Raw genomic sequence first — 490036 nt, forward strand, 5'->3', positions numbered from 1 at the left:
CATTTTCTGGGGAACTGCTTCTTATCTAATCTATGCTTTAGAAACTTAACTTAATTTTTTTAATTCAGCAAAAACCAAACAAAAATTCACCATCGGGGATCTTAGATTTGGAAGGAAGTTTAACAATCATCCAAGGACTGAGAAATTATGCAGAGGTTTCAGTGATTCTAAACTGCCCCCACCATTAGACATGCTTTTGTGCTAATATTCTGAGGATGTCATATCGCCAAGCATTATGGAATTCCACCTTTCAGAAGAATCACAATTGCCATTTACCCAGAAGATGAGAGAAATATGTATGACAGGTGCAAATAAATTGTAGCATGCTACCAATGATGACTCGAATGTAAGAAGTGACTTAAAAGATATCTAAGTACAGTAAGAGGTGAGAGGATTGCATAGCATAAAGAAGGGATTACATAAGAGGCATAGCCTGAGGGTTACCATGGTATAAATAGAATATTGAAGGATATCAAAGACCTTCCATCATCATATGTGCTGCTTGGAGAATTTGTGGAAAGGTATGGACGAGAATAGCAATGAGGAAAGAAAAGGATAGATACTTTGCAGTCTACACCAATGGAGGAAATAGCCATAGTGATGAGATTTTGGCTCCTCAAAATAGCGTGGACATTATTTTATTCATTTGTTATTTTGTTCTATCAGTCATATTGAACTATTTTTTCTCACACATTTTTCTATAAGCAACTAATATATATGGAATTTAAAAGATAGATTTGCACTAAATGTTTGTGTAATTTCATGTACTAGTTTCCTTTCAAGCAAATTAAAATAGAGACTGACCTGTGATTTCATTAATATAAAGAAATTATAGAAGAAGAAAGTTCTTCTAACAGTGCAGGTCACCATGGGAAGGATCTCTCACATGGCTGCGAGGGGAACGCAATCTGGCCCCAGTCCCAGTCCCAGACCCAGGGCAGCTGAAGCCACTGCTGAAGTGGAGGCTTCTTCTGGTGACCTCCACTTAACAAAGCTCAAAAGCTAAGTAATTGGCTGGGAAAATGAGCAAATGAGGAAAAGAAATAGACTATAGATTCTTACTTTTCCAGTGAAGAGGTGTTTTCTTACATCATTGATGACAAGGAAGATCAAAACACACAGCCAGAAGAAGATAACAAAGTCAAAGTTCTTGCATCCAAAGCCTCTAAGAAAAATATGAATTGGTCTCAAACTGTGGAAGAGCTTAAAAAGGATTTTGAAAATCAAATAAGAAAAGTAGAAGAAAAATTGGGAAGAGAAATGAGAGTGATGCAAGAAAATCATGAAAAATGAGTCCACAGCTTGCTAAAGGAAAAAATGCTGAATAAAATAATACCTTTAAAATTAAACTAACCAAAATGGCAAAAGAGGTCCAAAAAGCCAATGAGGAGAATGCCTTAAAAAGTAGAATGGGTCGAATGGGAAGAGAGGTCCAAAAGATCACTAAAGAAAGTAATTCTTTAAAAATTAGAATGGAACAAATAGAAACGAATGACTTTATGAGAAATAAATTATAAAACAAAACCAAAAGAATGAAAAAATAGAAGACAATGTGAAATGTCTCACTGGGCACACAACTGACCTGGAAAATGGATCCAGGAGTGATAATTTTAAAATTATTGGACTACTTGAAAGCCATGATCAAAAAAAGAGCCTACACACCTTCTTTCAAAAAAATTATCAAGGAAAACTGTTCTGATATTCTAGAACCAGAAGGTAAAATAGAAGTAGAAAGAATCCATGATAATCTCCTGAAAGAGATCCCAAAAGGAAAATAGTAATAATAATAGTAGTATTATTAATATTGTAGCTGAATTCCAGAGTTCCCAGGTCAAGGAGAAAATATTGCAAACAATTAGAAAGAAACAATTCAAGTACTGTGGAAACACAATCAGGATAACACAAGATTTAGGAGCTTCTACACTGAGGGATCAGAGGGTTTAGAATATGATATTCCAGAGGTCAAATGAAATAGGATTAAAACCAAGAATCACCTACCCAGTGAAACTGAGTATAATACTTCAGGGGAAAAAAATGTAACTTCAATGAAACAGAGGACTTCCAAGCTTCTTGGTTTTTTTAATAAAATTATTTTATTTGTTTTCAGTGTTCTACAATTACTTCCATGTATCTTAGACTTTTTCCCCTCCCTGCCCCTCCTTCCCCCCTTTCTCCGCATTCCCTCCCTGAGATGGCATACAATTTTATATAGGTTCTACACATATAATCCTATTAAATACATTTTCACCTTAGTCATGTTCCAAGGAAAAGACCAGAGCTGAATAGAAAATTTGACTTTCAAATACAATAATCAAGAGAATCAAGATAAAAAGGAAAGAGAAACCAGAAGGGATTTATTAAAGTTGAACTGTTTACATTTCTACATGGAAAGATGCTATTTGTAACTCATGAGACCTTTCTCAGTATTAGGGTAGTTAGAAGGAATATGTATGTATCTATGTAAATATGTACATATATGTGTATATGTGTATATATTTAGAGAGAGAGAGACAGAGAGACAGAGAGAGACAAAGAGACAGAGATAGAGGACACAGGGTGAGCTGAATATGAAAGGATGATATCAATAAAAGAAAATTAATGGTTGAGAGGAATGTACTAGGAGAAAGAGAAAGAGAGAAGTAGAATGTAGTTAATCATCTTACATAAATGAGGCAAGAAAGAGCTTTTGCAATGGAGGGAAGGAAGGGGAAGGTGAGAGTGAATAGATGAGCCTTTTTTTCATTGGATTTGGCTTCAGTAGAGAATACACACTCAATTGAGCATGGAAGTTAGTTTTATCCTATAGAAAGCAGGGTAAAAAGCAGGGAGGAAGGGAATAAAAGAGGGGGGATAATGGAAGGGACAGTGAATTGAGGGAAGGGGTAGTCAGAAACAAGCACTTTTGCAGAGGGATGGGTCAAAGGAGAGAAATGAATAAATGGAAGATGGGATAGGATAGAGGGAAGTATAGTTAGTCTTTCACAACATGACTGTTATGGAGGTCTTTTGCATGACCACATATGTATAACCTATATCAAATTGCTTGCCTTCTCAATGAGGGTGGGTGAGGAGGGGGGAAGGGAGAGAATGTGGAACTCAAAAGATTTTGAAATGAATGTGAGAGGTTGTTTTTGCATGCAACTAGGAAATAAGATATATAGGCAATGGGGTATAGAAATCTATCTTACCCTACAGAAAAATAGAAGAGAAAGGCATGAGGGGGAAGTGATAGAAGGGATAGCAGAGTGGAGGAAAGGGCAATCAGAATACATGCTGTCCTGGGGTGGGGGTAGGGGGGAGATGGGGAGAAAATTTGAAATTCAAAATTTTGGGGAAGTGAATGTTGAAAACTGAAAATAAATTTATTAAAAAAAGATATACATATACACACATAAACACATGTATACACACATATATACATGTACATGTACATGTATATATGTGTGTGTTGGCAGCTATATGGTTATGCCTACTGAATTAGAAAAACATATTTTATAAATTCATATCTATGTAGAGGAACAAGAGAGCATAAGAACATACAGGAATTTGTTGGAGATTCTGTGTATTCTAGCCTTAGCTGAGCCACTGCTTCCTGAGTATGTAAATATCATAGGATCACAGATTTCTCAGATTGCACAGCCCTTAAAAGGAACATCACTCAAATGAGTCAACACTGGAAGATATGCAAACAGGACTTTTTATTTTACTCGGTAAAATGACAGTTTCTTATTATGTCCCCCAAGTCAGAGTAATCATAATATGTTGACAGTTTCTATTTGCTAAAGTCTAATTGAATATTTTATATGAATGGGGCACTATACAGAATCATCTTTGTTTTCAAACACAATTTTTGTCCCTATTTGCTTGTGTTGTATTTCTATTGATTCTTATAATCCACAAAGTCAATATTTTGTTTTCAGGTGTCTTCAGAATGTGAATCTGATGTCTTAATTGCTAGCACTTTAGTCAAAGTTCTATAGTAATAAATCTCAATTATGTAGCTATAATATTTACATAGCACTGTCCTTATAAATGCCCATGTAAGGTAAGTGGTACAAATATTATATCCATTTTAAACATGATGAAAGTGAGGAACTGAGAGGTTCAGTGGCTTCTCCATAATAACACAGCAATTGACTAAGAATCTGAACCTACGTAATTTAAAGGCCAATACTCAGTCCCCTGGGAAATACTGCTTTTCATGCTAGATTCCAACATGAATTTCACTAGGCTGGCATACTTTATGTGAATTTCCATTGCCAGAAATTTTATAGAATACTAGAATTTTGGGGTGAAAGAGATCCTAAAATAATCTCAAATTCAAATGAGGAAGCTGTTTTCTAAGAAGTAACTTGCCCAAGTTTGGAGAGGGAAACAGCAAACTACTCTAGTGTTTTTGCCAAAAAAAGAAAAAAAACTCATGGACAGTTGGTCCATGGGATCACAAAGGGTCAGACTGGACACATCAATGCAACAACAACAAAAGAAGACTCTAAATCCAAGCCTTTAATTTTATTCTTTCTTGGCAAATCAATAAGTATTCATTGAGTACTACTTAGTGTTCAACACTGTGCTAGACCTAGTGGGGATATAAAAGTATAGTGTATAGTACCTGCCCTTGTAGAATGTATAATCTCATTAGAGAGATAACACATACGACATAATTATATGACAATATCAGTGTATAACCAAGTCTGGGGCAGATAAGAAATATTAAAGAATTTCCAAGCAGTTGGAGAAGTCTCCAAGGCATAGGTGGGATTTGAAATAATCCTTGAAGAATTTGTATAAGCCCAGAAGAGCAAGAAGGATATATCAAACAAGATCATTAGGAGTAGGAGAGCTAGGAAAGGCTTGTGGTACAGGTGTCACTGCCTACATCTCTGTAAGATTCCCTTTCTCTATTCTTGCTTTCTTTCATCCGCTTAAAGACTTTAATTTCTTTTATTTTTCTTAGTCTTGCTCATTGCCCTATGGTATTTTGATTACAGGATTTTTCTTTACTGCCTTTGGTGTGGAGCAAGAAGGGAAATAAACAGGTTCTAAATGACTTCATTAATATAGGACTTTACGCTTTATGAAGTGCATTCATAGACTCTGATTTGATCTTTACTATAAGCCTGTAACATTTTATTTTCATATTATGTTCTTCCTCTGGATGTTATTTTCATTTGTTTTGAAGCCATTACCTTTCTCCTATGGCTGGCTGAACATCCAGGACACTGAATCTCAGTCTTCACAATCTCAATAACTGGTCTAGCATAATACCTGGTAAGTTATACCTGGTACATTTATTGAAAACCTGAATGAATAGCTGTTGTTTCCCCACATACACCCTGTTTTTTTAAACTGAACTGATATATTGATAATGCATTTTTGCTTATTGTTAATATAATTTTGCTTCTTAATTGGAAGATCTTCTCCACCCATTAATGGGCTTGCCCTTTAAGGGGAGTTTGATTAGGGAAGATTTGTAGGAATGTCCATGCTTTTTGTTAATGAAGTACTGGTTCTCAAGGGTTGTGATGCCCTCTGGCTCTAAAAAAATGTATAAATACTCTGAGATGAGGTTTTACTTTAGGGTTTACTTTTTGGAAGTGTTTGTTTGGCCAGATGAGACTCTGGGAAACCACTAACACTGAACGTTTTGGGGGGAAGGGATCATATTTAGCATATTCCTAGAAGATGGTCATTTAAGAGATATTTCCTATAAGTATATCTTGAATCTTCTTTGAAATGTGACTCCTGAGTATCTTAATGACCGTGGTTGTCAACCACTTTTTGGGACTTTGGAAGTGAGCATTATAACTTCAAGGTGGAGAGGATTTCCTTGGGAGTAAATGTTTTTATTTGTTTTTTATATATTACTGAGGAAGGTCTTCAAGAATCCTAAGATTTCTTAAAGACAATAGTGAAAAGAAAAGAGGTTTTAATTGCCATAGGAAAATAATCTTAATCAGTGTGACTGTAAACTGTTTTTGTAGAAAGCCCAGATATTCAAATGGCTATTGAAGCCACAAGAGAATTACCCAATTATGAGAACACACATGGATCAGAGAATGGCATATCTTTACAGTAGGAGCCACATGGATCTGTGAAACTGAATTGTTGCTGTTTTCGCTCCTTTGTTCTCAGAGGACCAATGACATCACAAGGTAATGTCTTGACTTGCTTGTGAATTCAGCTGAAGTGAGGCAGGGCTGAGCCAAGCTGTCAGCTTCATGCTGTCCTTCAGGTCATTGAAGTCCAGTGGCAAGACAAAAGACAAGACCACTGGTTATGGCCTGGGATGCAGTGGATGTCCTTAGGCTTTCTAAATTAAGATATTTTCCAGGTCTCAGTTTGTGTGAGGCAACACCCATTCAATGACTAACGACTAGTAAGAACTGAGACAAAACATGGACCAATTTACTATAATATAAATTAACAGTAACAATCTACTATGGTATTGAAGAGAAAGTGAATGCATTGTTCACCATATTCTAAAATTTTCATACAGTCTATAGTTGTTTATAAGCCAGAGGCTCTTTAGCATTGCAAAGAGTAATTTTCTTTACTATTATGATCAAGACTGTTATTTAATCATCTATTATGAGCTTTAAACTTGTAAATCTGTCAACTCTCCTTTGTGAACTGCATGTCTCTTTTAAAGACATTGTAATCAGCTCCTTTTTCCAATAACTTCTATTCTGAATTATTATCTCCAGTGAGCTGTACACTGGGCAATTCTAAAGGTTAATAAATAAGCTGCCCTTGCTAAATTAAGTGTAGATCTGACTTGATTTTCAATTGGAAGCATTACAAATAAAAATTGCAGGGGAGCTATTCTCAATAGCACTATGTAGTTCTAGCTTCCTGCCCCCAACAATTTATTTTCCTTAGGCCTTTGAAAATATTTTTCTTCCTTGTGGTACATCTGAATCACCTGTGACTTAATTGGAGGATGAGCATTTTAGAACAGTTTATTTCTCCCCTCAAAAATTATTAAGACTGTGAAATAAATTGGCACAATTTTAGTCAGAATTTTTCCACATTGATTCACCCTTAAAAACAAAGAGGTTGGATACTAAAATGAAAGCTATCCCCTTCCTCCTCCTCCTCCCCCTCTTCCTCTTTTCAGCCAGGTAGCCATAAGCAGATACACGCCAGCTGCAGAAAGGCCAAAAAGACAAAGCTGTGAGTGCAACTTAGTGGAGAACATGGGCAGAAGTCCACCAGTCTTCATAACTCTATACCAGTCGGCTCCTCCCTGAAGTTTATCAGAATGCAGCACAAACAACCCTGGCATAGGAATCTGTTTATAAATGTATATGACTCAGCATAGCGTCCTCCTCACATATTCACTCAGTAAGTATTGATTGAGCCTGAATCTTGATAAACAGGAACTATGAGCACATTGTGACTGTTTTAACTGCACAGCATGAGTCTCCACTAGAATTTTATTTATTAGAAGAAAGGAGCCTTCATCCCTTCCTTTTGACTCATCTTCCACATAAAAATCTCTTCCTTAATTTTAGGTAAAACTGCCAACGTGTTTATTTCAAAAGGCGAAATGGTAACCATAAGCCAGTGCTCCAGTCTGGATGGTATCACTCCCATGGACGCTTTGCAGTGACTGAGACAAACAGGATGTACTTGGCTGGAACTGAAGGCCTTCCACATAAACTGAACACTGGCTCAAGAACCATCAGGAAATGGAAGTTGACAAATAGTGAGGTTTTTTGAAAAAAAAATAAGAACAAGGTGTTCAGGGGAATGTGGTCAGAACCCAGGGTTAACACCTTAGATTACCATAATAACTTTAGAAATGAATTTATTATCATAGAAGGATAAGGAATTTTTTAATTGATTACACCCAAGTTAGAGTAAATAAGGACCAATTATATATTAAAGACCTCGAAATACAGAGTCCAAGAGGAAACAAAATAATATCAGCCCATGGGAAAGCATATACATTTAACCAGTGATGAAACTTTTTGGTATTCATCTTGATTAAATTCTAAATTTCTTCTGATGCTGTCATAATAATTATGTCATGGAACACTACAGTTCCCAAAGAATTAAAATTGAGGTTTATCCAAGGGGTAACAGAGAGGTAGATGATGGACACTAGCATTTGAGGGAACCAGACTACAGAAGATGATGTTTAAGCTGGATCTTGATGGAAGTCAGAGATTTCAAGAGGCAGAGGGAGGGAAGGAGAAAGGCATTCAAAGTATGGGAAATAGCCAACGCAAAGGCATGGGGGCAGAAGATGGAGAGGTGTTAGTGAGAGACAAGAAAGCAAACTTAGCTGGCAAGTAGATTGCATGGAGAGGCATAATGTGCCCTAAGGCTGGAAAATGTTGAATGAAGCCAGGTTGTGGGGTTTTAAGTGCCAGAGGAACTGATATTTGATCTTGGGGGTGATAGGGAGCCACTGGAATTGATTGATTAGGGGATGCGGCATGGTCAGACATTTACTTTAGGAAAATTATTTTGGCAGCTTTTGGAAGATGACTTGGAGAGCAGAGATGAGTCAGAGAGATCAATCAGGATGTTTTTGAAGCCAGCATTCTGTCTTGTGGTAGAATTCCCTTCACATTCAAGGAAACTGCTCAAGGACTGAGAGTTCAGCAGTATATGCTAGGTCACTTTCGACAAGGTTTTTCCCAGCTCCTGTTCTGATACCAATCATACCCATTTGGGGATTCATTGCAAATAAGGAAACTTAGACAAGGTTCTGGGATTTGCCTGGTCCCATAGTTACTAAGTGTCAGAGGATAGATTTGATTTCAGGTCTTCGTGAGTACAGGCCCAGGGTGCTATCCATTGTGCCACAAGCTGTCTTCAGACATTAATAACATTAACATTCTAACAGTTATAATATTCCCTCCCCCCAATACCCTCCAGCACACACACGTACACACATACATGCATACAAACACACACATAAACACATACACACACACAGCCCTAGGATATAACCTGGTACCTATTAAGTGCTGTTTTTGTCATAGTAATCTGTGTTTGTCTTATTCCCCTACTAAACGGAAAGAGCCATGTAGAAAGGAACTTTATTTTATCTAAACTTTCCAACTGCCTCAGTGCCTAACACAGGACTGTAAAGTAGGCACTTAGTACATATTTATCGAATTTAATCATGGAAAGTTATTTCATTTAGCATAACCCAAACAATTACTCAATCTAACACAGAATACCAAAATTGGTAAATTCCTATATCCCAGGTTCACAGAATTTTCATGAATGGGGAGCAGTTTTATGACATCCCCACAAACTGTCCCAATCTATCTTTTCTAAGGTCATAGGCATGTCCTGAAGTGCTTTGAAGTGCATTGTGGAAAAGAATTAAAAGATATGTGGGTTCCTATGATGTCTTATTGATTGTAGGAAATAACTTTCAATGCAATTTTATGAAAACGCTGTCCTGGCTGAGCCAAAGAGAAACATTTTCATTCAGATGAATATTCAGTATCAGAGTCTGGTGCAACGCTAAAATGAATGCACTTTAGGAAGTAGCGTAAGTATATCTTCCTATTAGATTAGCCCGGCCAAGTCTGATATCCACTGACATTTTATCAGAGCCTGATTTCACCAATATATGGCAATTACTAGTTCTTGACTATAGCCCTGTGAATAATTGCATCTTTATACTGAATTCTTTGGGTAGCCTTAAACATGTTAACGTTTTCACTGCCTTAAAAATCCTTTGTATCCTGCTACATGTAATTGGGTATAGATTTGTAGGACTGTTCTTGTTACCATAGTGACTTCAGAAAGTAAGAACAAAACTGCCATCACCACTGCAATCAAAAAAAACCCTCACATGTGACAAACCAGAGAAATTAGGGAGAGTTTTATTGCAGCCCTTGAGAAGACCTACATTTGTACATTTGCTATGGCTACAGCAACTCTCAGTCTAGAGATTTATTTACGTTTTATTTCTGTCATACCAGCAGACAGAGTAAGGGGTGGGGATGGGGAAAGGAAAAAATCACTTCCTGCCAAACTGGGGGAGAGGGGGTGGCACTTTGATGTCCTGGCCTTTCTCCAGCTTCTTTTCACAATCCACCAGGTAATTGACTCCGTCAATGACAATCTGGACAAGTTCAACCTTCAAGAATAAAAAACACATATTATTTAATCCCATAAAAGGTACATGGACAGCACTGATCAATACCATCCAGAGTGGGGTTAAACGAGCACTATATATCTCGGAGGACTTGACTTAACGATGCCCCTTTCCTGCTGTCTGTGAGGGTTGGTAGGAAACTTTAGACTCTGAGCACTGAGAGAAGAGACCTTTGGCTTATTGCACACAGGCCTGTGTGCCTGTCTTGGATGTACCTTCTGTGGCTTATCCTCTCCTGTCTGTGTCAGTGTCTGGCCTCCACATGTCCTCCACGTTCTTCCTCTCTGTTACACCAGGCCTCCGTGTAACCAGCCCCAACCTCTGTGTGTTTCTCTTTCTCTCTCACATGTCCTTGCATTGCGTGCCCCCCTCCCTTCACTAGCACGCAGCCCCTTTCTTGCCTCCCTCCTTCCATCTCTTCCCCAGGACCTTGGTTAAATTTGCATCAGGTAGAAATCGTTTTATGTAGAGGTCACAGAGCTGTTGATTAATGGAAAGAGAGAACTCTGTGTGTGTATATGTTCACATATATATATACATTAATTTTATATATGTGTATAACTTTAAGGTTCTCTATACATGTTAGCTACTATTGTGATAATTTACCTGTTAGATTTCATTATTATAAATGAGTTTCTTAGGTCATGCCCGATCTTGGTAGAACTTTAAGAAATTAGTGTCACATGGTTTGTGCTTATTGGAGAGGACATAAGGATAATAATAACAGACATAAAACATTTTAATGTTGGCAAGGCTATATATATATGCATATATATTATATGATTACACACATATATGTGTACATGTGTGTTTGTTTATGTATGTGCATGTACATATATCTACTTGTATGTATCTCTCTCTCTCTCTCTCTCTCTTTTGATCCTTGAAACAACCCTGTGAAGTAGGTACTATAGATACTATTATTCCCATTTTACAGTTTAAGTGGAAGGAGGCTCCTAGTCCAGGATGCTTTCCACAATACCATACTAGATTCCATTAAAACTTGCAGAGGGGCAACTTAATAGTCTTTTTATAACTTCCTTGGATCTCAGTTTCCTTATTGGTAAAATGTGTGATTTGAAGCAGACACCCTCTAAGGTCACCTCTTAGAGTCAATGATTCCATTGGGCAAGGCAACACATGCCTGTAACCCCAGCTCCTGGGGAGGCTGAGTCAGCTGGACTTCTGGAATTATGAGCTGCAGTGGGTTAAGCCAGTCAGGTAACTGCACTAAGTTTGACATCAATATGGTGAGCCCCTGGCAATGGGGAGAGAGAGGGGCTGAGGAGAGCTCCACGTTACCTAAGGAGGGACAAATTGGCCCAGATTGGAAACAGAACTTTGGGCTGATCAGCAGTGATTTGGGGCCCTGTAATTCCAGCCTAAGTGAGATATGGAGATCCAGTCTTCAAAAAAAGTAAAAAACTTAAAAAGTCTATGGTTGTATTTTTCCAAGAATAGTAAAAGGTCTCATACTCAGGTTCACAACAAATTCTTCCCTACACTTACTGATGAAAGAACCAGAGAAAATGGGATTATGTTGAAACATAAGGGATTTGACTGAGATATTATGAAGAATTTCCTGAAAACGAAGATTTTTAGATTTTAAACTGCATTGCTTTTCGAAAGTATTTTTAATTTATGGAACAAAACAAGCATTTCCATAACTTAGTACAGTAAGAAAGATGATTGCACACGGAATCAAATCTGCTATGCACATCTTGCTATTATTTTAAATGTACAACAAAATTATCATGCGTATTTCTTTTTTTCCTTTTTTTCCTTCCCTCCTCTTGTCCTCTGCCCTAGAGATAGCTAACATTAGATACAAATAGGTATATATATATATATATGTATGTATATATATGTATGTATACATATATATGTGTGTGTGTGTGTGCGCATACATATATGTAAAAATTATTCTATATATACTTCTATTTAGTAGTTCTTTCTCTGGATGCAATAGCATCTTCATATGTCTTTTCCAGTTGATTTGTGTGTTAAGAAGAGATAAAATAACTTATTCACTCAAAGACATTCTTAAAATAATATTGCTATTACCACATAATCTATATTGTTGATAGGGAGTATGGCATCTTTGCTGGGCAAGATAGGAAGAAGATCTTATGCCAACTAGAACTTACAAATAACTTGCAACCTCATCTCTCTGGGACAACTTATGAATGGTCTTGCCTGAAGGCAGATGGATGAACAAAAATGATTTTATGGCATGAAGACCAAAATATTTCATTTGTTTCCCTTCCTTCAATCTGAGGCAATATACATGCTCCCTGACTTCACAGTGGTAAATATAATCATGTCTTTAGCATAATAAATTTCCTTCTGCCAGGTTTACTAGAATAGCTTGCTAGTGTACATGGGTGAATGATAATTCTACTGTGAATTTTCTTCTTTGCAAATTATCACTTTCCATTGTATTTAAGTTTCACATGATTTTTTTCCATGTGTCACAGTAACACTATATGAAAGGCTGCTTGTTCAGCACTTTACCAAAAAATGGCAAACATGACACACAAAAGAAAAGGTATAGCAAAGAGACCTCTAATAATCAAGACTGGAATGTCTAATTTATCTCTATACTCTTTTTTTCTCTGAGTTAGTCTTGCAGACAGTTTGCTTTAAGGAAATAAGAGAGACATCTCACCTCTGATCGACCAATGCGATCTATGTTTGAGATATCATACACGTCTGCCACTGCTGCCGTGTCCACGCCACCTGTTCCACGTTTCTGTAGTCTCAGATTCTCCAGGATCTTAGGAAAACGGGGATCCTAGTCCAACAGATGATAACATGTGGTTAACTTTATAAGGGTCAAGGCAGACTCACTATTGCTAGAACAGTGATTCCCAAAAAAGTTAACAATGAGAGATGTTACTAAACCTTTATTTTCTAAGCATCTAGATGCCTCTACATTTAATGAGTTCATCAAGCGATTAATTTAAATTGTGAAGATACAAATCTGTCTATACCACCTTTCCAACGAGGCAATGTTGAGTAATAACCATATTTTTATGGTAGGAAGCAATTTTCTATAAACTAACTCAGAGTAATTAACTTATTCACACAAGTAATGAATGAATGAGTGAGAAAGCATTTATTCAGCCCTAACTATGTGCCAAGCACTACTTTGAGGGAAACAACACATATAGGAGGTTTCAGCTACAAGTCAGATAGTAGAAATGTCCAGTGGTTCTTGAGGTACTGTGGCAAAACAGGTGGTAATGAGATCTTCTTTAGTGTTATTTCCACTAATAAAACCATATTTATTCTTTTATTTGGAATCATCTGACAGTGCCAAGGACTTTGGTGGTGAGGACTTCCTTCTCTGGGTTGTCAGTAGCTATGGATGCTGAGAAGGTGGGGCTTCAGCACACTTCTTCCCAAGGCGTGCCTTTCTAAAGGATGGCTTGAGGGACAGGCTGGAACCATGGCCAGTGTGGGGACAGGATGGGAAAGTTGCATTTCTTTGGAACCTTGGGTTTACCTGCCTGTTGGTGGCCATTGCTGTGGCATCAGTGCTTCTTAAACTGTGGGTCGAAACCCCATGAGGTTGTGAAAAATTAATTAAAAATCAAACACAAACACATAATGAATCCAATGTATTTCTGGAAGTACTTGCCAGTGTTGCATTGTGCAACTTCACTGCAGCCTTGGTTCAGAACACAAAGCATGTGCCCTTTGCACTGTGTGTGCCCTCAGGCCATGCTATGCCAATGAAAGCTGGGGAAAAGCAAAAAGGGCTGTGAATGGAAAAAATGTAAGAAGCCCTGGACTGCGGATGATGAGCCCCTTTTCCATAGGGATCGCTTCTCTGAAGGATGATTGGGAATAACTTTAAGAGTTATTTAATCTAAGAGATTAGGACATTTTCATATATAGAGAATGTGAGCAACTGCTTATGGGAGAAGATTTTTCTGTAGTTTAATAAACTGGGATGAAAGAGAGGTGAAAGGTAATCAGTTAATTAGTGATGTCATAATTTAAAGTTAATGAGCAAAATATCCACATATGCTTTTATATTATTGAAAAACTCAAGATGATTCAAATAAATATAACAAGTCAAGTGATTGAAGGATAACCTACCAGTGAACAAGCCACCGAAGAGGATGCATTAGCATCTGTTTTTACATTATAACTCCTAGGAGCTACTGACACTTTCCATCTGACTTGAAGCTGACATCTGCTACACATATTTTCTCCCCCTATTAGAATGTGAGTTGTTTAGAAAGTATACTCTCTAAAGAAAGTTTGAATCTATACTGTTATGACCATGTTAAAGATGGAGAAAGAAAAGTTTTAGAGACAAATGAAACTATTTCTAAATTATCATCCACTATAGGCCATCACAAGAATAGACCATGTCAGTGACAGATCTCTGACTCACTCATTCACATACCTTGCTGAGCTTTGGGATTCTCACATGGACACCAGCTCGTAATCCGGTTCCAAGATTGGAAGGACAGGTCAGAACATACCCTAGGCGTTCATTCCACATGAACTCCCAGCCTCGAGCTTTGATTAAACTTTCCACCTACAAGTAGAGAAATGAAAAAATGCAAGGATGCAATATGGTCTATGTTAGGAAAGGTGAGATTCATTTTTAAGTATCTGCCAATGTGGTGTATAAGGTTGCCCCAGGTGATGTCGGAAGAAATGCATATTAGACTTGAGCTAATTATTGACAAGAAACTTTATATATATATATATATATATATATATATATATATATATATATATATACATATATATACATACACACACTATATATATTAATGCTGGGATCAAGCTACCTATAAAAAGTGCTCATTCAGTTTAAAGTTGCATTAGCAGACTCTAATGTCTAGCACAGGGGCTCTTCACCTTTTTGGTGACTTGGAACCCTTTAGCAGTCTGGTGAGACCTATATACTCTTTCTCAGAATGATGCCTTAAAATGCATCAAATAAAATACATAGGATTATGAAGGAAATTATATTAAAATAAAGTTCTTTCTGGGGAGAGAAAACACCCACTCTCTCTGTCTCTCTGTCTCTGTCTCTATCTTTCTCTCCATTTAGAACTCTAGGTCTAGCTCAAGGGAGAGAACAGTCTCACTGCACCTAGAGTATTATATTATGCTCAGTTCGGGGTATCACATTCTAAGAAAGCTATTGACAAACTAAAATGTGCCCGGACGAGAGGCAACCATGATGGGGAATGTTTGGAAGCTGTGTAGTATGAAGCTGAAGGGTTGAAAGAATTGAGAATGTTTAGCCTGGGCACAGAAGAAAGCTCAGGAAAGGAATATGGAGGCTACTTTTAAATAGTATGAAGAAAAGAGAGCCGAATTATTCCGTGTTGTTCCGAAGTTCAGAACATGTGTCTAAATGTGAAAGTTATAGGAAGATTGATTTTAGCTCAAGAAAAGGAAAAACCTTTAAGAATGGAAGTTGCCTCAAAATCTAATGGGCTATCTTTCTAAAAATGAGCTCCTCATTAACTGGAGATGTTTAGGCAACGACAAAATGACCTTCTGTGACAGGGCTGTTTTTGAAGGGACTTCTTATTGGGTGGAAGGGTGAACTAGATGATCTCTAAAGTCCTTTTAATTCAACCACAATTATGACTTGTCTTCCATTTGCAGAGTATAACCCTGGACCCTGAGCAAGATACAGTTTATCTAAGACATAGTACCTAACCTAGTCTAGTATAGGATTTTATGGTTCTACATTTTAAACATTAATAACACCAGAATCAGAATATAAAACTGATTTTTTAAAAATTCACTGCAATTATTGGCAGCACAGGAAGTTAATTGTTGGGTCAGTTATACTGATTGTGTCCTATGATGTCATTTAAGCTGAATTAGCTGAAATGGAGCCCATAAGCTCACCTATATTGTCCTCGAATGGGAAGGGAAGTACAGTGGTCAGCAATCAAGCTTGGGCTTTCATAAGATCTCCTCTTAGTCTCACCTCCTGAGTGCTATCCTAGGAGGTGACCTTACCCTAATAGAATTTGCTTTTCTTGTATCTTGGATGGAGTTTTCCCAGTCATGGGGGTCCGTCCAATGCCTCCCACAGGATTCTTAGAAGTATGAAAAGTAAAAAATTTAATATTTTAAAGACATTCCTTAAAGTAACATTATTACCTCTTTTAATCCACGACAGAATCGCTCAAATACTCTCTTCATATTTCCCCCCTTTTCCATAGAGATTACCCTGGTGTGATCTTCCTCATTAATCCAGATGAGAAAGGTCTTGTCATAATTGTGCCTGTTAAGAAAAAGAAACTTAAGACTTGGGCTGTTTTATTTCAATCCTATGAACAATTTCAATTGTTCTCAGCAAATTCATTGCTTGCTTACTTTCCCCTTTTCTGGAAGGCCCTAATCTTTCTTGACTGTGCCAAGCCCAAAGTAATGTTCCCAAGACAGGATGAAGGATAAGATCTTTCGAATGAAGTCCTTCATGATTTCACTCCTCTGCCTCCCAGGAGAATCCCTCCCATCTCCTCAGAGCAGTATGACCATAACTCAACTGGAGAACACCTGTTTGCAGCTGCACTGGAAATGACATTTAGTGTTCTACAAATTAAACTAAACCCTTGTGCTGCTAAGAGAATAAAGTGAAAGAAAGTAGAAATTTCTGAAAAATTCTCCCTGAGTCTCAGAATGTTCATGGTACAAACAAAACAAAACAAAACAAAACACAAATCTCACATATTTGTGTTACTTGGTACCTGGCTGGGTATTTTGCTTAATGTGTTCTTTGTGCTGTCCTGAGTTCCCTCATTTACAAATGGTTGGTAACAGGTCAGAGTCAATGATTCAAATTAGACACTCAAGGAAGAAAACTATCTGGTAGTTGGCCAAGATAAAAATGGTTGTATGTTTGCTAGCCTCTTGTTTTAGGGTCAATTTTATCAGAGTCTTTTGTTTCACTTTAGTGCAAGCTTGTTGGAAGTAATCTGAATGTCCTCTCTTGCTTTTCATTCTTTCTTAGACATGTTCCATGAAAATGACTCAAAGGGAGTAAAGTGCTCTAAAGTAAGTACCTCCACATCTGGATAACCAATTTTTTTTTTGGCCTCAATTTTTGCAGCAATGTTTCTCATGCAGAATACATGCAAACCAGTTCAACTTCCTTTACTTCATGGAATCATCACAATACTTACAAATGCACATCACAATCTGTTTTCTCAATTTAACTGAAGCTGAGCATGCTATAAACTGCAGAACACAACAGTTGCAAGGTTAGGATAAGCCAGGTGATCTATTAAAAGATCCTTCACACATAAAGCACATGTATTTAATATAATATGTGCCATACCAGATTCCCCTGGCATCTGGCCAGTCTCGGGCCATTCCTGCACATGTTAGCAATGGAGATACTGGCTTATCGAATAGAAAGTGATCCTGCAAGCCAAAATGTACATGAGAGAGAAAGAGTATTGAGAATAAGCAGGGCAAAAAATGCTGTTTCCTTCCAATTCCTCAGATCTGAAAGATGAAAGATTCATCACTAGTTCATCTTCCTTCTTCCACCCTCTAAATGTATTCTCCAAATCTCAGTCCTCAGCCTCCTTTTTCTCTGTCTTCCCTTGGTGATCTCATTCACTCCCATAGCTTCCTCTATCACTTTTGTGCAGGTGACTTCCAAATCTATTCATCCAGGCCAGAGGCTCCCAAACTTATTTTGCTTACCACCCCCTTTTTGAAAAAAAAAATTACTCACTGACCCCCTGGACATCTTTAACCCTTTTTTTTAAAATTGTATCATTTAAAAAAATAAAAAAAAAATATATTAAATGATGCACCTTAAAGTTAATAATTTATTGCAAATTTGTTTTTTTCCTGCATTGAAATTTTCATGATGCAATATTCATCATGTAACTGTATAGTATTGTATTATAAACAAGTAAGTTTGCACATATTCCTGCCAATGCGTACTGGACTTCCCGACAATGTGCAACACACTCTCTTGCCAACACTTGCTTGTTAAGACTTATGGGTGGATTTGACCACTAATGGGTTATAACTTGCATTTTGTATGTTTAGTTGGAAAATAATGTAATCACTACGACTTTAAAACTCTGTTGCACAACAGATAACAACATGCATGAACAGTTTTTCAAAATTTTTTTCTCTTCTTTCCTTATACTTCCACCATCCCTTTATTTTTATTTAAAGCCAACCCAATTGCATCCAAGGCTACTACTGCTCCCTCCCCCATTATTTCAGCACCCCTCCTAGGGGCAGTATCACCCACTTTGAGAACCTCTGATTCAAGCCAATCTCTTTTTGGATCTTTTCCCAAATTTCCAGCTGCCTACTGAACATCTGGCCCAAATGTCCTTGGGACACCTCAAACTCAACATATGTAAAACCAATTCCATCTTCCCTATTCTTGTTTCCTTACAGTCACCTAGCCTCCAAGCCCTGGAGCCATCTTCCTCACTCTCTACAATCAATCAATTTCTGGTTGTCCATTTTACCCCCAAGATATCTCTGGTACCCATCTCCTACCAACACCAGAGTTCAAGCTGTCATCACTTGCATGGACTATTGTAATAACCTCCTAACTACCTCCATTCTCTCTCTAATCCATTCTGTACATTGCCAAAATAATCCTCTACATGCACAGGCCTTACCTATGTCACTCCCTTTCTTAACTTTCATCTAACATAAAGTCCAATAGGTCTTGCCTTTGTACAGTCCTATAAGCTACTTGGGACTAACATTCATTCCTTCCATGTCTCTACCTATTGACATCTTTCTCTTTCTCCAAAGTCCAGCAATGAGGTCATTTCCTCCAGGAATCTTTCCTATCTGTCCATACGGTCCCACCCCTCTCCCCACCAGTTGAAATTTTTCTCTCCCTCCTCAGATTTTCTTGCTGAATGATTAAATTATTCATGTGAGTTCCAGTTGGCTATGTTTCTTGTCTGTACAGATCAGAACAATGAATATATCTCTCCTTGCTCTTTCTAAGGTACTGGTGGTGGATCAGGAAGTAGGGAGAACTTCTTGCTGAAGGAAAAAAGGGTAGGGGGAATTCTAAAGAGCAGTATCTCCTTTCAAGGCACAAACAGGGACAATATTGGAACAAGACACTTTATTGGCAGAGGAGAATGTTTCAGTAGATCCTAAAGCTGCTGGAGGCAGGATGCAGTGCTCTAAATGCCAGAAATGAACCCCACACTGAACAACTATCTTCTTTCCCAGGGAAATTGCTTGATGTCTGTGATGTACATTCTCTGTGGTGCCTATCTATTGCTGCTCCAGCCCTTTTTAGGTGCACACCAATCCTTTGCAAGAACTTTTCATTTCTTTACTTAAGGTCATGATCCTGAAATCCAAACCCCAATTTAAAAAACAAACAAACAAATAAACCTTGATACCTTAATCTGCTGGTCTCCAGAGTATGGGTTGGGGCCTCCTTGTTGCCATGACCTTACCCCAAAAGGTCTGAGTATTTAGAGGGTGAGAAGATGAATTACATCCCACCCTTCCCATTATACCTTATCACGAGGTTTGTCTCCAGTATAGCTTCCCTATCCTTATGTCCTAACCACTGAAACAATGGAATCTCCCAAGCTCCCCACTTCTGAGCTTCACATCCGCTCCTCATGGGACTTCTAAATTCTACCAGGCACCCCCGGCCACAACTATTCAGGTACCATTGTACCTACTCCCTAGTGTAGCCACATCCCTGCTTCACAGATCACCTTGTAGCTCAAGCAGGAGTCTTTGAAGAATGGGACTGTCATCAGAGAATAAGACCCCTGCTTTCTCCATTTTCATTTAGTTTGAGTCAGAGGATAATCAGGTATAGCTGGATTGTGACAGATTCCAGAATCTCAGGATGCCATCTTTCATTCCAAACTTAACCTTCACCAAACTTCCCCTATCAATATCAAAGGCACTATCATCCTCCTAATCACCCAGGTCCCCAACTTCTGTGTCACCTTTGACTCACTTTCCCTCACTCCACATAGTCAGTTGCCAAATCTTGTCATTTATACCCCCTTATTTCTTGTATCTGTCCCTTTCCTTTTATTCATATAACCACCACTATCACCCTAGTTCAAGTCCTAATTTCTTCTCTGCTGGAGTTTTGTGATAGCCTTTGAAACAGTGCCTTTGCCTCAAGTCTTTCCCCACCCCAATCCATCCTCCAGACAGCCATCACAGTGATTTTCCTCAAACACAGATCTGCCTGTGTCATTCCACTTTTCAATAAACTTCAGTGGCTTCTTACTGAAAAATTCTTAGGTCATATATTATTTCACTTTCATCTCTTTTTAAAATGTTCATTTTTGCATATAAATTTTATAATATAAAGACTTATTATGATAGCAATTTATAAACAAATTTGCATTTACTATGAGTATATTTCAGAAATGTTTTATGACTAAGAGTACACAATCAAAAAGTTTGAAGACTGCTTCCTTGAGCTCCTATTGGTCATTAAGACTTCATCATTAATAGTTTCCTCCACTAAAGTTTAACCCCAATACCTCATCACAACATAGAGGTGGCCTCCAAAGTGATACATACATAACTGTCAGATCCTGTCAAGCTAAAAAGGTTGTGAGTAGAATCTTGGTGATAGTCTGTATGTCTGCTGCCAGAACCAGCTGACCTTCAGAGAGGGTCCTCACAAAATGGTTCATAAAAGAGTGAATTTTTCAACCACAACAATTCATGAAGATTGTCTGAAAAGATAATGCAGGATTGTAATCTGCATAGATAAAAGGAATACATACCCCCACTGGCCAAATCACGAATCCTCCAAGGATACTTGTCCATAGTACACTTTCATCTCTGGGTAGTTGGGATGTAAAACAAAATCTTTACTCCTCTCCCTAAACTCAACATACTATACTTAAGATTTATGAAAAATACTTTAGTGTCCAGAGCCTTTATTTTATTTTTATTCTGAGAACAAATCAATGATAATTCTGCCTTCTCATTATCTCTCTTTGGGGTGGATTGGCAACCTTCCTCAGTTTTGGACAGGGCTATCTGGATACTGGAAAAGCTACGGAAGGAGAGACAGTGAATTACACTGATATTGCATGTATAAAATTGCCACCTCCTACACCCCTACCCTGGGCTACTCACATCAATGAGCTGTTGCTGTTCCTGCTCAGTCATTTCAGTCAGCTTGTAATATTTCCCAGCCAGGTCTCCCTTGAGCCCCTCCAGGGCAGTGATAGCGACACTTTCCACCTCTCTCCTCTCCGCCCGGGAGCAGGCTGGAGGCAGGCTAAGGCCACGGATACTACGTCCTGTGCGGACTCGGGATGACAGAACATAGCGCTCGTCAAACTGCCCCTGGGTGATCTAAACAGAAGAAATGCAATGGCTCCCATTGAAAAGAAATGTACTGTCAGCTCCCAGACCCCAGAATGCTCAGTACAATCTTATGCCAGATTTTCCCATCCTGCCCCTACTTTCCTCCAAAGAGTACAGCTGTTACTTGATGTATCAAGGTTCACAGCCAGCATCCCTTGGATACTGCAACATTGGATGTTGGATTGATTTGATGAATGAGTTTGTTCAAAAACTCTTAGAATACTGGCACTTTGGGACAGCCTTTGAGGTCTGAGAGGTACACTTGTGACAAACGTACAAGTGTTTTAGACTTCAATGGACCTTAGATCTTGTCAACATGGCCACTCTCTCAACTAACAGATCACAATTCATCCATTCATCTCATTCTTGGTGATTTTTGGATATGTCCTTCTGTACATACTCCACAAGGAGTACACTCAACATATTAAGGGCCTTCTAGTTCTTCTAATATTATGTGGATAACGCTGAACCATATGAACTGACCAAGGCAGTTAGGTGGGACAGTGGATAGAGCCCCAGGGAGAAGTCCTGAGTTCGAATCCAGTCTCAGACACTGGAAAAGTCACTTAATCTCTGTTTGCCTCAGTTTCCTCAACAAATGGAGATAATAACAGCATCGACCTCAAAAGATCCTCGTGGAGATCAAATGAGATATTTGTAAAGCACTCAGTATGATGCCTGGCACTCAGTAGGCACTGTACAAATGCTTGTTCCCTCCCTCATCTTTGGCTAGTCCTCTTTCTTGCCATATGATCAACCCACCTTCTCTCTCATCATCGTTTCTGATTACTGCTTTCGTCAGTCAGCTGGCATTTACCAACAGCTACCACAGTGCCAGGCACTGTGCTGAGCAATGAAGATACAACACAAAGGGCACAAAAAGCTTTAAACAATGGATAGGAAATTAATGGAATTTATTAGGACTAGTAAAGCCTATGTAAATAGTTTCATAAAAGGCTTAGATAAATTGACTAATTCATAAGAAAACTAAAGATGTATTCTAAGTATAAGTATGTTATATTTATATATAAAATAAATATATTCCCAAATGGAATATATCTTAAATATAAATGTTTGGCATGTTCATAGAGTTGCTTCATGTTTTCATTGACATCTTCCTTGAACCTCATAACTACTGTAGGAGGTAGATGAGGTATTTATTATTTTCCCCATTTTACAGATAAAAGCACTAAGGTCAAAAGATGTAATGACAATTATACAGTTTTTTGCAATGCTTTAAAATTTGCAAAATATGTTTAATGCATCATTTCATGTGAACCTCATCATGATCCTGAGATTAGTTGTCCCCATTTTACAAAGGGAAAAACTGAGACTCAGAGGGGTTAAGGACTTGTCCTAAGTCTCACAGCTGGTAAATATCTGAAGGATTTATACCTAGATCTTCTCGATTCCAAACCCATCCAGAACATTGCCCATGAGGTCATACTCCCTCCTATTAAGTAACTGGGCCAAGAGCATAATAACAAGGAAGTGTCAGGAGCAAGGGCTCATACAAAGTTTTATCTGCATTAATCTCATGCTTTTTCTCTGATACCATAACCTCAAAGAGGACCTACAAACATATTGCAGGGTGCCACTCTCAAAGATATGAAAGGGGATTGCATTTCTTTGTATTTCCAGTACTTAGGACACTGCCTGGCACATAGTAAACACTTAAATGATTGTTGATTGACTGACAGGTTGAATGGAACAGAGGCCCAGGCCTGATCCAGGCCCATTAAATGGCATTAAAGTCCAAGGATTTTTGTCTCTCTTCAGGTCCCTCTGTAAGAGTATGCATGACAAAAAACTAAAAAGAGTCAACCCCCCTCCAAAAAAACCCCTTCAAATCAACTCAGTCACATTGTGGGAAAGTGAACTATGGAGGAGGGGCTGGGCTGGACATACCTTGGATGCATCCAGGTCAGTGTGATGCTTCATCACTGTTGGGTCATAGCCATTGTGCCTTAGCTTAATGACTGGGTCAAAAAGCTCCGCAAAGACCTACAGAGGAGAAAGTGCATCATCTTAGCAATCATTTTTCCGTTCTCCTTTCATGCAGAGGCAGACACAAGCTACATCCCTTGAATTCCTAGGCTATTGATGTTGCTTGTCCGTCATTCTTGAAGACAACTGATAATATCAAGAAGGAGATGCCTTGACTTGCAAGTGAATTGGATTTAAGTGAGGTGGGGCTGTGCAAAGTCACCAGCCTCACTGTCTCCTATGGAACCATTTGGGTCCAGTGGCCAGATATAGATCAAAATGACTGGAGATGACCCTGGAGGCAGTGGGAGATCTTGGCCTTTTTAAATTAAGGTCTTTCCTAGGATTCAGTTTGTCTGAAGCAAAGCCCATTCAGTGATTAAGATGAGGTAAAAAATGAGGCAAAAAATGGCCTCTTTTACCAAGTCAAAAAAAATCAATCTGGGAGGAGATGACCCTCATGGTTTCTGGCCCAAACAGAAACAATTGCTATTTATACTTACCCTGAGCCATCAAAACACAAACAATGACCAAATGAGGCTTGGACTGGGACCTGCTGTTGGCCAATCAGTGAGAGCCAGAGGGATTTGCGTTTAAAGCATGGTCCTTAAGAAAACAGAACAAAATCTAGCCATAAACCCCAAAGTATCTTCGAGGTTTCAGCAATCAAAATTTATATTCCTTTAGACATAGTACCCTCAGGTAAGGTTATGATTCCTTATGTGGACAGGGGGAGAGGGAGGAGAGGAGGACAGGAGAGAGGAAGGGAGGAGGGAAGGAAGAAAGGAAGGAAGGAAGGAAGGAAGGAAGGAAGGAAGGAAGGAAGGAAGGAAGGAAGGAAGGAAGGAAGGAAGGAGGGAAGGAAGAGTTATTAATAGGAAGAAAATAGATGGTGGTTTTCTTTTCTAGAAAGAGTAAAATACATTTGCCTCTACCACCTCACCACACATTTATTCCTCAGGTCCCTATAGTCCAGTTTCTGTCCTCATGAAGGTCACCAATGATGTTCTAATTAACAAAGCCAATGACCTATACTCAGTCCTCAGTCTCCTTGACCTCTTTGCATCATTTAACACTGTTGGCTACTTCCTCTTTCTTGATAGCCTCTTTTCTTCTAACTTTCATGACCCTGTATTCTCGTGGTTCTCCCATTTTTCTCATCAGTCCATTTCTGTCTCCCCCACCTTTTTTCTCTTCTTTCCCCACTCCTCAGCATAGCGATCTCCCATATTCTCTCCTGTTCCCTTGCTTTCTTTCCTATTCTCTTCCCCTTTGGGATACATCCTCTCACATGACTTTAGTAAAAATCTCAGAAAATTACTCCTAAATCTCTATAAACAACATCTTACTCATCCTTGACATGTATTCCTCCATTTCTAATCATCTAATGGATAGCTCTTCCTGGAAGTCCCTCCAAAATCTCGAATTCATCATATCAAATGCTGAACGTGGTCTTTCTCCCCAACCCCTTCTCCCTAACTGCTCTACTTTTGGTGATAAGACTCCATTGTTTTATTTTCTCAGTCTCAACACCTCGGGGTCAACTTTGACTGCTCTCTCAGGCTCCTCATCTCTAACCCATCAGAACCCTAGACTCTGACCCTGTCCCCCAGCTCTGAGAGATGAGCTTTTGCCTTATCTTGCTGAGGTCAGACTCTCATCACCAACCACTTTTCTGGCATCTCTACACCGGGCCAGTATCCCCTTTTCTCTCCTTTACCCTTTCATATGTTGTCTTCTTCCATTAGAATTTAAGTACCTTGAGGGCAAGGACCATCTTGCTGCTTGTATCTCCTGTGTTTAGCATAACACCAGTCACATAGTAAGCATTTTCATAATGATCAATCTATCTCTCTGTATCAGTCAATAAACATTATTAAGCACAAACTATATGCCAAGTAATGTGTTAAGTGCTAGGGACATAAAAAGGGGCAAAGGACAGACCCTACCCACTAGAAGTTTTCAGTCTGATTCTCTGTCTATCTATCTATCTATCTATCTATCTATCTATCTATCTATCTATTTATCATCTATCTATCTATCATCTATCTATCTTATCTATCTATTTATCTATTTATCATCTATCTATCATCTATCTATCTATCTATCTATCTATCTATCTATCTATCTATCTATCTATCTATCTATTGTCTCACTCCTCCTACACAATCAATTGATTGTCAGTTCTACTTTCACATTATCTCTTCCATCCATCCCTTAATTTCCAATTCCCACTATAATCTCCCTAGTCCAAGTCTTATCATATCTTACCTAGACTAATATAACTAGCCTTCCTACCCCATCTATCTTTTTTGCAATCACTTCATACACCAAATAATCTCCCTAATATGACACTTTGGCCATTTTACTCTTTTCCTTAAAAACCTTTAGTGTCTCAAACACTGCCTGTAAAACCAAGTTGTAAGTCCTTATTCTGTATCCAGGGAACTCAATGATCTTTATTCACAAATACTTTTCAAATCTCATTTCATACTCTTCCTCTTTTATACGGTTATTTCCAGCCAAGTTGGACAACTTATGACCCCTTTCCTTGCTCTGTTCCTCCTAATTACTAGACCTTTGTTCATACTATCCCTTAATGTCTAGAATGGGCTCCACTATCTTCCCCACTTCCATTCCTTGAAATTCCTCCTTTTCTTCAAAACCCAGGTACCGAGGTACCCAACTCAGGTTCCATTTCCTCCATGAAGCATTCTCTGGTTATCCCGCTAAAAGTGATCTGTTCCTCCTCAGATATCTCATTAACACTTTGTCGGAGCCTCTCCTTTTCACTGTTCACGTTCTGACTTGTATTACAGGTTTTTTGCATACATCTCGTATGTCCGTTGTTAGATTGTGAACTCCTTCGGGGGTAGGTCTCTGTCTTATTTCATTTTTATATCTCTAGGGTTAAACAAGTGCCTTTGGCATGAAAGGTACCAAATAAATGTTAGCTGAATTGAAATGACAAAATCACACAACTTAGCCATGGCACATATTTCTCAACAGGAGGAATGTTGCTCTGCCTTCAGTAAATGAAATACAAACTGTGGAAACTGTAGCTTACGTCTTCCCGCATATAGTTTTGCACAGCTCATCCCTTTGAGAAGTAAAAGGAATCTAAAATTATCTTTCAAATTATCCTAAGGACCCTTCCTGATGCAATGGGATCAAATGCACCCTTCTAATCTGCCTTCAAGTAGAATGACAGCTGTTTCTTTAGCAGCCTCTTGAGGGAAGAAACCAACAGCTTTACCTCATAAGACTCCTCATCACCAGCCACCATGCCAACAGTTTTAATGAAGGGATGGCCAGGGTTGTCCACCCCAGTTTGGATGCACTGGTCCAGGGTGTAGCCATTGGGAGTCATCTTGTCACGGAGCCTAGCATAGATGGCGGGGGTGAGACATTCTGCCATGCAGTTGTTATGCTTACGTAGGTCAGGATAGTCAGCGCTGTAGAAAGAGGAAGATACCAGTATTCAGTGGAGATGCATTTTAGGAACCATTTCCTGACTTGGGTGACTCATAAATAAGAAAGGGGGTGGGGGTGGGGGAAGGTATTGGAGAAAGAATAAGCTTTTGTCCATTATCCATTTTTCTACTACTCCTCAGAAATAGCATCCACAGAAAACAAGGGGAACATTTGGCTGTTCAGCTGCTCAGAAAAAACCCCATGAATTCAGGAGACAAAGTTAAAAATACAAGTAGCACAAATGTACTGTTCATCATGGGAAGAAACTGATGGTTCTGCTTGAGGAAGCCCATGCTTGTGAGCTGGCTGCCATAGCCCCAGAGATATGGTTCATAAAGAAAAAACAGGAGAGCAGAGAACAAGAAAAGAAATAAAACAAATCTTATCTGCCATTTTAAAAATATTGTTTCTAAAAAATGTTCAAGTGCCAACAATAATAGCTAGAGTATTGTATAAAATATTTTGTTTGTATAATCTCATTTGATCACTAACCAACACTGTGAAATGTATCTGTATACATACACATATATACCTACATACACACAAACACATACATACATACATACATATATACACATACATACACACGAGAATATGTATATGTGTATGTGTATATATATATATATATATATATCAGAGCAGGTATATCCAAGAATAATTGTACTGAAAGTACACTGAGAGGCAGTGTAGTACAGTGAAAAGCGAACAGGCTCTAAAGTCAAAAGACCCAGTCCTTTGAATGACTTTGGCTAAGTCCTTTAACTTCTTTGGGCTTGGGTTTTTTGATTTATAAAATGAAGACGTTTGACTTGATTGGCCTCTGAGGTCTCTTCCAATTATCTAATAATAGTAGTGATGATGATGGCGATGATAACATGAATAATAGTATTCATAAAATTTTTAAATCATTCATCTGTTAAATTATTAAATAATAGTATTTATATAGTTCTTTGAGGTTTGCAAATCATTTGATATCTACTATCTCATTTAATCCTCACAACAATATATTGCCTAGGGGCTATTATTATCCCCATTTTATAAAGGAGGAAACTGAGGCAGGCAGAGGTTAATGATTTGTCCAGGGCTACACAGCTAGAAAGTATTTGCAAGGTCCACCTAGTTCTGGTTCTTTTCTCCTGATTTAACCCAGAAAAAAAATCAACGCCAAGGTTCTGTGATATCCCTGTCAAAAAAAAATTGTCTGGCATAAGAGCTTCCTATCTGCAGCATTCTCTAGTATGGAGATATAGAACCTCACTAGACCGTGCACGATAGCCTTCACTTCTAAGTAAAGATGTTTAAACACAGTTTTCTATCCTACTTCAGGTTTTCTTTTCTCTTCTTTCTTCAACTAATGTTCATAGCCCCAATTCCAAGTTTGCCTGCCAGTCTACCTCCCTCCTCTGTTTGTCCTGTTTTGTCCACATTCTCCTTAAAATGTAGCCTCCAGAACTGAGCACAATGCTGCCTACGTGGCCTGACCAGAGCCTGCTGCAGTGGGGACTGTCCCTTCATCTTGGAGCCTGTGCTTTTGTTAGTGTAACCTGATGGTTTGGGGTTTTGGGGCTGCCATATCACATCATTGACTCATGTTGATCTTTCAGTCCACTAAAAGCTCCAAATTCTTTTCACAGGAATAGTTTCCTAGTATCAGCATCCTTATCGTGTACCCACTGATTTTTGAGCTCAACTGTGACATTACATTTGTCCCTATTAAAAGTCATCTTTTTACATTTAGCCTATCATTCCAATCCATTGAAATCTCTTTGGATCCTAATTCAGGGGTCCAGCGTATCTGTCATCTGCCCCTCCTACCCTCACATAATTTGCATACGAGAGAAGCATCCTAGATAAGCATCCCAACTACACCTTGACACAAATCATTCACAAAAAAATGTTGAAGAAAATAAGACCAAGAAGTGATGTGTGGGGCACTTCACTAGAGGCCACTGTCCCACTAGCTAGCTGTCGTCGTCGTCATCACCATCCTCATCATCACCATCATCATTGTCATCATCATCATCATCATCATCATCGTCATCATCACCATCACCATCATCATCGTCATCATCATCATCATCAGTGTTTTACAAACAGTATCTCATGTGAGCCTCACACCAACTCTGGGAGGCAGGCACTATTTATAAGCCCACTTTACAGGTAAGGAAACTGAGGCAGACAGTTTAACGGTCATACAGGTAGCAAGTGTCTGAGCCCAATTTGAACTCAGGTCTACCCAACTACTCCAGGGCCAGTTCTCTATCCACTGTGCTACTTAGAGGCTCAAATCATTCAGCCTAACGTAGCCCACATCTCTCCATCTTGTTAACAAATATTTTCCGAGAGACTCAGTCCAATGCTTTGCTGAAATTCAGGTAAACAATTTCTCTAGTGTTGCCCTGATCCATCTCTAAGTTTTGAAAGGATTCTCTTAAGGAAAAGGGTACTGAAGCCAGTTAGCTATGAGTTGACCTGGCCTCCACCCTAGAATGACCAAACTTCCTGAGGACACTCCAGCTGGTCTAAACCAACTAGAAAAAAAAATTCAAAAAGCTGGAGTACTGTGTTCTGCCAGATGTTTCCACTCCTCAGCCTCCCCAGCCTTTGGTTATTTTGTAAAACAACTTAACCTTCCCTGAAGCTGACCTTCCCAAGCACTCTCCCCTGCTGAAATGTGTTTAAACCCTGCCCCCTTGGCCCCTTGTGGGCACTCCTGCACTCTGGCTCTACGTGGTGTTCTGAACAGCAATTCTCTTGCCTCAATTAAACACCCTTCTTGTGGCTACTTTGGTATTTCTCTTTATTGTGAGTTGACAAAGAGACTGAATTTGTTCTGCTTGCCTGCTGCGGACAGTGGGTAAAAGCTGAAAAGAGGCATGTTTAGGTTTGATGTAAGGGAAAACTTCCCCCAAATGAGAATTGTCCAAAAGGGTAATGAGCTGCCGTGAGAGGATACCTCCTCACTGTACATCTTTAAGTAAAGGCTGGATGACGCCTTGTTGGGTATTGATCAATCAACAAGCACTAATTAAGCACCTACGGTGTGCCAGGCACAAAAACAAAAGTGAAACAATTCCTGTCCTTGAGTTTACAATCTAGCAAGATCTATATTTTAGAGGATATTTTTCAGGTAGATGGAAGAGACTAAAAAGTGTGTTTTTAAACTTCTTTGTGTCCTGCTCCTCTTTGGCAATATGGTGAATCCTATGGACCCCTTCTCAGAATATTAAACACATAGAATAAAATACATAGAATTACAAAGGACACAAATTATATTGAAATGCACTTAATGAATTTTTTTAAAAGTTCATAGATCCTAGGTTAAAAACACTGATCATGGTCTGGGTACTGAAGTCTCTTCCAACTTTGAAAAGCTATGATTCTGTGATATCCCTGTCAAAAAATAAAAGAAAAGATTATCTGGTGTGGTTGCTTCCCCTCTTTAATGTACTCCAATCTGGAGATTTATAGTCTTACTAGATTATATACTTAAAGGACAGAATGCATGACTTTTAGTTTCGATGTATCCTCTGTGGGACTAGCAGGGAGTGCCTTCCACATGTAGACACTCCGATGTTTATTTGATCATCCTTAAGAACAGGGCAAGACCTGGTGTTCTCTTTCCTGTAAGCCACCCTCCCCACCCCCACTGTAGGTTTCTAGCACTAAGAAAGCACATCACCATCACCAACTTTCACCTGGAGTTATTTTTAAAGTAAAGGAACTCACCTCGCAGGAAAGAGCCGGGTCCTTTCCTGAGCATGAGCGCTCACATTCTGCTGATTCAGCAGGTAGCCACCCGTTAAGGCACCAGTGCCAACGGTAGCCAACAGCAGGGAGGCGCTTCGGCCAGTTAGAAATCGAGAGAAGGCACTGGCCATCCTTCTTCTTGGGAGACTGCCTGGAAAGGAAAAACAGCATGATTGGACACATGGCACTAGATGACCTTCATTGTTAAACAGAGGAAAACAGTAGCATGTTCCAGAGTTCACTTTTCTTATACCTTATAGGGAAAGATTTGAACAAAAGCCTTGCACGCAACTTTAGAGACCCTAGAGTAGGTGGAGAGCTCTGGCACCCCCACTCATCCCCATCTAATCAGTTATGCCAGAGAGAGGTTACGAGTTATAAATTAAATTTACAAATTAAAAAACCAGTAATCATGTTGGGCTTTGTTTGAGTACCGATGTCTAAAAACAATTCTCCCAATCTTGGAGACAACAGGAACAGGACATAAATGTAAATGAGTGTGCTTTGAGAGAGAGAGAGAGAGAGAGAGAGATTGAGCTTTGTTCTCTGCATGTCCTGGTAACAAGTGAAATGTCTAGCCTTTTAGAAGTATGCATTAACTTTTCAAATCATGGCAGTAGGAGAGTCATGTCTTTTCCCAGGACTACCCACTCCATGTCTTACCCAACAATGCTGTGCAGATTATTTTATCTCCCCATGACTTCATGAGGAGGTACTGTAATACTGTGGGGAAAAGGTGGTCTCTGGAGCCAGAGGATCCAAATTCAAATACCACCTCTGGTACTTAGTACTTGTGTGACCTTGAACGATACACTTAACTTTGCTGGGTTTCCATTTCCTCTACTGGAAAATAACAAGTGATTAGTCTAGATCCCTGAGATCCTTTAAGGTCTTTGTCCATGAACCTATGACATATCATTTTCTATTGGTTTCTACACATTGGGAAAAAAAAGCAGCTGTTCTTCCCTCACAAATGCATGGTCATGTGACCTTAGGGATGTCAGGATTTATTCAATGCCTATTATTGGTTAGGCACTGAACTAAGAACCAGTTCTCATCTCTCCAAAATAAAGGGGATGAACTGTGAGATTTGGGGCTGCTTTTTAAATGAAACTTTATTATTCATAAACTTCCATCTTACCAGGAAGTTTGTCATTACATCTAGTAAGATGTTGAATTGGTGACTTTATGGTTTCTAGTAGCTCCGTCCTTGTAGCCCTAATGACTCATTTCACACTCTGACACTATCACCACCCTAGTATAGGCCTTCATCACCTCACACATGGCTACTGATTAGTTTCCCAGTCTGAAGGCTCTTCCCATTTCAATACTTCTTCCACTCAGCTGTCAAACTGATCTTCTTAAAACTCAAGTTTTAAGTATTTATTAATGCTCACTTATGAGCTTTTTGTATTTAAATCATTCCTTTTTTGGTAGAGGAAACAAATAGCTGTCCCATACCTGACTTTCTTTATACAGTAAGTGCCATTTTAGAAAGGACGGTATTAATCCCTCTTGAGTAAAAGTACTCTTCAGCCATACTCTAAAACTTCATTTTAGAGATTTTTCCTAGAAGTGTAGGGTGGGGGGAAAATGAGCCAGAGAGAAATACCTTTTCCCCTCTTTTTGGGGTCAGTGTCCCCAAGAATTGAGCTCATTTTGAAGTGAGACCATAGGCAGGGTCCCATGTGTGAGGATGTCTGCCTGAGCTGCAGAGGACACGAAAGATAAAGTCCTTTTCCTACAAGGACCACCTTGTAGGACCTCTAGGGGTGGAGCTAGCCCAAGCTCACCTAGGAGCTGAACACATTCTTGCAGACAGGTCTTTATTTTTCCTCCTGACTAAACTAAATCCCTGTTGTAGATTTTGTTAAATGAGAATCTTTCACCTTCTCTCTCTCAAAAATGTAGTATATTAAGGTTATGACTATAAAACTACACTGGTATAAAAGTACTTCATCTTTCTGACAATTCCACCACCTTTGGGACTTTGCCTGTTAGTGAACATGCTGCAGACTCTATTTAAATACTCTCTGTAGCTGAACTACTCGTTTAGAAAGGGAGTCTAATTTACGGTTTGTACAGATAGGACTGTATGGTATAAATAAGTAAAGCTTTCACAATGTCTTTGGAGGAAATTTGTGTAAAAGATGTGCCCAGCATGCCTCCAAAACAGTCAGGATGGAGTTTATCTTATTTTCCAGGCGGGATTGTTTTATATCAGAAGATGTACCTTATAAAGCCCCTGAGACAGGAGTTTGGGGAAGAGAGAAATCTATGCAAAGCTAGGTTGTTTTCTTCAAATCCCTCCATGCCCCCTGGCATTAGTATAATCTCACCGAGTGAGTGTGAAGAGATCACACAGGAGAGGTGATGAAGGGCCAGCCTAGCTATGGTATGTCTCCCTTGGATAAAAGCTTGAGTATCTAGACATATCTCACTGCTCATTTCATAGCCAGAGGGCCTTGCAGACAGCATGAGTGACCTACAAATTCATTTTGACTGAAAAAATACTGATACCAAGTTTATTGTTTTGTGGTTGTCTTATCATAGAGATTCAGTTCCCTCTCTTGTATGCCCCCGGAGAGCAGTGCAGACTGCTTGCTCAAGAGACTCAGAGAGGAGACTGATGGGGCCTGTGTTGGAATTTCTAGTACTGGGCAACTGGTTGAAAGAATGCTTTTTTGACAGTATTTCTTCCGGGAAATGTGGAAAGATTTAGAGAGGCTGAACTCTAAACTGACCATCTTTCTTTCTCCTCTCTCTCCCTTAACAGAAGTCTCTTCCCAGAGTCTGACTTGATGTAGCAGCCACCTGGGTATGACAGACGTATGAAGGATCCATGGGTTCATCAGCAGCCGTCCTTCAATGATTATCACAATCCATCTGTGACTTATTTTAGAAGTCCTAAAGAGTCATTTGTGGTACATAGATCTCAAATGACTTGTCCAAGATTACGCAGTTAGTGAGTGTTTCTAAGGTGAGATCTGAACCTAGGTCATCCAAGCCTAATGTTCTGTCTATGACATCTTACTGCCTTTATGTGAAACAGACTAAAATATGAACTGGCCCCCAGTACTATGCAACTCTCATCCCACTTTAAATTGAGAGTGGCAGCATGGTGGAAAGGGGGCCAGAGAATGCTTCAAATTCCATTGTTAGTCTCCCAACAATTGTTTAATTATTGGTACTGCCAATGTGCCAGCTTTATCCAACAATCAATTAGAGATAGGTACACTTCTGAAGGTACTGTACCACACTCATAGCATAATGGCTTGTACATAGTAGGTGCTTAATAAACCCTTGCAAAGTTGAATGGAAATATTCTCAAGGGATTAAAGAAAAAATAGAAAGGACCCATAAGAACAAATATATTTATAATATTTTTTATGGTGGCAAAGAATTGGAAATTGAGGGGATGCTCGTTAATTAGGGAATGACTAAATAAGTTGTGGTATATGATTGTGATGGAATACTACTGTGCAATAAGAAAGATTAAGAAAGACGGTGTCAGAGCAATCTGGGAAGATTTATATGGGCTGATGCAAAGTGAAGTAGCAGAACCAGGAGAATTTTGCACACAGTAACCACAACATCAGAATGATAATCACCTGTGAAAGATTTAGCTGCTCTGAATGATCTATAGTTCCAAAGGACTCATGATAAAAAATGCTATCCACCTCCAGAGAGAACTAATAAACTCTTTGTGCACATTTAAGCCTTTTATCATTTTATTTTTCTTAGTTTTCTTTTTCAACGTGGCTAATGTGAAAGTATGTTTTGCATGAATTCATATTGTAATGGGTATCCTATTTCTTGCCTTCTCAATGGGGAAGGAAGGGGTTGGGAGAGGGAGAGAATTTGGAACTAAAGATTAAAATAAATAACCAAATAAATAAATGGAGTTGAATATTGCAATAAATTCAATCAAAAGACATAATTTGTAGATCAATAGAAGAATGACTCATTCATTCTCCTTAGTAGGGAAAATAGTGAAGTTATTTTATCGTGTACCCAAACACAACAAAAAACGTAATTTCATGGGACATTCCATTCTTTCACCTTCAGGGTTCACGATGAACAGAAGCAAACAGACTCTCATGAGGACAGATTCAGTTTACATGTTACTGTCTATTGTAAAGATTAAAGAGGTAAAGAAAGTCTGAAGAACTTGACAAGCTCCAGATTAAATCAGGGAACTTCAAAGAAAAGGCAAACATGAGAAGAGATGGGGAGGACAGTTAAAATTATGTTAGAAAATAAAATTCTAGATCAATAAGTCAACAAGTCAGAAGGCTTAAAGTCTTATAGGTAAAGGCTTGTAATTTAGATGCCTCATGATTTTGTAGATGACCTGTAAGAACTTTGGAAGACGTGAAGTGAAATAATGCCAATAATGACTTGTACGCAAGATATGGCATCAAAACTCATTACAACAATAACTAGTATTCATACAGTGCTTTTAAGGTTTGCAATGTGTTTTACAAATATTATCTCAACCCTGGAAAGTAGGTGATATTATTATCCCTATTTTGCAGAGGAGGAAACCAAGGCAGACAAGTTAAGTGATCAAAGTCATATAACTAATAAGTACCTGAGGTCAAATTTGAACTCAGGTCTTCCTGACTCTAGGTTCAGGGCTCTGTCACACTTAATCACCTGGCTGCCTGATCATTAAAGAGGCAGTCTAGTGACCTAATGAGAAGGAATGATGATTGACGGATTGCCCAAATACTGAACTTGTATTCATGAGATATTCAAATTATCGGAGCATATATAGATCCTCTATGGTAGATTGTCAGAAAGACACAGACATGATTAACACAAAATGAGAAAAGAATGGATGGATGACAATCTGTACCAGCTGGCAGGATACACACATCTGAGAAATCATGAATGACTTTGAGAATGGTCCTCTGCAATGCTAGGAGCTTCTTTACCTAGGAGTTCTCTATTCTAATGAAATCATAGGGCCAGTCTGTATTCCTTTGTGTAAGTCACTGTGCGAGATATTTTTGATAGAGGTAAAAATAAAAACATCTTCCTTTAAGGAACTTATACTTTATTGGAATAAATAATAATAATAGTTTGATGTTTTACTATTATGATTTGTGAATTATTATTATCTTGGAGCCAGAGGCATAGCTAGCATTTCTCACACCTGGGGCAAGGTTCATAAAATGAAACTCAACCAACTTTTTAAGGCAAATCCATTTGTAGAGGAGATGGAACAGAGACCGGAGACTCACAAAAGCTACTCTACCAAGTGTGGTGAGGGTAACAGCTTACTTGGAGGGCACCAGCCAAAGGGAAGAAGAAGGCATCCTGTGGTAGCTTTTAGTTTAACGAGTTATTAGTGCTAATTAGGAGCTAAGTTCAGTTGTTTCTATTCTGCTTAATGACCACAACAGCTGTCATCATCTCCTAAATGTTAGTGCCCTGAGAAGCAGGTCCCTCTCCTAGGTATGTCTCTGCTTGAAAAGAGCAGGCATTCCAATAGCCGACAAATTTCTTGGGTGGTAAGAAGGTATTTTAGGAATGAAAAAAGACCTGCTACTTATGGCTAAAGGGCCAAATATTCTAGAAAGGACAGCAGTTATAGTTCTCTGTGACATTTGAGCAGCCAGAGAAGACCCTTCACATGGTTCAGGCCAACCTAGCCATCTTCAGGGCTGACCTATCCCATGGAGAGCCAACCAAGTTCTGATGACCCAATACCAGGATATACTGCTCTAACCGCAGGGCGACAAAGGGAGGAGAAGGAAGGTACGATTTTGTCTGCTTTGTTTGTTCCTCAGTTTTTTCACTTTTGCTCAGAAAGATAGTGTTTTAATTATGATGAAGGCCAGTTGTATCCTTAATTCACACTTCTCTCTCCTGAGACAAAACAATACTAACAACCACCACAAAATGTCTTGATCTCATTTTACAATCTAATCTACTCCAGGCCACCCAACGTTGTTCACTGTTATCTCATAGGCATGTGGCAGGATTACTCACAGTATACTCTAACATATATTTGGGGTTGCAAACAGGTCCCTTCAAAGTGTTGTGAGTGCAGTTTTCTCTGTGAAAGTTTTTGTCGTCGTGGGTGAAAGCAGCAAGGTTTTAGTGAAGAGACATAGGGCTCATGGAGGATATGTGACGTATGCCAACATACTGATAAACAACAACAGAGTGAAGGCATAAATATACCTATTTAAACAAATTATTTTGATTGGCAACTAATCTGGGAAATACTGTCCCCTTGGTAGAATTAAAAGGAGAAAAACTATCTCTATTTATTTTTATATTTTATATCTATCTCTATTTGTTCTCCTTCTCTCTCTGTCACAGGGCTTGGGATTCTAACTTCCCTCCTTTAGACTTTTGGTGGGGGGCAGATTTCTCTCTCCCTCCCCTCTCCCTCCCTTCCACAGTGCTGACATGCCCGCGACGTGGGACCTCAAGTCCTTAGCTGCCTCTTCTGCTTTGTGTTTCTTTCCTTAAGCTCAGGTAATTTTGAGGTAAGTGTTCATAGACTTGGCAGCACCTCATAGATTTGACAGGTCCAGAGCTGTTGAAAGGCCTGGGTATTGGTTGCCCCAGTGGAGGGTCCTTTCTGCAGCTACATGCTTCTTGGAAGAGAAGACGACCGTTGCCAAGAAAATGACCCATGCCCAACTGCCTGGGCACAATATACGAACCTAGAATGAGTTGTGGCTCCACCAGTTCAGTAAGAGGTGAAAAAGAAATACGTTCAGCAGCTCTTCAAGTCAGGGCAGCATAAAAGGAGCAAACATTTACTGCTTCATGTTTCCAGTGTTTGTCAATGTGTGCTTATGAGTCTTCTGAATTTTAAGCATTTCTTTTGAAGAGGAGGATATAAATAGTTGTCCTATGCCTGACACCTACTCCTTTGTACACTGAGCAACTTTTCTAGAAGGGATCTTGTTAATTATACCTTTTGGGGAAATCTTAGCTAGGAGGCCAACCTTGGTTCTGTTTGTGGGGGTTTTCCTGGAATAATTTCAAAGGAGATATAGTAAGAGTGTGAAAAAGTCTGATCTGCAGAGTCAAGCTTCTCTAAGACTGAACCTTTTTCTGCCCAACCCCAGAGCCAGAGCCCTGGGAAAGATGATCCCCCAAGCCCCCAGCTCTACAGTCTTACATAGACATGAACATATGTATGAGTGTGTTATGTAAGAATGGGGTCCAAACCATCCACCCCATTTTAGTCTTAATTAGGTGAGAATGTCACTATCTATCCATAACTCATAGATCTTAGACTAAGTATGGAGAGACCTTCAAACCTGAATTGTACACATAAGAATTATGTTTGAGTAGGACCAGGAACCATCTATAAGTTACCTGTAAATTTCATCTGTGAAATCATCTATAAATGATCTGAGAAGAGATGGATTTCCAGAAATTGGAGCAAGTGAGGCTATTCAGCACACCCCTGAGGATGAAATGCCTTAATGTTGGCCATGTCTTTTCCATCTTCTGCCATCAGCTGGAGTGAGCTTTGAAGGGTCTGGAGGACTCTGGACTCCCCACATTACCACCTGTGTCCTAGCATTGCCCCCCAGGGCATGAGGGGCTCCTGGCAGTGTCTGCCTTGTGAGCCAAGGACAGACTGGACTTACTGTACCGCAAGGGCCCCAGTAGATAAACCATACCATGCCAATGGGGAACAATCTTGAGAATCTCACAAGTGAGAGGAAAGAATTTGTAATTTATACCCTCTAAGCCTGAGCCCACTTTCCCCGAACCTGTAAGAGAGGATGTCATAGACATTTTGAAGGGGTGTTTTATACCAACTGTTTTCAAACAATGGGTTCTTAAAATAACTCTTAACAAACAAATATTGTATATATAATATGTATATTACATATACATATTATATATACATACATATAAGTAAATATAAAAGGTACTTAAGGCTGACTGACTAAATTGATTCTCAACCAAAACACCTGGAGGAAAGCATAGGATTTGGGGGTGAAAAGGGCACTTAAGTCAATGACCTTAGAGAATCCCCCCTGACCCTTCAGAGATACATGTAGGGAGATATAAACAGTAGGTTTTGTAACCTGACTCATCTGAGAGTGGGAGTTGAGATAAGGATATGTCAAAGCTTATTTGGGCTACACCATCACACACACACACACACACACACACACACACACACATATAAATATATACCCATATAATGTGCATATAGGGTAGCTAGTTGGTGTAGTGGGTAGAACTCTGGACCTGAAGGCAGGAAGACCTGAGTTCAAATCCAACCTTAGATACCCTGGGCAAGTCACTTAACCCTGTTTGCCTTAGTTTCCTCATCTGTAAAATGAGCTGGAGAAGGAAATGGCAAACCGCTCCAGTATCTCTGCCAAAAAAACCCCCAATAGGTCACAGAGAGTTGTCTATGACTGAAATGACTAAACCACCAAAGGTGCACATGTGAAACATACATAATTATTACTATATTACCAAGGTAGCTTAAAGGATCATTTTTAAATCTCAGGCCAGTGACAGCTGTGTTTTGATCTCTACTTCCTTATTGCCGCCCATTCTTCATCCCTTGACTGAACTTCAGTGAGCAGGCAGGAGTCCCATTCCCAGACCTGCTAATGCAGTCCAATCCTTCAGAAAGTCCCAGGAGCACCACCATAGCAGGCCATGGGATGTGGTGAGAGAGAGTCAGGTAACACTAGTGACATGAGACATGTACCATTTTTCTATGGGCTGTGATGCTTTACATCTCTTGTTTTTCCTTCTTATATTCACTTGGAATGTTAATGGAAGGAGACTCAGATGATCCATGCTAAGGAGGGATTTCAGTTATCCAGACTATTCTAACCAGAAACTCACTACTTATTCTCCCACCTCATTTTTCTCACAAGCCCTTTTGGAAGAGAGACATTATAGATAGGAATCCTTTTTTGGCCCCAGCTCTCCAGAATTAGGAGAAAGAGACAAATCCTAACACAGTAAGCTTGGACTAGAGCTTAAGAAAAACTCCAACTCCAAACCCCCAACCCCCAACCCAGCCCCAGAGTGGTAGGCTGTGCTGGGGTCAGGCAGAGCATGTACAGGCCACTTTTCTTTCACTTCTCTCTCTATACCTGCAAGACTGTCCATTTAATTCTCTGGTGTTTGGTCACACAAATCTGTAGAACTAGAAGATCTTTGACCAGACAAAGTTTCACTTTGATTCAACCCCCAGCCCTCTCCTGAATTAAGACAACAAAAGGCATCAGTGCATTTAAGAATGTTTCTCTCATTGCCACATGAAACGTGCATTTGCCTCTCCCACCCATCTATAGCTAAGCTGGTTTTCAAGATCTCCCTCTGCTCCATTCTCCTCCATGAAGCCTCCCCAGGCAATTCCAGGCAGTGATCATTTCCTCATCATCTGACTTTTTCTAACACTTATCACTTGTCCTATTGATCATGTACGGTCTTGTAACATTCTAGTGTTAAATTTATTTATCTCTTTCATTGTTATTTATTTGTTGGATCTACGACTTCACTGATGTAGGAAGTGACCAATGAGGAACTCCCTCTATAGTACAGATTGGCACTTTCTTTGAAGTGTAAAAGTTTTAGAGTGTTGTCTGGGATACTAAGACCAGAGGCAGGATTTGAACCCAGGTTTTTTTAACTGGGAGACCAAGTCTCTATCATTTATACCAAGTTGCCTTTCCCATTGATGCTATTTAGAAACAGCTTGGCAAAGTGGAGAGAGTGTTAAGGTGGGAGCTGAGATGATCTGGTTTCAGATCTGACCACTAAATTTTACCAGTTGTATAAACATATTCGTCACTTAATATCGCTGTCTCTGTCTCTGTCTCTGTCCCTGTCTCTCTCTCTCTGTCTCTCTGTCTGTCTCTGTCTCTCTCTTTCTCTCTCTCCCCTATTAAGTTATGTAGGGGCATAAGAGCCTGAACATGATGCTACTTAGCTTTTTGTCCATTTCTATGTTCTCTCCCCAGCTGGATTCTCCTTAATAGCAGATGTAGCATCTTTTGCCTTGCCCACAGTCAGCACTTAGTCAATGCTTGCTGATTGACCCCATCCATCTCTAGGGCTTCTGGAGGCAGGCATTTAGACCAGAGACACAAGCTGTTCTGTCAGGCATTGCTTAACCGCTCCCTCTGCCCCATTCACTTTGCCTTTCAGATAATTCATGAAACTGTTAAGAAACAAGCATCTCCTCCCAGGGACCCATGAAACACCCTTACACCAACCAATATCTTCACTGCTATTTTTTTTTCAGAAGTTTCCCTTACAATCCTTCAGTTATGCTTTAGATTCATCACACTAAGACCATCTAGGTGCAGAGTGGATAAAGCATTAGACCCAGAGCCAGGAAGACCTGAGTTTAAATTTGTCCTCAGACACTTACTAGCTGTGTGACCCTAGGCAAGTCACTTAATTTCTGTTTGCTTTAATCCTCTGAAAAAGGAAATGGCAAACCATTCTGGTATCTGTACCAAGAAAACTCCATGGACAATACAAGCTAGTATCAGAAAAAGTTGGACATGACTCAACAATAACACTTGTTTTATTAGATAAGTTCAAGAGAAGGGACGAGTTCCTGCAACTATTCAAAGTCTTCTAGAGTTCTGTTTGGGGCAGCTAAGGTAGCACAGTGGAGAGAGCCCTGGCCTGGAGTCAAGAAAACTCATCTTCCTGAGTTAAAATCTGTCCTCACACATTTACTACCGCTGTGACCCTGGGTAGGTCACTCTACCCTGTTGCCTCTGTGCCCTCATCTATAAAATGAGCTGGAGAAGAAAATGACAAATCATTCCAGTATCTTTGCCAAGAAAACCCCAAATGGGTTCGTGAAAAATGGGACATGACAGAACAGCAGCATAAATCTCCAAGCCAATTTGAATAAATTTGGTGAACAAGACTGCATGAGATACTGGATCAAAGGCTTAAGCCCCAGCTGTGCGCCACCAAAGGCATCCTTTCCAGCTAGCACTTTGGTCATTCTAATGCTGTAAGAGCTACCAGACGTGTCCAGTGAGCTTTGCTTTGCTCAGCTGGAGACCTCAGCTCAGGTCTAGTTCCCTCTTGTGTTCAGCATGAAAGTGTGGCAGGTTACCAGGAGACTGGTAACTGTGTACAGCAGACCTCCTAGCAATGTCCTTTCTGTCTGCTTCCACAGGAAACGTGGCATAACCCCTCTGCCCCAGGAGAAAAAGATTGGCATTTCTACAGGAAAGTGTATTAATAGAGGGACTTGGAGAAATAATAAGTAAATTCCCAGACCTGGAGTGAGAGACGAGGGAATGTGGTGTGGGAGAAATCTATTAGGCAAGGTCTAGCTATACCCAGACTTCTTTCTCCATGAACACAAAAGCAGCCCTATGTGACTAAGCAGGGGGATAAGCAGGTTTTATAGTAAGTCATTTCTTTTCCCCTCTTCAAGGACAAGATTGAACACAGAATCTTAGATTGGAAGATACCTTAGAGTTTATGGAATCTACCAAACTATCCCATGGAAGAATCTTTTCTATAATATTTTTTGATAAAGATAGTGCAGTGGATACAGTATTGAACTTGGAGTCAAGGGAAACCTGAGCCCAAATCCTGACTCTGACACTTGCTTTGTGACCAAACCAAACCCCTCTCTCCCTGTTATCTAATATGCAAAATATGTAATGATATCAACAGTATTAACCACAGAGAGTTGTTGAGGCTCAAACAAGATGAACCTTGTAAACTCTAAGCTTTAAAGTGCATTGCAAATATTACTATGATAATGATAATGACGGCCATTTGGTCTCTATCTCCAGCGATGAGGAATTTACTGTCTCATAAGAAATTTTGTGTTATTGTTGAGCCACTCCAGATGTAAGAAAATTCCTTTATGAGAAGACAAGTCTCCCTTTCCATGACTTCCATCCCCTGCTCCCTGGAACAACCCCGAACAAATCCAACTCCCTCTTCTTCATGTTAATTTCAGAATAATTTCTTCTTCTCTACCCCTTTTGCCTTTACACAGTGGGACCATCTCTGGTTGTCCTGATTTATATCTTGGAACTAGACCCATATGGTTCTGGAGAAGTGAGTTCTCCCTCGCTTAAATCCAATTCACTTGTAAGTCACTACATCACCTTCCTGATGCCACCATGGTCCTCTTCAAGAAAGAAGCACAATGAACAATGCCAAGGAAACTACACATCCTTGACTAGCCTCTAAGTTTGTAAACTGATTAGAAAACAACACCTGTCTATATTTATTTTCTCCACTTGCTCTCCTCTCCTTCATTTTGCAATCAGACTTCTGACCTCATCACTTTTACTGAAACTGCTTTCCCTCCAAAGTAGTTAGCAGTGATCTCCTAATTGCCAAATCCAACAGCATTTTCTGGGTTTCCATACTAGACATCTCCCATGCATTCAACACTGCTAGCTCCTCCTTCCTCCCTCTAGTTTTCATTATATTACTTTCTCTTTTTCCTCCTACCTCCCTGACCATTCTTTTCCCTCCTTGGCTGGATGGTCATCCATACATGCCCCTCTCTGAGTGCCCTACAAACTTCTATCCTGGGCAGACTTTTCATCTCCATCTATATTCTCTCATTTAGTGACCTCATCAGTTCCCATGGTTCAATTATTATTTCTGTCTACATATACAGCCCTACTTTCTCTCCTGAGCTCTAATGATACATTCATCAGTCAGTCAAAAAGCATTTATTAAGTGCTTCCAATGTACCAGGCACCAGTTGCTTAGCACAGTGTTTGATACATACTAGGTCCCTAATTAAAGTTTATTGATTGCTAAGTGGCCATTCCTAATTATTATATCCTACAGGTATCTCAAATTCAATATGACTAAAACAAAACTCATATTTTCCCCAAATTTATGCTTCTTTCATACTTCCTTATTTCTGACAAGACTATCACCATCCTTCTCCATCACTGAGTTTGCAACCTTGAAAGCATCTTTTGCTCTTGACTCTCTTTCACTATGTACCCAGGTGCCAAATGTTGTTCATTCTATCTCTACTACAATTATCACATTTCTTAGTCAGGGGCTTCTCTGGCACCAGTCTCTCAGCTTCCTTCTATGCATTGTCCATATAGCTGCCAAAGGGATATTCCTAAAGCACGCACCTTGCTCAAGAAGCTTCTATGGTGGGGGTGGATCCAAGATGGCAGAATAGAAAAATGCATACACTTTAGCACTTCCCCCACAGTCCACAAAATACCTGTAAAAAATGACTCTCAACAAATTCTAGAGCAGCAGAAGCCACAGAATAACAGAGTGAAAGAGGTTTCCAGCCAAAGGTAACCTGGAAGGCCAACAGGAAAGGTCTATCTCATGGGACACTGACAAGAGTAGAGCCCAGTCCTGGCTGCTTGGCACTGGGTAGAACAGGACCTGAACAGACCTCTGGGGCAGAATTCCCAGAATTCCCAGATCCCTCAACCCACAAGCAATAAAGAAAGCTCCAAAGGTCAGTGTGGGAGGACTTTCCCAAATGGGAGAGAGAACAGGGCTCCCCTAGTACTGGCCCCAGGCAGTGGCAGCAACAGGGGGTGGGCAGCTATGTGGAAGCAGCCTGAGTCCATTGTCCAGGCAGTTCACCTTAAACCCTCTGGTGGAACTGAGCAGCTGATCTGAACCTCAGCCCTCAGTGGTGACCCTGCCCCCACCCAAAACCCCTGGGGAGTTGAGCAGCTGATCTGAATCTCAGTCTTGAGCATGGTATTGGGGAGAGGAGGAGCACTAGGACCCTCCTCTTGACAAAGGATTCAGAAGTCAAGTAACTGGCTGGGAAAATATCCAAAAGAGGGGAAAAAAAATAAGACGCTAGAAGGTTACTTTCTTGGTGAACAGGTATCTCCTTCCATCCTTTCAGATGAAGAAGAATAAGGCATACTGTCAGAGAAAGTTAAAGCTCTCTGCCTCCAGTACCTCCAAAATGAATATGAAATGGCCATAGAAGAGCTTGAAAAGTGTGTCAGCCACCTGTTAAAGGAGAACCAAAAAAATAACTGAGGAAAATAACATCTTTAAAAAGCGGCTAGCTCAATTGGAAAAAGGTCCAAAAAGCCAATGAGGAGAAGGAGGCTTTAAAAAGCAGAATTAGCCAAATGATTCAAAAGCTCACTGAACAAAATAGTTCTTTAAAAGAGAGAATCAAGTTCAGGGAAGCTAATGACTATCAGATAAAACAAGAAGTTAGAAAACAAAACCAAAAGTTTGTAAAAATAGTCTTCTATTCTATTCTAATGTGAAACATCTCATTGGAAAAACAACTGACCTGGAAAATAGATCCAGGAGAGACAATTTAAAAATTATGAGACTACATGAAAGTCATGATCAAAAAAAGAACCTAGACATTATCTTCCATGAAATTATCAGGGAAAGCTGCCCTGATATTCTAGAACCAGAGGGCAAAATAAATATTCAAAGAATCCACTGATCACCTCCTGAAACAGACCCGAAAAGAGAAACTCCTAGGAATATTGTGGCCAAGTTTCAGAGTCCCCAGGTCAAGGAGAAAATATTGCAAGAAGCTAGAAAGAAACAATTTGAGTATTGTGGAAATACAATCAGGATAATACAGGGTCTGGCAGCTTCTACATTAAGGGATCAAAGGGTTTGGAATAGGATATTCCAGAAGTCAAAGGAACTGGGATTAAAACCAAGAATCACCTGCTCAGCAAAATTGAGTATAATACTTCAAGGAAATAAATGGTTATTCAATGATATAGAAGACTTTCAAGCATTCTTGATGAAAAGACCAGAACTGTATAGAAAATCTGATTTTCAAACACACAAATCAAGAGAAGCATGAAAAGGTAAACAGGAAAGAAAAATCATAAAATACTTTCTAAAGCTGACCTGTTTACATTCCTACATGGAAAGATAATATTTGTAACTCTTGAGACTTTTTTCAGTATTTGGGTAGGCGGAGGGATTACACATGCACACACACACACACACACACACACACACACACACACACACACACATAGACAGAGAGTACAGGTTGAATTGAATTAGATGGGATGATATCCATAAAAAAATAAAATAAAAATTAAGGGGTGAGGGAGGAAAATACTGGGAGGAGAAAAGGAGAAATGGAATGGGAGAGGCTATAACTCATAAAAGAGATAAGAAAAATCTTGTTCAATGGAGGAGAAAAGGGAGAAGGTGAGAGGGGAAAAGTGAAGCTTATCCTCTTCACATGTGGCTTAAGAAGGGAATAACATGCTCACTAAATTTGGTTTGAAAATCTATCTTACACTACAGGAAAGTAGGGGAGGAGGGGACAAGTGGGGTGAGGGGGATGACAGAAGGGAGGGCAAATGGGAGAAGGGAGTAACTAGAAGTAAGCCTTTTGAGAAGGGACAAGGTCAAATCAGAGAATAAAAAAGGGGGGGATAGGGTAGGATAGAGGACAATATAGTTAGTATTACACAACATGATTATTTTGGAAGTCTTTTGCAAAATGACACATATATAGCTGGCCTTCTCAGTGGGGATGGACAGGGAGGGAGAAAGGAAAAGAAGTTGGAATTCAAAATATTAGAAACGAATGCTGAGGATTATTATTGCATATAACTGGGAAATAAGAAACACAGATAATGGGATATAGAAATTTATCTTGCCCTACAAGATAAGAGAGAAGATGGGGATAAGAGAAGAGTGGAATGTGATAGAAGGGAGGGTATATTGAGGGAAAGAGTAATCAGAATTCAAGGTATTATGGGGTGGGGGGAGGGGAGAGATAGGGAGAAAAATTGGAACTCAAAATTTTGTGGAAATGAATATCGAAATCAAAAAATAAATAAACACAATAAAAAATTAATAAAAGAACTCAAGGCCAAGCTTTGCACAAATCTCTTCAACATATTAAATAGAAGCATGTGAAAGTTTTTAAGCCATAAAAAAAAAATAGAAACTTCTATGGCTCTCTATCATCTGTAAGATAAAATACACAATTCTCTTGTCAGCATAAGCCCTTTATAATCTGGATCCAGCCCATCCTTGTTGGTTATTGCATTTTACTACTCCCTTTCACACACTCTGAATTCAAGATAAACTGGAACACTTGCTGTTCCATGTACCTAGCACCCCATCTCCTGCCTCCACTCCACATCTTCGTACAGGCTACACCTCATGCTGAGAATACTCTTCCCTCACCTCTACCTCTGGGCTTTCTTCGAAGCTTAATTCAAGTGCTATTTCCTACATGAGGCCTTTACAGATCTACCATCCCACCCTTCATGCCTCATTAGTGTTCTTAATTCTCTGTCTCCCAAACCACTGTAATTATTTATTGATGTACCCATTATAGCCTCACCCACCCACCCCACCCATCATTCCGACCAAGTAAGTTCCCTGAAGGCAAAGACAGTTGTTTTTTTAAGAAGAAAGCAGAAACTTAATAAATGCTGGCTGAATTGAATTGAGTTGAATTAATGTGATCTTGCCTTTTTCTGCATTTAATTGAACATCTAGTATCTATATTAATTAAATAACTCATTTTTGTTGATATGAATAATTATCAAAATGCGACCATTTTGATTGTTTTCAGTAGCATTAGAATGAACTTGAATACCACATAAAACACAATATGCTGCTCATACTGTTCCTTTTCCTTCCTCGTGCTTAGAATGCCCCCCTCCCTCCAAATCTGCCTTTTCCTTCTTCCTTTGAAACCTCACATAATATTTTGCTTGTATCTTTCTTATATTATAGTTATTTGGGTATAGATCATATGCCTCTACTACACCATTAGTTTCATGAAAACTAGACATATATTTCATCTAAACAGTGTACTTCCCTCCCTTCCTCAACCTCTCTTCCAGCACAATGCCTTCTCCATTTATAGGAGGCATTTAAATGTTGACTTTACTTGAATTGGGTTAATTTCTAAGATTTCTCCTAGCTCCAAATCCTATAATTCTATGAACTTAAGTCTTTTTTGCTTTTATTTAGTTCCCACTGGGGACTAGGCACCCTACTGCATGCTCTTTCACCCCTGCCATTGACTTTGAAAAACCAGATATTAAATTACCAGGTATGGAAACAGGGTAATAATTCCAGACCAATATCTCCCCAGCAGGGCCACTGGCAAATTTAGCTGTATGTAATGGCTGGAAAGTACTTTGAGCTACCATCCAAGAATGGTGCTTTGATGGCTAATGATCTTATAAAAATTTTAACGTGTTCCATCATAAGATCTTGCAGCCGGGGGCTTACCAGCTGAAACTTCTTTGGAGAGAACTCAAAGAGCAACACAAATATGTGAGGAAAAAATAAGTTTCACTGATCTGATGGAATTTAAAAGATCATTGTTAATTAGCAAAAATTCCTCTTCATAGATTTTAACAGCAGCTTTTCTCTTTTTGCCTTCAAATGTAGACAGTAACTAGAACTAGGTTTACAGCTTATCTTTTGAGATTTGCTTTAAGATTAAAAATGACTTGTCTTATCAATTGTGTGACTATAAATGGTTATTTTGAAAATATTTGAAAAATCATTTGGATTTTTTCTATGTAAAGAGATTAAATATCACACACACACACACACACACACACACGCACACACACACACTTCTGATTTCTTTCCCTGCTAGTCAATGCTTCAGACAATTGTAAAATTCATCTTTCTGAAACTTTTTACTCTGTTGTTGCCCTACCCAAAACAATGACTAACTCTCCATTATACGTAAAGGAGAGCCTAAACTCCTTCATATTTCCCTTACCCACCTCTCCCTGCTCTCAACTTGTAGATAGTATGTTTTGGTTTTTGTTTGTTTTTTTCTGGTCCTTCTCTGACATTAATTAGCTGGGTTTCTTTGGAGAAAAAAAAACTGGGACTCAATTTCCTTATCTGTAAAATTAAAAGGGTATAAATAGATGGCTCCTATGGTTCTTTACAGCTCTAAGGTTCTCGTTCTCCAAAATTATCTTAACAGGTGATTTTAACATAAATCACAGGATCAACCGACATAAAAAATGTCCAAGGCTTTGATGAGTGTGGCTGCCAATCATACTTATCAACATGAAGAAATATTTTAATGACTGGGTAATTATATGCTCTGATCATAGACCCATGGTACAAAAACCAGTGGGCCCCTTGTCTCAGTTTCCTCAATCTTATACAGGTCTTAGTTGGATCAATAGGACAGATCCAGTGGAATTTACAGAGGGTAGAAGGAGAAGGTTAAGATTTGTACATCAAAGAACAGATAGGGGAAGGAGAAGATCTAGATCAGGTAAAATTGTAAGCTGCTCAGTAAACACTGGGGATGTAGTTGGAATTTGCAAACTAACCAGCAACACTAGAGCTAGATCTACTTACTTGGCATGCTCATCTTAAGTAGATAGAGGTAACAAAGCAGAGCTAGAAATTTTCTTTTCACTAACCAGTTAATTGCTGGAGCTAAAATTTGATATAAGCTAAATTCTGCAGGCTGTAGCTAGTGAAGTGATCTGCTGTCTCAACGAAATGGTTACATTAGAGCCAAACCAGAAAAATTTCCCTGTGACACAATCAAATATTTTTAAAGTGCCTACTATTTGCCAAGCATTGTTAGACACTGGAGATAAAAGTACAAAAATTAAAACAATCCCTTCCTACAAGGAGCTTACATTCGGAGTGGGGAGGAGTGGAAGGAGGTGTGACAACAAGTACGTATAAAATACAGACAGCATGAAGTTAATGATATGAATATATAAAACTGGCTAGATTCAAAGCAGTTTCAGAGGGAAGGTACTAGCAGTTGTGGGGGCAAGGATCATGAAAAGTCTTCAGGTAACAGATAGTATTTAAGCTATGTCTTTGAAGAAAAGTGACTTTATAAAGAAGTCTATTCTAGTTGTGGGGGATGACCAGTGCAAAGGCATAGGATGGGAGATAAAAATATCTTGTGGGAGGAACAGAGAGGCCAGTTTGGCTGGATTGCAGAGTGTAGAAGGGGAGTAACAGCCAATGAGTGTGGAAATGTAGATTTGGGCCAGATTGTATGAGCTTTAAAAGCTAAACAAAAGAGTTTATATTTTATCCTTGTGGCAACAGGGAGCCATTGGAGTTTATTGCATAGAAGAAGGATGGACCTATATGTCAGCAAAATTATTTTGCTGACTGTGTGGAGGATAGACTAGAATGGGGAGAGACTTGAGGCAAAGAAACTTATTAGAAAGTTGATAGGTTATGAAGTCCTGAACTAAGTAAGATAGAGAGCAGAGTGAGAGAGTGATTGCAAAGGTAGAAAAAGGCAAGATTTGGCAAATGATTGTATTTATGGGATGGGGAAAATAATGCCCAGATTTTGAATCTGGGCTACTGGAAGGAGGGTGGTGCCTTCCACAGATACAGGGAAGCTCGGAAGAGGGAAGGGTTTTGAGGGAAAGGTAATAAATTTAGTTTTAGATATATCGAGCTTAAGATATCTCTAATGGGTATAAAATATCTTAAAGTTGTTTTAATTTGCATTTCTCTAATCAAAGAACCAAGAGAATGTTGTAGACAGGAACAATAATATTAAGAACAACTTTGAGTGACTAAGTCATTTTGACTATTATAAATACCCAAATTAACTACAAAGGAGGTAATGACGAAAGATGCTATCTGCACCAGAGAAAGAACTGATAAAAAGAAGTATATGTAGAATGATTTTGCATATATATAGTATATATATGTATATGTATATATGTATGTATATATATATACATATACATATATATATACAATTTGTGTCTAATAGTAACTATCTCCAGGGTGGGGGAGGAGGGGGAAGAAAAAGGGGAAAAAAGTTACATGATAACTTTATTATATATTTAAAAGGCATTGTTGTTTGGTTGTCAGTTTCCCTTCGTTCTCAAAGAGGATCAGCCACAGTCGGACACACTGTTACTTGACTCTAGCCTAGTAATGTCATTTAAAAGGAATAATAGGATGTACATAATAGATTTGTAATTTCATGTACAATCATCTTTTTTTTCCTATTCTACTATGTTATGGAAATGCTTGCTTTATTTCTTAAGTTCAGAACAAATAAATAAAATTTTTAAAAAGATGTCTCTGAGACAATAAGTTTGAAATTCCCAATAGATAAGTGGTGAATGTGAGACTGAAGCTCAGGAGGAAAACTAGATATCTAGATATGGGAGTCCTTAGGGTAGATAAGATAGTTAAATATATGAAATTGGATGTGCCTATCAAAAGAAAGTATAAAAGGAGAAGGGAGTCTAGAACAGGTGAGGGGAACCTGCAGCCTCGAGGCCACAGGTGGCCCTCTAGGTCCTTTGACCAAATCTAAACTTCAAAGAACAGATCCCTTTAATAAAAGGATTTGTTTTGTAAAACTTGGACTCAGTCAAAAGGCCACACCCAAGGACCTAGAAGGCCACATGTGGCCTTGAGATCGCAGATTCCCTGCCCCTGGTCTGGAGAATACTCCCAACATAGGGACTTGATATGGATGAGAGTAATTAAAGGAGACTGATGAATAGTGAAACAGATAGGCAGGAAACCAGGAGCAGGATGAGGAAAACCTAAAAATATCAGACATGGGCACTGAGAGACCATTGGTAACCTTGGGATAACAGAGGCAGTTGAGTAATGACGTTGCTTTGAACCACATTGCAAAAGGCTGAGGAGCAAGTAAGAGGAAAGGAAATGGAGCCAGTGAGTGTAGGCAGAGATATAGGATAATGGGTTGAGGGGATGCTAAGGATTTTGTAGGAAGTAGGAAATGAACTAATTGATAGAAAGGTCACAGATGGTTGGGAGAGATGATTGGAGATGTATTATTTTGGAGAAAAAGGGAAAGATCTCAGATTTAAAGCTGGAGGAACCTTAAAAGTGGTCTAGTTCAACCTCCTTATTTTATAGATGAGGCCCAGAGAGGTGAAATTACTAATCTAAGGTCCCACAGGTGGCAAATGGTAGATTGGGGATTTGAACTCACATCCTCTGATGCCTTATTCAGAACATTTTTCATTGTTCTGTACTCCATTGTACTCAGTTTCATTCAGAATAGTCTGCCCATCATCCTGAACATGCGATATATATATATGTATATATAAAACATTTCCTTGTCTTGCTCCCTCCACAAAGTAAAGGACATTATGATCTTCATATTAATTGATATATGTGTAATGAATGCACTTATAATTAGACCTTTCAGAATTGCCTCTTCTAGCTTGTAAGTCAGACCTATAAGACAGCTTGAAATGATCAATCAAATCCTTGACAAGGCTCATGATCACTGGCATCGCTCTACCTACAATGTAGCAGGACTGGTCTGAGGTGCCAAAGAGCCTTCCTTCCAGGGTCAGAGAAGAATAACAAAAATAAATGTTCCAGTATTGGGTTCATGGTGCTAGAGTTGGAAGGGATCTCAGAAACCAAAAAGGCCAACCTTCTGATTTTAGAAATGAGAAAACTGAGACCCAGGGATATTAAGTGACCTGCCCAGATATGCTTACCCTCAGAAAGACCTCCAAATACCTGAAAATGGCTTCCACTTCTCCTTCCCCAATAAGAGGAATCCAATGGCTATTTGACCTCTGCTCTGTCATATACATGTATGTATGTATGTATATATGTGTGTGTGTGTATGTCTTATATATAACTATATGTGTGTATTTATGTATACATATACACACACACATACACACATATCATAGCATTTATGATTCTAGGAGTTGGTTGAACTCTCTGCCTGCAGAGACCTTTAGTCCCTGTGGATTTAATTTCTCAGAGGGCTCTCCCTTCTTCTTCAATAAATATCTTTGCTGAAGTGGATGCCAGAGTTTCCATCATCCCCAGGGCCAATCCATGGGAGACAGCCTTATTAAATATGTAACAGATTCTTAGAGAGCTTTTTGGACAGCATTCCTTTCCTGTTAGTCCATGAGACTCTCATTGGTCCCAAATTCAAGTTACTTGATATTGGTTTATTTTGCTCCAACCTACTGGAGGAATCAAATGGGATAATATTTGTAAAGCACTTTGCAAGCCTTAGAGCACTATATAAATGCTAGATGTTATTAATATTTGTATTGTCATTATTACCACTGGCAGCTCCTTCCTCTTATATTTAGATGTTACAGGAAAATCCCTCATAATTAATATAGTTGTTGCTTGTTCATTTCAGTCTTGTCCAACTCTTTGTCCAACCCATTTGGGGTTTTCTTGGCAATGATACTGGAGTAGTTTGCTGCTTCCTTCTCCAGTTCATTTTACCGATGAGAGACTGAGGCAAATATGACTTGCTCAGGATCATACAGCTAGTAAGTGTCTGAGGCTAGATTTGAACTCAAGACTATGAGTCTTCTTGACTTCAAGCCAGCACTCTATCCACTGTGCCACTTAGCTACCTTTATATCAAAGTCAATAACAACAATTTACTTAAAATGGTAAGGATTGTAGAATCAAGGTAATAAGTCTTTGCCAAACACTCCTAACACTGGCCCCAAGCCAATCACTCTACCTCCTCCCAAGGATGTCCCTAGGATAGAAGGTTGTTAAGTTGAGGAGTCCCAGCCCAGGTCCTTTATGTCAATTTAGGAAAATTGAAAACATTTTCCTAACAGTTTGCCCATCACACAGGAGCACTGCATCGTCAAAATGTAAAAGCTACTCATGTTGGAAGAAGGAAAGTTACCCAAGGTCCGCTCAAAGTCTAGAAGAATGTAGACCATGTCAAGGCTGCAAACCTGGCATCAGCAGAAGCATTGAAACCTCTTAGCACCACATCAAAATCATTATGTCTGTGCCCACATTCAACTTTAGTGGGACATGAGAAGAAACCTCAGCCTTCAAGATCTGAAGCAGGATGCTGTATACCATGCCATTCTCATCTCTCTGCACTTCCCAGTTTCCCCATCTTCTCTTTCTTCCTTCTCTTGTCTTCTTCCCTTGGTTCGTTTTAAAAACTCTACTACTAAATACCTAGCCATTCACAGGAAGAAAGGACATAGGGCCATTGTCTTAAAGCTAGAAGGAACTTTTGAGATCATCCAGCCCAGCAACTTCATTTTACAAATGAGGAAACTTAGGCCCAGAAACAGCCAATCAATCAATAAGTACTTATGAAGATTAAGATTTCACTGTGTCAGACTGTGAGTTAAGTGATTTATCCAAGGTCACACGGGTAGGAAATGCAAAAGTCAAGATCTGAAATGAGTACCATCTCCAAATTCAGTCCTCTTTCTCTTGTACCAGAGCACCGGACCCAGAGCCAAGAAGACGTGAGTTGAAATGCTGTCTCAGATGCTTACTAGCTGTGTAATCTCTCTTTGCCTGTGTCTTCAACTCCAAAATAATGACAACAATTGTACCTATCTCACGGGGTAATTATAAGGGTCAAGTGAGATGATATTTGTAAAAATCACTTAGAACAGTGCCTGGCACTGTTACAGTAGGTGCTACAAACATGCTTCTTCCTTTCCCATTACAGATTTAGTGACTTGCTATTAACATTCACAATTCTAAGTCATCTGTCAGATGCCAAGCATCCTGAGATTAAAGGACAGAGAAAGCTATGTTGAAGTGTCAGATATTCACAAGGTACCCAAATACCCTCCTTGGCACATGGTGCAAAGGCTTGCCATGGATCCTAGTTCTCCCTGGCTCCCCATCTCCATCCCCCAGGAATATTTCCTAAATAGGAATGAATATAAGCCCTTTGTGCACTGTGAGCCCAAGGGCCTTAACTTGAATTCTCAATCAAGATGGTAAGTAAATTGGGCCAGAACCAGGAGTATACTAGAGTAAGCTCCAACAGGTCTGAGCTGGTTGTTAAACTTCCACGGTGAGCCCTTGTATCTCAGAAATCAGTAATGGCAAAAATAAATAAATAAATAATTTTTTAAAAAATCAGCCATCACTACAAATCAGGTTTTATTTACTGTTTTGTAGGTTGTCTAGACTTAAGAAAGTAATGAAGAAAATGTTGACCATAAAAATTAAAACTTAACATGTGTCAGATGTACTTTTTTTTCAAGATTGTTACACTTCTGCCAGCACGCCACTGGGCAGATCCAACTTAATACTGCACTTTGGCACAACCGACCCCAGCATGCAGAACATGTCAAAAAGATCACAGGAAACCACAATGCTTCGAAATAGTAGCATATAAGAACAAGATTAGTTTTCCAGTCACTTAGACATCCACCTCAACACATAAAAGGCTTTGAACCACTTCCTATATTAAATTCAAATATAGCCTCAAACGCTTACTAATTGAGTGACCCTGGACAACGCAGTTAACCTCTGACTCAGTTTGCCCAGCTGTAAGATGGGGATAATAAAGGAAAGAATAGCATCTGGTCCTCAGGGTTATTATGAGGATCAAATGAGATAATAATATCTGTGAAGCCATCAGCACAGATCCTGTCTACAGAAGGCACTTAAAGGCTTCTTTCCTTCCTTCCTGTAAAAGATGATAATTAAAACTGCAATAATAATAATACTTTTATATTTACATAGCCTTCTAAGGTTTACAATACACTTCACTTACATTATTTCATTAGCTCGTCATGACAACCCTTATCTTACTATTTGGAAAGGCTCCTGGGGGTGAGGCCCAGCATCTTCCATCTTCATATGGAGTCCATCACTCCCTACTGCCTCCTCACAGCCAGCGTCCTCAGGTGAGGAGACACTTGACCTTGTTCCCCAACACACTCATCTCTTGGCTCTAGGCATTTTCTCTGCCTGTCCCCCATGCCTGGAGCACTCTCCCTCCTCTACTCCCTGACTTCATTTAAACCCCATCTAAAAATCCATCAACTACAAGAAGCCTTCCCCAAACACTCTGCATTTCAGAGCCTTCCCTAATCCTGCTGTCAACAGAAAATTGCTACTATTCAGTTGAGTGACACATTAATGCCCCTCTTTTCTGAGGCCTGCCTGTCTGGTGGGGGGCAGAATTGTCGGAAAGGTGCATTTATAGTCTCCCCCCACCTCCAATTCCAAACCGCCAGAAGGAGGCCAGGTGCCAATCTATAATGCTCTGGTTTTGTTGAGCCAGCTGCCTAACAGCAGTTCTTTCTCTTCTTTGTTATTCTAGAGAATGTATTGGCTATAACTCAATCTCCATCTTAAAGGCAGCCTTCCCAGACTTTTTGCTAGATCTTTTTTTTCCTTGCAAACCTGAGTAGAAAGATCTACAAGCGCATGGCTCCATCCCTATACTCTCCATGCCCAGCCCAAGCTCACAGCCCAGTCACCAGGGCTTTGACTGAAGCAGCAACTGGGAAGATTGAGTTTGTCACTGACAGCAGTGACTGCTCCTTGGGGAGTCAGGAGCTGGCTCTCATTCTTTGTCATTGAGCTCCTTCCAAGGTAGCCCATGGATGGCTCTGGATGCCTCTGTGCCCTCAGCTCCAGCAGGCTACAGGATTCAGGTGGCTGAATGTTCTGGATGGACTGCATTGGCTTCTCTCCCTCTGGCTTCTCTCTTTCCACTCTCTCCCCTACCCTCATTTGTGACCATTATTTTTCACCCTTCATTTGTTATCCTTCTTTTTCACCCTTCTCTCACTCAAGAAAACAGATGGTCTTGGAAGTCCTGCTGCACCAAGCAGCTGCTGAGAGGTCCAGAGTTACTCTCCCTTCTTTCTCCGTTGATTTCTCCCACTTTCATTTTCCCTCCACTCTTCTTTTCTTAGTCTCTCTCCACCCCTCTGACTCTTCTCTCACTTCCACAGCCATTCTCTTATTCTCTCAATTGCTTTGGAACCAAATGACTTATAGTATTAGAGATTTTGAGCAGGCGTGACCTGAGAGACTATGTAGTATAACCCATCCCCCATTTAACAAATGAGGAAACTGAGGTCCAGAGAGGTAAAGTGAATATACAGAAAAAAAAAAAGAGAAGTCCCTGCATTGAATGTAAGTCCATGAAAGAAAAAAATTAGAAAATAGTAGTTTCTACCCCCACCTACACTTCTGATTCCTCATTATCACCTTTATTTCCATTAGCTTTTTTCGTCCCACCCACATTCCAAAGTCACAGATTGTTTTATAAGGGACGTCACCCCCAGACAGCTATTGCTTGACCCACTCCTAAGCTGTCTCACATGCTGAAGATTTGGAGAAAGTATACACAGGGAGACAGGAGCACATCCACCTGTTTGCAGCCTCCAGCTCCCAAAGGCCTCACTCCACAGGAGCTCCACAGCCTTAGCTTCCTGAATTTCAAAAATGTTGTATAGCAGCCAAAGGGATTGAATCAGGCAGGATTTTTTTTGGATCTGAGACCTTGACCTATTTTAAATAGAAGTGAGGAGATAGCTCTGGCATATCAGAACGAGGAGGGGCTACCATTTCCTGTTTTATTTTTTCCCCTTTTAAGAAAAAAATTGTAATCTTTTCCCCTGACCTTGCCTCCTATTAGATAGTTGTGCAGCTGAGTGTCTGGACACACTGACATTCTGGATTACAGTGGCTTTGGTTTCTGGGCACCCTTCATGGTAGGGGGGGCCATCGGCTTGCTTGGATGCTGCTGACCCTGAGATGAGTGTTCCTAGGAGGTGACTTGAAGAACCTCTGATTGGGGGAGGGAAGAGAAGTGTGAAACACAGGTCAGAGTGAACTAGCAGAAAAGGGTGGAGGTCCTCAGGCCTGGGGCTGTACCACGAAACAGGCTCAGCAAATTCCCATAAGGCCAAGCCACAAGGCAGTGTTTCCAGAGGGAACATACATTTCTGTTCCCCTCCCACCTCTGAAAGTACAGAGTGTACAAGTTACCCTTCAGACCACTAAGCCCACCTCATCTTTGCTTCTTGAGAGGGGATGAGGCCCTAGGGCTCCACAAAACTTGAAAACTGTAAGCAGGTGTGTGCTGGTAAATGTTAACAGCTGCTCCCTAGGGGGAAATGTACACACAGCACACATTTAAATTTAATCTGCATTATTAAAATTGTCTCCCTTTTATTTCTGAAGTCTAGACCAGTGGTTCCAAACTCAAATAGAACAGCGCCACTATGTAAGGATCTCTGACCATTCTCTGGGGGGTTTTTTTGGTAATTTTTTTATTATGAATATTTAAATAATTTAGACTTAAATACAAAATGAGAAAAGAAAAAAATGAACAATGCCACGTACACAACAGAACATAAGAGAGGATTCAATACAAAACAATAAATTTCCATGCCAAGAAAACCTATCTAAAAAGTACTGCACGTTGTTTTCAAAGCTACTCAGCTTTTCTTCGCTTCCTTCGAGATTTTCTTTTGCTCTCTGCTGGGCACTTTTTACTTTATTTTTTTCTCCCTAACTTACCCTCCCCAAAGAAGGCTACAAGTAAATACAGATACACACACACATATACACATATACATATACACATACATATATGCACACATACACATATATGTCTATAAACATCACGTGCATGTAAGACCATATTATGCAATTTCCACTTGATCCCTCTTTCTTTAGAGATGAATAGCATCTTCCTTCATAAGTCCTAGCCTTTCCATGTTTTTCTAAATCAACCATCTCATCATTTTCTACAACACACAGCTACATTCCAACCCCATCACATCCTATCTGAGAGAAGGTCTATGAAAGTTTTCCCCCAATTTTCTGCATTCCTTCTATCCTTGGCTACATCGATTTTATGACCACTTAGTTTTAAAATATAATGTTGTCTATGTTTTATTGTATTTTATTAAATATTTTTCAATTACATTTTAATCTGGTAGTAGCTGCAATCCTTTGGGAATATTGCTGCCCTTGGGTGTTTGCCATCTTTGATCTAGAAAATCCACAAAACAAAAAATCAACTTGAATTTGTCCTTTGCTGTTTCTGAGATGTAAATGATCCCACTGACCTTTTTGTTTCCACACTGAACATTTAATGATCACCTTGAGCTGGTCAGAGCTGGTTCTAGCCCACTTCTGGTTGCAAGATCATCCAAGGCAGGATTCTAACCTGAATCCAGGTCTTTTGACTCTTTTATGTTTGTATCACTAAGTCACATGGTAGTAGATCAGAACACATGTTTAAACTATCTTTTATTTGTTCTTGCTCTTCTACCTCTAAGTTGTTCCCCATAAAATCAGAAACTGTTTGGGGCTAAACAGACTATAGACATTAAAGTAAAAATGTCTTCCCAAGAAAATAGATTTTTAAAACAGTGGAAGCCAGGCTGGCTCAGCAAAATGAGGGATCATTTATCCCAGAAAGTTTAGGTATAGGACCTATTCCTACTTGGAATAAATTCAAAGAAACAGGTTCACCCCTCACCCTCACCCTCACTCTCAGCAACAAAGTCTTTGCTGGCAGAACCCACAACTGGGGCAGGCATAACCCAGGAGTCACCTTCATGACTGGGCAACATTTACCTCCCAGGGCTGTTGGCTGAGTGAGTGGTCACTCCCAGAATGCTCTATGTGAAGCTAACATAGGCACTAATTTGGGCAGTCAAAGACTGGATTCTAGCAGACTGTCATTGAGATGTGAACCAGTTGTGAAGTAGATAAAATCTGCCTTCTGACATCCTCCTGCCTCTGGTTTTTGGTGCTGTCCCCTAGGAATCCAGGGATCTTCCCAACAACCTGTCATGATCTGTGGATCTACTACCTACTCCTGAATCAAAATTTACCTGTATCATGTCCCATTTGCCCAGGGTCCTGATGTCATGATGGGCACTCACAGAACCCAATGGCTACCCTTCCAAATGAAAGGTGGCAAGGTGGAAAGGAAAGATTATTGGGCTGAGAGTTGGAGGCTGGTGTCTAAACATCACTTCTGCCCTGTATAAAACATCACCCTCAAACAGGCCTTTTAACCTTAGCCCATTTTCCTAATCTGTAAAGTGGGGATAATAATGCATGAACTACCTACCTTCAAGGTTGTTTTGAGATAAAGACCTTACAGAAGAGCTATGCAAACTGTAAAGTACAACAATTACTATTATTACAAATGAAAATTTTTCATTTCAACAAGGTCTTTTTGTAAAATGAGAATTAAGGAAAAGGAATTAATTCATACCAATACACTCATATTGTGAATTTTAGACTTCATGGCAGAGCATCATGAGATGCACTGCCTCCCTTGGCATGAGCATGTGGTGGGATAATTATCAACATAAGGATAGGAAGGAAATAGAATAAGCATTTCCTAGGTACCAGACAATGTGCTAAGTTCTTTACAAAGATTTCATTTAATTCTCACAATCCTTTGAGGTCGGTGCTGTCATGATCCCCATTTTACAGCTGAGGAAACTGAGTCAGACAGAGATTAAATGACTTGCCTAGGGTCACACAGCTAGTAAATATCTGAGGCCAGATTTGAGCTCAGGATCGTTCTATCTGCTTCACCATGTAGCTTGGCCTTTTGGTCTCCCTTCCCCTCCCAAATCATAGCCTCTGTCCCATACCTACACAGAATCCGAATGCCACACCTAAGGCTTTCTCTTCTGAAACCATTTTATATTTGGTACCAGCACTAACCACAGGTTAAAACAAGGAACTGGGCCCATGGCAAGAGGGATACCAAGGGCACATTGTGGCCAAAGAGAATCAGACATCCAAGTGCCAATAGTGAATGAACTTTACCATCACCAACAGCATGATGCCAAAGGCTGTGGAAACAGTCTGGCCATCCACCTGCTATCTTGTAAATAGCTAACTTCCTAACAAGGAAGAACTTGAGGGAAAGGAGGGGCCTGAGGAGGAGGAAGGGAAGAACTTAAAGAGTTAACACTGAAGAAATGCTCCTGTGCAAAGATCTGCTTCAGCAGTTATCTCGCCAGGCTGGGGCCAGGAGAATGAGACGTGGCTGGCATTTCTCTCTGTGTGCATTTGGTCAGAAGTGAAAGGAGGCCTGCAGAACCACAGACAGCAGAAGTGACATTTCTAGAAATAGAGATGGTTTAGACATTGTAGCCTCTTCATTTGGCCTAGGATTGATTGACACTCCATGTGATTCTGACTGACATTGAAACAAGGTACCAAAGTCACGTAGAACATGCACTCGGAAGCTTCCAACGGGAAAAAACAGCATGGATCTCTCTCTCTCCCTCTCTCTCTCTCTCTCTCTCTCTCTCTCTCTCTCTCTCTCTCTCTCTCTCTGTCTCTCTCTCTCTGTCTCTCTCTCTCTCACTCACACACACACACACTCTCTCTCTCTCTCTCTTATCTGTCTCTATCTCTGTCTCTGTCTCTCTCTCTTGTCTCTGTCTCTGTGTGTGTCTCTGTCTGTCTGTCTCTCTCTCTCTCTCTCTTATCTGTCTCTATCTCTGTCTCTGTCTCTCTCTCTTGTCTCTGTCTCTGTGTGTGTCTCTGTCTGTCTGTCTGTCTCTCTCTCTCATCTGTCTCTGTCTCTCTCTGTCTCTCTCTCTTGTCTCTGTCTCTGTGTGTGTCTCTGTCTGTCTGTCCCTCTCTGTCTCTCTTATCTGTCTCTATCTCTGTCTCTGTCTCTCTCTTGTCTCTGTCTCTGTGTGTGTCTCTGTCTGTCTCTCTCTCTCTCTTATCTGTCTCTGTCTCTGTCTCTCTCTGTCTCTTTCTCTTGTCTCTGTCTCTGTGTGTCTCTGTCTGTCTGTCTCTTCTCTCTCTCTCCTTTCTGTCTCTATTTCTTTCTCTGTCTCTTCCTCTCTGTTTCTGTCTCTGGTCTGTGTGTCTGTGTGTCCCTCTCTCTGTTTTCCTATCTAGCTCTTTTTCTCTTTTCTCTGTCTCTATCCTCATTTCTGTCTCTGTCCGTCTCTATCTCTTGTCTCTGAGTGTGTCTCTATCTCTCTGTTTCTCTGTCTTTTTTCCTCTCTCATCTTTCTGCCTCTATCTGTCTCTTTGTCTCTCTCTCGTCTCTGTCTCTGTCTCTGTCCCTCTCTCTGTCTCTCTCTCTGTCTCACTGTCTCTTTTTCTCTCTTCTCTCTGTCTCTATTTCCATCTCTGTCTCTGTCTGTCTTTCCTTTTTCTCTGTGTCTGGTCTCCCTCTACTCTCACTCTGTATCTCTCTCTTTGTCTCTCTCCCCTCTCTGTGTGTCTCTCTCTTTCCTCAGATGTCCACCCAAATCTAAACACGCCTTTATTTGAGACTTGTCTAGGGATAAAGCCTCAAGTACACACATAGCATTTTGTTATGACTCAAAAGGAAAAGTAACTGGCACTTGTTGGAAACAAAATGCATTAAGAATCAAGAACAGTTTGTACTTTTTCAGCCGAGTGAAAAAGGTTTTTTGGTTCCTCATGAATAAATTAGCAATTCTAATCATGCCATCTACAAACATAATAAGTGAATCTATATCAATGATGTTATTTTACCAGTTTTAGTTGGACCCATCTACTGTGATGACAAGTTCTTTAAAGGACATTTCCTTTCAAAAGTCTTAAAATGAGTAAAAGACATATGACCCAAGACATAGAACTAGAAGAGGGCTTAGAAGTTATCCAGTCTAAACCTTCATCTTACAGACAGGGAATCTGAGCCTCAGACAGCTCAATGACTTGACCAAGGTCATACAGCTGGGATTTGAGCCCAGGACATCATCTTTTCTTTTTTTTAAAAAAAAAGCTAATATTTTGGGTTTCCCCTCCAATTAAATGTAAAAATAATTTTAGCATTCTTTTATTTTTCAAATTTTGAGTTACAAATTCTCTCCCTCCCTTCTTATCCTTCTCCCCCCCTCCCACCCCTCATTGAGAAGGCTAGCAATTTGACGTAGGTTATGTAGGACATCGCATTTTCTAATGCAACTTTGGAGCAACTTTTGTATATGCCCTTCTTTTTGTTAGCATCGAGGACAAGTGCTCCCAGAAATGGAGAATCAGTCGCCATAAATTGTGGCCTGATGCTACAGAGGCAAAGTACGTTGCCATTTCATTTACGCAGAATGCAGGGACATTCAAGCTTTTCTTGCATTTACAAAACTATCAGCACTTTCAAGGAGAGAGCAGAAGTGCTCCTGGTCTCTCCTCAGTGTTTCAGGAGGAGACTGTGCTCCAGAATTCTCCCACTCTGCTCCGATACAGCAGAAACAGGGATGTTCCCCTCCTTCCCTTCAGTCCCTCTGTCCTCGATGGTCGCTTCCTAAATGCAACCTTATTTCCCCAGCTAGTTCCCCAAGCAGATCTACCCCAAGCCTGCTCTGGAGCATCTCTGAACCCTGGGCTAGTCAGCCAGCAGCCCTGCTGGGGATCTGCGGTCAGCTCCCCTCCCTGCTCTGTCCACTCCCAGGCCCTTGCCTCAGGGGCAGTGGCCACCTGATGAACGAGTTCTCAGAAATTTCTCAGCTCTGGAGAAAACTAAAAGGAAATAAAGTAAAAGTTTCCTGATTTCACTGACCTTGAAGCCGGAGTCAGTAACACACGTCCTGCTGCACCCAGTCAGCCAAGAAGTGTAACATGATCAGACAGGGAGCACAGGCTGTGATGAGGCTCAGGGAGGGTGGGGGCAGGAGAGCAGAGGATGCCATTGGCCAGTTCCTACCCTCCTGGAGGGGACACTTGTTCCCACAGTTGTGCCCTTGAGAGCATCTGCTGGCTGTTCTGATGATATCAACACCACCACTCTTGGATTCTACCGTTCCCTTCACCCTTCAACAAACAGAAGACTTCAGTTGGGACAGAATCACATTTTACTCCTCAGTCTTGACTTTGGAAGGCCTCCTTCTTCTCTATCCTTATAGCATCATGGGACTTGAGAGTTCAAAGGGACTCAAAAATTCAACAACTCCAGGCCTCTCATTTGGCAGAAGAGGAAACTGAGGCCCAGAGAGCTAGGATGATTAAACGTAGAGCTAGAAAGGACCTTCAAGGTCATGTCATTTTGGAACCATAGAGTTAGGGTTGCAAGGAATCTTGAAGGCTGTTGTATCAGGAAGCACCCCGACATACACAGGAGGGCCTACTATCACAGCTTCTGCTTCTCTAAAAGGAAAGGCAACTTTTGAGGGATCAACAATCACTTTAATGAAGCACATATATCATTCCTTTAATAAAGCACATATGTCATTCACCTAATTCAGGGGAGTCAGCACCCTGAACTTCAAAGAAAATACAGAGAAATCAAAGATCAGCAGACAGGGCTTCCTCTGTCTGATCATAATCAGTACATATATCACAAATCAACAGACAGGTCCAACTGTATGACCATAGTTACCAGAAAGGGAAGCATCGAATCTGGGTTTTCAAATTGGGGGGGGGGGGGGGGTGCTGCTTAGTGGCTTCTCAGAGTTTCTCACCTGGCACACTAAAATTCTTCTAAAAACTAAGCTCCAAAATAAAACCATATCTAAGATTCTTTATACAACTTTTTAGAGCCAGAGACCATCACATCACACTGAGAACCAGTGCCTCGTTAACAAAAGGTCTGGACTTTCCTCCAAATCTTCTCAGGCCCAACAATGGGTGGGAAAGATCCTCCTTAATCACATTATTCAAAGGCACTTTTAGTAAAACAAAAAATAGCAAAAGATCCTACTTTGCTTGCCTTATATCATCTAGTCTAATACCCTTGTTTTATAGATAAGGGAACTGTGGCCTTTCAAAGGGACCAGAATGATAAACATAGAGCCAGAAGGGCCCTCTGGGTCTGTAATCCCTTATGTAACAGGACACTGAGGATCAAGGACCCCTGGATATGTAGAAATTCTTCAGGATTTCCTTCCTTGACCCTTGACCTTGGGACCATCCCAAAGGATGGTGGGGGAGGGATAACAGAACAATTACGTGGTGGAACTGAAGGGCAAAAGCCAAGGAGACACAGCGATGGTGCCTTTTCTTCTTTCTCCCTGGAAAGAGAAAGCCCGGACCCTTTTCTTCTTTTAAGAAAGAGCTTGTTTTTCTTTCTTTGTCTCTTCAGCCAGTAATGTGAGGAAAGCTGTTAACCACTTGTGTTGTTAATCTCGCTGTATTACTGGGAATGCAACAGGAAGAGGCAATCAGGGCTTGTATCCTGGGAGAGGAACAGGAGATTTCAAATTTTGATATTTTGCCAAATTGCTTTCTCTGGCTTGAGCTCAAAGCTATGGAAGAGAAATATTGATTTATTTTTACAGCTTCTACAAGGGCAGAAAGAATATTTAATGGATGGTCCATCCAAGGCAATGTGTTAGAAAGGACAGTGATGCCATATAACTAATACTGAAATGTTTTGCATGATTATACATGAATATCAAATGTCTTACTCTCTTAGGGAGGGGGAGGGGAGTGAAGGAGAGAGAGAATTTGGAAGTCTAAATTTTTTAAAAGTAATGTTAAAAAGTTGTTTTTGCAGGTAAATGGGGAAAAGAACAAAGTGTCATTCAGGAAAAAAAAAGATCGTGGTGGATTGCAACTAGTTCGGCTGACATTGAGGTGGGGCTTCCACCATCTTCCCAGACTTGGCTTAAAAGGAAAGTTATTCCCAAGGGTAGAATTCTGGCCCACGATAAGGTAGGGCAATGGTAGGCTACTTAATAGCTTCGGGTGCCTCTAACCACTGTTAGCACATCTCTATATGTGATACTACAACAGACATATACTCACTCCTATTACTACATACACACACAAATATGCAGGGAGCTAATCCTTGTCCAAATTCACCATCTTCTTTGCTAATCCCTTGCTGTGGTGGGCTATGAAGACCCATGGCCTTGGTCATTTTTCTTGGATGACAGTTTTTATAAATATATTCTTAAGTTTATAATTCAGTCAGTCATCTAGAATTTATCAAGTACCTACTATGTGTTAGGTATTGCTAAGTTCTGGTGATAGAAAGAAAGGCAAATAAAGAAACAGAAAGATACCGTGGGTTCTGGCTCCATTGTGAGAAGCTGTATCATAACAATGCTTGGTAGCAGACTTCTCTTCCAACACTATTTTTCTGGCACAACATCCATGCAATCCAACTTCTTAGAAATCCAGAATGTTTCTTGAGGGCCTTCCCTTTTCCTTGGGGTAAGGGGCTCTCCAAACCTGCAGAATCACTGGGTGAGATGATCTTCACAAAACCATCCCAGAAGAGATCTAAAATATTGCTTAGAACAGGGCAGGTCAGCAGGTTGAATCTCTAGGGAGGTAATCAATCATTTAACTAAACATTTATTTAGTTAAACACTCCTACTGTGTGTACCAGGGTGCTGAGGGATGCTAACATAATAAATAAAACAATCTAATTGCAAAGAGCTTAGAGTCTAAAAGAGGAAGACAAAGCTATTACTTCTCCCCACACCTTGAAAAAAACCCCAACACCTCAGGCATGGGTTGGGAAGGGGTGTCCTAAAATCCAGACTGTCCTTTGCATTTTGTTTCCTGATCAATATTCTTTGCAGACTGGAGTCTAACAATATTATGCCATATTTTTTTCTTCTCAGGAATTCAGTTACCTAAAGTGGATTCTCAGGCAAATTCACTTCCTATGCACCATTCCAGAGGGCCAGGCAGGATGACTGTTAAAAATAATCCAGCTTAGGACAATCAACACAAACTCAAGGGGAAAGGTTACTTATAAATAGCAATGACCAGTTGAAATCTTGGACAACGGCCACACTGTTTAAAATGGGTCCAACCAGGGGCCCCAGGTGACTGTCATATGTCCAGTTTCCATTGCTACCAACTTAGAACTCTTTTTTCTTCTGGGAGTTCCTCTCCTCCTGGCATAATTAAGAATGGTCTAGCAGGGGATTTTATCTCATGAATAACCATCTGCTTTACTTGATTGTCCATCTGGTTTGCTGATGAACTCATTTCTAGAACTATCCTGCTTCACATTCTCTGCTATAGCTTGCCTGGCAAAAAGTGAAAGAAGCAGCCTTGTCTAGTAACTGTTCGGTTACATGCTAAGGCTCATTGGCCTACAAGGTACCTCACAATGCCATTTATACTTGTTTCCTTCAGATAACATTTGTTATCAGGTCATTGTTGGGGAATTCCTCAACCCAGAGGTCCTAATGTTGAGGTCTAGGGGTGCTGGGACTCCAAAATTCAAGGGCAAGCAATTCAGGTCCTGCCTCAAGTGAATTCGACCAAAGCTTTCTTTCAATCAAAGAGGTTTGTTAAAACATGGACTGGGGATGAGCGAGATTCTAAGAAACTGCACTATGATGACGCTTGTATTGACAAGTGGGTCAGACTGAATCTGAGCATTTGTATCTTTAACATAAATGGATCAGAGTCTTAAGAAAATTGAGTACTTTAATGGAGACAACATGGACCTTATATATGGTGGTCAAGGAACATGAAAATCTGGATGAGAGAGGACAAGTAGTCTGGGGTGACTGTGAGAAGGGGTCTAGAAGGATTTAAGGATGGGAAGTGGCTGGGGGAGATTGGGAGGTAACAGACAATGAAGGGCTAGAATGGGTTAGAGGTAATAGAAGGTTTCTGGCTTGGGGCCACCATGAAAGACCTGTTGATGGGATGGGTCGATGCCTCAGGCAAACGCCAGAAACTTGGCCATGTGGGAAAATTCAAGTAAAGTTCAGGATGGGCATGGGAGAGTTCCCAGGGCCTATACCCCATCACCGAGATCCTTCTAGAGAAGAGTAAATTTTTTTGGTCCAATTGTTTAGAGGTCAACGTTGTTTGTCCTTTCTCAAAGAGAACCATGACATCATGGAGGTGATGCCATGACTTTCAAGGGAATTGGATTTTAGTGAAGGAGAGCTGTGCAAAATCACCAGTATCACATTCTCCTCCAGGGCCATCTGGTCCAGTGGCCAGACACACATCAAGAAGACTGGAGATGGCCCCAGATACTGTGGAAGACCTTGACCTTTTGAAGCTAAGGTCTTTAACAGGTCTCAGCTTGATTGAGGCAAGGCCTATTCAGTAATTAAAGCTAGGTTAAAAAATGAGGCAAGGAATAGCCTCTTTAACCTAATCCAGAAAAAAAAATCAAACTGATTGGGTATTAAACTCGGGATTTCTGGCCAAAACAGAAGCAATTCCTGTTTACATTTATTCTGAGTTAATCAGGGCCCAAGCAATGACCAAGTAGGGGTTGGCCTGGGACCTCTTGTTGGCCAATCAGTGAGAGCTAGAGTGATTTAAGTTTAATGCTAGGTCCTTAAGAAAGAAATCTAGCCTCTAAGCTCCCAGAAATCAATAAATAAAAAGGCAAGGCCAAAAGAGAAAGCAAGTTTAATTAGCATCAGTTGATGAACTGTTACCAGTAAGATGGCAAGTTAGAAGAACAAAAGGAGGTATGTGCATCTACAGTTTTCTCCAGCCTATGGGCAACATTACTGGCACAAAGCGAGACTATGAGGTGGGGCTCAGCCACTTTCCTTGTTGGGAGACGAGTAAGAAGGACTGGATTTCAGGTGATTTGAAGGGGAATATGTTAACCTTGGCTTCTCAGGATGTAAAGATTGGGTTTGTTCCAGGAGGTAGGTACATCCTCTGTGCATCAGAATATATTGGTGGGGCAGGAGGTCTTTAAGATAGTGGAGGCTTCCTTCCAGATACAATCTGTGGGCTTATCTATTCTTGAATAAAATATATTTCTGCTAGCATTTTGAAAATGAATTTATTCCCAAATGATTGATGTGTTAAGGTATATTTGGAGCATAATGCAAATTTCAAGTTTGCTTCAACTCCATTTCTTCTTCAAGAAATAGTGAGAATATAGAAATCTGCACCACATCACAATAACTCACAAACAGTAGTTTTTCTGGCCCATCTTCACAAGCCAACTTTAGATCTTTGTCCTGGTAAAGTACCATATTTATTGTGTATCTTTGGGTGCAGTAAGAGTTGTGAGCTAGAAAGGGCTGGCTAGAACAAAGACCTGAACCCCTTTTCCATGGCCTCCAGCCCAATGCCCAGAGGTGGGGGCAACCCAACTTGGGGTGCAGTAGGTTGAGCAGAAGCTTGGACTGAACATGGGTTGTAGAGTGTGTTCAGGGAGGACTAGTACCTTTGGTGTGATGGCTGCCGAGTCCTTTTCGGGGCTCTTTCCACCTTTGGTGTCCACCTGTTCCACCTACTTTTCACCTGTGGCTTCAAGAAGCTGCAACATGTGCAGCAGCCACACCCCAGTAAACCGTTTCACCAGACAGGCCAAACCAGGTAACCAAAGGTTCTCAAATCCATTGGTGAGTTGGGAGGTGTCTATGCTAAGCATGTGAAGACTTCTTCTGGTGGAATGGGCAGATGAGAACAATTTGTTCCAACGGTCATGAAGGCAGCTGAAGCAGGCGATGTGGAGTGCTTAGAGGTTGGTTAGACACCAAAGACACCAAGGTCATTGACTGTATCCTGAGCCATTGTCAGTCCTCTTGACTCTGTCCTGCTACTGGACTATGATGACTCTGGAGGAAAGAGTGAGGCTGACAACTTCATGCAACTCTGCCTCATTTGAATCAACTTTACACAGGAATCAACAGACATCACCCATAACACTTCAAAAGACAAAAAAAAGATGGTGTGAACATATCACTCCCACATGTGTGTATGTGTGTACTCAGCCTTCCTTCCAGATGAGTGAGATTCATTAGATGCTCACTTCTCTCATTCCTTCCTCCACATTTGTATATTTCTATTATATACTCTAATTATAATAGAGACTCTCTCTCTCTCTCTCTCTCTCTCTCTCTCTCTCTCTCTCTCTCTCTTTTATATTTCATAGTTCCTACTTATTCCCAGTCCTTTCACTGAAAATGCTTGATTGAAAGAGTTTGACTCCATTAAGGACCATTCCCACCTCTGTAGGATTATACTCATCTTTGTAAGTTATTCTTGATGGTATGCCTATATCTTTTGCTTTTTGGAATATCATATTTCAAGTTATGTTTTTAATTTTTTAACTTTTGAGCTTTTACAAAGAGTTATTTACTTCAAATCTGAAGCAAGAACAAACTTTAAAACTTTTCTCCAAATCTATTGAGGGCATATATGTGCCACGTGCCACATAGGCACACCTATACCGCCTTAGTCTTTGAGAAGGAAAAGAAGACTGGGATTATAGCATAGTTACATTTCTACATAGGATTAGTCCCACTAAGTACAAATCCAATGCTTCACAAGGGCTATTACCCCGCTACCCTACCTTTGCTCCTCATGACTTACCGGGTGAGCATGGATGCAACAATACCCAGTCTGGATTCCTGGACCTCAGAGGTTTGACTCCCACCTGGGAGATTCCATTCTACACTTACAACTAAAAAAAGGTCCAAATTCCAAGCCGATTTCTCAAGGCCATATGGCCTAAAAGGATAAAGGAAGGAGACTCAGGTCCTCCCCCTTTATTGCAGAGAGTGTCACCTGCTTTGAGTAGTATCCATCCCCCTAAGATGCTAAGGCAAGAAAAAACTCCTCTGGTTTTCAGGAGGAGCTGCCAGGTTTGTGTAATTCTGGCTGTAGTTCCTTGGTACTTGAACTTTTTTTTTTTCTGAGTACTTTCAGTATTTTTTTTCTGTGATGTAGGATCTCTGGATTTTGGCTATGATTTTCTCAGGAATTTTCATTTGGGGCTTCAGGCAATAATTAGAGGTCCTTTCTATTTTTGTTTTGCCCTCTGGTTCTAAAAAATCTGGGCAGTCATCATTTGTGATTTGTTGAGTTATATATAGAAACTTTTTAAAAAGATCATGATTTTTGGGGAGTCCAGTGAATCTTAAATTTTCCTGACCTATGAATCTATGTCTTTCTGACCTGCTTTCCAGGTAACTTTTTTTTAATGTCAACTTACATTTTCTTCTATTTTAAAAAAAATCTCTTGATTTTTTGCAATATTTCTTTCTGTCTCATGGAGTCATTGATTTCAATTTGGTCTGTTCTAATTTCCAGGGAGTCTATTTCTTTGGTAAGGCTTACTACCTTCTGTTTTTCCCAATTCTTTCCCCCAGAGATTTTATTTAATTTATTTCTTAATTTGTTTCTTTTAAGTATTCATATAGTCTTTTTGGAAAATCCATTGTCTTTTAGACTGTAATTGCTGTGGATTTAGAATTGCAAACATTTTGGACACTGTTAAGTTGTTGCTGTTTTTGAGGCAATTGGGGTTAAGTGACTTGCTCAGGGTCAATCTGCTAGTAAGTGCCAGAAGTCAGATTTGAAGTCAGGTCCTCCCCAGTCTAGCATCAGTGATCTATCCACTGCACCACTGAGCTGCCCCTTGATAAGTGTTTTCTTTGATTTATTCATCTCTCCAACTTTAGCACACCAACTGGAGTTTTGCGCCAGCACTAGGCTCTTCTACATCTTGAACTTTGGCCCTGATCCATCATTCCCTAGGTCCTTTAAACTCTTATACTAACTTCCACCTTCCAGGGTTAGTCTCCTCATAGATATTTGAGGTTCAGAGAACTCAGTCATCAAAACCCTTTCAGGAAAAACTGTTATGACCTCAGAGTCCCTGGGCCTAGTTGTGCTGCAGTGCCATAATGGGCAACACCATGACAGTCTATTATCCTGACCACCTTAGGGATTTCTCAGGGATCCTTCCACTCTTGCTGCCCAGGAAACAGAGACTGGCAGGCTGGCGTCCCATTTCTGGGCCCACTGGTGCACATTTGGCTGGAAGGATCTTATTTTTATTGGCCCATGTTTTTTGGCTGAACTCTTCTGCAGTTTTGGATTGCACAAAGTCACTAGTATTTCATTAGGTTTCTTGATCATTATTTAGTCTGGTACAAACTTCAGGACTTTGTTAGCGAAGGTATGTGGGAGGTGGGAGGTCTGCCTCTCGTTGTGGCAACAGTGTTGCAAAGAAGTCTCAGCAGAGATCTTTTTTAAAAAAAACCATTTTCCGTTTCTTTCATCACCATAGTAAGTGATCCTATGTGTCCCCAGCCCCCACAGAGAGGCATCCTATATGACAGTAATTTTTTAGGGAAAAAAAAGCCAACACAACTGATAAATACATTTAAAAGTCCAAAATCATTTGCAGTGTGTAATGCCTGTAGACCTCCCGCCCACATGAAGGGGTGGGTGAGGGCTATCTTCTCGCGTCTCTTCCTTCCAGTCCTGCTTGATCTTTATAATTTCGCTACATCAGTTTTTTATTTTGTGTCATTGCTTTTGTGTTACATTCACATTTTCGTCGTTACTGTGTATACTGTTTACTCTGCATCAGTTCATATGGAATCATAGGTTCTCCGAGTGGGTGATACTTCCCCCTGGGGGGCACTGGACGCATCTAGGTGGCAGTAGTAGCCTCAGGTGCAATTGGGGGGCATTGGATAAAAATAAGGGGGTGGTGGAAGCCTAAGGAAAGAAGAGAAGACAATTTTGAAAAACCGTTCATATGTGTTTTATCGGTTGTGTGACACAGTTAAAGTTGTAGTGATCTCATATTTTCCAAATAAACATACAAAATGCAGGTTATAATCCATCTGTGGTCCAGTCTGTCAACAGGTCTTAAAAAGCAAGTGTTGGTAGTCCAGCATGTAAAGCATGTCCGGAAGTCCAGCCTTCATTGGCAGAAATATGTGTGTAATGATTTGTTTACAGTATGATACTATATGGTTATAAGGCAATATTATGTCATCAAAATTTCAGTGCAGAAAAATTTACAATAAGTAAATTTACAATAAGTAACAAATTTAGAAATTACCAATTTATGGTGCTTCATTTTCTGAAAAACATTTATATTTTTTGAAATGACAAAATTTTAAAAATCTGTAAAGGGTTAAAAAAAATAGATATCCAGGGGACTCTGAATAATTTTTTTAAAGGGGGTAGTAGACCAAATAAGTTTGGCGATCTCTGATATAGATCTCTCCATGCTTCTCTATTCATCATACACATCTTTTCTTATGGTACAGTTACATTTACATTCACGTACCACAATTTTGTTCCTCAATTAATGGCCCTCTATTTTGTTTTCAATTCTTAACTACCACAAAAAATGCTCATGTAAATATTTTGGAGTATATAGGGACTTTTTTCTTATTGACAGCTCCCTTAGGGTATAAACCTCGTAATGGGGTCTTGGGTTCAAATAATATGGGCATTTTAGTAATTTTATTTGCATAATTCCAAATTGCTTTCCAAAATGATTATATCATTTTGGAAACATAAGTTCACCAATAATATATTAATGTGCCTTTTTTCCACAACATCTGCAACACTGATTATTGACAATTTTTGTTATTTTTGCCAACTTGCACAGTGTGAGGTGAAACCTCAGAGTTGTTTTGTTTTGTATTTCTCTTATCATTCGTGATTTGAAGAACTTTTTTTCATATGGTTGTGAATATTTTGCTGTTGTTTTGAAAATTGTTTGTTCATATCCTTTGACCATTTATCTATTGATAAATGGTTGTTAGGTCTTAAACACATTTATTGTATTGTATTGTATATATGTGTATACACACACTAACCCTTGTTTACACACACACACACACACACACACACACACACACAAATACCAAACTCTAATCAGAGACATTTAATACAAAGATTTTTTTTCCCATCTGATTACTTCCCTTCTTATCACTGATGCATTAACGTCTGTGCAGAAGCTTTTCAATTTCAGATAACACTATTTCCTTTTTTAATTGTCTCTGTCTCTTGGTTAAGAATGCATCTCTTACCTACAGCTGTGAGAGGTATGTGATCTCTTTCTCTTCTAATTTTTTTATGATATGAACTTTAATATTAAAGTCATGTATCTATTTAGAATGTATTGTGGAACGTGATGTAAAGGTTAGTCTAATCCTCATTTCTGCCAGATTGCTTTTCAGTTTTCCAATAGCTTTATTTTATTTTTTAACAAACAGTTTTCACTTCATCAAACATTGGGTTGAGTTCTATTGTTTCTGAATCTCTCTTTTCTAGTCTGTTCTATTGATCTCTCCCCTTTTGTTGACGATATCAGATTGTATTGGTCATTTCATTGATTTTGATGGTGATTGATACTTGATGACTGCTCCTTTCAGATACAGTTTGAGGTCTGGAAGTGCTATTCCCCCTTCATCTTACTTCTTTTAATCATTTCATTTGATATTCTACACATTCTGTTCTTCCAAATGAATTTTGTTCTGATTTTATCAAGTAAAGTATCCCCTTGCTCATTTATTTTGCATGGTATTAAAGGTATAAATTAATTTTGATAGTATTATCGTTTTTATTATATTGCCATGGCCTAACCATAAGCACAGAATGTTCCTCCAGTTATTTAGATTTTCCCTTATTTCTTTATTGTATTTATAAAAATCCCTTGTGGGCTTTGGGAGATTGATGCCTTTGTCATTATTTGGAATGGGATCCTACTTTCCATTATTGCTTCTTATATTTTGTTATTGTATAGAAATACTTTTGATTTTTGAGAATTTATTTTGCATCCTGCAACTTTGCTGAAGCTTTAATTGTCCCAATTAGTACCTTTGTTGATTCCCTAGGATTTTCTAAGTAAACCTTCATGTCATGAGCAAACAGGGATAGTTTTATTTCCTCTTTACCTATCTTTATTCTTTAATTCCTTTTTCTTGTCTTAATGCTCTTGCTCACTAACGTTTCTGAACCATATCGTGGGGAGAGAGGCATCCTTGCTTCATTTTCATATTTGTTGGAAAAAGGTGTATTCCATTACACATGCTGCTTGTTTGTGGTTTTACATATATTCTTTTTATGATATTAAAAAAAGTCTTTGTAGGTTTTTTGTTTTATTTTTTTTTTTACCATTAAAATGTTATGCTTTGTCAAAGGCTTTTTCTGTACCTGTTGAGGTGATCATTTGGTTTGGGATGTTTTGATTTTTAATATTATCAATTATGTTGATTTTTTCCCTAATGTTGGACCATCTTTGCATTCCTGGCATAAATCCTACTTGATCATAATGAATGATTTCTTGTATAAATCACTGTAGTCTGTTTGACAGGATTTTGTTTAAAATGTTTGAATCAATGTTCACTAATGATATTGGCCTACAGTTTTTTTTTCCTGTGGCTTATCTTTCCATGTTTTAGGTATTAGGACCATATTTGTCTCATAAAAGGATTCTGGCAGAGCACTTCTTTCTTAATTTTTGAGAACAATTTGTGAATTCTGGTGACTTTACCCCCCTCAATTTTTAAAAAAACATTTTATTTAAAATTTTGAGTCCCAAATTCTGTCCCTCCCTCCTTTTCCTCTTCCCTGAAACAGTAAGCAATCAGATATTGATTATACATGCAAAATTATGTAAGACATTTCCATATTAGTCATTTTTTATAAGAAAACTCAAATAAAAGAAAAAAGAAAGAAAAAAAATAGCATGTTTCAGTATATATTGAATCAAAATCAGTTTTTTCTCTGGAGGTATATAGTATGCCTTATCATTAGTCTTTTAGGATTGTCTTAGATCATTGTACTGCTGAGAACAGCTAAGAAGTCATTCACAGGTCTTCACTGAACAATATTGCTAATGTTTTCCTGATTCTATTTACTTCACCACACATCAATCAGTTCATGTAAGTTCATATTTTTCTAAAATCATCCTGCTTGTCATTTCTGATAGCACAATAATATTACATTACATGGTTGGATCAGCTCACAGTTCCACCAATAATGAATTGGTGTTTGGGCTCTCACACATCTTCTTCAATCTTTATCATTTTCCTGTTTTGTCATGTTGTCCAATCTTATAGGTGTGATGTGGTACCTCAGAGTTGTTTGATTTGCATCCCTCTAATCAATGGTGATTTAGAGCATTTTTCATATCCCATCCACATCCAGAGAAAGAACTATGGAGCTGGAACACAGAATGAAGCACACTACTTTCTCCTTTGTTATGTTTTTTTTTTCTCAGTTTCTCCCATTCATTTTAATTCTTCTATGCAACATGACTAATATGAAAATGTGTTTAATAGGAATGGCTGTGTAGAATCCATATAAGGTTGCATGCCATCTTGGGGAGGGAGGAGACAGAAAATTTGGAAAATGGTTATTGAAAACTGAAAACTGATAAATTTGGAAAAAATAATATTCCATTACAATCATATACCACAGCTTCTTTAGCCATTCCCCAGTTGATGGGCATCATTTTGATTTCCAATTCTCAGCCACCATAAAAAGAGGTGCTATAAATATCTTTGTGCAAATAGGTCCTTTTCCATTTTTTGGGATAAACCTTGGGATGTGGATCTAGCTGTGGTATTGCTGGATCAATGGGTAAGCACAGTTTTATAGCCCTTTGGAAATGGTTCCAAATTGTTCTCTGGAATGGTTGGATCATTTTACAACTCCTCCAACAGTACATGATTGTCCCAGTTTTCCCATATCCCCTCCAACATCCAAAATTTTCGTATTTTATGTCATATTAGTCTCTCTGTTAGGTGTGAGGTAAGGTCTCAGAGTTTTTTTAATTTTCATTTCTCTGATCAGTAGTGATTTAGAGAATTTTTTCATATTCCTAAAAATAGCTTTGATTTCTTTGTCTAAAAACTGCCTGTTCATATCCTTTGACCATTTATCAATTGGGAAATAACTTGTATTTTCATAAATTTGATTCAGTTCTCTATATATTTGAGAAATGAGGCCTCTATCAGAGATATTTGTTGCAAAATTTCCCCCCAGTTTTCTGCTTTCCTTATAATTTTGGTTGCATTGGTTTTGTTTGTGCAAAAAAATTTTTAATATTATGTAATCAAAATTATCTATTTTACATTTTGTAATGCTCTCTGTATCTTCTTTGGTTCTAAATTCTTCCTTTAGCCATAAATCTGACAGATAAACTATTCCATGCTTTTCTTAGTTTGTTTATGATATCACCCTTTATAAGTTAATCATGCCCGCATTTTGACCTCATATTGGTGTGTGGTGTGAGATATTGGTCTATATCTCATTTCTGTCATATTGTTTTTTAGTTTTCCTAGCAGTTTTTGTCAAATAATGAATTTTTGTTCCAAAAGCTTGGATCTTTGTGTTTATCACATACTAGATTACTATGATCATTTGCTATAATACAATTTGTACCTAATCTTTTCCACTGAGCTACCATTCCATTTCTTAGCTAGTATTAGATTGTTTTGATAATTATCACTTTATGTACAGTTTAAGAACTGGTATGGATAGCCCACCCTGTTTTGCATTTTTTTTCATTTATTTCCTTGATACTCTTGAGATTTTATTCTTCCAGATGAATTTTATTATTTTTTTCTAGATCTATAGAATAATTTTTGGTAGTTTCATTGGCATGGCACTGAATAAATAGATTAATTTAGGTAGCATTGTCATTTTTATTATATTGGCTCAGTCTACCCATGAGCAATTAATATTTTTCTAATTGTTTAAGTCTGACTTAATTTATGTGAAAAGTGTTTTATAGTTGTGTTCATACAGTTCCTGGGTTTGCTTGGCAGATAGACTCCAAAGTATTTTATACCATCTACAGTTATTTTAAATGGAATTTCTCTTTCTATCTCTTGCTTCTGGATTATTTGGTACTCTATAGAAACACTGATGATTTGTGTGGGTTCATTTTATATCCTGCAACTTTGCTGAAGTTGTTAATAATTTCAAGTAGTTTTTTTGTTGATTCTGTAGGATTTTGTAACATCACATTATCTGCAAAGAGTGATAGTTTTGTTTCCTCATTGCCTATTCTAATTCCTTTCATTTCATTTTCTTCTCTTATTGCTATAGCTAACATTTCAAGTACAATATTAAATAATAAAGGTGATAATGAGCATCCTTGCTTCACCACTGCTTGTACTGGGAAGTCTTCTAGCTTCTCCCTATTATAGATAATGCTTGTTATAGTTTTAGATAAAGATTACTTATCATTTTAAGGTAAGCTCCATTTATTCCTATGCTCTCAAGTGTTTGTAATAGAAATGGGTGTTGTATTTTGTGAAAGGCTTTTTCTGCATCTGTTGAGATAATCATATATTTTCTGTTGGTTTTGTTATTGATATGGTTAATTATGTTGATAGTTTCCCTTAAATTGAAGCAGCCCTGCCTTCCTGGTATAAATCCCACCTGGTCATAGTGTATGATCTTTGCGATTTATTGCTATAATCTCTTTGCTAGTATTTTATTTTAAATTTGTGCATCAATATTCATTAGGGAAATTGGTTTATAATTTTCTTTCTCTGTTGTGATTCTTCCTGGTTTGGGTATCAGCACCATATTTGTATTGTAAAAAGAATTTGGTAGGACTGCTTTGCTTATTTTTCCAAATAATTTATATAGTATTGGGATTAATTGCTCTTTAAATATTTGGTAGAATTCATTAGTGAATCCATCTTGTCCTGGGAATATTTTCTTAGGAAGTTCACTGGTGACTTATTCAATTTCTTTTTTCTAAGATTGGGTTATTTAAGCATTTTATTTCTTCTGTTTATCTAGGTGTGTGTCTGTGTATGTATGTGTGTGTGTGTATGTGTGTGTGCATGTGTGTGTTCATCCTTCCTTGCAAAGAAGACCATGCCATCAGAGAAGTAATGACATGACTTGCATTTGACTTTGTTTTGAGTGAGAGAGGGCTGTGCAGGTCACCAACCTCACTTCTCCTCCAGAGTCATCTCAATCCAGTGACCAGATATTCATCAGGATGACGGGAGATGACCCAGGATGAGGCAATTGGGGTTAAGTGACTTGCCCAAGGGCACACAGCTAGTAAGTGTCAAATGTCTGAGATGAGATTTGAACTCAGGTCCTCCTGACTCCTGCACTGGTGCTCTGTCCACTAAACCACCTAGCTGCCCCTAATCTAGGTAATTTATATTTTGTAGGTATTCATCCATTTCATTTAGATTGTCAAATTTATTGGCATATAATTGGGCAAAATAGTTGCTAACAATTGTTTTACTTTCCTCTTCATTGGTGATGAATTCACCACTTTCATCTTTCTTACTAGTAATTTGGTTTTCTTCTTTCCTTTTTAAAATCAAATTAGCCAATCATTTATCTATCTTTGTTTTTCCTCCCATAAAAACCAACTTCTAGTTTTACTTATTAGTTCAATGGTTTTCTTTCAGTTTTATTAATCTTTCCTTTGATTTTCAGGATTTCCAATTTGGTATTTTATTGGGGATTTTTAATTTGTTCTGTTTCTAGTTTTTTTTAGTTGCATGACCAGTTCATTGAGCTGTTTTTTTCTCTATTTTATGGATATAAGGAATTAAAGATATAAACTTTCCCCTCAGTACCACTTTGGCTGCATCCAATAGATATTGGTATGTTGTCTCATTGTTGTCACTTTCTTTAATGAAATTGTTGATTGTTTCTATGACTTGTTCTTTGACCTGCTTGTTTTATAGGATTAAATTATTTAATTTCCAATAATTATTTAAATCTTTCTTTCCATTATCTATTATTGAATATAATTTTTATTGTATTATGATCTGAAAAGTGTTCATTTACTATTTCTATTTTTCTCCATTTTGTTATGAAGTTTTTATTTCCTAATACATGGTCAATTTTTGTATAGGTGCCATATGCTTCTGAGAAAAGGTATATTCCTTTCTATTCCCATTCAATTTTCTCCAGAGATCTAGCATATCTAATTTTTCCAGAATTTGATTCACTTCCTTAACTTTCTTTTAATTAATTTTTTTTGGAGAGGAGTGTAGATTTATTTAGTTCTAACAGGGGAAAGTTGAGGTCCTTCACTAGTATAGTTTTATCATGTTTCCTCCTGTAACTAATTCAACTTATCCTTCAAAAATAGTATTGATATGACTTCATTGTCCATGGTAACTTTCAGCAAGATATAATTTCCTTCTCTATCTCTTTTGATTAGATTTGTTTTTACTTTGTCTGAGATCATGATTGCTACCCCTGTTTTCTTTTCTTCAAGTGAAGCATAATCGTTTCTGCTTCAGCTCTTTCCTTTAATGTGTGTGTCTTTCTACTTCAAATGCATTTCTTGTAAACAATATATTGTAGGATTCTGATTTTTAATCCATTCTGCTATCCACTTATGTTTTATGGGTGAATTCATCCAATTCACATTTACAGTTATGATAACTGTGTATTATTACCTGACTTGCTATTTTCCACTTGTTTATCTCCCTCTCTCTTACCTCCCACCCTTTCCCTCCTTACAAGTAATTTATTTCCGATCACATCCCATCTTCTTCTCCATTATAATAGCATGTCTCTTTTATGTGCGATAATTTACCCTATTCAATCCCCACCCCCTCTCCTTCTTCCAGTGCAGTTTTCTTTCTCATCCCCCCCTTTGTGTGTGTGTGTGCATTATCCCATCAAAGTCACCTTATATCCACACCCTCTTTCTACATATACTCATTCTAATTCCTCTTACAGTAATAAAGTTGTTGAGTTAAAAATATTATCTTGCCATATAGAAATATTCTTATATTCTAAGAAATAACCTTATTCAATTTCTTATGTTTTCTCTTTTTCTCTTATTACCATTTTATGTTTTCCTTGAGTCTTGTATTTGGAGGTTAAATTTTTTGTTCAGCTATGGTCTTTTAATTAGAAATACTTGAAAGTCCTCTATTTCAATAAATTTCCATGCCACCTTCCCCTCCCCCAAAAGAGATTATATCAAATTTTGCTGGGTAGGTGATTCTTGGTTGTCGTCCTAACTCCTTTGCCTTCCAGTCTATCATATTTCAAGCATTCTGGATCTTTAATGTGCAACTCCTGTGCAATCCTGACTGTAGCTCTGCAATATTTGAATTGTTTCTTTTTGGCTGCTTGCAATACTTTCTCTTTGATCTGTGAGCTCTGGAATTTTGCTATGATGGTCCTTAGAGTTTTCATTTTGAGATCTCTTTCAGGTGGTGATCAGTGGATTCTTTCAATTTCTATTTTACCTTCTGGTTCTAATATATCAGAGCAGTTCTCTGTGATAATTTCTTGAAAGATGTCCAGGCTTTTTTTTAAATCATGTCTTTCAGGTAATTCAGTAATTCTTCTATTATCTTTCCTGGATATATTTTCTAGGTCAGTTGTTTTTCCAATGAGAAATTTCACAATCTTCTATTTTATTTTACTTTTTTGATTTTTCTCTTATTTTATCTTGATGTCTCATAAGTCAGTCATTCATTTTCACTTGTTCAATTATAATTTTTAAGGAATTATTTTATTCAGTGAACATCTGCATTTTCCATTTGGCCAATTCTATTTTTTAGGGAGCTAATTTCCTCAGTAAATTTTTGTATATCTTTTTCCATGCTATTGACTTTTGTGTATCACAGAGTTCTTCTCTTTTAAGATGCAGGTCAAGTTTCATTCTTTTGAATGAAACTTTTCCCAATATCCCCAACTTGTAAACAACCTTGAATTCAATGAATTTGTATCTATTAGCTTTAAATTTATGCTGTGTGCATTTGTATGTGTACTTGTTGTCTTCCTCATTAGAAAATAAGTTCATTACAAGGAGGGATTATTTTATTCTTTGTACTTTTGTCCCCATGACCTAGCACAGTGTCTGATATATAGTAAATGCATATTAATAATTGTTGATTGATTGTATAATCCAAGGTTGGTATTTGCCAAGATATGATTGACAATTGTACAAAAGGGTGGATTCAAGGTTACATGTTATGGAGCTGAGTTGGTGCTCCAAGGATTTGAGCCAGAGAAGGATGCCAAATGGAGCCATAGTATGGGGCATTGGTCTGAGAAACTTGGAGGGAAAGGAAGTGGATGTAGAGCAGGGAACCTCCTAGTATATTCCACCTTTCTTTTTCATGAGCTCCCAATGTTATCATGCTGAGTTCTCTATTTTCCTTCCACAAGATAATGGGCTATTTTGCTCTTGCTGCAATACAGCAATTCCTAATTTCTATTTAGCTCTCAGGCTGAGGCTAGGCATTTCCATTTCAGTGACCTCATTGGAATAGAAAAGTTGGTAAACCCTGTAGAATTTACTCTACTGAGGGAATATCTAAGCCATAGGAGGAGGGTTATTGCTCCCCATTTTTTCAGTGATCAAAATTTCGGATTGAGTAATGTTACATATTGGTAACATTTCTGTACAAGTTGATTGGAATGGCTCATAATGAGTGGTATGTGAGACTGAGTATGAAAAAGAGATCCAAGCAAGATACATAAGGAAAATCGAATTCTCTCATGGTCTAGCTAGAAATGGCCCAGAACAGGTAGGCAGCTGCCTTAAGCATAACATAGCAGAGTTGTGGAGTTCTCATTCTTTGCTCCTCTTAGTATTTTTTCTTTGCATTTTCAGTGCCTGGTACATAATAGGTGCTTAATAAATACTTGGTGGTTACTAAGCATTGATTGATGATAGAATGAATTACACTTAATATATTTAATACGTGCCTGTATTATACTTAATATATTTAATACATCCAAAACTCTTAGTAAAGTTTAAAACTTAAAACTGCATTTTTGGAGGGAACTCCCTGAAATGTATCCACAGACCTGGACTAAGAACCCTGGGCCTAAAAACTACAAAATACCTTGTCTTAGCATTCTAAAGAACTTCACCTCTTACTTCTTTGGTCATTAGCAGGGCATAAGGAAATAATATGAGAATGTAGGTTATGAACCACAGGTTTAACTGCAAGTATTTGTCTTTCCCTTCAAGGAAAGGTAAAGTTCATTGTCATACAACTTCTAGCGGAGAAAACACAGAATTTGCCTCATTGTGCACATAAGGGCTCCTGAGATGAAAGGTGTCATTCGATGCCACTCACTTCATGAAATTTCATCCTGAGACATCATTAGTAGTGCCTAAAGGTGCAATTGGGCAGCTAAGTGGCACAGTGGATGGAACGCCAGGTCTAGAGGCAGGAAGATTCATCTTTCTGAGTTCAATCTGGCCTCAGATACTTACTAGGGGTGTGACTGAGCAAGTCATTTAACACTGCCTCAATTTTCTCATCTGAAAAATGAGTTAGAGAAGGAAGTGGCAAACCACTCCAGTGTCTTTGCCATGAAAATCCCAAATGGGATCAGAAAGAGTTGGACACAACTGAATCAACCAAACAACAATAAAGGTACAGTTATGTTACAGTGCTATTGTGGGCAGGGGTTAACTCTTAGGATAGGGACCAGGACCAGGAGAGATAAGGCAAGGCTGGAAATGTAATATGGAGGTCAAGAGGAGCAACAGAAGAGGATGACCTACACAAACACATGGAGATGAGAGAAGGCAGTCAGGATTAAGAATTGCCTAGCAGTCTTGCTCAGTTGGAATGTTGTGTGAATAAAGGGGAGTGTTATGAAATAAGGATAGAGAGATTGGGATAATGGCATGGAGTGTAAAGTTAGAAGTTTGTACTTAATCCTAAAGCAATAGGAAGTCATTAAAGGCTTGTGAGCAGGGGAATGATATGGTTAGGAAGATTCCTTTGAAAACTGGCTAAAAGATGATTGGGAAAATACATGTTTGGAGTTAGGGAGACCAGGTTAGAGGGAACATTCTTGGTCAGAGTTGGCAGCTAAGTAGATGTAAAGGGGTTGCAGAGATCAAAGAATCAGGAATTATGTAATGATTTTGAGCCTTAGTCTCAGGGAAGATAACTGTATATATAATCGACAGAAATAGGAAAGTTAGGATTATGATTTGTGTTTTCTATTTTTTTTTTGGTGGGAGGAGGGAGATGATGAACTTAATTCATCACAAGTTTAAGATTCTATTAATGTTTTCCAGGAGGATGGAAATGAGGGACTGGAGCTTAGAGGAGACATCTGGGCTGCACATCTAGATCTGAGAGCCATCTGCATAGAGCGGATAATTGAAGTTGTGTGAAGGGATGAAATCATTATTTATTGTTTGTTCAGTCTTGTCTGACTCTTTGTGACTCCATTTGGGATTTTCTTGGCAAAGATAATGGAGTGGTTTGCCATTTCCTTCTCTAGTTCATTTGACAGATGAGGAAACTGAGGCAAACATGGTTAAACAACCTGCCTAGGGTCACACAACTAGTAAGCGTCTGAGCCCAGATTTGAACTCAGGAAGATGAATCTTCCTGACTTCAGGGCTGGAACTCTATCCACTGCAACTCCTAGCTGCCTCTGATAAAACCACAGGATCATAGATTCAAGAGCTGGAAGGAACCTTGAGGGATGAATCCAACTTCCTTATTTACTGAGGCAAAGACACAGCCTTATCCAGGGTTACACAGCAATCAATTGTGTGAAGTCACATTTGAATTCAGGTCTTTCTGACTCAAATCAGATCCTGGTGCTCTATCCACTGTACCACCTAGCTGCATCATATAAGTCAGTATTCATTGAGGGCCTGCTTTGAGGCTACTGTAGGAGAAGCCCAAAGATTCAGACCATTGTTATTAGAGAATCAATTAGGTAACTCTCTAGAAGATAGCTGGAAGAGTTGACCACTTAACTCAAGCTCCACTATTACAACCACAAATCTAGTCCCAGGAAGGAAGGCCTCAATGACCACAGACTTCATCACTTCTGAAGCCACCTTTCATGGGCATGCACCACACTGTGTGTTCCTTTGACTTAACAACAAGGACGTTCTCAGGTGACAGCTGATGACAACGTTCCGCTCTTCTGATTTCCCTCTGAATCGAGGGCTTGGAGTTCTGCTAACACTGGAAGGAGGTTTTGCTGAAATGTTATAAATGTTTATTAAGTGCTCACAGTGGGGAGAGTGCCATGCTAGATGTCATCAGGGGACATACAGTTCAGAGAAGACACAGTTACTGGCCTCAAGATCTTACAGCCTTCAGGGCCTGGGGGAGATGCAAACAGATAATTATAGTTTACAATACTGTATGGCTAGCACACTTAAAAAGTATAAAATCAAGTGTTCTCTGAACTCAGAGGGGAAAGGTCATCACCAGTGGTGAGGAGAACTGGAAGCTATCCTGGAGTAAGTAGCATGGAATTTAGTAGGAATTTAACAGGGTGAGAGGGGGAGAATGAAATGAACACACAAAGTAGAAAGTTCACAATTTGAGAAAAGGTATTTAATTTGCATATAGGCACAGTCTATACCCCGTAAGTCAATAAACCTTAGTACATGAAGCAAAAACCTTCTGTCAAAATATCAAGTACGTATCAGATGTCAGAGGAGACATAATGTAACTGGATATTAAAAGTGTGCTTTCCAAGAAATACAGACTTTTTTTCATCTAAAGGTCTACACATTCAAGTCTATTGGAAAATGGACCAGGGAGGGTGGTAGAATGATAAAATGCAAATGGTGCACATAAAACTTCAATAAAATTAATATTTCCTTCAGAGGATCAAATACGACAAATTCCTGCTTTGAAGGTGGATAGCTATGTCATACTACATAGTGACAGAAAGGACAAATAACATTTATAAATGATGCATCTGGTTTTATTTTAAAAAAAGAAAAAAACAAGATAATTGGTTTCTTGTTCAGTTCCACTCTGCTTTGGTTACAGGTCTTTGGTGACCTTTAATAAATGAAACTTTGATTGATTTCTGAGCTGAAGAATGTTTGAATTAGTGTTTTATTTCATACCAGAATGCGAGGTTCAACCAATATTGTTCATATGCTAATGCACACAATCATAACATAGACTGTCACTTTAGCAATTTGTCTTCTTATCTCAATCTAGATGGGAGGACAATTTATGACTTTGCTAATTATTCTTCCCTATTATGGATATCAACCAGGATTTTTCTCTTTAGCTGTAACAGATTTCTATCCTTTTAAAAATCTATTTCATATGGCAATAATTTCATATGGTAACATTTGTCATCAAAGCAACTATTGTATAACTAGTGAGCTGTTTCCTGTTTATGGCTAAACAAGAATAATTCATGACTTTGCTAATTGGTTTCTACCCATTACAGACATTTACCAGGCATTTTCTGCATGGTTATAACAGATCTCCATCCTTGTAACCCACTGTGATAGTGTTGCAAAAATAATTAGATTACTGAGGTTGGATATATATCTATGTATGCATATACAACCATAGATGACACATACATGTGTGCAGATTATATGTGCAAACATGTACATATACATACACAAAACACTTTATAATCATAGAAGAAATTTACTTGGGGATAGTAGGACAACTTACAATAGACAAAAATGAAATAAAATCTTTAGTTTGTAAAGAGAATGTTAATTTTGATCAATTTAGAAATGAAATCTATCTGAAGTTCATCTTTTCATAAAGTAGAAGAAATTACCCCTTAGAATTTTGAAAATTTCTAAAATTATATCCAGCCAAGATTTGTCTTACATAATCTAGGGACAGTTTTATGTGAGAAGGAGATAAGCTTGTTCACTATACAAAATCAAAACTGGAGAATATTTTGAATAGAAGGCTTTACTTTTCTCTTAATAATAACTTTCAATTTTATGAAAATTCACCAAATCACAACTGGATGCTTTGTTGAATGGTGACTGAATAAAATTGTCCCCCAGCAATTCTAAGTACCCACACTGAGTTATTTCACTGAAATGCTACTTTACTTCATGCCTTATGATGTCAAAGGCTATATCTGCTTTTGGTAAGAGATGGGGCTCTGTAGTGAAACTGGATATCTTATTTCATATCCAAAGGTGTCCTCTAAAAGCCCCAAGAAAATTTCATGGAAATTGTGGATATTTAGGTGCAAGTATGAGACTAGAGCTTGATTTTTGTCTGTGTGGTATATATTTTCTCTATATGGGCATTTGTAGTTTGGATCAAAAATATGTTTGCATTTTTCTTATGTCTTCTATTTGGAAGTGAAGTGACAGCCCACATAATCAGAAGACAAAAGTGGTTCCACATAGTGAAGGGGTGAATTACCCAACAACAAAGAAACAAGAAAGGTTTAAGGGATTTAAGGATCGATCCATCTCATAGCCTACAAAGTTTCTGACATGTCAAGAAAATATGACAAGGACAAAACAAGATGCTCCTTATTTGGTCACGTAAGGAAAGTACTATAAAGCTTTCTTTATACATGTCACCCATTTCAATTGCTTAAAAATGGAGAAGGAAATCTTCAGGAACTCATCTGAGGGCATAGTTCCTTCTCAGTCCACTTACCATACTCTTGTTCAGGTGTGGGGCACCTAGCAAGAAGCATATAATTGTATGACACACCTTATTTATTCTCTTACGTAGTTCTTGTCCATCTTACTAGAAAAGGGATTCCTAATCTTCTGTGTAATGAACTTTAAAAACAATTTTTATACCTATTTCAAGTTAATTGTTTTCCTTTGCATTTTGTGTATTTAAAAACATAATTTTGAGAGGGATCCAAAGGCTGGTTCACCAGACTGTCATAGGGATCCATGACCTAGGAAAAGGTTAAGAAACCCTGGGCTAACAGATATGAGCCAAACATGGAAGGGGGGAATGTGGACAGCAACTTGGTACCAGCCTGGCCTGTGCAGATTCAGCAGAAGGTACAAAGAAAGCTTTTCGAAAGTAGCTACTGAGTCACTGCATGCCTTCCACCTGCTTTGGTAGGGTAAGAAAAACAGGAATGATCATTTAAAAGACCCTTGGTTCCTATTTTTCTCTAGTAATCAGTATTTAAAGTGGTTAGAAAGGGTATGTATAGACACTGATTTATTTGGAACAGAGAAATAAAATGTGTCCGAATTTGCAATTCAGATGTAGAAGTGAAATCAGGAGAAAAATGTGATGGGCACACAGTCAGTCCTTCCTTCACTGCTGGAGGCTCTCAGGCACTGCAGGGCAAAACTGACAGCTCACAGTCTATCCTCCCATTCTATCATTATTTAGCCTCTTGATGATATGCCAGCCTCTCATTTCATATTCTCATATACCCAATTCTATCCTTTTTTTTTTTTTTTTGCAAGCAGCAAGATTAGGTTTCTAGCCAAAAAAGGGGCAATCAGGTTTTTTTCCTTCTCTACTGCAGACTTGGTGGTATTATATGCAGCTGGCAGTTGTTAATTTCAAATTCTGTATTATGCACAATTGATAAATGAACTATACAGTTGCATGTTATTGTGATTCAAAGAACCCATGCTTCTTATCATGCATCAGGATGCATTAGCCTCTTATTTCATACTATAAAGGACAAGCAATTTTTTTCTTAAAAGAAAAATAGAACATCTCTAAACGACCCTTCTCAGGTATAATGTCATCGTGCTAGTTAATTCAGAACTACTGAAGATGCTTCTGGAAAGGTCTTCAAGGATTTTAAATTGAGTTTCTAGTACTTATTTGATGTTTTGTTATGTAGGTATTTACAGAGATGGCCCTTGAGGTACAGAAAACACGATGATATTCACTGCCACAAAAGGTGCATCCTCAGTGTTAGCTCTTCCACCACTTTTAAGAGACTATGAGTGGAATTTATTGGACAGCTGTTAGCTCTGGCAACATAATTAAAGTGCAAATAAAGAGGAAAAAATCAAGCCCAAAAGATCAATTCTTCATTGTCAACATGAATAAACTTCATGACTCTTAGAGATGTCAGATGCAAAAGGCTAGGGTAACAATATCTGTTTCACTTTCTTGTCCTTTCCTTTGTAATTAAACCCAACAGCTGTCTCCCTAAGAAAAAGGAGGTAAACAATAAGAAAACCCCATTTCTTTACTAGCTGATAGTTTGGGGGAAAGTTAGCTTAGTTATCACCTACATCAGTTTCCCTATGGGTAATAGGTGGGGGCCTGTAACCCTAAATTCCCCTATAGCTACTAAAGGCCAAACCCTGGAAGACTAGCAGTGTTGCTCGCCCAGAGGGGCTTTAAAAATACTACTCAAAAAACCTTTTCTGCTGAGAGATGCTCATAATCCAGGGTTCGCTGGCCTTTAAAAACAAACAGCATCCTTACTGGAACAGAATCCCACATTACCAGCGTAGAAATACAGAAAACAAGCAGAATTGATATCAGCAATGACAATGTTTTGTAAAGCAAATATTAGAACTGAGAAGTTTTAACACTACCATTCCTGCAGTCTTCATTGTAGGAACTGATTGCCTTTTAGGCTTGATTAGCAGCTCCTCCAATGGGGTTATGGTAGGGAAGGAGGAAAGGAAGAGATCTCCGGGTGACAGTAGTCAAGAGCGGGTGTCTAAGCTAACAGTAAAATCAGCCAGCAGCCAGAGCGCCTGATCCTGGAGCAGTCAAACAGATGACTGGGACTCAGGACCATCCCTTCTTTTATCTACCTGGTGCCAGCCACTCTAACAAAGAGAATGGATCCCAGAGAAATGCACTGGGCTTCCACTCATACTACCAGAAGCAGCTCTTTGGGTCTAAGGACAACTGATCTATAAAGTCAAGTTTATTTCACTTCTGTTCCCCTGTGCTCCCCACTCCCACCTCTGTCTTCCTGTACAGCTGCCCAAAGACTGAAAAGATGAATTCAGAACATTAGATTACTTAAAGATAATTATTGATCCATACATTTGAAACAGTGCACATGCTATGAAACGGAAACAGTTTAGGGGGTGGGCAGCTCACACCCAAGGTGACTACATTTTTCTGTGAAGCTCTTACTGATCTGAAAGTGAATGTAATGAAAGCATATATATCCTAAGGTTGGTAGGTAGATGTTCTCTGTTGAGTAACATGCCAGAGAAACACCTTTCTCTCTTTCTCTCTCTCTCTGATCACATGCTCTAAATGGAACATAGGAGAGTCAGATTTGCCTCCCTAGTTACCTCCATGAAATTAGTAACCATCACTCAATGTGACAAAGGCCTTCTTTCTCCACTAAGGCCTCTCTTTAAGAAGCAAATATTGTTCTAACTTTGCCAACCTCCTGCCAAGTCGGAAGCATTGGCCTTGCACCTAAAACAGCTCTGTTCTCCTGGCTTGAGACAGAATTTCTGGGAGCCTCAGTTTTTGTCAGAGGAGAATGGAGCTTGAAATCTCATCCCTTCCCCACCCATCGTGCAGGCATGTCAGGCACAGTTTGAACTCTTCACATGGATGTTCTCTGTAGATTCAGGGGCAAAGCTGGCGTCTTCAAGCAGGAAGTCGAGGTTCAATCTTTAGTGACAGCTCATATAGCGTATCCTCATCTATGATGAGAGTTTTGTCCAGCAAGTACTGAGTGACCTGCAGTGAGGAGGGGAAACACAGAATGAATTTACTCAAAGGCTCAGAGAAACCAAATCTTTCTCTGAAGTCTAGTCCTTTCTGTCAGAATTTACTCACTTGCTGCACTTGACCTTGGCAGCACCTTAGTCCTTGGCAGCTACACTCCTTTTCCTTCCCCCACTTTCTTGTTCTCCTTTATGAGGTCTTCCCTCATTAGAACGAAGGCCGCTTGAGGTCTTGTTTGTCTATATTTGAGTCTTTCCCAGTAAAAATCCTTTAATTTGTACCTTATTCCTCTTGGTGAAAAATTGGAAGCTAACCAACTATATAAATCAGCTTTCCCTCACATTAATAACCAATTATTGCATTGGGGCCAAGGCTTTTCTCCATTTCTACTTCCTCATTCGGAAATCAGTCCTAGTAGGTTATTCAGGCAGCCTTTGAAGGGTATGGCTCATAACGACAGGGAAAACTCAGATCTGTTTAAAAGGGAAAGGAATTTGAGTTCAGGTGAATTGACGGATTCTGGGCCATTGTGCTTTACTCAGACAGGTCTGGGTAAAATTGAATTCCCCTTTTTGTCTAGATTACCCTAGACGGTATGATAAGGGGATAGATAAGGCTCTTTGATCAAGACTGAGTGGTCACTGTCACATTCTCAGACCCTCATTAGAATAAGCCCACTTCTCATTAAAATATTCATTCTCTTAATACTTATTAACCAGAGTTTATTTTCACCTTCAAGAACACTCACTTTTCCAAGCACCCATAAGCACTGAGTGGGTTCCATGAGGGATCTTCGGCATTTGAGAGTTCCACTGATCTTTTTGTTAATTATATGCTCACATGATTAATAAAATGATGAATTACCCTGAAACTATGTCTCTCAAACTTTGTATATGTCACACAGCCAAGGTGTGCTATGAAGTATTTCTAAAGTAGTTTTGTGTCTACACAGTACAAAAGAGAATGAAAGGATTGATGTTTTGCTGGGATGGTTGGACTTTGGGGCAAAAAAAAAAGGCTAAAATATATGTGCAGGCCAAATATGATGGCATTTCAACTTCAGGTGTTTGAAAATGAATACCACCCCGATGCAGGCACAAGGTGACTTCCAACATGCAGAAGCCTGTGGGATTTGCTTTGAGGAATGCAGTCTTTTTGTCACATCACAGAACAGGTCCTGTGATCTGCCACTATCTTATGGAGGAAGGCCCTATGAGGGGCACAGGTCAGTCAGCATCTTCTGGAGCTGGGGCCTCGCTTTAAGCACAGTCTCTGTGATGAACGTAACACATATATCAGTGCCATATTACCTTTGGTTGATGGTCTATCCTGTAGAAAGTCTGCTGGAATTGGCGTATCTCCCTGATAATGTGTGATATCTAGCAAAGAAATAAAAGGCAATTAAGGGATATTTTATTCATATTTTATTCTTTTTACAAATTCTGGGCTGAAAAGAAAACTCTTTTGTCTGTGGCTATGTTTGCAGGGCAGTTGTTCCATTTACCCAGACGGTGGACTGTGCCCCTTTTGCTCTCTCTACCCCATGTTTTCGTCTTCCTCTTCTTTACTGATCCACATACCTTTAGCACCGTCAGATGACATCTGTCTCAGGGAGAGCTGGCACAAACCAAGCTCCAAATGGCAAAAGAAGCCTGGGGAACAGCAGGCTCTGAGAACTGTTCTTTACCTGCTCCTTCTTTGCATTTCTATGTTCCCTCCCAATGGGTGCTCTTTTGTCACTAGGGTAACTGCATTATTTTGTATTTTATCAGTGGTTATTCTGAACAAGGGACTAATTGTTCCCCTAGCACTGAGCAAGGAGGGGGGCATGATCCCATGACCAAAGGCATGAAACATCCCAGAGATTTCTATGGTATTGGCAGAAATATGGTAGGTAGGGGTGCCCAGGAACACTATACAGATAGGTGGGAATGGGAAGTCAGCAGCCAGTTTGAGTTTGTGGAAGGTAACAGGTAGAGAGTCAGGTTATATACTTGTCATGTGTGTCTGACTCTTATTGACCCCATGGACCACACACAACACACTAATGCTGTCCTAGGAGTTTTCTTGGCAAAGATATTGGACTGGTTGACCATTTTCTTCTCTGGTGGATTAAGGCAAACAGAGGTTGAGTGACTTGCCCAGGGTCACACAGCTAGTATCTGAGGTCAGATTTGAAACTCAGATATTCCTGATTCCATGCGCAGCACACTATCCACTAAGCCACCTAGCTGCCTATACACAAATTAGATGTAATCAAAGATAAGACCGCAAAAACAGTCTCCGGAAAGGGTCAGTGGAATTTCTCTATATTTCATGAGAGGTCCCAGTCACGCACACTTCACTTACAGCTCAGTTCACTCCTTGTCATCAACTTTACCCTGGGTGGGTGGGGAGGGGGAGGTACTATGTTCTTCTTCCCCTGCTGCCTTCCCACAATTCCCTTTTATGTTTTGTCTTTCTCATTCAAATATTAACTCCTTACATTGCTGGAGACTGTTAGGTGGTTCAGTGGCTAGAGCTCTAGGCCTGGAGTCAGGATAGACTTGAATTCAAACCAGTCTCAGAAACTTAGCAGCTTGGACAAGTCACTTGACCTGTTTGTCTCACTTTCCTCATCTGTAAAATGGGCACATATTGGAGAAAGAGATGCCAAGCCACTTCAGGATCTTGGCCAAAAAACACAAAAAACAAACAAACAAACCCAAATGAGGTCACAAAGAGTTAGACAAGCTGAAATGAACAGACAACAAAGACAACGCTGTCACTGTCAAATTCTTTACAGCTCCTTCAGCTAAAGGAACCAGCCTGAAGAAGACAAGGTTTCTACCATCCCAGAAACCAAATGCAAATGGCATTGTTATGGTCTCTGACTTTTATACACAGAAACTCTGAGTGTCAGTAAAAATATTTTATTTTTTTTAAGTACTAAGAAATCACGTGAATTTTTATTTTAAAGCAAGTCACTTACCATTCTCATTTTGGAAAAATTGACAAGGCCTTCCTCAGTGAAGTTTGGCGTTCCTTCTTCAATAAACGCCAGGTCAGTTAGGTACATTCCAAGATAAGGGACTGCAGGGGGGTTACAATTGCTGGGGGCAGAAGGACATAACTGCATCACTACTAGTTATCCAGCACATTGATTTCATTCGAGAGTCAACAAAAATGGTATTTGCCAAGATACTAAATAAACAACATTTCTATATCTCTTTAAGGCTCACAAAGCACTCCACAGACATCCTCATTTGATTCTCTCAACAACCCTGTTATTTAAACACTACAGGTATCTTGCCCATCTTATAGATGAGAAAACGAAAGTGTAGAGAGATCCTGAGTGACCTGGCCAAGTATCAGGGGCAGGACTGAACCCAGGTCTCCCTGGCTGAGCCTAGCCCTCTTCTAGGTCACTGTCATTCAAGGAAACTCTCTGAAACTTCTAAAGACTAACTATAGCCCATACCTTATTACATAAAAACCAGCAGCCAACAGGGAATCAACAAGTAAATCCAGCCTCTTGCATCACAGACCACATGATTTCTGTTATTTTCTTCTGTCTTTTAGGGATCATTTAAATGGTCTTTGGATGGTGTAGAGAACTATTGCCCCACCTTTGAGTTGACTTTCTTTGTGCTTTTTAGGGGACAAACATGCCTGACCTCCTAACGCTGATATTTCCCTTGATTAAGCATTCCTCTTCTTTAAATAGATAGACGTCCCAGATGACTTAACTCTCTCTATCAGTGCAGGCTGCCACCTTGCCTGCAATTTCTAGTCTCAGAAAGTTGCCAGTAGGCCTAAGTGACTTGGCCAGGGTCACACAGACAGTGTGTGTCAGACGCAGGCTTAAACCCAGGCCTTCCCGGCTATGAAATCAGCACTTCATCCACTAATCCATGCTGCAGCTCATTTCTTATCTCTGATATAGTTTGAGTCCTTAAATAGTCCTACAGTCTGACACTCACTGTGGCCATGGCCAAATCTGAACATTCCCAAGCCTCAGTTTTCCCATTTATTAACTAGGTCAGACTTGGTGGCTCTAAAGTGTCTTCCAATTTTGTAATTCAGTAACCCTATGACAGCTATGACTTGTTTTCAGTCGGATGCGGATGAATGGCCCCAATCAGAAAGGGCAGCAGGGCAATAGTAGGGTGGGATCTCTGTACCCAGCTCTTTTCTCTCCAGAGCTCCAGTCCCACAGCACCAACCGTTAGCTGACATTTGTAGGAGACATCTCAAACTCAGCATGTGCACAATTCATTCTCTTGCCCACCAGATCCACTCCTCTTCTAAACTCCTCTATTTCTGTTGAGGACATTACCATCGCTCTCTACCCACCCAGACTCACAGCGTTGGCATTATCCACATCTACTACCCTCTTGCTCCACATGGCTAATCAGTTGTCAGATCTTGTTTCTACTTTCACAACATGTCGCACAATATAACAATGATACCTGGCCCTATGACCTGTTGCCTGGACTCTTATTGCATTAACCACTTAAATGATCCTCCTGCCTCAAGTCTCTCCATATGCCAATCTAATCCTCCACACAGTTGTCAAAGTGATTTTCCTAAAGAATAGGTCTGACTATGTCTCACCCTTACTCAATAAACTCCAATGGCTCTCTATTACTTCTAGGAAAAAAGTATATGCACTCGTTTTAAAGCCTTTTTTTTTTTTTTTTACAAGTTGGCCCAAAACTATCTTTCCAACCTTAATATGTGTTACTTCCATTCCTACATGCTACAGTCCAGCTAAACTGTCTTCCTGCTGTTCTTCCCATATAAAATTCAGTTTTCTGTCTTGAAGTCTTCAGACTAGCTGCCCTCCCCCTGTAACTGGAAAGCAATCTCCCCCTTTGACCACTTTCTCTGTGAAACCCTTATTTTCTTTAAAACTCAGCTCAAGAGGGGGACTTTTGGCACTGTCTTTCCTAATGCTTCCAGCTGCTCCTAATTAATTTGTATTTATTTTGTTACATTTTGTCTACAGTTACATACGTAAATATTTACTCCTTCAATAGCAGGTAAGTTTCTTGAGGGCAGAGACTGCTAAGGTTTTGTGTTTGAATCCATAGGACATGGCACGGTACTTGGCATACAAGTTACATGGTAAAATACTTTTCATTGATTGTACAGGTAGGAAAAATGAAAAGAAATCTGGAATTGGTTCAAAGAAACTTTAAATCTGTGAATGAAAAATAAATTCCACTGAGCTAGATTATTTTAGTTGAAAATCACATAAAGTTATTTTTAACAATCATTTTGAAAGCAAAATTAAAGCCAGCTCTCTTATTCTTAATATGTGATGCGTTTCTGTACTCTGTGGATAATTTTACTGACTAAGAAAACATACTTTTTGAGTGTTTCTCGGAGATTTTTAAATCTTCCTTCTGAAGATACAATCTTCTGAAGTTTGTCCATAAGAGCTTTTGTCTAGAGAGAAAAATATTAACATTCCATCAAACCTTCTGCAGCAATGATTTTCAGAGCATGAGTTGCCAAATGACAGAAAATACAGAAAGTTCATCTATTTCAGAAATAAGCAGGCACACAACAGTGGTACCATGAAAGATTCAACCAAGGGTCTCCGTGTGGTATTACTCACACCGTATGGGGACAGGAGTGTATAGAGGGACAGTTACCTTAAAGAGAGAGTGGGGGAAGTAGGTAATTGGAATGGTAGTACAGAAAATCTGGTTTGTTAATTAGTTGAAACGCTTGCAGGAGTTCTAGAGAGAACATGGGATTCAATGCTGTAAAGGGCCTGAGAGGTCATAGGGTCAGAGATTGAGAGATTAAATGGACAAAGGGGCAGCTAGGTGGCAGAATGGATAGAGCACAGGGCCTGGAGTCAGGAGGACCTGAGTTCAAATCCGACCTCAGATACTTAGCTGTGTGACCCTAGGCAAGTCACTTAACTCTGTCTGCCTCAGGTTCTTCATCTATAAAATAAGCTAGAGAAGGAAATGGAAAATTGCTCAGTATTTCTGCCTAGAAAGCCCCAAATGGGGTTACAAAGAGTTGGGCATGACTAAATTGACATAACAAGACAAAGATGACAATAAGGGCAGGTCCCACCTTTTACAGATAAGGAAACCGAGGTCCAGAAAGAGATCGAGTGACTTGCTTAGAGTCATGGACTCAAAGTTAAGCAGACTTTTCAAGATGAACCATTTGGAATATGTCTAATCCTGAAATCATAACCATAACCCTAACCATCCCTCCCGCAAATTTTTTTTCTTTTTTTAAGGTTAGAGTTAGAATTAGGGTTGCCATAGCCAGAAAGTCCAATTATTTTGCTACTCTGGTAGCCTAGGAAATACAGTAATTCTTTGCTCCCTGTAAGCTCCATAAGAGCAAGATCTATGCGCCTATCTATTTTTGTATCCCCAATGCCCAGCACATAGTAGCTGCTTCTTATTTGTTGAATACAGACAAAGGCAACTCAGAACTGTGATCACTTATGCTGTGGTTCAGTTGTTTTTGGTTGTATCCAACTTTTCGTGACCTCGTTTGGGGTTTTCTTGGTTTGCCATTTCCTTCTTTAGCTCACTTTATAGATGAGGAAACTGAGGCAAACAGGGTAAAGTGACTTGCCCAGGGTCACCCAGCTAGTAAGTATCAGAGGTCAGATTTGAACTCAGGAAGATGAGTCTTCCTGACTCCAGGTCCAGCACTCTGTGTACTATAGCTGCCCCATGATCACATATTCTTCAGCAAACTGTAACCTGTTGTATACTTCTACACATTATCAGGGCATCTGATCTAGGACAGGCACTTTCATCTATATTTTGCAGGAACAGCTACAAGATACTTCTCTGAACCAGGGTGAACCCATTCTAAAACAGGTATCATTTGGAAATCCTGATAGGTATCTCACTGGGCCAGAGCCCAGCTTCTGTCAGTGGCAGCTCTGAGGGGACACAACAACCTTGCAACTGAACTGCTGCTCATTTTATTTAATGACCAAACTTGCCTGCAGCATCTTCAAAATGTAAAGCAATATATTCAATAATCTTCTCGTTAGGAGGGCAGGGCCCAGGTACAGTTTCTCTTTCTCTCCCCAGGTACCTGCATAGTAAGAGTTGGTGGAATCTGATTTTGTCAGATTCTCCCTCCCCATCACCTGAAGCAGCCTTGGGCCACCTCTGCCTCTTCCTCCAAGGTGCACCTCAGTCACCACCACCTTCTGCCTGAAGCGTTTCCTGACCCCAGCTGCTAGCGCCTCCCTCTTATACCATCTGGCATTTATTCTCTTTAGATTTATTCTATACTTATGGAAGTCCTTGTCCCTCCCAGAAGAATGGAAGCTCCAACCAAATAGGATTGTTTCATTCATTTTATTTCTGTTTCCAGCACCTGACTCATAGTAGGTGCTTAATAAATAAATACTTGGTGATTGACTGAATTTATATACAATTCAGGACCAGCAATTTTATACACTTACATATCAGTCATAGTTTAAATCAGCTATATGGCAACCTCCGTGAGAGCTAGAACCGTGTCCTAATAAAAATACATGTATGTATACATATATAAAGACATAATCTATGTTCATATCTACATACATGTTATATTATATATGTATAATTGCACAATTTATATGTGTATATTTGCTTTCTTTTAATTTCCCCACAATTCCTTTCACATGGAAAATGTTTATCAAATATTTGCTAAAATGAATTGCATCGTTCAGAACTATGCTCAAAGATATGAAACTCTGCACACCTTTTGATCCAGCAATACCACTGCTAGTCTACATCTCAAAGAGATTTTTTTCAAAAAGAGAAAAGGATCTACTTAGACAAAAATATTGATAGCAGCTCTATAGGAGCTAAGAATTGGAAATTGAGGGGATGCCCATCAATGGGAAAATGGCTGAACAAGTTGTGGCATATGATTGCAATGGAATACAATGCCATAAGAAATGACAAGTAGGATGATTTCAGAAAAACTTGCAAAGATTTACATGAACTGATTCATAGGGAAGTGACCAGAACCAGGAAAACATTTTATACAGTAACAGCGATACTGTACGATGAAGACTGTGGGTGACTTAGCTATTCTCAGCAATATAATGATTCGAGACAATCCCAAAAGATTCATAATGGAAAATGTTGTCTGCATCCTGGGAAAGAACTGGTGTCCGAAAACAGACTGAAACATACTATTTTTCACTTTCTTTTTTTTTTGTTTGCCCCTTGCACAAAATGACTAATATGGAAATGTTTTACATGATTACATTTGTTTAACCAATATCAGATTGCTTACCATATCAGGGAAGGGGGAAGGAAGGAAGGGAGAGATAGAATTTGGAACTCAAAATTTAAAAAATATATATAACCAATGTAAAAAATTGTTTTTTACATGTAATTGGGGAAATATAAAATATTACTTGAAAAAATAAAATGAATTGTTCTACTGGCAAAGTTTGAAGACTGAGAAATGCTGGAATAGAAACTAGAAAAAAGGGATGAAAATTACCTTTAAAAAGCAACAATGAGAATTTGAGATCAGATGAACAAAACCATGAGACAGTTAAAGAGGGAAAAAACTGAGGCCATCTCTATCTACTCAAGGACATTTTTCCTCTCTCCCCTGGAGTATTCCAATAGCAAATTTAAAAGAAAGTGAGATATAAGCCTGCTGGCCTGGACTCTTCTTACCTTATTGTTTGGTTAACAAAGAACCAGATTGGGAGAATTCTAATGAAGATGGTGGAGCAGCCCAGTTACCCCCACAGCTGCTCTGGAAACGATCTAGGAAAATAGCAGTGACTGAGATATAGGAGAAACCAAAGCAGGTTATCTTTCTAGTACAACCTAGAGGCAAGACACCGGGGCAGAAACAAAGGCAGAGAAGTGGGCCAGGATAGATTGGATAGATCTCTGGATCAAACCAGCAGAGCAGAGTGGATCAAAGCCTCACTCCCTACCCAGCCAAGTCAGTAGTGAAGGGTTTTCCTAGAGGGGCTGGGGCCACAGATACAGCCCCCAGAGCCAGGCAAGCAACTCCAGAACACTGAAAGATATTAGTTGGTTTTTTTTTTTTTTTAAAGAACTATTATAAGGCCTGGGATGCCCAAGACACAGACCCGAAGGAGGAAAATAACTCCAAAACACCTATAAATAGCCTTAAAGAAAAACAAAGATTATCCAAATGATTAATTAGAATCCCTAGAAGAAATAATGCAAGTTTTTTAAAACTGCATTGATAAAATGAGAGAGATTGAGAAAAGAACTGACAAAGAAATGAAAACTATAGTGGAGAGATCCAAAAAGAGAATCAGGACTTAGCATGAGAGGTACAAAAGCTAATGTAAAGAGCCCAGATATCATATTTCAAGAAATCATAAAAGAAAATTGCCTAGATAGCTTAGAACGAGAGGACACCGGTCACTACCTGAAAGGAAGCCCCAAATGAAAAATCCTATGAATGTTATGGCCAAAATCCGGAGCTTCCAAGCCAAAGCAGCTTGAAAAAATGTTCAAGTACCCAGGAACTGTAGCAGTTGGGATCACCCAAAGATGAGTACCTGCCCCTATAAAGGAGCAGAGAGCATGTGATGTGATGTTTCAAAAGGCAAAAGACATAGGGTTACAACCGAGAGTAACTTACGCAATAAAAATAAGTACAATCCTACAGAGGAAAAATGGACCTTTAATGAACATGAGAACTTCCAACCATTCCTAAAATAGAAGGGAAGAGGGGAAAGGATATACTAGGGAAGAACAGATAAGGAATGGGAGGAGGGAACTTATTGAATGTAATTGGGAAGCATATATAGAAATCTATACAAATGGAAAAGTGGTGAAATCTAGGATGTCCCTTGAACCTCAGGTTTCACTAATGCAGGGATGCTAGCAGAACCAGAGAACAATGCAATACTAGAACAATATTCTAAAAATAAATAATTTTAAAAGACTCAAGAATTCTGAATAACAGAATGTTCAATCATGACTCTAGAGGACTCAATGAAACATGGCATCCTTCTCCTGAAGTCAAAAGGATGGATGGGCTGGGTATGAAGAGGAAAACACATATTTTTGGACATGGACAATTTGAGAATTTGTTTTGCCTGATTATGCATATTTGTTGCAGGGGCTTTTTCACATATTCCCTCCCCCTCCCTCCCCCCCCGCCTTTACCTTCAGGGAGAGGAAAGGGAGAAAGAAAGCAGATGCTGGAAAAAATCCGGACTAGAAGCAGTAAAGTGAGCTTTCCGGGAAGCGACCTGGGGCTAGGGGTTTGTGGGAAAATATTCTAATCTGACAATCCATGAAGCTAGGTTTTCTTCCCCAAATATTTCTGTGAATGTTTTGGTTTAAATTCTTCTTCCTTAAAATGATTGGATTTAAAATGAACAGAAGGGAGATTAATTAGTGTCAAGAACACAATAATGATCCAAGTGGGCACCGCACGTTGGCACCTGCACTGCTCACTTTATTAAATGATTTCCTAATTACCAATATTTATCTTGGCGCTCAGTTCAGTGGCCTCCACCTCTTAGGAGAAAGTCATCTTTGGAACGATCGCTACTTGCCTGTTTAGAGACTTTGGCCCAAGTTTTCTTCAGCCTGTAGATTGCGCTTCTATTTAAGGCTGAGGTGATTTCCAGTACTCCGTTGTAGTTGTGCATGCATCGACAGATGTCTGCAACAGCGACCCATTTCTCAATGCAATTGGCCCGGGAGCTGACATCAGCATAATTCATTATCTGGGAGGCCACAAGGTTACTCATCTAACGTACAAAGACAAGAAGGAGCAAGACTTAGATGGAAGCATTTGGGGAAAAACAAGCATGTTATTTAACACAAATAAAAGGAACATGATAAATGTCTCGATCATACTACTCTCAATGCTCACTTAAGCTCCCTACAAAAATTAACTAATGAAACCTCATGTATCTCTAGAGTGGAGAGAGGAACTTTCTGCAGGGTCAGTGAATGGGATATCTTAGTTAATCATGTATAGCATACATAGGCAGAGGATTAGAATAGGATAAAATATGCTTAACACCCAAAATAGTAACCATCACATATCCATCGTTTAGCACTGGTGCCTTATAGAAAGTTAATATTTGTGGAATTGAATTGGATATCAAACTTAATTTAAATTCTTTTGACAATTCAATGGTCTTGAAGTTCTTCAAGGTCATCATTATGAACCTTAGTTATCACAGTTAACACATATAAAAAAATACCATTTAAGAGAGATTTTCCAGTTGATAGAGGAGTGCAGACCAAGCATGTGAGGACAGCCACAAGAGTTGATATGCAGTAGGAGAAAGAAACAAAGCATCCAGAATGTGAGAGGGGAGAATTTCTTTGATAAGACCCTGTCTAGAGTTGTTGCTCCTTCATTTCAGTCATATCCAAAGAGTTATGACCCTATTTGAAATTGGAGTGGTTTGCCATTTCCTTCTCCAGCTCATTTCACAAATGAGGAAACTGAGGGTTAAGTGACTTGCCCAAGGTCACATAGCTAGCAAGTGTCTGAGGCCAGATTTGAACTCAAGAAGGTGGGTCTCCCTGACTCCAAGCCTGGTACTCTATCCACTGCTCCACCTACCTGCCCAGTTGTTGTTTGAGTCATGTCTGACTCTATGAGCCCATTTGGGGTTTTCTTGGCAGACAGGTAAAAAATGGACTAGAGATGGAAAATTACCCAGACCCATTCATTAAGAAAAATGACTGGATGAAGAGATATTCATTACCAATGTTTCATTAAAGTAGCAAGAATTTTGAATTCAGTTTAGACCTTCTATTTGGCCCCACTTAAGTGGCTTCAACATGCTAGACACTTAGTCATAAAACTAAAAGCAACTGCACCTTTTTGTGCTCTTGGAGGATTTTAAAGTTAGCTTTAACATTCTATCACTTCCATATTAAAAAAAAATAAAGCATTTGTTTTAAAGGAGAAGGTTTATACCCTGCCATTCATATTCCTGGATCATATCCAAAAGTCTTTTACTTTATATGATTACTTACATCATTAAAGTGCTGGCTGGTTTTCATAACGTAGGGTGTTCTTTCATTTTTATCCAATTTCATCCAACCCTGCCCAAGAAATTCTCTGAAAGTTTAAGAAACAAACAACAGCTACGGTCAATTTGCTTTAAAAAATGGTAGCTATGAAAATAGTAATGGTGATGATACTGGCTCATATTTATACACTGCCTTGTAGTTTATTGATTTGTTATTATAATTACTCATTTTAATAATATTAAATGTATCAGCAATTCTGGGCCCTGCTCAGGATGGAGATGCCCCACTTCAATTTTACTGAACACCTTAGATGATTTACTTTCTAACTAACAATAGCTCACAGTCATAATGGTACAAATTTTGCCATCTCTGGACCAGTAAGAAAAGGATTTTTTCGGTTGCTCATTTCTTACACAAATATTTGATACTTTCCCTATCACGGGACCACCACAGAGACATCTCTGACTGCCAGGAAAGACAAAATATAAACAAATGGATAGGGAAGTCAAGTAGTATTCCAGAAACCAAAAACATTCCTGTACGGCTAAGCTTTAGATAAGTCAGAGACTCATTTTGAATTCCCAAGACTGGGCACATCAACAAAAATTGTCAGTTGGGAGCAGCACTTTTTGTATCTTTTCCTTTTACCTGTAAGAGGGATGACCCACATTCCTCAACCCCAATGACTGCAACTAAGAAGATGTTCCATACCCTGATACCTTTATTAGAGAAAGCAACTGTTTGATTGAGTTATGGAATCTGTCAAAGGGGTAAAATGTGTATGGACTGAATGAAAGTGCCACAAAGGAAAGACACGTCTTGTAGTTAAATGCAGAAGATTAGTCATGCCCTGTGAGACTTGGATAAAACAGCAAGTCAATTGGTAAACTGGCATTATAATAACAGGTTTGCTCCTGAGAGGAAATCACTGATGGGAAAGTAGGGGAACTCTCTCTTCTTGCCCCTTAACCCTTGATGGAAAGTGTTGTAACATTTGAAAAGCTGGGAAAACTGGACTTCCCCACCATCGCTGATGGTAGTATCCTTGGAGCAGCAGCGATAGATGGCAGCATCTACACTGGGAACCAATAGATAGATAAGCTTGAAGACAAACTAGACACAGAAGAAGGATAGTCTCAGGACTCTACAGAGAGCAACATATAACAAATGAGAACTCCACAAAGGGAGAAAAGGAGTTCCAATAATCAAGAAGGAATGGGAATAAGCATTTTTATGACACCTACTGTATTCCAGGTACTGTGCTAAGTGCTTTTTACACATATCTCATCTGATTCTCTTGACAATTCTGGAAGGTATAGACTGTTAATGTCCTGAGGAAGACTTAAGAGGAAACTGAGGAAAACTGAGGTTAGATAAATTTCCCATGGTGACATAAATAATAGGTATCTGAAACCAAATTTGGCCTCAAGTCTTTCTAACTGCAGGTGGCCCAGTTTTTTCTCTCCATCACCCCTCAAGCTGCATCAGGAACTCTGAGCTGCCCCTTCATCACCTGTTTTCTAAGCTTGAGCCCATCTTCCCCAGGGGTCTTTTGTGTGCAAGAGTGGGTCACAGACTTGGGGAGGGGTATTTTACTGTAGCATCTAATAAATATTCCTTTCTAAAAGGTAATTAAGTCTGGCTAGCTGGTATTCCGGGAGGGCTCATCAGCTACAACAGTAGAAAACCAATTCGTCAGGGTTATTTCTAGAATCCTAAGGGGAGATATAGTTACCCTTGGAGTACCTGACGTGCCAGGGTAAGGAGGCATTGGAAAAGTAGGCCCAGAGTGGGTGCTCTATCTCCACCAGCATCACTAGACTGAAACCTCTCAGTGTCCTATTTGCCCAAAGCCAAGGTTCCAGGATGTTTACTGTTCCTAAGCAGGAGTTCATTCACATTTTTCTCAGAACCTACTCTTCAGATACTTAACTCAGAGCCTGACACAAATAGGTGCTAACTAGATGCTAGATGACTAAAAAATCTCCTAAAAAAATATACAGAGGTGTCAAGCATGCTGCCAAGTGCAGCTTAACCAGATGCAAACGTAATTGGGAAAAATTTAACAAGGTAAATAAAAATACAGTAATACACAGATGACATCACATTTTAAAACTAAGCCAACATGTGGCCTTCAGGGATCCCTAATGAGATTAGTGACCCATTTTTGTATCTGAGTGTGACGGGACAGTTCTAGCCCCTTCTCTGTCCTCTGGTTGTTTTGGCTGTTATTGTTTTACCTTGGGGCAAGGCAGGAGCCAGAACTATAGAAATTCTTGCAGTGATTCAACTGAGTAAAAAGGGAAGAGGCTGTTGGCCCAGAAAACAAGGGAAAGACTGCAGGGGCATATACAGTAACCACATCCAGGATGATACAGGGAAGCCAAGAGAGCCTGGAGCCCCTCATGCTCAGCATCTCAGAAATATAAACAGGCTTGGAATACTCTTCAGCAGGATCGAGTCAACATTTAACCTGCGCTTCCGGAGGTTACCCACGCACATCAGCACCCACCTCTCCAACAACTAGGGGGAAGGATGTCCCCCTACAGAGCGACTCTGGAGGTTCTTGGGGGATGGCAGCAGGCACTTACTCATAGGGGATGCTCCTGAACACTATGTGATCTAACAGTGTGATCTGTTCAGCAAGTTCCATGGCTGATAGGGTTTCAAAACATTCTGCCTTAGGACAGTCAGGCTGTAAGAAAGCAAGAGAAATCCAGCATTAACTGCATGAAGGTTTCTTTAATTTTGTCATCAGATCATAGAACTTCAGTCAGAGGAGAGGTCATCTTGTCCAACCAGCCCATTTTATAGGTGCAGAAACTGAGGCCTAGAGAGGTGTAATAACTGAGCCAGGTTTATACAGAATAGTAACAGATCAGAGTCACGATTTACACCCAGCTCCTTTGTGTCCAGCAACAGTGCTTCTTCCACAGTCCCAGTCTGTCTTCTAACATATTTGGGTCAGTACTAAGGGTACACCATCATATTTTACTTCTACTCTGCCAAAACACTGGCTTTCAGCTTCCATTTCTGAAATAAGAGGGTTTTTAAGAGCTCAAAATCCTCAAACCTAACACTGATCGCTGAACATAACAACTCTAAGCCTGGCTTAGAAATGGTGACAAGTTCACCTCAGAGAATCAGTCATACAATAGCATCTCATATTTAGAGAAGGCTTAAGATTTACAAAGTACTTTCTCTTTAATTAAACTTTTTCAATTAAAATGCATGCTTGTTAATTGAAAAAAATTTTAATTAAAAAAAGAGAAAGCACTTTGTAAACCTTAAAACTTCCTTCCTACTCCTCCCGCTGAGAAAGATAAAGAGAGGGAAAAACAACGCCTTCATAACAAATTGAAACTATGACCCTCAACGCAGTGACAGTCTTTCCAGTCTTGTCAAAGCATAGACAGTCAAATGCTAACTCAGTGGATACTGGGTAGGAAGAGGGAGGTCGTGTCCAGAGATGTAACCTCTAGTGATGGGATACAAACATGGGCCCACTTACTGTTTGGATTATATCCTCCATTTTGAGGTGAGCGTCATCTTGATCATCTTGAGAGAGGGCCCTAAAAAAAAAGACCAAAATATCCTACATAAAATAGATTTTTAAGCATGGGCAAGCATGAAAAGTATTTAAAACACATTTCATTTCCCCCCTTGTTGAAAGGTGTGTAAACTCAGGCCCATGAGGTTGAGCGGAGCAAAGGGGTACTCAACAGAAATTGGTTGTGTTGATGTGACGCTACTCAGTTGTTTCAGTTGTGTCTTTCTGTTTGTGACCCCACGTGGGGTTTTCCTGGCAAAGATATTGGAGTGGTTTGCCATGTCCTTCTCCAGCTCATTTTACAGATGAGGAAAATGAGGTCAACAGGGCAAAGTGACTTGCCCAAGGTCATACAGCTAGTAAGTGTCTGAGGCCAAATTTAAACTCAAGAAGAAAGCTCTGTACACTATGGCGCTACCTCGCCACCCTATCTGTGGAGACGCAACCTGGCGACGGCTTTTGCAGATGCTATACCCGTACCTACTGAAGCTCCAGAAAGGAAAGTCTTTGGCACTGTTAAATGGTTCAGTATTGAAAACTTACATGATTTTATTGGTGGAAATAATATTAAAGAAGCTTAACATCTTCTTGGCCACTGCACTCTAAGGACCTTGGGAACTTTCCATCTAACTTAAGCTAAGACATTTCATACGTATATTTCCCCTATTAGAATGTTAGTTCCTTGTGGGCAAGGACGGTCCTACTTTTCTATTTCTACTTGGTACAGTGCTTTGGCCATAGTAAGCACTTAATAAATGCTTTATTTATTCATTCATTCATTCATTATTCATTTTTTTGTGTTGTAAATAAGTCTTCAGGCCATTTAAGCACAGTACAAGAATAGTTTCCAAAAATATAGTGCTTAAAGAATCTCAAAGCATTTTAAACATAATTTTTGAATGTTATAAAGATATGATGACATTTGATAATAACCAGGCTTGTATATATTGTACTGATTAAGCCAGAGAAGGTATCCTGGTATGGTGGGAAAGTCCAGTCCCAGTGTCTTCACAAAGCAGGTGATGAATGCTGTAGTGCCTGTACAGGGCAGCCAAAGTAAATACATCAGTGAAAGTTCATGAGCAGCTCTGAATAGAGGTGGACCCCAAGTTACTTCAGTCCTGGAAAGCTTTTCTGAGGGCTCACATACATGAGGAGATATGCCAGTTGATATAAATACATCATGACCAGTTTGGAGACTTACGATGAGGAAGTTCGCTTAACGATAATATAATTTCAATTTGCATGGTACTGCTTTTGTTTGAGTTACAAGTCTGACTTTTAGGACGTGTGTCCATTTCTGGGAAAGGTAGGTCTATCTGCATTATGAGGCACACCTGCCATGCTTGGCTACTGTAGCTTAGAAAAGGACTCAGTGAATGCTAAGTCACCCAAGTAATGGTGATTAGCACAGGATGTGACGGAGGACTTTCATATAAGATGTGCCTTTTCTCAGTCACATGGCGAACCTTAATACTTAGGGGTCTCCAAATAGCATTGGTTCAGCTCAGTTATTATTATAATATAAAATAGTACACAGAATTATATATAGGAAAAGAATAATATGATAGAAAGTATATATTATATATAATCACATATAATGTAATATATAATCCCATATAAACATAAATTATATATGCATAATATAATCATATACTCCATATAGTTATAGTCATATATATAAATTATGTAATAATATTATTACAAATAAAGAAGATGTTAGAATCATGTATTTAGAGCTGGAAGGGACCTCAGAAGCCACAGAAACCAACTCTGTCCTTTTACAAGTGAGAAATATGAGATACTAAGTGACTTGCATAGTCGCTCAACAAGTACGTAGCTACAGCTACAGCTACAGTACCATATTCACTATATCGTGGTCTCATTGCGGGAACTATGAACTAAAACAATGCTATTTGGAAACCCATAAGCCACCAAAGTTTACCATGTGGATGAGAAAAGGCACACCCTAGGTGAAAGTCCTGGGTCACATACACTGCTAATCACTATTACTTAGAGGAATTAGCATTCACTTAGTACCAATAGCCCGTTGGGTGCTTCAGATAACAGTGATGCAATTGCCTTGTCATTTAGTCTTATCAGTCTGACTCTTCATGACCCCATTTGGGGTTTTCTTGGCAAAGATAGTGGAATGATCTGCTTCCTTCTCCAGTTCATTTTACAGTTGAGGAAAGAGAGGCAAACAGGGTTAAGTGACTTGCCCAGAGTCATACAGCTACTAAGTATCTGAGGCCAGATTTGAACTCAGGAAGATGAGTCTTCATGTCAGTCTAAATGGATGGAGAAATGGATCAGTCTTTGTTCAGAGAAAGGAAGGAATAAGTACTCACTCCTCTTTCTTCAGTGGAAGTCTGACTTACAGGGATATGAGTGATTATTCTATTTTCCACGTCACCCAAATCAAAAACCCACCATAAACTTTATCCCAAGTTAGATTATGACCACGAAGCAAATGGATTTTCATTGTCAACTGAAGCCACAAGTTTAAGGTGCTCCTTCTATATCCAGTGTCCAGATAAAGATGAATTAATGTATTGCTTACTAGGAAAGTTCTGGGATGATCTTCAAGCACAACTATTTAAAGACCAGGTAATCCTCCTGCAAGGCCATCAAAGAGCAGTTTTGAATCAGAGAAAGACAAAACAGGATCTTCTAAACTAAACATGAGTAAAATGGATGAATGAAGGTGCCCTTACACTGGCAAAGAGCAGCCTTTGAGAAGACAGAACAGCCTTTTACACAATATGGCTACACAAAGGTATAAACAAATGTACCCAGATGGCCATCAAGTCCCTTCAACTCATGGTCCTATCTCCCCCCTTTCACAGCCTCATTCCTTAGTCTCCACTTGCTCTCTTTGCACTCATTTCTCGGGGCTCTGCATTCTCACTTCCTACCCTACTATTTGTCTGAAATGGCTCTCTCCAAAGGTGCCAATAATGTATTGTTAAACCCAAAGGCTTTTTCTGAGGCCTCAGTCTTCTAGACCTCTTTTCAATATCTCACACTGTTTGTAAACCATTCTCCAGGATACTGTCTCCCTCCTTGGTTTTTATGACAATGCTTTTCTTATGACAGAGCTGCTCCAGAGTTTCTGCAGGATAATCTGTATGTCCTGCCTTGCCCACTATGTGTGGATATGCTTCAGGGCTCTATCCTGGACCCCTTTCATGTCTCTTTATATACTCTTGGTAACCTCATCAGCGGCCACAGGTTCAACTATGATTAGTTTTACACAGATGACTCCCAAATCCACATATTCATCAATTATCTGTCTCCTGAGTCCCAGTCCTATATATCTTTTGACCTACTAGGAGTCCCCTACTTTGATGTCTCCTGGGCATCTCAATTTCCACATGTCTGTCCAAAATAGTAAACTACATTTGTACCCTAGAAGTTGGTCATCCTTGAGTCTTCACCACTAATCACCTCCGAAGTACAATCAGTTGTTAATTCTTGTTGACCAGTTCGGCAAAATCTCTTGCACCTATCCCTTCCTCTCTACTCACATGGACAACCCTGGAGCTTGGGCCCTTATCACCTCTCACCTCTATTAATTGTGGTAGCCTCAAAATTACTGCCCTTGTCTCTTTCCACTCCAATGCATTTTCCATACAGCTACCAAACTGATATCATGACATCATAGGTCTGACTGTGCCACTTCCCTATTCGAGAAGCTTCAGTGGCTGCATTAAGCCTCTAGGATAAAATACAGACTACTTTGCTTGGCATTTAAAACCCATCACACAATCTGGCTTCAACCTCTTTTTCCAGGCTGATTACACAGTATTCCTCCTCAATCACTCAATGTTCCAGCCAAACTGGCTACTGCCCATATATGACGTTCCATCTTTAGCCTCCTGGCTCTGCTTCGGGCTATCCTCTCCTGCCTTGAATGTTCTCCCTTCACAACCTCCTGGCTTCTGTAGTTCAGGAGCTACCTCATATAATAGACTCTTATTGATTTCCCCAGTTGCTAGTGCTCTCCTACCCCACAAATTTACTTTGTAGATAGTTTGTATATATATTATATTATTGCACTCCTGGCCCTACACCCCCAGCAGAATGTAAACTCCTTAAAGGCAAAGATTTTTATTTTTGTATGAATCCAAACTCAATACTCAAACAATCCAAAGGACTTGGGATTTCGTTGGTAGGGATATCCTCCCGTTCGACCTGGCAAAGATGCAGGCCATCTATACCTGCCAATCCCATACAACTTTAGTTCATCTCCTCTCGATGGGGATGAGATCTGCACCCCTAAAAGGAAAAGACTAGGTCTTCGGGATCTGGACATTTAAAAGGAAAAGTCCTGGGCTCTCTCAGGTAGCTCATGTCCCTGGTGTTCACCTGGAGCAATTGCCCCTTCCCAGTTAAGTAAATGCCCCTAAACTGTCTGTACCTGGCCCCACCCTAGACAATCACTCCTTAATTCCATCTAGATCCGTTCTCTGTTCCCACAGTCTTCTGTATAAAAGATCCATCTTGTCTCCATTAAAGTGCTGAGATTCTTTAAGAGTCTGGCCAATGCTCAGAGTCAATATAGGCTGCTTGTTAATGCAAGTGTCACACGTATGGCAAATTCTTAAAATCTCATCCGCCCAGACCAGTGTTCTAATAAACCTTGTCTTTGACTGAAAGAAGGCTTGGGTTGAATTCATTCGAGGCAGAACCTGCATGTCACTATTTAGGGGTTCCAGCACCCCTAAACCTCAACACTCCCCATTCAGGGGATCCACCTAATGTTGGGGTTCTAACTTGATTTTCTTTGATATTGACAGGATACCTGTGGAACACTGAGGCCATCCAACACTTTAGCTGCCTGACCAGACAAGACTGAGTACTGTGCTTGCACGTAGAGGATCAATGAGCAAAGGATCTGAAGGAGGAAAAGATTCAAAAAGTACAGGAGAAATCCTGGACGCTAGTAACACCCCAAAGGTGACCAAGAAAAACCCCATTGACTATTGGCCTATACGCTTACTCTCCCATCTATGCAATATTTTTGTCTTTGTACAAATCAAGGGGCAACCAGGTGGAGAAATGGATAAAGCACTGGGCCTGGAGTCAGGAATTTTCCTAAGAACCTCAGAATTTGACTCATTTTGTCCCTACCCATATTTCTTTAGAGAATATCAGAATATATCTCATGGCAAGGTCTCCAAAGATGTGGGGAAAAGAGTCCAGGGCCCATGCAAGCATTCAAGCTAACAGTATCTAATTTACAGCCGCCCTTATTTAACCCCAGAGGAAAGACAAAACATAATAAGTATCCAGAACCACTCACTAGTGAAGGAAGCAGCAAGGTTTAATGGAAAGAGCACTAGGATTTGAGTCAGAAGAGCTGAATTCAAATTCTTATTCTGTTTTGATTAGCTATGTAAGCTTGGGTAAATCACAACTTCTCTATGCCTCAATTTCTTCATCCATATAAAATGAGGGCGTTAGGTTATCTGATTTCTAGGTCTAAATTTTATTATGATTCTGGGTGATGCTCTTTCTTACATTAGACTGGGTCAAGAATTTAAATCTCCACTACATGTAGTCCCCCAGTATTCTCTTATCCCAATAGATTTCAAATCTGTTACTGTCCTATAACTTTGTCTACTAATCATTTAAATATTCAAAATGATATTTTAAATATTTTTCAACTCTATTTGAATACTTGAATTGAAATAATCATTTGAATGCTCAGAATAACAGCTACCATTTATATAGCACTTTGAGGCTTCCAAATTTCTTACATATATTATCTCTATGGCACCCTTGGAGGTACTATTGTTATCCACGTTTTACATATAAGGAAACTGAGGCAAACAGAGGTTAAGTGATTTACTCAGGGTCACACAGCTAATATGTCTCCAAAGCTGGATTTGGACTCTGGACTTCTTGACTTCAATGCTCTTTCTACTGAATCATCTAGCTGCCTTAAGTGGTCTGGGTGATTCCACCCTGGGCCTTGCAAAATCTGGCAGCAATTCTTTTACTGAATCTTAACCTAGAGTAGATGGTCATATTTAAAAAGTCTTTAAAAAGTCAGTCCATTTTCTGTGGTTTTATAAGACTAGGTAAGATCTCTCAGCCTGAAAGTCATAGAGATGAATATCAAACGCTCTTCTGGTATTTTTAGAAATGCAAAGGTCTTGCAATGGATCTTTAGTCCCTCTCTTCTCTGCTGACCTTGCTCAAACGTAGATTCAGAATTGCTGAAAAACTAGCGTGATTTGCATTGGAGAATTAATGAGCATTATGAGAGTTGTGGTGAGACTGCCACGATTAAGCTATCATCCACTGTATTGTTATACGCATCCTGACATTCTTTTGCTTTTCACAGTTTGACAATGAACTAATCAACCTTGAACTTGGAAAAATTCACTAGAAAAAGTGTTTTAGTTGGATTATCATTAATAAGTAATAGCTTTTGTCTTACTACCACGTGATGTTCAATGTCTTCGTCAACTATTAGCACGCCACCCTATTTTCTTTCAGGGCTGAGTTTAACTAATATATGGGAGATAATTTGATTTCAATTTATTTAAATCCATAAACTTTATTTCTTTACTAGACAACTTCCTCAAGCCAAGTTAACAAGACTTTATTAAGTATTTGCTATGTGATACTCACTGTGCTAAGCACTAGGGATACAAGAAGGGCAAACAGTCTCTGCCTTCAAGGAGCTTACCTTCTAATAGGGGAGGCAATATGAAAACAACTATATCCATACAAGACATGTACAGGATAGATGAAAGGTCATCTCAGAGGGCTTGCCCTTTCCTTCTCCAGTAGATTGCCTTTTGTCAGAACTCTCCACTATGACCTGCCCATCTTGGGTAACTCTACACAGTACAGCTCACAGTTTCATTGAGCTATGCAAGTCCCTCCACCATGATGAGACAGTGAGACTTTTGGGAGTCCACTGGACAGCAAGGAGATCAAATTAGTCAATACTTAAATTAATTCAGGCTCCTCACTGGAAGGTCAAACACTGAAGCTAAAGCTTAAATACTTTGGCTACATAATGAGAAGATGGGACTGGTTGGAAAAGACCCTGATGTTGGGAAACATTGATGGCAAAAGGAGAAGGAGATGGCAGAGGATGAGATGGATAGATTGCACCATGGAAACAGTGAGCATGAGCCTGGACAGACTTTGAGAGATACTGGAAGATAGAAGGGCCTGGTGTGCTGTGGTCCACGGGATCACAAAGAGTCAGACACTACTGAAAGGCTGAACCACAACAATAAAATCTCAGAGGAAAGCCATTAGCTGTGAAGGCGTGGGGATGAGGAGAGATTACAGAAAAGGCATCTTGAATGAGATCTAAAATGAGACTTGAAAGAAGTCAGAGAAACCAGGAGGTTCTTTTTTCCTTCTGAAGAGTGAGAGTCTCTTCTTTACCAAATTAAGGAAAAGGCTTTCCCTACAAACATCTTCAAACCTATTGTGACTCATGGTTTATACCCAGCAGGCATCTGACATCAGGATACATAGCCAATAGCCACAGCCTCAGGATCTGAGCCCGTTCTAGGGGTTACCTCTGCTTTGCTATGGACTCTACCTGTTCTCCCAGACTCAGGACCTTGTCAACTTGAGCCAGCAGCACTAATCAGACACCACGTGGCCACTTTTGGCTGCCCTTATCCCTGACTTGGCACAATGGACCTCATATAGCAGGCATTTAGGAAATGCCAAATTGAAATCGAGATCAAAAATATACTTTCTCTTTAAAAATAGAAAATAATAATAAATCTTCCTTGTATACTGTAATTTGGGGGAAGGATTTCCAGTGATGACAACTATTTATATGTTCACTGGTAATATCAATTCCTGCTGTGTTATTCTGCTTTATTTTATCTGGAAATTTTTCAAAGCCCCTGAAAAAGATCCAAGTGTACTACCTGTATGTAGGACATCTCCTTTCTAGCAATCCTGGGTCTCAGGCTTCCAAAAGGAAACTAACATGATGTAATGAGCTAGATATCTCACAACTTGGGTACTAGGTATGATTATCAGTTCCCCTGAATCAAGCAAGTGGAAAATCTGCTGGTGTTACATTGGAAACTTATCTCATATACTAGCCCAGGAGTTCTTAACTTTTTTGAGTCATGGACCCCATTCTAGTAAAGCCTATGGGCCCCTTTTCAGAATAATGTTTTTAAATGTATAAAATAGGATTCAAGGAGACCAGTTATATTGAAAAAAATTTCTTTTTAGAACTTCACAGATCCCAAGTTAAGAACTTCTGATCTAGGTACATAGGGGAAGCTAGGAAATAAACATTTCCTTGTCATCAAGGCCCCAGGCATTTCCACATGTAGGGAGAAAGTATCAAGGCATATAAATATGTTGATATATTACATATTATAAATATGTATTAGCTATGTGTAATAATTATAAATATTACACATTATAGTTATATATGCACATAATTATATATATAATTATAAAGAAGTCTTACACATTATAAACATATAAATATAACGCACCAAGGAAATAAGGTTGTTGATAATGTGACTTGAAAGAATCACTTCCCAGCCTTCCAGTGTTCAAAGTGTCCAAGACTTCGGGCAGTATCAGCAGAGCCCAACGCACGAGATTTTTCCCAGCACAGCAGACTATAAACATCAAATGATGTAACCTGTTCCTCCAGAGCTGCACTGCTCTGCTATACTTTTCCCTCTGGGCTTAAATTAGCCTGAGTTCTCCCTGTTTTTATACGCTCTCCTCCTGCTTGAGGAGGTAATTGTACCATCCCCTGACTTGATAATGCACTGGATAGTTAAGAAGGAGATCTGGTACAAAGTAAAGGTGAATCTAAAAATCGTGGATATAGTCTTAATGCTTTAAGTACAATTTAGATGAAATCTTCAGCATGTGTCCTGCTTTTATGTAAGATAAATACAACACAAAGGTCAGATGATGGTTTGTTTTGCTAATAGATAACTTGTACACAGAATAAACTTTTGTTCTTCAGAACAGGTCTAGAATTTCAGGTAACATTTTCTGAGATGGTGATGATGATGGTGAAAAAATAGCAAAAATCTATATAATGCCCAAACCCACATCAAGTCACTAAGAGATGGGGATTAAGTCACCAAGAAGACAGGGATGGACAGTCTTAGGACAGAGGACAGTCTTAACTACCAGATGCAGGTTGTCCATAGCAGCAGAGGCAACGATAACCATGAGTTCAGAAGGGAGGAGATCTGGTCTGACTCTAACACAAAAGCCTAATTCAGAAAGTGAGACTGGAAACCTGAATAAATGCCCGAAACAACAAAGAAATACTACGGTTAAAGAGAATATCTCCACAAGTACAAGTGGGGCCTCAAGAAAAGCAGGTTTGGCCATAAGGACTCCCAAACTAGAAATTAAAAAGTGAATTAAGTGATAAGTAAAATCAGAGCTCCTGAGAAGGAAAAAAAAACCTGGAAGAGTAAATGGCTTAGAATAGAAGGTAGGAAACGTTACCCCAGGAGTGGGGCTTCCTGAAAAACAGAATGGAGCATAACAGAATTGAGCAATTTCATGAGATCATAAGAAATATTAGAACCAAATAAAAAGATTGGGGAAAAAAGAAATTGTAAGTAAAGTCTACCCCTTAGCTCGGCATAGTGGCTTACAGACTCAATGACTTAACCCTACCCTCTCACCTCAACCTTTTAGTAAAGGGGAATAGAGAACCAGTGGACTAGGAGATGGCGGCAGAGAGCAGGTAAGTAACCAAAGCACCTAGAAAGACCCTAGACATCATTAAGTGATGATAACAAGATGACAACAGGGCATCTGCAGCCTTGCACCAATGACTATGCATTTGTCCTGGCCACATATCTCTCCTTAGCACAGCTCCTCCATACATGTGCTCATCATACATGTTCTCTGTATGTATTCTTTCATCCCTGGCACAAAGTTACACATGGGAGACTGAGATTTTTCTCCAAGCGTCCAAGAAGGCAGCCTTCATTGTCACTTGATTTGCTTCCCTGTTTGATTATATTTTTTTCAATATATATTTTTAACTAATGTGTCCTCTGGCTGGCCCTGGTCCCTCAGGGACTCATCAGTCATAGGTCTGACTGGATGATAATCCACAGGCAAGTTTTCTAGGGCTCTCTATGCCTGGTTCTACACAAAAAGTACTGAGCTAGCCAAATTCTCAGAACTCTGATCTTCTAACCTCTAAGGGCTCATCGCAAGTTGACTGGACTTACAGATCTTACTGTTGAGTCATTTCAGTTATGTCCAACTCTTTGTGATCTCATTTGGGATTTTTTTTTGGTAAAGGTACTGGAATGGTTCGCCATTTCCTTCTCCACCTCCTTTTAGAGGTGAGAAAACTGAGATAAACAGGGTTAAGTGACTTGCCCAGGGTCATTGGGCGAGTAAGTATCTGAGGCTGGATTTGAACTCAGAAAGGTGAGTCTCCCTGATTCCAAGCCCAGATCTTGTGGTCCACTGCGCCACAGGACACCTATCTCTGGTTTCTTTTTCTCACTCCACTCATATGTTGGGCCAGAGGGTAGATAATCAGTCATTATTGAGACCTGCGGCCTACTTTTGATCTGCTAGATATAACGAGATTCTCAAATTTTTCTTAGAACTTAATTCGATTTTTTTTTTTTGAATTTCATAGAAATTTATTTTTAGAAGTACAAATATTCAAAGTAACAAATTTTTATTGTAGAAGTGGTCACACAAACATTACCAAGTACCATTACAATTACATGCTGCATTTAAATTAGAAACACATTTATGCACTAGTAAAAGGGGAATATTACGACTTGTAAGTTTGGGATTTTTCCCCTCAAGTAAAATGAAAATCACCAGACTGAAAGATTGTTGATGACTTAAGTAGGAATCAAGAGACCTGGATCCTAGTTCCTGTTCAGCCCTTAAACATCTGTGTCCTTAGGCTAGTCATTTCATTCCTTTTGGCCTCAGTTTTCTCATCTGTAAAAGGGAGAGGATGGATTAAGCACAACAGAGTGGATAAAGCATGATTTTCTGGGGCAGAGGGCCTCATTCACAGTCTCTTTTCCTGTGTGATCTTAGACAAATCACTCATTCTCACTGAACCTGTTTTCCCCTCTGTAAATTAGAGTAGTTGGACTGGACGGCCTCACTGTTGAGGTCCCTTTCACTTCTAGATCTATGATTCTGTTTTAGAATTTCATTCTTAACAGCCCTTTCCCCAGCCCCTCTTTGTTGAGTTTTGCTGCATTTCTGCTCACCCAGAGCACTGGCCCCTCTCTCAGCACTACCTTGATCTCTGGCCCTCTGGAGGAAGGAGTGCCTCTGACCCCACCTATTCTTACTGTGGATAAAGGAGGAAGCCTGTCCTGGCCCAGACTTGGTAGCAGCATCCTTCATCACTGTCTTGCACATCTTTATGATTCTGTGTCTTTGGAATTCTTGACCTTGCACATTTACCTGAAGCATGTCAATTACCTGATCATTAAGTCTCATTGTACCCTTCAAAACTTCACTGATGATTCTAAGACAGCATCGGGGCTTAGTTTCAATAGGTCCATGGGATCTTTTTGAGTGATGTGCTCCTTCCTAGGAGCCTGTTTGTATCACATCAGCTCCTTCCAGTGGCCAGAAGTAGATGCATTTTTCCTGATTCAGAGGGTCTGAATTCCCTTTGAAATGATGTCTTTCAGTTATTATCTCCTGGCTGAGAGACACCATTAGCTCAAGGCTCATGAGCAGAGCAGAGGTCAAACCCTTCTCAGTTCGGTTCATTTCTCATTCTGTCCACTTCCCCAGGTCCCCACAGAGGAGGGCTAATCCTAAATCTCCTAACTACAGCTTTAGTGCATCATTAAACCTATTTTACACTTAGAATGACAAGAGATTGTTTCTACCAAATGAGGAAACTGAGGTCAAGAGGGGATGAAATGACCTCACAAGTATTAAAAGGCAGAGTTGGGATTTGAACCCAGGCCTTCTGATTCCAAACCCAGCACTCTTTCCATCTTACTATCCATTTCCCATACTACTTTTCTACTTTTGCCATCATACTTGCACGCGAAGAGGAATCACTCCTTTACGGAGATAATCTCTCGTTAAATGAAATCAAGGCTTCATTTATTAAAGTTTGGAATTATATCCTGAAAATAATGGACTAATAGAGACTTTTTGATGTAAGTTTTCCCGATCTTAGCAGGATTTGAATGAAAGCAAAGATGTTGTCTGTACCCCTGCACTGTGCCTATGAGGTCTAGCTATGGACTAACCAATGCCTAGCACTTAGTAGGTACTTTATAAATGCTTGATGACTGACTGGCTACCAAATAAGGAATTAAAGGCAGACAGATAGCAGACTGGGTTGGTTACTGGGGAATAAGGAGCAGAGCTGGTATGGAGCAAGAGAAGCAGTTGTGAGATTTAATAAAGGTACCAGGCAGCTACACATGAGGGGGCAGAGATTTCCAGTTTAAGGGAGTCAGATGTATGGAAAAGAAACAAGGTCCCTCAGAGGAAGGGTCAACGCTACAAAGTTTTCTTGGAGCCAAGCCTAGAGAAAGTCAGGAGAGGTCAGTCACGATTGCTCCAACAAGTCTCTTAGCTGCTGCTGCCTTTGAGGCTGTGTATCTGATCTGTCAGCTTATCCCCATCAAGCCTGGCCAATGTAATCCAGAGCTAAAAGGCCTCCTTTCAAGGCTAGCCGGTTTCTCTGGGTCAGAGTACTGTTCTAGGCAAAGGGTCAAAGAAAAGAGACTGAATTCTTCAGGGACCTGGAGCTCAGCCTGTTAGCCTGACCACTGGCACTGGCTGCTGGGGCTAGCTCGGGGACCTTGTTACAGCATCACATCAAGCTGTCCTGTGATTCTGCTGAGAGATTTGCCAGTGACCTTGTAATTCCCTGTCATATATCATTGAGGATCACTTCAGTTCACACTGAACTTGTCTCCCACACTCCCCAGGACTCTGAAATAGTACAATAACAGCAAATAAAAATGCTGACATACTAACCACAGAGTAGCATTTCTGGTCAGGGCACACACGTTATGAAGTCTGTATACACACTCTGCTTATTCATGTTTAAAAGATTTTGAAGCAAAAAATCAGATTGTTTCAAACTATTGTACACTTGCAAAACTGCCTCCCAACTTACAAGCTCCATCGTCTCTTTCCAAGCCCACCGTAAGTGCTGTCTATGGTGCTGCCATTAAAGGCTTACAGTACTCTTAAAGACTCTTGGGAAGAAGCCTGATGTACTTCCTAGACAGCTAAGTGGTAGAGCGCATGGAAGGCTGGACCTCAAGTCAGGAAGAGAATCAGTTGTTTTTCATGACTCTTTTGACACCATTTAGGGCTTTCTTGGCAAAGATATTGGAGCAATTTGTTATTTCCTTCTGCAGATCATTTTGCAGATGAGGAAACTGGAGGCAGACAGGGTGAAGTGACTTGCCCAGGGTCACACAGCTAGGAAGTGTCTGAGGTTGGATTTGAACTCAGGAAGATGAGTCTTCCTGACTCCAGGCCTGGCAGTCTATCCACTGTACCACTTAGCTGTCCCCAGGAAGACTTGAGTTCAAAACGATTCAGACACTTACTCACAGTATAACCCTAGGCAAGTAACTTAACCTCTGGCTGACTCAGTTTCTCCATTTAGATAATAATATCGCCTAACTCACAGGATTGTTGTGAAGATAAAGTGAGATCATACTTGTAAAGTCCTCTTCAAACCTTAAAGCACAATAGTGGGAAAAGAAGGAAGAGGAGGAGGAGGAGGAAAAAGAAATCGACAACCACTGAAGAGCTTCACTGGGAGTCAGAAGACCTCAGTTCAAGTACCAATTGTGACACCTCTTAGGTGTGTGACTGTGGGGAAGGTACATAACCTCTTTGTGCCTCAGTTTCCTCATCTGTAAAATGAAGAAAATACTTGTACTACTTGCTTTACAAAGTTGTTGAGAGAAAAGAGTTTTATGAAACTTAAAGTGCTACAGAAATGTGAGCTGTTGGTAGGTCACTTTTAGCTCTTTAAGCGATGAGACTGATACCACTGAGGACAGAGGTGGCAAGCAGCTAAAATAATAAAAAAAGGAATTTAGACTATGGCCCATTATAACAAGGGTGGTTGAATACTAGAATGAGTTTTACAGAAGCCTAAGGAGTCTCCTTCTCTAGCTATTTTAAGAATATTAGTCTAGAACAACAGAAAGAGTCTGGCTGGCAGTTGGGGGGGCTCCATGAACCTCAGAGATTCCTCTTCATGAGTAGATAGCTCTGTAATCAAATAGTTTCTACCTGCTGTAAGCAAACATGTAGTTTGAAAAATATATGCAATGTTATAGCTCCTAACGTCCTAAAAACAGTTCTAGGCAACTCAATAATGCAAAGGACAGAGGGCTGGGTCTCGAGTCATGAGAATGTTAGCTCATTACCAGCCTATAACATTTACCAGCTGGGTGCCCATAGGCAAGTCATTTAATCTTGCTTGCCTCAGTTTCCCCATCTATAAAATGGGGATAATAATAGCACTTACCTTGCAGGATTTCTGTAAGGATCAAATGAGACATTTGTGAAAGGCACTTGCTATGGTGTCTAGCACATAGCAGGCACTATATAAACGCTAGCTATCGTTATTAAAACATACATCTCCAAAGAAAGAGAAGTGGACATGACCATATCCATTAATGAGAAAGCACCATTACAGCCTCGTGTGGTGAATTCTTGTCTTCAGAGTCATGTGGGGCTGTGGTTATCTTCATCCCACTAGTTCTAAGTGAAATGAGATAATGCATGTAAAACGCTTCATACGCCTTGAAGTTCTATATAAATGGTAGCTTTCCTTTTCTGGTCCTAGAGTTTGTGGTGTTTGAGGGGACAGATTTACTTTGGTATAATATGGTTCACAAGGAAGCGTAAATCACCAGAACAAATGACTCATCTTGCAAAGCCTTTACCTCAGTATATTGGCCGTGGCTTTCCTTTCTTGGGGTAAAAGGTCTGGGTCTCTCAAGACTTCCTCCAGCAAATTGAGGACATTCATCTTTAGTTCATTGTTGAATTCAAAATCCTACAAAATAAAAATAACTTGAGTCTAAAAGTTTAAGTCGAAAAGTTAAGTCCCAAACCACATGTCATCGTTTTCCAGGTTGCATTCCTATATAACCAATTGGGCCTTGGTTTATCTAGGTTATGTTTTTAAACACTCCACACATGACAGAAGGATCTATAAACTCAGCTATGGCATTTTCTTTGATTCTGTCATTGAGAGCATGATTGGATGAAGTAATTGATTCAATTCAACAAATATTAAGTGCCTACTATGTTTTAGCTGTCAGAAGCTACTGAATAAAAGGAACATCTATGAAGGGAAATTTGCATTTACTGATTCACTTAACAGGTATTTACTAAGCCCCTTCTGGTGGTAAACACTATGCTAGACATCCTATGGTGGTAGTGGTGGCAGGGAGACACAGAAAGATTAATAAGACATATAGTTCCTACAGTCATGGAGCCTGTGGTCTAATGGGCCACACCTATTTGGCTGCCCTTTCATAGGAAAAGGATATACATTTGTGACAGTTCAGATTGTTTTCCTCCCTGAATGTTTGATTATATGCTGCTCTTAGCTTAAAGGCGAACTATTTGTTATTTTAAATGACATAAAAGCGATTTCTAGTGTATGTAACTACATGTTTATGGATGAAAGAGCCCAAATAACTGAAAGGAAAAAAATAAATTTCAGTGTATTCTTGGTCTTGCAGAAACTGACCTACTTTGCAGATTCTCCATCACCATAAAAATGTTCTTCATCATTTGATTAATTCCTGTCATTACCATGAGCTCACATATCAGTCTGACCTTGGTTTTTGGGGGGGTTACATAACGATGAGTTTTAAACACTCTACATATCCATTTCACAATTCAGTGATTGTTTCCTTGGGTACAGAAGGCACAGGGCACACTGAGTACTGAGAACGGGCATAGCAAGCTAGCACTGTCCAATGGGACTCAGCCACTCATTTCTATTTCTTTTATGCACTGAAGAGGAGGAAAGTGCAACATTTGTATTTCTATTTTCTCTATTCTGTTTTCCTTTTCAAGGTAGAATGGTTTGAAAGAAGATTAACCTCCAAAGTCCTTACTCAGGATGTCCTAATAATAGCACCTTACAATCATGTTACACCTTCCCCATAATATTAACCCAAGGGAGCAGGGAAGTATTATCCCTTTTTTCTAGATGAGGAAAGTGAAGCTCAGAGGTGACAGGATAACAAGACTTTAGATTTACAGCTGGCAGGAACATTAGAGGACATCTAGTTCAACCCTCTTATTTTACAGGTGAGATGGAATTAGAAAAAAAGTGAAGTGATTTGACTAAAGTTGCCCAGTTGGATTCCAGTTCAGGTGCTGTCCAGCATTCCTTCTGTGGCATCATGTGGGTAATGGGATTTTCCCATGGTCATACAGTTCACAAATGTCAGAGCCAGGACTCAAACTGAATATTCGGACTCCAAAATAGGTTTTCTCTACTGTATGTTTGTTCCTCACTCTATACCCTGGATAGTCTACCTCTCTATCAGAGACTGTCCCAGTAACTAGGTCCATTTTACTTAATGCTAGCTGATAGGTGTCTTCAAGTAGTTATGTTATATATTTAATACATTTACATATATATATGTATAACATATAGAAAATGTATATATAATATATTTAATAATGCAATGAATCTGGTTATGACCTATGAAAAGGCATCTAGCACTGGGATAGGGTTTAGTGGAGAGAGCTCTGGACCTGGAGTCAGGAAGACTCATCTTCCTAAGTTCAAATCTGACCTCAGACACTTACTAGCTGTGTGACTCTGGGCAAGTCACTTCCCCCTGTTTACCTCAGTTTCTTTATCTGTCAAATGAGCAGGAAATGGAAATGGCAAACCACTCCAGTACCTCTGCCAAGAAAACCCCAAACAGGGTCACAGAATTAGACGTGACTGAAACAACTGAACAACAACAAACGCCATGAAATGAAGATATAAGATATCAGGATAGTGACTTTGCCGATAGCTAATCAGTCAGTCAACAAACATGCCTGAGACCCAAAAGAGGAGTCATAAGTGAAGTACAATAAAATGCTCTGTGAAAACTTCAAAGAAAAGCATCCTTATGGGGAAAAAAATGCTGTTTTATTTATTTGGGGTTGGGGCGAGTTGCCCTAAAAAAAACAGGCTCATTAGAACTTCTCGAAACAGCACTCCTAGTATAATGAAATTCCAAATTCCAATTTCTGCTAAGAATTTACACCTGCTATAGAGTGCATTCCATAACAAGGGCCAGACACAGGGTGTCCCCAAAGTTACTTTGTCGTTTTAAGCTTCGATTGGCTAAAGACTTTGGGGACATCCTGTATTTTTGAGGCAATTACCGTTCACTTTCCTAACAATCCTTAATATTTCTATTAACTTGATAGCTTTCATTATCTCAACTGGTTGTACAGTCGATAGAATGCCAGGCCTACGATCAAGAAGAACCAAGTTGGAGTCTCTGACGCTTTCTAGTTGTATGACCCTGGGTATATCACTAAATCTCTCTTTGCCTTGGTTTCCTCAATTGTAAAATGGGGATAATAATAGCATCTACCTTGCAAGACTATGGTGGGGATCACGAGAGATACTATTTGTAAAAGAGTGCTTATCACAGTGCCTGGCACATAGTAGGTACTATATAAAGGCTTATTTCCTTCCCCTTCATTTGACTTAGTGATTCAGGTATGCTCTAATATATTATATAGTTGTATATTACACAATAATAATTATGCAATACAAATATATAATTATAAATTATATTGTATATAATGTGACATATTAATTGCCTAGTGATACCTGTTAATTAATTAGTACATCGGATAATTAATACAGAATTGTGTAATGATGCAGGCTCTCATTCTCATTCTGCAGCTGAGGAAACTGAGGGATGGAGAGTCTCAGTGACTTGCCCAAGGTTTCACAACTAGTTAAATGCCAGAGCCAGGAACAGAATCCAGACTTTTCTGATTTCTAATCTACACTGTTTTCCATTCTTTGCAATAACAGGCAGAACAGAAACTAAAACTGAGCCAAGAGACCTTATATCCTTCTCTTTGCTTACTTCATCCAACTGACAATCTCATCCTCCTCCACCAACAATAGCAGCCCCTGCCCTGCTATCCCATTTCCTGCTATTCTAGGGTCTACCGTATGTCAGTAAATCCTCAGGGAACTGATCCAACACACTGACGGCCTCCCTCCCTCTGTTTCTTTTAATTATTTTGCAGAGCTCAATGCAGAACACAGGGTGTTTATTTATTATCCAAATCATTACAGGCTTCTGGATTTGAAGGCAGAATGAACCTTATTAGAGTTCATCTAGTTTACCTCCCTCATTTTGCAGAAAGGGCAAGAGTGTTGTCCACAGCCATACAGGTTATGCTGGGATTTGAACACAAGTTATCTGATTTTCATCACAAGTTCTAGATTTAGATTCTCGTTTTGAAACTAGCTCTGTAAGGATGAGATGAAGTCATTTAACTTCTCTTAACCTCTGAAAAAATGGGGATGGACCTTTGTAGGCTGTAAGGGGTGCTGACCACCACACCATCTGGGACACCACACTGACGGACATCAGGTAAACTGAGTCTGGTGCAGGGAAGGGTGAACAAGATGGCACTGGAAGGGAGGGCCCCACCCCTGGTTTGTGTTTGTTACTATAGTTCCAGCTTGTGTTCATTACTATAGTTTCAGGTTTGTTTATGTGTGTTACCATAGTTCGTTGGGCTGGCTGGCAGAGACTACATAATCAGAGTGCTTGCTTGAATAAATCGGAGTTGCTTCATGACCTGCTCTCCCGCCTCATTCTTTTACTTGCGAGCTCCACAGGAGGACAAGCAGCCTGCTGGTCAGGCATAAGACTTGTTCCTCTCGGTATGCTATGCTGATACCATAGCAGTAGGCAGTCAACTTCAAGGACAATTCCATCCCTCAGTATTACTAAGCTACAAGAAATGCTGAAAGGAATGATTTTAGAAAAACCTGGGAAGAGTTGTATGAACTGATGCAGAGTAAAGTAAGCAGAACCAAGGGAAGAGTTCATAGAATAACTAGAATACTGTAAAGACAATTTTGAAAGACTTAAGAATTCTGCTCAATGCAATGAACAATGGATGTTAGAGGACCGATGATGAAGCATACCATCTACCTCCTGCCAAAGAGGTGATACACTCAAAATGCCCCACAAGACATACTTTTCTGGACATTGATGACCTCAAAAGACTTATATGAACTAATGAGCAGACTCAGGAGACCACTGCACACAGTAACAGTCACATCATGTGATCACTTACTCTTCTCAGAAATGCAAGGATCTAAGACAACTCCACAAGTCTCATGATAGAAAATGCCATCCACATCCCAAGAAAGGACTTTGGAGTCTGAATGCAGATGGAAGCACACTATGTGCTCTCTTTTTTGTTATTTTGTGTCTTCTTTTTCAAGGTTCTTCCCTTTAGTTCTAATTCTTCTTTACATCATGACTAATATGAAAATGTTAAATACGAATGTATAAGTAGAGTCTACATCAGATTGAACTCTATATTGGGGAAGGGGAGGAAAGGGTGAGAGAGTAAATTCAAAGCTTAAAATCTTATGGAAGTGATGTTGAAAACTAAAAATAAATCAATTATATATTTTTAAAAAAATGATTACAGATAAGCAGAACAGCTTTGAAAATTATATGCTAAAGTTATTAAGTACTTAAAAAAGAAAGCAGAAATTCATGGTTTCATGTAGAATCCTCTATATCCTATAATATATAGAGAAATTTCATTTGGTGTTTATTAAATTCAGAATAAAAAATGGGAAAAAATTCAATCCTTTAAATGGAGTAGAAAAGAAAAGGAGAATTGTTATTTTGGGCCTGATTCTGACTGATAAAGAGGAATAGATGATTGAAATAGAGAGGACAAGAAGATTGGGAGCAAAGTTACACTGGGGACAAAACAGGATTCAAGAAGGAAAAGATGCCCTGAATGGAACAATATTAATGAACTATTCAACTCTTACTTTGCATCTTCTTTTTCTTACAAAGAGAATAGGACTTTGGAATCAGAAGGACAGAAGAAAAATAGTTATTAATAAGGAAAAACCCCTAAGAAATCAACAGTAAGGCAGCCTCTAGTTGACTTTGATGAGCTTGTCACCAAACCTGGACAAACTATATCCCGGGACACTGAGACTACAATACAGAAATATCTAACTTGGTCTGTTGAAACCCTATAACAACTATACAACCAAAAAAATCATCACTTTGTCAGGCAGGAAGAGGGCTGTCTTATTTCAGTCAGAATCAGAATATTAATACCATATGTGCCTAATATTTTGTATTTATTCAGTCAATGTACCTTTCCATCATTTATTTCTTATGACTTGTAAGTGAGCTCTGCTCTCTACTCAACCTTGAAAACGTAAACTGCATTCCATGAGAACTAGTTCTATGGTCAGAAATAAAGAGACTGTAAAGGGTACCCTTGATGGTCTAGTATTCCCATGTAAAATTCAAGAAACCAGCTTTTTGTGAGGTACATGAACTGAGGGTTCCACAAGGTGGCGCTCCTGAGACAGCTGGATAAAACTCTAGGGACACTAAAGAACTCGATAATCCTCCCTGCTCAGGTCTTCCAGCTGCAAGCCTGGGAATGATCTGGAAGTTCCTTCTCTGAACTCCAGAGCTAGTCTAGGAAAAGGAAGTTAAAGTTTGCTTTGTAAAGCTTCCTAGCAGCTCAAGGAAGCACACCTTGCTCCATCCCGGACAGCCTGAGGTATGTGCTGCAATTGTCATTAAAACGGCAGCTGTTACTTTTTGCGAAATCATGAAGAGATAGGTAAAGCACCTTCAGACTGGGGAAGAGGCGATCCCTGGAAATTAGAGGCTGCCCAGGTGGGGACCGCGGAAAGGGAAACTAGGAAAAACATGCTTATAGCACAATCTGTTCTCTAAGACTCAGTTAGAGAGATAAGATATATAGTCAAATAATTATAATCAATCAATAAACATTTATTAAGTGCCTCTTATGCGCAAGACACCGCGCTGAGCACTAGGGATGCAAAAAGTTCCTGTCCTCGCGGAGCTTACCAGGAGGTAATATGCAAACACATACCCAGGAGGCATGTGTGTGTGTACGTACATTCAGGATACATGTATATACAGCAAACTATATACAGGATAAACAGGAAACAACTAACAGAAGGAAGGCACTAGCATCAAGAGGATCTGAGAAAGGCTTCCAGTAAAAAATGGGGGGTTTTGTGTTTGTCCGTCGTTGGCCAAGAAGACCGTGCCATGGGAGAACTGATGACATCACTTGCACCTGACTGTGTTTTCAGTGAGGGAGGGCTGTGCAGGTCACCAGCCGCACTTCTCCTCCACGGCCATCTGAATCCAGTGAGCAGATATTCATCAGGATGACTGGAGATGGCCCAGGATGCAATGGGAGACCTTGGCCTCTTTAGGCTAAGGCCCGCTCAGGTACTCACTTAGAGTGAGGAAACGCCCATTCACTGAAAAGGCCTCTTTAAGAAATAATCAGGGAATGGCCCCTTTAATAAGAAAAGGAAAAAAAAATAACTAAATCAAGGTGGGAGGGAAAGAGCAACAGTTACTATTGATAATTGCTCTAAGCCAGGAGGGTCCAGCCTGGGCAGGCACCTACTGTGGTCCAATATGTGGGCTTAGGGTGCACTATGTTTAAGGTTTTGGGAAAGAAAAAAAAGAAGGAAAGGAAGAAAGGAAGGAAGGGAGGAAGGGAGGGAGAGAGGGAGGGAGGAAGGAAAGAAAGAAAGAAAGATCTAGCCAGTAAAGCCCAAGTTAACTGGGCATCCTCTGGCTATCCAAATTTACCTTCCTTTGGAGAGGAGAAGGAAGGGGAGGCAAAGACAGAAGGGAGAGGATTACCCAGCTACCTGGGTCCCCATTCAGGCAGCTCGGTCTACTAATAAGCTATGCTTGTCCTTTGTTTTCGATGAAGACCATGACGTCAGAGAAATGATGACATGACTTGCACTTCACTTTGTTTTGAGTGAGGGAGGGTTGTGCAAGGTCACTAGCCTCACTTTCTCCTCTTGAACCCTCTGGACTCACTGATCAGATATTCATCAGGATGACTGTTAAAAACCACCACTATGATCTTTCCAAGGAAGCCAGAGAAGTCAGGCAGAGAGGAAGAGGAAAAGTATTCCAAGCATGGGGGAGAGTCAGAGAAAAGACATGGTGCCAAGAGATGGAGGATCTTGTCTGAGGAACAGCCAGGAGGCCAGTTCACTGGACTGAAGCCTCATCTGTGGCTGAATGGAGGACAGATTGGAGTGGGAAGAGATGGGGGGCAGGCAGAGCCAGCAGCTGACTATTGCCACAGTCTAGGCGTGAGGTGATGAGGGCCTGCACTAGATCATGGTCAGAGGAGAGAAGGGTTGTATTTGAGAGACGCTGTAGAAATGAAACTGAGAGCCTTAGCAACAGCTTGAATGGGGAGGGGAGAATAGGAGTTGAGGATGACTCCTAGGTTGAGAACTTGGGGGACCAGGAGAATAACATTGCTCTCTGCAGTAATAACGAAGTAGCAGTGAGGAGGGTTTCTGAGAAAAGACAATGAGTCCTGTTCTGTATATATTGAGTTTAAAGTGTCTACTGGACATCCTGTTTAAGATGTCTGAAAGGCAGCTGGTGGTGTGAGAGTTTGGATCAGGATGGGTCGATATAAGAACCATCAACAGTTCCATGCATTAACAGAGCTCCACGTCCTAGAGGAGTTCAGGGGAGGAAGAGGTCATTTCTAGCAGGAGGCTCAAGGAAGGCTTCTTGAACTGGACGTTAACTGTACGCCTTAGACCTAAACAAAATCTTTTCACATATATTGTCTTTGTTACATATATGTGACCCATGAGGCAGGCTGGGTAGGTATTATCACTCCCAGTTTACCAGGGAGGAACATGAAGGTCAGAGAGTAGGTCTAAGGTCTAGTAAGGGGAAGAGCTAGAAACAGGAAGGATGTCACCAGGCTTCTAAATAGGTAAGAATGCACAGAGAATGTTAGGAAAGTAGTTTGAATTGTTCCATTTTGTTGGAGCATAGGACAGGTAAGGTTTAGGGAACTGTGGAACATCATTCTGGGCAGGGAGTTTGGAGCCAGATCATGAAGGGTCTTGAATAATGGACAGATTACACTTGTTTCATAGATGATCAGAAGCTAATGACATTTTCTGATTAAAGGAGTCAGAATTGTGCTTCAGGGAGATTAATCAGTCGATGTACCTAAAGGATTGAGAAAAACTGAATGAAAGGAGATCAATTGGAAAGCTACTGTAATTTATATGATGGCAATTTGGGATTGAGCAGGTAGGTGGTGTAGTGGTTAGAGGGCTGGACCCAGCTGGAGTCAGGAAGACTCATCTTCCTGAATTCACATCTGGCCCCAGACACCTACTAACTGTGTGATCCTGGGCAAGTCAACCAACCCTATTTGCCTCAGTTTCTTCACCTATAAAATGAGCTGGAGAAGGAAATAGTAAACCATTCCAGTATCTTTGCCAAGAAAATTCCAAATGGGGTCATGAAGAGTCAGACAGAACTCAGTAACAACACCATACCACCACTACCACAAATATGAGATTGAACCATGCAGTAGGAATGGAAATTCAATTCAGTTAACTTTTTGTTAAGCAAGATCCTATGATAGGTGCTCAGGGTACAAAGACAAAAAAACCCCAAACTATTCTACAGTACTTACCCTCCAAGAACTTGAGGTCTAATGGGGGAGATAGCACAGGCATACATATGTATTTGATGCAATGCAGAATTCAATATGGGCAAAGACCCTGACAAGGAAGGAAGACATTGCCTTCAACAGGGTAATGGAGGAGGGCAGGGGCACTAAGGTGGAATCGAACAAAGCCCTCCATTAAAATTGTACTCTGAAGCCTCATCCAGGCATGAAGGGGACCCTGGGTTCTCTAAGGCTATGCCCATAAATTGCAAGTTCCAACAATTGCTATCAAGCTTGGAAAGTCATCAGGTCCAGGCCTAACAATTAGCTATCTGTCACCCAAAGACCAGTATAATTAATTTTGGAGAGTTTCATCACGAGAGTGACCATGTGCTAGAGGTAGAAAGAGATTTCGATTTGCGTTGGGGAGAGGTCAGTACCCACAAATATAAACCCACAGATTGGATTTGTCCATTCTTTGTATTTGCCACCATAATGCCCAGTACAGAACCTGATATCTAATAGACATTTAATAAATACTTGTTGATTAATTGAATGATCTTGTGTTGGGGCAGTTGGGGGCATAGGGGATAGAGCACTGCCCTAGAATCAGGAGGACCTGAGTTCAAATCCACCCTGAGACCCTTACGAGCTGTGTAAACTTGGGCAAGTCACTTAACCTACAAAAAATAAAATAAAAAGAACAACAACAAAAAAAAAGAATGAAAACTTTGTGTTAAGAATCAAGAAACTTGGGCTCTAGTTCTAGATCTGTCATTTACTCAGGGAAATCACTTTACCATTCCAGATCTCAGTTGCCTTATCTGTGAAATAAGGGGCTTTTTCACCTTTTTTTCTGCCACAGACTCCTCTGGCAGTCTGGTCAAGTCGATGGACCCCTTAATGTTTTTTAAATTCATAATTAAAGGAAATGCCAAATTTCAGTAAGAGGTTAGTAAAATTAAAAATGTAACCATCCCCCCCATCCTAAGCCACAGACCACCTGAAATCTATCTATAGCCCCAATTAAGAAACCCTGGATTAGAAGTTTTTTAATGTACCTTCTGTTTCTAATACAGAGAAACTGCAAAGTATGACAAATATTGGAAAGTTAGAGATTCTAAATTGGATCAACAAGCTGGCCAATTAATTAGGATTAATAAGGACAAAACATAAAATAGTGAAATAACAAACCAAACAAACAATCCAATACTCAGAATTATAGATTTGGAACTGGCAGGGAGGAACCTTAAAGTCCAATGCTTTTATTTTAGAGTTGAGAAAAATAAGGCTCTCAGAGATGGAGTGACTTGTTTAGGGTCACCCAGAAAATTAAGTATCAGAAGCAGGATTTGGAAACCCAGACCTTCATGACTCCAAGTCCAGCTTCTATTCACTATATCATGCTGCTTTGTTAAACTATTCCCTGCTTATAAGTTCAGCCTTTTTGAAGCTTCGTCTTTTAAGACAGTAGGGAAATATTTAATAATTTTCTCCTTATGCTCTAATGAATCTGCAAGTCATTGGAAAAATCTGACAATAATGAGAATTATGATGACAATTTTCCCATCGTAGCTTAGTATCCATGAGATTCTATACTACTAAATTCAATCTGGGACCACCTGTTCCTAAGGGAGACAGCAAGGTGTTTCACTGGCTCAAATTTAGCACCCAAGCCAAGTACCCTACTGATTGGTATGCATAATAAAGGCAAAATGAAGAGCCTAGAAAATAGAGAAAACCAATCTATCTCTTTTGCTTAGCTTTTGTTCTAGATTTAAAATTATTATTGAGAACTCAGAGAATTCTGGGAGTAAGGTATGCTTTGTAATCTAGCTTCCATGTAGCTCTATATAGTTTCTTTTGTAAAGAAATGAGTATGGGGTCCAAAAGATTCCTATAAGGGTGGAATGGGAGTCACAAGAAATTGCCAACCCTAAGTCATAAATAGAGTAAAAGGAAAATTGAAGAGAAAATTAACATGTGGGGGGATTAAAGGAAGCTTCATGAATGGGATGGTACCTGAACTGAGCCTTAAAGGCAGACAAAGTTACTGAAAAGCAGATGATGTGTTTATTCCAGGTATGGGGAATATTTTGTGCCATCTTCCCAAGGTCATGTAATTAATTCATATCTGACTTGGGACTTCAAAGCTCTTCACTAAATTGAATCTTTATTCTTATTTCTTTGAATGAACTAGAATATAACCATTTCCACTATAAGAATTACTGACATTTTTAAAAAGCGTATCAACATTCAACCCTGTACTGTCCAGTGTGTTCTACTATGACCACAAAATGTGCTAAATACATAGTTCATGTTGCAAAAAAAGGAGAAAGAAACTCTAGGGGATCTGTCCTAGAAGACTCTGAAACGTTTGTCAGATCTGAAGGTTTTAAACACTGGAAGACGTTACCAAAGATTATTTTATAATTTTCAGGAATTCTAAATGTCTTTTGAGGAATCATAAGAAAAGAAGCCTAAGATGGAGAAATTAGCTTCCCCCCCCCCTTTTTTTCTTAAGAATGAGTCTCCCTATCTTGTCTAGGCTGCAAGAGCAGCTGTCACTCATAGACCTGATCTTACTACAGATCATCGTGGGAAGCTTTGACTTGCTGAGTTTCCAATCTAGCCTGGTTAGTTCCTCCTGAATTATATTATATATAATATTATATCACACTGTATCAAATATATTATACCACTGCCAGAGTAAATAGGGACACTGGATCAGCATCAGTAGTACTACAGCTTAGAACTCCAGAACTCAAATGATTCACCAGCTTCAGTCATCCCAGTAATGGGGATGACAAGGCTATGTCACCATGACCAAAAAGGAATTTACATTTTAAGAGAAGATAGTAAAGTGTATTTCACTGTCTACGTACCTTTTTAGAAATCTTATAATCTATAAGCATTTATTACACAGGAAGCATTTGATAACTAGTTGTTGAAAGAATTATTTATTTAACTGAACTCACTAGGAGATGAAGACAACTTTGGATGAGGCAAGCCATAGATAATCTGCATCATAATTCCACTTAAACTAGGTAATGGGGTTTGGGGTTAATTTGAAAGAGGCAAGGGAGTGAGCTACGCATATGAGGAGTGGGAGGCTATTAGGAGAAGGCATGGGGAGTAGGATGTGGGAAATATGCTAGAATAAAAATAACTGTCAAGAAACTAATGGTGACAAAATGACTCCCACTCAGCTAATATGGGGAAGAGGGGAGGAGAGGGGAATAAAATCTATATTGAAAATACTTTTACCAGTCCTTGAAAAAAGATACACATTTTTATGATTGCTGAGCTTTGGCCTCTAGTTCAGGATGACTGCCTAGATCAGCATTCTGGAAAACTGCACCTCAACCTAGAAAACCAGCATTTCCCAAGCTCTCATCTTCAGACAACCAAAGAGATTCATTCCATTAAAAAAAATCATTCTCATAAAAAAGGAGAATTTTTCCAGACATCAATTTTTGGCTTCTTACTGTGTGGCTAATTAACACAGGCTGAGATCTTTGAGGGCAATGCACAATGGAAGACTGGGGAAAAAAATCCAAAGTCTAGCACTTTCTGCCTTTTAGACAGCCTTTTTTTTCACTGACCTCCTTGGTTAAATAACTCCCAATGGTCTTATCTAAAATACTTTTTCTCCCATTCTGATACTGGCCTGAGGAAAAGTGCCAAAACTTGGTCCATAAATAAAGGTCCCACATACTTCATGATTGACAGAGTTGGTAAGATGTATTTGATTCCTTTCCCCAAGGAAAAGGCTGTGTGTATGTATGTGTGTGTGTGGGTGTGTGTGTGTGTGTCCCATCAAAAAACCCCAGCAAAACATCATTCTAGATGATGCTAGATACTTTCCTTGAAGGATACTGAGGAGAAAACAATAATTTATAATTATAGAACACCTTTACTGTTTAGAATGAAACCTTCCTCATGATGGTGGTATGGGGAAAGATGAAGATCCATGTGTTAATGACATAAGTGTTGGTGGAGTGAAAGGTAAAATAGCCTCATTGCTGTCTTCCCTGAACTGGCCTCACCTCATGATGTACTATCTGTTCACACCCCTCTAGTTCCAACATGATTTCCTATAGTGCTCCATAGAGCTATCGGAACCAAAGAATCTAACAGTTCCCAGCTGTTACTTACTACCTATGTGACCAGAGGCAAGTGCATTAAGCATACTACTCCTCAGCTATCAAGTGTAAATTTAGGGAGATGGGCTAGAAGATCACTAAGTTCCCTTGCAGCTTTCTATCTAAGATCCAGCAATTCTGTGACGTCTCCCACACCCTTGGGGAAATCCATTTTGGCAGCTAGTGACAGGAGAGTAGTTGTAAAGAAGGATGAGAGTAAAGAATGATGGTCTGGTAGGTCTGAAAGCCACTGTCAGTGTCCCTGAAGCTAGCTAGCTGTACTTAGAAACAACCTCCTCTCATGCCCCCAGGCCAACAAAGAAAAATCAAATGAACAAAAATCTGGAGACAAAAACTAGGGACTTGGCTGTAGCAGCCATGAGTCCAAAGTTCTCCATGATATTCTCCACACTGAAAACGGTGTGAAAAAACAACTTGTAATTAAGGAACACTTTTAATGTTTAGAACAGAACTTGGCTTGTGGCCTTGAAGGACAGGAAGTGCAATTACATTTCTTATCAAACAGACAGGTAAGTGCATCTTAAAGAGATTTACTGACTCCCTCATAGTCACACAATTATTAAATGTCAAACTCAGAATTTGAAACTCATTCCCCTAACCCAAACACCAGTGTTATTTCCATGGTACCAGTCAGCCTCTCAGTCAGCAAATTCAGATGCCAGGTGGTTATGGAGTGACCCGCAGAGATCTCTCTGAGAAATGTGAGAGGGAGAGAGACCTATTGGCTTTAAGAATAAGGAAAATAAATTAGGAGAGACAGGATTCCCTGTGGCTCTTACAGTTGAGAGCTTCTTCAAAGTCACATAACTTTTCTTTCCTCAGTTTCTTCCTTTGTAAAAGAGGGATAATAATGGCACCCACCTCCAGGGTTGTGGTGAGGATCAAATGAGATAATAACTGTAAAGAGCCTAGCACGTTGCCTGGCACAGAGTAAGCTCTGTGTAAATTTTACCTATCATTATTATTACTTTCAAAGGACACAAAAAATATCCTTTTCTTATAACGGTCTGATCCAGAGTAGAGAACTTCGGAATATTTTTTCTCTCAACACACGGATTCATTTCTATTCATGTACAATCTTCATTAAATAAGTCCCATTTTAAAGAAGCCACTCTGCATAAACTTAAGCAGGACATGGGATAAGTACAGAAGATTCAAAGGAAAGAAACAAAGGCTTTTTGGGAAACATGTTGGTGAGAAACGTGAAAGGAATTGAGTTCTTGTTTTTATAGTGGAGATGAGTAACCCAAACAATGACTAATCTTAAAAGCATCTGGTGGGGCCAGGAAGTCATGTGCTTAAAAGCTGTGACCCTAGCAAGTGACTAAATCTATCCCTGCCTCAGTTTCCTCAGGTTAAAAAATGTTTATAATAATAGCACCTACCTCACAGGGTTGTTGTGAAAATCAGATGCGATGTTTATAAAGCTGCTTAGCACAGGATTTGGCACACAGTAGGTACTGCATCCATGTAGCACTTTATATATTCTGAAGTGCTTCTCACTCGATTCTCATGACAACCTTGTGAGAGCTTCACATACATGAAAACTGAGGCCCACAGCAACTTTGTCCAGAGCCAAGTTACATAACGAGTTATTAGAAAGGCAGCACTAGAAACTAGGCTTCCCAACTGCTCATTTCACTAGATTGTATCTTAGTTCCTTCAAAACCAAGCATTTCACGATTAACTATAATGAAACTTGCTGCCCAAGTCAGTATAGCTCTCAAGGGCAGCATATATCAATAATACAACAAAACAGAGTAAGGAAATGCTGTTTTGAAAATAAGTACTGTATCCTTATGTCCAAGGACTACCAGAAATCTGGACAAGCCAAAAAGATCTCAGACTGTAGGGCCAAATTAATGGGATATATCCTATGTCTTTTTATCTCCCTTTGATTTGCTCTGAGAATTTACAAGAAAATGGGTCTTACCTGTTCTTTGTGGATGTTTATGCTCCCTTAGGTTTACAATGGCTTAGGCTCGTATGGGTGACAGGCAGGAGGAGGAGAGGTCAATGAGATGTTGGACTTCTGTCTAATGGTTCTGTAAAGTCATTTGCAAGGCTCAAGTATTTGATGACTAATTTGCTATTGGTGTGGGGTTGGGGGGTGGGAGAAGAATCTCTTTTAAGTGTCAGAGCAGCTGGACCACCTTTCCTAACTCCTCTGCACCTATCCTCTCCTGTTTTGTTGATTAAGGTGAGGTGGCCTGAGAGTGCAGGGTATCAAGAAAGGCATGTTGTCCTATACCTACTCCCTGGCATCTGCACTAATGGGCACTAGCCTAGTCTCACCTTTGACAGTTGCACAGATGAAATTTCAGAGACTGACCCACAGATCCCAAGAAGGCCCTAAAACAAAGGCTACTGGGATAAATGTAATCCTCCACATCAAACAGTTACCAAATGCAATAGGATATATATATACGTATATATGCATATACGTATATATATATGCATTTGAATTGGAGTCTTTCTTCTTTGTAAAAGTCCTGAAATAGAACCCAAGATGGGAAGACATTAGGTAGTATCATAGTAGCATAGCGCTCTGTTGAGTAAGGGGTGGGTTTTCCAAGAATTTGCTTGAAAGTTCTTTAGAACTTGGGGATAATTCTGTGCATTCTAAGGTTCTCAGGCAAGATCCAAAAGGCCTGTTTAATCCCTGATGAGCTGAAATCTTCAACAAATGGTGCTATAGAGTCTAAGTGCAATTTTCAACATGAAAATTCATTTCACTTCCAACTCGGGATACCAGGGACATTGGGGAAGATGGGACCAGGAGTAAGCCAGGGCAATATAGAAAGGCTAAACAGAGGCTTTCCTTTGAACCTTGGGTGTTGTCACTCACCCTCAATATATGCTGCGTGTGCCAGCACAGTGCCTGATACACAGTGAGTGCTTCATAAATACAGCTTGCTGCTGCTGCTGATCAACCACTATGGAGAAGGGAACCATTCTCTTCAATGCCAATGACTAACCAATTACTTCCAACAGGCAGGTAAGTTCAGAAGCCCTGGGAACGGGCATCCCTAATCACTAGTCCTGCTTTCAACCTAAGTCCCACAGTCATCATCCAAGGAAGCAACGACTGTGGAGATGCTGCAGCCTCAACTACTTTGCACAAAGTATTTAGTAAATACTTTTTTCATTCATTCATTAATAAATGCTTGTTGATTGACTGTGGAAAGAATATCTCCCATTAACATTTCACTGAGATGACTGAGGATGCTTCCTTGATTGGGCTCAAGCATTCTCTCCCTTGTTAAGAATAATTCAGTCTATTAGAGATAATTTGACTAGCTCATTTTTAAAGACCAACCTTAACCCCAAATCACTCTGGTCTCAGACCAATCCCTGCTTGGTTACTGTTAGGGCCCTGACTGGCTATTGGTTATTGTAAATAACAATTGTTTCTATTTCGGCCAGAAACCCTGAGGGTTCTTCCCCTCCCTAATTGATTTTTTTTTAAGAGGACATTCTTTGTTTCATTTTTTAAAAAGCCTTAAATCATTGAATGAACTTTGCCTCAATCAGACTGAGGCCTGTTAAAGACCTTAGCTTGAAAGGCCAAGGTTGCCCATGACATCCAGGCTCATCTCCAGTTGTCTTAATCCATATCTGACCACTGGACCCAGATGACTCCAGAGGAAAAAGTGAGGCTGGTGACTTTGCACAGCCCTCCCTCAACTTATTCCTTTCACTCCAGCTTTTAGGCCATTGCCAGGTTATTAACTGGCCTAATTTCAATACTGTTGTGTCTCAGGGAATAAGGAGGCCAATGGGAGAGGGAGAGAGGCAGGAAAGGCTGGGTGGTGGAGCAGTTTGCCACCTTATATGGGCATGGTCAGTGGCACCCCCAAAACATTACAATAGTAACATCAAAGATCACTGATCACAGATCAGTGTAACAGATGTAATAGTAATGAAAACATATGAAATATTTTGAGATTTGCTAAAATGTGACACAGAGACATGAGGTGAGTGCATACTCTTGGAGAAAAGATGCTGATAGTCTTGATAGATGCAGAGTTGCCACAAACCTGCAATTTGTAAAAAAAATGTAATATCTGTGAAGTTTAATAAAACAGGCTCTGTTCACATAGCTAAATTTGAAAGTTCGATATCAGGATGAAATGAGTATTAAGCATGTATATTATTAATATTCTAATTCAATGAGATAAAGCTATCCTTCTACTGCTCGATGGAACCATGACTTTTTAATCAACTGTTGCTATTTTGAACAGAACATACTAAGCAACCAATTCAATATATTACGTAAAAGGGGAAAAGTCACCAGACATGTATGACTGGAAATGAAGATGAGTCAATTATTCTGCCAAAGTGAGGGATAACTCACATTTTCTACAGATCACAGAATTACAGAATCTTAAGACTTGGAAAGGAAACCTAGAAACCATCTGGTTGAACCCATAATTGACCAAGAATCCTCTATACAACTCCCCCTCTACGTGATTATCCAGAATTGAATAATAATAATAGCACTTAACTATGTCCCAGACACTATGCTAAGCACTTTACAAGTATTATCTCATTTGATCCTCACGACAACCCTGGGAGGTAGGTGCTATGATAATCCCTAATTTACACATGAGGGAACTGAGGCAAACAGAGGTTAAATAACTTGGCCAGGGTCACACAGCTATTAAGTGTCTGAAATCGAATTTAATCTCAGATCTTCGTAGGTGTTATTATTAATCCCATTTTACAGATGAAGCAAACAGACTGTAAGTGACTTTCCTAGGGTCACAAAGCTAGTAAGTATCTTGAGGATAGATTTGAACTAAGGTCTTCCAGACACCACACCCTATACTCCATGCCACCTATCTGCCATTAACTCCAAGACTCTCAGTGAGGCAGAATCTACCATCTTGTATCAGTAAGCACCCCAACATACACAGAGGCTCTACTACCATAGGTTCTTAGATCTGCATTCATAAAAGGAAAGGCACATACTTTAATCAAGCACATGTATCATTCCTTTAACCAAGTATATATATCATTCAGTTAGTTCAGGGAGTCAGCACCCTGAATCTCAAAGAAAATACAAAGAAATTGAAAGATCAACAGACATGGCTACCTCTGCCTGAATTCAACAGATAATTGGACCCCAACTGTCTGATTATAGTTACTAGAGAGGGAAGCACGACATCTGAGTTCTCAAAGCCAGGGGGTTGGGGGAGGGGGTGGAACTCCTTAGCGGCTTCCTAGAGTCCTCATCAGACACTCAAACCTTCTTGCTAAAAACTAAGCCCCAAAGCAAAACCTCAACTCAGAGTAATTATATATTTTTTAGAGCCAGAGGGCATCACATCCCTTGAGAACCAGTGCCTCATTAACAAAAGACTTGGTCTTTCCCACAAATCTTCCCTAATCAAACTCCCCTTAATGGGCAGGTCCATTAATGGGTAGGGAAGATCTTTAATCACATTAAAATAATTTACAATACAAATACATATACTATTTCTAGTTAAAGAAACTCTTGTTTCTGTACTTTACTCCTTGTAAAGACTCTTGATTGATAAAGGTAAGATTCAATCAGAGGTACTTAATTATACATCTCCAGAGGTAGCGTGTTCTACTTTTGGATGGCTCCAGTTGTTAAAGAGTTTTTCCTAACCATGAACATAAATCTACCTTTTATTTGTACCCATTGCTCCTGGTCTGTCTTCTTGGGTCAACCAGAATAAGCCTAGACCTTCTTTCACATGATTGCCCTTCAGACAATTGAAAAACAGGTGCCATCCTGAATCTGCCAATGATTACAGTTAGGAGGGACTACACGTAAGTCACTTCACCTTTTGAAGCTCTGTAAAAACTACGTATCTATATAATGAGGAAATATGGTTTTGTAGAAAGAGCACTAGATTTGTAGTTGGAGAAATTAAGGTCAAATATGAGCTCTTCCTCTTTTTAGCTATATGACCATGGGCAAGTCTGTTCCCTGTCCATTGGCCCACCTCGCATCTTAGACATTTTGTACCTGGTCAAAATAACACAGAGCAGAGATGCAAAAGATGTAGGCAAAGCACTCAACAGTTGAAGGGACAGGACTGGAACAGGGTTAAGCCTGTGCTCCTGCACAGCCTCTCCCCCAGCAAGCCACTAATGATAATTGTGGAGAGGCAGTGCTGGAGCCTTTCAACCACATGTGTCCTACATGTGGTTTCAACCATGTGGCCCAAGAAGCTGTGTTGGAATGAGAGAAACCCTCTATCCTTCCTGTGAGAGACAGAAGGGACAAGTACAGGGTCCTGCAGCTGGAAGGACAGCAAGGGACTGATCTTAGGTACGTATAGAGTGGCCTGCTTCAGTCTGTGGCTTGTGTAATGATGGTTAGCCTTTGAAGAGACCCTGGAGGGAAGATGGGATTTGCCAGAGAAGGAATCTACTCTTTATGGGCTTTGATCAGTCACTAAGCATTTATTAACGTGCCAGGCATAGTGCTATGCACAAAAAGAGGCATAATATAGCCCCTGCCCCCAAGGAGCTCACAATCTAATACAGGAAACAACTTACAAAAATGGACTATGTACAAACAAGCTGTACTCAGGATAAACAGGAACTAATCAACATAAGATGGGCAGCTAGGTGTCATATAGATAGAGTGCTGGGTCTGAAGTTAGGAAGATTTATCTTCCTGAGTTCAAATCTGGCCTCAGACACTTATTAGCTGTATGACCCTAAGCCAGTCACTTCATCCTGTTTGTCTCAGTTTCCTCATCTGTAAAATAAGGTCATGGCAAACCACTCTTATGTCTTTTTCAAGAAAACCCCAAATGGGGTCACAAAGAGTCAGACAATGAAAAAGACTGAACAACCACAATCAACACAGAGAAGGCACTAGAATGAAAAGGAATTGAGAAAGACTTCCTGTAGAAAGTAGGATTTTAGCTGGGACTTGAAGGAAGCCAGGGAAGCCAAGAAGCAGACATGAGAATCATTTATGTTGTGAATCCTTTGTGTTATCTGTATTTTCTGTAGGATGAAATAAAGCCTTGTAGAGGATATTTTGACCAGGGTCCTTACAGAGGATCTGGCTCCCATTTAGTCACATCTGTGGAGACAGCATGGATTGTATCGTGAGACTCCTAGCAAAAATTCTATGTTGGCAAATGAGCCAACTTGGCAAGGTTCCCAGTGGAAACCTGATGGGAGCATAATAAGCCAAGAAGATATGACTTTAGAGACAACCCAGGATCAAGCCCATTCCATATAAGCCTTGGGATTTTTAGCCAAGGGTTTTTATAGTCTTGCCCCTAAAATACTCCAGCAGGGATAGAGAGCAGGAATTCAGGATATACTTCAAAATGGTAGGGAAAGGGGACTCTTTGTGGCAAAGGCAGTGAGATGAGTCCCTGACCAGGATTCACATGTGAGGGATAATCACAGCTCAGGCCTCTTCTATTACTGGTAAAACTCCAGAAGAGAATGAATGCTGAAAAACTGGAGTGGAGTTAGGGAGTAAAATAAGAAATTAGCTTGTAGTAAATTAATAAGTACTTGGTAAAGCTGAATTGTGGAAATGGATCTGAGAACAATGCTTGGTACAGAGTTGCAGCTGAGAATATTTGGGAACAAATAGGATGTGATAGGAACTTGCTGTTCCATACCGCTGGCCCCAACACACAGCTCCAGATTCAGGACTGGAACAAAGTATGCATAAATGGTAGCCCAGCTCTGAACTGAAAGTTGTAACCTAACACTGCACAGCTGACCAATGTGAATATATCTGACAAAGCAACATCAAACAACAGAACTAACTCTCCCCTCAAACATCATCATGAAATGTATGAACTTGCAGACGCCTAAGCTAACAAAAGAAAACAAAACAACATTATCACTGACATTGTGCATGAGGAAATTCAGATCTCCAGACTTGATGTCACTATACCCAGGCTGATAATGCTTTAGCATTGACCAGACTGTCTTACATCTTAAAGAGACACTATGGGATAGTTGTTGAGAGAAACAGAACTCTGCATTTCCCCTTTTGGAAGAATAGAATATTAATATCATTGTTGCTAAGAGGTCTGTAATATAAATCTAGGATGACATTAATGATAATTCTGCAAAAAAAAAATTTAAAGTACAAGAATCAAATAGTTGGCTAGAATCTACTTTTAAATTTCTCTCTTCACCAACATTATCTGAATATCTGGACTTTTAAAGCACTTATTTCATTAATTAATTTATTTAAAAAAAGAATCTGAAGTTTATTTTCCAAAAATAGGTACAAATGAAAAAGAGCAGCTTTAAATTTCTAAGACTTAAAAATGCACTAAGACTTTTTGGGACACCCTATATTTTTTTACTATTGGGAGATGGATTTTGATGTTCAGCATTGGTCATAATAACATCTTTAAATAATAGATATTTAAGCCATTTGCCCCTGTGATCCTCTGTTTTCTCATCTGTAGAGTAAAGGGATATTGTTCTAGAAAATTTCTAAGGCATGTTCAATAGCTCTTTGACCATGAGATATGCAAGAATGTATAATTCCTCCCCCCCAGCTTTTTAAATGGGAGAAGACATATATATTGATTGTATGGCCCAATGCCTGCTCTCTTTTCATCTTGCAGCTCCCTAAGACCTGTATTGGTAGAGGGAGACTTCATCATCAGAAAATTCCTTATATCAATGAAATAAAAGGTCTTTATAATTCTATCCCTATTGCCATCAGGTCTGGTTATCTCTCTTCTTCCTACCCACCTCCCCCAACCCCAATCTTGCCCCCACTGCCTTTGTCTCAAGGCAGAGTGTTCGCCCAAATGATGTCCCTAAGACCTATGAATCTCAGAAGAAGGGCAGATCCATGCTGCTTAGACAGTTGGATTTGAACTCCCTGAGCAGACCCTTGAATTACTGGATTTGCTGGGCAGCAGGAAGGGTACAAAATCCTCAGCATGATAGAGGGATATTAATGTATGTTTTTACATTAATAAGAGCCTCAAATTGCATTTATTAGTTATAAAAGTCTATTTAGAAACTGTTGCTATTTATATACATTTTCATAACTGATTTCTAATTTTTTTACCAACAGAAATAATTGCGGAGCTCCGACCAGAATAGTAACAAACAGACCTCTTCCCAGATCATACCACTTTGAAAGCATTTAAAATTTGTAGGTCTCCAGAATGAATTGTAAAAACAGGAGAAGGACATAAGAAGATAGAAGCTCAGGTCAAACATCCCCCTGAGAAATGAGCATAGCCCTACACTAGCAAAGTCCAAAGTTAAGAAGTAGGCTGGAAAAATGAAAAAAAAAAAAAAAAGAACCTGACCATAAAGAGACACTGTGGTGACAAGGAAACTGAAGACACAAATGTAGAAGACTGATTTGAAAACATCTGTAAGCAAAGTCTGAAGAAAAAGATGCAGATTGAACACAAGCCCAACAAGGATTTCTAGAAGAGTTAAAACAGGGCAAAAATGATTTTAAAAATTAAGTAAGTGTGGTAGAGGAAAAAGTAAGAAAAAGAATAAGATCTATGCAAAAGTTATGAAAAAAAGAATTAAAAGCTTGGTAAAAGGGGAAAAAAATAGAATTGACCAAAGAAGTTAATGACTACGTTAAACATCAATAAATAATAAAACAAAGTAAAAAGACTGAAAAAAATAAAAGAACATGTAAAATATTTCACAGGATAAACAACTGACCTGGAAAATAAATCAAGGAGAGATCATTTAAAAATCACTGACAGTCACGATCAGAAAAAGAGAGTACATATCGTATGCAAGAAATTACAAAGGAAAATTTCCCAGATATCTAAGAACCAGAAGGTAATATAGTTGAAGCTTTTCTTTCCTAAAAGAAACTCCCAAATATTATATTATGCCAAAAATACTACTTAAAATATTAAACAGCATAGTCAAAATCCAGAACTTCCAGGTGAAGGCAAAAATACTGCAAGTAAACAGAAAGAATTCAAGTATCATGGGACCACAGTCAAGGTCATAAAAGATTTAGCAGCCACCCCTATTGAGAAAGAGAGGGTTTAGAATTTAATATTCCATATGGTAAAGGATCTAGGATTATAGTGAATAACCTATTCAGTAAAACTGAGTATAATCCTATGGGGAGAAAAATGAACATTTAGTGAAATAGAAGATGTTCAAGCATTCCTGATGAAAAGATCAGAGCTGAGACATTCAAACACAAAACTCAAAAGAAGCCCAAAGAGATAAACGTGATGGAGAAATCAGAAGGGACTGTGTTCAGTTGTTTCAGCAGTGTCTTTGTGACCCCAGTTACAGTTTTCTTGGCAAGGATAATGAAGTAGTTTGCCATTTCTTTCTCCAGGTTATTCTACAGGTGAGGAACTGGGGCAAACAGGGTTAAGTGACTTGCTCAAGATCACACAGCTACTAAGTGTCTGAGGCCAGATTTGAATTCAGGAAGATGAATTTTCCTGACTCTAGGCCCAGTATTCTATCCAATGTACTACCTCACTACCCCATAAGGGATTAAACAAGGTTTAACTGTTTTCATTCTCATATGGGGAGAGGTTACATGTAACTCCTCAGAACTTTATCACCATCAGGGGTCTCTGAGGAAGTCTAATTAGTCAAAGGTTCTGGATGTGATACTGTCATGTTAGGATGATCTCAAAAGAAGAATGAAAAGGAAAGGAAGAGGAATGGATGGGGAAATGGGGAAAGGGAAAGGGAGAATAGGGAAAATTATGTCACATGAGATATACAAGAGAAGAGTTTATACTCTGGAGAGGGGTGTGAATTTCACTCTCATCTGAACTGGTTAGAAGAGGGAAGATTAACAAAATTCAGAGTTTTAAAAAACTGAACTAATAAAACTAGGAGCTGTTTAAAAAAAATAGGTAAAGCACTTGATAATCTATTTTTAAAAAAAGAACAAAGAAAACCAAATTACCAGCATCAAAAATGAAAAAGGTGAATTCACCACCAAAGAAGAATAAATAAAAGCAATTTTTCCCAACTATATTCCAATAAAACTGACAATCTAAATGGAATGGATGAATATTTACAAAAACATAAAATGCCCATATTAATAGAACAGGAAATAGAAGACAATCATTTCTTAGAAAAAAAATAAGCCATAAATGAGCTCCCTACAGAGGGGAAAAACCCAGAACAAGATAGATTTACAAGGGAATTCTACCAAACAATAGATACCAAAACCAAAAATCAAATGGTCATTTCAAAAGATACAGAAAAAAAGCTTTCAGCAAAATACAACATTAATTCCTGCTTTAAAAAAACACTAGAAAGCATAGAAATAAATGGAGTTTTTCTTAAAATGATATGTAATATCTATCTAAAACCAGGACCAAGAATTATCTGTGATGAGAATAAGCTAGAAACTTTTATAGTAAGATGAGGGGTGAAGCAAGCACCATTACTGTTTAATATTGTATTAATACTTCTAGCTATAACAATGTGTATCATCCTTTGTTGCTGAAGAAGACCATGACATCAGAGAAATAATGACGTGACTTGCACTTGACTTTGTTTTGAGTGAGGGAGGGCTGTGCAGGTCACCAGCCTCACTTCTCCTCCAGGGCCATCTGAATCCAGTGACCAGATATTCATCAGAATGACTGGAGATGACCCAGGATGAGGCAATTGGGGTTAAGTGACATGCCCAAGGTCACACAGCTAGTGAGTGTCAGGTGTCTGAGGTGAGATTTGAACTCAGGTCCTCCTGACTCCTGCACTGGTGCTCTATCCACTGCATCACCTGGTTGCCCCAGCTATAATAATAAGACATATAACAATAACATCGAATAAGCATAGGAAATGAGGAAATAAAGCTATTACTTTTTGCAGATGATATGACAGTTTACTTAGAGCACCCTAGAGAGTCAGGTAAAAAGCTAGTCTGAACAGTTAACAATTTCAGCAAAGTTGCAGGATATAAAATAAATCCACATAAATCAATATTTATATATGTATACATATGCATACATATATGTACATATATACACACATATACATACACATACATACACATATGTGTATACACACACACATAACAAAACCTAGCAGGAAGGGATAAAGAAATTCTTTGCCTTTATTTTTATTTTTTGGGGAGGCAATTGGAGTTAAGTGAGATAAATTCTTTTTAAAATATCTCCATACATTATAAAATATTTGGGAGCCTACCTGGCCAGACAACTTGGAACTACATGAATAAAATTATAAAACAATCTTCACACAAATAAAGACAGATCTAAACAACCAGAGAAATATTAATTGTTTAAGGGATAGTCCAAGCCAACATAATAAAAATGATACTACCTAAATTAATTTACTTACTCAATGCCATACCAAACTACCAAAGAATTACTTTATAGCTCTAAGGGAAAAAATAAAAAAATCCTTCTGGAGGTGAATAAATATTAAGAGAATCAATTTCCAAAAAATGTGAAGGAAGGGGCCTAGCAGTGTCAGATCTCAAACTATCACAGCAAGGTTGTAATAATCAAAACAATTTGATAATAGGAAGAAATAGAGAGTTTGCTCAGTAGAACAGATTAGATACACAATATACAGAAGGATATGAACACAGTAACCTAGTGTTTGATAAACCCAAAGATCCTAGCTACTAGAGCAAGAACTCAAAAAACTGGAAAGTTGTCTTTCCAAGTTTCATTCCAAGATAGAAACTTGGAATGGACCAGTAGCTCCCATGACATACCATAATAAGCTCAAAATGGGTGCATGATTATATCATAAATATATCACAATATATCATAATATCATGAGGATAATATCATAAGCACATTAGTGGAGAAGTAACCTATCAGATCTATGGACAGCTAAAGAGTTCAGGATCAAATAGGAGAAAGAAAGATTTACAAGAGATTACATGGATTATTTTGATTCTATAAAACTAAAAAGATTTTTTTTAAACTAACAAAACCAATGCAGCCAAAATTACAAGAAAAGCAGGGAACTGGGAAAATTATTTGCAGCATGTTTCTCTCATAAAGGTTTCATTTCTAAAACATATAGGGAATTGAATCAAATTTATAAAAATAAGAGCTATTCCCCAATTGATAAATGGACAAAGGACATGAACAGGCAGTTTTCAAAGCAAGAAATAAAAGCTATCAATAGCCATAGGAATAAAATTCTTTAAATTATTAATAATTATGGAAATGCAAATCAAAACAACTCTGAAGTATCACCTCACAGACATCAAAATGGCTAAGATGAAAAAAAAAAGGAAAATAACCAACGTTGGAGGAGATGTGGAAAAACAGGTAAAGTAATACATTTTTGGTGGAGCTATGAAATTGTCCAAATCTTTCGGAAAGCAATATGGAGCTATGTCAAAAAGGCTATTAAAATGTGATTATTACTTTTTGACCTGGCAGTACCACTACTAGGGCTAAACCACCAAGAGCAAAGAAAGAGGAAAAAGACCCATATGTATAAAAGTACTTATAGTAGCTTGTTTTATGGTGGCAAAAACTGAGGGAACACCCATCAATTGGGAAATAGTTGAATGAAGTTATGGTATATGAATAAGATGGAATACTATTGTGCTATAAGAAATGATGAAGAGGATGGTTTCAGAAAAACCTGGGAAGACCTGTATGAATTGATGTAAAGTGCAGTGAGCTGGAGAACAATCTACGGAGTAGCAATATTATAAAGACAATCAATTTCAAAAAACTTAGTAACCCTCAACAACACCATGGCCCACCACAGTTTCAAAGACTGAGGCAGCTAGATGATACAGTGGATACATACACTGGTGGATCTCAGGTCAGGAAGACCTGATTTCAAATCTGGCCTCAGCTACTTACTAGCTATACAGTCCTGGCCCCATTACTTAACCTCTGCTTGCCTCAGTTTCTTCATTTGTAAAATGACCATAATAAGTGCACCTACTTCCCAGAGTCATCGTGAAGATCAAATGAGATAATTGCAAACCACTTAGCACTGTGCCAGGCACAAAGGAAACACTATATAAAATATTAGCAATGATGACGATGATCATGATGATGAAAATGCTACCTTTTGCTAGATAATTGATGGACTCAGGATGCAGATTAAAACATTTTTTTTCACTTTTCTTTTTTTCTTGAACTTGGCTAATGTAGAAATTTGTTTGTCATGCCTCTACTGTATTTGTAATGAGTTTTGTTTTCCTTGCCTTCTCAATGGGTGGGGGAGGGAGGATGGAGAAAAGAATTGGAACTGACAATTTTTTAAGGTCTCTGTGCTTTAAAAATAATTTAATAAAATTGTATAATTGGTTTTCTTTGTGATTCTGTGTATTTTATGAGTTTAGAAATATTATTCAGAAAAGGGATCCATGACATACACAAAAAAGTCTAAGAACTCCTAATCTATGTAGATTTCTAGACCCTGGTAAACAATGAGCTTCCACTCATTCTTCCACTGGCCCTTCCATCAACAATTGAGCTTAATTTTGTAATCAGCATCAACATCATGTGCACACAATCAAGTATGTCTTTTCATTTTTTCATATCCACAAATGAAAGAGCAAGAGGCTCATCTCAGGCCAAGATGGGCTCTTCTAAATCTCACTTCCCAGAACCAAGCAGCAGAGTCAGTAAGACATCTGGGATAAAGAACTACTGGTTATTTACTTTCAGTTTTGAATGCCCACACTGTTCACAATGAAAGTGCTAAAGCACCTTGAGATGTGTTAGAAATATAAACAACTGGGTTTATTTTGGAGATGATGAGATTGCAGAGAAAGTGCGCTTGTGAGTGGAGAAGAAAATATAACATACATCCCCTCCACAAACCTCTACAAGCAGGGTATCCATAAGACCTCTGTAAAGCTGCCAGTTAAAAAAAATTAGTTATATTAAAGTGGTTTCATTCACAAGCCTGAGAATGTTCATTTCTTCTACTAGATTACACTTTTAGGGCCCAGTGCAGTGCTTGTGTATCATAGAATACATGCTAAAGCTGCCTCATATAACAACAGACCAGTGGCAATATGAATTATTCATTCTAAGTGCTCCAGTGATCTGTCTTTGGTTATGTACTATTCCAGTTTTATAAGCAAACTGGGTGAAGGCAGGAGCCAGTCCATTCTTTTTCTTTCTATTTCGTGTGCCCAACACCTAGGAGATGCTTAATAACTATTTGTTGAATTGACGTGCATCAGTAGCCAACAATGACGCTGATGAAGCTTTTCAGAGCTTGCAGAACCAGCTGCAGATTGTTCACTTGTGCTCTGTGGTCAACACACATCCTCTTAACCAAATGGACAGACCACCTCTTCAGACTTATTACTCAGGTAGTTCAAGGAAACCAGAATTGCTGCAGACTATATGCAGTTTTCAGCAGAGGCTCAACCTCAGATTTGCTCTCTCCCAAAAATGTATCTGAACTTGTCATTTACCCATAGCTAGACAATCATAATAGGATTCAGGGAAGCTGCTACCATCCTGAAAACTTACAGAGCCAGCTAAATTTGCAAATGAAGTGAAAGAATAAACAGCTGGGGTGAACAAAGATAAGCATGAAAAACAGAGTGGTAAAGGCAACTAAAAACAAACACCTGCCTAGCTTTCTATACTAATCTGATTTCTGAACCAAGCGACACTTGGGCTTGTAGACTTTGCCTTGGCTGATTTCTGAAACATAATTTTAAGAGCTAAAATATTACTCCCTGAGGGCATTCTACATAATAGCATTAAGACGTAAAGTGAAGGTATGTAATTAACCTGCATGAAGACAGCCATTCACACATCCTAGTGCGCAAAAGTAGAAGAGCACCAGGATTCTGGTTCAGAAGACCCGGGTTTGACTTCTAGCTCTGCCATTTATCTGTTACTTCTCTCTGAGCTCCATGGGTAAAATTGATCTCTAAACCTCAGGACTTTTCTACTAGTACAGTCCTGTAGGCTTCAAAGCTTTCCATGTTCATGATCTCATTTGGTTCTAAAACAGGCAGATATGATGTAGATAATTACCCCCATTTTAAAGATGAAGAAACTGAGGCATAAAACACCCAGGTTTTCTCTTTTCCCTCTCCTTTAAATTCGTTTATTTATTTTTTTACTTTCTTTTTTTGGTACATTTTGAGTTCCCAGTTCTCTCCCTCCCTCTAATCCCTCTCCCACCCATTGAGAAAGTAAGAAATAGGACATCAATTGTATATGTGAAGTCATACAGCACATATTTCCATATTAGTCATGTTGCACAAAACATCAAGAAAAATAAAGTGAAAAATTATACTTCAATTTGTACTGTTTATCAGTTCTCTCCCTAGAGGTAACATTTTCTATCATGAGTCCTCTGGAATTGTCTTGCATCATTATATTGCTCAGAAAAGCTTAAGTCTTTCACAGTTGATCATCATTACAGTACTGCTATCACTGTGTACAGTGTTTTTCTGGTTCTGCTCACTTCATTCTTCATCAGCTCACAGAGGTCTTCCCAGGATAAAACAATTAAGCTTAAAATATTTCAAGAGTAACCAGCAAAGTTGGAGTCGTAATGGCACAGTAGCAAGAAGCAGTGCAATAAGCCTCTTCTCAACCCCACCCTAAAATTCCTCCAAACAAATCTAGAAAATTCACAAGACTGAATCCTGATGGGGAAATCCAAAGAAAAGTCACAGTGAGTCATTTTCCAGATCAGATTGGCACAGGAAGACAGAAAGAGGTCTGTGGTTCCTGGACCAGAGTGCAAAGCATTCTAGCACCCAAGGAGAGGCAATAAACTAGGGCATGAGGAGGTTTGAAATCCCCTTACTGGGGTGCCCCCACTAGGACAGATGCAAACTGACAATTCAGGTGTTCACTGTCCAGTTCTACATCACAGATTCATAGTGGAATGAGAAGGGGACCTATGCCTGTTCCTCTCCACACCCCACCTGTGCTCTAGGATGTATACTAAGAGAGAAATAGGTTCAGAAAGAAGTAAAAGCAGTATAGCTCAGCTCCCAGGATCAGAGTGTGGTCTCAGTTCCTGTTTCTAGCCCAGTCTGAAACCTGTAGAAGAATAACAAGGACAGGAATTTCACAGCAAAGGAGAACCTGCAAGGCTTTCCAGCTGGCTGATAGGGGCTAAGTCTAACAGGAGGGTATTGTTTCTTAGATCCAAACTCAGGTCAGGAACTTGTAGAACTCAGACCAAGAGGTCAGCTCTCAGACTTTGCTCTGGATTGGATGACTTTGGGAGTCCTGAAAGCTTTCAGATCCCCAACCTGAGCTATCCCCGAAGTCCTGTAACAACCAAATACCTGAAATACCCCCAAGAAGGACATTCCTAACAGGAGTGCACTGAGCCTGGCCCTAACATCAAGTTGAAAGTCAGGAAGTAGGCTGGAAAAATGAATAAACAAAACAACTGCACAATACACAAAGCCATCATGGTAACAGGGACTCGCAAGACACAAACCCAGATGAAGAGAATGATTCCAAAACGCTGACAGGAGAAACCTACAAGAAAAAACACATCTTGGGCACTAATTCCACTAAAGTTCATGGAAGAGATGGCGCAAGAGTTTTGGGGTTTTTTTTGTTTATTTGTTTTTAACACAAAAGAAAATGGTCTGTTTGGATCTGCAATCCAATTCCATAGTTCTTTCTCTGGATGTGGAAGAAGTTTTGCCTCAGAAGTCCACTGGGAATTTTTTAGGACTTTGTATTGCTATGAAGAACTAAGTCTACCGGAAAAATTCCTTGCACACTGTGGTTGTTGCTGTGTACAACATTCTTCTGATTCTGGATGGAGCAAGAGTTTAAAAAGAGAGAGAGAAAAATGTTTTTATCAATGAAATGATAGTGCTAGAGGAAAAAATTGGCAAAGAAATAACAACTATGAGAGAAAGAACTGGAAAGGTAATCAGTAGCTCGGCATAAGAAGTAGAAAACTTTGCCAAGCAGCAAACTGCCTAAAAATCAGAATGGACTAACTGGAAGCCAATGACTCTGTGAGCCAACAAGAAATATTAAAACAAAGTAAAAAGACTGAAAGATTAGAAGAAAACACAAGGTATCTCACAGCAAAAACAAGTGACTTGGAAAATAGACCAAGGAGACAAATATCTGAGAACTCTTGGACATTCTGCCAGCCACATCCAACAAAAGGTGAGACACCATATTTCAAGAAACCTTAAAAGTATACCGTCCAGATCTTATAGAACCAGAGGGCAAAGGGGGAAACAGAGAATCGACTAGTTTCTTCCTAAGAGAAAGTTCCAAATGAAAACTCACAGGAACATTAAAGCCAAAATCTAGAATTTCCCAAAGAAAAAATACCAAAAATAGCCAGAAAGAATTTAAGTACTAAGGAGCCACAATCAGGATCACCAATGATTTAGCAGCCATCACTATTAAGGAGCAGAGAGTTTGAAATGCCATGTTCCACAAGACAAAAGCTACAGACTTAAATCCAAGAATAACTCACCCAACCAAAGTGAAGATAAACCTATGGAGAAAAATGTATCCTTACTGAGATACTTCCACGTGTTCCTGATAAAAAGACCAGAACTGTGTGGAAACTTTGAAGTTCAAACAAGGGAATTAAGAGAAATATAAAAAGGTAAACATGATAAACAATGATGAAGGACTAGATAAGGATAAATTGTTCACATTCTACTATGGGGATACACGAGCCCCCTATGAACACTATCCTTATCAGGGATCACAGAGCAAGTCTAATTTAGACAGAAGACCTGGGTCAGGGGGTAATTTTGCTATGTCTTCCTGATTTTAAGAGAATGAGGAGGGGAAGAAAATACACTAGGGAAGAAGGGAAAGAAAGGTTATTGGAAACTGCCTCATTTAACAAGAGTTTCCAAGTAGACATCTACATAGAAGGGGATGGGAGGAAAGAGATGCTTGAACCCACACATCTGCACTGACCAAAGGAGAAAAGGATACACAAACACTGATCTAGGTACAAGAATATATTTCACTCAAGAAGGAAATAGGAGAGAAAGGGGAGAAAGGGAGAAGGGAGGGCAATTTAAGGGAGGAATTAGTCGTAGGGAAAACACACCCTACATTAGTATAAAAATATAACTCTTTTTGAATAGTAAAGAATGGGAATCAGACAGGGTTCCCATAAATTGGGGGATGGCTGAACAAATTACGAAATAGAAATAAAATCAAAAACTATTTGAACATAAGAAATGATATAGGGGATACTTTCAAAGAAACTTGGGAAGATACATAAATATATATGTTTATATACATGCACACCACATTGATGCTGAGTGAGCAGAAAAGCAGGAGAACAGTTAATACAAAGACAACATAGTGAAGACCAACAGCTTTGAAAGAGTTAGAACTCTGACCAACCACAGTTCTAGGACTAATGATGGAATATACTACCTACCTCCTGATAGAAACTCCAAGTACGGAGGGAGACAAAATTTCTGCATCTGTTTTGCTGGACTGTGCATATTTGTTACATGTTATAGGGGCTTTCTTTTTATTTCTTTCCCATTTGGGGATTTAGGGTGGGACAGAAAGAAAGTGGATTTTTGTTGACAAAAAATATATAATTTTTTTTTAAAAATGAACCAAAGAAGAATGCTTTAGCTTTTTACCAAAGCCTCAAATTACACAGACAATCTAAAGCCTATAAATCGGAAGAGAAAAGCCCATCCAGAAGTGAACGTCAGATTAAAGCATTTGTAGCTAGGAAGAAATGAAATAGCCTCACCTTGAAGGTACAAGATTTATTTGGTCTTAATGCATCAATGATACAAAGGGAGAGCTAGTAGAAAATGTGGCATTCTACTCCTAATTAGTTTGACTGATGGAATATATGGCTGGTGTTCTGAGGGCTCTCCCTGGAGGACTGACCTTCATGTTTCAGCTCCCTTCAGTTTTCCTGAGTAAAGCAGGGTCCAACAATGCTGAGACTTAGTGTATACACAGATGACACACACACATACCTCCACATTCACCAGCTGCAGGAAAGAACTTTGCTCCTTGTCTATAGGTCTTTGAAATCCATTCACTAGAGAATTATTAAATAATTATTTGGAAGAATTGGAATTGTTACATTCAAGGGGGAAAAAGTCAGCAAGATCACAGTTTTAACGTTTCAGTGCCTTTGAAATTCAAAAATAATTTTAAGTATTCAATAAGTTAGGAGAGGTGGCTTAGCACAGTGAACAGAGAACTGGCCTTAGAATCAGAAAGGACTAGGCTTAAATCCTATGTCCAGTGCTCACTATCTGTGGAATCCTGGCCAATTCATTTGCCTCTCATTATCTCAGGTAACATTCTACAGTTATAAATTACAGATATGCCAGTTGGCTTTGGCAGACAACATTTCCACATGGTTACCGGCAAAATCACAGGTCTGAACCAAAAAGAAACGAAAACATGCCACTTTACAGCTACCCACCAAAATAAAATCAGGTACTTCTGGCAGATTAGTAAATTACATGTAATATTCAACAGGGGAAAATGATATCCTATAACTTAAAAAAAAAGTTTTATCTAACCAAACTTCTTCATCTCTAGCTTGCCTATTCTTAATTAAGTAATCTTGACATATATTAAGGTTATTTTAGTGCAATCAGAGTGTGCTTACTGAAGAGTATAATTATGACACTATATGACTAGAAATATAAAGACAAATATTATTCTCTATTTGTGAGCAAACACTTGAGATTCAGAGTCCACTCTTGTACTGATAATGTATTTTTGTTTATTGTTAATATAATTTTGCTTCTTAAGGAGATTAAATATCTTCCCTACCTATTAACAGGCCTGCCCATTAAGGGAAGCTTGTTTAGGGGAGGTCTACACCTTTTGTTGATTTTCTAATGAAGCGCTGGTTCTCAAGGGTTGTGATGCCCTCTGGCTCCAAAAAGCGTATAAATACTCTGAAGTGAGGTTTTACTTTGGGGCTTACTCTTTGGAAGAATGTTTGTGTGCCAGATGAGACTCTGGGAAGCTGCTAAGCAGCCCCCCAGCTTTGAAAACCCAGATGTTGTTGTTTCTCTCTCTGGTAACTTTAGATGTATGCAACGGTCAGACAACTGCATCTGTCTGTTGATCTGTGGTGTATGCATTGCTTATGTCAGGCAGCTGGAAGCCTGTCTGTTGATCTTGATTTCCCTGTATTTTCTCTGAAGTTCAGGGTGCTGACTTTTCCCCCTGATCTAAGTCAATGATACTTGTGCTTGATTAAAGTGATTGTTGACCCCCTCAAAAGTTGCCTTTCCTTTTAGAAAAGCAGATCTAAGAACCTGTGACAGCAGGCCCTCCTGTGTATGCTGGGGTCCTTGCTTTTACAACTGGCAGGACTGAAGTCAAGATGACCAATGGATTCAGTGGGTGATGACCTTTGACATACAGCCAAGCTCTAAGTACCCGGCAGCATTTGTTTCAGTCACCTTCAAGGCTGTTGGAACAAATTGTTCTCATCTGCTCATTTCACTGGGTATAGCCTCTACGTTCTTGGGGGCTGACATCCCCCTAACTCACCGATGGGTCTGAGGCCTGTCAATTCCTCAACCTGGTTTAGCCTATCTACCAAGACAGCTTTACCAGGGTATGCAGAGTAGCATAATATTATAAGCTCTTTCATTTGGCACACTATTTTTCTAACAAATAAACCTAAGATTTACATACAAACTATAAACTCCCAAAATAGGAAAAAAAAGTAGGACACATATACTAAGGCAATGACTGCCAAGTAGAAAGGTAACAGAATCATTCTACATGATATAGACCAGTAAAAAGGCTAAAAGAAAACTCATTAGAATGAGTGAGAAGGCAAGGATAAAGTCATCAGATGATGAGACAACTGTGTAAGAGCCACCCAAAACCCAACTGCAGGGACTCAAATATAATGACTCATTGAATAAAATGTAATAGAGGAAGTATAGCTAGCAAGATCTTCCTAAAATGCATGGGGGACACATGGCAGTCCAGGTCTATGCTTGTATAATAAGCTTGTGCTGGGAAAACACTGCACCCCTTTAGTTAATTACACTTCTCATACCGAATTCTGCTTTCACCATCCCCTTCAAGAGTGGAGTTTCTAGTCCATCCTGCTCATTGGCAGTGAGAAAGGAAATGAACCTGGGCAGCTGTGTGCTTGGGCTGGTCCATAAAAGATGGGCCTCTTGGGGTTGCTAAAGGATTATGTGGCCATGAGTACATCATTTGGAGGAAGAGACCATCATTTCACACAGGAATCTATTTCCCACATCAAGTTAAGCAAGAATGTAATGGTATCATTCAACCTCCTCTGTCCAGCAGACCTAATTAACAATATGTATGGAAGAGCTTGTTTAGCATTACTTGCTAGACAGAATGGGACATCAAAGAGGTTTTTCTTAGGCAGTATCTATGGGAATTGAGTTATTGTTATTCAAGCAACACAAGGAGACTGCAAGGCCTGGACCCCCAGGTAAGGTAGAAAGAACACAAAAAATCTGGGCTCTAGTCTCAACAGCGCTGCTGGCTAGCCTTGTGATCATAGTCACGTCCCTGAATCTCTCTGGGCCTCCATTTATTCAGTTGTAGAATGAGGTGACTGGACTCACTGGATGATTTTTAATGTTCTTTCCAGTTCTCAGAAGTTGATAGGTTCTAAGATATTTTCCTGTTTTAAAGCCTTTTTCCTCCTCCTTTCCATTAACTGGTGAGGTACAACGTCTGACTTGTTGTGATTCAGTCCTTTTTTCAGTTGTGTCAGACTCTTTGAGATCCCCTTTGGGGTTTTCTTGGCAAAGATACTGGAGTGGGTTGCCATTTCCTTCTCTACCTCATTTTACAGATGGGTAAACTGAGACAAACAGGGTTAAGTGACTTGCCCCAGATCACACAGCTAGTGTCTGAGGTCAGATTTGAACTTAGGTTTTCCTGATTTAAGACCTGGTACTCTATCCCTTGTAACACCTAGCCACCCCATAATGTCTGAGAATCCTTAATAAATACTAGTATTAATTAAATGACTTGGCTTCCTATGCACACTAGTATCTCTCTTCCAAGTTTTCTAGCCTTGACTCAGGAGTTTAACATGTTCTGGAGTGACTACGAACTGAATCATTTCCAAGGAAGTAGACCTTCCTAATTATATGACCCTAGAAGAGAAAAACATCACAAACTACTCAGACGAATCCAGACAAGTAAACAAGGACTAGTCTTATTTTCTCTAATGAGCTTTAATTCTGCCCTAGAATGAGAAACCAAATGACCACAGGAAACAAATGTGGATCAAAAGGCAGTTCGGTTTGAATATCTTAAATCATTTAAAATATATGCTTTACATCACAGCAGTATTTTTTGTGGACTGATGATAGGAAAGCAAGTTTAGATACGGTACAAGAACATTTATTGATTTGATCAGAGAAAAGTGGGAACTTCCTTGGCTAATTTTCTAGTGGAAAAGTGTGGTGTGGGGAAAGAACACTGTGCTCAAAGTCAGGAGGCTGGGGTTCTAGGCCTTCCTCTGCCATTTAATGGTAGCATGACCTTAGGTAAGTCACTTCATTTCTCTGGGCCTCCATTTTCTTATAAAATAAGGAAGTTGGGGAGGGGAGAAGGGAGATAGGCAGAGAAAATTTAAAACTTATGGAAGTGAATGTTGAAAATTAAAAATAAATAACTCTTTATTTTAAAAGATAACAAAACAAAATAAGAAAGTTGTTCTCAGAGGATCTCTAAGGGCCTTCTGGTTCTCTTAGCCTCTAATTTATGCTATGTAGAGACAGAGTAGGTCATGACATGTGGTATTTTGATGCTACTTATCTGCAGACCTGAAAAATGCTCATCATATTCCAGAGAACTGTTGTTTCAAGTCCTTTAGAATAAATAAATGAACAAATAAATAAATTAACCATAAAAATACCTGTGAGTGCTTTGAGACCCAGTGACGGAGGACATTCAGGACACGGTTGGTGGCTGTTCTGCGTATTATGAACTCTTTGTCGCAGGTTCTCTCACTGTTGTTAAATCCTTTGGAGGAAAAATTACATTGCAGTTAAAGACAATCCACTGAATCTTGGAAAAGGTCATTTATTTTAGGATACTGTTTGAAAGAAGCTCACAAGTGAAACCTGCTGCTATACAAGTGCTGGGGCTTTCCAGCCACTGTTAATTCTACTTACCTATTATATTCTCAGTTTCACGTGTTTGCAGGTGCAGTGAAATGAATGCCTCTCACACTTTGTTAATACCATTAATTACATGTAAAACTGGTTGAATAACTAGCTCTCTCTTCCATTTGGAGTCACCTTATTCTACCACACAAATTTTCAAGATTGTGTATTTGGGTTGGTATTAGCTCATGCTTTTACTCAAAGGGTAACTATATAAGAAAATGGTCATTACTGTATTGGACCCAGATTATGCAAATACCTTTAACCTATAGATTATATAAATGCCAAAAACAAATTTTCGAGTTATCGCTTTACTCTGTGTATCTTATAAACAAAAAACAAATGTTCTGTAGATGGTGAGGGCAAAGGCCACCACAGCTTCACCCAGAATTTAGCATTTAATAAACTCTGTTACATATGCTAGAGTTTTGTTACTTGCTCAAAAATAATAGTAAAAAGAGCCAATCTATAGTCATGCCTATGGGAGGATATCTATGAAAGATAGCTAGGGGAACTTCCACACACTGCTATCTCCCATGATTCCATTTTAAAGTTGAAGCTGAGACTGTACTTTTCAGAAGGTCCCCATGGATTTGTAGTCAATAATCATAGTTTTACATACTTAGAGGCAAGACAGATGTTAAAGATTCTGTAGTCCAGCCTCCTCATTTTACAGATGGAGAAGCTGAGACCTAGAGAAGAAGGCCTTGGTCAAAGTCAAGTGGTAAATAGGAGATCTGAGATTGGAGCCAAAGACCTCTGAGTCTATTATACCACACAATATATGAACAGGTCAAAATGGTAGTAAGTAGAACTAAGAAGGAAAGAGGAGAAGAGGAACTAGACCAGGTCACACATTCACAGAGGAGGGGCCAGGACATTGATGGACTGATTCTCAAAACATCTGAAAGAAGGGCAAGATGTCTAACGCTTTGAAGGGAAAAATGGTAGACTTCAATAACACCAAAAAAGATCCCTGGGAAAATATTGATAATATTAATAATTCTTGCCCCATATCCTTATTTTCACATCTCTACAAAATCTTTATAATATTGAGAGCAGTCTTCTATGTTACCTTAAATCGTTATCTTAAATTATGTGTTCAGTGAAGGTAAGGCTTGAATATTTTAGTGAAGACAAACACAGACAGTGTAGGGTCACCATGCACATTTATGTCATATTTCTTCTAGACCTAGCTACTAAATCTTACTTTCATTCAGATATGACTGTTCTCAGTTTTTATGTTTATAATGATTATCAACACCAGCAGTATTTTGTATAAATGACATCTCAGCAAATTTAATTTATGTCTCTTATTCAAAATAGCTTCTAATCCTCTTTCTGCTTATTTGAAGCTAATATCTTATATTACTAGCAGGATTCAGGAGGTTTCCTGAAAAAGGATAAACCATTCATTTAGGTCACCCTTCTAAACAAGGCACGAAGTATTTAGCTGAAGCAATTTGTGAATACCACCAGAATGGATCAGCCATATTCAGAGACTGGCCTTATGAACAGGTCAAGTTGCTGGCATCCTTAAGGTAGGATTTCAATCTCCTTTGTCTCCAGTAAGCTCCCTCACCTCCTGATATCATGCCTGAAATTCTGCCATTAAATTCCATCACATAAGCCTTTGGAATTAAACTTTTCTGGTCTTTAACATTCATTATCAATAAACATTTATTAAGCACTTAGCATGTGCCTGACACTGTGCTAAAGTTCTAATAAAAGAAAAGAACACAGACTCTAATCTCAAAGAGTTCCTCATTCTCAACTCTTAAAATGCAAAAAAAGCAAAAACTAAAAAAAAAAAAAAAAAACCCAACCGTCCCACAACAAGCCCACCAACCAACTATCCTTCAACTGTTATCAGCTAGTAGCCAACAGTTTACCAAATGATTTTCAAGAACAAAGCCTTGTAGTGTAGATGCTTGGAATAGCTTCTTCAGGTGGGGACTAATTTTTTGTATTGGTATCCCCAGAATAGTTCAGTTTTTGCTTTTTTTTCATTTTTAAACCCCTAATACTGAAGCACTTAATATATATCTCAGCTCAGAGAACCCAAATAGGAGCATATTATATTGTCTTTGGGCAAATGACATTGCCATTAAAAATATTTTGAAAATTAAACCAGAAAGGTTTAATACCAAAGGCTTATGTGATAGAATTTAATGATAGAATTTTGATAACTGTTTCAATATAATTCCTTTTCTAACCTGGAAAGACTTACATGAACTGATGCAAAGTGAAATGAGCAGAACCAGGAGAACACTGTACACAGTAATGAGAACATTATACACAGCAACAGCAACATTGCGTCAACGTGAATGATTCAGTACTCCTAGACAATCCAAAGGAGCAATGATGAAGCATACCATCTGTCTCCAGAAAAAGAACTGATGTCTGAATACAGACAATATGTATACACACACATACATGCATATACACATACACATATGTGTACACATATATGTATGTATATATACAGGTACATATATACATATGTATATATAAGTACATATATATATACATATGTATATATAAGTACATATATAAATTAAAAAATACATTTGTTGAGAGTGCATACTGAAAAAAAATTTACTGATAGAAGTACATAACCAAAAAAAGTTTGGAGACTACCTGTCTAGAGGAAAGGAGGACTAAGAACGAAAACCATGTTAACCAGAGAAAGGGTCAGAGAAAAGGTTGGAGTTCCAGAGAACCATGCATATGAGGGAATTGTACGGCCCTTGCAGAAACCTGCGTGGTCTCAGGAACAGCACCAGACAGAAGCAATAATGGAGCAGTAAAGGGATCCCTCAAGCTAGCTAGAAGCTATAGAAATGTAAGCCAGAATTGGTGAAGGATAGGTGACTAGAATAGTCTCCAGAAAAGCAGTAAAATTTCTAGACCAAGGCTTCTGATACAGTAGAGGAAGTCTTAGAAAATGAGATGCTCCTTATCTAAGCCTCTTAGTGAAAAGAGGAGGAATTCTTGGGCTATTCAGAAATCAAAGCCAGGAGTAGGAAAGGATGGAGCCATCATGTAGAAGAGCAAACTGTGAGTTATGTGGACTGTGTAAGACTAGGGGATGGGTTTGTTTAACTTAAGGATAGTATTATAAGTTGGGAAGACCCCTGGAGGAGGTGCAGTACTCACCAGAAAGGGTCTGTTTGTGTCTCTAGCAACTTTTGGGTGGGGTGTAATGCACTTTATATATATGGTCTCATTTGATCCTCAATTCTTTTAAGTGCTATTATTGTCCCAATTTTATTATTTTTTATTTAACATTTCATTTTTTCCCAATTACATGTAGAACAATTTTAACATTCATTTTTTTCTAATTCTGAATTCCAAATCCTCTCTCTTCCTCCTTCACCTCCCCTTCATCACTGAATGACAAGCAATTTTACATGGGTCATATATATGCAGTCATGCAAAAAATATTTCCAAGTTAGTTATATTATGAAAGAAAACACAGACCCCCCCCCCAAAAAAAAACAAAATAAAAAAATTTTAAGTAGTCTTCAATCTGCATTCAGACTCCATCAGTTCTTCCTCTGGAGGTAGATAGCACTTTTCATCATAAGTCCTTCAGAATTGTCTTAGAGCATTGTATTGCTGAGAATAGCTAAGTCATTCAGAGTTGATCACTGTACAACATTGATGGTACTGTGCCCCATACTCTCCTGGTTCTGCTCACTTTACTTTGCATCAGTTCATGTGAGTCTTTCCAGGTTTTTCTGAGAACATCCTGCTTATCCTTTCTTATACTACAATTCTCCAGCAACTTTTGCCTGCTTTCCCTTGGGGGTTGGGGGTGAAGGGGTTTAATCCTAAGATAATATTAGAGGCTATACTATAGAGAGGGAGGCAGAGTTGTTTTAACTCTTTTTGGTTCTGGTCTTTGGCTTTCCATCAGGTACTGCCAAAGTATTGCTATTACTGCTACTACACTAAGCATCTTAAAGGCAGCTCCTTTTCCTTTTTTAGTGGAGACACAGACACAAGTACAATTCTGATGTTATTAGGAGAAATCCTGGGTTGAGGCAAATGACTCAAATTTGGGTGACAAAACCCTTGGTATGTGCATGAGTCAAAATGATATCTAGATTTTGTAAAAAGTTCCTACTATTGAATCTGGTCTCAGTTCTAAGCTATAAATTACATCGCAATAGAATAAATTCCTTCCTGTCTAGGAGGACATACGATGCGGTCTTGTTTTAAAGTAGGAGATTTGACTGCATGGTCTCCTGAGAGCCCCTTTGGCCTTGTGAATAAAAAAATCAGAGCAAGGGCTGATTTTCTGGCCTTCTGCTACTGAATACTGAGAATTCCTGTCACTTAAATATGTCTTAGATGGCTTCAGGCTTTGATGACAGTGAGAACACTACCACACCGATGGGACCACCCAGTCAGTGGCATCAATCAGCAGGATGAATCATAAGTCTTGTCAGATCCCTGTAGGGCCAAAATTTGAACTTCTCAGAAAAGCTTAACAATACACAAAATAACATAATAATGCCAACAAAATGCTTGGGGACACAGCTACCTGGAAAAAAGTCTGACTTAAAAACAGTCTTAGAATTTTAGAACTAGAATAGATCATGGTTTAAAGCTAGAAGGATCATAGAGGTGGGGATGAAAGGGACCTTAGTGGTCATCCAACCTCCTCAATTTATACATGAGGAAACTGAGGATCAAGGAGGTTAAGTGATGAAACCTCAATAATTATTGACATTTATAAAGGACTCTTAGGCCAGCTAGGTGGCACAGTGCATAGAGTGCTGGGCCTGGAGTCAGGGAGACTCATCTTCTTGAGTTCAAATCTGACCTCAGACACTTCCTAGCTGTGTGACTCTGGGCAAGTCACTTCACCCTGTTTGCCTCAGTTTCCTCATCCATAGAATGAACTGGAAAAGGAAATGGCAAACCACTCCAGTATCCCTGCCAAGAAAACCCCAAATAGGACCATGAAGAGTCAGATATGACTGAAGCGATTCAACAACATTAAATACAGGACTTTACAATTTTCAAATCAATTAACAAAGATTATTTCATCCAAGCCTGACAACAGCCCTGCAAAGTAGGTTCCAAGGGAATTATTGTCCACATTTTGCAGATGAGGATCAGATACCCAGATCTGAATCCAGGTCTTGACATCAAGTAGATGCTCTATCCACTATACCACACTGACTTTCTACATATTTGGGGCAACTCTCTAGAACTTTGTAGACTGAGACATAGGTGGGTTGTATATACATGGGTAGAGAAAGCTCCCACATTATTATGCTATGTTGTTATATTTTTAAAATCTAAATTCATAAAGGCTCTTTGACAACAAGCCTATTTACATCAACTAAAGGCAGGCAAAAAGTATGCCCTTTCAGTGAGTACACCCTCCACAGATATGCCCAGAATACTTGAGTCTAGGTTAGGAACTATCTCAAGATGGTAGAAAAATTTTATCTTGTTAAACATTCTCTCTCCCAAGGCTCTTTCTAAAAATTTATATATTGTTTGGGGAAAGAAGACACTACTCTTAGATAGCTCTTTGGGGAAGGATCATGAGTACAACGAAACATACATATGGTGTTCACTTTTTTACCCCGTGGTTGAGAAATGTGGGCAAATTATGTAAACTGTCAATAGTTTTCAACTCACGATTCTACTTTAAAAAGAAGTTAAACAGATTAAGTCCCCCATTTTGACCAATTTCAATGTTATGCCTCTCATACTAAAACATCACTGCAGCAACATTTTCAAAATTCACAAGATTGAATGAAAAAAAATCAAAGAATCTCAGGTGTTTTGTCTTACCAAGAGGAGCCAGTTAGTTTCCTGAAATGGGAACTGTGCAACTCAGTCAGGCAAAGCCTCCAACCGAATGCCAGGTTGGTGGCCATTACCTTATTATGAATTTGGCAACAACGAAATAAAATCACTGTATGATTCATTATGATTTTCCATCAACCAGAACAACAAACTGCAGGGTTTTTATTCACAATTTTCTTCCCTCCTCATGTGAGCACGGTAACCATCTATTAAAATTCTATTAGCAGACACTGGCAATTGGCAGGGGGAGGGGTAGTTAGGGAGGAAGGATGGCAGGTGCCAATAAAGGGAAGAGAGCAATAGGAGAAGTGAAGAAATAAAAAAAAATTCAGTAATGGGAATCTTCATCAAATATGAAAATGAAATGAAAAAAACCAAAGACTTTCATTTTCAGCCTTTTATGAAGTTGACTATACGTGGTGGTTTGCTAGAAAGAATAAAAACCATGAAGTATGGGACAGCTTATTCAAAGCCCACAATAATGATGAATGAACTAATGATATTTAAATATATAGTTATGAGAAAAATTCTAATAAGCATGGATTTCATTAACAAGGTGTAATACTTAAACAGGAGATGGAATTTTCCCCAAACTAGTCCATGTAACTTTAATGAATGCTCAAAGACCATCAATTAGCTACTTCTAATTACATCAATTAGTAACTTACTTCTAAGTTACTGATGGAAATTAAATTAATAGCAGAAAAGTCACAACGCATCAAGAAAAAAATAGTTATAAGAAGCCCATAGCCAAGTGTGATCTGGAAGAGTAAATATCAAATGATTATTTACAATACTTAGTAGACTGTGAGGAAGTATAGCATGGTATATAGAGAGGTGGTCTTAGAGTCAGAAAGAAAGTCTTGCTTCTGATCTATACTGTGTAGGTTACCCTGGACAAGTCATCTGACTCTCACTGTTCCCAGAAAACTGAGACCATAAACTGCCAAAATGTGTTAATAATGGAAAGTTACTTATAGATAGAGTTTCTTATGCCAAAGGTTCTCAGAACTTTTTGTCTCACTATACACTCTCAAAAATTAGTGAGGGTCCCCTTTCTAAGAGCTTAGATTTTATGGCTTATATCTATTGATATTTACCATATTAAAATTTAAAATATTTTAGTATTATAATGAAAATAGTTTGACCTTGTAGAACCATATTTTGAGAACCACTGTTCTATACCAATGAAATCACAGTTCTATAAACTCTCTCTCCTAAAGGAAATGGAGTATAACTCACTACAATGGTGATCTAAGGGACAAGGCCTACCAAGAAAAAGATATATATTCTATCACTTTAAATCAAGGGTTCTTAACATTTCTTCATGTGTCATAGATCCCTTTTGCATTCCTGTGAAGCCTCTGGAATCCTTTTCAGAATAAGACTTTTAAATGCATAAAATAAAATACATAGGATTACAAAGGAAACCAATCAAAATGAAATAGTTATCAAAATATTTTTAAAACATTCATAGTGTCAGGTTAAGAACTCTAGCTCTACACTAAAAAAAACAATAATCTATTCAGTGTTTTAAGGTTAAGGACATTTCAAGTTAGTTATCCTCAAGACATCTTAAACTCAAGATGTCCAAAAGTGAAGTTATTTCCCCCCCTAAACTTTCTCTTCTTAAGTTCCCATACCTAAATAAAGTCAATGACCTCCTAGCTGGTCTTCTTTCCTCTACTGGCTCCCCCTTTCATCCCTTCTGCTGGATTATTTTTTTCTAAACACTTCTTTTGACATCTTACTCTCCTGCTCAGAAACTGCCAATGGCATGAACCTGGACCAGCCAACTTTCCCCCGTATTTTTCAAGGCTCTCTCATATTATCTGGTCCTACTCTGCCTAGCTGATCACATTTCCCACCACATTTTAACGTAAACTCTGTGCCAGCTGGTTTTCTAGGTGCTCATGTCATCTGACACCTTCACTCTCTCTCCCTTTGCCCATGTTATTCCTCATGCCCTCCTCTCTCTGTTTATTTGTATCTTACCTGCCCCTTTCAGTCCTAGATTGAGGTTCATTTCTTTGAGTTTTCTTGACAATGCAACTCCAAATAAAGCTCTCCTCCTCACAGTTTGTATCACAAAATCAATACTTTATCAAATGCCATCATATTCTCTAATTAGATAGACTATACAAATGAACACTTCATTATACTAATAATAATAGCTAACAGTTTACACTTATATAGCACTTATTGTATGCAAGGCACATTAAGAACACTACAATTATCATCTCATTTGATCCTCACAAATAACCCTGGGAAGTAGGGATTACTATTATCATCTCCATTTTACAAACAAGGAAACTGAGTCAAATAGAGGTTAAAGCCAAGGTCAGAGTCACCCAGCTAGTGAGTATCTGAGGTTACATCTGAACTCAGGTCTTCCTGACTCCAGACCTGGCTACCTTCACAAAACATCCAGAACAGAGATCACCTTAATTGAAAATTGATCCAAGTTAAAGAGATACTCCCTGTGGATGGCGAGGGTCTCCATGTGCTGGTGTTTGCAGATTATGACATGCAGGTTCCATGAATCCCTGGAGTAGCCCATAACCACACAAAAGAGTTTGGCCTGACTATACCCATAAGAAGAATCAAGAAGAGAATTGTCCAGATTATGTATAACACGCAATCAGAAGGACAACTTATAGGCAGGGGCTCTTAACCTGGTATTCATGGACAAAAGGATCTGTGCAAAGATTTCAGGAATCTAGGAACTAATGGGGAAAAAATACATCTTTTTATTTTAATATAAATGATCTCCTTTGTAATCCTATGTATTTTATTTTATCCATTAAAAACCACTATTCTAAGAAGGAGTCCATAAGATTCACCAGACTGCCAAATGGGTCCATGACAAAAACAGTGACAAAGGTCTCCTGTGGAACTTATCCATCTGGGGATAGATAGATAGATAGATAGATAGATAGATAGATAGATAGATAGATAGATAGATAGATAGATAGATAGACAGACAGACAGACAGACAGACAGACAGACAGACAGATAGATCTGGTATAAAGAGTACATATGGACACTTATCTGGGCCTAGAATTAAACAGAAGAAAGCCAGTGAGCTGGATCACCTTCGGGAAATTGCAATGTTTTGTTGTTGTTGTTGTCTTCTAACTCCTCTGAGAAACAAAGGTCCCTATTTTAAATATCAATATTCTTCCAGTGCTATTGGATAATTTCAAAATGTGGGACCATGACAGGCCCTGAAGATGTGAAAATGAGCATCAAAGAGAAAGCCACTACTCTTTCTGCCACAAACTCTTCCTGACTTCAGTCCATCCAATATATTACCACTATGATACTTTTCCTTAAGCACAGATTTGCCCTGTGATTCCTAGATATGAGTAGGCTACCCCAAATTACAAGGAACACTGGAGAACAGGAGTAAAAGATGTCATTGAGGAAATATATGATTGAAAACGAAGACTGAGTGGTCACATGGTAAGGGACGGCACAGGTAGGCAACCTTTGTGATGTAAGAAGAAAGGAAGGAAGGCCCCCAGTATGCTAGATTGGCCCTTAAGGACATGGACAAGAGGCCCATAGCATTGGGAGGCATAACTAGGTTCTACTCTGATCTTTGTTGAGAATATTCAAGTTAATGATAGATCACAGACCTATTTATGGATATTGGCACAAAGCATTAATGCACAGGGTGCTCTTTTGCTTATTTATCATCTCGTGTGTGCATCTTTGATCTCTCCAACTAAAATCAAGGCTATTTGTGGGCAGAGATAGTCTCTTAAGTTTGTCAATGTTTGTATCTTAAATCATTTAGCACTGTATTGATTGCTACAAACTTTGACCTTCTTTAGAAAACCCACAGAAAGTGATTTATAGATAAGGTGTTAGAGTACTTAGCTGCCTTAAAGATTTTTCTTAATTATTCCAAAGTATCTGAGAAATAGGCTGTGTTGTTTACTTGGATTGAGAGAAGTTCTTAATTGGGGTTTAATTTGGGCTTTGCAATATTGCTTATTTTTTTAAGAGATGCAAAAGCAACATCCCAATTAATTTATTATTTTCCCTCAAGTTACATTTCCAAGTATTTGTAATATCTTCTTTTGTATTCCCAGAAAAAGCATAAAAGGGTTTAATTTATTTTATGTGCAAACATGTACAACTATATTATTTTATCTCAAAAAAAATGAGTCTTCTAGCTGTTTCAATATTATTCAGTTTCTTCTGTCAATAATTCTGATAAAGGTAGCTTCTTTAAGAACATTTTCTATACTGATAAAATTTTATATAGTCTTCTCTAAGCTGAAATATTGTTATTAAAATGACAAAATGATAGGGATACATGCTAGCTTTTTATTAGTTAATATACTTTCTCTAAGAATTCATCAAGACTGAAGTCTCCTGTGAAACATATCCACAGTACGGCACTTCAAGCTCCTTCTTTGTTCTCTCGTCAAGTCATTTCCTGGTACTCAAAGAGAGTTTACAAATCATAGAAGAGGATGCCTTGGAGTAGCTCTCCTCTCCAAAGGAAAGGACTAACAAGAAACCTGGTATATGCACAAACTTTCAAGTATCATCAGCTTTCAATTGTTTTCATGTAGTTTCTCCATGGAAAACTTGGTTTTCAAGTTTACTGCCAAAAACCTACAGTTCTCTGGCTAATTACTTAATCACTTTCCTACTCCAGGAAAAATTTAAGAGTTGGCAACTCTGAGCAGGCTGTTGTTTTCAATCATAGTCTCTATGATCTCTTCCAGCTCTAATATTCCCTAATCTGAGGGTGGGGGATGCTTATTATGCCCAGCGTAGAATGGGTAGCAGAGAGGAGGTGAATAGGGCTGAGGCTGGGAAAATGAGGTCACATCTTCCTTAGCACCTTCTAAATCAAGACTTGACAGTGTCTGTGTATATGTATGTGTGTATTTACATGCATGTATTATACATACATGTGTGTACATATTTATATAAACACAGGCATAACGTGTACATGTAAGATACTGTTATATGATTATATATGACATATACTATTACAACATTATATACATCTGTAACACAATAACATATTATATATGATATTACACACACAGAGGACTTGTGATTTTATCAGTGGAGGGAGCTTTCAGGGCAGCTAGGTGGTACAATGGGGAGAGAGCACCAGGTCTGGAGTGAGGAAGACCTAAGTTCAAATCTAGTCTAAAACACTTACTTGATGTGTGACCCTGAGCATATCACTTCAGTTTCTCATCTGTCTGCCTGCCTGCCTCAACTTCTCATCTGTAAAATGAGCAGGAGAAGGAAATGGCAAACCACTCCAGTATCTTTGCCAAGAAACCCCCAAATGATGTCACAAAGAGTTGAACATGACTGAAATAATGAAATAACAAGGGAACTTTTAGTGAGGAACCACCCTCTACCAACGCAAATCAGCACTTTCTCTTCAACTGACAGTCTGTATAGAGCTGGAAGTACTGAAAGATTAAGCCCAGGGTCACACAGCCAGTATGAGTCATAGGCTCGAGCTTGAACCCAGGCCATCCGGATTCCTGTGCCAACTCTTTACCCAATATGCAACATTGCCTCTCCTCATTTCATTAGAAAGGACTTCTCAGACCAGAACATTATTCTTCACATACAAGCACCCTAACTCATTCCAAATCTCACTAAAGTAAAATCTCAATCAGCTAGCATTCCCAGATAATCATCACCATAGTAAGCCAGGCAGCCAATAAACGATAGCTTGTATTCATGTCGGGACACAGCAAGGTTTTGCTTTAGCAAAAGCACAGCATAAAAGGACTTTGTTGCTGGCAATCAATCAATAAATGAATGAATGAACATATATACATATATGTGCATATATATGTATTATATATAGAATATATGTGCATACGTATATCTTTTATTTATTTATTTATTTTAAAGGCAGATGTGAGGCGAGAGGATGTTTCCTTCTTTTTTCAGCTTCTGTTGACCTTTATTTGCATGTCAATCAGAGAAGTTCTAGTGAGCAAAGTGGGTTGTGTAGTCCCAGCTCTGCACTCTTCCAGTGAGTTTTTTGTGAGAGTGGGGAGGGGAGTGGGGTGAGGTTGTGAGAAGAATCACCAAATAGGCAAAGGATTGGGAGGCCTAGGATGGTTACATGGGAGTTACAAGAAAATTTCTAACCCTAAGTCAGACAGCTGTCTGAGACCATGAACTTCAAATAAGCACAAGACCGGCAGTCGAAAGAATACATGACCTGTCCTAGATTGGCTGGTCACTTTCTTAGACTCTCCCCAGATAAATGTAGGGGTTCACAATAACAGTGGGAACTAGAAGAGTTCAACTTGCCTTTGTTAAGAGTGGCCAGAACACTTTGGTGAATGGCAGCAAGGAGTCAGTAGATTAACTTGAAGAGCTAAAGCCTAGGAGATGGTAACAGAGGCACTTAGCAAAGACAACATGCACTTAGCACAATGTCTGGCACATGGTAGGTGCTTAATTTATGTCTGCTGAACTGAATTTAAGCTTAATTAAAAAGAACATCAGGCGCAGAGATGTCACAATCAGCAGAAAACAAAGATGGAATGTCCAGCAGAGAGAAGCCAGATGACCATCCCAGAGGATGCTGGGAGAGTCACTGCCCATGACTATCTCTGGCCACATCTGTTCCCTATTGTTTGTTCTTTATGCATTGTCCTTGGTTACCCACGTTCTTTGTATATATGCCCTCTCTTACTGGTGGGGTGGTAATCTGTAGAAGAGTGTACCTCATGTATATGTGGAAATAGTGGTAGGAAGAAACTTACCTTGCCATTCTATTTGTTAAACTGTTTGAATGTCTTCTGTTTGAATTACCATGTCTTCTGGTTGGTAGATAAAAATAAATATGTCAGTGGGGCCAGTGATCTATGTTTATGAGTGGATGCTGGCTCGTAGGGTGACTTGAACCTGAGACAGCATTCCTGGGAACTTGTGTGGATGGATTGGTAAGTAATGGCCCATATTCTAGATTTAAAGAGCACTTCAGGGTTCACAAAGTACTTTCTTCTCAATTCTGAGGCAAGTAGCTATGACCATTTTTATTATCTCTATTTGACAGATGAACTGAAATGATTTGCCCAAGGCCACACATACACTTAATTAGCTGAATCAAGTTTCAGACCCAGGTCTTTCAATTCCAAATCCAATGCTCTTCCCATATATATATATATATATATATATATATATATATATATATATATATATATATATATACACACACACACACATATATGTATATGTATGTATGTATGTACACATATATGTATATATATGTATAGACATATCATATGACTTCTAAAAAAAAGAAAATTTAAACTATGCTACAATCAAGTAATTCACTGACCAGGAGAAAGATCAACTATTGATGGTTGGTGAATGTTTTCAAAGCCATGTTTGGTGGATGCCAGAGCTAAGAAGTAATTGAGCCAAGAATATCTCAGAGTAAAGAAAGTCTAAAAACAGAGAGAGGGAAAAAAAGAATGGGGGTGGAAATTATTTGAGTAGAATAGCTTAAAGTGGCTCCAAATTGTTAGGAAAATATTAAATTACATTCTCTTGGAAGGTAGGATCCAGGATGTCCTCAATCCATCTTACTTGCAGTAATCAAGTCTATGAGTTTCTTTTTTTTCCTCCCAATTTATTTATTTATTTTTAGTTTCCAACATTCATTTCCACAGATTTTGAGTTTCAATTTTTCTCTCCATCTTTTTCCTCCCCCCACTCCAAGACACTGTGCATTTTGATTGCCCCTTCCCTCAATCTGCCCTCCCTTCTATCACACCCCTCCCTTCCCTTATCCCCATCTCTCTTGTCTTGTAAGGCAAGACAGATTTTTATACCCCATTACCTGTATTACTTATTTCCCAGTTGTATGCAAAAACAATCCTCAACATTCCTTCCTAAAACTTTGAGTGCCAATTTCTCTCCCTCCCTCCCCAGACATCCCCACTGAGAAGGCAAGCAATTCAATACAGGCTATATATGTGTTGTTTTGCTAAAGACTTCCATAATAGTCATGTTGTGAAAGACTACATATATCTCCCTCCATCCTATCCTGCCCCCCATTTATTCTATTCTCTCTTTTGACCTTATCCCTCCCCAAAAGTGTTTACTTCTAATTACTCCCTCCTCCCATTTGCCTTTCCTTCTATCATTTCCCCCCACACCTCCCTTAGTCCTTTCCTCCTTTCCTGTAGTGTAAGACAGGTTTTTCATACCAAATTGAGTGTGCATGTTATTCCTTCCTTAAGCCAAATGTGATGAGAGTAAGCTTCACTTTTCCCCTCTCCCCTCCCCCTTTTCCCCTCCATTGAAAAAGCTTTCTCTTGCCTTTTTTATGAGAGAAAATTTTCCCCATTCCATTTCTCCCTTTCTCCTCAATATATTACTCTCTCACCCCTTAATTTTATTTATTTAGATATTATCCCTTCCTATTCAACTCACCCTGTGTCCCCTGTCTATATGTGTGTGTGTGTGTATAATCCCTCCAAATGCCCAAACACTGAGAAAAGTTTCAAGAGTTACAAATACTATCTTTCCATGTAGTAATGTAAACAGTTCAGCTTTAATAAGTCCCTTATGATTTCTCTTTCTTGTTTACCTTTTCATGCTTCTCTTGATTCTTGTGTTTGAAAGTCAAATTTTCTATTCAGCTCTGGTCTTTTCATCAAGAATGCTTGAAAGTCCTCTATTTCACTGAATGACCATTTTTCCCTTGAAGTATTATACTCAGTTTTGCTGGGTAGGTGATTCTTGGTTTTAATTCTAGTTCCTCTGACTTCTGGAATATCATATTCCAAGCCCTTCAATCCCTTAATGTGGAGACTGCTAGATCTTGTGTTATCCTGATTGTATTTCTACAATACTTGAATTGTTTCTTTCTGGCTGCTTGCAATAGTTTCTCCTTGACCCGGGAAATCTGGAATTTGGCAACAATATTGCTAGGAGCTTTTCTTTTCAGATCTCTTTCAGGAGGTGATTGGTAGATTCTTTCAATATTTATTTTACTCTCTGGTTCCAGAATATCATGGCAGTTTTCCTTGATAATTTCATGAAAGATGATGTCTAGGCTCCTTTTTTGATCAAGGTTTTCAGGTGGCCCCATAATTTTAAAATTGTCTCTCCTGGATCTATTTTTCAGGTCAGTTGCTTTTCCAATGAGATATTTCACATTGTCTTCTATTTTTTCATTCCTTTGGTTTGGCTTTGTAATTTCTTGGTTTCTCATATAGTCATTAGCTTCCATCTGTTCCATTCTAATTTTTAAAGAACAACTTTCTTCAGTGAGTTTTTGAACCTCCTTTTCCATTTGGCTAATTCTGCTTTTTAAAGCATTCTTCTTCTCATTGGCTTTTTTGGGCCTCTTTTGCCATTTGAACTAGTCTATTTTTAAAGGTGCTAATTTCTTCAGTATTTTTTTGAGTCTCCTTTACCAAGCTGTTGATTTGCTTTTCATGATTTTCTTGCATCGTTCTCATTTCTCTTCCCAATTTTTCCTTCACCTCTCTTACTTGATTTTCAAAATCCTTTCTGAGTTCTTCCATGGCCCAAGACTATTGCATATTTATTTTGAAGGTTTTGGATGCAGAAGCCTTGACTTTTAGGTCTTCCTCTGGGGCTCCTACTCACCAAGAAAGTAACCTTCTATTGTCTTATTCTTTTTCCCTTTTTTGGGCATTTTCTCAGCCAGTTACTTGACTTTTGAGTTCTTTGTCAAGGGGAGGGCATATTCTGGGGACCTATAAGCTCTCAGTTCCTCAAAGGTGGCACAATTAAGGGAGAGGAATTTATTCTTCTCCTGGCCTGTGCTCTGGTTTATAAGCAGGATTTCCTCTCCAGAACCTCCACCAGCTCCACCACACCAGCACTCCTCACCCCAGGGCAGCCACTCAGAGCTGAGGTCCAGATCAGCTGCTCAATTCCCCCGGGGCTTTAAGCCAGGGCTCCAATGATGGAAGGTGCCACTGCCCGCAGCCAGGGCTAGAATGCTGAGTTCCCTTGTCACCAAAGTGAAGGCTTTCTCACTGACCTTTGAAGTGGTCTTTGGGGTTTGTGAGTTGAGGAATCTGGGACCTACAGCTGCTGCCAGTGGCGTGGTGCCTTGAAGCCTGTCCCAGTCTGTCCTTGCCCTGGTATGGCCCAATCTGTGCTGCGCTCTGCTCTCTGCCTTTACTGGGCTGTGCTCCGTGCCTGTGCTGGGTTGTGTTAAGTCTATGAGTTTCATGTAGGGATCCATGAAGTCTCTACCACATCAATCCTTATATAGGTTGATCCTTCACCTGGAAGATGGTCATGTACCTGAGAGCCAGTGTGGATTCAGAAAGGGCCAAGAAACAGTTGATATGGTGTTTGCTGCCCAACACCTCCAGAAGAAATCTCAGGAGCTGAACAGAGGTCTTTACACAATGTTTGTAAATCTGACCAAAGTCTTTGACACTATTAGTCATGAGGGCTTATGGAAAATTACATCAAAATTTGGTTGCTCAGAGAAGTTCATCAGCATTGTACATCAGTTTCATGATGGCATGTTTGCCTGGGTTCTGGACAATGCTCTCATGCCTTCCCAGTCAGCAACAGAGTGAACAGGGCTGTGTGTTTGCTCCCATGCTTTTTAGCATGATGTTTTCAGCCATGTTGTCAAATGCTTTCAATGATGATGAACATGGCATCAAGGTCAAATACTGTACTGATTGTAAGTTCTTCAATTTGAAAAGACTACAAGCTAAGACCAAAGTGGAGAGAACATTGGTGCATGATTTTCTCTTTGCAGATGACTGTGCACTCAATGAAGCCTCTGAAGCTGAGATGCAAGAAAGTATGGATCAATTCTCTGCTGACTGTGCTAATTTTGGCCTAATAATCAACACCAAGAAAACACAGGTACTCTATCAGACACTACCACACTATCCATATGTGGAACCATCTGTTACAACAAATGGAAGGGTTTGGAATGTTGTGGATAAGTTCACTTGCCTTGGTAGTGTACTTTCCCAGGATGTACACATTGACAATGAGGTTGATGCATGCATTGCCAGAGTTAGCTCAGTGTTTGGGAGGCTCCAAAGAAAATTATGGGAGAGAAGAGATATTAGACTGACTACCAAATTGAAGGTCTACCAAGTTGTTGTGCTGACCTCAATGTTGTGTGCCTGTGAAACATGGACAGTCTACCAGTGCCATGCCAGGAAACTGAGTTGCTTCCATTTGAACTGTCTACAAAGATTCTGAGAATCACCTGGAAGGATAAGGTATGGGACACTGAGGTCCTTGCTCAAACTAAACTGCCAAGCATTCAAACTATGCTTCAGAGAGCACAACTCTGAGCACAACAAGGCTGGACACCTTGTTCAAATACAAAATGCGTGCTTGCCCAAAAGACTACTTTAGGGAGAACTCACATGGGGCAGGCAATCACATTTTTGTCAGAAGAAGTGATACAAGAACACTCTTCAAGAACTTTGGATTTAATTGTAAGACATGGGAGACACTGGCACAGAATGAATCAGCATGGTATGCCCACATCAGAAAAGGTGTTACGCTCTATGAGCAAAACAGAATTGAGACAGCACAAAGGAAACATCAGGTGCACAAATCTGGAGCAACTACCCCAAATGTTCACATGAACTATCTGTGCCCAATCGGTGGTAGAGCATTCCGAGCTCATATTGGTCTGGTCAGCCACAGTCATACACATTGAAACTTCACTTTATCATGGTGATGTCATTTTGGTCCTCTTCAAGAATGAAGGACAACAACCAACCAACCAACCACATCAATCATCTCTTTGAAACTTTGGGATTGATTTAATTTAATCAATTTAATTAATTGATTTAATCTATAAGTTTTTCCTTATCCCCTGTCCTTCTTCTCTGCCATTATGAACCACTGTCTGCCTGGGCAAACAATTTCCCGTTTCCAGACTCTTCCCCAATCAAATTCTTCCTTCATCCCACCCCACTCTGCATCTACTACTCTGACAAGTTTCAACACCAGAAAGCAAGATACTCCTCTCAGGAAAAATTTATCACCTCTAATTTCACCACCATGCTGTTAACTCATGCTGTTAACTAACTGAGGGAAGTGGCTCCCTCAGCCTCCTCTCTCCTTTGACTGGAGGGCTAGAGGACACGGTAACAAACTCCTCTCAATGCCTCACTTCATAGAAAGCAGAAACTGGGCTTTCAGAACACTCCATTTTATATCTGTTGTTCTGCCTGGTTTTAACTCCACAGAACAAGATACCAGCACTAATTGACCCGGTCTGTGTCGCACGGCCTTCTTCTTGCATCCTTTTGCATGCTCTCTCCCTTGTTAAATTATAAACTACTTGAGGGTAGCATTTAGCCTGGCAAATGTTGTTGTTGTTCAGTTGTTTCAGTTGTGTCATTCTCTGTGATTCCATTTGGTGTTTTCCTGCAAAGATACTGGAGTGGTTTGCCATTTCCTCCTCTAGCTCATTTTACAGTTGAAGAAACTGAGGCAAACAAGGTGAAGTGACTTGTTCAGGGTCAGACAGAAAGTGTCTGAGGCCAGATTTAAACTCAGGAAGATGAGTCTTCCTGACTCCAGGCCTGGCCTTCTATCCACTGAGCCACCTAGCTGCCACATAGTAGGTGTTTAATAAATGGATTGGATCCCAAGATTATCAAAATAATCTTCGCATTCCACAATCTGAGCTGTTCAGAAGCATTATGATTTGATAAGACATTACTAAAAATAAAAACTGCCTAGTTTTTCAATCTTATCCCAACTTTTAAGCCTTATTCCCCCTGTTGTTGTTCAGCCATGTATGATTCTTTGAGTTTTCTTGGCGAAGACACTGATTTGCTGTTTCCTTCTCTAGCTCATTTTACAGATGAGGAAACTGAGGCAAATTGGGTAAAGTGACTTGGTGCCTAGGATCACACAGCTGGTTAAGTGTGTCTGAGGATGGATTTGAACTCAGGTTTTCCTGACTCTCTATCCACTGCATCACCTTGCTGCCCCTTATTCCCCCTAGTTCTCTCCAAGTATTGCATATTCTAGTCAGACTGAACTACGAGCTGTTCTCCGTTTTCCTCTGGCTCTTTCCCTTCCACATTTCCATTTACAGAAATCCATCTCCTAGGTCAAAGATGAGCTAAAGTATCACTTCTTCCTAGAAACTTTCCCTGATCACCCAGATTCAACGTTTGCCTCTTTATATTTCTTGTCTGGACTTTTCCTTTGCCCTTATCACATTCTGCCTTTTATCATTCTGTTTGTGTACTTATCTTCTCCCCTTTTAAAATTCCTCATGGCAAGGGGACCATGTTGCTGACCATGTTGTTTTCCAATTTCTATACCCCCAGAATCTAGTAAACATTTACTAGATTGAATTCATTATTCTCTATTTATTATAGCTTGGAAGGTAGGAAAATTTTAATAGCTTCAACATTTTACTTTTTATCATAAAAAAAAGAAGCTTGGAATGGGGGTGCCTTAGCCCTTTCTTTACTTGTCTTGTCCCACTTCAAAATACTTGTATCCTTTAATGGTCAGTATTCTCTTTAGAGGGGGGATATTTATTTCTAAAATTATTTCTATTTTTAAACTATTTGGATGCTCAAAGGGTTAACCTTTCATTATTTAAGCAACCTCTCTCCTGCATCATGACAGGTAATTGTGTGTAATCCTGAAAATACATTCTGATCTTGTTTTGTACCACTACCCTTCTAGCTCCTTCCATTAGCTGAATGATCAAGAAGCGACTGTAACTTTTTTCTGATCAGCAGCTCTCATCTATGGTTCCTGAACAAGGACAGTTCTTTTGTTAGAGTCTGTCTACCCGATAAAGTCACTGCAGTAGAAATTGAACCAGCCTCTGAAGGGTAGCAACTTGGTGTGTTAATCTAATGAGATATTCAACAGCTGCCAATTTAATTACATAAATTCGTTTACTGTGCTTAACTGAGTACACTCTGGGCACATGTTTTTTCTCTGTATTATATAACCTCCAAACTATGGACAACCTCAACATTTTTATTTAAATTCAAATATTAGGGTAGCAAAGTAAAGGCTGTTAGTTTCAGAGCTTGGCAGAATCTGTCATTTTATTTTTTGACAGAAGGCATAAAGAATGTCATAGGGACTTTGGAGAACATCTCATCCAATTCCTTCATTTTACAGATGAAAATGACATCCAGAAATTTGTCCAGCTTCACATAGGTACCAAGTAACAATAATAATTAACATCTATATGGCACCTTAAAGTTTACAAACTGCTTTACAAATATTACCCCACTTGATCCTCACAACAGCCCTGCTAAATAGGTGTTATTATTATTCCCATTTTATAAATGAGTAAACTGAGGCAGAAAAGTTAAGTAACTTGCTCAGGGGCAGGTGGGCAGTTTCTGAGGGTAGCATTTGTACCCAAATCTCTCCACTGTGCCACCTTGCAGAGGTGCCTCTTACAGAGCTGGAATTTGAGCCCAGGTTCGCCTACTCCAGCTGCAGGATTCTTTCCATGACCAACCAACAGCAGGCTAATATTTCAAAATGCCAGGAAGTACCCATCTGAGTGGGTGAAAGCACCTTCATTTCATGAATGTCGTCCAAAGTAGACCAGGTAAATTAAAACTTCACCTTTAAATACTGAGCAGGAAGCATTGCTTTGCATCGTTGCTCAGTTGTAGGTTTTCTTAGTAAAGATACTGTTGTCATTTTGTTCTCCAGCTCATTTTACAGATGAGGCAACTGAGATAAATTTGGTTAAATGACTTACTGAGGGTCACACAGCTAGTGAATGCCTGAGGCCAGAATTGAACTCAGGAAGATGAATCTCCCTGACTCCAGGGCAGGCACTCCAAACATGGCACCACCTTGCTACTCTGTATTAGTATACAGTTAATGGTGAGTATCATCTAGTGCCTCCAGCTGTGGTCAGAAGCGGAGCTGGAGAGGTGATTTTTTTTTTTCAAAGTAGCAGCAGCTGGGAGGGAGGGCCTGGGAGGACATAGGCACAAACTCTAGGATCTAGAGTGAGTAAAAATTAGGCAAATTTCCAGGCTTTTACCTAGAAGGACATCAAGAATAAAAATGAGGAGAGGAAGCAGGGGATAAAGTCAGTCAATAAATCAAAAAGCATGTATTAAACACTTGCTCCATGCCAAACACTATGCTGAGTATAGAGACTAGCCATTGTTAATTCTTCCTCTATTTTCTTAAAGTGTAAAAAGATCAAGGTGGGTGGAAAAGAGGGGAAAGAAGGACAGCTAGGTGGCCTGAGTTCAAATCCAGCCTCAGACACTTACTAGCTGTGTGACCCAGGACAAGTCACTTTACCCTGTTTGCCTCAGTTTCCTCATCTGTCAAATGAGCCAGAGAAGGAAATGGTAAGCCACTCCAGTATCTTTGGCAAGAAAACTCTAAGTGGGGTCAAAAAGAGTCAGACATGACTGAAATGACTGAATGACAAAAAATAAAAGCTCAAGAGTTCTGACTATACCAACAACACCCTCTGGGATAGACTGACCTTAGAGAAAATGAGGCTCCCAGAGAGGCCCCTACTGGCTAGCCTCCCTGCTCAGAAGGGCCCTTTTCCTTCTCTACATGCAGATATTATAGCCTGACAAATTATTTTTTAAAATTTATGTCTATTTTGCCCCACACTCTTTTTCCTTAATTCAAAATAATGAGTATTTATTTTCAGGACCTGAATAAGATAAGCCCTTCTCCTGCTTTTTTTCTCATCTATCCCAGAAGCCAATGCAGAGAACAAGACATTCCTCCTGTAACAAAGGCAGTATTTCATTTTGTAATTCTGTGAAGTGCTTCCAGATCTACGGAAGTCATTGAGGAGATAGAATAATCACTAGCAACAACAGATTGTCACCTGAGGTACCAGCTTAATGACTCTGTCAGGATTTCAAACAGAGACTGAGCTGTTTGCTTTGTAATTCTACCTGTCAAGTCACTTACTAAATCATCACCTGCCTGATGGCTTCAAATTTTAAGGAACTATGCATTCTGAATATCCTTTAGTTTTGGCCATTTTGCAAAGCCTTCCAGCAGAGGCTTCCCTCCCTTTCCCATCAGTTCAGTTCTCTGGAGTAATTAATTGGTTCCTCTCAGAAGGCAGTCTTTGGTCAGCTCACATCTGATCAAAACTGACCTGAAACATAAATGTTTGAACCAATACCTCAGTCAGTGCCTGACAGATTCAACAACTCACTGGGCTTTCTCCGCTTAAGGTATCAGTGAACAAAGGTTTCCATCAAATTTATGTTATCACTTTCCTCCTGTAGTTTTTATTTAACCTTGCCATTTGAAAGGAACTTTTCTAGCCAAGACCATTCCCATCAAGGGCTGTACCTTGGTATTTCTGTCCCCCTGGCTAGACCGCTATTCTTAAATCCCACCTTTGGTTAGGGTAAGCTCCGTTTCAAAGTATTTCTACAGGACAATTGGGGACTTAAGAGAATGTCTTGCCCAGATAGCACTGAGGCCCCTCTCTCACATTCAAACACACAGAAAACTATCCAAAGCTCTAGACATATTATGAGTCCATATCCCCTCAAAATCAGTACTCATAAGTCCCCAGCAAATAGATTTCTTTTTATCAGTGAAGCAGAGGAGACATCTGTGCAAAGTAAAAGATATTTAACTAAACACCACAGCCAAATGACAAGAAAAATTCCCTCCATACATAAAGGCAAAGGTGTGCCGAGCCAGTTTGTGGTGACTCAAGTAAACATTGTTACCTTGGAGATGGGCAGAGGCTACAAATCAGGACTTGATACATTATTTCATTGACTGTCTAGGTTTAAGAAAGTGAAAGAAAAATGTTAATTACGCCTTGTAAACTTAAAAGTTACATCATATGTTTTGGGAGACCTGGTTTTTAAAACATTTACTAGGACACTCCAGCATATAGGGTTATCCTAACACCTGTCGAAGAGGTAATATGCAGGGAAAATGTGTGGCCAGAAGTATACAAAGGACTATGAATGCCTGGATCATGTGTCCATGGAACCGATTTGCATAGTATTTATTCTGTAAATGTTTGTATGTCTCACTTGATAGAACATAAGCGCTGTGAGGGCAGGGACTGTCTCAGTTCTGTCTCTGTATCCCTAGAACCTAGCCCAGTATTTAGTACCTTGCAGGTGATTAATAAATGCTGGTTGATTCACTGATTGCATCTGGAAAGAATGGAAGTGGCTGCCAGGAGGGAGCACAGCCAGGAGTATACAAGTGAGGAACACATTGATAGACGTTGACCTGCCCTGGTCCTAACTATGAAAGAGCCAGCCTTTCACATGAGTGAAAAAAAATGATTCAACAGTTTTTGCCAGTCTCTCACTTACATTAAACCTCAGCCAAACAAGTCAGAACACTACTTAATTCAGGATTACTAGCTAAAAGTATTTCCTCCAAATAAGGGTATTATTGCTTTGTACTCGGCCTTGCTTGTGAGTCCTAGGGTCACTCGATCTAACTTTGCAGTCTCTCTAAATGAGTATGACATTATCATAAAAATGACTTTTCGACAGTTCTGCTACTGTTCAAGTCACGTACAAACTGCCTAGAAGAGTCTAGACCCACAGGAGCAAACAGAACACCTTTCCGCAAAATGCAACATACTTAAGAAAAACAAAACAGCAAAGATGGCCATTATATTCTGCCCTCAAGATCAGACTAGTAAATCTTAGGTTATTCTTGATAGAGAAGAGGTTGCTAGATGAATGGGGCTTAAGAATCATATTGTAAGCTTTCACAATGAATGTTAAAAATTGTTTTTGCATGCAACTGGAAAATAATATGTACAGGCAATGGGGTAGAGTAAAGAAGGGAGGACAGACTGGAGGAAGAGCTGGATGGGGTACATGCTGTCTTAGGGTGTGGAGTGAGGAAAGATAGGGAGAAAATTTTGAATTAAAATTCTTGTGGAAGTGAATGTTAAAAACTAAAAAATAAATAAATTATATATTTTTAAAAAAGAATCATATTGTATCAAGAGTGTAATGGTATCACTTCAGCAGAAAATCAATGACCAATGTGGGCTTGAAAACTGCATAATGTCAATTGTATGTCAAATAAGGCCTAATTCAGATAAAAAATGTGCCAGGTTGCTTGCTGGCATGACTGCTTCTGCCAGTAATTTGTCCAAACTGCTGTTACTGCTTTTGGGTTTTCTATTACAAGGTTCCAGCTCTCTGAAAGCACTCATGCTGGGTACAGGATTATCTAAAGAATATATTCTGCAAAGAAAATGAATTGGCACCGCATGAAAAATATCTCCAGGGACCATTAAAATGCACAAACTTCTTATTGCAAAAAAGTTCCTAATTTTTTCTAAAGTCAATTTACATGGTATATCCACTTTTGTCTTTTAAAAATATACTGTACTGATAACATAAGCAACTATTAAAATAAGACAAATATTTAGTAAGATCAATTAAATGTGCACTACATTGCTATCAGAGTTCGATGAAGTTTAACTATAATGCTGTCCTTGGGATTGACACAAGAGGGCCCACACATTATAGATAGATAAGACAATCACATAGGTAGTTCCCACTAACTTCATTCAATAATGAAACTCTTGGATAAAGTCCCAGGGACAGTCACCTTAAAATGGATCTTCCTCTAAAATTCTAGAATGGTGGTCTTGGTGAAAATATGGTCAATTGTTCCTTGCAGAAAAGTTTCTTAGGAGGCCTTACATCTCAGAAAAAGGGTTCAAAGACTCCCCTTTATTCATCCCCAACACTACAGAAATCTCTGATCCTTCTCTTTTACTTCACCCTCATTTGTGAAATCCAGATGGCACTTGCACTACCCCCATCCTATTTAATGGAATGGAATGAAATGGGGGGAAAAACATTTATTAGGTGTTTACTGTGCAACAAGCACAGTTCTAAATACTTGGAACAGTAAAAAAGAAGTGATAGTAGTAGTAGTAGTAGTAGTAGTAGTAGTAGTAGTAGTAGTAGTAGTAGTAGTAGTAGTAGTAAATAGTAAAAAAAGGTACTTTCTGCTCTCAAAGAATTTAACTTCTAATTGGGGAAGAATCCGTATCGGAGAATGCACCTGCACGGCAGATTTTTGTTGCTATGTTCGTCCTTCGTTGCTGAAAAAGACTGATACACGACACTGTAGATGGCAATGTCTAAAAGTCACAAGGGCACAGAAGCAGAGCAAATAATAAGGTATGAAAATACCAAAAGTGGGTCATTACAAGGTGATGTCTGACCCTACATCAGAGAGAGTATCACGTCAAAGACACAGAAGGAAGTATGGGGAAAGGAGATCTTCCATTTTCCCAAAAGTTGTTTTCCCCCTGCTCATCATAGAGGTGAAAGCATCTTCCTTCCACAGCCAGTGTCCTGGGCTCATGCCCATTGGGCAGGAGAAGTTTTGTTGGGATCTAGGCAGGCAGGGGTCAAGCTAGAACCATTGTAATGACAGGTCCCTCATACTAAGCAAATAAGCATTGTGGTTTAAAAAAACGCTTCATAAATGTTAAAACATCATACAAATGTTTCAAACCCTGGATTAACTATCAGCTTCACCCTGCTGCATCGGTGACACATGTATCTCAATAGTTTTCCAGTGGGTGGGAAAAAGCTTTCCACACAGCCCCAAGTTCCCACAGATGTTTCTACCTCTGCATAGTTGCCACAAAAATCCTCCTGTAGCCCAATTCTCCTGGTACTAGAAGAATGTAAACATGGAACAGTAATTACTTTGGCTGAAGTAAGCCATGATTTCTGGGCTTAACAGATGTAGATTTCAATGTTATGATGTAACTTACGTACCTATTTGATAATTCTTGACCTTTGAGAATACGTGTGTGTGTGTGTATTATGTACACACATACATATATACACATGTATGTTTTTGGTGTTCAGGGTCTTTGGAAAGTGAGCTTCTAAAAGAATGCCTGCAGGAAGAGGGAAGATAGTGAGAGAAACAAAGTAAAATTTTAACTGAGGCATGAGCTCTTCTCCAGCTGGGTCATAATGCCTGAAAAACCCTGTAAAGGAGATGCAATTACTAAACAACGTGTTCTCCTAAAACAAGATGGTTTTGTTCAAGTCAGACTCCTGAAGGATGATAAAAAGTATGTTCCTGTGAGCAGGTATATGGTATGTAATCAATGAGGAAGGAGGTCACTAATACTTATTTCCCCATCTTAAGCACAGAAAGAGTTTCTCTTCATTCTCACTTTCACCAGCTCTCTCCTGGTGTGAGCAGAGGGTTTGGGAAAGGAGGCAGAATCAATGCACTTTCAAGCATATTAACATAATAGCCTCTATCCCTCTAGCTACGAGAAAGCCCAATTCTTCCAGCAAACTTCAAAAGTGATCAATTCTTCCAGCAAACTTCAAAAGTGATCTGCAGTATAACACAAGCCTGCCTTTTGCATCAGAGATGCCAGTGATTCCAGGATCTTCACTAATATACTCTCTCGGTAAATCCAATGACAATCACGTAATTAGAATACCATGAGCACAATGGACACTAACTTTAGTGGCATAAAGCAATCTCCAAAAGACATAGATTAGTCTTCTTTTAAAATAGTGTAATTTCAATTGAACATCACTGCCATTCTTCTGGGGGCACCAAACAAGTCAGCTTTAAGGTGCTATATAAATGGGAGACATTAGAATTATATGAACCAACATGGAATGCAGGAGGAAACTGGAGAGAATAAAAGTTTCTTATCCATCTCCAGATCAATACAATGAAGCCTCTCCCTCTCTTAAACTACTTTCCGAGTCTTTGACATGGTCCCTCTTTATAGATGATGGAGAGGCAGATACCCCTTATAATGACTTACTTCCAATGCTTTCGTAACTAAACTCAATGGGATAGAGTCAAAACCAGACCCATTTGATGGCAAATTTCTGCCATCAATAATCCAAAGTAGGTATAAATCTGGAATTGTAAACTGGACAAAGATCATCTTTATCTGCTGTGTGACCATTTTACCAGAATCTCAAGTTCCCTATTTGTAAAATGGAAGTGAAAATACTGCATGACCCATTTCCCAGAGATGCTATCAAGAAACATTTTGTAAACCATATCATGATATATAAATACCCACGTGATGTTGTGGACAGAGGGACATCCTTGGGGTCAGGAAAAACTGGGTCCATATTCTGCCTCTGACACCCACTAGGTCATAATCTAACCTCTCAATGCCCCAGGCTACACTCTAAGAACCTCCTATCTCCACACTAGTTACTGATCGGAATCCCTGGGAGGGAGTTTTCACACTGATAAAATCACAGGATTAGACAAATGCAAAAACAGACAACAAAAAGGGAATTATTGTTCCTAAACATAGTGCCTAGATTGAGCCCAACACCAACTTAAGAACACAGTTCTCCAACAGAAGAACAAAGGATAACATAAAATGGCAAATATGTGATGAAGAGTCATGACATTTTAGCAAAGAATACGTTGCAGAAGCTTCCTTTATCTGTTATGGGAGTTCGTGTAATCATTCAACCCTTGAGCAAGACAGCTTAAATGCCAAGAAGGAGTGAAAAACAAGGCAAGGAGTGCACTGTGGGAAAAAACAGCAAACCTAGATTTGGCAGCCCTTACCTTCAAACGTGCCAAAGAATTAAACATAATTGAGCAGTACTTTGTGATAAGGGCATTTAATAAACTTTGATTTGAGAATATTTTTTGTAATGAATTCTGACTGTTATGGCATAGTAGAGAGAGAGAGAGAGCTGGACTTGAAGCCAAGATACCCGGGCGCTGATCCTGGCTCTGCCACTACACAGCCATGTGATCTTGGGCACGTGGCTTTCATTTTAGTCTTCTCACTTGTTAAAGGAGGGTACTCCCTGAAATCCCAGGTCTCTTTTCCATATAGAATCTCTAATATCACTCATGGCTCTAGCAAGAGTCTAGGCTCTAAGAATTCTGATTCAGCGGCAGCAATCCTTTTTTACGGGGTAAGCCAATTCACTGGCACCAACATTACCATTTTAACTAAAGAAAAGATGTCCTCTTTTATATAATAGCAATAATAATGACAATATATTTTATTTGGGATATGGATATCACAAAAATGAATACCATACATGTAACATTTAATGTATACAAAAGTGTGCTGGTAAATTTTTTTAACTGACTCTCTGGGGAAAGTTATATATCTATATCGATATGTAGATAAGTATTGATATACATATATTGGTATATATTGGTATATAGGTATATATCTATAGATCTAAATCTATATGTTTATAGATACACACACATATATATGAAACACATTTTAAAGTTAAATCGTGCATTACTAACATTTCCCCCAGGGCAGCTAGGTGGCTGCAGTACATAAAGTACCAGCAGATAAAGGTCCTAGAGTCAGGAGGGCCTGAGCTCAAATCTGGACTCAGATGCTTAAAAGCTGAGTGACCCTGGGCAAGTTACTTCACCCTGTTTGCCTCAGTTTCCTAATCTGTAAAATGAGCTGGAGAAAGAAATAGCAAACCACTCCAGCATCTTTGCCAAGAAAACCCCAAATGGAGTCACAAAGAACTGAACATGATTGAAATGACTCAGCAACAAAACAATATTTTCCCCCATCACTTTCTTAAGTCTAGACAATTACCAAAATAGATCACACCTTGATTTGTAACATTCACTGATTTCCAAGGTGTAAATACACTGGAAATTTAACAATTGTGTCTCTGGAGCCTATTTGAGCTAATTCCGGCACATTGCTGAATATATGTACCTGTTATTCAGAATAATATACCTGGATATCTCTTAATTAAAAGCAAAAAAAAACCCAAAACTTAAATTGTACTTTACAAAAGAATTGTACTATACAGAAAGATAAGCAAAGGTAAGGCTGTGTCAAATAGGCACCAAGTTATATTCATAATACTTAGATAATTAAAAATCCAATATAAACATTTTAACCAAATGACTTGCATAGTCAAGGTGTTGTGATTTTAAAAAAAAATCATGAACTTGAAGTCTGGAGAGACCTGTTTCATTTCCACTTCTCATCTATGACCCTGGGCAAGTCTCTTTAAGTCTCAGTTTCTTTATCTGTAAAATGCAGATAACAATTTCGCAGTGTCCTTGACAGGCTCAAATAAGAAGCTACGTAAAGCTCTCTATAGACAGTAGAGTGTTAAACAAATTCCTGTTATTTTAATAGCACTTACCTCACAGAGTTGTGATGAAAATACAAGAGATAACATGCAAAATTCTTTACAAATTGTGAAGTTTTATTATGTAACTGTGTCAGCTCTTACTATTAATTGAAAACTTTAAGGTGGACAAATACTGAGGAGGAAGACTATAAAGTGTTTTTGAAAATGGAAACTTTTTGAGAAGCTATGAAACTGAGTCTTAGCCCACCAATCAGTGCCTAAAAAAGTGAAGCTTTGTTACAAAGGTGTGATCCATGTTTATGACAAGGTAAATCTTCACTTGCAGAGAGTCTCACCCTATCAAGGTATCTTTAGGACACTCTGTGGTCATTTTTCAACTGGCTTAACAAATTCAGATCTCCCCCATCTTTAAAAAGCCTCTGCTTAATCCTACCAGCCCCTCGGACTATTTCCCTTTCCTCCCTTTCATAGCCAAACCCCTAGGAGGGAAAAAAGTAAGCAAACAAGAAAACCCACTGGCTACATGCAGTGCCTACACTGTCTCTGCGTTGTAGTAGAGTTGACAGAGTGCAGAGCCTAGAATCAGGAAGACTCAGCTTCCAGAGTTCAAATCTGGCCTCAGACTCTTAGAAGCTGTGTGACCCTGAGTAAGTCACTTTACCCTGTTTGCTCAGTTTCCTTATCTATAAAATAAACCAGAGAAGGAAATGGCAAACGACTCTAGTATCTTTGACAAGAAAACCCCAAATGAGGTCAGAGAGTTGGATACAACTGAAAATGACTGAATAATAACAAAAGAAAAGCAAATCAATGCTTGATCACGCTAATTTCTCTCCTTCTGCACCTCTAGCGTATCATCTTTGGGCTGAGAAGCAGGAATCCAGCCTTTCCAGAATAATTATCCATTACTTCCTCTCAGGTCCTCTGTGTTCTAATCAAATGACCTTACTTGCTGTTCTCCAAATACAGAATTCCAGTTCCCCCTCCATGCCTGGAATATTCCTACTCATCACCTCTTGGAATTCCTCACTTCCTTCAGTGCTTAATTTATGTATCAATTCCTGCTCCTCTAATGTTTAGAGTCCCACAATTTATCCAGTATTTTTTTTTCCATATGGAGGAGAAACAGGAGTAAGGACAGTCTGATCAATTGATTTCCTCCCCAGGCTAATTGATGAAATCATGGGAGGGGAAGGGTGAAAAAAAGATTACAAGGTGTTAAATGAAGTGAAAAGAAGAGCTATCAATCTGTTATGCTTTTATGAAGTGTGAACAAATCTTCACTGGTGGGACTGGACAGCAGCTTGTTATTGCCTGGTCAAACACTGGCTAAACCAGAGGAGGGCATTTAAAAAGTTAGCTCAAGGCTGGGGAGAGTTCAGACACAAAGCAACTTCAAGAAGTATGAGTCCTGGAATCTAGGGAAAAATCATATTTGGAGAAAGGCACTCTGCCATTACTCTAGTAGCTCTACCAAAAGGAAAGAATTTCTTCCACCCACCCACTCCAACTTTACCCTCCTCCATCAGCCATGGTGCTATCAATCAGAGCTATTCAGTCATTAGGAAACATCATACCCATTAGGGAGCAGGTCCAATGAAGCAAGGAGAGAATCAGTAGAGAGTGACCTTTGGCAGCAGAGAGGAGAGTCAACTATGCATGCAAAATCATGGGATTTGGGAATTGAATTCCTGGGAGTCCAACTGATAAGGGAGCATTTTGAAGAGACCAGAGAAAAGAAGGGACATTGGGGCCCTGCAGTGTCAAAGGCATGAATTGTCTTGGCCACATATATTCCAAATGTGTATACTTCACTAGCAGCATACTCTCTACATGTGCTCACTCCTCCCACTAATATTGGGTATGTTTGTGGGAGACTGTGCCCTGGTTTTATGGGAAGAATGTTTTGTAGTTACTGTTACTCTGCCTTCTTAGAAAAGCACTCTGCAGGTGTCAAGATGGTGGAGTAGAGGAAGCAGGGAAGTTCTCCCAACATTCCCCTCCAAATAACTTTAAAATAACACCTCAAATAAAATTCTGGAGCAGCAAAGTCAACAAAAGATCAGAGTAAGATATTTTACCAATTCAAGACTGGTCCAGAGCCCACCAATTATGTGGTGCCAACACCAGCTCTGATCCTTTGGAGGTGACAGCAGCAGCAACAACCATAGCTCCAGGAACTCTCATGCAAGAGACAGTAAGAGGATCTGGCAACTGGTCAGAAAGAGAATATAGGATACTCCTGTGCTACAGCTGGATCTAGGATATAAAGTCAGATGTAAACAACTGGAAAAATATTAATTACTCATGGGTAGGCTGAGCCAATATAATAAAAATGACAATTCTACTTAAGTTGGTTTACTTATTCAGTTTCATACCAACTACCAAAGAATTGTTATAGAGCTAGAAAAAAATAACAACATTCATCTAGAAGAAAGGTCAAGAATATCAAAGGAATCAATGGGGAAAAAATATTAAGATGGCCTAGCAGTAACAGATTTCAAACAGCATTACAAACTGATAATCATGAAAACAATCTGTCATTGGCTAAGAATTAGAGCAGCTGATCAGTGGAATAGATTAGGCATAACAATACACAGAAGCAAATGACCATGGTAATCTAATGTCTAATAAACCCAAAGACCCAAGCTTTTGGGGTAGAAACCTATTCTTTAACAGAAGTTGTTGGGAAAAATGGAAAGCAATTTGGCAGAAACTAATCAAAGACAAAAATCTCACATTGTATATACACCAAAAATAAGGTCAAAATGAATAAATAATGAATCATAAATTAAAAGAGCATAAAAAATGCTCCTTTATGTGTCAGATCTATAGATAAGGGATGAGTTCACAATCACACAAGAGATAGAGAGGCTCACTGGAAGTAAAGTGGATAACTCTGATTACATGAAATTAAAAAGGTTTTGCAAAAGCAAAATCAATGCAGCCAGAAGTAGAAGGGAAAGCAGGAAATGGTAGGAGGGGAAACTTCATAGCAAATTTCTCTGATAAAGGCTTCATTTCTCAAATATATAGGAAAATAAGTCGTTTATTAAAATAACAGCCATTTCCCAATTGAGAAATGGTTGAAGGATATGAAATCAGTTTTCAGAAAGAGAAGTCAAAGCTATCAATAGTCACATGAAAAAAAATACTCTAAATTAGGGCTTCTTAAACTTCTTTCACTTGCAACCCCTTTTTGCATTGGCATTGCATGGCCTGAAGGCATTCGCAGTACAAAGTTCAGAACCAAGACTACAGTAAAGTTGCACAATGCAACATGGTGCTGCCAGAAACATGTTGGATTCAGTTTGATTCTGAATTAATTTTTGGTAGTTCCACATTCAGAAACTTTTACTGCTATCAAATTTTTTTCAACCCCACATGGGGTCATGACCCACAGTTTAAGAAGCACTGCTCTAAATCACTACTATTAGAGAAATGGAAAATAAAATAATTCCCAGATACAGTCACACCTATCAGACTGGCTAACATGACAGAAAAGAAAAATGACAAATCCTAGGGGAAATTTGGAAAAACAGATATACTAATACACTGTTGGAGTTGTGAACTGCTCCAAGTATTCTGGAGAACAGTTTAGAACTATGCCCAAAGTGAAACTGTGCATATCCCTTGACCCAGCAGTATCACTACCAGGTCTGTATCCCAAAGAAATCAAAGAAACTAGAAAAGGACCTACATGTACAAAAATATAGCAATTCTTTTTGTGGTAGAGAAGAAAAATTAAGGAAATGTCCATTAATTGGGAAATGGCTGAACAAGTTGTAGCATGTGATTGTTATCAGATACCGTTAGGCTATAAGAAATGATAAATAAGATAGATTCAGAAGAACCTGGGAAAACAAAGAGAAGTAAGCAGAACCAGGAGAACATTGTACACAGTAACAGTAACATTGTAACAATCAACTGTGAAAGACGTAGGTACTCTAAGCAAGATGATGAATCAAGGAAGTTCCAAAGGTCCTATGATGAAATCTGCTATCCACATCCAGAGAGAGAACTGATAAACTCTGAATATAGATTGAAACATACTATTTTTTTCACTTTATGTTGCTTGCTTTTTTAAAAAAACATGGCTAATATGAAAGTATATTTGTATAACTTCACATGTATGATTGATATCACATGAACTGCCTTCTCAATCAATGGGGAAAAGATGGGAGGAAAAAGAAACAGAACATAAAATTATTTTTTAAGTGAATGTTAAAAATAAAAAATTTTAATGACGACTTTGAACTGTGTGTGTGTATGTGTGTGTGTGTGTGTGTGTGTGTGTGTTGGTTAACTATGAAAGAGAAATCTACCAGTAGGAGTCCAGACCCACAGAATGCCTTGAACATGGAATAGCAGCTGCTTCCCAGAGACTGCACTTGTGACCTGTGAGTGCCAAGTGCCAAGAAATTGTAACACAGAAATCTTCTATTTAAATGATTTGTGAACACACTGCATCCCCTCCAGTACAATGTGATCTTGAGGGCCGGGACATCTCATTTCTGTATTTGTATCCCTAGCACCTAGTATAGTGCCTAGCAGAAGTCAACTTAAAAACTATTTGACCAATCAATTTTATGGACACTACCTACCATTTGGGAAGTTGTATTCATAGTACCAGCAGTCCTCATAATGATGGAAGCATGGCCCTAGACATCTTTCCAAAAAGTCTTTGCTTTCTCAGAGCCAGGGCATGTCAAGGTAGTTAACCATGGGTTGCTTGGCTCCCTACAGCAGCAGCACTTAGGCATATAAAATCCTTGGCCACAGACAGGCGTATAACAAGACAAGAAGACGGCAGGGAAAGTTGGAAACTTTGCAAGCAAGTGGTGTGACACTCCAGTCCTGGAACTCTGCCTTCTCAAGTTCAATTCAGTAAACTTTTGTTAATCACCTACATGCTGAACAGTAAAGCTAGACACTGGTAGAGATACAAAGATAAATACAAAATGGGATTTACAGTTAAGAACTGGGAAACAACTTTTATACAACTAACAAATAAGCAATTGAACAAGAAGGCAATATGATTTGGTAGAACGTTGAAGGTGGAGACAAAGATATGAATTCAAATCCACTTCTGCTACTCACTATCACAGGCAAGTCCTCTCTGGACCTCAGTTTCCTTATCTATAAAAATAAAGGGGTTGTCTCCTTTCAGTTCTAAATCTTAATCACTCTTTTAAATCATGAGATCTTAGGTAATTTACTTAACTTCTCTGACTTTGTTTTCTTGTCTGAAAAACGGGATAATTAAAATATGAATTCATTCCTCAAAAAAACCCATTTTCTTAATACCAATATTGATTCTATAAGGCTAGGAATCAGGGAATTAAAATTACAGCTCACCCAAAGGACTATACCAGCCCAAACCACCAAAATGGATACAAGAAGTTTCATAGAAGATACCACTCAAATGTATCACCAGAAAAGGAGGTGGATCAGTCATGCATCCAGAAAGAGGGATACACTGCTACCCAGGTAATGGTAAAAGATTTGGGAGGAGTCCCTCAGCATTCTATGTGGATCCCTATAAAGGGCATGTGGAAGGATCCAAAGAAGAGTTGCACAGTGAGGAAGCAGAATGGAAGAACAGAAATCTACACTTCTGGAAGTATCACTCAAATCTCCATGATCCGTTGACACAGGGGAGCATGGTAAATCTTGCCTACTTCATGAGAGTGCTATAAAGGAAGAGCTTTCAGTAAGTGCTATAGAATGTGGGCTCTCGATGTTATCGTAATTTTAATGAGACAGAAACAAATGTTCTAAGAAATGTATGAGATAGTAAAAACCATTTTGAATGGGGAGAACAGAGAGGGCTCATGGAGGAGAGTCCACCTGAGCTGAGTTCTGAATGATGGTTAGGATTTCCATGGATGGAGATGATGGTAATGATGGGGGTGGAGGGGAAGAGTGGGGTGCTGGTAGCTAAAGAGTAAGTTAGAAGAAATCAAAGGCTTGGATTGTCATTGCTATTCAGAACCACCCCTCACTTGTAGGTGGCACAGCCTTAGTGGAAAGAAAAGTAAGTAGGGTGAGGGCAATAAAAACAAACCCCTCGTGTAGTGGTGCTTAATTAGCTCTCCACCTTGAAATCCAAGACACATTTTTCACTCATAACTTTTACCCACAGTCATCATTGAGCTGAATAAACATTCATTAATTTCAAATACTCTATAGAGTAGTTATTATCTGTCTTGCTTTGTGGAGAAGAAATGGACACCTGGGTTAAGTGAGTGGCTTACCCAGGGTCATGCAATAAGTCAGCACAAAAGAAGCAGTCAAAAAGTCTTGCCTGTCCTTCAGGAGAAGTCAATAAAACAGGCAAGATGAGCTTGCTTCTAGTAAATGGAGTAACTAAAGGTGCCATGAATTATAAAAGGAATTAGAAACAACACTAAATAAAGCACTCAAGGCATTTCAAACTACTGGGTGGCTGCAGATATTTACAAAAACAAACAAAAAAGAGGCCTCTCCTTTTTTCCCTTCCCTCTCAATTAGGAAAGTTAAGTTTTGTCTGGATTCCAATCAAAATGTAAAGACAAATGAACATTTCCAATGAGCGATTCAGACTTGCACTAGAAAAAAAGATGACAAGCCCACCCTGGTGCTGCCTCCCCTGGAGGCAGGAGCAGCTTGTCCAACCAATCCCTAAACTGCACTCTCTCCTGTGATCTCCAGTTTTCTGCTCTTTCCAGTCAGCTATCGCACTGACAACTAAGATGTAACTGATCCAAAGTGAGGATCATTAATTATTTTTCCCATGAACCTCAGCCACTTCTCTATCTTGTAGTCCCTAGGTCTCCAATTCAGGAGCCACCTTCAGTTTCTTTCTTTTTCACAAACCATATTTAGTCAGTCAAAAAAATTCACTTCTATCATTTCCTAGATCATCCTGTCTGTTTCGATGTAGCCCTGATCAGGATCTTAATTACCTCCTAATACTAATAGTGTGACAACATGTTATCCACCTTCTCCCCCTTTGAATTATCTTCCTGAAGCATGAGAGGTAAACTCCCATTGTAATCACTATCATTACAAAGAAGACTTCTGTATAACCAAACTATTTCCCAGTAGATGACTCCTAGAAATAGTGCTTTCTTGAACTGTTTACAAGGAATTTTAAATGATAATTCTTCATAAATGATTTTTTTTTCCTGATCCAGAACTAGAACATGTACTGTTTACATTGCAACTATTCTAAGAGAGGGAATGGAGGAAACAAAAGGATAAAATTTATCTAAATTTTTGTGTATTTTCTGGCCCTCACAATGATTAATTCCTTTTCAATTATGTCCTACTTATCCTTATTCTTTTACACCCCTCAATGCTAAAACAGTCTCTCTCTGTGACCACCAGAATATCCTGTGACAATCATTCCACGTCTTTTTTCCAATAAATCTCCTCCTCCATTCCTCATACATTTAGCACAAAATTTAATACACTAATAGCTCCATGAGCTCATTGATTTGTATCCCTTACATTGGCACTGCTCACAGCTCATTCTTGGTCTTTTATCCTGTCTTGTCCATGTCCTATCTTCCAGAAAGCCTTCATCAAAGAGCCCCTCAATATATCTGAGGACTTCTTCCGGGTCTCTTAACATTTCTTGGGTACCACTGGAACAACAGGTCTATTTGCCCAATACCTCACTCTCACTCCATGCCATTCAACAAGCATGTTGATTAAACCCTTTTCAAGTTTCTAGCACTAGGCTGGTTACCAATATTCAGTCAAAAGCAACACCAGCCCTGCCATGAAAGAGCCTTCATTCTTTTGGGAAGAAACAGTGCATACCAAAAAAAAACAAAAACAAAAACAAAAACAAAAAAAAAAAACCCAACCCTACCAGAAAACCAAATACAAAATATAGCAGAGTAAATATCAAGTAATTTCCAAGAACTAGGGAATCAGCACCTAGGGGGATCAGGGTAATCACTTGTAGGAGGTATATAACTTGACCAGAACTCTGAAGGAAGTCAAGGATGAAGAGTCAGAAGCAAGGTGGAAGAGACAAGTAAGAGAAAGAGAGAAAATAAACAGAATGGAAAGAACCCACAAGTATGTGACTGAGGCATGAGTGATGATCCAATAAAGAAGACCTAGCAGGGTCCAGATACGTGGGAGGAAAACCAGGAGAGAGCAGTATTATGAAAACCTAGGGAAGAAAGCATGTCAAGGAGGAAAAAGTGATCAAGGACTAAATGCTATAAAAAGGTCAAGAAAGATAAGGATATACGTGACCAGCTCAACTCCTGTTCTAATCACATATTTTTTCAATTGTTTACTTTGATTTTTTACATATTGAAAATATGCTGTGCCCTGATTGGGACCACCATAGGTAACTGGCAATGTGGACTACATAGATTTTTCCAAGGTGTTCCAAGATTTTCAATAATACAGCATTCCCAGGGAAAATGTGTTTTTTTAAAAAATGGATATTTGTACTAGAAAGCAGCTTAGGATCATTAAAAGCACCAAATAATTTCTCAAAAGCAATTGTGAATGTTTTCTTCCTCTTGTTCAATTCTAGGACTAACTCAGTGACCACTTACAATGCCTATCCCAAATATATTTACTAACAGATTAATTCAATGAATGTCATTCATTTTCACATCATATTATATGCAAGGAGCATGTTTCATTCCTGTAGTTCTTACTATATGGACTGTTTTGACAATTATAGATGTAACTGACTTGGGAGTCAGAAGACCCAAGTTCTAATCCTGACTATGCCATTACCTTGAGTAACTCACATCACTTCCCTGAGTATTAGTTTTATATTAGTAAAAAAAATAGTGATAATTCCAAAAGAGAGAGGGTGAAGATAAATACTCATCATGTGACCATAGGTAAGTCATAAAGTGTCTCATTGTATCAAATAACTTTTAAAGATCATAAGTTGCAAATCAGGTACCAATCTTTACAATAAAAGAAATTCTATCACTCAACATTTCCAGTACCAAGAAATCATATTTCTGGTCTCCTCAAAAAAAAAAAAAAAATCCTATCCTGCCTGCTTCATAGGCTTATGAGAATCAAAAGAGATAATGAGTAAAGGCACTTTGTAAATGAGACAATACAGGTAGAAGAAGGCTGGCCTTGGTGTCAGGAGGTGTTTCTACTTTGGTCACAAATTAGATGTGTGAGCTGTGAATATGTCCCATATCTTAGTGCTCCAAGCAACTCTATATGATAGGGATTCTTAACTTTTCTCTGTCATGTACTCCTTTGAAAGAATGGGAAAGCTTATGGACAGCTCAGAATGATGTCTTTATTTTTTTTTACTTATTTATATATTTTAAGTTTTCAACATTCATTTCCACAAAATTCTGAGTTCCTAACCTTCTCCCCATCTCTCCCCTCCCCCCCAAAATGCTGAGCATTCTGATTACCCCTTCCACCAATCTGCCCTCCCTTCTAACATCCCTCCCTTCCCTGATCCCCACCTTCTCTTTTGTCCTGTAGGACAAGATAAATTTCTATACCCCATTATCTGTATTTCTTATTTTTCAGTTGTATGCAGGAACAAAACTCAACATTTGTTCCTAAAACTTTGATTTCCAACATCTCTTCCTTCCTCCCTCCCCACTCATCCCCACTGAGAAGGCAAGCAATTCAATATAGGCTATATATGTGTAGTTTTGCAAATGATTTCCATAATAGTCATGTTGTATAAGACTAACTATATTTCCCTCCATCCTATCCTGCCCCCTGTTTCTTCTATTCTCTCTTTTGACCTTGTCCCTCCACAAGAGTGTTTACTTCTAATTATCGCCCTCCTCTCATTTGCCCTCCCTTCTATCATTCCCCCCACATCTCCCTTATTCCTTTCTCCTCTACTTTCCTGTATTGTAAGATAGGTTTTCATACCAAATTGAGTGTGCATATTATTCCTTCCTTGAGCCAAATGTGATGAGAGTAAGCTTCACTTTTTCCCTCTTACCTCATTCCTTTTTCCCTCCCTTGAAAAGGCTTTCTCTTGCCTCTTTTATGAGAGACAATTTGACCCATTCCATTTCTTCCTTTCTCCTCCCAATATATTTCTCTCTCACCCTTAATTTTATTTTTTTAGATATGATCCCTTCCTATTCAACTCACCTGGTATTCTCTCTCTCTCTTGCTCTCTGTCTCTCTGTCTCTCTGTCTCTGTCTCTGTCTCTCTCTCTCTCTCCATATATATATATACATATATATATGTACATGCATATCTGTGTGTGTGTGTGTGTGTATGTGTGTATAATGCCACCAACTAGCCAGATATTGAGAAAAGTTTCAACAGTTACAAATATTATCTTTCCATGTAGGAATGTAAACAGTTCAGCTTTAATAAGTCCCTTATGATTTGTCTTTCCTGTTTACCTTTTCATGCTTCTCTTGATTCTTGTGTTTGAAAGTCAAATTTTCTTGCCAGCTCTGGTCTTTTCATCAAGAATGCTTGAAAGTCCTCTATTTCATTGAAAGACCATTTTTCCCCCTGAAGTATTATACTCAGTTTTCCTGGGTAGATGATTCTTGGTTTTAATCCTAGTTCCTTTGACTTCTGGAATATCATATTCCAAACCCTTCAATCCCTTAATGTAGAAGCTGCTAGATCCTGTGTTATCCTGATTGTACTTCCCCAATACTCAAATTGTTTCTTTCTAGCTGCTTGCAATATTTTCTCCTTGACCTGGTAATTTGGCTGCAATGTTTACTCCTTTTGGATCTCTTTCAGGAAGTGATCAGTGGATTCTTTCAATATTTATTTTGCCCTTTGTTTCTAGGATATCAGGGCAGTTTTCCTTGATAATTTCATGGAAGATGATGTTGAGGCTCTTTTTTTGATCATGGCTTTCAGGTAGTCCCATAATTTTTAAGTTGTCTCTCTTGGATCCATTTTCCAGGTCAGTTGTTTTTCCAATGAGATATTTCACAGTCTTCCATTTTTTTCATTCTTTTGGTTTTGTTTTGTGATTTCTTGGTTTCTCATAAAGTCATTATCTTCCATTTGTTCCATTCTAATTTTTAAAGAACTATTTTCTTCAGTGAGCTTTTGAATCTCCTTTTCCATTTGGCTAATTCTGCTTTTTAAAGCATCTTTCTCCTCATTGACTTTCTGAACCTCTTTTGCCAATTGAGTTAGCCTATTTTCAAAGGTGTTATTTTCTTCAGGTGTTATTTTGGGTCTCCTTTAGCAAGCTATTGACTTGTTTTTCATGGTTTTCTTGCATCTCTCTCATTTCTCTTCCCAATTTTTCCATCATCTCTCTTACTTGATTTTCAAAATCCTTTTTGAGCTCTTCCATGGCCTAAGACCATTGAATATTTATTTTGGATGTTTGGGATACAGAAACCTTGACTTTTATGTCTTTCCCTGATGGTAAGCATTGTTTTTTCTCATCTGAAAGGATGGGAGAAGATACCTGTTCACCAAGAAAGTTATTTTCTATAGTCTTATTTTTTTCCCTTTTTGGGGCATTTTCTCAACCAGTTACTTGACTTTTGGGTCCTTTGTGAAGAGTAGGGTATACTCTGGGGACCTGTAAGATCTCAGTTCCTCCAGGGTGGCACAATCAAGTCTGCACACTGATCTGGGAGCAACAAGAACCTTTTGTGCTCAGAAATTGTGAGTTGTAAAATTTCTTCTCCACAACAGCCTTACCTCCAATTCCCACATGCCAGCACTCAGGGCTGAGGTTCAGATCAGCTGCTCAGTTCCTCCAGGGGCTTAACAATGAGGCCTCCAACAATGGAAGTCAGATGCTGCCTATAGTGGGGGCTGCTGCCATGTGGGGCCAGATCTATCGGGGGGATCCTGCTCTCTGGGCCAGTTGAAAAAGTCCTCTCACTGACCTTTGGCACCTGTGGGTTGAGGGATCTGAGAGCTGTTGCCGCTGGGGATTCTGCCCTAGAGGCCTGCTCTGGTTCTCCTCCCTGCACCAAGTGATCAAGGCTGGGCTGGGCTGGGCTCTGCTCCTCATCTGGTGCAACAGACCTTTCCCATCGGCCTTCCAGGTCACCCTGGGCTGGAAGTCTCCTCCACATTGTCGTTCTGTGGCTTCTGCTGCTTTAGAATTTGTTGAGAGCTATTCTTTACAGGTATTTTATGGGCTATGGGGAAGAGCTAGAGTCTATATGTCTTTCTACTCTGCCATTTTGACCAGAATGATGTCTTTAAATGCATAAAGTGAAATACGTGGGATTAAAAAGGAAATGAATTACCAATACTTTTTTTAAATATGAGGACCCCAAATTAAGAACTCCTGCTCTTAAATTATAGGTTATGATGAGTTGTTGATCTTCATGGATGGAGAGAATTTCTACATATGGTGTTTCCAATAGCAAAGATATCACAAGTTCAAATTGGGAGACAGCGAGAAGCACAAAAACCTAAACCTATATCAATGGAAGCAATTACGATTGCTACTTTACAATTACTAATATGGTTTCTATAAAAACTGAGACTGACAATACAGAAAAGAGGGAGAGAGGACTGCAAAAATTCAAATGAAAGTCACTGCAGTGAAAGGGATTTTATCTGTCAGTTCAATGTCAGTAAGGTCAGTTTCTAGGCTTCTTGCCACTAGTAGACATTTGTATCATTGTACGTATATTTGTATCACTTGTAACAAGCAGCCAAAATGGGACTGTGGTTTATTCAATCTATGATACATAGTAATTTTAAAAAAATACATTCCAAGAGCTGCATTTCTGGCAGCTTGGGCAGATGAAAACTTATCTGGACCAGGATGCTTTACTATTTTTAATCAATTCTGTAATGTGTGGAGAGTATTAAAAATAAAAATCAGGCCCAAATGAAGGCCAGGAAGGAGGAGGATTACAAGCAGGTAACATCTGTGCTGCTACCTCCTTAATTCTATATCTAATTAAAGGTCCAAATCCAAATTTGAAAGCTTTATATTTGGTCATTCAAAGTCATACAAAGACTGTGACTTGACCCTGACGCTTATTCTTTTTTTTATTTTTATAAAGACAATTCAAAGTCTCCATTTCGACCAGTCAGCTCTGTCATTTTCTCTCAGTTTTATTAATCCTACCCCTGGAAATGATCAGGTTGCAATTTGCTTAGATACCAGGAGCTCCACATTCTCTAGAATAATTCCTCCTTATTACCAGGCACCCATTCAAATTTCAGTTGTGTTCATCTAGGTCCCTATGACAGACTGTTGCCATTTAACCTGGTGATGGTCAAATTCCTAAACTGTCAACAAATGAACCCAGAAGCACATATCTCTAAAAAGAACAAAGGGGAAATGGGTTTGGCAAAGAAGCTGACTAACTGGGAGGTGGTATGAAATGCTTTGAAGTATTTCCTTTGAGTATCATGTCCTGTAGCTTTTGGTTTAAGGAGTACACTTTGCTTATGAAGTATTTTTCTTCTTGTTGACAAGGGATGCAGGGCTGACAATCAGGAAACACTACAATCTTGTGAGAATGAAAACTACAAATAATTCAAAAGGGCAATTAAAGGACGCAAAGCAAGTTTGAGCAGACTAGAGCATGTGCATGAGATGCAGCATAAAAGACATCATCGAGGACACATGTGACCAGAAAGATGTGGGCTGATCATGTCCTCTGGAAAAAGACAACAGATGGAGAATCCAAGCTGTACAATGGTACCTCCTGAGATAGTAAAAGGAGCAGGGGAAGACTGAAATCTCTCTGCATTGCTGATGGAGTGCCAAGGACAAGAATTTCACAAAATGAGAAGGCATAAAGTGGTTGCTGTAGGTATTAAGAGAAGAAGCACCCACACTAATGAGATAATACATCTACAGACACAGGATTTAAGGATCAGAGCCCTGGAGCTAGAAGGGACCTCTGAGATGGCCTAGTTGTAATAGTCATGACCCCAACATACACAGGGGGGCCTGCTATGACAGATTCTTAGATCTGCATTCATAAAAGGAAAGCAACTTTCAAGGGGTTAACAATCACTTTAGTCAAGCACATTTATCATTCACCTAATTCAGGGGAGTCAGCACCCTGAACTTCAAAGAAAATACAGAGAAATCAAAAGAGTGCAAATTCAACAGAGGGTTCCAACTGTCTGACCATAGTTACCAAAGAGGGAAGTATGACATCTGGGTTTTCAAAGCCAGGGAGATCCTTAAAGCAGCTTCCCAGAGTCCTCATCTGGCCAAACACACACTTTTATAAAAAACGAAACCCCAAAGTAAAATCTCAGCTTAGAGTATTTATGCCTTTTTTAGAGCCAGAGGGCATCACTGTGCCTCATTAACAAAAAAGCTTGGTCTTTCCCACAAATTTCCCGAATCAAACTCCCCTTAATGGGCAGGCCCATTAATGGGTGGGGAAGATCTTTAATCACATTAAAATAATTAACAATACAAGTACATATACTGTTTCTAGTTAAAGAAACTCTTTACTCCTTGTAAAGACTTGATTGATAAAGGCAAGATTCAATCAGAGGTACTTGATTATACTAAAACAAAAACAGCAAAAGATCCTATTTTGATTGCCATCACACTAATCCATACCTCCACGTTTTACAGATGAGAAAACTGAGGCCCTAGTAAGAGTCAGAGGACAGACCTGAACCTTGGCCCTCTTTTTCCAGAATAATCAGTTTTTCCAGTGTAACATACAGTTTACAGAAAGTGATAGCTGCCTAATAGTTCAACAGACCTTAGCATTTGACTGTTGTCCAGTTACTTAATGTGAACTACTCTTCTGGAGAGCAGGAATCAGATCTTATACATTTTTGTTTCTCTAAAACACTTAAGACTGGTAGTAAAAAAAAAAAAATAATAATAAAGCTGTAGAATGAGAGGGAATTATCCAGAGTCAAATGTGCGATTTCATTTCAGTCTTAAGCTTGGATCACTGGACTACCCTGAGCTAGATTTAGACCAGAACACTTCACTAATTAGAAAAGTAATTCTGACTTTCAAAGTCCTCCCCAAAATGGCTCCAACCTATCTTTGCAGCCTTATCTCATAGGCCTCTCGGTATCGTGTTCTTTTGAGTCTTTGCCTTTGACTGATCACTGTCCCTGAAACATTCCCCCTCCCCCTCCTCTAATCTGGCCTCCCTCCTCCCCTCTTATCTATCCCATGATATTTTCTGAATCTTTCAAGATTCAAATCCCACTTACTCTCCAAATATTTCCCTACCCACTACTACTACCCGCCCCTGGAAATGATCTTTACTTAGCATTTTTATATTTTAATTTGTTACATTTACCTATATGCGTATCTAACCATCCCTCATAGCTACTTGGGCGTACGAATTGTATCTTCCTCATTTTTATGTTTCCCCAGCACTAAATACAGTCTGCTGACCATCACAGCGGATGAGTGAATTCAAGTCTAATAATAACAATGGTGATTACAGCTAACACTTTCATAATACTTATATAACATATAATATTACTTATATAACACATATAATACTTACTATGTGCCAAGCACTGTACTAAGTGCTTTACAATTATTGTCATATTTCTGCCTCACAATAACCCTGGAAGGTAGGGGCTATTATCATCCCCATTTTATACATGAGGGAACTGAGGCAAACAGGGGTTAAGTACCTTGCCTAGACACAGCTAGTATTTGAGGCTGGATTTGAACTGAGGTCTTCCTGACTCCAGACCCAGAGTTCTATCCACTGGGCCACTGAATGAATGAAAACATCCCAATATCTTCTATCTCAAAACACATAATACAGAAGAGAAAGCCTGGTGCAGTGGCCACTGGTCTTTTCATGTGCTGTGCTGTCTTTTAAGGAAAACCTGCCCTTGTCCAAAAAACAAAATGAACTGTTTTCCTGCTCTGTCCTACTACATCCTACTCCCTACAGGGAGTAGGAAGTTTGTTTTTTTGGATCCTTCCTCCCTCTTTGACAGAGTGTAGTGTACCTGCCTGGCCTGGAGACCTGATTCTGCTGGTGAAAGATGAGCAGATATTCTCGACAGCTGTGGGCACTGGGCCAAGTTAACTTTGCTATTATTTCCTGGCTGCTGCCTTCATGCTATGCTACTAAGCACAAGAGCAAGGGAGTATTGTGCTATTGTTGAGCCAATACCAGGGGATCTCTTAGGTTATTATTTAGCTGTGCAGCCAATCAACAGGATAATTCAGAAACAATTTGTTTTCAAGGCTACTTCTCATAACACTGCTAATTGAATTACCTAGTGTTCCATGATGAAGCCTGTGGTAGAGGAGAGGTGTGAGCGAGAGCGAGAGCGAGAGCGAGAGAGAGGGAGGGGAGAGAGAGAGAGAAAGGGGGGGGGGAGAGAAAGAGGGGGGGAGAGAGAGAGAGGAGGGAGGGAGAGAGAGAGAGAGAGAAGGAGGAGAGAGAGAGAGAGAGAGAGAGAGAGAGAGAGAGAGAGAGAGAGGAGGGGGGGGGAGAGAGAGAGAGAGAGAGAGGAGAGGGGGGGGGGGAGAGAGAGTTTGGGTGGATTAGGGAGGACCCAGTTCAATCTGATGAGATCTCCTTCACGTGATGAGATTACCAGGTATGGACTTTTGTTTCCTTTGTTTCCCCAATGACTCAGGCTGTCTCCAAGATAATTAATGCTGATGGTGGAAGTGAGGGAGAGAACAACACAACAGACTCTTGTCAGAACAGGCAACTTTTCCTCATTTAAAGCCATATAAAAGGTTTATTCTCTTTTTCATTTCCTGTGGTCTCTCTCCTCTAGACTTTTTCACTGCCATCCTCATACTGACCCCTTCATTTCCAAGCCTCATTATCTACATTCCTCACAGCTATCATACATGGCCCCTTCTCTCCACCCACACAGCTGCCCACCCCAGTAAAGGTCTTCATTCCCTCTCACCTGGACTACTGTCATAGCCTACCAATTGGTCTCCCTGCCTCAAATCTTTCCACACTCCACTCAGCTGCCCATGTGATTTTCCTAAAGTTCAGGTCTGACCATGTCATCCCACCCTCTTACCTATTTACCTATTACCAGTGGCTCCCTATTTCCTCCAAGATCAAATATAAAATACTCCATTTAGCATTAAAAATGCTTCCCAACCTGACTTTTGTTGCTGTTAAGTCACTTTTCAGGTATGTCTGATTCTCTGGGACCCCATTTGTGGTTTTCTTGGCAAAGCTACTGGGGTGCTTTGTCAGTTCCTTCTCCAGTTCATTTTACAGATGAGGAAACTGAGGCAAACTGGGTTAGGTGACTTACCCATGGTCACACAGTGAATATGTATTTGAGGCCAGATTTGAATGCAGGAAGATGAGTCTTCCAGACTCTAGGCCCAGCATTCTATCCACTATGGCTCCACATGACTGTTCTAATTGGTCATTTGCAAGAGGGCAAATGTTGACTTAAGAGAAAAACAAGACAAACCCAAAAGAGAAACTCTTGGATTTCTATGTCCTAGCTGCTGTTTTCTGTCTATTTTCTTTTCTCAACAATGGTAAGAAGTTAGAGTATATAAGAACTGATTTTCAACTTGAATGAGTTGGAGAGTTCCCATGTTTTGGTATCAGCTTCTGAGAAGGAAAAGAGTCCAATAACATGCCTTTTTGAAAAGAAAGAAAAACACCCTTCAACTGAAGGAGGAAAGCCAAGTCATGGAGGATAAAGAGACCTGAAACTGCAAAGCCTCCATAGTGTTGCTGTGAGATGATCAAGCACTGTAGTTGAGGTGAAAGGGCAGTGCTGTTCAACAGCCTCTCATTGAGATGACCTTCTGAGGATAACCTAATGATCTATTTGAATCTTTTATATTTTTGTATTGCTTCATGGGCTCCTGTGAGTCCTGTGGATCTCATGCATTTTCTTTGGTGGGTGAAATAAAGCTATATTGTACACTGAGAGGGTTGAAGACCCTTTTATTCACTTCTAGGGAAACCCAGAGATTAGCTATATGATGATTATATTTAGATATTGTCCTGGAGAACTCCAAGTGGGGGGAATGAATCAAAGAAAGAGTAGAAGTGGACCCCTCTGGGGTCAGCATCTGGGAATCAAGCTTCAACTGTGGAAGCCTAGAGTTTCCTGGGGGCCCTGGGCCACACATGTTTATGGTTTTCCAGAAGTCTCCTCTTTCCCTTACCAAACCAGACTGCTGGTCCTACCACCCACTGGGAGGGAGAGGAAGAGAGGGAAAGGAGTAGGGGAAAAAGACAGAGCCAGAGCCAGAGAGACACAGAGAGAGAGGAAGAAGAAGAAGAGGAAGAAGAAGAAGAAGAAGAAGAAGAAGAAGAAGAAGAAGAAGAAGAAGAGGAGGGGGGGAGGAGGGGGGGGAGGGGGAGGAGGAGGGGGAGGAGGGGGAGGAAGGGGAAGGTGAAGAGGAAAGGGAAAAAGAAGAGAGGAAAAAAGACAGAGACAGAGAGTGCATTTATGAAGCACTGCTATGTGCCAGGAGTTGTGCAAAACACTGGGGATGCAAAGACAAGCCACAAAGAGATTTCCTGCCTTAAAGAGCTCACATTCTAATGAGGGGAGACAACGCATAAAGGGGAGACAGAAAGTGCAGTGGGGGAGAAGCAGCCTGGAAGCTGAGCTGCTGATGAGGAGGTAGGGAAGAGCAGAGGCTCAGAAACAGAGTTTTGAGTGAGGTAAGCACTGCCAGGGCATTTTACAAAATGGCGGTCTGGCCTGGAACTCACTCGTCAGGAGAGAGGGCCACAAGATAGAAGCATCTACAAAGTGGCAAGGCTGGTGGAGAAGTCATGCCTGGAGTGTGAGGTGTGGAGCCTTCAATGAATGAAGTGAGCATGATCAAGGTGCCTTATGAAACAAAATGGGAATTCCTTGATTTTAGAGAATTATCACAAGTCTAGGCACTTAAGAGCCCTAGTCATGTACTGGGTAAGCCTATTGCTCAGTAGGGAAAAGGGGAGAAAGTAGAGCCAGAAGGCCTCAGGGACTTGTAATCCACCTTCCCCATGGATTGCTTCCTAAAGACAAATAAACTGAACATGAGAACACCTCCTTTAACATCAATATCCCAATTTTTGTACGTAAGGTTTTGCTTCTAGTTGCACACAGCTCAGATTGCCCACTGGTTTTACCAGGACTAAAAAACCAGTGAAGACTTGACTAGATCCTTGCCCCTTTGTTTTCAATGCTTCCTCTGAATTGCTGAATAATTCTAAAAGTCTTGTTTATGCTGTAGGGAGGTTAAACTGGGACAACCCAACCTCTTGGGTTGCCAGGATGGCAGTGGAAGGTGTTATGTGTCACAAAGGCAAACTTCAATTTTATCTTAAAATGATAATTACAATTTTTAAATCACTACTATGGCTTCACAACAGCTACCCAGGGAGGCTCCTCTCGGCTTGAAGAAGAGTGTTTAGCCATTAAGCTCTTTCCTATTGCTAAGCAACAGTTTTGTTCAAACCAAACTGCTCCCTGATTCTGGAGCAGCATGAAAATAAAAGTCTACTCAGTTCTTGGAAGAGCAGGTGAATATGCAAGGGAAAGAAACGGAAAATATCTTGAAATATAAGAGGGATTTAAGCTAATTCTTCATTTCAGTTCTATTAGCCAGATTTCAAAATATTTGGTGAGCACCTTACATGCTGCATGTTCCATTTTAGGGAAAATCAAGTAAGCACATCTTTGTTGTCACATCACTCTGGAGGAAAAAATCCCACAGACTGCAAAAATGTTCCAAAATTAATTTGGATAAACATTAATTTAGTCAAGTTTTATTGAGGTTTTTGGGATACTACCTAATAAGAAATGTAATATGTTTTTATTTCCACAAGAGTAGCTTACTAAAGTGAGGTTGCTTACACACCACATAAGGAAGGAAGCAATTAGAACTGGTCACTAACTCTATACCTCTTCAATTTTACCATTTAACTTCAAAGGGATTGTTGGGCCTAAAAAACACAGGTTCATATGAGAAGCATACAAACTGGTCCATGTGATAAGCCAGTGTGCACATAAAAAACCACAAGGGGCAAGGGGTTACAGACTCAAGTGGATGCAAATACAATGTTTAAAGTTTGGAGTAGGAGACTGAACACTTTAGAGATCTAGGTGGCATTTTTGGTACAGTTGATTACCTCAGGTAATACTTTAAGGAGAGAAAAGTTTTGGGAACTGAATTATGATGTTTAAAAGATGGCATCTGGAAAAGGGATTTAGATCCTTGGACCAGAGACTAAGGTACAAAATAACAGGCTCTTGGCCAGGATAGAATGTACCCAACAAAGGTCTGGGAAGATTAGGAAAAATTAATTTGACAGGAGATGTATGAATCTGTTAAAGAGAGTTTTTAAGTGAAAATAGAGAGGAAAAGAAAACTCGGTATACCTTCATACACTATAGGATGCAAAGCAGTAGAAAGGTACATCAATCATAGAGGAGATTACCTATGGTAAGGTACATAATCCTGGGCTCAGATATCTATGGAACTTCATAAAGGAAGGTTATGAAACAAAAGGAAACCAGCAGAATTTGTATTTTATCCTGGAGATAATAAAAAGCTATTAAAGAGTTTTGAGAAGGAGAATGGATTTGAGAAGGAAAATAATGAAAGTATGGTGTGAGGGCAAGCAAAGTAGGATCTTTTGTTGTTTTTATTTATACCAAGAAGCATGCCTCTGAATAATGTGCCTGGGAAGATTTGTAAGAAGGTCTATACCTTTTGTTAATGAGGCACTGATTCTTAAGGGATGTGATGCCCTCTGGCTCTAAAAAGTATACAAAGACTGAAGTGCAGTTTTACTTTGGGGCTTAGTTTTTGGAAGAAGGTTTGTGTGCCAGATGAGACTCTGAGAAGCTGCCAAGCAGTCCCCTGGCTTTGAAAACCCAGATGTTGGTGTTTCCCTCTCTGGTAAAGGTGTATGTTTGTTAATGGTCAGACATTTGGAAGCACCTCTGTTGACTTTTGATTTCTTTGAATTTCTCTAAAGTTCAGGGTGCTGACTTTGTCCCCTGAACTTACTGAATGATACATGTGCTTGAATAAAGGGATTGTTAATCCCTCAAAAGTTGCCTTTCCTTTTAGAAAAGCAGATCAAAGAACCTGTGTTAGCAGGCCTCCTGTGTATGTTGGGGTGCTTACTGATACATTAAGAGACCAATTAGAAGGTACTAATAATAGGCCATGTGAGAGGTCATAAAGGTGTGATCAAGTTGGAAGAAAGGGTATGTTTATTGGGAAAGATAATGAATTCCTTTTTAGACATGCCAAGTTTGATATGTTTATGGGCCATCCGGATGATGTCTACCAGACAGGTGGTAGAGATGCTGAACTGGTGAGGGAAAGGGAAGGGAGGAGGGAGGAAAGAGAGAAGAGAGGAGGGAGGGAAAGAGAGAGAGAAAAAGAGAGAGAGAGAGACAAGGAGAGGGAAGTTGAGGAGAGGAAAAAGAGAGAGGAAGACAAAGAGAGAGGGAGAGAGAGAAATGAGGGATCAACAAGCAGATATGGGAGTCACCTGCAGTAGCTGCAGCTGAACCCAGGTGATCACTAGAGCTGGGCCTGGAGTCAGGAAGACCTGAATTCAAATCCAGCCTCAGACACTTACTAGCTGTGTAACCCTGGGCAGATCATTTAATCTCTGTTTGTCTTACTCCACTGGAGAAGGAAATGGCAAATCACTGAAGTATTTTTGCCAAGAAAATCCCATGGACAGAATTGGCATTCTGTGGTCCCTGTGGTCCCTGTGGTCAGGAAGAGGCCACAACCGAACAAAAACAAGATAGAACTCTAGGCACATTCACACACAAGAGGGTCAAAGAGAGCAAGAATTTGAAAACCGAGGGAGGAGGCAGAGTCTAGAAGGGGAGAGGGACTGAGATGATTTAGTCCAGTCTGTCATCTGAAACAGCACCCCCTCCATACATCCTTGACAGCTGGTTTTCTAGCCTCTATTTAAAGCTTTCCACTGATGGAAAACTCCCTATCTCACTGGTCAGCTGATTTCGAACTGGCCACCCCTCCTTGCCTCACATATGTTTCCCTACCTCTTATCTGGCAATCCCCTCCCTCCCATACCTAGGATATACACCTTGCCTCTACTTCCCTCTAGACCCAGCTCAGACACTACCTTTTCTACAGGGAGCTCCTCATGATGACTATGATTACTACTGGCCTCCCTCCCAAACTATCTTGCATTTAACTCCCTTGTATTTATGTGGCATTTATTCTGTATGTGTTGTCTCCTTCAAGAAAATGTGAATTCCTTGAAAGTATGGCTTATTTATTATTTGTTTATATTTTGGTATCTGTAGATCCAGTACCTGGCATAATACTTGGTATACAGCAGGTAATTAACAAACGCTAGTATATTTTTGGTTAGATTTTTGAATGGCACAAATTGTTTAAAAGTTTTTTATTCTATGGGGCTGAAATCTCCCTCTCTGCCATTCAGTGTAACTCATGTTCTAGAATCTCCCAAACTCTGGGATCAAGTGGACATGGTCTGATTTGGGGGATAGCCCCAAAATATTAACATATCTTTGGCTCATTATACTTCCACCCAGTGTTCACTCTGAGAAATCTCAGAATATACTCTGGGTCTGGGTCCCTATAATGTAGTTAACAAGACCCATAGCTGCCATGCCATAACTTTAAGGCAGCAAATGAACTTTATGGGTACGAAACAGCATTAGTTTGATAGATAATACAGAAAACTTGAACAATTCATAGGAATCCACACTCAATTCAATTTAGCTCTTTCTTCATTGGGTCCCACTTTTCCAAAGTGCTCTAAAAAGCATAACCACTGCCATTAGCAATGTCCAATAGTCTAGGCTCACCTCTACAAGAAATACAATTTGACACCTCTAGGGGGCAACATCTTGATATTTTGGTGAACGCTTCTCTCATGCCACCCAGGTGTTTTGAAGGCAAACACAGCTGTAGCTACCAGACAAGCCACCCCCTTCTCCTCCCATTCATCATACTTTCATCATCCAAATGGCTCATGGTAAAAATGGAAAGTAAAGCCTAGCTCTCGTGCTCTCTCCTGTCTTGGCTTTAGTCCTTTGCTACTCCTTCAGCTATGGAGACCACATGCGTGGCTTCTTTCGTCTTTAAAAGTTAACTACTTTTAAAGAGGGTGAGGCAAGGGGAAATTTCCCTTATTTGATTAATAGAAGGCAAGATCTCTAAACTCCCAGTGAGGAGTTTAGAGTTACCCAAGAGGCAATATCTGCTTCCCATGAAACTCTGCTTTTTTGGAGATCAGATGCCAGAATTCCTGAACTTGAGGATGTTAGAGAATTCTACCTCAAAAACTATCCCACATTGCTGAGATTCATGAATTCACAGTGGTCAGGCCATGTGAGTGAAGAACACATATCTACCTCTGTCATGAGTCTCTTCAAAGCTGCCATTAACAGCCCATCAAATTCTTTAATAAAGTCATCACTGTCCTTCACCAGGCTAACCTTTTATTAAATTTTATCCAATGGTGGCATAAAAGGAAACTCCTAATGGGGATTCCTTCCAATCCTGAATAGAACTTTTTTTAGGTAGTGTTATTGAATAGAAGACAGCTAGGTGTCTCAGTGGTTAGAGCACTGGATCCTAAGGTCAGAAAGATCTTATCTGGCCTCAGACACTAACTAGCTGTGTGACTCTGGGCAAGCCACTTAACTTCTCTTTCCCTTAATCCACTGGAGAAGGAAATGGCAAACTATTCTAGTATCTTTGCCAAGAAAACCCCATAGACAGTGCTGACATGCTATGGTCCATGGAGTCATAAAGAGTCTGACACGACTCAACAACTGGACGACAAAATGAATAAAATACTACTGAAAAATTATTTTAAAACAATGTTAAACAAACAATAGGAAATGATATAAGAGTATTACAAGTGGGGACTGTTTCACTCTTTGTACCTGTATTCCCAGTGCACAGCACATAGCAGATTAATATTTATTGATTAAATGACTTAAAACAAATTACTGTCAATAAATGAAGATTTCTAGATCATAATATATAGAAGAAAATGACAAGGAAGGACTTGAACAGAGAGAGAAGACATTCCAAGTTTTCCTTTTAAAAGTATTCCACAGGATGTAGACAACTAAGTCCACAGAGGTATGACCGACCCAATTTTAAAGTCCACATAATGTCAGAAGAGACTCTGGTTTTGAATAAAAATTTTACTGTGCAATTCTTCCAGCTTGCTTCTAAGATCCAGTTATATGTTTATCCAGACTATTTATTTATCATGTTTCTTTAATATGACATGTATTCCAGGGTGCTTGGGATGCTTGGCAATTTTAGTAAATGAAATTTAAATTCAGTGAACCAGCTATTAATTAACTATGATTCCAAATCTTCTGCTTTGTTTTAGAAAACACCCTCTAGGACAGGCGTGGGGAACCTGTGGCCTCAAGGCCACATGTGGGCTGCTAGGTCCTCAAGTGTGGCCTTTTAACAGAATTGTGACATTTGGATTCAAAGGGCTGCACTTGAGGACCCAGAGGCCTACATCTGGTTTTGAAGCCACAGGTTTCCCACATCTGATACAGGATCACAGAATTTAAGAAACTGAAAAAAACAAAAGAAAATAGGGAAATCACCTAGACCACCTGTGTCAAAATTCCTGGATACAAGTCTACAAAATTCTTAAGTGCTACACAAATCATATTAAAATATAATTAAAATGTTTGACAAAATAAGTAAAAATACAACATAGATAATGTTAATTTGTGGTTTTCCAAGTCAATATGCTGCCTGCAGGGATTCATTTCTATTTGAGTTTGATACCACTGATCTACATCAGGTCCCTCCCTTTATAGAAAGAAGGAAACTGAGCACCAGCAAGGTTAAGCCACATCACAGCAAGGACTAGAACCAGAGGTTTCTGACACCCAATCCAGCCACCTTTCCTTTGTACCACACTCTTTGTCCTCAGGATTATAGTTCTGTGTATATAATTCCTGCTTAGAATCTTATTAATGTCTCATGTCATAACTGTTTGATTGCTTAACCAGCTCTTGACTCTTCTCCTGGACCCCTATCCTTTTCTTTACCTATAATTCTGCTTTTCCCTCCCTGCAATTTGCCACCAGTAACTTGTCTAAGGGCTTGATTCTGCCCAGTCTGAGCAGCCAGGCCAGCTGTTCCAAGGTAGGGAGCATGAAGGAAGTTCATCCATCCATGAAGGCTTTCTGACTTGGGCAGTTAAGACTGATGTTACAGGACTTACTGTTTTCTCCCACAGAAGTAAAGAAAGCAAAGGCTAATTATATTGATGTGATCTAAGAAAATGAAAGAAGCATTCACCTCAGGATAGGTAAGTGGCTTAAATTATGCAGCAGCAATCACAGTGAATTAAGAGAGGGTAATAGATACCACTGCAGAGAGGTAATATGGTATCATGGATCAAAGGTGGCTATGCTTGGAGTCAGGAAGACCTGGGCTCAAGACTCACCCTTGGAACACATTACCAATGTTATCCTGGGCAGGCAACCTGCTAACACCATACATTCGTTGTTGTTGAGTCATGGCTGACTCTTCATGACCCCATCTGGGGTTTTCTTGGCAAAGATAGTGGAGTGACTTGTCACTTCCTTCTCCAGATCATTTTACAGATGAGAAAACAGGCAAACAGGATTAAGTGACTTACCCAGGGTCACACAGCTGGTGTCTGAGGTCAGAATTGAACTTCTGTGTTCCTCACTCCAGGCTAAAACTCTATCCACTGCACCACGTAGCTGCCATTTGACACATTGCTTATACGAATTGGTGGTGGGAATTTCTACACTGGGAGTTCTCTAAGCTGGAAATTTGCACTAGTGATGACACCATAGATCTAAATCCTCCTCAAAATAGACACTGAACACTGCTAACAAGATTTGACCTAAGACATAATCATAATCACTAAACATAACTAGTCATAATCAGTTATCATCAATAATTATCACCATAATCATTTATAATCAATTACAAAAAAGATGTGCAGGATGATTTGCATAGCTTTACTGCACATGTCAAGCAGCTAGGTGGTGCAGTGGATAGAGCACCAGGGCAGGAGTCAGGAGGACCTGAGTTCAAATCTCACCTCAGACACTCAACACTCACTAGGCGTGTGACCTTGGGCAGGTCACTTAACCCCAATTGCCTCATCCTGGGTCATCTCCAGTCATCCTGATGAATATCTGGTCACTGGATTCAGATGGCTGTGGAGGAGAAGTGAGGCTGGTGACCTGCACAGCCCTCCCTCACTCAAAACAAAGTCAAGTGCAAGTCATGTCATCATTTCTCTGATGACATGGTCTTCTTCGTCAATGAAGGATGAACACACTGCACAAGTGAACTTCTAAGTGCTACACTTCTCTTTGCCCTAATGATCCCTTACCCCTTGCCCTACCTGAAAAGAGGTTGGATAGACCTGAGTCTGTACCCAAGTATGAAAGAAGACAATGCTGGAGGGGAGGAAAGAAGGGTTAGTTTCAGGAGAGAATGAGCCTAAGGTGGGGCACGATGGCATCAGACTGGGGGTTGGGGTGGATAATGAACTTTGGTGAAGTTGAATAAACAATTAACACAAAATGGAGAGGGACATGTAGCCAGCCCAGACCTTACTCTCCAGATTCCTGGAATAAGATTTTAATAGGGAGGCTTCCACCCTGGGCATGAAACAGGTCAAGGAACAAGCATTGTAACAAGGTCAAAATAGTCACATTTCTTCATTTTCAAGAGTTCTATCTTTAGAGTAATCCACATAGACCTACTACTGATGAAGTCAATACATTAAAATAATGAGGAAAAAATAGCCTGGATGATATCTAAATCTCAAGAAATCTAAACTATTACATTTTTTTTAATGGAGCAAATGTCCCCTTTTGGTATTTAATTATGAGAGACTTAGCTGGCAAAGGCTAAATGAACCATCTATAGGGCAAGATGAGTCATATAGTAAAACAACCACACAGTGCCTCCAGGTAGAAATTTTTCATTGTCCCTCTGGGTTTGAACTAGCTAAAAGAAACCAGAGATTAAAAATCAATATAAAAATTCCAGAGTAACAGAATGAGAGAGCAATTCTCAAATTCACTTATGAAAAACCTGGGGCAGCACTATTCACAACAGAAAATAGAAGCGCTCCTATTAAGCCAGAACATTAGAGGCTTTCTTTTAAATTGTGGAGATAAGTTTTTACACGTATTTTGGAGCATATCTGTATAATTAAAAATGTGAAAAAGGGTGATGCTATACACTGAATCAATCAATCAAATCAATCTATGCCATTTAAAGAAAATGACAAGATGCTATGCCCTCGTACTTCTGTCAGTAATAATATCTCCATAGAATAAATCAAACCGAGCTGTGAACCAGATGTTAATAAGATCTAGACATTTCTGCTGAATGAGTGAATGAATTAAGGGCTTTAGACTAGATGTGTTCAGTTTAGAAGTTCTGGAAAGCCATCTGATGACATGGAGAGCCACTGCACAGAAAGTTATTTTCAGACTGGCTAAGGAGACCTGGCCATGCCCTGTGGGCTTTGAGTAAAACAGCAAGCCAGTTTTGAACTCAAGTATTGAAACTGAGAACTCATATTGATCTGCTATAACTCCCAACCTATCTTTTATTGGGAACCATTAGAGCCTCAAATAGTTAACTTGGCCATGCCCTATGGGTTTTGTATAAAACAGCAAGCCAGTTCAGAACCTGAGCACCATTTGGTGGTGAAGCCTCCAGCCCCTGAGAAGTACTGGCTTATGTGAAGGGTATGGGAGGGAAGAGAGCAGCTCAACCTATTCCCTGGCCCTTGACCAGAGAAGAACCTCATGAACTTCAAAGAACTGGAGGATTTTGACTTTTCGATTGGTGTCTCTTCACAGTTTCTCTGGAACAGCAATCACTAGTAGAAATGCCTATATCCAGCAAAGAACAAACTAGACATACTGAGGAAAAGGAGCTTCAAGACTCTACAAAGAGCTGAGCAGAAAGCTACAACATGCCCAAAGGGAACTTCGTGGGCACTCCTCACAGAGGAGGAGATAAGACTTCTAAAAGTTACCCCTTTGCAAGAGTGTGCTGGAGCCAGCTCAAACCTGCTTGTGAGCATTTATATCATGGATATAGGTGGATGGTACAAGTCCATTAGATTGCTGGGTTTTTTTGTCTAGACTTAAAAACAGTGATGGAGAAAATGGCAATAATGCAAATTAAACTTAAAAGTGTGTCATGTATACATTTTTTCCAGACAGCTGATTTTTAAACATTTACTAGCATACCACTGAGTCTTCACCATATGTTCTATCTAATCGTGAACCCACTTTTCCTGGATTCTTTATGTAGCACTGGATAAATAAATACAAAACAGACTTTTGGGAAAATGTTTAGTACCAACTATTCTTACTATGTCATCTTAATAAAGACTCCTTTATAAAAGTTAATCAATTTTGGGTGACCGACATAAATTGATAAGTACATGGTTGGGGGCTTTTGAATTACAATACTAGAAATCCACTCCATCCAGCCCTCAGGGTTTTCCCCAAGAATGAGCAGCACCGGACTTGGCTCTTCCAAGCAATGCAAGGTTCCAAGATAACTCCAAAAGGCTCACGATGGAAAATGTTATCCACATCCAGAGAGGAATCATGCAGTTGGAATGGAGCTGGAGCGGACTATGGGAGCTGGAGCAGACAATGTGCTCTCTCTCTTTTTTGTTTCATTTTCTTTCTTCTTTCCCATGGTCCATTCCAGGGGTTATAATTCTTCTTTACAACATGACTAATGTGAAAATATGTTTAACATGAATGTATGCATGTTGTCTTGGAGAGTGGAGGGAGGGAGAGAAAATTTAAAATTTAAAACTCAAAAGCTTGTGGAACTGAATGTTGTAAACTAAAAATAAATAAATTTAAGGGACCCAAGTTGTCAATACAAGTGGGAGTTGAAATAGTATTAGAGCATTCACCACGACACACATACTACACACATACACACACACACACACACACACACACCACAACAACAACATTTAAGAATTTATCGAAAGATAAGATGCAGTGTCAAATAGATGAAGGATTCTATGGGCCTCGGGTTATTCAAGTGTAAAATGAGAGTGATGGATGAGAAAATTTGTTTTTAGATTAAAAATTATTTAAAAAATTTTTATTTTGATCTTTAAAATTAAGAAAAAAACAAAGTAACTCTTCCTACACACTAAGCCGAGAGGGAGGATTGTGTATGAAACTGTGAATCTCTCTTAAAGTACAAGCTTGCTTTTCCCTTTAAGTACATAAGTTTAAGCTATCCTGCTTCATCTGTGTTTCCTTCTGTCCTTTCATCTGTTGTCTTCCGTTCATTTTTAGACTGTTTCAATGATCCTACTTACATGTGGAGGATGTGCTCCAACTCCCACTTGTACTCACAAGGTGCCCCAGAGAGGGGCTACTAGCTCATCTTAGGATTCTAGGGAAAGTCCTGAGGACTGGGAGCTGGTTTTCTTTTTGGTAACCTGTCACTAGTATTCAAACTAAGCTCTGCTGACTCCAAGATCAATGCTCTTTTCAGTATGCCCTACTACTATTCGTAATAAATCCAGGCTAGATCTCTTTGGTTATTGAAATAACTAATTGTCTGGTATTGAATCTGGTTTTTTTCTCCCAACTAGTTTAATAACCACTTTCTGTATTAGATGAGTCCCATAACCATCTACCTGCAAAGTAAGGCCAAAGTAGCTGATCCACCATTTTTTGGTCCAGTGTTGTCCTGTGTCAGTAAAGACAGACTTAACAAAATACATATACACGTGTACGCAGTGCTCTGTCTCTAAACCCTACTCAGTCTCAAGACCTACTGGTGACTACGTGATTGAGAAAAAAAGACATTTTAAATTTATCTGATTTGATATCACTGGATAAAAAGTCAATGGAAAGCCTTCTCTCCTCTCTAAGCAACTATACTTTTTCCTCTAATTTTCCTATCCACATAATCAATTTCATTCAATTCAGCTCAATCCAATAAATTTCTACTAAGCATTTATTATACGTACTTTAATTCCAAGCTAGAAGAGACAGAAATTTTAATATGACAACATCCCTGACATTTGAAGATTTATGATCTGATAGAAAATAAGTAATAACAGCAAAGACAGTTTATAAAATGATCAGCATACATTATTTCACTTGAGACTCATAACAACACTATGGAGGTAGGTAATGCAAGTATTATCACACAGATGACTAAACTGAGCCCCAGAGCTGAAATGATTTTACAGAGATCACACTGCTAATAAATGCTAAAGCTGGGATTTGAATTCAGGATTGTTGAGGCATTTTCTTTTAAATGTGAACTAAAATAATTAGTGGAAAATGAAGAGTTAAGACCTGAATATCTGAACAGATTATGTTTTGTGGCTCTCGAGTTTTCTTCTAGGCAGTACTCTGTAGTACTCAGTAACTCCATGTTCATTCTTAGATAAATGATTATAATGCCTTTAATGACTCAGGGATCCCTAATTCCATCAAGCTTTGGATTAATTTAGGTGAAAGTTGGCTACTGGCTGAGAAATTAGGAAGCTAAATTTTTATGAAGCAATTAAATTTATAAGAATAAAGATGATAGGGGTATTTTAATGTTTTATGTTGGTTGCAAAAAAAAATAAAAAGAAAGAAAGAAATTCTGTTGGAGTGCAGGACCAAGGCTGACAGCTCAGCATGACTGAGCACTGCTCCTTGTCCAAGCTGGGATTTCTCTTCTGTCTTAATCCCAGGGGGCTCAAGCCAAGAGGCCCCTCCAGACCCTGACTGCCTGAGTCCCTGCACCCCAGGGCTCTCTACTGGGCTACAGGTGGTAGAAAGTCTTCTTTTCTCCAACTTCTAATATCCAATGAACTAAACTGGGCCATTAATATTTTCATTTCTTTTTAATCTATTTTGTCTCCTCACCACTCCTTGCTTTTCTTTCAATAATTATTCTACTTGGGTCCCACACACTTTGATCTTTGCTCCCTAACACCAATGAGCTCTTTTCATAGTTGATGCTGGTCAATTATCATAGCCATTCATATAGATATGGTAATATGGCTTCATAAATGGATATTCAAGAATCCATGAGATTTAAACAGAACATTTTAGAGTGGGGGAAGAGCAAAGCAAAGAAAGGTCTGTATTAAGGTGGGAAGGGTGGAGCAGTGAAGAAGTCAAGGTGCAGTTACTTACTTTTTACTCTGGTCCCCAAAACACAGTTATATTAACCTTGGGTCCTAATACACACATTCAACTTCTGAAAAGTTTAAATCAGTTTCCTATTACAAGTCTCAAATTTTAGTCCTTTACACTGCAGAATGTGATTTCTTATATCCTACCCAGAAAATGGAGAAATCACTTTCCCCTGAATTAAACCAAAAATTAACAACTCCTCCATGTTCTTGATACTCAGAGTTCTCAGGCTTGATTTGTTGGGGTTTTTTATGAGCATGGAAAGCAAAAAGAAATACTCAGCTATTCAAAATGTCTAAATAGCTGTTCTACAAGTATAACAAAGAAATAGCTTTTCTATTATTCAACAAAGTCTTTTCTTTTTATTGTATGGTAGAATGGAAGGAAAAGTAAAATAATATATTATGACAAGTTAATCTGTCTCATAGTGTATCAATATCACTACAGGCTATGTTGTTTTGGTTATGCAGGCAAAGAAGTTTTAGAAAGTTCATTTAAAAAAAAAAAATCTTTGTTTTGTTTTTCCAAATGAAATACATATATCCAAATGATCATGAAAATGAATTCAGTCCACCTCTGGTCTCTTCAATTCCAAGAGAATTTACATAATCACTACAGTGAGCCACATTCATCAGGAGAATTTCTATTATGGTTCAATTTTTAGGGAATTTACACAGGTAATACCCATTAGTTCCTAATGGATGGAAATTCACAGGCTTGTGAAAATGAACCTCTTTATTCTAATTGAAGACTATCTAATTTTTTAAATGACATAAGTATTTAAATTTCCACAGCTGTAATTTGAACTTGGGAGGGATGTTAAGGTCAATAAATGAAAAAGGTTTCTTGGGCCAAAACTGGCTACAGGGACTTTCCTTTACACCCCCTTTAATATAACTTTTCCTGAGCTGGTGGACAGATGTCAAATGGAATGTTAACCATTTCATGCTCCAAATTGTTAACGATCATATTTTTCCATATTACAGTCTATTTTAAAAATTGAACTTTATTTTATATTTTATATTTTTTCTAAGCTCTTCTTCCTCACTCTGAAAATTATATGATGGCTCTACAAAGAGACTATGACTCAACTAGAGCTAAAGGTAGGTACCCTCCTCCTTCCCCTCACATATATATCTTACTTCCTTCCCATCAACCTGGCATCTACCTTCTAGGCTTCACTCAGTCAGAATGGAAACGTACATTCTCAGGAGTTCAGCTGTTGAGACTAAAGGGGCAAGCCAGGAACAACCTAAACATGAGAGGAGGAAGTCTCTTCCCTTTAACTTCCCAACAGCACTCTATGCTGGGCACTCACCTGGTGGACTCCCATGTCCAGCAGCAGCTGTAGCAATAGCAAAGGCAGAGGCAGGGGAAACGGAGCAGTGGGGATTATCTGCTGTCTGTCCTGTGAGTATAAAAGGATAGAGAAAGTCATGATGAGATAGGCGGTGACTACGTAAGACCACACACTTTGAAGTAGAGACTGAATGACTGCCTATATGTAATAGGTTTTTTTGTTTGTTTGTTTGTAGGAAACACCTGCACTTGTCTTCTATTACAATTCATAGACTATACAAGGTACTTAACAAAATCTTGGAGTAAATCCCATCTGTATTTACTGTGCATAGACAATGTGCTTTTAAGTTGGGAGAATGCTCAGGAAGAGTTACGATGTTTGTGCCCTATTTCAGAGGCTGGGGGTAGGCTATTCAGCCATAACCATTCAGCCATATACCTGCATCATGAGGCTCTTTGTTGAAAATCCCAAGGAGCAACAGATACCCATCAGGGAAGACAAGAGGGCTCCTTAACCTGAAACATGTACAGACATGGGGAGTCTTAATGACCCCATCCAAAGCCCATGAGAGTTGGACCTCATTTCTGTGTGAGGTATAATAAAATTATAGGATCAGCTACAGGATGCAGCTTCCTTTTTCATTTTCTCCTTTATCACTCCCCAACTATAATGCTTAAAGATTCCAAAGCATAGATGTGGGAAGGGAGGAAATAGATAATACCTTGTTTCCCTACCACTTGAAATGCTAAATAGCCCAAAGCAAGACCTAGAAGCAAGAAAAAAAATCTTAGAAATACTATAGTCTAGATAGAAAGATTGAGATTCTTCTATATGTAAGAGAAGATTAATAGGAACTTTCCCCTTTGGACTACTACTTTATGTACCTGTATCCTTGATGGGGCAGTTAGGTGGTGCAGTGGATAGACAACCATTCCTGGAGTCAGGAAGAATCATCTTTCCGAGTTCAAATTTAGCCCCAGATACTTCCTAGCTGTGGGACTCTGGGCAAGTCACTTAACCCTGTCTGCCTCAGTTTCCTCATCTGTAAAATGAGCAAACCACTGCAAAATGGGGTCACAAAGAGTCAGACACAACTGAGACCACTGAACAATGACAACATATGACAATACTGCTAGGTTCCCTATGACTCTAGAGCCAAAGGCCTCTGCAGAATAGGTAGACTACACTCCCAATTGAAAATACCCATGTTTCTTGACATGAGACTAAGAAGTAGCTATGTCCCCAAAACTTCATTCCAGCAAATCTGGTTTCAAAGATGTACAGTTTTTTGTGTGTAATGTCTTTAATTTTTCTGGCATAGCTGCTGCCTTACCCTGCGGCCCCCCCCCCCCCCACACACACACACACAAATGCCTATTCAGAAAGCATCTGCTACAAGACGGTGGGGAAATGGACAGGAAGGTAACTTCAATAAGAGCCTATAATTTTGTATCATTACCAGTTCAATTCAATAAGCAACCACCAAGCTCATACTACAGGATCTCCTCCTCTGTGCATCTTTAAAAACAGAACCAGGATAAATGTGGTCCTTCTTGAAGGCAAGGGGATCAGATGCTCTCTCATACACATTTCAATCTTCAAGTTGTAGTGTTGTATACACATTATGTATAATTGTATATATATTATGTATAATCGTATACACATTATGTGGTAAAACTTTGCCATATTTCCTTTCTCAAACTGACTTTGCTAAAGAACATTTCACAAGTGACCCTAGTTATGGAAACATGAGGTTTTTTTTTTAACTCCATATTTCTTATTAGTTACAGTTTTGTAATGAAAATATAGTGGAGGCGAGCCTCTGTTTACTATTTTCAAATATACTGATACCTGGAGCAGCTAGGTGGCACAGTGGATAGAGAGCTGGGTCTAGAGTCAGGAAAGCCCATCTTCCTGAATTCAAATCTGTCCTCAGATACTCCCTGGGTGTGTGACCCTGGACAAGTCACTTAACCTGTTTGCCTCAGTTTCCCCACCTATAAAGTCAACTGGAAAAGGAAATGGCAAACTACTCCAGTATTTCTGTCAAAAAAACCCCAAATGGAGTCACAAAAAGTCAGAAATGACTGAAAAACGACTCAACAATGACAATACTGATGCCTGAAACTGGTCTCAGACAACTAATAAGATTGCTCTGTAAAGTGAGACATTGTTTCTACTTTTTTAATTGAAATACACTTAAATATGGTACATTAAAAATCCAGGTGCACATCATGAAATTTGGATCAGGACTGCTCCTGGCAGGAATAAAGTCAGGAGGTCTGCTAGGATTACAAATTGCCTAGACACTTCCAAATCAGTCCTCTGTCCTGAATGTGAAAACTCTGAAAGTCTCAGGGTTCTCCAACAGTGGACCAGTCTACACTGGACACCTAAGCCCATCACAGTCACCCAAACTTAACACAAGTTGACCCACACCTGACCATGACTCTAATGCCCATCCCCTCAAAGCAACAGCCAACAAAGCCCCTTTGGCTTTACTCTAATCTGGGATCACATGTAGAGTTGGGAGGAACGCTAGTTGTCATCTAGTTCAACCCTTTCCTTTTATAGAAAGGGAAACAAAAATCCAAGAGAGTCTAAGGGGCTTGCACAAAGTCACGTAGATGCTAAGGAGCAAAACAAGGAATGAAGCCCAAGCCTTGGGACTCCAAATCCAGTAGTCTTTCTACTGTCTCCCAGTGCACCCCTCTACCTTTTTACTTGGTATTCAGGGAGAACTTCTGGTTGGCCTCAAAAAGTCACAAGCTGAAAATCTTCCACTTTCCTAACTGTATTCCCCTCACCAATATCTGCTGTAAAACAGTCCCACATTTAGAATATGAATATAAGGGTGTCACAGAGTGTTGGTGATTTCTTAAGTTTACTTGTGGTGAATTTAGTTTTACAGCTGAATAATTTTCCCTTCTTATTTTACATAATTGGCTTAAGAAAAAATAATTCAAAGGCAACTAATATTTGAAAGTACTGGGCAATGAACATATAATGAAAGGATTTTTTTGGCTTTTACTCTGATGATTTCACTTCAATTAAAGCATTTTTTCACCGTGGCTGTACACAGATTATTTTATTAAATAGTATCTCTAAATTTCCAGTTTTATGCAGATGATCATTGCAATTATTAATATATTTTATGCTATCAGACTGTCATGGATGGAACAGTAGCATAGTGGGGTTCTTCCAGACCTAGAGATCCAAGATGAATCCACTTTATGTAGAAAGGTGTATCATGTACATGTAGTCAACATTTAGTATGTGTCAGTAACTGTGCTAAGTGCTTTACCATCATTATCTCATTTTATCCTCATAACAACCCTGGGAGGTAGGTACTCTTATTAGCCCCATTTTACAGTTGAGGAAACTAAGGCAAACAGGATTAAGTGTCTTGCCCAGGGTCACATAGCCAAGAAGAGGGTGAGGTTAGATTGGAACCCAGGTCTTCCTGACTTCAGGCCTACTGCTCTATCTACTATACCACCAGCCTGGCCCATCCTGGCATGGATCATGTTATTATGACACCCTAGCATTTTTTCTAGGTGCCTATTCTTTCCCTGTAAACCCTAAGAACATGGCTCCTCTAGGGGTTCATGTAATTTATCAGATTCTAGAGACAACTTGCAAATTATTCTCTTGTTTTAACAACCATTTTATACCTATTATTCAGTTGTTTCAGTCATGTCCTACTCTTTGTGACCCTAACTGGGGTTTTCTTGGCAAAGATAGTGGAACGATAAGCCATTTCCTTCTCCAGCTCACTTGACAGATAAGGAACTAAGGCAAACAGGGTTAAGTGACTTGCCCAGGGTCAAAGAGCTAGTAAGTATCTGAGGCCAGATTTGAGCTCAGGAAGATGAGTCTTCCTGACTCCAGGCCTGGCATTCTATCCTGTACCACCTAGCTGCCTTTTATACCTATTAGAATGGGTATAAGACAATTCAATAAATCTTGATATACGTAAAGTATGTAAAATTATTCTCTGAAAAAATGCTGGGGAATAGTGGTAATAAATTCTTTACTCATTTATTTATTACCTAGGATAAAGTTATACAAGTTTAGTAGATTTTTATAATCAAGTTGGGTGTTTACTTTTAAAAGAAAAAAAAATTGGTACAGAGATCTGAGGATGCAGAGAAAAGAGGCAAATAAAATATTTGGAACACTGAATTTTTACATTTCTGAAGCGGTCAGTAGGGTCTTACCTCCAGGTGAGCGATATCGTAAATGTCGAGGAGTGGAAGGTGATCGGCATGGTGAAAGTTCAGCTTTGTCCAGGGCTGGATTGCTTTCAGATACTGTTCGATCCCCAGACACAGTTTCTAGAACTGCTGCTTTAAAATAGCATAAATTTTAATATACAGGCAAGGTTTCCATGCTTTTCCTGACAATAGCATGCATTATGTTAAAAAAGCACTTGTTATGCTACATGAGCACCGCAATGTAATTAATCTACATTTTCACACTGCTTTGACATAAGTCAAGTCATTTCTCCTTGAAGTGACTTTTTTTTGGAGAAAATAAATGCTACTAAAGCTAAGCAACTTTCGTTACTCAGATATAATTATCATATAATAATTATTATTATTATATAAGATTCAGAACTTACTGCGCACTCATTTGCTTAGTTCATTCTATTTCACTACATGGTCATGGTTTCAAGACATTAGGCAGTTCTTAATTATTCAGGGAAAGTGGGATAACATCATGTCAATGAATTATAATGATATAGAGATAAAGGAGACTGCCAGACTATGAGGAGCCTCTGCCCAGGCCTCGGGACTCAGGACAACCCTGGGATCGCTTTAGACCAGGAAGGCAGCCTCAGTTAGTGAGAACCACTTAGGCCATGAACATCAAGGTCCATGAGCCTCTCCCCTTTGGAATCCTGCCACCCCCAGTGCCTTCCAGTACACTAAATCCTTCCAAAAACAAGTGTTATCAGAAAGGGGGCATGGGAGGTGAGAGGAAGGAAGAAACACTCCAGAACAGAAGCATGATTAGCCTCAAAGATAAGATGTTTCCTGTCTTTGTATGACAGCTGACCTTTGAATCCTGCCATGATCTAAATCAGGGCTTCTTTACCTTTTTTATGTCATGGACCACTGTGCAAAATATAATGCCCATTTCTCAGAATAATGCTTTTAGATGCATCAAATAAAATAGAACTATCCAAGAAACTAATTAAAATGCAGTTATGAATTTTTTTTAAAAGTTCATAGAACCTCAGATCTAGAGTCCTATTACCCTATGACTTGGGATCACAGGTCACTAGGGAGCAACGACTGAAGTCTAAAAAAGGTTCATGGAAGAATCTGGCATAGCTCAGTCTTTCCTACAACAGTTAACACTATGAAGAAAAGATGACAGGCCACTTCAAGACCGCCTGAAGGGTAAAGTTCTGATAGTCCAGTATGCTCTCCACACCTAGACCACCAGCTTCATCAGGCAGAACTGAGATTTCATTCATGCCATTTCAAGTTAGAAGTTCTTTTTCCTGAGTGATGAAAAGCTTAGGCAATTTCAAACAGCTTGGTTTCTGTTTTTAACTCAGATCTTCCAAAGGCTCTTACTAGTAAAAGCTCAGAGTCCATCTCCCAGCAAGCATGCATATCAGCAAAACCATTCCAAGTCAATCTATCCCTCCAACAGAGTCCAAGAACAGCCCAGACGTTCCGATCCTAAGATTCATGTTCAACAAGCTTTCCATGAGCCTTCATAAGTCCATGTATACCATTTCCACAATGTTCTTTTTAGGAAATAAAGCCACATTTTCCCTCTTGTTAGACACAAAAGGGCTGGGAGGAGAAATTTTTAGACTCCTTAATTTGAATGACATAATTACAATAATGCTGACAAGCATGCAAGATGCAGCCAGCGAATAACCCAAAAATAAATGCTGAGCTGTCAGATTTATTATTTTCTAAATAGTGCCTTCAAAACTCTGTAATACAAGGCATCTGCTATGAAAAGAGTGCAGAAAATACCAAATCTGTGTTCTTAATTTGATTCATACCATTCATTCACTTGAGGAGAGAGAGAAAATCATTAGACAGCAATTGCCTCCAAACAAAAAACTTTCTAATGAGTCAGAGCTGGACTGCATTGAAATAAACTCTAAAAAGAAAGGAAAACCATTGTAAAAACACAACAGAAAGGAATTTTCATCCCTGGAAGAGTAAGAAAAGGGCATTTCCATGAGGTTAGTCTAACTGATCAAGTTCCGTGTAAAAGTCTCTCTTCTGAGAGAAGCATGCACCACCTCACACTCTACCAACATGGAAAGAATCTAAGACTTCTTCACACAGGCTTTCCCTGTGGTCCTTGATCCCAAAATATCCGCTGCTGGAGATTCTGGAGATGAATGTATACCACAAGCAACGGCAATGTAAACAAATCACTTTCTTAGTGCTTTGGCATCATTCAACTGAGATTCTACTGAATATCAGGAAAAATGGGTGCAAAACATTAGGAGGACTCTCCTTCAGGCTGTGAACGGGACATATTCTAAGGAACATTCAAGAGATCAGCAATTCAATCTATACAAAAAAGGTGCAATCAGGCATAGAGCAGAGGGGGCCTAAAGGAAAAGCTGGCAATAAGAAGAAATGCTTCTTTCAATTTATTTTCTGTTTGGTTATCTAGGGAACCGCTCCATTGGCCTTTAAAGTAGGGACAGATGATAATGATATTTAAGAGTACCGAGATGCAAGAGAATAAGGCAGGAGTGACTAAGTATGGTTAAAATGGGTGTGGCTCATACAAATTTGAGGAAAGGAGACATGAATCAAATTAATGTTGCCTGATGGAATTTTGAAAAGCATTTCCAAAACTGCTTTAATCTCTATTTTAGGAAAGGTTTCTTATTTCAAAGAATGCTTTCATTCGCTTCTAGATGCCAGGACTGAAGGTATTTGTGCGGATGACATGCTTTTAGTGGGAAAATTGGACAAAGGCTACTTTTAGCTAGCGTTTGTCACATAGTGGTGCACTGATAGTTTTTGTCAGAAAAAACTGAAGGCCAGAAGCTATCACTTTTTCTTCCCCAGGCCTTTTAAGTCATGAAACCTATATTCTACCTCTTCCCACCATAACTACCTACCATTGGGACCCTGTGCTCTGACTGGTGAGCTTTCATCTCATCTTTCTCAGTTCCAACTTCCTTCTCATATGCTTTCTTCTTTAAAAATTAAGTATCTTGAGGGAAGGGCCTATTTTATTTATTTGTATTCATTTTCCCAGCATTTACCATAGTACCTGGCACAGAGTAAGAAATTACGAAGTGTTTTTTCATTCATCAGATGGCAGTATAGGAAATCTCTGGCCACAGCACATCCTTAAATGGTGAAGCAGGTAGTATACAAGTCAAGTGTTTCTGGTACTTCTTCAAAGCAAAACCAGGAAATATTTATATACTCTTGTTGCAGAATTGCTTACTAGTTGTATTAAGTGTTAGCATGATGTGAGCACAGGAGGGTGTTGTACAAACCAGAGGTCCAGTTTAGAGAGAGAAGAACTTCTTAGTTGCTGTTGTGAAGGTTCTACAAAAGTCTAGTTTGGGAGACTAGAATTCTAAGTGTCCTTGGCTCCAGATTTAAATGGGGCATACAAAAAATGCGACGTGAATTGCTTACCCTAAATAACTCTGTAACGCTAAAAAAGCTACAGACAATGTACTGGTCAGATTGGGATTGAAATATTTGGACGAAGTGCAATGGATCACAAAAGTTTTCATCTTCCTTTGACTGTCGAAGACTACCCTCTCTGTACACACCCCCACCCCCTTTCCCTCTTTTACCTCCGAATGTGTCATCCCTATTTTTATCCCTATTTTTATTACTATCCCTATTTTTCAGATGAGGAAACCAAGGCAGACAGAAGTTAACAGACTTGAACAAGATCACAAAGCTAGTAAGTGTCTGATTCTGGATTTGAACTCAGGTCTTCCAGTCTCCAAGTCTAGTGCTCTCTCCACTCTGTCACATGAAAGAGATCTGTGCTGGAGGCAATACAACATTGAAAGCCTTGAGGGACTGATTTTCTGGGCTGTGCTGGTATCATAGACTGTTAAGAGACCTAGAGGAAGGTTCCTGAAGTACTGGAAGACAAATTACCCATAATCTAAATTATAGACAATTTACAAGGGGACATAGATAAAAATCAAACAAATGAGAAAGCATGGATAGGTTGCTACCTGATTCATTGGAAGGAATAACCACCTCAATTAGATCAGAGTTGCATAAGAAGTGAGGCACCTTGGGAAGCTGATGGTAACTAAAAGATGTAGGCTATAACCTGTCTCCAAAACCAACCAACAAACAAACATTTGCTTATGGACAACCTCTGCTTATCTTTATAGCAGAGATCCCAGTTTCTAAATCCTAGAATTTCATTGAATATCTGAGTGAGATAAACAAAGAAATGGAATTAAGTCCACTCAATTTATGTTAGACTTTTTATCAATTACCATTTCTAAATCATGAGCCATCTCAAAACTTTGTATTTACAAAACGTGTTCAATTTATGGAAATTAAAAAAAAAAAGGTGGAAAAAAATGTCAATGGCCCTCTCTTTTGCAAATCAATGGAATATCTCTAAGTTTCTACAACATCTTCACTCTCACCACTCCTTGATCTCATGCTATAAGGGACCAGCACTATAAAGACCTATTAAATGCCCTTCACACCAATCCCGCCTCCTTTGAGCCGTTGCACTGAAATGACCAAGGAATCCTTCAAAGTTATTCCTATCTAAAAATCTACCCAGATCAGTTTCACCTAGCCTGGTCTCTTTTAGTCTACACCAGTGGTGTCAAACTCAATCAGAAAGCAAGGGGTGGGGGGAGCACCAAACCATACATAAGTACTCCTGGGGGCAGCATGTTAACTTAGGAAACCACATGTGAACATTATCTTTGTTCTATCGTATTTTCATTTCTTTTGCTCAGTATTTTCCAAGTACATTTTAATCTGGTTCCTGTAGCACTTACAGATGCGGCAGAGCAAAGTGGCCCACCACCTAAAAGTTTGACCCCTAGACCTATTTCAGACCTTGTTATGGAGCCTGAAACCTAGCCTAAAACTAACTTCTACTAATCCAAGAAGCCATAATTCCTCTGATTCATGACCACAGCCCAGAAACCTTGATGACCCATCAGTGGAGAGTGCGAGTTCTCCATCATGAGATAGGTCCACGATAATATTACAAAACTGGATGGTTCTAAAAACGAAACTAGGAATAGTCCCCTAGACAATCCAACAAAATGAAGCAGGGTAAGGGATAACTAATACTAGACTATTTGAATGACTACTCTAGAACAAGGAGCACATAGCAGGAATACAGTGGCTAAATTGTCATGATGGTTTTGGTTGGTTGTTTTTCTTTCAAAAAATGAGTTAGTTGATGGTGTTGCTATAGTCAAATTAAAATGTAGCCCCTGGGAGTGGAGGTAGAATGAAGAGGAAAGATTACTTGGGTGGGAAACAGAAATAACCCAACACTTCTACCTAGAAAAATCCAGATGGCTAAGGGAATGGGAGCTTTGCTTAGAATAGCAGCATAAGGTTCTTGATATGTTGACTAAGCACTATACAATTCTCATGGAGAATTAAGATAGTCACTTTAAAATCATCATTGTTCACTGGTCAAATAGAGTGTTTGCTGCAGGGGGTGGAACCTGGGGAACAATTCTTGAACTTAGCACCTAAGCTAAGATGCTGGTAAATTCTGGGGTGAAGATTGACTTCATCTGGCATTCCCCAACTCAAAAAGTACAAGCATCTGGATTCATTGTCTCAATCTCACCCCTCCTCTGGACTATAATAAGTTGAAGAGCTAGAAAGAATTTCCCATTCTGTCTGGTCATCCCATATTACAGGGGGAAAGTTATAGGCTCTTCTCAGTTCTGCCCTCCCTCCGACTAAGTTTCTTAAGCCCTGATGATGACGAGTTCCTGCACACACTTGTCATGTCTTGTTCTAGCCCTTCATCCCCAGAAAAGAGTTCGTCATTACATAGCTCAGGCTTGTTGTTCGTTAATGGGTTTTTAATTAACTTCCCCCACTCCTCCTCCTGAGTTGCTAACTTGTCATTTTAGAGGATTTTATGTTAAACAATATGTGACTTTTGACAGTGACAACTGCTTGAGTTAAAACTCCATTAGGCACCTCACTGGGGAATTTATTTAAATGATCTGAACTACAAAGCGTAGGACTTAAGGGTTGGAGTGGAGGAAGGCAGCGAGAGAGAGAGAGAGAGAGAGAGAAGAGTTTTTATTACATTGCGTCTACTTTCAATCTGGATACTTCATTTAACTTCTTATCCAATTTCCATCATTTATTATACTGAAAAATGTAGTTTGTGATAGTCTATAAACACAGAAATTTAGAGCTCGAAAGGACTAGAAAGATCATCTAATCAATTTCCTCATTTTTCAGATGAGAAAACAGAGGCCCCGAGAGACTTTCCCGATAGGATAGAGTTAGTCTTTTCACAAAGACAAACAACAAAGGATGTTTTGCTGAGGGGAAAAAATAAAGGCAAAATTTAAGATTTTTTCCCCTGCATCTCTAATTTTATACGGAATTATTTTATGCCATACGGCGTCAAACTCTTCCCCAAAGCAATTCAAACCTTCTTAAGAAGGGCCAATTTTAAGAGTTTAGAGACTAGAAATAGTATCTCATGTTACAGGATGTAAACAGATGAGAAGTCAACAAAAATAAGACTGTGACAAGGTCCACAGCCTCTTCCCTAACCCGTTCTAATTATATCATTCAAAAAATATCTTTAAAAAAATACTAACTTAAATCCATCTTGACTAGAGAGGGTATGGGGAGAGTTGGCCCTGTTCACCTCTCACGACCCTCCCATGAGGACCAAATGAGAACTACGGGATTCTTTCTCCTACATAGCCATTGTATTTCTTCTATGCAGAAATAGGAAAACTATGGAGAATGGGCACTAAGATTCCAAAAGGATGGAGAATAGTTGACTAGCGCTGTTCAGGACATGTGGCAGCTGAGTAATACCTCTTCGAATATTTCGTCTTAGCTTGTTACACAGATCCATGCGGGGGTTATCTAAATTCTCCTCTAGAGATCCGGGGCTTTGTTCTGGAGAAGAAGGGCCTCTGCTAAGATCCAATGGTACTTTACCAGTGTGGGGCGGTGGGGATGTAGCAGGGCTATAAGCTGAGGTTGGACTGCTGGTCGTGGAAGAAGCAGACAGGTCTAGGGCTCCAATTTTTGAGTTCAGGGGGGAAGTCAGTGACAGCTTTCTGGCTCTAACAGGGGAAGACGTTCTGGATACAGCCAATGGGGGTGGAGAAGAGAATTTTCGACACAGATGTGGTGACTTCCCATCTGCCAAGTGTTCACCTCGATTGTTCTGACTGGTAGCAAAAAACAATTCCAGAGACCTGAAAAGTAAAAGCAAGTTGTAGCAAAGTTAAAAATGGATTTCCTGGATGTCACTCAAGAAGAACATTCATTCTATATATAAAAGCTACGATAAGAGAACATCACATTTATATTTCATAGTTTTCAAATCCCAAACAAGCACTGTTTGTGCATCTTACTCATCTCCCAAAAACCTTCATGACATTTTGCAGTCTATCTAATCAATTGCCCAGAAATATTAATAATTAATAATAATAATTATTTACATTTATATAACGCTTTCTATGTGCCAGGAACTTTGCTAAGCACTTTACAAATATCTCATTTTATCCTCACAACAACTCTAGGAGGTGGGTACTATTATTATCCCCATTTTACAGGTGAGGAAACTGAGGCAGGGGTTAAGGGACTTATCCAGGATCATACAGCTAATTAGTGTCCAAAGTCTGATTTGATATCAGATATTTGATATTTTTTATCTTCCTGATTCTAGGCCTAGTGGTCTATCCATTGTACCACCTAGCTGCCCTTAGGAGACAAGTAGACAGAAAGTGTTTAACGCCCAAACATAGGTAACCCTGAGCCCTCAGACCTCTGCAGTAGGAATTCTGAGCAATATCTATTACGTCCCCTACCCACCCCTCCACCCCCTCCAACCCAATTCGTCTTGTGCCTTGAAGGATAATCCCAACACAAAGCTCTAAGCATACCTGACAGGGATGGATGTGAAAGGTCTCTTGTATATGTCAGATAGCTTCTCCAAGACCACCGCTGCTGTGGTGAAGATACGGTAAGTGTGCAGAAAGGTGTTGAGAAAGTCAATACTGAGAAAACGCAAGTCTGTCAGCCTCTCCAAGAGTCTCTCCACACTGGCATAGCGAATCTGGGGCACTTTGCAGGAGTTCAGTGTTTTGCTAAAGCAGATATCTTTATCATCTCGGTGAAGACGGGCATCAGACCTACACAATCGATCAGGAAGAATGTTTCAACAAAGTCACACTCAGCAGACAATCTAATTCTGTGAAAAAAGATCCGAGTTTGTTTTTTTCACCATGATCCCATTTAGGCTTTTTACTGGAAGATATAAAAGAGCCAGGTGCGCACGCGCACGCACACACAACACACACACACACACACACACACTACATATGTCATGTCCCAGAAGTCTTAGTGAAGCTCTAAGCTTTAAAAAACATTAAAATTTGAGGGACACCTTATGTATGCAACAAAAACATGATATAGGAAGAAAAGTCAATTTAAATTATTTTAGTTTAGGAGAGTCAGAATTTCAGTTTGAGGGCTGGAGGAGAAACTATATATCGCTCTCTTTGAATCCCTTCTCTTTGTAGTTAACTCGTACTTTAGGAGGAAAATACCAGTATTTATAAAGAAAGGAAGGATGTGGATTGAGTGTGTCACAGTGCCTGCACAAAACATTATATCTGGCAAGTATCAGTGATTAGACGATGTGAACTCTAAATTGGTTCTAATGTTTAGGATCTGTGATCTCGTAACCTCACAGATCATATAGTTAAATTCTTTCATTTTATAATAATTGATATTTATTTCAGAGTGTCCCAAAAGTCTCAGCATAGCCTTAAGGTTTTAATAGCTCTAAAAATGCTTTTATAGCTTAAAACCGTACTAAAAACTTCTAGAAAGCTGAAAACTACACTGAGACTTTTGGAATATTCCATATACGGGGTTTCCCTTAAGGTTTGCAAAATAATTTACATACAGCCTCTCAAAAATCCTGCGAGGTAAGTACTACAGCTATCATCATCATCATCATCCCCGTTAGAGGATGAAGAAACTGAGATCAAGTCATACTTGACCTAAGTCACACAATAAGTTCTGTGTCAGAGGTAGAATTTGAACCCAGGCCCCTCCAGACTCCAAAATCAGAACTCTGTCCTCTCAATGGAGAGAGCTCTTATAAAATGGGGTGTGGTTTGGGTAAAGTAATTCACCCACTTAATCTGAAACAGAATTGTGCTTAGGCATTAACTGAAAATATCAATCATAATACCTTAAAGTTCTATGTGCAATAAATACAGTTACACATTCTTGAGATTGCGTTAGAGGAGAAAATTCCCCTGTTCATTTTATCTCCATTTCTATTGTGCTTTTTTCATGTTGACTTGATAGCATTCCTCTTAATGCAGGCCAAATCCTCCACTTCAGCCAATTAGTGGACATTCAGAAAGGAGAAGAGGCAAGCACAGACTCACAATTTATAGGTTACAGTCTCAGGCCAAAGCAACTGCACGGTCTTTTCAAGGGATACCTGCAATTCTCTCTTTTATTATGACATCTTCAGTGAAGTAACTTTATGGCCACTGATAAACACAGTGACCTAAAACCTCTGAGTTCACCACAGGTTCCAGGATTTGCTGAGAGTGAGAACTTTTCAAGTCTAGGAGGAAAATCCACCCTTCCTTGTCTATAGGATGAGCACCTACTAGTGATCCAACTTCCCTCTTAAAATCAATAGCTTACTTTTGGAGGTACATGTCTTTCATATCTCTAGGGCACTGTTCAGTATGCAGCTAGGATTTTTAAAGAGTCCAAAAGAATCATAGGAAAACATGGAAAAACTTACATGAAATAATGAGCTAAATGGACAGAACCAAGAGAACATTGTATATAGGAATAGCAATATTGTTTTAAGAACGACTTTGAGCAAATAAAATATTTTGAGCATTATAAAATCTAAATCCACTGTAAAGGACCTATGAAAAAAGATACTATCTACATCCAGAGAAAGAACTGAGAAGTAGAAGTATGTATAGAATAATTTTATATATGTGTATTATATATATGTACATACATATATATGTATATATATGCCTCTAGGATGGGGAGGGAGAAAAGAAAAAAATTTACATGCTAACTTTATTATATATCTAAAGGACAGTAAATGGTATACAATATATTTGTAGTTTCACATGCAATTATTTTTTTATTATACTATGTTATGGAAATGCTTGTTATATTCCATAAATTAAAAACAAAATAAAGTAGAAAAAAAGAATATAGAAGAGTCAGCTTTCCCAAAGTGAATGTTTAGCAATTTACTTTAAAAAATCTGTTAATTTTTATCACATTATTACTAATGAAAATACTGAATTAAAATATTTAAGTTTCTTTGTGACTAGCTCCTGAGTAATACCAAGTGATTTCCAAAGTCATTACTGCTGCATCAGTTTAATGACTCTCTACTGTCCTCTCCCTTTTTCACCAGAACATTTCTCCCCTGGCATCACTCCTCTATCTTGGAAAGAGCTTCAGCATTTTCCACTGCAGCATCACTGAAAGGAAGTAGGCCGTCAACAGATAAAACATCAACATTAGACTTAACATGAAATTCAGTCTATACCGAGAAAGTTCAAGTTTGGAGATCAACACGACAGGATATCACTTTAAAGGGCACTGTCACCTGCTAGAGGTGAATACCTCTGCTCCCCATGTCAGCTTTTGTACCCTAAGCACCATTCTCAGATCTCTGTCTTTTAACTGAAAGCAGATTACTTGAAATACCAGAAGGGGAAAAATTATATCAGCCAAGATACAATGAAATTGTGACTCCTTACAACACTGTCCTTCAAAATCCTGATTACATCTTCATTTTCAATGAAGCAAAGATATTCAATATTATGAAATTAGTTAATTTCATTTTCTTGAACTGAACAGCAGCTCAAAGTTGTTATTTCCCCAGAGAACCCCAAAAGCCATAAAATTTGTTTTCCTAAAATTCCTACCACAGTAACAACTTTTTTAAAAAAAGGTCTTAAGGGCATGATGTTTTTAGGCTGGTATAAATACCGAGTTTTTAAAAAGGAAACAAATGTTGTCAAGATGATATCATAACAGTAACAAAATCTACTTAACATAGGAATGTGACAAAATATCTATACATAGAGTATGACTGGGGCAGGGAGGTGGTGACATGGTGGATACACAGCTAGACCTGGTGTCAGGAGTCCCTGAGTTCAAATCTGGCCTCAGACACTTACTAGCATTGTGACCCTGAGCAAGTCATTTCACCCTCTTTGCCTTAGTTTCCTCATATGTAAAATGAGTTGGAGAAGGACATGGCAAATCTCTCCATTATCTCTGCCAAGAAAACCCCAAGTGTGGTCATGAAGAGTCAAACATGACCGAGCCACGACAACAGAGCATGATAATTACTCACATTTACACAGTGTGTTAAAGTTCTCAAAGAGCTGTCCTCCCAAAAGTCCTGGGTTTGTGTGACTCTTATTGTCCTCTTTTTGTAGATGAGGAGACTGAAGTTCAGAGAGGACATAGGATTATAGTTTTAGACTTGAAAGATTTTAGAGGCCAATGAGTCCAATCCTCTCATTTTATAGGTGAGGAAATTGAAGCACAAAGAAGTTAACCTACTTGCACAAAGCTATTAAGTGTCTCAATCAGGATTTAAAACCTACGTCTTCCTGATTCCAAGTCTAGGGTCCGATCTCCTCATTACTCCATGATGCCTTTCTAAGTAATACAGCTAAGTGTCAGAGTTGGAATTTGAAGGCAGGTTTTCTGAATCTAAGTTCAGAATTCCTTCTAATATAACACACACACATACCTTTTCAACATTATGCATACATGGCAATAGCTAAGTCTTCCAGAATATGATAACCCATAGCTCATGGATAAGAGCTAAGAGCAGAATGAGTCACTGACCAGGATAAGACATTCTCCTTCTATGCACAAAGCCCATTCCACTCAATGTGGTGAAAAATGAGCTCTAGGAGGTTAAAATGGCAGCAGACTATCTCAAAATTATAGGGGAAAAATAAGAAATTTCTAGAATTTTATCCTGATATATCTTAATCTACAGATACCTATATATCTCTATCTGTAATAGAGATAAGCTGAGATAGAAAGGATGAGTATCGTGAGAGTAAGATCTATTGTGTGAAACTGCAAGGAAAACTGAAAAATGTAACAGATCATCAAGGTGTTTTGATGCCATGATGTCAAACGAGGAAAACACCCAGACAAGGGGAGTTTGTTCAGCGTTTATCTAGGTTGTTCAGCCAATCAGTCAACTACCATTTGCTATGTGCAAGGCCCTGTTCTGGGAGACTCAGCTTGTGGTTATATTGGCACAAAGTGAAGATTTGTTATTAACAATGAACATGAATAAAAGTCATACTTGCACCATTTTTTAGAGGGGTGTGTGTATGAGAAGCATAGCAGTCTGAGTCCGGAAGACCTGGGTTCATATCCTACCTCTGATAACTTTTCAATGCCCCCAGGCAAATCTCTATAATTAAAAATTGAACAATGTCAACCTGCATTGAGAGGAAGTTTCCTCACAGAGGAGTTCCCTATATCAAAGAAGTCACAGCTCTAGCGCATATCACAATCTAGAATTCAACAACCAGGAAGGCCAAGTAAGTAATTTTCAGTGGATAGAAGGAATTTCCCCACCAAGAGTCCTTTATGTCAATAAAGCTACAAATCTAGAACCTATCCATTCCCTTGCACCCCCACTTATAAGTCAAAGTGAACTTAATTCTGAAGCAGAATTAACCACTGAGAAAACAAAATTAGCATAAACCAATTTATGAGATTAAATTAGGCAGCCTAAGGCATAATACTGAAGTTCATTCAACTTTGGGCAAAAGGTTCATCTTTTTTTTCTTTCAATTTGGTTTGAGTGTAACAATATATCCAACTATGACTTTTAATTTTATATTCCATACTTATTTTTAAATGCAGCCCTTTTTGCATTTTTAAGCCAAACGAGTAAAAGCCTAGAAGATCTAGTGGTGAAGGAATCTACAGCCGTTGATACTGCAGTCAGCCAGTTGCCAATCAGATTTCCTTAAGATTAAAATCAAACCATTTCAGTCTACCAACTGCTAGGTGCTCATCTAGAATTAAAGTAATACAGATTTTTCTCTAGTGCTTGGATACTTGTATCATATAGTTTGTTTTTACCTGACATGGTGCTTATTAAATATTAAGACTTTCACTACTGGGATGGTATTTAACTGGAGTTAATTCTTACAAACGCAGAAAAGCAAGGGATCCCAAAGGAATCCTTAACAACTCATCGTTTTTAGCTACATGCAGAAGTTACTGCTTCTCCTTCCTCAAAAAGATAAAGCTCTCTTTCAAGAGAAAATGGAGATTAAAAAGAAAGTGAAGACGAAAAGTATCTTTCAAATAGCTGTTACTGCCTAGATACAACCAGTTAATTCTATAAGATATTATCCATAATCAATCAATCAATCAAACCTTTAAGTGCCTACTGCATGTAAGGCACTGTGCTAAGCACTTTTGTTGCATAAACTACAGGAGAAAAGAAGACAAGGTCTCATGACCACCACATGAGTTTTCCTGAAAAGTGGAACACAATTGCTCATACCATGACCCGATAAACTCATAGCCCGCGAGGTCTCTTCTAACTGTATAGCTATAATGCTACATATCTACCAATAAACTTCAAAAGTAACATTTGAAGATAGAAAAGAAACCAAAGACAAGCAGAAGACAAGCAGTGGCAAAACTTTAATCAGAGGGCAAAGAATCTACAGAATATTCCAGGGTTTTTTTGCAATCACTTTAAATTCCAGATTTTGCTCTGTAGTCATATGTTGGAAAACAAATCAGAAATTCTGGGTGGTGATATGGAAGCTGGGAAAATGACCCTAACTAGCCATAATAGGCTGAGAAACACCAAACAAATAATCTCTCAGTACTCTCTATGTATGGTGGTTAGAAGGAAAATGGCCTTAGCCATTGAAGTCATTCTGACTTGCTTCAGAGTCAAATCAGTTATAAGCAGCATAATTTGCAGGAGTTGCTAAAGCCAACAAAACAAGTAAACCATTGCTTCTTGTCTGTAAACACAGATCGGTGTTGGCTCTCATGATTCTCTCTTCTAAGATAAACCTATCACTTTACCAAAATTGAAAGAACATTTTAAAGTGGGACAAAATAATCAAGTCAATGATATCTTTGCAGAAACTTTCTAATAAATGGTTGTGCCAGGATAAATATCTATCAGTGTTTCCCCATAATTTAGGGGAAGGTCAGAATTAGGTCCATCCCGCCATACTTTTCTCTACATGGGTTAGACCCACCTTCCTCTTCTCCTGCCATGAGGGATCAGTTTTCCCTAAAAGGAGACATATCAGTTCACCCAGGAGCTAACTGGCCTACTTTGACTGGTGTAGTTTCCTGTTCACCTACTCGGAAAAAAATCTCACCCATGTGGAATCAGGTCTCTCTAACTCTGTGAATTTATGAGCAGCATGTGAATCACGTTATCCTACCATATGAAGACAGTGAGGACTATTCCTAGAAAAGTTTCACTGTACCCTTGTTGCATAACTTTCCTGTGTTAGGGCAAAATTACTCTCCTTTGGTTAACAGTTCAACAACTTGCGATGGCCTCTTCTGGTCCCAAGATCAAACGTGCCCTAAGAGAGGGTTGAGGTTGGGCATGTCTCTGGCAATGGCCATCATTCATAAAAACTGAAACATGGCATGACAGCAAGTAGGACAAGTTTGACAGGTCACATGACACAATTCTTTTCTACTGCTGTTCTAGTAATGGCACCTCGTCCAACAGCTTGGCCTTAGTTAAAAAGGGCAGCTAGGTGATGCAGTGGATAGAGCAGCAGTGCAGGAGTCAGGAGGATCTGAGTTCAAGTCTCACCTCAGACACTTGACATTCACTAGCTGTGTGACCTTGGGCAAGTCACTTAACCCCAACTGCCTCATCCTGGGTCATCTCCAGTCATCCTGAGGAATATCTGGTCACTGGATTCAGATGGTTCTGGAGGAGAAGTGAGGCTGGTGACCTGGACAGCCCTCCCTCACTCAAAACAAAGTCAAGTGCAAGTCATGTCACTATTTCTCTGATGGCATGGTCTTCTTTGGCAACGAAGGACGAACACACTCACACACACACACACTCACATTCACACACGCTGGTTAAAAAATGAGTGAAGAAAAAGGCTGCACTTACTTGATCACATGCGGCACTGTCACTTTGGAATTTTCTTCAAACACTATTGTCATCAGGCCATTACACCGAATGTTGTCGACACACTGTGGAAATTGAAAAAAGACAACCCAAAATCCGCAATTACAACTCAAGGCAGATGGAGATCCATGGCCACTTCTCAGGTTTCTGGAGTCCTGGATTTTCAGGACTCAAAGGACCAAAAATACCATTTCTACAGATCTATAATGAGGTCAGAGAACCTGGTTTAAATCTGATCTAGACAAATCACTTTCTAAGCCTCAGTTTCCTGACCTATGAAATGATAAAGTCAGATGAGACGGTCTCTACCTTCTACTTCTAATGCTCTGACCTTATGTCCCTTTCTGCAGTCACCAAACACTGAAAAGCCGATATAGACAGAATAATTTTGTAAGGGTCCATGCTTGTGATTTCATTTGAGGTAGAGAATTTCTGGTGAACAAACTCCCTCTAATGCAAACCAGCAACTGTGCTCCAATTTATAGTCTTAGAGTGTCTGGGAGCACTGAGAGGTTAGGTGATTTGTCTAATTTCTCGTTGTGGTTCAATCCTTTCAGTCATATCTGACTCCTCATGACCCCTTTTGGGGTTTTTTTGGCAAAGATACTAGAGTGGTTTGCCATTTCCTTCTCCATTGTGTGATCATTTTACAGATGAGGAAACTGAGGCAAATAGGGTTAAGCAATTTGCCCAAGGCCACACAGCTAGTAAGTGAGGCCAGATCTGAACTCAGGAAGATGAGCCTTCCTGACTTCATGACAGGCACACTATCCACTATACCACCTAGGTGACCCTTCACATGGTTAGCATGTGACAAGAGAAATTATTTGAACCCAAGTGTCTTTAGTCTAGCATACTTCCACTTTTATCGTGTAGACAATATCATACGCTGCCCAAGTCTTTGGCAAACATTTCTTTAAGGAGGATGGATTAGAGGACCCTATTCCCCTCATTCTCTAAAAGTTTGTTATTGTCACAAAGAATCCCCCTGAGATTGACTCTGTAAGTCTCAATTAGGTAGCATAGTGGATAGCGCACTGAGCTTGTAGTCAGGAAGACCTGAGTTCAAATTTGATGTTAAACTCTTGCTAACTACATGTCCCTGGGCAAGTCACTTCACCTCTGTTGGCCTCAGTTTCCTCTTCTGTAAAATAAGCATAATAGCAGTACCTCCCTCTGAAGGAATTAAAACAGTTACTGGGAATGGAAATTGAGTAAGCTACAGTGACCGTATCTTGTGACTTAATTCTGGAGTTGGCTCATTTCCCTTTCTTTTCAATAATGGGTCTAATCCAATTTTCTGTCTTATGAGAAAACTTTATTCAATTGTGGGAATTATGAGAAAACCTTACTGCATTGTTGGCACCTAATCCTGCATGGCTAAGAAGCTGTACCACCTCCGCTTTCTGCTTAGAGACTCTTAACTAAGGACCTAGGCTCTGCTGACCTGAAAACCAGTCAGTCCTTGATGCACGGAGTTTTCTCATAATTGTTCGTCCCAAGTAACCCTTATCCAAAAACTAGTTAATCAGCTAGTTTCCATTTGCTTTGATTAAATCCAGGCACTTGGGGAGAGTGAGATACCTCTTTTTCTGATTTCGGGGAACTGTACCTGTTTGCTTTCCCCCTCACAACCTGGAAAATCCCCAATCTTTCCTCCAATTAGATAGCAGGTTACCTAATTTTGTACCCTAGTTAATTTTTTTCTTTTAATTGGTTGATCTTGTTTTTAATGTATAAAAACCTGTCTTCCCCTGTATTTGGGGTCCAAGTCCAAAGCTGAGGAAGGCCTGGAATGGATCTGGTACGCAATTAGCATGCATTACTTAATAAATAGATAGGCTCCGAAGAGCAAGCCTTTGTTTCCTCATTCACTTCATCGTTCACCTGCCACATCTTTCATGGCTATTGTGAGGCTCAATGAGATGACAACTATAAAACATTTATCACAGTGCCTTGCATCCATTGGTACTATATAATGTGAGCTGTTTTATTGTTATTATTATTGCAGCAATTAGATTAATTAACTGCCCCTCACCGCCTTTGAATAGTCCTATATTGCCACCACGTGGCTGTGTCCTGAGTGATTAGGTCAAGTTTCCTTTCCCTTAGTTCCTGCTGCCTCTAGGTCCTTGGGTGGAACCTTTTGATTGAGTCCAAATTTTACAGAACAAATCCCCTTAATAAAAGGATTTGTTCTGTGAAGTTTGGGTTCAGTCAAAGGGCCACACTTGAGGACCTACTGGGTCACATGAAGCCTTGAGGCGATAGGTTCCCCACCCCCTGCCTTAAGGTATCAACATTTTAATCCACCGGAAGCCATTTGCCCACTCCTCAACTTAGAAAGCTGCCACCAAACGTCACTCAGTTTCTTTCTCTGATTCTTCCTCTGATTCCAGAACAATAAAATGTAACTGCAGTCTGGGAACTTCCTGGGATAGTGGGTGGGGCCAAAGGGGGCAGCAGATGGACATAGCCTGCCCAGGAACTAAGGCTGAGGTCAATCAGATCCTGATTCTTGGTTCCAGAACTTGGGGGTAGAGGGAGGAGAGGAGAAAGGGTACAAGTGCCACATGCAGAAAGAAGAGAGCTAAGGTTTGAGATAAGTCTTGAAGAAAGAGAGATTCTATGAAGCATAGCTAGTGAAGTGCTAGTGTCCCTCCCTTGTTCCATGGGAGGGACAGCAAAAGATTGCTATGTGTGGGGAATAGAGAGGAGGCCAATTTGGCTGGACCACATAATGTAGGGAAGAGGAGAATAATGTATTCTCTGTAAGGGAATACATTAGTATCCTGTAAACATAGGATATAGCCAAGTTATAAAAGTCCTTAACAGTAAATTTTTTTAAAAAGACTATATTTTTTTCTGGAGGTCACAGAGAACCAATGGAATTCATTGATTAGAGAGTGACATGCTTAGATCTGCACTGAAAGAAACTGCTTTGGTAACTGATGGAAGATGGGGAAAAATATAAGGCAGGGAAAACAATCAGGAGGTAGTAACCTGGTGAGAACTGAAGATTTGAAACTGGTGGTGGCTTTGTGAGCAAACAGAAGGAGAACTATGCAAGAAATGTTGTGGGGACAGAAATGGCAAGATATGGTCACTGACCAGAAATGTGGGATGAGAAAGAGTTAAGAGTCAAGGATAACAACAGTTACAAACCCGGAAAACTGGAAAAACAGCTGTGCCTTTGAGAGAAATAGGAAAGTTTGGAAGAGGGGAGCCTTTGTAGGGAAGGCTAATGAGTTCTGTTTTAGGCACATTGAGTTTGAAATGTCTTTGGGACAAAACTGATGCTTAGGAGAGAGACTGAGTGTGTGTGTGTGTGTGTGTGTGTGTGTGTGTGTGTGTACACATACACATATATATGTATATTTTTGTGAATCATCTGCACAGACATGATCATTAAACCCATGGGAGCTGATGAAGTCACTGAGACAGTATACAGAGAGAAGGCCAGAGGAGAAAGCCTTGGGAAATGACAGGGATGACGAAGTAGGAAAGGACAGGGAGAGAAGGCTGGATAGGTAGGCCAGCCAGGAGAAAGCAGTGTCATAAGAACCCACAGAGGACAGAACATCCAGGAGGAGAGGGTGGTCAACAGAGTCCAAAGGACTAGAGGCAGCTGGTAGGCACGCCTGGAGTCAGAAGACACAAGGTCAAATCCAGCCTCCAACCCGTACTAATTATGTGACCCTGAGCAAGTCTCAGTCTCGTCAATTGTAAAATGTGGATAATAATGGCACCTACATCGCAAGGAGGACGAATATGAGGAGCAAATGATATTCAAGAGCACACATAAACATAAAAATACACACATATATATACATATACTCTACATATGTGTGTATATATGTGTGAACATAGTAGACAGCATATAAATACTTCCTCCCTTCCCCCAGAGATATCATGAATAAAAACTATTAAAAAACTTTTAAATCTGGCAAATATTAGATCATTTGTAAGCACAGAGAGCTACTGCATTTGAGGGATAAAAATCAAAAAGCGAGAGGAGAGAAAAGGGAAGAAAAAGTTGAAGAAATTACAAGCACACAGATTTTTCTAAAAGTTTCACTAAGAAAAGAAGAAAATCTATAGAATAAGAGTTTGAGGAGATAGTAAGATCTAGTTCTTTTAAGAATGGGGAAACTTCAGTATGTTGGTAGACAATATAGAAGGAACCAACAGACAAGGAGAAGTAGAATTTGAAGACTGAGAGAAGAGGTTGGGAATACCATATTTTGTGCTTGGGCTGTCATTCTTATTTCTGGTGCAGACACTGTAAACCACAGAATCACTCCTTTATAAAAATCACTTGCTTGTAAGTGATAGGAAAAACCGATAACAAACCATAACAAAATTCCCAATTGAATCTGGACATCAGGCCACTGGAGTCAAAATTAGTCATGAAATTGATGAGAGTTCTGATGTCTTTTAAAATTGCTTTCCTTTACACTCTTGTGGTTAACGAATAAATTGTTCTCAACTCTGATGGATTTCACTCTGCATCAGTTCATACAGGTCGTCTTCCTAGGTATCCTAGGTATCTATAATATTATTTATATCACAATAGTACTCCATTACATTAGTACAGGAGTATTTATTCAACTAGTCCCTAATAATAGTCATCCACTTAGTTTGTATTTTTTGGCTATTAAAATATTTTTGCCATTACATATATTTTTGTACCCATGGGACCCTTCTCTTTGTCTTTGAGGAGTATACGCCTGGTAGTAGAGCTGCAGGATTTAATGACTTTTTTAAAAAATAATTCCAAACTGGTTCCCTGAATGACTGGAACAATTCATAGATCCACTAGCTCTATAGGAGTGTCACTGTCTTTTCATGCCATTTCCAACATTCATCATTTTCACCTTTGGAAATCTAATAGAAACCTAAGTTGTTTCCATCTGTATTTATGTTTAAGAGCTTGGAACATACAGCTGTAGACAGTTTCCATTTCTTCTTATGAAAATTGCTTGCGTACATCCTTGAACCACTTACATTTGGGAGAACGGCTCTTGCTACATATCTATCAATTTCCCATGTATTTTATCAGACCTTTATCAGACAGAATTGATATGAAGCTTTTTTTCCTATTTTACAGTTTATTTTCTTATTCTAGTTGCACTAATTTTATCGCAAAAGCATTTTAATTTCAAGCAACCCAAATTGTCTGTTGTATATTTAGTTTGTCATGCTTTATTTGGTGTTCTTACTCTAGGCAAGGCTGTGAAAAACATTCCATTGTCTTCTGATTTTTCTCAGGTATCTACTATTATTCTAAACCCTTCTTTTGCCAAACAAATCAAAACAATAGACAAGACAAAAACAAAAACCTTGCAACCATAAGCCTCACATACAGAGGGTTTCTTGTGGGGGAAGAGGGGATATAGGAATGTACTTTGACCATAAAAAGCAAATCTGTGCCCAACCCCATGTTGAATCATGGATACACAATTTGCTTCCTCTCTCCCCTAGCAAAGAGGCAGTCAGTTTCTAGATTGTAGAGCACTTTCTCCTGTATTCAAAATCTGGAAGGAGTGTCCCTGATTATCCATCCACTCCTTAACTTCCCCCTGGGATTTCTGAGAAAGGTTATTAAAATTTCTCAGGGCTGCTTCCTTAACCAGAAAGAAAAGGGAAAAGGTGAAATACTGAAAAAAAAAAGTGTAGAAGTTGCTACATAGGTACATACACTCGTGCATACATATTTTACATGTGCATATAAGTATGTTGTACCCAGAATCTGTGTTTCTCCATTCAACAATCCCTTAAAGGCTCAAAAAAATTTAACACGGTTCCCTTACAATCTACATTTCTGGAAGACTGAATTGCATGGGACGATTAAAATTGTTCTTGAAAACAATGTAATATTTTAGTAACCAGCTCACTCAAGTATCAGACTTTAACACCAACCATGGGGGAACCCTTCTTTAAGAACAGAAAAATAAATTGATGCCAAAATTCTTTTTTAAGTTCCAGATTAGTGTATGAACTCCTTCACAAGCTTTAAATATTTTAAACTACCTGGGTCTCACTTTCCAAAGCTACAATTTTTTAGAACCTAAAATTGCATGAACGATGAATTACATATTTAAGTACCATTTGAGGCCGTAATTAAACATTGACATCACTAACATAACATGGAAGTAGTTAATGCTTCCCAAACATATTGTTTTCTATCAACTATTTATAGGTCCAAAATTTGAGGCTGAAGAGTTGACCACTTAAAAAACCCATTGCATTCATTTCATGTTCCAGTGTCTACCCAGGCTTACTATCATGCTTACGGGTTTGTGGCTCAAGCTTCTCTACAATTACTGGTCTTAGCTAAAAGGATAGAAGCTCACCTCTAAGCCTCCCTACGTTTGTGGAAGTGTCACAAATACGCATGATATTTGGCCAGTTGCAGAGCATATTATAAAGCTTCCCTCAAGTCACCAGTGGAGAATTACCATAACTCAGAATAATAATCATATAACATGTATGTGTATGTCTTTCTATACACCATATATAACAATCATATGCCACAGAATAATAGCATCTAATAATATATAGAAAGCCAGATATATGTAGATCTAGATCTAGATGTATGTATGTATGTGTGTATGTGCATATACACACATACATACATATGCACATGTGTGTGTATCTTGCTTTGTATAAATTTTTTGCATGTTGCCTCCCTTATTAAATTGTATGTTCCTGCAGGGCTGTCTTTTGCCTCTTTTTTGTACATATATGAGATGTGTGTGTGTGTGTGTGTGTGTGTGTGTGTGTGTGGAAAAAGGGAACAAAAAAAATCTCATAACTGATTTTCTTCCTAATTCCTCTCCTTGAAAAGACCAGAAAATAAGATTTTTGTCCATTCTAAGTATGTGAGTGAAGAATTTTAAACTTATTTCTCTTTCCTATTTCATCTTACCCTGCCCGAGACATGCTCACAAGCAATTAAACATTCTACCTGGCTAACTCTACAGAAACAGTTTGATTCAATCAGTTTTACCATTTAATTGATTCTACAGAAGTCCAGTCATTTTAGTCTTATAAACATGGACTTAGAAATAAATGCTTTTAGATGCCCTACCCTCCAACAACTAGCAATTGACAGCCTATCAAATCAAGCAGCAAATATTTAACATCCCTCTTACAGACAAACAGAGCAGCTAGGTGGCTGAGCCTGAAGTCAGGAAGACTCGTCCTCCAGAGTTCAAATTCTTTGTCTAGAATTCCCAAGGCTACGGGTGGTCTGGGAGGAAGAATGACATAATTCAAGTCATTCCCCAGTTTCTCATTAGAATAGGTTCACATGTCATTATAATATTCATCCTTCTTATGGTTAACCAATTAGAGTTGACTGCCACCTGTCAGAAACACCTGTTCTTCCAAAGACATATAAGCATCAAGAGAGCACCATTATCTGTTTTTGGTTCATGAAAGATAGCCAAATGACCATCCTTTTATTAATTATTCACTAGCTATAATTAACAAAATGATTAATTACTCAGTAACTATGTCTCTCGAACTTTTCATTCATCACACTACCTATCTATATGATAGATAGGACATAATTAACAGCGAGAAGGCATTAAAATTAGCAAGTGTTAGGGAAGGTTTCTTCTAAAAGATGAGACTTTAGCTGGGACTTAATGGATATCAGGGAAGTCAGTAGGTAGAGTTGAGGAGAAAAGACATTCTAGGAATGAAAGAAAACCAGAGAAAATGCCAAGAGCTGAGAGAGAGTGTGTCAGTCTAGTTCCTGGAACAGGCTGTAATTATTCATGATTTCTCCTCCACTGTCACTCCCATTTAGGTGGAGGTTTCTATTCTCCTCCTTCTCGCTGCATCACAATTTCATAAACAAGTTTCTGTTTGAATTGTGAACTCTTTGCTCTAGTTTAGGGTTTCACATGCATGTTCATTTCTCTCTTCCCCCCCCCCCACTTATTAGTATTTTATTTTTTTCAAATTACATGTAAAGACAGTTTTCAACATTCACTTTTATAGGACTGTGAGTTCCAAATTTTTCTCCCTCCCCAAGACATAAAGCAGTCGGATGCAGGTTATACAGGTGCAATTGTGTTAAACATATTTCTACTTATCAGTCATGTTGTGAAAGAAAGAATCAGATGTTCATGTCTCCTGTAATAAATCTAGTTGCAATGTAACGTCTCATGGACTTGTGATATTGTTTTTGGTTAATACAAGTAAGAGTTTTTGCAGGATGAGGATATGTGAGAATGTTTGTAATAAACAGGAAATATATTTGTAGTCAACAGGAAATGTGCCAGTAGACAGAGATGTATCAAAAATACTAGAAGAGTTGGGATGACAGTGGGGGCAATCTGTTAGAGGAGATCCCTTGAACAAATAGAGGGATTAGCCTTGATAAGGAGTAAAGCCATTTTGTTACATGCGACAGGTGAAGAAAGAGTGGCAGAAGGCATCTTGAGTGATAAGAGATGAGGAAGAAGGGAGAAGAAAGCGCTCTTGGTGAATGGTCTCCATTTTTTCTGTAAAATATGAGGCAACGTTCTCAGCTGAGATAATGGGGGGAATTACCCTAATACTCCTAAAAGTAATAGGAGCCACTCATCTGGGCAACCAACCTGCTAGTGCCAATGCAAATTGGGCAATATAGTTCCTTTCTCTTTCTTGGCAGGTTGACTCCCAAATATTTTATATAGTCTACAGTTATTGTGAACCAAAGTGTTCTTTCTAGTTAATCCTATTGGGTTTTGTTAACAATGTACAAAAAGTCTTACAATTTCTCTGGACTTATTTTATTACTTGTGAAGGAGCCACACCTACTCATTAAGCTTTTATCCTGGACTGAGATTCACTGCCTCTTCTCTCATTATTAGGCTTCTGGAGGTGCAAGCTTGCTCCAAATTAGATCCCAGCTATAGCAGTCACCTAGCCTGGAATATACCCCTTTCTCCTCTTATTTGTCACAAGGCTGGCTTTAAGACATCATCTTTCCAGAAAGGCCTCTAGTCTTCCCGCACCACTGATGTTAGCTTTTGGTTTTGGATAGATGCTACTTGTCATATTAAGGAAAGGCTCATTTATTCTTACACCTTTCAAGGTTTTTAAAGAAATAATTATTGCATTTTGCTGCAGGTTTTTTCTGTATGTATTGATACAATAATATTGTTTTAATTGACTTTATTCATTATTTTACATTTATAGTTTTCCCAATACTGAACCAACCTTTCATTCCTTATATAAATCCAACCCGAACAAAATAGAGAATCTTTTTAATATATTGCTATAGCCTCTTTGCTAGTAGTTTATTCACTGTCAATTTTCATTAGAGATATTGGTCTATGGTTTTATCCATATGCTTTGTCTTTCCTTAGTTTAGGGACTGACTACTTTAATGCCACAGAGGAAATTGATAGAATCTCTTTTTTATTCGTAGTTTTGCAAATAGTTTATCCAAATAGTGGAACTAACTGTTCTTTAAATATTTGATAGGATTCACTTATAAACCTATATGGTTCTGGAAATTTGGGGGTTTTGGGGGTGGGGAGTCATTTATAGTTTGTTCAGCTTCTTTTTTGAGACTGTGCTATTTAAATTCTTTATTTTTTTGTCCATTAATCTACCTATTTTATATAAATTTTGTCAACATCCATCCATTGCTTTTGTTAAGAATTTTGTTGATGTACAATTAGGTGAAATAATTTCTAATAACAGCCTTTATTTCATTTTGTTTTCTTTTTTTACATTGGCAATTTGGTTTTCCTCTTTTAAAAATCAGATTAATTTATGGATTATCTTTGTGATTAGTTTTTGAAAGAAGTTATGAGTTTTCTTTATTAATTCAATGAAGTGTTTGGCTTCGAACTTTGTTAATCTTTTTTTGATTTTCAGAATTTCTATTTTGGTGTTCTGTTGGAGCTTTCCAATTTGTTGTTTTATCTAGTTGAGCTGCATACTCAATTCATTCTGTTTTATCATTGTTTTGTTGATGGAAGTGCTATACAACATAAAGTTTACCCTAGGGACTGTCCAGGTAACATCTCAGAAGTTTTAGTACCTTGTCTCATCATTTTCTTTAGTGAAAATATCTCTAGTTTCTATGATTTATTCTTTGACCTATCAATTCTTAAGACTGTTATTTAATACCTATTATAGTTTGAATCTTTTCTTCACAGGCATTTTATCATTATAATTACTATAGCACTGTGGTCAGTAAAGGGTGTATTTCTGATCTGTTGCATTTCTTAGGAGGTATTTATGTCCAACACCTGGTAAGTTTTTGTAGAAGTTCAAGACATAGAGATATTCCACTCTATTTCTATTCAATAACAGGCATCATTTCTACCTTTTCTAAAGTCATATTCTAAATTCTAAATTCTTTCTTGTTTATCTTTTTGTTTGATTTGTCTAGACCTGAGAGGTATATATTGAGGCATCCTACTATCATAATTTTGTTATCTGTTTCTTCCTCTAATTCACTTAACTTAGATGTCTTGACATTCAGCGCATACAGAGTAAGTGTTAAATATTAAATGTTGGCATTATTCCATCAGCACATTTCACCTCTGATATACTGGCTGTGTAAGCCTAGACAAGTCTCTTAACCTCACATTTCCCTAGACAAATCTTTACCACTGGAGCAGTGGTGGACAAATTATGCCTTATGACCTGCAGAACAAATCCAGCCTGCCTCCTGTTTTCATATGGCCCTAATATTTTAAAATATATATATTTAAAAAAAAACTCTATTTACAAATGCAAAAAAAAACCCAGTCTTAGCTTGATGGCAACATAAAAACAGACAGAGGGTCAAATGTGGTCCACAGTCTCCAGTGTGCTAACTCTTGCACTTGAAGGGTTTCAGAGGAAGTGTGACCTGCCTTGTGAGTGGGAGTTTCCTTACCCAGGAGTTCCTTATGCCAATAAAATAACAGGTCCAGTTCCTATTCCAATTATTTCATTGTTTATGGTGACTTTAAACATCCCTTTTTAACTTATTTGATGATGTTTAGTTTTATTGTTGACTTTTTTGAGGACAGGATTGCTTTTCTTAACTCCCCTTAAATAAAATTAAATTCTGTTCCAGCTCCTTGTTTTAATTGTGTGAGTCTTTATGTTTCCAGTGTGGTTTTTCGGAGGCACACATATTGTTGAATTCTGCCTTCCAATCCATCTACCACTCTTTTTCTGTTTTATGGATGAGCTCATTCCATTTATAATGACAGTTATTACTATTAATTGTGAAACTTCTATCATATCTTCTCATACTTTCCCCTTTCTTTTATCTTACTCCAATTATGTTTGAGCTTGCATTGTCACATATACCTACTAGTTATATCTTTCTGGTAATTCAACCCTTGAAAAACAGTCTACTGAAGCTCACATAATTTGGCCATGCCAGACCGCCCTTTGGGATTTCTTACTCCATGTCTCCTCCTGGAGTAACTCCCTTCTCCAGTTCTGAAATGCATATTCCAGAAGGGCCCACCTCAGCACTATTGCTATCGACCAGGCTAGGCTGACAGACATATTCAAAGCAATAAGAGAATATTCTCAGCTTTGATTCTAATATCTTTTCCATTTCATGGTCACAAGTCCTTGGTTCCGCTTGGATAGACAGAACCTATTGTCTATAATATGTCATTATTACCATAATTATAAATATGAATTCACTGTAATACCTACACGTTCTTATTCCACCACCCTGCCTTAATAATTAGGCAGCATGATTATAAAGATAATAAAAGGATTAATGAACCACTACCTGACAGTAAACTTCGTGAATGTAAGGATGGTGTCTTATCTAAACATTCTACCTTCCCCATAATTAGCCCAATGAAAACAGTATACAGTAGGTACTTAATCAATGTTTGTTGAATGAACCAATGAAATGAAATTATAAGGAATCTAACAGCAGGTGCAGTAGAACAAGCCAAGTTTTGATTCCTTTTTCTAGTCCTAAAAGGACTGACTTCACTGGTAGCCATTCACCTTGTTGCTTAAGTTTCTAAGAAATGGCGACACATCAGGACTAATACAGCAGTCCACCCTTCTGTCACCTATCTAAAAGCTTCTATTCACAAAACAACAAATATCCAAGAACCTCAGTATATTTTGCTTTTTACTTAAACTTTTTTTAGTGTAAAAATACTTCGAGCTCTTCCCTAGAGATGTTTCTAGAATATTCAGCAACATTAATGCTTTTTCTGTCTTTTATGAGACTGCACTAGTCATCAATATCTTTGTTACAGCCTAGAAATCAATCCTCTAATATTTAAACAATATTTTTGAAAATATTCTCCCAACATTAGACTCTCATGCCATGCTTCAGGGGCTTAAATTAATCAATTAACTTGGCCAGTATTTCAAGAGAATCCAGCCACCTTAGTGAATAAAAACTAGGTGGGCTGTGAAATCACTACATCTCCCTGTGCTGGGGCCCAGATAATCAGATATCCTCCATCAATTACATCAGAGATGAAAGAACCTTTTCTACTTTCCTTCTCAACTTAATGAACACACAAGCTTTTCCTTAGGTGGCAAATCCTGAACCACTAACAGCTTCACAAAAGCAGCTCCCTACAACAGGTAAGCTTTGATGCACTTCTGTCATAATGTGATTGTAGCTTTCCAAACACCCCAAATTCACAATTTCTGGCTGTAACTGTATCATAATTGTGTCATGATGTAATGAAGTCAAACATATCCTCTAATCTAGTAATTGGATTTGTTTTTAAAATGCGAATGTGTATGTATGAAAGTGTGAGAGAAAGTCTAAATCACAGTATTTAATAAAATGATTTTATTTTCATTTCATACAAACAAGGACCAATATGCAATAAGTATGTTATAAGCAAATTTTTCTCTTTCAAAAAAATAACACTATGGTATGGTTGCTGTCCTTCTTTCTTGAAGAAGACCACAATGATATCACCATGATAAAGTCAAGTTTCAGTGTGTCCAACTGTGGCTGATCAGACTAATACGAGCTCAGAATGCTCTACCACAGATTGGGCACAGATAATCTGCATGAACATTTGGGGTGGATATTGCAAATCTTCATATCCTATATTTCCTTTGTGTTGTCTCAATTCTTCTGCTTTGCTCCTAGAGCACAGCACCCTTTCTGATGTGGGCACTCATGCTGAGCAGTCCTGTGCCAGTGTCTGTCATGTCTCACAGTCAAACCCAAAGTTCTTGAGAGAGACCTTGAGAGTGTCCTTGTATCACTTCTTCTGATCACCATGTGATCACCTGCCCTGTGTGAGTTCTCCACAAAAGTCTTTTTGGCAAGCATGCTTTTTGCATTTGAACAAGGTGGCCAGCCCATCAGAGTTGCACTCTGAAGCATAGTTTGAATGCTTGGCAACTTAGTTCAAGCAAGGACCTCAGTGTCTGGTACCTTATCCTGCCAGTTGATCTTCAGAATCTTCCTAAGATGGTTCAAATGGAAGCGATTCAGTTTCCTGGCATGGCACTGGTAGACTGTCCATGTTTCACAATCATACAACAATGAGATCAGCACAATGGCTCTGTAGACCTTCAGTTTGATAGTCAGTCTAATACCTCTTCTCTCCCATATTTTTCTTCAGAGCCTCCCAAACACTGAACTAGCTCTGGTAATGCGTGTGTCAACCTCATTGTCAATGTGTACATCCCTGGAAAGTACGATACCAAGGTAAGTGAACTCATCCACAGAATTCAAATCTTCTCCATTTGTTGTAACAGATGGTTCCACTTATGGATGATGTGGTGGTGACTGATGGAGCACCTGTGTTTTCTTGATGTTGATTATTAGGCCAAAATTAGCACAGGCAGCAGAGAATTGATCCACATTTTGTTGCATCTCAGCTTCAGAGGCTGCATTGAGTGCACGATCATCTGCAAACAGAAAATCATGCACCAAACACTCCCTTCACTTGGGTCTTGGCTTGTAGCCTTTTCAGATTGAAGAATTTACCATCAGTATGGTAGTTGACCTTGATGCCATGTTCACCCTCAATGAACGCATTTGACAACATGAAAACATCATGCTAAAAAGCTTGGGAGCAAGCACGCAGCCCTGTTTCACTCCATTGCTGACTGGGAAGGCACAAGAGCATTTTCCACTATTCAGAACCTAAGCAAACATGCCATCATGAAACTGATGTACAATGCTGATGAACTTCTCTGGGCAACCAAATTCTGACATAATTTTCCATAAGCCCTCACAACCAACAGAGTCCAAAGCCTTGATCAGATCTACAAACATTGTGTACAAACCTCTGTTCTGCTCCTGACATTTCTCCTGGAGTTGTCAGGTAGCAAACACCATATTGACTGTTCCTCGGCCCTATTTGAAGCCACACTGGCTTCAGGTACAGGTGATACAGGTTAAGTATCAGCCTATTAAGAAGAACTCTGGCAAGGATTCTACTAGTAATGACTAAGAGAGAGACCTCCCTGTGATTGTCACAGGAATCTATTTCCTTTACTTTTACCTTTATAGAGATGGACAATGGAGGCATTCTTGAACTCCTGGGGAATAACTTCCTCTGGCCATATAACCTGGAAAATTTTAGAGGGCGGAGCCAAGATGGCGGAGTGAAAGCAATGACTCACCTAAGCTCCTGGACAAACTCCTCTGGATACCTCTGAAAGGAGAACCTGACCAAACTTTGGAGGTGCGGAATCCAGTGGGTGACAGACTTTGACGGATTCGGAGCCGAGGATAGACTGGGGGGTCTGCGGGAAGGATCTGTTCCGCGGGGGTGAGCCCCCAGCACACAGCGCACCGCGGTCAGCGCAGCAGGGCAGAAGGGACCTGAGAAGCCTGAGAGTGGCGGGCGGAACCAGCGGAGCAGGAGACCAGCCAAACCGAGCTGGTAAGAGCTGCTGAGCGCCAGATATCAGCACAGCAGGCCTTGAAACCTTCAGCCTGAAGACTAAACTTCGGTAAGTCACCTACTTGAACTTCCCGGAGCGAGGATGGCGGAGTGATCAGTAAATGCTCTCTCCTCCCCCCTGATGACCGTGAAAGAACCATAAAATATTTCCCCAGAAAAATCCTGGATCAGCGGGAACAGCAGAAGGGGACAAATAGTCTCATAACACCAGAGGCTAGGAAAATAGCAAAGGGGTATTCTTCCTACTGTGGCAGAGGCGATCCAGAAGGACAGAGGACCCAGGGCAGAGAAAATTCGCACTGAGACCCAGGCAAGCCTCAGTGCTGGGAGAGGAGCCCCACACGCATTAGCATCTAGGCGTGCCTCAGCCCTCCAGGGGAAAAGGGAAGACAATAGGGAAGCAGGGATCACCATCCCCTGAGCTTGCCTTTGCCTCAGTTCAGCTGAGGAGATATCCTGTGACCAGACCACTCCTCCCACACACTTAACAAGCTAACCCCAGGGTTGATCTGGGAAACAAAAAACAGAAACCTGCTTTTAGCTTTTTCACACATCAGCTCAACACAAAGTTCTGTACCTTCTGACTGAAAGAACCAGAAGCTACAACTCAGCCAACATCATGAATAGGAAAAAGCAGATGAAAAGTGAAAAAACCATAGAATCTTTCTATGGGGATAAGGACCAAAACACAAACACCAAAGAGGTCAGAGCTGAGACTGTACTTCCATCTGAAACTTCAGAAGGGACTATGAACCTCTAGCAAGCACAACTAGCTTTCCTGGAACAGCTGAAGAAGGAAATAGAAGAAAAACTGGCCAATGATTTTAAAATTATAAAAAAAGAATTCACTGATGAGAACATCACTTTGAAAAGGAAATATTGAACAAATGGAAAAGGAAGTTCAAAAATTAACTGGAGAAAATAATTCCCTAAAAGGAAGAGCTAATTAAACGGAAAAGGAAACCCAAAACCTAATTGGGAAAATTGATCAAATGGAAAAGGAAACACAAAACCTAACTGGGAAAACTGGTCGAATGGAAAAGGAAGTACAAAAATTAAATGGAGAAAATAGCTCCTTAAAGGGAAAATTGGTCAGATGGAAAAGGAGATGCAAAAGTTAACTGAAGAAAACAACACGATGAAGATTAGAATTGGGCAAGTAGAAACTAATGACTCAATGAGGCAGCAAGAATCAGTCAAACAAAATCTAAAGAATGAAAAGATAGAAGAAAATGTAAAATATTTAATTGGAAAAACAACTGACCTGGAAAATAGATCCAGGAGAGAAAATTTAAGAATTATTGGCCTGCCAGAAACCCATGATGAAGAAAAGAGTGTGGACAATATCTTCCAGGAAATCATCAAGGAAAACTGCCCAGAAGTACTAGACTCAGAGGGCAAAATAGTCATCAAAAGAATCCACCGTTCCCCTCCCGAAAGGGATCCCAAACTCAAAACCCCAAGAAATATCGTTGCCAAATTCCAGAGCTATTAAGTGAAGGAGAAAATACTACAAGCAGCCAGAAAGAAACAATTCAAATATCAAGGACATACAGTCAGGATCACACAGGACCTTGCAGCTTCTACATTAAAAGATCGAAAGAATTGGAACCCAATATTCCGTAAGGCAAAGGAGTTGGGACTTCAACCAAAGATCAACTATCCAGCAAAGTTCAGCATAACATTTCAGGCAAGGAGAAAGTCATTCAACGAAATAAGGGATTTCCAGAGCTTCCTGACCAAAACGCCAGAACTCAATAGACAATTTGATCTTCAAATGCAGGTCTCAAGAGAATCATAAAAAGGTAAACAGGGGGGAAAAAACAAAAACAAAAACTTGTTACTCAATTAGGGCAAACTGTTTACCTCCCTATAAGGGAAGATGATACCTGTTAATCTTGAGAACTGTGCAGCTATTATGATAAAAGGGATATACATAGAGGGAACGGGTATAAAGTAAATGATGTCGTCAAAAATATGATTTAAGTATAAGAAGGGATTGTAATAGAAGGTGTGAAAAGGAGGAAGCAGAAAATGGCAAATTACATCACAGGAAGAAGTACAAAACTATAGTAGAGGGAAGGAGGGGAGGGAGATGAGCATTGTTTGAGAGATACTCTCATCTGATTTGTTTAAAGGAGGGAACAATAATCTTAAGCAGATAATCCTAACTAGCTCTATAGGTAGTAGGAGGGGAAGGGGGAAAGGGGAGGGTGGCTAAAAGGGAGGGAAGAAGCAATAAGAGTAAAGGGGAGTAAAAAGGAGGGGGGCTAAAAGAAGGAGGGGAAGGCTGCAGGAGGAGGGGGTGAAAAGTGAGTACTATTGAGGAGGGGAAGGGAGACGGAAGAGCTAAAAGCACAAATGGTGGGAAAGAGGATGGAGGGAAATACACAGACTGTAATCATAACTGAATGTGAATGGAATGAAGTCTCCCATAAAATGGAGACAGATAGCAGAATGGATTAAAAGCCATAATCCAACAATATGCTGCTTACAAGAAACACATTTGAAACGGGGGGGATACACATAGGATAAAGGTCAAAGGATGGAGCAGAATATATTGTGCTTCAGCTCATGTAAGAAAGGCAGGAGTAGCAATCCTAATCTCAGACAAAGCAAAAGCAGAAACAGATCTAATCAAAAGGGATAAGGATGGAAACTACATCCTCCTAAAGGCACCATAGACAATGAAGCAATATCATTACTAAACATGTATGCTCCAAGTGGTATAGCATCCAGATTCTTAGAGGAGAGGTTGGGGGAGTTGAAGGAAGAAATTGACAGCAACACTATACTAGTGGGGGACCTCAACCTCCCCCTCTCTGAACTCGATAAATCTAACCTCAGAATAAACAAGAAAGAGGTTAAGGAGGTAAATAAAACTCTGGATAAGGTAGATATGATAGATCTTTGGGGAAAATTGAATGGGAATAGAAAGGAATATACCTTTTTCTCAGCGGTACATGGCACATTTACAAAAATTGACCATGTACTAGGACATAAAAATCTCACAATCCAGTGCAGAAAGGCAGAGATAATCAATACATCCTTTTCAGATCATAATGCAATAAAAATTATATGTAATAAAAGGCAATGGAAAGATAAACCAAAAATCAATTGGAAACTAAATAATCTAATCCTAAAGAAGGGTTGGGTTAAAGAAGAAATCATAGAAACAATCAACAATTTCATTCAAGAGAATGACAATAGTGAGACAACCTGGAAAATTTTAGTCAGCTTTTGTATGGGCAATGATCCCCCTACCTTCTAAAGCTCAGCTAGGATAAAATCAGCACCAGGTGCTTTGCCACATGAAAGGAACCTAATGGCACTCAAAACCTCTTCTGCAATTGGAAGTTCTGACCACTATACTAATACAACAAGGTATGATGAGCATCCAGTTGTATGAATCAATCAACAAACATTTATTAAGTGCCTACTATGTTCCAGACCTTGTACCAATTGTTGGGGATACAAAAAGAAGCAAAAGACAGACCCTACTCTCAGGGAACTTACAGGGTCAGAGAATTTAACAGGTACAATAGATCTTAAAGGTCATCAGCTCCAATGATCTCAATTTACAGCTGAGGAAACTGAGGTAAGAGTAGCCTTACTTGTCTTGCCCAAGGTTGTGTGACCAGAGAGAGTATATATGAAAAATTTTTTTAAACCACATCTCTGAAAATTTCCCTTTGTGACCTTATGACCAAACAGATTACAAAAAAGTATATGTGAAAAAAGCATCAGGCTTACCTGACTTATGTCACTTGTCCAGGCAGCTTTTTCTTGGCGAGAAGGTGCTAACAAGAGAACCGTGAAAGGAGCAGAATCCGGAGGTTCCACCACAATCTTAAAATCCAGGTGTCCAAACACTTGCCCAGAACCTTTTGCTTCGTACAGAGAAGAAACATGTAATTAGTTACAGAAACTGTAACATTCCCTTGCCAGTATAGCCCTTTTTAATAATGTGAATGTTTTTGCACCCTGTGATTATTTTTACTTTCACACACCTCTCTGATATAGCATAAGAATGACTGCTCCCATTAAGCAGATCAGGCACCTGAGACCCAGAGATGACAACGAATTGCTCAAGGTTACAGAGCAGGTAAGGCTCATGGCCAATTTTCCTGGTTTTCTGGTCCAGTGTTTTCTGCTACCCAAAATGGTGCAATTATTATATGCCAATTCAATTTCTTTTTCCTCTCTGCTAGCTGTCCAAAAATGGTCCAATTTACCACAGAAGAAAAATATAGTACAATATGAACTCAAAAATAGTTCCAAAAGATGCACAAATTACACAGTTAAATAATACTCCCATATAATAGAGAAGGGAAAAAGACTATCTCGCTTTTTCAAACTGTGTCTTCAGAAAGAGGAAAAAAGGCATTATTATTTGTACACCATATTCTTAGAACATCATTTCAATGATGGAAGATAAGCAGGGACACTATTTTAAAAGTCTCCAGCTTGAGCGGAGACTCATTATAAGCAGCAGACTGTGACTCACAATCATCCTCACTTGCATCCGGCTCCTCAATCAAGGTGCATTCTATGAGAGAGAGGACACCACCTGTCTGTGGAAACAAATCATTTCTTAGCAAGACTTCCAGAAGGGTTAGAAAGCTATGCGTGATTTTAAAGCTTCTATTATTTCAGAAGGTCTCAGGTGAAGAAGACACCATATTTTAAATCTCTGCCATAATCAACATGGTATTTTTTTTAAGATATCAACATGGAAGAAATATTTTCTTTTCCCCTTTCCTTTTCCCATCCACCCAACTCCTCCTCCCTCCACATTGTATGTGTATATTTTTAGGGAAAGATATTGGACTTATCTTTTTCGCTAGCATAGGAAACATTTCTTATCCCACCCTCCAGACAACCTCAGCCTTGCTGGCTCTACAGTTCAGTTTTGGAGACTCTCTTTAGACACTGAGATTAGGTGATATAATTTGCCCAGGGTCACAGAAACAGCATTTATTATAGGCCAGACTTGGCTCCAGGCCTTCCTGACTAAGAGGTGGCCCCTTCCTTGGCTTCCCCTCACATACAAACTACTAGGAAAATTTTTTGTAAATTATACTTCAAGGCCTTTGGTAGTACCCTGGTAGCAGCTTCTAAGAGGACACAACTCATCAAGGAGATACAACTCACTAATGGTAGTTCAGGGAATGGAAAAATCACATCTATTTTGCTTAGGCTATTTCCCCCTTTTTTTGCAGAGATAATGTAAGGCACACATTAATCAACCATTCATCAAATTTTTGCCTCACTGAACTAGATATCCCTCCAGGGACCTGGGAAAGTTTTCTTATAGTTCAATAACCATCAACCAAACAATAATTTTTTGGTGTCTAGTCCATGAATTTAATCCTACTTCTTTCTAGCACAAACACTTTAAAATGAGTTTCCATTGTTTTGGATCCAAGTAACAAAAAGGCAAAATTTATCACTGGTAATCATTATCTCACTTCTTCTACTATAGTGAGGATTCTTGCTGAAATAACGCTGAATGCTAGAAACCCATTTATTACTTTAAAAAACCCGAATTCTTGTAGGAGTGTAGACTAATTATAGGGTAGTTATATAAGAACAGTACCTTCAGCAGGTGCAGTTTTCCTCCTGAACTTCTTGTACAAATTAAAAAGTGTTTTGTAAATAAGAAACATTGTCTTTCTCCTTCTTTTTTCAAAGACAATGAGCCCAGGCGAACTTTACTGAGCTTCCCCCTCTCAACTGAAGGGACTTGAATGAGAGAACCTGGTGATCACAAAAGCGAAGAATACACAGCAATTAGAATTCTGTTTAGTAAGTGACCAGATACACTAGGGCCTAGTTCACTTCAAAGACACAAAGGAGTTATATTTTTAACTCACTAATGCCAGGGAAATCTGAACAAGGAAATTTCTTGAAACTACAAGTGGAAAAAAAATTCTATGAATTCTGAATACTGCCAGATCACAGGTTGTGTTTTTCTTAAAATGTTTCTATTAAATCATTTTTTAAAACACAATTCATTCTGTATTAACCCGAAGAAACTCTGAACTTAAGATTTTGGGATGAGAATCAAAAGGCAGCAGGCATCCAAACATCTGTCTCTTTTAATTTGGGGGATTTCATGTTGTGTAGGTCTAATAATAAAGTGAAAGTGGAGAAGAAGAGTTTACTTTCACTGCGGTAATTAATATACTGAAGGTAGATTATCAAAGTCATTAAGGAGGTTCAGTTTTCATTTTAAAAAAGACAACTTGTGCCTCTCTTGAGCATCTTAAAAATACAAGTATTATTACATTTAGCATGTGTATATATATATATATATATATATATATATATATATATCTCAATGCATAATCCAATGAAGGCATTCTTGTTAAGAATTTTTAAAAGCATACTTTATCTTGATTATATTTGAAATAGAGACAAAGGGGTATGATAAAAATCCTTCCTCCTACTAACACCTAAACTGGAAATGTCATTTTTGTACCACTTCCTAAAACCTAGAATTTATCAGCTTCACCCAATGTTTCACTAGGAAAGCTTCTCCCAGACAAAACTACCTTTGTGCCAAAGTGAGATACTAGGCAGAAAGGTGATGCAACACTTGAAATACTTTTCACTATTTCTAGACTCCTTTGCCCTTACAAAAATAATGAAAAGTCTACATTTGAATTCAAAACTAAACAGAAAGATAAATCTGAAGGATCTATGTACTTCCTGTGGCTTTGATTTCTGAACTCTGCTAGGTGACCTGATAATTTTTTTTTAAATGATTGTTTAATTCTTCACCTACCCTGAATGAAAAGCCTTCATCAAGGGAGTTCCTGTGACAACTTCCTTATTTATTGTTTTTGTCATTAAAAATGCCTACATGTATAAAAAAAAGAAACCACATTCTCTGTTCCCAGAAAGTTTTTGTGTTAATAGCTAGACCCACAATTTCTTTTTTTCCCCTCACAGGAATATAATAGGGTCCCTGCAAGTTCCTATCTCTAAATCTCATCCCTTCTCCTACTCCACCCCCGATTCATTTAGGATGGTTGGGGGTGGATGTCCTAGAAAAATACACGAGTCTGTGGGTGGGTTTGAAAGAAGGAAAGGAGGCTGCTTGACAGATGAAGTGGGAGGATATTCTAGGCATAAGTAACAGCAGGGAAATAGCTTTGGAGGTGGATGTGGGAGTGGGAGAACAGTACAAAAAATCCCAGGAGGTTTGACTGAAGTGAAGGGAGTGGGCAGTGAGTAGCGTTGAGTGAGAGGGGCAATGTGGGTAGAAGCAGACTGGTGGAGGGCCTTGAAAGTTAGAATGACTCATTTGAAATGAAAACTAAAAGGGAGTGGAGGTTTCCAGAGGTGGGGGATAAGAGAAGAAGAGTGGTCAAAATTGTAAATAAAAGATTAAACACCTATCCATAAAACAAGTGATTAAACAGCTTTAATTTGAAGAAATATAGTGAGAGAGAATTTACTTTTTCCCCCAAAGCAACTAGCTGGTTCTAATCTAAATTTATCCCTCTGCAACTTCTCCTGACTGCTAATAATTCTGTACTTACAGTACCAACACAAGTCTAATTCACCCATCTTTGCCATAACAACCTTTCCAGTATTTGAACATAGCCAAAAGATTCCCTCTAGGTCTTCGAAGTAGGCTAAAAATACCCATTTCCTATGGCCAGTCCTTCATAATGATAACATGGTCTTTCACTGTCCTGGTGGCTCTCATCTGGATATTCTTCAGCTTATCAATTTCCTTCCTAAGATGTGGTGACCAGAATTAAAGCCAGTCCTGTAGATGTGGAATGACTAGCACAGACCACATCTACAGTGGTGCGTCACTTAAGCATCACTTCCCTCATGTAGACCCTCTGTCTCTCAGTGCAATCTAAGGTTGCATTAGCTTTTTCAAAGTACTTAAGGAATTGATTTTTTGAACCCATGTGTAAGGCTTTCATTTATCCTCATTAAATTTTGTCTTATTAGATTTAACCCAACAAGCCAATTCAATTCAATAATTACTTATTTAAGCTGTGATAAAGATACAAAGAAAAAGGAAAAAGAAAAATCAGTCCTTATATTCTATTGTGAGATACAGTAAAATATTGAGGGACAGCAATTCAAGATAATTTGAATGGAGACAGAGAAAGCATTCTTGAAGAAAGTGCTAACTGAGCTGAGTCTGGAAGGAAACTAAGGATTCCAAGAGGCTGAAGTAAGACGGGAGAGATAGGGGGACAGAGACAGGAGATAAAAGAGGGGGGCTGAGGAAACCAATTTGGTTGGAACACAGAGTATAGAGTACAATGGAGATGATACTAAGCTCTTGCATAAAAACAGGCAAGAGCCTATTTGGGAAAGGGTTTAGATGCTAAACTGGAGCTTGCATTTTTCCTAGGATCGAAAGGAGACCACTGAAGATTTTTGCTTGCGTGGGAGAGACTCAAAGCTGTGTTTTTTAGAAAGATTGTTTTGGTGACTATGGAGAAGATGGATCAGAGAGGGTTGCAGACTGAAAGTGGGGAGACTAATAAGGATTCTATTTGGATCCTGACTTGGCTAACTAATATGTTCTTATTCCTCCAAACTCTCTGTGATTTATGGATTTTTATCATCTATGCCTTCTGGGGTTGCTAGGTGGCATAATGGATAGATCATGGGGCCTGGAGTCCAGAAGGCCTAGGTTACAACCCAGCCTCAGGTACTGCTAGCTGTGTGATCCAGGGTAAAGTTATTTAATCTCTATTTGCCTCAGTTTCCTTAACTGTAAAATGGGAATAATAATAGCACCTATTTCCCAGTGAGTATAAAATTCAATAACATGTGGAAGGCTCAGTAAATACTTGTTAAGTCATTGATAAATATGTCATGGCAGAGGATCCAACAAAGACACCTAGATCACTCCACTAAAGACAATCCTTCAAGCTGATATCAAACCATTAATTACTATCCTTTGGGTCTGGCCAGTCAACCATTACTATCATCTAGCCTTTATTACTGCATCTTGTCCACAAGACTAACGTAAGAAACTTTACCCAATGCTTTGATAAAAATTTAGGCAAAGTATATAAGCATGTAGCATTGCTCTGTAACTCTGTCCAAAAGAAAAAACGGTGTCAGTCTGGCAGAGCTTGTTTTTGATGAAGTCATGCTGGCTCTCTGGCATCATGACTTCCTTTTCTAGATTTTCACTAACCATGCCTTTCATAAGACATTCTAGAATTTTGCCAGGAATCACATCAAGCTCACTCTCCTATAGTCTGCAGAATCCACTGATGTCTGCTTTAAAAAGAATGATCAGGAGCATGTCTGCCTTTCTCCAACTCTGTGTTCTTTATGACCCTTCAAAGATCACTTGTGAAAATAAACTATTACATTTGTCAGTTTTTCATTACCCTATGATGTAATTTATTTGAATTCGATGAGCTGAACTCACCCAGGTCAGCTAAGTAATTTCTTACTATCTCTACTTACTTATCATGGACCTTATTAGCTATTTTTCATTCTTTTCAGACCAAAATGACTTTTCTAGACATTTTCTCTGGCAGAAAAAAGGGAATAAAAATGAAGAGATGAGCAGCCCTTTCCTTCTCTCTCTCTCTGTCTCTCCACTCCCCACCTCCCATTAGCATTATCTATCTCATCTATTCAAAGCAGAGTCCTATTTCAACTTTAATTTTCTTCTTTTCCCCAAAATAGCTATTGTATTTCTCTTTACAATAATAAAAGCTAGCACTTATATATCGCTTTAAGGTTTGCATAGCACTATACAAATAATGATGATGATGATGATGATGATGATGCCAGCTAAAATTTACATAGAGCTTACTATGTGCCAGGTGCTGTGCCAAGCCCCTTACAATTACTATTTCATTTGATCCTCATGTCAACCCTAGGAGGTAGGTGCTATTACTATCCCCATTCTACAGATGGGGCAACTGAGTGGGGAAGAGTTTAATGATTTGCCCAGGGTCACAAAGCTAATAAATGTCTGAGGCTTGATTTGAATTCTAGACTTACTAACTTCAGGTCTGACACTATTCACTGTGCCACTTAGCTACCTAAACCCTGTTAAAATAAAGACCGACTATTCTCCAGAATCCAAGGTAAAAGGTATAAGTGCATTCACTCAGGGATTTTTCTGGTCACAGCAGCTCAGGAAACGTGGGAAAGATCTAATCTCCTTTGGTACAGGGAATACCTAGAGGAAAAATCACAGGTCTTTCAAAACAATATAGTAAGAAATTTTTAAAAGAAACTGCTGAGCAAACGGTTTGTTTGTGTATCCACAGTTGTATAGTCTTTGATTTGAACTTTAAAATAAATACTTCTCCAAAAAATGAATTTTTTTGGTGAATGATTATCTCTGAAAATTCCGATTATATCCAATAAGAAAACTGTGCCAGTCATTGAGCATATTTTGGCTTTGTCTACAAAAAATCAAATATCTGAATGAAAAGTGAAAAATGAAGTGATGACCTTGAGTGATTTGTCAGCAAAATGAAAGTAAACCACTAGTGTAGAAACACCAGCTACTAAGTGAATTTCATTTTTTATCCAGATGTTTGATGTCACATTGATTCCAGCTGCTTAAAACAGAACCCTTTTGCCCCAGGAAAGGAAGTAAAGAACGGGAAAGAGAGAGTTCAAGTGACTGATAAATATCTACGAGTGCATTCTCTGATTCCAAAGAACCTTTAGTCATCTCTGTGTTTAAAAGACTTTTCTGTTTAACCTTGATTGGTATTTTGTAAGAGACACCAGTATATTTCAGTGTGAAATTCAGATTAGTTTATTTCAGTGTGAAAAGAAAAAGTCCCCAAGACTTTCAGATCATTCTGAAGTAGTTGAATTATTGTCCAGACTGAACTGACTTTGAGAGCAGCTATATTCACCGCCTCATTTTCCCATTTCAGACAAACTCAGGGACCGGGAGGCAGCATGAGATGAACCAAGAGATTCGTATCTTCTGATATCCTACATGACAAAATATATCCAATTGGTTTCAACGAATACCGATTGGTATTCAATGATCGCTATGGTTAGATCAATTTAGAGTGACAATTTTTCAATGTTCCTTGAAGTGCTGAAACCATTACACAAGAGTAGAAGAAGCTTCTAGGACTGACTAAGGGAGGGACTCCCTTCTATTTAAGAGATATTAATTAAATGCCTTTTACTTAATCAGACACCCTTCATCGAATCAGATGTCCAAGTCACTGAAATGTCATGATCACATTGTTCTGGGATGGTCAAAACCATTGAACCATCTATCTGTGAGACCATCTTATAATATAGTCTGAAATACCAAAGGTATTTTAGCAATGACTAAACTTCTTGAAAGAGCAGCTAAGTGGTGCAGTACATAGAGTACTGGACCTGAAGTCATATCTTCTGGAGTTCAAATCTGGCCTCAGACATTTAATTGCTGTGTGACCCTGTCACTCAACTCTTTTTGCCTCAGTTTCCTCATTTGTAAAAGGAACTGAAGAAGGAAATAGCAAACCACTCTAGTATCTTTGCCAAGAAAACCCCAAACAGGGTCCTGAAGAGTCAGGCACAACTGAAAAAGGACTGAAATTAAATGCCTTATATTTAATCAGATGCTCTTCATTGAATCAGATGTCCAAGCCACTGGAAAGTCATGATCACATTGTCCTGGGAAGGTCGAAGCCCTTGAACCATCTATTAGCGAGACTATCTTATAGTATAGTCTGAAATACCAAGTTTCTTGTGTTAGTCTTGTGGACAAGATGCAGTAATAAAGGCTAGATGATAGTAATGGCTCACTGGCCAGACACAAAGCATAGGTATTTCAGCAATGACTAAACTCATTGAGATGAATTCCACTATGGAGCTCAATTTAACAATTAAACACAACAAGCACGAATTAGGTACCTAATATGACTAACACATACAGAACTAAACTTTGGGATTACAAAAAAGAATCAGTTTCTGCTATCAGGAAATGTAACAATCTAAAGGAAGGGACAGAATTAAGACTTGTACAACCTACAAGTATGATACATAGCAGAATGTGATTAAACACAGAGGAGAGGTACAGAGTGCTATGAGAAACTAGAAGAAAGAGAGATCAGAATCAGCTGGAAGGTTAGGGAAAATGGCACCTGAACTAAGTACTGGTATGGAGGGGGTCCATTAGCCTGGCCATGTGACCTATGCATGCAGGCAGAAATAATGAGGTTCAGCAGGGATAAGAGAAGTACATGAAGAAGAGTGGCCTGAAATTACAATGGAACGGTAGAATTAGTCAGGCTTTGGAGAGCACCAGATGTTAAGCTAAGAAACTTCTCATTTATTTTGTAAGTAATATGCAACCACCAAAAAATTTGGATTAGGAGTGAAAAAAAGGACTCTAAATAAGCATTATTTTGACAAAGTCAAAATACCAAGATCAAGAGAACATTCCAAGAAGGTACTATAGCATAATGGTTGGAGCTCCTATGGCAGTTTTCGGTAAGGTCATAAACAGGATTCACATAAGATATATAGACTATGATCTGTCTTCATTGTAGACTGCATTCATTACATTTGGTCAGCCTGAATTAGGACAGGGGCAAATTGAGTATATTGGGAAAAAATCTACGATGCAGAAACTTATAACAAGATTCTAGTATATTCAATTTAGCACTTGGAAAGAGGACCAGCTTTTACTGGATGCTGGGGTACCATTAATAGCAGTAAAGGTAAAGTAAATGATACTCTAGCATTGTATTTTTCTGCAATATACAAGGTGTCCCAAAACACTTATTGGTATGCCCTGTGTTTATTTCAGATTCTTTTATCTTTCAATAAACATTTCATATATAATCATGAGGTTACACAATCTTGGTTTTGTTTCCTAGGGATAATCCCATATGCAACAGAAGATAGAAATATTTTCAAAGATTTATGGATTTATTTTTTAAAGATTACATTATATATTTTTAGTAATAAGATAAATGGGGAGGAAGAAAAGAAAAATTTTTTTAAATTTTTAAAATTTACAAATTTTTTAAAGAAAAAATATGCATATGTACAATATAATATACATACATATATTATTTTTTCCTTTCAGGGTTATTCTATTTTAAAATTATTTTTGACATTAAAACAGATGAAATATCAAATAAAAAAATTAATCAAAAAATCAAATTAAAAAAGAGAAGTGGGATTGTATTTTAATCGGCATAAACCACTTCCAGAATTTAATCACACCTAATTGTTCTGTAACCTTTTAGTGAATGTACATAAATAATTATCAAATGATGACCATTTCAGAAATGAACTAGCTAGTTCCTAAATCCCTCAAGTAAATTTCATTTCAATTTTTAAAAACCTAGTAATTCTTATCCTGCCCCCAAATGAGAATATTTCAAATTCTTTCATACCCTTGGAGGAAAAAGATGTGAGCTCTCTCATGGAGAATGCTATATTTTTTAATATTTCACAGTTAAAACTCAGGAGACAGTAGCAGGTATTTTTAAAGTCACGATGATTATTTAATGAAGTGGTTATCAAGAAGCTGATTAAATCAAAACAGTGTCACTAGTACCAATATTTCCACATTGTCATCGAACAGGCTACTTCCCATGGTAAGTGTTGTTTTTAAACAACCTTTATTAAGCCATTCCTAAACATGCCACCGAAACCAAAACAAGAACACAGAAAATTCTGTGGGAAGGCAAATCACTTTAAGAACACTTGTGATCTACAAATACCGTAATGACAGAAGCAGAATTATTAAGACAAAGATGGGCCACACTTGCAGCTTACAGGATTGCATAAACATCATAAAGCTATTAATTAGAGAGGGAAGCTGTTCAGAAAAGTTTTTCCCCCAGACATAATCAAAGAAGGCAACCTGTTCTACTTATTTCCACTCCCAATATTTTCCATTACAGTAATTTTCTCAAACTGAAACAGAAAATCTGTGATAAATGTTCATAAAAAATATTTTCAGTAGCAATACTTTTTCATGCAAGTCCTCCCAACACAGATTTAATTCTGAGAAAAATAAATTAATTCCAGAAGCTCTTTTTCCTTTTCTCAAATTTTCTGGTACCTCAGCTCAATATTCATCAACATTTCCAATGACCACAGAGGTATTATAGCAACCACAAGGACACATAAGGCAAGGCCACATCAATTCATTATAAGGTCAATAAGAGACAACAAAAGTAATGTTCATGATAAGGCCAAAGTAAATTAAGTCTACTAAACTCATTTTGCATTTCATTAATATTCAAAGGATATTAGAGAGCATAAAGTCGGTATGAGAAAGCTAATTTTTAACACAAAGAACATTCCCGAGATTTCTCAACATAATTTGAGTTTTCTATCCTTGTAAACAAGTCACAGAAAACAGAATGGCATGCATTAAATTTTTCCAGTAATTCGCACAGTGTAATTGATGTGTCTCATTAGATAAGGTAACACAGTGATAATAATTCCTTTTACTAAGCGTATTTTGGCATAACCGTTTTTACACCAATTTCCTCCAATAATGTTAGCCACACCATGAGCACAAGCCCTTCCATTGAGTTAATCCTGGTCCAAGGCTTATTTATACCCCTTGCCAATTTATGAGTGCTGTATTTATATCACCCAAAAATAGTGATAGAGAATCCTACTGCTTCTAGGACATTCCTAGCAGAATACCTAAGCTCCCCAAAGCATCCTTTAAGGACAACTGAGGATGCCATCCATGTTTATCTTTTATGAACTGACGAACAGTCATGCATGTGCACTAGCAATGTACTGTTTCTTCTCCGCTCCCTCCGGCACAAAGGCTTTCTTTCTTCTGTGGTCCAAAGTTTCATTTACCAGGATGTGCCCCCAAAAACACACGGCATCCACAGGGAGGCATGTGTGAAACTGACCATTACCCAACAGTTGCCAACACTTGTCATGTCAGCCATGACAGGTCATTTCAGCTGGCAACCAAAGTTACCGAGCGTAATCAGATTATATTGTGTGGGCCGTCCCTGAAGTGCTGATGAAAAATGGGAACAACAGGCAGCTGTTTTCGCTCCGCACATTTTCTCCACTGCTTTGTGAGAGAGCTTTTAGCAGTTCAAGTTTCTCTTGTGCCTTTGCCTGGATGTCATCATCACCTGACATCGCAACATCCATTGGCCAGACGGACCTGTTTTCCACGGAGCTGTAGATAATGTCCGGTCCATTGAGGATGAGAGTCCAGTCAGAATGCAATTTACTGGCCCATTCATGCTTTACTATTATTGTGTTGCTGTTTTTCATGGCCCCTGAAAAGAAACAGCACAAGGGTGGCCTCAGCCATAGCCCAAAACTCACCTGCCAACAGGGGACAACGTATACATGGCTTGTCCTAGGTGGAAAGCATCAGCTTTATAGTGTTATGTGTTTCCCCAAATGCCCTTTTCCGGAGCTGCCAAGTATAACGTTATAGTTGTGTCTACCATGACTATACAAAGGCTTACCTTGTCGAATAAAAGTCTGGCTGGTATCTAACAATATATCACAACCTTCGACTATCATTCTTTCTATGGCAAGATTTTTCCGTATGTTCTCAGTATCACTCACTTCATCATGCATTATCCTGTCAGACACAATGTAAACAGAGACATTTCTTATGTTGCATTTTCTACCATTAAGTCAAAGTAATGAAAGAAAAGAAACATAGAATCAGTTCCTCCCTGCTCTGAAACCCTGAAGAACACAGGAGTAAGATGGTACCAACCCAATCCTTAGGGATTCTAAATGCCAGAAGTCCCAAGCAAAGGAAGGCTATGCTTGATTATGTCAAGTTATAAATGGGGACAATGAGTATACTGAAAATACTGGTACAAATACATCTTAGAAAGAATTTAATTTTTTATAAAATTTAGTTTTTTATTTTATATATATTTCTATAATATTATTTTTACAGAAATTCTCTTAGAAGCATTGATGACACTATTACTTGAACTGCAGAAGAAACTAATGAGCTTTATAACACATACACTAAAACAGGATAGATGTCAATAAGTGCCCAAGGAATGAAAAGTAAGAATATGTGCTTGAGTTAATAGGGCTTTACAGCACAAATCATGTTGTATTCCATGGCACAACTCTGAATTCTTGTGGAATGCGGCATCATGTATCACAACAGATAATGGGTTGGGAGAATACAATAAATGCTACTAAAACTACAATAGAGAATATCTCCAAGTCCATCCCCAGAAATGCACCTAACCTCAATCACAAAAACTCACATCATAATTTTTTTTTATTTCAACGAGGAATACCATCACTATTTTTTTCTTTCTATAAAACCATTGTGAATGATAAGGAATAACTTTTGGTAATAGCTGTAGGTAATTAAATGAGGGAATGAAGAGTTAACTGGAAGACAAAATATACAGAGGGGTACACATTATCTCCCAAATCTTCATCATCATATTCCCAACTTGCTACTGCATAGGTGACTATATTAGGCTTCCATATAGGAAGATATTATACAAATGCCCCCAGCTATCCACCAAATCTACAATGTGGAAGATTTTGATGTAGACACTCTCTACCTTACTACTCTGCCAAGTCAAATTCTGGGGGAAAGTTTCCAGCATACCTTGAGAGTTCTTCTAATTTTGATTTTGCAAATTCCAGACTCTTCCTTTCCACATGTTCATGAGGGGTATGAGCAAGAAGTTCATGAAGTGTTATAATGTACCGGGGTATCTTCAAATAAATAAAGATTAATGTCAGGATTAGTTAATGGGAACTAATGTCAGGGCATTTCATTTTCTAGTTTTGAATTCAGTCCCTGGTCAGTTTTCTGTAGATAACAGCAAAACACACCTTTAAAAATGCTTTAAAAATCACAGTGCTTCAGTTCTTACACTCTTAGTATTTCACATAGAATATACAGGAAACCAGTCTTAAATGAAAAAAGCAGGGTGGTAGAGAGAATAATCGGTAGCTTCTTTTTAAGTATTTCTTTGAATAGGAAAAGAAGGGCTTCCAAAATGTTTTACCAGTGAAACTGACATGGCTATCCTTAAATCATGGCGACACTGATAGGCTGGTAATCTGGATGGATATGTCTGCTTACAAAATAAATAGCATTGGCAACTCAGTTACAGCCGATGCTTGAGAAATGGCCTCCAGCATCACATGTTCTGATACCCTGAAACATCCACACACTTTGCCCAACCCTCAGTGTAAAAGAACACCCTTGAACTGAAGGAGGTCCTTGTGTTATCTCTTTATAAGTAGATAAACTTTCACAATTTAATAAGTCACATTAACTAAAGTATCCACTTTACCAACTAACAATAAATACCCTCTGACACCTATAGAACTTTTAACGTTTATAGGACCTTCATATACAGTATCTTATCTGATCCTCTTAATAGACCCTGAGGTAGATAATACAGACGTCATAATTCTCATTTTACAGATGAGGAAACTGAAGTTTATAGAACTTAAGTGACTTGCTCATAAAGCTAGCAAGTACTGAAGGTAGTAGGGACAGTTAGGTGGTGCAGTAGATAGAGCACCAGGCTTGACATCAGAAAGACTCCTCTTCATGAGTTCAAATCCATCTGTTAGCCATGTGATCCTGGGCAAGTCACTTAACCCTGTTTGCCTCATTTTCTCATCTGTAAAATGATCTGGAGAAGGAAATGGCAAACCACTCCTGTGTCTCTGCTAAGAAAACCCCAAGTGGGATCATGAAGAGTCGGACACAACTGAAATGAGCCAACAGCACCAAAGGTACAACATGAACCTAGGTCTTGCTATGACTTCAAGTCCAATGTGGAATTTATACTACACCTCTCAAAAGTACATTATCCAGAACAGTTGAGCTAATTCACAGCAGTACCACACATTCATGCTTAATCTAGATTAGAGCAAAGTATGTTTAAAAAAAAGGTTGTGGGTACAATTTTCTTTCACACTACACCTCTACAACCTTCTCTGCAGATGATTATGGAAAAGACTAGGGTACCTCCTCCAGTTTTGTGCCAGGAAATAGGCATATATGATAAGCACTGCTTTGGGAGTGACATCCCGAGGCAACAAGATGTAAGAATGAGCAGTTAACTAAGGGATAAAACATACAAAGAAAGGTTTACATTTTATCCCAAATCTTTCCATCTATGACCCTCTCTTACCTACTATTGTCTCAAGTAGACAACAGATGCTTTACAATTTAGGAGGCCCTACGCATCTCTGAAGGAAAGGGACACCACCATAGGACACCCAGCAGAGCCTGCGGTTGGACACTCTTACTGATGTCAGGGAAAGAAGCAAAAATCAAGGAATAAGAAAGGCTGCGTTATCCTCTTCTAGAGAGGAGGTTGTTACCCCATCTGTGAAGACATGGTAATGAGCTCTTTCCCCAAAGCCACAGTGAGATATCTGTATTAACCATCCATAGTCTCTCACAAATGGCATGTATTTGTGAGATGGTTAGTTGGCCCAGCTTAGTCTGTGGCTATGGAACAGAGCAAAACAAACCAAATATCACAAAGAAATAAATCTATAGCCTCGTCCTCATTAACAGGGTGCTGTAAGTAGTGAGGCGGGCTAACCACAGTACACTTGACTATTCTGAACGATGGAGTGCTATCCACTTGGCAGCACAGAATCTGTCCTTTGGACTGTATAAGCCTGTAATCAAGATTTCCCTAGTAGGTTTGTCATGCCTCCCTGAAAAACAAAGATGCGGAAAAATGCCAATTAGCCACGGTAAAGGGGATAGGCTGCATAAACTCAAATGTTCTATTAATCCACAAACCTAATTTTAGCCAATACATCAACATCTTAGTCCATTAATTAAGCCTTTTATGATGCAGCTGCTCTCTAGGATCCTAACTGATGGACAAATATTTCACCTTCTTCCCCTTTCTAATTCCCCAATATTGGAAGCCATAACAAGCAGCCAAAACTGCAGGAGGATGCTAGACCATGAGAAGAGGTCCTGGACAAATGCCAAATTCCAGTCTAGATCATCTAGAAAAAGTTTATTCTAAGCTGATTCAGACAAGCTAAGGAACACATTGGAGTTGATCACAGTTGAGTTTTTAATGATGGCTCACCAAAATAGCTGTCACTTTACTGCCTTTACAGGACTTGTTTTCTAGGCTGATGATGTAAAGGGAGATCTAAGCATCCCTTGAAAATGCCCACTGAAGGATGAGCATAATTTGGATAACTCTGCAAGTGTTAATATCCAGGAAAAGTTTGTGTGCAACTATCTGAAAAATTATTAACCAAATTGCTACCATTCATAATTTTTTTAAAAAAATGATACTGCTAACTACATTATTTTGTTTACCAAATTCTTCCTGTCAAAAGCATTGACTGGTATAGTAATTGATGACGTGAAGGTTTTCACGTCATCTTGAGGTCACAAACATAGGGCTAGAAGGAACCTGGCCCAATACCCCCACATGCAGATGATGAAACTGAGGCCTAGGAAAGTCAAGTGACTTGCTCAAAGGCACTTAAGCAGGAAGCAGCGGAGCTGGATTCTGAACCTGAGCCTCTGACTTCTCCAGCATGCAAAGAAAGCCAGTCACGTGAATTCACTTTCAGTCCTCCTTTGGTCCTTGCTGTCAGTCATTTCAGTCATGTCTGACTCTTCATGAGCCCAGTTAGCGTTTTCTTGGCAGAGATACTGGAGCAGTTTGCCATTTCCTTCTCCAGCTCATTTTACAGATGAGAAAGTGAAGCAAACTGGATTAAGTGACTTGCCCAGGGTCACACAGCTAGTGAGTGTCTGAGGCCAAATTTGAACTCAGGTCTTCCTGATTCCAGACCCACTGTTCTATCCACTGAATAACCTAGCTTCCCCTTTTAGTCCTTCACAGAGCAATAAATACTAGGTAAAAAGATAGTGATGGCCTTATTTCATTTATGCCCCAAAGTAAGCGAGCTATAGAATGCTTCTCCATTGGTCACTGACTTCTGCATAGAAAAAAGCTGATATATGTTAAACACATTCCTCTCCTCCCCCTCACCCCTTATGCCATCAGCTATATTCATGGAGGTAAGAAATATATGTGGGGGGAGAGGGGGAGATGACAAAAGCACATCTTAGAATGCGGAAAAAAATGAATGAGGGGCTTAAGGTGTCTTTCAACTGCAGAATACATGCCAGTCCCAGACTCATGCCAGCAAGGCTGTTCTAATAAAGAAGGACGCACACAGTGTGAGTGCTGATGGAAAGTACACGGAGTTCTCTCTAAAGAAGTGCTTTTCTTTCCTCTCTTCTATTTCCCCAAAGTAGTGAAAGGACAAAAAGAGGGAGACAAAAGTAGTAAGATCTAAATAAGGGAAAATTTCTATCATGCTAAATGGTATTTTTTAATATTTTCATGAAGGGGAGATGCATAAGCAGAACAAAAAGTCTCTAAGTATTTCTCTCCTAATTAGTTTTCCTCTCAGACAACAAAATCATAAAATCGGCCTAATTTCAGCATTGGAGGGGACTGTGGCAATTGTTTAATCCAAATACTTAATGTGTGGCTCTCATCTACAAAATTCTTTTTAAATGGCTTCCATCCTTTATACAACTTACTCCATCTCCAGATAATTCTAAGAGAAATGTAGTGTTGCACAAGTAAGTAGAGTATTAGTCTGGGAATCAGAAAGATCTGGGTTCAGATCTCGCTTTTGCCATTTACTTCATGTATGAGTCTGGACACTGGGCCTTGGTCTCCTCAGGACCACGGGAGGATAACATTTTGTATTATCCACAGTTACAGGCAAGTCAGTAAGAATCAAATGAGATAATGTTATGCAAAGGGCTTTGCAAACCTTGATGTTCTTTATAATGTAAAGCATTATTTTTTTAAAAATTTCCCTCATCGGGGGTCTCCAGAGATTAGACGACTACTTCTTGGTGATGGTGTAGAGAAGGGTCTTTGGTCCAGGTTGGCCTCAATGACTTCTGAAATGAAGAGCCTCTGGGTTCCCCCATAAATTCTACTTGTGGTTCCTAGTCCTATCCTCTGGCACCAAAAAGGCCAAGTCTGATCTCTTTCACATGACAGACACCTAAATATTTGAAACTAACAATCATTTCCCATCGAGGCCTTCTCTTCTGCAGACTAAATATACCCAGGTTCTTCAACTGACCTGCATACGACCTAATTTGGAGCTCTTTCATCCACTGATTCACATGTAGCTTACGTGTATATGTGATATTAGAGGTATCACATGAATTTACTGTCTTGAAGATGAGTGCTACTGCCTGGGAGTAACCAGGTCCTGGGACCAAGCCCCAGGGGACAATAATTCCGAGCAGAAAGGCCTCTGAAAGGAATCGCTCCCCCCTCACCTGTCTCTGTGTGTATGTGTGTGTGTGTGCCCCCTTCTTTCTCTGTGCGTATGTGTGTGCTCTCTGTGTGTGTATGTATGTGCTGTGTGTATGTGTGTGTACAAGGTGCTGAAAGAGGTGCACCCAGATGATGGCATCTCTTCCAAGGCCATGAGCATCATGAACTTGAATGATGTGTGGGGAGGCAGCCTAGCTAGCCCAATACTCAAGCTAGGCCACCCTGACATCCTGGAAGGTCCAGATAGCTTTATAATTGCTGCTATCTGGAGAATTTGTCAAATGTGCTGTGTTTGATGACATCAAGGCTGTCACCAAATATACCAGCGCCAAGTGAACTTGAAAAAGGGACTGTTTATGGTGATGTCCCACATTACCCTAGCACCTCTTACGAAGCATTATATAATGAATGTACATCCTCTCATTTGACCCTTATAACAACTCTGGGACACTGGTGAAGGAATACTGCTACGTTAAGTATGAGATCTGCAAAGTTGTGAGAAGAGCGGTATAACCTTGGCTAAGCAATCTCACGGCTCTAGGCTATAGTACTCTCATCTCAGAGTTAGAAAGGCTTGACCAGATGACCTCTCAAGGTCTCTTCCAGCTCTAAATCTCTGAGCTAGGATCCAAAGTCAGCAAAGCAGCAGTGGTAATCAATAGATCTGAGAAGTATGCTAGTCTGTACTCTGCTCTGATGTTGTCTACGGGCAGCAGAACAAGTGGGATGTAGAACTTTCTGGCTACCCCTGCTGGCCCTTTCCATTGCTACTGGAGACTTGGTTCTCTGCTCAGGAGGGTATGAAATGAATCAGATAAAACTTCTCTGTGGTGGAGTAGAATGACTAAAGTTTGGATTCAGTCAAAGGGTCGCACTTGAGGACCTAGAGGGCCATATGTGGCCTTAAGGCCTTACATTCCCCATCCCTGGTTTAGACTACCTCATGGCTGCAGCAGGCTCCCCTTAGACACCCAGATCTGCACTCAGGTGCAATAAATGGTGAATAAGAGCTCGGCCTCCAGTCTTTAGGTTTTGAGTAAGATAAAGTGAATCATTTAAGATGAGAAGGGATGGAAAAAAATTGTGACCTGTACTTCAGAAATCATTCAGAAATCTTTCCCCCTAAAATCACTCCTCTTCAAAAATTCTCTATTACCATCAAGTGTATTTCCAATCTTCCAATCTCTCAGGTTCTCACCTCAAGGTGATCTTCAACTCTTAACTATCCATCACCCCATGTAGCCAGTTGCCAAGTCTTGTTGGATTTATATCCACACATCTCATAAAACCCTCCCTTCTCTCTGTTCACAGAGTCACCACCAAAGTTCAGGCTATTGTCACTTTTTTGTCTACACTACTGTTTGGCCTTGAATCTCTCCTCTTCAATCCACTGTCTACACAGCTGCCAAAGTAATTTTCCTAAAGCACAGTCTGACTATGTCACTTCCCTACTCTATAATCTCCAGTGCTTTCCTATTGACTCTAGGAACAAACACTATTTAATCTTTCTCAATTTTTTTAAAATTTCATTTTGTGTGAATTTTTGCAGTGTACATATCCCTACAAAAGCAAATACTCATATTTATAACTAAGTAAAAACTTACATATTTGAGATACATTTTTATACTGACAAGGGTATGGAAATCAAAAATAAGTTTGGAAATCACTGCTCTGGAATTCTAGGCTAATTTTAGCCTTGGCCAATCAAATGTTGACCTAATCTCTCAACCATCCCGATCACCAAAAAGGCCATATAACTATAGCATTTTAGAGTTTGAAAAGATTTTAGAGGCTATCTCATCATACCTCCTCATGTTACATGTAAGATGCTTTAACTGAGGTTCAGACTGGTTAAGTGACTCACAGAAAGTCACACAACCAAAGTGGGTAAAAAAGTAGAAAAGCTGGGAATAGAGAATATGTCTGACGATTGCCATCTGGGGATTACTTTGGGTCATTCAATATGCCCAGGTTTACTGCTAATAGGAGGAAACTCCTGGGCAGGAGCAAGGTCCAGTAAATTCCATTTAACTCCCTGAATTCAACACATTGAACATTTTTGGAGGGGAGAGGGGAAGGGGAAGGGAGGCAATAAGGGTTAAGTGGCTTGCCCAGGGTCACGAAGCTAGTAAGTGTCAAGTGTCTGAGGCCAGATTTGAACTCAAGTCCTTCTGACTCCAAGGTCAGTGCTCTATCAACAGCATAACCTAGCTACCCCAAATTCATTCATTCTTACTAATTTCCTAATGGCTCAGATGAGGCTATCTCCACCATGCTGCCAAGATATCTGAGAGTATTACACTGGAAGAGATTGATTTCTCCAGCATTTGTTAAATACAGCATTAGCCAGTGGGAAGGATAATTAGGCCCAATTATGAGGTGTTCCATTCATTTCTCACAACTTTACCTTTGTACATTCACATTATTTGGAAAGATCTGTACAGAAAGAGGGCTTTCATTATTACCTAAATCTAATCGCTAAAGGCCCAAATGGAGTCTCATATAGATGAAACTGCAAAATAATTAGATAAATACGCAGAGCTTTGTTCTGTTGGGAAATCCTAACACCAACGGTTAGGTTTCGTTTTGGAAAATCCCAATAGAATTCAGCAGAAACAATTCAGATTTCTTACACATTGATATTTCTTCAAGAATATGTTTTCAAGTTTATGATACACATCTTAAAAGTTTGGGGGACATTCCATTTATATCCAAATATGGGTCATTGCTTTTTTTTCCCAGAAGTTGTGTCCCCAGTGACCATCCTTGCTACCATCCTTGATATGTATCAAGGATGTATATATATATATGTATGAAATATATTGTAACTATATATAGTTACGGTTTTTAAGTTTATTTTATTCTAAATCCTTAGAGCATACAAAATTATAATGTTAACTTAAATTATTTGTGCAGTTTCCAACAAAGGCAGAGTTTAAAAATTCAGTACCACAAAAGGGAGTAGAGGGAGGGAGGAGAGAAGCCACCATTATAACAAAGATTCGTGGTTCTGAAGTGGTTTTCATGTGCATCCATTTGATTGTCCAGTGCACTATGTCTCTTGGATAGGAAGCGGAACTCTAAGCTTTCCCAAGTTTCCAACAGAGGCTTTAGGCTTTAAGGGAAATAATCAGGATCTAAACCATTGTTCTTTCTGAAACTACAAAACCATTTGGCAATATAGGAGATGGCTACTTGTTAGAGATGATCAAACAGCCAGCACTGCATGTACCACAGTATAGAGTCTAGGTCCCTGCATGCAGCCTTCTGATCAAGTCCAAGGGTTTGGGGGGTTTTTTGGTTGTTGTTCTTTGTTTTTAGGTTTGAAATGGTAAGCTGTGTTTATTTCTGAAAACACAAATTGTTTCAAGGATATTGACAAGAACAAGGAACTCACGCAAGGCAAAATAGAAGGTATGGCTGGGACCTATAATGCAAGCAAGTTCAAGTTTTACAGAACAAATCCTTTATTAAGGGGAGTTGTTCTGTGAAGTTTGGATTCAGCCAAAGAGCTGCCCTTGAGGACTTAGAGGACCACATGGGGCCTTGAGGCCACAGGTTCCCCACCCCCTGTGCTAGACAATTCATGAAACTGCTCTGCCACGTGATAACTTTTAGGTCTGGCCCAAAGCAGCCACGAACACCACAGTGGGAAAGTTCATTGTACTTCCAAAAGAACAGTCAATGACAGTCCTCTGTAAACCAGGAAATCCAAGTCATATTTCAGCCTTCTCAGAATGCAGTAAAGAGTGTCTGAGAGTTGGATTCTAGACATGGGAACAGGAGCTATAATGGACTTTAGTGCCAGAGGTCATTGTGCTCCAAAGTAACTGATCCTTCAGCTGCAGAGAATGCCTATGAAACCTAGATCTTATCAGTCACCATCAATTACAAAGAATCACAAGAACTATTCAAGTGTCATCTTATCTTTGACTGCTAGGCTAACTCTTAAACTGCTTTTCTCAGATGCCACCTTGCCATTCCAGAGATAGCACAGGGAAAATCCTCCCAGAAAGAGCAAATGGTTGAAGCAGACTCCAAGGCCTATTTTCCTAGTTAGATATACCCCATTTTACAACAATTGATATGCGGGTGTGGGTATATATCATAATTAATTCCAATTTGCATAGAAATATCATTTCTGTGAAATGAATCACATTTTTAAATTACATTAAGGTAAGCTATTTAAAGAAAGTCTGGTTAATTCTTTAACAAAGTAAAAATCTCACAATGCAAATATCACTCATTTATCAAATGAGTTGGCATACGTAAAGTACTTCGGGAACCTTGAACCACATATAAATACTAGCTACTAATATTATATTATTTACCATTCTTCAAATTCAAGTTTTTATTTATTGGGTTTTCTGAAGGTTAGGATATATTCTGAATTCTGGCACTGAGTGAGGCCTTAATACCAGTAGATTTAACAACCCTTTACGAGTGACCATCTTTGCCCTTAGTGAGTTATAAAGATGTCTACTGAATGACTTACCTGAAACATGGGATAGGTCAGAAAAGTTTCCAGCATCCTCCCTTCACAGGCAGGGTTGGCCTCATACTGTTTCAATAGTTTGTCAAAATCTCTGTTTTGTTTACAATTGGCTAGAACTTGAAGACTGTACTGATGGTTACGGACAAATTCTTGATAAATATTAAGCATCGGTAGTAAAATATCAAATAGGTCAGCTGAAAAGAATCAGAAAATACATTCATTTAGCATAAATCTTCTTAAATAATGTCAACTCTTTAGGCTCAAGGATTATGTCTTAACACCTTTTTATAATTTGTTTGTATTCCCCCACAGCAAGATAGTCCCTGCTAGTTAAAAGCCTATGATTAAATGAACCTTGGACACAGGGGTGGGTTAGAGTTAACTCTCAGCACATACTTAATTGCCTGCACCATGGACACATTCACCCAAACAGTATAAGACAGTGGGCATAAGACTCCAACTAAGGAAAAGTAATCACCTCAGATTTAGCAAAGCACAGAAAGGTGAATCCTCCAAATGTCCACAGAGCAGGGTTGATCCACCCAAAGAGCAGCCAAGGATATGGCAGCATTCTGAAGCGTAACTATACTTATAGCACTATTCCAGAGTGTTGGTTGGGTAAGTGGAGAAAGGCAGGGAGGAAAGAGAAGGAATCACAGAAGTGACTTTAGTGCCCATACTCTGCCTCAAGAAAAGATTTCCAAGCTTTTTTCAGGTGATGGCATATCATGAGGCAGCTAGATGCTATAGTGCTAAGAGTGCTAGACCTGGAGTCAGGAAGACCTGATTTCAAATCTGGATTTAGACACCTAAGAGCTGTGTGACCTTAGGCTACTACTTTAATCTCTCACGGGATCAGTTTCCCCATCTATAAAATACAGATAATAACAGCAACAGTTTCCCAAGGTTGCTGGGAGAATAAAACTAGATAATATTTATAAAGTGCTTTGCAAAACTTAAAGTCCTATATAAATGCTAGCCATTACTCTCACTATCATGACAGACCATTTGGCAGTCTAGTAGAGCTGATGGACACTAAGAATAATATTTTTATATGCAATGGATTACAAAGGAAATCATATTGAAATACAATGATCAAAATATGCAAAATGCGAGTTCATAGATTTCAAGTGAAGAATCTCTCTCCTAGAGGCTTATTATTAGGGAAATGTGCTTAGCCTAGTTGATGAAGATTACAGATTATAGGATTTTGAGATTTTTGAGTTGGAAAGAACCTTTGAAATCACCTAATACAATCTTTTCATTTTAAAGATGACAAACTGAAGTCTGGATCAGAGCAGTAATTTGCCCAAGGTCACACTAGTAGTCGGTAGAAGAGTGGACACTTGAACTCGGATTTTCTGAATTGGAAGCAGCTAAGCTGCATGGTTAATAGGGAGCTGGGCCAGGAGTCAAGTTCTAATCCAGCCTCAGACACTTACCTACTATGTGACCCTGGGCAAGTCACTTAACCCTGTCTGCCTCAGTTATACAATTAACTAAAGAAGGAAATGGCAAACCACTCCAGTACCTTTGCCAAGAAAACCCCAAACAGGATCACAGAGAGTCAAATGTGACTGAAATGACAATCTGTGAAGCCCAGCTGATATTCTTTCCACTACCCTATCTTTCTGTGGTATTAAGACTCAACCTTTTAACAGAGATGGTCATCCCCACCAAAGAAATCTAATTATCATCTCTATAAAACTATAACAACACACAGTACTTTATTCATAGACTCAACATTTATCCATGATGGTCAACAAATACTCCATAGAGTACATGCAGAATGCTTGGCAATTCTGGGGGTACATTTTATATACATTACATACACTTATTTTATATACGTTCCCTAACAAGTCATCATATGACAAGGGAAATAGGACCAAAATCAATTAAATATCTCCTTTATTTAGTTCTGCTTCAACATTTTACTGCCACATAGAGATGACTTCATGTTCTTAAAGGCTACATTAGTGGAGCACAGGGCTAAGGACCTCTTCTGCACAATCATACTACTTACTTAACAAAAGTACTCAGTAACCTGTCTTGGTCTCTTTGTGTCTCCCAGACACACTGGTTTTGAAGAGATTATCAGAAGACTTCCAAATGACCAGTTCCCATAAGTGACAGCAGGCTACCTCGGAATAACATCTTCTCACCATTGCTCCTCAGATACTGATTATGTTGCATGAGAGGGGGTAGGGGACAACAGTGTCTTAACATAGAACATAGCTCTCCGCCCTCACCTCTACTCCCACTAAATCTTCAGCACATTCTCTTTGCCTTAATTCTCTTGGCACGGATTAATCAAGTGCCAAGACTCCATGGTTCCTGATCTTATACAGGACACTGGTTCTCATTCACCCTTCTACGTGGGAGAGGGAGACTGACTGGAGGCTGCGAGCAGCTGTGGTGACACAGTACCCACACCAGTGAAATTATACACGAAGTTAACTGAATATCTATCCCCTTTTAAACTGCTCAAGAAATCTTCCTAATATACTACAAAATACCCCTCTATGCAATTCCTTAAATTGGAATTTGCTAGGAAATTAAAAATTGGCTAAGCCAAGGGTGGGGAACCTGTGGCATCAAGGTTATGTATGGCCTTCTAGGTCCTCAAATGCGGCCTTCTGATTGAGTTCAAGTTTTATGTATCAAATCCTTTTATTAAGGGGATTTGGTCATTGAAGTTTGAATTCAGTCAAAAGGCCACACTTGAGGACCTAGAGGGCCATATGTGGCCTTGAGGCCACAGATTCCCCAGCCTTGTGCTAAGTCAGTCAACCATGTCTTCCTTCCTCTCTTGATTCTGTACTTTGTCGCCTTAGCTTCCTTTCATGTATCATCTCTCCCCCTTAGAATAAGCTCCTTGTAGGCACGGCTGTCTTTCTTGTGGCTTATATCTGCATTCTCAGTCGCAGGTAACATGGTGTCTGGAATACAGTGAGAGCTTAATAGAGGCTTGTTGACTTGATCTGACCCTCCACAACATGGCCCAACCTACCTGCCATATATTCTTCTCCCCTTCCCATACTCCATGCTCCAAACTGGATTACACTGCATTCTCGTCTAGCCATGTCCATTCTCTCTACTTTTGCTCTATTTGCCCAGCTTCAAATGGACACCCTCACCATCTCATTTGCAAAAGTGCTTTCCTTGGAGAAGTATGATGGAGGTGTCATCTAAATGGGAGGTGTAACCCAAAAGAGCTTTGGATCAGGAGTTAGAGGACCTGGGTTTGAATCCTGTCTCTGTCATTTACCTGCCCCCTGTGTGATCCTGGTGAAGTCACTTAACCCCACTCATTCTCAACATCCCCATGTGTAAAGTGAGGGGACAGGAATAGGTGGCTTCTAATATCCCTCTCTCTGTGCTACTTTCCGACATTCGTTCTTCCCAGACTAATCCACATCTTCTCATAAATAAAGCCTTTCCTCGCTCTCTCAGAGGAATATATAGGACTCTCCCTATATAGGCATTTAATAAATGTTTATTGGTTGACTGACCTCCTTCTCCCCTATTATCACTTATTGTGTACTTGTCCTCTCCCTCACTCTCATTAAGTTGTAGGCTCCTTCACAGTGGAACCTGGGTTGTATCTATCTTTACATCCCTAGAGCCTAGCACAGTGTCTTACAGTAGGGATTGTACCATACATACTGAATAAATGCCTGATAAATTGAATGGAAGGACAAAGATGCCACTGTATAAGAAACCTTCGAAACTTCAAGTAATTTCAGCAGTGGGGGTGCTCCTTTCTCTCCCCTGGGGATCATTTTCTTGTTTGTGACTCTACGACTTATTACATGTGTGTCTAAGCTCCCTTCTTTTACTCTATGACCTCTAATCCAATGAAATGTGTAGACTAAAAGAAGTCATAACCTGGTAAGCAACCCTGTTGGGGGGAGCGGGGGAAGGGGGGAAAGCCTTTCCAGGTGTGGCTGAGCTGAGCTTCAGACGGGAGTTGTCCAATCCATAGTACACAGTCTTTCTACCTTGGCTGAACCTGCCACAGTTTCATTCACTTTTGTGGGGACCGTCTCTGAGAATGCAGAGTCAGCACTATACCACAATGAGCCATTGGAGAAGTACTTTAGGTGAAGAAAAACCCAAATCTTACTAATACAGCAAATAGAAAACTTCATTATCACAAACAAGCACTCACCTAATATTAAAGTGGGCCAATTAGCAATCCTTGCCTTTAGTCCTTGATGAAATATTTCATGGAGGAACATGATTGTTTCACTGTTAAAAAAAAAAAAAAGGAAGGGGTAGAATGTGTGATCTGCAAACTGACTTAGTCCCTACAGAAAGTTTAATTTTGAATTTAGGGTTCCCTAACCCTAACCCTAACCCTAAATGCACTGGCAGCTTAGGACTTCTAAACTGGCATGCCCTGAGCTGACTGCTGCTCCCTACCACAGACCCTAAAGGTACTGTATGGTTCATAAAAGTCTCTATTAAAAATGGTACCCCCAAAACATAAAGGAAATTGGATGAGGGAAGCGCTCAGACAAGATTTTTAAGTTTTGGAATGCTCTTTTACATCCTTTTATCATAGGAATACATGAAATATCTACTCATTGTTTATTTTTGAAATATTGCAATTAATGAGTAGAAAGTTAAAAAACAAACAAAAAAGCCTCATCTTCTTTCTTAGGAACTGAGTCTACATAAATAGTCAGAAATGGTTCTCCTGCTGAAGCAAGAATAAGCTGTGCCTAGGAGAGGGAAAAAAGAGCCTCCAGCAGAGAATCTGGAGGAACTACACTCAGTTACACTCTCAGCATTGGATGTCTCAAAGACAGACATGAAAAACGTCCTTTGAGGGACAGGGCCCATAGAAAAGACCTGAAGAACAAATCTGTGCTCTCTAAAGAGTTAACTAACTTTAGCTCTCAGACCACAAGGCAGACTCACTTTGCCCTCATTAGGGACAACACAGTGGATAGAGTGCTGGGCCTCAAGTTAGGAAGACTGCTCTCTGTATGTTCAAATCTGACCTCAGACACTTAATAGCTATGTGACCCTGGACAAGACACTTCACTCTGTTTGCCTCAGTTTCCTCCTCTGTAAAATGATATGGAGAAGGAAATGGCAAACAACTCTAGTATGTTTGTGAAGAAAATTCCACATGGGGTCACAGAAAGGTGCACGTAACTGGACAGCAACAAGAATTGTACAGAAGTACTCTTTGGTTGAGCTGCATTGGATTAAAAAAGTTAACTATTTTAGAATCCAAACTGGTAAGAGAAAATACAGGTCCTTTTTAAAACTGGATCTTTCTTTCCCAGTGAATGACTTCATCTCAATTGCTCAAATCCATTATAATAAACACTGAGGAGCTGTCTAAAGTTATTTCTCCTTCCAGAATTCTTGTTGAATGGAACTACTCAGAAGTGTGTTGGAGCCAGCTTGAACTGACCCTTGGAAACCAATTATTAAAATTTCAGTATGAGCATTTGCACCTCAGAAATTGATCAATACTGTACATTAAGCTTGACTTATTACTTTATTGACTGTCTAGACTTACGTGACAGAGAAAATTTAATAATATGATTAAACTTAAAAGTGTGGGTTTACTTTTTCTCCAGAAAGCTGGTTGTTAAACATTTATTAACCCACTATTGGTACTAATGTATGTTTATATATTTTCTATTATATATAAAAATGTTATATACATACATACACACATACACATATAACAGCACTTGTGACAACAAGTGATAGACCATATTTACTTTCACAATGTAATTGTGATGAGACTAATGATGACAATAATTTTAAAATAATATTGTCTGGAAACGCCAAATAATTAGTCTGCCTAAGGTTTCAATTGTCAAGACAAGGAAGAAAAATCAACTCATTTTAAAAGCAACAAGCACACACAAACTCTGAGTTTCAAAATGTCTCTTCAAATCTACCGAGAGATCAGGTTCTGGGGAAAAACTAGATTGAAGGATGACCTGCCTCACAGAGTGCCTTCAGCAGTACCTGTCTGATGTAGGTGTACCTTGTCTAGACTGCGAATTTAAGCAATGTACTAAGCTGGACCTTTCAAACTTGAAGTAAGGCAATTCAATTTGAACAAATCCCTGGAGACCACAGAGAGCTACAGCAGCTTGAGTTTTGACCGCCTCAGCAGTGAGGAGTCCTAGCCAATAGCCTTGCTCCATTATTTCAATCAATGTTCTCCAAATTGCAGCCCCCCGGACATGAGAAGCCTGTTAAGGATTCTGGCTATCCTTCATCTTCCCACCTTAATCCTCCCTCCAACTCTATGGCAAGTGTACTTGGCCTCTCTTCTATGCATTTCTAGTGAGAGGAATTTGGGTCTCATTGTAAGGGAAAAAAAAGCAAAGCCAAGCCAGTGTGAGAAGTGTGAGACTCCAGGCTATGGGTTGAAATTCTAACTTTAAAAAGTCCCAGAAGAAAACAAAGCCTTGTTAACTATCGACAGTATGAAGGCAGACGCCAGGTCTTGCCTAAATTTTTCCTCCAGTTTCCAACACAAAAAGTACTGAGTCGTTGTTGTGGTTCTTTAATGCATACTCAAATGAAAGCTCTGTCATGAAATCTGGGGATATTCTTAGGAGCATCAAGTACTCCATGAGCATGGACTCTACATGTGCCATATTCTTTTGCATATAACTTTTAAAAAAGGTCCTACCTATATGTACAAAAATATTTATAGCGACTCTTTTCTGGGAGCAAAGAATTAGAAAATGAAGAGATGCCCATCAATTGGGGAATGGCTGAATAAGCTGTGGTATGTGACTATGATGGAACACTATTGCACTATATAAGAAATGAGGAACAGGATGCTCTCAGAAAAATCTGAAAAGACTTTCACAAGCTGATGCAAAGTGAAATGTACTTTGTACCAAGTAACAGCAATATTGTAAGACGATTAACTGTGAATGACTTAGGTATTGTCAGCAATAAAGCAACTCTGAAGGACTTTTGATGAAAAATGCCATCCATCCCCAGAGAAAGAACTGGTGGTGTCTGAAGACAGATGGAAGCATACTTTTTTACTTTACCTTTCTTGAGCTTTTTTTGTCTGTTTTCTTTCACAACATGACTAATATGGAAATGTTTTGCATGATCACACATGTATAATCTATATTGAATTACTTGCCTTTTCAATGGGAAGGGTGAGGAGAGAGAGAATTTGGAACTCAAAGTTTTAAAAGCCAATGTTAAAAATTGTTTTTACACGTAAACTAGGAAAAAATAAAATGCTTAACACAAACTGTAAAAGGTCCCAATTCTTGGTTGGTAGGTGATCAGACCCCTCCGAGAATAAAGGCAACAAACTGAATGTCAAATTGTGAAGAGGATTAAAAGTACCCAGAAGGCTTTGAGAAAAATGATGAAGAAGAAAATGGTATGGGATTTACTTTTAACAATTTAAGGAAAATAACAGTCCATAGGAATTTAAGAATCTAGTCTTCGGAGAAAAAAAGAACCCTAAAAATAGACTATTGGGCTGGTGGTTATTGTGGTTTTTACCATTCACATAATCAAGTGAACCAAGTAATCCCAAACCTTACCTATTGAGGAAAATGCTGCTGACGTCATCATGGGTGATGGGAGGTTTCTTTGAGCTGGCAGCCATTCTTAAAGGGCGAAGGAAACAATTGACGAGAACATACAACTGATGTACATACTCTGACTCGGCTTCAACCATGTTGAAAACAATCTGGTTTCTCTTTCTCATACTTTCAGCATGGGGAGAACAGATATAATCCTGAACAATGGTTTTCCATTTTCTTCTACATAACCATCCTCGCATGAAGCTCTGAACCTACAGAGAACATGCCAAAAAGAAATCTATGTGAATTAACATCATTCTGCCTGGTTAAGCAAGGCAATAATTTGTGCGGCATGAAAAAGCAAATGTTTTAAAGTATGGAAATTATGTTGGTCAGACACCCTCATTCCCCAGAAGACCCCGAGATCTCCTGTGGTTGATTTGTTTAGAAGGCCAGTGATAGCTTACTTCTGAACTTTTTAACAGCAGGACTAAGTCACTAGAGATTAATACATTTTTATATATTGGACCCATATATGTCTACATGCTGAGAGGTTTGGTAGGAAAGAGAGTTGACCTTGGAGTAAGTCACAGGTTCCAAGTCTTGCTTCTTATACATACTGCTGAAGTGACAAGAGACAAGTCACTTAATGTCTCAGTGCCAGAGACAATCATATAAAGATAGTAACTTAGATGAGCTGCTACTTTGCATTGGTGTATTGCTAATGTATTTTTAATGGAATTAATGTATTTTTAATGGAATGGGATGATCTTTCTCATCCACTAATAAGCCCATGTGACCTGCTTAAGTCATATGGAAGCCTAAGTCACATGAGTTTGAGTCACATGAAGCCTGTGATGAGAGGAGCTTGCTGAAAGGGGGGAACAGGAAGCAGTGGGGCTGGAACAGAGCTGAGAGGAAGTTGGTCAGACCAGTCACAGCTGGGAAAGAGCAGGCAGCAAGTACTGTAAGTGGGGGAGCCTGTTTGTGATTTTGTTTAATGGAGCTGATTTGTGGGAAGCCTAATAGAGGAAAGGCTTGGGGGTGGTGCTGTCCTCTGCATTGTTACTGTGTATAGATTTTTGTTACTATGATGGATGTGGTTTTCTGGTGTTGGGATTTGGCTTTCTGGTGTTTGAATAAATGTTTTGGTTCTGTCTTCTATATGGAGAGTCTATTATATTTTGTGATTAAGAACTGTGCTGGCATATTCATAGCTGCTGTAGGCACTGTGAATATCACATTGGTGTTGCTGTTGATGGTAGGCATTTCTACCCTAAGAGTTCTACATACTGATGAAATTACAATAAGACAGAGAGAGAGAAAGAGAGAAAGACAGAGACAGAGAGAGAAACAATGACACAGAGAGAGGGAGAGGAAGGAAGAAAAGAGAGGGAGAAGAGAAACAGAAAGACAGACAGTGAGAGCATCATACACAGAAAGACAGAGAGAAATCAACAAAAAACCCTCCAAACCATATACATGCTAGGGGATGACCAAAGAATATATCCTAAAAACTGACTAGTGACACAGTGATTAAAGTGAGGATATTAAAGTGGATAAAACACCAATCTAAAAGTTGAGATTTTTTTTGTCCTGGATTTTAGCATGAAAAGTTGTGTGGCCCCAAACAAATCATTTAGCCTCCCTGCAGCTGTATTTCCTCTGAAAAATTAAATTATCAAACCAATCTCGTAGGTCCCTTTCAGATGATGATGTCCCCCTACAATTAATGTTTCCTAGAGGCAAGGTGATATGGTAGGCAGAATACTAGACTTGTAATAAGGAAGGACCGGTTTGCATCCTGCCTTAGACGTTAGCTGTATGACCCTGGGCAAGTCACCTAACCTCTGTCAATCTCAGTTTTCTCATTTGTTAAACAGGGATAATAATGTCTGTAGTCTACCTCACACAACTGTTGTGAGGACAAAATAATATAAATAAAGCATCTTGGAAAGTGCTATATAAATGTCAGTTATCATTAACTTACGTTGTTTTGATGCCCACTTTCATTGTAAAATCCTCTTCAAGCTGTTTTTATTTCCCATCTATTACAATTTCAAGAGCAGAGTGTAAAGGTTTTACTGTTAAGCTGCACAGGAGACTATAACACCTTCCTAGGAGCATATGTGAGTCCTTTAATATAATCTTGACTCATGAATGGAAACAAATTTCCCTAAATTTGTTAACACAGCAAGTCACTTTTGGAAAAAACATCATACGATGAAAGTGATATTTTAACACTAATCTCAATGCACTAGGCAATGTCGTATAAGGCAAATAATTCTGGATTCTAGTTAGATCTGGGTTTACCTGTCACTAGGAGACCTTGGATAACATATTTTGCATCTCTGGATCACAGTTTCCCCATATGAATTATGCAAAATGATTTCTCAAGTTCCATTTCTAAGTTCTAACAAATTTTGTAATCAGACAGCGTTTCTAAGTAACAATTTTGTTAGGCTGAAAAATATAGACTTAAAACATCTCACCACTACCAAATCTTTTTTTTAAAGCATAACTGTTGATTCAACACATTTGCACATTTTCTGTTTTTCCTCATTATTTTGTCCACATGGACTATATTCCTTCTTACTTAAACTACCTCTTTTACTACTTCGTACTTTTTACTTGCCTGACGGTTTTAGCACTACACTGTCATTTTTCACACATGCATTGAAATCATCATACCTCCAAAAAAATCGATTGTAATTTTAAAAAAATAAAAGCATTATATTGGAAATTCTGCATGATGTGTGAACAAATTTATGGGAAGTTCCCGTAACTATCCATTTCAAATTTTCAGCTGAATTTACATTATCTTGTATACACATCTTTTAAAACAGACACTAACTCATCTGTAACTCATCCTCACACTGGTAGGTTGAAACAATCCAACTACAGAGAGAAGCTGGATTTGGAACTAAATGGATAACAAAGCTAATTTTTAAAATTGTATTTAATTCAAAAATCTAATTATAAGAAAGTCTTACTTTTAATGGCTTAATAGTGAATTGTCAAAAAAATTAAAAGGCAAAAATTTCTAAGTAAGATTTCAATTATAATAGCTAGCATTTATAGAGTGCTTTAAGGTTCCAAAGCACTTGACTTATATTATCTCATCTGATCTTCACAACAACCCTGGGAGGGAGGTACTATAATTATCCCCATTTTACAGAACAGATAACTGAGGCTGAGGAAACTTAAATGACTTGCTCAGGGTCACAAATATTTGAATTCAGGTCTTCCTGACTCCAAGTCCAATGCCCTATTCATTGCCTTACTTAGCTACTTTTCAACTTAATACTATTGCTAATGTGTTTTCAATCCCGGAATCAAGCTTTTTTTATATGCTCAGGGAAGTGCTCGATGATAAAACATAAAATTGCCAGCCCATTTTCATACAGACTGGTTCTTGCCTTTAGAGTATAGCAAATACTGTTCATTAATATCTCTTGTAAATGGCTCAGTTTTCTTTTTTTTAAAGAAAGTATTAAAATAGTTTCAAAATTAGCATGAGTCAAATGACAAAAAATACAATTTTCTTGTAAAATGGTACTTTTTCCCATTTTTGTTCCTGTAATATTCCATGTTCTGGTGGAGATTCCTTTGAGTTATGGGTTAGAACCAATGGCCACTAAGGTCCTTTTCAACTCTCAAATTCTATGATTCTAAATATAATTCACTTCATCAGAGACACAAAAGCAGGAACTGAAAAACATTCCTGTTGGTTTTATATTGACAAGAGTACTAGACACTTCTTTATCCTCTCATCCTATGAAGCACCTGTTCCTGCCCTTCATCTCTTTCTATGCTGGAACCCTTGTACCCAATTGTGGGCTGCCAGCTGTGCCCTGTAACTCTCTACCAATAGAAAAAGTGAGGGAGGGGGAGTCTACAATTTTATTGTAACAGAAAAGGATAAGGTGGGGGAAAGGAGAGCAAAACACAGAGCAATATATTTCAACTCTGGATATATTTTCCCACAGAAATATTGGTGCAGATGGGGGTTAGGCTGTCTCTCAAATACTCAAATTTATAATTTTATTGATTCTGGAGTTCTCCTATGACATAGACTGAAGCCCATCCATACCTGTCCATCTTATGATTCGTAAACATTTCTTACCATAAAATCCCTGCACAGAGTCCACCTAGAATAGAATGGATGTCTTCTTAGCTTTCTACTAACACTTAATGAGCACCAGTGGAGCTCTCTGACTGTCCACCTGCCATCTCTTGTTCTTGCTACATAAGCAACTTGTCTTTCTTCCTATCATACAAGTCCTTGATGTCTTTTACACCTGCTCTTCAGAGCGTCTCATTGGTTGCTATCTGCTCACACCCACTGTGCTACCTCTCTGTTGTCTTCAATGTGATATTCATTTGTAAATCTTTAAAGACAGTTATGTTCCATGTCTTACTACCATAGAGCAACAGAAGTAGAATGTTAATATTAAAATTAAAATGAGGCTTTTTTCTCATGGGAATGTCAGGGTCAGTAAAGAAGCTTTGCAATTTCTCAAAAGAAATCCAGAGCACTCACCTGTTCAATTTTGGGCTCCACCTAGTTGCCCATCCATGCTGTAGATTTTAGATTAACGTACTGATGGAAAAAATTTATAAGGATGCATTCAAATACATGTTGAAATCTGGACAAATATTCTTCATTCACCAAGTGACCTTGGACAAGTCACTTACCTGGTCTTGGTCCTCAGTTTCCTCATACACAAAATTCAGGGATTAGACTAAATGACCTTTTCCTTCCAGTTCTAAATCCATGGACTGAACTCCTCTGAGTCACTGCAAATACCCTTCAGAAGATTCTGCAATGTTTGGATGCTTGATTCAATGAACATGATGTCATCAGCAAACAAGAAAATCAGGAGAACTTTGCCATACACAGAAAACCCCTCTTCCACTTGTACTCTGCTCTGGATCTTCTCAATTACAGTGGTAAACACCTTTAGCAAACACATATCTTCCCTATTTTATGCCTCACTTGATGTTTATAATCAAAAGATTGTTGAACAGGGTTATTTCCATCATTATATGTTTCAAGGAATCCTGAATGATTTTCACGTATAGGTTAGAGATGCCTTGTTGGAAAAGTCTGTAATACAACATTTTTATCCTACCAAATCAAGTGCTTTTCCATGATCATAGCAAATAAGCATAATGTATTCTTATATTCTATATCTTTACTTAGCAGTAGGGTGGTAAAGTATGAACCTTTGCTGAATATTACTTGTAAAAGTCTGCATGCTTCCTACTACACCCTCACTGAGGATGCCTTCAATTTGTGTATAAACAGTGAAGATGTAGCTTGGTAATTATTGAGGATTTATGTCAGTCACCTTTCTCAGCATTCATAATGTCTGAGTTTCTCTCTCTCTCTCTCTCTCTCACACACACACACACACACACACACATACACATACACACACATACACACACACACACACACACACACACACTTGTTATCTTCCCCTCTTTAAGATACTATATATCGCTTCTTCAATACCCTCACAATTGTGGATCTCCCCTCTGTACTCTTGGCCTCCGACAGCAACTTTTCCTTTCCTCATTCTCTTTAGCATCATTTCTTCCTCCTCTATAAGCAACTCCAAGACCATGATGGTGTGTTTATTCCAGCGTCCTTGATGGAGAAAACAGTTGCTAAGATAATTTTTGCAAATCTTTTCTATTCTTCTCTTTTGTAGCCTTCCTTCCATTTTCATTCTTGAATGCTCTTTATTTAATTGGCTGTCTTGTCAAATTTTCTGTAAATTGGTTTTACCCTCCCTAGATTGTTCTGCTTTAGGAGATAATATTGTTTACAATCATCCATCATTCTTCTTCATAAGATTCTACAAGCATGTTTATAATCTAATGGTGTTGCCTTTGGCAACCATCACTTTCTATTTGGCAAGCAGGTCAGACACTTGCTGAACAAGGCACTCTTTGTGACCTTTCGGTCTCCTTGTTATGGCAATTAACTTACACTGGTGAAATGTCTGGATAAAATTATTAATACTTGGCATCAATATTTTTTCTATTATCCATTTCCCATTTTTTACTTTCGAATACTTGATTATTTCAGTTGTTTAAATTGTATACTCTTTTTTCATTATTATTATTGATTTTTAGTACAAATTTTGATCTTGATTTTGAAGAATCTAGACAGCTAACTTCAAGAGAACTCAAATCAATAAGAAGTCTTTTCCCATTTGTTAAAATATAATATATTTCATTCTTTATCTTAAATACACATATTATTATATTTCAGATACATTTGGGGTTATATTGTTTTTTGAGGGCTAGCCTGGGAAATGATCTTTTATAACATTGTTCTTAGGGGAAAATGCATTTAGAATTTTGCAAAATAACATATCCAAATTTTTCAAATAAGTCAAGAATTGAGATGCGTCTATAAAATATTCTTTAGCCTACTAATTAATAAAAACATTTAGTGCCCAGTATGAACAAAGCATAGCATTAAGTGCTAGGGACACAATGACCAAAGCGAAGCAGTGCCTGCCCTCAAGGGACCTGCCTTTTATTGGAGAAACGATGTATATACACAAAATATAAGTATATACAGAATATGTGTGTATATATACATTATATATACAATATACATATATAGAATATGCATATGATATATATACACATACACACACACACATAATTAATACAAGATGGCTGTAGAAGGGAAGGTTCTAGCAACTATGGGGATGAGAAAGGGCTTTATGGAGTAGGCTGATCTTGAGCTGAGTACTGAAAGAAATAAGGGATTTCAAGAGGTGAAGGTGAGGAAGGAGAGCAATCCAGGCATAAGGGACAGTCAGTGAAAAGGCAGAGATGGGGGATGGCATGTAATGGCATAGGAAAAGCAAGTAGTCCAGAATGACTAGACAGTGCAAAGAGGACCAATGTTTAAGCAGTTGTCTTGACCAGTCCTTATTAATAATCTTCCTTTAGAGCTATCCAGAGGGTGCAGAACACATGAATTTCAGCATGCGTTACTTGATTGACTTAATGCTACTGAGGGTTTGTTCCGTGGTCTGAGGTTAGGGATATCTCAACAAAAGAACCAGTAAAGAAGCTAAAAGAAGTCCCTTTTTAAGGTGGGGGAGGAGAAACAAGTTGAAATGCAGTGGCCACTCATGGGTCCAATCCCATTGGTAATAGGCATGGGAGTTTTGAATTGCTTACTTTATGACCTGAGACTGTCCACCCCCTCCCAAGGCAGCCTCTGGCCCTCTGCTCAGAGGTTCACTCTACTGGTGCCATACTTTGTGTAGACACCCAACGCAATCAGCATTAGCCTACTGTAGCTCAGAACTCCTAAACTCAAGTGATCCACCAGCCTTGGTCTTTCCAGTGTGCTACCACACCTGGCCACAAAGTCCTCTTATTAAACAGAGTAGTTAAAAAATCAGATAACATAATTACAAATCACAAGGTATGGTGATGTCTGGTCCATCACTAACTTTCTAGGATTTCAGATGACAGGAGGATAGAAAGACTATCTCTCTGGATATCTACAGTAAAACCCACATTAGAACCAATATTCCTATCCTCAATATGCTAGCACTTGAGGAAAAACTGTGCTAAGCATTCCCAAAGAATACACATAATAAGCAAATGCTTTTTAAAAAATAACTTCACAAAGCATTAAAATCAGGGGGGAAGAATAGATAGAGTCAGCAGACTGAGGAAAGTAATGTAATGTAAAAGAAAAGTATTCTGGAGCTGGAATTAGGACATCTCTATTCTTTCCTGACTCTCTCTCTCACTAACTGTGTGGCTTTGAGAGATTCTCTGGGGCTCAGTTTCTTCACATGTAAAATGAGGCTGGGGGATGCTAGATGATTTTTAAGATCTCTTCCAGCTCTAATACTCTATGAATTTAGAACCTAATATTGTTTTAGTTACCCCAACAGGGTTGCTCTTTCATTATAGGTTTTGGCATCACTCCCTGAGTATCTCAAGAGAAGCAATTACTGGAAGCTGGCAGATTCTAATTACCAAGTTGGAGTGTCTCCACAGAGGAAGCACTATCTTAAGTTATCTGAAGAGTAAAGCTGAAATTTACTCATGGGAACATACTGGTTATGCTCTGTTTGGAGAAAAGCAAGAGGCAGCTAGGGTGCGAAACAGCTAACCTTGGAGCTCAGGGTCCAAGTTAGAATCCCAGCTCTGCTGCGTACTGCCTGTATTCACTTCTACAAAGTAAGGGTGTTGGACTGATGGCCTCTGATGTCCTTTCCAGCCCTACAGCCTTCCTCTATGATCCTGGGGTGAGGAAAACGTCTCACAAGTCCCTCTGACTCACTGGTATGGCCTCTTCAGGCTGCCAAGCACTTACCTTTTTAATTTTTTTGATGTCCGGATCTTCATCTTCCTGGTTGCCCTGATAGGGTCGCATTCGTTCCTTGGTTTTATTAAGGGCAATAATCTAGGAATGAAACAAAACCAACATCTTAGAATATTGACTTCTGTTCCACTCACCATGGATCCTCTCCCCTTACACTTAGATGGGCAGACCACCCAGACATGGCAGGAATGGGATTTCATCTAAAAGTCTGGAGCAAGAATGGATTTCACCCTGACCGGATTAAGGGAAGTAGAAGTGTGTGCATGTGTGTGTGCATGTGTGTGTGTGTATGTGCATGTGTGTGTGCATGTGTGTGCATGTGGGCATGTATGCGTGTGTGTGTGTATGGGCTGGGCCACAAAAAAGAACACAGACTTGACTAATGATCATCAGGCAAAGGCCTACCTCTGTTCCTCAAAGGCTCAGAAAAACATCAACATTCTTTTGAATGGAATGCTGGCCAAGATGCTCTCTAGGGATCTCTAATGCAATATACTTGCATCACGGCCTTCCAATCATATCTAGTTCTTTTATACATACCCTCAAATTCTTCAGAACCTCTCCTTTCAAGGTTAAGAGTTTATGGGTCACATAGGAATCATTTGACTCCATCTGAGAGTGAGAAAACTAATTCTTATACGCGGCTGCAAAGTAACACAATGCCTCAGCAACATTCCCAGTGAACCAAAGGAATTGTGGTTCGTCTCTGGATTCCACCCTGATTCTGTGGCAGATGAGAAGCCATGAAAATCTCCAATTTATTTCTCTCTTGTATATATCGGAGAAATGGTGTGCTATGAGAACACCAACTTAGGTTCCCTCAGTTAAGCTTTAAAACAAAATATATTAATATGCAGCTTAATGTCAGATGCATTTGGGACCTATGCGGACCTACTAATAAACGTCAATTTAGATACCAGCAGTCCTTACAGGCCATCAAGTGGCCTAATAGCTATTTTAATTAAATTCAGCTTAACACATGTTTATTTTGCATCTAATATATGCAAGGCACTGTGCTAGATGCTGGAGATACAAAGTAAAATTGGTGCTACCATTGGATCATTGAACTAGAGCTGGAAAAGAACTCAAAACCCCCTCATTTTCCAGATGGGGAAACTGAGGCCCAGGAACATGCAGTGATTTGTTCAATCAAGTTCACACGGTAGCAGAACCAGGTTCTCTGACTCCTAAGCCAGTACTTTTTCCATTGTTTCATAGTTTGTATCCCAAGTACCTAAGACAGTGTCTTACTCCTAGCATATGTTTAATGTTTACTGTATGGATAGATATGACATAGGCCCCTACTGTTAAGAAGTTTGCATCATTACTTAAGTAGATGCTCTTTCACTATGTGATAGATACAAGGGGAAAATTGGGACTTGATTATCTAACTACACAAAACATACTGGCTATTGAAACGTTGGAGTTAAATCAAGATCCAAACTAGAACACAGTATCCTGAAAACATGCTATGATATGCAAATATTGGGTAGCAATGTTTGGCACCAAGTTTATCTCATCATGTAAATACCTTCCTCTCCCACTGTCAGACAAGTATCTGTTCAAGCTTACTGCACCAAAGAAAGAAAACAGTAATTTTGCTCTAAATTATAGTGCCAGATATAGTCTTTTAAAATGCAGGTTTGTTGTTTATTTTTTTAAACTATTTCAGATTTTGGTGCTTAATCAAGATGGCATCAATTCTAATGACATGGTGATCACAGACTGTAACTTATCACCACAGAAGCTATCACCCATCACAGCTGGAATCAGTATACATCACTGCCCTGCATAGCAGAGATGATGCACTTAGAACAGCAAGTAAAACCCCTCCACAGGATTTGCAAGGGAATATTTTAGCAGAAGATCTGAAAGAAAAGAACAGAAAAATACCCCGCCATAATATCGAGCCATACAAGTGCATGTCAGAAAGTTCTAAGATTGCCGAACAGAAACAGTTCAGCTAGCTTGATGAGCGCATATTTTTGAACCCCAATTGTTTGTGTAGATCAAGGAATGTAGCAACCATATACCAGCTAGGGCCAGGAGAGAAGTTTTCTCTTCTTTCACATCTCTCAGAATCCCCAGAGGGTGGACCTCTTAAGTCATCACCATGGGTACACTACAGAAATTGAACAAAAACAGAGTTTGGGTTGTGGCCAAATCACCCCAGCTCTGTAAGATGTAAAAGCACCACTTCTCCATTCTCAAACTGCAGGCCCCTTCCAGGGCTAGATAGTATGAGAAACTCACATGTCAAATGACCCTCTGCAGAGCCTTCTACCTCTCAGGCAAAGGGGAGAATCATTCTTGTTTAATCAATCAGTCGAAGTTGCATTGACAAAGCCAATACCCTGTCTTATATTCCCACAGGAAGGACAGAAAGTTGTGCTCATTAGATTCAGGGAGGGACAGATCCCTTTAATCTGATTCTTAATCTAATTGGATTCTTTCCTGATTATCCATCTGTATTTTGGCTGAAATCATAAACAGTAGAGCCCAGAGTGCTCTTTGGAAGAGTAAATCAGAATTCAAAAAAACTACAGTCAACTCCTGATTATCTGCACTGATGGAAGCAAACAAACCAAAACATCCCAAACAAAAACCCCAACAGCCAAAAGTCAATTCTATTTGGCTTCAAAATTTATTAGATGTACTGATATTTTGAAGCACATTTACCTTACTGATGACAATTTGCTTATACTAACATGGAAACTAGCTAGCACTCAGTATAAGGAGAGCCATAGCCCACTAGCATGCTGTAGGAGAGAAGAGTTACATCTGAATTTCACCATGTCTTATGGGCAATCCTCAGGCTGATAATGATGAGTTGACTGCATAACAGAGAAACAAAAAGAGGGGATTGATTGACAGGTTGGGAAATACCTCTGATTTAAGCCTTTCAATTTCAGTGTCTTGATCCTCAAGCTGATGTCGGAGTTGGTTAGATGCAATTTTTTCTGTCTCTACGATCTGAACTAGATGGATGTACTTCTGCATTAACACTTCTCTCTCAATCAGAATATCTGAATAACTTGAGAGAAAAGTACACTATTAGTCACTCAGATATCGTTTTACTAATATTGCAAACATGGCATTTTCAAACATTTCATTTGTAACAGAAAACCAAGAAATCTCATTTATTTGGCTTTGTTCTCTTTTGCATCTGCAAACATTTTTGGCATGTATTCACAGCCTAATCACACTTGCTTAATTCTTTTAGTACTATATAAACTGAATCATTATTTTATATTTCAATAATTTAGCAAGTATAATTCCATGAACATTTATTGATTGCCTGGTAAAAATCAATTATACTGTTCCTGCCCTCAACAGATTACAATTTAACAGAGAAAGACTAGTTTTATGCTGGCTAAAATACAGCACATAAAAAATAAATTTTAATACATATATATTCTAATTAATGTTTATAACATAACATAGTATAATATAATATTAATAATATACAATATAATGATGCATACAATTATATTATATAATTGTTATGTATTCTATATAATTAATAATATATAATAAGATATATGTATATCTGCATATACATATAAAAGCAGAAATTTAAATTAAGTAGACAGAGAACAATGACTTTGCCTCCTTAGCTTAACTTCTGATCCGGCTCAAATTCATTTGCAGAGATCTTGGGGATGTCTAACCCTAATTTAGTCAATTACCTGAAACCCAGGTGCTCTGTGCTCAGACATAGGGGCCTAAAAGAAAATACTTCATCTTAGTTCATGGCACTCACTGATATGTATTAGCTATGGGTGGTGATAATACCCAAAGAGCTCTCTCTCTCTCTTTCTCTCTCTCTCTTCTCTCTCTCTCTCTCTCTCTCTCTCTCTCTCTCTCTCTCTCTCTCTCTCTCTCTCTCTCTCTCTCTCTCTCTCTCTCCTTAAAAGGGAAAAGTTCTAATCATTTTACTCCAGGAATGAGATTTGCAATATGGCAGTGGCTCTAAAGAAATGGGTACAGAAGCTGGTAAGGGGGAACACGGTATACTGCCACCATGACATTATCTGAGAAAAGCTGATACAATATGTTCCACAGTTATCTGTAGACAGTGCACCCAGTGATGAACAGGTCTAGTAGGAGGAGTGCAGGGGTATCACCACAAGACATCAGTAGATCTAAAGCAATGGAGGCAAGAGCTGTTCCCTTACAAATATGTCTTGGCTATCCACGTTCCCTACATCCACATACTCCTAATGAATGCTCTCCCTATGCACAATTACTCTCCCTACTGACAGTGTATTTATGGGAACAATATGCCTAAAGTTTGGGGAAGGAACATTCTACTGTGACTTTATTTGCTATATTATTTCATTAAATGTCTTTGTTTTTAACTATCTGTGTCCTCTGACTGACCAAAATAAAAGTGAACACGTTGGTAGGTGCTCAAGAACTACGGTGCTGAGTGGATGCATCCCCTGAACTTGGGGATAGTAAATCTGGAAGGCAGGGGACCCAGGAGTAGCCCAGGGGATATTGTAATAAAGGAAGTGATATATTTTTCCACAAGCTACTAATATACAGAAGACTCTATTAATTGCCTAAGGGAAATACAAAGTGTTTTGAGACCCATTAAATTTACTTCCTAGCTAAACTATAATTTTATAATGTGAGCCAAAAACTGCAAAGAATTACCTTCTGTTTTAATAAGGAAATGGCTAATTTAAGTTTTTCTCATAATCTGTTAAACATATTTGCTTCTCTTTGTAAATTCTGACCATTTCTTCTTCCATTTATAAGACCTACTATTTTCTTTCTAAAAACAAGCAAATCACCTCTTCACTTTGGCTGGCGTTCCTTTTGAGTTAAACCCCATGGACTATGTCCACAACCTGGGCCTTGGATGCTAGAGGAAAAGTAAGATGTCTTCTGAATACCTATTTATTACATAACTTTGTGGCCTCTTGAATACTGCCTCCATTACTACTGTCCATACTTTGTGTGGTCAAATTAATAGACACTCTTGGGCATTTTGCCTTTAATAGTTCAGCAATTGAAGCTCTACTACTTGACCAAGGGTAAGTCTCCACTTCTCCAGGCCTGCCTGGTATTTGGGGATAAACGATCTATAAAGTCTCTTTGCAAAATTAAATCTGATGGGAATGAGGAAAGTGAAGATAACGTGCCCAGAGCTAAACTTAAGAATTATGCACTGAATCTTGAATTATAATTTTAGTTTAATCGTTTCCATGTTCTGAGTCAGTACAAAAATGTTTGTAAGCAGATACATCACAATTTCTATCTGTATAGGAGTAAATATTAGAATGAAGAATAATTTTTTTTTAATTTTGGTCCTGTGCGATTATATCTTATGTATATGGCAAGAAAGGCATAATGAGAAAATAGCAGTGATAAATGAGGAAAGAGACAAAACAGAACACAACCACCTAACAAGCATGGCACTTGGGTGCCTAGTAGAACTAGAGCATGGAAATCTGTGGCCAGAAAGCTCTTATTCAAATCAATACTTAACACTTACTAAAAGTAGGTACTGTTTTACAAGGAAAGATTTTTTTTTTTAAAGTAGAATTTTAGTGTAAAACTAATTAGGCAGAGTAGTGAATGGCTCTTGTAAAGACTATATTTCCTAGATCAGCGCTCCCCAACTTAAACATTCTATTTAACGAGCAAATTTTAAAATCCAAGCATTTCTGTCAAGTCTGTTTATCATTTCAGCTCAAGTGCAAAATGTAGATGTCACCTACGTTATCTCTGCTTCATAGGAGAGAATAGTGAAATTGAACTGCAGAAATCGCTTGGTGGAGGACCAACCCAGAATCCATCTGTCATAAATCAACAGATGGCAATCTGTGGCCTTTGAGTCTTAATCATCTAGACTCAAACCAACAAAAACCATCCATGCCGCAAGTACAAGAAATTGAAATGTCTACATAAATGTTAAAGATTCCCAAGGGGACAGTAAATCCAAGCATGGGCCTATGTCCTTTTTTTTCACAAAAGGATAAAAATTATATTAGCTTACCAAGGTTATTTTCTTTCCAGTGTTCAGTGTCTCAGCTTCTCATACTACTTAATGTTATCAGAAGAGCTATGAATTGAAGTGTGCAACTGGTAGTGATAGGAACTTGACATACTAACAGAACTGGAACATTTGGGCATGTAGTAGGGGATTTGAGAAATAAAAGGTACATAAATTCAATTTATGCTGGAACTTCACTGAGAACTAGACTGGAATATCTCTAATATCCCGAGATCTTCAGAAACAATAATAACAGAAGAGATAGCAATAATAACTCACACTTACGCGAGTTTTAAGGCAGTTTTTGGCACTGACAAACAGAGCTGTTCTGTCCCAAACAAGTTTGGTGGTGGCATTTGTAGGAGTAATTACTCACACCTCTTCCTCCCACATTGTCATTACTGCTTTCCTCTTTTTCTGACTCTTATCGGCTCCTCATCTCGTTCACCAGTGAGTGAATCGATAATACTCATTAAGTAACGAATGACTGCGATGGACTGTTTCTGGGTGCTTAATGACTTGTTCCTCTATCCCCACCCCCACTTATCACCAGTATAAGTTTGTTCTCTTGTCCATTGGGCTTTCCCTTCCACTCACAATTCCACAAAAATTCTGGAACATCTTCTCTTGGTAGAGTAGTGATATGGGTCAAAAAAATTTATAAAAGGAAAACATTTCCCACAGAAAGAGATTTTATTTTTCCTTCTTACTGGATGATGGATGCAACTTCATTACTTAAAACTGAGATTCTAAGTTTAAGATACAATGTTGCAAGTAACTTCTCCCCTCCCAACAATATAATAAAAAACAGACAAGATGACATATCACAAAGTTGTAAAGAAAGCCAATAATGGCGAATTCAATTTAAAATATCAAATTTATCCTTTCAGGACAATGAAATTTTAGGGAGTATTTCCAGAAGTAAACATATATTTTACAACATTGTGCTACAGAGCTGACGAAAATGATTTTAACATAATAGTTAATAGATTCTCCCTGCCTTTTGAGGTTTTTTTTTTACAATTATACATAAATTTATATTAGTAGAAGTCTCTTAAAATTCTCCAAAGAATCCAAGGGAATTTTACATACACACATACACACATACGTATGTATATATGTATGTACATACATATATAATCTCTAAAGAATTCACAGGGAAAATGAAAGGGTTTATACAGAGATTAAAATGCTGCACAGTTGTGTTCTATTTCTATAAGAGAAATTTATAACAAAGAAAAACAACTGGAGGACTCATGGTTGAATGTAATACAGCTGTCTACACTGGTATTAATAAACTGAATTTTACAAAAATGTAGCTCCCAATTACAAATCCCCAGTATACTAGGAACTCTTCTATATTCTCAACTTTTTAAGAACTTTTAACAAAATTATATAATACAATAAATTGTGGGAAAGATCTAGAAAATGTTTTGTTTGCATAAAAGACACCAAAATAGGGGCAAGTTGAGTTAAAGAAACAAAAAGAGGGACAAATTAGTAATTGTATTTCTTAAATTATAAAAGACCTAGAAGAAGCCTTCCCATGCACTGAGTAGTCTCTGGAATACTGATGGAAAGGCATGAACAAGAATCTCACAGGATTCTTGCCCAGATGGTCTGTGATTTGCACCAAACGAAGAAGTCATTCCACTGATTAGACCATTGATTCATTAGAGGATTGAAGAATTAGGGTTGGGAAAAAAATTTAAATCAGACTTCTCTTTCTTAGGGTTAATGATAAGTATTACAGAGAGAAAGCAAAATTATTAAATATGGCTTTTTAGCCAAATCAGATGACCCAGTTTATTGTCCAAGGTAGTATTAAAACATTAAACTATATGGATCATATCTCTTCTCGCCTCTCATTTATACAACAGGTGTTTCCTGAGCACAGATAGTGGGTCTAGAATGGAGAGAAGTACTCTGTGATAAGAGAAGTAGAAAGTGGTCCTTAAGGAATGCAGGAGATTAAAATACATGAAGCAACTACAGAATAGAAGCATGAATAAGTACAGGAAAAAAAGCAAGGTGGCTCAGTGGATAGAGCACCAGGCCTGGAGTCAGGAAAACCTGAGTTCAAATGTGACCTCAGACATTTACTAGCTGTGTGACCCTGGGAAAGTCATTCAAACCTGTTTGTCTCAATTTCCTCATCTGTCAAAGGAGCTGGAGAAGGAAATGGCAAACATTCCAGTGTCTTTGCCCAGAAAACCCCAAATGGGGTAACAAAGAGTCCAACAAAACTTAATAATAATAAAGTATAGAATGATGTCATTAAAAGAATAGTAGATTTGGAGGGGATGATCCAATTGGAAATTGCAGTTCTGTTCCTTATTATTTATATAATTCTAAGCAAATTACTCCACCTCTGAGACTCGGTTTCCTCATCTACTAAAATGAAGGAGTCCTCCAAAGATAATAAAATCATAAATTTAGACTTAGAAGTTACTTTAAAGACCATCTATTCCAAATTCTTATTTTACAAATGAAAAAAAGTCAAGCTTAACTGGCTGAACTTGTCCAAGATTAGAATCTTTAAGATCCCTTCCAAATCTAATCATTTTTAATGATAAAAATAACAATAATATCTTGTATTACATAGAGTATGTATCAGTTGACAAAGAGTTTATAAGTGGTTTACTTCATTTGATCCCACAATCCTATGATGTAGGCAGGACTAAAATCATTCCCATTTCATATATGACAAAACCGAGACCCAGTAAACTTAAGTGACTTTTCTGAGATCACTACTAGGAAAACATCGACTTGCATTCAGTATCCCTTATTCTCAGGCAAGTGTTCAGGGTAAATATGGAACATAAGAGTTAGCAAAATAAAATGAGATTTGTAGGAGATGAATTTTGGAGGGATTTTTTTGAGCCAAGTCTTAAATGAAGTAACACACATAGATGGGCAGAAATACTGGAGAATGGAACTTCATATGGTGATATGACTCAAGCAGAGCCAGAAGAGACAGAAACTGGCAAGAGGCCTTTGGGGATAGCAAGTATTCTGTTTTCCTTCTGCAGCATCTATAGCACTATTCCGATGAAAAAAATGTCATTTTAAATATAGATAATGCTAAAAAAAATAATTTTATATCATTTTTAAACACAACATTAAGTGAGGACAGTTTCTTGGGTTATCACTTGCTACAGGTTGAAAAGTTCAGACCACATCTAACACTCAAATTTACAACACTGGAAATTCCTAAAAGAGGTCTTTCAAAAGAAACACACTCCAATTTGTTATCACATAACAGAATCTGTGGCCTGCAAGACAAAAAAAGAATTTTGAATTGTCTTTCATTACATTAGTACATTAGTACTTCAAAGAAGGAAGCATGAATATTTCAAATAAGTCATATTTCCATTTCTCGCTATACAATAAGAATAACATAATGGGGTGAAGTCACCGCAAAAAGCTGTGGTTTTCCCCCACCTTTGCAGTTATACACATGAGGCATTGTGTTTGTGTGTATGTGTAAACATGACTAATTTGTGAGTGGTTTCTCCATGCAAACTCCAGAAAGAGATAGTTGAATGGATATTATATTCTCTGTGTCCCACAATTTAATACTGTGCCTTTAGCTATAATGAATCTTTCTCTATGTAAAGTAAGAATGAAACTATAATGGTTTTTGTTTTGGAACGCTTTCACTGGTTGGCGTGTGTGTGTGTTCTGGGACATATACCAAAAAAGAGTGAGATGGTTTCACACTCTCCTGAAAAAGTGGTTGGGATCCTTCCTCATCTTTTAAGGATCATGCGTCCACATTGAATCAGTTCTGTGTAGTTACAGAGCCTATGATAGGACTCTGATCCTCAAAAGCTGATGACACTTCCCTGGAGGTGTCCATGTCAATGTTGCACTCTCTCACAGGGCAACACACAGGACATGTTAATTATTTGTGTTTCAGGTTTCTTTTAGGATACTGCTCAAGCACTCTCTTCTGCATTAAACCTTTGTAGACACCCCGCAAAATGCTAACCAGGGACTTTCCTCTCCCTCCTGCTTTCCAACATACTTCCCTCCTTTGGCCTAGCAGGTCCCTGTGGAACATGCACCTCCGGTCTAACCTGGCCCATCCCTTATCTGCCTGCCTCTTCACCCTTCCAGCAATCATGCCCACCTTCCTCTTGAGCTCCTGTGGACCAGCCCTAAAGTCCAACATGAATTTAGTGGTAAAATGAATGTGGACAGACTCTGCGAAATACCAGAAAATAATATGGCTCCTTAGTATCATCTTGGTTTTCTCAGTTTTTCTGGATTTTTCTGAAAGGAGGGAAATTGTGCCCATCATCTCTGCTGCCCCCTCTTGAATGGTATAAGTAGTGGGGCAGAGAATCCATGGGTCCCAGACCTCCTGCCAGTCTGAAGGACATCTGAGCCACTGGATGGCATTTGGGCGTCTTTCCTCCTATATTAAAATGGAACTTTATCTTCTAAAAAAAAGCCCAAAACTAAACTTACCTTGTATTTAATTACTTTGTATGTATTTGTATTTATTCACTTTATATGTAGTCTGTATCTATACATACTTGTTGTCTTCCCTATTAGAATGTGAGCTCCTCGTGAGGATGTTTTATTTCATTCTTTTCACTAATATTCCCATTGCCTAGCACAACAGTGGGTACTTGATAAATACTTGTTCACTGATCGACTGACAGGCTAAAGTGAGCAATACATACCTTATAAACTGAGGGGTGGAATTATTTCTGTTATTCTGTTAGTGAACGTTCAAATGCCTCATCTTTGACCTTAATCCTAGCCATTTCTTGGGGAATAGGAATGAGGGCTGGTTTAGTGTAAAGTCAGCAGCTCCCAAACTTGGGATATGAAAGGCTATCACAATCAACCCAGGGATGGAGGTCTTGGGAGTCTCAGAAGGAATATACTACCAGACAGCTGACAGCCCATTAAAGAGGAGGACAGGACAGCTCCCCCTCACCAGTCCTGTATCTCACGCTATAATTTCGCAGGATTCAAGGCAAAGACAGATGGAGCTCCCAAGGCCACTTAGTCCAACACATACATACCTCAATAGCAACGTCCTCTGCACCATCTCTGACAAGTGCTTGACAATTCCCGTGAAGTGAAGCTCACTACTTGTTGTTATGGTCCACTCTACCTCTGAACTGTTCTACTGATTAAAAGCTTCCCTTCTGTCAAGCTAAACTCTGTTTCTCCATAACTTCTCTCCAGTGTTGCTAGCTCAGTCTTCTGGGAGCTTAAAAAAAAGTCTGACTCTTCTTACACATGACAATCCTCCAAACTCTTGAAGACAATTATCGGTTCTTCCTCCCCAAGCCTCTTCTCCTCTATGCTTTACATCCTTACCTCATTCAGCCAATCGTCTTATTGTATGACCTCAAAGTCTATCACCCTCCTTTGGATATTCTCCAATGTCTAATGTCCTTTCTTGAACATTGCGTTCAGAACTGAACACAACAGACTAGATTTGATAAGACCATGGGAAAACGCATCAGGACTACCTTCTCACTGATCTGGGACACCACGCCTCCCTGAATGCAACCCAAGGTCTCATTAGATTGGGGTAGGGGAAGAGTCAAGCCAACACTGAACTCGCAGTCTACTGCTAAGTTCCTCAGATCTCTTTTCACATGAACCATTATCTAGCTACCTAACCTGTTCCTTTGCATTTGATCTCTTTTTAGCCCAAATGTGACTTTATACTTATTTCCATTAAATTTTAACTTATTAGAAGCAAGCTACCATACTAGTCTATAGGGATCCTGACCGTCATCCACCACAATGGCTCTCCCTCAGCTTCATGTCATCTGCAAAGATGATAAGCAAGCTGCCGATACAAATATTAAACACAAGACCTCCTCAAAAAATATGCCCAGCACACTGATTCAGCAGAGAGATTTCCATGAAATTGAGCCCTTAAAGTACTACTTTTTGGGTCTGCCCGTTCAGTCAATTCTGAATGCTCTGAACTATACTGTCATCTCATCAATGTACATCTATGCACAAAGGCAGTCTAAGATACTTAATCAAACACTTCAACTAAATCCAGGTATATTTTATAATACACACATGTATGGAGAGAGGGAGAGAGAGAGAGAGAGAGAGAGAGTCAGAGTGTGTGTGTGTGTGTGTGTGTGTGTGTGTGTGTATAAAACTTGCCTGATTGATAGCTCAAGAAATGAAGTTAGTCTTCATTAACCTAATTAGTTCCTGATTAAGCTGTGCTATCTTAGTAACCATTGCTTTCTTTTCTAAATAATTATAAACCATTCATTTAATAATATATTCTAGAATATAATTCATCAAGGTAATACAGTAACCAAAAGCTAATGAGATCTTGGGCTACATTAAGGAAAGCCTAGCTTCCTGGAAGAGGGGGGGATGTCAGGGTGCAGAAGGTTAATCTGCCCTGGTCACACCAGATCATGAGGACTGTGCTCAGCTCTGGACATCACATTTTGAAAAAGATACTTATAAGCTGGAGAGTCTCCAATGGAAAAGAAACCACAATGGTGAAGGCCTTGAGTACATGCCATAATAGATTCAGTTGAAGGAATGTGGAATGTTTAGCCTGAAAAAGAGAAAGCTCAGGGGGGATATCATGGCTCTTTTCAAGTACTTGAAGGGCTGTCACAGGGAATCAATCAATCAACAAGCTTTTATTAAATGCTTACTGGGCACCAGACACTGGGCTAATTGCTAAGAATACAAAGAAATAAGCCAAAAAATGTCTCTGTCTTCAAGGAGCTTATGTACTAGGAGGGAAGAAAACATGTTGAGAAGTAGGCACCCATGAGATAAATACAGAGCAGCTGCAAGGTAACCTGAAAGCAGGGGTTCTTAACCTGGGGTCTGTGAACTTGACCTTATTCAATATAATTGTTTTCCTCTGTAATCCCATGTATTTCATTTTATGCATTTAAGACTTCACTGGTTTACCAAAAGGATCCATGACTCAAAAAATAAATAAATAAAATTAGGAACCTTTGGTTTTGCAGGAAAGGTACTAGCATTTGGGAATGGGGGAACAAGGAAAGTCCTTCTTCAGAAGGTAGCATCTAAGTCTTGAAGGAAAACTTTGTACAAACTAGGTGTATGAACAGGTGGAGATGAGAATGGAAAGTAATCCAAGCATAAAGAACAGGTACTACAAAAGCAAAAAGAGGGAAGACAGAGTATCTCATGTGAGGAGCAGAAGGAGGGTCAGTCTGGCTGGACTGTGGAACGTGTGGAGAGAAGTAACATATAAGAAGGCTAGAAGGGTAGAAAGGGGCCAGGCTAGCAAAGGGTTTTAAATGCCACAGAGAAGTATTTATATTTGATTCTGGAGGTAATAAGAAGCCCTTGCAGCTTTTGGAGAGGGCAATGTTTGAGTCTGACATGGTCAGGTCTGCACTTTAGGAAAATACCTTTGGCAGCTGTGTGGAGGACAGAAGGGAAATGGAGAAGGAACTGATGCAGGGGAGGCTAGTTAGAAGGCTACTGAAATATTCCAGGTGAGAGGAAAGAAAGGCCTAAAGCAGAGTGATATCTGTGTAAGGGAACAGGAGGAGAGATGTTGTGGAAGTAGAAATGAGAAAATAAGATTTGTCAAGTGTCAAGAGTCAGGAGGTGCCTCAGGGGATAGAGTGCCAGGCCTGGAGTTTGGGAGGACCTGAATTCAAATCTGACCCCAGACACTTATAGCTATGTGACCCTGGGCAAGTCACTTAACCCTTTTTTTTCCCAGTTTCCTCATGTGTAAAATGAGCTGGAGAAGGAAAGGTCTAACCACTCCAATATCTTTGCCAAGAAAACCCCAAATGGAGAGACGGAGAGTCAGACACAACTCAAATAACTGACAACTACCAAAAGCAAGGATAATAAGGTTATAAACCCAAGTGACTGTGAGGATGTGGCACCCTTGACAAGTAATAAGGAAGTTCAGAAGGTGGTTGGGTTTGAGGAGAAAGATTATAAGCTCTGATTTGTTTGTTTACTTGTTTTTCCAGGAGGAAATTATTTGACTTATTGGCCATAACTTAAGATGCTGTTTACTAACAGTTAGGATCACAGCCACTCATTTGGATGAGACTACAAAAGCATTTTGTCTAATCCCAACATGTTATATGACCACCCTTGTCTGCACAATGGAACTATCTCTCAGGGAGTTATGAAATGAAAAATTACTAGCAACAAATAAAAAAACAAAGTAATGGTGGCCTCAGATTTCTTTAGGCACTTAATAAATGCTTGTTGACTGACTCAATTATGTTTAATGTTTAGCTTGGTCTTCAGTTAGTATTCCTTATCTTTTTTTACGGTCTCAATTAGGCTTATCTATTTCCAGATTTGCAAATGAGGCTGACTGTGGCTCAATGCAAAGAACTCTGGGCTTGGAGTCAGGAAAACCTGAGTTCAAATCCAGTCTCAAATACTTCCCAGCTGTGTGATCCAGGGCAAGTCACTTAACTTCTGACTGCCTGAAAAAATGGATCCACTGGATGGCAAATTACTCCAATATCTAGGTCAAGAAAGCCTTATGGACAGTTGGTCCATGGGGTCATGAAGAGTTGGACATGACTGACTGACTCAACAACAGTAACAAATTTGCAGACTTGCACCACTATAACCCTTCACTGAACTGATCATGCTCAAGGTCACCCTGGCTTGGGGCTTCATCCCCCAGTGTCAGGGACTTGAACTGCTGCTAGTAATATGGGACTCCTGACAAGGACTTAGGAGACTGGATTTAGTCTCACTATGGAAGCTACCAGTAATGGCACAACCAAGAGCTGAACTCCCGTTACCCTTGCTGTGATGGTCGCCATTGAGGGCAATCACAGCTGGCTGCCTGGGGGAAGCAAGAAGGACACATAACTGCAGGTGGTGGGGCTGCTGCTGGAGGGCGAGCTGCTGCTGTTAGCCAAGATGCGCTTCCCATTAGAGATTTCCAGGTGGTTGGGGGTGGCAGGATGCCCAGCGGGGGCTTCTGCATGGAACCTCAACTCCTAGGAACAAATGTCCAAAGAAGTGCTAATGAGTTCTATTTGGGACACACTGCTTTTGAAATATTAGGTAAATCTCCAATAAGCAGCTGCTGAGGGAAGACTGAAGCTCAGGAGAGAGATTAGGGAGCAATGTACACATCTGGAAATCACGAGCATAGAAATCATTGAACCCACAGAAACTGATAAGATCCCTCAGAGGCTAGAACTAATGCAATAAGTGGAAACTGGAAAGATTTAAAGTTAGGTTCCATGTCAAGAAAAACTCCCCAATTCTGTTCCCTAAAAGTGATTTGGGCTGCCTTGGAGATAATCTCTCCCCTTCATTAGTGCCTTCATGCCCCGTAGAGGGTATTACTTTTTGGATACAGGCTGGACTAAATGGAAACTAAGGTCCTTTCCAACTCAGATTCTGTGATTCTATGAAGAGATAAGCACTCCATCAGTCTTTTCATTTTCTCTTTAGAAAGGAGATGAACTTGCACTCCATGCATACATGATTATTACATGTCCAAAACATAATCATAGTGTACTGTCTTCGTGCTACTTATAGGTAAGTCTGGCAACAATGTTCAGCAATATTAATTTTAAGCCTGGAATCTAGTAGGAATTTTGTGTAGCTATAACAGGCATGAAATAATGAAAACCTGAACTAGACTGCTAGCAGTGAAACTAAAGAAGCAAGAATATCATGATAGCCATTTGGAAGGACTTGGTGACTGATTAGATAGAAGAGAAGGACACTTCTATCTGCGCATATTTTACTTGAATAGATGACTTGTGGCCTAAATGACTACTTTTCCACTTTCCTCACATCTCTTAGAATGAAGTTGACCATTCTCTTGAATAGCTCGATGACCATCATTCTTATTGGATACTTCCAGGCAGGACATAATCAAAGAAAGGCCAACCAATCATAACACACCTGACCAAAGTGATGGATATTTAATAGCAAACGTTTTCTTAAAATTGATATTAAGACCCTTCTATCCCTAATGGTAACATTCAAACAAATTATATAATGATTTTTAAATTAATTCCAAAACAAGTAAAGAAGAGGGTTATACCTAGCTTGATGAATGGCATCCATCCACTCCTTACCCTCATGTTCCTCTTCACATCGGAGCTCTAGTGGCTTCTGACCTTCGTGTCCAAAGAGAACAGTGAAGTAATACTGAAAAGAAAAAATTTTTTTTAATTTTAGAGATACTATAATTATAGGTCAGAATTTGTTTATGCAAGGATATATATTTATAAAATATATTAGATACTTTTAAATAAGCAGGATAGTTTCAAGAAAACCTGGGAAGACGTATACGAACTGATGCAAAGTGAAGTGAGCAGAACCAGGAAAACACTGTACACAGTAACAGCAATCCTGTACAATGATCGAGTGTGAATGACCTAGCTATTCTCAGCAATACAATGATTTAAGACAATTCCAAAGGAATTAAAATGAAAAATGCTATCCACCCCCAGAGAAAAAACTGATAGAGTCTGAATGCAGATCAAAGTATACTTTTTCACTTTCTTTTTCTGGCATGTTTTCTCTCACAACATGGTTAATATGGATATATGTTTTGCAAGACAACACATGTATAATTCATATCAAATTGCTTGCCTTCTTAAGGAGGGAAGAGAGGAGAGTGGGAAAGAAACTGGAACTCAAAATCTTAAAAAAGTGAATTTTTAAAATTATTTTATACGTAATTGGAAATATATATAAGATATTTTAAATATTCATTTCAAAATCTACCATTCCAGAAATCGTTTAGCAACTCCAAATCAACCTGGAGGTGATTTTGTACATAAGCACCATGATGTTTCACATAAACACTAACACATCTTGTCTCAGTGAAGTTAATGAAATGTTAATATACTTCTTTATACAGTTGTCAGAAAATATTATAGAGAACTAGCATATATGGAGATAAATCAAAGTTGACATTCATGAGTATTCAATTCACTGAACAAACACTTTTTTCCTTTATTTTAGGTGCCCAAGATATGTATGAACCACAAAAATAAAGAGGTTCACGGAATCAGAAAACCAAAAGAGATCTTAACAATTGTCTGGTATGACCACATCCTTTTACAGAAAAGGAAAGGGAAATTCATAGAGATGAAGTGACTTATCCATAATTAAAAAGGTCATAAGCAAGTAACCTAGCTAGGACTTGACTCAATATCATCTGAGTCTTTCTACTCTATATCCCCCTGAAGTTTTGTTCTACTTTACTGATGTGCTCACCTGATTCTCTGGTTACTGCAAAAAAGAACTTTAGGCTAGCTTGGCCAAATTATCATGAATTTCAATTCATCTCTGTTCAAATTCATAAGATTTTTACTCTTCTTGATACTGCCATTGCTATATCAGAATCAGCCAGCCAGGCTCTGATTTTATTTATCTCTGAGACAATGATCTGAATCCTTTCCTGATGCTCTCTCAGGTCATCTGCTCAATTATAGTTGTCTAGTCTGATCTACCTTGACAGAGTAGTTCCCAATCACCATTACGTCTCCACTTTGATCCCTCCCAACAATGAAAGTGTACCTCTCCTCTATCACATTAATTGTGCTATCATAAGTCTCCTCCCAGAGAATGACTCATCCAACCCATTTATATTCACACTCACAATTTTACAGATGGAGAAAACTAAGGCACAAACAGTTTAAATAATTGTTCTTCCAAAATAGGAGTACAAGTCTTGGGGTTCAGGGTAATTCCAAGAAAATGACAGAGATTTAGTCAGTCTACTGTAAAGAAAAGGGGGAAATCTGGCCAGATCAAAATGATACTGAAAGGAGAGAGTGTGTGTGTGTGTGTGTGTGTGTGTGTGTGTGTGTGTGTGTGTGTAAAACAAGGATCAGTAGAAGTAAATAGATTTTAAAAAAAAGAATTGCAGGTTGAAAAAAATCTGAAAATTATAGGTTTAAGATAATTCTTCCTTTCAGATCACATGGGAAATCCAGAACAGCCCCAACAACCTAACCTGGAATTTTGGGTTCCCAGTCCCATGCCCTCTAACCACTAGGTCATTCTCCTTTCCAAAACATACACAAGAAAAAATAGGGGAAAACACTACAATAAGCAGATGCAACAGACCACAGTAGCAGAGAAGAAATGAAAACAATCATCTTGGAGCAACAGAAGTTAAGAATTTTGATGTAATATACAAAGAAATACCAGAAACCATTCAGGGTCTGCTTTGAATTAGCTGCAGCCATGAATGGCTGAGTCAAAGACAACCTTTCTGATCATGTGCATCAGCACCCCATCTTCAAAGAAAGTTCTAGAAGAATCAGGCAACTTCAGGGTATATCTGGCAGATTTTCAAAGTCCAGATCAAAGGAATGGGACTTCTGAAAGCCAATGCCACCCACTAAGTCCCTAGCTCAAACCACCTAATGATATTCTTGGGAAAAATGATCGTGTTTCAGAGCCTCATACCCTAACCTTGCTTTCCCTTCTAAGTATTTTTCATTTCTTCTCTGTTTTTCCCATCTTCTTCTAAGTTTATTTCCCCTTCTTTTTGAAGAAAGTGTCAGGTAAGCAAATCAAAACTGTTCCTTTCCCACAGCTAGCCAGATCAAAGAGAATTCGTCATCTTAACAAACTGGTCTACGGTGCTATTTTAGAATGAAATATTGCCATTGTAAAAAAACTTATGTCTATGTACAGCTTTGTAAGATCAAAGGAGACTTTTCTGACATGCAACACCATAAAAATAAATGTAACCTTCTTAATTGGGATCCTACTAATCCACAAGTTTTAATTGCATTGTTAAAAAAAATTGACATCCCATTACTGGGTATGTACCCCAGGAAGGTTACTGACAAAAAGAAAGGTCTCCCATGTACCTAAACATGCATACCAGTACACTGTGAGGCAGAAAAAAAGCAACAAAATGGGTGTTTGGTCTAAGCAATAGATGAACAAATTGTGGTATATAAATAAAATGGAATATTATTAACAGGTAAGGAATTCATAAGAAAAAATAATAAGAATGCTTGTATGAACAGAGTGAAGAAAGAGGGTATGTGGAATGGCTTAAAATGTAAATGAAAATGGCACGAAAGGGCAGATAAATTCAGATCAATCACAGGTGAGCCATCTTGGTTTTAGAGAATGGAGGATGAAGGATCTTCTCTCAATGGAGAGGGGATGCTGCAATCAGTGGGACATGAAGTTGCTTTACTGGTTGGGGTTCTTTGTTTTGGTGTGTCCACCCCACCTCCACCTCTCCCCTCTGTCAAATATTGGGAAATGAATGCTAATAAAGAAAAAATATTTTTAAAAGCTTGATAAATGACATATAAAAAAGACTGCCAAGAAATGTTTAACACATTATAGAGAACAATTTGGAAATATCCACTTACAAACACTTACATGCAAAGTATAATTTATTATTATCCATCGAATAAATCAAACTCCAACGTCACATAACTCCTCTGAATTTGTCTCCACATCTGTCAAGTGAAGGTTTGTGGCTAAACCAGTTCTATCTATGGTCTTTACATGATAACAGCATATTAACCTATTAACCTAGTTTATATTATTAATTATTATTATTAACATTATTATCTTACATATCCATAATGGTTTACAGTTTCTAAAACAACTTCATAAAGTTAGGTGGCCCAGTGAATAGAGCTCCAGGCCTGGAAGATCTGAATTAAAATCCTACCTCGGACACATAATAGTTCTGCAATCTCAGGCAAATCACTTAACCTCTATTGGCTTAGTTTCCTCATCGGTAAAATGGGGAAAATAACAGCACCTACTTCTCACTTCAAATGAGATAATATTTGTGAATGCTTAACATAGTACCTGACACATTGTGAGCCCTACATTAATGTTTGTTATTGTTGCTATTACTGTTAATAATAATAACAATCTTATTTGATCCTCACAACTTTTTGAGACAGGCTTAGCCAATATTATTACCCTTGTTTTAGAGATAAGGAAACTAAAACACAGAGATATTACGTCACTAGCCAATGGCTACATGACTAGTTAATGGCCAAGCCATACTCAGAAATCAGGTCTTCTGACTCACAATTCAATGCTCTTGCTATTATCCAGACTTTTTTCATTCATTCATTCAAGAAACACTTACTATGCTGCCTACAACATTATGTATTTGTAAGATACAGGACAGAATTAGTCTGCCCTCTCTGAGCTTCCAGTTTAACATATCAAACTAAAATTGCATTTGTTTCATCTTTGTATTACAAGTTTAATAAATCCCACCAAATATGATGAAATAAAAATCAAACAAGGTATCAAATAAACCCCAAACTACTTCCATCTTCATCAAAGAAAAAAACAAACAATAATTTATTTGTTCTCTGTCCCTTTCTGTTATCTTTTCTATGAGAACTTATAAAATTAGTTTTCTTGCTGTCATTTTTATACAATCATGATCAGTGAATATTAGTCCTTCGAATTCTACTTCTTCTACAATGTATCATTTTATAGAAATCTTTCTACATTCATATATATTTTACATATTTTGCATTTTGTGGAATAATAATATTACATTAACTGAAGAATTTACTTTGTCACTCTCTAAAGAATGACCATACAGGTTATTTTCCATTTTCCACTATTGCAAATGAAGCAGCTATAAGTATTTTTATTCAGATACAACCTTTTTCATAATTCCCTTAGAATACAGTCTTAGTAGAAGCAGGGAGTTAGAGTAAATATGGAAGGGCTCATCAGTTTTGTAATTCTTGTGTATTTCCATGTTGTCTTCCTAAAAGATGATAACACCACCAAAATATCATCAATGATTATAATTCTATATTAGATTATTTGTTTCTTTACAGGTTCCCCAACATTGTATTTTATGGTTCTTCAATATTTTTAACAGTTTTTTAGGTATAAGATGATTCTTCAAAACAATTTAACTTTGGATTTCTAATTATAATATGACACGTTTTCAAATAATTACAAACAACTTATATTTCCTCCTCTAAAAATTATATTATTTAATCGTTTATCCACTGTAAGTCTGTATTAGTTCCATATAGATTATGTGTATCATGGATGTCAGATTTGTACTATTTTTATTCTATATTTATATATGTATTACATTTTTGTTTACTACAAAAATTTCTGCATAGTAATCATAGGATAAAGACCTAGAGATGGGAGAGATCACCTGGGTCATCTAGTTCAAATTCTTTCATTGTACAAATGAAGAAACTAAGACCCATGTACGCAGCACAGGGCAAAGAACACTGACTCTGGAATCAAAGGATCTGGGGTCAAATCTTCCACTGTTTTTATGTCTGTGTGATTTTGGTCAAATCACTTGACCTTCTAAGCCCTCAGTTTCCTCATTTGTGAAATGCAGGAGTTGGAATACTGTAGACAACTTCTGTGGTCCCTTCCATTTCTAGGTCCATGATCCTACGGAACTTGCTTTTGTCCACAGAGTCTCAGAGCTGAATAGGTCACCTTAGCCAAACAGAAATGCAAGTATCCCTGACAAGTGCACACTCCAGTAATATGTAACTCACTCCCTTCAGAAGTCCACTTCTGGACAGAACACAGGCATTGTTCATTTGATGAATCACTGGCAAATTTCTCAAACTTGCTGGAACAGTCTTGTTCTTGCTACTGGATCTAGGTCTAACACTTATAACTAAATGATATGCAAGCTAATTTGTGTTTGTGCTTATTTCCTGCACTGGGGTCTCTTCCCCTCAGTGATGCCTTATCTGTAAAGTGTTTTCTACCTTTATCTGGGGCTCTGTCCACACCTTTGTGATGCTACTTGCTAACTCACTCACTGGTTTGATTTAGCACAATTCTTTTGCTGCTGTCCAGTCTTTTCAGTCATGTCCAACTCTCCGTGACCTCATTTGGAGTTTTCTTGGCAAAGATACTGGAGTGGTTTGCTATTTCCTTCTCCAGCTCATTTTGCAGATGAGCAACTGAGGCAAACATGAGTAAGTGACTTACTCAGGGTCACACAGCTAGTGTGTGTCCGAAGCTAGATTTGAACTCACAAAAACACATCTTCTTGACTGCTCGTCCTGTACCTACCCACTGTGCCACCTAGCTGATTTCTACCAATACTCTAATGCAATGGTGTCCAACTCAGATAGAAATATAGCCACTAATGCATACATAAGGACCTCTGCGGACTGAGAAATGACCTTGTTTTTAAAATGTAATGTTCTCTTTGTTTTATTGTATTTTTATTTAGTTTGTCAAATAGTTCAAATTACATTCCGGTGTGGTTCCTGCTGCACTGGGAGTGTTGCAAAGCAGCGTATGACATCTCTGCTCTGACAGACACATACTTATGTTACAGAGATGAACCTACTGAAATATGTGTTTTGGGAGATTAGACATGGCTTCAGTTTTTTGGGTTGAATTTTTTTTAGAGGCAATTGGAGTTAAGTGACTTGCCCAGGTTTCCATAACTAATGAGCCGCATTTGAACCCAGGTCCTGAGTCCAGGGTCGTTGCACCACTTAGCTGCCCTAAACATGGATTTCAGCCCTTTGCTAAAGGACACATAAATATGAGAGGTTTCTGATTATTTGCTTTGTGCTTCCTACCTCCACCCTAGGAAGAAGGCCATGAAGGAAAGAAGAGAGAGGCTGCTGTGTCAGAGTTCTGGTCACTGAGCCAGAGAGATCAGTCCACTCAGTGCTACAGGGGTGCTACAAGCCTTTTCAGGAGCTAAATTCCTATCTTCTCCAAGATGCCTTTCCTTCTCCCTCTTAATGTTGGTGCCTTCTCTCTGAGACCACTCCTCATTTATCTGTAGGTTCCTTTTTATACATAGTTGCTTACATATTGTCTCCCCCATCAAGACTGAGCAGGGACTGTCCTTTGCCTTTCTTTCTATCTCCAGTGCTCACAACAGGCTCTGGCACATACCAGGTACATAATGTTCAGTGACAGATTGCCTCCTCTTTCCTCAACTCCCAACAGCTACTCACACATGGCAGGGAAAATATATGTGCCATCCAGGCAGCCTGCAGCTTGGACCTCAAGTCTATAGATGCCTCTTACATTTTGAGTTTCTTTCCTTAAGCACAGATGACTGAACAGAGAGAGTGTAAGAGAGGGCCTTTTCTCAAGTGTTTACCACAGAAGTCGAGAGTTTCCAAATATCTCAGTTGGATTCAGTTGCTGGCAGGAGAAATCTTCTTGATCTATAAACTTCTTAAAGAAATGAGCACCAGGAGGAGGACGATTCCAAATCAGAGGATGTGGACCTTACGGGGACTGTTCCTCTAGTACAGAATTAAGGTAATGGCAAAATGTCTAGTCAGCATTTCATGTTTAATGTTTGAAGAACTAACCTCCCAAGACAGGATAAGAGAGGTTATGGGTCATTTGTCATTAATGATGTCTATGTCATGATTCATGTAATAAATCTTCCTAAATGCATGTTTAGGAGTTTTTGTGTTTTAAGCATTTCTTTTGTGTGGAGGAAACAAATAGTTGTATTTTTTTGTTATTATTGTTAAATATTTTCCATTTCCATTTTAATCAGGTTCCTGCTATGTTGGAGAGGTGTGTTTGATACCTCTGTTGTGACACTCATGTATTTATGTCACAGAGGTGAACTCACTGAAGCATGTGCTTTGGGGGATTAAATATGGATTTGATCCCTTTACTAAAGGACATTTAAAGCCAGAGGCTTCTGCTTATCTATCCTGTGTTCAGGTATAGACTTGATGTATATGATGTACACTGAGTACTTTCCTGATCTCTTTTGGTGAGATTGTAGCGTGGAGACAAACCAGAACTTTAACTGGTTTTCTCCAGAGCTCCTGAGTTGGGTCATAAAAAGCCAGAAACAAGAAAAAGCCTGACCTTTGTCTTTGGAGGCCAGGGTCCCAGAGGGCTAAACCAGTTCTTCCTGAACCAAGAGCTGGGGGTCGTTGGTGGGAGAGGAGGGTCCCTTTATGCCCTGCAGGTTCTGTTCCACTTATTTTTATGTGAGGCCTCATGGAGCAATCCAACATCTAGCTATTTCTCACCTCCCTTCACTGTCCTCTAACTATCCAACAATCAAGGATTCGCGTTTAGATATTGACTATTCCACATTAAGAAGTGCTTAATAATGTTTGCTCACTGACTGACTAGTTAATTTCAATACAACTGTAACTATAAGCATAACCTTGAAAATAAGAAAGCTAACTAAGTTATTTTCCCAAGCTTTTGTGGTTCAGTTGTGTCCAACTCTTTGTGATCCTGTTTAGGATTTTCTTGGCAAAGATACTGGAGTGGTTTGTCATTTCCTTCTCCAGCTTATTTTACAGATGAGGAAACTGAGGCAAATAGGGTAAAGTGACTTGCCCAAGGTCACACAGCTATCTGAAGCTGGATTTGAACTCACAAAGATACCAGGTCTAGCACTCTATCCAGTGTGCCAACTAGCTGCCATTTTCCAAGTAAGAGCTTCTAGTGAGTCCTAGCCTGGACTTTATTCCACCCTCTTGGCAGTTACCACTCCACTAGGCTATCCTCTAACCTCATAAATTAAGAGAGTTATCAAACTTTTACAGCTTCATGACCGGTGCTAACAGCAATAAGCAAGGTGAGGAGGAGGAGGAGGAGGAAAGAAAAGATGAAAGAAAACAGGAAAAATAGAATTCAGAAATATTTTCAGTAAAGCTATTTAAATTTGAGAGAGAAATCTTGAAAATTCTATAAAAGAATAAATTGATTATTTAAAGGATAATCCTATAAATGATGACATTTCAGAAACTTATCATTAAAGCCTAAAAAGCCCACACAGAAGAGGAAACACTTAATGAACTGGTCAATTCTGTCTATAAGAACATCAACAGCAGATGCTATTTCAAAGCCCAATTAAAAGCAACCTTTAAAAGGCAGAACTGTAATTATGTTAACAGAATACATCCAAAGGTTAAATTATTTCTCCCACATATAACAATGGGTGGCATAGTAATGAAACAAAGTAGACTTTGTACCATAGAGGGCTACTGGGGGGAGTTTTAAACATAACTTAAGTATACTTAAGTATAACTGTCTGCATATCTATATGAGAAAATCCAAAGTCTAAGCTGGAAGTGTAAAGCTACATATTTTTATCCAAGTATCACATTTTCATTGTACGCTGGAGACACAAATATCAGTTTCAGAATAATACAAGTCTGTGTCTTGAATCAGGAAAATTAATTAAAAACATGTTAATTTTGTTACCACATGATTAGTCAATCAAGAAGGCATTTATTAAGAATCACTAAGTGCTTGGCACAGTGCTGAGTGCTGGAGTTATGATGAGAAGCACCATCCCTCAAGGAACTACTTATGCGAATACAACATCCCAGGTAGAGTCAAGACATAGAATGAAGGTAGCATTTTTTTTTTGCTTTGGTTCCTCCACAGCCTTCTGCACAGTATAATTTCTGCAGACCAAATTCTGATTGGGAAAGTCAAGAAGTCACATTGATCTAGGGCAGCTTAGAAAGAAAGGGAGGTCTGTGGACACGAGGCAGGGCTGGCCAAGACAGTGGCAGTAGCAAGCCACAACACTGGGGAGCATTCCAGTACTCATGGATGGTTGGGGGACTACCAGGGCAAGAAAGAGATCCCAAGGGAGCCCAGTACTAGCACTGGAAGCAGGAAGGAGTGCCACCCAGCAGCTGTGGAGCCCATTACCCAGTCCCAGGTCACATTTTCAAGGTGAAGAGGAGCAGTTATGGTAGCAAGGGAGCAGGGGTCTGACCCGTGTGAGGAGCAAGGAACAACTGTGTGGCTTTGGAGCCCAAGGGCAGAGTGGGGACTGGCTTTTAATCTGTAGCCTCAAAAACAGCCTGTGGTGAAATAAACAAGGGCAGGAGATCAAAACCAAGGCAGAGTCAGCAGTTCAGAACCTCTAGCTGGGCTACCTGTGACAGAGCCCAGCAGCAGTCTATGGAAACTCATCCATATACTGGCCAACAGAACCAAACTTGGGACAGGAATTCACAGACCACAGAGCAGAAGGGCAGTGACCACCTCTCTCCCAAGATCACATCACCTTGGAAGTACTGAAAACTTACACATCCCCAGCTGAGCTGTGAAAGCAGCAGATGGACATAAAACAACAGAACTTCAGGTCAAACATCCCCCTACAAGTAAGCAGAGCTAAAGTCCAAAGTCAAGAAGTAGGCTGGAAAAAAATGAACAAACAAAAAAAGAACTTGACCATAAAAAGCTGCTAGAGTGACAAGGAAGCTGTCATATACAGCCAAGTATATAGAAACCCAGAAGAAAATGACGCCACAAGACATCCAAAACAACAAAAAGTAAAAGACTGAAAAAATAAAAATCAAAATAAAATATCTCATAAAAACCCACTGTACTGGAAAAAAAGTTGAAGAGAAATAATTTAATAGTGACTAGACTACCTGAAAGTCATGAATAGCAATAAAAAAAAGCCTAGACATTGTATTTCATAGATTCATAAAGGAAAACCTCCCAGACATCCAAGAACCAGAGGGCAAAGTAAAAAAATGAAACAGTCCATCTGTCACCTCCTAAAAGAAATCCCTAGATGAAAACTGCCAGGAACACTATAGCCAAAATTCAGAACTTCCAGGTCAAGGAGAAAATACTATAAATAGCCAGAAAGAAATAATTCAGGTATCGTGGAGCCACAGTTAGGATCACACAAGATTTAACAGCTACCACACTTTTAAAAAAAAAGACTTGGAATATGATATTCCAGAAAAAGAAGAAAGTAGAATTACAACCAAGAAAAATCTACCCATCAAAACTGAGTACAATCTTATTGGGGTTTGGGGTGGGAAATGAATATTTAATGAAATAAGAGGACTTTCAAACATTCCTAATGCAAAGACTAGAACTGAGTAGGAAACATGACATTCAAACACCAGACTCAAGAGAAGCATAGAAAGGTGAGAATATGTGAGAAGTGATAAAGAACTAGACTTACATTTTACATTATTATTTCCTATCTTATGCGGGAAAATTATGCCGTTTAACACCTCAGAACTTCATAGTCAACAGCGGTCTTAGAGGAAGTCTACTAAGACAGAAGTCCTGGATGTGATCCTATTGTGCTGGGATTACCTCAAAAAAAAAAGAATTAAAGGGTGAGAAAGAGGGATGCATTGGCAGGGTGGGGAAGAGGAGAAAGGGGAAGAATGGAGAAATTTTTTTCACACAAATGGGGCATATAAGAAAGAGTTTCTATGATGGGGGGAGTGGAATGGGCAATGCTTGACCCTCATTTTCATCTGAACTGGTTCAAAGGGGGAATAATACACACACACACACACACACACATACACACACACACATATACACATATAGTTGGGTATAGAAATTCTTCTTACCTAACATGGAAGTGGAAAGGAAAGGGGTTAAGAGAAACACAGGGGGATAAGAGAGAGAGTAGATTAAGGAAGGCAGTGGTCAGAAGCAAAATAGACTTAAGAAGGGGACAAGGTAAATTAAAAAATACACACACACACACACACACACACACACACACACACACATACACACCAGTCCTGCTAAAGATCCTGAGAGTTGTATCTCTTCCCAGCTTAGGAAAATAGGAAGATGACTCAAAGATCAGCACTGAGAGACAGGGTATCTTCTATACAGTGGACATTCTGAAGACAATGACAGGAGAAAAGGGGGTGGTGGGGTTGGTTCCTGGATCCTTTCATATCAAAAGTGTAAGCAGAGTGACTACAACATCTACAGACCCCTTCTCCAACTGCAAGCCTCCACGGTATGTTCCCTGGCTGTACTGGAAGAAACTCCACCTTCCAAATCCTGATTTCACTTTAGTCTTTTCTCTTGCTAAGTTGAGAAGAAATACAGTTCTCAGAATTTAGGGAAGTGGCATTGCACACATGCAAGATATATATCCAGAATATATAAAGGTAATCACAGAGGGAGGGCAGCTAGGTGGTACAGTGGACAGAGTGTCCCACCTGAGGTCAGGAAGACTCACCTTCTTAAATTTAAATCTGACTTCAGATACTAACTAGCTGAGTGACCCTGAGCCAGTGACTTAACTTATTGTGCCTCAGTTTCCTCATCTATAAAATGAGCTGGAGAAGGAAATGGCAAACCACTCCAGTATCTTTACCAGGAAACCCCAAATAGGGTCGTGGCCAATCAGGTACAACATTAACAACTAAATAACAACAAATCTCAGAGGGAAGGCACAAGCAACAGGAGTGGACAAAGAAAAGCCTGTGGAAAACAACCACTAGCACACAGGAGGGCTGCTAGGACTCTTGATCTGGTCAGACAGCTTTGGAGGGGTTAATAATCTTATTTTATTCTAATCTAGTCTTTTCACAAGACTTGCTGATAATGGGAACACCGACTCCTACAGCATTCCTTAATCACCCTTATTTCAGGGTCCCCCAAAAAGGGAGGAGGGGCAATTACTCCTATGTGATGGGGTCAATTGAGACAGACACAGCTTGTGCTTTACCTAAATCCCCTCAAGTCTTATTGGGGGCTGGTTGAGGCAAATACAGATTCCCAGCAAGCCTTGATGGGGGTCGATCAAGACACACACACACAGTATTCCATCTTGTGCACTCAACCCTGAGTTCCCTGCCCACTGACCAGTGCCACCTGCTTTATAGGGCCACAGACAAAGAAGGCATATTGCCAGCAATACCATCACAAGTTTACATCACCTCATCCCTATATCTCACTGCACAGTCCCAGTAGATATTTACAATTTAAGCACAAATGTTCATATTATTTATCATTATATAACACTGTGCAAGTATGGTGGAGATGTTTTGAATCATAATAGTGAGAACTCACATCTAATACCCTGGAACCAGAGATTGTTATGCCTATGAATCCTGGGATACGGAACTCTAAGAGAATAACAAAAATCCACCTTACATACACTAAAATTCACGTTACAGCCTGTAATAAGGCTTCAGTATTTGAGTGGAGTCTTGGAAGTCAGGGAAGCTAAAAAGCAGAGAGGAGGAAGGAAAGCATTCCAGGCATGAGGGAGGACAGCCAGTGCAAAGGCAAAGGGCAGGAAAATGAAGTGTCTGTACTAGAAAAGCCAACAGACCAGTGTAGATGGATCTAGAAAATTCATTGCTGTTCACTTGCTCAGTCCAATTCTTCAAGAATTCATTGACCATAGCACGTCAGGCCCTTCTGTACTCTACCATCTCTTGAAGTCTGTTCAAGTTCATGTGCATTGTGTCCATGACACTATCTGTCCATCTCATCCTCCCTCTGTTGTCCCCTTCTTCTGCCTTCAGTCTTTCCAAACATCAAGGTCTTTTCCAGCAAGTCCCATCGTCTCTTTATGTGGTCAAAGTATTTAAACTTTGGCTTCAGTATTTCACCTTCCAGCGAACAGCCTGAATTAATTTCCTTAAGTATTGATTGATTTGATCTCCTTGCTGTCCAAGGGACTCTCAAAAGTCTTCTCCAGAACCATAATTCAAAAGCGATGATTCTGAGGAATTCAGCTTCCCTTATGGTCCAACTCTCACAGTCATATATTACTACTGGAAAAACCAGAGCTTTCACTATATGGAGTTTGTTGGCAAGGTGATGTCTCTATTTTTTAGTATGTGTCATGCTAGGCACTAGAGACACAAAGACAAAACCAAAATGGTCCCTGAATTCAAGGAATTTACACTCTATAGGGGGGATATAAACACGTACATGGGTAAATACGTACAGTATAGGTACAATGTAAATAAGGGCAGCTCATTAATGGTTAGGATTTTGCTTTTGGTTGTTTGGGTTTTGTTTGTTTTTTTTTAAGTACTTACAAATCAGCAAGCTGTTCCTTCAGTATCTTCTTATAGACAGAATGCTAATTTTGTCTACAGTATTACTTCTAAAACACTTTAGATTTTTTTCAAATGTCACTGTACCCTTCAAAGGGCTAATTCTAAATGCAGTCTGATTTAGGTGGATATCAACACAGCTCTTTATTCCACCCTCTGCAAGAAGCAGTTCAGTATGGTAGAAAGTTTGGGTTCTAATCCTGGTTCTGCCTCTCTCATTTCCTTCTGTGAAATTGTGAAAATATCCGATGATTGTACAGACCTGATGAGATAGCGCATGTGAAAGTACAGAGAATGCTCTACAAATGTAAGGCGCCATTATCTCCAAAGAAGGGTCCACTGGAGACTTGAGGCTCCATGGAAACCTGTAGTTAGAATTCTTAATCAATAGTTTTAAATTTCCAGATGTGTGACAGTGAATTATTTGGATATCCTTCCTGTTTTTTTTCTAGCCACCTTATAGGCTAGTGCTAATACAATCATGCAGCTAGGTGGCCCAGTGGACAGACTCTGGGACTGGGAGTTGGAAAGACTTGAGCTCAAATCTGGCCTCAAACATTTTCTAGCCATGTAACCCTGGACAAGTCATTTAACCTCTGTCTGTCTGAGTTTTCCCACATGTAAAATGAGGATAATTGAGGATCAAATGAGATAATATTTGAAAAATGCTTAGCTTGTTCCTTCCTTCCCACCCAAAGGTGACAGAAGAGAAGAAAGAGATACGTCAGGCTATAGTTAGATTAGTGGACTCAAGAAAAAAGAGGTGGCAGTGCTGTTACTTTTGATGATTGAGATTCTCTCCTCCCCTAAATATTATGAAGAGAGTTTCCCAGACTTCAACTTTAGGAAAAATCCGTTTGGCAGCTAGGTGGAATACTGACCAAAGAGGGGAGAGTAAAACAGGGAGCATCATTAAGAGACTTGTGCAAAAATCCAGGTTAGGGTTGATGGGAACCTTAACTAGGGGATGGTAAGTGGCAGAACTGCTGATCTGCAGTGGGAAAGAAAGTTAAATGACTTGGGGAGGGTGGGTCACAGATCTAGATACCCCTCCACACACACAAGTTAGGAACTCTTACATGTTAGAATATGGGCAGAGGACACAGCCAGGATGGTGAGGTGGTGATGGCTGGGGAGAAAAGCTGAAGGAGATGGGAATAATAAGCATGGAGGAGAAAGGACCGACAGGGAGAGAGGGAGAAAGAAAAGAGGGGAGAGAGGAGAGAGGAAGAAGGAAAGGAGAGAGGAAGGAGGAGGGGGAGAGGGAGAAGGAAAGGGAGGGAGGGGAGGAGAGAGAGGAAGAAAGAGAGAGAGAGAAGCATGGTTCCTATATCTTCGAATATTAGTGACACAGTATTCTGTCACATTCCAAGATGTCAACTAGCACCAACACATACCAATGGGAGGAAGATGCACAGCCACGCAACGTAAGGAAGAACCTTCTAAGGATCAGAGCTGTCAAGTCCTGGAATGTGCTGTCTCCCAGGAAAGTGGAAGTATCCAACACAGAGGTCGGTCCGATGGCCATTTGTCAAATGGGTAAAATGGATGCCTGCATCGAGTCAGACATGGCTAAGTTCCCTTCCAAATCGAATATTCTACATTAGCCCTACCATGACTTTGGATTTTTAGCACAATGGTATGCATGACTAGACACGTGCGAATAAAAATCACTGTTTTTCAGTCTTCAGAAATAAACAGCTCAGTTTCCATAGCATAATTATTATGATTATGGTAATAAAAATTCATATCTGAATAAACAAATCGAGAACAACCATGAAGCAGCATTTGCAACCTTGTGCCTCATTTGTATCGATAGCCATCATTTCCACTTATCCAACTCACAAATACAGCGTTTCGTGGTGGGTTCTTTTCATCCTAAGCATAGGGGTGGCTTATTTTATTTGTCTCAGTTTGCCAGCAAGTATTTAGGTTTTCAGAGTCAAACTGCAACAGAAAATACGCACATCCACAAAAGAAATTCTCTTAAGCTGTCTTTTCATTCTTTGCTCTTTTCAAAAGGTGGCTTCACAGGGAATTAGAACTGTTCATGGATAAATATACTGAGCTCCCTCAAAGTCAGGGATTCGCTAGAGGTATTCAAATTCTTTCTGGAGAAGGAAAGGGCATAAACACAGACGACAAAAGGTGCTGTACTAAAAGTAGTGGGATAAAGGAATGGAGGATGAACAAAGGAGCTCAAAGGCTTTAAGAGCCTGTATACTTTAGAGGTTTTCCTCTTCTAAAAACAAAACAAAATCTGTGAAAGGGGGGGGGGGGGAGACAGGGGGAGAGGGGGGAGAGAGAGAGAGAGAGAGAGAGAGAGAGAGAGAGAGAGAGAGAGAGAGAGAGAGAGAGAGAGAGGGAGAGGGAGGGAAGAAGGAAGAGGGAGGGAGGGAGAGAGAGAGAGAGAATACGTAAACATTTATTAAGCACTTACTAAGTGTGCTAAGTGGACGGCTAGATAGCACAGTGGATAGAGTGCAGAGTCTGAAGTAAGGAAGACTCATCTTCCTGAGTTCAAATCTGGCTTGAGACAGTTAGTAACTATGTAACCCTGTCACCATTCCTGTATCTTTGGCCAGAAAACCCCAAATGGGGTCACATAGAATCAGATGTTATTGCAACAACTGAACAACAAAAACCTATGCTAAGTGCTGGATGTTGGGGAGGGATGTGTTTATTTACCAGTGTTGCTCAGTCGTGTCAAACTCTTCATGACTCCATTTTGGGGTTTTCTTGACAAAAATCCTGGAGCAGTTTGCCATTTCCTTCTCCAGCTCATTTTACAGATGAGAAAATAAGGCAAACAGGGTTAAGTGACTTGCCCAGGGTAACACAGCTAGGACGTGTCTCAGGCCAAATTTGAAAACAGGCCTTCTTGACTCCAGGCCCAGCACTCTATCCACTGCACCACCTAGCTGTGGCATGCACACACACACACACACACACACACACACACACACACACACACACTACAGACACACACACGGAGACAAAAATATAATGACTTGGAACATACATGGTGATGTCTAGTTCCAGAAATTATAGAAATAAGATCAAGTATATGGCTTAAAATTTTTGAATAAATGTGAATAATGAATTGTGCTATTTAAAAATTATGTAACATTGAAAATCAATTTGCTTTTGTTTACTAATAACTGAAACCTGACTGTGAGACATTTAAAAAAGAATGACCCTCCTAAATCTGTAACAATCAGCATGGAGACATATAAAACTGCAATTGCTGGAAAAGAAAATTGCCTCAACTCCCACTAGGCAGTCCTTAAAAATGCTGCAAACTCTCACTCTAGCAATGTAATACAACACCATGTTTCTAGCTGAAATGGTTAATCCTAGTTTTCTCTATGACCCTTGAAGTACATTTCCATTCAGAGAAATAAAAAATCATACACAGAGTTTATTTTACATCATGTAAATTTAAAATGCTTAGAATTAATCCTGTGCTAACATGATGGGAGGAAGCAAAACACATTGTAGTACATGAATGTAATGGAATATTACCGTGCTGACAAGCATAATGTTTAATTCCCAGAAGCATGGGAAGACTTATATGAACAGATGCAATGTGAAACATGCAGACTTAAATTTCAGTGACAATGAAAATGAATACAGACAAATACAATTATAATGAATGTATTTATAGAATCATATAAATCATATAATTAAATTTTATATAAATGTTTTCTGTATTTACATGTAAATATTATAAATATAATTATAATAGGCAATTATAATGACCAAGTTTAACCCTAGAATAGACATGAGAAAATATACCTCCCTATTCTTTGCAGAGGTGGGTTCAGAACAGTGTATATAGTGTCAGACTCAACTAATGTGTCAGTGAATTCTGAACTACTTTCTTTTTATTTCTTATTACAAAGCAAGGCTTGATGAGTAGAGGAGAAGGGAGACATGGATATTCAAATAAAGGTTCTATAAAAAGAAAAGATAGCAGTAATAATTAAAATTTGGGAAAAAAATCTGAAAACAAAGTCTAATAAAAATACATGTGAATTCTGCTCACCGAAATACACCATCTAAGCCTGACAGTTTGAAGTTTTTAAATCATCCATTCATACAATATTTAGAGACAAACAAAACCTAACTGCTCTTTCTCACCCCAAGGCTGCCATGATACTGTGTCAATCAGCCATTATTATCAGTTACTTGGGCAGGATCAAAAAGTCAACGTGTATCAAGATCTGGGTTCAGTTCCCACATCTTCCTAACACTGAGGCTAGCTCTCTAACCTCTACACCACATTAGCTCAAGGATAATGGCGATGATGGATAGCAATGATGCCAATGATGATGGTGGTGGTGGCAACGCCAAGCTAGACATTGTCAAGCTCACAGCAACTGATGATAGATATGTTAGGTATTAAAGGAATCACAGAATCTTAGAATTGGAAGGAACCTTATACATCAACTAGTCCTCCCAATGCAGAAATCCAATCTATAATATCCATATGATAGTACATGCTATATTAATAATATGACATCTATTACATATTATATTAATATATGATGTTATATATGTATAATCTCTAGAATATGGAAAAAGATTGTCATCCACTCTTTTCCCCTTCAAAGCCAGGATATTTCAAACACATGACATTAATGCATGACAATAATGCTTTAAGTAGAACAACTACTTTTCTAGCAGTGATGATAGGTTTTCACTTGAAATATATCAGTACTTGTCTCCTTATGACAGAGGACATGTGCTGACCCAGATCAGAGGTAAGTTCAGTCTTTGGCCATGAGATGGAAAAAATGAACTGGATTATATAGCTATTAAAGTCATGAACTTGGCCTCCTAAGCAACATATGTAAATGTCACGGACAACAAAGCTAACTAGGCAAAAACAAATAGGCAACATGCATATAGAAGCAAAACCAGACCTGCAGATTTATAGAGGAATGATTATAGATGGATTAGGTAAATAAATGAATAAATTACCTTAGCAAGTATATTTTTAAAATATATGGTCTACAAATCTATTGTAAACTATGGTTTATACCATCCTGATCTTGAGCTCTCTTTTATTGCTGAAATTCTATGATTCCCTGGATCTTTGTTTCTTCTTCCATAAAAGGAGAAAGGTTAACTAAAAGACTAAGAATAATGAAAAATGGAGAAAGAAGGAACAAGATCAAATAACCAGAAAGTGGTCAAGCAGAATTCCAAACCAGATTTTTCTAAGTCTGTCCCTCTGTTAACTACACTGAAGGTTCCTTCTAGCTCTGACTTTGATTCAGTGCAAACATTGAGTAAGCACCTACTATGTGTCGTTGTGAACATAAAGACAAAAAAAAATCCCTGTCCATAAGGATTTTTCATTCTCCTGTGGGAATTAGTAAATATGAAGAAGTTTCATAAGGGAAAAAGCACTGGTGAACTGGGGGAATCAGGAATGAACTTGTATAGAAAATGATAACTGGGCAGAGGCTTTTAAGGAGCAGGGATTCTATGAAGTAGAGATGAATTCTACAGATGGGGGAACCACCTGTTCAAAGACATGAAAATTGGAAATGGAATGCTGTAGTAGAGGAGAAGTCAGAGACCGGAGTTTGACCAGAGTGGACAGTACATGAAGTGGAATAATATTAAATAAATATTTAGGTCATATTTAAATATCTAAATAAATATTTAGGTGATAAAGGTGGGTGACAGAGATATGGTACCAAAAAAATCTTTAAACACAAGGGTGACAATTTTGTATTTTCTCTTCGATGCCATAAGGAACCACTGAAGATTTTTAAACAGGAGAATGACGTGATCAGATCTGTGCTTTAGGAATATCAGTTTGGCACCTGGAAGATGGATAAGAAAAGGGAGAAACTGAAAGCAGGAAAATCAATTAAGTGGCTTCATTATAACAGTCTAAGTAAAGAGTAAGTGATGCCTAGAGTAGATTAGAGGCTGTGGATATGAGAAATGTGGTGGTGGTAGAACTGACAAGATTTGGCAGTTGACAGTGTAAGAGGACTGGTACACAGCAGAAGATAATTCTCAGAAGGGGCCACTAGACTTCACTAAATTGTCACAGGAGTCTGTGATACCAAAAAGTTAATAATTCTAAGCAGAATTAATAAATCCAAGGATAATTCCAAGGTTGTGAATTTGTGTAAGTAGGCAGAATGTATATCTTCTACAGAAACAGGAAAGTATGAAGAAAGGACAGATTTTTGGAGAAATATATTAATTTCTATTTTTCTAATTAGTTTCTAATTAATTAATTTCCATTTTGAAAATATAGCATTTGAGATGCTCACTAAACATCAAGGTGGAAATATCCAATAGGCAGCTGGCACTGAGGACTGAATTACAGGGGAGAAATTAGAGTTGGATTTATCAATTTTAGTCATCAGCTTAAGGATGACAGTTGACTCTAAAATGAAGACACTGGATTAGATGACACCTAAAGAAAGTCCTTTCTTACTCTGAATCCTACTAGGAAGAGAAGGATTTTTAGAGTTTTTTCAGGGAGAGTTGGTAAGATAAAAGAGCAGAAGCATTTCAATCTTAAGTCATGGGCTAAACAAAGGTCTTTGGAAAGTCCAATGGTCTAGCAAAATGAATAAACTATTGCTTCAATTTACTAAGCAGTAAATCAGGGTCTGAGAGGGTCACCACAGCTTCAGAAGACACCTTTGCTGACTTCCAAACAACAAAGAATAGCAGACAAAGTACAACTTTTCTTCCAACAAAAGCACAGATTTGGTATCATGCCTTATAGCAAGGATTCTCAACTTTTTGGTGTCACAGACTCCTGTGACAGTTTAGTGAAGTCTCGTGACCCCTTCTGAGAATAATGTTTTTTAAATGCATAAGATTACAAAGGAAATTAATTATACTGAAATACAGTTATCTTATTTTTTTTGTTTTTTTTACAAATTCACAGACCCTAGGTTAAGAACTCCTGGCTTTTAGGTTATGAAATATTGATCAAATAGGAAGCTCTAATCCAAAAAGCCATCTACCAGACAGGAAGTGGTATCTACCTTCTAATTTGGGAGTTGGAGGGAAACTACTCATTTGTCAATTACACGACTCATTTTCAGTGCAATTTCATTGTTCCACCCCAAAGCACGTATGTCTACCTCACATAATTCTGTTTGCTTTGCTCTTTAACTACTATAAGTATGATTATTTAGCATCCAACTTTATATTTCCTTCAAAACTGCTGAGATTATGAAAAATTGATTCATGTATATAAAACCCTCCCTCCCCTTCATCTCAGAAAAAGGAGGGAGAATGCAAGAAAAAACCCTTCAAAAATTACAATCTCCAACATAACTCAGCCAGGACAAAAGGTAATGCCAGGTTGATTTCAAAATAGGAAACAGAAGCTTAAGAGACCTTGCCCAGGGTGTACTGTTATTCCAGGCTAATGAACCTTGCTGGAAATATAACAATTCATATATTTAATCAATATATTTAATTTGATCCCCATTCGAGAAGACAGAACCATACAATTTTAAAGTTTGAGAAGATTCTAAAGCTCAACTGGAACCCAGGAAAAAAAATAATCAACCAATAAGCATTTATTAAGCACCTACTAAAAGCCAGATACTATGTCAAGCACTGGACATTTTAAGATAGAAATGAAAAAGAAACAATCCCTTCTGGGTATGGTGGCACAGGTCTATAATCCCAGAGAATGGGGGAATCTCAGGCTAGTTGTTCCCATGAGTTTGGGAGTTCTGAGCTACAATAGAGCTGAAATCAATCAGAGGTTCAAAGCTATGTCGAATACCAATGCAGTGAGCCTCCTGGGAAGGGAGGGCTACCAGGCTGCCTAACTTGGGGGAAAGCAGCTCAGGCCAGAAAAATCTAACAAGTTAAAGCTTTTGTGCCCATCAGTACTGGGACTGGGCTAGTGAAAATAGAGAAAAATCGTTAAACATACACACACACACAAACACCCTGAGAAATAGCCCCTGCCCTCGACGGGACAACAGGTAGTACATATATACATATCATATGCAACACAAATATAAAGTAGTTTTGGGAAGGAAGTACTAGCAGTTGGAAGTAGGGATGGAGAAGGAGGAGAGACAGGTCAAGGTATTGCAAAAGGCCTCCAATACGAGATATCACTAGAAATGATTCTTGAAGGAAATTAGGAAGTCAAATAGAAAAAGAAGAAAAAGCGACACATTCCAGGCATGGGGACAACCAATGTAAAGCATGGAAATGGGAAATAGAATGGCAAACGTGCAGAAGAGCTTGACTAAAGTCAGTCTGGCTTGGACCAAAGAGGCCACAAAGGAGAGAAAGGTATATAATAAGGTAGGGCAGCTAAGTGGCATAGGAGATAGAGAGCTGGGCCTGGAGTCAGGAAGACTCTTCTTCCTGAGTTCAATTCTGGCCTCAGATACTTTCCAGCTGTGTGACACTGGGCAAGTCACTTAACCCTCTTTGCCTTAGTTTCTTCATCTCTAAAATGATATGGAGAAGGAAATTACAAACTATTCCAGTATCTTTGCCAAGAAAACCCCAAATGGGGTCACAAAGAATCAGACAGGACCAAAATGAATGAACAAAAACGACAAATAATAAGGCTAGAAAGGTAGGTCGAAGTCAGGTTATGAAGGGATATAAACACCAAACTGGGGAGTTTGTATTTTATTCTAGGGGCAATATATGTCCAGTTGAACTTCTTGGGCAGGGGAATAACAGGCTTAGATTTGTGCTTTAGGAATAACATTCTGACTGCTGAATGGAGGATGGTTTGGAAAAGAGAGATTTGCGGAAAGGAGAACAGTAAGAAATCTATTACAGTAGTCCATGTGAATTCTGATTACAAGAATTTAAAAAGGTTTTGCACAAAAAAAACAAATGCAGCCAAAATTAAAAGGAAAAAAAAGAAAGCTGGGGGAAATTTTTTTTACAGTAGGTTTCTCTGATAAAGGCCTCATTTCTCAAATATATATGGAACTGAACTAAATTTTTTAAAAATGAACCATTCCCCAAATGATAAATGGTCAAAGGATATGATGAGGTTGTTTTCAGAAGAAGAAATCAAAGCCACATGAAAAAAAAAATGCTCAAAATCACTACTGATTAGAGGAATGCCATTTCACACTTAACCAGACTGACTAATATGACAGAAAAGGAACATGACAAATGCTGAAAGATATGTGGAAAAATTTGGACACGATTGCATTTTTGGTAGAGTTGTGAACTGGTGCAACCATTCTGGAGAATAATTTGAAAGTATGTCCAAAAGGTTATAAAACTGTGCATACCCTTTGACCCAGTAATATCACTAGTAGGTCTATATTCCAAAAAGATCAAAGAAAAGTAAAAATACAGCAGCTCTTTTTGTGGTGGCAAAGAATTGAGAATTAAGAAGTCTACCAATTGGGGAATGGCTGAAAAAGTCACAGTATATGAATGTAATGGAATCCTATTGTGCTATAAGAAATGATGAGGGGGATGGTTTCAGAAAAACCTGTGAAGGCTTACATGAAATGATGCGAATGAAGTAAGCAGAACCAGAACATTATACAAAGTAACAACAATATTGTAACGATGATCAACTGTGAAAGACTTGGATACTCTGATTGAGATAATACCAAAGGACCCATGATGAAAAACGCTATCCACCTCCAGAGAGAGAACTGATGAACTCAGTGCAGATTGGGGCATATTTGTAAAAAATTTTTTCTTATTTTCTTGCTTCCTGTATGTGTGTGTGTGTGTGTGTGTGTGTGTGTGTGTGTTTTCTTTTGCAACATGGCTAATATGGCAATAAATAAACAATAGTCCATGTGAGGGATGACATGGGTCTGGATTAGCATGTTGACCATGTGAGTGAAAAGAAGGGGGTGGATATATTGTGGACATAGAATCAAGATTTGGCAATTCACTGGATGCTAAATGAGGTGTCTTATTCAGTTATAAATGTAAAATTAGTATCACAAATGAAACTAGAAATCAGGTCTCCAAACCCCCCAGTTCAACATTCTTTGTACTATAATACATACCAGCAAGGAAGTTTAATTCATTCACCTTCTGTTTTTTTCTCTTGAGAAGAGATCAAGTGCTGCTAAATGACACTTTTTTTGTTCTCCCTCCCTTCCTCCATACCCTCCAAAAGGCCCATCATGATTTACACCAGCCTTGCAAATAAACATAAAAACAACAAATTAACACACATTGGACTAGGAATGTCCACCTCTAATAAGTAAAATCTTCTAATAACCAAATTGTTATGACTAGAAAAACATAATCTTTCCTAATCTTATCATCTTCATGGGAGTAGATTAATATTGCCTAGGCTCTTGTGTTCAGAGGTTATGTTCAGCAGACATTATCCTCCTCCATCTATATTTTAAATGATTTAGAAGTCCAGCTAAAAAGGTTATTATCCCCATTATGTTAAGTTATCTGCAAGTGCTTCCTGGAATATAGTAGATACCACTAGTGAATGCAACCACTGACTTTGTAAAGAATGATGAATTCAGATAGGAAACTGATTTGCTTGTTTTTTTACTATTAAGGTACCTAACACCACTGAAAGAAAGTCAGTGGCATGTCCCTACTGAATGCAGTCTTACATCCAAGTATGACTTCTAAAATAAAAGGAGGAAGCCAGGTGCATGGGAAAGAACACTGGATTTAGGAGTCATGGGCCTTGAGTTCAAATCCCAAATCTGTTTCTTAACTACCTGTATAATCATGGGAAATTCACTCAACATCTCTAGGCTTCTTTCCTCACCTGTCAAATAAGCTTGAACCAGATTTCACCTGAGGTCCCTTCCAGCTCTAAGGCAAAGATTCAATAGTCTAACCTGAATATGTTACATGAATTAAGTGGCAAATATATAAATATGGTTCCGGGAGCCAAAAAGTCAGCCACTTCATGAAAATGAGAATGGCTTAAAACAGGAAATGTGTGATATCCTATTATATCTCAAAAGCAGGGAGGGGAGCAAAATATTCAAGTACATCAGAAAGTCAGTAACCGACAATTATTTTTTTTTCTTTTAAATAACAGGAAACTGTTCAATTGTGTTTGTAGTTAAGAAGCAAAAAAAAAATCTCTTTCTGGCTTCCAGTCTCAGGTTATTCCAGAAAACCTCAAATGCTCTTGTTACATGAACAAGCCGGCCTGCCAACATTAATACAAACACAAGTCATATCAGTCAACTATCAGTTCTCCTAATTTTACCAACTACGTGTATGTGCAGATTTGCGGTATGCGCTTATGCTTTTGGAGAGGAATTTTCAAATAGCAGAGCGGAAATGTGCTCAGCTGAGTATTACTCTTCTCATTTCCATTTATGTCCAATTTAAGCTTGGACAATTTATGTCCAAATTAAGGGACATCACAACTAAATAGAAGGACCTTAAAGGGTTTCACATTTAAATAATCAAAACTTTTACAGCCAGGAACTCCTGGCTGCTGAGAGGAAAATATAAATTCTTTTTTTCTTTATAAAAGAGTATCCCATATCTAGATTACCTGTTGGACTGGGGGTTTGGAGACCTGATTTCTGGTTCCATTTCTGATACTAATTTTACCTTTATAACTGAATAAGATACTTCATTTACTATCCAGTGAATTGCCAAATCTTGTTTATTCTATATATCTCCCCCCTTTTATATATCCACAATATATCCACCCCCTTCTCTTCACTCACATGGCCAACATACTAAGAGACCCTAAAAATCGCTTGGTTCAACCACTTCATTTTACAGATGAGGAAACTGAGGCTAAGAGGTGAAAGTCACATAGGTGGTAAATGACAGAGCCAAGATTTGAACCCACATCAGTTGCTTCAAATGTTCTCTTTATAAGTGCCTCAAGTTCCATTCCAACACAGATTCTTATATAATGAATCTGAAATGATTCATCTTTTATTTTAATCCATGAAATGAAAAATAAATTCTAACTAGTAGGTTATAAGAAACCTTTAAAATCAAATATCCCCAAAAATGAGAACTGTGAAACTACCAAACAAATTTACATTTTTTTCAGCTTAAGGAAAATGAAATTTGACTGCTCTGTTACATAAAGGACTAACATGAATCTTTAGCTTCTTTACTGCAGCCAGTAATCAACCTTTACCAACTTCATGTCAGCCTGACCAAACTGGAAAACCTCAACAGTCTAAATTTGTCTTAGGCACATCCCAAAAGGCTTAGAGAAACACATTTTCCCTAAAAGCCCCATGACCAAGGTCAGTTTTCCAGTTTGCTTGACAATCCTGTCTTAATAAAGTGGTATAAAGTTAGCAACATAATGAAGAGACGATCATGCTTTTAAAACCCTATTCTCTTCTGAAATATAAGTTTACATCTTGCAAACATGCCATAAAAATTACAGCTGAATTATGCAGGTAAGAATCATGGAAAACCAGTCTCAGAAGAAATGAAAGTGAGGATGACCCAAAGGGCAATGGAGAGGTTCACAGAGACTGTGTGCAGGATAGAACATGTTACAAAGAACCATGAAGAAGCAGCAATGTAAAAGATGTCATTTTTAAATGTATGAGCAGAAAGAAGTCATGGTGCAAGAGTGACGGATGACCATTGGCCAGTTCTGCCTCCCTCGTAGGGATCTTCTCAATGTAAAAAGACAACAAGGAAGGTGAAAGAGTCACATCAATGGCCAAGCAAGGGGGCATTGCCTCTACACTATGGAGGGAATACTCAGAGGAAGGATATAACAGATTCATCTGAGTAATGATATGGTTTCCCCTTCTGTAGAAAAGGACATTGGAGAAGCTAGATGGTACAGTAGATAGAGTGCCAGGCCTGCAGGAAGGCCCGAGTTCAAATTCAGCTTCAGATACTAACTGGGTGACCCAGGGCAAGTCATTTAACCCTGTTTGCCTCACTTTCTTCATCTTTAAAATGAGATGGAGAAGGAAATGGCATGCCACTCCGTTATCATCGCAAGAAAACCCCAAATGAGGTCAAGAAGAGGCAGATGCAACTGAAATGAATGAACCAAAAGAACACAAAGCACTTTACACAAACTGCTTATGTTTCTTGATATCCCATAGATAGGAGATCGGCTTGATCATTCCACTACTCAACAAAGTAAGATTACAAGGCATAGCCCTTTCTTTGTATCTAAGGGGCATCTTCCTACGTGTTGCTGGCATGCCTTGTCTTATTAATAGGACACAGGGAACTCCAAAAGGCTAGCTGAAAAAGACAGGGGAATATACTCTGAGAGGTCCTGTCCCTCCCAGGGAGACCAGGCATGGCCCTTTTTCCCTTTCCTCTCATGTCAGACGTTGAGAGGGCAGGTCTGTATTCTAAGATGGGAGTGAGAGGGAAACATGTACATGTGTATTCACTTTGGTGTCCATTTTCCTTCCCCAGGAGTGGGTGATGGCAGCTTGTTGCCAAAGCACACAGGAGTGGACTTGTGCTTGTAACTCAGACTAAGAAGAACCTGGGCCAGGGTGTTTCCTCTACACGGATGCTGCCCATAGCGGCTCTGAGCAGAAGCACACAACAAGTTGCAATTTCTTGCCAGATGGCCAGAGAGGAGAGTCCACGGGCCTTGTAAATAACCCAAAGTTCAGGAGTCTCTGAATTCCAGAGTTCATACACAGAATCTTCTAAAGACACAAAGGGATTTTCCATGTACACGCTCCTTGAAGAAAGAAGGGAATGTCTACTTGGAGAGTAAAGTCGGTGAATCACCAGTATAAGACAGGTCTGAAGGGAGTTGCTTATTCAAGAGCCCTTGCACTAAGTATATTTATTTTCCAGGGAAAGTGTAATCCACGGGGTGGTAATATAAATATCGGGACGATTGCATGAGACTCTGTGTTAAAGATAAGACTATCAATGCCCTTAGATCAGTTGCCTCCTAGGGGCAGTTGATGGTCTATTTGAATATTATAGGTGTTTCTATATCTGGTTATGGCCACCTGCATAGGGAAGGTCCTTTGCAACTTATTTCTGTGGGATTTCTGTGGGATTTTTGTGGGATTTTCTGTGGGATAAAATAAAGGCTGTCCTATAGCTTGTATGATTTTGGTAAAAATAAATGCTTGTACAGAATGTAAGACCTATATTAGGCACTTTGGGGGAGTCCTAGACACATACCGTAATGTAAATATACTAAGAAATTTTTCTGGAGTAACTTCAGGTGGGAACAAGCCAAAGAGAAAAATTAACCCTCTGGGGGTCAGTCTCCAAGATCTATGTGAACCCAGAATCTTTGGGAGGCCATAGGCTACAAGGGACCAAATACATTTGAAACCTAGATAATTTCTAAGTGAGACTATAAATGGACCTTTTTTCTTTTTTAAAGATCCTATCAATAGGTCTAGGTTTTTTTATTTCTCCCTTTCAATTTTATATGCTTACTTGTTTATAATACTAAAATCTAATCTTTGCAGCTAACAGTTTTATTAAGCTAGGAGACAGCAAAGATTCTTCCATCTAACCTTCTGCTACATGACAGCTGCTTCACAGAACTGACTGCTATAAACGATCCCAGGAACAGAAGAATGTCTTAGAATCTAGCTATTCTGCAAAATGCTTCCAACAAAACATTAATTCACTCAATAAGCATTTATCAAGCACCTACTGTGTGCCAGAGCTACTACACTAGATGCTAGAAACAGAAAGACAAAAATGAAATAGACCTTGCTTTCAGGAGCTTATTCTATGAGGGAGAAGAAAGAGAAGACACAGTAAGTATAGGACTGAGTGTGTGTGTGTATACGTTGTATACATTTACATACATTGTACACATATCTACATTTATAAACTGTATATATATGCGTGTATTTATACACGCATATATATACATTTACACACACATACATAAATACACAAACAAAGCAAAAACACATTAGTTTTCAGAAGGAGAAGGAAGTAGCATCTGGGTGAATGTCAGAGTAGGTAAAAAATGAAAGCCTTTACTTAAACTGAGACATGAATTTAGGACTTCTAAAAACAGTGCAGCTGAGGAGAAAATTTATTTCAGCCATGGGGGACCAACCATGGGAAAACATGGAGACAGGAGAATGAATGTCACATCCAAGGAACAAGCCAGTAGGTCAGTCTGGCTGGAACGCAGAGCTTGTGAAGGGGGGTCACAGGCAATAAGCCAAATTGTATGGGGCTGCAAATGCCTTAGGATTTTACATTTTATCTAAGAGGCAACAGGGCATTAGTGGAGCTTCCTGAACAGGGGACTGACATGCTGTGATCTATATTTTAGTGACACCAAATTGGCAGCTGTTCAGAATTAGAGAGGGGATGCAATATCCTTTCCTCTTGCTAGAGATACTGAGGCCACATCCTAAAACCTTGGCACAGAAACTGACAGTCACTCATCAGGAAAAAGTGGTGACTACAGTGTGACTGTTAGAGCAGTGTACTACCAATGTAAACGTGGAAGGCCGCCCAGTCTAGAAATTTAACCTTCATCTCTTGCAAGACAAACCTAGAAACAGGAATCACTGTATCCATTGGATACAATTTTCAGAAATGCAACTCTTATTGAAAACATACTTGCACAACTGAGTTACCTAAACTATGGGGAATCACTTTGAGAAAATCTATTGGGACAACCAAATTATTTCACTTCCAGTTCTTACCCACATGTAGGTGGTAATCTCCCACCTGAGGGAAGCTGACCAAATCATAAAACCATAAGCTGTTAACATTAGAAGGGCCCTGAGAAATCTTGAGGTCAGCTAGGTGGTACACTAGATAGAGCACTGAGCTTAGAATCAGGAATTCTCACCTTCATGAGTTCAAATCCAGCCTTAAACACTTAACAGCTGTGTGATCCTAGGCAAGTCACTTAACCCTGTTTGCTTTAGTTTCTGCATCTGTTAAATGGGCTGGAGAAGGAAATGCAAACCACTCCAGTATCTTTTGCCAAGAAAACCCAAATGGGGTCATGAAAAGTTAGACAGGACTGAAAAACAGCTTAACAACAGCAAAAATCTTAATTTTTGGACAAAGAAACTGAGGTACAGAAGTTCTGTGACCTTCCTATGGTCCCATTGAGATGAATGAATATGCATGTACAAATAGGTCTCTATGACATACCCAACTCCCACTCCAGTATATTAGCTCAGTTACCTCTCAACACGTATGGAATATAAAAGGTTTAACCGTACTACTTTATTCTTTCAGCAAACATTTATTAAGCATCAGTACAATAATAGCAGCATGGAATGGCAGTGGCAGTGACAATTGTACACAATTTTGTAATGCTTTATGGTTTTAAAAGTGCTTTTATCCAAACAACCTATGAGGTGGATGGGTAACCTAAGTATTATTATTTTCACTTTATAAAGAATAATAAATAGAGATTCAGGAATTAAGTGACTTGAACAGTTTCACAAAACAAGGCAGGAGAGGAAACGTCGTCTATATCATCCTCCCTCTCAGTATACTTGGACCATCAGAGATTCTTATACATGCAGTGCTAATGGTGTATAGTTCTAATACCAGATTAGCACTGAAAAAGGGAAAACTGGGTTTAAGGGCTAATGGAGGCAGTCCCTACAGATCATATATTTAGTAATTTAGAAGATACTTCAAATTGTTCACCCCTCCTTATCTTCACCTCCTGGCTTCCCTCACTTCCTTCAAGTCCCAATTAAAATCCTATCTTCTACCAGAGGTATTCCTGCTCCCCCTTAATATCATTGCCTTCCCTCTGTTGATTTTCTCCAAACTTATCTATATCTTGTCTAAGGACAGCAATGGATAGAGTGTCAACCCTGGAGTCAGTAAGACTTGAGTTCAAATCTGGTCTCTAACACTTACTAGCTATGTGCCCCTGGGCAAGTCACTTCAACCTGTTTGTCACACTTTCCTCATCTGTAAAATGAGCTGGAGAAGGAAATGGAGAAGGATTCCAGGAAAGAAAACCCCAAATGGTGTCATGAAGTCAGACAAGACTGAAGTGACTGAACAAACAACAAAAAATAAATAGCAATGTCAGTAAAAATGACAAAAATCTATTAACTGGAGAAAAAATTGCACCAATTTTCTCCAATAAATGTCTCATTTCCCACCTACATAGAACCTATTCAAGCACAAGAGCCATTCCCCAATAGATAATGGTAAAGGATATGAATAGGTAGTTTTCAAAGGAAAAAGTCCAAATTATCAACAGTTATGTGAAACAAAAGTTCTAAAAACTAAACAAATGCAAATTAAAACAACTCTAACTCTTCTTCATATCCATTAGATTGGCAAAGATAACAAAAATGAGAAATGACAAACGCTGGCAAGGCTAGAGGGGGATAAAAGCACACTGATGTTCTAGAGGTGGGCCTGTGAATTGATCTGTCATTCCGAAAAGCAATCTGAAATTATGCCCAGAACATCACCACAACTTACTTCATTCTAAGAAAGAGGAAAAGGACCCATATGTACACACATATTTATAGAAACTCTTTTGTGATGGCAAAAAACCAGAAAGTGCATGAGGTGCATCAAATAGGCAGTGGCTGAGCAAGTTACAGTATATAAATATAATGGATTATTACTGAGCCCTACAAAATGATGAAAAGGAAGGTTATAGAGAAATCCAGCAAGCCTTGTATGAACTGGGGCAGAGTAAAGCTAGCAGAAGCAGAAAAACAGTTTCTAAATAACAACAATAATCGAACAACAAATAACTGTTAAAGACTTAAGAAATCTGAACAAGCCAATGACCAACCACCAATGCAGAGGACTAGTGAAAACACCTGTTACCTACTTTCCAACAAGGAGGCAACAGATTCTAGAGGCAGAATGAGATCGATATTTTTGAACATGGCCATTGTGGGAATTTGCTTTGCTTGACGATCCAAACTTGTAGAAAAGTTTTGTTTTTCTTTTCTTTGTTTTTGTTTCATTATTAGGCATTTGAGGGAGGAAAAACAAATGTTTGCTAATTGGGGGAAAAGAAGTTGTTAAAAATGTCGACGGGAAGCCCTTGGAGAAAAACCCAAGTCTGAGTATCAGTTCTGCCATTTAATAGCTATGTGTGCAGCAAGATGACACAATGGAGAGAGTGCCAGGCCTGGAGTCAGGAAGGCTTATCTTGTGGAGTTCAGATCTGGTCTCAGACACTTACCATGTGACCCTGGGCAAGTCATTTGGTTTGCCTCAGTTTCCTCATCTGTAAAATGAGCTGGAGAAGGAAATGGCAGACCACTCCAGTATTTCTGCCAAGAAAACCTCAAATAGAGTCATGAAGAGTTGGACATGACTGAAAAGATTCAACAACAATGACCATAGGCAAGTCATAGAACCAGGGATTTAAAATCAGGAAGGACCTTGGAGATGATTTGGTCCAGAGATGTCAAAACCAAGGTCCACAAAAGCAGAAATCAGATTAAAATATAATTGGAGAATATTAAGCAAAATGAAGAAAAACACAACGAAGATAATGATAATTTGATATTTTCTAAGTCAATATCCAGCTACAGGGATATGTTTCTATTTGAGTTTGATGTCATTGATCTAGTCCAATCTAGTCCAATCTAGTCCAATCCTCTCATTTTACAGATGAGGAAAACCAAGCGTTGAAGGAAAGAACGTCAGTACCAATACTCAGCTTTGTCAGAAACAATGAAACTTATTATCAATCTCTATCCAAGGTATTTTTAACTTGGTGATAGAGATATTCACAATGGCATAGTCTCTCACGACCTCTAGCATGACTCTTTTCCAAGATGATTTCAGGTAACATGTACACAAGCACTGAGGAAGAAAATCACAATATATAATAATACAATTCTGGGCTAACATTCAGAATAGCTGAGCACCAAGTCACTGTTCAGTTCTTCCTGGACTACTTCCCATGAAATACGAATGAGGTCCCTCCCAGAGATCTAAATGCAGAATCTAAACTGGGCAAGAGGTGGAAAGGGTGCCTCCCTTTCAGTGGAGGAAGGCACTTCCCTTGGGTGCTATATCTTAGCCCAGAAAGCAATGATTTTATATAGAAAAGAGTTAAATTAGCTTATCATCCTTAAACTGTTTCCTGAAGAGAGACCTTATGAAGAGAGCTTTAGTTCTCAGTTTTCTAAAGCGAAAAGTCTGGAAAGGATGTTAGGTTAGAGAAATTTTTTTTAATATTCTAGAGAAACTAAAAAGGAGGTTTTTAATATGCTTCCACAAAAGAGATGAAGGGGTTGGGCAAGTAAGTAGCAGTCAAGATTTGAACACAGTTCCTCTGATACAAAAAAAAAAAATCAAGCCCTCGACACTACATAACACAACCTAAACTTCTCAAAGCTTATTATCTCATCTGTAAAATGGGTATATTCATATTTTCCCCCATATCTCATAGGATGGTTGTGCTTTATAAACCATAAATTGCTAAATCCCCAGGGTCTAGTACATAGTAAGTATTTAATAAATGTTTCCTGATTGACTAATGTGAGTGGTTATTACTAAAGTATTCTAAATCAGGGATTCCTAACCTGGGATCTATGAACTTTCAGAAAAAATATTTTAATAACTACATTTCAATATAATTTGTTTCCTGTGTACTTTTATGTATTTTATTTTACATATTTTTAAAATCATTCTCAAAAGCCTATGGATCCATAGGCTTCACCAGACTGCCATCTTGTCAACGTCAAAAATAAAATATAAAAATAAATCATGCAAAATAAACAAAATTTAAAAAATAAAAAATACAAGAATCCCTGTCCTAATCCTCTCACTTCACTTTCTTCCCTTCCCAATCTCTATATCCTTATAGCTTTTCTAGTTCATCAGTTCAACGCCATGCCTGTCCTCTACTCTAGAATTCCTCCACCCTTTTCCTGAGGTCACTTATCTCATGCCAGATCCTAACCTGAGATGACAGCTCCCATCTGACTCCTCTGGTCCTCCTCACCTGCTGAGGAGTGGAGCTGGAGGAAGTGACACAATTGTGCTACCTGGCTACACAACCGGTCACATCGTCTAATCGCAATCCGGCTTTCCTAGCAGCAAGGCAATCCTTTGGTTCCTCCTAACTGATGCCCTATCGCCCTCCCCCCAAAGCTATTCCAAACCTCCTTTCCTCCAGCCTCCCACCACGACTCTCTCAGCAGAGGATTTGGCCTCTGATTTTACTAAGAAAACTGCAGCCATTCACCATAAACTCCCTCTTTCCCCCTTTTCTTCATCTTAAAACCCCTTGATGTCATCTACTGTCTTCTTACCCTCAGTCTCTGACAAGAAAGAGATCTTTCTCTTTGCCAAGGTCAGCTCCTCTAGATGTGCCTTCTCAGCTCCCAGAGGCTTAATTGGTATTTCTCTGTGTGTGTGTGTGTGTGTGTGTGTGTGTGTGTATATTGTTCACATATATTTGTATATATTCTTGTATATAATCTTTGTATATGTTCCAATATATATTTGTATATATTCTTTGTATATATTCCAACCTGTTGTCCCAGGGCTCTAGGCCTATTGGACATTTCTAACTTGATGTCCCAGAGACATCTCTATCTCAGCCTCTCAGATTACTTCCATATCTAAAGCTATGACCTCCCATCATTTTCTATGTCCAAAACAGAACTATCTCTTCCCCAGAATCCAGTGCTCTCCCAAACTTCCCTACTTTTCTTAAAGGTATCACCATGTTTTGAGCCTCAGATTCCACGTCAATGTGACTCAACTCCTCACTCTGTCTTACTCTACCTATCTAATCTTGCTATTTCTACCTCCACAACACCTCTTGCAACTGATATCTTCTCTCTAATCATACAGCCAATAGTTCTGACCAGGAATCTCATCATCTCTCACTTAAACTAGTCCTCTACTTCTAACATCATCAAGTCCCTTCCAATGCCAATCCATCCACCACTAATCTGCCAAAATAATTTTCTTTAAGGTCAGATCTGAGCATTCCCCTCTCTTACTCAACAAACTGAAAAGACTTTCTATTGCCTCTAGGATATAATATCAACTCCTTTATTTAACTGCTAAAGCATTTCATGACCTAGCCCAGCCTATCTTCCCAGTTTATTATTTATTACTACCCTTACAACAAGCTTCCATCCAAGCACACGGGCCTCCTCTCTGTTGCTCCCATACAACACCCCCTCTGTCATCTCAAGGCCTTTGCAGTTTTCATTCCTTGTGCTTGGAATGTGCTCCTTCCCCACTTCCAGAAATCCATCCCTTTCTTCAAAGTGCAATCAGTTCTGCTACACTGCATGTTGCGAAAATGCCAATCGGTTCCAATGAAATTTATACACTAGTGACCATTTTAAGTATAACAAAAGTTTTGAGTTCGCTTCTTTGAGATCTCTTTGTTGAGACACAGTAAGAATGCAGAAAATTGCATCACTTCACAATAACTGAAAAGCTGCAAGTTTATAAGCAAATTTCAGGTCTTTGGCACCGTGAGAGATTAATTGTATATTTTCTAGTGCAGGAGGAGTTGTAAGCCCCCCACACCCTCATACCTTCAACCAGGGATGATGGACTCTGGCCACAGCTCAGAGTTGCAGTATGGGGCAGAGATGGAGTAGTATGTCTGACGCCTCTGACAAAGTCACCATTCAATGTTTTATTTGTGTGTTCCTTAATCATTTAGTAAGTATAAAATTGGGCTAGCTCTTTTTTAACTAGGTTTCCATCTTTTTTTTTACTGTTAGCACTGATGATTTTGAGTGCTGTGCTGCTAATATCAATTTTCCCCCATAGGTTCTGTGACTTTTTATTATAAGATTTTGCATAAAGGGGTGCTTTTTGGGAATTGTGTATAATGTATTATAATGGAGTTGACGGAATACTCAAGAGCACCATCTTTGATATGACACCTTTCTTAACCTCCTTCCTGTTAATATTCATCCTTCCCCTACCTACCTTATATTTAACTACTTTGTGTTTATTTTTATTACTTCTGTCTATGCTCTTATATGTACTTGGGGTTACCTCCTTGAGAGGGGGGACTGTGCCCTAACACTTAGCACAGGGTCTGGCCCATAGTAAATGTTCAATGATGCTTCCTTATGGATTGATAAACGGTATTTTTAAATGACTGGCGAATGAAAACCAAAACAGTTTTCCTGTTAGTAATCAGAGGTCCGTAAAAACTGACCTTAGCCAAGGAGGAAGAAAAGGTCACTCGAATCTACACATAAAAGTTTATTAAGTCCCAAAGCCTAATTCAATTTGTGATATTTCATCACAATGCAAAGTAACCCAGAGACTTCTGATATAATATTTAAGCCCCAGTAAGATTTTAATTGAGAAGAGAAAGAGTCCTCTACTTGTGGGAAGTCTATAGCCAGAGTAACAATTCTATGTGAGAGGATGTAACTAAGAAAATCAGACAACAAGATATCTACAGGATCACAAACTAGCACTCCCCCCTACTCATCCTCAGCTCCTCTTGGCCTCCCCTCTCCAGAACCGTAAAGGCTAATGAGGAAAAATTAGGTAGGGGCAGGGGAAGAAAGGAATAAAAGGGAATCAGAAATTTAGAAACATTTGAAATTGTTTATTTTAAACTATCTTAGGAACCAAAACAAAATAGGGCAAGGGGTGTTTGGCTATTTTACGGCACACACTAGTCAACAGCTCAACAGAGATTAAAATGAAAAAACTCAACTAAACCCAAGAGTATAATTAACAATACATCTAGATAGCACTAAACTCAAACTAAATATTGAATCCTGCCTGCTCATAAGAAAAACACTTTGTAATAAAGTCAATGGAAGGAGAATGCACCTTGAAACTTAAGACAAAAGACAACAGTTGAAACATGGATGAATGCATGTCTTAAGTCTAAACCTAAGGCCATTCATTCATGTAAATGCATCTAAAACAGTCTAAATTTAAGACATGCATTCATCCTTATTTTGATGTCTGTTTTTCACCTCAAAATCAAGACATGTACACACATATAAACATAGATACCTATACATATGTGCAGATTTTGACAAGTTTGCCCTATGTCACCAATCATTTGTCAATGGAATCCTATCTGTAAATTTAGCAGAAAAATCAGCAAAGGATATCTTATTAATATCTCCATTTTCCTTTCATTAAACCAACTTTTCTCCAATTTTAGATCATTATAGTCATCAAGTGAGTAAAACAGAACTCATTCTATATAAGTATCTCATTTCAAAATCATTGATCTTCAATGAACTTCATTGAAGCTCTTTTGTAAATTAGTAAGTAATGGATACAAATTGTCCATTAAGAGAGTTAGTTAATTTCATTTGGAAAAATCATAAATGAATACAATTAATTAGCATTAAGACTAACTTACTGACATTACTAGTTCTTAACAAACTGTTAAAAGAGAGCAACTATTGGACATCCTTTCCCATATGGAAGACAAACAGGGGCCTTGAAGACCTCATTTGAAAACCAATCTGAAATTGCCAGGAAAGTAAAAAAAAAATCTAGAATTCTCTCCACAGTCTATGTGTATCCTTGGCTTTAAAAGGCCAAGCATTTTTATGTCACTATTGACTTTGCTTCAAGTTATCACATCGATGAATACAATTGCAGGAAATAAATCTTACACAACACTGTCAAGTCAGACTGCCCCCAACACCTTTGCACCATTCAGCCCATGGGACCTGTGAAGCAAAAGGAAAACTACCCAACACTAAAAGGCCAGAAGCAGATCATGCTTTATGAAGTTTTAGCATTTTTTCCCCGCTCAAGTCTGGGAACTGGTCCTTTACCAGTCTGCATAGACCCTTCCAAAAAGGAAACACTCAAAAATATCACTGACAGCAAGTGGTAATAAACCTTACGACTTCTTTTTTTAAGGCCACATTGGGCCTTAGTTGCCCTTATACTTTAGGTATAGTGACAGCAGATGGCAGGACTGTGCCATATTTGTGCAACAGATGAGGCAATTAATAATGCTTTTCCTAAGATGTGAACTAATGGTTCACCCTATCCAAGTTTACTCAACATCTCCCCATCATTTTCCATGCCACATTAATCTTCATCAGTGGAAGGGAAGCGCATTTCTGTTTTTGTATACAGAATAGTTGATATACGGTAGGTGCTTAATAAATCCTCATTGAATAAATTAATATCTAGGCACAGGAGATATATATACACACATATGATGGTAGTCAAAATAGGATCTTTTGCTGTTTTTGTTTTAGTATAATCAAGTGCCTCTGAATCTTGCCTTTGTAAATTAAAGGAATGAAGTACAGAAACAAGAGTGTCTTTAACTAGAAAGAGTGTATGTATTTGTACTGTTAATTATTTTAATGTGATTAAAGATCTTTCCCACCCATGGATGGGTCTGCCTATTGTGGGAAGCTTGATTAGGGGAGTTATTTTGTAGGAGGGTCCCAAGAACCTTTTTTTTTCTCTATTGAGGCACTGAGTCAAGGGTTATGATGGTCTCTGGCTCTAAGAAAGGTATAAATACTCTGAGTTGAGGTTTTACTTTGGGCTTAGTTTTTGCAAGAAGGTTTGAGTACCAGATGAGGACTCTGGGAAGCTGGCAAGGAGCCGCCCCACCCCCTTTGAGAACTCAGAGGTCGTGCTTCCCTCTCAGGTAATGATGATCAGACAGTTGGGGTCCAATTGTCTGTTGAATTCAGGCAGAGGAAGCCATGTCTGTTGAGCTTTTGATTTCTCTGTATTTTCTTTGACTCCCTGAACTAACTGAATGATATATGTACTTGGTTAAAGGAACAATACACGTGCTTGATTAAAGTGATTGCTAACTCCACAAAAGTTACCTGTCCTTTCATGAATGCAAATCTAAGAACCTGTGATAGCAAGCCCCCCTGTGTATGTTGGGGTGCTTACTGATACACATACATGCATACATTTGTTGTTCACGTTCAGCCATTTAGTAGTGTCCAGTTTTTCATGATCTCATGGGCCATAACATTTCCAGGCCCTTTTGTTCTCCACTATCTTCCCAAGTCTATCCAAGTTCATGTTCATTGTTTCCATGACACTATCTCTCCATCTCATCCTCTGCCATCCCTTTCTCTTTTTTACTTCAATCTTTCCCAACATGGGAGATTTTTCCAATGAGTCCTGTCTTCCCATTATGTGGACAAAGTAGTTAAGCTTCAGCTTCAGTATTTGTCCTTCCAATGAATAGTCAAGAGTTCATTGCTTTAAGTATTGACTGATTTGATCTCCTTGCTGGCCAAAAGAACTCTCAAAAGTATTCTCCAAGACCACAATTTGAAAGCATCGATTCTGTGGCACTCAGCTTTCCTTGTAGTCCAACTCTCATAGGTATATATATACATTGCTACTGGAAAAACCATAGTTTTTCCTATATGGATCTGTCAGAAAGGTGCAGATTTGTCATTCCTTGGCTGCAGTCACCATCTACAGTGATCTTTGAGCCCAAGAATATAAAATCTGACACTACTTCCATTTCCTCTCTTGTTGGGGTGTAAGCTCAGTTTTAACGTGAACAGTTTCGGGCAGGTAAAAGTGAGGGCTTCTAAACCTCAGAGCTCTCATGAGGCCCCCCAGGGAACAGCTGGGGATTGAGGAGTGAAACACGAGCTATCTTGTATTTCCACCTCTTCTCAGTGGAAACTTGCTGGGGAGAGCATCCCACCCTTGAGATTGGTCCGCGGTCTGAGCACACCTGTTGTTAATTAGCTAGGGGCTGAGAGCACGCACTGTATTCATGTGCAAACTATGCGACTGGGAGAGCTTAAGTAGGGACAAGAAAGCCTGAGGCAGCCTCTCTTTTGTGGCGGGGTCCTTGGAGGAAAGAGGGTCCCTCCCCTCTTCCACTCCCATCCTCTTGTTGTATGATCCTTGCTCCTTGGGAAGAGGAGGGTCCCTTTCTCCTGGGGAAGAACTTGCCTGCATATGAACATGTAACCAAGATCCTGAATAAAGCCTAACCCTTGTTTGACTCTGGAAAGTCTCTTCTCTCAATATGTTTATCTGGCCGATCACTGAAGACCTGCAAAAGGTAAGCAGACTCGGGTAGCCCACGGTCATTAGGCCGAACACTCTCTATTTGCCAGGAAGTGATGGGACCAGATAACATAATTTTAGTTTTAAAAAAATGTTAAGCTTCAGGCCAGTTTTTCCACTCCTCTTTCACCCTCATTAAGAGGCTTCTTAATTCTTCCTCACTTTCTGCCATCAGAGTGGCACACACCATCTGCATATCTGAGATTGTTGATATTTCTCCTAGCAACCTCAATTCTGACTTTTAATTTATCCAGAGTGGCAGGTATTCTGCATATGAGTTAAATAAATAAGGTGACAGTATACAACCTTCTTATACTCCTTTCCTGATCTTGACCCAATCAGTTTTTTCATGTTCAATTCTAATTGCTGCTTCTTGACCTACCTACAAGCTCCTCAGGAGTAAGATAATCAGGTACTCTCATATCTATGAGGTCATGCCAAAATTTACTGTGAGCCACACAGTCAAAGGCTTTAGTGTAGTCAACGAAGCAAAAGTAGGTGTTTTTCTGAAACTCCCTTGCTTTCTCCATAACACAGCCAATATCAGCAATTTGGTCTCGAGCTCCTCTGCCTCTTTGAAAACCAATCTGCACTTCTGATAATTTTCAGTTCCTGTACTGCTGAAGCCTAACCTGCAGAATCTTAAGCATAACTTTGCTGGTATATGAAATGAGCCCAACTGCTAGGCAGTTTGAACATTCTTTGGCATAGCCTTTTTTTAGGATTGGGATGTAAAATGATCTTGTCCCATTCACTGGGTGTGTATATATTTATACACACACGTATATACACATGTGTATACATGCATACATACATATGTATATTCTACCAAACTTAACATATCAAGCGCCATCTTCCCTCAAAGGCCTACTACTCTTCCTGATTTTTCCATTTCTGTTAGTGGTGAGACCAATCTCTCAGACTCAAAATTATCTTTGGATAGGGATAAGAGGTAACCAAATCAATCACCAAGTTCTTTTGATTTTACCTCCACAATTTTTCTCCTAAAGACTCCCCACCTTTCAATTCCACTGCCACCACCTCTGTTTTACATCTCCTCCTCACTACTCCTGTTAGACCTTGATACTCCAGAGTCTTTTCTTTCTATTTTATCTTCTGAATTTGCTTCCAAATTAATCAGATCATATCATGGAAATCCACTGCTGAAAATGCACCTAATGATACCTCCTACTGAATCAAGTCTTAACACCTTTAGAGGTAGCTAGGTGATACAGTGGCTAAAGCAATGGACCTAGAGTCAAGACCTGAATTCAAATCTATCCTCAGAATCTTTTTTAGGTACATGGCCCTAGGCAGTCACTTAGCTTCTATCGGCCTCAATTTCCTCCACTATAAAATAGGGATAATAATATCACCTGTCTCCCGGGTCTGACATGAGGACCAAATGAAATAATATTTGTATGGAGCTTAGCACAATGTCTGGCACATAGTACGAGCTTAATAAATAATAAATAAAATAAACCCTTTATCGGGTCCTCTACAACCTCTACACCACTCCACCTCTACTCCCAGATTTCTTGTACTACGCTTCTTCCTACATCTATACTACATCCAAACTGCACTTCTCATCATTGACCAAACATATCCTATAGTTTATCAAATGCCATGCGTAGTGTTTCCTGAGCCTAGAATACCTTCTCCCTCATTCACTGCCTGGTGGAAACCTTCTTCTCCTTTAAACTCCAGCTCAAATGCCACCTTTTTCATGAAAATTTCCCTAATTTCTATTTTTTTAGCCAGAAATAACTTCTTCCTTTTCTGAAATCTTACAGCTCTCTTGACTACATCCCACTAATGCACTTTCACATTCTACTTCGCATCACAATTATATATGTTTGTTTTTAGTTCTTCTTCTAGAAAGTATGTGGTGCAGTGGATAGAGCACCAGTGCAGGAGTCAGGAGGACTTGAGTGCAAATCTCACCTCACTAGCTGTGTGACCTTGGACAAGTCACTTAACCCCAATTGCCTCATCCTGGGTCATCTCCAGTCATCCTGATGAATATCTGGTCACTGGATTCAGATGGCTCTGGAGGAGAAGTGAGGCTGGTGACCTGCACAGCCCTCCCTCACTCAAAACAAAGTCAAGTGCAAGTCATGACATTGTTTCTCTGATGGCGTGGTCTTCTTTGGCATGGAAGGGTGAACACACTTTGTGTTCATGTTCTGCGAGGACAAGAACCACGTCTTATTTATCTTTTTCTCTCCTTCATTGCCTGCATCTCACTGGACTATTCTTTTGTTGCTGTCGCTCATTCAGTTATGGCCAACTCTTTGATTCCATGGACCACACTGTCCATTGGGTTTTCTTAACAAAGATCCTGGAGTGGTTTGCCATTTCCTTTGGACTAAGGCAAATGGAGGTTAAGTGACTTGCCCAGGGTCACACAACTAGTTGAATTCATATCTTCCTTACTCCAGGTCTAGCACTCTAGCCACAGAGCCACCTTGCTCAACATCTACTTTATATCAGACATTATGCATACAAAGACTAAAATAGGAGTCCCTTTCTTCAAGGAGGTTCCCTTCTAACTGGGGGAAAAACATGTATGCAGAAAAAGTGAATCAAAACAAAACAACTGAAGAAGGAAAGGAGACTCACAACTGGGAAGGTATCCCAGGAATGGGGGGAAAATGTCAAAAAACAAAGGCAGAGAGACAGGCAAAAGAAGGTCATGTATAGAGTGTGTGTGAAGGTGAGTCATGTACAATGGGCCTGCAAATGTAGTCTACAACCTGTGAAAGGCCTTAAATGTCCACGAGAAGGCTCTGTGTATTATCCTGGAGACAGCGTGGAGCCAAGGAGCATGTTGAGCAGAGAAGTGGTATAAACAGATCTGTATTTTAGGGATGGACATCAAGTTGGCAGCTATGTGGAAGGTGGTTTCAAGAGGGGAGGTACCAGAGGCAGGGAAGCCAACTGGAGGCTACTGCAAGTATCCAGACAAGAAACAATGAAGTATCCGCTTAATAAATCTTGACTGAATTTAATTAAACAAGTAAACTTAACCAATCTTGAAAAACAGAATAAATTTTTAAAACAATCAAATGCCTACAAAATAACAGCATCTCTTTGTCTCACTCTTCAGTAGGAATTTCTAAACTTAATCTAATAAAAAGAGGGCAATTCAAATGTTAACCTGATTATTCACTCCAAATTTGAACTTGCTACCAACGATAACCTAGACTTCAAACTTGACCCTTTATCTTTCTCACTAATAAGAGCCTTGACTGACTCATTCCCAATCTAATTAAAGAAAAAGTGAGTTTGCCTTTCTAGCTCTCACACTCAGTTTTTGTACCTCCTTCCATCTCTCTGCAGTAATATTTCTCTGCCTGGGAAGAGTAAAACAGCCTCATCCCCAAGTGCACACACACACACAATTAGAAGGAAGTGTATTCTATTTCACTCTCTGGAAGAGGAAAGGAAGGCATTCAAACTCCAGCAATGGCAGAGCGTAAGGACACCAGTTTCCGGCAGCAGAAGGGCATGGCTCTAAGCACAGCTGGCTGATGGGAAGGTTGTTATAACATAATCAGGAGTGAGCAGGATTAGATGGGACAGAGTAGGTGAAAATGATCTCAAGTGGGTAGGGTTGATTAGAGGCTCAAGATGGGGGGAGCAGCATTATATCAGACTCAGCTACAGCAACAGCTTTGATGTCTTTTCGCTCCCAAACTATGATGTCACATAAGCTACCTCTAGTCCCTTCTGTCTTTGGCATCTGTCCATTAGGATGGCCCAAAACGAAACAAATCATCTGGTTGTATTAACCTAAGCTGTTAAGGTCATAAAAGCAGAATAAACAATCAGATTGGCTCAAACTTTCTTGATGTCCAAAACAGCTAATACATCCAATTTTCCCAAGGATCCCCTACTCCCTCTGCTTCCATTTACTAAACAACACAATAAAACAAAATTTCATAGAGCCTTCATTTGGGCAAATATTATGGCCATGTGTTTTTGTTCTTCTCTGGTGCTTTCTAAACGTAAATTCAAATCTGCATGAAATAAATACATTTTGGATCAGTCCACTAGCCACACCAAGAACGCTAATGAAGCCTACACAGAACTGCAGATTTGGTGGTTTGTCTTTGGCACTTCCTATAAAAACCCAGTACCACCTTTAGGAACCCTATGATCTAGGTTTAAGCCTCCTTCACTTGGTAATCTCATTCTGCATTCTCTCCCCCCGTACACACTACCCACCAGCAAATGAAGATGTCCTACGTAGCCCTTCCCAATCCTGGCCAGTGCCCTGATCTCTCCCCACTCCTCAAATAAAGTTATCTATCCTCTATGTCATCCCCTTGGAACTAGGCTTTCTCTGCCAAGCTAACATAAGAAACTAATATTCAGTAACGTGCTTTACTTTTTTTTTTTTCAGTAATTCCTTCCCTCTCCTCCCTCCCCTTTCCCAAAAACATGCATTTTTAACTTGTCTTCTACAGAAAATGCCTCCTCCCATTTGTTGTAAAACCCTCTTGTAACTCAATTGTGGGAATCTAAGAGCAATTATGAGACATGGGTCACATACAGCAGGCCAGCAGAAGAGACATTTTCTAGGAAGGTGAGGCCTTGCAGTATACCTCAAATCACATCCTGAGAGTCGTCACCTACTTGGCTTATGTGTAGAAGCAGGTGCTGTCTTTCAGGACCACTCAATGGTGAGGGCACTCTATACATCTATTATGCTCTTATCACATTCTTTTCTGCATTACGATTATTTTTATATATGTCTTACTTCTCTGAGAGAGTGTTTTGCAAAATTTTATTTTTTCTCTCCTCCTCCCCAAAAAAGAAAAACAATGTCCTTGTAACACATATGCATAGTTAGGCAAAAAAAATTTCCCTCATTGGCCCGATCCAGAAATGTATGTTTTAATCTACATTTTATGGTCTATCACCTCTCTGATGGGATGTGGGTAGAATTCTTCATCACTAGCCTGCTGAAATTATGGTGAATCAAAGTCTGAGTCTTTGAAAGTTGTTCATTTTTACAATATTGTAATAAAAAGTGGTAGGTATCCTAGATCTATCTCACTTCACTCTTCATCAGTTCTTACACATCCTCCCAAGTTCCTCTGAAACTATCTAATCTTTTTTTTAACAGAACAGTAATATTTCATTACATTCATATATATTTTTTCAGCCATTCTCCAATTGATGGACACACCCCCCACCTTAGTTTTCCTCTAGCAAAACATAGCCACTTCAATCCAGTCAAAATCAATCAATGAGTATTTACAGGCACACCAACTTTTATTGTGCCTTTGCTTTGTTGCATTTTGCAGATATTGTGTTCTTTTCAAATTGAAGGTTTGTGGCAACCCTGAATCCATCAAGTCTGTCAGCACCATTTTTCCAACATTGTATCTCTGTGTCACATTTTATAATTCTCACAATATTTCAGACTTTTTCATTATTATTATATCTGTTACAGGGATCCATGATCAGTGATCATTGATGTTACTATTCAGAGAACCACTCCCATATAAGATGAAAAACTTAATAGATAAATATTGTGTGTGTTCTCACTGCTCCACTGACCAGCCCTTCCTCTGCCTCTCTCCCTCTCCTTGGACCTCCCTATTCTCTGAGACACAAAAATATTGAAATGAGGCCAATTCATTATAGTGGTCTCTAAGCGTTCGAGCAAAAAGAAGATTTAAGTGATGTGGCAAATTTCATTGCTGTCTTATTTTAAGAAATTGCCACAGCTACCCCAGTCTTCAGTCATTACCACCCTGATCAGCCAGAAGCCATCAACATTGAGGCAAGAGTCTCCATCAGCTAAAAGATTACGACTACTTGAAGACTCAGATGATGGTCAGCATTTTAACAATAAAGTATTTTTAACTAAGTTATATATATATTGTTTTAGACATAATATTATTTCACACTTAATAGATTATAGTACAGTGCAAACATAACTTCTCTATGCACTGAGAAACCAAAAAAATTCATGTGATTCACTTTATTGCAGAGATCTAGAACCTAACCAGCAATACGTCCAAGGTATGCCTGTTTTTATCCATCCCTCCTCCTCAATTGGACTTCTTTACCCAGTCCTTATGGCTAGGTTTAGAGCTGTTTCCCTCTGTCCTACTGCTGTCAGCATCATAGTATGGGAGCAGGGCACTTTAAATCCTTCTCAGTTTCTTTTTTCTTAGAAAGGAGAAAAAAGATTGTTTATATACACATATGTGTATATATGTATGATTTATATACTATATATCATAAACACAATATAAAAATATTATATTTATTTTAAGTTGTATCCTATTTGTCTGTATATTTAAATTAAAAATTTTGTTTTGTTTTTTTAACTCTGGAGGAAAAGAGAACTTACATTCCAGTAGGGGACCACAATATATATCAGGGCATTGGTGACCAGGGAAAGGGCTTTTGGTCTAGGCAGTCACAGGGATTGCTGGTGTAGCCATAAGTCAGTAGATTGTTATATCCGTTCCTGTAACAATAGCAATATTGATTTGATTTCTGTTCTGAGAATAAGACATAGAAAGGATGGGAGGGCAGAAGTGGTGGAAAGTCACACACTCAGCAGCAGAGAAGATGGTAAGATGCTCACACTAGAAGGCCTTGGTATCCTGAGGAAGCATAAATAATCTGGGGCTAGGTAGCTAAAGTGGGCTGGGTGAGGTTTTTCTTGTCTCACCTTCCGAGAACAGCTCAGTTCGGCTCCCAGGGCTATCAGAACAGACTAAAAAACTGGGTAAATCTAATCCACCCTGGCTTGTCTATAAAATATAGCCACGCAGCAGAGGCTCAGTACTCAACAAATCATAACATTTTGGAACTGAATGGGATGTTGGAAAGTATCTAGTCTGACCCTTTCATTTTGCATGTGAGAAAATATCAAGATAGTACCCAGGAAAACACATGGAAGAAACTGCTGTTGTTGCTGAGTTGTGTCTTCACTCTCCATGACTCCATTTAGGGTTTTCTTGGCAAAGCTATTGGAGTGGTTTGCCATTTCCTTTTTGAGCTCATTTTACAGATGACGAACTAAGGCAAGTAACTTGTGCAAGGTCACACAGTGTCTAAAACCATATTTGAACTCAGATCATTCCAACTACAGGGCCATCCACTGTGCCATTCACTCCCAATCCATCTTGCAAGAGCTGATATACAGTCATTTAAAAAATGCTTACTTGAAAATGAGGGGCTGAGAAGACGGAGAATTGGGAAACAACCCTGAGAATTTCTGGTTTTATAAAGGATAAGGAATCATTCTGTGGGTGACATACCATAACTCAAGACTCAATAATAATCCCAACAAAATAAATGATGCACAAAGGACCTTTTATATATGTTATATTTGTCTCAATAGGTTTTCCTTGTGATCAGTAGCGTAGACTGTCCAAAACAAGGAAATAAGATGGAAACAGAGAGAGAACAAAGTTGAATAGTATGAGAAATAAAAATTGCGGCATTACGGTTTGTGACTAAGGGTTGGGGAGTAATTTCTAAGGCCACTAATTTGATACATGCTTCAGATGTCTTTGGCTAAGATAGAAGATGAGAGCACTAAGGACCATAGCAAGGAAAGTAAACGCCATTTCCTACATCATCTGAAAAGACAGGATCAGCACGGAAACAAAAAATCCAGGAAGACCCCAAATATGGCTAGCAAATATGGCTAGTAGACAGGCTGGAGGACGAATAGGGGATTAGGAGGCTACTCCTCTGTCATGGGAATTCTTCACTTCTAAAGCGAAGGACACAGCAAATGAAAAGGGTTAGAGACATCACAATTGTGTATTAGTTCACAGTCCTGGAAAAGCAACAGCTTTTATCTAACGGATTGCTTAGAAACCTCATTAGTTTATACTCATTTATCAACGAAATAATTGCAATTGAATTAGTCTGCCTTTTAAAGACAAACCAGAAAAGAGCTTTCAAACCGAGCAAACAGAATGAAAACAGATTACAAGTCAACACAAAGTCAAAGACAGGAAACACTTTAACAAGCCCATTATGATAAATCTGAGAGGCAGAATGACATAATACACAAAGGTCTGGTCTCAGTCAAAAAGACACAAGTTCCGTTCCCGCCACTAACACATTCTGGTTCTGTGACCCTAAAGAGCAAGATCCATAACCCCTCAGTGCCCCCACAACTCTATTAAGCATTAACTTTCTCCAAAACACCTTCTAGAAGACCCTCCCAGGAAGATTTCTGATTTGGAGGTGATGCTAAGACCAGGGAGAATGGTAAAATTCAGGAAGGGTAGGAAAATCTTGAGTGAAAAGGAAAAATAGTACTGATATACAGTTATCCCTTCCACATTTTATGGGAATTTTAAAGGCACAGGGGGCCTCATGTTCTGGAAAGTTCACATAAAATTTTTGACCCTCCCTTCATACTAGAGAAGCCTGACTTATGATGGTATAAAAAGATAAAATATTTGATATTATACAATATTATACGTATACTTTACGCATTTCTGAGTTTCTAAACTTTTTCTGTGCCATCTGTTGAATTTTGTGTGTCCTCTGAGGCTTCCGCAAAACAACTCAAAAAATTCCCATTTAATTTCTTATGCTGACCTTTGATATATCGAAACCCAAACGAGGAGTGTCACGATGTGGAAGACATAACTGTGGTACCGATAGTTGGCATTCATATAGTGCTTCCCACAATCCCACAACCCTACCCCCACATGGACTCACACACTAGGCACACACAGCTGGCAGACCTTTCAACCTGCAACAGGTGCTAAATTCCTAGGACAGGGGTGACAAAAGGTCTGACAGCTGCAAAGAATGACAGTATAACTAGAAGAGAACTTTCCCCTCCATACCTGACTTTTTGCTCACTTAAGGTGAACAAGTGACTCTGATTTTGAAAATTCAATCCAAAGAACTGACTAAAATTCTATTGCAGCATATGTAACTTATATTAAATTGCTTACCATTTTAAGGAGGGGGAGGAGAGAGAGGAAGGGAGAAAAATTTGGAACTCAAAAATTTTTTAAATAAATGTTAAAAAAGCTTCTTTACATATAATTGAAAAAAGAAAACACTATTTAAACATTAATATTCTATTGCAGGATAACTGGCATTAAAAAGAGCACCTGCATAACTATTCCTGCAACTACAGTCCAACCTATTTGTTTCCATTTCATGCAAATGCCAACTGACCTCAAAAAAGAGAAATATTTTCCTTTCTTGAGGAAGGCAGCCTCTAGGAAAAAATAAAGTAAAAAGGAGAAAAGCAGAGTCCAAAAATAGTGAAAAAACAAAAGGCTATTTGCCTAGAGGTAAGGGGACATTCTCTAAATTAATTTAACCCTCAGATAACTATAATTAGAATGTGAGCTCCTTGGAGGCAAGATTATTTCATTGTTATATGTGTACAGTGCTTGAGGCACAGTGTTAATAAATGTTTGTTGACGGACTCTTCCATGAATTTCCTTTATGGTGATTCTGTTACCATAAAGCAATACCTGACTTGAGCTCCCCTGGAGGAGATGCCTCTCCCCGGACAAGCAGATCACTTCGGATCACTTCTAATCTCTTCACCCTGCTGCTGCCTCAAGGCATGGATACCACCTCCCTCAGCCTCTTCTCCCTTCTGATTCAAGAGCAGGAGGGTGAGGTCCTAAATTCCTCTGGAAGTTTCCTGCTGCCCACCCCTCCCCTATATCCTTATCTCCCCCCACCCCCCACCCCCCACACACACATTTTCAATTTTCTTTTGTGCTACTTTCCCCCACTAGACTGTAAAACTACTTGAGGACCAGGATTGTCTTTTTCTTATTTGTTACTGAAATGAATTGAATTGAATTTTTAGAAGCAACCTAATACTTTAAATAGCTTAGATTTGGAGTCAAGAGCAAACAAGTTCAAACCCTGCCTGTTACATATTGCGTCACCTAAATTCTTAGTCTCTCCAAGACTCTTGTTTCAGTTCAATTGTGAACGACTCTTCTTGATCCCATGTAGGGTTATCTTGGTAAAGGTATTAGGCAGATCATTTTACAGAAGAAATTAAGGCAAACAAGGTCAAGTGAGCAGCCCAGGGTTACACAGCTAATTAGTGTCAGAGGCAGACTTTGAACTCAGGTCTCCCTGACTCAGGACCCAGTGCTCTAGCTACCCCCGGCATCACCTCGCTGCCCCTGTGAGACCCTTAAGTTCATTTCTCTCCTGGCTGCACTGCTTTGGGACCTCTGACTTCACCAAACCCCAGGAAGCTCATCCCTGGAATAACCTCATCAGCCTTGGTCCTCTACACCTCAGCACTACCCTCCGCCTTTCTGATTGGAAGATGGAGCCATGAACTGCAAATCTCCCTTTAAGGAGAGAGCTCACCTCAGACATCTCATTTCTCATCTGGCTATGCTACTTCAGGACTTCTCTTCTGCATTTCTTTACTCTTCCCCACCCCCACCCCCAGGTTTGGTACCTTCTCCTCTGCCCAGACTTTTCTGTATTGTCTTTCCCCCATTAAATTGTAAGTCCTTAGAGGCCAGAGACTGTCCTTGATTTGTTGTGTGTGTATTTGTATCTCCAGGGCTTAGCACAGTGCAGGTACGTTTATTTATTGATTGACAAACTATCTGCATCCATAGGTAGGGGCTTTAACCATCCCTGGGTTTTATAAAGCAATGGAATCAGAACAAAATCCTCACAACAAACCTGATTTTGCTGGCTTTACAAATAGAACAATCTCCAGATGAAGTACAATATAGCTAAATCACATTATTGCACATATGCATTGTTATAGAATCTTCCATCTGCTAGACTATATTAAAGTCCAATTTTTTTCCATCAACTGAGCTATTTACTTTCTGCACTCCATGAAGAATGGGGAAAATAGCTGTTTATGGATGCATTTCATCTTCCAATTCTCATCTGCTAACCTGAAACTGGCACTTTATGAAATCATATCTCACCACACTACAGTAATAGCTCCAAACTCTGAAAAAATGTCAGGATGCTTTGGCGGTAAGGTTTCCCACCAAATATAGCAATTCATATAGAGTAGTCTTCAGAGAGTTTATCAGCATGGCAGGATGGCTAATCAAAAAAAAATCCACCCTGGAATTGACATAACCATGGAAACATTTCTATAAATGCATCGTTCAAGCCTTTACAAACCCAATACCCTGACATCTTTAGCCTAATTTATTTATCAAGCAGTCTGTTTTCAAGCCTCAAAGCAGAGACTCATTCCTGGGAAATGAGCTTACGCTAACGACTTGCAGAGTTAGGAAGCTGGGTGCAAGCATTTCAGGCTCCATAAAAATGGATGGTCAGAGTTTGAGATACACACAAAATAAACGAGTAAGCATTTATTAAGCACCTACTATGTTCCAGGCACTGCACTAAGTGCTTTTACATTTATATATAAATAGCAGTCATAAATACTACAAAGAAAAATGCCATTTTCCCCCTGAAAAAATGAGGGGGAGGGCTTTGAAGTTGATATTAATTAGAGAAACACACAAAAATGTGTTTGTCAGGGCAAGAGCTATATTCATAAACTAAGATTTCTTAATAAATCCCTCATTAATTCTACATGACTTCTTGGAACTGACTGCATACTATGTTCTGTATGTTACAGAAACATACACTCCTCCTAATAACTGTCATTTACAAAGACCACACTTTAAGGTGTTCAAGGTACTTTACATACATTATCTCATGTGATAACAACCCTGAGATCTACTGTGTATTACAAGCATTATAATTTGCATTTTACAGATGAGATTCTATTACTATTCTATTACTATTAGATACTATATCTATTACTATTTACAGATGAGATTCTATTACTATTCTATTACGATTACTATTCTATTACCTTGGAAGTCACCCCCACTGGGGAATTGATGAACTCCAACAAATTTATAAGCTGAATTATTCCAGAATTATAGAAATTCCTGAATAATAGCGAATGTTTACTTTTGTTTTACATAAGTGAACCATTCAGGAGAACTTTACATAAAGAAATTTTTACATAATGCAAATTTGCCCCTACTCACCCACTTCACTTAACCTATTCATAGGTTCCCAAAGTGGGCAACACCAGTCCTTGGGAGGTGCTGTAACCATCCAGTGGGGGCAGTAGTAGCCTCTGCTGCAATTGGGGGGTGTTGAATTAAAATAAAGGGGTAGTGGAAGCATAAGGAAAAAAGAAAAGATAAGAAAATTATGAAAGATTGTTCTTATACGTTTCATCTGTCTTATAATAGAGTTAAAGTCATAATGATAACATTATTTTCCAAATAAGCACACAAAATGCAAATTATAACCAATCAGTTGTCAAGTTTGCCCACAGGTCTTAACAAGCAAGTGTTAGCAGGCTAACATGTGGCGCATTGTGGGGAAGTCCAGCATTCACTGGCAGGAATATGCGCATGTAATGACTAGTTTACTATACAGTACTATATGGTTACATGATAAAATGCTGCATCATCAAGATTTCAATGCAGGGAAAAATAACACAAATTTACAATAAATTATTAAATTGAAGAGGCATCTTTTCAGAAAATTTACATTTTTTGAAATGATGCAAACTTCCAAAAAAAAATCCATTAAAGACTTAAAGAAAGTAGATTTCCAGAGAGGTGCTGAGAAAAAGAATTTTTTAAGGTGGCAGTAGGCCAAATAAGCTTGGGAACCTCTCTGCATAACAAAGGCATACACAAAATAAAACCTTCATGCAAGTCATAAAATTACTAAGATGCAGACATGTTAAATACTGTGCCATGATAATAAACAGAATTATGAAAGGTAAAGTTAATGATAAAGTGCAGAGTACTGTATGATAAAGTTAACATGGGTGTGCAACATGCTACCCCTTGCCCATCTACTTTGCCTAGCCTTTATCACCGCCCCTTGGCTGCACAACTTTATTCTGAAGCTATCCAGAGATGTTTGGACCACGGCTCTCTTTTTTCCCTCGTACATCTGACAATAGCAAACGATATTATCTAAAGTTGAATTTGTGTAATGAGAATATACCTAAAACAAGAACTGTCTACAGTGTGCTTTAAAGTTTTGCAAAACACTCTATAAAGGTTATTTTATTTAAGCTTTACAACAACCTATGAAGTAGGTGCTATTATAATCTTCCATTTTAGAGATGAGAAAACTGAGTCTGAGAAAGATTAAGTGATTTAGTCAGGGTCACACAGCTAGTGTCTGCAATTCAAAATTCTTGCTGACTGTCAGTTGACTGAACTCAAGTCCTTCTGATTCCAAGACCAGCACTCTACTGTATGAGCCAGCTGTCCATGTGGAGGGAATACAGAAACACAAACTTGTACTGTCACGTGTCAGGAAAGGAAGACATTTATCCAAGGGATGGAGATAAACATGTTTCAATGGCCTTGCAACACAATGAAAACCTATGGGCTACAGTCAATGCCAAATCTGAAAAAACGGATTGTTCATCAGAGATATACATAATATCCAATGGTATAAAAGTGTAGTTTCATGCTGAAGAATTCAAGAATATATGTAACAAAATCTTATGAACTCAACGGCAAATTGAGAAAAACAAATTATCATAATAAAAGGATAGCATATTGCATATTAAGTTTTTTAAGAGATGTAGAAAGTTATAAGCATTTTATATACATTTGATAAACTATATGAAAAAATCAATAAATTTTAAAGAGGGGAGGTGAGAGAAAAACATGAAGTTTACTCCCATCACATTCCACTAAAGGAAAGAATAAAATCACACTCATTTTGGTATGAAAACCTATCTTACAATACAGGAAAGTGGGGGATAAGGGGATAAGCAGGGTGGGGGGGATGATGGAAGGGAGGGCATGGGGAGGAGGGAGCAATTTGAGGTCGACACTCATAGGGAGGGACAGGATCAAAAGAGAATAGAAGTAATGGGGGACAGGATAGGATGGAGGGAAATATAGTTAGTCTTATACAACACAACTATTATGGAAGTCATTTGCAAAACTACACAGATTTGGCCTATATTGAATTGCTTGCCTTCCAAAGGGAAGGGGTGGGGAGGGAGGGAGGTAAAGAAGTTGGAACTCAAAGTGTTAGGAACAACTGTCGAGTAATGTTCTTGCCACTAGGAAATAAGAAATACAAGTAAAGGGCCCTACAGGACAAAAGAGAAGATGGAGAGAAGGGCAGAGAGGGATGATAGAAGAGAGAGCAGATTGGTCATAGGGGCAATTAGAATGCTTGGTGTTTGGCAGGGGGAGGGGATAAAAGGGGAGAAAATTTGGAACCCAAAATTTTGTTAAAATGAATGTCAAATAAATAAATAAATAAATTTAAAATAAAATTTTAAAAAATCAATAAATTTAACTACTTTACTCTGTCCAAAGTATTTGCATACCACTACGATACACATACACACACACACACACACACACACACATAACTCTTTAGAAAATAATTTCAGAAAAAAAGAAAAGAATTTCAGTGCAAAATACAATTATAATACACAATAATGTAATACAGACGATGAACATAAGCACAAAATATAGTTTATAAATGTGACAGAATCACTGGGGCAGGGTTACTCAGTAAAAATTTCGTAGAAGAAGTGAATCTTAAGGTGGGCATGGTCTCCAAGGAAAGGTAGGGTACCAGGAAGGAGGAAGGTAACATATATTAGGAAGAGATGCATTGTGGGCAAAAGACAAAGACAGAATTAATTAAGGGATGTGGAAAAAGGAGAGATAAAGAGATTGGAACTGGGATATCTTGCCAACCTTCAACCAACCACTATGACTTTCAGGGACTCATTCTAGCCTTGATTTTGTTAATGTGCAACTCTCTGAGCATCTAGGGTAGACTATGCCCCTGTGTTCTGGCCTCTGCAGTCTTGTGCCTTCAAGGACACCATGGATTATTGATGTCATTGACTCTTCCTCTCCTAGGCTCTTGTTATTGGTCAGTCACATCCGACTCTTTGTGACCCCATTTGGAGTTTTCTTGGCAGATACAGGAGTGCTTTGCCATTTCCTTCTCCAACTCATTTTACAAATGAAGAAACTGAGGTAAACAGGGTTAAGTGACTTGCTTAGGGTGTCACATCACTGTTGCCTGAGGCTAGATTTGAACTCAGGTCTTCCTGACTCTAGGTCTGGTGCTCTGTCCACTGCACCATCCAGCTGCCCAGTCTCTTTGTGGCTGGACCCTTTTATGGAAGGCTGCTGCAAAACAGCACCCATGAGCAAAGGAAAGGAAAGAGAATTCCCAACAATGTGTAAAGCATATTAAAGCACAGAGGACACCACTTATATTGTTCATACCCACCTTGCATCCCAGGGGGGAAACGGGTATTTCTTTATCTCAGAAAATAATTCTTTAGCCCCTTTTTTTAGCAGCTAGTTGGTGCAGTGGACAGAATATCAAATTCCATTTGAATTATCTTAGGGAGATTCTGAACATCTCCTGGCAAGATAAGGTACTGGATACTGAGGTCCTTTCTTGAGCTAAACTGCCAAGCATTCAAATCCTATTGCAAAGAGCCTAGCTCCAATGGGTCGGTCATGTTGTCTGAATGCCAAATACACGTTTCCCTAAAAGACTGTTTTATATAAAGGGAACTCACAAAAGGCAAGGTCCAAAGAAGCAAGCCAAAGACACTCTCAAGGTCTCTCTGAAGAATTCTGGAATTGACTGCATGACAAGGGAGACACTGACACAGGACTGCCCAGCATGGTGTGCCCTCATCCATGAAGGCACTGTGCTCTATGAGCAAAGCAGAACTGCAGTAGCTCAAAAGAATCGTGAGATGTGTAAATTTAGAGCTATCTCTACACCAAATGTTCACATGGACTATTTGTGCCCAACCAATCAGCCACAGTCAACACACTGTACCCTGATCCTAACAAAGTGGTGCCATTTTGGTCATCTTCAAATGATGGACCACAAAACAAATGACCACAGCCAGCTGAACAGGAGTAATATATTTGTCACACAAGATTGGTTTATTTTTTCCCCCTTTCAAGGTAAGGCAGCTGTCCCTAAGACTTGACTGGTTTTTAAAATCAAGGAAACTGTCCCTGAGACTTGATTAAGTGAAGGGGTCTAAGGCCTTTGATGCAACTTCATAAAAAGACTAGCACAAAGAGAGCCAGTAGCCCTCAGGACAGATGGATGTCTCACACATATTCAAGGGAACATACCTCTCTGACTAGATTCATTTCAGCATCTAGATGCATTTCAATATGGACAGGAGGAAGTCTGTGTCCACCTGAAATGGCACTATCTCTTTGATTATCCTCTCCACATCATGGCTAACTGTTAGATCAAGGTTTCTTAACCTGGCTCCATGAGTTGTTTTTTAATTTTTCTATTGTACTTTAATATAACTGACTGCCTTTCAAATTTGATGTTTTCTTCTATATATTTCAAAACATTTTTTTCTGAGAAAGAGGTTCATAAACCACACTGCCAAAAAGATCATTGACACAAAATAGTTAACAACCTCTGTGTTAGGTAGTCTACAACAGAGGTCTCAAACATATCGCTTCCCTCAACACTGTGTGGACAGAACCAAATTAAAATATAATTGGTAAATATTAAATAAAATAAAAATATAATAGATGAAGAAACTGAGGAAAACAAGACTAAATGAGTTGCCTAGGGTCACACAGCTATTAAGTGCCTGAGGTCAGAACTCAGTCTTCCTAACTTTACATCCACCACACCACCTAGCTGCCCCGGTGATCTAGAGCCTGCTCCTATTAATTCCCATTAGTCAAAGTTGGTTGATCTAGTAGGGAGAGGAGAGGAATAGCTAACCCCTTCTACATAAGGGCTATTCTCCTCTGTGATGGTTGTGGGGACTTGAGTGGAAGCAGATGCAGTGGTCTGGGGAAACTGGGAGTCAAGAAATCTCATCTTCCAGAGTTCAAATCCTGCCTCAGACACTTAATAACTGTGTGACCCTGGGCAAGTCACTTGTTTGCCTCAGTTTCCTCATCTGTAAAATGAACTGGAGAAGAAAATAGCAAATCACTCCCGTATCCTTGCTGAGAAAACCCCAAAAATGAGGCCATAGAGTCGGACATGACCAACATCTTTGTTTTTTAGTTTTTAAATTTATTTTAAACTTCAGTATAAGAAAAGAAAAAAAACATTGCCATGTACACACAGGACACAAAAGAAGATTCAATACAAAGCAATGAATTTCCATTTGAAGAAAACATATAATAAATACTACACATTATTTTCAAAGCTGTCCATCTTTGTTTCCCTTTGTCCATGCTGTGCAGTTTTTACTTTATTTTTCCCCTTCCTCTACCCCTCCCCCCAAGACCACAATTAAGTATGGACACACACACATACAAATCTATATACACATATATTTATATACATACATACATATACAAACATAGACATACATACACATATACACTCAAATGCATATACGGAAGACCATATTATGCTTCTTTCCACTTGTCATCTGTTTCTCTGAAGGTAGATAGCATCTTCCTTCATAAGTTCAAGTCTTTTCAAATTTTTCTAAATCTACCAGCTCATTTCCTACATCACAACAATATTCAGACCCAATCACATTCTATCTGAGAGACTGTCTATGAGAGATTTTCCCCAATTTTCTGCATCCCCTCTATTCTTGGATACATAAGTTTTATTTATACAGAAAAAATTCTTAATTTAAAATAATTAAAATTATCCATTTTATATTTCAACCTTGCCCTTACCTTATAATATGTTTTAAGATGTAATACTACTGAATCTAGTTCCTTCAGTTTTTCCCCCTGGTTTCTTTGAAATTCCTGACCCTCTTTTCTTTTTGTGTCTGTTTTGGCAGATATACTCGCATATTTCTTTCTATACTGTCTAGTTATTTTATATGATCTAAACTATTGATTAATATGGCTATAATAGTGTAGCTTTCCTATTTTTCTCTTTTGATTAAAACTATTTTAGCTTTAACTTTGATATTATGATGACTATTGCCTGCTTTCTTACATAATAAATTCTATTCTTGACCTTTATTTCATGTTTGTGTGTATCTCCCATTTTTATAGCATTTCCTGAAAGCCACATATTGTTGAATTCTAATTTTTAATCTACTATCAGTTTCCATTTTATGGGTAAATTCATCCCATTAACATTCTAAACTATAATTACTTGTTGTATACTTCCTTCCTATTTTCCTCACTATCCTTCTCATACTATTCCTATCTTTCTTCATTTCTCTACTTTACTTCTACATGCTATCTTGCCTTCCTATTCCTTAACTTACCCCCCACCAACAGCCCCTCTCTCATCCTTTCCCTTACCCCTATCCCCTTACCTTCTTATTACTTTCTGAATTTAAAAGACTTTTATGCCCTTCTAAATATATATATGTTGGTCCCTCTTTATCTCATTCCTGTTCATCTACATACCTTTCTATAGCCCCCCCATCTTAATCCCTATCTCCTTACCCCCTTATTTCTTTCTGAATTTAGAATTTTAAAACGTAAATAATTTGTCCTTATTGAGTACCTTGTAATTATTCTTTGATGTTTACCTTATATTTCTCTTGGATTTTGTATGTCAAATCTCCTATTAAGTTCTAGTCTTTTTGCAACAAAATCCTGCAAGTCTTTTCATTGAATGACAATTTTTTTTCATTCAGGATTATACTTAACTTTGTTTGGTATGATATTTTTGGCCATAACCTCAGTTCTTTTGCTCCTCGACATGCAGTGTTTCAAGACCTGTGATCTTTTTAGTGTAGCCACTGCTAGGTCTTGTGTAATTCTAATTGTGGGTTCTGCCATATTTGAATCGTTACTTTCTCCTTGCTGTTCAAAATATTTTCTCTTTAATTTGGAGGTTTCAGAATTTGGTTAAAATATTCCTATAGGTTTTCCTCCTAGAGTCTCTTTCAGGTGGTGATCAATAGATTTTTTTTCCATTTTTACTTTCCTAGCTCTTGTTCTAACACTTCAAGACAGTTTTCTTTAATTATTTCTTGTATGATTGTATCAAGATTCTTTTTTTAATTGTAACTTGCAGGTAATCTGAATAGTCTTATGTTTACTCTTCTTGATCTGTTCTCTGGATCAGTTCTGTTTCTTATGTTTCACATTCTCTCCCATTTTTCAGTTTTTACATTTTATTATTTCATGGTCTCATAACTTCACTGGGTTCTCCTTGCCCAATTCTAATTTTCAAGGAGCTATTTTTTTCTTTAAGATTCTGGATCTCTTTTCCACTTGATTGATTTTCTTTTCAGCATCTTATTTTTCTTGGATTGTTCTTAATTTTTTCCTTTCCATCTCTCTTATTTGATTTTTAAAGTCTCTTTTGAGTTCTTCTATGAATTTTTATAGGGCAGGTGACCATTTGATATTACTTTTTGGGGTAGGAGAGCTTTTTTTGCTTCAGCATCCAACAACAACATCTTTAATAGAAATAGACAAGAATCCTGAGATGATAAGCCTTTATCAGAAAAGCCAAAAAGTGTGAAAAATCCCAGCATTCTATCTACTGAGCCATCTAGTTGCTCCAATAAGTGATAAATGTTTAACAATTGACTCACTGAAAATGTAGAACATACCTTTAAGTTTAATTTCCATTAGCAAAATGTTCTCCATCATGTTTTAGAAAATCAAATCAAGTCAATCAAACCAAAATAGATCAAGTCCTAATTTGCAGCATTTGCCAATTTCCCAGGTATAAATGCTCACTGTGGAAATTTAACAATTGGCTCATCAGAGCAGGTGTAAGCTGGTTCCAACACACTCCTGTTAAAAGTCCCCTACAGCCTTAATATCCGAGTTATAGAGAGATAGTCAGGCATAGTTGGAAAGAGTGCTGGATGTGAAGACAAGAATCTGCTTCCAACATTTATTAGTTGTGTTATTTAACCTAAACCTCAGTTTTCCCAGCTGTAAAATATGAATAAAAATACCTGTAGAGAAGCAGCATGGCATAGTCAGTCAACAGGTATTCATTAATCACCCAGTACCTGCCAAGGATCTAAGTGCTAGATACAAAGCAAGGCAGAAGGCAATCCCTGTTTTTGAGGATCTCAGGCTAAAGGGGAAGACAATATGCAAATAATTACATACAAATGAAATATATACAAGATAAGTTGTATATAATCATCAAAGGAAACACAGAGAACTGGCTTCAGAGTGGGGAAGACCTGTGTTCAAATCCTGCCCCTGATACTTACTCCCTCTGTGACCCTGGGCAGGTCACCTACACTCTTAGTACTGCGGGGAATTCTCTCCAACTATATGTTAAGGAACAAGTGCACTGGTATAAGATTTCTCAGGAGATCCCTGTGCACTTGAAATCACTGACCCAGACCAAACACACACACACACACACACACACGGAACACTAACTTCAACACATTACTGTGATAATTAACCTAATACATTTCGCATACCAAAATACTTTATAGATGTCTACTATTGTGGTTCTGCAACTGCTATATAAAGGAAATGTTCCTCACCGATCATCATTCCTTGGAAGTATTAAAGACCTATCGAGTGCTTACTCGAGGGCCAGGTCAGGGGTATTTCTGCTCTCACTCTTGAATCTGTCCCCTCTAGCCAGCACCCAGTCCTACACAGGGTCCTGCACACCATGTTGACTTCTCATCAAGTCAACAAGCATATGTTAAGTTCTTACTATGTGCCAGGCACTGTGTTCAGGGCTAGACAAAGAAAGGCAAAAACTGGCTCCTGCCCACAGAGACGTCACATTCTATTGGGGAGACAATAAAAAACATTGTGGGTTTTGCGGGTTTTTTTCCAACGTCAGCAGGGCTATGTGTTTGAATTTGCATGGTGTTAAATTCATGAATACTGATGCCATTTCTTTAATTCATGCCTGTGCACTTTCTGCCCTCCTATACAATGGGGAAACAGCTCACCCCAGTTGCCTCACCCTGCCCCATATCCAATGGGGGTTGGGGGAGGGGAGGAGACAGCATAGACCAACAAATGCCAGGAGCAGATGAGGCTGCATAGGCTTTCTTTTCCAGGGAAAAAATTTGCCAACCTTGAAAAATGGATTATTCTGGCATCTCTGATTCCCCCTTCAGGAGCTGCAGGGTGAGAGGAAAACCCAGAGATCTCACCACTGTTTCCTAGTGTTGTCAGGCAGAGGTTGTTTTGGGGAACTGTGCAAGAGGGGCAAATTTCTTTCTCTCCCTGTTTAAGATACACATGGTCCTGGTTCCTAGGAGAATCCAGCTGGATCTCTGGAAATTGGATGAAGAAACTAAAGCACAGAAAGCCTTGGCCTTACTCAGAAATAACAGAGCCAGATGAGTGGCCTAATTACACAATCATACCACCACCAAGCTAACTTTCTAAAATGTTCTTGAGTGATGCTGAAATAATGTGACTACTTGGCTATTTTTAAAAACAACTCTGACACAGCCTAAATTTTTTATTTTTTTTAAATCAAGCATTATTTCTTGAACCAAGTGACAAGGGCTATATGAGGCACCAGGAAGAATTTTTTTAAAAGAGGAGAATATGATTTCTGTCCTTAAGTGGCTTTCAATCTAGCTGAAGAGAAAATTCACAATTGTCTTGAAGACAAGACAATACATCATCAAAGCAGTAAGAGATAAACTGTAACAGCAGTTGAGAGAAGGAGGGGCTTTCACTGCAGGCCTGAATGGTCAGGGATGGTTTCACGGATGAACTGAGGCTTGAGCTGAGCCTTGAAAGATGCTAAGACTTATATAAGCAGAGAGGATGGGAAAGTGCACTCCTGGCTGGAGGAGAAGGATGAACCAAGGCAAAATAGTAACAAAAATAAATTATAAAGCATGTAAAATGCTTGGCATGCATTTTCTAATTTTAGCTTACATGAGGTATATAACATAAGTATTATTATCCTGATTTTACTGAGTAGGAAGCTGAGACTCAGGAAAGTTAAGGGATTTACCCAAGGTCAGCTTTCTCCTAAGGAGCAGAGATTCAGAGAGAGGCCTTTGGACTCAAAAGTCATGAGATCACAGATACAGGGAGCCTTCGTGGATGCCTACTCCAAATTCTTCAATTTCCAAATGGGGAAACTGAGGTCCACTGAAGTTATAGGACTTGCCCAAGGTCACACAGGTCATAATTGAACACAGGACTTTGGATTTTAAATACTATGCTCTTTCCCTTTCATGAAACTGCTTCTTTCTCTATATAAGGAAAGAATGTTTGCTCTTTTCTACCGTGTGTTCATCCTTCATTGCAGAAGAAGATCATGCCATCAGAGAAATGATGACATGACTTGCAATTGACTTTGTTTTGAGTGAGTGAGGGCTGTGCTGGTCACCAGCCTCATTTCTCCTCCAGAGCCATCTGAATCCAGTGACCAGATATTCATCAGGATGACTGGAGATGACCCAGAAAGAGGCAACTGGGGTTAAGTGACTTGCCTAAGGTCACACAGCTAGTGAGTGTCAAGTGTCTGAGGTGACATCCTAACTCAGATCCTCCTGACTCCTGCTCTGGTGCTCTATCCACTGCACCACCTAGCTGCCTTTCTTTTCTACTATACTCCCTCAAAAACCAGCATAACATGTCTAAGTGATTATAGCCACTTAGATCAGAACATGAATGTGAGAAATAATCACAGCTAGGTAGGGGAGGGCTAGATGACAAAGGGGCTTGAAAACCAGGCAGGAGAGCTTAGAATGGAAAAGGTAGGTATGGAATACCTTCTGTGGAATGGCATTTCTCAATATCAAAAACATAGTCTCTCCCTTTAAGTTTCATTCTCTGTGGATTAACCTTTGAAATAGGAAAATCAATAATAACAGAATCGCAGAATCATGGACCATAGAAGGGAAATCAAGAAGTCACCTAGTCTGGCTTTCTCCTATACTTTCAGTGTATTTGGATAGTTCACTAAATCTCACTAAAGTGGACAGTTCAAATCTTGCCCCAGCATATACTAGTTGGCCGACCACGGGAAAATCCTTTAACTCCTCTGAGTCTCTTTCTACAACCAAAAAACAGGTTTCATAAAACCCAGCCCCAGAAGGCTGCTGTGAGGCTCAAATAAGATAATGTATGCAAAGTATTTTGCAAATTATGAAGCACCACATAAATGCCAATTCTTTTTATAACCTATCCATGCCTGCTCATTCTGAGTGATCTGTCCATAAACCCTTCACAGACAACCTCTTCAAATTGTTGGGGGGTTCTATTCCTTTTTGTGGATGAAATTATCCTGGTTGTATCACACCCCAGAATACAACAAGATCTCAATTTGACCACGGTCAAGTCAAAGAGATAGTTCAAGCATTCCACACATGGAAAAACCAACTGAATAAAAAAATAGATCACACAGATTATGACACAGAGTTAAGAAAAGCAGCCCATTGAGTTTAATTCTTTAATGTGTATGTGTGGATATCTTGGACTGACATTGCAGGTGAACAGTGGGCTGGACTCAGCACTGAATAAGAGAAAACAACAGGCTGAGAAATCTGGAACATTTCAGAACATTCCTCACATCTTTTAACACTAATGTCTTTCTGATGACATCACGTGACTGCCAATCACAGAACATTATGGTCTCCCAAGAATCAAAACTAAAGATCACCAAAGGGATGTTGGAAGGATGCAGAGTGAAAATAAGTAGGCTACCAATGATACTTATCCATGATAAGGAATGCCAAGTTCATCATAAAAGACACACATCTGGCAAAGTTGGTACACTAAGTCATATATTAAAAGTGAAGCCCTTCATAGGCCCTCCAGTAGCACTTTCAAATTTGTCCCTCCATGTAAACCTCTAACACCCATACCACTCCAATCCACCCCCTCTTAGCAGATTATTTTTCCTCTTATAGTACTGAGAAAATTGAGGCCATCCATCATGAGTGGGCTCATCTCCTTCAAAACCTCTCTATCCTCCATCCTTCCTTCCTTTTCTCTGGTTTCAGAAGATAAGGTAGTCCTTTCCCTTGCCAAACTTTTCTACTTGTGCCCTTCAAGCTGACCTGCTCTTCTTTAACAGGAGTTTGTCCCATCAATCATTCCCTCTTCCATCTTTCTCTGTCTACTAGTTCTTTTCCCTCTGCCCACAAACGTGAGCAAGCTTGTCGTTTTCCCATCCTTCATTTAACTTTGCTATTTCTTCAAACTATCATCCTCTCCCTGCCAAGCTCATATTTATCAACATGTGGTGCTACCATCTTCTTACTATTATCCTTCCTCAATGATCACTTACCAATTATTTCCAAATATGTGATCGGCACTCCAGCCATTCTCCTACCACTAAGAACCTTATTACCCTTTTATTATTATTATCTTTTATAGTAATTATCTGTTACTATTACCTTACTCTTCTCTTGGGAATCCTGCACTCTGGTGGGTCAAATTTCACCTTCTATTGCCCAGAACCAAACCTCTGTGTCATTCCCTGGACGTTACCAAGTGAGACCCACACACACACACACACGAACTCCTCTTTTGGATGTTATCTTCCCCAATTAGAATATAAGCTCTTGAACACAGGAATTTCTTGCTTGTTTGAATTCGAAACCAAGTGCTTAGCATAGCATCTAAGAGATACATGGCACTTAACAAATGCTATCTGAATGTGATCTTAAAATTACATGTTATTTTGATATTTTTCTAACCCAGAGATTGTTAATCTTGGGTCCACGAACTTTTAAAAATATATATTTGATAAATATTTCAACATAATTGGTTTCCTTTGTAAGCCAGGGTATTTATTCAATGTACATAAAGACGTTAGTCAGAGAAGGGGTCCATCAGCTTCAACAGATAGTCAAATATGTCTCAGACACAAATTACGAAGCCCCTATGAGTCTAACCTATTTTTTTGGTTTTAAATTCAGTTTCATTTTATTTTCAGTTTCAAATTCTCTTCCTCTCCCCTCCCCCTCTGCCAGCCATTGAGAAGACAAGAAAAATAAAACACAAAATACATATAGCCATATAAAACAAATTTCTACCTTAGCCACATTCTGTAAAAGAAAGAAAGGAAGGAAGGAAGGAAGGAAGGAAGGAAGGAAGGAAGGAAGGAAGGAGGAAGGAAGGAAGGAAGGAAGGAAGGAAGGAAGGGAGGGAGGGAGGGAGGGAGGGAGGGAGGGAGGGAGGGAGGAAGGAAGGAAGGAAGGAAGGAAGGAAGGAAGGAAGGAAGGAAGGAAGGAAGGAAGGAAGGGAGGAAGGAAGGAAGGAAAAGAGAAGAAAAATATGGTCCAGTCTTCACTAAATCCATTAATTCTATATCTGGAGATGCAGAAGCATATACCATGCTTCATCATGAGTCCTCTAGAATTATGGTTGGTCATTGACTTGATCAGTTACTAAAACTTTCAAAAGTGATTACCTTTGCAATACTGGTGTTACTGCATGAATTTTTCTCTTGGTTCTTCTCACTTCACTTTAGATCAGTTTATAAAAATCTTCTCAAAGTCTGCGCCAATCCCAATCAGTAAAAATCCAAGCGGCCACACAGTACCACGGGACATACAGGACATGCTGTATTCCTGTACATTTCATAGATTGCTGCAACTACCTACAATAAAATCATCACTTGGTGGTAGCTAATCTTCCCGTGATGAACTCTTTAAGTAGGTGGATCTTTGGCCAACAGAAATATCATCTCTTTTGCTAGATGTGAAATCCATTCCCATGAGGTAAGAGGTGACCCGAGGACTCAAAGGCTCACCCAGTAAAATCCAAGTTGTGACTAGATCTTTCCTACAGTCTGACACCAGACTGCATGTCAATCTTCTGGTGACCAGCCTAAGTGCCCATAAGCTCATCACCAGAAGGTTAGCTCCTAGAGAATGACACTTTTTTCCTTTTGGGCCACCACAAATCACAAAGAGTGTCTAAGCATTGTTTTGGTAGGAGGAGTGCCTCTGCTGATGAATTCATGGATCTGTCAACGTATTGTATTATGAATGTTGCATGTGATTTCTACCCCCCCCAACCCCAGCTTCCACATCTGGATCTACCACCTTCATAAATTATCCAAGATAACAATTAAGAAAAGTCAAGTATGTGACAGCTTCTGTGAAATTTATTTGAAATATTTTTGAATGCCAAATATAAATCTTGCTTTCTTTCTTAGTGTTCACTTTATGCACTCTTCCTTAAATGTTAGCTCTAGCAATGAAAATCACTTTCTCTCCTCTAAATCTGTAAAGTCATAAAGCTCTTGACAACTAAATGTATTCTTAACACTGTATTCCACCATGGAAACAAAACACCAATTGCATTCAAAGGCTTGCTGGAGCTCCCCTCACAATCTGGACTCACTTGTAACAATACCAATCTTATTCTTATACGGTATTCTTTTCAGATTAGTTTGGGAGGTCTTAGCTCACTTTCAAACAATTTTTTCCATTAACTGGAAAGAGTTCCCATAGTACTCCACCCCCTCCATATCCTTCCTGAGCTGGGTCACTTAAAAATAACTATCCACTGAAAAAAAAAAAAAAAGAGTCCAGGAAATTATTTTAATGGAAAATCATTGGCCATACTAGTTGCCGGTAGATGGAAAGATATCCCAGGTTTGTCCTCAAAAGGATTCCAAATTAGAGAAGCCTGTATCCATTAGTGATAGTACCAACTTGCTCTACATTTCCTACATCACTTTCCTAATGCACGTTGACTGTGGTATAAACAAGTGGTTTGTAACAGAATGTATCCCATTTGGAGAAGAGGGCCCTTTACTTCTCCTACCATAATAAAATGAAGATTACAATCCCTTCTTATTTATGTATACCACATAATTTTATACTCTCTTAGTTGTACATGTTTCACATTAGAGTTATTTCCCAAAAGGGAATTTTCTCTGAGAAATAAATCAAAGTCTTTTGTTTTGCATCAGTAATAACTCATAAGGAAAAGAGAAGAGGAAATAAATTATTTTATTATGTACCTAATATGTACCAAGCACCGTGCTAGGCACTTTGCAAATATTTTCTCATTTGATCCTCAAAATAACCCTGGGGGGGAGGTGCTGTGATCATCCCCATTTTACAATAGAGGAAACTATGGCTTACAGAGGTTAAGTGACATGCCCAGGGTCACACAGCTGGGTAGTATCTGAGGCCAGATTTGAACTGAAATCTTCCTGACTCTTGGCCCAGTGCTCTATCAATTGCACCACCCATCATAAGATATATTCATGATGCTTATGAACAAAAAGAATTAAGCCTCAGTAATGTACCTAACTTTAGGAACTGGTCATAAAAACTTTTGGCTCCAAAATATTTCTCTGGGTTAATGCAAATTTTTTGAGCCTATTTTATCTCAAGAAAAAAATTCCTAACAGCTAGTTTTATTAAAAATAGGACCAAATCAAAAAGGAAGGCTGTGAAATCTATTCAGCAAATAATTAAGGAACAGGAGAGAAACCCATCTGTCTAGGATGGCTTAGGTACAATACTATCTGGAGTCATGGGAATGGGTGAGATGGTTTCTGTTCATTTCAAATATATAAATAGTTTATTAAATTTAAAAAAAAAACCTCCTTCATCCCTCATATCCAGGTTAGTCACAAAATCTGTCAATTCCTATTTCAAAATATCTCTTATATCTAGCCTTTTTTGGTTACTGTCATCTCCCCCAATCTAGGTCCTTGTCACCTCATTTCTGGATTACTATAATAGTTTTGTAACTGGTAGGGATACACAGTTTATTACAATCTGTTCACTGCTTCCAGATTCAACTTTCAAAAATATCTATGCCATGTTAGCCCCTATCTGAAAACTCCCACTGCTTACAGGGTGATGCCTAAACTTTTCCACTCAGGATTAATGACCCTCAGAACCTGCCACAATTTGAACCCACCATACTTTTCCAAACCTATCTCCCACTACTCTCCCAAACTCTGCTTCAATTCTAACTATCTGGTCTCCTGTCTTTAAAATACTCCATACTCGTTTCCAATTCCATGCCTTTATTCATGATTTTCCCAAGGCCTAGAACTTCCTTTTGTCTTCTGTCAAAATCCTACCCATTCTTCAAAAGCCAGAGCAATTCAACTCAATGGACATTGTGCTAATGTATGGGAGATACAAAAATATAGTCTCTGCTCTTGAGGAGTTTAGTCTAATAGAGGAGAAAACAACTATGCCAACAACTACGTACAAGTCAGATACATACGAGACAAAGGGAAAAGGTATTAGTTTGAGGTTTTTTGCCAAAAGTATTATTTTTTAACATTCTTTTTTTAGAATTCCAAATTCTCCCCTTCCCACTCTTCCCTCACACACTGAATAGGCAAGAAAGATGGTACCCATTATACATGTGAAGTCATACAAAGCATATTACCATATTAGCCATGTTGCATAAAAAGCAAGAAAAAGAAAGACAGATAAAAACAATATGTTTCATTCTGTACTCAGAGTTCAATCAGTTCTCTCTCTAAAGCTGGAAAGCATTTTTCATCGTAAGTCTGTTGTTATGAATCATTTGTACTGATCAAAGTAGCTAAGTCTTTTACAACTGATTGTCCATACAATATTGCCATTTTCTGCATACAGCATTCTCCTGCTTCTGCTCATTTTACTTTGATCAATTTATATATTTCCCTGATTTTTTTGAAACTGTCCCCTTCATCATTTCTTAATGCACAGCAGCATTTCATCAGTCATCTACACCAGCTTATTATGGGCATCCTCTCAGTTTCTAATTCTTCACCACTACAAAAAGGGCTACGATAAATATTTTTGTACAAGTAGGTACTTTCCCCTTTTCTTTGATCTCTTTGGGATACAGACCTAGTAGCAGAATTGCTAGGTCAAAGGGTAACCCTTTGGGTATAGTTCCAAACTGTTCTCCAATTGAACCAATTCACAATTCCACCAACAGTGCACCCATGTCCCTATTTTTCTACCTCCCCTCCAGCATTTGTCATTTTCCTTTCTGTCATGTTAGCCAATCTGATAAGTGGGAGGTGGTACTTCAAAGTTGTTTTAATTTGCATATCTCTAATTATTAATAATTCAGAGCATTTTTATATGCCTGTTCATATCCTTTGATAATTCATCAAGTAGTGGATGGCTCTTTTTTTTTATAAATTTGGCTCAGTTCCCTCAAAGAGGAATAAGTATAGAAAAACATTAGGTTTAAGGAAGCCTGGGAAAAGGCTTCTTGCAGAAGATCATATTTTAACTGAGACTTTGAGGAAGCCAAGAGAAAAAGATGAAGGAGAGCCTTCCAGGTATGGCAGACAGACAGTGAAAATGCAAGGAATCAAGAGATGGAAGATCTTTTCCCAGGTCACATCCCAGTGAAATCTTCCTTCCCTGGTCCCATGAACTGAAAATGAACTTTGAAATCTTTTTTTTAAAAAGCTAACTGTCTGAATCACTGGGCATTTAATTATATGCTGCCTTCCATAACTGATGAGTTCTTTCATATATGTAAAACCTGGTCTTCTCAACGTACTCTACTTCTTTGCATCCGACTAGAATAACGTTTTGTACACAAGATGTCCTCAATAAATAATTCCTGAATAAAGGGCTATGGCACCAGTGACTACACAAAAGGTTAAGCACACAGAAACCTGCCCTAATGATAGACCTTTTAAATCCCAGCTGCATAAAGGCTGGGTTAAAATTGTTTCTTGTTCTACTCCCCCAACCCAAACACACTTGTAGTCAGTATATTAAGTTTATAAATAACCCGTAGAAAGTAACAACAATAAGAAGTAAAATTGCAAAGGGGAACCTAGACGCCACCTACAGAGTACCCTAAAGATCAAAGGATCATAATTTGTCAACTGTATCATATATTAACTAAAAATCACATCCTGGTAATATGCTGAATCAGGGAGAGGATTTGCTAGGCTCCACTGTCAGGACGTTTTTTCTTGTGATGTGCAAATCCAAACATCTGCATTAAGAGCAGCAGAACATCAAATAGTGCTGATAATTTGGAGATGATGTGGAAATGTTACTTTCAAGTTTTACTCACAATTTGGAGATGATTTGGATATTTTAATGAACCAGCCCCAATGTGGTACAGATAATTAACTCGTCTTTCTTCATTCACTTTTTGTTAGCAAAGATACTAGGTTATTCTGATCATGGCTTTGGACTCTGACATAGGGTCTGGTTATCCAAAACTAATGCCTATTTCCTGACTTTGATATCAATTATCTTGAGAGAGCTGTAACACGTGTCTCTTGAGCATCTCCTGGACCTGCCATCACTCCTTATATCCTTCCCCCCCCCCCCCCTCCCATCAACTCGGGTTCATCCCTCTGCTGTGCTATGGTTTCTGAGAATCAATTGTCAACCTAAACCTGGACCAGGAAAATATACTCCATCCCAACAGCTTGATTTGAATTTCACCTTGTACTGTAGGAAGAGGCTATTCAGGACTAGTATTCACTCATTATCAATCCATTCATCCATGTAACAATCCCTAGCTAAATTCTATCATGTGCAACGCACTGGTGAAGAAACAGAGATTAACCAGGAACCCCGATCCTCATGGTTCTTATACAGAGCAGGGAAAGACAAGACACAAACACACACATATGTACATCTAATAGAAAAGAACCTATGACAAGTGCATGGGAGGAGGATACAATTGGAAGCTTGAGTGAGAGATATGTCATTTGTGGCTAAGACCAGGGAAGGCTTTAAAGAAAGAATCAACATTCAGCAAAAACTAAATAAACATTCTAACCAGAAGTGTCAAAGTGCCCAGCAAAGATAAAGAAATAAAAACACAATACGACAGTTAATTGGTAGTTTTCCAAATCAATAGCCAGGAGGGATTGTTTCTGTTCAGTTTGACACTGCTGTTCTAAACTAAAAAGAATTTCAGTTTTTTATTGTTACTGTTAACCATCAAATTAAAAAAAAAAAACAAATCCCACTCTGCAGATGAACTGGTTTTGGTTCCTTGGAACCGTCGCAGCACTAGCAAGATAGGCATTAACTGCCAAAACTTTAAGTCAATAGCAAATATCTTTCAGGCAAAAGTGCAAAAGAGATTACTGAGTGTGTGAAGCCACTTGGAAAAATCTGTCTGAATTTTACTTAGGTCTTCTATCTGGCAGCAGTGATGGAAAAAAAATTCTCTAGGAGCCGTTTAAATCCTTGAGCCAATAATGTTATCATTTGTATGGACAATGGTTCTCTATTGCTCTCAACATGACAGATTCTACAAACAACCCTTCCATCAAGTCAGTGAAACAATTTCCAAATAAAATATTCAATCTAAATACCAATTTCATAGTGCCTGCCTATTTACTGAAAAGCATAGTAGCATGTGAAGGTTCATAAAATACATGGGGCCATAGACTTAAGACAACTAACTAATACAGTATCAAAAATCTTGTTTGCAGTGGCTCATTATCAAAAGCAGCAGGAGGAAAGCAGTCTTGTAGGCTCCCCTGGGAACTACTGTTCTCCTACGTGAGGATAACAATAACCTCAGGGAGACAAGGCAGCTGGTGTCTGCATTAGAACATTACTGAAACAGGGAAGAATGAGCACCAAACCCCAAGTGAATTGATTTTATTCCTATTCTTTTATTTTTATTCATTTATTTATTTTGGAAAAGGTGGCAGCATCAAGTAACCTAACCTTAAATTTTACCATGATCTGACTACCAATGGAAGAATATGAAAAGCGATCACATTGATAAATGACTGAGAATATTTGAATTGTGCAAGATTCTCCAGTGTCTATTGGAACTCTTGGTGAGAAAAGATCTCCTATTTTACAGAGACCAAGAAGAGAAAAAATTCAACAAGCAATTTGAAGACTGGTTAGGATAACATCTAACCTTTTTCCAAGTCTGTCTGCCAGGCAGTATTTAGACCTACTGTGCTCAAGAATCACCTCCCCAAAAACATTAGTGTTACTCATTCTAAGACTTGTTTTTCCTTTAAAAGGCTAGGGTGGGTGTAAGAAGGCAAGGACTTACAAGCCAATAAAGGAATTACATTTTTAAAAAACCAACAACGTCTTTTACTCCATTTTTTTCTATGAGAAAAAAAAAGCTCCCCATTCGGTCAGACAAAACATTAACTGATAGCCTGGGTGTTCCACTCCACTTGCTGTAACCCCCCTTCATTCTCTCCACACCCCACAGTATCAGTTTTTAAGGCACACTGACTCTTGAGTTAAGCTGACCAAAGTCCTGAGCTGATAAGACCTCTAAAAAGAGGTGGGGAAGGCTGAGAATCAAGCATTTCTCACAATCTATGGTCCATTACACTCTCATGTCAGAGTAGAACTCTGGGGAAAAGCCTCTAGAACAAAGTTTAGGAATGGTTCATATCTACAGTCTCTCCAAAAAGGGTTATTAACAAGAGTCCTTTCCAACAACAAGTGTTCAATGAACAAGACAGAACAGATATAGGACAGCTATTATTTCCTCTATCACAAAAGTACTTAAAATCTACAAGACTGAACATTGACAAATGAATACAACATATAGTAACTCATTATTAGTAGTAGTATTGTCCAGTATGTTGATATTTTAACCATTAAAAAATGAAACACTTTTTAAGGTTGACCAACAGGCATTTCAAGCAACCTTCATCTCTCCTCTCCAATGTCAAAGCAACTTACTCAAGGTCAATGATGTAGGCTCATTGCTATGACTGTGCTCATCTCCTCCAAGAAGTTGTTATGATCAACTGATATTATTAGACTACCTTAAATTCATCTGAAAGTTTTAAGGGTTTTAACATTCATATACAATTTGTTCTGTCTACCTTGTCCACACAAGGTGTGAACAGTGTTGTCTAGAGTTTAGAGGAAGAATTCCAGACCTACATTCCCCAACTGATAAATGGTTAAAGAATACAAACAGGCAGCTTTCAGATGAAGAAATTAAAGCTATCTATACTCATAAAGAAATGCTCTAAATCACTACTGATTAGAGAAATGCATATTAAAACAACTCTGAGGTACCACTTCACACCTATCCTATTAGCTAATATGACAAAAAAAAGAAAATGATAAATGTTGGAGATGTGGGAAAACTGCAACACTGCTGCATTATTGGTGGAGTTGTGAACTGATTTAAACATTCTGGAGAGCAATTTGGAACTACGCTCAAAGGGCTATAAAACCCTTTGATCCAGCATTACCACTACTAAGTCTGTATCCCAAAGAGATCATCAAAAAGGGAAAAGAACCCACACGTACAAAAATATTTATAGCTGCTCTTTTTGTAGTGACAAAGAACTAGAAACTGAGGGGATGCCCATCAACTGGGGAATGGTTGAAGCAAGTTGTGGTATATGAATGTAAAGGAATACTATCGTTCCACAAGAAATGCCAGCAGACAGATTTCAGGAAAACTGTAAAGACTCACATGAACTGACACTGAATGAAGGGAGCAGAACCAGAAGACTGTACACAGTAACAGCAACATTGTAACAGTAACAGCAACACTGTATCATGACCAACTTTGATCGACTTCGCTCTTCTCAGCAATACAATGATTTAAGGCAATTCCAAATCCAGAGAAAGGCCTGTGGAGTCTGAATGAAGACTGAAGCACACTACTTTCTCTTTTTTTGTTTTTGTTTTTCATTTCTCATGGTTTTTTCTTTTGTTCTGATTCTTCTTTCACAACATGACTAATGTGAAAATAGGACAGCTAGGTGGTGCAGTGGATAGAGCACCAGTGCAGGAATCAGGAGGACCTGAGTCTAAATCTCACCTCAGACACTTGACATTCACTAGCTGTGTGACTTTGGGCAAGTCACTTAACCCCAAGTGCCTCATCCTGGGGCCTCTCCAGTCGTCCTGATGAATATCTGGTCACTGGATTCAGATGGCTCTGGAGGAGAAGGGAGGCTGGTGACCAGCACAGCCCTCCCTCACTCAAAACAAAGTCAAGTGCAAGTCATGTCATCATTTCTCTGATGGCATGGTCTTCTTTGGCAACAAAGGATGAACACACACAAAATGTAGAAATACATTTAATATGACCGTACATGTATAATTTATATCAGATTGCATGCTGAGGAGGGGAGAGGGAAGGGAAATTTTGAGGAAATTTTGGAACTCAAAATCTTATAAAAGTGAATGTTGAAAACTTAAATAATTTTTTAAAAAAGAATTCCTGACCTACAAAATGAGTTTTTTTTGTCTTTTGATATTATCAGAAAGAGACCTCAAGCAGGAAAAAAAATATGATTTAAAAGTTTCTTTACAACTACTGGAGTAATTCTTTACATTAAAAGCCTCAAATCCAATTAGAGAATTTATAGACAATTACTAAAACATGTTGAAAATCTGTGTACTTGCATATTGTATAAAATTCATCTGTGGATATATAAATGGACCCGAATGAAGTTCAGTAACTTTCAATTACCTTCAGGATAAAATCTAAAATATATCATTTGTGACCATCATCTTTACTTGGTCTTTTGTCAACATTTTCACTTGGATAACAGCAGAAGTTCTAAGGCTACCAATATAATTACAGTTACCACAATTCCTTTAAAGTATATTCTTTACCCACTGCAAACCATTTGGAAGCCAACCACATATACCTATAGTCCAATTTTGTTGCCTTTCTAAAGTAAGGTTTACTACTCAATTGAGAATCAGAACTTTTACATCTTTATCGATTATCCTCTTGGGGATATGTTTTATACTCCTATCATGGGAAATGGGGAAGGTATTTAAACAGAAAGAATTGAGATGGTAGGAACATAATTTTATATCTCGATATATGGCTATTAAACCATTGAGAAAGGAGACAGCAAATCAAAGAAATCATTTGTTCTATTAGCCTGAGGTAAGTAATGACCACAAAAATTCAGAACAGTAGAAATACAGGCAATAATATCCTTTATACCTCCATCCCAATACAGAGACTCAAAGATGCCAAATGTTTGGAACGATAAGTTCATTATAAAACCTTTACAATTCACCTGCCATGGTCAAAGAAATGTCTTGTGAAAGGAGGAGTAAAGGCATAGAACAAAACTCCCTCAGTTCTATTTGATTTTATACAAAAGTAATAAATACCTTTTGGAAAAGCCAATCATGCAACAGAATTCCACATTATTCAAAGGATCTCGTAGCAAGGCTCACAATCCTCCAGGTGGGAAATTTTCCTATTCCAAAAGGAAATAATACAGTGGGGAAACTGAGCTGAAAGGATCCTGACATTACTTTCATAGGACCTCTACTTTTCCTACTTTCACAATCATCTTAATTCACTTTTAGCATTTTTAGATGGTGTTCTCTTTGAACAGCTCCTGGTATTTTTCTCTTGAATGGTAGACAACTTACAAGGTTAACAATAAACCAATCAGATATGCCTGCATTTAAAACTAGAGCAAATCAAATTATAGTCCTAAGAGATTTCAGCTCCACTACTTACAGTTTAGGAGAGGGTATACAATTGTTTCTGCAGGTAATAGTAATGTCAATAAATTCACAATAAATAACAATTACTAAAAACATTCATCCTTACTCACGATTATGCAAGACCTTTACAAAAGTCTTCAGTTTTTCAGTTAACATATCCCAATGCAGAAATCAGTCCTTAGAAATTAAGAAAGTAGTCACATTCTAGGGTTTAACACATAAAGTAAATGAATGATAGTTAGCTACAGTTAGCCTGGATAGCTTAAAATCCTTCCTATCAACCCCTAGGGAAAAAGGAAAATCCTTTACATTTTGGTCTGGTGGAAAGTTGACTCAAAGATGCAACAGTTAATATATACCAATTGAGTTACAATTTACTTAGCTAGTTTTCATAAATTTCATAATCAGTAGACAATTCACCAAGTAAATAATTTCTAAACTATAAGTAAACTTTTAAGCCAGCTCCTTTTGGCTAGGCATTATGTTTTTGTTGGGTGATGGGATCTTAGTTCTTCTGCAAGCCAAAATCTTGATTATATCTAGTCTTAGGGTAGAATTTATAAGGCTTCCATAAACTTGCTTCCTCCCTGTAGCATCTTTTACAAAATGAGTCAATAAGCACTTTATTAAGCTCCTCCTATGTGTCAGGCTGTACTAAGCACTGAGGGATTCAAAGACATGACAATTCCTGACCTCAAGGAGCTCACAATCTAATGAAGGGAAAAATAAGCAAACAACTACGTACAAACAAGTTATAAATATATAAGGTAAATAGAAAATAACTAACAGAAAGAATGCACTATAACCAAGCGGGATTAGACTTCCTCTAGAAGGTAAGCATAGATGAGCAGGGAGAGCATTCCAGGAATGGGGGACAGAGAAAATGCTTACAGCCAAGAAATGGAGTACATTATTTGTTGAAACAGTAAGGAGACCAGTGCCATGGATCAAAGAGATGGTGGGAAGGGAGGGAAGTGTGAGATGGAAGAAGACAAGAAAGTAGAGGATTGGTTAGGTCACGAAGGGTTTTGAGTACCCAACAGCATTAAGTATTTTACCCTAAAGGTAATGGGGAGTCACTGGAATTTACGGAGTAGGAGGTGATATAGTCAAAGACACTTTGAGTCTGGATAGAGGACGGACCAGAGTGTGGAGAGATCTGAGGCAGACAGAATCACCAATAAGTTATTGCAAAAGTCCAGATGTAAGGTGATAAGAGCCTGCACCAGACTGGTGCCACACTGGGGGAGAGAAGGACGCATATTGCAGAGATGACGCAAACGGGAAACCAACGAGCCTTGATAACATATTGGATATGGGGGTTGAGGGAGAGTGAGAAGTCAAGGATGACCTCTAGATTGCAAGTCTGGTGACTTGGAATGGGAGAGTGCTTAGAGGGAAAGATAGTTAGGGAGAAAGTTCAGTTTTAAGCATAGTAAGTTTAAGATGATGACGACTAGACATCCAGTTCAAGATGTCTGAGAGGCAACTGAAGATGTGAGACTAGAAGTCAGCAGAGGCATTAGGGCAGGATAGGTAGAGGTGAGAATCATCAGCTTACAAATAATGATTAAATTCATAATTAATTCACCAAGTGAAGTAGTAAAGAGGAAGCAGAGCAGATGATTCAGAACAGAGCCCTGTGGGATAACTGTGATTAGTGGGAGTCACCTGGATGAGGATACAACAAAGGAGAAAAGAAGGAATGATCAGATAGGTAGAAGAGACCCAGGAGAAAGCAGCATCGCAAAAACCTAGAGAGAAGAAAATACCAATGAGAGGAGGGCAGTCAACAGTCAAAGGCTGCCAGGAGGTCAAGAATAATAAAAACTGAGGAAAGATCATTGAAGTTCATTGGTAACTCTGAAGACAGCAGTTTCAGTGGAATCCCACAGTCAGAAGCCAAACTGAAAGGAGTTAAACAGAAGATAACCTTCTCAAGGAGTTTAGCCACAGAGGGTAGAAATGATTTGGTTAGTGAGGACAGAAAAATCAAGGGAGGGTTTTCTGAGGATGAGCAAGATTCACACGTTTGCAGAAAATAGAGAAGGAGCCAATAGATGAGGAAGACTGAAGATAAGCAACAGGATGGGGAGGGCCAGGGACGATCTGTTGGAAGAGACAGCTAAGTAAAACATCTGGGGAGGAATCTGAACTCAGGTTTTCCTGATTCCAAATCTGTGTCCTGTCCATTGAACCATCTAAGCTGCAATATCTAACTACATGTAGTAAGTCCTCACTCAAAGTCTTAAATCATTTCATCTCCCTTTATTATTTTCTACTACAATTTTTGAAAACTTTGAAATAGTGAAAAAATATCTTGAAGAATTTATCTTTCAGGTAAACACTAAAGATACTGCGTGGCGACAAAGACTTAAAAATAACCATTGCTCAGCTAGGTAGCACAGTGGATAGAGCACCAGTCCTGGAACCAGGGGTACCTGAGTTCAAATCTGACTTCAGACAGTTCCTAGTTGTGTGATACTGGGCAAGACACTTAATCCTGATTGCCTCAAAAAACAAAAACAAAACATAACCATGAAATAAATCCAAAACAAACTTCCCTTTGGCTGGATATCTAAACAAACCTGCAATACATGACAAAATAAAAGCCATGTATTACTTCAAATAGAGCTATTACATAAACACATCACAGGATCACAGAGTTAAGGCAGGGAAGGACTAGAAGCAGAATGGCTTCTAATTCTGCAAAAGAAAAAAAAAATGAAGTCAAAGACTTGCCCGAAAGTCACAGAGATACTAAGTTAGAAAGCTAGGATTTGAACCCATTACCTCTAATTCTAAAACTGCTGCTTTTTCCACACTGCCATACCACCTATAATGCACAGGTGGGGAAAATGTTCTCTGGTTCAACAAAGAGGCTGAGAAGGAGGTTTCAAAGCAGAACTTCACCTTTTATATGTCATGGACTCCTTCGACCATCTGGGAAAGTCTATGGACCCTTTCTCAGAACAATGTTTTTAAAACATATAAAATAAAATACATAAGATTACAAAAGAAACCAAATATACTGAAATACAGTACTCAAAATAATTAAATAATGAGTTCACAGACTCCCCAGCTTTAGAATTCGTGCAGGACAGACAAGTTCGGAAGAGAAATAAACTACAGGTGCCCAGTAGCTAAGCAGACAACATCTTAAGATAATTCTCTTCAAGTGTTTAGCAGGACAACTCGAAAGGGCACTGCTACAATGGATGAAGCTGTACCAACAGGATAAATACGAGGAAGAAATTATTTTAAGAAATGGAAAGCTTTGGGGCATGCCCACGCCACTTCCCTTTCTGCTATGCCCCCTTTGTTTCTCTAGGTTGGAAATCTGCTCCTCAGGTGCCCGCTGTGCCAGACAACAATGCTTGCTGTTCTGTGTCAGTAAGGAAAGTGCGAATCTGAATTAGGGAGTCGGAGCTCCCAAAATGGGAGCTGGACCTAACGCACTCAGAAGAATAAACATATCTCTGGTAGAAACTCTCCCAGGTTGGGACAGGGTTCTTCCTACCCGTCATGATTCTGTTACTTTCTGTTACTTGTAACAAGTATAAAAAGAAGCTTTGTGGTGGTCACAGGGTTGTCATTTCAGGATAAGCCATTCTCCACTCAAATTAATAACAATAATTGTTATTGTTGCCCAGTTGTTTCAGGTTTGTCTGACTCTTCATGATCCCATTTGGAGTTTTCTTGGCAAAGATAGCAGAGTGCTCTGCCATTTCCTTCTTCAGATCATTTTACAGATGAGGAAACTGAGGCAAACAGGATTAAGTGACTTGCCCAGAGTCACACAGCTACTAAGTGTCTGATGCCAGATTTGAACTCTGAAAGATGAGTTTTCCTGACTTCAGACTCAGCACTCTATAAAACTGTACCAACAGCATAAATACAAGGAAGAAATTATTTTAAGAAATGGAAAGATTTGGAGCATGTCCCCTAACTGCTAAATAATAACACTGATGATAGCTAACATACACACAGCACCTACTGTGTGCCAGGCTCTGTACTAAGTGCTTTACAAATAGTATCTCATTTGATCCTGACAACAGCCCTGGCAGGCAGGTCCTATTAGCATTTTTTACAGATGACGAAACTGAAGCAAACAGAGGTAAAGTGACCAGCCCAGGATCCCACTGCTAGTTAAATCTCTGAGGCTGAATTTGAATTCAGATCTTCCTCATTCCTGCCCCAAGGTTCTATTTACTGTGCCACCTAGCCAAACATATACCCATTTCAAGTGGAGGATAATGGCTCTGGAGAGAGGAAGGTGACAGAAAAGGAATAATACTGATAACAATAATAGCTAGCATTTATATACAGCACTTCCAAAGCACTCTACATATGCTGTTTCACTATATCACGGGACTTGGAGTCAGGAAGTCCTAAATTCAAATCTGGCCTCAGATGCAACTAGCAGTGGGACTGGGCAAATCATTAAACTTCTCTGTATCTCAGTTTCCTCATCTGTAAAAGAGAAATAACAAGAGTCCCTACCTTGTCAGATTGTTGTGAGGATCAAATGGCTTAACAAACTTTAAAGTGCTACGTCATGCCAATCATTCTATCATCAATTATTATATCCTTATGACATCCCCTGAGGTAGGTGCTATACATCATCCCCAATTTACAGATGAGGAAACTGAATCTTGGAGCAACCTAAGAATAACACCGCTAGTGTCTGAGGCTACATTTGAACTTGGCTCTTCGAATCCAACTCTCTGCCCACCATGCCACCTACCTGCTGAATAAGGCTCACTAATTCTTACCTGCCAAGCTTGCAGCAACACACCGGATCCTCTGATGAATTTGTAATTTCACCAACATAGATGTTTCAATAAATGCAGCTCATCTTCCTCATCATATGAAACTTGTCTATATTCTCCAGTGAATCTCCCACAAGGCATTAACCCATCATACGGGGGGCCTCTCTCTAGATCTGTCAACACTGTAGATACTGTAACCAACGAGTCACAAGGTCTATCCACCGATTATCTGTCTCTCACTATGACCACATGACTGACCTACCTCTTTTCTCACTCAATTGCCTGGAGGACATCTTTTATATTTCTTCCTGTATTCCAGTTCTCTATTGGTAATATGCTGTCACTAATTATGCTACAGTTGGGTCCACCACAACTTTTAATTCTTTGGACTGGGAAGCATTCCGTTACTCACAACCATATAGCACCACTGAAAGAAAACTGATGGCAAAAAGACAGGTCTTATAATACTAAAAAATCAAAAAGGAAAAGGACTCCTATATACTGAAACATTTAAAGCAGCTCTTTCTGTGCTGGCACAGAAGCGGAAACTAAAGGGGTGCCCATCAACGGGGAAATGGTTCAACAAATTATGACAGTCATTGGAATGCTATTATGCCATAAGACATAATGAAAGGAACAGTTACATAGAAACCTAAAAGGACTTGTATAAACTGATGCAGAATGAAGTGAGGAGAACCAGGAGAATTTTTATAATAACATCACTGTAAAGACAAAAAACATTAAAATACTCAAGAAATCTTAAGAAATCAATGTAATAATCAATCATGATTCCAAAGGTTCCACAATGAAAAATGTTACCCTCTTTCTTACGTAAAGAGATGACTGATTCAGGGTAAAGACTACAAGCACACCTCAGAGATAATGCAGATTTGGTTCCACACCACCACAATAAAGTAATTATTGCAATAAAGCTAGTTACACAAATTTTTTTGGTTTCTCAGTGCATATGGAAATTATGTTTAAGCTATAATGTAATCTACTAAACGTACAATAGTATTACGTCCTTTTTATCTACGTTAATTAAAAATATTTTATTGCTAAAATTGCCAAGCATTTAAAGTTGTAATCTTTTTGCTGGTAGGGGGTCTTGTCGCAACGTTGAGGGCTGCTGCCCAGGGTGGAGACTGTGGATGGTTGGGGTGGCTGTGGCAGTTCCTTCAAATAAAACAACACTGAAGTTGGCCTTCTGGATTGGCTCCCCCTCCTTCATTTGAACACTTAGAGGTCATTGTAGGGTTATTAATCAGCCTAATTTCAATATTGTTGTGTTTCAGGGCATAGGAAGGCCCAAGGACGAGAACATGCAGTTGGTAGAAGTCAGAACACATACAACATTTATTAAGTTTGCTGTCTCATATGGGTGTGGTTCGTGGCACTTCAAAACTATTCTAAGAGTAACATCAAAGATCACTGGTCACAGATCACCATAACAGAAATAATAATAATGAAAAAGCTTGAAATACTGTGAGAATTACCAAAATGGGACAGAAAGATATGATGTGAGTTCATGCTCTTGGAAAACTGGTGTCAACAGACTTGCTCAATGCAGGGCTGCCTCAAACCTTCAATCTGTGCGAAACACAATATCTGCAAAGGGAAACACAGCAAGGCGCAATAAAAAGAGGCATGCCTATATACTTTTGGACATAGCCAATCTGGGAGTTTATTTCGTTTGATTATGCAGATTGTCTCAAGGAATTTGTTTTTCTTTTCTTTTTTTCCCCAGTGGAAGTAGAGAGAACTGAGGGAAAAGGAAATCAGTTTTTGTTATTTGAAAAAAGAACATTTAAAAGTGAATTTTTTAAAAAGATAGGCCTTTGTGAAGGGGGCAGCTTAGTTATTTGTTAGTTCCAGATTTCCTAAGGTGATTCAATCCACTCCCCTCTTATTCAATTCCAGAACCAATTCACTATTCATCTATAATATCTGAGATACACAACAGGTACTGGCATCCAGGTAATTGTATATCAAATGTCTTGGTTTTTCTAGGGTGATTCGTTTCATACAATTCTTCTGAATGTTTATGGATCTCATTGAGAAGGCTCAGCAGAGTTCCTGGCTTTCCTTCAATCAACAAAATGGTCATATGCTTCTGACTCTCCAGAGTTTGCCCCTGTGCCTCAGTTTCCCTCTTACTCTGGAACTTTCCTCAGTGCCTAAGGCCTTCTTGCCCTGGAACTCTCCATCTCTCCAGCCTCCTTCTCCCATTGGTGAAATCCTCCTGGGGGCTACCACTTTGGGGACAGGCCTAAGTGAGTCATGGTTCACATTCTTCCCGGCTCTGTTTCTGAATCTAGACTTAAGACATTAGGCTACCATAGTCCCCTAACCCCCATCCCACACTTTTTAGTTTGTCCTTTTGTATAAAGTATTTTCCCATTAGAATGTAAATTCCTTGGGGGAAGGACTGTCACTCTTTATGCTTGTTTTTGTATCCCCTGAGCATACAATAATTGCTTAATAAATGCGTGTGAACTGCTGGCCTGCAAAGAGGAGCATCTGTAGGACTTCACCATCTATGGTGAATTCTTTTGCCATTCGGATTCTGTGCACGCACACTCCGTGATGGCAGCAAACAAGGGAACTATTTGAAATGTATCTTTTTTACAACCTTATTAAAAAAGATTAAGTCTAGTGATACTTGTAGAAAAATGTTCTTTGAATCATATACCCACTATGGAAGTAGACAGGCGCAGCTGGGAGTTGTCAGGTCCTGGAGTCAGAAAGAACTGAGTGCAAATCCAGCCTCAGACACTTACTAGCTTCACCCTGTTTGCCTCAGTTTCCTCATCTATAAAATGGGCTGGAGAAGGAAATAGCAAGCTATTTCAGTATCTTTGCCAAGAAAACCCTAAATGGGGTCATGAAGCGTCACATACAAATGAAAACCAACTGAATAACAAGTAAACAGGGAAATAAATCTTTGACAGTCCAAGCTACCTTTATGAAAAGAAGCTATCAGGAAAGAAAGCTATATTAACAAACACAGAAGCACGAAAAAAGTACCCAAGTTGAGTCTCATACTCTGCACAAACATATGGGCTAGCTGTTAGGGGTCACTGCTCACCTAAAAGATGTGATAACTGGTGACCACTGGAGAATTCATGTTTTAAAATTCTACATTCTGTCAAGTGAAACAACCATTGTCTTTTTTTCTTTCTTTTTTTTCTTTTTCTTTTTTTAAATAACAGCCCTCAAAACTATATAATAGTGACATGTGAATCCAAGGATGCTTACAACTGATTTGGCCTCTTGGTTCATTGATTGCTGTTCAACTAGAAATACTCATCAGTGGCAAGTTCCCAGAAATAAATGCAAATCTATTTCCACTCTTTTTTCCCCCTGGAGCCAAGTACATTATTATAATTCACTGATGAAATGTTTCTAAACAATATTTCATAATTTTTAGAAAATTAAAAAGCAAGCAGAAATTCTGAGTGATAGCCTTCTAAATTGTGCACAGTTTGAAGAAAGAAATGAATTGAGGTTGCTTGATGTAAATGGTGCAATGGCAGTGATCCAAACTGCAAGGACAATGTGAAAAGCTATTGCTGAAGAGATCATGAAATTCATCACATCTAACTGAATGCCAGTGTGCCAAAAATGGAAGTGTCACCCACCTGAGGTAGACCAGATTACAAAGAACAAACTTGCACAATCTCTTGAAAGGAGCAAAATTCTTAGCAGAAATAACCTAGAGTCTCCATTGATGCAACTTTAACAAATACCTTTAAAATCTGCTTCAGATACTTACTAGCCACATGACTGTAGGCCAGTCACGTAACCTCTGTTACCCTCAATTTCTTCATTTAGAAAATGAAGATAATGGCGCCATCTTCATGGAGTTGTTAAGAAGCTCAAATAAGATAATATATGTAAAACATTCTGCAAACCTTAAAGCACTATAGTAAATGCTAGCTCTATTAAAACAACTGTAGTTGAGTTTCAGAATTGACTGAGAAAAAATGGTTGAAAAGCAAGATCCCCCAAATGTCAATATTCATAGGGAAAAAAATGGAGAGGGGGAAGGGGCATAGTAGCAAACCACTGAATGAAAGCAAAAGTTACTGTCTGGCATGAGGAAAGAGAAGTCCTCTAGAATTCCCAGCTCTAGGATTAAAATTGAATTTTGGCACAGCTGGAAGACCTTAATAACTGAACTAATAAGAAAAATCATCCCCTCAATCAATAGACACACACACACCAAAAAAAAAAAAAAAAATGTGATTTCCTCCTATAGTGGAACAGTAAAAAGAAAATGGAAACCTTTGCTCCATGGAATTAAATATCAACTGTAACGCCATCTGGATTTTGTTAAACAAATAGCTTTTTATGGGTTTTTTTCTTCAGTATTTAACAAGTTAGGGCCAGCTCCTACAACCCTTGCATAAGTCTGACTTCCAGGGATTTCAAGATGTCACAAGTGCCAAATCACAAAGAAAAAAAATCACATAAAAATGCACAGGGATACTGCTTACTACAGCACTTGACCTGTATAGCAGTGACTGTTCTGCTGTGCTGAGGAGTTAGAAGGATTGAGGAGGAATCTGATCATAATCCCCGTGCAGAAGCAGGAGATTTGCACCCCTTTACATATGGATGCAGAGATTGACTTACTAACTGAAGTCCCCTTTTTCATATGCGATAATACATATATATATAAAGTACTCTGTAAACCTTAAAGTGCCATATAAATGCCAGCTATTATTATTCCTTGCTTTAAAAAAAATTCTGAGTTTTAATTAAATGCTTTGCTAATGCATGCTTGCATCTCCCATGTGCGACACTCAGTGTGGGGACCAGGCCATGAGGTGGATAGTTATCACCTCAGATGAGTGACGGGAGGGGTACAGTGTCCTTCCAACTCACAATCCAAGTGTTAGGAGTTTAGACTAGAGGGTAGAATGGTTCTTAGAATCTTGCCCAGGAACCCTTAATGCAGGCAGAATGACCATGTTTGCCCTGGCTCTATAACCATCAACACCATTCAGGTAGGACATAACCATTACCCCATGTGTCTTTTTTCTCTCTCAAACGCAACTCTGCATCTTCCTATTCTCATCTCCTCAGCACACATAAGCTCTCACAGCTCCACTTCTCAAACCTCCTGCCTTGGAAAGCCTCCTCGCTAATTAGTGTCCTTGCTTGACAGTAATATCAGTATCCTGGAGTTTCATGCACAAACCTCTGGTCAATGCTCTCAGGTCCAAGTGACTCCAGATTACTAGAAGGGATGTGGGATCTTATCACTTCAGAAATTCCCTGCAGTGGCATGCATCTCAAGCCATCCATGCGTGCCCCTCCCAACTCCTGTCAGCAGCCTCCCATCAGTTCAGTAGCCCATGCTGGAGGTTCTCCTGCTTTCTCCTAACACTGAAAGGATGCTCATGGAGCACCATGACTGTCTGCCTTTCTATCCTCGCCCCCGGGCCGATGTGTCTTCTCTTCCAATCATATAATTCCACAGTGACATATTTTACCATCGTTCTTCTTTGAGGCTCTGCATTGGTTATATGTCACATCCTACATGCACTCCTCATGTATCTCTTCTTCGTGGCATTACCCTCTCTAGGACATTCATTTTTAATTGTAGCACCTACATAATTCTTTGGAGACTTGTATTTATTCCATGCCTACAGCTATAAAGTAAAGTGGTAGACTATTTGGTTTTAAAGAGACTGGCCCTGGCCTAGATGGGGAGATTGGGATCCTTAAAGGAGCCCTGTAATCTTCTAAAGAAAAAGCAACTTTCTAGATTTTGTTACCATGCCTCAACAGCCATCTCACCTGAGACATTCCTCTGACATGACAGTCCTCCTCTCCCACTGCTAAGTTCCTCCTTGGGCCTCCATTTTGAGGAGAAACCCAGGTTGGCCCTCTTGTCCCACTGGTGAGTTCCTCCTTGGGCCTCCAAGAAGCCCAGGCAGTCCACCTTCATTCCTCTTCAGGCTCTGCTTTGGATTTTCTGTACTTTGACACAACGGCCTCTCAAAGGTAACTCCCATGCACCTCTCACTTTTCAACTCCTTTTGTGTGTTGTGTGTAAGTTTCTTGAAGGCAAGGATTGACCTTTTTTTCTTATATTTGTATCCCCAGTGCTTAGAACAGTACCTGGCATCCAGTAAACACTTAATTAATATTTACTGCCTTGCCTTGTCTGAAGGCAATCTGGCCTCCTCTTCTCTTCCTGTTCTGCTCGGAACCCAAATTTCTGTCTATCTTTACTGTCTGTCCCAGATGAACACAATGAGGGACAACCTCTATAACATGTCTTTCCAAATGCATTTTGTAATCTGTGCAGAAGATATTCAACTCCCAAGTATTGTGGGGAAATTAAGTCTTAGGTACTTACAGCTTGTGTACAGATTTGTTCCCTCTCTGTCAATGAAAGAAATATCCCATACTATCCAATCATTCTAATACATACATACATACATACATACATACATACGTACATACATACATACAGGAAATAGGAGATTGAAACTCAGGCTCTAAAGAACCCTGGGCCAAAAGTGAAACAAAGGTAGTGTGGATTCACTTCATATGGAAAGACGTCAGTATGTCAAAGTTAAAGATATTTCATAGGTGGTTGCTAGTCTAGCAGTGCACGTAGAAACCCCCTCCAAGTCAAGTCAAGGTCAGTTGCATTTATTAAGAGCTTACTACATGCTAAGTTCTGGGGACACAAATAACAACCAAAAAGATAGACAATCCCTGCTCTCAAGGAACTTACATTCTATTGGTGGGAAACAAGACATTAGCTGTGGGAATTGGGGAGGAAGGGCAGTGAGAAAGAACAGAATATGTCCAGAGTCAAGACTGGGCCCAGCAGAGGACTGAGGGAATGACCACAAGTCAGATGGGGGAAAAGTACATCCTTCTTTTTACAAACCTCTAATTGAAATTTAGGGAAGCTAAGTGGCACAGTGGAGAGTGCCAAGCCTGGAATCAGGAAGAATCATCTTCCCAAGTCCAAATCTTAAATCAGTCACTTATTAGCTGTGTGACTCTGGGCAAATCACTTCACCCTGTTTGCCTCAGTTTCCTCATTTGTAAAGTGAGCTGGAGAAGGAAATGTTAAACCACTCCCTTATCTTTGCCCAGAACCTGAACTGGGGTCATGCAGAGTTAGGCACAACTGAAATCACTGAACAACTGAAAATAAAGTTTAGCATTTCGTTCAGTTACAAAACTAGGCAACAAAACGTTTTTTTCTGAGAAGGGGTTCATGGATTTTACCAGTCTGCCAAAGGTTCCCATGATATACTAAGAATGCCTACCTTAGATTAACTCACGGTGTTTAGGTCTAATTCCTTAAACCAAACCTCTCTTTACTTTAATTGCCCATTTACCACAAAACTTAAGCATCCACATTCCCTATGGACTGTGAAGGTTTCTTTTCCCAGTAAGACTCCGATGCTGACTGTGATTATCCAAGTTTTAAAAAAATATTCCTTGCCACTTCCAACATCTTAGTGTCATCACTCATGCAAATGAACAAGGGTTCACAAACCCACCAGTGTTTAACAAAAATCAAGCCAAGTATCAATTAAATAAGTCAGGAAAAGTAAAACTTTGGTAAACTTCTTGCTGCTTGTCAGTTACTGTTTCCCAAAGTCATCCAACATTTCATCATTGCTAAGTATAGGAGGAATTAATGAAAGCTACTGTGGCCACAAAGTTTCACAAATGGAGAAGTTAAATTACCCAGGATATTTATTTTCAAGTCTATTTGTACATAAATCCAATTATTCTTGTCAAAGCTACTACTCTCAGAGTTGCCTCCAACCTCCTTATTTTAAGGAATGTATCCCAGAGAAAAGAAAAGTTTAAAGGCAGACTTCTTTTCATTTAGACAAAACCTATAGCTTGAAGCCAGAGTCTCTCGCATGAAACTATATCCCCCAAATCAGAAATATTTTAAAAATGAGAACAAAACAACCTAATTGGTTTTTTTTTTACATTCTTAACTGGAAAAATCCAGTAAAATAGAAAGAGAATTAGCCAGAAAAAGCAGGAGAACTGTATTCTACACCTAGTTTTCACATTAACTAGTTGTGTGACCTTGAGAAAGCATCTAAAAAATGGGGGGATTGAATGATCTTTAAAGGTCCCTCCTAGCTCTGACATTCTATGATGCTTTCGATTTCAAGCTTTTTCTTCCTTCTTTTTTTTCCATAGCTGCGTATTCACCAAGGTCTGGGTCAGAAGCATAGTAGGTGGCCTACCCTTGGGTTAAATCCAAAATTATTTTGGAGTTTAGGGAAATCAGGCAAGAAGACTGCTCTCCACCCCCATCTTCTCTTGCTCTGAGTTGATGCCTTTTCGCAGAACTCCAGGAGGAGATTACAATTATACAGATATATACAAAATAAAAGCTATTGAGGGGAGGGGTACTAGGTGTGTGAATTAGGTGGGGAGGGAATCTGGAAAGGTCTCAGGAAGGAAGTGCTGGCTGAGTAGAATTTTGAAAGAATTTAAGTACTCTAAGAAGTAGAGAAGAGGGAGTGTATTCCTTTGCCTGTGAAAAAGGCACATGGACAGGAAATGGGATGATATATGTGAGAGGCAACAAGAGAGATAGTTTGGCTGGACCAAAGAGTGGGTGAAGCGGAGTAATGCTGAAAAGGCAGATTGTGGCCAGTCTGGGAAGGTTTTTTAAATGTCCAAATCATTCCCCAATAGATAAGCAGTCAAAAGTTTATGGACGAACACTTCTCAAAAGAAATGCAAATTACTAACAAATATATGAAAGAATGTCCCAAACCAACAATAAAAACAAACTTTTTTGCAAATACAAACAGCTCTAAAGTTTCATCTCACAATACAGCAAATTGGTAGAGATGCTTAAAATGAGGAATAGTCAACTTTGGAGAAGATGTGGGAAGATAGACACACTAAGTCACTAGTGGGAGAGCTATGAATTGGCCCTACTATTCCAGAAAGCAACTTGGAATCATATGAAGAAAGTGACTAAAATGTCCGTACATGCAAAAAGACACCATATGCACCAGCATGGTTATAGCTGCACTTTTGTGGTAGTAAAAAATTGGAAAGAGAAGTCCATTGATTAGGGAATGGCTAAACAAATATTACTTTAGTATAAGAAATAATGAATGCAGAGAAGGAAGAACTTTTATATAAACTGATGCACAGTGCAGTACGCAGAAACAAAAACATGTTGGTGGAGTAGTGAACTGATTCAGCCCTTCTGGAAAGCAATTTGGAACTATGTCTAAATAGCAACCAAACTATGTATAGTTTATAATCCAGCAATCCCAAAGAGATCATAAAAATGGGGAAAGGACTCACCTGCACCAAAACATTTATAGCAGATCTTTTTGTGATGGCAAAGAATTGAACATTGAGGGGATACCCATCAATTGGGGATTGGCTAAAGGACTTGTGGTATGGGAATGGAATGGAATACCATTATACTATAAGAAATGACTAGCAGGTAGACTTCAGAAAAACCCAAAAAGTCTTAAATGCACTGATGTAAAGTGAAGTGAGCAGAACCAGGAGAACATGGTGCACAGTACCAGCAACACTGTGTGATGATCAGTTATGATGGACTTAGCTCTTCTCAGCAATACAAGTCCAAAAGATTCATGATGGAAAATGCTGTCACAGACAGAAAAAGAATTGATGGAGTATGAATGCAAACTGAAGCATACTATTTCCACTTTCTGTGTGTGTGTGTGTGTGTGTGTGTGTGTGTGTGTGTTTTCCCTTTTTCTGTTTCTTCTTCCACTATAACCTATATAAAATTATTTACCATCTTATGGAGGGGAAAGGGAAAGGAGACAGAGAAAATCTGGAACTCAAAATTTTATATAAAAAAAAGAATGTTAAAATTATCTTTACAAATAACTGGAAAAAATAAAACACTATTTAAAAGAAAAAAGAAACAAAAACATATACACAATGACTAGAAAAATCAACAAAATAATAGAAACCCAATGTCGCAAAATTGTAATGACCAAGCTTCGTCTCAAAGAAGAGATATCAGAAGATCTCTCCCTACATTTCTTTACAGAAGTGAGGTACCATGATGGTGGAACATGAAATACATTAGACTTTTTTTTTTGATGTGGAGGTTGGTTCTGCTAAACTCCTTCCACAACCCCAACCTCCCATCCCCACCTCATTTTTTATCCTTTGTTATAAGATGTTCTGGGAAGAGGAGAGGAGGGTACACTGGGAAATTAAGGTGATGGAAAAACAAAGTTATACAAAACACTTTTTATACAAATAAAGTCAGATTTCAATAATTTGAGAAATATTAATTGTTCATGAGTAGGCATAACCAACATAACAAAAACGACAATTTTACCTATATAGTCTCTATATTCAACCTACATATTCAATGTCATCCCAATTAAATTACAAAAAATATATATTTTACTGAACTAGAAAAATAATAACAAAATTCATTTGGAAGAACAAAAGGTCAAGAATACCAGAGGAATAAGGGGCAGTTATGTGGTGCCGTGAATAAAGCACCAGCCCTGGAGTGAGGAGGATCTGAGTTCAAATATGGTCTCACACTTGACACTAGCTATGTGACCTTGGACAAGTCACTTAACCCCATAGCTTCATATCCTCCTTCCAATAAAGGAATATCAAAGGAATTAATGAAAAAAATGTAAAGGAGGGAGGTTTAGCAGTACCAGATCCTAAAATATGTTATTAGGCAGCAATTATCAAAACTATCTGGTACTGGCTAAGAAAAAGAAAGGTGGATCAGTGGAAGCTAATAGATATATAATACACAGTAGCAAATGATTATAGTAATTTTGTGTTTGACAAATGTAAAGATTTAAGCTTCGGGGATAAGAATTTATTATTTGGTAAAAATTGTTGGGAAAGATGGAAAGCAGTCCGGCAGAAATCGGGCACAGAACAGTATCTTATACCATTTACCAAGATGAGGTCAAAATGGGTACATGACCTTGATGTAAAGGGAGATATCATAAGAAAAGTTGAACATGGAACATATTTCTTATCAGACTTATGGACAGGAAAATAATTTATAAACAAGAGCAATAAATAGAGCATAAAATGTATAATCTCAGTCTTATTAAAGAGGTTTTGTACAAATAAACCCAATATAGCCAAGATTAAAAGGAAAACAGAAAATTGGGAGAAAAATTTTATAGAGTTTTTAAAATAAAGTTCTCATATCTCAAATATGTAAATAACTTTGTCAAATTTATAAGAATATAAGATATTCTGTAATCGATAAATAGCCAAAATAAATGAACAAGCAGTTTTTAATGAAGAAATCAAAACTATATGTAGTCATATGAAAAAATGATCTAAACTTCTATTGATTACAGAAATGCAAATTAAAACAACTTTGATATATCATCTTACACCTATCAGATTGACTAAAATAACAGAAGTGGAAAGCAATGAATGTTGTAGAGGATTTGGAGAAACTGGGACACTAATTCATTGTTGGTGGAACTATGAACTGATCCAAACATTTTGGAAAGCAACCTGGAATTATGCCTAAAAAATTACAAAACTGTGTATATACTCTTTGACCCAGCAATACCCTTATTAGGTCTGTTTCCCAAGGTGATCAGGAAAAAGGAAAAAAATCTATATATTATAAAATGTTTAGAGCAGCTCTCTTTGTGTTGGCAAGAAAAAACTGGAAATTTCAGAGATGTCCATCAATTGGGAAATGACTAAACAAGTTATGGTATATGATTATGATGCAGTACTACTATGCTATAAGAAAAGATGAACTGATTGACTTTAAAAATACATGGAAAGACTTGAATGAAATAATGAAGAGTGAAATGAGGAGAACGAAGAGAACGTTGTACACAGTAAAAGCAATACTATTTTAAGAACAACTTTCAACAACTAAGTCATTTTCAGTATTGTAAATACTGAAATCAACTACAAAGAACTTATGAAGGAAAATGCTATCCACATCCAGAGAAAGTCCTGATAAACAGAAGTATGTGTAGTATGGTTTTACACACACACACACACACACACACACACACACACACACACACACACACAAGTTTTTAATGGAAGGACAGAGAAGGGAGAAAAATAAAATTAAAAGTGTACAGCAGAGAAGAAAGAATACTTAAGGAAGCACAAAAAACCAGTGCAGCTTTGAAAACAATGTTCAGTATGTATTACATAGTTTTTCAAAAAAGTAAACTGCTGTGAAACAGAAATTCATGGTTTTATATTGAATTCTCTTTTTATGTTGTGCTATGTACACGCAAATGTTCCCCCTTTACTTTGTCTTTTTAGATTTAAGTTCAAAATGAATAAAACAATTTAAAAGAAAAACAAAAGAGATCAATTTTTTAAAAAGTCATCATTATTAGAAATGTCAAACAAGAATTTGTATTTGATCCCAAAGGAAACAGGGAGATACTGGGATTGTAACAGGAGAGTGACATGGTCAGATCTGTATTTTGTAAATAGGACTTAGGCAGTTGCGTGGTATATGAATTAGAGCAGGGAGACACTGGAGGCAGAAACCAATTAGGAGACTATTGCAATATGATGCGGTTTGGAGCTAAGTTGGTCAGGTAACCCTATGAGTAAAGAAAAGACCAAATGTGAGAAATATAGTGGAGTTAGAAAAAAGATTTCACAAAAGATTAGACCAGCAGGGTAAGGAAGACGAAGGGGTCAAGAAGGATCCTGACCAAACACATTCTAGTAATATTCTTGTTTGGGTGGTTTCCAGTCTTCCAGCAACCCAGTTCTTTCCTATATACGTATAGCCAACAAAGAAAAAAAAAGACAAATCCATTTTCCAGCATTTATCTTTGTCCTGTCATAAGGACTCCCGTCATTTGATCAATCTTATACTTATTTTCTCTACAAGTATTCATTTTTGTACTAGTATGCAGAGAATATGGAGATAATAAAAGATTCTTCTTAAGTCTGGGGAATAAGTGTATTAAGAAATGCACAAAGAAAATATATAAGATGAGAAAAACAGAAAAAAGATAAAATGTAGAAATATGAATTAAACAGTAAACAAAATACATGGATTTCTTTTTACCATTTGTGGATGTCATCCTATTTTTATGATACCAGTCATGAATATCAAAGTCCTCAAATTGAAGGTCCCCCAAAGAGCAACAGAGAGGTGCATGAGTAAACTTACAATACATTTCCAATTGAGAATTAAGCAAGAGAAATAGCAATAAGAATTTCATCAGAAAAATGGAGGACTGCGAGGAAAAAAAAAAAGATGGGCCAATCACGTGGAATAAGAAATAATTGGTGGATAGCCTACACACACCACTGGTATCCACTTAAAATCAAGAGAGTTGTATGGGAAAGTCCCCAGCACACTGGATACTCTCCTCCACCCCTTTATGAAGGACTTATGGAAAGAAACTGACAAGAATCTCACGGGATGGGCAGTCATAGATGGATGGTCTGTGATCCTCTGCCATTGGAGTGAATACCCACACCGATGTGATCAGAGACTTAAAACAACATCAGGTCTCAGCCAAACATTCTAAATTTCTATTTTCACCCTGTTATGATGCTATGAATCGGTCTAAAATTTCCTGCCTCCTTTCTTCCCATCTACATCACAAGAGAAAGAAAAACCATATTGTTTAAATATACCACTCTTCGATTTGTTATTTCTTTCTGGCATTTTCTTTAGAAGTATTTTTTGGTGCTTTGCATCCACTATTACCAGTTTGGAGCAAATTGATTTCATATTTCTGATTTTCATTGAAGCATAAGTATCACAAGTGCCAGTAACAAGTAAAAACTGTGAGAACAGCTGCTCTCTGGGTCTCTGCTCCAAGTACCAATGTCATCATTTCTGCACGAAGCTGCCAATATGTGTTTTCTTTACACGCACACTCACAGACACACACACACACACACACACACACACACACACTCCTTGGAAAGAATATGCCAACCTTGGCTACACTGAAGAATATAATTATTAATGGATTCCAACTCCTGAGCTTGCTAGAAGTAGAAAGTTGTACCACACCACTGGAAATGTAATTAACAGATATGGAATAACACTTAGAATTAGCCTTGCAGTCAATTACTATACAATAATATTTAAACATCTAACACCTTATTATCTACTACAGTGCTACCTGGGTATTTGAGAAATATCTGAGGATACTTGAAAAGATTAAACATTTTATTATTTAGGTTGACTAATTTTCTAAGTGGATTAATTTAATAGATTGTGTACACATCTTCAAATGGGCAAATCCACCAGCTGTATACATGTTGGATTTAAAACTCATTTAACAGAATTTTGTTCACACAAAATAAAAACCTGTAAGCCTCCATGTTTTTCAAGCATGTCTGACTCTCCATGATCTCATTTGGCATTTTCTTGGCAAAGATATTTTAGCGGCTTGCCATTTTCTTTTCCAGCTCATTTTATAGATGAGGAAACCGAGGCAAACAGGGTGTAGTGATTTGTTCAGGGTCATACAGATGGTAAGTGTCTGAGGCTGGATTTGAGCTCATGAAAGATGAATCTTCCTGACTCCAAGCCTGGCACTCTATCATGCCACCTAGCCCTCCTATAATACAAGGTACAGAATGGCAAATATTCAAATAATTGGATTTTGATCATCTGTGAGGACGTAGATTAGTATTGGATTTGATTTTGGGAAGTGAAAGGATGATTACAAAGCACTTCTGCCCTTCCAATTAATATTTTAAATTCTATATACTACTATTTAGGCATTTGTTTTAATTCTAGATATTCTTAATCAACAAACAATTGCTGAATTGATTTCTGAGCACCAATTAAAAGCCATAAATTAAAAGTCGAGTCCCAAAAATAGTTTTAAAACTTATATGCAACCAGCTATGCATAACTGTATGCACTCCTCTATTTGAAATAGGAACAAACTAATGAGGATGAAAGGACTAGATGATAATGAGGTGACAAAGTGAGGTCATACAATTTTTAATCCATTCAAAACTAAAATGAAGTGTTTAATCTGTCACTGATGTGACAAATAGCTCTTCCCTTAAACCTCTGGAACTAAAGAGATATCTCCCTCACATAAATGAGATCACACTTGAACAAAATGCTTTATTAAAACTGGATAGTAAAAATGATATTGGTTCTGGCTACATGTGAAAGAAACACATGGTAGCAAATAGGTTAGAAGGCCATTAACAGTGTGCATTTCTCTCTCACTTTCACGTTTCAGAAGCACTTTTTTCATGATAACCTGGTAAGCAACATATTTGAGTAAGGAAAGATCTGTGATTTCATCAGTGTAGAGAACTCCAGGTCTGCTAACTCCCTCTGCAAACATGTTGTATATATTTATGTGCTAGAGAAGCTCATGAGACATCAAGAGATTGTGACATACCTAGGGTCACAGGACTAGAATGCCTAAGTATAGAATCTGAATGCTCTTTAGTAAGGTCTTCCTGAATCCATGGTCATCTCTCTATCCATTATGTCATGATAAGTCATTTTTCAAAATTTATACTCAAGTATACTTAATCTTTTTAAAAGACCCACATGGAAATGTCATTTTTAAAAGACTCACCTTTTGCAAATCCCACTCTTCTTTTAAAACAATTATTTGAAAATATTATTTTTCAAGATTTGACTATTTAGCCTTAAATATTTTCTGAGGTTTATTTTATTTTTAAAGACACTGGCAACAGCAAAAAATGCTTGCTTTCCAGATCTGCAATTTTCTTGCAGCTTCTATATTGAATGCTTTTATCTCTGAGATTTGTTCTATGTCATGTTAAAAAGTATATCCTGTAAAATGAGGCAGATCTATATGATCAATCCTAATTAAATGCTTTACTTTCCTTTTCTGCGATACCAGAAACACGACTTTTTGAGAGAAGCAGAAAAATGGATACTTCTTAAAAAGAATTTTCTCATCAAAACTCCTTTGATGACATTGTAGTTACTGTCCTTGGTAATTAACCTACCATGAAAAGAGTGTGAGCAAACCAACAGGCAGTACCAACTATGGTTACTTACTTGGAGCAGACTGTGAAAGTAGGTCTTTCTTTCAAGACATATTTGGAGGGTGAAACATACCAACATTTTTTTCTGCTAACTTGGAAACAAAGATCAAGTTAGCTAAATTTGGGAGAGCTTAAAGAATGTGGCAAGCTTCGTGGTATTAAAATAACCAGATGAAGGCTTTCAATGAATTGCATAGGTCGGCTATAAAACATTTATGGAAGAAGTAAAGAACTGCCCAGAATAAGAAGTCATGAATGGGTTGTGACCTGAGATCCATGCCATGGGTGTAGAAATTAGCTACGCTAAGGATATCTGTCACCAAACCACAAAAGCACAAAAAAAAGAGAGTACAAGAAAATTTTAAAGAGTACAAGAAAACAAACAAACAAAAACTCTAGGATCCCTCTTGGCTTTTTAATCTACAATCATATGTCTCCTAGGTGTTCAAAACAGGATGAACACTTTAGAAAAATACACAAATTTCTGATATGGCTCAATATAATCTCAGCTATCTGGTCTTGGACAAGTCAGGGAGGTAATACAGCATAATTCAGTGGCTCTCAAACTTTTTGGTCTTTGGGCCCCTTTATACTCTTAAAAATTATTAAGAACCCCTCCTCCCACCAAGAGTTTTTGCTTACATGGGCTATAGTATCCATATTTATCATATCAGACATTAAAACATCTTAGTATCATTATGGAAATAATTTGACTGTAAAGACACCTCCCCTCCACAAAGATCTCAGGGATCACCAGGGGTCCTGAGATCACACTTTGAAAGCCAATGAATGGTGTAGTGGATAGAGTCCTGGAAGACCTAGGCCTACGGACCTCTGTTTCCTCATCAGTGAAATGAGGGGATTGGACTTTATTGTCTTGAAGATCCCTGTAAATCTATATTAAGTCATTTCCCTTCTCTAGACCTCAATTTTCTCACCTATAAAATGAAAAAGTTAAAGTATATCATCTTGCGAAGTCTTTTCATCTCTTAAGAGTCTATTGTTTTAAGGTTCTCTGATACAGTGGTCTGCAAAGCAGGGACCGGGGATTGATCCCAATGGTACAGGAGCAGTCAATCATCAACTGGAAAATGAATGGCATCTCACCCTCCCACCGGAGCCAATCATGGGTCTTGCTTCCAACACAACCAGCCCCGATCTTTCAACACTCCCCCTGACTCTTCTCCCTCCCTTGACCTAGCTAGCAAACTCCTAACCAAACTTCCAGTTCTGAGCTGGTATCCCCTCAGAGCAGCTACAGCATAAGGCACCTGGCACCTTCAGCCACAGCTGCACAGGGGCCTTTGGAACCACCACAGCATGTCACCTTTCCTCCCCAAACTCCCAGATCACCCCGTGGCTACAGGAGATGCAGCAGGAGTGGGGGCTCTATACTGTCCCATAACCCCCCCCACACACACACACACACACAGGCATTTTTCATTTTAGATGGAGCAGCCATGGATGGGTTATGTTCTGCATTAAAGATATCATTACGGCATCTTTCCCCCCAGTCCACCCCTCTCCAAACTTCTCTGTTTCTGTCAAGGGCACCACATCCTTCCAGTTTCCCAGGTTTACAAAACCTCAGTGTCACCTCTGACTCAGCACCTTCTCTCACACTACATATAAATCATTTGCCAAACCTTTTCAGTTCTGCTATCCCAACATCTCTCTCATATTATTTTCTCCCTACTTACACAGCTCCCACTCGCATTCAGACCTTCATCCCATTTTTAATGGACTACTGAAACAGCTTCCTAGTGATCCTCCCCTGCACTGCCTTTCTCCTCTCCTCTCCATCCTCCACACTGATTTTTCTAAAGCGTGAGTCTGACCATGTTACTCCTCCATTCAAACAACTCTGGTGGTTCCTTAGTGAATCTAGGATTAAATATTATTTTGTCTTTATCGCAGCTTTTTTATTTCTATTTTTCTGTAAGTTTTATAATGTACATAACATTAAGACAGTAATACATGTATAATCAGTAGATATACGTGTAGTGGGGGGTCCATGATCAATTTTTTTGGCTGATGATTTGTTTTTGGCATGAACAAAACAAAACAAACAAACAAAAAAGGTTGGAGACCACTGCTCTAATAGTGTGGTATACTATACTATAATATTCTAATAACTGAATAGAGTTGGGTGGATTCTCTCAAGTCAGTTAAGTTCTACAAAGAAGGTCTCCACTATATACAAAGCACTGTGCTAAATCCTAGGGGGGATATGTTAATAAAAAGCCCAAGATCCCCATCTTCAAGAAACTCAATTATGTCTAGTACATCTACTCCTCCTGTATCATTCTGTGTCCCCTGCAGAACTCCTCTACATCTCAGGTCTCTCATCTGCAAACCCAACCCAACAGTGCATCACCCAGTCTCACAGCAATGTTAGGTGAAATTATAAAGGTACAGGGAAAATACAGAACTATGCCTAAGGCACAATAGTTTTTCAATAAATATTTCTGAATAAGTGAAAGGAATATTCAAAACAATTTCAAATATTTTATTTTACCTGGAATTTTAATGGTTAAAAAATGTGATATTTGTTTGTGCAGAGACTATTCAGGGTGAATTCCCTCATTCTGAAAATAACCACCATTACCCCCTTCTACTCCACCCTGAAAACAAACAAATAAACTGGCTTCACGAGAACCTAGAAAAGATTCCTCCCACCTGATTGTTCCTTTTCCTCAACCTGAGCACAAATGGTAAATTTCTCAACTAGAGGATTTAGAGATAGGAACTGGGTCTGTGCTTTTACTGCAGTAGGATATTCCTGGACAAGAAAATTATCTCTACCAATGCAAGTCAGTACTATAGAGTTATCTAGACTCAAGGTTCTAGAGCACTGAGACATTAGGTGACTTGCCCAGGGTCACACAGCCAACAGGTATCAGAGTCAAATATTGAACCCGGGACTTCCTGACTCATAGTCTGGCCTCTCTATCCACTCAGTCAGAGTGCCTCTCTGGTCAACTAAAATCATGCTTATATTCCATTTCTATATTTGTAAAGGGGGTATGTGAGGGAGGAGGAGAAGTATAGACTTTCGAAACCCACTGGAGAAAAGTGTTCAAAAACCAACATGTTTATCACATCCCCTTTCTTCTCTGAATCTTTCTCCAAAAAGTTTGATCAGCTTACTGAAGACTTGAGTCTGGACTGCCTAAAACCAAAGCAGAAAAATTAGAAACTTTCAGTTTAATTAGTTTTCATCTCCTTTTAACTTCATCACAAGTATTCATTGTTTGGTATTGAGAATTCAGCTAAGAAATTTGCCTATGCGGCTCAGATAACCAACCTTTGTTCTTTGGCATGGATGTTCACAATCATAGTGGAAAAATTTTGGACAGTAAAATTAATCAGCTATAATTCTAAGACCCAAGAGGAATAAAGTAGCAAAAACTGATTCCAATAACTTTGAGGGGGGGGAGGGGGCTGGGGCATTGACAACAGTATTCCTAGAAAGGTACAAAATAAAACTATTAAAAAAAAACTATCAGCCTGAATTTATGAGGGAATTATCCCCCCCACCTCCACTCAGGCAGTACAAGGAACTCTCACACCGAATACTTTTTAGATTATCTCAGTTTTGAAGAACGAGAAAAATGGGTTCAGTCTACACTGACCGAATACACAACACATTTATCCTCAGGGAATTCACCAGGTGTCCCTTAATTAGACACAAGAGAACAAACGTTAGCAGGGCAAACTGTCACACCACGACTGACCAGAAAGCAACCTACAAAGCGTTTTTTCACATTTACCAAACTGAACCAGGCTTTCTAGCCCTACAGAACCACCAGCGGTGTCTTCAGGGACACAGACTGCCACCAGACATATTAAGTAGGAAACTAAACTTTCCCAGATTTCGTTAGCTCATCTCTTGTAGCCAAGTGAAATCCAACAGGTGCCTTCACGTGTCATCGGACCTGAACTCTTCGAGCCCAGACAGTGGGGGAAGCAGTGAACCTTAATCAGTGCCACTAACCATGACCATTGAGCTCTACCAAGCTCCTGGAAGAAAATAAAAAGCCCACTCCCAAATTACAAGGCAAGGGGTGGGGGAACCTACCCCCAACCCTCATTTTCGGTTCAACAGAGGAGGAGGGGATGAATTGCCCAGACGAAGGTTTTATAGTTTTTATTTTTTCGAGGGTGCCCCTGGCAAATATCCCTGGCTCTTTACGACAGCATTACCCCAACCTTGGGCAGTTGAAGTTGGCCCTCCTAAGGTGTCTAGCTTCTGGACTGAGCGCAACTCTAGGGACGGCACTACCCTGGTGCCCCCGGCACCCCCAAAACAAGAAGCGGGCTCTGGGGAGGGGAGCCTACCTGCTTGTCCAGGGCGTCCTTGCCCCCAGCTGCCCCAGATGCCGCCTTGGGCGGTGCGGGCGCCCGCTCGCAGCTGCAGCCCTCCAGCAGGTACATGCCGGCGGGCCGGCCACTCTGCTCGCCCTCGAAGTAGAAGAGCACATTCTGGTAGAGGGCGAACCACTTCTCGTGCCAGCGGCTCGCCTCGGCCGCCTTCTTGCTCAGGAAGCCGCGCTTCGTGCCCTCCTTGCGGGCCAGGAAGGCCAGGTACAGGGCGTGCCCCTCGTTATAGCGCACGCTCTTCTGCATGGCTCGGGGGGCTCGGGCCGGCCGGTGGCTTGCGGGGCTCGAGTCCTCTGGGGGCCCCTAGCTCGGGGCGCCCCCCGGCATCGTGGTGCAAGCTCCCCCCGAGGGGATGGCCCCCAGGCGCTTTCTGCTACCCTGCGGTGGAGGGCTCCTCGGTTCCTCCCGGGGGACCCGCTGGGCCTCGGGGGGATGGCCGATGCCCTGTCCTCCCCGCGGGCACGGGCGTCAGAGGAGCTGTAGCGGCTGCAGCCGCGGCTTCGGTCCCCAGGCTAGGCGAGCAGGACCTCTGGGCTCCCCGGGAGGCCGGGCTGTCTGCGGCCAGAGCCTCCCCCGGCTCCGCCCGGCCCTCCCCGCTGCCGGCCTCCCACCCCACCCCCGCAAAAAAAAAGTTGGTGCCGGAACAGCGGAGGGGTCTAGCGGGGGAGACGCGCCGCAGCCCGAGGACGCTGGTCCACGGCACTTCGCTCCGGGAGACAGAAGGTGAAACGTCACGTGGGAGATCAGCTGTAATCGGCTTTGAGACCAATTTAAAGAGCAAAGTCGGCGGGGCGGCCGAGCCCTCGCTCCAGGCCGGGCGGTCCAGTCCCCTCCTCTGCCGGACTGCGCTGGCGCTGCCTCCGCTCACGGCGGAGCCTCCTGCCTGCTCCTCAGGCGGGGGAGAATGAGAGGAAAGCGCGCGATCGCACACACACACGCGCGATCGCACACACACACGCGCGATCGCACACACACGCGCACACACAAACGCTCACTCACACACACTCTCCCTCACACACACACGCGTGCGTTTCAACAGCAAGGGGGGAGTGGAGTTACTTCTACCCAAAATATTGTGTAGAATTTGCATAAAGTGAAAGTCCCCCTCCACCTTTCTTTCCTTTTGTTAACTGTATTTTAACTGGCATGACAGAGGTGAATATATATACTCAAGCCGCGAACTCTGGAGCGGTTTTCGTTTATTCCGCCTGGCAAACTTCGATTCATCCGACTTGAAAAGTGTGCTGAGTTTAGAAACAGAAAAACCCTTTCGAATATCTCTAAAGTCCAAATTTTCCTCCATCTATAGGATGTGGTGAATTTACAGATTGCTTTCCCTAATAATCTCCCTAGAGGCCACCCTAGGACATGTACTGTTTCGCTCGGATTGCTTTCATGTTACTGTCATTTCTTTGGCTAAGAAATTTTGTATGGGTGGCCAGAAGGACAAGGGACCAACTGCTACAAAATCTAAGTGGGAAAAGAATTTTTTTTTTGGAGAGGGGGAGCTGTTGAAAAAGACAGATCAGTAGGATTTGATTTCATGATGTATATTGAAACATTTTTACTATGCCAGAAAAAAACAAAACTTACCATGAAATGTTAATTATTGACAAAAAGAAATAAAATGCCCCCTCCCTCATGTCCTTCCAGCTTTTATATCTACAGAACTCAGCAGCCTGGGGTTTGTTGTCGCATATCTATTACTGCAGATCCTCTCACAGAGGCTTGTAACAATCTTTTCTCCCAGTCTCTCGCAGAGGTTTGCCATTTTTCTGATAGAAGACTTTTATTTTATATTTAAAATTTTTTTAAACACACATCGTATTGGGGAAAATTTATTTTGAAATGACAGTATAAGACCAAAGACAACCATTCCTCTCCGCTTTCCCCACCACTATCTGTTAGTCAGCAAAGGAGACATTCCATTGTTGGCTTTTAGCTACCTTGGTAAGAAAACTTAGACATTTTAGTTCCAACAAGAGAGGGACGCACAAATAAGTCTATACAAAGAAGAACTGTTCTAGATGATTATAGATCCATCTAAGGATTTATATAAATTAGTTATGTTAATTAAATGGCAAACTCCTTTCCCTGCTTTTTAAACTTTTTTTTTTTAATTTTCTGTATCTCCTATTACTTAACACAATTCCCAGTAAATATCAGTAAAGAGGGTGGAAGGCATCCATCAGGTGGGGGAAACTGAGCAGTATGTAAGTTCAATACCTCTTTTTTAATGAGTTTTGTAACTCTGAATGAATTTCTGCAACAAGAATGAAAATAAGATTCTTATCCCTTTCATTCATTAGAAGCTGAGTCTATGTACTGCCAATATGAAATACTATTTTGGTGTTGAGGACTAACTTCTATTATAAGCAATTGCTCCTTCTAATACATAAATTTCCTAACATGTTGTCAATAAAGCAGTGTTGTTCTTCTTACCTGGTATCATTCTAATTTCACTGTTGCAGGACTGTAGTATGTTTCTATAATGTTTCTGTAAAATATATGTAATATATTTTCCTGGAATCATTGATAAAGGACTTTCAATGGCCAACGTGCCAGATTTGGAGTCAGATAATTTGACTTCAAATTCTAGCCATGCCATTTATCACCTGTAAGACCTTGGTCTGATGACTTCCCCTCCCTAGGACTCATTTTCCTCATCTGTAGAATGAGTAGGAAATAAAGATGAACACTGAAGTTGTACATCTATGATTCTTGTGTACTCTTCAACGTGAATGGTCTCCATTCTGGATAAAGAGAGCTTGGAAAATTGTTTCACTGCTGTGCATTTACTTTGGTAGGTTATAGGCAATGTTCAGGCAGAGTTGATAAATGCTTTATGGGTTAATGAGTTAATCTTTAGCTACTGGATAGTGGGAAAGATAGGACTGCAGATAAGTAGCTAGGAAACATTCTGACAGCAGCTGAAAGAAAGACCCAACTATGCAGACTCAGACAATGAGCTATGGAAGGAGGAGATTTCACAGTCAGCATAGACTCATAGAACTGGAACTTTAGATCCTGTAGTCCCGATCCTTCATTTATTACACGTGAAGAAAATGGGTCCCAGGGAAGAAAGGTGACTTGCCTACAGTCACTCAGTTGTCAATAGCAGAGCCAGAACTGTACAGCCTTCCAGGAATGATTGCTTGTAGGGTTAGCCTTTCCTAGGTTCATTTGTTCATGTGGCAAACAGGACTAGATGTTGGATTAGATGTCTGCCCAGGACCCTTGTAGCTCTGATAGTATATAAAACCTACAATCATTGAGTGGGGATCTACTGCCCTCCACATTTACTGCTCAGTTCTCATTTTCACATATTCTGAAGGCAAAGTATATAATACAGCTCTAGAAGCAGGGATACATTGTCTTTGAGGCCATGGGCCTGCGGTCCTATAATTATTATCAAAAAATCCCCGAAATTAACATTTCCATAATGCTTTAAGGTTTGCAAAACAATGTTTTGTATGTGTGTGCATACAATATGTGTGTATGTGTATGCATATAATCTCATCTCATTCTCACAACCCTGTGAGGCTTTATTATTATCCTCATTTTACAGAGGAGGAAACTGAGGGAAACAGAGTTAACTGACTTGCCCTGAGTTACAACCAGTAAGTATCTAAGGTAGGATCCGAACACAGTTCTTCCTAATTCTGTGACTAGTACTCTATATACCACCCCTGCCAATCTCTTCTTTCTGTATTTTTTAGGTAAGGAAAGAAGAAGGTGATGCCTTGTGAGCTCTGAAAATTGGTTTATAATCTCAGGATTCTGCATAACCTGTTTCATGGAGGCAGGTTCGTTATGTCTTCAACAGCAAGATAAAAGAGAAACTATCCAGATAATGTGGCCAAAAAGAGGATTTTATTTGAAAAGGTCTGATAATTAGCAAGGGTACATTTTTCTACAAATGGAAACAAGAATAGTTAATATTTATATGGCACTTCAAGGTTTGCAGAGTGATCTCCATATGCTATTTCATTTCACAACTACCTTGTGATATATATTATTATCCCCATTTTACAGAAGAGGAAACTAAAGCTGAAAAAAGTTTATGTGAATTACCAGGGACACATCTAGATGGCAGTGGTGTGACCCTGGGCAAGTCATTTGACCCTGATTGCCTCGGTTTCCTCATCTGTAAAATGGGCTGGAGAAGGAAATGACAAACCATTCCAGTATCTTTGCCAAGAAAACCCCAAATGGGGTCACAGAGAATCAGATGTGACTGAACAACAACAAATAAACATTTGCCAACTGATTTTACATATGGTATTTCATTTGGCACTCACAATAACTTTGTGAGATATATTATTATACTTATTTTATGGATAAGGAAACAAAGGCTGAAAGAGTTTATATGACTGGCCTAGGGACACACATCTAAGTCATCCTGACTCCATATCTAGCACTGTGCCATCTAGCACTTAATCCCAGAGTTCAAGTCTGATTACCTGATAATTTTGTCACTCCTACCCCTGTTCATCCTTCACTCTGGTAATGCTGACTTAGCTTTTGGAAGTCCTACCCTCTACCCTCTTGAATTGGTACAGTAGTCCATCTCAAATGCTGCCTCTTCTATAAAACCTTCTCTAATCCCCTTTGTTGATTCATTTAAAAAAAAATGAAACTCTTTCCCCTTAAAAAATTTCTAACGTGATCAAAGTTCTCCGTGTTGGTGCATAATGTTACAGCTTAAGTATTGAGTCAGATGAGGGCAAGGAGCACTCCTTATCTAGACTCATCTACCCCAGCACCTAACAGCTTTCGTTATACAGTTGTCATCTAATAACCATTTGATGAAAGAATGAATACATTTTCCATTTCATTTTGAAAGTGCAGATGTGACCTCTGTCAAAATCTCTTATACATTATCTTTCAGACATGGAAGATAGGATTTTTTAAAAGTGTCTTTTTTTTCCAAAGTACTTTTAGCTTTCATCTTTGTAACAGAATTTGCATGTGTGGCACAGGTTTCTGTAGCATTTTTCCCTATTGTAACTGTGATTCTGAAACATGTTGGCTTTATGTCCTTAGGGACCAACTATGCCAAGTAAAACCAGAGCATTGCAAAGATCCTTTCTCTGGTCTGAAAAGCCATCTGGGGATTGTCATTTTGATGGCTGGTAAATAAAAAGGCCACTGAAATTTATAATTTAGCCACTTGAGCAAAAACTACAAGCTATGTCTAAAGATCTCTGTGTCATGTGCATAAATGGTAGCTACCTTCCTCTTAACTCCTCATACTATGCATGCCTCCCTTAACATTACATTAATACAAATAAACTGTACAAATTCATCCTCATCCCACCCTGAAGCATTAAATTCTAAAATGCACATGCTTGCTTACCACTGATAGAGTAAAAATAGCTTTATGTTGTAATGTCACTTGCTTATTTGTGAAAAACTGGATACTTTTCAATTTCTTGGCTATAGTAAACCCTGAAAAGTCAATACCACCTGATTTATCCAACATAATTAAAGAAAAGCGTTTCAGATAAATTAAATCTGAATTAATTAAGCCTTACTCTTTTAAATGCCAATTGTCAAATTTTATCTGTTTGGGAGACATATCTTTCTAAAATGTATGTTCCTTTCCTTCTTAAATAGAATGCATTGAACATTGTTTAGCTTTTTTCCTTAATGATCTAGGGTTCCAACTGTATTCCTTGAAAAACTGACAATAAAAATTAAATGGATGAATATTTTTTAAAAATATATATATATTGCCTAGATTAACAAAACAGAAAATAGAATGCCTAAGGAACCTTTTATTGATGACCTAAAGACAGCATTATGAAAATCAAATTTTATTTAAACAATTTGAGATAGGTATCTTTATAAAATGGACATTCCTTGCCTTCTCAAGCAGAATACACTGAATACCATTTAGTTTTTATTCTTGTTGACCTAGGGTAACCATTATGAAAACCAAGTATTATATTGGACTCCCAATCATAGGCTGTGGAGGTGGGTTGCCTGTGCACCTAAAGTGTACCTAAATGGTACACTAAAATAGTGTAGGGCTTGGTTTCGTTTTTGGTGCTTTTACCTTTTCGCTTTGGGGGTGGGGGGTGGGGGGTCATTCTGTAGTATTCTCTGCATCTTGCCTCTCACAGTGAGGCTATCAGGTGTTGCTTCTTGTAATTCTCACCAAACCTGTCTCTCTCTAGTATTGCCACGTGAACCCTCCCCTCCTCGGTGCCCCCCACCCCCAGCAACCATGTGATCTGCTGTACCCTAGGAAATGAGCTAGGACAGGTAGATGTCAAGTGGATAGAGCACTAGGCCTGGATTCAGGAAGACATCATCCTGAGCTCAAATCTGACCTCAGACACTAACTAGCTGTGTGACCCTGGGGCAAGTCACTTAACTATGTTTGCCTCAGTTTCCTGATCTGTAAAATGAATGGGAGAAGGAAAGGGCAAACCTCTGCAGGATCTTTGCCAACAAAATGTTATGAAGAGTCAGACAGGACTGAACAATAAATAAAGGATATGAGTTTGTTAGAACCTTGCCTAAAATTAAGAGAAAAAAGGTCTGAAGAAAGGCCAAAGGGGCTCTCTCGTGAGGAAAGCTTTAGAGGTTTAGTGAATGAATTTTGTACTTTTGCTTCAGAAACTCATCACAGAGTCTCCAGGCAGGAAGGGCTCAAAGAGGCCATGCCTGAACCAAGCTTGACTTCCATGACATATCCCCCCAAAGACCAAGCCTTTGCTTTTTTCCATCCCACTTTTAGATAATAAGCTTTTATCATTAGGAAGCTTCATAGCTTTATTTTGTTTTGTTTTTTTCAAACATCAAGCCTAAATTTACCACTACAAACACCAAGACATTGCTCTAACTTCATGAAATTGCACTTCTCCCTCTACTACCATCAGCCAACCTCCAACTTCGGAACCTTGGATTCTGTTTCTGGACAGTGAGTGATGATAAATGAACTCTTCCCATATCTTGCTCAGAGCCAGGACTTCTGACATCTTTTCTTGAGCAGTTTGAAACCATGCTCCCTGTAACTTGTATACACTTCCCCCCCACTTTCTAGCTCTCCTCTATATAGTGTCTTCCTTCATTAGAGTGTAAACCCTTTGAAGATACTCCCTTTCTCCCTTCTGAGCTGTCCCTCTATACCTGGAATGCTCTCCCTTCTATGTTCCCATTCCTGACCTCCCTTTCAGTCCCAACTAAAATCCCAAAGTCTTCCCCAAACCCTCTTAATTCTAGTGCCTTCCCTCTGTTAATTATTTCTTGTTTAGCTTGTGTATAGCTTGTTTTGCATATATTTGTGTGTATGTTGTCACCCTAATTAGATTGTGAACTCCTTGAAGGACGTATTTTGCCTCTTTTTTGTAGCCCCAGCACTTGGCAAAGTGGCTGGCACATTGTAAGGTTCTGGTTGACTGCCCAGATTGGTAGAAAGTTGGTAGGAGCTACCCAAGCTTGCACTCAAGCTTAGCTTAGACTACAAGAGCCCGGTCATCTTTACGTCACAATAGGTATTCAAAGGGGGAATGTTCTGGGCTATCTAGTCATATTATGACATGACTACTTTTAAATATTACAACAAAAAAAAAAAATCTTGCTAGTGGAAACCCTGGGATCCATGACAATGCTTTTTGTGCTAGGAACAGTCAATAGAAATAATTTCTCTTTGGATGCTGCCACTCTGAAGTTCACTGTTTCTAAGTGTGGCTGTCTTTTAGCAGTGTACCAAGGTGGGGAAACTTTGGCCTCCAGGTCAGAGTAGCCTTCTAGGTCCTTGGCCTTTTGACTGAGTCCAATTTTTATAGAACAAATCCTTTTATGAAGGGGATTTGTTCTGTGAAGTTTGGATTCAGTCAAAGAGCCACACTTGAGGATCTAGAGGGTCACATGTGGCCCTGGTATAGATAGCTTTAAGACTGAGTGCCTCAATATGACCATTATGTTTTGCATGACTACACATGTATAACCTATATTGAATTACTTGCCTTCTCAATGAGGAGGAAGGAAGGAAGGGAGAGAATTTGGAGCTCAAAGTTTTAAAGAACATGTTAAAAATTGCTTTCATTTGTAACTGGGGAAAAATAACATACTAAATACATACAAAAAAAAGACTGCCTAATTCAGGTGTACATGAGAAAACTTTGATTATAGGACTGTTCCTCACTTTTTATACCAAATGTATGTGAATAACAATTTTTATATAAAGTTTCTTCTTAAAAGAACTAAATGAGGTTGAGCATAGCGGTATATGACTATAGTCCCTGCTGCTGGAGTGATTGAAGCTGGTGGATTGCTTGAGTTTAGGAGTTCAGACACAGGGCTAAAAGGTAATCAGGTATCGACACTGAATTCTGTACCAATACAGTGAGCCTCCAGGGGCATCGAGCCACCAAGTTTTAAGGACGATTGAATAAGCCAAGGTTGTAAAACCTGAGCAGGTTGAAACTTCTATGCCAGGGGTGGGGAACCTGCAGTCTCAGGACCACAGGTAACCTTGAGGCTGCAAGTTCTCCACTCTGTAAGTCTATGCTAATCATTATTGGAATCAGGCCAGTGAGAGACTGCTATACTTTCTGCCTCTCCAAGATAAGGAGACCCACTTTAAAAAAATAAATAAATAAAAGATTACTTTGTACATACTTTAATTCCTTTGGGAATTGTAAAAGTCCCTATCACTCCTTATTTTTTATTCTTCTCTGACACCTTCAAAGATTCACCATTGTGGACAGCTTGCAATTGAAACTCTTGAACCCTAAGTTACCATTCTAGCCTTGTCTTCCATCACCCTACCTCATGAGCCCCACCCCACCATTCAAGGTAGACAGATTCATGCATTTATTCCATGCTCATTCTTACCCCCAGGTCTTTGCTGGCTATTTCTCACATTTCTCACATCTCTAATGCCTCCTTTCCTCTGTCTGCATGTAATTTCAAGGTCCCCTCCAAGTCCTACAAAGCTTTTCCTAGTCATCCAAAGAACAGCTATCCTTCCTTGCTACTCATTTGGTGTTTAATCACACATAGATTTGTTATGATATCTCTTATTATTTAACTCTTGGATGATATGCTCTCAATCAATATTCAGTGAATTAATGAAGCTATCCACATGAGCACTAAGGTAAGATTCTGTTGAAAGATGTTAATGCTATGTTTTCCAGTATACCAGTTGCCTTTTCCATCGTTTCCTGTGCTCTTCACCCCATCCTCTCCTCTCATTCTTCATGCTTTTTTTTCAGTTTCTGTGATTTAATCAAATGTTCTGCCCAAAGCTGGGATGATCCAGAGCTGTAACCAGCAATTTAGGTGCCTAGAGCAAGCAACGTGAAATGTGTCCTCAAATCAACTTTATAATTGGTGATGTGAAAATAATGCAAGAAGTAATTAAGATTAAACTCAGCTAAGCAGGAGGAATTGGATACAATAGTGTCTCCAGATGGGTACATCTGGTAGCTTCATATTTAAACTAATTACTGTTACAAACTAGCTGCCAGACTCAGTTGTTGCTAGCTGCTAAAGGAATACACATATTAAATTTTGATGCCCTGCAGCAAAGCCCCAGTCATATCATCCTGGTTAGAGCTTTAAGGGTGTTGTAACTGTTGTTCAGTCATTTCAATCGTGCCTAATTCTTTGTGATGCCATTTGGATTTTTCTTGGCAAAGATATTGGAATAGTTTGCCTTTTCCTTCTCCAGCTCATTTTGCTTATGAGGAAACTAAGGCAAATAGGGTTAAGTGACTTGCCCAGGGTCACACAGCTAGTAAGTGTCAGACGTCAGATTTGAACTCAGGAAGATGAGACTCCAGATCTAGTACTTCACCCACTGTGCCACCTAACTGCCTTTTGCTTTAGGGCGATGCCATTGTTGTTCTTACATCCCTCCACAATCCAGTAAATAGTACCAAACGCTCATGGATAAATCTCTGTGATGATCTCCTGGGTTGAGCCCAGATCTGTCATCTGTGGTGAAGGTCCCCTGGTAATAAAAGCCATAATTTTGAAGGTATTACTGTTTTTGCAAAGGAGATTTCTACAGGAGCTCCACAAGACTTGTTTATTACTTTAGTGAACTGAATAATAGTAAGATAATAGAAAACTCTTTCTCTCCACTCTTGTGTGTTTGAAGCTAGGGACTAATCATTGAGGAGGAAATTGTTTTCAAGGGGAATAAATTTAAAATTCAAACTGGGTGGAGGAGAAAGGGCACCTGACAGAGATGGGTTAAGGCGATTAAGAAGCTTATCTGGAAAAACCAAAGGCTGAAAAAGGATGTAAAGGGTATGTGAAAGAAAGTCCACTAAGTCATAAAAGATATGACTAAAGGAAACAAACTTTTGCAACAAACACTAGAACTAGAATTTTAATCTGAAATAATTAACTGAGAAGATTGCAAAGGACGTAGTAGGTAATAAGCATGAAATTCAGCCTTAAAAATTACATAAATTAATCAACCAGTAAGCATTTATTAAGTACCTACTATGTGTAGATTCTGTGCTAAGCTGGGGATTCAAAAGGAGGCGAAGAACAATATCTTCAAAGGGTTCCCCACAATGGGAGAGACAACATGCAAATAAATAGATACGAAGCAAGCTCTATACAGGATAACAGAACTATGAGGAACCTTAGAGTTTATCTAGTCTAAACTTCTCATTTTATGGATAAAGAAACCAAGGCCCAGAGACCATAAGTGACTTATCCAAGGTCACTGTATATATGTCAGATCTGGTATTTGAGCCCACATATTCTGACTCCAAATTCAGTTCTTTTCCCACTAATATCACTTTGGTAGAGATATAAATTATAAAGAGTTTCAAATAAAATTTAGATAATATAACCAAATTCATAAACTTGATATCTATACCCTCTCATAAAACATAATACACAATCCTTAGGCTGGACCCAAGTATAAAAATTCTTGTTGCTCTTTATTTATGAGTACTTGAGAAAATAGGGTACATTTTTCTCTAGATAGCTTGTTGACCTCGCAATAAACAGTAGCATTAAGTTTGGAAAATTGTTTATCATTTCTTCAGTTAATGCATATCTGATCTTGACCATTTCCTCAAAAAACCCCACAATTTCTCCAAGGCAAGAAAATGTGAGAACCTCGAGTCAGATTCTCAGTCTCTGATACGGCCTGAGTATTTTGTTACCCAAAGAATTCACCCACAATGACATTCCTTCAGACTATCTGTATCATTTTATTTCCTAGTTCCCAGATTGCATCTCCCGAGAAAGAACATTTTGGATATCAATTTAAGTAAAACATTATTTTTGCTAAGATTCATCCATCAAGATGACAAATCAAAACAATAGGAAAAAATTTGATCATCCATTTATATATTCTAGATTTGAAATTCCAACTTGGATTATTTCTACATGGGCAGAGGGAAGAACCAATCTCAGATAAACCTTAACAACATGAAGAATTTTTGCAAGTTTCTGTCAGACTGTCTTTTCTTAGCAGCTACCAAATGTCAGTAAAACCATACTAATAATGGTAGAAAAATTATTGCCATTGTACATGGTCCTCTAGGAATTTTCCCTGTGTATGGATTGGGCAGGAGGAAGAAGATCCTTAGGGAAGTCCTTCTGTTACTGAAGCATTCAACTGCAGAAAAGAAAGACCCGGAATTTATTAATTGTGACAGTTTTGCATGAAATGTACTTGAGCTCTTGACCTAATAATTCCATTATTGAGACCATACCCTGAAAGTATAATAAAAAAAAACATGAAAAAGAGCTCTCTGTTCAAAGAATTTGATAGCTGAATTACATATAATTGCAAAACAAAACAAATGCAACCTGAAATGGACCTTAATGTCCAACAGTAACAGAATGGTTAAATAAATTGTGATACATTAGTGTATTGAAATAAACCAAAGGAAGAATCAGGCTGGCCACAGGCAGGAAAGAAGAAGGAAAGGCAAATAAGGAAGGAAGAAAGGAAAGAAGAGAGGAAAGAAATTAGATATCTGAAAGATTAGTAAGAGTAGCTTGCTGAAGAAGAGAACAATTCAAATGACAGAACTTATTCTAGTTGAATATTGAGAAGATCTAAGAAAAGAAGGATAAAAATCTCTCTGTTTCTATGCTTTAAAAAAAAGTAAGAGGGGTTATTTATATTGTTTTATTTCATATGGAAAAAGTGCTCCCTGTAGGAACGGGCAGTAGCTTGGTTATTGCAATTATGTATACCCTTCAATCGAGTAAGTCAGGGTGTCTTCTAGCAAGGTTTTCTTTCTTTTCTTATAGCAGAAAAAAAGTGAAAGAAATAAGTGAAATAAGAAATTTCCCACTTCTTTTTACTTTCTATAGTTATGCCTGTTTGTCAGATTTTTTTTCTTAATGGCATTTGCCACTGCAGTCATGGTTCCCATAGGAATGAATAAGAAAAAAAAATTCTAGAGTACAATAACTATAATATTATAAAGACAAACAATTTTTAGAAACTTGGGATCTCTGTTCACACAATGACCAATCCCAGCTTTAGAAAACTCATGATAAAATATTTTGCCTATCTCCTGATAGAGAGGTGATAGATTTAGAGCGCCAATTCAAGCATGTATTTTGGCGCATGGTCAACATGAGAATTTGATTTGCTTGACTACATGTATATGTTAACAAAGTTTTGTTTTTCTTGCTTTCTAGTGGGGATATGAGAGGCCAGATCTTCATTTGAAAATAAAATAAAATTTAATTTTTAAAACATTCTAAGAGCAATAAACTTCATTTAAATGTTGAAGAGTATTCCAATTCCTAATGTCTATGACAGTCAAGTATATTTCTAAGCGATCAGTTTTTTTAAAAAGTGTTTTTTTAAATAGAGATTTCATTTAAATAGTTAGATAAATAACGTAGATAATGGACACAACAAATAATTGGCTGGGCCTGGAGTTAGAAAAGCATGAATTCAAATCTCACTTCAGACATTTAAAAGCTGTATAATACTTAGTGGCCCTGGACGAGTCAGTTAACCTCTGCCTCAGGTTCCTAGTATAAAATGTGGATAATAATAGCACCTACTTTGCTGTGAGGATCAGATTTTTGTAAAGCACTTGATATAGCACCTGGCATATGACAGGCTCTTAATAGATCATTTTTTTCCTTCCTTCCTTAAATTACAAGACTTTTTTTTCATGAAACTAAGTATTTGCATCACTATTTGTTAGGGATATTGATCTATAGTTTTCTTTCTCTAGTTTAGGTATCAAGACTATATTTATGACACAGAAGGAATTCAGTACAGCCATTTGGGTTTTGGTTTTTTTTTTCAAACAAGTTATGTAATGTTAGAATTGGTTGGGGTTTTTTTAGAATTGTTTTTCAAATGTTTGGTAAAATTTACTTGTACATCTATTTAGTCCTGGTTTATTTTTTTCCCCTCACCTTTGAAAATTTATTTTTGTCTGGTTCCAATTCTATTTCTAAGACTAAAATACTTAAATTATTTATTCCTTTGATAATCAAGGTAGTTTATGCTTCTGTAAGTATTCGTATATTTAAGTTGTCTTTTTGTTGGCATAATTTGGGCAAAGTAGTATCTAGTAATTTCCTGTATTTCCTCATGTTATCAATTATCCTTTTGCAATTTTAATACTGGTCATTTGGTTTAGTTCTTTAAAAAAAAATAAGACTAGCCAATGACAAATTTTATTAGTTTTTTTTAAAATACTAGATTTCAGTTTTACTTTTTTAGTTCAATAACTTTTTTCCTTTCAATTTTATTAATTAGTTCTTTGATTTATAGAATTTCTATCTTGGTGTTCAGTTGGGCTTTTTGATTGACCACTTTTTGCTTTTTTTTAAGACATTCATTGATTTGTTCTTTCTCTCTTTTGTTAATAAAAGTACATAAAGATATACATTTTCTGGTCAAAGGATATGAACAAGCAGTTTTCAGAGGAAGAAACTAAAGCTATCTATAGTCATATGCAAAAATACTCTAAGTTACTATTGATTAGAGAGATATAAATCAAAACAACTCTGAGGTACCACATCATGCCTATCAGATTGGCTAACATGACAAAACAGAAAGATGATAAATGTTGGAGAAGATGTGAGAGAGTTGGAACTCTAATTCATTGTGGGTGGAGCTGTGAGCTGATCCAACCATTCTGGAGAGCACTTTGGAACTATTCCCAAAGGACTACAAAAATGTGCATACCCTTTGATCTAGAAGTTTAGCTTCTAGGGCTGTTTCCAGAAGAGATCATAAAAATGGGTAAAGTTCCCACATGTACAAAAGTATTTATAACAGCTCTTTTTGTGATAGCCAAGAACTAGAAATTGAGGGAATGCCCATCAATTGGGGAATGGCTGAACAAGTTGTGGTATATGAATGTAATGGAATACTACTGTGCTATAAGAAATGATGAACAGTCAGATTTCACAAAAACCTGGGAAGACTTACATGAACCAAGGTGGAGTGAAAGGAGCAGAACCAGGAGAACATTGTACACAGTAATAACCACAGTGTGTGAAGACTCTTTCTGATAGACTAAGCCCTTCACAGCAATGCAAGGACACAAAACATTCCCAAGGGACTCTTGAGGCAAAATGACTATTTTCTCTTGTGTTATGTTATGTTTTGTTAGAGTTTTTCTCGTGGCTTCTCCCGTTCATTTTAATTCTTCTATGAAATATGACTAATGTAAAAATCCACTGTTCATCTTCTTTTCCTCTGTCCCAGTCTCTGACCAGCGTTCTTACCTTTCTTTTTTCCTTTTTCCTGCCCTTTACAATCAACTGTCTGAAGCTGAAGTTTGTTTTCCTTCTGCTGATGCCCTTCCCTGATGCCACCATCCCTACTAAACTCACTCTGCCCTCTCTCTCTCTTTCCCCTCCTGTTTCCTTGTATACCACACTCTGTGTCCAGTCTTCCCATTCCCAGTTCAGATAAAAATGAGGTTCATGTGGTGCCCATTCCCTCACCCCTTGCTCCCTATTTGCATACTCATCTCACTGACTGCATACAGGGCCATCTCCCGATATCCTAATCTATATCTTGCCACTGGATACTATGACTCTGGAGGAGAAAGTGAGGCCAGGGACCTTTCATAGCCCTCCTTCACTTAAATCCAATTCACTTGCATGTCATAGCATCATCTTCCTGATGTCATGGTCCTCTTTGAGAATGAAAGACAAAAAAACAACAACTCATCTCACCTCATTATGAGAAACAGCAAGCTTCCCCTTCTTTCTCCTTTCTTTAGTGCATTTCTCTTTCCATCTCTTTTCTTTCCCCTCATTACTATTAAAAGAAACAGTTCTGCTCCCCTACATTTTTTGCTTGTTTGCCCATTAACCATCACATTGTCCCTTTCATTTGCTCAAATGCTATTTTGCTCAAATGTTAGATTGTTCAAGTGGTATTCCAAAAGGCAAAAGATAAAAGCTTACAACCACAAACAATTTAACCTTCTTTTCCTGAATCCTGTGTTTGAATTTCTAAGTTCCTACTTAGCTCTGGTCTTTTCATTAGGAATGCTTAAAAGCCTATCATTTTTCCTCTGTGCAATTATGCTTTGTTTTGCAAGGTAAGATGTTCTTGGTTATGAGACTTTATCTTTTGCTTTGGAGAATGTAATTTTCCAACTCCTTTCTAATTTGTACTGGTAGTTGCCAAATGTTATATGATCCTGACTTTGGCTTCTTGATTCTTTCTAGCTGCTCATACTGTTGTTGCTTTTTGCTTTGATCTGGAAGCTCCGGATTTTGGCCACAACATTCCTGGGAGTTTTCACTTGGGGGTTTCCTTTTGGGAAGTGAGTGAGGATTCTTTGAAATTTTGCTTTGCCCCCAAATCTCATAGGACTACTGTGGTTTTATTTTATGATTTCTTGAACAATGGCATATAGTGTTTTTGTTTTTAATTTTTGATTATAATATCTTTGTCTCATTGAAACATTGATTCAGTGATTCTATTTTGATCCGTTTTAATTTTCAGAGTCTGTTTCTTGAATAATATTTATCACCTAAATCCAAGTCTTCCAGTTCTTTCCTCCATAGTTTTCATCTCATGCTTCATTTCTTCCATATGTTCTTGCAGTCTTTATGGTCAAGCCATCTTCTTCTCTATGTCTCTGCATGCAGGTGTTGTGCCATTAGTCTATTTGACTCAGTTTTCCTCTTGGATGATTCTTGACCCATAATATTTCCCCTTATTGTGCAAAATCTTCTGTTTACCCATTTCTCTAGTCTTGTTTTGATTTGAGGTTTACTATTAGGTTAGGTTCTATATCCTTCAACACTTTTAAACAGGGTGGCAAGGTCCAATTTGGTCCTAACATTCCTTTCTTGGTTCTGACAGTTTCTTATTCCCATGGTACATTTATAGAGTACTGGAAGGCTTCAATATCCCCATTCAGATTTATGTGGTTGACTATCTCTGATCAGGGCACTGGGTGATCTCCAACCTCCTAATCACTTTGTGCTTCCTCAGTTAAGGTGCTAGATAATCTTCTGTCCCCCATTGGTTTTCCACAGTCATAGTGATAGATGGTCTTCTGTTCTTCTTCCACCCAAGATATCTATGTTTGAAGCATTATTTCTTATGTCCCTCCTTGGGCTTACTCAATTAGAGTTCTGGGTGGTCTTCTGTCTACCATAGGGCTCTCCTGATCAGAGAATTATTGCTTTATCACCTTCCTTCTGAGGCTTCTCCTATCAGAGTACTGGGTGGTAACCTGTCCTATAGGATTTCCTTGATCATGAAGCTAGTTGATCTCTGTATTCACTAGAGCAGGGGTGGGGGAATCTGTGACCTTGGGACCACATGAGGCCTTCTAGGTCCTTGGTTGTGGCTTTTTGATTGAATCAAAGTTTTACTGAACAAATCCTTTTTTTAAGGTTTGTTCTGTGAAGTTTGGATTCAGTCAAAAGGCCACACTTGAAGACCTAGAGGGCCACATGTGACTTCAAGGCTGCAGGTTCCTCACCTGTGCCCTAGGGTTTCTTCATTGGAATGCTGCCTCCTCACCATCAATGGCACTGCCATGGATTTCATGTATTACTTGCACTTAAATTGGCTTTTCAGAAATGACTTCACTGCCAATGTCCCCAGCTTCGCCATACTTTGGTGTTATTCTGGACCAGATGAAGTTGCTTATTGGTATTTCTGTTGGGATTTCTTGAAGATTGTTCAATCCAATGCTCTTCTTTTGTAGTATATAAGTGAAAGAGTTGAGTTCTACCATCTTAGCCAGAAATATATATTTTGAATCTTTTAATGGAACAATGGCTACCACATCACATTGTTGATTTGTGTTAAGAGTGTAGTCCATTAAAACCCCCAGCTGCTTTTCACATGAACTGACATCTAGTCATGAGTCCCTCCCATTTAGTATTTGTAAGTTTATTATTTTTACTTAAGTGTATGATTTTACAATTATCTTTATTAACCTTTATCAACTTAGATTTACTCCTCCCTCCAAATTCTATTTGGAGATCTATTCTGTTGAGATTTTTTTTTTGAATTCTTATTCTGTCATCCAATATTACTTAGCCCTTCCAGCTTAGCATCAGCTGGAAATTCGATAGCCCAGTCATCTACACCTTTATTCAACTACTTGATTAAAAACACAAAGCAGCACAGGACCAAGCAAAGATCTCTGAAGGCACTCCATTGGAGGATGATATCCAGTTTATCATGAAACTATTAATAACTGTTCTTTGGGTCTGGACAGTCAACCACTTTCTTTATTAGTTTTTTTCTTTCAGCAAAAAAAAAAAAAATCCTCATTCTATCTCCCCCACAGAGAAAGAAAGAAAAACAAAACCTCTGTTACAAACACCGATAGTTGAGAAAAACAAATTTCCACGTTGGATATGGCCCCCCCCAAAAAAGTGTCATTTTGTACTCTTAATCACTCATTTCTTTCAGAAGATGGAAATCATGTGATCATGTTTCTTCACTGGTACTCTGGAGTCATAATTGGTCATTATATTGATGTATGACCTTAAAAGAAGTAAAAAAAAGAAAAGCTGTGAAATTGGTACCTGAATATATTAAGAAACGTTTAAAGCATTCTTTTTGATTATATCACCACTTTCCAACCTGACATTTCTGAGCCCACCACGACCTCTGAGAACCCAGTTATTTCAATGAAGCAATGAAGCAAGTATTGGAATTGTGGTTGTGGCTATAGTTGGTCCTTCAATCTTGAAGAGAACCATGGCATCGGGATCATGATGACATGACTTACAATTGACTCTGACTTAAGTGAGGGAGGGCAGTGCAAAGTTACCAATCTCACTTTCTCCTCCCAAGTCATATGGGTCCAGTGGCCAGATGTCAATCAGATGACTAGAAATGGCCTAGGATGCAATGGGAGACCCTGACCCTTTTAAGCTAAAGCCTTTTCAGGTAAGTAAGTAAGACAACTTTGAGTAAGGCCACACACATTCAGTGAATAGGCCATTTTAAGAAGTGAGTCAAAGGATGGCCCCTTAAAAAAACATTGGAACAGAACTTCTTTGGAATAATAATTTTTTTTTAAAAAGCTGAAATCATTGAGAGAATTAAAGAAAAAACAAAAGACTGGTTTCAGAACCTTGTAGAATACTCTTATTTAATGGGTGAAAGCAAATTAGGAGTCGGTGAGAGAAACAAGAAAGGTCATAATGTATTGAAGGCATCTGCAAGCAAAGTCTCAAAGAAAAATACAGTTTAGACACAGGTACCACAAGAATTTCTAAAAATTGCTAAGCAAAGAGTTAAAGAAGAAAATAAAAATTATTTTAAAAACCAAATGAGAACAAGATATAAAAAGGGAACTAACAGCTTAATAAAAGAGGTTTTAAAAGACCTTACTGAAAAACATAACTCCTTGAAAATTAGAATTGGTAAAAGGGGAATTAATGACTCCAAAAGACATAAAAAAGTAATAAAGTTAGTGGATGGAAAAAAATAGAATAAAATGTGAACTATCTCATAGGAAAGACAACTGACCTGTAAAATAGATTGAAGAGACATAATTTAAGAATCATTAGAGTACTTGAAAACCATAAACAAAAAAGAAACTAGGCATCACATTTCAAAAACTTTTAATGGAAAACTGCTCAAATATCTTAGAACCAGAGGGCAAAATAAAAATTGAAACAATTCATTGGTCACATTGTAAAAGAAACTCCACAATGGAAACTTCCAGGAATATTATGGTTCAGATCCAGAACTGCCAGGTCAAGGAAAAATACTGAAAGCATCCAGAAAGAAATACTTCAAATACTATGGAACCATAGCCAGGATTACACAAAAGTTAGAACCCAACACACTTAAAGGAGAGGAGGGTTTGGAATATGACATTCTGGAAAGCAAAGGACTTAGATTTACAACCAAGAACAACCTACTCAGAAAAACAGTATAATCCTAAAGGGGGGAATGAATTAATTAATGAAGTAGAGGAATTCACTACATTCATTATGAAAAGACCAGAATTGAATAGAAAATTTGACCTTCAAACTCAAGATTCAAGAGAAGTATAAAAAAGGTAAACATGAGGGAGACATAAAGGATTAAACAAGATTAAACAGTTTACATTCTTATACGGAGATAGTGCATATAATCACTTTGAACTTTATTATCACCAAGGATCTTAGAGGGAGTCTAATTAGAATCAGAGGGTCTGAGTGTGATACTGTTATCTTTGGATGATCTTAAAGAAGAATGAGAGGGTGGGGAAGAGGGATACACTTGGAGAGGGGGAAAAGGGAAAGGAAAAATAGGGAAATTTTTCTCACATAAATGGGACACGTAAGGAAGAGTTTATATGATGGAGTCAGCAGTGGGGGTAGCAAGCAACACTTGAACCAAATTCTGATAAAACTAGTTCAAAAAAGGAAGAAACAAACATACACATGCAATTGGGTACAAACACTCTCCTTATTCAACAAGGAAGGGAAAGGGGTTAAGGGAAAGTGTTGGGGGGGGGAGTGTTAAGATGAAGGTAGATTAATGAAGGCAGTAATCAGAAGGAAAACACTTAGAAAGATGGGACAGGGTTAAAAAGAGAAGAATAAGTGTAAGAAAATAAGAAGGAGGGAAATATACAGGTAGCAATCATAATTGTGAATTTGAATGGGATGCACTCACTCATAAAATGGAAGGGGATAGCAGATGGATTAGAAATCAGAATCCAACAATATGTTGTTTGCAAGAAACACTTTAAATAGATATACATAAGATTAAAATAAGGGGCTGGAGCAGAATCTATTATGCTTCAGCTGAAGTAAAAAAGAGTGACAATCATGATATCAAACAAAACAAAAGTAAAAATAGACCTAATAAAAATAAACAGGGAAACTACATTTTGCTAAAAGGTACCATAGACAATGGTTAATATTAGTACTGAACATCCATGCACCAAACAACATACCATCTAAATTCTTAAAGCAAAGGAGAAAATACACAGTAAATCTATGATAGTATGGGATCCTCAATTTACCTCTCTCAGACCTAGATAAATATAATCATTTTCAAAGAAGAAAGAAGTTCAGAAGCTAAGCAAAATTTTAGAGTTTAGAGACAATAGACCTGTGGAAAATATTAAGTGGGAATAGAAAGGAGCATACTTTTTTTTCCAGCTGTACAATGCATTTTCACAAAAATTGGTCATAGAGTAGGGCATAATGACCTCACAACGAAATGCATAAAAGCAGAAATATCAAATACATCCTTTTATGACCACAATACAATAAAAATTATATTCATTAAGGGCCTTTAAAAATTAATTGGAAACTAATTTAATCCTAAAGAATTGGTGGGTAAAAGAACAAAACATAGAAAAATCAATAATTTCATTAAAGATAATGACAATAATGAGACAATATCCCAAAATTTGAGGGATGCAACCAAAGCAGTACTTAGGGAAATTATATATCTCTAAATGCTTAAATCAACAAAATAGAGAAAGAGCAGATCAAGAGATCAATGACTAAAATGGGAAAGAAACATCTAGCAGTAACAGATCTCAAACTATACTACAAATCTGTAATTGTCTAAATAATTTGGTTGTTGTTTTGTTGTCATTTTGGTCATGTCCAACTTTTTTGAGTAAGATATTTGAGCAGTTTGCCCCTTCCTTCTACAGTCCATTTTGCAAATAAGGAAACTGAGGCAAACAGGGTTAAGTGACTTGTCCAGTAACTGTCTGAGGCCAGATTTGAACCTGAGAAAGATGAGTCTTCCTGTCTTCAGGTCTGGCACTCTATCCACTGTTCCACTTCATTGCCCTAAATAATTTGGTACTGGACAAGAAACAAAGAGGTTGATCAATGGAGTCGATTAGGTCTACAATATACTGAAGCAAATGAGCACAATAACTTAGTGTTAGATAAATCCAAGGATCCCAGATATTGGGGCAAAAATTCAATATTTGACAAACATTGTTGGAAAAACTGGAAAGTAGTCTGGCAGAAACTGGACATAGACCAATATTTTACATATCAAGATAAGCTCAAAATTGTTACATGATTTAGACATAAAGGGTGCTATCATGAACAAATTAATGGAGGACAGAAAAAACTGCCTGTCAGATTTATGGAAAAGACAGGATTATATTCTCAAACAAGAGATAGGGTTATAGCAAGTAAAATGAATCATTTTTATTATGTAAAATTTAAAAGTGTTTACACAAACAAAACCAAGTCATCCAAAACTAGAGGAAAAGGAGGAATCTTGGAAAAGATCTTTGCAGCAAGTTTCTCTGGTAAAGGTTTTATTTTTCAAATAGGGAACTGAGTCAAATTTACAAGAATAGAAGCTATTTCCCAATTGATAAATGATCAAAGGATATTAACAGGCAGTTTTCAGAGGAAGAAATCTAAGCTATCAATATCCACATGAAAAATTGTCTGAGGCACCAATAGAGAAATGTACATTAAAACAAGTCTGAAGTATTACCTCATACCCATCATATGGGTTGATGACAAAAAACGGAAAGTGCTGGAGGCAATATGAGAAAACAGGTATACTAATAACTGGTGATAGAGCTTTGAACTAGTCCTTCCATTTAGGAAAGAAACTTGGAACTATGCCCGAAAAGCTATTAAATTGTGCCTAGACTTTGACCCAGAAATACTGCTACTAGGTCTATACTCCCAAAAAATCAAAGAATAAAGAAAAGGACTCATATGTACAAAAATATATTAGCAGTTTTTTTGTACTGGTAAAGAATTGGAAACTGAGGGGATGCCCATTAATTGAGGAATGACTGGACAAATTATGGCATATGAATAGGATGGAATATTATTGTGCTATAAGAAATTAGAGTTTCAGAAAAACATGGCAAGACTTTTATGAATTAGTGCAAAGTGAAATGGGCAGAAAAATTCATACAGTAACAGCAACATTATAAAGATAATCAACTTTGAAAGATTTGTTGACTGATCAACACAATGACCCATCTTGATTCTAAAGGATTCATGATGAAACAAGCTTTCTATCTTCAGATAGAGACCTGATGGACTGAGGGTGTAGACCAATGTATATTTTCTTCCTTTTCTTTTTTTTACTGGAACATGACTAAAGAAGAAATTTGTTTTGCACAATTATATATGTTGGTAATGACTTTTATTTCTCTTACACTCTGAGTGGATGTAGGAGAGAGAGAATATGGAACTGAAAGTAAATTTTTTTTTTAATTTAAATAGCAAAAGATCCAGAATTAAGAAAGTGGTCAGATTTTTAAAAAAATAAGCCAAAATAGCAAAGAATATAAGAAGGGGGGAAAGGTTGATAAAGGTAAAACAGATCATTGATTTGTGATGAGGGACATTGTATTTAGGGCCATTGAAGAGACTTGTTTCAGTAGAGTGGTGGGAAGGAGTATATTGCAAGGAATTGAATAATAAGTGAGATTGAAGAAATGGAGAAAGCTTATGTAGATTATTTTTTTCCAATTATTTGTCAGTTAAGAGAAGGGATATAAAAGAATAGGTTGGGAGGAGGACAGAGAAAGAGAGAGAGAGAGAGAGAGAGAGAGAGAGAGAGAGAGAGAGAGAGAGAGAGAGGAGTTGGCAAGGTCAAGCATTAGCTTTCTTTAGGATGGGAAGACCTAGGCATGTTTGTAGGTGAAGGAAAAAACATGATAGTGGAGACACTGCATTTACATGAAAAAGGAGAACGTTGGTGGATAGGGTCATACAGGAAGCCAAAGGGGACTGGATCAAAGGGTACAAGTGGACAAGTTGGCTTTACTCAGCTAAGAGTACAGCTACATCTTCCCTCTGGAGTTTGGGGAAAGATGAGAAGATGTCTGAAGATATTTCAATGAAAAGAGGGGTGGAAAAAATTAAAGGAGTTTGCATTGTAGCCTCAGTCTTCTCAGTGAGGTCGAGCTGTCACTGAGAATGAGGAGCCAGTCAAGTTAGGGGACTGGAGGAGAAAAGAGATTCGGAGTATTTTTGTGAAGAATCATGACAGTCAATAAGAATGAGAAGAGGAGTTACCACGTAGCAGTGAGAACCATGGATGAAGGTGAATAGGATAAATTTGCTGTGGGTGCAGACAGCACTATTTTGTAATTTCCTCCAGTTGGATTCTCAGCTCAGGAGGAAGAGGGCAGCTGGATGATGCTAGTTACCCAAGATTAATGATTCAATTAGTGGAGATGGAAGAAAATCAGGGAGACACAGGGGCAAAGGGACCATAATTGAAGTGGCTGACCTAAGAGCCTGGACTGGATAGGAAGGAAAGTCAGGCCAGAAGATTTGTGAACTGGGAAAACAGAGATTAAGAGAGAGGCACGTAAGATAGAACAGAGGGTCATAATGACAGCAAAGAAGAGTGTGAAATGGAAATGATATGCTACAGCTCATAGAGCTGAGAGCTAGGAGGAAGGTGTCAATACAGCATAGATGCAGCTGGTGTCTATATTACTACATCAATAGCTTGTCACTGTGTAATGATCCAATACCATATAGCTGACCTCTATCAAGCATGCAGTCAGTTAAAAAGCTTGTCCAGTAGTCAATTCTCCCTTAAATTGAATCGGTTTGTGGGCAACCCCTGGAGAAGTAGGCGAAGGAGTCACTAAAAGGCTGTTTTTCTCCCTTGTTCCTTATCCAGAATAATGCAGTGGAAAGTCAGACAGAAGGAGCTCTACAGTGCTTCCTCCCCTTGCCCCACTCATCTTGCCCAGAACATCAGTTCAAATTTACTCCATGAAATGACTTAGCCTGGAGACATACAGGGCTTACTCAGCAATATGTCAAATCTCGAGGGATTTTCTGACTTTGTATATTCTGTGTCCCTGGATGCTCCACATAAAGAAAGGTCTAAAATACTGCCATGAGGGAAGAGTCCAGATAAGGAGTATTTATTTGCAAAGGGAAAAGCTCTTGCTCCCCTGGGAAATTTTTACTTGGGATTCTAGAATCTTAACTTAAGCCTCTGGGTTAAAAGAGAAAGGGAGAAGCCTCTATTAAGATTTCTACAATGTGTCAGGAACTGTGCTAAAGGTTTCATAGATATTTTCTCACAACAGTCCTACGAGGTAGGCACTATTATTATCCACATTTTACAAGTTGAAGAAACTGAGGCAGGGATCAGTTAAAATGACTTGCACAGGGTCACATCGCTAGGTATATATTTGGGTTTGGATTTAAATTCATCTTCCTGACTCTAGCAGGGCAGCTAGGTGTTGCTGTGGATAGAGTACTGGGCCTGGAATTACTTGGGAAACAAAAATCAAATCGATGCTACCTTTGTTTTTGGAAAAGTGTCAGTCATCACCCTTTGATTACATTTATTATTCCTGTGACTTCTCAGACCATAGCACCTTCCCTGGTCCACCAAGACCGAGGACGGATCATCTCCCCCTGTTAGAATGTAAGTTATTTGAAGACAGGGCCTGCCTCTCTTTTGAATTTGTACTCCCATCCCTTTGTACCATTTCTGACATATAATGTTTGACAAATACTTTTTTATACCTTAGTTATTAAAATATTTTCATTATTTAGCTTTTAAGATACTTGGATCTTGTCTTCCCAACTAGACTCTAAACTCTTTTAAGGCAGGTTCCGTCTTAACTCTGTACACCCCATAGTACTGATCACTGTACTGTTTTGTTACATTGTAAACACTTAGAAATACTTGTTGACTTTTTTTAGGTTGGAAGCTACTTTTAAGAGTCCAGTAAGAACAGAGGCAGGCCATACAGTTAATGAGTATAAAATTGGAAGAGTAGTTTAGCCCACGTTGGGTCAAGAAAAATAATAGGATCTAGAAGAAGGTTCCTAAGATTCCCAGGTACTTTACTTCTCTTTCCTCTGCGGCTACACAGATATCTCTCTGTTGGTGTTTAGAATTTATATATAAATTTAATCTCTTAAATAATCTTGAGATGCTTATGTCTTTGTTTCATTTAAAATTTTAACTGTACCATAGTGATGCATGAGGATTTTTTTTTTTTTATAAAGAGAGGAGGTAGCCAACGACTGAAGGCTCAGAAAATTGATAAATGGACTCCGAACCCTGTTGTTAGCAGAAAATGAAGCACCCACAGATTAGAGTGTGTGGTTGATCATTCTTAAAGCAACCCTAGGCTCAGAAAGGGCAGCTTGGAATGTTGTTGGCACGTGGTAACAGAAGCAAAAAGAAGCCTTTAAGAATTTCTCTTCATTTAGGTAACAATTTTCATGACTTTTCACATGTTTTAGGGTCATAGACCTAGAACAGGGAGGGTCTCTAGAGGTCATCTAGTCCAACTCTTATCATTTTAAATATGAGGAAACAGGCCTAATGAGGTTAAGTGATAAGACACAAATAGTGTCTGAAGATTTAAAAAGTTACAGAGGAAAAAGATTGACTTGAGAGTCCTTTTTGTCTCTCAGGGATGAGGTTATATTTATGATAAAAATTACCAAGCACTTGGTACTCTTCCAAGCCTGGCACTGTCTTAGATAAAATATTATTATTGTTATTGCCTAATATAGCACCAAAGAGTAAGACAGTGAACTTCTAATAATAGATGTTGGCACCAACAAAAATGAAATAAAATTTCACTTTTCAAGTTCCCCTGGGCCCACCTACCTACTCATATTTCTAAGTTTATATCCTACCTGCCAGTCAGACAGTAATACGTTGCATTATACTAATTAAATGGGAATATAACAATACAGCAAGTGAAGTCAGGTCAAGACAACCAGCATTTATTAAGCTGCATTATGTACCAGGTAGTGCTAAGCATTAGAACTATAAATGCAAGCAAAAAGGCAGGCCCTGCCCTCAAGAAGCCTATATTCTAATGGGGGAAGATAACACATAAAAGGAAGTTGGAGAGCAGAAGTGGAGAAAGAAGTCTGAAACGTTGGAAGTAAAATTCAGAGAGAGAAACAAAGGAATGAAAATGACTGGTTTATGTACTTCCTTAAAATTGAGGTTCTGCAGGAAACTCACCAATCAGAAGGAGGGGCCTCAGGGGTGCAACGGATCTTCTAGGGTGAGAAGACCCCAGGGACAGAAGGATCTTCCAAGGTGAGAAACCCAGGCACAGAAGGATCTTCCAAGGTGAGAAGACCCCAGGAACAGAAATATCTTCCAAGGTGAGAAACTCAGGGACAGAAGAATTTTCCAGGCTGAGAAGACCCTAGAAAAGGCTACAGGAACAGAATTATCTCCCAGGGTGAGAAGTTGCTAGGGTAAAGAAGGAAGTCCAGAGTCAAGAATGGAATTCAAAGAAAAACACTCTGTACCTCATTTTCCTCATCGGCAAAATGAGAAAATCGGACTAGATGACTTTGAGCCCCTTCCAGCTTTAAATCTTGGAGGCCAATCACAGCTCAGTGATTGACCAAGCCAAACATACCTCAGGATGCTGGATTTGGGTAAGACTAGACTTAGAAGAGGGAGAAGAAAAAACTCAGCAACGTTGGGCTACAATGTGATGTTATGTAGAATCTGCAACGTGATCAGAACTAGACTGGGGAAATGAGTCCAAAGCTTAGAATATGTCTGGCCAGGGAGTTAGCGAGTACTCGTGGGTATGGATAATTAATGGGGTTCCAAAAGGGTTTCTCCAAAAAGTAGCCCTCCCGTACTTGCTTGCCAGATGACTAAAACTTCTACCATTATTTTTATCCATTTGCATGACAGATTTGAGGACCCTGAAAGTTATGTCCAAGTATGTTATCTGAGAGTAAGTAATAGGTATAAAGTCATTTTACCCATTAACACCATAGGATAAATAAATTAGTCAAATTAGTTAAACTCTAGAGTTGAGAGAGGCTAAGTATGGCTCTTTGGCAGGAGATAGGGGAGAAAATAGTGTTTCAAAACATGGGCAGGGCTTGAGAGTAACCTTGAGTAGGTTGCCACCATAATCAAGGAGAAATGAAGGGGCATGTGAAACAAACTCTGTCAATTTCATAATTTTAGTTACGCCTAGTTCTGGTTCAGGATTCTGTGAGTGAATGAATGAATGAATGATTGAATGAATAAAACCCACCATTGATTAATCTTTCACTATGTGCCGAACACTGAGACACAAATAAGGGGAATCACAAATAGAAAAAGTGAAATAGTCCTTGAGAAGCATACACTCTTACTGGGCAAAGACAATACATAAAAGAATGTTCAGTTGTGGGGAGATAGAAAGGTCTGGAAGTCCTAAAGGTATACTTGCAGGTGAGCTGCAAGGCCCAGGTTCTTAGGTTGAATCAGTAGGTTAAATCAGGGCTCTTAAACTTTGTCCACTTGTGGCCCCTTCAGCACTTCTTAAACCCATATGGGGTCAGGACCCACAGTTTAAGAAGTGCTGGGTTAGATGGTAGTGCCAGAGATCTTCAAATGAAGCAAGTCGGATGGTAAGTTCTAGTGGTCCTCCATCTTACCAGAAGCAAAAGTGTTGGTGACTTCCATCTCATTCAAGGACTGTGGCCAGTCAAGCATCCTGGATGGTTGAGAAGAAGCCTCCCTGGTGAATCTTCTCACTCTCTGACTGTCCTGGGAGAAGAAAAGAGGGTAGGTCACTGAGGAATGATAGTGCTTCTAAAGACCACAACTGGAGGTCAATTAAAGTGCGAAAGAGAGTCACCTCCAGTCATCCTGATCTATATCTGTCCATTGGACCCAGATGGCTCTGGAGGAAAAAGTGAGGCTGGTGACTTTGCACAGCCCTCTCTCACTTAAATCCAATTTACTTTCAAGCCATGGCATCACCTTCCTGATAGTTATGGTCCACTTTGAGAACAAAGTGCTATGCTAATGCCAGAACTGAGCATGGCTATAAAGCTCCCACAATGGGAAACGTCTTATTCAGGTCCTTTTTTTTATTAAAAAAAAAGTTTTATGATGATGGAAAATAATGCAGGTATTGCCAGGATGAAGTTAGATGGGTCATTTGATTTCCTTGTCTGGTAACAGGGCTCATTTTCCCAAAAAAGCCAATCTTACAATGCCTCGGGTTGTATTTTACAACCAGAAACATTACCTTGGGATTGGTACACTGAAGTATGTCTCATTTTCACTGTTAGGATTCAAAAGTCATATTGTATCCATATTGCTGCGTTAATCTCCTTTTGGGTTAGAATGTAATGTGAAATTCAGGCCTGAACTACACATTCCTCTTCTTAAATTAAACTACAGAGCTGTGTGGAGGAGGCAGGCACTGGGTCCTGCCCTTCCCCACAAATTCTTGAATGTTTTTATTAAGAAGAAAGCAATATGTACCAGGTGGGAGAGAGGGATATTCCAAGAGGGCTAGCATTTGGGGAATATTTGCCTGGTCTCACATTCATTTTTGCTTACTTTTATCAAGATTTTGCTTTGCTTTTTTATTTGTTTGAATGCTAAGTGAGCTCTGGAGGGATTTATCAACATGGTCTATCATGGCATTACAGCTATTTATTATCTCCCCTTGTCATCATTAGTTGTGATTAAATTAGCCTGTGCTGGCAAGCTGAGTAGGTCTGGGCTCCTGGGGTATGTCTGTGTTTGTGTTATTCGCATTTGAAACAAAAATTGAATTTTTGTTTCCTCCTGTAACTGTAACAATAGGAAAAGAAAGTGGGGAGCTTGGATCACAGGTCACCTTCCTCAGTCACAAGATACATTGGACAGATATTAAACTTAGTATTTAATAGCATCTGAGGAAGTTCTAGGAAAAGATACTCATCAATTGGTACCATATTTAGAGTTAAAAAAGCAATTGTTTAAATATAGGTCAGGATATGCTGTCCTTCATTGCTAGGCCACTGCTATGATTTGCCAAATAGTATCACAGATATTAAATTATTTAAAATATTATTTTATTTTTCCCAATTATGTGGGAAAAACCAGTTTTTAACATTCATTTAAAAAAATTTTGAATTCCAAATTCTCTCCCTCCTCTCCCTTCCCCCCAGACTGTAAACAGTTTATATAGGTTATACATATATCACAGATATTTATGCTAAAACCCTTAGAAATTATCTAGTTCAACCTTCTCAGTTTACATGTGAGGAAACTGAGGCCCAGAAAGTCAAGTGACTTGTCCAAGGTTACAAAGGTGGCACAACCAGGATTTGATCCTCTGACCCTAAATCCAACATTCTTTCCAGTGCTCAACATTTCTTCCTCCCTGTGACTTCTCATGTTGGTAATAGAGAATCGATGGGATATTTATTTCTTAAACATTATGGAACCATTGTTGAAACTATTTTGAAGCCAAGATGACTAAAAAGCAGAAAATACCATAAAATTTCACATAGATGTAGGTGTCAACTATAAAAAAGTTGCTGGCATGGAAGTAGGCTTTTGCTGATTAATTGTTGTCTTCACCAAAAAGGTATTGATGAGTTTCATAACCTGGATCTCAGCTCTGCCACTAATTCATCAAATCAGGTCACATGTGTCTCAGTTTTCTCATGAGGAATACACTGTTTGACCTCTAGAGTCCCTTTGAAGGACCCTTATGTACAAAAATATTCATAGCCAACCCTTTTTTGTGGTGGGGAAGAACAGGAAATTGAAGGGATGCCCATCAATTGGGGAATGGCTGAACAAGTGGTGATATATGATTGTGATGGAATATTACTGTGCTATAAGAAATCACAGGCAGGATGGTTTCAGAAAAACTTGGGGAGACTTATATGAACTGATGCAAAGTAAAGTCAGCAGAACCAGGAGAACATTGTACACAGTAACAGTAACATTGTAATGATGATCAAATGTGAAAGGCCTAATCAATACAATGAACCAAGACAATTTCAGAGTTCATGATAAAAAATGCCTTCTACCTCCAGAAAGACAACTGATGAACTCTGAGTACAGATTGAAGCACTTCCTTTACTTTTCTTGCTTTTTCAAAGCAACATGGCTAATACGGAATGATATTTTGCATGACTTCACATGTATTATCAATATCATATTGTTTGCTTTTTTAATGAGTGGGAAAGGGACAAGAGGGAGGGAAAGAATTAGGAACTCAAAATTTTTTAAATGAATGTTAAAAATATATTTTATAAAAGACTTATATGAACTGATACAAGGTGAAGTGAGCAAAACCAGAAGAACAGTCTACAACTTAACAACTTAACAGCACCTTGGTAAAGAAAATCAACTATGAAATATCAACTCTGACAGGCACAATGATATACCACAACTCCAAAAAATTCATGATATAAAATTCTCTCTACCTCTAGACAGAGAACTGATGGTCTCAGAGGGCAGATGGAAGCATATATTTTTTCCTTCAAAAATATATTTTTTAAAAGGTCACAAAGATAAAATCCCTCTGAACTTCAAAAATCTGATTCTATAATCCTATGATCATCTTGGAATGTGAATCCATGAATCTGAGATCCTCTTTCCACCTCTATGCCTTACTTTCCTATGAGTATCAAATACTTAAATCTAAAAAACACAATGTAACCAAGATCCCTTTTCAATCCAGGTTTATTTTCCCATGTAAATTTCTTACAATTCAAGTGAGTTGGAAAGAGAAGTAGAAAATACTTTAAAAGTGCTTTATTGAAGATTGTTGCCTTGTATTTTTGCCCTAGTCACAGTAGAATGAAGTCAAATATTGATAGCTCTGGTGCAATGGATCTGGTGGTACCAGAACCATAACTAGCAATTCTGGTACCAAGAGGAAGCTTCACAAAATGCCTTTGAGCAAACAGCAGAAAACAGTCTGCAAATCAACTTTTAATATGAAGATAACTTCAATTGGGGTGGAGGAAAACTATAGACCTGGGAACACATATTTCCTTTAGAGAAGAAGTTATGGGGTATCACCCTATGGCGCACTATGAAACCATTTCTAGAGAGACCACTGTGAGGGGGGAAGCAAAATAGAACTGAGTCAGGAAGGAGCTTACATAAGGTAAGGCTAATGCATCATCTGGTAGCTTCTTAGGTGCTAAAATCAGTGGTTTCTGTCTGCTAAAGAAATACATGAGCCATCAGTGCCTTCGAGCAGAGCCTTGATAGTAATTATGACCCTAGATGGCACTTTCTCCAAGTTTCTCATGGCATTTGCTTTACTTTCCTTTGCCCCTGTCACATTCTCCTTTGTATCATACACTCATGTCCTATTCCCTGAAATTAGACCATAAGCTCTTTGAAATAAAATCATAGATAAAGAATTGGAAGGGACTTCAGAAGCCCTGGAGTTAAATTCCTTCATTTTACAGGTGAGGAAACAGATCCAGGAAGGTAAGGCAATTTGATCAAGAAAATCCAGATAATAAGTATTAGTTGAAATTTGAACCCAGGCCCCTGAAGGCAAGGACTGTATTGTTAATCTCTAAGGGGTACAGAGATGAATAATACAGTCCTTATTAACATAGACCTTTACACATAGCATCACTCAACAAATAAAGGATTGAATCAAGTAAAGATATTGCACTTAGTGCCTAGCATAATGGAAATGTTCCCTATATTATCTCTCTCTCAATATGACTTATAGTTCTATTTTAGTTAATATCAATAATGCAATACCACTACCGTATGTTTTTAGATGAACTTTCTTACAAGGATGTAAGAATGTTTCCCATTCATGTAATCACAGTACAGGAGGGAACCTAAAGAAATCACTTGGACCAATAATCTCAGGTGTGTGTACTTCAGAAGGGGCAAAAGATCATTAATTGGGGGGGTGGTTCTTGAGGGATCAGCCTGCTAGAAGATGAGTTGTACCCCATTTTAAAAGCAATAGCTAATTATGGATATATCTCAACACAATCTCATCACTCCTTTTTTTTAAACAGAGGCACAAGATGATTGGCAGGGGGGGAGGAGGGATACACTTACATTGGTAGTGGATGGGGAATTTTCCCAACAGTTCCTGAGCAGCTCCGGTTGGGGGTTATAACTACCAGGAATATTGTGGTGGTAGCTACCAGAAATAGTTGCCTTCGGATACCTGGCTCAGAAAGGAGAGAGACAGGTTTCCAAAGATATCACCTCCACAACATACACTTCTCAGCAGAATAGTCCAATTTGATTCAGAGTCTACTGAGTGCTAGGTACTGTCCTATAAAGATGAAAACAAAATAGTCCCTGCCTCTAAGTGACTTACAGTCAACTGAGGACTTGCAACCTGAATACAAATTAACTAAATACAAAATACATACAAATATATATATATACATATACAAAATAATACTAAGTCATTTTTAAGAGAGAAAGAATGCTAACTGTGATGCTGTGGAGTCCCACCAGGAAAGACCTCATAGAAGGTGGGATGCATATATCGTGATTCCTTATTCCTATGAACTAAGGTACTGACGCTCATGGATTTCCATCCCTTTCCTTGTCAGTCAAAGCCCTGATCTGTCCTTGAAAGCCTTACTCACATGGTGAAGCCTTCCACAATTCCCCTTTCCCCTCAGATTTCACATTCCTCTTTGTTTCTTATCTCTCTATTACATATATCATGTAATATTTTGTAATGAGACTATCTCTTTGGATCTTATCTCTTACTAGACTGAAGGCTGCAGGTGAACAAAGACCATCTCTTATCTAAACTTTGCATCTCTTCAGGGAAGGCCTTAGCTTACCAGATGCTGCAAGTGCTTAGTAAATGTGCATAGTGTTATAATGTGCCATGACTTAGAACATTTTAATACATACCTTTTCAAAGACACATAAAAGTATCAGCTAAAGCCAGCGTCACACAAATATGTATTACCTTTTCTGTTGGGGATGGAAGCTCAATTCCATGGGGACAGTCTCGGGCGGGTAAAGGTGGGAACTTCTAAATCTTAGAGTTCTCATGAGGCCCCCCATGAAACACCAGGGAATCGAGGAGTGAGACCGAGCTATCTCGTGTATTTCTGCCTCTTCCCGTGAGAAATGTGATGGGAGGAGCATCCCCGCCCTCGAGACTGTCCCGGATCTGGGCACACCTATTGTTATCTAACAGGCACGGTATTCAGGTGCAAACTACACGGCCGGAGAGCTTAATTAGGGTCAGGAAAGCCTGAAGGCGCTCTTAGCACGGAGGGGCCCTGACAGGACAGAAGGCTCCGTTTTTCCTCTCTTCGCTCTCCCCTCCCCCTCTCTCCCCACTTACACTTCTGCTTCCAATCTCTTACTGTAAGATCTTTGCCTCCTTGGGAGATTTCTCTAACTCTCCTAAGGAAGAGTTCCCCCTGCACATGTAACCAGGACCCTGAATAAAGCCTAACCCTTGTTCGACTCCAGAAAGTCTCTTCTCTCATACGTTTATCCGGTTTGGCCAACCGAAGACCTGTTCTAAAAAACAAAACCCACAATTCAAGTGTTGCAACAAAACCTCTGAGCTCTAACTAATAAGCTTCTATCTCCACTAGCAAGCTTGTGGCTGTCATATTCAATTCATTAGTTCTTAGGATAAGAAGGAATCTAGTGAATTGTCAAACCAAACCACTGTAAATCCCCAAGGTCCAAACTCTCATCAGCATCTGTGTCCACCATTGATCCCTTTGTGACAGGAGACTCCAACACTCAGAACAGAAACATTCTGTTGATTAGTAAACAAGGCAAAGGGGAGAGCGTGTAATACAAGGATGAATATTCAAAACATCATCCAGCAGAGACTGTGTTCTCTTTATAACTCGCATGTACATTAGCAGCTGGGTCTTATGACATGTTTTATATCTAAGAAGCAAACAGGAAAATGTCCATTGATTCATCTGGCACTATGCAAGATAACAATACTTGAATTTTACCTTGACTGAAAAGGAGGGGCCTTGGCTATTCCCAATTTACCATTCTGGTGCGAGTGCTGGCAGCTTGGTTGCTTGCTGCCTAGTCATTCAATAAGTACTTATTAAGCACCAGCTAAGTGCCAAGTGCTCTGCTAAGCTTTGGGGTATACAAAGAAAAATAAGAGCTAATCCTTGCTCTCAAGGAGCTCGTAGACTAATGCAGCAGACAGAACTCAAAGAAACAAGATACATACAGGACAAATTAGAGATGACCGGTGGAGGAAGGGCACTAGCATCAAGAGGGAAGCAGAAAAGACTTCTTTTAGACAGTGGAATTTTAGCTGCCACCTGAAGGAACCAGGAGGCAGAGGTGAGGAGAGAGAGTTCCAGGCATGGGGGTAGTCAAGCGAATGCTCTGGGTCTGGACGTAGAATGTTTTGTAGAAGTAACCACTTGGAGATCTGTGTTTCTGCATCGCAAGATATGGTGAGAGATTGGGGATAAAGTATGCTATTATCTAATATAACCCAACCTTTGGATTTTCAAAGTATGAGAAGATAGACAAGATACAAAGAAAAGTAATTCAAATTATTAAACGAATCAGACTGTTATACGGGCCTAATAAATACTTATTGTCTGACATGAAAACAACATGGCAGCAGAAGGAAGAAGTTAGAGACGTGAATTGGTAATCGTCAGGCATATGAAGGGTTGTCCTGAAGAGGGCTGTTAAGAGACCACTTCACGTATGTTTAAAAATCCCTCTTTATGTTAGTTTCAATGTGTTTTGTAAAAGCGATGATTCATAAATGAATTTGTAACTAGAAAAAGGAGAGAGTAGAGGTATCTGATTTGTGTGGAATAGTTTTTATAGAAATGAATCTATGGAAATTTTATTTTATATTCCATATACTCATCCAGGTTATTGAACAGGAAGCTAGCGGAGAAAGCTGCCTTGACTGCTGCTGCCTGACTCCCTCCCCCCTCCAACTTCATCTCCTAATCAGTAAAGACAAAAGAAGTCATTAAGTAGAGAAAACTTCTCTTGGTTGAAGGAAAAGATAGTCACGATAGACAGGATCATGATTCTCTTGGAGAAAGCACTCTGGGCTTGGGAGGTTTTTCCTTTTGAAAACCACAGGAATTAGGATGACTGATTCTTTCCCACATTAGGAGACAGGAAAGAGTCAAAGGTAGTCAGAAATCTGAGCACTAACAGCTTCATGAAGTCCATGGTAATGAAAAATCTCTGGCCAGGGGAATTCAATTTATAGTAGACAAAAAAAAGGTGGTGGGAAATTTGATATTCGGTGGAACTGTTGGAAATCTTGGGTCTTAAACAAATCCTAGAGGGTATAACACCAAATGTAATGAAGTGGTTGCCGCTTAGGTGTAAAATCAGAGCTAAAGTCAGTAATAATTCAAAACAATAAAGGATTTAAAATAAAGGCACTGAATTGTACCTAAATGTAAATTTTGCAAGGGAATGACATACTCTGATTTCTTCACTCCTCCACTCAAAACCCTTCAAATATCCTCACTGGCTACTGGAAAAGAAGACCCCAGGACTAAGGTTCTATCCACTGAGCCACCTAGCTACCTACTTCTCAGAAGTATGCAGTGCCGTGGTTACTGACAAAGTTATAAGCCAATTGTAAATATGTCATACATAAAAATGGCTAGTTTTATACTCCTCCATTACTCTCTATTCATCACAAGACCTTTGCACTCATCCTTTCCTCTTGTTCTCCTCCCCCAGAATAATACCTCTTGGTGACTAGAGTAGGACATATCCAAACCTAGTAACTGATGAGGAGGACATCGCTTCCCTACTACCTCCTTTCTTTCCCTGTCGGGATCCTTATTGTCCGTGATCTTTTTCTCTTTTCTTTTTTCAAATTAACTCCTGGCAATCTATTTCACATTCACACAACCAAATGTATTTGTTTTTGCACATATACTATATACATTGTTGTTCAGTCATTTGGGCCATGTCTGACTATTTGTGACCCCATATGAGGTTTTCTTGGCAAAGATACTAGAGTGACTTACCATTTCCGTCTCCAGCTCATTTTACAGATAGGGAAACTGAGGCAAAAAGGGTTAAGTCATACAGCTAGTAAGGGTCTGAGGCTGGATTTGAAGTCAGGTCTTCCTGACTCAATGTTGAGCATTCTTTATGTACATGTGTGCATCTATACATATATGTGTATATATACATATACAAAAATAAGAGAAAGGCAGCATGGCAGGATATCATAAGATAACCTTGAAGGTAGAAAGCCCTGTGTTCATGTTCTACTTCTCATAAATACTGGCTGTGCGTTTATTACAGTTAGTGCAAAAATGTGTTTCTCACTTGTTTCTCTTTTATTCTCAGCATTATTAGATGTCTTTGTTCAAAAATTTCTATGATCTTATCTATTTCTTGTTTGCTCATGAACTTTTTCTCCTACCTATAGATCTCACAGGTATTTTTTCATATTTCTATAACTTGTTTATGATATGACCCATTATATTTAAGTCATGCACCCACTTAGAGATAATTTTTGTATGAAGTGTAAGTTGCTAGTCAAAATGGAATTTTTCTTAATGCTGCCATCCAGTTTTCCAGGAGTTTTTGTCAAGTAATGAACCCTTATATCAGTAGTTAGTGTTTTTCTGTTTATTGAATACTTGAGGTATTTGCTTCTGTATGTTGTGAACCTAATCTGTTGCATTGATTGAGCTCCCTATTTTTAAATCACTATCAAATTTTCTTAATAGTTATTGCTTTGTAATATAGCTCAAGCTTCAGAACTGTTAGACTCCATTCTCATTTCTTTTTATTATTTCTCTTGACCTTTTTCCCTTTCATATGAAATTCATTATGATTTTCTTTTTAGTCATATAAAGGAATACTTCAGTAGTTTGACTAGAATGTTATTGAATAACTAATTTAGGCAGTATTATCACTTTTATTCTACTAGTTCATCCTACCTATGAGCAGTTAATATTTTTCTGATTATAGAAGTCTGTTTTTATCTCTGTATCACTCTCATTTCTCTTCCCAATTTTTCTTCCACCTCTCTTACTTGATTTTCAAAATCCTTTTTGAGCTCTTCCATGGCCCAAGACCATTGCATATTAATTTTAGAGATTTTGGATGCAGAAGCCTTGACTTTTATGTCTTCCTCTGATAGTAAGCATTGTTCTTCCTCATCTGAAAGGACAGAAGAAAATACCTGTTGATCAAGAAAGTAGCCTTCTACAGTCTTAATATTTTTCCTTTTGGGGGGCATTTTCCTAAGCAGTTACTTGACTTTTGAGTCCTTTGTCAGGAGGGGGGGTATACTCTGGGGACCTGTAAGTTCTCAGTTCCTCCAAGGTGGCACAATCACAGGAGAGGAGTTTACTCCTCTGCCTGGATTGAGCTCTGGTCTGGGAGCTACCAAAGCTTTTCTGCCCAGGATCTGCAAGTAGAATTCCTTTTCCAGAGCCTCCACCAGCTCCACCATGCCAGCCAGCACTCTCCCTCACCCCAGGGCCACCACTCAGGGCTGAGATTCAGATCAACGGCTCAATTCCCCTAGGGGCTTTAGGCCCAATCTCCAAAAAATGGACACTGCTGCTACTGCTGCTGCCACCGCTGCCACAGCCTGGGGCCAGGGCTAGGAGAGGACCCTGCTCCTTTCTCACCTATGTGAAAAAGCTTTCTCACTGACCTTTGAAGCTGTCTTTGGTGTTTGTGGGTTGAGGGATCTAAGAACCTCAGCTGCTGGGGATTCCATCCCCAAGGCCTGTTCCGGTCCTGTTCCTGCTGGTGCAGCACAGTCAAGGCTGGGCTGGGTTCCATGGGCTGCGCTCTGCTCCATGTGCCATGTGATAGACTTTTCTTGTCCACCTTCCAGGCTACCTTGGGATGGAAATCTCTTTCACTCTGTCGCTTTGTGGCTTCTGCTGCTCTAGAATTTGTTTGAGTCATTTTTTACAGGTATTTTATGGGCTGTGGGGAAGAGCTAGAGAAGGCGCATCTTTCTACTTCTCCATCTTGACTCCACCCCAATCTGTCTTTATCTCTGTAAACAGTTGTTTGTAGTAAATTTTCATATAGTTCTCATATGAATCTTGGAAGGTAGATTCCCAATTATTTTATACATTCTATTATGATTTTAAATGGAATCTCTTTCTTTCTGCTAGGTTTTATAAGTATTATACAGAATTGCTGATGATTTGTATGAATTTATTTTATATCCTGGAAGTTTGCCGAAGTTACTAATTGTTTCAATTAATTTTTAGGTGACTGCTTCGTGTTAAGTTGAACTATTTAGAGTTCAATATCATATCACTTGCAAAAAATGATCATTTTATTTTTTCTTAACCTGTCATTATTCCCTCCCTTTTTTTTCCTTATCTCATTGCTGTAGTCAGCTCTTCTAGTACTGTGTCAGATATTGTAGGGGATAATCAAAATCCTCGTTTCATGCCTGAATTTATTTGAAAGAATTATAGTTTATCTCCATTACAAGCAATGGTAGCTCTTGGTTTCAGATATATACTATTCATCGTTTTAAGAAAAGGTCCATTTATTCCTACATTTTTTAGTGTATTGAACAGGAATGGGTATTCTACTTTTATCAAAAGCTTTTTCTGCTTCTATTGATATAATCATATTCTTTTTGTTGATTTTGTTAGCAATATGATTAATTAAGTTTATGGTTTTCCTAATATCAGGCTAACCTGTATTTCTGGTATAAATCTAATCTAGTCACAACATATAATCTCTATGATATGTTCTTTTAGCCTTTTTGCTAATATTTTATTTAAAATTTTTGTATCTATGTTCATAAGGGGTATTGATGTATAGTTTTCTTTTTCTGCCTTTTATTCTCCCTGGTTTATGTATGAAGATCACATTCATATCATGAAGGAATTTGGTAGGATCCTTTCTTTTTCTATTTTTGTAAGAAGTTTATGTAATACTGGAATTAATTTTTCTTTGAATGTTTGATAGAATCAGCTTGTGAATCCATCTGGCCCTGGAGGTTTTTTTCTTTGGAAGCTTATTTAGTACTTATTCAATTTCTTCCTTGAAATTGGATTGTTTAAATCTTCTCTTTCTTGTTCCATTCATTCACATATTTTTATTTTTATGAGCATTCATTTATTTCACTTAATTTGTCATAAAACTGTCATAGTTTTATTGGCATATAGTTGGACAAAATAGTTTCCAATAAAAGTCTTTATTTCTTTATTTGTTGTGAATTTTGCAATTTCATCTCACTGTTGTCATCTGTAATGAAATTGTCTATCATTTCTAGGACTTGTTCTTTGACATATTCTTTAGATTTAAGTTAGTCTCTTGCTAGTTTTTAATATTTTAAGTGGTCCTTTAATATAATTTGTATTGCCTTGTGATAAGTAGAAGCTATATATAATATTTGTGCTTTTCTTAATTTGTTGTTGAGGTTTTTATGCTCTACAAAATGATCAATTTCTGTAAATGTGCTATTGACACTTGATACATGCCTTATTGACACCTGACATATATGTTTCTGTTTCCATTCGGTAATCACCAGAGTGCTCTCATATCTAATGTTTCTAAAATTCTATTCAGGTGCTTAACTTTTTTCTTGTTTATTTTTGGGTTCAATTTATTTAGGATTGATGGGGGTAAATTAAGATCCCCCATTATTATAGTGTTATTGCCTATTTCTCCTTGTAATTCTCCTTTTAGTGTTTTTCCTTTTAAGTATTTTTAAAGCTATGGAATTGGGTGTGTGTATGTATATATATATATATGTATGTATATATACACATATATGTATATATGTGTCTGTTATATATGTATGTATATATCATGTATGTACATGGTATTGAAATCAATTCATTGTCTATGTTACTTCCAGCAAAATGTAGCTTTCTTCTTTATCTCTCTTATGCTTATTTTTGATGTTACTTTGAAATCATAATTATTCCACCTCCTCTTTTTGTGTTCAGCTAAGATGTAATAGATTTTTTCCAACTCTTTATTTTTTTTTTACTCTGTATGAATTTTTTATGTTTCAAGTATGTTTCTTGTAAACAATATATTTTTGGATTTTGCTTTCAAATCCATTCTAACCTCTTCCATTTTATGGATGAATTCATCCCATTCACATTCACTCTTAGATAGTTAATTCTTTATTTTCCTTTACTCTATTTTCCTGTATTATTGTCTTCTCTCCCTGTTTATTTCAAATTACTACCCTTTCTTTTTTTGCCCTTAACCTCTTCACTATTCTCTCTCTAAGCTTAAAGTTTATTTTGTTTATGACTGATTGCTCTCTAAATCAACCCTTTCTCTTATAGTCCCCTTTCCCTTCTTCCTATGCCTGTCTTTATCATTGTTAAGTTGAATGTGTCTCTACACAAAATTTTTCATGTGTGTTGCCCTTCTTAAGTAGTTTAGATGAAAGTCAAATGCAAGGGATGCTCATTACCCTATTCTTTCCATGCTTACTTATCATTCTGCTTGCACAACTTTTTAAGACTAAAAATTGCAGAGAACGTGCTGTCTTATACTAGTAGGGAGGGTTTTTTTAAGTATCCTGTGTGCCATGAAATCATAAGCCCAGTCTCTATCCCTATCCATCGTTCATGTCTGTCTATCTGCATATAGACGTGTGTATATATTTGTGTGTGTACCCATGCACACATGCACACACACACACACATACACACACACACACACACACACAAATCTTTAATGCCATTATTCTTTCCCCTTTCTCTCTTCTAATTCTCTCCTAAGTACCACAGGAAAATTTTTCTCCCCTTCTTTCTCCACTTTTTTTTATTTCTTGATATTCCTTTTTCAAGACAGTTCAGCTCTTCTTGCCTCTGTGCCTCATTAATGCTCTCCCTCCTCACTTCCCCTTGTTGGAACTCCTAGCTTCCTTCAAGCCTCAGCTCAGATACCAGTCTGACCCTCTCTTAATGCTCCCAGCTATGTGCTCTCCATGCCCCACCTCCAAAAAGCCTGTTTTATTTAATACGTATGTTGCAGTAATATATGCACATATGTTGTAACTACTGTGGTAGATGGATTCTGAAATGACTGAAGAAACAAAGATTTGAGCTTCCAAGTGTATTGATTTATTAAGCAACACATACCAAATGCATAACAAATTGAGAACAGGCCTCTTCAGCTTTGGCACTGGACTTCATAATACAGGGGAAGACAAGATTTTTATGCAGTAAAAACAATCAAATAAGACCATTAAAAGAAAACAACAAGATACAAACTAGGATACAAAATTAGGTCACCTGATTTCTAGTTGGAGAAAAGATTAAGAATTTTCCAAATTGGGAGAGAGGGAAATTGAACAGCAATTCCCTGAAATTAGAAAAAGAGGAGTCCCACTTCCCCAAGAATCTGTATTCAATCAAAGGAACGTGGAAATGGTAACTGATTACCCAGTATGGGGCCAGTTTTCAAATAAGACAAATGGGTTGCTTGAGATGTATAACTGTGAGAAAACTTGTATCAATCTTCAGATCTGACAAGGTTTCCAGTCAACATAACTAAGACCCTTATTTAAGGGTCTGTAAGCCACAACCAGTAGAGGTGGTCCAGTTTCCCAGCCATACAGGACTAAGTCCAAACAATGCAATAATGTTTTCTCACAATTCCCATATTTGAATAAAGTTTTGTCACAAAATGGAAATTGGGCTAGACGCATCACTGAACCAAAAGAAAACTGAGCTAGATCCAGAATTGAGTCACAAGACGAAGTCAGTGGTTCACTCAATTTCTGTAATTCCCTCACTTCCCAGTAGGCTGTAAGTTCCTTGCTTGATTTCTGTCCTTGTGTTCCTATTATCCAGGCACACAGAGGAGGTACATAATAAATACTTGTTGAATTTTATATGTAAGCACCCTAAGCATCCCCCCAAAGCATATTCCAAACCATTCAGTTGAACCAGAATTGTACTTATCATTCCCCTTCCACCAGACCCTGGATTCTGTCCCTGGAACTCTTGGCTTCGATAGGTGAGCTTTTGCTTTATCTTGACTAAGAACCAAGGCAGCAGCATCACTGGTCATTTATGAACGATGCCCATATGCATTCTGGCCTGCCCCCCACCTTTTTAGCTCCCCCTTATACTTCATTATAATATGTATAATATAATTAATATAACATAACAATGTACCATGCCATACCATACCATACTGTAGCATACCATAACATAACACAACATAACATAACATAACATAGCATAAGTTCCTTGAGGGCAGGGACCACCTTCCTTCCTTGTATCCCTAATGCTTAGTGTAATGACTGACACATGGTAAGAGCTCAATAAATGTGTTTACATTTCATTCATTCATTCATCCTAATGGGTAACTAAGAATAGTATGCTAGAACTATACATGTATCAAAAGAAAGGAGTGATAGGATCATAGATCTCAAGCTGGAAAAGACCTGGAAGTTCATCTGGTTCCTTTCGTTTCTCAGATGAGGAAACCGAGGTCTATAGAGATTAAGCAATTTGCCAAAGGTCACTTAGATAGTGGGGAGTAGAGTTGGGATACAAATCCCTTTAAATCAAATCCAGCGTTCTTTCCTTTGAATTGTACTGTTTCCTAAGCCATAAATTTTGAAGTTAAATTAGGTGTTATAGAGAACCAGTGCCATGGCATAGTACAGAGAGTGCTGGACTTGGAGTCAGGAACACCTGGGTTTAAATCCAACCACAAACGTTTATTAACTGTGCAACCCTGGTCAAATCATTCTAGCTTACTGAGCCGAGGTTTCTTCTTCTGCAGACTAGGGATAATAATAGCACCTGCCTCATTGGGTTGTTTGTGAGAATCAAATGTGGTAAATATATAAAACATTTTGCAAGCTTTAAAATATTGCATAAATGTGAACTGAATGTAACAGGATCACAGATTGAGAGCTGGGAGGGACTTTAGAAGTCATATAGTCCAACTCCTTTGTTTTACAGATGAGAAAACTGAGGGCTTAAAAATACCCAAAAGTCCCTGTTAGAGTGACCACCTACCACCTCATCCCCCTTAATCACACTTGGTTGTCTGCTAATACTCAAAATTCATTTTAAAAAACTTCTAATTCAGTCTTATTCTCAAATCATAGTGATTGGTTTCTATCATTTCCCACTGCAAATGCATAATCAGGAAAATGAATTTTAAAGGCTGACCTGGGAATCTAACCACTATCTATAGATACCGATTTTTTTTTAAAGATTTCTATTAAAAAGATGTTTTCTGTGTTCCAAAAAAACTGACTTGACAAACGAACTTTTGGAATACAACCTGATTGTATTGCAGAAGATTGTATGTAATGTTAAAGGTTTATAACTTTTTATTGTCCCACAACATGTAGCAACAAAGAAATTAAGAATTCTTTCTCTTCAATGTGACACCACTCCCATGCACAGATGTTTCAAAGTTTTTGTGAATTGATGAAAGAATGGAAGCGTTCCAGTTAAATAAGAAAGCCAATAAGTCAACAAATTGAAATAACTATTAAACTCTTGAGAGGGAGTTTATTTTTTAAAAAATTAATGCATTAATTCTTCCAGAGAAAACTTTGTGGGGCAATGTTCATAGATAAATTCTCAGGAAAGCCTTTAGATTCAAAGAACAAACCTAAGGAAAAAATGCTAAGAATTTTCAGGTTCAGTGGTGCATCCCAACGTTAACTTGCAGAACAGAGTCTCTGCAAAAGAGAGGAAATGGAGGAAAGAAATCGGCAGACATCTTTGAGCCAATCACTAGACTATTTATAGAGAGACATTGAATGAAGGCTTAAAAATAACCACTGAATTTTGATGATAAGGCTCGGCATGGACCATGTGAGCAAATCCTCATTAGCGACATGGTTCCCTTCTTAGAATTTCTTCAAAGATTCCTCACGAGTTATACAATCAAATCACAGAAATTGCAGTGCAGCACAAATGTTGTGCATATCCTGTATTCCTTATAAATGATCTGCAAACTTACTTGACTGGTGGGAAAAAAAAGAACTAAGGATGCCATAAGACTTCTTAAAAAGCAACTAAAAAACAAGAAGCAGAGTTTTGCTTCTTCACGTAAAATGAAGTGTGGGTGAATTATAGCTACAGAAAAGGCTGTGTTGGAGAAGCAAGCAATGTGATTATGTATTGTCTTTAACAGAAAACCTGAAATTAACTTGAAGTTCCCATCTCATGTCCAAAAGCTGTACTCTAATATGGAAGCCATTAATGCCTTTTAAAGAAGAAAGACTCCCAGAAAATTACAGATGGCACAAATGACCCTTTTAAAACCTTTACCAAGACTTTACCAGATGACTGAAAGAAGACAGGGACATAAGAGAAATTAAAAGGTTTTATTTAAAAAAAAAAAAACAGGGTATGGAATGTAAAACTAGGAAGAGAAATGGAACATCTGGAAACAATGGATGATAACAGAATGCCAAAAGGGAGGATGTTCCAGGAAAAAAAAAAGGAGGAAAGACCAAATTCATTCTGAGAGTTTAGATACAGGCCTGTATACCTAAATCTGTAATTGGCTCTAGGGTGGAGGTGAGGGCAATAATGTTAATAACGGTAGCAGACATCATTTTTGAGGTACCCTGTACTCTTGAGAGAAAACTGCATTTCACATATATTACAGTCAGTCTGATCTCACTTGTTCCATAGTTTTTAATGACAGCATAAGACTTTATAAAATGCTTTCAACCAACATTATTTAATATGATCCCTAGAACAAAGCTAAAAGGTAGGTAGTGCAGCTATTATGGTCTCTACTCTTTGGATGAGGAAACTGAGATCTAGAGCACCAACAGCTAGTTAGTTAGTAGGGGAACTGGGAATAGAACCCATTCTTCTTGACTTGAAATCTTGTGTTAGTTCTACTACAAGTCATTGACTTGGCCAATGATTCTGACTCATCCTTGGTTTCTGGAAACTATGATCTGGAACATGGTGGTGAAGCTATGGGGACAGTGGGCAAAAGGAAGACCTTAGCTGAACTGACATAACTAAACTAGGGAAATACACTAAATCTCCAGGGAAATATGAACTTGGGCAGTAACAAAATACAAGCAGGAATTCACTAAGATTGGGGCCATACTAGCATGGCCAGATTAGATGGAAACAACTACAAAAAGATGAAGTCTACTCAATTTACTCCAGTTCATTAAAGGTCTTAGGTCTGTAATGCATAGTACAACCATATAGAAGGGACATAGTATATCAAAGTGAAAATTTTGGTTTTGTTAATAGGTCCTGGTTAGTGAAACTAATGATTTCCCTGAAGTAGTCACATTATTTGAATTCACGCTACATATTTCCATTGACATGGAGTCAATTCAGGGTGAAATTTTGAATATATGTGACCACTTCATAGTATTCGTTATTTGCACTTTGGGGACCCAGCTATAACTTGCTTCACCTCAATTCCTTTAGAATCAAAATTGAAAATGATCCATAGTTATTTTTTAAAATTCCTTTCAATTTGCCGTTGAAGCTAAACAGAAGTTCAAGTACTGCAATCAGTGTCAATTATACAAGTTGAGAAGGATGGAGAGATTATTAGCTGCATGGTAACATGGACCCTGTCTTTTTTATTTTTTGTTCTGGTATAGACCTTGGTTTCATGTCAGACATTGTTTTCTATCTCTGGTTCCTTGGTTCAGCACCTTGTGTCTGGGAGTACCAACTCTGGCTTATTATGTATCATATTAATTACTTCCACCCTCTCCTTGAACAGAAGCTTCCTTGCCTTGGCCTTTGCTTGCTTCTCATCCCAGGAGAATTTCAGTTTGAACTCTGACACCTCAACTTATGGTCAGTTAGGTATCACAGTGGATAGAGTGCCAGGCCTAGAATCAGGAAGACTCCTCTTCCTGAGTTCAAATCTGGCCTCAAACACTTACTAGCTGTGTGACCTTTGGCAAGTCACTTAACCCTGTTTACCTCAGTTTCCTCACCTATAAAATGAGCTAGAAGAGGAAATGGCAAACCACTCCAGTATCTTTGCCAAGAAAACCCCAAATGGAGTCACAAGGAGTCAGACATAACTGAACAACAGCAACCTAGCCTTATGGCAGGTCCTCTCACAGCCCATGGCCTTCCCCTTGTTCTTTGTACAACATACTCTGTCTCCTGAATGCATTTTCAATGGTACAGAAGAAAGGGAAGATGAAAGGGAATAAGTGGGCTTTATTTTCATTGGATTTGGCTTCAGGAGGGAATAACATACATAGTCAATTGGGTATGGAAGTTTATCTTACCCTACAGGAAAGCAGGGGGAAGGGGATAAGAGAGGGAGGATAATAGAAGGGACAGAGATTGGGGGAAGGGGTATTCAAAAGCAAACATTTTGGTAGAGGGACAGGTCAAAAGAGAGAAGAGAATAAATGGAGGGTGTGGGTGTGTGTGTGTGTGTGTGTGTGTGTGTGTGTGTGTGTGTGTGTTCATCCTTCATTGCCGAAGAAGACCACGCCATCAAAGAAATGATGACATGACTTGCACTTGACTTTGTTCTGAGTGAGGGAGGGCTGTGCAGGTCAACAGCCTCACTTCTCCTCCACACCCATCTGAATCCAGTGACCAGATATTCATCAGGATCACTGGAGATGACCCAGGATGAGGCAATTGGGGTTAAGTGATTTGCCCAAGGTCACACAGCTAGTGAGTGTCAAAGTCTAAGATGAGATTTGAACTCAGGTCCTCCTTGACTCCTGCAGTGGTGCTCTATCCACTGCACCACTTAGCTGCCCCTAGGGAGATGATATGCCATAATGGAAGGAGATTTAGAATCAGAGGAGACCAAATACTACCTCTGATATCACACAGACAAGTCACTATCTCCATGAACCTAAGTTTTATAAGTCTCAGGATAATAGATTTAGAGCTGGAAGAAACTTTAGAGGTTATCTAGTTCAACCCAGTTAGTCAATAGATATGGGAATTCAGACACAATGAGGGGAGAAGTAATTTGCTCAAAGTTTTATCAGACTCTCTACGGAATTAGGGTTGTCAAAGACAAAAGGCCCATTTGTCCCCAAAGGAGTTCATGTATAAATCAATCCAAACAGTATAGAAAACCATCGAGCTGATCCTCAAACAGCAAATGGCCCACCAGGTCTGCATCTGAGCCCATCAAGTTGAAGCAAAATGGTGATACTTAACCCTCAAGTACCAATGTATGTAAGGGCAGGTTCTTCCTGAGAGGAATAAAAATTGTCCGAAAAGGGGTTTATGGGACTCAGTATGTACTGTCTTAGGATTCAGTAATACAGAGGCCTCTGCACAGAGACACAATCTGTCTTACTTATCTCAATGAGATAAGTAACTTACAGGGATCTGATATTCTCATAGCCACTTCTTCTATAGCTCCATTCTGATGATTTAGGACCTAGAAAATATCACTATAATAACTCTGATAGTGATGCTATATATGGGATATATATATATATATATATATATATATATATATATATATATATATATATATATATATATACTCTAAGTATCAAAACATTCTAAAAATCATCTTGTTCAATTTCCAATATTCTGGACCAATGAAATTAGTGAACAACAGTTTCCTAACTTAAATGTAAACTCTAAAAACTGTTTGTATTTTCATGTTAGAGAAACAATATTTTACCTGATGGCCTCCATATCTATGGACCAATGGAAGAGAGCCAGATACTACTTTTTCACCACTTACAAGCTGAATAAAATCATTTGTTTTTGAAACAGAAAGATCAAGGTGCAAAATATCTTCCAGAGAGGGAATTATAGTTAGTCTTTTACAACATGACTGTTATGGAAGTGTTTTGCATGACTACACATGTATAACCTGTATCAAATTGCTTGCCTTCTCAATGAGGGTGGATGGGGAGGGGGAAGGGAGAGCTTTAAGGGGAAAGGAAATCAAAGCTTTAAAAATGAATGTTAAAAATAGTTTTTATATGCAACTGGGAAATAAGATATATAGGCAATGGGGTATAGAAATCTATTTTACTCTACAGGAAAATAGAAGGGAAGGGGATAAGAGGGGGGAGTAAGAGAAGGGAGGGTAGATTGGAGGAAAAGGTAATAAGAAAATATGCTGTCAGGGTGAGGGGAGAAGGGAGATGGGGAGAAAATGTGAAATTTAAAATTTTGTAGAAGTAAATATTGAAAACTGAAAATAAATAATTTCTTAAATTCATAAAAATTTAAGCCTTATAGAGACAGTTTGAGTAAGAGAGACAGCTTGTCTACATTCCCCATATTGTACCTTCTGATCCAGTCATGACCTCCCTGGTTTAAAATTCTTGCTCTTGCACCAAGATTCCTGTCAAGCCTTAACTTTGACATTCATAGATTGGGAGTTTGGTGTACTAGCGTGCTTGACCCATAGACTGCATGCCTGTGATTGCAATCATTTATATTTCCTCACTACAGAGAAACCCAAACTGACCTAGCTTTTAGTTCACATTCACTAGAATACCAATTTAGGCCTTTTTCCCTCTTCCTCAGGAGGGGATTGACCCTCCTTTCAACCATGATAATTCCTGTAACTACTTAAAATATGGTTTTCTCTTTTATCAGAAAAGTGCTTTCCAAGGATACAATAGATCCCAGCCTTAGCCTGGGGGGTCAAAACAGTATAATTACTCAAATGCTTTTAATGCTGATATTGACATGTTAATGGAAGTGTCTTTGTTCTCAGCTCTGTTATTTCCTTGTAGAATACAGACAGATATATGTATAGATATACATGTATCTGTCTATACATAGATATACATACATTTTGCTACCTTGCCAATGAAAAGATTTCTTAAGATTTCCAGTTTCAAACTGTAAATCAAAGAAATGTCTCAAATGTTATAATATTCATTATTGATAATCAAGTTACTAGCAGCAGGTGTGTCTAAGTTGATTTCCAATCATTGCATCCTCTTTGCACCCACTGTTTGTCTGCCTTGCTGTGTGCTCAGGAAAGTGAGCTTCCTGAGAGACTCTCCTGCCTTCTCTTTTTCAGCTGCCTGGAGGGAGCAGTTCTGCAGCCACTATGGTCCAAGCTTTCACAGTTCATCTATGCATGTCATTTCAGTTAGAGCTGTAGGGAATCCTGGATCCTCTGCGCCCTCCTACTGTTCTACCTACATCTTCCCAGACAGCTCCCCAAGCTAGACTCCACTCTGTAGCTCTTAGGGGCCACATGGGCTGGTATTCTACATATCAGGCCATTCTACTTGCTTCTTTCCCATCTTCAGTTTCAGAAAGGAGAGGTAAAAGTACGGCTGAAGAGGAGGGAGATATGTCTGTAATTTTCTTCTATTAATCATGGGAGGAGGTTATTTATTATTCACTTATCTTGTTACTTAGAGCTTAGCATTACATATCAAATGAGATTTTAAGATTGGCTAGTAAGTAGAACTATATAATTTAATTGATTAGCTGGTTTTTTTCCCTTTTAAAAGATGCTACTCCATGCTCTTAATTTTATTGAAATCTAGGATCTTATTAGGATCAGCTGATAGCTTGTCTACTTTATTCTTTGAAGAAATCAATAACAAAATATTTGCGGTATACATAAAAGCTTTTATTCAGTGTTTCTAGATCAAAATGCTTTTTGCAGACTACATCAGGCTACCTCTTCAATATTCTTAGGGACATAGTAAAGTATATTTTAATAAATTGAAGGAATCAGGATCCCTTTCTGGAGCATAGTTACTAGGGTGGGTACAGTAAATTAATGGACATGTTTGAGAAAATCAAAGGAAAAGAAGAACCAAGAATTTTTGTAATTTATATTATTGTTGTTCTTATAGATGAATCAAGTGTCATTTCTATTCAGCCCATGGAGGAAATAATGAGTAAGTCACCTGGGCAGGGATCAGTACAGGTTGGTCTCTATATACAGGCTCTTGCTCTTTGAACCTGCCCCTCTAGACTTGCCATCTGTAATAGCAAGGACCTCAACATACACAGGATGGCCTGCTATACAGGTTTTTAGGGAAAGTGAGCAAATGAACTTTGGCCGATTATAATATGCAGGGAATGCCATAAACAAGGGACAAACACACACACACACATACACGCACACACAGTGCTGACCTGTGTTTTCGCCTTATAAAAAAGGCCACAGTTAAAATTGGATAGTCATTATTAATCAGAGGATCGTTGGTTTAGAGACTTCAGATGATTTATTTATTATTATCATTATTAGGCATAGAGAAAATTAAGTGACTTGTCCAGAATCATGAGGTAGTGAATGTCTGAACAGGGGTTGAACTCAGGACTTCCTGACTGACTCCTAGTCCAATGCCCAACAACTACACCATGCTGCCTCTCACCGTAAAGAGGAAAGATGAACCAGGAAATAAGGGTACGTTGTCTTACCTTTAGCACCAGCACCTAAGAGTACCTGTCACCATTTAGTTCTTCAGTCGCATCTATTCTTCATGACCCTGTGGACATGCCATCCACGGGACTTTCTTGGCAGAGATACTGGAGTGATTTGCCATTCCCTTTTCCAGATCATTTTACAGATGAGGAAACTGAGGCAAGCAAGGTTAGGTGACCTGCCTAAGGTCATTCAGCTAGGAAGTGTCTGAGGCTGGCTTTGCACTCGGGTCTTCCTGACTCCAGACCAGCGTTCCAGCCAGTGAGCCGCCTAGGTGCCTCTGCCCGTAAGCATACATTAATAAATGTTTGTTGTTTGATTGACTAATTAGTTGATTGACTTTGAGGCATGCTAAAGAAGAAGAGGATATTCATATCAAGAATGAGAGAGCAAGTGATGCCAGCAAACATTGACTATTGGGAAATATGTGGAAGAGGACCTAGGGAAATGAATTTGGAAGAATTAGCAAAAATATGAATGATATAATAATGATAGCCACCATTGATATAGCGCTTATCATACACCAGGTACCATGCCAAGTGCTTTACCGTTATTGTCTCATTTGATCCTTACAACAGCCCTGGGAGGTAGGTGTATTCTCTCCATACAACAGATGAGGAAATTAAGGCAAGCAGCGATTAAGCAACTGTCACACAGCGGCTATCCAAGGCAGGACTGAACCCAGGTCTTCCTGACTCCAGGCCTGGTACTCTCTCTAGTTGCTCCTAAGATCTGTGATTTTGTCAGCCTGGAAGGAATTCCTGGTGTGAAAATTGCCTCCCCTGGATCGAATCACAACATATCTATAACTTAATTAATTATTAAGTTCTAGACAGTTGCCTAAGGCACATAGACATTACCTGAGGTGAAGCTCCTAATAGCTGTCAGAGGCTGGATTCAAACCTTTGATTCCAAACTCAACACTCCTATCTACTGTGCTTTGCTGCCTCCATTTGGGGAATTAGAAGCCTGAAAATGTATTTTTATCAATGACTTGGAAAAAAACTACAAGAATCCCCACTGCAGCTCTGGGAATCCCCAATCCCTTGGGCACATTTTCCCCAGGGCTCAGGATCTGCCCCATCTCTCCCCAACACACTTGAGAAAACCCTAGCTCTTTCCTTTCCCAGGCATTCTGAGGATTTTTCTCCCAGACACAGGTGGAAATTAGGATTTTCTTTTGGGACTTTGGGAAGAAGTTTTTATGTGACTTATTCACAGAGTCTGGAACCTCAGAATAGACACACTCCATGTTATAACCTCAATCTATTCCAAACGTAATTTCTTTTTGAACTTCTTTCCTGGATCATTTTTACTCTTTAATCATTTCTATTTACAAGGGTCAATTCAAAACCAAAGCAGGAAGGGTTGCACCATTTGCTAACATAAAACTGAATTTAGGGCTGGAAGGCAGATTAGCTGTACAACTACTTCATTTTACAAAAGAGGAAACTAAAACCCTGCACGAGTTACATTAGTTTGACCCGAAGGCACACAGGTAGTTATAAGGCAGGAATCAAATTCACATCCTCTGACCTAAAAATGCAATATTTTCCCTCTTTCCCTTATAGCATAGCTCATATCTTAATAATGTCTGTTTACGTGGAGATTACTGATCTGCAGTGTATTTTCATATAAGTGATTTCACTGGACCCTTATTTCTATGCTATGTGATAACTGTGGTATTTTTGTTAGTCAGTCATGTCCAATGCTTGGTGATCCATGGACCATACTGTCCATAGGGTTTTCTGGACAAAGATGCTGAAGTGGTTGGCCATTTCCTTCTCCAGTGTATTCAGGCAAACTAGAGTTAAGGGACTTGCCCAGGGTCACATAGCTAATAAATGTCCTAGACTAGATTTGAACTCAGGTCTTCCTGACTCCAGGCCCACTGCTCTATCCACTGAGTCACCTACCTGCTTCTTCAACTGTGATGTATATTGTTATTTTCATTTTACAAAATAAACTTAGACTCAATTTGCTAACTTGCCCCTAGCAGGTGGCTGAGTCAGGTCCACTGATTTATAGGCCAGAGCTCCTTCAGCTATTCCAGTCTATCTCAGCTTGGAAGGGTGCATGACATGTAGGTATGAATGAATGAATGACGAAAAAGAATTTATGCACTTAACACGCACCAAGTGTGATTATTATTTTTAGTTGTACTTGGTAACATCTTCTCAGTCTCTGTGGTACAGATTTTCAGTCTTCTTAGGTTCCTGTTTCCTTTGGCTTTCAGTAAACCTTCCTGAATTCCCTATTCAATATGGAAAGAAAGAAATTCTAGAGCTTACCATGCCTGAGTACATAGGAAATAACAAGGACAGGAACTGGTCCTGTGATCTCATTGGTTCAGGGAACTCCCAAGTGAGGAGACTACTTCTGCTAAGACCATTTCATGCCTTCACACTGGGCCTCTCAAGAAATAGAATAAACAGATTAATTAAATTTTCATGAGCAAAACTTTATTCAGTACATGACATTTTTAGTATAATAAAGTTATTAACTATTTATCAGAACACAATCAGTCAGTGAGACCCTTGATTCTGTTTCTTGACAGCCAATAGTTATATTCTTAGGACAGTTCCTTAAAGAGTCATCCTCATAGCATGTTCAGCCTCCAGTTCGTTTATTGTTTTGGAACTGATTGTGAACAGGACTGGGAATTCTGATTCACAGCAGTAAGTTGCTACAAATAGAATAAATACCTTGGGAGAACGTTTTGTAAGAATGTTTGGTGATTCTCCAAGGACACATCAAAACTTGGTAACTCCATTTCCCAGGTTAAAGAGCCCTGCTCTACGCAATGCTGGAGGCATTGGATTGGTGTTGTTGCTGTCATCACTGCTGGTCCTTTGCTCTCCAAGATGCGCATGACATCAGGAAGGTGATGCCATGGCTTATGAGTGAATTGGATTTAAGGGAGGCAGGGCTGTGCAGTCACCAGCCTCACTTTCTCCTCTGGAGCCACTTGGGTCCAGTGGCCAGATATAGACCAGGATGACTGGCGATGGCCCCTGGCAGTGGATAGTATGCTCTATTTGTATTCCCTTCTATACTTTTTTCTCAACATTTAAAAATTTTTATCAGTTCTCTTTTTTTCATGTCTACAACTATCTACTAACCTACCTTCCCTCCTACTTTTTGTAGAAACCCTCCTACATGGTACATATGTACAAGTAGGCAAAATAAACTGATACCTTAGATATATCCAAGAATGAATTATTATTCTATACCTCTAGTATATCATCTTTCTGATGAAAGTATGTTTCATTACTAGCTTTCTGAAGCCACGAACATTCCCTCCTTTGGTTAGCATTCTGAGGTCGCTCAAAGTTGTTTCCCCTCACATAATATTATCGTGGTCCTCGCATAGATTGGTACCCTAGTTCTGGTAATATCAATATGGATCAGCTTTTAAAAGCAACTTTCTCAGCCTCAGTCATAGTCATAATTCCTTATGGCACAATAAAATTCTCTCACATTTATATGCCGCCATTTATTCAGTCGTTCCCTAATGGATGGGCTCCCCTTTTGTTTTCCAGTTCCTTACTACCAGAAAAAATACTGCTATAATGTTCATATGCATATAGTTCCCTTTTATCTGTCCTTAACCTCCTTGGAGTATAGACAGGGCATTAAATATGCAAGTTAAGTTTTGATTATATTTGCATGGACCGACCACAAACAATTCATTTATTTCTCATTCTATGTCTTGATTTATTGCTATAAAAGTTGTTTTTAGCTGTATTCATATGTCTTAAATTTGTCTTGGTAGGCAGACTACCAGGTATTTTCTGCATTCTGGAGTGTTTTTTTTAATTGTAGTTTTGTTATAGATTTTTTACTTTGCATTTTTTCCTGTCTCTTCCTCCTGGGTTTTGTTAGTAATAGCTGATGATTTTGTGAATTCATTTTGTATTCTGCTATTTTGCTGAAATAATCAATTATTTTAATGAATTTTATAGAATCTCTGGGGTTTGGTAAACAAATCATCATTTCACGTCATATGTAAATAATGATACTTTTGTTTCTTCTTTCTCTATACTTATTCCCTCAATTTATTTTTATTTTTTATTGCAGTAGCCAGCATTTGCACAACTTTATTAAATAAAAATGGTGACAGTTAACACTCTTCTTGTACTTCAGATCTTACTCAGCAGGTTTCTAGTGTTTTCCATCACAGATATTGGTTATTATAGATATGGCTTTCCATATTAAAGAAAAGTGTCAATGCTTACATGCTAGCTAGTGTTTTTAACATGTATTCTGTTTTATCATCTGCTTTTTATATCTATTAATACAATCATGTCATTTTAATTTTTGTTATTAATACAGTTTATGTTTATAGTTTGCCTAATGTTGAATCAACCCTAGATTAGTTATACAAATCCAGCCTGGTCATAGTGAATAATCATTTTAATATTTTGATTCACAATCTCTGCTGAAATTTTACTGAACATGTTCACGTCAGTACTCAGTAGAAATTGGTGTATAATTTTCTTTCTCTGCTTTATATACCCACACATACATATATATTCACACATACACACAAACATACATGTATACATATACACACACTAACATGCACACATGTATAATGCAAACACACATATACATACACATACATATGTACATGTGCATGTATACACTTATGTGCACATACATATAATTAGAGATATATATAATCATACTCATATATAGACCTTTGCTTCATATGCCTCTATGTACCATACTTGTTTGTGCTCTGTTTCTGAGAGTGGATAACATCTTCCTTCGTAGGTCCAAGTCTCTACATAATTTTATAAGTTCACCAGCTCATCCTTTCCTCCAGCACAGCAATATTCCAACTTTATACTGTCTAGTTACTTTAAATAGTCTAAAACAATATTGATTAATATGGCTGACATAGAATGGAGCTTCCAGAGAGTTCTCTTTTGATAAAATCTATTTTAGCTTTAATTTTTGTCTGAGATCATGAGTACAACCTCTGCTTTTTTTTCCCTAATAAATTCCACTCCTGATCTTTATTTTATGTTTGTGTGTATCTCCTATTTCCTATCCCTCCTGATTCCTCTATTTTACTTCTACCTGCTAACTGCCCTCCTATCACCCACCCGACTAAAAAGCCCTCCCTTATCGTCTCCCCCATTCTGAAATCCCTTCCTTATCCTCTCCCTCCTCCCTATCCCTTTAACCTTTTATTTCTTTCTGAATTTAAGACTTTTATACCTATATATGTGTATATGTGTGTATATATATATGTATGTATGTATATATATATATGTATATATATGTAGTTCCCTCTTTAACCCATTCCTAGTGAGAATGGGGTTCCAGAACTACCAGCCCTCCATCCCCACCTAATTCCTCTGTGTCAGTTTTTCCTTTCGTACCTCATTTATATAAGATAATTACTCTTTTTACTTTTTTCTGGACAGTTTACTTTTTAGTATCACTTCATACTCAGTTCTACCCCCACCTTTCTTTTGAACTCCCCAGTTACTAATAACAATCTTAGACCTGTGATTTACATTTGAGTAAACAGTCTGTCCCTTTTGAGTCCTTTGTAATTAAGTCTTTGATGTTTACCTTATGTTTCTCTTGGATCTTGTGGGTCAAATTTTCTATTGGTTTCAGGTCTTTTTGCAGCAAAATCCTGAAAGTCTGTCAATACATTGAATATCTTTTTTATTTTCATTCAGGATTATGCTTAGCATTGTTAGGTATGATATTTTTGGCTGCAGTCCCAATTCTTTTGCTTTTTGATATATAGTGCTACAAGACCTGTGGTTTTTTAGTGTAGCTGCTGCTAAGCCTTGTGTGATTCTTTTTTTTTTTTATTTAACTTTTAACATTTATTGTCACACAATTTTGGGTTACAAATTTTCTCCCCTTTTATCCCCTCCCCCCCCCCAAACCCAAGCATTCTAATTGCCCCTGTGACCAATCTGTTCTCTCCTCTATCCTCTCTCCCTGTCCATGTCTCCGTCTTCTCTTTTGTCCTGTAGGGCCAGATAGCTTTCTTGACCCCTTAACCTCTATTTCTTGTTACCCAGTGGTAAGAACATTACATTTGGTCCTAACACTTTGAGTTCCAACTTCTTTAGCTCCCTCCCTCTCCACCCTTTCCCCTTGGAAGACAAGCAATTCAATATAGGCCATATCTGTTTAGTTTTGCAAATGATTTCCATACTAGTTGTGTTGTATAGGACTAACTATATTTCCCTCCATCCTATCCTGTCCCCCATTACTTCTATTTTCTTATGGTCCTTTCCCTCCCCATGAGTGTCGACCTCTTATTGCATTCTCCTCCCCATGCCCTCCCCTCTATCCTCCCCCCCACCCTGCTTGTGCCCCTGTCCCCCACTCTCCTGTATTATGAGATAGGTTTTCCTATCAAAATGAGTGTGCATTATATTCTTTCCTTTAGTGGATTGTGATGAGAGTAGACCTCATGTTTTTCTCTTGCCTCCCCTCTTTATCCAACCACTAATAAGTCTTTTGCTTGCCTCTTTTATGAGAGATAATTTGCCCCATATAACTTCTGCCTTTCTCCTCCCAATATTTCTCTCTCACTGCTTGATTTCATTTTTTTTTTAAGATATGATCCCATCCTCTTCAATTCACTCTGTGCACTCTGTCTCTATGTATGTGTGCGTGTGTGCATGTGTGTGTGTGTGTGTGTGCTCCCACCCAGTACCCAGATACTGAAATGTTTCAAGAGTTACAAATATTGTCTTTCCATGTAGGAATGTAAACAGTTCAACTTTAGTAAGTCCCTTATGACTTCTCTTTGCTGTTCACCTTTTCATGGTTCTCTTCATTCTTGTGTTAGAAAGTCAAATTTTCTTTCCAGCTCTGGTCTTTTCATCAGGAAAATTTGAAAGTCCTCTATTTCATTGAAAGACCATTTTTTCTCCTGAAGTATTATACTCAGTTTTGCTGGGTAGGTGATTCTTGGCTTCAGTCCTAGTTCCTTTGACTTCTGGAATATCCTATTCCATTCCCTTCTATCTCTCAATGTAGAGGGTGCCAGATCTTGTGCTATCCTGATTGTATTTCCACAATACTTGAATTGTTTCTTTCTAGCTGCTTGCAATATTTTCTCTTTCACCTGGGAATTCTGTAATTTGGCCACAATGCTCCTGGGAGTTTCTCTTTTTGGATCTCTTTCATGCGGTGTTCTGCGGATTCCTTGAATATTTATTTTGCCTTCTGGTTCTAGAATCTGAGGGCAGTTTTCCTTGATAATTTCATGGAAGATGATGTCTAGGCTCTTCTTTTGATCATGGTTTTCAGGTAGTCCCAGAATTTTTACATTGTCTCTCCTGATTCTATTTTCCAGGTCAGTTGTTTTTCCAATAAGATATTTCACATTATCTTCCATTTTTCGAATCTGCGCGGTATGTTCTGAGATATCTGTCTTTCTCATAAAGTTCTTAACGTCCATCTGTACCATTCCAGTTTTGAAAGATCTATTTTCTTCAGTGAGCTTTTGAATCTCCTTTTCCATTTGGTTAATTCTGCTTTTGAAAGCATTCTTCTCCTCATTGGCCCCTTGCACCTCCCTTGCCAACTGAGTTAGGCTAGTTCTCAGGGTGCCAATTTCTTCAAGATTTTTTTGGTTCTCCTTTAGCAGGGAGCTGATCTGCTTTTCATGCTTCTCCGTCATCCCTCTCATTTCCCTTCCCAGTCTTTCCTCCACCTCTCTAACTTGATTTTCAAAATTCTTTTTGAGCTCTTCCATGGCCTGAGCCCATTGGGTGGGCTGGGACACAGAATCCTCGATTTCTGTGTCTTTGCCTGATGGCAAGCATTGTTCCTCCCCATCAGAAAGGAAGGGAGGAAGTGTCTTTTCTCCGAGAAAATACCCTTCAATGGTTTTATTTCTTTTCCCTTTTCTTGGCATTCTCCCCAACCAGTGACCTGACCTCTGAATGTTCTCCTCACACCCACCTCGCCTCCTGGTCCTCCCAGCCAGCATTTGGGGACTGAGATTCAAATGCTGCTTCCCGCCTTAGGGTTTTTGGCGGGGGCAGGGCTGCTATTCAGTGCGAGAATTGAGTCCAGGTGGTCAGGGGCAGGGCCTCCTCTCAGGCTCAGTTCCCTCAGGGGGTTTATGCACAGACCATCCACAATGGATCCAGGCTCCCGCCCGTTTGGGGAGCCCCTGTCTGTAGCCACCTCTCAGCTTCTATCTCCTGGGGGGGCCCGAGCCATGGGGGCACCCCACTCCCCTCTCGACCCTCCAAGGCACTCTCTCACCTACCCTCGTCAGTCACCTGTTGGTGGGGGGGCTAGTGCCACCGCTGGAGATCCCGTCTCTGGAGCCTTCTCGGATCTGTACCTCTCGGAGCCGCGGCCGCCGCCCCGGGCTGGGCTCCACGTCTGCAGCGCGACGGACCTTTTGCGAGAGGTTTGCAGGTCCCTCTGTGGGTGGGGGGACCCGCGTGGCCGCTGGAGATCCCGTCCCCGTAGCCCGCTCGGATCTTTTCCTCACGGTGTCGCTGCCACGGTAGGGCTGCCCTCTGCTCCCAGTCCCGGCGCCCAGTCCACGGCGCGAAGGACCCCCCGCGAGAGGTTTGCAGGTCTCTCCGGAACAGAAATCTCCCTCGCTGCAATATTCCGTGGCCTCTGGGTGCAGAATTCGCCCTGGGTTAGTCCCCTCTAGCCGTTCTGTGGTTTGTGGGTTCGGAGCTATGTGTATGTGCGTCTTTCTACTCCACCATCTTGGCTCCACCCCTCCCCTTGTGTGATTCTAACTGTGGTTCTGCCATATTTGAATTACTTTTCTCGTTGCTTGTACTATTTTCTCCTTGAGCTGGAGGTTTTGGAATTTGACTATGATATTCCTGTAGGTTTTCCTCATAGGATCTCTTTCAGGTGGTGATCAGTGAATCGTTTTTTTATTTCTACTTTCCCCTCTTGTTCTAACACTTCAGGACAATTTTCTTTAATTATTTCTATTGTATTAAGATTCTTTTGTTGATTGTAACTTTCAGGTTTGATTACTCCTGTTTTCCCTTCCTGGTCTGTTCTACAGATCAGTTGTTTTTCTTATGAGATGTTTCACTTTCTTTTTTTAAAAATTTTTTTATATTTTGTCTTATTATGCCTTAGTCTCATAATTTCATTGCCTTCCCCTTGCCCAATTCTCATTTTCAAGGAGTTGTTTTCTTCCTTAAGATTCTGGATCTCCTTTTCTAGTTAGCTGACTTTCTTTTCATAATCTTTTTTATCTTGGATTGTTCTTATTTTTCAAAAAAAAAATTTCCTCAGTCTCTCTCATTTGATTTTTAAAGTCTTTGTAAAGTTCTTCTATGAATTCTTTTTGGGCAGGTGACCATTTGACATTACTCTTTTGGATAGGAGAGGCTTTTATTGCTTCAATATCCTCCTCTAAAGATAAAACCCAGTGTTCTCTATTCCCATAGTAACTGTCTATGATTGGGTTCTTTCTCCTTTGCCTGCTCTTTTAAAAAAAAAAATAACAGCTTATTATTGTAATCACTTCTAGTACTGGGGTATGGGACATAGTGTCTCTGGTCTCAGGTCCTTTTTTATTTCTTCCTTCTGACCTGGAACTGAAACCAAGAACTCTACCTTCCTGTAAGTGCCCACAGTCGGCAGCATCCCTGCCCCACTGTTCTTGCACTCATCAGGCATGTGCTGGTTCTTTCTCACTGAGGGCTTCATCTGGGCAGCACAGCTGGGCCTGATGCCTCTTATCAGCAAATGTTCTCTCAATCTTCCTCTGCTCATATGCCCAAGTCCCCACACCATCCAGGGGGTGAAAATTCCTGCAGCTGGGGCTGAGGCTACCTCCTAACCCAGCTAGCCCCAGGGCTCTTCACTTGTGGTTTCAGTGGCACTAGCCTTCACAGAGACCGAATCTCAGGTCTTCTCCACTTGCCCGAAAATGACCACTGTTCTGCCCAACTCTTATTTATTTTTACCAATCTATGTTTGCCCTGAGGTGCTGTTTTGTGGAGGAAATCTGGACAGCTTGGAATTTTCTGATCTATTCCACCATCTTCCTAGAATCTTCTTCTGAATGATTTCTTCAAATAACCTTTATTAGGATGAAAACCAAATTATCAATATCAAAAATGAAAAGTGTGAATTCATCACCAATGAAGAGAAAATTAAAACAATTATTAGGAGTTATTTTGTCATTATGTGCCAATAAATCTGACAATCTAACGAACATTTACAAAAATATAAATTGCCTAGATTAACAGAAGAGGAAATAGAATACTTAATCCCATTTTACAAAAAGAAATTGAATAAGCCATTAATGAAGTCCTTAAGAAAAAAATCCCCAGGGCCAAATGGATGCACAAGTGAATTCTACCAAATATTTAAAGAACAATTAATTCCAACAATATATAGACTATTTGGATCAAAATAGACAAACATGGAGTTCTACCAAATTCCTTTTATGACTCAAATATTGTGCTGATGCCTAACCAGGAAGGGTCAAGACAGGAAAAAAATATATAGATCAATTTCTCTAATGAATACTGATGCAAAAATTTTACATAAAACACTAGCAAGAAGATTACATCAATATATCACCATGACCAGGTGGGGTTTATATACAAGGAGTGCAGTGCTGGTTCAACATTATGAAAACTATCAGCATAATTGACCATATCAATAACAAAATCAACTGAAATCATATGATTATCTTAATCGATGCAGAAAAAGCTTTTGACAAAGTGCAGCACCCATTCCTATTGAAAACACTGGAAAACACAGGAATAGATGAAGCTTTCCTTTAAAATGATTAGTAGTCTCTAGCTAAAACCATGAGCAAGCATCATCTGTAATGGGGATCATCCAGAAGCCTTCCCAGTAACACCAAAGGTGAAGCAAAGCTGCCCATTATCACCACTAGTATTCAACACTCTACTAGAAATGTTAGGTCTAGTAACAAGAAAAGAAAAGGAAATTGAAGGAATTAGGATAAACAATAAAGAAACAAAACTCACTCTTTGCAGTATACAGTATGATGATACACTTAGAGTATCCAGGAGAATCTACTAAAAATTAATTGAAATAATTAATAATTTTAGCAATGTTGCAAGACAAAATAAATCCATAGCATTTCTATATATTACCAGAGAAGTCCAGCAGCAAGAGATAGAAAGAGAAATTCCATTTAAAATAACTACAGACTATATAAAATGCTTGGGAGTCTACTTGCCAAGACAAACCTAGGAACTTTATGAACACAATTACAAAACACTTCACAGATGAAGTCAGATCTAAACAATTAGAAAAATATCAATTGCTCATGGGCAGCTCGAGTCAACATAATAAAAATGACAATTCTACATAAATTAATCTACTTATTCAGTTCAATACCAATAAACTGTCAAAAATTATTTCATAGAGCTAGAAAAAATAATGCAACCATTGATCTGGAAGAATAAAAGGCCAAGAATATCAAGGAAATTAATGAAAAAGATGTGAACGTGACTTCGCCATATAAGCTCTCAAACTATATCATAAAATGGCAGTCATCAAAACAATCTAAGAAGCTGGCTCACCATTCACAGAGTGGTGAATCAGTGGAATAGATCACATACACAATACATGGAAATAAATGACCTTTACAATCTAAGTGCTTGATAAACCCAAAGAGCCATGCTTTTGAGATAAGAACTTGGCAAAAACTGCCAAGAAAACTAGAAAACAGTATGGCAGAAACTAGGTATAGATCAACATCTTACACTGCATACCAAGATAAGGTCAAAATGGGTACATCAACTAATGCACAATGAAGCAAGAGAACACTGTACACAGTAAGAGAAATGTTGTACTATGATCAATTGGGAATAACTTATTTATTTACAGCAATAAAGTGGTCCAAAACACTTCCAAAGGACTTATGATGAAAAATGGTATCCACCTACATAGAAACAACTAATGGAGTCTGTAGATCAAAGAATACTGGTTTTTCATTTTATTTTTTTCACCTTTTTAATGTTTTCTTTTACAACATGACTAATATGGAAATATGTTTTGCATGATTCCACATGTATAACTTATATCAAATTGCCTGCTGTCTTAGGAGAGAGTGAGGTAAAGGAGGGAGGAAGAGATGGAGGAAGAGAATTTAGATTTCAAAAGTTTTTTAAATGAATGTTAATTACTTTTACATGTAATTGGGAAAAATAAAATATTATTCAAAGAATTCTAAAAAATTTTTGAAAAGAAATTACCTTTAGTATAATTATTATCATGTTGTATTTACCACAGGGACAATCTTAATATCTATACTTTATTATTTTATAGTTTCTATATCCTACTACATGGTCAGTCTTTATAAAGGTGTTATTTCAAGTTCAGAAAAATGTATACCCCTTTCTATTCCCTTTCAGTAGTTATATGTCCATTATGTCTAACATTTTTTAAAAATCTTCAGATCTTTAACTTCTTTATTATGTATCTTTCTGTTAGATTTGTCTATCCAAAAAGAGGGGCTAGTGTCCCTAACAATTATTGTTTTGCTGTCTGTTTCTCCCTATTGTTCAAATAATTTTTCCTTTAAATACATAAATGCTTTGTCATTTAGCACATATGTATTATCCATAGTGCCTTTAAGTATAATGATAGTTACTATTTTTTTCTTTCAACCATGTGCCAGATGGGGCATTGCACACAAACCAATTCCACCTAGGGTACAGCGGCATCTCCCAGTCTCTGTAGGACCAACATATCTCCCAAAGAGGTCCTGTAAAAGATTTCAAGGGAAAGGTGTGCCCTTGGAGAGGGGAGCCATGGTGATGGTACCTTGTGAGGCACATGGGGTTGGGGAGCAGTGACAATTGCACCCTGGGTCTCCAGATAACAAGATAAGGTGTGAGGCTGGTGGTCATCATGGGGAGGAAGTACAAAAGGGCATCCTACTAGAGAGGAGATGTAGCTTTCCCGGAGGATGCTGGCACACTGAGTCAAAGTCCTATTTGCCTTGTGCTCGTTGTGAGTCTGCTCAATAAGTGACCTTGCCTTCTATTTTTTAAAAATTTTAAACTATTTTTTCTATCAGTCATTTTTTTTACTAGTAATCATTAATGAACACTGTGAACTTCTCTTACATATAGTTTGTTTTTAAATTAAATTTTAAATTTAAAAAGGTTACAACATTGAGCTGTTTGTGTTCCCTTATAAACTTAATTTTGTTTTCTATGTCGGGGGGTCTTGGAAAGATTTGAACTTTGTTACAAATTTTTAATATATATTTCAATAACTGTATTTCAATATAATTGGTTGCCCTGCTTTTATACCCTCTGGGTCTCAAGCACAGTCATCTGACTTGCTGATGCATTTAGTGAACCCCCTGGGCCTTGCTATCCAACCTCTAGGGAAGCTCGATGACTTTAGACTTTTCTATCTTGCTCTGAAACTGAATGTTCTTTTCCGTGTTCTCTCCTCCAGTTAGAATATAACCATTTGAGAGAAGGGTCCACCTTCCTGTCTCTATCTGCATGCACCTAGGCCAGTTCTTAGAAGACAGTGATAAGTGCTCAATAAATGTTATTTCAATTATTCCTTCATTTGGCCTAATAGTAGTATCACTGAGTCAAAGGGTCGTCTCACCTATTTAATGAGAAGATTGAGATCACAGGTTGTCAATTCCATCATCGATGCTCCTTTGTATCTTTACTCATTCTCTCTTGCTTTTCTCCAGTTTCAAAGAAGGAAAGGTTCCTTCTTGCCAAGGCCAACACCTATGCCTATGCTTATGTTCTCCTTCCCAATTTCCTCCTGTGTCCTTTGGGAGCTTACCAATTTATTTCTTATGTCTAAACTGCAGTTTTTCCTTTGGTAATCTCATTTGTTCATCTGTACAGGTGATTCCAAAATCTATATATCCAGTCCTGAGCTCTCCTTTCCCCTCTAATCCATTGCTATAACTGCAATTGTTGGTCACCCTCACCTAGATACCCTACAAGCACTTCAAAATCAATGCGTTCCTGTTGAGTTCATCACATCTCTCCATCTCCAAAATAGCCCTCCCTTCTAAGTTCCCCCTTTCCGTTGATGGGGCCCTTATCTTCATAATCAACCAACTTAAAAACCTGAAGGGTCATCTTTGACTCCTTTCTTTCCCCCCAATGTCTAAGCAAGTGTTAAGTTCTATCAGTTCTACCTCAACAGTATCTCACACCCATTTCCTTTTTTCTACTCCTGGTGCCATCACCCAAGTTCAAACCTTTATCACTTCTAGGACCTAGGTCCAAATTTCATCTCTATGACATCTTATACACATGTCCTTGGATAAGTAGCAACTCCCCTGGGCCTTGGTTCCTTATCTGTAAGATGAAGGGATGGGACTGGATGACTTGTAAGGTCCCTTCCAGAAGGCTCTAGATCTACAATTATATGATTAGACTACTTTTAGAGCCTAATTCACTTTATCTCTGTTCTCTTTCCTTTCCAATTTGTTCTTTACACAGTTGTCAAAACAGTCTAAGGCACAGCCTTGATATGTCACTGTCCTGCTCAAAAATGATGAGTGGCTTCTTATTGCCTATAGGACAAGATACAAATCCCTTTAGCCTGGCATTGAACAATGTACTCAATCCAACTCCAGCCTACATTACTATTCTTATTTCACGTTATTTTCCTTCCCATATTCTATATTCCAATCAAACACAATGATCAGTTGATTCTCAAAGAGGATGTGTCCTGCCCTGCATCCATTCAATCAGATGGGCTATCCTCCATATGTAGAATGAACTAGATCATGTCTTTCTTTCAGAATAATTTTCTTCCTTCAAAGTTCAAATCTGCTGATACCTCTTTTGGGAAAAGGATCTCTCTACACCACCACCACCCCTCAATCCAGTTAAAAATGTCAAATTTTCCTAAAGCAATTTGTGTAGATTTCCCCTTAATTTTCATTACTCTCTACTTTGTATTATATTATCTATCTGTGCCTGTTTGTATATACATATACAGTAGCATGTAAACTCCTTATGGGCAGGGACTTGGCTGAAAATACATCAATATAAGATTTCCTACTTGGAACACTAACATTCAAGGACCTAGACAACTCAACACCACCTTTACAGAGTCAGCTTTCTCTTCTACTACAGATTAATACAGACTCTTTCTTGTTAGGTTTTTCACATGCCTCAGGCTTGTTTCCATTTCCACACCTTTGCTCATGTAGTTCCCCCACTGGGCCCACACCCTCCTCTCCAAACTATGCCCACTATTCAGTCCTACCTCCTCAATGAGGCCTTTCTGAACTACTGCAACAAACACCAATCTCATTCATGGAACTCCTGTTAGACTTACAATCTGACAAGCATAATTTAGGTTTAGATTATGTGATGTCATTTTTTCATATGTTTAAGCCTTTTCTTCCACACAAGAGAGTAATTTTCTTTTTTTTTTTTTTTTTTTTATTTGCCATTTCTTTTTTTTTTTTTTTTTTATTAAATTTATTTATTTAACTTTTAACATTCATTTTCACAAAATTTTGGGTTACAAATTTTCTCCCCTTTTATCCCCTCCCCCCCCAAACACCAAGCATTCTAATTGCCCCTATGACCAATCTGCTCTCTCTTCTATCATCCCTCTCTGCCCTTGTCTCCATCTTCTCTTTTGTCCTGTAGAGGCAGATAGCTTTCTATACCCCTTTACCTGTTTTTCTTATTTCCTAGTGGCAAGAACATTACTCGACAGTTGATCCTAACACTTTGAGTTCCAACTTCTCTTCCTCCCTCCCTCCCCACCCCTTCCCTTTGGAAGGCAAGCAATTCAATATAGGCCATATCTGTGTAGTTTTGCAAATGACTTCCATAATAGTTGTGTTGTATAGGACTAACTATATTTCCCTCCATCCTATCCTGTCCCCCATTACTTCTATTCTCTTTTGATCCTATCCCTCCCCATGAGTGTCGACCTCGAATTGCACTCTCCTCCTCATGCCCTGCCTTCTATCATCCCCCCCACCCTGCTTGTCCCCTTATCCCCCACTTTCCTGTATTGTGAGATAGGTTTTCCTACCAAAATGAGTGTGCACTTTATTCTTTTCTTTAGTGGAATGTGATGAGAGTAGACTTCATGTTTTTCTCTCTCCTCCCCTCTTTATCCCTCCACTAATGAGTCTTTTGATTGCCTCTTTTATGAGAGATAATTTGCCCCATTCAATTTCTCCCTTTCTCTTCCCAATATATTTCTCTCTCACTGCTTGATTTCATTTTGTTTTAAAGATATGATCCCAACCTATTCAATTCACTCTGTGCACTCTGTCTCTATGTATGTGAGCGTGTGTGCATGTGTAATCCCACCCAGTACCCAGATACTGAAATGTTTCAAGAGTTACAAATATTGTCTTTCCATGTAGGAATGTAAACAGTTCAGCTTTGGTAAGTCCCTTATGACTTCACTTTGCTGTTCACCTTTTCATGGTTCTCTTCATTCTTGTGTTTGAAAGTCAAATTTTCTTTTCAGCTCTGGTCTTTTCATCAAGAATACTTGAAAATCCTCTATTTCATTGAAAGACCATTTTTTTCCCTGAAGTATTATAGTCAGTTTTGCTGGGTAGGTGATTCTTGGTTTTAGTCCTAGTTCCTTTGACTTCTGTAATATCCTGTTCCATGCCCTTTGATCCCTTAATGTAGAGGCTGCTAGATCTTGTGTTATCCTGATTGTATTTCCACAATACTTGAATTGTTTCTTTCTAGCTGCTTGCAGTATTTTCTCCTTGACCTGGGAACTCTGGAATTTGGCCACAATGTTCCTAGGAGTTTCTCTTTTTGGATCTCTTTCAGGCGGTGTTCTGTGGATTCCTTGAATATTTATTTTGCCCTCTGGTTCTAGAATCTCAGGGCAGTTTTCCTTGATAATTTCATGAAGGATGATGTCTAGGCTCTTCTTTTGATCATGGCTTTCAGGTAGTCCCATAATTTTTAAATTGTCTCTCCTGGATCTATTTTCCAGGTCTGTTGTTTTTCCAATGAGATATTTCACATTATCTTCCATTTTTCCATTCTTCTCTCTTTGTTCTGTGATTTCTTGGTTTTGCATAAAGTCATTAGCCTCCATCTGTGCCATTCTAATTTTGAAAGAACTATTTTCTTCAGTGAGCTTTTGAATCTCCTTTTCCATTTGGCTAATTCTGCTTTTGAAAGCATTCTTCTCCTCATTGGCTTTTTGAACCTCTTTTGCCAATTGAGTTAGGCTAGTTTTTAAGGTGTTAATTTCTTCAACATTTTTTTGGGTCTCCCTTAGCAGGGAGCTGATCTGCTGTTCATGCTTTGACTTCATGTCTCTCATTTCTCTTCCCAGCTTTTCCTCCACCTCTCTAACTTGATTTTCAAAATTCTTTTTGAGCTCTTCCATGGCCTGAGCCCATTGGGTGGGCTGGGACACAGAAGCCTTGATTTCTGTGTCTTTGCCTGATGGTAAGCATTGTTCTTCCTCATCAGAAAGGAAGGGAGGAAATGCCTGTTCACCAAGAAAGTAACCTTCTATAGTCTTATTTCTTTTCCCTTTTCTGGGCATTTTCCCAGCCAGTGACTTGACCTCTGAATATTTTCCTCACACCCACCTCACCTCCTGATCCTCCCAGCCCGTGTTTGTGGTCTGAGATTCAAATGCTGCTTCCAGCCTCAGGGCTTTTGGCGGGGGCAGGGCTGCTATTCAGTATGAGATTATGATCTGGTGCTGAGATCGGGGCAGGGCCACCTCTCAGGCTCAGTTCCCTCAGGGGGTTTATGCGCAGACCTTCCGCAATGGATTCAAGCTCCCGCCCGCTTGGGGAGCCCCTGTCTGCAGCCGCCTCTCAGCTTCTACCTCCCGGGGGGGGCCTGAATTATGGGGGCACCCCACTCCCCTCTCGACCCGCCAAAGAGACTCTCTCACCCACCCCTGTCACCTGTGGGTGGAGGGACTTGTGCGGCCGCTGGAGATCCAGTCCCTGAAGCCTGCTCGGATCTGTTTCTCTCGGTGCCGCAGCCGTGGCCGCAGCAGGTCTGGGCTGGGCTTTGTGTCTGCAGCGCGACGGACCTTTTGCGAGAGGTTTGCAGATCCCTCTGTGGATGGAGGGACCCGCGTGGCCGCTGGAGATCCTGTCTGTGAAGCCTGCTCGGATCTTTTCCTCTCGGTGCCGCGGCCGCGGCAGGGCTGCACTCAGCTCCCAGTCCCGGCGCCCAGTCCGCAGCGCGAAGGACCCCCCCGCGAGAGGTTTGCAGGTCCCTCTGGAACAGAAATCTCCCTCGCTCCAATGTTCTGTGGCCTCTGGGTGCGGAATTCGCCGTGAGTTACTTCCCTGTAGCCATTCTATGGGTTGTGGGTTCAGAGCTATGTGTATGTGCGTCTTTCTACTCCGCCATCTTCGAGAGTAATTTTCTTCAATGCAAATGCCATGTTGTATATGTCTATCTTATTTCCACGTTGGAGCAGCTAGGTGGCACAACAGATAGAGTGCTAGGCTTGGAGTTCAAATCTAGCCTCAAACACTTAGCAGCTGTGTGACCCTGGGCAAGTCACTTACCCCATTTGCCTCAGTTTCTCATCTATCAGATAAGCTAGGGAAGGAAATAATGAACTATTCCAGTATCTTTGCCAAGAACACCCCAAATGGGATCACAAAGAATTAGACATGACCGAACAATTTCCACAATATTGGGGAAAGTGTGTCTCCAGTAAATACTTGTTTTTAATTGATCATTGTGGCACTTTGAGGTGATCATTCCCACTTGCTATGGAACAGATTGAAAGGGAAAAGAAGAGTAGATGAAAGTAAGAAATCCACTAGAGTAGCCCAGGCATGAAATAACCAAGGCCTGGACAAAATTGCTGAGGGAGTCAGAATGAGTCTGGAAGGGGAAAGATTATGGTGTTAAAAATGGATTTTTTCATTTTTAATTTAACAAACACCAAAACCAAACCATAAAAAGAGAATATTTTCATATACAAAGTAAAAGAGAAAAAGATTATATGTGAAACCACAAATTTCCATTATGGCTTACTTTTTGAAAAAGAAAACGTAATAAATTCAACATGTTCTTACCACGGCAGACTAGCTTGTCTATGTTTCCCTCTGAACTTCCTTTTGTTTTCATCTGTGCTTTTTTTTTAATGGTTTAGTTCTTTTGGGTCTTATATTTTTAGCAACAGTGTCACTCTCTCCTCTGTAACACCTCCTTTTTCTCCTCCCCCCCTGCCAGGTCACTTTACATCTTATTACATTAGTTTCCTCAATTGTACCATTATAGTATCTACCTCACAGGATTATTGTGAGAATCAAATGGCATCTTTGTAAAACTGCTCAGCACAGTGCCTGGTACATGGCAAATGCTATTTTGTTGCATCATTTTTCAATTGTGTCCAACTCTTCATGACTCCATTTGGGGCTTTCTTGGCAAAGACACTGGAGCGATTTGCCATTTCCTTCTCCAACTCATTTTACAGATGAGAAAATGAAGCAAACAGGGTTTAATGACTTGTCCAGGGTCTCAGAGCTAGTAAGTGTGAGATCAGATTTAAACTTGGGAAGGCTCCAGGTCCAGTGCTCTATCCACCGTGCCACCTAGCTGCCATAATAAGTGCCGTTTAAATGCTTATTCTCCTCCTCAACTCTCTGTGTCAGTTCATGTAAGTCTCCCAAGGTTTTACTAAAATGGTCCCTTTCACAATAACATAACATCTACTGTACTACAATTTGTTCATTTCCCAATGGATGGTTACTCCTTTTATTTCCAATTCTTTGCTACAGCCGAAAAAGTTGCTATAAATATTTTTGCACATATGGGGTTTTTCCCCTCTTTCTCTAATTTATTTGGGGATATAAACCTAATAATGATATCCCTGGTTCATTGTTTAGTGACTTTGGGGGTCTAGTTCTAAATTACAGAAAGGCTGGATTTATTCATATCTACCCCAACAATGCATCAATGTGCCTTTCTTAATGGAGCTCCTCTAATAACTACCATTTTCCTTTTTTTCTCATATTTGCCCATTTGGAATATGCAAGGTGAATCTCCAGGGTTGTTTTAATTTGTACTTTTTAAATTATTGGTGACTTTGTGCATTTTTCATGTACTTGGGATCTCTTCCTTTGAGAATTGCCTATTTATGTTCTTTGACCATATACCTTTTGGGCAATAGTTATCATTCTCATATTTTTGAGTCAGGTCTTCTATACTTTGCATATCAGACCTTTATCAAACAACCTTGCTACAAAAATGTTTTCCCCATTTAACTGAAGAAATTTCCTTTCTAATTTTAAATGCATTTATTCTGTTTGTACAAAATTTTTTCAGTTTTATGTAATCCAGATTCTCCATTTTATCTTTTGCGATCTTCTCTAGTTCTTGTCTGGTCATGAACTCCAGCAATATCATTAAAAGTTTGTTCTTGGGGCAAATTATCTCTCATAAAAGAGGCAAGCAAAAGACTTATTAGTGGAGGGATAAAGAGGGGAGGCAAGAGAAAAACATGAGGTCTACTCTCATCACATTCCACTAAAGGAAAGAATAAAATGCACACTCATTTTGATAGGAAAACCTATCTCACAATACAAGAGAGTGGGGGACAAGGGCACAAGCAGGGTGGGGGGGAGGATAGAGGGGAGGGCATGGGGAGGAGAATGCAATCCGAGGTCGACACTCATGGGGAGGGAAAGGATCATAAGAGAATAGAAGTAATGGGGGACAGGATAGGATGGAGGGAAATATAGTTAGTCCTATACAACACAACTAGTATGGAAATCATTTGCAAAACTACACAGATTTGGCCTATATTGAACTGCTTGTCTTCCAAAGGGAAGGGGTGGAGAGGGAGGGAGTTAAAGATGTTGGAACTCAAAGTGTTAGGATCAACTGTAATGTTCTTACCACGAGGAAATGAGAAATACAGGTTAAGGGGTAAAGAAAGCTATCTGGCCCTACAGGACAAAAGAGAAGACGGAGACAAGGGCAGAGAGGGAGGATAGAAGAGAGAGCAGATTGGTCACAGGGGCAATTAGAATGCTTGGGTTTGGGGGGGGGGGGGAGGGGATAAAAGGGGAGAAAATTTGTAACCCAAAATTTTGTGAAAATAAATGTTAAAAGTTCAATAAAAAAAAAAAAAAAGCAAGACAAGGCATATAAACTCAAAAAAAAAAAGTTTGTTCTTCTTTGCTTCTCTAGTTTGCTTATGACATGATTTTTTCAATCTAGGTCACGTATTCATTTGGAGTTTATTGTGGCATATGGAATGAGATTTAAGTTTAAACCTAATTTCTGTCAAATATCTTTCCAGTTTCCCAGCAATTTTTGTCAAATAGTAAGCCCTTACTGTAGTAGTTGGGGTCTTTGGGCTTATTAAACACTATGCTGCTATGTTCATTGGCATCTGTGTTATGTACCTAATTTCTCCCAATAATTAATTAGTGTATTTTTGCAAGTTACAGTTTTGATGATTATTGCTTTGTAGTATAGAGATCTGTTGTTAGAAGACTCATTCCTTTCTGCTTTTTTCCCCTCATTTCTTCTGAGACTTTTTCTCTTTCCAGATGAATTTTTAAATTAGTTTTTCTCTAGCTCTTTAAAGTAATAATCTTGGAAGAAGAGCCAAGATGGCAGAGAAAAGGCAGGAAGTTGCTTGATCTCTCCCCAGTTTCGCTCAAAACAATTTTAAATCAAGTCTCTAAATGAATTCTGGAGCGACAGAACCCACTAAAGGACAGAGTAAAACAATTTTCCAGCCCAAGATAATGTAGAAAGACTACAGGAAAGGTCCAGGCAAGCCAGTGAGAGACTCCTAGCCTTAATACAGATCAGCAACTGAGGCCCCATGGACCTGACTTAGTAGGCCAGTGGCACAGTGAGGGCTTCCAGCCCCAGTACAGCATGTAAAGTGCCAGTTCCAGAACTCGTGCAACAGGTATGACTAGGCTAGGTGACCTCTGCACAATAGGTGAGCCATCAGCCCTGGAGGCCCCAGAGCAAAAAACTGGTGACCAGGTCCCTAATCCCTAGGACATAAAGTTTGGCACAATGTCCCCTGTACACTATGAGCAGAGTTCAACTTTAAAAGTCATGAAATGGGTTGGAAAACAAGCAACAAACAAACAAGCCTTGATCATAGAAAGCTACTGTGGTGATAGGCAAATGAGGACAATAATACCAAAACATATACATGCAAGAACTCAAAGGGAAATATGAATTGGTCTCAAGGTCATATAAGTCTTTCTAGAAGAACTCAAAAGGGATTTTCAAAATGAAGAAAAATTGGGAAAAGAAATGAGAATGATACAAGAGAATCATGAAACAAGGGTCAACAGATTGAAAAAATATTAGTTGTACTTAGAAAGTACAACAGGACAAATGGAAAAGAACAGTGCAAAAACTGAAGAAACAATTGCTTAAAAATTATGTCTGGGCAAGTGAAATAGCAATCAAATTAGGACCTTTTGCTGGTTTTGTTTTACAAAAAATGTCTCTGATTCAATAATGTGATCGAGGAGGATCTTTCCCACCCATTGATGGGCCTGCCTATTGTGGGAAGCTTGATTTGGGGAGTTGTTTTGTAGGAGGGTCCCAAGTACCTTTTGTTTTTTCTATCGAGGCACTGGGTCAGAGGGTTATGCCTTCTGGCTTTAAAAGGTGTACAAATACAAAGGTGAGGTTTTACTTTGGGGCTTTACTGACTGGGAATGTTTGTTTAGCTAGAGAGACTCTGGGAAGCCACAAAGGAGCGCCCCCAGCTAAAACCCAGAAGTTAATGCTTCCCTCTCTGGTAACTGTGAATGTATGTAATGGTCCGACATTTTGGAAGCATGTCTGTTGACTTTTGATTTCTCTGTATTTTCTCTGAAATTTTGATTTTGATTTTCTCTGATACCCGTGCTTGATTAAAGTGATTGTTAGCCCCTTGAAAGTTGCTTTCCTTTTATGAATGCAGATCTAAGAACCTGTGGTAGCAGGTCCCCCTGTGTATGTTGGGGTGCTTACTGATACAGAAAGTAGAAGCTAATGGCTCTATGAAACATTAAGACTCAATTAAACAAAATCAAAAGAATGAAAAAAAATAGAAGAAAATATAAAATACCTAATTGGAAAAGCAGCTGACCTGGAAAACAAATCCAGGAGAGTAATCTAAAAATTATGGAACTACCTGAAAGCCATGATCAAAAAAACAGTCTGGACAGCACCTTTCTTTTTTTAAAATTTTATTTATTTTATTCTGAATTTAAGAAATAAAACAAGTATTTCCATAACAGAATAGAAAAAAAGATGACTGTACATGAAACTGCAAATATATTCATGTACAATTTGCTATTCCTCTCAAATATATAATAATTATCAGGTCATTTTTCCCCTTTTTTTCTTCCCTCAGACCCTAGAGATGGTTGTCATTAGGCACAAATACACACATACACACATATGTAATGCTATTCTATACATACTTCTGTTTATCAGTTCTTTCTCTGGATGCAGATGGCATTTTACTTCACATGTCCCTTGTAGTTAATTTGGGTGTTTATAATAGTCAAAATGACTTATTCAAAGTTGTTCTTCAGACACTATTACTGTTACTCTATGCAGCATTCTCTTGGTTCTGCTTACCTTGCTTTTCATTATTTTGTGTAAGTCTATCCATGTTTTCTAAGATTACTGAGCTCATCATTCCTTATAGCACAGCAGTATTCCATCATAATCATATACCACAACTTGTTCAACCCTTCCCCCACTGAAGGGCATCCCCACAATTTCCCGTTCTTTGCCACCACAAAGGCAGCTGCTATAAATATCTTAGAACATGTATTCTTCTCCTTAGCATCTTTCAGGACATTATCAAGGGAAACTGCTCTGATATCCTAGAATCACAGGGTAAAATAGTAACTGAAAGAATCCACAGATCACCTCCTGAAAGAGATCCCCAAATTAAAACTCCCAGGAACGTTATAGCCAAATTCCAGAACTCTCAGGTCAAAGAGAAAACACTGCAAACAGCCAGAAAGCAATGACTGAAATATTAAGGAATCACAATCAGGATTACATAGGATTTAGCCGCTTCTACGTTAAAGGATCCAAGGACTTGGAATGATATTCCAGAATGAAAAGGAGCTCGGATTACAACCAAGAATTAAATACTCAGAAAAAGTGAACATATTCTTTCAAGGGAAAAAATGGATATTCAGTGAAAGAGGGGACTTTCACAAACTTTCTTGGTGGAAAGACCAGATCTGAACAGAAAATTCATTTCTCAAATACCAGACTCAAGGGAAGCATTAAAAGGTAAATAGAAAAGAAAAAAAACATGTTATTTAATAAGGTTAAATTGTTTACTACATAGGAAAACGATACTTTTAACTCTTAAGACCTGTATCTCTCTTATGGCAGTTAGAAGGAGTATACAAAGATATAAGATGTGGGTATGACTTGACTTTGATGGGATAATATAAAGCAATAATCTTTTGGTGGCTTAATTGGTGTGGTACTGAACAAGTAAATTAATTTAGGTAGTATTTTCATTTTTAGTATATTGACCAGGGCTAACCATATGCAATTAACATTTCCCCAATTGTTTGTTTCTCTTTATTTTTGTAAACAGTTCTATAACTATAGTTATAGAGTTCCTATGTATGTCTTGCTAGGTGAAATCCTAAATTTTTTTTTTCAATAGTTCTTTTGAGTGGAATTTCTGCAACTCTTCCTGTTGAGTTTCATGGTAATATAAAGGTTGACACTTTGTGTGGATTAATTTAATATCCTGTTTCTCTGCGAAAGTTATTCTTTCAATTAATTTTTAGTGGACTTTCTAAACATTTCTAAGCTTATCACCACAGGAGCTGTAAAAATGATGATTTTGTTTCTTTTGCCTATATCTATTGCACAAACTTTTTTCTTGTTTAATTGCTAGGGCTGGCATTTCTAGCAGTATGTCATATTACAGTGATGGTAATGAATGGGTTGTTTTATCCCTAATTAAAAATGTGTCTAATTTATCTCCATTACATATATAATGTTGACTTGGCTTTGGATAGGTACTATTTACTATATTAAATAAATGTCCATTTATTGGTACATGAGTTTTATTATTTTTCTAATATGATCTATTATAGTTTTCCTAATAGTGAACCAACCTTGCACTGCTGGCATATATTCTACCTGGTCATAGTGTACAATCTTTCTAATGTGTTGCTATATAGTCCTTTTTTTTTTTTTTTGGTAGAAAAATGATCATTGGGAGTTTACTTGATATAGAAAACACAGGACAACACAAGTTGGACTGATTGTCACTACAGTTGTTAAGCACACAAAAGTCACTGCTAAAAGACACAGCATCACTCAAGTAACAAAATGGACTCCTCTGAGAGAAGCAGCTTGTGTCTCAGTACAGTGCCTGAGGGAGGAGTTAAAAAGCAAACTGGTCCCCAGGTTTCTCCTCCATGAGGAAAATGAGAGGCTGGTTTCCATACTAAGGAGTGCTAAGCACAGTTCCACAGTCTTAAAGACAGAAAAATATTGACTTCTTCAAAACAATGAGACAAACTTGCCAGAATTCCCCACCAAACCCCACCAAGGAGCCCATTATTCATCAGCTGACTGAAGGGAACCTTCTCTCCAATGCCTTTTTGTTAATATTTTATTGAACATTTTTGCATTGGTATTAATGATAATAATCTAGTTTCTTTTTCTGATTTATCTCTTCCTATTTTAGGTATTAAGACCTATTTGTATCATGAAAGGAATTTGTTAGAAACCCTCCTTTTCCTATTTATAATGATTATAGTGGGTTTTAAAGGAGTTGAAGATTTTGTTTTTTAACCTAGAGGCGATAGGGAATCATCAAAGATTTCTGAGCAGAGAAGTGATATAATCTTATCTATTTGAGGCACAGTAATAGGGCAATAGTGTGGAAGAGGGATTGAAGAAGAGAAAGGCCTGGAAGCAGGGAGACCAAGATGATGGGTTTCATTGTTGTCTAATTGAGAGAAGATGAGAACCTAAACGAGGGCAGCATTTACAGAAGTGAAGAGAAGGCAAAGAATATGAGGAAAGATACTGTGATGGCAGACTTGACAACACATGGCCAACGGATTCCATATGGGAGGGAGCGGGGAGAGAAGGAAGATTCAAGGGTCACTCCAAGGTGATAAATCTGAATGACTTAAATGGATGGTTATGCTCTCAATGGAAACAGAAAAGTATGGAGAAGTGGATTTAAAGAGAGGAAAGATTTGTTCTGTTTTGGATATCTGAACTTAAGATGCTCCCGGAACACCAAGGTAAAGATTTCTAATAGGTGACTGGTGTTGCAAGAGAGCGGTTAGGAACATATCTGTATAACATAGTAATATCTGTATCACTATAGATGTAAGGATGGTGGGGAGCAGGGGAAGATAGACAGAGAGGCGGACAAAGATAAACTAAAAGACACAGACAGAGAGAGAGAGAGAGAGAGAGAGGGAGGGAGGGAGAGAGAGACTCAGAACCTAAAGGAACACTCATACTTAGAGTGTGTGAAATGAATGATGACCCACTAAAGACTGAGGAGCAGAGAGAAAAACGAGAGAGTGGTATCAAGGAAGCCAAGAAAAGAGAGAACTCAGGAGGGGTGATGGTCAGAGGTGTCAAAACCAGGATGAGTCAATGAAGATGAGAGAGGAGTGAGAAAAAAATTTTCACAGTTAGCAGCTATGAGATCATTGGTAACCTTGAAGAACGTAGTCTCAATGAGCAGTGGTGTTGGAAGCCAAATTTCAAGAGGATGAGAAATATTTAAGAAGTGAGGAGATGGAGGAAGGGAGAGTCCTTTGCTGGGATGAAGATAAAGTTTTGATTAGCTGATGAAGTGTGACTGTCAACATGAAATGCATTAAATTATTGCCTCAAAGAAATTTAGATAAAATAAATTTGCAGGAACCCTAATTGGCAGTTGTAAGTCTTTCTCCATTATTTGCAGTATGTAAATAGGAATAGAGAAGGCTGATGGTGGGGAAAATCAGGGCTGGCATTTCTCAAGGTGTGAGAGCCAATAGGACAAATTAGCAAAGCATATAAAAATAAAGGAAAACAAATCTGTGAATGTTTCCTATGTTAGGTAATTCAAAGTCACTAATTCCTGCCCCCCTCCCCCCCCCCCAAACATTGATATCAGCTCTAGCACAGCTAGTTGGCACAATGAATAGAGCACCAGGCCTGGAATCAGAAAGACTCACTTTCCTGAGTTCAAATCTGACCTCAGGCACTGCATTGATAATGCAATTTTGCTTATCGTTAACGTATTTGTTTCTTTCCCATCCATTAATAGGCCCGTGTGACCTACTTAATTCACATGGAAACCTAAGTCACATGGGTCAAGTCACATGGAACAGGAAGGGGCAGAGCTAGAGCCAAGCTGAGAGGGAGTTAGTCAGAGAACAATCAGAGCTGGGAAAGCCAGCACCTAGCCTTTGCACATAGGAGGTTTTGTTTAAAGGACCTGGTTTGTGGGAAGCCTAGCAGGGGGCAGGCTTGGGGATGGTGTTGTTCCCTGCATTGTTACTGTGTATAGGTTTCGTTACCATGATGGATCTGGCTTTCTGGTGTCTGGATAAATGTTTTGGTTCTGCTTTCCATGAGGAGAGTCTGTGGTATTTCTCAATTGAGAACTGCACCGGGATATTCATGGCAGCCTTAGGTTTTGTGAATATCATGTTGGTGCTACAGACACTGACTAGCTGCGTGACCCTGGACAAGTCACTTAACCCCCTTTGCCTCAGTTTTCCCACCTGTAAAATAAGCTGGAGAAGGAAATGGCAAACCATTCCAGCATCTTTGTCAAGAAAACCCCAAATAGGGTAACAAAAAGTGGGACATGACTGAAAAACGATTGAACAACCACAAAGATCAGCTTTTTCCAATCAATGAAAAGAACTCCCACAGTGGGAATGCATTAATTTAGCGCTGTCTCATGATTTCCATCTGACCCTGAGTGACCTCTTCAGTGTGCTAAGGTAGCAGGTTCTGACAAAATAAAGTCCAGTCTGGTGGCTGTAAAGTATAATTGCAGGTATTACATATTTTTTGCTCAAAAAGTTAGAACAGATTCATGGGTATCCGAAGGATCCTTTTCTGATTGGTATCATCATATTTTTGTACCTGCAGTGAAAAAGTTTAGAAATGATTAGAAGTAACTATTCTGTTGCTAGAAAATTTTCACTTATTCTGAGGAAGCATAGTTAGTGCCTGTTAATATTTTCCCCATCTTCTTTCCTATCAGTGTTACTTCATTAATTCAAACTATGAACCAGGGCATTATTCAAAATAGGAAATGCTATTACGGAAGGTTTCATGAGGAAGCAAATCCATTATGAAAATATTATACATGGCTTTCAATCTCTTAACATATGAAATTATTTTTAAGGTTACCTTTGCCTAAAAATTTATTAAATCCTAGCCAGAGCTTGGAGAAAATATAGTTCAGTGCTGTCTGCAGAAGTGATAGAGTGAGGCTTGGCTGGGGGCAGGAAGGGAGGATAGTGGACTTGTCTCTTAAAATGGCAACAGATATGCCTTCCCATTGATTGAATGGAAATTAAAGAAAAGCTAACTAGAATAATTCAAAACTAGTGAGGTAATTAAAAGGACACAATTCACAAACATTTATTAAGCACTTGCTATTTATTCAGAAGAATGTGCTGAGGTTTTTTCAGAAGATGCTGAGGATACAAAGGTAAAACAACGAAAAAGCCCCTGTCCTTAAAGCGACAATAGTGTATAAATATGATCCAAGGTACAATACGAAGGGGCAAAGGAGGGAGAGAGACAGAATGTTAGAAAGAAACTCAGAATGAGAGTTTACTTTAAGGAAGGTCGATATCTGCAAAGATATCAAAAACAACGAAGAAGATAATCCTGACCTAGGTCTGGAAATAAAGACACTCTAATGCTTTGCCATTTCCTT

At 38.9% G+C, this 490036-nt stretch overlaps 2 protein-coding genes across 6 annotated transcripts; both read right to left on the reverse strand.

Annotated features, from left to right (window-relative positions):
- Positions 1-9841: 9841 nt before the first annotated feature.
- On the reverse strand, positions 9842-63066 carry CKMT2 (creatine kinase, mitochondrial 2). The gene is made up of 10 exons (XM_072606254.1): positions 62979-63066; positions 30686-30857; positions 26739-26937; positions 23405-23500; positions 21263-21484; positions 17466-17551; positions 16286-16409; positions 14553-14687; positions 12801-12926; positions 9842-10114 (listed from the first exon to the last, which is right to left on the reverse strand). Exons 2-10 carry the CDS (start codon positions 30835-30837, stop codon positions 9995-9997), a joined length of 1260 nt encoding a protein of 419 aa, XP_072462355.1. The 5' UTR covers positions 30838-30857; positions 62979-63066; the 3' UTR covers positions 9842-9994.
- Positions 63067-84404: 21338 nt separating this feature from the next.
- Positions 84405-411591, reverse strand: RASGRF2 (Ras protein specific guanine nucleotide releasing factor 2). Of its 5 annotated transcripts, none has more exons than XM_072606257.1 (27): positions 410605-411591; positions 310470-310576; positions 297298-297445; positions 294403-294492; positions 286050-286303; positions 282659-282738; positions 278488-278681; positions 269273-269382; positions 268143-268261; positions 258290-258450; positions 257198-257264; positions 256444-256580; positions 237794-237876; positions 230502-230750; positions 229423-229811; positions 222598-222723; positions 218396-218485; positions 156771-156877; positions 119949-120061; positions 104971-105031; positions 104051-104154; positions 101463-101547; positions 100016-100213; positions 94826-94905; positions 92444-92564; positions 90783-90851; positions 84405-89484 (listed from the first exon to the last, which is right to left on the reverse strand). In XM_072606257.1, the coding sequence occupies exons 1-27, from the start codon at positions 410890-410892 to the stop codon at positions 89392-89394; spliced, it is 3723 nt and encodes a 1240-aa protein (XP_072462358.1). In that variant the 5' UTR covers positions 410893-411591; the 3' UTR covers positions 84405-89391. The 5 variants fall into 5 exon arrangements, with proteins under 5 accessions (XP_072462358.1, XP_072462357.1, XP_072462360.1 ...); XM_072606256.1 differs by having other exon boundaries at positions 222598-222726; XM_072606259.1 differs by having other exon boundaries at positions 229549-229811; positions 410605-411589.
- Positions 411592-490036: the final 78445 nt, after the last annotated feature.

The sequence above is a fragment of the Notamacropus eugenii genome, chromosome 4 (assembly GCF_028372415.1).
Source record: "Notamacropus eugenii isolate mMacEug1 chromosome 4, mMacEug1.pri_v2, whole genome shotgun sequence".
Classification (NCBI taxonomy): Eukaryota; Metazoa; Chordata; class Mammalia; order Diprotodontia; family Macropodidae; genus Notamacropus; species Notamacropus eugenii.

Bases quoted from the DNA above. Each gene is read 5' to 3' on its own strand.
- CKMT2 (XM_072606254.1), bottom strand. From the start codon at position 30,837: ATGGCCAGTGCCTTCTCTCGATTTCTAACTGGCCGAAGCGCCTCCCTG. The intron at 23,501-26,738 runs GTAAAGCTGTTG...TCTCCTCTGTAG, and splicing joins GTGATGAGGAGTCTTATGAG to GTCTTTGCGGAGCTTTTTGA. The intron at 12,927-14,552 runs GTATGTGAATGA...CTGTTGGACTAG, and splicing joins GAATCCCAAAGCTCAGCAAG to GATCCCCGTTTTCCTAAGAT.
- RASGRF2 (XM_072606256.1), bottom strand. From the start codon at position 410,892: ATGCAGAAGAGCGTGCGCTATAACGAGGGGCACGCCCTGTACCTGGCC. The intron at 218,486-222,597 runs GTAAGACCCTAC...TTATACTCACAG, and splicing joins ACGATATCGCTCACCTGGAG to GACAGACAGCAGATAATCCC. The intron at 90,852-92,443 runs GTAAGTGACTTG...TTTCTTTGCTAG, and splicing joins ATTTTTCCAAAATGAGAATG to ATATCACACATTATCAGGGA.